Source organism: Lutra lutra, chromosome 8, assembly GCF_902655055.1.
Source record: "Lutra lutra chromosome 8, mLutLut1.2, whole genome shotgun sequence".
NCBI lineage: Eukaryota > Metazoa > Chordata > Mammalia > Carnivora > Mustelidae > Lutra > Lutra lutra.
Genome location: NC_062285.1, coordinates 95382783 through 95847389, shown reverse-complemented (window position 1 = coordinate 95847389; position 464607 = coordinate 95382783). Strand labels below are relative to the sequence as shown.

The window sequence follows — 464607 nt, the reverse complement described above, 5'->3', positions numbered from 1 at the left end:
ACCTGAATCTCTGTGATACTTCATGTCAATACTGTTTTTTTACTGCAGTGCTCCCTAGTTGCTTTTGCTTTGTGTTTTTCTCACTAATTCAATTATAATATGAGGAACGTTCCCTGTGTTTCTTCTCTCCTGCATAACAAGGACTGGTAGAGGGCTGGGCACACAGTAGTCACTCAGCTCCTGTGAGATACTGACTTGTGGGGAGAAATGGCTTTTGGTAAACTCACAGAAAGATCCTCTGTGGATTGATTAGGACTTCAGGATAGAACTTCTACAAGAATGCCAGAACTTTTCATGTATTTTGATGAACGAAACTCTTGCCAATTTGTGTGAGGTTTCGCCGATTCATGAAATAAATGACCTAGCAACACTGTGACACAGGTAGACATCTAGGAAAGTGGATTATCTCAAAAGATCAAGGTGGAGTTTTGGTTGTATCTGTGGGTGCAAAAAAATGAAAGAAGGAAGCACTTGTGGCTCTTGAGGTAAAGTGATGCTAGCTTCCAGTTCTTTCCCCCAATCCATTTCGTTTCGTAAGTCATTGTCGAGAATACTAAACCACCAGGGTGATACAGGGGAATCCCATTGGCAAACATGATGTGAGAACATGTCCTCAGAGGGGTCTTGGGAGAGGTATTCTGGACATCCCTGGGGAGTTAATTAATGGCTACCTGGTAGTAAATATGCTGTAGTTCCCTAAAGTCAACCCGGTGCCAAATAACACATCTATTCTGGGATTCTATGTAAAAATATCAGAACACTGTCTACTTTTTCTCTATTACAGTGAATGCCATTAACCACAAATATTTCCAAAGAGGTCACAGAAATTTTAAAGCAGGAAGAAAGTCAGAAGGTCAGGGGTAAGTAAGGCCTAGCCCAACATATGTGAAAGAGGCACAGAAAGTTACAAAAAGACATTTATCTAAAATTTTCCACTTTGATCCTGCCATTTTCCCCAGATTTCTGATTCATCATTCCTTGAACTAAGGTGTCAAAGAAGCTTGCAAAAATACCTATCTGCCTTTAGAATGTCTTAGTTATTCATCCCTAGGGGTGGGTTAGTTGGTCATTATAGTCTCAGTTACCTTGTGTCACCTTGAGTAGTAGCAATATAGGCTAGGTACAATTTTTATAAGGTTGGGGACAGAATGGAACTTCCAGAGTGTAGGATGCTTCCAATGAGGTTGTGCATCTATGGAGAAGACATTGGAGACCCTGGATAGTTTGGAGGCCAACACAAGTATGACCAGAGCTGGCAGAACAAGAGGAAGAGAGTAGAGGTAGTAAAGTTGTGTGTGTTTGCCGTTGTGGTTTTTCATCTAGAGTGCTCTCAGGGTGGCCCTGCCACTGATGTGGAGAGAACAGATCAGTGGGGAACTTGGGTAGCAATGACCATTGGGTCACTCTGGGGGCATATATGCCTGCTCGCAGTAGGAAGAACTGGACAACTCTTGTGAGACACAGAGACCTAATCCTTCCTGATCTGACTTTCCTTGAGTGAGTCTTTGAAGCCCAACATAGCTCAAAGGATGGGCCACAAATTGGCTGCCTTGGTCATGTGAGTGCAGGCTTATCCTTTCAGAAATGAGGAGGTATGCCATTTGCTGCTCCTCTCCCCTTGGGGCCAGGTGGCACTCTTCTTCTTCCAGGCCATCCTTTCTCAATCTCTGCTCCTAATGTAAGGGGGAGGAGGTTTCCTATAAAAAACCTTCATGTTTGGTATGAACAGTCATGTAATTTACTGGAAGTTGTGCAGAGTAGCAATATTCTCATATTCCTTTTTTTTTTTTTTTTCCATTTTACTCCAGACTATACCCAGGGAGGTACACAATTGAGCAGAGGAAGCCCTGGAAATTCTTGCCCAAATTAGGGAAAAGATGAACAGGGTCACAGTGGAAAAGGTTTAACTGATTTTGAGGAATAATGTCATTAAGAAAACTTCTATTAAGCTCTAGAATATATATATAGAAAATAAATAAATCTTAAATGCATAGCTCAATATATTTTCACCAGATAAACAGACTCATATAATCAGCCAGATAAAGAAATGCATTGTTCTGAGCACCCCAGAAATCCCCTTTAATTCTTATTTCAGCGTCTAACCAACCCTGGAGGTGGTTACTCTGTTCAACTTTGGTAGATATCGCAAAAACAATTTTCTAAAGTGTCTGTACCCACAATGAGATATCATGTCAGAATGACTAGTATAAAAAAGGAGCAATAGCAAGTATGATGAGGATATGGAGAAAAACGAATCCTTGTGTACTAATGGTGGGGATGCAAACTGGTGCAGCCACTGTGGTAAACAGTATGGCGTTTCCTCAGAAAGTTAAAAATAGAAATACCATATAATACCATATAATCTAGTAGTTGTACCACTAGGTATTTACCCCAAGAAAATGAAAATATTGGGGCACCTGATGGCTCAGTGGGTTAAAGCCTCTGCCTTCGGCTCAGGTCATTGTCCTGGGGTTCTGGGATCGAGCCCCACATCAGGCTCTCTGCTCAGCAGGGAGCCTGCTTCCCTTCCTCCCTCTCTCTGCCTGCCTCTCTGCCTACTTGTGATCTCTGTCAAATAAATAAACAAATAAAATCTTTAAAAAAAAGAAAATAAAAATATTAATTCAAAAAGATAGATACACTTCCATATTTATTGCAGCATTACTTACAATAGCCAAGATATGAAAGCAACCCAAGTGTCCATCCATAGACGAATGGATGAATAAGATGTGATACATATACACAATGGAATATTATTCAGCCATAAAAAAGAATGACATCTTGCCATCTACAGCAACATGGTTGGATCTAGATGGTAAAAGTCTAAGTTAAATAAGTCAGACAGAGAAAGACAAATACCATATAATTTCACTTATATCTGGAATCTAGAGAACAAAACAAACAAACAAAAACAGAAACAGACCCATAAATACAAAGAACAAACTGATGGTTGTCAGGGGAGAGGAGGTCGGGTGATGGACCACATGGGTGAAGGGGAGTGGGAAGTACAGGTTTCCAGTTATGAATCCAGTGAGTAAATCATGAGAAGAAATGGTACAGCGAAGGGAATGTAGTCAATGGTATTGTAATAGCATTGTATGGTGACAGTTGGTAGCTACAGTTGTGGTGAGCATAGCATAACATATAGACTTGTTGAACTGCTATGTTGTACATCTGCAGCTAATGTAGCATTGTGTGTCAACTATACTTCAATAAAAAAAAATAACGTGGTTGTAGCAATGTATACTTCTACAAGTGGTTTATGTGAGTTCCATTTGCTCTAGTGCTTAACAACAATTGGTATTGTCTATCTTTCTCATTTTAGTCATTCTGGTGGGTGTGTGGCTTTAGTGTTGCCTTTCCTTATGCCTACTGAGGTCTAACCCCTTTCATGTTCTCTTTTGAAAAGCATCTGTTCAAGCATTTGTTTGTTTGTTCCTCTAAGGTCATCTTTATTTATTTGCAAGAACTCTTCACATATTTTGGATTTGAATCTTTTGTTAGATATATTATGAATTTTTTTTCTGGAGTTGTTTTTAATAGCAATTCACACTTACGGTGGTCATACATTAAGTGGCAGTAGATATTCATGAAAAAAATTTATGAAAATAAGAGATATTTCAAAGAAAAAAAAAAAGGAAGGATTTAGGACAGTTTGACCATAATGGATGAAGGAGAAGAGATACTTATGCTAAAATCTAAAGTCAAGAGCAATATGCATTAATTCATTCAACAGATTTGGTTTCTGCAAGGTAAACAAGTTACAGAATCTCTGTTTCCTAACTCTTGGCTACTTTATAACAATCGCCATTCCTTTTTCTTCGTTGTTCCATATTTTGTCCATGAAGAGGCTCATTCTTGTTAATAACAAATGTTTTCTGAATATTACTGTTTCAGGCACTAGCCTCAGTACTTCAGATTTTTAAAGCTGTATATAGTAGGTACAATTATTATTCTCTTTTACAAAACATTTGGCTAACTTAGCTAATGTTATCTAGTTATTAAGTAGCAGAGCTAGATTCAGATCTAAGCAGGCTGCCTGGAGAGACCATACTCTTCATGGCTGCCTCCCTGCTACACCATGTTGACCTCATGGGACTTCAGTTCTTTATTTCAAATTAAACATCAGTCCTATTAAATGTATGGCCCAAAGTCATCATCAGCAATCAACTTGAAGAAACCAGACTTCAGAGGATGGAAAAAGAAAGAGGTAGATAAAGAGTAAAATCAGTGGTCATTGTATCAGAACAACTGACCTCAAATTCTGGCTTTTTTCATGATGACTCTGTGGTTTTTGGGTACGTCACAAACAAATCTTACTCTTCCCGGCTGTAAAGAGGGGGTACAACCATTTGTCTTTTCTACATTAGGGTGGCTAGGGGGTGGCTGCAAATATGAGAAGAGGTAAAAGTGGTGAGAGTTATTGTCTCAAAAAATATTAATTTGTCCCCTTAACTAAAAGAGCAATTATTAAATGCCTACTGGATGCTAGGCACTGTGCTAGGAGCTTAATAAATTGAAAGGTCAAAATATAACGATGGCAAAAATAATCAGGTCACTGTTGTTTATAGTTCATTCAATCAATTGACTAGAATTTAACAAGGGCTTATGATGGTCTAAGGATTATGCCAGATGGAGTCTGTGCTCTTATGGAGTTAATCTTACAGGGAATGAATGAATGAGTAAATGAATGAATAAAGCTTATTGCCCCCTTTTCTCTCATCCAGCACCCAACGGGCACCCTGTGAATATCTCTTTGGTTCTGTTTTATTTCCTGGCAAACCTCACACAGACATTTCCTCTTACACTCCTGCCTTTAAGCTGTATATTCTAATAGATGATCCCACTTGCCTATGACTTAATTATTTATTGTAACTCCTCCCTTTGTCAGCCTGTTAAGTATCCCAAGCACCATTTCCATCCAGCTCTTATATTTAATTCCCTCTCTATTCATCCAAGGGCTTATAGATCTTCTAATTTAAAAAAAAATCAGGTTCATTAACTAATATGAGCGCAGTTTAAATTTCAGTTCTCTAATCAGTATTTAGGGACATTCAAGCTTTTCTCTAAAAAGTGAGCCCACTTCAGATTAACCCTAAGGCTGCTACAACACAATTACTATGTTACCTATTACTGTATTTCTTTGAAGTGTTAAACATGAGTCCAAGAACAGCTATGTGGTAAAATATTCAAACAGTAAAAAAATAAGTATTTATTAAAAAGAATGAGATAGTATTAGCCTAGTTGATTTAGTTGTATGAGTTTGGAAGTGGTAACAAAATTCTACCTCTTTTAAAACATGCTTCAGTTTGAACTTGCCATTGATTCAGAAGGACATCTTTTCCAACCAACTTAAATTACTGATACTTCACCTGATGCATAGCTCGCACACAACCTTTGAATTAGGACAGTGACAAAGAGAAAAGGAAAAAAGGCATTTCCTTAGGATGATGTTTATGATATTTTAAAACCAGTTCACTTCAGGATTGGAACTGTGTTTGATTACATGTTTTTTTTTTTTAAAAAGTTCAACAGGGTAGTGGAAACATAGGAAATACTGAGTTTACTTGGCCCCCAATTTTCCCCCAGAGACTAAGAGGGTCTGGTAAATCTGCACCAAGAAACACAGTTTTGAAAAGGAATTTTTGAAAGTTATGTTTTAAAATAGTATTTAACCTATGGGAATGATTGTGAGAAACAGTAATAATTCTAAAATTGGTTAGAGAATTGGGATAAAAGCTACACTGCTATTGGTTGATTAATGATGACTCTGAATATCTGGTGTTATAAGCAAGTGTGAATTATGATTTTTTAAAAACTTATTTACTTGTCAAAATAACAATTGAAATGAGAGCCTGGGATAGTCCCATCGATTTAAAAAAATATATGACAGCAGAAGGCAGACTTCAGGGACCCAATGCCAAATTCTGTTTTGTATGTACTAGTGTAGGGAGACATTTGAATAAACGTTGCTTTCTTCTATCATTCAAATTGATCTCAGTTCTTGGTTTTACTAGAGAGGAAAATAAACTCATTTATAGTATGACATTCCTGTGGGTATAGTCTTCACCTTGAAAATGAGATCCAGTCCAGATTCACAAGATTTCATCCTCAGGAAGGAGAGAAAGTTGGCTATGGTTGACAAGTGTCTTTGTGGGCAGGGTGTTAGCAGGGGTGGTAAGCATGGAAGAAAGTCAGCCTGGGTGTTGTCAGGGTCAACTTTGAGCATAAGAAGAAAATAAAGTATCTTGGGCTTTGTTGGGAGCTACCTCTAACTCTCTGCTCTGCTGAACCTGAAAAAAGAAACATGTGTTCTTCATTTTCCCAGGAGATGACTATCCCAATAATCCCAACTTGGTACTCATTCACACACCAAGATGAAAGAGATTAATAACAGTTTAAAATCTTACTTTGCCTATAAAGTGACTAGGAACTAAAAATAATGCACAAGGGGCACCAGGGTGGCTCAGATGGTTAAGCGTCTGCCTTCAGCTCAGGTCATGATCCCGGGGTCCTGGGATCAAGTCCCGATCCAGTTCCTGCTCAGCAGGGAGCCTGCTTCTCCCTCTCCATCTGCCTCTCCCCTGCCACTCAATCTCTCTCGCTCTCTCAAATAAATGAATAAAATCTTTTAAAAAATAATACGTAAGACTCAATGAAGAAAATTTTGAAACACTTTTAAAGGATATAAAAGATCTTAAGTAGGGGCACCTGGGTGGCTCAGCGGGTTAAGCGGCTGCCTTCGGCTCAGGTCATGATCCCAGGTCCTGGGTTCAAGCCCCACATCGGGCTTTCTGCTCAGCAGGGAGCCTGCTTCCTCCTCTCTCTCTGCCTGCCTCTCTGCCTACTTGTGATTTCTCTCTGTCAAATAAATAAATAAAATCTTAAAAAAAAAATAAAAGATCTTAAGTAGCAGATAATAAATGCTCTTAGATGGAATGAGTTCTTATTATAAAGATATTAATCCTCCTCAAGTTAAGTGATAGCCCAAAGTCTCTTCTGCATTTTTTTTTTACAGGAACTTGAGAAATTTATTATAAAATTTCTGTAAAAAAAATATGAAAAGTCCATAAATAGCTAAGTCAGCCTTGTAAAAGAGCAAAGAGGGCAGACTTTCCTGTCCAGACATAAAGACATTCCTCATTAATAAAAACATTATGAAACTGGCTCAAGAACAAAAAGAAAAATAAATAAACCAATGGAACAAAACAGAGAGTTCAGAGATAGCTATTTGTATATGGAAATTCACATATGATAAAGGACTCACTGTTTGGTGAACTGTGTTAGGAAAACTGGCTCACTATGTGGAGGAAAATAAACTGATTCCCTAATTTCCATCATATACAAAAAGCCATTAAAGACTGATTGTAAAAGGTAAAACCATAAATAGAGGAAAAGATAGAAGAATACCTCTGTGACCTGGAGGTGGAAAGAGACTTTCTAAATAAAGCCCTGAGAAGTACAAACCATGTAACAAAATAATGTCTTAGATGTCATCCAAATTAAGTTTCTGTTAAAAAAAAAAGAACAAACAAAGTTAGTAGAATACAAATTGAGAGGAGAGTTTGTTATGCCTACAAGCAAAAAGAGAAGAATTACATAAAATATACAGAAAACTCTTATAAATCAACAACAATGAAAGACCAAATCCCGCTAGAACAATGGGCAATTGATAAAAACAATCAATTCATAGAAGGGGAAACTCAAGTGGTTCCAAGTGTATGAAAAAAAATCAAATTGCAACAGTAATAAGATAGTATTTTAAACCTCCAAAAGCTGGCAAAAATCTGAGCTAGATAGTGGGTGCAGATGTAAGGAAACAAACCTGTATTCAATGATTTGAGAGAGTAATCAATGCCATCTTTTTGGAGAGCAGTTTGGCAGTATCTAGTAAAAAATCAGTCAACTTTAAGGCCCAGTGTACCTACTGATTGGGTAATTATTCCAAAAATATTCTAAAAAATATGCCATGACATGGCTTGGATGAGGTTGCTGATGGTTGCAGGGTCTGTAGCCTGCTATGGGAGATGGATTAGGTGCCCATTGAAGGCAGAGCAGAAAGGTAAAATATGGAAACACACTAAGGAATGGCATGTTAGAGAAAGGATCTACTTATGGTAACATGCACAGATTGCAAGAGCACAGTCCTGAAAGAAAGATTAAGAAAGAGAACCATTCCTATAAAATCAAAATACAGGTTCAACGACACTTTATGTTTTACAAAGATTCAGAAATGTATATAAATACATTAGAGCAGTGGCCGATGGCAGGTGTAGAGGGGGTGGTGTGTGGTGAAGAGGGAAGGAGGGTAAGGAAAGTGAGGTCTCTCTCTCTCACACACACAGGGGATGAGGGAGAGAGAGAGAAGGAATTTGCAGAGAACAATAATCATGTGTCTTGTACTGAGGAGTATGATGAATGTAAAGCTTTTTACCTGAGTTGCCTGACGTTCGATTTCTCCTGGAGAGATGTGTACTTCAAACGAATGCTGGGCACCTGGGTTGTTCAGTCAGTTAAACATCTGCCTTTCGGCTCAGGTCATGGTCCCAGAGTCCTGGGATCCAGCCCCGTGCTGAGCCCCACATTGAGCCCCAGTTGGCCCCACAGTTGACTCCCAGCTCAGTGGGGAGTCTGCTTTTCTCCCTCTCCCCTCTGCTTGTGCTCTCTCTCTCTCACAGCTCTCTGCAACTCTCCTAATAACAAATGTTTTTGAGACTTCTTATATCACTCTTCAGAAATCCCAGTGCAGATTTTCACTTGAGCAGGTTTGGTAAAAGCTTATGGAAACCTAAGATCTTGGCTCCATTAACACTATCTGTCTGATGTTGGTCCATCAGGAGTTTATAAGGAATCAGACCGCTGCTGTTAAAGACTGGTTTGCAAAGTTCTGGCATTCTATTTTTGTTTCGCAGCTATTTATTCCCTATTCGGGAGTGATAATGAAGCTGGCAAGGAGGACCAAACCCTCACTTTAAAAGTGCCATGAAGGCAGTCCCAAATCACCTCCATGCATGTTCCCAAAGATACGTAGTACGTTATTTAAACTGACAGATCTATAGATCTATATATATCTATTCACTTGACATCTTTTTTGTTGATTTCTTTTTATATGTCTGGCACTGTTTTAAGTGTTGGAGATAGAAAGATAAAAAAGACTAAGACTCTTTCCTGGAAAACACATAATTTGATGATGTCAAAACTTATTTTCCATGGGAACAAAATTATGTGTGCTTGTCAGGTTCCCAGGCAAACCAACAAAAAGCCTATTTAATCCACAGGATAGCTTAACCCTAATGCTAATATAATTATTCAGAGTTTTAGACAAAAATGGCCATATCTGGGGCCCCTGGGTGGCTCAGTGGGTTAAGTCTCTGCCTTCGGCTCAGGTCATGATCTCAGGGTCCTGGGATCGAGCCCCGCTTCGGGCTCTCTGCTCAGCAGGGAGCTTGCTTCCTCCTCTCTCTCTCTCTGCCTGCTTGGGATCTCTCTCTCTCTCTGTGTGTCAAATGAATAAATAAAATCTTTTTTTTTTGAAGATTTTATTTATTTATTTGACAGACAGAGATCCCAAGTAGGCAGAGAGGCAGGCAGAGAGAGAGGAGGAAGCAGGCTCCCTGCCGGGCAGAGAGCCTGATGTGGGGCTTGATCCCAGGACCCTGGGATCATGACCTGAGCAGAAGGCAGAGGCTTTAACCCACTGAACCACTCAGGCGCCCCGAATAAATAAAATCTTTAAAAAAAAAAATGCCATATCTCATATAATAGAAAAGCGTTTCCTCATCTTGGGCTCGTTAACAACCTCAAGCAAGTGTTTGGAATGGACCTTGCTTTTATTTACTCTCCCGAATCTTCCCTTTTGCATTTGTCTCCTAAGCCCCCTTTCCAAATGTTCAGTGTCATCACATTGTTCTAATCCTTCACCGTGGCTCCCCACCTGGGTCTCTGCCATCTCACCAATGCACAAGATTCTATAATCATTCGCTTTCCTTTTTACAGTTCAACACTCCTGATCTTGACTAGTTTTGAGGAGAAAAATCTGATCAAATAAATTTGCACATTCCCTCTCCTAGCAATAGGTCAGTGCACATGCTCCTTATTGTGGACACCCCTGGGGGAGAGTGTCCAGTCTAGTTTTTAGCCATTGTTTAGAATTCAATGTATTTTTAATAATTCAAAGTCAATATATAACCACCTTATTGCCAGATTCTCTTCCATAGACATCCATGTACATAATAAAAATTGTTATAAGAATTTTGGGAATATTATTTTGAGACTTAATTTGTGTGTTGTTTAGAATGAGCACAGGTAAGATTTTAAGATGAGCCACTATAGCCACTGTATTCTTAAAATACTCATATGTTAAGAAAAATAGTGATTAGCCTTAGTATTTCCAAATCTAGATTGATGCTGGTTATAATTCAATAAAAAAATTTTTAAAGTCATCTCTACACCCAGTGTGGGGTGCAAATTCATCCCCCCAACATCAAGAGAGTCATATGCTCCACTGACTGAGCCAGCCAGGTGCTCCCAATAAAAAAATGTTAGGATCTATTTGTGTTAAGATCACATTAGAAAGTCACAGAATGAGAAGAAACCAGTGCTTAGATTAGTCAACACTGTTCTTTAAAAAATGTGAGTCTTCCTCAGGATTCAGTGTATTTAAAAAAAGAGATAAAATTATTTTAAAATAATTTTAAATAATTTTTAAAATATTTAATATTTAATAAATATTTTAAATATTTTTAAATAAATTTTTAAAAATAGAGTTACCTCCAAATATCACTACTATGTATTTTAAAGCAAGGTATACAGACATGGGTCCTTTATTTCTGATCACCTTTAATGAGATAAGAATCTATGAAGGTGGTGGGAAAATGAGTCCATGACCAAACTGTTTACTCAGCTACTGCAGAAGATCAAAAAATATTATACAGAATCTGGAATCTACGAAGACAAAGCAATTGTTGTTGTTGTTTTTTTGAAAAATAAGTGGGTTTTAGACAGTTTCTGGGATTTATCTGTAAAAACACCTTCGGGGCCCTAATAGTGACGTTTTAGGGAAACACTCGCATTTCAAAGTGGGAAAAATAGGAGGTGGCGTTTTGTGGGCTCCTGTAGTGGTTAGGTAGTTCTCAGAAGACAGTACTGGAAATTAGATATTTGCTGATGTCATATTTTTCACCAAAAAAATGTGTATTCTGGGGGCTATAAAAAGCAGCAGCTTCTACCTTCCCCTCACAAACAGAATCATCGGAACAGTAAGTGTTTCCGCAAACTTGGGACGATGGGTTCGTTTGAGGTGCTATATACTTCTTGATACCTAATGGTTTGCCTTTATGTTTTTGCTTCTTGTTCTCTTGATACCAGGTTTTCCTTTTCTAGTAACATTTGTTCCAGTCAGAGTTGTCTGCAATGGCTGCCCTGCAGAAATCTGTGAACTCTTCCCTTCTGGGAGCTCTGGCTGCCAGCTGCCTCCTCATTGCTCTGTGGGTGCAGGGAGGAGCAGCTGTGCCCATCGGCTCTCACTGCAGGCTTGCCAACTCCGACTTCGAGCAGCCCTATATCACCAACCGCACCTTCATGCTGGCTGGGGAGGTACTCATCTTAGTCTCTATCTTTCTTTCGCATCTTCTCTACTTGGAACCTGATAATAGTTACTCAAATTTTCTCCAAAGTGTTACTGAGATCTTTAAGAACCCATCATCTAGCCTTGCTGGTAGACCAGAAGATTATTTTTCTATGTCTCTTTAGAGACTCTTTGGAGATTGGTCTTCACCAGAAGACCTTCTGTTTTGGCCTTGATATGTACATTGAGTTTTACTCCAAAGAGGCCATTTATGGCCCACCTGACTGTTTTCCCTCTTATTCCTCTGTGCATTATTTTAAACTCATGCACACATCCGAATTTTTTTTTTTTAAGTCTTCATGGGGCTGCTCTGGGGAGAGTGGATAGAGAGCATCTCTACTCACAGACTTTTCTACTAGCTCCTCGATGTCCAGGCACTTAGTCTTTTCTTCTCTTCCAGGCTAGTTTGGCAGATAACAACACAGATGTTCGTCTCATTGGGGATACACTGTTCCACGGAGTCAATGTAAGCCATACTCATTAAACCAGGACAGTATGTCATCCTTGGTTATTTGGATACTTGTGATGATGGTTTGGGTCTTCTGGATGCCCTCTAATATGACCCCTGCTGTTTCACTTTTGCCTACAGAAAGGAGACCGCTGCTATCTGATGAAGGAGGTATTGAACTTTACCCTTGAAGAAGTGCTGCTCCCCCAATCCCATAGATTCCAGCCCTATATGCAGGAGGTGGTGCCCTTCCTGACCAAGCTCAGCAACAGGCTAAGCCAATGTGTGAGTTCTTTCCTCAGCCTAACTCCAGACTCTCCTGCTTGCTTGCCTTCCTCCCTTCTCCTCTTTAGAGCCCTTCTCCACCAACATTCCCTGCCCCTTTCCAGGCTTGCAGCAAGAGGTGCCTCGGCAACACCATCACAAGTGATTTTGAATCACAGATATTTGTTTTTGCTTTAATTCAGTCACATTTTGAATATATGGTGGTGAAGGGGTTCTGATAGACAAGAGCACAGAAGGCTCCTTGTCCCTGGGAAAAAGCACCTCAGGTTATGTGAGATGAGAAGGGTGTTAGGAACTGTAGAGAAAAGTGCCTAGATGTGGAAATGGATGCCCCGAGTATAGTTAGGAGAGACAAGAAAGAGAGACGGTAACAGGAAGATTTAATGTTCGGCACTGGGTAGGCAAAGATAGTTGCCTTTTGGATGGCATGAGAAGTGACAATGGCAGAGGAATGTGACCTTGATGGCTCTAAACATTTAAAATTATGACAAAAGACTGGAGTGGAGTGAGCAGAGTGAAGGGACCTAGTATTTATGGAGGAGGGCCTCCTGTTCACACAAGACATTCTATGTCCATTTCTTGTTCTGAGAATGATTTTTTTTTTTTTTTGTAGAGCTAGGGTTTTATTCTTCACAGAATTTGCATAAACCACTCCACTCTTTCTACAAACTTAAACCTCAATAGGATTTCCCAAAGATGAAGAGAGGTCCCATGTAAGGGAAATGACTGGATTTTGGCGTCCAAGGGAATTCAAGAGCTCTGAAAATCTAGGTCACTGGTGAAATCTAGGTCATTGTGGGTAAAATTGCTAAGAACTTTTAACTCCAGGTGCATTGTAACACACCTCAGTTAGGGACGCTGAAGTTCATAAGACTTCAGTACAACAGTGTTAAAATAAGTGCTCTGTTTTCATTTTGTAGCATATCGACAGTGATGACCAGCATATTCAGAGAAATGTGGAAAACCTGAAGGACACAGTGAAAAAGGTACTACTAATAACTACTAATGCTAACCTATTAATAAGAGAGACAAATGTTGTTTTTCTTTTCTTCCCTTTCTTTCTTTTTTTTCCCCCCTATGTATAATTTTCTACTTGATTCACCTACATCAGTTTGATTATTTAGGTACATATATTATGTATGTATATATATCTGTATATTTATAAATAAATCTCCAAATTTTGTGAATTATAGAATGACCAGGAAGTTAGGTCCTCTAATCTCATCACCCCATGTTCTGGGCATGGCCAGTAGCAGAGCCAGGGCTGGAATGCAGGTCTCGTGAATCTTGTCCAGCACTGATTCCAGCAGCAATTTGTGTTAGTTTTAGTATTATTAATTCTTCAGGAAATTTGAGATTCCTACTGATTTGTGTAATGTAAACAAGCACTTGTTCAAAAATAGAGAAGTACCTGGGGGCAAATTTATTTGAAGTAATATTAGAAGCCATTGACTTGATGGTCTAAAACTTGGAGAAATAAATCCAGAACAACCATAACAGAAGAGTTGGACTTACCTATAAGATGAATTTCTGGAATGACTGATACTTCTATTTAATGATTATAATATAATAACTAACAGCAATTGGTTTTAATTTAGAAGCAAGAGTGAGCCACCCCCAATTTCTTTTACGCAGTTTTAATAGAATGGATTTATTAGAATGAACGCAAGTCTGAACTGGAAATCCTCTTTCATTCCTTTCCTTCCCCCTTCCTTTCTAGTCTCCTCCTTCCCTCAACAAATCCCCAGTGAGCATCTATCTGGTGTGGTTTAGTGTGCATTTGTACAGAGAATGATACTGTCACATGGCCTATTTGGGGAAAGGAACACTAGTAGAAGGCTCAGACTAGCAATTGTGACTCATCCAAAAACCAGAGGAATGATTGCTAGCAGCGAAAGTGATGCTCTTGCAAGTGGGTACAGGTACACCTCAGCAGCATGAAGGTTCTCACGGATGGAATTTTTAGTAACAGGTGTCACCTCAATCTTTTCTTTTTTTCCACCTTGATACTTCTTTACAAAAAAAGTATTTCTTCCCAACCATGATTTAATGAATGTGACCATTTCTTTGATCATTGAAAGCTTTGTAGTCTTCCACTGTGAAGATCAATTCTCTTGTCATGGATCTCTTACCCAGGTGTGGAGGGCTGAATATTAGAATGCCATTGCCAAGAAGTGCTTTGCACTTCCAGGGTGAAGAATTCCTGATGTCAATTAATTTTGTTCGTCTTAGAAAAATGCAGTGTGAGAGAGAAACATATGAGGGGGATCCACATGGGGAAATAGGTTTTAAAGATATTAACCCATTTTGAGAGAACCGATTTTCACATTTGCAATAGGGTGTCATGTGGAAGAGTGGTTGTGCTTTTAAAAATAACAACAACAAACAAACAACAACAACAACAAAAAAAAACAAAGCAAAAACCAGTAGCTCCAGAATGCATAGGTGAGAGAGGAATGTTACTCCGGGGAAGCTCAACCTGAGGGAAAACTTGTCAGCACTAACTGAAATGGGAAGGTGGGCTTGGAGGTGTTAATTCCGGGCCACTGGAGGTAATAGCAGAGAGCAGGCTGTGGTAGAATGCATGATAGACAGGCAAGAGAACTGAGACATTCTTTATGCTCTTTGGCATCTTTGAGATATAAAATGTCCCGTTTGGCATTATGTGCAAGGGGGAAAGATGGAAGACAACAGGAAGAGAAAGGAGAACAAAGCACTGAGAACGATGATGGCTTACAGTTTTCCTTGAAAGAATCTAGAGCAAATTTAATAGATTAGAGAATTTCAAAGGAGGATGCTTTGGACTTGAATTTGCCTTCCCGTCTTATGTAGTTGGAAAGCCTCTTTAGCATAGGACTTGGAAGGAGGAGGAGAGAAGAGGTGTTTAGAATGTGTATTCGGCTTTCTACTAATTTGAGCAACTGGACTGGACTTATTTAGGATTTTCCCCACAAAAGTGAAAATCTGTATTTTTTTCCCTTAGGGAGGTGGGAACAGAAAAAAACCACGTGTACTGGTAAATGTGCAGTTTTGATTCAACGCTGTGTGAGCCGAGCTGTTATAATTAGTTGGTCATAGACTGTCGTGAAGGGGTGAGGCAGGGCACCGGCGGGGATGAGGGGGCAGCACTTGTTCCTGCAGATGCCTGCACAGCTTCAGTCCACTTGCTCTCGTGAGCAAGTGACTTGAAACAGCTTGATTCGTGTAGATCAGTTGAGAGTGGTGCCTGCTGGTGTCCTTTTCAGTTCAGTTAACCATAATTCTAAGGTCTATGGCAAATCATATTATTTTCTTGGTAAAAGGGTATTATTAGTAATCTTACAAAAGGCAAAAACTCGGTTTCTGTCTCCAACAACCTAACCATCTTTTTCTGACTTGATCCTCTTTAAAAAGCATGTTATAAATGCTCAAATACTCATTTGTTCTTATTTTTACAGCTTGGAGAGGATGGAGAGATCAAAGCAATTGGAGAACTGAATTTGCTGTTTATAGCCCTGAGAGATGCCTGCATTTGACCAGAACAAAGCTGGAAAATGGATGACTAACCCTTCTTGCCTGTTAGAAATAACAACAAGATCCCCTACAGGTTTTCTTTTACCAAAAGGAAAATGGGAAGCCAACATTTACAATCATGCGTGGATGCTAAATTAACCCCTGCTTAGCTTAAAAAAGAGAAAAATGTCACCTGCGTCTGGAAGACTAGAAGGTCAACCCTCCAAGCTTAATGAGAATTGCTGATAACATTTTATTGTAGTCGGTGTTTTATACACAGAAATTTATTTTTTTAAAACAATTGTCTATTCCCATCAAAAAGATTACTTCCCCTTCCTCTAGGAACAAAAAACCCTAAATAACTTCATATCCAGGATCAATATTTCGTATTTATGAATTTATTTATTATTGTCAGGACATATTTTATTTATGTCATTTTAATAATATAGACTTATTTATAGAAGCATTATATGGTATTGCTACTTAAGTATAAAGCTAATATTTATATTTATGACAGTAATTATGGAGGTATATTTATTTGACCTCAATAAACATTCCATTATCCTACATCTTGTGTCTTTGTGATTTGTGTCCCTTTACTATCATCATCATCCTCATCATCACCACCATCATCATCACCATCATCATGTAATCATTACCACTTGCTAAATGGGCCAAGGATCTCCACTTTGTTCTTGACTCTAAATCAATGAGGTGGCTGTTAATATGAGCTCTATTTTAAAGGTGAGAAAACAGAATCAGAGACATGTTACAAACATTGGGGTAACTACACATGGTGGACCTGTATACAGGGAGGTCTATCTGATTTCTGGGCTCTCTGCTGTATTATTGCCTGTGTAGATGTATTATGTTGACTTAGCATGTAGTTCTGAAAGAAATACAGTAAGACACCGAAAAGAATCCATTGGCCTTATTAACAGTTGTGGATAAAAGAACAGAGTGTTATTGTTAGCAGAGAAATACACATATAGTAGTTCTTACTGTGGAAGAATACTTTAGCTCTAGTCTGAATCTATTAGGGCAGGCATTTTCAGTTTTCCTGTAAGTCAGGAAATAAAGTAAAGGGGAAGCGGATAGAGTCTGGGGAGTCTTCAAAATTTGTTCAGTGATAGAAGGAGTAGAGATAGTTGGACTGGTTCTATCTAGAAGAATGGACAAGTGACATTAGCATTGGGGAGTGTGCATTTTTTTCCACAGAAAGTGAAAGTCAGGGTTCAGGAGAGGTCAGTGGGTCAATGGTCTACTGTCTATGGTGTTTTCTTCTCTGAAAAGTCAGGAACCCAGGTTTATTGTACAGGTCACTCACCAATTGTTTGTCAAGTTCCTGCAGATGTAGGTCAAGTCTGGTGGTTAAGGTGAGTGCATACGTAAATTGCAGTTTCACTCTTGGATGAAGGGAGTTAACATTTTTGAGTGTGGGTTCCAAATGCTGACAGGTCCCAAAGATAAGCTGCTTAGGTAATAGAATTATAATTATTTCTGGGAAGGGTTTAGGACTCTTTCCTCTCTTCTTCCGAATGCATCTCAGTGTAATAACTTAGCAAAAATTGGGGTTGTACTTATTTTTGACCAATTATGGAGCAATCTTCTAGAAATTGAGACTTAAATGGTAGAATGTCCTTAGAATTGGTTTCATGAATGCTTCCATCTGGGGCAAGGAGTCTGAAATGAAGAGATTTTAAAAATTCTGGATGTTAATGAACATAAAACAAAAGGTAGCAGAATCTTCTTCAGTTCCAAAGGTCAGTGCTGGCAAATTTTTTTTTAAAGATTTTATTTATTTATTTGACTGACAGGAATCACAAGTAGTCAGAGAGGCAGGCAGACAGAGAGGAAGAAGCAGGATCCCCGCTGAGCAGAAAGCCCGATGCGGGGATCAATCTCAGGACCCCGGCATCATGACTTGAGCCGAAGGCAGAGGCTTAACCCTCTGAGCCGCCCAGGTGCCCCAATGCTGGCAAATTTTGCAGCTATATGAGATAGTCCAAATTCCTCATAGGGAATCTTGACATAATCATCGGTACCTGCTGTAGCAATTCCTTTGCACCAGTGGCAGAGGGCACCATTTAGCTGGTACTATCAACACTGGTCTTGTTCTTGGCATTGGCAGAGGCCGTGGGTATTTCCTCCCCCAGTAGCAGACGACAACACCCAGCTGTTTAGGAAGACTAATCTGTGAGGTTGCATGAGACATAGGCCCCCAGGGACATCAACCAGCATGTAGGACCGATGAGAAGCCACTGCAGGGTTTTGAATGTGGGACAAACTTATTATGACTCATGTTCGAGAAAGAGCACTTTGGTGTTGGGTGGAGAGTAAGTCTAGGAGGGTTAAAACTAGAAGCAAGTTCAGCACAATCCTTTATGGGGAAGGTGGCGATCATACTGGAGTAGATGGGAATGGAGCCAGAGAAAACTGGCATGTGACCCTTTCTGTGACACTCAGTTTGGGTTGCCTGGGAAATAAGAGCTACATGTAGGTCAGATTCACTAAGAGGAATCATTTACACTATATTATTCACTAGCATGCTATTCTTCATATAAGTAAGGACATACAGGTAGTTTTGTTCTGAAAAGAGGTCAAGATTTTAAAGTTTGAGTGAAGATGCATATCAGATGAGAAACAGTGATACCAAAGGTTGAAAACTGTGGTCCTATTGTCTCTGAAGCAACCACGGCGATAGTGACTTTATCTTTAAAATATACTTTCGGGGCACCCAGGTGGCTCAGTTGGTTAAGCGTCGGACTCTTGATTTCAACTCAGGTCATGATCTTAGGTCATGATCTCTGTGCTGAGTGTGGAGACTGCTTAAGATTCTCTCTTTCTCTCCCTCCGCTCCTCCTCCCCCCTCTGCTTAAGCTCTCTTTCTCTAAAAAAAAAAAAAAAAAAAAACCAAAACCCATATATATATATATATATATATATATATATATTTAGTTTCAAGGAATGTTTAATGTTTATGGTTAAAAAAAAAACAGGTGGAGGTTTCTGGGTGGCTCAGTTGGTTAAGCATCTTCCTTCCGCTCAGATCATGATTCCAGAGTCTTGGGATGGAGTCCTGCATTGGGTTCCTTGCTCAGCCAGGAGTCTGCTTCTCCTTCTGCCCTTCCCCCTGCTCGTGCCTTCTCTCTCTGTATGTATCTTAAATAAATAAATAAAATATTTTAAAAAAAGAAAAAAGCCAGGTGGAGAAGACTGGGATGATGGATCCTGATCACCAAAAGAAAATCGTATTGCTGCTACACCATGAGGGCTGGGTAGATGGTAACTAGATCAAGGACATGGACTAAGATTCAATAGGCTCACCAATGGAGAAGGGCATCAGTTGAACAAGACAGGATTGGGGCACCTGTGTGGCTCAGTTGTTAAGAGTCTGCCTTTGGCTCAGGTCATGATCCTGGGGTCCTGGGATCAAGCCCCCATCGGACTCCCTGCTCAGTGGGGAGTCTTCTTCTCCTTCTCCCATTCCCCCCTGCTTTGTTCCCTGTCTTGCTGTATCACTCTGTGTCAAATAAATAAATAAATAAATAAATGAATGAAAAGACAGGATCATCAAGAACTCCATTTCTATAGGAATGAGGGTTTAAGTCACTATAGCCAGTAAAAACCCCATCCAATGGAGGAGAGGCAGAGGGTAAAGGGAAAATGGAATGAGCAGTGGAAGAAAGAATTCATGATTATTAACTTAGGTCATGTGAACAGCTATAAAAATAGAAACTATAGCACATAAGCCAATAACAAGCTTAGCGAATTAATAGGATCTTGGCTCACTCTCCTGCCTTGGCCCTTAATCTAATATGAACTGGTAAGACAACTGCCTCCACACTCTGTACTCTAACTTTCTCTTTTTTGAGTTTGGGCGGCTGCCATCCACTAACACGCCCCACCACCAGATGTCTCACAAGAATTATGGGAAATGTGATGTTGCTAATGGTAGGGAGTGAAATCCATTCAAAAAGCTAAATACAAAGCAATTAAATAGTTTTTGACACAGGCAGACAAGAGATGTCACCTCCAGAAGGATATACCCACTGTTGTAGGAGACCCATCCACAGCCTACCTGGCCCATTTTGTTGATAACCTCTGACGTGAAGTCTGCTAGAGAACCCTTGTTTCAAAGCCATGGTAGTATCAGTCTGCATTCTCTGTCAATGGTTTTGTCAAAATCTCCATGCTTTTGTTTTCATAGGGTGGTTCTAATGGACTGGGGCATGTCCCCAGAGTGCATGCGATCTGCTCTTCATTGTCTCCACAATCTTTGAACTGCAGATTCCTTGTTCTTCAAATGAGGAGAGTGATACCTACCTTCACGAAAGAATGATCACTCCATCATGGCTAGAAGGAGAATTTTCTGAATTGAATTTTTTTAATAAAGATTATTATTTATTTATTTGACAGAGAGAGATCACAAGTAGGCAGAGAGGCAGGCAGAGAGAGAGGAAGGGAAGCAGGCTCCCTGCTGAGCAGAGAGCCTGAAGCAGGGCTCAGTCCCAGGACCCCGGGATCATGACCTGAGCCAAAGGCAGAGGTTTAACCCACTGAGCCACCCAGGCGCCCCCTGAATTGAATTTTTTTTTTTAATTCATTTTTACTCTTAATCTCACAAAACAAACTGAGGGTTGATGGGGGGAGGGGGTTGGGAGAGGGGGGTTGGGGTTATAGACATTGGGGAGGGTATGTGCTATGGTGAGTGCTGTGAAGTGTGTAAACCTGGCGATTCACAGACCTGTACCCCTGGGGATAAAAATATATTATATGTTTATAAAAAATAAAATAAAATAATCATTTTTATTCTTCTTTATTCTTTTTTTATTATTAATTTTTTAAAATTAACATATAATGTATTATTTGCCCCAGGGGTACAGGTCTGTGAATCATCAGGCTTACACACTTCAGACTTTCTTCTTTTTTTAAGTAGGTTCCATGCACAGTGTGGAGCCCAACATGGGGCTTGAACTCACAACCTTGAGATCAAGACCTGAGCTGAGATCAAGAGTTGGCCACTCACCTGACTGAGCCACCCAGGTGCCCCTAAATTGAATTTTAGTGATGTTCAGAAAAGAGAAATAAGGTGCAGCACCCTCTAATTTCCTTCTCTCTCCCCAACTGTGGAGCCCAGAGAGGCACCTCTCTGCCCTACCTAAAAATTAGACACACCCCAGACAGCCAGCTCTTGGGGTTTATAAAAATAATCTGTGAGTTTATAAAAACTCTTGGGGTTTATAAAAACAATGTGTGAGTCAGATTTGGGATATAATTTGCCAACTGCTGGCTTAGCTCATTCACACTTCATCTTCCATCACTAGGTACAAACAAAATTCTGTGAGCAGGATTAAAAGGGAATGGTTTTGTGGGCAACTAAAAGATCTGCTCTGAGCAACAGAATGGTCAATACATTCAGCATTGAGTATAACCCGAAGTCAACAAAAATTATATTTAAAATTAAATTTCCCTGTGAACCATGAGTTGTTATAGCAAAACCATGAACTGTGATCATTACTATCATATTGTTTTATCTTGCTAGCCATTACAAAAATAGACTTTATTTTATTATAGTTTAGGTTCACAGCAAAATTGAGAGGAAGGTATAGAGATTTCCAATATAGGTCCTGTCCCCGCTGTTGGCATCCATAACTGGTTATCTACATTGTTGTTAGCTATTTCTTGATAACAAAGAATTTCTTTTATTACAATAAAAAGTAAATCTCTGTCTCCCATTTTATGGGCCATCTCAGAGTCTCTTGGCTTCTTTTGTTCCCAGCCTCTACTAGGGTGATCATTTCTGGTTCCTTTTGCAACTTTAGGCTCAGAAATAGTGCCCTGGGGCATACTGTGGAGTTTTTCTTCCCCTGAAGTGCTGAAGAGGACAGGTAATATTCAGAGGCACCAGAAGTTAATTCTCTGTTTGGAGAGAACATTTGCATATATATTGCATTTGAGAAGAATAAAAGAACCCATTGACTCAGGGCAGACCTCTGTAAGACATTAGCACCCAAATAAGTTTGTGGGAAGGATGAGACCTCTTACTAGCTGATTCTTGTCATCAGACAGCACCCAGGCTTGCAATACAAAAAGCAAAGGTGTGTTTAACTGTGGTAAGGTGAAGAGCTGGTGAGTAGGAAATAACGAGAAAAGAAACAGAACAAAAAGGAGTAGCCAGTGTTGGGTCCTTGGTCAAAGGAGCGAGACTGATACAAAGTGAAGGTCAAGCAAAGCTTTATTTCGCGCCAAGCATCGAGAATCAAACTGACCGGCCAGGGCCGTCTCTTGCAAAGTGGCGACCCCCCCCAGCCTCACAGACTAACTTTTATAGAGTAAAGGCCATTTGGTTGAGCCTGGCCACACACAGGTGGCCAATTGAATTACAATTCACCCTATAGTAGTTATTTGAACTAGCCTATCACTCTGGTCAGAATTGGCGCCTAAAAGGCAGGGCCCACATTCTTGGGTGGTTAGGGAGGTGCTTTCCTGATTGGATGTTTCCACCTGGCTTGGCTCATTCTTGTATTCTGGGCTCTGTTACCCCCCCTGACCTGACACGTCCTGGTATATGGGCTCTGTTATCAGGGGCTGGTCAGTCATATTTTTCTGGTTTCCCAGACTTGTTTCTAAGTAAGTTTCTCTGTGGGGGCAGGGTCAATCTAAGTTTACTGCATAAACAACAAAATGGCTCGCTCTGGCTAAGCTATCCCTTACAGCCAGCATCACTGAACACAGAGTGGCTGGTGAGCTTCCCGTCAGGCCCAGCGGTGGGTCAGCTGATATGATTGGTCTATTCACTTCCTGGTGGGTCTGAAATGCAGAGGAGAGACAGGAAACAGCAAGCAAAGCAGGGTGGGGGTGCCCACTGTGGGTTCTGTAGACCTTCTAGGCACCATTAGAAGATCAAGAGCTGCTTGTGGCTGCCCAGCAGAGCTCAGAAGTGGGTGGAGAATAAACATCTGAGATACTGTCTCTGGAGAAGTTTATTGTGTCAGCGCCCAAATGTCTTCTTCCTTCTTTCTCCGAACCCTGACTGCCTTTGGTCTTTCCTCCTTCATGGGGTGTTGGGTGGTACATACACATGTTGGGGTGTATCCAATAACCCAACACTATCGAACATATACTATGCACCAGGGCACTCTTTAGAACAGGTGTAATAGTGATGGATGAACAAGCAGACAAAAATTCCTGCTCTGGGAGATGGGGCGCCTGGGTGGCTCAGTGGGTTAAGCCTCTGCCTTCGGCTCAGGTCATGATCTCAGGGTCCTGGGATTGAGTCCCGCATCTGGCTTTGTGATCAGCGGGGAGACTGCTTCCCTCTTCCCCTCTCTGCTTACTTGTGATCTCTCTCTCTGTCAAATAAATAAATAAAATCTTAAAAAAAAAAAAATCCCTGCTCTGGGAGAGTATAGATTTTAGTGAAGGGAGATAGATGTGGTAAACAAAATGCATAAGTAGAATATATCATATGTTGGATAATGACAAGGGCTTTGAAAAAAAGAGAACAGAAAATGGGTTAGAGGAGCTGAGGGTGGGGTTACTTCTATTAGGGTAGTGTATTATTGGCTGGGGCTGCCATAACAAAGTCCCACAGCCTGGGTACTTCAACAACAGAAATTTATTTTCTCATCCTTCTGGAAGCTGGAAGCCAGACATCAAGGTGTCAGGAGGGTTGGTTTTGCCTCAGGCTTCCCTCCTTGGCTTGCAGATGGCCTCTACGTATGTCTGTGTCTTAATGCCCCTCTTCTTTTTTTTTTTTTTTTAAGATTTTTATTTATTTATTTGACAGAGAGAAATCACACATAGGCAGAGAGGCAGGCAGAGGAGAGGAGGAAGCAGGCTCCCTGCTGAGCAGAAAGCCCGATGCGGGGCTTGAACCCAGGACCTGGGATCATGACCTGAGCCGAAGGCAGGGGCTTAACCCACTGAGCCACCCAGGTGCCCCTAATGCCCCTCTTCTTATGAAGACACAGTCTTACTGGATTAGGGCCTACCCAGAGGACTTCATTTTAACTAGGTTACATCTTTGCAGACCCTATCTCCAAATAGCATCCAACCCATTCTAGGGTTAGGATTTCAACAAATGAGTTTTGGGGGGTGGGGACAACATTCAGCTCTTAATAGATATCCTGGGAAAGTCTTGCTGAGAAAGTGGTATTTGATTCAGATCTTGAAAGATTTGAAAGAGCTAGCCATGCAGATATCTGGGGGGAAAAGCATTTCTGGCAGAGGGAACAGCAAGTACAAAGGCCTTAGATAAAGGTGTGCTTGGTGAGTTGGAAGAGCAACAAGGAGGTTTTGTGGCTAGATCAGGAGAGCAAGGGGACAGCAGTAGGACAAAAGGACAAAAAGGTAAGGACAATGGGCAAAATCAGGTAGGCCTTTAGACCATTGAAGGGACTTCAGCTTTTACTCTGAATGTGAGGGGAAGTCCTTAAGGGAGCAATCATGTTGCTAGTGGTCTGCAAGTTCAGGTTTAAATGCATTGCTCAGTCTGAGTAAATTCTATCAGGTGTTTGTGCTATTTGCCGCAGGGCCCTAGGACTGAAGAGAGAGAGACCAATAATTAATCCATCTTGATGGAAAAGGTACATCTATTTCTAGGACTCTCACAATATGATTTCTAAATTCTGTCTCCATTCTTGCTATTATTACTGGAAACCTTATTTTTAATGCACTTCAAAAATGAGGTAGAAAAGCTGTTTTTAAGTCATATGTGCTTTGAAAAGACTTTGGAGGATGCCTGGATTTCTGCCTTGTGCTTCCTTCTTCTCCCTTTTCTTTAGCTTCTTCCCTGGGCTCAGGGAAGGGGACAGCAGCAGAGATCTGCTTTCTGTCATCCTTTGTGGTAGGATATGATAATCTGCTTCTAATTTTTAATTTTTTATTATTTATTTATTTATTTAAGATTTTATTTATTTGAGAGAGAGAGCTCAAGTGAGTCCACAAGTAGGCAGAATGGCAGGCAGAGGGATAGGGAGAAGCAGGCTCCCGCCGAGCCTGGAGCCTGATGCGGGGCTCTATCCCAGGACCCTGGGATCATGACCCGAGCTGAAGGTAGACGCTTAGGCGACTGAGCCACCCAGGTGCCCCAATTTTTGATTTTTTAAATCGTGGTTAGGTTACCATATTCTTTGCAGGATTTATGGATGATGCACGTTCCATTGCCAGAGAATGAATGGCCAATATGGATGGTACCAATGTGTCAAATCTGCAAATGCTAAGAGAGCCAAAAATCTACAGAGCTATGAAGAGGATTGATACTGAAAAACAGTTATTGGTATGTCTAATAATGTTTTAATAGTAGGTTTATTTTTATATTTCCCTTCAGAAGACCTTGGAGTCATATATAAATCATGTTTGCTTATAAACCCAGAGGCAAAATTGTCCAGTGGAAATACCATTGGGTTTGTTTCTCAAAAACAAGGGTCAAGGCTAGGTTTGCTCCTTTCTGGTTTTGTGCCTTCGAGAAAGTCATTTTACCTTTTTCCATCTCAGGTCTCCCACCTGCAAACTGGAAAAAACAAGACCTTTTTCACCTCTCAGAATATTGGGAAGAAAAGTAAAGGAATACTTTGTGATGTTTAGTATAAAGTTAGATATTTTCATAATGTAAATGCAAAGGCTGTCAAATACCACAAACAATTGTTTTGCTCTTCCTTACCTTTTTCTTCTTGTTCCTTTTTCCTCAGATCACCTTCCCACCTATTGTTGTCTGTAGTGTCCATCACAACCTCCGACATGCCTTGTGTCCTATTCTCCAGTGTGGTTGGAGGTTGCACAGGCAGTGAGAAACAGAGGGCTTTGGGGTCTCGTGAACATGGATGAAATCCCCTGCCTCTTTGATCTAAGGGTCACTTGGCTATATGATTAAACTTCCTTGGATTCTGTAAAATGGAGCAATACCAGATGCTCTAAAATTACCTACATTTTCAAATATAATGAGAAGTATTTAACTATCACCTCTATTTTAGGATATGAAAGTAGTCTCCTCCCAACCAGCTTGTGGAATATTAAGGGGCCACACATGACAGTCAAGGCCTCTCTTAATTCCATGAATTCTAGGTTCAGTAGAAAAACAAGTAGGCTGGGCATGATTTCACCTCTTTAAGAAAGCATTCAGATGTATCTAAATATGTTTTAAAAATTGGATGAGGTAGTATTCTTTTCCCCTTAAAAATGTTTTTCTGGGGGCACCTGGGTGGCTCAGTGGGTTAAGCCTCTGTCTTCAGGTCAGGTCATGATCTCAGGGTCCTGGGATCAAGCCCTGCATTGGGTTCTCTGCTCAGCAGGGAGCCTGCTTCCCCCCGCTTCTCTGCCTGCCTCTCTGCCTACTTGTGGTCTCTCTCTCTCTCTCTGTCAAATAAACAAGTAAAATCTTTTAAAAAAATGTTTTTCTGGAACTACTAAAATGTTCACATTTGCAATATAGTTAAAAAAAAATTCCTTCTGGATTGAGTAAGAAGGAAAGGAGCATGACATCAGACAAGACTTGGTGTAGCTATGACTCAGAGATAGCTTCTTTCCCTCCTGCTGCTTCAGCAGCTGGGCTCTCCTTGCTTCTCTCTCTTTCTCTCCTTCTTTCTTTACCTCATCCTCCTTTCCTTTCTTTTCCTTTCCTTCCTATTTTTCTTTTATTGAGGTGAAAGTCACGTAAAAATGAGTAATTCGTTTGCATTGAGTACATTCATAATGTTGTGCAACCACCACTTCTATCCAGTTCCAAACCTGGATTACTCCCAAAAGGAACCCAGCAATGACTCCCTATGCCCCCTCCTCTCAGCCCTGGCAACCATCAAACTGTTCTATGTCTTCATGTATTTACCCATTCTGGATATTTCCCAGAAGTGAAATCATACACTATGTGATCTTTTGTGTTCAGGGTCTTTTATGCAGTGTATAGTTTTCGAGTTTATCCATAGTGTAGCATGTCAGTACTTCATTCCTTTTTATGACTCACATTCTATTGTATGGGTATCTTACACCTGGATTATCCATTCATTCCTTTGCAGATATTTGGGTCCTGTTTTCTTTTTAAAGATCCTAGGCCATGGGCACCTGGGTGGCTCAGTTGGTTAAGTGACTGCCTTCAGCTCAGGTCATGATCCAGGGATCCTGGGATCCTGGGATCGAGTCCCACATCAGGCTTTCCCTGCTCTGTGGAGAAGTACTTCTCCCTCTCCCTCTGCCTGCCACTCCCCCTGCTTGTGCTCTCTCTCTGTCAAATAAATAAAAAATTAAATAAATAAATAAAATCTTTAAAAAAATAAAGAACCTAGGTCAGATGATGTACCTCCTTTGTGCAAATCTTCCATATGGCCAAGAGTGGAAGCTGAAGCCCCACTAATGGCTTCAAAGGCTCTGACCCATGTCCACGTTTCCTCTTTGATGTCCCACTCTTCCACCCTCCTCACTTGCTCTGCTTTGATCACACAGGCTTCCTAGCTGCACTGAGCACACTAACCATGCACCTTCCCTAATGTCTTTGCATTGACTGTAACTTGTGACTGAATAAGTATCCCCATGACTAATTCCTTTACTTCATTCTACTGTTGGTTAAATGTTACCTTTCCATTGAACCTTCTGTGATCATCCTGTTTACAGCCCATCCTCATCTGAGCCCCAACATCACCCTTATTTCATCCCATTCTCTCCAAAGGATCTATCATTTTCTAACTGTGTATAACTCATTTATAACTTACATAAGTTGTATGTGTTTACATATTTTCTGTCCTCTCCTTCCTCCACTACCACAAGAATGTTGTATGAAATAAGTGATTTTCTGTTTTGTTTATTGATGCATCCTAAGCCCCATTAAGCCTGGGAAATAACAAGCACTCAAACAATATTTGGTGACTGAATGGATTAATGACGCAAAGGAAAAACATGTAGAGTTCAAGCCACCTAGCACAGGGCAAGGAACACGGGCTGATTCTCAGAGGATTTTCATGCACTTTTCTTCTTCATGCTGTTCCATGAGTTCAGCTTCCATATCCCTTTTCTTTCCCATCCAGACCATTTACAACACTCTTCATTCTTTCTCTAGCCTGGTCTCATCCATCCTTCTGATGATGTAAACACAAGATAAACATGTTTCCTGGGTGGAATTGACAGAGAGGGACCAACCTTTTCTGAAAGGACAAAATCAAGATATCACCATATTAAGTATTTTGTTCAATCTATGACTGTTTCTTATCTATATCTTCTGGCTCTATCCTAGAAAAGTTCTATTGGGATTTCAGAGCTGTTTATGGAATGACTGATTTAAAATATATACACTTACTTCTTGGGGCGCCTGGGTGGCTCAGTGGGTTAAGCCGCTGCCTTCGGCTCAGGTCATGATCTCGGGGTCCTGGGATCGAGTCCCACATCGGGCTCTCTGCTCGGCGGGGAGCCTGCTTCCCTCTCTCTCTCTGCCTGCCCCTCTGCCTACTTGTGATCTCTGTCTGTCAAATAAATAAATAAAATCTTTAAAAAAAATAAAAAATAAAATAAAATATATACACTTACTTCTTATTTTTAACTATATGGATTTTAGGATTTATGATCCTAAGGAATTTCTCTAATCACTGAGGTCATTAAAGAAATTAAAGATACCATACATTCAAAGTTGTTCCATTATTTTATTTATCACTAAGAGAGGAAAAAGTGCTGATAATTAAACTATGATGTGATGCTTTCCCCTCCTCCTCCTCCTCCTTCTTCTTGAGATTTTAGTACTCCTTTATCAGTATGTGATAGAATAAATGACAAAATATCAATAAGGATATAGAAGATTTGAGTGACACTCTTCACCAACTTGACTGATATATTTAGGTGATCCCATAACCATAGAATACACATTCTTTACAAGTGCACATTGAACATTCACCAAGATATATCCTGTGTTACTAAGCCATATATAAAACTAAGAAATAATACCATTTACAAGAAAATCAAAATGTAAACTACTTAGGAATAAATAAATTTTAAAAATGTGCAAAACCTATATAATGAAAACTACAAAATATTTTTCTTTATCTTTTTAAATGTTTTTATATTTTTTAATTTTTAAATTAACATGTAATGTATTATTTGTTTCAGGGATACAGGTCTGATGATTCATCAGTCTTACACAATTCACAGAGCTCACCATAGCGCATACCCTCCTCAGTGTCCATCACCCAACCACCCCATCCCTCCCACCCCCTCCCCTCTAGCAACCCTCAGTTTGTTGCCTGAGATTAAGAGTCTCTTGTTGTTTGTCTCCATCTGTCTTTCATCCACCCCATTTTATATTTTCCTCTCTTCCCCCATGATCCTCTGCCTTGAAAACTACACAATATTATAGAGAGAAATTAAATATCTAATAAATGGAGTGGTAAATTGTTCATGGATTGGAAGCCTCTATTTTATCATTATGTCTACCTCTATAAGTTGATCTCTAAAGTTATGACCATCCAGTCAGGGTTCCAGTAGGATTATTTTAAAAGAATTTACAAGCTGGTTATAAAGTTAATGTGAAATTCAAAGGCTATAGAAGAGCCAAAATGATCCTGAAAAAGAACAATATTGGAGGACTTCACTACCTGTTTTCAAGAATTAATAAGAAGCTCCACAGTCATCAAGATAGTGTAATATTGGTGTAAATAGATCAATGGAACACAACAGAATTCAGAAATAGACTCACATATATAGAGTAATTGATTTTCAATAAAATTGCCAGGAAAATTCAATGGGGGAAAATAAGTCATGTCAACAAATGTGACTAGAACAATGAGGTATCTATATGAAAAAAATGTCATTGTATATTACATTCGTAGTACATATTTATGACAAATTACAATTTTGAGGCTATGTTATACATACCTTACGAAATAAATTATGCATGCAACTGATCTATAAGCTCTCTCAAATCTCAGGAGTCACATTTATTCAGTAAAGCTTATTAAAGAGTTGCAATTGCACCGAGGACACAAGGGCATCATTTAGAAAATAGTTGTTTTTTTTTTAATTTTATTTTTTATAAACATATATTTTTATCCCCAGGGGTACAGGTCTGCAAATCGCCAGGTTTACACACTTCACAGCACTCACCATAGCACATACTCTCCCCAATATCCATAACCCCACCCCCCTCTCCCAACCCCCCTCCCCCCATCAACCCTCAGTTTGTTTTGTGAGATTAAGAGTCACTTATGGTTTGTCTCCCTCCCAATCCCATCTTGTTACATTTATTCTTCTCCTACCCCCTTAACCCCCCATGTTGCATCTCCTCTCCCTCATATCAGGGAGATCATGTGATAGTTGTCTTTCTCCGATTGACTTATTTCGCTAAGCATGATACCCTCTAGTTCCATCCACGTCGTCGCAAATGGCAAGATTTCATTTCTTTTGATGGCTGCATAGTATTCCATTGTGTATATATACCACATCTTCTTTATCCATTCGTCTGTTGATGGACATCTAGGTTCTTTCCATAGTTTGGCTATTGTAGACATTGCTGCTATAAACATTCAGGTGCACGTGCCCCTTTGGACCACTACGTTTGTATCTTTAGGGTAAATACCCAGCAGTGCAATTGCTGGGTCATAGGGTAGTTCTATTTTCAACATTTTGAGGAACCTCCATGCTGTTTTCCAGAGTGGTTGCACCAGCTTGCATTCCCACCAACAGTGTAGGAGGGTTCCCCTTTCTCCGCATCCTCGCCAGCATCTGTCATTTCCTGACTTGTTAATTTTAGCCATTCTGACTGGTATGAGGTGATATCTCATTGTGGTTTTGATTTGTATTTCCCTGATGCCGAGTGATATGGGGCACTTTTTCATGTGTCTGTTGGCCATCTGGATGTCTTCTTTGCAGAAATGTCTGTTCATGTCTTCTGCCCATTTCTTGATTGGATTATTTGCTCTTTGGGTGTTGAGTTTGCTAAGTTCTTTATAGATTTTGGACACTAGCCCTTTATCTGATATGTCATTTGCAAATATCTTCTCCCATTCTGTCAGTTGTCTTTTGGTTTTGTTAACTGTTTCCTTTGCTGTGCAAAAGCTTTTGATCTTGATAAAATCCCAATAGTTCATTTTTGCCCTTGCTTCCCTTGCCTTTGGTGATGTTCCTAGGAAGATGTTGCTGCGGCTGAGGTCGAAGAGGTTGCTGCCTGTGTTCTCCTCAAGGATTTTGATGGATTCCTTTCTCACATTGAGGCCCTTCATCCATTTTGAGTCTATTTTCGTGTGTGGTGTAAGGAAATGATCCAATTTCATTTTTCTGCATGTGGCTGTCCAATTTTCCCAACACCATTTATTGAAGAGGCTGTCTTTTTTCCATTGGACATTCTTTCCTGCTTTGTCGAAGGTGAGTTGACCATAGAGTTGAGGGTCTATTTCTGGGCTCTCTATTCTGTTCCATTGATCTATGTGTCTGTTTTTGTGCCAGTACCATGCTGTCTTGATGATGACAGCTTTGTAATAGAGCTTGAAGTCCGGAATTGTGATGCCACCAACTTTGGCTTTCCTTTTCAATATTCCTTTGGCTATTCGAGGTCTTTTCTGGTTCCATATAAATTTTAGGATTATTTGTTCCATTTCTTTGAAAAAAATGGATGGTACTTTGATAGGAATTGCATTAAGTGTGTAGATTGCTTTAGGTAGCATAGACATTTTCACAATATTTATTCTTCCAATCCAGGAGCATGGAACATTTTTCCATTTCTTTGTGTCTTCCTCAATTTCTTTCATGAGTACTTTATAGTTTTCTGTGTATAGATTCTTAGTCTCTTTGGTTAGGTTTATTCCTAGGTATCTTATAGTTTTGGGTGCAATTGTAAATGGGATGGACTCCTTAATTTCTCTTTCTTCTGTCTTGTTGTTGGTGTAGAGAAATGCAACTGATTTCTGTGCATTGATTTTATATCCTGACACTTTACTGAATTCCTGTACAAGTTCTAGCAGTTTTGGAGTGGAGTCTTTTGGGTTTTCCACATATAGTATCATATCATCTGCAAAGAGTGATAGTTTGACTTCTTCTTTGCCGATTCGGATGCCTTTAATTTCCTTTTGTTGTCTGATTGCTGAGGCTAGGACTTCTAGTACTATGTTGAATAGCAGTGGTGATAACGGACATCCCTGCCGTGTTCCTGACCTTAGTGGAAAAGCTTTCAGTTTTTCTCCATTGAGAATGATATTTGCGGTGGGTTTTTCATAAATGGCTTTGATAATATTGAGGTATGTGCCGTCTATCCCTACACTTTGAAGAGTTTTGATCAGGAAGGGATGCTGTACTTTGTCAAATGCTTTTTCAGCATCTATGGAGAGTATCATATGGTTCTTGTTCTTTCTTTTATTAATGTGTTGTATCACATTGATTGATTTGCGGATGTTGAACCAGCCTTGCAGCCCTGGAATAAATCCCACTTGGTCGTGGTGAATAATCCTTTTAATGTACTGTTGAATCCTATTGGCTAGTATTTTGGCGAGAATTTTTGCATCTGTGTTCATCAAGGATATTGGTCTGTAGTTCTCTTTTTTGTTGGGATCCTTGTCTGGTTTTGGGATCAAGGTGATGCTGGCCTCATAGAATGAGTTTGGAAGTCTTCCTTCTATTTCTATTTTTTGGAACAGTTTCAGGAGAATAGGAATTAGTTCTTCTTTAAATGTTTGGTAGAATTCCCCCGGGAAGCTGTCTGGCCCTGGGCTTTTGTTTGTTTGGAGATTTTTGATGACTGTTTCAATCTCCTTACTGGTTATGGGTCTGTTCGGGCTTTCCATTTCTTCCTGGTTCAGTTGTGGTAGTTTATATGTCTCTAGGAATGCATCCATTTCTTCCAGATTGTCAAATTTGTTGGCGTAGAGTTGCTCATAGTATGTTCTTATAATTGTCTGTATTTCTTTGGTGTTCGTTGTGATCTCTCCTCTTTCATTCATGATTTTATTTATTTGGGTCCTTTCTCTTTTCTTTTTGAGAAGTCTGGCCAGGGGTTTATCAATCTTATTAATTCTTTCAAAGAACCAGCTCCTAGTTTCGTTGATTTGTTCTATTGTTTTTTTGGTTTCTATTTCATTGATTTCTGCTCTGATCTTCATGATTTCTCTTCTCCTGCTGGGTTTAGGGTTTCTTTCTTGTTCTTCCTCCAGCTCCTTTAGGTGTAGGGTTAGGTTGTGTACCTGAGACCTTTCTTGTTTCTTGAGAAAGGCTTGTACCGCTATATATTTTCCTCCCAGGACTGCCTTTGTTGTGTCCCACGATTTTGAACCGTTGTGTTTTCATTATCATTTGTTTCCATGAATTTTTTCAATTCTTCTTTAATTTCCTGGTTGACCCATTCATTCTTTAGAAGGATGCTGTTTAGTCTCCATGTATTTGGGTTCTTTCCAAATTTCCTCTTGTGATTGAGTTCTAGCTTCAGAGCATTGTGGTCTGAAAATATGCAGGGAATGATCTCAATCTTTTGATACCGGTTGAGACCTGATTTAGGACCGAGGATGTGATCTATTCTGGAGAATGTTCCATGTGCACTAGAGAAGAATGTGTATTCTGTTGCTTTGGGATGAAATGATCTGAATATATCTGTGATGTCCATCTGGTCCAGTGTGTCATTGAAGGCCTTTATTTCCTTCTTGATCTTTTGCTTGGATGATCTGTCCATTGCAGCGAAGGGAGTGTTAAAGTCCCCTACTATTATTGTATTATTGTCGATGTGTTTCTTTGATTTTGTTATTAATTGGTTTACATAGTTGGCTGCTCCCACGTTAGGGGCATCGATATTTAAAATTGTTACATCTTCTTGTTGGACAGATCCTTTGAGTATGATATAGTGTCCTTCCTCATCTCTTATTATAGTCTTTGGCTTAAAATCTAATTGATCTGATATAAGGATTGCCACTCCTGCTTTCTTCTGATGTCCATTAGCATGGTAAATTCTTTTCCACCCCCTCACTTTAAATCTGGAGGTGTCTTCGGGTTTAAAATGAGTTTCTTGTAGGCAACATATAGATGGGTTTTGTTTTTTTATCCATTCTGATACCCTGTGTCTTTTGATTGGGGCATTTAGCCCATTAACATTCAGGGTAAGTATTGAGAGATATGAATTTAGTGCCATTGTATTGCCTGTAAGGTGACTGTTATTGTATATTGTCTCTGTTTCTTTCTGATCTACTACTTTTAGGGTCTCTCTTTGCTTAGAGGACCCCTTTCAATATTTCCTGTAGAGCTGGTTTGGTATTTGCAAATTCTTTCAGTTTTTGTTTGTCCTGGAAGCTTTTAATCTCTCCTTCTATTTTCAATGATAGCCTAGCTGGATATAGTATTCTTGGCTGCATGTTTTTCTCATTTAGTACTCTGAATATATCATGCCAGCTCTTTCTGGCCTGCCAGGTCTCTGTGGATAAGTCTGCTGCCAATCTAATATTTTTACCATTGTACGTTACAGACTTCTTTTCCCGGGCTGCTTTCAGGATCTTTTCTTTGTCACTAAGACTTGTAAATTTTACTATTAGGTGACGGGGTGTGGACCTATTCTTATTGATTTTGAGGGGGGTTCTCTGAACCTCCTGGATTTTGATGCTTGTTCCCTTTGCCATATTGGGGAAATTCTCTCCAATAATTCTCTCCAACATACCTTCTGCTCCCCTCTCTGTTTCCTCTTCTTTTGGAATCCCAATTATTCTAATGTTGTTTCGTCTTATGGTGTCACTTATCTCTTGAATTCTCCCCTGGTGGTCCAGTAGCTGTTTGTCCCTCTTTTGCTCAGCTTCTTTATTCTCTGTCATTTGGTCTTCTACATCACTAATTCTTTCTTCTGCCTCATTTATCCTAGCAGTGAGAGCCTCCATTTTTGATTGCACCTCATTAATAGCTTTTTTGATTTCAACCTGGTCAGATTTTAGTTCTTTTATTTCTCCAGAAAGGGCTTTTATATCTCCCGAGAGGGTTGCTTTAATATCTTCCATGCCTTTTTCAAGCCCTGCTAGAACCTTGAGAATCATCATTCTGAACTCTATATCTGACATATTTCCAATGTCTGTATTGATTAGGTCCCTAGCCTTTGGTACTGCTTCTTGTTCTTTTTTTTTTTGTTGTGAATTTTTCTGCCTTGTCATTTTGTCCAGATAAGAGTATATGAAGGAGCAAGTAAAATACTAAAAGGGTGGCAACAACCCCAGGAAAATATGCTTTAGCCAAATCAGAAGAGATCCCAAATCGTGAGGGGGGAGAAAGGGGATAAAAATGGGTTTAGAAAGAAAAAAAAAAAAAAGGAACTATTAAAAAAAGAAAGCCGATAAAAAATATAAAAAGGAAAAAATATATATATATATATATATTAGATAAACTATTTAAAAAACGTTAAAAAAGAAAACGGTAAAAGTTAAAAAAATTTGGCAGAAGAAAAGAAAAAAAAATTGAAAAAGAAAAAAAAAATTAAATTAACTGCAAGGCTAAAGAATCATGGGGAGAAAGCCATGAGTTCCGTGCTTTGCTTTCTTCTCCTCTGGAATTCCGCTGCTCTCCTTGGTATTGAAACTGCACTCCTTGGTAGGTGAACTTGGTCCTGGCTGGGTTTCTTGTTGATCTTCTGGGGGCGGGGCCTGTTGCAGTGATTCTCAAGCGTCTTTGCCCCAGGCGGAGTTGCACCTGCCCTAACCCGGGGCGGGCTGAGTAATCTGCTCGGGTTTGCTGGGATTGCTTTCGGGAGCTTTTGTTCCCTGAGCACTTTCCGTAGAGTTCTGGAAGACGGGAATGAAGATGGCGGCCTCGCGGTCTCCGGCCCAGAGGAGCCGAGAGCCCGGGGTCCCACTCCTCAGTGCGCCCTCAGAGAACAGCGCCCAATGACTCCCGTCACCCTGGCCTCTGGCCGCTCTCTGAGCTGACCGAGCCTGCGACCGGTTCAAGGTAACCCCGAGCTTAGAGCTCACTCCTCGGCTCTGTCTCTGTAGCCAGCTTCCCCGTTCTAATACCGGTAAGCTCTGTGACACTCAGACACCCCTGATCCTTCTGTGACCCTGTGGGACCTCAGGCCGCGCTGACCCCGCCTGGGCTTCACCCCAGTTAAGCCTCTGGAGCGATGTCCCTCAGCGGAACAGACTTTTAAAAGTCCCGATTTTGTGCTCCGTTGCTCCGCTGCTTGCCGGGAGCCGGCCCCTCCCCCCTCGGTCTATTTTCCAGTCGCTTTGGATTCACTTCTCCGCCAGTCCTACCTTTCAGATAGTGGTTGATTTTCTGTTTCTAGAATTGCTGTTCTTCTTCTCTTCAATCCCCCGTTGGATTTGTAGGTGTTTGCAATCTTTAGATAAGCTATTTAGCTGATCTCCCGCTACCTGAAGTAGTCTAGGTAGTCTCAGCCTGCTACTTCTCCACTATCTTGACCTAGAAAATAGTTTGAAGCATTAAATATTATTTTATTTTCTGGGGGGATATAAGAATGACTTTCTATTTTTATTTATTGTTTTAAATTCAGATTCAATTAAGTAACATATAGTGTATTATTGGTTTCAGAGGTAGAGTTCAGTGATTCATCAGCCTTTGCTTTCTTACCACTGAGCACTTGGTTGTGGCCCTGCAAGAAAATATGTAATTTTAGTCATTCTTCCAAAGATAAATATTTGCTTCTCCAACAGCAGATTTGCATCCCACTGCTGTTCTGTGCCTTTCTGTGAACACAGTAACTTTTATTTCATTGCTGAATCATAGTGCAATCTTTCTAAAGATATTTGAACGGCCATGAAAATCACACGTAGTAATAGCCATACACACAATTCCAAGGAGGGACATGATGGGAAGGAGGGACTACTGCACCGGGGCTGACTTGGTGATGTCAACATGAGTCTCTGTGGATCATAAAACAGGTTGTAATTTCAGAGATATTAAAATGTGGGGGGGGGGGGAAATCCAAACCACAAATGTGTCTTAGAGTCAACAAAATGGTTTAGTAATTTGGGAATCCCAATTGGGTTTTTTTGGTTTTGTTTTGTTTTGATTTGTTTTGTTTTCCCCTCCTACAGAGGAACAGACACAAAGTTGCACCACTGAGATCTCCAAGTGAGTTGTGATTCTCCCTTTGCTCATTGGATATGCTTGACCATCAGAGAGAGCAGCTAGCGTTCTCTTGGGTGTGTGGGGGGTGGAAATGAATTTTAAGGGATTCAGGGGATGCCAGCATTGAGGAATTGGAGTAGCCAATTGTGCTTTTGGACAGATCAATTTTTTTCATGTTCTTCCATACATTATCTGGGAGTGGCAAGTTCTAAAATGCCCACCTAACGGTCCTAGTCTGCTTTCTGGATGTGTGGGGAAACTGACCTCCTCATGCCCATATAGTCTTTGAAATATTGCCAGATCATCGTGCACCCTTAACTTTTCTCACTTTCTTCAACTATTTCTCCAAAATTCTGAAAGCTGGTAATAAACTTCAACATTATTCAGTATTTATTGCACATTTATTGCACATGCGATGGTCCAAATGTTCATGTCTCCCTCCCTTCTTAGATTCATATGTTGAAACCTAAACCCCAAGGTGATGGCATTAGGTGGGGCCTCTGAGACACGGTTAGGTCATGAGGGCTGTGTCCTCATGAATGGGATTCGAATCTTTATAAAAGAGGCTCCAGAGGGATCCCTTGTCCCTTTTACCTCATGAGGACACAGGAAGAGGTTGACTACAACCCAGAAGAGAGCCTTCACCAAAGTGCGACCATGCTGACATGTGGATCTTAGGACTTTCCAGCCTTCAGAACGTTGCTAAATACATTTCTTTTGCTTAGAAGCTATCTAGTCTGTGATATTTTGTTATGGTGCCTGGACAGAGTCAGACATATTTATTGTTTGAAAAATAATGATGCTAAGTTACCCCTTCCAGAGTGCATCTGTGGCTGGCCTTGTGTGGAGGGTTTTACTGATATTACCCTATTTGTTGCTCATGACAGGCCTGTGAAGTAGGTACAATTATTGCACCATTTGAATGATGACAAAAACTGAAGCTCAGAGAGGATTAGGAACTTTCCCGTGGCTACACAACTCGTAGCGTAGCTGTGTCTGAGTTTCAAAACCGACTCTCCTTGTAATTAGTAGCCATTTTTATATAGTTCTGTATAAGGAACTTGTGAAAATGATGTCATAAAAATACAACCAGATGAGCAGAGACTTTGTTTCAAACTGGTGCCCCAAAGACATTATGTACTTATTCTAATGGTTCTTCTGTTATTTGGGACACTTTTGGAACACCCTTTTGGAATTGTCTTTAGGACCTGTGTTTTGAGTATCATCTTTTAATCAATCACGATTCATCCTTGGAGGTCAGATTTGACTGAAGGACCCTAATGAGGCAGATCTACCTACTCAGGCTTTGGATGACTATGATCAATGGGGCAATAGAGTTTTCAGTCATAAGAAAATGACCAGTTTCCTTGCGTCTCTTGTCAACTAAAGCAGAGGCCTCCTTGGGATGTGTATGATCCTCCTTGGGTCATGACAGTTTGAGAGACATGAGATATTTATGTAAATGCAACTAGCAGGAGTTAAAAAATAGAACAAACATCGCCTTCATTTATCAATATTAGCAATTTGTATCACACTTATGTTTTGTTGGTACACACCAGGGACCTCAAATTAGCTGCTCAAGGCAATGAACAGCTCCTGGAAGTGTTTTGTGTGGTCCTTTTAGTGCAACCACACAGTGTGTTAATGGGCTATATAATTAGGCAGATTTTAGGCTTGGTGGCAAAATAAGCAATTCAGTTCTGGTTGCCCTATATCCACCCACTCCCGGTGTGTATGTTAATCCCACACCCTCTGAAGGCATCTGGGCTTTTGACCCCTGGTGTTCACACTCTTTTGCCTAAAGGAATTTTGAACAGGCATTTACTCAGTTCAGAAAAACAAAAAAATGACACACCTTAGGGCATTTCATGCCCCAGTTCAAACTTAAAGTTTAAGCTTCTCCCAGCTAAAAATAATTCTTCCTTTTCCTGAATTTTTCTAAAATTTCAGTGAACTCTCCTTTGCACTCCCAATCAGCTCTTTGTGGAACAGTTCTCTTCAGGGGGTGTGTCTTTGTCAGCAGAGGTGGTCCTGTGGAGATGAGGCTAGGGCTCTTCCAAATCTACTTTTTTGAAAAAGCAGGAAATATCCCTAAGCGTTTGGACCTTTCCTTTATACTTTCTCCTTGCCCCTTTGCTAGCCTGGTTGTCTTGATTTTGACATGAGTCTTGGATTCTGACGCTTGTTATCGACTCTGCTGAGTTTTCAGGCATCTCTTGCTCATGCCAGATTCCTAGTATTGCCTTGCCCAGGTACTTCATTAACTCTATGCCTGCTAGGCTTGGTGGCCTGTCTCTGCTTTTCATTATATAATTCTGGGCTATGTCCACTTCCTCTTGGGGCTGCTACCTCAAATGAATCATACCTACCACCATAAGAAGAACTGGGACAAAACTGAGGACTGGGTTCTCGGGAGCTTCTGTCCCCTAATATTGAGCACTGTCTTTGTATAGGCAGAGCCTTGACAGAAATTTGTTGATGAAATAATTTTTTTTTAAAAATGCAGTTACAATAGCATTTCATGATGTGGAAAGGAAAGTATTTGGTGAACTAATATTGGATGTACTTCTTTAGAGGAGGCATCATGGAAGGTGCAGAGGAATCAGAGATGGAAATTTTGGGTCTCTTTCCTTAAGAAATGTACATGCTACTCAAAGTCTAGAGCTTGAGGGGAAGTCTGGGTGGTCATTTTGGAAAGAGATGATAGAGAATTTACTATCTATGCCAAGCAAATCTTGACTATGTTAAGGGAGTTATAATTTCTGAGCTGGAAAGATTCTTGAGAAAAATTGGGAGAGTCCTCTCTTGGGTTTTGATGCTGGCTGAAGAATGGTGGTCCCTGAGTGGGGAGGGGGATCCTGGAGAAGGACTTGGCAAGGGAGGTGTGTAAAGCCCATATGAGTTCACGAGCAGGTTTCCCAGGGCTGTCCATTCTACCTTTGGTTAATTTTGGGGGCGGGATATTGGTTAGAAAGGAGGTTTGTTTTTTTGTTGTTGTTGTTTTTTGTTGTTTTTTTTTTATGGGAATTTTATTTTATTTTTTTAAAATTTTTATTGTGTTATGTTAGTCACCATAAAACACATCCATAAAAATACATCATTAGTTTTTGATGCAGTGTTCCATATGGGAATTTTAAAAAAAATCACACAGCCTCCTGGAGATCAGTCTCTTTTCCTGGCTTAGCATGACTTTTAAAAAATAATGAATCTGTTGTGATATGCAACTGAAATTCTGACTTTTTTTTTAAGGGGGGGGCCCAACCTTACCAGTAAACCTGAACTTTTTCTTAATGTCACAGATGCTGTGGTCAAAGTAGTTTTGGTTATGAAGCGAACTCTAAAAAAATAGAACAACCAAAGTGATCTTCCTCTATATACACTGTAAGTTATCTACCACAGCATCTCATTGGTGAGGTGGACTTGAGAGCTCAGGTAAGTAGGTTATCCAATCATCGAACCAGCACAAGGAGCTCTCGGGCTGCTGCCAGTGACACGAGCCCAGAGTGGGGTGAAGGGAAATGCAGGTGAATTGCATTTGGAGGTCTGGGTTGCTCTTTGCTGTTCTGTCTCTTGCCTTTGCCAAGCACAAGCCATCTTCCTCTGCGAAAGGTTGTTACCCAAGGGGAACACTGTCCCAAGCTGTTGACACACTGTACATCAAGGCAGCATGGCTCAAAGCAACAATTCCAGTAAGTATTAGGCTCTGCTTAAGATGATGGCTGAAAGGACATTTGTCATTATGGATGAAACTTATTTCCCTTTGTTTTACTGTAGGAAGACCGCATAAAAAACCTACGATTATTAAAAAAGAAAACAAAAAAGCTATTTATGGTAAGCCAGAGGGTTTTTGTCTCTTTCATTTTTCTACTTGTTTGATGCTTTCTCTCCAGTATTTTAATTTTTCCAGATAGCCATCAAGTAATAATCAGGCGGGTGTTTCAGCGACATTTTACCAAAGCTATTCATGCTTTACCTTAGGCAATTTCCTATATGTCATTTATAGAAAAACTGCAGGTTCCAAGAACAGCTTCTGTCCTTCTTCATGGAAGATGTTTTTGGTCAACTCCAAGTACAAATCTGCAGGGAAACACATTTTGTGGAAGAACTTCACAGTCTTAGACAGCTGTTGAGCCGCTGTGTAAGTATATCTATCTGGCAAATATGGTGAGTTTGAACCTAGAAACCTACCTAATAAGTAGGAAGCTATCTCTGCCCCGAAGGGTAAGTAATAGGGGCTTTCTAACTGTTGGCTTGTGGTCCCAATGGACAGTTTATCATCAGTGAACCAGCACTGAATAAGCATGTAGCAGGTTTCTTTTTCTTTAAATCTTTCCTTCCTTCTTTCCTTCCTTCCTTCCTTCCTTTCTTTCTCATACTGATTAGGGCTTTTAGATTACTTTTTTCTTAATTATCTAACTTTTTTTTAAAAAAAGATTTTATTTATTTATTTGACAGACAGAGATCACAAGTAGGCAGAGAGGCAGGCAGAAAGAGAGAGAGAGGGAGAAGCAGGCTTCCTGCTGCCCAATGCGGGGCTCGATCCCAGGACCCTGGGATCATGACCTGAGCCGAAGGCAGAGGCTTTAACCCACTGAGCCACCCAGGCACCCCTATCTAACTTTTTTCTGGTGATTCCTTTTTTAAGGCATAGTCTCTGTCAAAACTTTAAAAAAGGGTGGTAGGTCTTCTTTGGGACTTAAATGACATCATGCTATGGTATGGTCACCATCGGTCACCACAAGCAATGAGGAATTCATTAGGAAGGTAAAAGTGACCATATTTCTCCATAAACATCCACAGTAATAAAGACCAGTACAGAAAAATGAAACCAAGCACATCAAAATAATTAAGCCAGGATGCGTGCAGTAGTAGTTGACTTGTCTCTGTGGGGAGTGGTGGATCTTTTCTGTGAACTTGTTCGGGGTCCAAGGATGCTTTCCCAGCCTCTTGTGACTGCACTTTGCAGGAGGTGTAAGGACGGAATGGTGATGATTGCTAGGTTGCCAGATGGAAACAAGCTCTCTACTCTAGGGTATTATGGTCATTGAGACTTAAATGCTGGGCAATTGGAGGCGGATTTTTATTTCTTAAGAGCTAGAATGTCTTTTCCTTGTGGTCCATAAAAGGGTTCCAGATCTCAAGTTGCAGGCCAAGGCACAGAGGCATTTTATGTGGGTGAGCTGGTCAGTTAAGTAAAGACTTTCAATGAATTTGCCTTCCCTTTTGCTTTGGTTAGTTTGTGTTTAAGGTATGTACTTGTTTGAGATGTGGGTTGCATGGTCTTCCATAAACTCTCTTATTCCATCCAGAGAAGTGCAATGAGAAAAATTACAAACTGGACCTTTGTAGAAGACAGCAAATGCTCTGGGTCAGCTCCCTCGCCTAAACCAGGGGAAAGAAACTTACTTATCTTTAGCTGTTTCTATACTTGACCTATGAGGTCATCTTATTAAGACAGTGAATGGTATAAAAAGTCTCTTAAAATTAAGCTGAATTATCATATAATTTTATATTTCATCCTCCCCACAACTGATTAAATCATAGTTACTCTTAGTAGAGGTTTTTTCACTGCTGAAAGATGGAAGAGGGGGAAGATCCCTTGAAGGACTTGATATAGGGGAAATAATGCCATGTAAGGCAGCCACTGTAAGCTAGAGTGAGTCTAAAGGAATAAGTGAGCGGCTCCCTGAATTTCAGTGTCTGGTGAGAGGCATCCTTTTCAGCCTGGCTTTGTTTGTTTGTTTGTTTTGCCTTTTAAATGCATTCTGTTTCTCTCCATGTTTTCGTTTGAACCCTGGTTCCTCTGCGTAGGTGCTGGTCATTGCATTAGCCATCCGATTTAATCTAACGTTCTTTCAAATGAAGTTGTTAATGATGGGGGGGGCACTGGAATAAATCCTTGCCTGGTACTGCAGTGGGTGTCTGGACATCTGGAACCCCGAAGCCATGTCTGTTTTCCCATCAATTCGGTTTCCTCGGCTCAAGTAGTGAGAGAACACGTAATGAGCTCTAACAAAAACCAAGCAATATTCTAGAGGAAAGATTTAGAAAACATACAACTATCTAGGGACTCTGGTTTGCCTTGATTTGTTTTTGGAGAAGTTTGTTTTTGTTTTTGTTTTCTCCTGAAAAGACCTGTCAATCAAGACGCTTCTGTCCAAAGAGATGTTTCTTTTAGGGATGTGGGCCACACAGCAGACGAGCAGCGGGGCGCCCCTCGCGCGGGTTTGGCTGCTTACCAAGGTGGCTGGCACCCCCTTGTGACCATATACGAGCATACAGCCAATCAACCTCCCAAGGGCTGCCTCATTCTGGGCTTTCCTTCTTACTTTCTCTCTCCTGAAGCCCACCGTTGCTAGCTCCAGTTAATTTGTCTCACAAACTGTGGAGTTTATGCCTTGGGGTAAAACAAACATTTCTGTGAAACTGAGAAGGGAAACCAGAGGATGAGCCAGAGCTTTGGAAAGCCTTCTCAGACCTTGCTTTAGGGAAATAGGTGCTTTCTTTGCGTTTAATCTTTTGGCCAGTCATAATTTTGTATTTTTGATAATAGAAGCTGGTATCTGTTTCATGTAAATTTACTGAGCATCTGCTCTCATGAATAACAAGGGAAGTGAAACCGACAAAATCGGACTTTCCTGAAAATGGTGTTGTAAGGACAAACGAAAACACAAACACCTGAAACCAAATGGCTGAAAGAAACGAGTCAGTTTTGCAAATTGACATTTTGCAGGTCGTCTTACAGCAGGGTGGCCTGCTTCTATATTGTCTAGGTCCTGGGCTGGATGAGGAAGGTCAGTATGATTTGGTCTGTGCTCTCGGGAGGGGCAGGAATAACAAGGGAGAAGCTTGAATAAAGGCTTGATGGTATGAAAGGACACACCATATTCAGGAAGCTGAGTGGGAATGTGAAGTGGCTTGGGGAGTGGGAAGAGGAGGCTGGTTGGTTAGATTTTAGCCAGGAAATGCTGGTAAGGGCCTGGTTAAGAAAGACATGATAACGCAGACCTCTTTGGTGAGGGTAGAGGGGTGGAGGGTGGGGGGTGAGGCTCGAGGGATTAAAAACAATGAGAAGAGCCTTGTCATAATGTGCCTGGGGTAAAGTGGTGATGCTCTAGTGTCATGGGGAAGGGCAAGGAGAGTGAGGAAGAGAGTAGAGTCTGGGTTGAGGCAAAGGTTCTTACTTGGGGGGCTGAATCAGGGGCGGTTGCTCATTAACAGTATAGAAGGAGGAAGCTTGGAGAAAGGTAAATAAGTAGCTTTAGACCTGCTAAAAGTTTCAGAGTCCCATGCATCAGCATAATCATAAGACTAGTATGTACATTTTCCATATATATTTTGTGTGTGTTTAATATTTATGATGTACTTGTTAACAGTGTTGAGATAGAGTTGATATACAACTGAACATATTTTAAGTGTATAATTTGGTAGTTTAGACATGCGTATACACCTCTGAAGCCATCACCACAATTAAGATAAGGAATATATCCATCAGTCCCCAAAGTTTCTTTGTGCCCCTTGGTGATTCCCTCCCTCTCTGCCTCATCCCTCTGTCCCCAGGGAACCACTGATCTGCCTTTTGTCACTATAGATTTGTTTGCATATCCTAGAATTTAACATAAATGGTATATGTGTTATATTCTTTTGTGTCGCTTTCTTTACACCAAGCATAGTTATTTTGAGATTCACTCCTGCTATTAGTGTATCAATCATTTATACTTTTTTATTGCCAAGTAGTATTCCATTACAATGATATACTATAATTTACATATCGATTCACCTACTGTTGGTTATTTTTCTCCATTTTTTGTCTCTCACAAATAAAGCCATTATGAATACTCACGTACAGGTCTTCGGACAGATATGTTCATTTCTCTTGGGTAGATACCTAGGAATGGAATAGTTGGACTATAAGTTAGGTATACATCTTATAAAAAAGATGGCTAAATTGCTTCTAAAGCAGTTGTACCATTTTACATGTTCATCAATAATGTGTGAGAGTTCAGTATCCTTGCTCTTAGTTGGTAGAGTCAATGTTTATAGATGCCAGCCAGTGTAGTTGGAGGGTGGTGTTATTGCATTGTATTTTCCATTTGCATCTCCCCATTACTGAGGTTGAGCATCTCTTTATTTGCCCGTTTACCGACAATGTATCTTCTTTGATTTTGACATTTTGCCCATGAAAAAAAATGAGGTTGGTTATTTTCTTACTGAGTTTTGAGTATGTGTGTTTTAAAATATATTCTGCATGCAAATCTTTGATCAGATATATAATTTAAAAATATTTTTTCCTGGTCTATGACATCTTCTCATTATTTTAAAAATGTCTTCTGAAGAAAGAAGATACTTTACATTTTTTTAAAGGTTTTATTTTTATTTATTTGAGAGAAAGCAAGAGAGAGAGTGGGGTAGAGGGGGAGGGAGAAGCAGGGAGCCTGATACGGAGCTCGATCCCAGACCCCAGGATCATGACCTGAGTCGAAGGCAGATGCTTAACCTACTGGGCCACCCAGGTGCCCCGACATTTTACATTTGGATGATGTCCAATTTATCAGTTTTTTCTTCAATGAATCATACCTTTCATGACATATTTAAGAAATTTTTACTTAACACAAGGTCAAAAGAATTTTTACTATGTCTTCATCTAGAATTTTTCTAGTTTTAGGCTTCACATTTATGTCAATGACTTTTTGTATCTAGTGGGATGATCATGTGATTTTTGTATTTTAGAGAACTGATACAGATTACACTGCTTGATCTTTAAAGTTAAGCCAACTTTGGATTTCTGAGATGAACTCTATCTGGTAATAATGTGTTATCCCTATCAGGTATTGTTAGGTTCAATTTGCTAAAATTTTGTTAATAATTTTTGCATCTACATTTATGAGGGACATTAGTCTGTTGTTTTCTTGACTTGTAATATCTTTGTCTCATTTTTGGAATTAGTATGATGCTGGTCTCATTAAGTAAGTTGGAAAGTATTCTCTCCTCTTCAATTTTCTGGAAGGATTTGCATAGAATTGGTCCTTTGAAGCCATTTTTGAAGCCAATGGTCCAGTGAAGACATTTTTGCCTAGAGTTTTCTTTATGGGAAGATTTTAAGCTAAATATTCTATTTTTTAATAGATGCAAGGCTATTCAAGTTATCGATTTCTCCTTGAGTGAGCTTTGATAGCTTGTGTTTTTCAATTATTTTATTCATTTTGTCAATTCTACCAAATCTTACCCACCAAATTATCTATGCTATTTTCTCACTATCTTTTTAATGTTTTGTAGAGTATAGGTTGCTGTCACTTATCTCATTCTGAATATTGGTATTTTTTTGTCTTCACCCTTTTGTTCTAAAATTTTATTGAAATTCATCAATTTTACTGATTTCTGAAAGAGCCAGTTTTAGTTTAATTAATTTTCTCTATTATCTTCTCTTTCGGTTTCCCTGATTTCCATTCTGAACTTTATTATTCCTTTCTTCTGTCACTTTTGAGTTTAATCTACTTTTTTCTTTCTGGTTTCTTATGGTGAAAGCCCAGGTCACTAACTCAATGTCTTTCAGTGTTTTCTTTTTTTTTTTTTTTGGGGGGGGATTTTTTTTTTTAAATTTTATTTTTTATAAACATATATTTTTATCCCCAGGGGTACAGGTCTGCGAATCGCCAGGTTTACACACTTCACAGCACTCACCATAGCACATACCCTCCCCAATATCCATAACCCCACCCCCGCTCTCCCAACCCCCCTCCCCCCATCAACCCTCAGTTTGTTTTGTGAGATTAAGAGTCACTTATGGTTTGTCTCCCTCCCAATCCCATCTTGTTACATTTATTCTTCTCCTACCCCCTTAACCCCCCATGTTGCATCTCCTCTCCCTCATATCAGGGAGATCATGTGATAGTTGTCTTTCTCCGATTGACTTATTTCGCTAAGCATGATACCCTCTAGTTCCATCCACGTCGTCGCAAATGGCAAGATTTCATTTCTTTTGATGGCTGCATAGTATTCCATTGTGTATATATACCACATCTTCTTTATCCATTCGTCTGTTGATGGACATCTAGGTTCTTTCCATAGTTTGGCTATTGTAGACATTGCTGCTATAAACATTCAGGTGCATGTGCCCCTTCGGACCACTACGTTTGTATCTTTAGGGTAAATACCCAGCAGTGCAATTGCTGGGTCATAGGGTAGTTCTATTTTCAACATTTTGAGGAACCTCCATGCTGTTTTCCAGAGTGGTTGCACCAGCTTGCATTCCCACCAACAGTGTAGGAGGGTTCCCCTTTCTCCGCATCCTCGCCAGCATCTGTCATTTCCTGACTTGTTAATTTTAGCCATTCTGACTGGTATGAGGTGATATCTCATTGTGGTTTTGATTTGTATTTCCCTGATGCCGAGTGATATGGGGCACTTTTTCATGTGTCTGTTGGCCATCTGGATGTCTTCTTTGCAGAAATGTCTGTTCATGTCTTCTGCCCATTTCTTGATTGGATTATTTGCTCTTTGGGTGTTGAGTTTGCTAAGTTCTTTATAGATTTTGGACACTAGCCCTTTATCTGATATGTCATTTGCAAATATCTTCTCCCATTCTGTCAGTTGTCTTTTGGTTTTGTTAACTGTTTCCTTTGCTGTGCAAAAGCTTTTGATCTTGATAAAATCCCAATAGTTCATTTTTGCCCTTGCTTCCCTTGCCTTTGGTGATGTTCCTAGGAAGATGTTGCTGCGGCTGAGGTCGAAGAGGTTGCTGCCTGTGTTCTCCTCAAGGATTTTGATGGATTCCTTTCTCACATTGAGGCCCTTCATCCATTTTGAGTCTATTTTCGTGTGTGGTGTAAGGAAATGATCCAATTTCATTTTTCTGCATGTGGCTGTCCAATTTTCCCAACACCATTTATTGAAGAGGCTGTCTTTTTTCCATTGGACATTCTTTCCTGCTTTGTCGAAGGTGAGTTGACCATAGAGTTGAGGGTCTATTTCTGGGCTCTCTATTCTGTTCCATTGATCTATGTGTCTGTTTTTGTGCCAGTACCATGCTGTCTTGATGATGACAGCTTTGTAATAGAGCTTGAAGTCCGGAATTGTGATGCCACCAACTTTGGCTTTCCTTTTCAATATTCCTTTGGCTATTCGAGGTCTTTTCTGGTTCCATATAAATTTTAGGATTATTTGTTCCATTTCTTTGAAAAAAATGGATGGTACTTTGATAGGAATTGCATTAAGTGTGTAGATTGCTTTAGGTAGCATAGACATTTTCACAATATTTATTCTTCCAATCCAGGAGCATGGAACATTTTTCCATTTCTTTGTGTCTTCCTCAATTTCTTTCATGAGTACTTTATAGTTTTCTGTGTATAGATTCTTAGTCTCTTTGGTTAGGTTTATTCCTAGGTATCTTATAGTTTTGGGTGCAATTGTAAATGGGATGGACTCCTTCATTTCTCTTTCTTCTGTCTTGTTGTTGGTGTAGAGAAATGCAACTGATTTCTGTGCATTGATTTTATATCCTGACACTTTACTGAATTCCTGTACAAGTTCTAGCAGTTTTGGAGTGGAGTCTTTTGGGTTTTCCACATATAGTATCATATCATCTGCAAAGAGTGATAGTTTGACTTCTTCTTTGCCGATTCGGATGCCTTTAATTTCCTTTTGTTGTCTGATTGCTGAGGCTAGGACTTCTAGTACTATGTTGAATAGCAGTGGTGATAACGGACATCCCTGCCGTGTTCCTGACCTTAGCGGAAAAGCTTTCAGTTTTTCTCCATTGAGAATGATATTTGCGGTGGGTTTTTCATAGATGGCTTTGATAATATTGAGGTATGTGCCGTCTATCCCTACACTTTGAAGAGTTTTGATCAGGAAGGGATGCTGTACTTTGTCAAATGCTTTTTCAGCATCTATGGAGAGTATCATATGGTTCTTGTTCTTTCTTTTATTAATGTGTTGTATCACATTGATTGATTTGCGGATGTTGAACCAGCCTTGCAGCCCTGGAATAAATCCCACTTGGTCGTGGTGAATAATCCTTTTAATGTACTGTTGAATCCTATTGGCTAGTATTTTGGCGAGAATTTTTGCATCTGTGTTCATCAAGGATATTGGTCTGTAGTTCTCTTTTTTGATGGGATCCTTGTCTGGTTTTGGGATCAAGGTGATGCTGGCCTCATAGAATGAGTTTGGAAGTCTTCCTTCTATTTCTATTTTTTGGAACAGTTTCAGGAGAATAGGAATTAGTTCTTCTTTAAATGTTTGGTAGAATTCCCCCGGGAAGCTGTCTGGCCCTGGGCTTTTGTTTGTTTGGAGATTTTTGATGACTGTTTCAATCTCCTTACTGGTTATGGGTCTGTTCGGGCTTTCCATTTCTTCCTGGTTCAGTTGTGGTAGTTTATATGTCTCTAGGAATGCATCCATTTCTTCCAGATTGTCAAATTTGTTGGCGTAGAGTTGCTCATAGTATGTTCTTATAATTGTCTGTATTTCTTTGGTGTTCGTTGTGATCTCTCCTCTTTCATTCATGATTTTATTTATTTGGGTCCTTTCTCTTTTCTTTTTGAGAAGTCTGGCCAGGGGTTTATCAATCTTATTAATTCTTTCAAAGAACCAGCTCCTAGTTTCGTTGATTTGTTCTATTGTTTTTTTGGTTTCTATTTCATTGATTTCTGCTCTGATCTTTATGATTTCTCTTCTCCTGCTGGGTTTAGGGTTTCTTTCTTGTTCTTCCTCCAGCTCCTTTAGGTGTAGGGTTAGGTTGTGTACCTGAGACCTTTCTTGTTTCTTGAGAAAGGCTTGTACCGCTATATATTTTCCTCCCAGGACTGCCTTTGTTGTGTCCCACGATTTTGAACCGTTGTGTTTTCATTATCATTTGTTTCCATGAATTTTTTCAATTCTTCTTTAATTTCCTGGTTGACCCATTCATTCTTTAGAAGGATGCTGTTTAGTCTCCATGTATTTGGGTTCTTTCCAAATTTCCTCTTGTGATTGAGTTCTAGCTTCAGAGCATTGTGGTCTGAAAATATGCAGGGAATGATCCCAATCTTTTGATACCGGTTGAGACCTGATTTAGGACCGAGGATGTGATCTATTCTGGAGAATGTTCCATGTGCACTAGAGAAGAATGTGTATTCTGTTGCTTTGGGATGAAATGTTCTGAATATATCTGTGATGTCCATCTGGTCCAGTGTGTCATTGAAGGCCTTTATTTCCTTCTTGATCTTTTGCTTGGATGATCTGTCCATTGCAGTGAGGGGAGTGTTAAAGTCCCCTACTATTATTGTATTATTGTCGATGTGTTTCTTTGATTTTGTTATTAATTGGTTTACATAGTTGGCTGCTCCCATGTTAGGGGCATCGATATTTAAAATTGTTACATCTTCTTGTTGGACAGATCCTTTGAGTATGATATAGTGTCCTTCCTCATCTCTTATTATAGTCTTTGGCTTAAAATCTAATTGATCTGATATAAGGATTGCCACTCCTGCTTTCTTCTGATGTCCATTAGCATGGTAAATTCTTTTCCACCCCCTCACTTTAAATCTGGAGGTGTCTTCGGGTTTAAAATGAGTTTCTTGTAGGCAACATATAGATGGGTTTTGTTTTTTTATCCATTCTGATACCCTGTGTCTTTTGATTGGGGCATTTAGCCCATTAACATTCAGGGTAAGTATTGAGAGATATGAATTTAGTGCCATTGTATTGCCTGTAAGGTGACTGTAAGGTGTATATTGTCTCTGTTCCTTTCTGATCTACTACTTTGAGGGTCTCTCTTTGCTTAGAGGACCCCTTTCAATATTTCCTGTAGAGCTGGTTTGGTATTTGCAAATTCTTTCAGTTTTTGTTTGTCCTGGAAGCTTTTAATCTCTCCTTCTATTTTCAATGATAGCCTAGCTGGATATAGTATTCTTGGCTGCATGTTTTTCTCATTTAGTACTCTGAATATATCATGCCAGCTCTTTCTGGCCTGCCAGGTCTCTGTGGATAAGTCTGCTGCCAATCTAATATTTTTACCATGGTACGTTACAGACTTCTTTTCCCGGGCTGCTTTCAGGATCTTTTCTTTGTCACTAAGACTTGTAAATTTTACTATTAGGTGACGGGGTGTGGACCTATTCATATTGATTTTGAGGGGGGTTCTCTGAACCTCCTGGATTTTGATGCTTGTTCCCTTTGCCATATTGGGGAAATTCTCTCCAATAATTCTCTCCAACATACCTTCTGCTCCCCTCTCTGTTTCCTCTTCTTTTGGAATCCCAATTATTCTAATGTTGTTTCGTCTTATGGTGTCACTTATCTCTTGAATTCTCCCCTGGTGGTCCAGTAGCTGTTTGTCCCTCTTTTGCTCAGCTTCTTTATTCTCTGTCATTTGGTCTTCTACATCGCTAATTCTTTCTTCTGCCTCATTTATCCTAGCAGTGAGAGCCTCCATTTTTGATTGCACCTCATTAATAACTTCTTTGATTTCAACTTGGTTACATTTTAGTTCTTTTATTTCTCCAGAAAGGGCTTTTATATCTCCCGAGAGGGTTGCTTTAATATCTTCCACGCCTTTTTCAAGCCTGGCTAAAACCTTGAGAATCATCATTCTGAACTCTAGATCTGACATATTACCAATGTCTGTATTGATTAGGTCCTTAGCCTTTGGTACTGCATCTTGTTCTTTTTTGTGTGAATTTTTCAGCCTTGTCATTTTGTCCAGATAAGAGTATATGAAGGAGTAAGTAAAATACTAAAAGGGTGGCAACAACCCCAGGAAAATATGCTTTAGCCAAATCAGAAGAGATCCCAAATCGTGATGGGGGAGAAAGGGGATAAAAAGAGGTTCAGAAAGAAAAAAAAAATTAAAAAAAGAAAACCAATAAAGAAAAAATATAAAAAGGAAAAAAATATATATATATTAGATAAACTAGTTAAAAAACGTTAAAAAAGAAAAGGGTAAAAGTTAAAAAAAATTAGCAGAAGAAGAAAAAAGAATTGAAAAAGAAAAAAAATTAAATTAACTGCAAGGCTAAAGAATCATGGGGAGAAAGCCATGAGTTCTGTGCTTTGCTTTCTCCTCCTCTGGAATTCTGCTGCTTTCCTTGGTATTGAAACTGCACTCCTTGGTAGGTGAACTTGATCCTGGCTGGGTTTCTTTTTGATCTTCTGGGGGAGGGGCCTGTTGTAGTGATTCTCAAGTGTCTTTGCCCTAGGCGGCATTGCACCGCCCTTACCAGGGCTGGTCTGAGTAATCCGCTCGGGTTTGCTTTCGGGAGCTTTTGTTCCCTGAGCGCTTTCCATAGAGTTCCTGAGGACGGGAATGAAGATGGCGGCCTCCTGGTCTCCGGCCCGGAGGAGCCGAGAGCTCGGGGCCCCACTCCTCAGTGTGCCCTCAGAGAACTGGGCCCAATTACTCCCGTCACCCTGGCCTCCGGCCGTGCTCCGAGCTGACCGAGCCTGCGACCAGTTCAAGGTAACCCCGAGCTTAGAGCTTACTCCTCGGCTCTGTCTCTGTAGCCAGCTTCCCCGTTCTAATACCGGTAAGCTCTGCGACACTCAGACACCCCCGATCCTTCTGTGACCCTGCAGGACCTGAGGCCATGCACACCCCTTGTGGGCTTCACCCTGGTTAAGCCTCTGGAGCGATGTCCCTCAGCGAAACAGACTTTTAAAAGTCCTGATTTTGTGCTCCGTTGCTCCGCCGCTTGCCGGGAGCCAACCCCTCCCCCCGCGGTCTATCTTCCCGTCGCTTTGGATTCACTGCTCCGCCTGTCCTACCTTTCAGAAAGTGGTTGATTTTCTGTTTCTAGAATTGCTGTTCTTCTTCTCTTCGATCTCCCGTTGGATTTGTAGGTGTTTGCAATCTTTAGATAAGCTATCTAGCTGATCTCCTGCTACCTGAAGTAGTCTCAGCCTGCTACTTCTCCGCCATCTTGACTCCTCCCCTCTTTCATTGTTTTCTTAAGGTGGAAACTGAGTTTATTGGTTTGAGGATTTTTTTTAATCTTTTCAGTGTAGGAATTCACTGTTATAAACCTTCTTTTTAGTACAACTTTAGCTACATCCCACAACTTTTGCTATGTCGTGTTTTATTTTCATTCACTTTGAAGTACTTTCCAGTTTTCTGTTTGTTTTCTTCTTTGATCCATCAGTTATTTGGAAGGGTGTCATTCAGTGTCTATATATTTGGGATTGTTCCAGATGACTTTTTGATTTTGATTTCCAACTTGATTTTACTTTGGTCAGAGAGCCTCCTTTATATGACTCAAGTCCTCTATTATATTTGTTGAGACAAATTATGTGGCCCAGAATCTGGTTAATTTTGGTAAATATTTTTTGTGTATTTGTAAAAGAGTAGATGTCTTGCTGTTGGGTGGGGTATTCTAGAAGTGTCCACTAGATCAATTGATGGTTACTGTTTTTCAACTTTTCTTTATCTTTGGTGACTTTCTTTCTACTTATTTTCTCAATTATTGACAGCTCTGACATTAATTGTGGAGTCTTCCATTTCTCCTTGAAGTTCTGTCAGTACTCATGGAGTTCATATATTTTGAGGTTCTGCTATTAGGTGCATAAATATTTATGATTGCAGTGTTATCTTGATGAATTGACCCCTTTATTTTACAAAAGTACCCTATTGTCTTTAAGAATATTCTTTGTTCTGAAACCTACTTTTTCTGAGACAAATAGAACCACTTCAGTTTTCTTTTGGTTAGTATTAGTATGATACATTTCTCGGTCGTTTTACACTTATTTGTGCTTTTTAGTTAAAGTGCATTTTTTTTCCTTTTTAAAAAAATTTATTTCTTTTCAGTGTAACAGAATTCATTGTTTATGCACCACACCCAGTGCTCTATGCAATACATGCCCTCCTTAATACCCACCACCTGGCTCCCCCAACCTCCCACCCCCACCCCTTCAAACCCTCAGATTGTTTTTTCAGAGTCCATAGTCTTTCATGGTTCATCTCCTCTTCCAATTTCCCTCAACTCCCTTCTCCTCTCCATCTCCCCATGTCCTCCATGTTATTTGTTATGCTCCACAAATAAGTGAAACCATACGATAATTGACTCTCTCTGCTTGACTCATTTCACTCAGCATAATCTCTTCCAGTCCTGTCCATGTTGCTACAAAAGTTGGGTATTCATCCTTTCTGATGGAGGCATAATACTCCATAGTGTACATGGACCACATCTTCCTTATCCATTCATCCATTGAAGGGCATCTTGGTTCTTTCCACAGTTTGGTGACCGTGGCCATTGCTGCTATAAACATTGGGGTACAGATGGCCCTTCTTTTCACTACATCTGTATCTTTGGGGTAAATACCCAGTAGTACAATGGCAGGGTCATAGGGAAGCTCTATTTTTAATTTCTTAAGGAATCTCCACACCGTTCTCCAAAGTGGCTGCACCAACTTGCATTCCCACCAACAGTGTAAGAGGGTTCCCCTTTCTCCACATCCTCTCCAACACACGTTGTTTCCTGTCTTGCTAATTTTGGCCATTCTAACTGGTGTAAGGTGGTATCTCAATGTGGTTTTAATTTGAATCTCCCTGATGGCTAGTGATGATGAACATTTTTTCATGTGTCTGATAGCCATTTGTATGTCTTCATTGGAGAAGTGTGTGTTCATGTCTTCTGCCCATTTTTTTGACATGATTATCTGTTTTGTGTGTGTTGAGTTTGAGAAGTTCTTTATAGATCCTGGATATCAACCTTTTGTCTGTACTGTCATTTGCAATTATCTTCTCCCATTCTGTGGGTTGCCTCTTTGTTTTGTTGACTGTTTCCTTTGCTGTGCAGAAGGTTTTGATCTTGATGAAGTCCCCAAAATTCATTTTCCCTTTTGTTTCCTTTGCCTTTGGAGACATATCTTGAAAGAAGTTGTTGTGGCTGATATCGAAGAGGCTACTGCCTATGTTCTCCTCTAGGATTCTGATGGATTCCTGTCTCACGTTGAGGTCTTTTATCCATTTTGAGTTTATCTTTTTGTACGGTGTAAGAGAATGGTCGAGTTTCATTCTTCTACATATAGCTGTCCAATTTTCTCAGCCCCATTTATTGAAGAGACTGTCTTTTTTCCACTGTATATTTTTTCCTGCTTTGTCGAAGATTATTTGACCATAGAGTTGAGGGTCCATATCTGGGCTGTCTACTCTGTTCCACTGGTCTATGTGTCTGTTTTTGTGCCAGTACCATGCTGTCTTGGTGATCACAGCTTTGTAGTAAAGCTTGAAATCAGGTAACATGATGTCCCCAGTTTTGTTTTTCTTTTTCAACATTTCCTTAGCAATTCAGGGTCTCTTCTGATTCTATACAAATTTTAGGATTATTTGTTCCAGCTCTTTGAAAAATACTGGTGGAATTTTTATTGGAATGGCATTAAAGGTATAGATTGCTCTAGGCAGTATAGACAAATCAATAAGAGAAGAGAGAAGAACCACATGGTCCTCTCAATTGATGCAGAAAAAGCATTTGACAAAATCCAGCATCTGTTCCTGATTAAAACACTTCAAAGTATAGGGATAGAGGGAACATTCCTGAACTTCATAAAATCTATCTATGAAAAACCCACAGCAAATATTATCCTCAATGGGAAGAAGCTAACAGCCTTCCCATTGAGATTAGGAACACGACAAGGATGCCCACTCTCACCACTCTTGTTCAACATAGTATTAGAAGTCCTACCAACAGCAATCAGACAACAAAGAGAAATAAAGACTATGGACTCTGAAAAACAATCTGAGGGTTTTGAAGGGGCAAGGGGTGGGAGGTTGGGGGAACCAGGTGGTGGGTACTAGAGAGGGCATGGATTGCATGGAGCACTGGGTGTGGTGCAAAAACAATGAATACTGTTATGCTGAAAAGAAATTAAAAAAAAAAAAAGGTATCCGAATTGTCATTGAAGAAGTCAAACTCTCTTCGCAGATGACATGATACTTTATATGGAAAACCCAAAAGACTTCACCCGCAAACTACTAGAACTCATACAGCAATTCAGTAATGTGGCAGGATACAAAGTCAATGTACAGAAATCAGTTGCTTTCTTATACACTAACAATGAAAATACAGAAAGGGAAATTAGAGAATCGATTCCATTTACTAAAGCACCAAGAACCGTAAGATACCTGGGAATAAACCTAACCAAAGAGGTAAAGGATCTGTACTCGAGGAACTACAGAACACTCATGAAAGAAATTGAAGAAGGCACAGAAAGATGGAAGACCATTCCATGCTCTTGGATCGGAAGAATAAACATTGTTAAAATGTGTAAAGTGCATTTTTTGGAAAGATTTTATTTATTTATCTGACAGAGGGAGAGAGATCACAAGAAGGCAGAGGCAGGCAGAGAGGGAGGGGGAAGCAGACTCCCCACTGAGCAAGGAGCTCGATCCAAAGACCCTGAGATCTGACCTGAACCAAAGGCAGAGGCTTAACCCACTGAGCCACCCAGCGCCCCTAAAGTGCATTTCTTATAGGCAGCACATATTTAGGCTCTGTGTGTTTATCCACTCTATCTCTTTATTGGTAAGTTTAGACCATTTACTTTTAAGTGATTGGGTTTTAATATGATTGGTGTTGAATCTACCACCCTGCCTGTCTTCTATTTACCCAGCTTGTTGTTGGTTCCATTTCCCTCTTTTTCTGGCTTCTTTTTGATTGATTTTAAAAATGATTCCATTTTATCCCTTCTGTTAACTTAATAGTTATAACTCTTCATGTTCTGCCATTTTTGAGACTCTTCATTCCATTGCATAGAACCAGGTTTCTATGTGGTATCTTCCTTTTCTTTGAAGGATTTCCTTTAACATATCTTGTAGTACAGTTCTATTGGGGATGAATTCTTTCAGATTTTTTCTTTCCTCCACTTCTTCCTTCTTCTTTTTATTTATTTATTAAAGATATTGGGACATTTGCCTTATAAAGTTTCTCATAGTCTGTATTTTGATGATTGAATTGTCATAGATTCATTCATATTTTTTTTCTTTATTTTCCATACATAGGTAATTATGCATAGGTTCTTGATCGAATTCAGGCTTGATGTTTTGGCTGAATCAATTCATTTGTAGTTTGGTGTATTTTTCATCAGAGAGGCATATTGTATATGGCATTTATATTTACCATGTTAGCAGTCATTAATTATTATAATTATATTTATAATTATAATATCATATATATTATATACTTATAAATATTATAATTATAAATATATAATATATATTTATATATTAAATATAAATATATAATTATAAATAAACATATAATCATAATAAATAAATATGTATAAATATATGATATATATTTATACATATAAATATATATAATTATTTTATATTATAAATATGATTATAAATAAATAATATAATTATAATTATAAAATTATAATTATTTATTTTATAAATATATATTTATATAGTTATTAATTATAGTCATATATAAAAATAAATATAAGTAAATAAATAAATGAAATATGTATAAAAATAAATATATATAAAATATATAAATATAATATATAAAATATATAATTACATAATTGTATATATAATATATAATATATAAATATTATTTATTTATATTATAATTTAAAATATATTTATGTTATAATATATATTTATATATATAAATATGTTTATAAATGATTTACAAATTATTTAAATATATTATGTTTAATAAATATATAATATATAAATATATAATATATAAACATATATATATAAATTAATAAAAATATAATATCTATAAATATATATAAATAAATAAAATTAAATAAATATAATATATAATATATTAATATAAGTATATTATATTATAATTTAATATATAATTTTTATTTTATAAATATATATTTATTAGTTATTATATATAATTATATATATTTATAAATGATATAATTATAATTATTTTATGATACTTTACAAATCCTATTATACCTTCTTTATTTATAAGTGGGGGTAATTCTGTGAATATCACTTACCTCTTAGTAGTTGGCTGTCTTGAGAGACTTATCATATAAAAAGAGCAGCACAAGTAGTTAATTATTTTTCTTTATTTACCAGTTTTCAATATAAGGAATTGCTTTTCTGACATTCTTTCAGGGTGATCAGGGAGTTGTTATTTTGTCCCAGTGTTATTATTAACTCATGGACTTATATTATTTTTCATTTTTGAGGAGTCTTTCTGATTTCTGCAAGCTTCCTGCCTTTATGGATTCTTTGTATGTCCACTAAGACTGGCATTTTATTGAGTCACTCCTAAGAGACAACACCATGATAATTATCATGGTAGACCACTTGGTCTGGAAAAAAAAAAAGACAAATTAAAAAACAAAAAAAAATGGTACAATTAAGTCTGAAGTCATATACTGAGGTCAATATAAGACTTTACATATGATTTTGTATTCTCCCAGAAGTTGTGAATATGCTGTCGGTGTTTTTGATAGATGTAACATAATAGAACTCTTTAGAGAAAGAATTTGAGGTTGTTCTTTTGAGAAAACACTAGGAACAGTTAGTTCTCTGCAGGACTGTACTGCGTATAGCTGTCTAGTCCTTGACCCCCATTTTTCATTTCCTCAGAATGATCAGTAGAGACAGATTTTCCATTTGTGCTTTAGCGGTCATACACAGTACACATTTGTATGATTATTCTAAACATGAGGAGATTGGGGTCACAATACTACGGATTGTATCTGTCCACCCAATTGCCTTTAACAAACCAAAATGCTCACCATGCCCAGGCCATGATTCATTCTGTTATTAAACTGTAGGCTTTGTGAAGCCTGAAGCCATAAGCTGCTGCTTGCATTGTATTCACTGATTCATTCGTTCAATGAACATTTATTGAGCATCTAGTATTTGCTGAACACTATTTCAATTAGCAACAATCGCGCCTCAGATAAACCTCATTGGCTACCACAAGGCCACTGTGCAAAGCTACTGGGAGCCCTATTCCAGATGCTGGAACAACAAAAACTGCCAGGTAACAACGTCTCTGTCCTTTTAGAACTCCTTGAAAATGCTTCCAGTCTCCACTTCTGCTGGGGGCTGTGTAGGAAGCAGATGCAGGAGGAGCTGGGGCAGGGCTGGAGGCTAGAGGCCTGAATGCAAGACCTGGACTCCAGCCATTTTAGCTGAGACCGGAATGGTGTCCAAATCATCTCTGCTCCCTTCAGTCTGGAGCACTGACCTTCCTCTGCCTACTCGTCCCTTCTATCTATCTGCTCCTGCCACTTTATCTTACTCACCCTTCAAGGTGCAACTAATTGGTTTTCTTCTGGAAGCCTTCTGGGATCCCACAGTCAGGCTGTCTCTGCTGTCTTAGAGCAAATGTATTTTTTTTTTTTAAATCACAGTATATATCACATAGTATTTGCATCATTGTCTGTCTCATGTTGAGAGCCATCACTTGTGCCCCAAGGCCATTTTTATCTTGCAGGCTACCTTTAAAGATTAAATCAATTGGGATACCTGGGAGGCTCACTTAGTTAAGTGTCTGATTTTTGGTTTCAGCTCAGGTCATGGTCTCAAGGTCATGAGATCGAGCCCCATGAAATTCAGTGGGGCTCATTGCTTAGCAGGGAGTCTGCTGGAGATTCTCTCTCCTTCTGTCTCCATCTGCCCCTTGCTCACGCTCTTTCTCTGTCTCCCTCTCTCAAATAAACTTGAAGAATTGCCTGGTGTTAGTTGTTTCACGACTATCTCACACTTTTTTTTGAGCTCTAGTTATTCTAGTCCTATGACAAATGGCCTGGAGTCTAGATCATATCTGCTTTGGTCAAGTGTGTCAAATCATACAGCCATTCCTACAGTAAAACAACTACACACTGAAATAGAAGGTAAAGGAAATCGTTCCTTCAGAAATTTCTCTTTCCAAGGAATGTCATCTGAATTGTGACTATAAAACCTGACTGTTCTCCTGGGTCTGTAGACATGTTAACAACAGTAAAGAAAAGGAAACCTGGGTAGAATCTCTAGTAGGAGGTCATTTACAGTAAATGGAACTCTTGGCACCAGAAAACATCCCATAAACCAACACAGCCTTAGTGGCAACGCCAGCAGCTGTAAGTGCTTTGTGCTATTACTGTTGGGATAGTTGTTGTTGTTTTGACAAACCTTGTTTTCTCCTTTCCTACTCTTCTTGTTCTTCCTTGACGGAGTGATGTCTTTCTTGTCCTTCCCACTCTGGTGTAGGATGAACTGCAGGTTGGAGTTCTCTGGGCAGAGCCGTAGTCAGCAGGAATGCCTTAATGATGGACTTCTGTAATGTCCAGACTTTGGTTAGTTTCTTTGGCTTCCCACTTTCGGTGTTTAATCTTTAATTCCCAGCTCCTGCATGCTTGACCCTGGGCCATGTGACTTGCTTCTGGGCTTGGTAGTTGATTCTTTGCCTCTGAGAACTTGGATACAGTGCCTTGGAGTTAGGCAAGTTTTGATTCTCTTGATGAAGTTCTCTTTCAGCCACTTGCAAGATTTGGACCAACTACTTTTATATTAGACGATTTCAGGTTAGAAGGAATGAGCATCTAATCAAACTCTCTATTTATAAATGGGAAGAGTTCTCTAAATTCTTTCCATAGCTACGATCTTGGCTGAACCTAGACTTGGTTATTTCTAGAATTTTCTTTTGTAGTTCCAGTCTGAAAAACAAATGATTTTGAAGGGGCAGTGGGTGGGAGGTCGGGGGAGGCTGGTGGTGGGTATTATGGAGGGCGCGTATTGCATGGAGCACTGGGTGTGGTGCATAAACAATGAATTCTGTTACACTGAAAAGAAATTAAATTTAAAAAAAAGTGTACACACACACACACACACATACACACACACACACACACACCAACCGTGGGATTTCTTCTGTTTATTATCACATCATCCATTTTTGAGTTGAAATCTCTGTCTCTGTCTCTGCCAATCGGCTTAACCCTTTAAAGCCATCTCCAGCATTTCTCTTCTGTAATGCAGAGCAGAGATCTTCGAGCTAATCTGTCTTTGGAACTGGATTTTCAATTTTTTCAACAAGAGACTGGCTTAGTTGGGATATATTTTCTAAGTTTCACTGGTTTTTGTTGTTGTTGTTGTTGTTGTTGTTTTGTCTTGGTATAATGGAGTGGTTTTAAGTACAGACTCTGGACCTTGAATATTTGGGTTCCTGTCTCAGTTCTTCCACTTACTGTGTGAACATAGGCAGAATATTAAGTTCTGTGCTTTAGTTTCCTAATCTGTAAAATGAGGATAGCAATAACACCTATTTTACAGGATTGTGGGGAGGTCAGAGGACATGAATATGGTTGGAGCCTTCAGATTAGTGCCTGACACCTGTTGACTGTTATTATTTTCCCCTAATAATCTTCTCAGTATTTTTTTCTTCACTTGAAGGGGAATTGGGATAAAGAAGAAAGCTCCTGGACCTGCTTAATTTTTATCTTCTAATAGTGATCGGTATTTCATTGATTTTCCTATCCACAACTTCTATTTAGTAACTTTTGTTCGTCATCATGTCTTTAGTGTCTAGCCTTATAGGTTGACACACAATAGGCCCTTCATCAACGTTTGCTTAATGAATGAATGGATTCTTTCTGACTGTACTCTCTGACATTGGTTACCACTGTCCTGGATCTGTCATGCACTGTTTCGACCTCCCTGGATCTGGTCTGGGTTGAAATGTCCTCTTGTTAATTCAGGTCTCTTATCACAGGGCAGTCTAATGCCATGATTGTGAATCCTGCAAACCAGACCTTTACCAGAATGTTCTGTGTCTGCAGCTCTTCTGTGCTTAATCAGGGAAGCCACCTGACAAGAAGGATCTCTTCCTTACTATGCAGGGTCTGACCCGAAAGCAGAGTCCCCATTTGGGCAGCTGTGACACCATTACCACCTTTATGCCCTGTAATAGCATCTGGGATATAGCTGTCAATCATTTTAGTTGTCTCTTCTTGATAAGGAAGAGACTACATGCTGCCCATTCTCCCCGCTCTCTTCCTGATTGTGTTCTGGGCTAGAGGGATGTATTGGTTGACACTGGCCATGTTTTGATTTTTTTCAACAAATGTTGTCATTTATCTGCTTCCATTTTGTGAGTTTTAATTGTTACCTTTGTTGATGTCCCTGGCCCTATTTTATCACTAGGAAAGGACCTCCTGTGACACCTTCAGCAAGTGACTTAACCACTGGGCCTTGGCTTCCTTTTCTGAAAATTGAGAAGAACTGGCTTATACAATCTCTTTGGTCTATTCCAGCACTAAGCTTCTATGGGTAAAAACTAAAGAGATAAATTAGACATTTTCACCTTTTTCTTCCATTGTCTTTATTTATTTATTTATTTATTTTTTAAAAGATTTTATTTATTTATTTGACAGAGAGAGATCACAAGCAGGCAGAGAGGCAGGCAGAGAGAGAGGAGGAAGCAAGCTCCCTGCTGAGCAGAGAGCCCGACACGGGGCTCGATCCCAGGACCCTAAGATCATGACCTGAGCCGAAGGCAGTGGCTTAACCCACTGAGCCACCCAGGCGCCCCTCTTCCATTGTCTTTAATGAAGCCTGTGGAAATGTGTGGGCACATAAAGGACAAAGTTAATGTCCTCCTACTTGATTTCTAAGTGATTTCTGTGCTCAGACAGGGAATGGAAATTCACCTCCACAAAGGAGATAGGCCATTTCTCCTGCCTGGCTACTAGCCATCTTCTTTAAAATGCCAACCTGCTCCTTCTCCTTTTTTTTTTTTTTTTTTTAAGATTTTATTTATTTATTTGACAGAGAGAGATCACAAGCAGGCAGAGAGGCAGGCAGAGAGAGAGGAGGAAGCAGGCTCCCTGCTGAGCAGAGAGCCCATGCGGGGCTTGATCCCAGGACTCTGAGATCATGACCTGAGCCGAAGGCAGCGGCTTAACCCACTGAGCCACCCAGGCGCCCCATTCCTTCTCCTTTTGAAGAAACTAATATTTCCTGGTCCTTTCTCCTGGCAATCAACACCTGAGTATTGTACTTTGCAATGCACATAGCAGACAGAGTGATTTTTCAAAAAAGGGAATTTTTTCTTATTGGTTCCCACATCTTCCATGTTTCCTACATCTCCCTCCTTGGATTGGCCTAGCCAAGTTGCTGTTCTTTTAGTTTCTGGGAAGCACTAAGCCTTTCCGCCTCAGCGCCTTTGCATACCTCCCCCTCTCCCTGAGTTATTCTCTCCTGTGCATCCTCCCCAACACCCTCTTTCTTTTTTTCACTTCCTCATAAAACTGGGTCCTTCTTATTTTTCAGATCTCAATTTAAATGTCATTTTTCAGAAATGCCTTCTCAGATCACTCCATTGAAAGTAGGTCATTCCTGTAAATTCTTTTCATAGAGCCCTAGGCAATACAAACACAGATTTCATTTTAGTTTGTTACTTACTGTTTTTAAATCGATTACCTGCTTATATACCTGCTTCTCCCATGAAACTGTAACTAACCTCGATGATGACAGAAACCAACTATTATTTACCTGCCAGTGCACACCTATGCCCAGGACATTATACCTGCTCACTACATGTTTATTGAATGGATGGAAAAGTATTATTAGAGCCTCTTCAGTAATCTAATCTGTGTTTTCTGTTGATTTATTAGATTTCCTGTGCTTCCTCAGCTAGAGAGATGAAAACAATTACCAGAATGAAAAGAACATTTTATGGGGTAAGTATTTCAAGTCATTGTTTTTGAGTACTCTGATTTTTAAAATGTGAAAAATTTCTGCTTTTATATCTTCACTTTATCTGCAGATTGGAAACAAAGGAATCTACAAAGCCATCAGTGAACTGGATATTCTTCTTTCCTGGATTAAACAATTCTTGGAAAGCGTTAAGTAACACAAGGAGTCAAATGCCTGGATTGGATTGCTAATTTGGAATATAAAGTGAACCCCTGGAAATACATTTGTAAGAGTCTATTTCTTTAAAAAAGTTTTTGTGCAAGTTAAATGATGCAGAATAGACTATAGGAATTTAACATAATAAAGTTCTGGAGATGAGTAAATTGTCACTAATATGTATGTTTTCTTTATTTTCAAAGAATGCTTTCACCTTGAACATGTTTTGTTATTCCCAAATACATTGTATAAACTTAATTTAAAGCCGTATCATCAGAATTAATTCATGTAATATTTGTGGAGGAAAAATGACAGCTTTCTGGGATACAATCTAATGTTATTGTGACATACATAGATGCTATGTATATGTTTATTACCTACTGAAGGGTTTGATGATTATCAATTATGCCTGGTATGAACTTAGCTCCTGACAGATTTTTATTTTAATTAAATACACTGTGTTTCTTTCTCCTGGATGTCCTTTCTATGAGAGCATGCTGGAATTTCATGGAGTACAATGGGTAACAACCAGATCAGATCATGTAGGACAGACATGTAAACAAACTGCCTGGAAACGTTCAACAGGGAGGGCTTTGACAGATGATGCAGGCCTCAAAGACCACAAGTTACCAAGCTGAGATGATGCTGGAGCTTGATAAGGCTCTTTCCAGGTGCTGTGCAGTTAGGAAAGTCGATAGGGGCCGACTAAAAGCCTCAGTGCAGTTCCGATTCCTCCACAGGAAACCTATCGGTGCTTAAAAGCCTTCTTTGCTCAGCTAGCTCTTCAGTTAAATGAACAACATGGCCTGACCTTTGTTTTTGTGTTACGTGGACTTGACCTCTCAGCGATGGTGTGCTTGGCAAGGGCTGTTGCAGACAGCAGTGTATGGGATGGCCAGTGTATGGGATGTATGGCCATGGGATGGCCAGTTGGCTTCCACAAAGCATTCCTCGTGCCCCTGGAGCATGCAGACAACATAATTGTCTTGTGTTGATTTGGTGTTTTGTGATAACATTAGGCATGGCTTCCTCCAGGCCTGTGTGGATTTTGGCACCTCTTCTTTTTTTTAAACTAAATTAAAATGTTTTTAATTAAAAAAAAATTTAGAAGATTTATTTATTTGAGAGAGAGCATTGAGAGAGAGAGAGATCACAAGTTGAGGGGAGGGTAGAGGGAGAAGCAGACTCCCTGCTGAGCAGGGAGCCGGATTCAGGATGTGATCCCAGGACTCTGGGATCATGACCTGAGCTGAAGGCAGACACATAACTGACTGAGCCACCCAGGCACCACTGGCTCCTCTTCTTTATTGCTTTCCCACCAACCAGTTCTTCTTTTCAATCATAAGGTGATTATTCTATTCACTAGGGACTCTGCTCTCTTGGATTATCTCATATTCCAAAATTACTTCTTTGTTCCCTGCTCCTTGTTCTCTCCACCTTCCCCATCAACACCCTGTGGTCCCATGTTTTATCTCTACTGGGGACTCCCTTATCAGACAATCTACAGGGAGGGAAAGGTGTGGAGAGCTGAGGGGAATGGTGAGGGGGAGACTGGAGGACCCTGTCTGCATCTCACGCTATTAACCTAGGGCTTCCCAGTTCAGCCTTAGGCCAACAGTAATGGGAGGCCTACTTTGTTTATTTATTTATATTGAAGTATACTTGACACACAATGTTATGTTAGTTTCAGGTGTTTTGAGAAGCTTATACATTGTGCTATGCTCATCACAAGTGTAGCTACCATCTGTGTCACCACACAATGCAATTACAATACATTTGACCATATTCCCTTTGCTGTGCCTTTCATTTCCAGGACCTATTCATTTCATAACCCACTCCCCTTCACCCATTTTCCCAATCCTCAACACCTCTCCTCTGGCAACCATCAGTTTGTTCTCTGTATTTAGTTATAGTTCTGTTTTGGGCAGCTTACTTACTTTTTTTTTTTCTAAAGATTTTTTATTTCTTTGAGAGAGAGAGAGCACACATGCACACATGTGTGAGGACAAGGAGGGACAGACAGTAGAGCCCAATGCGGGGCTTGATCTCACAACACTGAGATCATGACCTGAGCCAAAATCCAGAGTCAGATGCTTAATCAACTGAGTTACCCAAGCACCCTGAACACCTTAATTTCTCGGGGAACACTTGGAAGAGCTGGGACCCTGGGGACAGGAATATATACCCTGGCTTTGCCATGGACTTGAGAGGATGTGGTGTACCCATTGTCCCCCTTTTAGGGCACCTTGTCTTCTAGAGGCACCTTCACGGTTCAGTCCAACTGTGCGGCACTTTCATAGAGTCTGGGTTTCAAGTCTTGGTTACACACCATTCCTATACTGCCGCCATACTTAGGGACTTCAGACATGAGAGGGGTTGTGAAATATTCATTTGATGGTCAGCAAACTTTAGGTCCTTAGGAAAAAAAATTAAAATTCACTTGTTCCCCCAAATATTTCTGGTGAATGAATTCAATGTTTTAGTTAGTCTACTTACCAGAATCTTTGGTTTGGCCAAAATAGTCAAAAGCCTGCTAAACTCAGTCAGAAGCACTCTAGGAATGTGAAGGTCATTATCCAGTAAGAAACCAGTATCCATATGTTAGTGCCTATCCCCAGACTTTTTAAATACCAAGGGAAAAAAACGTGGTTTTAGTGTGTTTGACTAAGACTGGCATTCTGAAAAGGCAGCTAAGAACAGAGAAGCTGGTGTCCTTCTGCATAGTGAGAAAAAAGTGTTTGATGGGGTCACTGGGCTCTAGATGAAGACTTCTCTTGAGTTTACAGGTCTTACTCTGGACTCTGTCAGAACCAGAGATGGTTACATTTTGGGAAATGGCCATATACCCCCAAACTCCCACATGATGCTCTGTGAACCCTAAAACCATTTAACATTTATAGGTGGAGATTTCTTCCAATAGATCCTTCCTGGATCATGCCTGGGAGACTATATTTCCTTTGAAAATATGTATGCCAGCATATGATTAGAACTAAAGGAGTTGCATCTGCTCTTAGCACAGGGTAGAACAGAAGAAGCCTGGAATACCAGTGAGCAGCATGGAGTGGTGGGCAGAGCCCTCAGTGAGGTTAGGAGACCCAACTAGTCCCAACTTCTTGCAGACCTCTGCCCACAGCACCAGATGGTCACCCATACGAAGTATCAACCCCCTCCCTAGCCATCCCCTCTCCCCTCATCACTGATCTAAACCACTTCTCTCCCACTAACATGCTTCTATTGACTTGTTTATTGGCTATCTCCACCATATGAGAATATAGGTTCTGTGGGGCAGGATGTTGTCTGTTTTGTTTCCTGGAGGATTCCCAGTGCCCAGAACAGGGCCCAAATACAGGACTCTCACTAAACATGTGGTAAATGTATGGACCCAGGAGAGAATAGATTGAGGCCTTGGTCCCACTGCTGTTAGGATGTATGGCCAATGTCAGGTCACTTTGCCTCTTGGACCTCCATTTCTGGATCGGTCCTGATTGAAATTAACTACCACAGGTGATCTGTACTGGTGACTGCATAATGAGGAATTAAGATTGTCCTTTACTCCAGTTCCACTCCCTCCTCTGGGTCTCACACACCTTCTTGAGTCTCTTCCCACCTCCTGCCTCCAGTACCATTCCCAAACCTCAGCTGGCCTGGTTAATTTCTTCTGATCCTTTAAGATTTCATTCAAACATTATTCAGCAGTTAATGGTTTCATACATGCTTTACTTCTTCACAGAACCTATGTAATTATAAATCCTCTGTATATCTGTTTCTCTCACTAGATTCTCTTCCTCTGATTCACTGCAGCTCTAGTCAGACCCTAACACATAGTAAGTGCCCAACAAATATTTGTTGAATGATATTCAGTGAATAAAATATTGAATTGAATTAGATAGTCTCCAAGATTTCTACTGGCTCTGGTATATCTCCTGCTATAATCTTTACTGGTTGGTATGAATCTTGAGGAATGTAATGTAACAGTGCTTCTCGACCTGAGTCCTCTAAGAGTGCCTATATTATTATTTGCATAACAATGGATTTAAATCAACTTACTTTTTTACTTGCCCCCAATAAAAAAGTTAACTTCAAATAAATATATGACTTTTAACTTGAACAGATACATTTTTAAAAAATTATTTATTTATTTATTTATTTGAGAGAGTGAGTGTAAGCAGGGTGGGGGTGGGGAGAGACAGAGGGAGAAGCCCACACCCCAATGAGCGGGGAGCCCGTTTAGGGGTCCAATCACAGGTCCCTGGGGTCATGACCCAAGACAAAGCCAGACAGTTAACCGAATGAGCCACCCCTTAAACAGATACATTCTCACAGATACACTCTGTGTTCATTTGCATACCATGTAGAATCATCTTGCAAACCCCAGGCGGAATGTGTCTTACACATTGGGAAACGCTGCATTATAATGAATTTCCACTGCCTCATTCTGGTCCAACTTAGAAATTAGAACCTGATCATTTTAACCTACCCACAGATACCAGTGTAGAAAAAGTCAAGCCACGACGTTCAGGTTTCAAACTGGTTTCAGAGTTCCTGTCATTGTTTCCAGACATAGAGGCATGAAAGCACCCTCACCCAGTCAGTGATTCCGCGGGGCTTCTGACTGGGGCGCTCCGCAGAGGATGCCGGGATAGCAGTATGGCGCCGCTCCTTCCTTCTGCAGCGTCTGGCAGAGCGGCGTCAGCCCGTCAGCCCGGGAGCTCTGGTGGATGCCCCGGGGGATGCAGCTTCCCAGGGAGGAATGCCACTGTCCTTCCTCACAGGGAGGCTTCTGGAGCGCTCAGATGTGTTATACACGTGGTAGCAACAAAAAACGAAAGCTCAGTCGGGCTGAGCAGAACATCTCAAAAGCAGACGTGGAATGTGCTGTGAATTACTAACATCAGAAGAACTCGTAAGAATGGAGTCCTTCACCGGGGCTGTGAGTTATTTACAATGAAAACCAGTCAATTCTATGACTACTGATTGTAAACTAACTGCTTGCCACACGGTCATGGCTGAGGTAATAAGGACAAATGAAACTCAGTTTCTCTGGCAAGTTAGGACCTAGGAAAGGAGATAGGTAGGAGGATAATCACATGATGAAATACAAGCAAAACAGAGGAATATATGAAGTGCAGTGGGGTAGAGGGCAGGACACGCTGCACTGAGGTGAAGTCTGAGGTGATTTATCCTTTGAGACTCAACTCAGGTGTCACCTCTTCCAGCAAGCCTTTCTTGCTTGATTCCCTTCTCCAAGCCCCCATTCCCTTTCAGAATAGCACTTAGCACATCGGATCATAATTTTTTGTTTGCTTGCTTATTTCTTTTTCTGAAGGCACAGACTGAGTCTTATTCAGTGTGGTGTCCTCAGTGTTTAACATGCTGCTTGTCATGGAACAGTCATTCTGGAAATATTTTTGGAATGAAATACTGGAGAAAAAAAAAACAATGACAGCAAGGCTGAAGAGAGGGAATGGATTTGGCAGATATTTAGCAGGTAAAATGTATAGAACCTGGAGATCATTGGTTGAGGGGGGATCGGCACTGACGAAGTAGTCTAGGATGACTCTGGATTTTACATTTTTTACTGATTTGTAGTAAATGAGGACTCAGAAAAATGCATTGTAATGAACAGAAGTTCATTGCTTTTTGGCCGAACACAGAAATGCTTTGAAATTTGGACTTCATAGGAGTGTAGAATCTCATTATTTGAAAGGATCAATCAGACCACATTGTCCAGTCTTGCATCTTATACAAGAACCTTCTTTATACACTGTTCTCATCTAGCATGTGCTTGAGCACTTGCACTTAAGAGAGACAAATTACTTCTGCCCTATCTTGAAATAATCCTGCCTTTTAGAAATGTGTTTAGATTGGTCTGAAATCCTCTTGAAAATTTCCTTCTATTTTCCTAGTCCCCAGATGTGAGGTTTCAAGTACTTCTGTCCCATCTTTCATGGGACAGGTGGATTAATTAGGAAGGTTTATTTTAGAGATTTTATTTATTTATTTGAGAGAGAGAGCGCACATCCACAGAGGGAGAGTGGAAGAGCACAGAGGAGAGGGAGAAGCAGACTCTCTGCTGAGCAGAGAGCCTGATGTGGGACTTGATCCAAGGACTCTGAGATCATGACCTGAGCCGAAGGCAGACACTTACCCAACTGAGCTACCCAGGAGCCCTAGTTAGGAGGTATGTTGGGGAAGAGGAGGCTCTGCCCGTTCCTCTTAAAGGTTCAGCCTGGATGTTAACATGCACCATCTGTGTGCACAGATGAGGGCCACAATTTAGTTACATAGTCACACCCAGCTCTAAAGGAAGTGGAAAATGCAGCTACCTAAAAATCAAGGGTCCTGTCCTGTGAGAGAGGGGGAGGAAATGGACATTAGTGACACACCCACATACAAAACACTTGCAAACAGCAATCATTTCCTCTTGTTTTCACTTCAGCTTCATCATCTCTTCCCATGTAATCTCTTTTCTGGGCAACATGGCTTCACATTTCCCCACCTGTTTTCCAGCGGCATGGTTTTGGATGCTTTCAATACTTGAGACTAATTATCTTCCAAATGTGTTCCCAACTGTTCTAAATGAATCCCTGTTGGGTTCTTGGGCCATGTTTTCTCGCACTCATTCCCTCACTTTTCTTTTTTATACTTTATAACGTTTTTAAAAATTATAAAAATAATGTATGTTGTAGAATTGGAATAATATCTAACAAGGCATATAAAGAAAATCATCATCTCTCTCTGCCTCTCTACCTCCACCTTCCCAGTGAGCCAATGATGGTGGTTTGCTAGCTTTTGCCATATTTTTCTATTTTCATCAATAACAACAATGAAAAATATCTATACACTTATGTAAGTATCTTTCCTTTTTTTAGAATCAGAAATAGTATCCCATTATTTATTTGTACCCTTCAACTTTTTTCCACTCAACCACTCAGGGGGACAGATAAATAAATATAAAATTCGGAAAGATATTCATTTTAATAGTTATAAAATATTCCATAGAATGAGTACAGGATAATTTATTCAACCATTCCAGTTTGCTGTTTTGGGTTTTATCCATACATAGAAGGCTGTAATGAGAATTCTTGTATGTATATCCTGTTTTTATTTTTATAGGAATGCTTTCTAGAAGCAGGATTGCAGGGTCACAAGGTATGATAAATATGACCAAATTATTTCTTATAATTCTTATATTGTTAATTTCCCCCAAATTCTTGCTAGAACTGACTATTATCAGTATTTTTCCATTCTTGCCCGACTGATGGTTGAAACAGCATCACATTTTTATAGCTTTCCTTTCCATGACAACTTGTCAGATTGATCATCTTTTCATATGTATACTCCACTTGTACTTTTTCTGAGATACATACCCGAAAACGTCCTGTGGGCCATTTATTTAATAATAAGTCTGAAATCTTATCCAGGTCTAACTAAAACAGTACACTGTAATTGGTTTTAACATTTCAAATAGTTAATAGAGAGAAGCATGCCCTGGAAAATACATTGTGCTTTCTCTTTACCCATCCAAAGTCTACTCTGCTCAGCAAGACATTGCTGAGCAGTGGCTTCTCCCCATACCCCCAGGTAAGATGGGCGGGGGGGTTGCTACACCACAGCTGCCTGCTGCTCTGAGTGTTCCAGGGAGAGGGAGAAACCCTGCTCTAAACTCAGATGTTTGCATATGCTGTGGGAAGTAGAGATGGGGACTGAGCATCCTCTAGGGGGAAGGAGAACCCACTTGCCTATTCAGCTCCTATCCAAAGCTTCCTCCAACTCCTTCTGCTCCCCACCCTTCAAAACTAGACCACCCATATCCCAGGTGATTTAGGATGAATCATGTTTGTTCCACTTTCTCAAGAATGAACTCTGATCTATATAATTTAGCAACCTTTGAAGACCAGGGATGGTACATTGATGTCCTTTGAAACCCCACTTCTCCCCTTGCATCAAATGCCTTCATGCATCACTGGTTGGAAAAATTCTTCACAAATAAAGGTAGCTGGCAAAGAAAAAAGTGTCTAAGAGAAGTGGCCATCCTCTTTAAAATTGCATACCTCCTACCATGGCACTCCACATTCTTTTTCCTCCCTCTCCATAGCTTGTATCACCTTTTAACATACTATACAAATGACTACCATATTATTTTTATTTAGTGTTGCCTGTCTCCTTCTACTAGAATTTAAGTTTCAAGATGGAGGGAATTTCGTATGATTTTTTTACTATTGTGTCTCCTGTACCTAACCAGTGCCGTACCCAAGTAGGCACTCAATAAATTGCTGTTGAATGAATCAATGAGTGAGTGAATGGTGTATTCAAAGATAAGGGCAAAGAGCCAAAGGAGCCCTGTTGTTAAGAATTATGGAAATCCTAACCGTGGCTGATTCCTAACCTTACCCTCTATGACAAGATAGGAACTTCAGCAAGAGAGTGGGTGAAATGGCTTCCCAACCATGTGGTTGCATTTCTTTTAAACAGAACTCTTTCCAAAACAGTTAATCTGAAATGAGGCTCTGGTGATTTTTGATTTTCCATTTACCCGTATCACGTGTGATCGAGTCCTGCCCCATTCAGATCAAGCTTAGAGTAGCTTAGACTGAGAAGGCAGATTTGGGGCTTAGATATGGACAGCCATGACTGCCAACAGCCTTGGCAGAGTAAGATAATCTTTTGACTCTTTTCTACTGATGAGAAGGCATTCTCTTTGTAGAAATCAGGTCCCTGAAGAACCTTCTAGCCACGGTGATTTGGAAACTCTGGTGAGAATGTCAAGGACAAGCTATAGTGGATGGTGGAGTCCCAGCTTTTCATTCCTATATTAGGGCTCCCTAGTTACAGTGATTGATACAGAATTCTGGAATGAGCCCATGATCCAGGAAGGTCCAGTCAGACTAAATTCTTGGATTCTCTACCCGGACATGGGGGAGCAGTGCGGGAATGGAGGGAGAGTCTCTCTCTTCTCTATGAGCCTTAAGCTTGAAAAGATATGGGCTGAACTACTGTAGCCATGTTACCACCATGAGGACAGAGCCTGGCTGAGAATCAAGCTAACACTTTAATCACCTAGATTTTGGAAATCCACAACCCCTTGGGGTTTTTTCTACCTTACTTGGATACTGCTTCTCAAGCCCTTACGTTAGTTGCTATGTGAAAATCACAAATTAGAGGACCCCAGGGCTTGGCTTTGGGACTGTGCTAATCCCTGTGAGAGATTGCTATGAGATACACCAATTCCACCCCAAGGCTTGAAATACTGTGTGCAGTTGACTCCATTGATGACTCCAGACTGACCTTTCCCCTGAATTCCATACTCACACATCCAGGAGTATACTTGATATTTCCATATAAGGCATCGCATCAAAATGTCAAAAGCGAAAATTTTATTTCCTCTTTTAAAATCAGTTCATCCTTTAGTCTTCTGCAACTTAGAAATACCAGGTAAAATAACATCATGGTTAGGGACACAGACTCCTCAGTCAGTGAAACCTGCATTCAAATATTGGCATTCAAATATTGGCTGGAATTTAAAGACAGAGTGAGCTTCGTCTCTCTAACCCTCCCTTCTCTCATCTGTACAGTAGTGACGATGGATTTAGAATCTATTTTTAGTGTTGTTTGTGAGGATTAAATGAGGTAATGTATGTAATGTGGTTAGAGCCATGACTGGTACATAATAAAAACTATAAAGCATGAGTTCTTATTTCTATATGATAAATCATCACCTACTCAATTGTTAAAGCTTACCATCTAGGGTTATCCTTGACTTCTCTTTCTTTTCTCATACCCCAAACCAAATTCATCAGCATGTCTTAGTTCACCCTCCCTAACATACCCCATATCCCCCATTAGTATACCCTGGCCCTGTCACTGGCATCCATGCAGAAGCCCCCCATCTGACTGGTATGGTCTCCACTCACCTCCTGCCCCCAAATTCAGGCTTGTCACAGCTTTCAGAGAGAACTTAAAAAGCATAAGCCAAAACATATGACTTTCTGTGTGGTACCTTTCAGTGGCTTCCCTAACATTGGGAACAAATTGTATTATCTGGCCTGGAAGGTCCGGCATGAATTACCTGGCCTTTCTCACTGACCTCACCTCTGGATGACCTGTCTGTTTCTGAAGCATTCAAGGTCACTGTCTGGGACCCTTCTTATTCCCTCCTCCCCCTGGAGCACCCTCCTTCAGATATCTGCACAGCTGGCCTTTCATTCAGGTTTCAGCTCAAGGGTCCCTTCTGTCTAGATTCATTCCTTACTATCTTCACAAGAGCAGAGATCTTGTCCAGAGAGTTTAGGATTCTTCCTATCTACTCCTTGTTGGCTTCTATCTTATTTTTACCTCTATTCCTAGCCTAGTTAGATTCCTCCTCTGGATTCTTCTTGCTGCCACAATACTTATGCTGTGCCACTTAACACACCATACTGTGACTTTTGACTCCTTGTCCAGATCTCTTACCCAACCAAGAACTCAGTAAGAGCAGAGATTATCGACAACAACAACAACAACAAAAGCCCCCCAGAAAAAAACAAAATTAAAAAGTAGGGATTATGTCTTATTGGTCTTCATACTGCCAATATATAATGAGAGCCTAGAACATAATAGGGGCTTAAAACGTCATAGGAATGAATGAATGAGGCATTATTTATTACATGGGTCAAAGATTTCAACAAGTTCATCAGAATGAAAAGAGACATGATCTCTGAGGATAAAAGTAATAATCCTCATAATAAAAGATGTTTTGTGGAAAATGATTCTTGCTCTTAAACTGGTCCCTTTGGGCAGAAGAGTGTGCTGAAGAACATAGCAACATGCAATAGGTTTGCTTTGTCTGTATTTTTTGAGTAGATGGTGGATCTTCTAGATAGCTATCTATTTCCTTAAGTCACTTGTAGTTCCAAATGAAGTAGCAGAAGGATGTTTAGTTAGTTTCAGAACAGATTTTTTTTTTTTTTTTTTTGTAGGGGGTAGTCTGTGTCCAATCTGGGAAAGACTGTCACTTATTTCTAGCAGTTTCTGTTCTTAAAGCACGAAACAGGTCCGTTTCTTGATGGTACCTAATCTATTTTATAGCTTCTCTACTTTCCCCACAATGATGCTTTCTAAATTCTGACGCAGTGGGTGATCTTCAGAAATATATTGTGTGTGACCACCTGCTTAGATGTAAGGTCTTACATGAGGCTTTTACCTGATCAATTTGCAGTAAGGTGACCATACAGGTGTATATTACCATGGGATAGAGCGGCTTACAGAGCACTCTGAGTATAGTATTTTGTTCATCCTAAAAATATCCCATGACATAGTAGGAACATTTTCCAAATTGTTAGCCTGACATTCAGAGTCCATCACGAGGCCCTCTCCTCTCACCAGGCCTAATGCTAAGTTCAGCAAGCAGTAGGAACTCAATGAGCATTTGTTGAATAGGTGATTGAATGAGTTTACAAATCCATTACTCCCCATTCCTTGACATGCATGCTTCCCTTAGATTGGTCCATTTTTCAAAAAAGCCCCCCATATAAGGCAAGCTTTTTCTCCTTTTAAGATCTTGTATATGCTACTTTGTCTACCTGCCATGCCCTTTGACCCTTCCATTTTTAGCCAAATTCTACAAATTCTTCTGTGGCTACATTAGCCCACAGTGACTATTCTCTATCAGTTAATTTCCTGATGTTATCAACAATTGGCTATAAATATATTGAACTTCCATATGTACATGATTTTATTGATATTATTTCCAATTCTGCTGATTTATTCTAATATCACTTTCCAAGGGTTTACATAAATATGACTACATTGCTTTTTTTTATTCCAACAAACATTGATTTGTTTTATTTTTTATATGTCATTATCTGTTTTACAAGTTAAACAGGTGAAAATACCATTCTAGTTGGGGGGATACAAACAACAAACAAATAAAGAAGTAAATATAGAGGAAACTTATAAAATGGGAGAAAATATTTGGAAAAAACATATGTTAAAGGGTTAATATCCAAAATATATGAAGAATTCACACAACTCAGCATCAAAAAAACAAATAATCCTCTTGAAAATTTTAAAAATTTTTAAAAAGAAGCTGAATAGATATTTTTCTAAAGAAAATATACAAATGGCCAGTAAGTACATGAAAAGGTGCTCAGTATCAGCAATCATCAGGAAAATGCAAATCCAAACCACAATCAAATATCACCCCACACCTGTGAGGATGGCCTGGGGAGGATGTGGAGAAATTGGAAGATTTGTATCCTGTTGGTAGGAATGCAAAATGTGTAGCTGCTATAGAAAATAGTATGGAAGCTCCTCAGAAAATTATAAATCTGATAACCATATAATGCAGTATTCCCATTTCTGGTTATATGTCCAAAAGAACTTAAATCAGGATCTCAAAGAGATAGCACTCCTGTGTTCATTGCTGCATTGTTCACAGTAGCCAAGATATGGAAACAATCTAAATGTTCATTGACAGATGAATTGTTAAAAAAAATGTGGTATATCCATACACTGGAACATTATTCAGTCATGAAATAGAAGAAAATCCTGCCATATGCAACAACATGGATGAATTGGGAGGACATTATGCTGAATTAAATAATCCAGTCACAGAAGGAAAAATACTGCATGATTCCACTGTATGAGACAGCTGAAATAGTAGCAGGAAGTAGAATGGTGGTTTCCAGGGGCTGAAGGCAGGGTGAAAATGGGAAGTTGCTGTCCTGAGTGTGTAGTTTCGGTTATACAAGATGAATGAATTCTAGAGATCTGCTATATAACATTGTGCCTATGGTTTACAATACTGTATTGTACACTTCAACATTTGTTGAGAATAAATCTCATGTTAAATATTCTTACTATAAGAAAAAAAGTAAAAATAGAGTATGTCAGATGATAATAATCTTTAAGAACAGTCAAGGTCGGAAAGGGATCAAGGATGGAGGCAGAGGGAGGAATTTCATTCTTTTTAAAGAGTATGGTCAGGAAAAGGCTCATTAATGAGCTACCCTTTTTGCACAGACTTGAAGGATCCTCCCAATGACAAGTAGACAGCAAAGGTATTATTGATTTTGTGTTTTTGTGGATATAGAAACAGAAGCTTTAATATTTTCAATAAGATCATATTTTTTTAAAGATTTTATTTATTATTTGACAGACAGAGATCACAAGTAGGCAGGGAGGCAGGTGGTGGGGGGGGGGAAGCAGGCTCCCTGCTGAGCAGAGAGCCTGATGCGGGGCTCAATCCCAGGACCCTGGGATCATGACCTGATCCAAAGGCAGAGGCTTTAACCCACTGAGCCAGTCAGGTGCCCCCAAATCATATATTATTATGAAATAGACTCAAACCATAGCCTGCAAGATTTTACACTTCTCTGAGCTGCCTTTTGTACATTAGATTCTCTCAGGTAAGTATGTCAGCTATCTGATGAATTGTAATAAACAGCAGAAGCAGTTTCTTGAAAACTGTATTGCCTTGATTGACCAAACTATTTTTCTATGTATGTAATGAATGTGTTTTCTGAATCAAAAATTGAGAAACAAATTCTGGAAAGTTCTAAAATGCTTAGAGGGACAATGAGACCAAGTAACTGAAGTTGACACCAAATCAAGAATATGTGGCCACCATAATATTACAGATCCTTTACAGTGTTAATCACAAACAAAGGTGTTCCTTGCTACCAAGAAAAGAGCAAATGTGACAGATGCCAGTATTTCTCTCTGTTCCATGGAATATTAGCATTTCCTCAACATGTTAATGTATACTTTTTTTAACTTACAAAAGTGTTTTCTTATTTAGCAAGTTTGGGAAAATGATGTAAACTATGTTTTCTATCTGGGGAATTATATCTTACAATGAAATTTTAAAGGCTGGGAGGGGTTCTACATTAAAACAACTCCTTAACTTTGTTTCACCTCTTTCCAGAAGTTGTTTGAGCCAAGAATGTGTTAGCTCTATCAGTCAGTAACAGTTTGTGTCTTTGTTTCATAGAAAATAATTTGAGAAACACTGATCCACACAAATGATAATCTTGAGATGAAGCCGAACTAGAAAAGATTTAGTACTCCTGATCTAACTCTAGATGTCACTCAAACAAAAGAAGAAAAAGGTTAAAACTGGTTTGCTTTGTTTCTTAAATGAGAGGTAGAAGTCAATTTATTTTTCCAATTACATTAGGAAAATTGTGCACAGTTCACACTTCAAACTCTTTTTCTGGATCTCTTTCCTCAGCATATGATTATGTAGAAAACTCTCTTCATATGAAAAGAAACCTTGCCCCATGCTCACTGTCAGCCTCAAGCCACAGCCCTATCATTCTTTTTCCACTTATAGCTAATTTTCCTGCAAGAACAATCTATGACTGTCCTCTACTTCTTCAATAACCATTCACTATACAATTTTACAAACATCCACCCATCCATCCATCATCTATCCATCCATCTATCCATCCATCTATCCATCCATCCAACAGATAGTTATTTGTGCCAGACACAGTTCTAGGCACAAGCAACAAAATAAAATCTCTACCATCATGGGGCTTATATTCCTTTAATGGGAAATACACAACAAATAAACACAAGTATATAACAAGTTGAATGATGAGACCTATAGAGTAAAATTAAGCAAGGAAGGAGCATGGGGAGTGGGGAAAGATAAAGATAAACATTGGACTAAATCTTTGCCACAGTAAATGGTCCAATCAACACAGGACTAGTGGATTTAAACTGGCTATGGAGATTCATTCAGAGTGAGTCCAATCATTCTGAAGCTCATAAATTTTGATCAATAACCGTAAGGAGGAATAGTATCACTTCCTGGTGTGAATGATCAAAATTGTAACACCAGTGACTATTCTAGGCATCTCATTACCATGAAGAAAATTAGCCTAAGAATGAAGCCAATATAAGGAGGCCAAAGTTTAGAGAATCACAAAGAAATGGAGCTGGCTTCTAAATTAAATGATGTCCTAAACCTGCCCTATGTTTTAGTCAACTGTTATAATTAATCCCTTCCATTGTTTTAGGACTATTTGAATAGAATAGTTTGTTACTTGCAACCCAAATTTTCCTAATTCTACAGTTTAGATTTTAACCCTCACAGACATGAGATCTGTGGGCCCGGATACAATTTGGGGGATTCTAAATTATTCTTAGAGATTCCTTTGTTGTCCCTATTTCCATATTATTGTCCTCTCTTTTGACAGTGATGATCTTCCACCAATATCCAGGTGCTGAGACCAGTTTCTAAGGCCTGCTGGCTGCTTACAACTATTTTTTGCTTAGGTACTGGGGCCCAGGCAGTCATGGATCCTGAGTTACATATGTCCCAGGAGACAACTTTTGAAGGCTGAAGGGTCCCACAGCTAGCCCTTACCATCCATTCCACCTCATCTTGCAGCACTCCTTCCCTGAAATGTCCTTGGCTTTAGTCTCTTGGATTCTCAATTCCCTCTTGTCAGGAACATTTGCTAGGGTCAGACTTGAAACACAGAACTTGGGCATCAGTCCATCGGAATGGATGTGACTTGAAAATGGCTGGCACACCTCTATTAATGTGTGAAAGCATTAGCCCTGGGAGCCTGTGCACTCTGTTTCCTCTCTGTGGAATATGTTTCTTTCTCTTTCATATTTCTATTTTGAATTTTAATTAATTAATTAGTTAATTAGTAAAAATCCTTCCATGGTGCATCCTAGACGCCAGGCACTATTTTAAACACATTATAAATATCCACTTTCATAATCTACATAATAATACTGTTATTATACTCACTTTATAGATGAAGAAACTGACACACAGAGAGTATAAGTGAAGTACACAAGGTCACAGAGTGGCTGGCCAGGAGCTGTTAGTGGCATCTTGCCATTCTAGCTTCAGGTCAATGCTCTTCATCCCTGTGCTAAGCCTTTGCAACCTCTCACTTTGGTCAGAAAAGAGTAGATCAGAATATTAAGTTTCTAGACGAGACCTTTGTCCTTTAAAAAGCTGTGTCACTAGAAAGGCCAAAATAGAAACCTAATGAACGAAAAGGGAAATTCGTGTAACTTCACAGATAATTAAATAATTTTTATTTGTTCTCAGGACTCCTAATTCAAAATTCCTTATACTTAATCTTATATTTTATTAATATCTTAGATGGATAAAATGTGACTTATGGATTATACTGCTGTGTCCTCAAATACAAGACCTAAGAAATATAGATATTCCAAAAGAAGAACTTCTTTGCCTTTCTGGGAGTGGTAACAATACACAAAGGCATAACTGCAGGTAACTTGCCAAATTTATATAAAGTACCCGAGTATGTCAATAAGTATGTTCCAGGGGCGCCTAGGTGGCTCAGACCTTCGGCTCAGGTCATGATCTCAGGGTCCTGGGATAGAGCCCCGAATTGGGCTCTCTGCTCAGCAGGGAGCCTGCTTTGCCCTCTCTCTCTGCCTGCCTTTCTGCCTGTTTGTGATCTCTCTCTCTCTGTCAAATGAATAAATAAGTAAATCTTTAAAAAAATAAGTATGTTCCAGTGAAAATGAAGATAATTAACTGATCTGAAGTTGATAACCAATTTTATAAACACAAAGGTAACATCATAAAGAATTATCAGTGGGTTTTATTAAATCAAATTTTAAAAATTGTACTCAAAAAACTCCTTTAGCAAATTTAAAAGATAAAACCATATTGGGAAAAGATTATTTTAGAAATCATTCCAAAGATTTAATATCTTTAATATATAAAAATATCTTATCAATAAGTAGGTATAAACAGTGGTATAGATAAATGACATAAGCCCCAAAGGATTTATTTTCTCTAAAAATAGCAGGGAAGGATGTATATCAGTTTTTTATGTCACAAAATCCTGTGTAGCAAACATCCACCAAATTTCACCATCATAAATAAACACTCATTGGATCTTTTTTTTTAAAAGATTTTATTTATTTATTTGACAGAGATCACAAGTAGGCAGAGAGGTAGGCAGAGAGAGGGGGGGAAGCAGGCTCCCCACTGAGCAGAGAGCCCAATGTGGGGCTCGATACCAGGACACTGAGATCATGACCTGAGCCAAAGGCAGAGGCTTTAACCCACTGAGCCACCCAGGCGCCCCAACACTCATTTGGATCTTAAGTCTACAAGCCATCTGGGGTCCATTGACCAAGGTTTGATTTAGCTAGATGACATTGCTTAAGACAGGGACAGGACAGTATTTCTTCTCCTTTAGTGGGAAGAATGGTAAAGTTCCATGACAAAGGGTGCTGATGAAAGATAGGATGAAGAATTGGGGCCAATAACATTATCTACAATAAAAAGTAACAGTTTGGAAGCTGCATCTAAGAAGTAATCTGCGAAGTAAGAGTAAGTATCAATGACTTGCCTCCATTTGAAAGGGCTGCAGGAGAAGTGTGCTGAAAGTAAGTACTGAAGAATGTGGATGGCATGAATGGCTTGCATTCTGAGTAGTAGTCAAATTTGGCATGGATACAAAGTACCAACTCACCATATTGTTCTTAAGAGAGCTTTAATGCAACATTGCTTTGAAGTTATTGGAATACCAGTGACCAAAATAAATTCTTGGTCAGGTGAATCAGGGATAGGATAGGTTAATTTTCCAGACCCTTCCCTCATGTGAAAATAAGAGTTAACTCCCAAAGGAAAAAGGACACAAGTGTCTCTGGACAGAGTTTTATAGCCTGCATTAGTTATACTTGGATAATTGGGGAATTATCATTGACTGAGCCCTGGTTCATCACACCATGGTCTGCTGGCATGGCTGAAACCTTCCTCATTTATGCAAATAACAATGACAAGTTCACTGATGAAGAAGATGGAATAAGCTCACTGAGCTTAAGTTCCATGTGAGGATTGTCTTGTGATAATGTTATATAACAATGCCCAAATCTCCATGTCTTAAAACAGTGTCTTGTTCATAGGCCTTTGGGTCAGCTAGCTGGTCTAGTTTCAGATATACTCCACACATTTAATTCTGCAACCAACAGGCATGTCCTTCTCATGGTGGGTGATGGAAGTGCAAGAGGACAAGCCAAATCATACAAGCATATTTTAAGCTTCTGTTTGCATAATATCTGTTAATATCTGTTAAGGTTCTATTGGCAAAATCCAGTTAAATGGCCAATCCCAACACCACTAGTGCAGGAAAATAAATTCCACCTAATCTGGCAGTCATGACATAGCAAAGAGGCATAGATGACAAAGTGAAAAAGTCAAGTAGTAATCGAATCTAAGGGCTTTACTGAGCTGTTAGAGTTTATATCCACTCACTCTCATCTTATCTGATGAGACTAGCCCACGATGTATAATCCTTTGGTGACTTGGGTGATAGTTCTTACTTTGATTTATTGTTCCAGCTCCATCTGTGAATATTGCTATGGTTGTCCTGTCTGCCATGAATGTGCTAGGATTGTCCAGCCAGTTGTGAACTTGGAAAAGGCATTCTTAGAGCAGGAAGCCAGAGAATTATTGTCTTATCAAGACTGTGACTCTGTCATCACCCTCAAGTCAGGGATCCAGGTCTCAGGTAAGAAGATATATCAATTTCAGAACAGAGATCAATTTGGAGGGAATTAATCAATAAGAAGTTGTGGTTCACCTTCCTTTAAATTTTACACAGTATTATTTGTAAGGATAAAAATAACAGGAATTATTGCCATGATAATGTGTTGATACTTTCTCTTGTAGCTCCCTATCCTAATACAGCAATTGACTAGAGGAATGCAGGCTTCTGAGGATCTTAATCTCTTAGAGACCTGCAGTTTCACTCACCTCTAAGAGGAGTGGAGATTTGGGGAGGAAGAAGTAATATGAGGTCAGCTGTGCTCTGCCTTCTGTAGCATCTTTTGAAGTGGTAAAGTGATGGATTAGTATTTATCTATTTAGATACCATCTACCACTCAGATCTGGCCACAGGAGGACCCTGGTATTCTGGAAATTCTGGATTTCTCTAGACAATAGTCATCTCTGAGCCAACTAAGAGGAATATCTTTGAATGCTTTGAGGTCGTGCTACTGCATTATTTCCATCCAGGGAGTCTGGGTCATAACTCCGCTTTTGGCTGTCTAGATTTTTCGCTTGAAGAGATATTCAATTGATTAGCTAACACAAGGTCTCTGATATTGGTTCTTTTCCCTAGTTGTTTGTTCATTTTCAGTGCGCTATTTGTTTGAGTGTTTATTATGTGCTTATTATTCTAATACTGGGGAACCTCTGTGAAAGAGACAATACCCTACCTCAGGGGCTCACAATCTCCTGGGAAAGCAGAAAACAAGCAAGCAAGCAAACAAACAGCAACAACAAGAGAACAGATGATTTTAGAATGTGATAAGCGCTATGAAGGGAATTACCAGGGTAATATGATAAGCATAACTGGCTGGGCTAGGTGGGTATGCAGAGCATTATTCTAGAAAGGGTGCTCAGGGAAGATTTCCAGAATGAAATGACATTGATATTTAAACTGAGACTTGGGAGAGCAAAGCTGAGACAGCCACATGAGTTGCTGGGCAGAGAGACTCCAGACAGAGGAAACAGCAAGTGCAAGGACTTTGAAGAGGGAAAGACTGTGGAGTGTTCAAGAAGCAGAAAAGGGGTGAGGGCAGCTGCAGCATAATAAGCAGCAAGAATGGGACAAATGGGGTGGGAGGAGGATACAGGAATTAGATCATGTAGGACTGGGAGGATTCGCTGAAAAGTTTAAATTTTATTTGGAGAGTAAAAGACATCTCCAAATGGTTTTTTTTCTATAAATATTTTCATTTCTTTATTATAAAATCTTGAGAGTTACAAAAAAGTAGAGAGACTACTGTAAAAAATTCAAAAGCCGACAAATTTTAATATACTTAGCATTCAGCTTTAAAAAGTCTCAACATCTGGCCATTAGTTCACCTATATTTCCCACTTCCCCCCTCAGGTTATTTTAAAGGAAATTCCAGATATCATAGTTTAATCCACAAATATTTCACTCTGCCTAAGAAATAAGGATTCTGAGGGGCACCTGGATGGCGCAGTCGTTAAGTGTCTTCAGCTCAGCTCATGATCTTAGGGTCCTGGGATTGAGCCCTACATCAGGCTCCCTGCTCAGTGGGAAGTGTGCTTCATCCTCTCCCAGTCCCCCTGCTTGTGTTCCTCTCTTGCTGTCTCTTTCTCCATCAAATAAAGAAATAAAATCTTAAAAAAAAAAAAAAGACTCTGAGGGTGGCGGGGGGTGGGGAAGCATGACTGGAATATCACTATCCCATGAAAAATTGACATCAATTTAGTAATACCATCAAAATTGAAAATCTTATCAAAATTAAAAATTGAAAATCTCACCACTGTATTTTTTATAGTTGGTTTGTTTGAATCTGAATCCAAAACAAATGGAGAGACATATTTCCTAGATCTATAATGGTATCCACATGCTTCTCACTCTCTCCTAATATTTATTTGTTGAAGAAACCAACTCATTTGTCCTATAGAATTTCCCACCTTTGCATTTTGCCAAGGGTATCCCCACGGTGACGTTTAACTGCCTAACTTCCCCAGCATTTCCTGTAAACTGGTCATTAGATGTGGGGGCATAATCAGATTCAGTTTCAAGTTTTTGGCAAGAGTACCTGATGGTGGTGCTGTCAACTCCCTGTCACATCACTCAGAAAGCACAAATGCCTGATTGTTTCTTTTCTCGATGTTACGTTAAATCAGTGGTTTCAGGTGTTGTCATCCAGATAGAATCATTATGATCAGAGGAGTGGAACACCATGATTTATGCTATAGAAATCACTTTGGCTATTAGAAGGCAAAAGGATTGTGGACAAGGATGACAATATGAATACTTAACACCCTGTTTGGCATGGGTTTTGACCAGCCACAGTGGCCTGCAGACATCCTCTCTGCTCTCCTTGTAGGAGAGGAAGCTTGGGAAGCAGTCAGAAAACATGTGCAGTGGTGCATATGAGAGATGGTGGCAACATGGACCAGAGAAGAGGTAGTGGAGTTGGAGAGAAGGCTGGTTTCAGGGAGGTCTGGAAAGATCTAAGGTTGTCTGACATGCAGGTGCAACCATGTACTTATGGGACTCCTGATTTGAACCCCACACAACATATTGTTATTGGATTTTCTATCTCTGTCCCAGAGCAGAGCCTGGTTTTAGAAACAAAAATGTTCATCCTCATAGTCTTTTTGAGATAGATACCAACTGAATAGAAAAACAGAAGAATCAGTGCACCATTGATGGAGAGAAAAAAAAATCGATTGGATTTCTCTTCAAGGAAAAAGAAAAAACTTAAGAAAGCAACACATTACTATGATAGGTACTATTTTGAGGAGATTAGAAGGAGCAAATGTCATAAGTATACAGAAACTCACTTTATGTTTGTTAATTTGCATTAGTAAAGCAAAGTGAATATCATAAAGGTAAAATTCACTGATGACAAGTCTCAGCTCACTGCTTCCTGCTTAGCTCATCTCCTAATGAAAAAATGGTGTGTGTCACCCCAGTGACTTTAACCGCAAGTGAAGAATTAAGTTCTATTTCCTAGACAAAAGTCTTACAGCCAATGTTATTCACTTTTTTTTCTGTTCATGTGTAACATCTTGGGAATGGCCAATGACACTTTCCTACTGAGAAAGAAAATTTTCACGGTAGTGGTAACCACAGGTTCGGATGACTCCTCGCATTACTACATTGGTAACATCTTTTGTTCTACGCTCCACACAAGGGAAAAAAGTGCTGAGAGCAAAACCACAACCTCAGCTGTCGGTGGAAATGATAGTTAATGGCATCTTGCTGCTGCATCAGAGGGCCAGTTCTTGGTAGAGAAGTTTCTCTTGAATGAGGTTTCCAAATCAATGGATAAGAGTGAGCTGTGGCAAAAGCGAAGTGATCCATTTGCTTATCACACTTTAAATATAGATTGATTTTGGGGGGTATGATAAATCTGGTTATAAATAAGCATATGTGTATAAGTTATAGAAATAAACATATATGTAAATTATACATAACTCAAAAAAATCCTAGGTATAGAATCAATTGTGTTTTCCAAAAATAATTTCAAAAATTTCTTTCTTTCTTTCTTTCTTTCTTTTTTTTTGGTGGGGCATTCCATCTTTATATGTTTATACACGGCCCTAACTTTTTCTGGGAATCCAGCAAATTTGCCCTCAGCACAGAGAAAAACATTTTTGTTCCCAGCAGGTGGCTCTCGGGGTGGACACATGGCTAGAGCTGGACCTGGTGTGATCTAGCCAAGGACACATTCCTGAGTCATACCTGGAGTGTGAACAAGTTATGGTGGAAATAATTTGGATCCTCAGAGTTTCAATTTAGAAATCTAAAAGCCTGTATTGGAGAGTTAAGATCATTAGAGTAGCCAAACCAAGTCCTAAGAAATAATACATTTAGTTAAGAGCCTTCAAGAGGGACACCTGGGTGGCTCAGTTGGTTAAGTGTTTGTCTTTGGCTCAGCTCGTCTCCCAGGGTCCTGGGGCTCAAGTCCAGCATCAAGATCCCTGCTCAGTAGGGGGGTTTGCTTCTCTCTGTCTGCCCGCCACTCTGCTTACTTATGATCTCTCTCTCTCTCTCTCTGTCAAATAAATAAATAAAATCTTAAAAAAAGAAAATCTATATGTATGAAATAGTTTGTCAGTTTCATAGACATCACTGAATCAAAATATATTTAAGAATAATACATATTATCTGTAACTATTTTTATACTGGTAAAGTATAATTTCTAAAAATCTTAGGATTTTTTTTCTGAAACATTGCTAAAACAAGGCTTTTAGACATATAATCCACTTGGATTTTTAATTTATCAATAGTTTGTCAAAGAATATTCTCTGAGAATGTTGTAATGGTAAAAGTAAAGTTTATTATTTTAAATTTGTCATGTAACAGAACATTTTACTTCAGGGCCCATAATTAGTGACTATAGTGCCAAATGTACAAGAAAATCAATTACTACTATCCTGTAATGAGAACATATTAGTGGCACCCTTGAAGGAGCTACCAATAATAATGATGTCAACAGAAATTTTAAGTGGATTATGATAAACTTTTTTTTTTTTAAGTAGGAGCTACACCCAGCCTGGAACCCAACATGGGCCTTGAACTCACGAACCTGAGATCAAGACCCGAGCTGAGATCAAGAACTGGACACTTAAGTGACTGAGCCACCCAGGTCCCCTATGACAAACATTTTTAAATAAGTTTTGCCTATTTGCAATTAGCAAATTTCTCAAATAATAAATCAATACTCTATCATTTTCTTTTTGGATAATTATTTTTGAAGTGAGCTTCCCAAGATACGTTACATAGGTCCCTACTTATAGTTGGTTCGCTCTACTTCTCTGAACTCCGATTTCCTCCTCATTGACATTCGGACACTCCTAAGTTCCCTCAGAGCTCCAACATCTCTTACTGGCTCCAGACACACTGTCCTTTCTTCCTGCATGTCTGTCCTTAGATGGCCTCTCTTTCTTAGGAGGCCTCCTTCCTATGACTTCATCTGTAGGTATTAATGAGATATGACATCCTCTTCCCTAGGTGGTCCAGAAGGAGCCTAAGAGCTCTTGTCCCTCTGGGAAGTAAGACCGTGGCTTCCTCAGCTTCCACATAGCCCTTGGCAGGAGTGAAGAGGGGTTCCGTATCTCTGTGTTCCTGGTAGGATGCTCAACATTCCCAGCCTCTCTGCCACTAGGCTGTGAGACCACCAGGGATAATCCCATGGTGCTCTTTATCCCTGTTTCAGACTAATGCCACAAGAAGCCAGGAGTCCCAGATCACCTCTAATCCTCAGAACTTCATGTCTATCATGGCTCATACTTCCTTTTCTCTGACATCATCTTCAACTTTTGAAACCCTTTCGTTGTGTCCTCTAAAGTCACTGTCAGTTGCCAGCAAAATCCCTTGTATCTTCAACACCATACACTTCACCTTCTTGCTGTAACTGACCCAACTCTTCCTTGTTGACCTTGCTTCCTTGCAGCCCTCTCTAGATGTGACTGTTTTCTCTCTCCCTCTCAGACCCTGAGGCATGGAGGTGGAAAAAGTTTAAGTGTCCTTTTGTGTTTCATCACAAACATCCACACCATTCTTCCTCTTTTCTTCCCAAACTCATAGCCTCTTCATGCTTTAAGTTTCATATCATCAGACTGTATCACCCACTAATTCTCTGGTGGTCATTGTATACTGAACTTTCAGTCACTCCTCCTCATTCTAGAAAGATTTTCCTTACAGGTTCATTGTCATTCTCTCTAGCACCCCTCCTAACACAGACTTCAATGTCCATACAGATGGTACTTCAAACATGCTGGTCTTTCAATTTCATGAACTCCCTTCCACCTAAATGTTACCTTTTGTCCTACCATAGCCAACTGTTTCCCATGGGTGGACCCTATTAAAATAACAACAGCCCCCACTCCCACATTATCTAAATTTCATGAATTCTATTCTCTGACTTCCCACCTGTCCCCTCTAGTTCCCATTCCAGCAAATTGCCTTGCTTCAATGAGATCGAAAACCCACTAATATTAGCATCTTTTCATCGTCCTTCACCTCCTTTATTTCTTCTCTCATGTGTCTTGGTCTGTCATTTGCTCTTCATCATATTCTTCATCATATTCTTCCGGAAAAACCTCAAGTTTTAGGGGAAATATTTATCTTTTCATAAACTTCCATTAGAAACTAAAGCTATCAAGCTGGCAAGTGCCGTTAATAATGATCACTATCATCATCATCCACAACATCTTAGCTCACTCTGTGCCTGGCAGGGCTCTAAATGCTTTAAAAACATCATGTTTGTTCTTCATAATACCTCATATAATGAGGTTGGTGCTATTAACTTCCCAATTTTTTAAATTGAAGAAAGAATGTTCTGAGAAGCTAAATAACTTACCCAAAGTCACATAATGAATGAGTAGTGGAGTTAGGACCTAAACCACTGTTCGCTGGCTCTGATGTCTGGGCTCTTAATTGCTGTCCCATATTGCTTACAACTTAGGATTCACTCAGTAAAAAACATAAATCAAGCCAAAACCAAAAAAGAAAATAAAAAGTAGATGTGTTTGTGTTGGGAATGTTAATTGAGATCCATGTAGGGAGCCACTCCAAGTACTTTCATCAGCTCCTTGAAAGTGGCTTTTTACAGTCACCTTTATGTGTAGCCAGCATGAAATGAAGATCTGATAATGGTTTTTCTAATTCTCTATCTTTTCCCCCATTATAGGGATGGAACTTTTCTTCCCACATTTATTGGGGGAACTCCATCCACGTAACACTCCTTCTCTCTCTCTGCCCTCTCACGTACTCTGTGCTGGGGGGTGGAGTGTCTCATATGTCTGCCATGTTTGGGAGAATAAACAGAGCAAACATATCCCCAATTCTTTCCCTTCTCTCTTCTTTTCCTCCTGGGAGTAACTTCCTATGGGGAAAGTTGGTTCTGTTCTGCTTCCCTGGGGGCTTAAACGGGGTGTCCATCCTGTGTAGCAATGCTGGCTGGGTAAGTCTCTAACTCTGAGGTTCAGTTTTAGGTTTCCCACTTGCCTAGAGATTTAAGCCACGTTCACTAATATTGGCTCAATCCGTGAAAAGCTAATATTTTGCTTTTCCATTTGTTCCCTCTTTTGTCTTATTTTAAAAAAATATTTATTTATTTATTTTAGTACAAGAGTGAGAGAGACAGTGGGGAGGGCCATGTGAGAGGGAGAGAGAAACTCCAAGCAGACTCCCTGCAGAGCACAGAGCAGACATGGGACTCTATCTCATACTGCTGAGATCACCACTTGATCCAAAACCAAGAGTCAGATGCTAACTGACTGCTCCACCCAGGATCCCCACTTTTATTTTATTTTTTTTAAAAGATTCTATTTATTTATTTGACAGAAAAGAGACACAGCAAGATGGGGAACATAGGCAAAGGGAATGGGAGAGGGAGAAGCAGGCTTCCCGTTGAGCAGGGCTTGATCCCAGGACTCTGGGATCATGACCTGAGCCAAAGGCAGACTTTTAATGACTGAGCCACGCAGGTGCCCCTTGTTTTAATTTTTAACTGACACAGAACCAGGAAGAAAAGAGGCATGGTATTTATTGGGTGTTATTGAACTCAAAAATTCACTCACCTTATAGCAAAAATCTAGCATTTCCTTCTTACAGGTTCTTCAGACTTCCCTTTACAAAAGCCCTGGAGACTTAAAATCCAAAAAGGTAGTTGCACAGTGAAGTGGTTCTGAATGATGATTTCCTTTGCTGCCACTTGGTTTCCTTGATGAAGAATGACCCTACCCTGCATGAAGGGCAAGGTCACTGAAGCAGTCCAAGGCAAGTGATTTCAGTCTCCCTATGATAATTACCCAAGGTGCCCCTGCTTCAGCTCCCAAACTTGCTGCTCTTAAAGCTCAGTTCCTTCAGTCTCCATGCCATACTACCTCTCATGTTCCCCTTGGCCTAGGAGCAATTCCTCAGAACTGGTTCCCTCATGTGAGCCTTCAGGCCCTGAACAACCCTCCTTTGCCCTGAGATCCATTTCTGGGCTACGAAAACTTTCCTCCGTTAAGTTATCAAAATGCAAAGGATCTGCTATTCTCTTAATTTTTGTCTTTCTGTATGATGGTGATATTTGCCCTATCTTGATTCTCTGTGATTGTTTGATCATCTGCAAAGTGGTATAAAAATAGTAGAAGTATGAAAAGATTATATATAATTATATACATTATATATTTCATGGAAGTATGAGAGGATTAATGATTTAGTACATGCAACTTGTATATAGTAAGCATTTATTAAATAATGTGAAAATTACAATTTCTTTTTGGAGAAGGGGAGATGTTCTTATTACTTTATAATAGGTAATTGGCAGGGGACTGTAATTGACTATCATTGGCTGTCCTTTTGTGGGACTAAGTAGATACCAGCACCAAGAAGAGAGAATACAGAGGAGGAGAATTTGGGAGGATAGATTTTGTTTGAGCTGACTGACTGAAAGACATTTTCAGTAAACTTGTTTGAGTGTATGTTCCCTGCTCACAACTGCCCCTTTTCTTTGAGATCCACAATGCGTCTGGCAGCCATATTTGTTGGTTTTCTCAGGTGTAACAGTCAGGAAAATAGAAGCCACTTTAGATATTTCATGTACACAAGATTTTTTTTTTTTTAATTTATTTCTGTACACAAGATTTTAAGGAAGGGAATTAGAGTTTGATTCAATCAATGTTGGGAGCTATGGTCAGGCAAACTGCCACTGACAACGTCAGCCTAAAGCACTGTGCTGCGTGGTTTTTAAGACTGATCCTGAAGGAGCTATGAATTGTAAAAACCTTGAGAGGCTTCTATGGATCACTTCAGTTTGTGGAACTAAGGTGGGAAATTCTCTGGAAGCTTGCCCAGAAGCTTCTCTGAACCTCATATCTGTCCAGGTGCCTGCCTCTAGAGGATAATGGCCTCCCCTCTCTTCTACTTGAATATTGTGCATGTGCCTGAATTGACCCATTCTAACCAGGTAATATACAAAGAACAGGATTCTGGGAAATGTAGTTTCTGGCTTCATTGCATCATCTCACCGGTGAGTGAGACCATAGAATGCATATGGGTTTTGGAAGGCTGACAGCAGGTGATGTCCCTACTATTTTATAAAAGGTAATTGGTAAGGGACTGTAATGGACTGTAATTGACTGTCCTCTTGGGGGATTGAGTAGAGATGATGCCAGCACCATAGAAAGAGAACACAGAGGAGGAGGCTTGGATGGATCTGCTAATTACATTGGAAATCCTGATTTATGATTCAGAGACAGTTGAGTCTCTGCCTCTGGCTAGAACCACAGGACAAGTAAAAACTCCAGAGCTCTGAGGTGGCCACCATCTGTCCTGTGAGGGAAGAAGCAGACAAACATGCATTTTGTGGAAGAGAAAGAGTGAAGCAAATGTGCACAGAAGGGGAGAGGTGAAAACTCATTTAGTCTACTGTCAGAAAAAGTGAGAATGAGTTAAAAGGTCCTTTGAACTAGAATGAAATTTCTGCCTTGAATTCTCTGAGCAGAACCTGGTCCCTAGAATAAATTATCTTTTTTTTTAATGTTTAATTTTAATTTTATTTTGTTGCTTAAGGTAGCTCAAGATGGTTTTCTAATCCTTGTTAATAAATGATTCTTAAGCAAGATGGTATCCCATCAGTGATGTCCACATGGAATAGGATGTGTGGATCAGAGATTCAGGAGAGAGTTCTCTGCTGGAGTAGACTGAGGGGCTCTGAGCATAAAGAAGTAGTAAAACTGTAAGAATAGAGGAGCTTGAACAATGGCTTCTTTATTTGAAGGTGAAAGGCAATGTAGATATAAAAGAGTCATAAGTGGATCTTTAAAATATTTTAGTGTTAGCGCAAAAAAAAAGATAGTCTGTGTTCTATGAACAAATGAATAAAACTGTATTGTGAGATGAAGTTGGAAGGATGGATAATATAGACAAGAATATGAATAAATAGGTTTTACTTGATAAATGCTAAGAGTAAAGTATGTTTACCTGCAAGAATGCTTTTCAAGCCTTGATTTTTGGCACACACTTGATAATGAATGAAAAAGTCAAATTTCTAGCTTTTTTTTTCCAGTATAACTGATCATAAGTTTGAGCTTAGTATTTTTATTTATCTATTTTTTGTTCTGAGAATGCTGTACATTTTTATGGTACTAGGTTATAAAACTTAAAAATTAACAGTTAATTTTTAACATGTACACCTAAGATAATGGTAGTACCTTGAAAGCAATATTTATATATCTTTTATTTTAGGAAGAAGATACATTCCTATGTTCAAAAAACAGAAATTTCAAAGCTGGAATAACCTATTTCATCTACATACTAATGCTAAAATGTGATCCTGAGTTAACAGAACATAGTATCTAAGTTTAAAATAACCACATTTTTAAAGCTAATTTGTAAACAGAATATATGGAATGGACACCTATTATTTGTTTGTCCATCATCTTTTCTTCATCTGTAGAACCTGGTTTATGTTGTATACATGGTCTATTGAGGATCACCATATTTTTAAAAAAGATTTATTTATTTATCTGAGAGAGAGAGAGAGTATGTGTACATGCATACGTTTGGGGGTAGGGACAGAGGGAGAGGCAGGGTCTCAAGCAGACTCCCCGCTGAGCATGGAGCTCAATGCAGCCTGATCTCAGGATCCTGAGATAATGACCTGAGCTGAAATCAAGAGCCAGATGCTTAACCAGCTGAGCCATCCAGGTGTCCTGAGGATCACCATAATTTTTATTACTCCATAGTTAATTGTTTCTGGGGTAGGCACATGACTCAGTTTCGACTTAAGTCTCCTACTTGAATTTTTCTGGATGACTGCACTAACCTCCTAATTGGTCTCTCAGTTTTACTCTTACTTCACTGGAGCCAAATTTCCTGATCATGTTAAAACATAGTCATTTCAGGGGCACCTGGGTGGCTCAGTGGGTTAAAGCCTCTGCCTTCGGCTCAGGTCATGATTCCAGGGTCCTGGGATCGAGCCCCGCATCAGGCTCTGTGCTCATTGGGGAGCCTGCTTCCTGCTCTCTCTCTCTGCCTGCCTCTCCGCCTACTGTGATCTCTGTCAAATAAATAAATAAAATCTTTAAAAAAAAAACATAGTAATTTCATTTCACTCTCTTGCTCAAAGCCCAACAGAGACTATCTCATTATGTCAAGAATAAAGCCCCAAATTCTTTCTGTGGCTGCATGATCTGACCCCTGGCTATTTCGCTTCAGGTCCAGCCACACCACTTTTTATGATATAACTCAATTCTGGCTGAAGAGGTTGACCTCAACCCAGGAGGACATTATGTCAAGTGAAATAACCCAGACACAAAAAGGTCAATATTGAATTATCTCACCTATATGTGGAATAACACAATTTAAAAATGCCAAACTCATAATGACAGAGAGTGGAGTGGTGATTAAATGAAACAAGAGTGTGAGGGAAAAGGGAGAGAGATGGGAAAAAAAAAAAAAAAAAGGAAGTAGAAGGGTGGTTGCCAAGACTTGGTGGATAGCAGTTCATGGGGAGTTATTGTTTTACAGGTACAGAATTTTAGTTTTGAAAGATGAAGAGTTCTGGAGATGGATAGTGGTGATAGTTTCACAAGAATATGGATGTAATCCATGCTGCTTATATTTAAAAATGCTTAGGATGGTAGATTTTATGTCATGTGTATTTTACTATAATTAAAAAAAACAAGACAGCATTATCTCCTTCTCCTACTTTGGTTTTTCAGACAATAATCCCTACTTGACATTATATTGGTCAACTATGTGTTTAGGTATTGTCACTCTCCTCCACTGGAATGCAAGATCCATGGGACAGGAGTTTTGTCTCTTTCCTTATTACTGCTGCATCCCCCAGTGCCTAGAATGATTAGACATTGATAAGTATTTGATGAATTAGTTTCAATGTCTTGAACTGGAATTTAAAAAGAAATTCTATTTGGGGGGCAAATATCTGTGAAATATGAAGCTTTGGAGGAATATCTGACAACCAAAGTTCCTTCCAAGTGAAGGATGCTGCTCTGTGTAGGCAAGATTGAAATCATCTCATCAAGGGAAACAGAGATGAGAGCCAGAGAGGCAAGTCCTGTCAATAGTGGAGTCCCTGGTTTCAGCTGTCCCTGAGGTCCTACCCCTGTTGCTTTGCTTGTGATAAACACTCCTCTTGGATTAAAATAGTGTAGCTGGGATTTCCATCACTTGCTATGCAAACAGTCCTGACAAATGCAACTTGTCAGAATACTGTCACTATTACCCAAAAATAAAGGACATAATGAAAATGGGGGGAAAAAAACCCTCTTAGGGAATAAATTTAAGGAGTGTTCACAGAATTTACCATTGTAGATGCAGCCAGTGCCTTGCCCTTGTCTTCTCAGGAGGCTCCTTTGCTTTCCTTACCCACTGCACTGAACTCTAATAAGTTACTGATTCTGAGGGTTTCTTTGGAAGTCCAAGGAAGGCAATGTCCCTGTGTAAGAGGAAGAGTTGGAAAATAAATACCCATACTTCCTTGTCTATTGGGTAGGACATCTTTAAGATGTGTTCTCTGCCATCGCCCAGGGGTCTTTTGTGGTGGTGTGAGCCCTGTTGCCCACAGTGGCTCCTGTTTGTAAACCCCTCCCTCCACAGACTTCCTCCAGCTCCTGAATCACCCTGCTGTTCCCCGTCCCTGTCTCCAGGCTTCAGCACACAAATGATCCTTGCCTCAGCTCTGCCTGATATTGCTCAACCTAAAATAGTTTTCTATATAGGAAAATTTCCACTGGACATGAACAAATAAAAATGAAGAAATGTATACATACAATTATTGAAATTGGTTTCCAACTGAAAAAAAAAACCATGAAACTAAAATAAAAAAAGTGAACACACATTATTCTTACTATATGCCAAGCATTGTTCTAAGATCTTCATGTGAAACTTTTTGATTCTCACAAAAAATCCTGTGATGTAGATGCCATTATTTTCAGCTAAATTTAGAGAATTTAAGGAACTTTCCCACTTTTACCACAACCGATAAAAGATGGAGCTGGGATTCACATGTAGTCTTGCCTCTATGTCTGTGTGGTTAGCCATGATACTATATTGAAAAAGTAATTTTTTAAATTAACATATAATGTATTATTTGCTTCAGGGGTACAGGTCTGTGAATCATCAGTCTTACACAATTCACAGCACTCACCATAGCACATACCCTCCCCAATGTCCATCACTCAGCCACCCTTCAGTTTGTTTCCTGATATTGAGAGTCTCTTATGGCCTGTCTCCCTCCCTCGTCCCATCTTGTTTCATTTTTTCCTCCCTACCCCATGACCCCCTGCCCTGCCTCTCAAATTCCTCTTATCTAGAGAGATCATATGATAATTGTCTTCCGCCGATTGCCTTATTTCGCTCTAGTTCCATCCACACGGCAAGATTTTGTGGTTTTTTTGATGGCTGCATAGTATTCCATTGTATATATATACACCACATTTTCTTTAACCATTCATCTGTCGATAGACATCTAAGTTCTTTCCATAGTTTGGCTGTTGTGGACATTGCTGTTATAAACCTTCAGGTACACATACCCCTTCGGATCACTACATTTGTATCTATAGGGTAAATACCCAGTATTAGGGTCATAGGGGAGCTCTATTGTCAAATTTTTGAGGAAACTCCATACTGTTTTCCAGAGTGGCTGAAAATGTAACTTTTAAAAATAAATGTTCATGACACCATGCTATCATGCCAGTATTCTGTACAGTTAAATTGCATATCTATCTATCTATCTATCTATCTATATAATAGAAAACTAATGACATTTGTGATCACTATAATGTCAAGGAAGAGAGAGTCCTCATATAAATAGGAGCAGTTATGACATGAACACTTTCCTTAAGTGCCATGCGAATCAATCAGTTGTCCATGAGAGTGACTTGTCATTAGCATGTAACTGTGAGTGAGCATGGTCAGCTGCCTCTGTGATTGAGGTAATATGGCTCTTAGGAAAACCATGGGCAGACCTAGTGTAAAGCCAAAAATTCAGCACATATAATGACGTATCACCCTGTTAGTTAGATAGATGGGGCACTGAGCTGTAGCTAAAAACTCTAGATGTCTTCAGGCTTGTTGTCGTGGCTAAGTGGACTTGCTGGCTTCATCATCCAGGCTTGGTGGTCAAGACTCACTAGACTCTGGAGCATAGCACTGAGCAGGCCACTCTGAGATGGACAAGGAGGCTAAGATGTAGACTGTATGTTCTAGGACCTTAACGTCTGGTGAGGGAGGCAGGCCTATAAGAATAATTTGGATTTTTTTTTTTTATGAGAAAAATTTCAGGTGACATTATCCAGAACATTCCACCTTATCTGGATTTACATGCATTTGCACAGAGTGTCTTCCTTGGCTTGAGCTGTTGCAGCTGTGGTCGTGGGTGTGACTGCCTCAGAAGAGGGGAGATGCAAAACAAACTCTTGCAGCTCTGGGAACTCTGCAGGTGTTTTTCTTAACGTTCTTCAACTAAGAGGAAGTCAAACAGCCTCTTGACTCGGTGACAGAGAATGCTGCCCTGCCACACTGTCGCTAAAGGTCTTTGTCGTCTTGCAGAGGCTGATGCGTCTGTGAGTGGGCCAGACACTGTGCTGGAGAGAGAGAGGAAGTGGAGGGGGATAAGAGCAATTTCCTTCTTTCTCAGGGACCCGCAGGAAACAGAGGGGAAGTCAGGTCAAGCTGGCTTGACACCTCTGTCCTGGGAAATCCTATCAGGTGACTGAAAAGAAAACTCACCTCGCCAAGTTACTGCTCTTTGCCAAGAGATGGAAGGTGCCTTGGGGGAAACCCCCAACCACAGGCCTGTAGAACTGAGGGAGGCTGGTATTGCTGAAAAAAAAAAAAAAAAACCAGAAAAGTACTTCTTCAACTTCAGCCTGGAGTGACAAATATTTCCATCTTGAGTCTTTTCACTTTCCTAATGGAAGTATAGACTGAATGCTTTGTAATATGTCATTTAGATTTCCCCTCTTGTGACTGGTGTTTTTTTTTTTTTTTTTTTCATTTTAGGAAGAAAATAATCTGAGAGAATGTGGGGTGTGCGTGTGTGTAAAGCATTTCCTAACGAAAGCACAAATGCGACCAGCATACAAGTCATGATCAATGACTCCAATTAGCAAATGACGTCTCTAATATTCAAGAAGGGCAAATCATATATCACTCAGTTTGAGGAAGCTGAACCTTAATTAAAGACATTGACAAATGCTTAGAGCTGTCTGGAGTAATAAATCTGCTATAATTGGAAAAGAAGCAAGATTACCTGAAGAAGAAAAAAAGACAAGGTCTTAGTTTTCTTGATGTTTCTTTTCAAAATTAAAAGAATGAGCAAAATCTTTAAATGTCAGTCACCTCAAATCCTTCGTGGAGTGAGGGAAACAAGTTAAATCAAGCAAGCACACGAGCAAATGAACAAAATATAGGAAGAAAACGAGAAAAATATAGGAAGTAAAGATACAAAATTGAAAATTTTGGTGAGTAGCAAATAAATAGACTGGCCTTACAGACTTCTCTGATTGAAAATGTCTTGGAGCTCCTATGTGGCTCTGTTGGTTGGGCATCTGACTCTCAGTTTTGGCTTAAGTTGTAATCTCTGGGTCGTAAGATCAAACCCCAGTTTGGGCTCTGCCCTCAGCATGGAGTCTGCTTGAGATTCTCTCTCTCCTTCACCCTCTGTCCTTCCTTCTGCTTGCTCTTTCTCTCTCTCTCTCTAAATAAAATTAAAAAAAAATATTTAAAAAGAAAAAGAAAAAGTCTTAAGAAGGTAATCCTCAGAGGAAAATGCATGAACAAACATACTGCAATGTCAACAGTAAATATGAAGAGAATAGTTTTTAGGAGCAATGTAAGTCTGATTTCACAGTGACAGTATTTGCTTTAAAGCCTTTAAAAAGCATCTAAAATTTTATTTGAAAATATGAAATACACATATGTCTTTATTTAGGTAAAAGCTGGAGTCAAGGTATGGGGCTTTAGTAGCTTAAATTAATGTAAATGCCTCTAAAATGTATTAATAGCCAAAATCTAATAGCTTATTTCTTTGTCCAAAGTGAATATGTCAGAGAAGCAGTTATCTTTCCTCTTAGGAGCACCAGGCTCCTTTCATTCTGTGGTTCCACCATCTTCAAAACTTAGACTGAGGGTCACTGTGCACATTTGTATCGAGCTGGGATACAGAGAGGAGCAAGGAAGGTTGCACGTAGAGGGTGTCAAACATCAGTTACACTTACACTCCATGGGCTAGAACTCAACTCTGTCTACACATAACTGCAAGGAAAGCTGGAAATTTGAGTTCTGTGCCAGGAAGAAATAGGTTTGGTGAATGTCAAGTTAGTTTCTGTCCCCAAAGTCTTCCCAAGTGGAATGTACATAGCGGCTTCAGTACTGAGCAGTTACTGCAGTGAAGAACCTCTGTTCTCTTCATTCAAATGTTAAAAGCTTCAAGGGTTGCCCTAGATTGTTAAAATGAAAGATGTTTCAGAATTCCATTGAAGGTTTTGCCATTCCATGAGGTCCTCTGAAAGTCCCTAGAGAGGCCGTTTTTCTTGTGGAACCAAACATCATCCCCCTTTCTAATGGCACTCTTGTTTCCTTTTGGAGACTCTCATCACCCTCAATGGGTGTAGTCAGCCTGATAAATCTGGTTTCCTATATACTCATCATAGGGTAACTAACTGGAAGATCCTTCTCCCAGATTTTTTCCCCACCCCACCCCCCCAATCCATCACTGTAGGATTGACTGCCAAGGGGCAATCAACTGACCCAAGATGAACCAATTTGACCCACTTCCTCAGGGTTAGAATTTGATGCAAAGATAGGAACAAAAGCTTTGTCATCTGATTCCTTCCTTCCAGGTGCCCTCAAGAATCATGGAGTAGTTTTGGAGCTGAGACGTGGGCTCACCAGGTACAGCTTACCTGTTTTACACATGGTTCTTCAGCTTCGTGGTCCATCCATGAGCTCCTCCACATACTTTCAATACATGCTCTATTTTAACTAAAATTAGTCAGATTTGTTTTTTTAATAGGTATAAACAAAGAACCTTAAGTGATATAATATTGAACACGTCAAGCTTTCAGGACCACCTGAGGGAGCAGTGAGCAGCAGGCTTTCTGTGATGGAGTACTGGCTTGGTTGCAGCCGAGTGGTTAACAGCAAAGCAGAGACCTCGGCCACACTTGGCTTTGTCACTTACCAACTCAGAGACCTTGGATGAATTGTTTAACCTCTCAAAAAGCCTCATTTTTTTTTTCCTTTATAGAATGAAAATTAATTTGTCTTTCTTTTTTTTTTTTATTAACACATAATGTATTATTTGCTTCAGGGGTACAGGTCTGTGAATCATCTTACACAATTTACAGCACTCACCATAGCACATAGAATGTCCATAACCCAATGTCCATAACCCAAGAAATTTGTCTATCTTAGACAGTTGTCATCATTAAATGAGATGATGCTCATAAAGCACTACCATGGGTAGCCATTACTCACTATTAGGTGTCAGTCTTTTAACCGGCAGAAATATTTGGCTGCACAAACTCCTCTCTTTCTTTCATTTTCCTGAAGTGAAATATAAATTTACTGAGATTTTCTTGCATTTTGCCTTCTTTACACTGAGGTCAGAAGCCTTCAATTCATGTACTGTTTTCACTTACAATGGCCTCAGCTAATCTGAGAAATATTATAACATATACGGGAGGCTCACCCCAAGTAACCACAACTAAGCAACAATATATCACTTAGACAACATTGACAACATTTAAAAAGTAACTTATACGTTGGGGAACCTGGTGGCTCATTCCTTAAGCATTTGTTAAGCATCTGCCTTCAGCTTAGGTCATGATCCCAGGGTCCTGGAATCGAGTCCCAGGTCGTGCTCCTTGCTTGGCGGGAAGCCTGCTTCTCCCATTCCCACTCCCCCTGCTTGTGTTTCCTCTCCCACTGTTCCCTCTCTCTGTCAAATAAAAAAATAATAATAATAATTTCTACTTTTATCAAAGTAATTCATGTAGAGGCATTGCTGTCTTTTTTTTTAATTTTAATTTTTTATTTCTTTTCAGTGTAACAGTATTCATTATTTTTGCACCACACCCAGTGTTCCATGCAATACGTGTCCTCCCAAATACCCACCACCTGGTTCCCCCAACCTCCCACCTCCTGCCCCTTCAAAACCCTCAGGCAGAGGCATTGCCGTCTTAACACATCATGTTTTGAAAACTTCATGTTCTGCAAACTCTCTAAGAATGACAGGGTTTTGGGGAACAAGTAGGTTTGGGACAGTCTATTTAATACCACCCCAGCTTCACAATCAGAACATTAACAAAAACAACAAGAATTCTCATCAAAACACAAAGATTGTTAAATCTCTAGAGAAGTTTCCACCTATCATCACAGTGTATCAATCCTTTGTAGCCTTAAAATCTTGCTTCAGCTTCTTCTTTTGAGATGTAGGACCTGAGGACATTTGCCTTTGATAGAAAGCATCTTTTACTAAGTAAAAACCTATCTGGGGTGCAGCTATTTTAATTTGTCCATTATTTGTAAACAGGAGGAAACATCTTTTCAGTTTCTTCATCTGTAATTCCTGCTTCCCAGAGAGTAGAAAGTTAATAATTCTTGAACTCATGAAACCAATCACCACCTGCCCTAATGTAAAATGCTTTTGTGACTTTCTGACTTTTTTCTTAAGGTCTTCAAATATCACAAAAGCTTTCTTGTAATGGTGAGAGAAGTTGTACTTTATTGTCTTTTCCCTTAAGATAGGAAGAATCCAGGATGAACCAAAGTGAATTCCACATTTTATTAACATTGTTTTTTTACTTACCATTTGGGTAGGAGGTAATCATATATATTATACATTTATATATGATTATACTATAATATACATATTATAAATGATATTAATGTTATAGCAGAACAAACTGTATAAAAAGAAAAAAAAAATAGTATTACCCAGTAATGAATTAACCTTGTCCAAAGAGAAAGATGGCCTTTGTCCTCAGCTGCTGGGTGGTAACCTCTAAGCCTTGTTTGATGAGTATCATTGTTTACCTGGGGCCTTGGGCTATGTCAAATAGTCTATGCTAACAATGCAATTTATGTCGGGGACCTTGGGCCACAAGGTATCAGATTGGCCTCTGGAAGGGCTGTGATGGAAGGTCAGTCATGCAGATAGTCAACTCTGTCTATAAAATCCCCAATATAAGTGGTGACACTAAGGCCTGAATGCCTTTCCTGGTTGACAAAAGTCCATGCATACTGTCACATGTCATTACTAGGAAAAGTTGGCACTGATAACTCCACTGGGAGAGGATAAATGAAGCTCTGAACATGGAACTTTTCTGGACCCTGCCCTATGTGCCTCTTTCCTCTGAAGAAACCATAACCTTTTGCATAATAAACTGTGAATATAATGCTTTTTCTGTGCTCTGTGAGTCGTTTTAATAAACTGTTGAAACTGAGGGTCGTCTAGGGACCCCTGAACTTGCAGTTGGTGGCAGAAATGAGGCTGGTCTTGGGGACTCTAAAACTTAGCAAATACTTACAAAGTTTATAACAAAGCTTATTATACTATAAGCTCTCTGATCCATGCATTTCCATTTCTGAAACACACTTCTCTGAGAATCAGTTTCAGTCCATTTAACTTCAGTTCTTAGCTCAATTTTTATTATATCACTAAACATTTCTCATGTTGCATTTTTCCCATTTTTAGATAGCATCAATGTACTTCCTTCTATAGAAAATTATGATTGACTTGTTTTTATTAAAGATTTTATTTGTGATTGACTTGTTTTAATGTATATGCATATATTTAGCCTCCCTGCTCTCCTATCTTTCCTTTATAGCTATTTTACTTTTTTTTTTAGTAAAGTTGGCATTTTATTTATTTATTTATTTATTTGACAGGCAGAGATCACAATTAGGCAGAGAGGCAGGCAGAGAGAGAGAGAGGAGGAAGTAGGCTTCCCACTGAGCAGAGAGCCCGATGCAGGGCTCGATCCCAGGACCTTGGGATCATGACCTGAGCCAAAGGCAGGGGCTTTAACCCACTGAGCCACCCAGGTGCCCCTAAAGTTTGCATTATTATGACTAGGTAAATATTGTTCACAATATTTGTTGTATGTTTTTGCATTTATTTCTTGTACAATATTTGTTTTTCCTGGAGTTTACAGCTATTTGGTTGGTTTTCTCAGTTTTCCACATGCCCCTTACTAATTCACAATCTCCCAGCCCCAATCTCTGGCAGGGATGAAATTTCTCTGTAGTATAGACAAACACATATTATTTACTTTTTTAAAGAATTTTTATTTATTTATTTGAGAACAAGAACGAGAGATTGAGTGAGAGAGCACAAGCTGGGGGAATGGCAGAGGGAGAAACAGGCAGGGAGCCTGATACAGAACTGGATCCCATGACCCCAGGATCATGACCTGAGCCAAAGGCAGATTCTTAACTGACTGAGCAACCCAGGTGCCCCTTAATTGCTCTTTTCTTGGAGACATCCTCTGGTTCTCCTCGTTTGGTTCCAACCAGTGCTGGTTGCTCTGTAGGCCTGCTGCACAACTGTCTTCCTGGGACTGCCTTCATAACTTGCTGGAAAATCTTCAAGCTTCTTTCCTGTGTTGGATTCTCTGTTTCTTGGATCCCAGGTCTTCTTCCTTGATTGATTTTTCATTTTGGTTAAACACTTCCTAAAATTTCTCAAAATCCTTCATGAGAAAGGGTACATGGAAAATAAAGCTATCAGATCTTAAATGAGTAAAAGAATGTAGCTGTTGATTGATAGTTTGGCTGAGTATGAAATTCTATCATTTATCAGATTTAACCAGATATTTGAAGGTATTGCTCCAACAACCTCTAGCTTCCAGAATTTCTATTGGGAAGTTAGATGACATTCTATTTCTTCATCCTTTATATGTGATCTCTTTTTCCCCCAATTCCCCTTCTTGAACTTTGAGGATCTTCTCTGAATCCAAGATTCTCTGAAATTTAATAATGGAGTCTCTGTTTTTACTCACTTTGCTGGGAATTCATTAGGCTTTTCATTTTGGAAGTTAATGTTTTTTAGTTATGGAAAATTTTTTAAAATAATGGCTTTGATATTTTCTTCCTTTAATGTTTTCCCATCTCTTTCTGGAGCTCCTATTACTTAGGTGTTGAGCTTCCTGAATCAACTCTTTAGTTTTTATAACTTTCTTTGTATTTTTCCAGTTCTCAGTCATTTTGCTCTTCCTAGGAGAATTCTTCAACTTTATTTCATAACCCTTCTATTGCTTTTTAACCTTCTGTTATTATATTTTTAAGTTCTAAGAGGTTATCAGTCTATAAATGTCCTTGTTTCATGAATCTTCTTTTACTTTTTAATTTTTTTCTCTTCATTTTTTTAGAACTCTACTTTGTCTCTTTCTCCTCTGAATTTTTTTTTTTTTTTTTTTTTTGGAAATTTGTCTTCACCCTATAGTATATTCTGAAGTGCTTATGGTCATTTGTGTTTTTATGTTTAATAATAAGGTCCCAATTATTGGAATGGGTACCTTATTTGAAATAGATATAGCTTCCTGACTTACAAGCATCCTAGCAGGTGATGCTTGAAACTGTCATTTTTCATTAGGGGAAACCCTAACTGTCAGTTTGTCTTTTCCTTTGGGCTTACCAATTTTCTTGAAGACAAATCTTTTAGTCACTTGCCTGGCAGTTATAAACTTGACAGTAAGCATTTTGGAATTCTAACTGTCTTACTGTTCAGTATAATTGCTTTCAATTAAATCTTAATCTTATCAAGACAATTCTCAGCTCTGCGAGATATCCAGGACCTTTCTGGAAAGCTAATGTTCAGTTTTCAAACAAGGCGTGGCAGGGGTGGTGGCTTGACTGAGTGGGCTGGAAGAGATCTAACTATATCTTACATATATTTCAACCGGTTGTCCTGTTTTCAATCCTACCCTGAACTTCCTATTTCAAAGATTGTTGATAAACCATAGGCCAATTCTTGAATCTTCTGCACTTTTACAGTGTGAATGGATTTTCATCTTGTTTAATTCCTCTGCTCAGTTATTAGTTACAGTGGAGAAATCTAAAGTTGATGTCAGTTATCACATGTTCAACTTCTATCCATCTTTTATAACTTTATTGACCTTTCTCATCTGCTGGTGTCTTGTTCTTTCTGTCTCTGAGGATTTATAGATTTTTTATTCCATTATTATTATTATTATTTTTGTTGTTGTTATTATTGACATTCTGGAAGAAAGTAGAAGTAACCTATGTATTTGATCTTCTATGTTTCATCTCCATAAAACGTATGATCTCCACCACCACTGTAGCAAGGGAAGAGAGAGCTAGAAGTCTTCCCAGGGGCTTGGTCTTTGGCCCAGGAATAACACACATAGACTTAAAATAGACTGGCTAGGAAAAGTCACAAGATCCCACTTAACTTCAAGAGGCTGTGAAGTGTCCCATGTGTCAGGAAGAAGACTAGATCTGGCTATTGGAAGATGTAGGTAAGGTTGATCAACATTTATCCAGCTCTTACTATAGGTTAGGTATTGAACTATTATGCATATTAACCTAATTTATACTCATGAAATCCTTTGAGACAGCTACAATTTATATCACCTTTTTATATACGAGGAAACTGAAGCAAAGAGAAATTAAATAACTCGCTTCAACTTAAAAGAGAGTGAGGAGCAGTCATGATTGAACCCAACAGTCTCATTCTAGAGTTTTTGGGCTTAAACACTCCATTATTTTTCCTCATATTTCATTAATACACATTAGTTTACTGAGGTATAATTTTGTGCCAGACACTGTGATAAGTACATAAGAAAAATATGAAAGAATCTGCACAAAATCCTAACAGTATTTACTTAGGGGGAGTAAAATCATAGATGATATTTTTCTTTTTTGTGCTCTTCTGGATTATCTGGTTTTTTATTTAAAAGATCCCCTTAATTTTATAAGCATAAAAAACTTTCCATTTGAAAACATATAGATGAAAATTTATTTTCAGGTACTTCATGAATTGATTCAAGTAGTAAGGACACAGTAATAATGACTTACCAAATCCTGGTTTAAAATACTTATTATTTATTGAATGGTTATGGATTCAGAATTCCCTCTCCACATAGCCTGGGGAAAATGTAAATGTGCTGTATGGAACTTTTGTGTTGAGAGAAAGGTATGTCTCCTTTGGAAAAATGCACATGTTTTCAAAGCTTACTGTCATTTTTAGGGACCACCTGGAGGACAACTTACATTATGGGATCACTGGGAAAAGAAGTACATGGCCTTTAGGATTAACTACAAACTGTGAAGGGTTATTCCTTATCTGACCTTACAAATTTTATATATTTTTCAAGGCTCAGTTCAAATTAAAATTTCAGATTCATCTTAAATTCAGAACATGAGCCATGGATGAAATTCCTCAACATTTCCATCATTTAGACAATTACTTCTCTTTGAATTCCCAAGTTTGTTGGAGTTTGTACCTCATGTACCTTAGTTCTTAGGAATGTCTGGTATTCTTTATAAATCATAGTCATAGAAAAATAGAACATTAGGAATGGAAGAAAACATTGTTCATTGGATCCAACTCTTCTTTCAAAGTTGATATAGTTGACATGTAAGGCACAGGTGAAGTCTTTGCAAAAATTCTACATCATACCAATAGCATATCTAGGACCAGAACTTGAGATTCCCCTTTTAGGCCAAAGATCTTTATTACTTCATGGGCTGTAATGATTTTCTTTAATACTAATGTTCTCAGAGTGAGAGATAATGTTTTTTACTTCTTTGCAATTTGAAAGAATTCATTTAGCAAATTTAGGTAAGAAGTATAACAACAAGTAAATCTTAGACCCCAAAAGAAAATAGATAATGAAACATCAATGAATTGGCAGTACCTACAGAGACTTCAGTGTTGAAGAGGATTCACAGGTTAAATTTAAGCTTTGACACAGGAAGAATGCCATGATTGACTAGTAATACCTGCCATAGATACAAGAGTAGGGAGCAATGCATATGTCAGGCATGGTACAATAACCAGTTCTCTTCTACTGTATGAACCAGCCCCCCACCCCCAGAAAGATACATATGGAGAAAAGGAGGAGAATATAGATACACAGTCAGTATCTAGAGTGAAGGAATCAATCCTGGTTACCAATGTGGTGACATATGCTCCTGTTAGATTGTCTCACTGCTAACTTCTTTTAACCCCTAAAACTATAGGCATGTAGTAGGTGCTCAATAAGGACTTACTAATTGATTGAAATTAGGAGATAACAAATACTTTCACAACAGAGCTGTCCCATCTTTGATTTCCCTGTGCCAATCATAGTTCTTGGCACTTACTTGGTGCTTTAAAATTCCTTGTGGAATGAAAACACTGCCTTCCAAGCATGCCTTAATCTGTAGGTTATCAATGCATAGTCCCATCTGATTTACAGTTGAGAATATTGTGAGCCGATGACTGTATTACATTAGTGTCTTCTATATTCTTTGAACCACCTCTCAAAGTTGCCTAGATGGCATGAAAGAAAAAGGGGGATTCAGAAAACTCTAACATACGGGATTTTATGAGTCAAATTGCGGGGAAAATCTGACTCCGCATGGACTTCCATTCTGTATGTCATTCTTCCGTAGGCTCACTTTGCATGATGTCAGGAGTTCCGGGAGTCAAAATAGCGTGGGGGCATAGATCCAATATTGACTCATACTCGGTGGAAGAAATCTACACCAAAGTCTGGATGAGATAATTTGGTTGTGAGTGCTAGGGATATGACTGCTGATCACAGAGGAAAAAGGGTAACCAAGGTGTAAATTTTGTCTTACCATTAGCTACTCAGTTAAGAATGAGGAGAGTATGAGATACGATCAAAAATCTTGCTGACGCCTAATGCATGATCATAGCCAGTTTTCAGAAAGAAAGTCCAGCTGAAAAGAAAAAAGAAAGTTTTCAGCCCCTTTGTTTTAGTAATAAGGTCACACTTGGGCTCCTGGTGGGTTTGTAAAACTTTTAAAGGATATCTTGGTGGCAAATTATTCTGCAGTCTCAGTGTTGGCTGAACCAACAAGGTGTGAAACCTCTAGTTTGCATGTGTAACATAAGGTGTTTTACAGGCAGAAAAGAGAGAGAAATGTCTTCTTTGGTAAAGTTGACAAGACAGGAAAAGATCACAAAAGGAAATACTATTGTAGTGACAACATTCTGAACCAAAGAATCATATGTTGAAAGATGAAAATCTAATTAAATATGATTCAATTCTAGCCTAGGATACAGGACCGGTTACAAAATTTGCAGAAATCAGTATGAAATGAAAGTGGAGCTTTCGTTTGTTAAAAAAAAATTATTAGGAATTTTAAAGAGGTAACAAAAGAGCATTTAAAGTAAATGTAGGCTGTTCCAAGTACAGAATCTTGATAGATTGTGTCTCTTGTCCATGTAGTCTCATGTCTGTCAAGTTGGGTCTGATGGGATATATAACTGAGAATTTTAAAACTTTTATTTACAGTCTTACTATTTTTTAAGAAATTAAAGAATGACCATTACCTCACAAATTCTACAGAAAAAAAATCCCAGACACCAAACCTAATAGGATATAATTATTTGAATTCACATGTCTAACACAGTTGAAGACATATACAACAATATTAATGGATATTGACTGATTGGGAGACAGATAGATTAGGGGAAAGATCTTGGTTCTATACTTGGCTCTACATTATCCAGTTGAATGAATTTAAGCACATCACTATTTTTCTGAGTCTTGATTTACAAATCTAAAAAGTGAGGAAATGGGCCATAGATAATCTCCCTAATTCCATAATTCTGTGCTGTGCTTGGTCATGTTATATAGTTATTAGAGGATGGATTTTAGTCATGTAGTTACCAATTGCAAACATCTGACCATATTGTAAACATATGCTCAATATAGATCTGTAATTTTGAATAGGCATGCCCAATTTACAAACACCCAGATTATGTATAATTCCAAATTATGGCCCCCACTGCTCTTAACTCCTCACCCCCAACACCATATTTCAGTGGATAAACCAAGGGATGGGCAAGACCAATCTTTACATCTTTTCAGAAAGTTGGGAATATTCCTTCCAGTAACTAGAAGTTTGGCCGTTGGTTTCTTAGATGGTGGTGAGTGCCTGCAGAGTGTTCCAAGGTTCTGAGAAGGATTTCTTGCCACTGTGTCATGCTGTGAGCACATTATCTGGGCTGTACTTTTTTTCTGAGGAGAGCTACAATAAAGCTTTGTGGCCAGCATTATAATTTCTATACTTTTCACTTGTTTAACATGAGACTTTTGTCCCACAGGTAGGTTTTGATCTTGTTTATTCTTTGGGAAGATAGCCCCCTCAAAGAGTTTTCTGGCCTTTTGGACATAAAATAATACATGAGATTGTCCCAGTAAGCAGAATTTGGCTAAAGAGGCATAGCATCCTGTTTCCAACATTGACCATAAATCCTGTTTAATTCAAAACCAGTTTCCTACAGGTTAGGTTTGAGAGCATTATGATGAGAACTTAAGGGAAAAGAACTCAGAGTAGATCTTCAAATAAGCATTCAGATTCACATTTATTCAGAGCTGTCTCTGGGTACATCTCCATGTTAAAATGCTTTTATGGAATGAGAGATGGTTATAGAAGCAATACAACAATTTCTGGTTTTAAAAAACTTGGTCTAACAGGGGAGAGAATACCTGAGTAACTGAGAATGAGGGGCCAGGACTCTTAAAAAAGTATGAAGCAAGTGCTAGGACTGAATGGAAGATATAAGGTTAATTTTAAGAAGGAAATTTGGGGAGAACTTATGGAAATAATGTATTTTTAGGCAAGGCTTGGATGGATGGGTATCATTCCCGGTGGCCAATGAGGGGGAAGGGAACTCAAGACCAAACAAAGGAATAGTGTAAGCAAAGGTTCAGGATGTGTTGTTTTAAGGAACGACTGGTCATCTAACCTGCCCAAATAACAATAGATAACTTATTGGGTGCCTGTCTGCATGCCAGGTAAAATTCTTAGTACTTCATGTGTACCAAGTAATTTAACTTTCAACTGAAGTCTAGAAGGAGATACTAATATTAGTCTCATTTTAAAGGTAAGGAAACTAAGTCTTAGAAGAATTAAGACACTTCCTCAAAATCACATAGCCAGATAGTCATGGAGCCAGGATTCAAGTCTGCATCTATAACACAATACTCCAGATGTATACGGAGTACAGGTACAAGTGCAATATGGGTTGGAACCAAAGAGTGGAGGACCTTCTGTACCATCCTGAGCGTTTTACTTAAAAAATGAATTATTGAGGGAGGAAAGGAGGAGAAAGAATCCTGGCTTTTTTTTTTTTTTTTTTTTTTTTTTGGTATGTGGAAAGAAAAGATATAAAAAAAAGAAAAGAAAAAGATTCTCCATTATTAATGGTTAATTGGAACAATTGACCATCCAAGCTACACTGTTCAATAGGGTAGCCTCTAGCCACATGTGGCTATTGAGCATTTGGAATATGACTAGTCCAAACTGACATGTGCTATAGGTATAAAATCCATGCTGGATTTTTAGGATTTAATATGACAAAGAAAGGTAAAATATCTTACTAATAAGTTTTGTGTGTTGATACATATTAAAATGATTTGGGGATGTATTGGATTAAATACAACATATTTTTTAAATTATTTTTAGCTATTTCTTTTTACTTTTCTTCTTCTTCTTCCTCTCCTTCCCCTTCTTTTTCTCCTTCCCCTCATTCTCCTTCTTCTTCCTCTTCTTCTCCTCCTCCTCCTCCTCCTTCTTCCTTTTCTCCTTTTTTTCCTCCTTGTACTTCTTCTCCTCCTCCTCCTTCTCCTTTTTCTTCTTCTCCTCCTCCTCCTTCTCCTTTTTCTTCTTCTTCTTCTTCTTCTTCTCCTCCTCCTCCTTCTTCTTCCTCTACTTCTCCTTTTTCTTCTTGTTCTTGTTCTTATTCTTGTTCTTGTTCTTGTTCTTCTTGTTCTTGTTTTTCTTGTTCTTGTTCTTGTTCTTCTTCTATTATTTCTATTGGTCAGTATTGGTCCAGGGCAATACAAAGTTGTGGTAGATATTTTACTAACCAACTTTGATGAAGGACTTCCTTACCACTTTGGCCTTTTAACCACACTCTTTCCTTGCTTTCTGGTCATTTGCAAGAAAAATTTTAAAAGGCACCCCCCCCTTTGTAAAAGTTTGAGCTCCTCTAGAATTTCCTTTTTTACTTGCTCCTGACCACAAACAAATGATCAATGTGCTCTGTGGACAACAACTCAACAATTTACAAGGGCAAAGGATAGAGATGCAAAAAAGTTTCCAATCCATGAATGGTGTGAAGTAAAAGTGCTTTCAAAGGATCCCACAAGAATGGCACAGGTGGGCATAACGGGTCTGCCTCATCGTCAAAAGACCCAAGTAGTTGAAAGGAAACTCTAACTACAACACCAAAATGCCACAAAACCATAGTTATTAATACAAACTAGCATCTCCGCCTATCTGTCACCATCTCATCTAAAAAAAAAACTTGTGAAAATACGTAATCCTGAGGACTTCAACTAGGTATAAATACCAGCAGCAGAAGGAGATGCAGTACAGTTTTCTGATTGTCTGTAGGTCGGCTATTAGGAACAAAAGATCAGCTGAGTCTTTCAGACCTGATCAACTTAAACTGGGAGCTATTGATTTCAACTACTTCAGCCTAACTACGAAACAATGAATTATACAAACTATATCTTAGCTTTTCAGCTTTGCGTGATTTTCTGTTCTTCTGGCTATTATTGCCAGGCCATGTTTTTTAAAGAAATAGAAGACCTAAAGGAATATTTTGTAAGTATGATCTTTTAATAACACTTACTGGTGTTGAAATGACTGAATGTTGACTGGGAGTTGTCTCTATGATATGCTGACATCTCTAGGCCATAGTCATCTTGAGAAGACTTGGTGTTATTTTGACTGTTTACTATGCATATTTTTAACTAAATGATCTAGATACTGCTTTTACCCTCTGCTCAATGTGCTATAGAGACCTAGGGGCTTTCACTAAACTCCCAAAAGATGGGAATAATATGGATATAAAGCACAATGTTGATAATTTTGTGGTGAGAATTCAACTGTGATGTCAAGTAATATGCATATTGAAACGACTATTAGTTTCTGACTTCTTTAGAGTACTACGGGGGTGCAATAAAAGGTCAAGATTAGCATGAAACATGGTAATCTGAATTGATCAATTAAACAATGAGGTCCTTCAAGTTTTGGCTTAAAAAAATTATAGGTGTTTCTCTCCAAACAATGGTTTCAAAGTTATACTGCCCTGTCTATGTTATCTATGGATTATACTTGAACTCAGTCACTTGCTGAGATTTTGTAGGAGTTATAATCTGGCTTATATGAAAATTTTAGTTTGTTTGTTTTGTTTTACGAGCTTTTAAAAATGTTATTTGTGGTTAATTAAAATCATTTTTGCATTTTAAATATTTTATGACTTGTCCAAAATGTAGCTATTATAATTGTAGCTATTATATTCATTCTCAAGTTTTTTTACTCTTACATCATCTAAACAATTTCACACACACACACACACACACACACACACACACACACACACACACACGGAATTATCTTTTAAAGCTGGTAATACCGTATAGGAGGACATCAGTAGATGTTATGGAGACCAGTACCATAGGGGGGCAGTATTTTATAGTGCGATGATTTTGCCGATTTTTTTTTCTTTTTTAACTAGGCTTGAAAATACTTTCCTTTCCTTACTATAGTTATTTGGGACAATTGAAGTATCACTGGCCTTGTTGAGTTCATTTGTAATATTGAAATTTAAGGGCTATACTAGGAAATAAGAAGATAAAATGTCGTGATAGTATTTGGTTATATCCAACATACCAGCTTTACTAAATACGGTTGAAAAGAAAATCAGTGGATATTGTCAGCAATAAAACTTGAAGTACATTTTTAGGGATTGTAAACCATTTTTCTTTCTTCTTTTTTAGAATGCAAGTAATCCAGATGTAGCAGATGGTGGCCCTCTTTTCTTAGATATTTTGAAGAACTGGAGAGAGGTAAACTGAGTATTTCCATTTTGCTGCTTTCCCTGTTGCTTATTTTCTGAGGCATAAATTCATAGCAACCTTTCTTTGTGCTCTTTTCTTCCAAGGAGAGTGACAAAACAATCATTCAAAGCCAAATTGTCTCCTTCTACTTGAAACTGTTTGAAAACTTTAAAGATAACCAGATCATTCAAAGGAGCATGGATACCATCAAGGAAGACATGCTTGTCAGGTTCTTCAATAGCAGCAGCAGTAAGCGGGAGGACTTCCTTAAGCTGATTCGAATTCCCGTGAGTTGATCTTAATTCTTTCTTTGATTTCATTGCAGAGGCTCTTGCAAAACACAGAATTTCCAGAAAGTAGATTAGCTACTGGGTATAGTTGTTAAAACTGTGAAGTGAACCCATGGCCAGAACTTTTCCTTAGTAATTCCATTTGTGCTTGTGGGTGACTTTGCCAAGTCAATATGGAAATCATTTAATTTTGTGAGTTGGGGGGAAATGCTGGCGTTGCGTCTTTGTGCAGAGACAGGTGAATGGACAAATCCTGTGAGGAGGAGGTAGTGAAGGAGCCAAGGGGAGTGCTGAGAAGAACTTCTCTCATTGCTCCTCATTTGTGTGATGGAAGTCTCCTGCTTAGGCTGGGAGACTGCAGGTCTTAATGGAAAGGGCAGGGGTGGGTGGGTGGGTGGAGAGGATTTGTGTCCTCCTCCCACATTGGTCACCAAGTAAACTTGTGACCCCAGATGAATCACAGGCTTGGCTAGGGCTCCCTTTCCTCACCCTGAAAAGAGGCTTTTGGGTTCACTCTAATTTCTCTGTTCTCCTTTGCTCTAAAACTGTACCATGCCATGGGTAGAAAAAGAGAATGAGATAGCAAATAACTCTGGTCTCTGAAAAGGCACTAAGCACATTCTCTTGCCAGGCTCTGGTCAGCCTCTCATATGGTACAGCCCAAGTAGCAGAGAGAGTGTTTGTTTTTAGAGAAGAAAATAGAATTTATACCTTATGAAGAAATTGTTTTATCAACTTTTGGATACTTAGCTATCTTAGCTGGAGAGATCCTTAGCTTGTCAAGCCTTATCTCATGAAACTGCCTTGAGTCTTTAAAGTTATGGCTTCCAGAAGCTGAGAGATAACTTTGAAGCATAAAGATAAGTCACATTTTCTAAAATTTTATCTAGGAGACAAAGGCCACTAGATTCTTTTGGGTTTGGCTTTGATGTACAAAATTTGAATGAGAAAGGGCAGGGTCTTGTGATGACTTGTCCTCTAAGGATGTGTGGCAGCTGTCATTCTTCCTTGGCCTGTCTCTCACCCCTCTCAGATCAGATAAGGGCTTGTTCTTCAGGATTTCTCTAGTCTCGAGTATGTTAGATGGTACAGAAGTGGTTTGGAAAATTATTAAGACCATTACCATCTTCCACTGATAGTGTTTTCCAATGGTCAGCAGATCCCTTCTGACCCCAGGCTGGAGACTGAAAAAGCACTTGTTCCTAACTCAGGGCTGCCCTTTGCTTGCTGTTCAGTCCTAGATGATTCTCTTGGTTTCTTGGTGATACTCGGAACACTGGAAAGTAAAACTTATCACTGGAAAACACAGCTGGTAGAAACTTTTTCCTACTCTGCTGTAACGGGGCCTTGAAAAAAATCTGTGGGTCCCATCCTTCTGGAAGCTCCAAGCCTCCTGTTTCATAATGGGCAATTTGAGTGAGGTCTCAACCACTGTCTCCTTTGGCTGAGTTGCTAGTATTTAAGAATGTTATGCTTTTTAATAATTAGTCTTGAAGCCTAGAATCCCTCTAGTTATTCTCAGAAGTGTGGCAAGGTGGTCACAGTGTTTCCAGTATTAGAAAGAAACATAGTGGCAGAGCCAAGATGAAAGTAAATGGTCCCCATTTTAATAAAGGTGAACTCACCTAAATGGTCCTGCAGGTTAGAGTGAGGAAATAGTTGAATTTGCTTGGATAGAAAGGTGCAGTGAAATTCGCTGCAATCCCTAATTTTAAAAGTTTGTGCTAGTAATTGCTTATTGCCATATGAATATGCTTAGTGTTCATTTTTAATCCTATTGTAGAAATGATGAAACTGACCAAATTGGGGGGAAATGAAAAATTATAGTATTCATCTTAGACTTGGTGTTTACAAAGTGCTGAACCTATATTGGTGGTTCTCAAACTTTGGTGAGTAAGAGAATCACCTGGGGAGCTTAATAACCACACAACTGCATAGGTCTTCTCTGACTTCATGCATCTGGGTCTCTGAGTTCTTCATTAGGTCTCCAGTTATTCTGCAACACACTAAAAGTGAGAACCATTGACCTATAGTAACTCATTTGATACTTACAGCAAAGACTAATTAAAGTACAAGGTGGATAGAATTGGTAGGGAGCCTAGAGATGGTTGAAATAATCTCCTCATTGTTTAGATGAGAAAACAGAAGTTCAGAGAGGTCAAGTGACTGGTTTAAAAATTAGAGTTATTGCACACAGTATTCAAACCCACATTTTTTGTCACTCCACTTCACTCCACTAAGGCTCTTTTCACTATATAATTTTGAGAATTCCATGGCAGTAAATTTGAAGATGTATCATGTATCCCATCATATTACAGCATAACTGGCAATTTATTTATAATTTTCATCTTAATAAGTGAAGAAACCACCATTGTGTATTAAGATAATATATTGTCAGTGAAAATCATTTGTTTTGAAGGAATACTTCTATTTTCATGATATTAACAGCATAATATTCTGATGGCTTGTATGTCTGGAATTAATTTTGCTGCTTTCTTCCCCAATAGGTGAATGATCTGCAGGTCCAGCGCAAAGCGATAAATGAACTCATCAAAGTGATGAATGATCTCTCACCAAGATCTAACCTAAGGAAGCGGAAAAGGAGTCACAGTGTGTTTCCCGGCCGCAGAGCATCGAAATAATGGTCATCCTGTCTGCAATATTTGAATTTTTAAATCTAAATCTATTTATTAATATTTAATATTTTACATTATTTATATGAAGATATATTTTTAGACTCATAAATCAAAGTATTTATAATAGCAACTTTTATGTAATGAAAATGACTATTAATATATGTATTATTTATAATTCCTTTATCCTGTGACTATTTCACTCAATCCCCTCCCTTCTTTTTTTTGACCAACTAGGCAAGACTGTGATTTCAAGGCATAATCTCAGGAACCAACTAGGCAGCTGACTTAAGTAAGACCCTGTGGGTTATGCATTTATTTCACTTGATACCATGAGCACTTATAAATGAAATGATGCCATCCAGGCACTGCCTACTCGGGAACATGTCTGTATTATGAGCCACTGCTCTAATGGCACGTCAGATGACACTTGAATGTGTCAGGTGATACGACTTGTCTCCTGATTAAGAATATAGCATTTCTTCTCATGCCTGGTGCTTCAGAATACCACTGACAACTATGACTGTACCCAAATGGAAAGTAATTAATTTGTTTAGTTTATCAATATTTAATATATATGAATAAAGTATAATTTCACAATGATTTGTGCTGTGTCAGACTTTTTCTAAGTGAGGACTGGGGTAAATGAACTACACTCTAATGAATTAGTAGGAAGAAAGTCATTTTTTAGCTGTAGAAATCTTAGAATTGAATGAAGCCACAAATGTGCTACTTTTCTCCACTGGGAATTTCTTGGCTTCCTTTGCACCATCTGACAGCTGTTTGAGTTCTCTCTCCAAAATATAAATTTAATCATGTTACCATTTACTTCAGAGAGTCTGCCATAGAAAGTAGTCCAAATTGTTTAGCTTGGCATGCAAAGATTTATTTCTGTCACTTCCTCAAATCCCTATTGCATCATTTACATAGGTATCCCCCATCTCCTCTGTCTACCTTGGGCAAATACCACTGGGTATGGAATAGTGAGTGTGAGCTCTAAGGAGAGAGGCCTGGATTGGAGTCTTGGTCCCACCATTACAGGTGGTATAAGTTTTAATTAATTCCAAGCTGCAGTTTCCTCAGGTGATAAAGAAGAATAATTGTGACTTTCTCATAATATTGTGGTGAAAGTTCATTCTTTCATTCAAGAAATATTTACTGGAGCAACTACTATGTGCCTCGTGATGTTCTAGATATTTAAGATAACACCGGGAACAGGACAGAAATCCCTGCCCTTGGAGAATTTAAAATTTAGCCAGGGGAGACAGATAATAAACCAAATACATAAAATATTAGTAAATTGGATGTTATGTTAGAAGGTGTTAGGTGCTATGCAAAAAGAGTAAAGCAGGATGGGAGAAATTGGGAAAATTATATGTAAGGCTAAGTGAGTGGGCTATAGGTTTAAACGGAGTGATTAGAGTTGACTTCATTGAAGAGATGACATTTGAGGAAGCACTTGTAATAGGTAAGGGAGATAGCCACTTGGATTCCAGGCAAGGGGAACATCCTTGCAAGGCTCTAAAGTAGAGATTTGCCTTGCATGGTATAAGAAAAGTCAGTAGACCAGTGTATAGGAGCAGAATGAGTCAAGAATAACTCAAATTTTTTGACTGAGCAACTAAAAAAAAATGAAGCTGCCATCAACTGAGATGGGGAAACTGGAGTGAGCAGGTTTGGGGAGGAAAGTCAGTTCAATTTTGAATATGAAGTTTAAGATGTCCATTAGAATTCTAAGTGAAGGTGCTGAGGAGGCAACTGGCCGGATCAGTCTGAAGTTGGTAAAGAAGTCTGGACAATTGATATAAATTTGGGAGTTGAGGCATAGAGAGGTTATTTAAAGACCTAATACCAGGTGAACTCATGAAGGTCATGAGTTTACAGAGTGAAGAGGAGTGCAAGGATTGAGTCTCCAGGCATGTCATCATTAAGAGGCTAAGGACAGCCCATGAGGGAGACTGAAAAGAAATGGTCAGTGAAATAAGAGGACAATCAAAAAAGTGAGACATCCTGAAAACCAAGTGAAGAAAGTGTTTTAGGAATAAATTTGTCAAGTGCAGGTTGGTCTAGTCAGATGAGGACTGAGAACTGACCCCTTGATTCAGCAAAGCAGAGGCCACTGTTGATTTTGGACAAGAGCAATTCTGATGTAGGGTGAGGTTGAAAGCCTGATTGCAAGGGGTTTAAGAGAAACATTACAGACAACAACCATGAGTAACTCTTCTTAGAAGTTTTGCTGCAAAGGAGAGTAAAGGAAAGGGTAGCTGTCAAGGTAAGAGTGATCAAAAGAAGTTTTAAATTTTTTGGTTGTTGCTTTTGATTGGGGGAAGAAACCTCATGTTTATGCACTGGTGGAAATAATCTAACTAAGGAAAAAATAATAGACAGTGTAGGACAGAGAGGGGAGATGTGCAGAGTGGTTCCATGACTAAGTAAGAGAGCGCAACTGAGGACACAGGAGGAATTGGCTTTAGGCAGGTACATAGAAAGTTTATTTTTATTAATATGTGATAAAGTAGATTATGTGGATTCTGATTTTGGCAGGTGGCTAAATGTGATGGTGAGAAGTTTTGTAAATTTTAGCTAGTTGTTTAGAGTTTTCTCAGTGAAAGAGACTGAAGTTTAGAGAGGAAGTATTGGAGGCTTGGGAAGAGCAGAAGAATGAACAGATCAAGGGAGGGCAATGTGGATTGCCAGGCAGCTTTAAGGACCCACTTGAAGTCCACAGTTCATGAAGTTAAGGAACATCAGCTGGTATAACTGTTTTTCTCCATTTATATAGAGCTGTGGGTGAAGATCGAGAGTAGGCAGAGAGTTACATTTAGCAGACTTAATTTGGCCAAGGAAGTAGGACAAAAGAAGAAGACAAGGAGGTCATGGGAATAGTAAATTGGTGATAAGCTCTGAGCCGATTAAAGAGGGAAAGGAATGTATCCACATTGCTGAAGGAGGGTGAAGAAATGATTAGAAGTAAGGATATCTGCCCCACCTCCAGGCCTAAAAGATGAGAGAGAGAAAATCAGCCAACCTTTGAAGGAGATGAAAGGAAAGCAGTGTCCTTAGGGGAGAATCTTTGGAGCATGAGAAAGTTGAGATACGATGATTTTAGTTGGTGCTGGACTGTGAGTTTCAGAAGACCCAGTAAGTAGGGATAGGAGGGGGAGGTCATAAAAGGGGAGGTACACAAAGGTGCGTTGTGAGTCTTAGACTTCTTATGATCACTGACATAAACAAGGATAATGGATATAATGAGATCAGTTTTGCTGGCTTTGGTGGCAAGATTGTGAGTATCAAGGACAGAAAGGGCTAAGTGCCTGGGACTTCCTTCTCAGCTATTTCACTTAACCCTTTCACAACAGTAGGAAATAGTGTTGAGTAAAGTGAAATAGTTGGTTTAAAGGAGTCAGTTAAGTCCTTGAAAAAAATCAGGGGTCATTATATTGATTACTGGGTAGCTAAATAAGAGTGGGTGAGACTGGATTCCAAAATTTTCAATCTCGATCAGGCAAGATTGAAAAGAAACTGGGGGGCACCTGGGTGGCTCTGTGGGTTAAGCTTCTGCCTTCGGCTCAGGTCATGATCTCAGGGTCCTGGGATTGAGCCCCGCATCGGGCTCTCTGCTCAGCAGGGAGCCTGCTTCCTCCCCTCTCTGCCTGCTGCTCTGCCTACTTGTAATCTCTCTCTCTCTCTCTGTTAAATAAATAAATTAAATCTTAAAAAAAAAAAAGAAAGGAAATTGGGCTGCTCTTGGCACAGCTGCAACTGATATGAATTGCTGTTGGTGTCTGCACTCATTAGTACTTAAGACTGATTGATGCAGAATTTATGGTATCTACAGATGGAGGACTACTGTGAGATTATCTTGTTTGGACCACAGAAGCAGACCAGACCTCTGTGGAAAGGGAGAAATTCCAACTGTCCTTTGTCCTGAGAAATGACTAATCATGAAATGGGAAATGAAGCCCCAGGAGGTAAGCCTTGGTTCAGAGCTACATAAACCATCCCCCTCCCTGAGGTTGGTGTTAGTTCGGTACGATTTTGAGACATGGAGTGATAAAGACTGTATTAGGTGATATGATGGAGGCTGGGACTGAGACAGAGAGAAAACACTGTAAGAGAATTTGAGTGGGCCTATGCAGCAGTTATATTCTCTGTATTGTATGTTTCCTCCATTATGTTCATACCTAGTCTAAGATGTTACTAAGGGGCTTAAAGAAAAGATAGACTGTGCTTTAGACTAAGGAACCAAGCGTGGATTCTTGGTTCAGTGCCAGTAGGGGAATTCATCTCCTTGGGCTCATAAGCAGCAGGGGCAGCAGCCTAGACCTGGAATGGGAAAACCCTCTTATATAAAGTCCCACCCTTAGGGACTCCCTGAAATAGCTGGTATACCCTTGCTGGCAGGGTTCTTTTGACAATGAGGCAATTGGTAGGAAGCATTAAGAATCAATGAACTTTCCTCTTCTTTTTCTTCCTCTTTCTCCTCATTTTTCCTGTCCCTTCCCATCTTGAACAATGTAATCCTAAAGCAATTAGGTGCATCAGAATGAAGTAGCCATCTGCAGTTTTCTACTATGGGAAGTCAAATCTAAGCAAGATGAGAACAGTGTACATGCAGGAAAATAATCTGGTGTGGAAGACGTTAGAGGCTAGGAGAATATGGAGAATGTTCAAGAAGATACAAGAAGTATATTAGTTCTGTTGCTGTCACAATAAATTATTATAAACTTAGTTGCTTAAAATAACACACATTTGTTATCTTATCATTTTGGATTGCTTAGCTAATGGCCTCCTCTTCCTCCTTCAAAGCCAGCAGCTTATTATCTTCTAATATCTTTCTCTTTCTCATTCTGACACTCCCATCTCCCTCTCTTAAGGGCCCTTGTGATGACATTTGGACCAATTAGATCATTCAGGATACTATCTCTATCTCAAGATTTTTACTTGATTTTAAGTAAAAATCAAGATTTTTACTTTCTTTTTCTATGAAAAGTAACATTCAAGAATTCCAGGAATTAGGATATAGACAACTTTGTGTGGGTGTGTGCGAGTGGCAGGGTGGTAATTATTCAGCCTACCAAGGGAGGCAACATGAACTACAGCACAGTGAACATTATTAATAATGGGATAAATGAAAGGTGTTGCTACATGATAGGATGCAATGAAATGAACACAGCCTATCTTTAGTGGTATCTCTGTGAAAGATGCATAACCTATTCTAGTCATGAGAAAACTTTATACAAGCACAAATTGAGGAATATTCTACAAAATAACTGGTCTGCAGTCTTCAAAGTATCAAATTTATGTAAGTTAAGGCAATACCGAGGACTGAGAAACAGGTTTTTTTTTTAAGCCTCTAAAAGTTTTAATATATTTTTTTAATTTTTAAAATTTTTTAATAAACATATAATGTATTATTAGCCTCACACAAACAGGTCTGTGAATCGCCAGGTTTACACACTTCACAGCACTCACCATAGCACATACCCTCCCCAATGTCCATAACCCCACCACCCTCTCCCTACTACCCCGCCCCCCTCAGTTTGTTTTGTGACATTAAGAGTCTGAGAAACAGTTTTATACTGAAAGGGATTATAGAGATATGACAGCTAAATGCAATGTACTTCTAGACTGGATCATTTAGCTATAAAAAGCATTTTTAGAACAACTGGTGAGGGTTGAATGGGGTCTGAGGATGAAATGGTAGTAATACATCATTTTAAACCTCCTGATTTGTATAGTTGCAACATGGTTATGTAGGAAAAGTCTTTGTGTGGGAAATGCACACTAACACACTAAAGTATTTAGGAGTGATAGGGTTATCAGGTCAGGAACTTACTCTGAAATGATTTAAGGAACAGAAAGCTTTTCTAACTCTTCCATAAGTTGGTGGTTATTTAAAAATAAAATTATGAAAAAGCCACTGTGAGATTATTTCAGAGTTACAAGCTGGTGAGGTCTAAAATTCTTGACTTATTTTGTTCCAATCACATTACATCACTTAGAATTCCAACATATACATGTGACAAATTGAATTTTCCAAAGATGACCACATCAAGATATTTACTCCATCCCTATGCTCTCCTTACAAGGGGACTGACATTTTTCCCACTGAGAGGTGAAGTGAATGTCCCTCCCTAAATGTTAGGGCATGAGTTACTGACTTCCTCTACTAGTGGAGTGTATGTAAGTGATGTTCTGTGATTTCCAAGTCTAGGATGCAGCTTTTGCCGTGCTTTCCCTTACCTGCCTCTCCGGCCCCCATCCCCTACCACCTCTCAAGACATTTGCCCTTGGAACCTACCATCATGTTGAGAAATTCAGGCTACTTGAAGATGTTCTAGTCATCAGCCCCTGGAGGCCTCCAGACAACACCAATATCAATAACCAGATGTGTGTGAACAATGCTTTGGATGATTCTAGCTCTAAACATTTGAATATTCTAGCTGAGTCCTCAGACACCAAGCTGCTTGTGATTAAAAAAAAAAAAAATCATGGCAGATTTTTAATTTCAATTCTGACATATAAAGAGCTTGGAAGTTGTTACTCCAGTCCTTAGAATAAGAAAAAGCTGGGCAAATTGAAAACTGATGACTTTTCTTGATCCCATCAGAGAACTGAGTTTGCAGGACAAATTGCCATCACAAAATCTTGAGGGACAGGCAAATTCAGAGAGCCACAGCCAATATCTGCTTATAGAAAGCAGAAAACACTGGAACCAAATGTGTCCAGAAACAATGGCCTTCTCTCCAGGGGAAAGACCTTACTAGAATCTTATAAGAGAGCCATGGAGGATGCTTCTCCAACTCCAGCTCCCTCTGGTCTTCCTGCCTCACCTAAAGCTATATCAGAAGAAACACATGTGAGGATCACAACTATAAAACACGGTCCTGTGAAAACAATGAGATTTAATGGAAAGATCATAGAACACCTTCCCATGTCTCTATATCTCACTGCTCTGGCATAATATTAATGGATTACAATTAAAGAACTTGCATGAGACAGACTCATTCTGAAGAATGGTACTTAGGGAAAAACAGACGTAAAGAAAAGAGACAAAAACAAAGACACTAGAGGCGTTTGAAGCCTTTGGCATGTTAAGAGGTAAGAAAGAATCACAAGCCATAGAGATAAAGCAAGCATCAGAACAAGACTCGGATATGAGATATGACACAGATGTTGAAATTATCAGGCAGGAAATTTAAAACAACTACAATTAATATGTTAAGAACTCTAGTGGATGAAGTAGACAGTATGCAGGAACAGATTGGTAATGTCAGCAGAGAGATGAAAATTCTAAGAAAGAATCAAAAGGAAATGCTATAAATAAAAAGCACAGAAACAGAAATGAAGAAAGCCTTTGATGGGCTCATTAGTTGATTCAATGCAGCCAAAGAAGGAATCAGTGAGCTTGGAGATGAGTAAATAGAAATTTCCCAACCCAAAATGCAAAGAGAAAAAAAAGTGGAAAAAAAATCACTCTAGAAAGAAACACCCAAGAACTGGGGGACAATTTCAAAAGATATGACAAAATTACAGATCCTTAAGAATATGAAGCAAATTCTCATTAAACTATACATAGGAATATCATATTTAAACTGCAAAAAAAATAAAGCAAATAGAGAGAAAGAGCATATGCATGGGGGCAGTGGGGCCATGGGAGAGAGAGAGAGTCTTAATCTGGCTCCACATACTGGGTGTTATGGAGCCTGGCATGGGGCTTAATCTCATGACCCTGAGATCATGACGTGTGCCAAAATGAAGAGTTAGACATTTAACTGAGACACCTAGGCGCCCTGACAAGTAGAAAACCTTGAAAGAGGCAAAGGAAAAGAAAAACTCCTTACCTAGAAAAGTACAAAGATAAGAATTAAAAAAGACTTCTTGTCAGAAACTGTGTGTATTCATTTTCTGTTGCTGCTGTAACAAGTTATCCCAGATTAACTTGTATAAAACAACACAAAAATATCATTTTAGAGTTCTGGAGACTGGAAGTAAAAAAATAGGTCTCAGAGAGTTAACATCCAGGTATTAGCAAGATTGTGTTTTTTTCTGGAAGCTCTGGGAGAGAACCTATTTTTTTGCTTTTTTTGACATTCTAGAGACTGCCTACATTGCTTGGCTCATGGCACCTTTCCTTCACCTTCACAGCTAGAAACATAAGGCTGAGGCCATCTCTCTAGTTCTGTTTCTTCTGCATCCCTTTCCTACTACTTGTAAGAAATCTTGTGACTAAAATAGGCCACCCGATAATCCAGGGTAATTTCTCCATCTCAAGGTCGGGTGATTGCCTTAGTTCCATCTGCAACCTTAATTCTTTTTTTTTTTTTTTAAGATTTTATTTATTTATTTATTAGAGAGAGAGAGAGAGAAAGAGAGAGCACACAAGCAGGCAGCGTGGCAGGCAGAGGCGGAGAAGCAGGCTCCCTGCTGAGCAAGGAGCCCGATGCGGGACTCGATTCCAGAACCCTGGAATCATGACCTGAGCTGAAGGCAGCCGCTCAACCGACTGAGCCACCCAGGCGTCCCTGCAACCTTAATTCTTATCTTCCATTGAATATAAAAAAATTGTAGATGAAAACAAAAGGTATACAGATGAGAAAAAAAATGAAATAAAACTTCACAGATGACATAATTGTCTATGCAGAAAATTCCAATGAACAATTCAAATCTGAAGAGCACAGAAATAGACCCTCACAATTATAGTCAACTGATCTTTGACAACGGAGTAAAAGCACTTCAATGGAGAAAGTATAGTCTTTTCAACAGTGGTGTGAGAACAATTAAATGTCCATATGCAAAAACAAAAATTATCCTGGACAAAGACCATGGCATCGCTACCCATAAAAACGAAAAAATTAAAGAAATTTTGGATCCAATATCAAGGACTTCTTATTTTTTTTTTCTATCCCTTGCATTTGCTATTGCCTATTAATTGTAAGACTCTTACAATTAAGAGTCTGGGATACTAGGCTCTGGTATCTGATTTCTAGTATCTGGGATACTAGAAGACTTATATTTGTGCATTTTTTGGTGTTCCCTTGGAGAGAGATAGGTGCCTGACTGATGCTGATGAGATGTACCATCTGGACTAATGCCAACTTGGCAGCCAATTCCTAAAGGATAAGACTGTCATTTCTACCTCAGTATGTAATATGGTTCATTAAAACTAGCAAAAGGAAAAATGGATTATAAACTCTTGTTTGTGAGAAAAGAGAAATAAACAGTTAAGTTGGAAATAACATGGAATCATGACCTTTTTTTTAAAGGGTCATTCCCTGAGGTCACTCTGTTCTACCCTGAGTGTTCATGTAAAGCAATTCATTAGTCATCTCTAGTACCTAAGATTTTGGTCTTCTTCACTAAAAAACAAGAGCTCCTTGAAGAGATATTGATACCATATTTGGAATAGAAAAATTCAAGTTGAGCTCAGGATATTTTGTAGCCTGTTGTTTGTTACCTAACATTTTGTTGATATTCCTATCATTTTTGTAACAACTATGCAAACTGTCTTTATGCTGCCTTATTCATTATGTACTTAGTATATGCTAGGCTCTGCACTATACACTTTATTGTTGCCGTGAACTCGACGCCTCTAAAAAAAAACACCTCTTGACTAACCAAAGCTAAGTTTATAAAGCCTTCTGCATAATGGAAAGAAATCTTGAGAAAGTCTTACTAATGTTGCAGAAAGGGGAGGTCAATGATAGATATTAATAGAGCTTAGGAAGTATGGGCTCAAGTGCCTTGAGAAGACTCTTTCAACAAAAGGGGATTGAGCTCGGGGAATTTTGCCATATAATAATTTAGGTCTAGTGGAAATAGTGAGGCAAGTTTCCATTAAATGAAAAAATTTACCCAAGTAAATTTTAAATATCTAATCGGCTTTATTAATCAATTTATGAATTGGGCAGCATCCAATCTAGCAAGTAGAGGGGAGCTCCAAATACCTATAGAAAGGTATTTAAAGGCAGGACAAGGAAGTCATAAATAGAGAAAAATGATTATTTCATGTGAGATCCCTCTGTTTGGAGAGAAAAGGGTCTTAGTAGGAAGATTATGTTATCTTCCTTTGGGAGATGAAGAGGACCCATGTGGCAAATTACCTTACCAGTGCTGATCAAATAATTCCTGACTGACCAGTGAAGACTACATTTTTAGGGGGTTGAAACTGTATTAGGTTAAGTATTAAGTCTCAGTTTACTGACTTGAGGCCTTAACCTAAGTGACACCATTTTGAGTCTGTGGTTTTCTATAATAGTTCTTGAAGGAAGTCTTGATATATAAGCAGTTATTTGATTATTTGTTTACTAAGGTGAGCAATCTATTTTCCCAAGAAGAAGGTTGTTCGTCCTAAATTGATTTTTGATAATTTCCTGAAGCAAAGAGTGAAAGTATTTACTGGTTTATAGCTTTATTTTCTTGGGAAAGAATTCCCTGGAACAAATAGCTAAATCAACTGACCCAGGTAGTTTCATGCTCATTCCTGCTAGTTAAGCTATGTGTATGCAGGCGGTCTCAGTTCTCACTATGACATAAATGTCATGGATGTCCTATGTCCTCTGACTTCTGTATCAATGTGTGGGGTCTATTTTTGACATATTCTAACCCAGACCTAGAGCTTAGCTCCTCAAACTAACACATTTGGACAAATCCATTAATACTCATTAATTTAGGATGTATTCTAAAGGTTTCATAAGGCATTGGAATCAAGAACAACTATCACATATTCAGAAGATTCCTGTTTTCCAGTTTTTCCCTAACTGTACTATCAGAGGGAATAAGGATCTTCCTCTTCTCTCCACACAGAACCCAGTGGTTTGGTTTTTTTTTTTTTTTTTTCCTCATCAGCATTTCCTTGGAGAAACTTTCAGTTTCTCACTCTTTTATTATAGAGGGTTGTTTTTCCTCTTTCTTAATGTTTGATTGGCATGGAATCCATTCCCTGGGGCTCAGCTTCTAGTCTAAGGTTTATCAATAATTTCCAACAAAATCAGACTTCCCCATAAAAAAAGTTGTTATACTAACTACTAAAAATAATATGGTTTCCTTTTCAGTTTTGCTATCTTCTTTTATTTTTAATGATAATCTTATGTTCTAGACATTATCAATAATTACTCTGAATGGGTGGTTGATTGAAATAATTGAAGAGAATTGAGGTAATCTTGGCTTATCTGGAATGTAATTGGCATCTGAGAGCGAAAGGATGGAAAAATATCTTTTTTCTTTACACTTCTAAATTGTTGACTTCTTGTTCCTCCTGTAACAAAAGACAGATTAACTAGAGAAAAAGCATATTGTTCTGGTTCTAGATGGTGAGGTAGGAAGAATTTGAACTCACCCCATCCACAGAATACACCAAATTACACCTATTAACAGAACAATTCCTCCTGAAAAAAGAACTGAGGGCTGCCTGAACAGCCAGTGAACAACCAAAGAACAGCCAAAGAGCCAGAAACTCAGTAATGAAGGGAATGGCCAGCAGTGGGGAGGGATAGTTCTGAGGGACAGGGAGCAGATCTCTCAGTCCTGGGCACAGAAAAAAAAAAAAAAAAGCTATGGCTTAAAAGAGCAACTAACATAGAAGAGAGACAACCTTCAAACTCTGTCAAGTGCTGGAGAAGCTGTGGGAAAGGTCTACTGGTCAGAGGGACTAGAGAATGATAAGGCTTCTGTTCTCACCCCACCTTAAAACCCTAGACCAGAGCAGGGTCTGGGTAATGTAACAGGTGGATCCAGTTGTCTCAGTGAGTTTGTGACTTTGGCCAGCTGGGGGTCCTCAAGCCCACACCAGCTCCAGTCACGCTGAAGGTCACCAATACAAAACTGACAAACCCTTCGCCAGACTCATCAAGAAAAAAAGAGAAAGGACCCAAATAAATAAAATCAGAAATAAGAGAAGAGCAGTAGCAACTGATACCACAGAAGTACAAAGGATTATAAGAGAATACCATGAAAAACTATGTGCCAACAAACCAGACAACGTAGAAAAAAATGAATAAATTCCTAGAAACATATAATCTTCCAAAACGACCAGGAAGAAATAAAAAATCTGAACAAATTCATTACGAGTAATGAAGTTGAATTGGTAATTAAAAAAAAAAATCCCAAAATAAATGTCCAGGAAACGATGGATTCTCAGGTGAATTCTACCAGACATTTAAAGAAGAATTAAAACCATCAACAAAACAAAAAGACAACCCACTGAGTGGGAAAAGACATTTGTAAATGATGTATCTAGTAAAGGGTTAGTATCTAGAATGTACAAAGATATTATACAACTCAACATCCAAAAACCAAATAATCCAATTAAAAAATGGGCAGAAGACATGAACAGATATTTCTCCAAATAAGACACACAGATGGCTGACATATGAAAAGATGCTCAATATTGCTTTCCTCAGGGAAATGCAAATCTTAACTACAATGAGATATCATCTCATATTTGACAGAATGGCTAAAATGAAAAACACAAGAAACAGCAGGTGTTGGCAAGGATATGGCAAGGAATCCTTGTGCCCTGTCGGTGGGAATGTAAGTTGGTACAGCCATTATGGAAAAATATGGAAGTCCTCAAAAAATTGAAAATAGAAATATTGTATGATCCAACATTTTCATTATTGGGTATTTACTCAGGGAAAATGAAAACACCAATTCAAAAAGACATATGCACCTCTATGTTTACTTCAGTATTATTTACAATAGCCAAGACATGGAAGCAACCCAAGTTACCTTGAATACATGAATGGATAAGGAACACACACACACACACACGAATATTACGCAGCCACAAAAAGGATGAGATTTTGCCATCTGAGACAACCTAGATGGACCTAGAGGGTATTATGCTAAGTTGAAATAAGTCAAACTGAGAAAGACAAATACCATATGACTTTTCTCATAAATGAAATCTACCAAAAATGAATGAAGAAACAGAAAACAGAATCAGAACTACAAATACAGGGAATAAACTGAGAGTTGCCAGAAGTGGGGGTAGTAAGCAAAATGGGTGGAAGGGGAGAGGAAGATAGAGGCCTCTAGTTATAAAATGGGTAAGTCAGGCAAATAAAAAGAAGTGCACAAGGAATCTAGTCAATGATATTTTGGTAGTGATGTAGTGGGACGGACGGCAGCTACACTTGTGGTGGGACATAGCATAATGTACAAACTTGTCAAATCACTAAGTTGCACCCCTGAAACTAATGTAACATCCCAGGGTCCTGGGATGTTTCCCCAAATCGGGTTCTGCTCAGCAGGGAGCCTGCTTCCTCCTCTCTCTCTGCCTGCCTCTTTGCCTGCTTATAATCTCTGTCTGTCAAATAAATAAATAAAATCTTAAAAAAAAAAACTTAAAAAATTTAAAGAGCAGAAAGCATAGAAATTTCTCAAATTCTATATAAATTTCTCAAATTCCTGCCGCTTGAAATATTCAATACATTAAGGTGCTGTATTTTGGGGTGGTGTGTCCTGAAACCTGTCTTGTTCATAAGAGAAAATACGACAGCAAGAGTTCTTATCTTGCTCTCTTTACCTAGAATAAGAATCTGACAGCCTCATGACAAGGCTTCTCTAGGGCAGACAGTGATAAGTTTTCAAAGGTGAAAGTGACCCCAGCATCTGAGTGGCAGATATAAAGCCATGTCAGGGAGCCATAGGCATCATGGGGATGGCCAACCTGTGGGATGTGTACTAGGCCAGCGTAAATATACTAATGAACAACTAGTGAATATGTACTGTAGTTAAGAGCGCTTGTGCAGGATTCAGTAGACCTAGATTTTGTCAGGTGCAAAACTTAAGGAATGTTATTTACTGTATCCAAGACTTACTTTTTTGTCTGTAAAATGGGGATCATAAAGCCATGGTGAGGATTACATTTTTTTTAACATTTATTTGACAGATAGAGATCACAAGTAGGCAGAGAGGCAGGAAGAGAGAGAGAGAGGAGGAAGCAGTCTCCCCGCCTAGCATAGAGCCAGACGCGGGGCTCGATCCCAGGTCCCTGGAACCCGACACCAGCCGAAGGCAGAGGCTCTAACGCACCGATCCACCCAGATGCCTCGAGGATTACATTTTAAAAACTGCATGTAACATGCCTGGAAGAGAGACAATAGTAAATATTATTGCTACTTTAGTTGACTATCAGTCAATCATGTATCAGCTTTCCCAATGCGACAAGCTTTCTTTCATTTTTCTTGATCTGAAGAAATTTTTACTTCTAGAAGAGAAGAGAGAGAAAGCAAGTAGTCAAGGTACACAGTCAGAAGCCACTGGTTTTGTTTTGTGTTTTCACTAACATCATGTACTATGACTTAGGCTAGTATGTAAATTTCGTGAGGCCTCATGTCTCAGTGTCAGCAGGGAGAAGTGGGATGGGGTGGATAAGGCTTATAAAACTGACCTGGCTTTAGAAATTTGGGTGCAGAGTATTCTGGAAGTTAGTGAGAGGCAGTGACATGGCAGTTTGAGGAGCATGGGTGGGGAGCATCTAGATTGTAATTCAAACCTGGGGACAAGTGTGGTGAGTGTGATTTTTAGAGATCTATCTATAGAAGGCTGGACCCCTGACTGTTGACCTGGATCTTGTCTGAGCAGGGAGCTTGCACGAGGGTGAGGGGGTGAGGTGCTGACCTGAACATCAGGTCAAGTGCACTGCAACAATGCAGAAAGATGAAGGAGCCGGGAGTCTGGGCCTGAGAGATCAAAAGAGTGTCAGAGCTTTTCTGTTGCATCAGATCCCTGCTAAGCTCCTGTGGCTACAAAGATGACAAGACAATTATGTCCCACCCATATCAGTATTGGCACAGGCCCTGGGGTATGAATGGGCTGAGACTGAACCCACAGCAAGCTGGGAAAGGCCAAGATAGGGGCCTGACAGTGCTCTAGAGATGGGAAAGGAAACATGAATTTTTTAAAAAAGATTTTATTTGTTTTTTTAAAATTAGCATATAATGTATTATTTGTTTCAGGGGTACAGATCTGTGAATCATCAGTCTTACACAATTCATAGCACTCACCATAGCACATACCCTCCCCTATGTCCATCACCCAGCCACCCTATCTCTCCCTCCTCCAGCCCCCAGCAAACCTCAGTTTGTTTCTTGAGATTGAGTCTCTTATGGTTTGTCTCCCTCCCTGGTCCCATCTTGTTTCATTTTTCCCTCCCTTCCCTCCATGAACCCCCGCCCTTCCTCTCAAATTCCTCGTATGAGAGAGATCGTATGATAATTATCTTTCTCTGATTGACTTATTTAATTGTTTTTAAGAAAGAGAGCAGGGGGAAGGGATAGAAGGAGGGGGAGAAGTGGGCTCCCTTCTTGGCAGGATCCCAGGACCCCAGGATCATGACCTGAGCTAAAGGCAGATGCTTAACCGACTGTGCCACCCAGACACCCAAAGAAACATGAATTGTTAAGAGCTTTGTAAGAAGTCCAAATGAATCAATGGCCATATTAGGATGAAAACTCTATATGCCTGAGGTTATAACTCTTCTTGGAGCACTCACTTTCAGAAATGCCAAGTATTTTTTAACCTCTGACACCACTAGGCATCAGCTGTGTAACCTTGATGAACTCAAAAGATATTGGGAAGATCAAATGATGTAATGTTTGTGACTGTCGAGTACAAAGTTCTGTGTTAACTGTGAGGTAGTGGGATGCTAACACAATTCCTGGGAGGAGCACTATCATACTTTGGGGGCCAAGACTCATGAACTGTATGAGATGAGGAATTACAGCAGGTTTCTTTTTTTTTTTTTTTTTTAAGATTTTATTTATTTATTTGACAGATCACAAGTAGACAGAGAGGCAGGCAGAGAGAAAGGAAGGGAAGCAGGCTCCCCGCTGAGCAGAGAGCCCAATGTGGGGCTCGATCCCAGGACCCTGGGATCATGACCCGAGCCGAAGGCAGCAGCTTTAACCCACTGAGCCACCCAGGCACCCCTACAGCAGGTTTCTTGATGTTTTGAGTTTCTTTGGGGGCTTAAACAAAGTCTAATTCTTTAAAACTTGTCAGCTCTTACTTCTAAAACTTTTCTTTAAAAGGGTTTTGTGGTTCATGTTAAAAAATGTATTATAGGGGCACCTGGGTGGCTCAGTGGGTTAAAGCCTCTGCCTTTGGCTCAGGTCATGATCCCAGGGTCCTGGGATCGAGCCCAGCATTGGGCTCTCTGCTCAGCAGGAAGCCTGCTTCCCCCCTCTCTCTGCCTGCCTCTCTGCCTACTTGTGATCTGTCTGTCAAATTAAAAAAAAAAAGTATTATAAAATTGTTTTGAATCTTTAACTCATTTGTTTTCTTTGTATTTGTTTGAACTTGAACATTTCCTCCCATTGAAAAAGACCATTCTGTGCTTGTTGTCACAGAGAAGTGATGTAACCATGGAAAATGGAGAAAAACCAGTCTCCACTTGAGTTTCAAAAGCCTAGGATGTTAAAAAGTACAAAAAAAAAAGATTTATGTTATAAACAAACAACTCTAGAGAGAAAGCATCATGAGCTAGAAGAACAAGGCTTACCCCAACCCTGACAAAAGACCTCCTTGACTAGAAGGCATAGGGAACACTAGAAATAAAGGGGAAGTGAGAAGTGGTGAGCTCTGGGATAACAGAGAACCTGAGAAAATCACTGGACTAGAACAGAGTTTCTACCTGCCAGTCAGCCAGCTTCTGTTTGAGCAAAGTAACAATACATCACCTAGACTCAAACAAATAACATTTTTCTAAGGGAATTTTCCTTGATTTTTGCAAGGGAATCTGAGAAACCATTCTATTTGAGGCTAGAAAAATCTGTTGATGTCTCACCAAACCTGAGAATATGATTTTGTTTCCTCTTTAAACAAATACGGTTGACGTTTTTACTCCTTGTCATCGCAGCAGTTAAGGACTCATACAATGGACGCAAGCATGTAAGAGTAGGAATAACATACTTGCTCTTTGGCCCTGAGAAAAATAGTGATTAATGGAAGCAAATTTGTCTATGTTCATATAATTTACACACACTGCTATTGATGCTTCAGGACATTTATTAGTATAGATAGAAAAACAAAGGATAGTAAACAACAGCAAAATTATGGATAGAAATATGATCATTCTATGCTTGGAGAAACTTTCGTGGGCTGGAATATGTTTTCGGTAGAATCCAACAGCTATGTTTATAAGTCTGTCTCTCATCATCCATCATACTTGGTGACACCCACTAGCAGATACTTAGATTCAACTGTTATTATTTACACATTGTTAATGTTAAGAAGGTGAGCTTGTTGATTCCAGCAAGTGCTAGTTATTAGAATATTCAATGGGCCCTGGACTGCCTCCACATGCAACTTACTACTTCTAAGTCTTTAGAAATGGGCGAAACCACTGCTGCTCAGGTGTTCTGAGGCCTTGGCCTAGATTGCTAGAAATCTCTCTAAAAATTAAGGCATCCTTTGGTGAGCTAATATAGATCTGGGACATAATGGTCTATGATTTAGGCCTTCAGGTGCAGTGAAAATGAGCCAATATTTGTATTATGGAAACATTTTTTTAATGCTAGATAAATACAAAGGAGCAGGTAGGATTACATGATTGTGTGGGTGGTCCTATCTATCTCAGATTGGTGAGGTAAGAGTTGTCTTTTGCTTTGAAGAGCAGATGACATAAAATAAACAAAGAAGCCTCAGCAGAATAGACTTCACACATGGGAAAGTGAAGTAAGCTGACTCAAGGGAAAAGTAAACTCGTTACTCTCTAAAGGTGAGAGTGTCCAATCAACTCACACCTCATGAGAGGCGTAAGTAGAGGCCAATCGATTCAATGGGAGTCTTTCACTAATTGCTAATATAGCAATCGCCCAGTGCACTTTAGTTATAATGTTTAGTCATTAAGATTATGTGAGAAAGCAGATTCCATTTTTATTTCTCTTTCTCAAGCTTAGGTAGTTTTATATCACTTATACTTGGCCATAGGGATTAATTAAACACCTTGACATGGTGCTATTTCCACAAACCCATGAAAGGAGAAAATTATTCTATTGGAATCCATTGAAAGACTGCAATATTTCCTGCTTGAACCAAATAGAATTCAATATTTGTCCTAATATATATCCTGTTAGAAAAACAATTTACCTTCAGGTCTATTACTTATTTGAAGCTTATCTGCCAAGAACAGAAAGCCTACTAGGACATAGTCTATTGTTCACATATATCTGTAGTAATGAAAATAGAAATGTTTAAATTTGGTGGGGGAAAAAGAAATGAATCTTTTGTATCTTATGAGATTTTACTTTGTGATTTAAAGAGAAGTGGGAAGTGGTAACAATATTCCTAGAGCATCATAAGGATGTACTCAGTGTATCCCAATAGAATAATGGCTCAAAACTATCTTAACACAATTGTGAGCTTTACGTGAACTTTCAAGGGATTTTCTTAGAGTTTATGAATGTTTTCCTTCCATTTGAAAATAGCATGAGTAATTAATCCTTGAGCCTTTCTAGGAGACTTTTGGTGTCCAGAATGATTGCTCACTACCTTACATGGTGAGTTATCTTTGATGTTGTAGTGAAGGTCTCTAGAGAAGGTCTTTATGTGCCCCATGGGGATGTGAAAAAGTTGAAGAAATTGAAAGAGGAGTACTGTCTGAGTATGTTGAAACAGAATAATTAATTCTAGAGATAGAGTTAAAAACAATTAGGAAGGATGAAGCCTCCTTATAGACTCCAGAATAGTTTGTCAGATGGGGATCAAAGTAGTATCTATAGGATCATTGTGTGAATTAGGAGAGATAATATATATGTAAGTTGCGTGGGAAATAGGGCAATTCTTTATTGCACAGAGCTGTTTCATGCATTGCAAGATTTCTAGCATCTGTGGCTTCTTCACCTGTGAAATGTCAGTAGAACCTCTGGAATCATTGTGACAATCAAAGTTGTCCATGTACATTTCCAAAATTACTTAGGCAGGCATAGGTTGGTACCAGTATTTTAGCTCTAAAAGCATTGAACTAATTGAATTTTAAAGAGCCTTCTAGATCTGTACACATGTGAAACCATAACTTTGCAACTTTGCCTTTCTTATGTTTCTAATCAATGGTATGTGATTATGCTCTCAATGGGTTTGACGAGATCACTTCAAATCTTTTCCATTCAGTTTTTTCATTCACTGACAGTACTATGTACTGAGTAATACACATTGAAGGCACAAGACACTGAAACCATCAGGGCAATAGGAATCATAATTGCAAGTAACTGTTCTTAGGTGAGTTGAGGGACACCAGAAATCTTGGATAATTGAGTCTTAGCTATTTTTGTTTTTGTCATTAAGCTGAGGAACTATGACCCAAGTAGAAAATGCTGCATAATTGGAAAATGACATGCTGGAAACTCTGGTTCAGGAGTTAGGAAATCCCCACTGTCAGTTTCTTTAGGCTACCATACAGGGTTTGATATGGGCATGGCTGAAGGGGCCAGACCCCAGAGTCTTCTCAATCTGCAAGTGTGCCCACGTATATATGACAACAGGACCATATGACACTCATGAGTTTATGGAGTAACATCAATGAAGACAGCTTGTCATGATGTTCTTAAAAGCAATGACTATTTCCCTGAGTTTGTTTTCTACTTAATTCCTGACTCAAAACTACTGAGGATGAATTAGAAAAGCAGACAAGACGTAGAGAAGGCAGCAACGAAAAGGAATCACACCATCAACAACCAGAATCCCTAAAAATGTCCATACAACTTTTAAAGGGTGGTCTCAACACCTGGGACTTGATATTTTTCCAAGGACATCAAGTTATTAGATTTTTAACCTATGTGTTTATCCGAGAGAAATGACCTGTCTCATGTAATTCTGGTTTGACTTCTGTTTCAATGTCATATTTCAGCTTTGATAGCTGAGCCTGTGGCCACTGCTGTTTCAGCCTTGCTGTTTTCTGCCCATTTCCCAAGAGCTCACATTGCAAGGCACAGAGAAAGCCAGACAATTTGTTACTGACCCATCACTACCATTTCCGTGACAGGCCAGTGACCCAGAGTCCCTCTGGAAGTGAGAAGAGGAAACAAGAGGCATGAGGAGTAGCTTCGAGGGCAAGTCAAGGAAAGGGGGTCTTCATGGGTCTCTATTTCTGAAGTGAGAAGACACTGAGTTGGGAAACAAGGCTCTACACTTATCAGATTTTTTTCCTGCCAAATACCTTAAAGGTCACAAAGCTATTAGTATAAGAATGTTTTTAACCACACAAGTTTCAGTAAAATCAAAATCAAGCGCTATGAAGGAAACCAGGGTTTTCTTGTTTTTTTTTTTTTGTTTTTTTTTTGTTTTGTTTTGTTTTTTTGAAGACTGGGTTAGCAAATAAGGAGAATTGCAGCCTAGAGGGCTGAATGACTTGAGGTTCTGATGGTATGACAGCACCAGGGAAACCGCAGACTGGGTTTGCTACCCCAAAATGTGGAAACATACTTATTTTCATCTTTTTCCTATCTCAAAGACTAGACCAGGATATTGGTGTCAAAACCTGATTTTCATACGGCTCACCAAACCAGTAACACCCCAAAACAGCAAAACACAAAGGGACTTGCTCCTGGCAATGCATGGACTTCAGGTGTGGCTGGAGGAGGAGCCATTTCTGGATTCTGCTGACAAGGAGGGCTACATGTTTGCTTTCTGCTCCTCATTAGAGACAGTCAGTGGGAAAGAGGTAGTCTTTGAAGAGATGACAGGAAACGGCTTCTCAGAAGTGAAATGAGAGGCCATATCTAGATTTATTAGATGGGAGTGGGAGGGGAGACAGGAAGGCAGTCTGGTAGAAGATTCGAGACTAAATGAAGAGGGCCTATCGGTGCTTCACTGGATGGCAGGAGGCAGGGGCGGGACAACTCGCCTGGATGGGATAGATTGCTCCCAGGTCTGGAAAGACTGTAATCCAGGGGAGCAAGTGGGACTGTACAGGGTCTGTAAAATGGAGATGCTAAGAGTACATCCCACAGAAGAGTGAAGAAGATAATTCAAGTCACTAAAAATTTTTATCACAGTGCCTGACACAAAATAAACACTCATAATTCAAAATCATGATTGATAGGCACAAAATAGCTTCTTATTTAACACTTGCTGATTGGATGATTACTTGAGTAGTCACAGAGGTAGTAGTGGTATCAAAAATTTATTTTGTGCTTACTATGCATGCAGGTACTTACCACCATATGCCAGAAATGGGGCTACACCCTTCACATGGAGCTCTATGAGAGGAGTGTTGTTACTATCCCCTTTTTACAGATGATGACACTGAGGCCCAAGATCCCTCAGCTAGGAAGTAGCAAAGCCAGGGCTCAGGGACTCGGAGTCTGGATCCAGAAATCACGCTCTCCACTAGGACATACTGCAGGAGAGAAGGGGAAGCTAGTCAGGAGCTGGAGGATTCTGGCACCTGCTGAGGGCTGTGTCTGGGCAATAAATACTGGACATATACTTAACAGAGATGAAGTGGGTCTCCTTTGCATGGCAGAGAAGCCCTTCACCCTTAGCCCAGACAGCACTCATGAGGAGAGAGGGTATATAGGGCCACAGCAGGAGAAATTGGGCCAGTAGCCTTTTATTAATTAATTAATTAATTAATTATGATTTTATTTATTTGTCAGAAAGAAAGAGCACAAGCAGGAGGAGCAGCAGGCAGAGGGAGAAGCAGGAGCCTGATGTGGGACAGATTCCAGGACCCTGGGATTCTGACCTGAGGCAAAGGCAGATGATTAACCTGACCTGAGCAGAAGGCAGATGTTTCACTGAAGTGAGCCACCCAGGCATTCCAGCAGTAGCCATTTATTCTGCTGTGATGTGACCTGTGTATAACCTATTCTGCTGGCCCCTGCACTCCTGGGCCAGCAGCTCCCTGGCAAAGCCTCTGAAGTGACAAGAGGAAGCAGCATGGCTAGATGTCACAGTAGCCACAGTAGCAGGAGGGCGACTGGTACAATCCATGGGGGAGCAGTAATTGCAAGGTCTTTTTTTTTTAAATTTTTTATTTTATTTTATTTTTTTTTTAATTTGACAGACAGAGATCACAAGTAGGCAGAGAGGCAGGCAGAGAGAGAGAGAGGAGGAAGCAGGCTCCCTGCAGAGCAGAGAGCCTGATGCGGGGCTCGATCCCCGGACCCTGGGATCATGACCTGAGCCGAAGCCAGAGGCTTTAACCCACTGAGCCACCCAGGCGCGCCTAATTGCAAGGTCTTAAGCAGCGTTTCGTGGGCCTGGAACCAGAGGAAAGGTAAAGCTAAGCAGGGAAGAAAATGCCCTGGGGAATTTGCAATGTAGGAAACATGCATCCTGGGCCCACTCACCTCCTCTTTGTGAGTCTCCTTCCTGACAGCTTGGTCAATTCTGGACCTCAAAGCCCTTTGTTTATCTAGGATCCCTTAGTGTCATGGTTCACTTGGGCTGCTCCCCTTCTACAAGACCTCATGCCTAGAGCACAGTCTTCTTGTTTTTCCTATCACACTTTTTACTTGCTCTGTAATGCTCTCATCGGCTGACCCAGGGGGAAGAAATTTGAGAGGTATTTTTTCCCCCTAAGGAGCTGGATTAAATGCAGGCTTTTGAGTGTCTTATCCTAAGGATATTAATATTTTGAAAGAATATTCCTGAATGTCAATGGCATCCAAAAATAATCAAATTCTAAAAGTGGAGCTTCATGCCCCATAGCAGGGGGTGGGGGTATTTTTGCACATCCCTCACATTACAAGGCATCAGTGATGGAATCAGTCTGCTCATAGGCAAAGCTGCAAGCTCTCTATGGGAAGCATTTTAAATGAGATGCATGGTCTACAATGCATTGGATTTTATGCTATCTGTGCTATTCTGTATTTCATCTCTAAAACGGATTATTGGGTTTTGGGGGGACAGGAACAATTTCTCATACATTTCTTGTACTGCGTAAGGAAGATATTCAACAAACAGATGTCCCTCTGTGTATCGAGAGGGATTTAAGGAAAACTGTGTAGGAGGATTCATTTTAGGAAAAGACAATCTTAAGGCTGCTATTAGCCCAGGGCAGTTCCACCACAAAGATATAACCCTTGGTGAACTCCAACAAACTGAATTCAATCAAGTCCAAATACTGCCACCATCACATACAACTAGATTTAACCCTCTAAAAAATGAACTAGGTTTTCATCTATTGGACATTTTACTGAGTACCTCCATAACCAAGCACTGTTACATGCATGGGGTCCTTGTGAGAGATGATTCCTGCCCTGAAGGAACTCCTAATTTAATGGAAAGGCTGACAAGTAAATGTATAGTATAAGGTTCCTATAAAGTCACAGATAGTTCAAGTGTTACAGAGTAACATTGTTCTGGGAAAATTGAATTTTATTTTTGTTATGCCCCAATAATGGGTCCGTGATTAAAGGAGCGAGACTGATATAAAGTGAAGGTCAAGCAAAGCTTTATCTTGCGCCAAGCATCAAGAATCTAACCGAACATTCAGGGATGCACCTCTTGCGAGAGGGCGACCCTTCTCTGTTTCACAGACTAGCTTTTAAGGGCAAAGGACATGTGGTTGGGCCTGGCCACACACAGGTGGCCAATGAGATTGTAACACACACAGGAAACTCCACAGTGATGCTAGGTGACCAATTGAGTTACAACTTACCCTAGTAGACATTTGAACCAGCCTATTATACCTTGATTGGGATTGGCGCCCAAAGGTCGGGGCCCATACTCCTTGGTAACCATGGAGACAGTATGCATCGCCCCACTGATCTGATGTCTCCACCTGGCCTGACCCACCTTTGTATCTGGGCTTTGTTACTTGAAGCTGGTTTCCGGGACTTGTCTCCAAGTAAATCCCCTGGGGGAAGGGGAGCAGGGACAGTTTCTAAATAGGTCCTTACACTTTTATTTTTTTTTTTTTTAGAGCTGCATTTTAATAGCAGTCTCTAACTCACAGATCATTGAGATCCCACTGTCTCCATGAATCTTTTTCTCCTAAGGAATCTTTCCCCTCCCTATCACTAGATGAGGAGGTGGTGCTGATAAGACCCTGTATGACTTGGTTTCTGATAAAACCTAAGGAAGACCTGCCAAAGTGACAGAGATGCCATATAGTAGTGTGATAAAAATAGTTGTTCAAGTTCTCTTTTATGAAATAAAGGACCCCATGGTTCTTCCCTAGCCAATTCTTCCTTGTAAAATAGTAACTTATCACTAACCTCATCTTCTTAATACAATTTTGGGAAAAGAAGTTTTAGTTGTTAATCAGAGTATTATCTTTTTCAGCACATTCCTTGGGACCACTTTAAAGAACTTCACTCTGGGGGCACCTGGGTGTCACAGATGCTTAAGCGTCTGACTCTTGGTTTCACCTCAGATCATGATCTCAGGGTCAAGAGATTGAGCCCCACATTGGGCTCAGGGGAGAGTCTGATTGAGATTCTCTCTCCCCCTTCCTTTGTCCCTCCTCCAGCTCTTGCCCCCTCTCTCTCTCTCTCCCCCAAATAAATAAATAAATCTTAAAAAAAAAGAACTTCACTCTTAAATTCAATTTCTGGGGGTGCCTGGGTGGCTCAGTGGGTTAAAGCCTCTGCCTTTGGCTCAGGTCATGATCCCAGGGTCCTGGGATCAAGCCCCGCGTCGGGTTCTCTGTTTGGCGGGGAACCTGCTTCCCCCCCTCTCTCTGCCTGCCTCTCTGCCTACTTGTGATCTCTGTCTGTCAAATGAATAAAAAAATCTTAAAAAAAAAATTCAATTTCTGCCACCATAATCTTGCAACTAGATTTGACTTCTCTGGAAATGAACTAGGTTTTTACATATTCAACAAAAATTTCTAGAGCACCTCCATAACCAAGCAAGGTGACTGTTTTCTGTCTCACAGCCTTCTTAACTCTGAGTCTGGAGGAAGGGTTGGTAGGGATCCTCTTTGTTTCTCACTGCCTCATTTCTTTAACTTCCTCTCTTCAGATGTTCTTATCTGTCATGCTACCTCATTCACTTACTCCCATAGTCATAACTTAGACCTTGTCCTTGCAAACAGCTGTAATGTTTTCCTAATTTCAAGGTCAAACATTCTGTTTTCTGAACATTGTGTCTTCTGTGTTGATGACTAGATTTATTTCTCTAGGCTCATGTTTCTAATGAGTCATAGATTCAATAGTTGATAGCGTACTTAACTTCTCCACTTAGATGTCTAACAGACATTTCAGATTTGCAGTGTCCAAAACAGAATCCTCGAACCCCCACCCACTCCAAACACACCATCTGTTATTCTTTGTATTACCCTCATTTTAGCAAGTGACACCATTCTTTGTTCATCTCGATACAAATCTAGCCATCATTCTCAATGTCTCCTTTTTCCTAAATACTATTATCCCCTCCATTAGCAACTCTGGCTCTTTCTACTCACAAAATGTATTCTTAAATGTGTCTAGTTCTCTCTGTCGTTGTAACTACCCTCTAGTCCAAGCCACCATCATCTTTTCCCTGGCCTATGGCCCCAATTGCCCTCCCTCCACACCTACTTCCTTCCCACCCAATCCTCCTATAACAAGTCACTATATATATATATATATATATACGTATATATATGTATATATATATACTATATATATACATATATAGTCTGATATATATATATATATATCAGACTAAGGGACCTTTGTAGATCAGATCAGATCATGTCACTACCCCGGTCTAACACTTAGATTTCCACTGCAGTTAAAGTCCAATTTCTTTATCATGGCTTACCTGGGTCTGCAAGCCTCTGACCCTCTCTCTGCCTCTCAGCATCTGCTCTTGTCCTCTCTTTTGTTCATTGTGTCCCAGACACCAGCCTCCTTTCATTTGCTCCTCTACATCTCCCCTTCTTACAGCATGAAGTCTGTGTTTGATTTTGATATTTCTCTGTCTGGAAATCTTATCCTTCTCTTTGTTCCAAAGATAATTTCTTGTTATCCTTCAGGTTTTATTTTATACTTCAGCCTTTCTGATTTGCCCTCCTCGATCACACTCCCTAAAAACAAGCCCCCCAAAGTACTTCTTTAACTGCCATTTGTTTATTTCCTTTATGACATGTCTCATTCCTTTCATTGATTATTAAACCATGTTGCTATGTTATGGCTTTCTCTTCCACATGAAGTGTGGTCTTAGGATTTTTATGGACCCTGTTGTCTGCCTGTTGTATTTGCTTAATCTAATAAATTACTTAACAGGACTCTTGGGGCAATTTGCCTCAGATTTTGTCTTAAAGATATCAAAGTCTAAATCTCTGCTGAGCTTCTTAATTTCAGTATTGCTAGGATGCCATACAAATCTTTCAATTTATCTCTTATATTCTGAATGTCGTTGATGGAGTTATTAGCTTCAGCAATCTTCATTTTGAACTCTTGCCCATTAATATTTTATTGTTCTCTTCTTCCTGCAGTTCAGAAGATTAGGTTACTTGACAATGGGAGAGGTTCTATTTTACAAATGTGTGCTCTTTCTTTTCTGAAAATTTAGAATGTGAGATTGTACTTTTCTGTGTTATCTGGTAGCATTATCCTAATTCAGTTTCATTGGTACACTTGGAAGATAGTGGAAAAACATTTGGGCTTTTGGTTTTGACCAACCTCTACATTTATCATCTTGCCCTTCCAGAACAAAAGTGAATATATTCATGACAACACTGATAGTGTTGAAAAGACATGATGAAAGACATCAGAAAATGTGAGATTTTGATAAATATCTAATAGTAAGAAGTAAATAGAATCATAATGAGGTAAAGCAGAGCAAAGCAGACACAGCCCAGAAGACATGAAAGGCCACAGTGTAGGTAGTAGAAGTTCACCCACAGCACATACAAAGAACAGGAATGGGAAGTAGATCAGAAATCAAAAATATAATTGAAGGCTGTGAAGAGAATACAGTACATATCAGCATCCATCCATCCATCATGGATGCAGTGATAGGGTTTATCCCTTTGTTGAATCCGGGTTATATTAAAAAAAAATCTGTATGAGAGGATATGGTATGCTAGTCCGAGAGATGACATGTGGGGCTGGTGGAACATTCAGGCCGGCTCTCAACTTATGAACCTAAGTTAAAGGCAGTTGTGGAATTACTTCTACCCCCATACAACGTGCTTGGATTGGCAGATTCTAGGGAAAAAATGGATGAGTAGATAATGTGTTGGCATCTATAGAGGGACACATGCCAGCTATTTATCTTTGTGATAAACTTACACTTGAGGTAAGTTTACACTTTGTGATAAATTTACACTTGAGTAAGTTTGAAAATACACAAAGTAGGGGCGCCTGGGTGGCTCAGTGGGTTAAGCCACTGCCTTCGGCTCAGGTCATGATCTCAGAGTCCTGGGATCCAGCCCCGCATCGGGCTCTCTGCTCAGCAGGGAGCCTGCTTCCTCCTCTCTCTCTGCCTGCCTCTCTGCCTGCTTGTGATCTCTCTGTCAAATAAATAAATAAAATCTTGAAAATACACAAAGTAGTGCCAGTTATTTTAGGAAATCAGGAGTACAAATAAAGGCCTAAGTGATCGAACAGAAAAACTGACTCCAAGGACCAGAAAAGAACTTCATACATTTTAAATGAGTGCTCTCAGAACAATTTGAGAAAGTATTAGATTTATAAAATTTTCAAATTTTACAAAATTGTATTTATAAAATTTAATACATTTAAATGCTAAAATTAAAAATAAAATCAATGAAATGCCACAAGAAAACTTTGAGGAAATCTCTTAAGACATAAAACAAAATGATGAAGAAGATGGAAAAGATGAAATAAAGTTAAAAAAACTTGAAGGGCAATCTAGGAAGTCCAACATAAATTTAACAGAGAAAGGAAATTGAAGAGAGAAATTAGAGAGAAAGCAATCATCAGAGAGACAATATAAAAAAGTTGTCTATATCTGATCAATACTATGGCTTTGCATTAAAATGATTCACTGAGTTGCCAGCATTTTGGATTTTAGGAATTCTACATCTACACACACATGAATTTCCAGAAACCTGTGATAGAACACAGGTTGCATCATTTCCAGAGATTAAAAAACAACAACAACAAAAAAAACAGTCACTACAGAGGAATGAGAATCAGACTGGCACAACACTGCTCACCAACTAGCAGACATGAAATTCTGAAAAATAATTTTTAAGTATGGAATTATGTGCCTAGTGAAACAATTAATTCAATGTGGAGACAGAGTATGATATTCTGGAATATACTAGATTTCAGAAAATTTACTTTCTACACATCTTTTCTGAAGAACATTATTTGAGATGCACTTTGACAAAGCAAAACAGAAATCCAGGAAAAAAGGCAGAGATGGGATCCAGTAAACTGGGGATTTAATCAAGAGTGCCATGAAAAAAATAAAATTCCAGAATCACAGTTGTATAGGTAAATTAGTCCATATATGAACAGATAGTCATAGGCTAAGAGAGAACAACTTTGGGAAGAAAGTGAATTTTCTGTAACTATAAAATTAAGAAACTAGAGTAAAAAGAAAGATCATTAGAACTTTTGGGATTTTATCAAGATCAAAAGCTTTTGCACAGCAAAGGAAACAGTGAACAAAACCAAAAGACAACTGACAGAATGGGAGAAGATATTTGCAAACGACATATCAGATAAAGGGCTAGTGTCCAAAATCTATAAAGAACTTAGCAAACTCAACACCCAAAGAACAAATAATCCAATCAAGAAATGGGCAGAGGACATGAACAGACATTTCTGCAAAGAAGACATCCAGATGGCCAACAGACACATGAAAAAGTGCTCCACATCACTCGGCATCAGGGAAATACAAATCAAAACCACCATGAGATATCACCTCACACCAGTCAGAATGGCTAAAATGAACCAGTCAGGAAATGACAGATGCTGGCGAGGATGCGGAGAAAGGGGAACCCTCCTACACTGTTGGTGGGAATGCAAGCTGGTGCAACCACTCTGGAAAACAGCATGGAGGTTCCTCAAAATGTTGAAAATAGAACTACCCTATGACCCTGCAATTGCACTGCTGGGTATTTACCCTAAAGATACAAACATAGTGATCCGAAGGGGCACATGCACCCGAATGTTTATAGCAGCAATGTCTACAATAGCCAAACTATGGAAAGAACCTAGATGTCCATCAACAGACGAATGGATAAAGAAGATGTGGTATATATACACAATGGAATACTATGCAGCCATCAAAAGAAATGAAATCTTGCCATTTGCGACGACGTGGATGGAACTAGAGGGTATCATGCTTAGCGAAATAAGTCAATCGGAGAAAGACAACTATCATATGATCTCCTTGATATGAGGGAGAGGAGATGCAACATGGGGGGTCGAGGGGGTAGGAGAAGAGTAAATGAAACAAGATGGGATTGGGAGGGAGACAAACCATAAGTGACTCTTAATCTCACAAAACAAACTGAGGGTTGATGGGGGGAGGGTGTTGGGAGAGGGGGTGGTGTTATGGATATCGGGGAGGGTGTGTGCTATGGTGAGTGTTGTGAAGTGTGTAAACCTGGCGATTCGCAGACCTGTACCCCTGGGGATAAAAATATATGTTTATAAAGCTGTAAAAAAAAAAAAAAAAAGAAAGAAAGGATGAATCCCCAAGTTTTGTAGCAACATGGACGGGACTGGAAGAGATTATGCTGAGTGAAATAAGTCAAGCAGAGAGAGTCAATTATTATATGGTTTCACTTATTTGTGGAGCATAACAAATAGCATGGAGGACAAGGGGAGTTGGAGAGGAGAAGGGAGTTGAGGGAAATTGGAAGGGGAGGTGAACCATGAGAGACTATGGACTCTGAAAAATGATCTGAGAATTTTGAAGGGGTGGGGGGTGGGAGGTTGGGGGCACCAGGTGGTGGGTATTGTAGAGGGCACGAATTGCATGGAGCACTGGGTGTGGTGCAAAAATAATGAATACTGTTATGCTGAAAAAAAAAAAAAAAATTAAAAAAAAAAAAAAAAAAAAAAGAAATCCCAACACAAATCAAAACGTAATATGAAAAAAAATCATTGCCTAATATGAAGAAACTCAAATGGACTAATTATAGAGCTGTAAGAAATGAGAACAAATTTGTGCATGATTCAACAAGCACCTCAGTTTTAGTGACATAGGGTTACATCTCTTTTTCTTTGGGTTCAATCCCATTATTTGTTGACTAATAGTTGACTATAATAACTGTAATATTTTGAATATGAATTGGAATCAATCTATGGACAAACTTCTGAAAAACTCACTTCTTGTATAGAACAGATTTAAATATTCTAAGACTTGACATGTGAAAGTAGAGTTACAGAAAGTAGAGTTACAGTAGAGTTACAGATATAACAGTTTGGATAGTGAAACAAGGCAAGTAAATTATCTTATTTTACAAATGGGAGTTAAAAGTTGGGTCAAGAAATATCTATACTGTTACAAGTAGGACTATGACCATTAAAGAAGTAAAAATACGTATTGCTAAGAAAAACTGGAAGAAGCAAAGGTAGTTAAGTATCTTTATCTCTCATATAAAGGAGTTCAAACCCTGTATAAAGTTGGGAAATCAATGAGCTAACTCAAAATAATGAACATTTTATTTAAAATTATTTAAAAAATTAGAACAACGAAAAAACAGAAATAATTAAAACAGTTCTCTTTGGGGAGTGAAACTAGGTAGAAACTAGGAGTCCAAGGAGAGGAGAATTTAGCTTCACATTTTGTGTCTTTCGGTATTGTTGGATCTTTTACTTCCATATGAACATATTATTTAAAACATTCAAAATTAGACTAGAAAATACTTTCCAAGAAAAGGAGTGAGTTTAACGGTTAGAAGTTAGAAGTTGTATAACACTCCTTTAGGTCAACACAGCGTGTTTGTTCTAGTGCGACAGATGTTTTTCTAATGCTGGTGCTGTGTTGGGGAGCAAGGTTAGTGTACGTCACAGGAAGTTGTGCACATCTAATCTGGTTAAATCAGTGTTCTCCCCGCTGATGAGAGCGGCTGAGCGGGAAGCTTACGCACTGCCTGACCTGGGGAGCGTCGCGGAGCCCCCTCGCCCTGCGCCGCTTAGCCCGGCGCCATTTTGTGAGTGTCTGCGCGCCTGTCAGGGGTCTCATGTCCCTCACAGTATGGAAGCCGCGGCCTCGTTCCACTCCCGCCCACAGATTCTTCTCTGATTTCAAAGGTAAGGCCTTGTTTTTACCTCAGCATTTATTACAAATTTCACGTTGAAAAAAATGATACTGTTATTTCCATTAGGATTGTTACTATTTCTCCTGGCGCTTTGGTTTCGAGGTGGCATGGTTCTAAGTGGTCCCTACCTCTACCTTTCCTCCACAAATACAGGTGTTTTTGGAGTGTGATTGAAGTTTCTTTGATGTCACTTAAATTGAATTATAATAGGAAAATCTGTATTTCTTTGTAAATGCTTTTTTATTATTAAAACTTCCACACATGTACAGAAGTAGACGTAGTGGTATATTGAACACTTATGAACTCATCCTATTTCAACAATAATCAGCTCCTAGCCAGTCTTACTTCATCTCTGTAGTCTTTTATCTTCTCTCTCATAATATTTTGATGTAGATCCCAGAAACGTTATCATTTTATTTGTAAATATGTATCTCTAAAATGTAAGGAGTCTTTCTGTAACATAACCATAATTCCATTATGTTACCTGGAAAGATTAAAATAATTTCTTTGAACAGCCAGTCAATACTGTATTTGTACTGTGTGTGTGTATGTGTGCGTATATGTATATACACATATGTATATGTATATACATGTATATACATATACACACACATATATAAACAAACACATATGTATATATTTGACATAAATTAAAATAAAATTATTATTGCCCTAGTATTAGAAAACAAAGTATGCTTGAATTGAAACTAAGTTGTGACTCCCCTTTCACTTCCAAATTGAGTTATTATTTTTATTAAGTGCAACTCAGAAAGGTATCTTCTTACTCTTGAAGATACTGGGCAAGAAACATTCTATCAAGACAGCAGCTTATGCCAAGGGTAGGTGAGAGGCTGGTATAGTCAGTAATAACTGTGGCTCCAGGGTCCAAACTTCCCAGAGACCTTGGGAGAGTGGAGGTGAGCCTCCACATGGCAGTTTGCTTCTCAGCAGTTTCACCACTCCAGACTTCTGATACTTCCAATCTTCAAAAAGGATGACCACCTTCAAGAATATTTGCATTTCTCCGCTAGATAAAAAACATCCTTGCTGCTCTCACTTTTTTAAGAAACTTAGTTGTCAGTTTTTCATTTTTTTCTCACATCACCTCACTGGTTTCATCCTTTTCTCAATCCAAAAAAAAAAAAAAAAGACAAAACACCAGCCAGATGTGTGATGCCTCAATATTTCTCCCCAGTATTTCCTCGTTTTCCTTAGCACTTCACCACCCTGATGTTCTGTTTGTGGCATTGATTTTACTTTGACTCTAGTTTGAAATAAGTAAATACATATAGATATATATTTTCTCTCTCTCTCATATGCATGATATCTAATATCCATCATCTGTCTATCATCTCTTTATCTGTTGGCAGAGTTCTGGTTTTAAATTACAGACACATCATTTTCTAACCATGTAAGTTTGGGAAAGTTATCTAATCTCCTCATTTGTCAAATGTTATAGGGTTGCTAGGAAGATTACATGAGTTATGTGTAAAGTGTTTAGTATAGTGACTAGAATATAGTATATGCTCAAGGAAAGTTCCTAATATTATTAACTACTTGCCCAGTAAATAATAGTGTACTTTAATAGCTGCTTAAAACTTTTAAAGTTGTCAGCATTGATTTTTCCTTATGTTAAAATACCAATCACGCAGTAGTTTTGTGATTTATTTATTTTAGCTTCTATCAGTGGATGTGGCCTGTGTTAACTATTAGTGGGATGTTCTAATGATGCTTTCTTAATTTCCCTTATTCCTTTTATGTTTATTAATTGTTTATTAATTAAAATTTTTCTACAGAAGAGTTATCCCTTTCTCCCCATTTATTTACTAATATAGTTATATATTAATATCAGTATAGATTCATAGATACTTAGTTTATTGTTTGGGTTTTAAAAAATAGTATTATCATTTATTTTGTTACTGTTCTTACTTTGACTATTAAGAGCTATTTCAAGTTGTCTCCTGCTGTGCCCTTTCAGTATGTTTTATTGTTGTTTTTTTTTGTTTTGTTTTGCCATTTCCTTATTTTCTGGCAACACAAGATGCTCCAGTATCATTTACATTTTCTCTGCCCCAGCACTGAAGTCAGCCAGGGGAATACCATATGGAAGAATGATATTTAGAAACCAAGATCTGGGTGCTAGGTATTGTTAAGTATCACCGTTTCTGGTTTCTTTCAGTGAATGGAAGACAGAAATAAAAGTAGGTACACTTACTCATTCATGCACATACATATATATTTCTGTTTCTTTTTCTCTGCATACATAAAAATAATACTGTGAGTTATGTTCTAGTCTTGACACTTATTTCTTTTTTCTCCAACAGTGAGAAATCTTCCTTTCCATATTATCTGCAATATGTTTGTGTTTTTTTCCACCTAATATACAAATAAAGTAGTTTTAGAATTGCAAATCTATACTCTTGGAAGAAACAAATTTATCAGAGTACAGTGTTTAAATTCTTTTTGTTTTGAGTCTTAACATTATCTAGCACTGTTTTCCAAAGTTACATCAGCAGTGTTTACTCCATCCTTCTTCATTATGGTTATGTTATTCATTTGTAATACAGTCTGCATTGCATCTTTCCCATCCTCACTGATTGGTTTTAGTTTATGGAAGGCAAAATTTACTCAGTGTTGCACAGTTCAATGGATTTTTGCCACATAGAGTTATATATCCTTCATCACATTTTCAGTCTATTCCATTAGCCCCCCAATTCCCTGTGTTGTTCCTTTGTAGTCAGCCCCTCCTCTCACACTTCAGTGCCTAGTGGCTACTTATTTGTTTCCCACCCCTCTAATTCCAGAGCATTATACAAATGGAATTATCTGTAGCCTTTACATCCTGGCTTCTTTCTCTTAGCAAACTGCATTTAAGATTTATTCATATTGTTATGAGCAGTTCATTGTTTTTTATTGCTAGATGGCATTTCATTGAATGCATGTACCACACAGTTTATCCATTCACCAGTAAAGAACCTCTGGGTCATTTCCAATTTGGGGGGCCTATGTGTAAACCTGGTGTAAATATTTACATGCAGATTTTGTGGGAACATAAGTTTTTTTTGTTTGTTTGTTTGTTTTAATTTTATTTTTTATAAACATATAATATATTTTTATCCCCAGGGGTACAGGTCTGTGAATCGCCAGGTTTACACACTTCACAGCACTCACCATAGCACATACCCTCCCCAATGTCCATAATCCCACCCCCCCCTCCCAACCCCCCCCCCCCCCACCAACCCTCAGTTTGTTTTGTGAGATTAAGAGTCACTTATGGTTTGTCGGGAACATGTTTTAATTTTTTCTGAATACTTACTTAAAAGTGGATTGTTGGATGATATGATTGGTGTGTGTTTAAATTTTTTAAAAGATTTTATTTATTTATTTGAGGGAGAGAGTGAGCATGAACAAAGGGTAGGGGCAGAAGGAGAAGCTGACTTCCTGCTCAGCAGGGAGTTGACTGGGGGCTCAGTCCCAGGACCTGGAGATCATGACCTGAGCTGAAGGCAGACACTTAACTGAGCCACCCAGGTGCCCCAGGGTGTGCTTAAATTTATAAGAAACTGGCTGTACTTTGTATTCTTATGAGCAATGTATGAAAGTTCTGCAATATACCATTTTGTCTTTTCTGTGAATATGCATTGGTCTTCATGGAGAAAGAGCCTTCCAGAGGGTGCAGAATTCTTCAACTTCTGGAACTCCCAGGGGCTTCACACTGTCCCACTACCCCTCGTTCGACCTTCACAAGTTTGTCAGTTATTCTGCTTCACCTCTTCTCCCATTTGAGGAAAAGGAATATAAAAAGTTAATGCAAGAATGAAAAGGCACATGGAATAACAAACATCAAATTAAAAGTAGTGATTATCTCTGTTAGGAAGGAAGAAGTACAAGTGGAGATGGAAATGTAAAAATCTTCATTGCATTGATAATGTTCCGTTTCTTGAGTTGGGTGATGATATGATTATTATATTATCCTTAATACCCTTGTGCATGTTTAAAATCACATGAAATTAAATAATAAACAAATACAACAAAATAAAACTAAATTGTAAACCCTAAGTAGAAGCCAATTTAAAAAATAGTGTCATGGGATATTTTTTTCTCCCTTATGTATGTCTGTATTACTTTATTAACATATTATTTTTGTACTTTTTAAAAAAGATTTTATTTATTTATTTGAGAGAGAGAGCATGAGATGGGGAAGGATCAGAGGGAGAAGCAGATTCCCCGCTGAGCAGGGAGCCCAATGTGGGGCTCGATCCCAGGACTCCAGGATCATGACCTAAGCTGAAGGCAGTTGCTTAACCAACTGAGCCACCCAGCACCCTTATTTTTGTACTTTTTAAAAAAGTATGTGCCCTTATTTTTGTAACCCTTGGGCTTCCCAGGTTTCACACATTTCAGTGACTTTGTTGATATAAGAGGTGTCATAAAAGCCTCCCTTGTTTATAAAAAGATCAGGGGAAGTCAGTTATCACTATGCTAAAGGGTTGAAATTGGGACAGGGTTTGGGGCTAGACTGATGTGGAAATTTTCCAGAATATCACAAATCTTGGGTTTATTTGAATCGTCCCCTATGCAAAAGCAACATGTTTTGGAATCAGAGATACCACAAAGAAAAATCAGGTCTTCCTTTCTCACTGCATGAAGTTAAATTTTTCTTAACTTCCATTTCCTTAGCTTTTAAGTGGTAATAATAAAAATTCCCCTGTACAATTATTTTGAAGTTTATGGATATCTGACATGTAACCAACCCAGTTGTGCCCAGGATTTAGTTGCATTTACCAAGTGCTCAGGATCCAGACAGGACTGAAGATCTGGGGTTTCTTATCCTCCTGGTGATAGCTGAAGTGGGAGTAGATGAGATCACTAGGTGGTGTGTGTAGAGAACAGGGACAAGGACTGAACCTTCAGTTACAGGTAGCATTGAAGGACAGAAAGACAAGAGGGGCTAAAAAGAGGTGGCCAGGCTGTCAGGAGGAGCCAAAGGAAGCCAAAGGAAGAAAGTGAGGTGTGGTCAACAATGTCAAATACCGAAAAGGGGCAGGTTCTAAGACTGGAAACAAGTCCACTGATTTGTCAATTTGTGGTCACTGATGACTTTTGGCAGTCACAATTTGAAAGGTGTTGGGGCAGCGGTGGTGCAGAACTTAGATAGCAGTGGGCTGAACAGGCAAGTGAGAAAGAAGAGACAGACCTCGTTTGTCTGGTTCTTTAAGCTGTGGTAATCCAGTGAGGTGCAGTGGTAGTGCTGGGAAAGGACTGCGTTTTGGTCAGCATAGTAATTACTTTGGCTCATTTTAAGCATGACCAACTAGGATCTTTCTCTCTCTTTTTAAACCTAGGTAAGCCAGTGTTTTTCTGTCCTGAATGTGTATAATCATTTTTAAAGACACCTAAATGGAGAACTTTAACATCCAAAAAGCACCTTGTTAGTTTAAGTCAAATTTTTAAAACTCATTCTGAAACCTGATTTCGTCACTATTGGCTTTATAGTCCTGCCTCTACCCTGCTTTTGAGCTTCCCAGACTTCCCCTAAGGAACTGGAGATGAAGGTGCTCCTGTTATTATTAACTTTTGGGCATAGAAAACAAGAATGAGCTCAGTTTTATTCCAAGAAAACAAAAAGAAACAAATTTTAACAAGGGTTCCATTTATTTACTCAAGGAGAAAAATAGAAGAGTAGACAGAAACATTTTTATATCTAGCTCAGCCAGTGGTGTGAAGTTAGTGGTAGTGAATGTTGGTGGGACCGGGAACGCTGGTTACAGTGAGGCAGAATGTGGGCAGAAGATGCTTCCTCCCAGCTGCCTGGCAAGCTGTTCCTGCACCACTCTTGCCTTTTCACAGACACAGGTTCAGTGTCTGTGCCTGAAGAACCGTGAAGCCAGAGCTGGGTAGGTGTGGACCCATGTACCTGTGCCCCCTGGCTCTGTGGCATGCCGCTAGCGCATGTTAGCAGGGGTTTGTTTGGGGACCTGCAGCCTTTGGACAGCAGACGAATGGCTAACATGCTTGGGTGTATGCTGACTCATTTTAGAACAACTGATTTAGAGAGCTGCCGGCGTGTGGGTGTTAGTGTACTGTGGTTGATTTTCCAGCATGCTACCAAAAAAGCAGTTGATGGAAGTGGCAAGTGATGAAGTCAAAGCACAGTTAGGGACTGTTCAGAGTCTTACCTAGTAGGGCTTTCCTTTCGAAGTCTGTCTTTTAGGATGCCCCAGTAATTAGCCCCTAAATTTCAGCAACATTTTAGAAACACTGAAATATGAATAGTAAACATTTTGAGCACTTACCAGATGCCAGGCCTGTTTCTGAATGTTTCATGTGCATTAAACAATTTTCTCCTTACAACCACCTTCTGAGGCAGATGTAATTGTCAGGTCCATTTTGCAGTCAGAGCAGCTGAAGCTTGGGGATGAGAAGTAACTACCCTCAGGACAGGGAATCCATGGTGGAGCATGACATTGACTGATGTCATGACATGACACACTGAGGTCTGATTTAAGTCTATGTTCTTTTGTTTGTTTGTTTTTGATTTTTAAGATTTTATTTATTTATTCAACGGGGTGGGGGGGGACACAAGCAGGGGGAGTGGGAGAGGGAGAAGCAGGCTTCCCCCTGAGCAGGGGGCCCAACATGGGGCTTGATCCCAGGACCCTGAGATCATGACCTGAGCAGAGGGCAGATGCTTAACAACTCAGCCACCCAGGCGCACCCAAGTCTATGTTCTTAACTATGAAATGCTTATGAGAGTTTAGTTTCATTTAAACAGAAACCAGTGGGCTGTGCTTAGTATTCTGCAAGTGTGATTTCTATATCCCTTCCTGATTTTTTTGCACATACCTGTACATAAAATAGAAGATGAGTGTTTGTCCATTTACTCTGAAAATGTACACTAAATTGTGATTCAATTAGGCACATGAAGAAGGGACTATAATCTTTTTACATGTGATGAATAGATGAGTCCCTTTATTTTTTTTAGGTAGTTAATTCCTTCTTAAGGATGTTCTGTAGGACACCTCTTGCTATGGAGGGAGAAGCAGGTGGGCCGCCTTGGGCAGGGCTGGGCTTTGCCTCTGGGGAGGCCCAGGGATTCTTAAGAAAAGAATCTGTCAGAGAATCCTAGCTCTGTAGAGAGAGAATAGTTAACAAGGAGGGATAGCTGAGGGTGAGTGAATTACTCCAATGGCATAATTTAGTATTTCAGACATGACATTTAATCGTCTGTAAAGTCTTTGTTGATTCTCTCTCAGAGTTAGTATGATTCCAAAACAGAGGCATCTTTATAATTAAATAAATTTTTTAAACTGCTTAAATTATTAAAGTCTGAACGGCTACCCTCCTTTTGGACCAAATGCTAGAGATGAGCGCCCTCTGCCTAAACTATTCTCCCACTACACTGAGAGCTCTCTGTGGAGGAGTCTTGCTCCCCACCTACCTCCTCTAGGTCCCTGGTTCCTCCCTCTCCAATCACTGACACGTAGGGCTGAGCTGCTCTGGTCACCCTGTTGTCTCTTGGGGACCATCTTCACACTCTCTCCTTGACCCCTGCTTTCCCATGCCAGCCTGTATGAACCGTGGGGCAGGCCCTTCCATAATTCTCCGTAATACAACTGAGACCAAACACATAAGCAGTAAAATTTAAATAACCGTTCTTCTAACTGTGGCTTTTCTTAGAGCCCTCAAAATTGCTTAGCTTCCCATTGGCCACCACCTAGCAGAGACCAGTTCCTCCCCATCACCCCACCTATAGGAAGGTCCTAAGCAATGGAAACCCTGTAAAATTCCCCTAGACCCCAGAGACAGGAAACAGAGTTTCCCACATTCTGTGTAAAGCCACCATGTGATTATATTTTCTATACTGGAATTAATGTCCCTCCACAGTGAGTGTCCAACTGAGAGTATCCATTTCCTTAAAGGAAAAACCTACCCCTATTTGGTGTAGGTTTAACCTTCAGCTCCCCCAAATCATAAGAACACTTGAATCACCCATTAGTCCTTCCCAGCTTCTGGGCTTTTCTTAAATAAAGTTTCAATAGGTCTCTGCACACTGCCCTGGGTCACAGGGTCCCAGACTCTGCCAGTATCATTTTTATGATAATTCCTTCAGCAGGACAGAAAGGAGGTTCAAGCCCACACTTCCTCATGTAGGTACATTCCTCCCAGTATCCTAGCTCCTACAAAGAACTCAAGCATCAACACATCCCATTCTGTAAGGAGGCCCAAATAGGATATAAGTTTAATAGGACAGATAGCATGCTTTCCGAGAAGGAGATATTTCTGTCTCTGAAACATACTTTGCAGGAATAAAGATTTGTTTAAAGACACTCCCAGGTGACATTATATGGTATAGTGTCTCATTTTGAATGGTGACCAGCACACAGAGGTACTCGGTAAATATGGAGTGACTAAAGGTTTGTTAATATTAGGAATGTTTCACTGCATTTGGATCTTCCCCAAATGAGGTGGTGGATGTGTGCTTCCTATCTACATAACAGCAGAGTCTGTCTCAAATATTTTTTTTCTTTCGCTTTTCCCAGAACAAAGGGACTGACAGAAAAATGAATTCAAATTTTTAGTCTGGAATACAGCAGTTTGCTAATTTTAAAATGGTTATTTCCCCCATTTATTTCAGAATCAGCATTTACCAATATTTTTGTTATTTTAATGTAGCTGAAGTGGAAAGAATACCAGATGTGGAATTGTTTAACCTGGATTTGGATCCTGGTTCTGTACTTCATTAGTTTTGTGATGTGGATGAATTATAATCTCCCTGAAGTTCAGCCTCTTCATCTTAAAGTGAGAATAGTTACATCATGAAAACTAAATATAATATATTGTTTGGGAAGAATAAAGTGCCATACATATGTAAATTAGAGTATTGTTATTGTTGTAATTACTCGAGCTTTTACTCATTTCAGGGCTTCCAGCTTCATCATATTTTGAGACAAACTGCTCCAGGAAGGATGTATGGAAGGCTAAAAGTTTCTGTTTCCTCTTTTTAGCTTCCATGTCTTGTCATTCTTTTTTTTTTCCTGTGAAGATTTTGATTATTTATTTGTTAGAGAGAAAGAGAGAGAGAGAGAGCGTGCGTGCAAGCAAGCACAAGCTGGGGAGCAGCAGGCAGAGATGAAGCAGGCTTCCTGCTCGGCAAAGAGCCTGATGTACAACTCGATCCCAGGACCCTGCGATCGTGACCTGAGCTGAAGGCAGGTGCTTAACCAAATGAGCCACCCAGGCATCCTGAGTGTCTTACCCATCTTTATCTCAAAGACATTAGCAAAGCTAGTTGATAGTCCTTTTCCTCAGCTGAACAACTATTTATTGAGCAGTTACTATAGACTAGATGCTAATCTAGGTGTCAGGGGAAAATATGAAGATGATATATAAATTGTTCATGATCTTGTGGGGTTATAATTTATCTGGAAAGGCAGATTTTGACCATGTAATTCCATAATTAACTAAGTGTAATTGAGGCTGGTGTTTTGAAGGAAAAGAATTGAGACCAGTGTCCTCTGGTGGCTAGTCTGACCAGGCACCTGCTGCAGTGGCTCTCCCTCATTTTTGGCCATGCCAGTGTCTTCTGTAGCAATACTTGGGAGTCTTTGGTCACGTCAACTACTTGAATAAGAGGCTCTCAGGAATTCTGCCCAGGGCCATTTAGCCCCCAATGAGTCTGTCTCCATTTAAAATGGCTTCTGGGTTCTATGGAACTTGGACAACTAAATGTTTCCTATGCTGCTCAAGGTAAACTTGTTTCTGGCTGTTCCAGCAGCAGCTATGTGTCTGCAGAAAGTTTTAAGGAACTTGCTCAAAGCTCCGTTCAGTTGCACTGGGGATGTCTGCCAGTGCAATCCTCTATAGTGTCTTGGGATAGGGATCAGCTTCTTGACTTCTTCCTCTGCTCAGAGTGAGCCATTAGATTCTAGAGGTCAGGAGTGTAGAGCCTAGGTCTTACCCCTTAAACTGTAATATGATCCTGGGTTATGAAATGTTCTATTGCCTGACATGTAGAAATGTATTCATGCCAGTTAGTGATGATGTGGGTTTATTGGAAAGAGTACTGGAGTAGTTATCAGCAGATTAACCTTATCACCAATCAGCTGTGACCTGGAGCAAGACTTCAACTCTGGGGTTCTCAAACGTGACACCTGTAAAATGAATATATTCATCACTTAATTGATGTTTGTTAAATTATATGATGGAACACATATTTTTTATAATCTAAATTATTTGGACCTTGAATTTTTTTTTTATCATTAGAATATATATTATTTAGTGACTGGAAGAAAAAAAATGATGTATGTGCCTCATGGTCTATGTTACAGATTGAATATTTGTGTCCTCCTCCCCCTCCAATTCATATGTTGAAGCTCTTTCCCCCAGTGTGATAGTATTTGAAGATGAGGTCTTTGGGAGATAATTAGGGTTGGATGAGGTCCTGAGGGTAGAACCCTGGTCTGATGGTTTTAGTGCTCTTAAATAAGCAATACCAGAGAACTCTCTCTCTCTCTCTCTCTCTCTCTGCACGCACAAAGAAGAGGTCATGTGAGCACATGGCAAGATGGCTGCCACTTACAAACTAAGAGAAAAGGATTCAGAATGAAGCGGGCTTTGCTAGCACCTTGATTTTGGACTCCTTAGCCTTTAGAACTGGATAAATAAATTTCTGTTGTTTAAGCTTTCCAGGGCTGTGATAGCAGCCCAAGTGGACTAATAGAGTGTATAACAACATCTTCAAATATTAATTATAAAATAACTAACCAATCATAAAATAATTTTTTTCTCACCCAAACTTATACAACATCATGATAAAGTCATTAATATCTTTCAAATATTGGAATCCTGCTTTCTCTTTCAAGAATTCACAGTGACATCAACATCCAAGTTAGAAACACTGAATTCTGCTTAACAGAATCTAATTAATAAAATGCTAACATAACCATCAATGCATTTTTTAGGCTTCAACACTGGTATTTTTTTTCACTGTTCTGTTTTCCACTTTTTAAAATCATGGTGGGGTCATGAATGCCATTCACAAGCAAAATTTCATAGTTCCTTTTTTAAATTTAATTTTATTTTTCAATTTTTAAAAATTTTTATTCACAGCACTCACCATAGTATATACTTTCCCCAATGTCCATCACCCAGCCACCCTATCCATCCCTACTCCAGCAACCAAATTTCATAGTTCCTTTTAAAATGTCAGTGAAGAAAAAAATCTACCCGTTGATCTTCTGCATTCTTTTCTCTTTCTTTGGCCTAGTAAGTTTCATTTTAGCAAGGAGGAAGCAGTAAAAGAGAAGACGTCTAATAAAACTTTTGGAGCTGGAGAGAGTGATGAAAAAGACTGTGAATCCAATTGCATGGGCTTCTCAAGTTAGACCAGAGGTAAAATGATATGCTTTGAGTTTGTTGTTCCATAAAAAAAGGGCTTTCTAGTTTATATTGAGTATTTGTGGGGAATGTAATTAAAATAAGTCATGTAAACTATAAATTTTTTGCTAATGGGTGGCTAGGCTATTCAGAGAGAAAGATGAATGAAAACATAAATGCATAGATGTCAGTGATACATAATATATTGTTTACTTTCCTACCACGTGATTTGCATTTTCTTCGGTTATGAGTTTGGCTTTATACATACTACTTTTTCTTTTCTAAGTCTTGATTTGTGATGTAAATATCATCTTATATTAACAAAGGAAAATTTTTCTCAGTTTCATTTTGAGATTTTCATTGCCTGGAATTTTTGTATATCAAAAAATCTGATAAGAGTTAATTTTTGGATATGTAAGGTAGTTAAATGGCTAGTGGTGGGAGCCAGCTTATTTCAGGTAATCATAGATTCTGAAACTGTCTATTTGATATTTTTATAGACATGGCTATTTTCTTTTCAAGGATTGGATATTAAACTATGAACATAATTCTGATCTCATTTCAGGTGATCAAGTACAGAGGAAGAACTGTTCAGTGCTTGCTTTCTGAGTAAAAAAATCAAACAGCAGAAAACCTCCCACCCAATCTAAATTATCACAGTTCTTAGTGCTGTATTATAACAAGGCCTTATCACCCATAGTTATTTATTTTCATGTATATACAAATCTGAAGTTACAGATTTGGGGGCGGTTTTCAATGTGGAAACATCATAATCTCTTTTCCTTCTGAGAGCTCTGGGCAGATCAGCCCATTTATAATGTAGTATCAGTTACATTTAACAAAGGAAATATTTTCTCACTTTTATTGTGAAACTTTTATAAATGTTTTTGCTCATATCAGCATCTAACTTCCTTTCTTATGATGATCTAAATTCTTTCTCTCTTTTTATTCTTTTTTTTTAAAGTTTCTTCTAATTACATCTTTGTATGACCTATCTCATGAAATACAGAGAGTCGAGCTGATTTGTCAGAACAGAGAGGTTGCATTTCATTCAGAGCCACATTTATCAGAAGGTATATCAAATCAAGCTTTGATTATCTGGTTGTTAATGTAGCTTTTGAAAAGATTTTGAGTCCTTACGATTTCAATATTTTCCCCTTTTGCCCCATTCGGTTGACTTGATTTCTCCTCTACTCTTCTCCACCCTCTTTTTCATCAACTTTCTTCTCTCCTTTAATTGCCTCTTTGCACCAGAAGCAATCTTTTAAGAAATACCTACTACTTTCCCTGGGGTAGGGCCCTGAAGTGAAGGTTGGGTTAGGTTCTGAAGACAGACGACATCTACTTATGCTCATTTTGATCTGAGTGGGAGTTTTGAACTGTCATTGGAGTTGGTATTCAGACATGTAATAAATATTTATATGCCAGTATGTAATAAATACTATATGCCAGGTATAGACTGGGAACCAAACAGACAAATTCTCATATCCTCTTGGACCTGTGTTCTGATAAGGAAGCCAGATAATAAATAAGTGTGTAAATGTGTACTGTAATGGGAGTTAGCCAATGAGACCTAGGAGGAATAGTCAAAGTAGGACTGGTTATTGGAGAAATAGAATGTACCTGAGGAGATGACCTTTGAGGCTGAATGACTGGGAAGGAATCATTCAAATATGTGGGGGAGGAGTGTTCTGAATGAGAACAGCAAATGCAATGTCTCTGAGTAAGGGTGAGACAAGAGTGTTTGAGAACCAGCTCTGAGGCCGGTGTTAGAGGGGAGGGGGAACACTGTAGTTGAGAAAATAAGCAGACTTAGAAAAATAAAAACAAGAAACATTATGTTCTATAGCCTAAGAATTCATTTGGAACAAAATAGACAAGAATGCTTCTGGATATTCACTGTGGCCTGGGCATCAGTGAGAAAGGCTTCCTGCAGAGGATGGCCTTGAGCTGTTCTCTTTCATTCTTTTACTCATTTTATATTTGTTGAGTGACAAATAGGTGTCAGGCTCTGTGAAAAGTAGTAGAGATGTAATGAAGAGCAAAAGAGACCAAACTTTTTGTCCACGAACTTACAATCTAGTAAGGGAGAGAGAAGTAAAGCAAAGAATTACACAAGTAAATATATAATTACAGACTGTGAAGAGTGCTACACGAGTACAGTGTAGCACATGTACAGGAAGAGTCTAAGACCTAATATAGCCTGGAGGATGGCGGGTCATGGGGAAGGTGACAGGAGCTGGCCAGGCAGGGGTGTGCAAGAGCCACCTGGGTAGAAGCAGCAGACAGTAGGGAGGCCAAGTTGGAATGGTCAGACCTGTTTGGGAAACTGAAATGTGGTATTGTGGCTGAGCACAGCAAGGGCAAGTGGGATTGGACTTCCCCAATTAGGGCTACACCAGATCATGTGGAGTTCTGGATTTTAAATTTTATTCTAGAAACAGTGGGAAGCAATGAAAGTAAAAGAGTGTCATAATCAGATTGATGGTCTGAGGTGCCCATGTTCCAGGCTCTATAGGAAAAAGTATTGGAAGAGGTCAAAAGAAGAAGTGGGGAACTAATTGAGAGGTCATTGCAAGAGTCCAAGTTAGGATGATGCTGGCTTAGTCTAGAGTGGTGACAGTGGAGATCAAGAGGAAGAGGAGGTATGTTTTTGAAATATTTCATAAGGCAAATCTCAGATGACATGCAGAATTTTCTTTTATGTGGTGAAAAAATTAGAAATACAAAGAAAACAAGACCCCAAACTTATACATTCTAACAATGGAAGGTACTTAAGCCAGAAATCCAGGCATTGTCACTGGAGATGTTACATCTCAGCAATAATTGTTTTATTTTTGTGAAGTCTTTGGGAGTGTAATTTGCTGTTTTCATGCAAATTGCAAGATAGCAATGCACCTATTTGTCCAACAAATAGAACTCCTGCCATTTGCTAGGAACAGTCACAAGTGCTGGGAACAGAGTGGTGAGTCAATAAGTCATATTTCTTCTTTCAAAGAGTTTGTATTCTGGTAAAACTTACCTTTCTTTTAAGTATTCTTTTAAGAGGTATATTTTGGCCAAAAGGAACTAAGAGTGGTATATTTCTTAAATACCTCTGTTTGATACAGGTAGGTATTAAATAATTTTCGAATTCCTATGAGAAGGACTTCAAAATTCTGTTAAAAAGATTTAAAAATTTGGGGCATCTGGGTGGCTCAGTGGGTTAAGCCTCTGCCTTTGGCTCAGATCATAATCTCAGGGTCCTGGGATCAACGGCTTCCTGCTCAGCCCAGAGTCTGCTTCTCCCTCTCCCTTTGTCCCTCTCCCCAACCTACTTGTGCTTGCTTGCTCTCTCTCTCTCTGTCTCAAAGGGATAAATAAAATCTTAAAAAAAATTTTTTTAATTTAAAAAGTAAATAAATTAATATGCACATAACTTACTGGGAAAGTATTTTCCATGAAACTAATGAAAGAAACAATATTACCATAGAAAGATCTTGCATAAATCATTAAATAAAGTAGACTCTCCCAACAGAAAAGCTGACTAAAGAAAAAAGTTAAAATAAATAATACAAATAGCTTCCAAATAGAAAAAAAATTGACCTTAGTAGTAATAAAAGAAATGCCAGTTAAATCAACCAGGTGATATTTTCTCCTTTAACACTAGCAAAGATTTCTCCTTTCTGAATCATCATACTAAGTGGTAGGTGAGAGTGGCTGAGCCAGTGTGATTTGGGGTAACTTTTCTGGAAAGCACTTTGTCAATATGCAGGGTAGGCTTAAAATGTTAAATTCTTTTCTTAATTCTACTTTTAAGTATATAACCTAAAATAGTCAACAACATAGACAAAGCTTTTTCTATAAATAAATATAAGCGGGTAAAGTGTTCAAGATAGAGCACAGATATTGTGTGATATATTGGGTAAAGATATTCAAGATAGAGCACAGATAATTGAGCTTGGGAGGTCAGAAAATTGACTTTGTGATCTGAATTGTAGTTAGGTTTTTCAGAACTTCTGGAGTTTCATTTTGATCAACTGTGAATGGATTGAACAGCCTTAGGAAAGAGCTACACTCTCTAAGTTGGAATCTCCATTACCTGTTTGGATGAAGATGTTATCCTGATTTAGTCTCAAAATAGGACTGTAGAACTTAGGACTTCCTTATTCTACTGCCTTCAAAGAGCTGCACCGACTTTCTTTTAGTCAGTGATTGAGTCAGAGCCTAAACATACCTGCTAGAAGCTCTCTGCTGCCATCTCCAGTCTTCTCTCTCTCAGTCCTACCTTCCATCTCCACTCCAGATTTTAGAACCCCAACACACACACACACACACACACACACACACGCACGTGTGGGTGCGCGCGTGCCCACAAGGGGGAGTGGTGGTAAGAAATAAAACAGTGGATTTGGAATTTGTAATGTTTGTATAGTATGTATACTGGGCGCTGTGTATACTGTGTTTGTTATACATATATAATATTTACACATTTGGATGTATTAACTAAGCCAAGCCTAATAGTAACAAAATAATAGTATCATGGATAGAAGTTATTATGATCCTCATTTTACAGACGAGGAAACTGAGGCACAGTGACTTAACCAGCATCATACAGCTAGTGTGTGGCAGAGCTGAGGTTTTTAGGTAGCAATCTGGGTCCAGAATCCTGCTTTTTAAATTACTACATCATTCTGCCTCTTCAACCAAATGATTAAAGTTTATGTCCTGACTCTCCCACTTAACCAGCTAGCAATTAGGAAAGACACCAAACATCTCAGAGCCTGGTTATCTACTGTGAAACGAGTGTCTGTTAACACCAGCTGCTCTGATTGTTGCGATGATGGAATGAGATGAGCTATATGATGCTCCTGACATGTATTTAGGACATAATTATTCATAAATACTTTATAATTTTACGTAATTTTGTGCATTGGCTTTGCCTTAATATTTAACTACCATTTGAAAATGGGTTGCAAAGACAAATTGTACCCTCCTGAAACTTTTTTGGGCCCATTTCCTGTGTTGCATGTTTGATGGTTCTGTAGCTCACCAAAAAGTTCTGATCTCAGAGTTGTCTGGACCAGCTGTGTGATTTGGACACCTATGACTCTAGACCGGGTCTCTGCCAGCTGTGGAGTCCATAGCAGTGAGTTTGACAAAAAATGTTGGCAGTTCCCTTTTGCTATAGTGAAGTGGCAGCCAAGGTTGGGTACAAAAGATCTCATCAGTATGTTCTCTACTGTGGGTCTCTAGACGCAGAATTTAGAAATGTGCTTGCCTGACTGTCTGGTCTTATGAACTGGCTTCTAAGGAATGGTTGTGGTACAGAGTTTTATGTCAGTCGTAAGAATGCAGTTATAAGCACATTTTAATATACTTTCTCACTTACGTGATCACCATTTGCTCATTTTAATCCTGCAGAGTAAGGGTTCTAAGAAAAAGAGAATGGTTTCCTTATGTACCCCCAGAGTAGAAGTGGAAATGAAAAGGTTTTTCTTAAGTCTATCTGTACAATGTTTAACAAGTTTTTGTGTGTCTTCATGCAAAATATACATCTGCTTGAAAAAATATATACATCTGCTTGTTTTCTTCAGTTTCCTTTTTCTTTTTAAAGGTATGGATTAACTAAATTTAAACCCCTTCCTCAATTTCCTATTCTTGTGTTTTATAGCTGTGTAGATCTGAGTAAATTTGGAACCAGCTGCCCATCTGGCTCTACTATTGGCTGAGATTTTGAACCATCCACTTATCTCTGTGAGCCTTGTCCATATGCTGAAAATAATAATGCCTAGCTCATGGGATTGATAAAAGGATTAATGAGATATGTATAATTAATTTTGCAAAATGATTAATTTTTAGTAGGTAATTTATAGGGCTGGGGGCATAGTAGCCTATAAAGGAGGAAACATATGTAGGGATGAAAAATAGACTAGAACAAAGGAACGGCGGAGAAAGTATAGGAAATAACCAAATAGTAAATAGATAAAAGAGAAACAAATTGGGGAAAAGAGATACAAGTTCAGATTTCAAAATAAGATTTTGCCATTTGCCACATACTGTATAGTCAGAAGTAGAAACTAGATTACTGCCACACCTGTGACCAATATCATAGTCTTTCTTTTTACATACATTAAATATCTCAGATATTTCCTGCTTCCAGGAATCTTGCCTTGATGACATCATGGGAGGAAAACCCTTAAGAAAATTGGGTAGAAAAGTAGAGACCTTTGATACTTATCAGGAGAGGAGAAGGTAGTCATGTTAGTCAATTTTAGAAGGCCATTTCAGTGAAGTATTGAAAGAGGTTACAGTGTTCGTTTCATAAGGATCTCTGTTTGTTGGGAACTAATTTTCTTTCTTTAATTATTGTCATACAATGTCATGTTATTATGAGGGGTATATTTGTTCATCATAGTGAAATAGATAGGCAGTACTACTTTACAGAAGTACTGAAAAAAAAAAAAAAGAGAGAGAGAGACAATATCCGCTCTATCCAGCATGTACTCATTGGGTACCTGTTTAGATATTGTGGATACACAGGTGAATGAAATACAGCTCTTGACATAGGAAGCTATTTAAGTTAATTTAGTAATAGTTTTATCACCCATTCCCAAATTTGATGGGTTAAAACAATGGCAACCAATATAATTTTTTAATAATTCTATATGTGACCTGGTGGTTCTTCTGATCTTTGTTGATGTCTCTTATAAGGTTATAGTGAAATGGTGTCTGTGACTGGAGTCATATGGAGGCTTATTTGGGATGCTAGAATGAATGGGCTTTTCTCCATTTCCATATAATCTCAAGCCTTCTCCTCTTCACGTGGACCTGTTCAATGTCCCATCTATCAGGTAACTGATCTTAATAGATGGTGGCAAAAATCAGTATTCAAGAAGTTGCCGGTACTCTTTGAAGCTAAGTCCAGCATTGACACAAAATCTTTTCCACTGCATTTTATTTGTTAATCTGAATCAAAAGGAGAGGTATGTTGGGAAATTGACTCTCCCCAAAAAACAAAAACTTCCATTAATTTGTAATATTTCTTAATTTTCTTAGTGTAAATAATTCTACCTTGGTTGATTTTTAAGCCCAGGTAACATTGGTAAACACAGAACTGGGAAGAGATGAGCACAGTTGATTCTTTTTTTAAAAAATATTTATTTTATTTTATATTTAAATTCATTTAGCCAAGTATAGTACGTCATTAGCATGGGGTGTTATATTGAACTAATGAATCATTGAGCGCAGTTGATTTTTTTTTTAAGATTTTATTTATTTATTTAACAGAGAGAGATCACAAGTAGGCAGAGAGGCAGGCAGAGAGAGAGGGGGAAGCAGGCTCCCCGCTGAGCAGAGAGCCAGATGTGGGGCTCGATCCCAGGACCCTGAGATCATGACCTGAGCCAAAGGCAGAGGCTCAACCCACTGAGCCACCCAGGTGCCTCAGAGCACAGTTGATTCTTGAGAGCCCATGCAAGCTGACTGCAGCATATCACTGGTATATGCCAACCAAGGCTCATTGTGGGAGAGAACTAAAAGATAAGAACACCAGAATTTGAGGTTCATTGAGAGCCATGTTGGGATACTACTATAGAAGCAAACAGTGGTAAGGAGGAGTCATAAATATATCATTACATTATTAGCTTTCAGAAGGATATGGTAAAAGAGCATATTAAATGTACAATTAGGAACACCAGAGAAAATAAGTGTCTGTGCCAAGGTAAGTCAGTGAAGATCCATTCACAGGAGAGGTGATGATTAAGATGAGTCTTGAAGAATAAGTAGGAAGGAATTCACCAGACAAAAGAGAAGGCATCCAGTTAAAAGGGACAACATCTACAAGTCCAAGAACTGTTATAGTAAAAGTACTTAGTAAATGGCAAAGTTTTTTGTGTGTGTGATTGTAGTGAGTACATCTTGGTTATTGAAGTATTTTGTCCCATTGTTCATATTCATCAAACCTTAACATTTCGATGTGTAAATTATGTCTCCTCCCAAATTTTCATATGTAAAATTGGCTCAAAATTCTTTGTCAGACCATGTAGCTCAACTTTTGAAAAGAAATTTGGTCCTTATCAGTAGAAGTTCCTTAGAGGGCATGAACAGAAAGAAAGGCTAAAAAATCTTAGTGGTTAGACTATGAGGGTTCCTGAATGCAGTTTAATAAGTCTAGAATTTATCCTGTAGGAAATGGGAATCCCTCAATTTCCAAAAAAGTAGTAGCTCGAATGTATTCATTCTCTATGGCTGCTGTAAAAAATTTTGAGATTCTTTTTTTTAAAATATTTTATTTTATTATTTATTTATTTTAAAAGAGTTTATTTATTTATTTGACAGACAAACATCAAAAGTGGGCAGAGAAACAGGCAGAGAGAGAGCGGGGGGGGGGAAGCAGGCTTCCTGCTGAGCAGAGAGCCTGATGCAGGGCTTGATCCCAGGACCCCGAGATCATGACCTGAGCCGAAGGCAGAGACTTTAACCCACTGAGCCACCCAGGTGCCCCTAAAGATTTTATTTTTAAGTAATCTCTACACCCAGTGTGGGGCTTGAACTTATAACCCCAAGTTCAGGTTGCATGCTGTATCGACTGAGGCACCCTTAAAAATTTTTATATTCTTGGGGTTCCTGGGTGGCTCAGTCATTTAAGGTTGAACTCTTGATTTTGGCTCAGGTAGTGATCTCTTGGGTTGTGAGATCCACCCCCATGTCATGCTCTGCACTGAAAGTGGAGCCTGCTTGAGATTCTCTCTTTCCCTCTGCCCTCTCCCCCAACTTGGTATGTGTGTTCTCTCTCAAATAAATCTTAATTTTTTTTAATATTCGTAACAGCTTAAGACAGAACAAATTTTTTTATCTTAACAATTATGGAGGTCAGAAGTCCATAATCAGTCTCACTAGGCTAAAATCAAGGTGTTAGCAGGGCTACATTTCCTCTGGAGGTTCTAGGGAAGAATCTGTTTTCTTGCCCTTTTCATGTCCAGAGTCCACCTGTATTCCTTGGTTCATGATCACTTATTTACATCACTATAACCTCTTGCTTTTATCACAACTCTCGCTATACACTTGGATCCTTTCAATTCCTTCTTATCAGGACCCTTGTGATGACATTGTGTGCTTGCAGATAATACAGGATAATCTTCCCATCTCAACATCTTTAATTCAGTCACATCTGTAAAGTCTTTTTTTCCTTATAAAGTAACATTTACAGGGGGTTCTAGGTCACTCAGTCAGTTAAGCATCCAACTCTTGATTTTGTCTCAGGTCATGATCTTGGGGTTGTGAGGTGTAGCCCCACAGCTGGCACTGTTCTGAGCATGGAGCCTGCTTAAGATTTCTCTCCCAGGAGTGTCTGGATGGCTCAGTCTGTTAAGCGTCTGCCTTTGGCTAAGGTCACAATCTCGGGGGTCCTAAAATCGAGCCCTGTGTTGGGCTCCCTGCTCAGTGGGGTGTCTCGTTCTCCCTCTCTCCCTGCCCCTCCCCCTTGTTTTTACTCTCTCTCTCTCAAATAAATGAAGAAAATATTTAAAAAAAAAATAAAGATTCTCTCTCTCTCTCTCCCCCTACCCCTCCCCGCTCACATGAGCGCACGCTCTCTCAGCCCCCTAACATTTACAGGCATTAGGGATTAGAATGTGGACAACTTTGGGGATGCCATTATTCAACCTACTACGCACAATAATATTTATGTTTTAGAAGTATCACTCTTGATCACATGCAGAGTTGATTTAAGAAATATGACACAGAAGTTCAGGAAAATAAATTATGGACTATTGCAATAGTCCATATAAAGCCTTGACACAAGATGTGTCAATGGGGAAAGAAAGGGACATACAAATTTCAAAGATGTCTAGGAATTAGGACTAATAGATTTCATGACCAGTAAGGACTAGGGATTAAAGGAGAGAGAAAAAAAAATCAATGTTGACTCAAATTTTTGGCTTCAGTTAAGTGATTGTGATATAATTAAACTACAAAAATTGTATGAGAAATGGTCTAGGGGACAACTAATTCACTTTGGGCCATGTTGTTTGAATAGCTCTTGGAACATTGTGGGTGGTGAAGGTAGAGACATTGGAAATTCAGACCTGGAACTGCCATAAGAAAGAGGTCATCCATGGAAAACATGTTGATTAGGAAGAGAACTTCAAGACTATAACTCTAGATCAATAACAAATAAATAGGGAGATGGAATATACAGAATGGGGAATACAGTCAGTAATATCATATTAACTTTGTATGGTGATGGATGTAACTAGACTTATTTTCGTGATCAGTTCATAATGTATATAAATGTTAAATCACTGGTGGTAGAGCCAGGCTTTGACCCCCAGTTAGTCTCTGAATCCTTAACAGTGCTGTTAGCCACTCCACCACAGGGCCCCCCATCCAAAATTTTATTAATAATATTAGGCTGAAAGATGTCCTTCAACAGATGAATAGATAAAGAAGATATGGTCCATATATACAATGGAATATTATGCCTCCATCAGAAAGGATGAATACCCAATTTTTGTATGAACATGGATGGGACTAGAGGAGATTATGCTGAGTGAAGTAAATCAAGCAGAGAGAGTCAGTTATCATATGGTTTCACTTACTTGTGGAGCATAAGGAATAACACAGAGGACATTGCGAGTTGGAGAGAAGTGAGTTGGGGCAAATCGGAGGGGGAGACGAACCATGAGACATTGTAGACTCTGAGAGACAGACCATCGTGAATCTGTGAGGAACCACTGGAAGATTTTGAGCAAATTCCAGACAAGATCAAGTGAATGAATGAACCATCTCACAGCCAAGCTGTTCAAGGGCAGGTGAGGGGTGTGACTGGAAATAAGTCAACAAATTGGAGCTCCATCATATATCTTAGTCAGAATTAATGAGGGCTTGTATTAAGCCTATGACAGCACATATGGAGAGATATTTAACATGTATAAATGATTGTTGGCTGATAGGCATAGAATTAGGGTAGAGGAAAGGAATATAGTAACTCCTGGTTCATGACTGGGACACTTGCATATACTGAGATGAACACTGGACTGTGGTCCTATTGATTGAATATAGGACCTAACAGGAGTTAGAAGGAAAGTATGAGTTCCATAGTGAACATGATGAATAGTAAGTGCCTCTGAGATGCCCTGTTTTGGCTAATGGGCAGGTGAAAATCAAGGCTGGGCTCTAGAGCTGAGAATCGGGCACCTGGGTGGCTCAGTCAGTTAAGCGTCTGACTCTTGATTTCAGCTCAGGTCATGATCTCAGAGTGATGAGACTGAACTCTTTATTGGGCTCTGTGTTGGGCATGGAGTCTGCTTAAGATTTTCTCTCTCCCTTTCCCCTGCCCACCCCCCCAAAGATAAATAAATAAAAATGGGAGTCTTTTGTGTATGGGTAGTGGCCAATTCCTAGAATGGTATGAAGCTACCAAGGAAAAGTATACAGCTGCATTGTCCAATGCGGGAGCCACTAGTCACATGTAATTATTTAAATTTAATCTTTGAATTAGGTCAAATATAACAAAAAATTCAGTTTCTCTCGTGTACTGGCCACACTTCAAGTGTTCAAAGACTGCATGTGGCTTGTGGCTACTGTATTAGAAAAGCATAGATGATAGAACATTTTCATCTTCAGAGAAAGTCCCATTGGACAGCACTGGTATACAGAGTGAAAAGAGCAGAGGTGTGAAATGTATCAGGACCCCGATATTACTGATATCTCTGTGGTCACTGAAAGAGCTCAACAAAAACAGGCTGAGAAGGTGCCTCCATCCACTGAGTGCTTTCTATTGAGCTTGGCACTACCTGCTTTCATTGCTATCTCTCATCTCCAAACTGCCCTATAGTAGTGGTAATACTAATTATTATTATTAAAGCTTCTTAAGGTTAATTTTCCCAAGACCCTAAGAACTGGATTTGTAACCCAAGTGTCTATAATATTTCAAATCCAGTAATTTTTCATTTGTTCTGGATTGCCTAGCCTAGGAAAACTCAGAGACAATGGCGTGAGAAAAAAGAGAAGGGAATTGTATGAATGTGAATAACATGTGGTACCACAGGTTCAAGTAAAGGTCAGGTCAGAAAATTAGGAGTAAAGTCAGGTTATCATCACAAATTTTGTTGAGAACAATTTCAGTGTAGTATAGGGGCTGAAGCCCTTTCAGAGTGTGCTGAGTATAGCTGTACCCATGTAGAGCATAGGCCAGTTGAATTTGTCCCTTTAAGAAGTTATATTTGGAGATTCTTCTTGATACAGAAGATGGTTTACCGAAAGATATTTCAGGTTTTTCTAAATTACATATTACATTCCTTAGGACCATGTCTCTCATCTTTGGAATAATCAGAAGACACTGAATCTTATGATATACTCTTTAAGGCTTAGTTTCCAGCCTCTAACCTTGATCTGGTCACTAAACTCGCCAGAGTTTTTTTCCCCCAGTTTGTGAACAAATTTGAAAATATGTACCTTTTACCATAGAGTTGAGGGTCCATATCTGGACTCTCTACTCTGTTCCACTGGTCTATGTGTCTGTTTTTATGCCAGTACCATGCTGTCTTGGTGATCACAGCTTGGTAGTGAAGCTTGAAATCGGGCAACATGATGCCCCAGTTTTGTTTTTCTTTTTCAACATTTCCTTAGCAATTCAGGGTCTCTTCTGGTTCCATACAAATTTTAGGATTGTTTTTTCCAGATCTTTGAAAAATGCTGATGGAATTTTAATCGGGGTGGCATTGGAAATACAGATGGTTCTATGCAGTATAGACATTTTAACAATGCTTATTCTTCTGATCCATGAGCATGGAATGGTCTTCCATCTTTTTGTGTCTTCTTCAATTTCTTTCATGAGTGTTCCATAGTTCTTTGAGTACAGTTCCTTTACCTCTTTGGTTAGGTTTATTCCCAGGTATCTTAGTATCCCAGGTTTATCCCAGTTCTTGGTGCTGTAGTAGATGGAATTGATTCTCTAATTTCCCTTTCTATATTTTCATTGTTAGTGTATAAGAAAGCAACTGATTTCTGTACATTGATTTTGTATTCTGCCACATTACTGAATTGCTGTATGAGTTCTGGTAGTTTGGTAGTGGAGTCTTTTGGGTTTTCCATATAAAATATCATGCCATCTGCAAAGAGAGAGAGTTTGACTTCTTCTTTGCCAATTTGAATACCTTTTATTTATTTTTATTGTCTGATTGCTGTAGCTAGAACTTCTCGTACTATGTTGAATAACAGGAGCGAGAGTGGACATCCTTGTCATGTTCCTGATCTCAAAGGGAAGGCTGTCAGTTTTTCCCCATTGAGGATAATATTCGGGGTGGGTTTTTCATAGATAGATTTTATGAAGTTGAGGAATGTTCCCTCTATCCTTATACTTTGAAGGGTTTTAATTAGGAACGGATGCCGTTTCTTGTCAAATGCTTTTTTCTCCATCAATTGAAAGGACCATGTGATTCTTCTCTCTCCTCTTACTGATTGTTCTATCACGTCGGTTGATTTGCGGATGTTGAACCACTCTTGCATCCCATGGATAAATCCTACCTGGTCATGGTACATAATCTTCTTAATGTACTGTTGGATCCTTTAGCTAGGCTCCTGTGGAGAATCTTGGCATCCATATTCATCAGGGATATTGGTCTGAAATTCTCCTTTTTGGTGGGTTCTTTGCCTGATTTGGGGATCAGGGTAATCCTGGCTTCATAAAAAGAGTCTGGAAGTTTTCCTTCTGTTTCTATTTTTTGAAATAGCTTCAGGAGAATAGGTATTATTTCTTCTTTGAATGTTTGATAAAATTCTCCAGGGAATCCATCAGGTCCTGCGTTCTTGTTTTTTGGGAGGTTTTTGATCACTGCTTTAATCTTGTATCTTGCTTACCTAATAAGGATGTTTGGGCATCAAATGTAACAATATATTTGATAGTGAACTGTGAAGTGATATGTAATATAATATGCTATCCCCAACATATCAGGAAAAAGTAATGTTTAAACTCCACAGATTACCTACACAGTATTATGCATCTAGTGCACATTTTCATTTAAAGTTATTATATATATTTATATACATATTATTTATTATCTATTATTTATGTGTGTGTGTATGTGTGTGTGTATATATATATGTGTATATATATATACACATATATATATAGATAGATATATAAGAAGAATAGAAAATAGAATAGAAAAATGTATGAGCAAGTGTTGAATTTCCCCAGCCCAGCCTTCCATCTTGGCGCTTGATTTTTGAAACCAATAATCATGGGTTCTTGTGGCCAGTTCTGATTTAATCTTTGTGCCCTGGCTAACTCCATCAAAACTGAAAGAAAGAGAAGAGAGATTTCCCCTCTATAAGATGCTTAAGAAAAAAGAAAAATGATTCAATTTTCCTGGCCAAGAAAACTCAGAGTATATAAGATAGGTATTTCTTTTTCTTTTTTTTTTTTTTAAGATTTTATTTATTTATTTGACAGACAGAGATCGCAAGCAGGCAGAGAGGCAGGCAGAGAGAGAGGTGGAGGCAGGCTCCCTGTGGAGCAGAGAGCCCAATGCGGGGCTCGATCCCGGGACCCTGAGATCATGACCTGAGCCGAAGGCAGAGGCTTAACCCACTGAGCCACCCAGGCGCCCCAAGATAGGTATTTCTAATTGTTTTGTTAACTAGATGAATACTTATATATAGAACCTGATAAGTTTGAGGAAAAACTTAAAATTAGATCCTGAAGTACCAAATCCCATTGATCACTTTAACTGGAGAGCTCCTCAAATTTTATTTGCTTTTGAGCTATGCTGATGATTGGAGATCAGGGTGTTCCTAGGAACCACTGTGGTTGAGTTAAAGTGAATATATGCACTGGAGGGTGTATATTTGTCACTAGACCATGGAAAACCTAAAAGGTGTCCTCATGGTTCTCTGGACCTGGACTCAGCAGCTGAAAAAATTTCTGGCCCCCCAAAATAGTGCTAGGTTCCTTAATTCCCAGGGTTTGAACACTAAAATCCATCCTAGCTATGTCTGAAGTAACTACAAGGAGAATCTTTAACATTTTTGGTCAGAATAAATCAGAGGAGTGTAAATTATTTGTCAATAAAGTAGTTCTTAGTATCCTCTAGAACTTTTCTAATTAGCCTCAAGGCATATTGAACTCACAAGAAGTTACTGGAAATGTCAGTTATTAAATAGACATTTTACCGTAATTGAATGTTAGTGTCACACAGTTCAGACCACAGGCCCTGGCAGCCCAGAGAAAGGGTTGCTTGTAGCAAACTGTGCACTGACAGGAAACAAACTTCTCAGTGGGTCCCACCACAGTGCTTCGGCCTTAACTTGCAGGAGGGAAAAATTATCAACCACCACACCAGCTGTTGCCACTAAGTTGCTGTCATTGAAATAATCTAATGGTCAGGTAAACTAGGAAGAAAACCAACGTCCTGGTGGGATTTTAAAAAATGCATTATTATTATTTTTTTTTACTTGAGGTTTATTGTGTTACTGATAGATGGTCAAAGTAAGGTGCAGAGGAAAATCCCTAACCCCAGTGGTGAGGTTAGGCCATTGACTTGGACTCTGTTTACTGATATTTTAGCAGAAATGATATGAAACTCATCTGTTTTTCAAATGTGTGTGGTTTTTTTTTTTTTTAAAGATTTTATTTATTTATTTGACAGAGAGAAATCACAAGTAAGCAGAGAGGCAGGCAGAGAGAGAGGAGGAAGCAGGCTCCCTGCTGAGCAGTAAGCCCGATGTGGGGCTCGAACCCAGGACCTGGGATCATGACCTGAGCCGAAGGCAGTGGCTTAACCCACTGAGCCACCCAGGCGCCCCTGTGTGTGTTTTTTTAATTGAGATTAAATTGTTAATATAACATTATATAATTTCAGGTATATAACATAGTTTGATATCCGTGTGCACTATAGAGCAGTCACTACCAAAGTCTAGTTACCATCCACTGCCATGTAATTGAACCTCTTTCACTCATTTTGCCCACCCAACCCCCAAACCCCTTCCCCTCTGGTAACCATCAATCTGTTTTCTGTATCTTTGAGTTTGTTTCTGTATTGTATTATTTGTTTGTTTAGATTCCACATATAAGTGAAAACATACAGTATTTGTCTTTCTCCATGTGACTTATTTCACTTAACATAATAAACTAAAGTTCCATTCATGTTGTCACAAATGGCAAGATTTCATTCTTTTTAAAATCATTTTTTAAAAAGATTTTATTTATTTATTTTGACAGAGATCACAAGTAGACAGAGAGGCAGGCAGAGAGAGAGGGGGAAACAGGCTCCCTGCCGAGCAAAGAGTCCAATGCAGGGCTCAGTCCCGGGACCCTGAAACCATGACCTGAGCAGAGGCTTTAACCCACTGAGCCACCAAGGTGCCCCAAGATTTCATTCTTTTTAAAGAATAAATAGTATTCCATTGCATATAGGTACCATATCCTCTTCATACATTCATCTATTGGGGGACATTTAGGTTGTTTTCATATCTTGGCTATTGTAAACCATACTGCAATAAATGGAGGGCTGTGTATACCTTTTGGAATTAGTGTTTTTGTATTCTTTGGATAAATATCCAAAAGTAAAATCATTGGGTCATATGGTAGATCTGTTTAGGATTCTGAATACTGTTTTCCGTAGAGGTTGCACCGATTTACATTCCCACCAACAGTATGTGAGGGTTCTCTTCTCTCTACAATTTCTTCAACACTTGTTATTTCTTTTCTTTTTGATAATAGCCATTCTAACAGGTGTGAGGTGATATCTCATTATGGTTAGGTTTGCATTTCCTGATAATGAGTGAAGATGAACATCTTCTCGTTTGCCTTTTGGCCATTTGTATGTCTTCTTTGGGAAAATCTCTGGTCAGATCATCTGCCCATTTTTTAATTGGTTGTTTGTTTTTAAGATTTTATTTATTTGAGACAGGGAGAGAGAGAAAGAGAGAGAGCGAGCGAGCACACAAGCAGGAGGGAGGGGCAGAAAGAGAGGGAGAAGCAGACTCCCTCCTGAGCAAGAAGCCCAATGTGGGGTTTATCCCAGCACCTGGAGATCATGACCTGAGCCGAAGGCAAGCACTTAACCAACTGAGCCACCTAGGTGCCCCTGGGTTTTTGTTTTTTTTAATTTTTGAGTTGCATAAGTTCTTTTTATATTTTGGATATTAACTGCTTATCAGAAATATAATTTGCAAATATCTTCTCCCACCTGATAGGTTGCCTTTTTGCTTGGTGATGATTTCCTTTACTGTGCAGCAACTTTTTAGTTACTAGCCCTATTTATTTTTGCTTTTGTTTCCTTGCCTTTGGAGTCAGTTCCACAAACACATCACTAGGACCGATGTCTTAAATAGGAAATTTATAGTTTCAGGTCTTATATTCAGATCTTGAATTAATTTTTGTGTATGGTTTAAGATAGTGGTCATGTTTTATTCTTTTGCATGTGGCTGTCCCATTGTCCCAACACCATTCATATGTGATTTTAAGTTACCAACTAAAAACCAAGATTCCTTATCTGGTTGAGTTTAGTCTGCTGACTTCCAGACAAATAGGAGACACTGTCATCATCTATGCCCAAGATAGAATGCCATCATTGGATAATGCTGCTTCAATTCTTGATCAGCTACTATACATCCCTAGTGGTAGTGGTGAGATTGATTTATGAAGTGACACTTAATTAGCCTTTGTGACGTTGGGTTTCTTCCCTTCTCTTTAGGGCTCATCCTCTTCTCTCTGCCCTTAGCCCTATCTCTGGCTTCCCCAAGATCTTCTGCAGATCATTCCTCTACATTCCCTATGTGCTCAGTCTCCTCCATCTTAAATGATACAGAGAAAAATCAAATGAACAAATGATTCTTCTACACGTATTCACTCACCTCTGCAAATAGTATCTATTTTAAATGTCAAACTCAGTGACATCATTATCTAAGGAGAAGAATGTTCTACATTGCTACTAGATCCTGCATCTACTCTACTAGTGTATCCCCCTACCAGAGATGAGCGCTGCATGCTTTCATAATCTTTGAGTAATAAGTTTACTTGACTTCATGTTAAGTGAGTCCAGAGGGCACACTTGAGCTTCCTCCCTGATCCTAGTCTGCCTTGTCTCCCTGCCAGTTGGCTCAAGGTCCCTTCTAGACTGGTAATCTACCATAAAGCCCAGAGGGAGCAGAACTCCAGGGCCTAGATTAGCTCTTTCAAGTGTTCTTTCCCTAGAATTTGGGTTTTATATCTGGTGGGAATTCCTGTTACAAATGGGCAGATTTCCTGGGGCAGACTATCACATGTCACACATGTGTAATTTCATATGATGTGTCATGTCATATATTCTGTCATTAAAATAGAGAGTTAACTACTATGTGTCCAAAGTTCTTATTGAAAAGAAAATAGTTTGGGGGCTTCACTAATCTTTTTTTTTTTCTTAGTCAAATGGCAAGCAAGGGAGTAACAAGTTTTACTACTCATAGAAGCTGCAGTCTTTTATTTACCTTGCTGGGATTGTTAAATCTGTATGGCTGAGCTCTTGCCACTTTAAAGAAAAAATGGTACTCTGGTTTCCTTTTTGGGAGCCCTACTCTGAACCCAGTCCTTTTTAGAAGGAAGCTTGGCAACCTGCCTGGCCATTACCAGCCCTCAACATTGGATAAAGCACTCTTTTAAGTCAAGCCAACTCTAGAACAGAAATGTCATCACTTACCTTAGCTCTTAGCATTATGATTGCTAAGTGACTCCTGTGTTCTGGTGACCAGTGGGTTACTCTTGGCTTCCTTTGTGTGTTGAAGTCAGCTTGGACTGCATCTGCATTTGTCCTGCATGTGCCTTTGTAATTATGATTTTGGGATACTTGGTTGCCTGTATGTCAGGGGTTATTCATAAGCTAGCTTAGTCTCCAAAACATAGGCCTACTCTTTCTAATTTCTTCTCTTCACCACTAGCCCAGTATGAGGGATACACATCTAGAGTGTGACCATTTCCTCTTCCAGATTCTGTTCCAAATTTAAAAATGTGTGGAAAGAAAAAAAATGCAGGAAGACATTTTAATAAGCAAAAAAGAATTCAATATAGGCATGTTGATGGTTTGTTCACTTAGAGAAGACATGCTATTATCTGTTAATTTTTAATTAGTCAATAATAACATTAATACAATAGCAATTAATGCTAGTAAGTTACAAGTGCTACATAACTTACATGCACTGTCTCATTTATTGTTTACAACATCCTTTGCTGTGAATATCTATATATTTCTCGTTTTATAAAAGAGGAGCCCAGAGAACTAAGTCACTCTGTCTAAGCCATAAGTTAGTAAGTAATGGAGTCAGGACTTGATTCTAATTTTGTTTAGGTTATATTATGTAAATGAGCTCTTCACTTCTACACTATAATTCTACCATAAGTAAACAAATGAAGTAGAGTCCTAGCAAGTCATGATGATAGCTGGGTAAGCAGAGCCAGTTAAATCCAGCCTGTGAAGTTTGCATTTGATCTCATAGGCAATAGGTAGTTAACACAGATTTTTGTGTCTGGCGTTAATGTGATAAAATTTACTTTATAGTAGCTGGATATTGATAGCTAGGAAAGACAGATGAGTAAGAGGTATGAAGACCATCTGAAAGTCTATTACAAAGAGATACATAAAGCCTGTGCCTGTATGAGAAAATTAAAAATCTTCATATTGAAAAATATTAAAAAGACCTAAAAAATGGAGATATAAACTGTATTTTTAAACATTTATAGACAAGAAGACATACCATTTTATTTATTTATTTTTTTTTTTAAAGATTTTATTTATTTATTTGACAGAGAGATATCACAAGTAGATGGAGAGGCAGGCAGAGAGAGAGAGAGAGGGAAGCAGGCTTCCTGCTGAGCAGAGAGCCCGATGTGGGACTCGATCCCAGGACCCTGAGATCATGACCTGAGCCGAAGGCAGTGGCTCAACCCACTGAGCCACCCAGGCGCCCAAGACATACCATTTTAAAGAATACCAGTCTTTTCCAAATTAATCTGTGGAATCAATAAAATTTTAATTGATATCTCACAGATTTTTTCTAATGGATCTTGACAAATGGATTCTAAAAGGAATATGGCAAATTGGGGCCAAGAAAAACCATAACACCACTGAAGAATAACTAGGTGGGCTATAAGAGATTATATAATAATATATAATAATTTATATAATAATTTAAACAGTGTAGTATTTGTGCCTGGTAAAACAAAGCGACCAAAGGCAGTGAAGAGAAGCCAACCACAAAACAAAAGATATATGGAAACTTGGTATTATAGAGTTAGCATTTCAGATCATTGGGGAATGGTGCTCAAGAAACGGTGCTGGGACAATTGCTTACAAGAGAAATCGGACTTCTAGCTCACACTATACATAATTTTTTTTTTCTTGTATGAATTAAGAGTTTAAATATGGGGCGCCTGGGTGGCTCAGTGGGTTAAAGCCTCTGCCTTCAGCTCAGGTCATGATCCCGGAGTCCTGGGATCGAGGCCCGCGTCGGGCTCTCTGCTCAGCAGGGAGCCTGCTTCCTTTCCTCTCTCTCTGCCTGCCTCTCTGCCTACTTGTGATCTCTCTCTCTGTAAAAAAAATTAAAAAAAAAAAAAGAGTTTAAATATGAAAAGCAATGATTTAAAATGTTAGGAGAAAATACAGGAGAAACTTTCCTCACTGTGTGGTATGGGAGAATTTCTTAAATTTTAAATTTCTAAAATAAAAGCATGAAATATTAAAGAAGAAAATGATATTTGTAACTACATTAAAATTAAGACCTTCTATTTATCAGAGAGCCCATAAGAAGGTAAAAGGATAGACTATAACTGGGGAGAAGCTGATAGCTACCGTATTACCAACAATGCAATAGTGTCTCAAGTATATTAAGCACTAAAATTGGTAAGGAAATAACTACTTGCTTAGTAAATGAACACAATGAGAAAGTAGGCATTTGACAGAAGTGGTGAATAAACCTATACAAAAAGAAGATGCTAACCTTATCAGTAATCCGAAAAGGCAAGTTAGAAGTATAATGAGTGTTTCACATCTAATTTCACAAAAATTAAGAGTTCTAGTGGTGAAGTGTTTATTAACACTTTATTAGAGGAAGTAGCATAATCACTTTGAAAGCAATTCAGCATTGTTTTGTAAAGGTATGTATATTTTGTGATCCTGGAATTAGACTCATAGACATACATCTTAGAGAAATGCTCATAGGTTTTAATGTTCATACAAATTATCTGGTGATCTTGATAAAGTACATAATTGCATTCAGAAGTAAAAAAAAGATTAAGTTTTAAAAATCCAGAATTAGACACTTTAGAGAAACTACAAGATACTTCATTCATTCATTGAACAAATTATTTACTGAGTTGAACACTTACCATGTGCCAGATAATTTTACAGCCTTAAGGATACAACAATCAAAAGATAGAAGGAAAATCAAAACCCTCCCTTCATAGATCTTATATTTTGGGGTATGTAGTGGGGGAGGGGGCACCAGACACAAAATAAATAAATAATTGAATTATATAGTATGTCTGATGGTGATAAATGCTATGTAAAACTTTTAGCAAAGAAAGGAGGTAGGGAATGTTGGAGGGGTAGTCATTATAATTTTAATTTAGTTATCAGGTAAAGTGTCCCTTAGAGCCTGAAAATTAAGCAAAGGCCTGGAAGAGGTGAGAGACTGAGTCATGTTATTGTCTGAGAGACAACTGCATGTGCATGAACCCAAGGCATAAATATGCTTTGTGTGCTAGATGAATAGCAATAAAATTATTGTGGCTAGATCCAAATGATCAAGAGGAAGAGAAATAAGAGATAAAATCAGAGAGGTAGAGGGGGACAGATCATGTAAGAGTTGTATAGACCTTTGAAATGACTTTGGATTTTACTCAGAGACAAACGAAAAGCCAAATAAGTAAGTGATATTATCTGATTCAGAGATAACAGGATAACAACATCCTTCTTGTTACTATGTTGAGAATAAATGAATTGGAGGAAGGTCAAGTTTAAGCAGGGAGAACAACTAATAAACTATTGTGATAAGCCAAGAAAATATGATAGTTGTTTGGAACAGTGTGGGTGGCAAGAAGTAATTGAATTTTGTATAAATTTTGAACACAGAGCTGACGGACTATCTGGAGAATTGAATGTAGGAGTCTAAGGAAAATGATTATTTTTTGTCTTAAGATAATGGAAAAGTAGTGTTGCCATTTAGTGAGATGGGGAAGACTTCTGAAGAACATGTTTGGGGAAAGGGCTGAAAACCATTTGCTCAGATTTAGGCATCTTTATGTTTGAGATGTTTTCAGAGGAGGTTTAGCACAGTTGGATATGCCAATGTAGAGTTAGAGAGGTCTGAATTAGAGATATAATTTTGGGGTCATCATCATGTAAGTGCTATTTATAGACATAAAACTGGCTGAGAGATCCAGGAGAGGGGGTGACAGAAGAAGGGGCTGAACCCTGAACATTCCAGTATTTAAAGTAAATATCTAGGGGCGCCTGGATGGCTCAGTGGGTTAAAGCCTCTGCCTTCGACTCAGGCATGATCCCAGGGTCCTGGGATTGAGCCCTGCATCGGGCTCTCTGCTCAGCAGGGAGCCTGCTTCCCTTCCTCTCTCTGCCTGCCTATCTGCCTACTTGTGATCTCTCTGTCAAATAAATAAATAAAATCTTAAAAAAAATAAAGTAAATATCTTAAAGGCAAATAGAAAAGACAAGTCACCTACAAATGATCAACAATTAGACTTACAGTGGCTTTTCAAGAGCAACAATGGAAGCCAGGAGAAATGGAGTAATATCTCAAATAAATAAATATGATCTTTAAAAAAATAAAGATTTTACTTATTGGTAGAGAGAGAAAGAGAGAGTGAGAGAGAGAGCAAGCACAAGCAGGGGGAGAAGCAGGCTCCCCACTAAGCAAGGAGCCCGATGCAGGACTTGATCCTAGGGTCCTGGGATCATGACCTGAGCTGAAGGCAGATGCCAACCGACTGAGCCACTCAGGCATCCCAATAGACCACTCTTAAGTAAATGTGTAAAGGATACATTTCAGGACTTAAGGAAGTGTTTCTCGGGAAGAACATCTGAAATGAACGAACAATAGAATGGCTGGGGAAAAAAGAAAGACTCCAGTGTGGTTGGCAGATGTCTCAACGAAATAATGCTTTAGACACCAATCCATCTAGATGAAATTGGGAAATTTTTTTTGTTTTTTTAAAGATTTTATTTATTTATTTGTCAGAGAGAGAGAGCACACACACAAGCGGGGGGACAGTAGGCAGAGGGAGAAGCAGGCTCCCTACTGAGCAAGGAGCCTGATGCGGGACTAGATCCCAGGACTGTGGGATCATGACTTGAGCCGAAGGCAGATATTTAACCGACTGAGCCACACAGGCGTTCCAGAAATTGGAAATCGTTTAACAGGATTATCAGAATTGCTCATTTCTAAAGGCTAAGCTGCTGAGAATGTAGATTTCTAATTGATCTTAAAATTAATCCTTTCTTACTGTTTATTTTCAGCATGATTAGCAAAACGTTTATGCTGCTTCTAGGTGTTATTACTCATTAGCATTACTTAAATAAGAAAATATAATTTACAATTTTTTTTCTTAATAAATTGATGGGAAATTTAAAACTAAAATTTTTATATTAAAATGTTAACTAATAACTTAAGCTCTCTTCAAATCATTTGTCTGTAGGGAAAGCATTTAATATAATAAACTGTGTCTATTCCAAGGGGGAATTTGGAAAATTCCTATAAAGCAATAAATAAGAAAAGGCGAGTAATGACTTGTATATAAATAAATGGCTTGTACATAAATATCTACATGGATTAGATAATTACCATTTCAGGAATGCAGCATTTGGGTAACCACTTAAATAGACCATTCATGCCATGTTAAGATCTTGAAAAAAATTGCTGATAAATTAATAAATCATACTAACATTTTTGTAGAAAGAAAAATAATCACTAGTGAAATTCCTTACCTTAATTAGGTGAGAGAAGGAAAACCATTTACTCAATATTAAACAAAGGTTGTTAAACTTCAACATTGATCTACTTTTTCTAAGTAAAAACTTAGTAAACTAGAAACCAAAGAAAATTCTTAGAGTACACTAAAATCCTACCATTAGCATAAGCTTAAGAACATCATATTCAACTCATTTGTATTATAGTGAGAAACAAAGGCAAGATACTTGGCATCATAGTTACTGGTTAATTATATACTGGAGGACCTATGCAATGTAATACCAAGGTAAAAATAGGTAAGAGATATCATTGTTACCAAGAAGGATGCTAGACATTATTATTTAGATAATATGTTTGATAGTCTATATAGAAACTCCTAGGGAACCAATGAAACATTATTAGAACAAATTGGAGAGATTAAAAAGGAGTATGGATCAACATATAAAGGTCACCAGCTTTTAAAAATTCTAGCAATGACCATTTAAAAATGTATGAGAAAAAATATTTACAGTTACAGAAAAAATACAAACTATGTAGGAATCCAATAAAGAATATGGTAGATATTTATGGAAAAAATAAAAAAAAATTTACTGAAGAAGACCTGTTACATTCAAAAGCATACACAGGGCACCTGGGTGGCTCAGTGGGTTAAGTCCCTGCCTTCGGCTCAGGTCATGATCTCAGGGTCCTGGGCTCGAATCCTGCATCGGGCTCTCTGCTTGGCAGGGAGCCTGCTTCCTCCTCTCTCTCTGCTTTCCTCTCTGCCTACTTGTGATCTCTCTCTGCCAAATAAATAAATAAAATCTTAAAAAAAAAAAAAAGCATACACAATGTCTGAGCATGGCAAAAGACACCACTTCTACCCCAGTGATATTGTGAATCAAGAAAATCTCAATCAAAATCCTAAAAGAAATATTATAAGCTAATTCTAAAATTAGTATGGAAACACAAATGCCCAAGAATAGCCAAGGAAGTTTAAAAACAAGCAAAATGAACAAAAAAAGGAGATAGTACCCCCAGGAATCAAAATATATAGCAAACCTGTGGTAGTAAAAATAGTACAGTATTCAAGTAGGAAAAAACCCCAGAAGATCAATAGAACAGGATTCAGAGTCCAGTAATGAGCCTGTGTATATATAGGACAATTAAGTATCAATTTTAGAAAATACAGTAAAATTATATCAACACCTAATACCATTCATTAAAAAAAATCCAGATGAATTAAATAATGCTGAAAATTATAAAAGATATGTTTATGACTCTGTATAGTAATCCTCTTAAATATGTAAGTGCATTAAGGATAAAATAAAATTTTTTTACTACATTACCAAACTTCTGAATAATACAAAAGACCATACCAAAAAAAAAACTCATAAAAAACAATAAGTAGGAAAAAGTATTTTCAACATACCCTAAACAAATGAACAATATTCAGAATTTATAAAGAGCCAAGGATAACATAAGGAAAAGACAATCCAACTGAAAGAATATGAAAATAATTCACAGAGGAAGAATTACAGATGGACGATAAACATGTAAGATGACTCTACTTCTGGTAATCAAGGAAATGTAACCAAGAATGATGACATTCATTTACCACATTGGAACATTTTTTTAAGTTTTTGAAAAGTTATCTCTTTTTTTTTTCACAATGTAATATAATACAGTTCAAAAGCAATGGAATAAATCTATGCATATTGATACAACAGCTCTTAAAACTGTTGCTTAAGAAAACTAATGATAAGCACGTTATGTAAAACTTTCTGTCATATGCATAAATGGATATATAGACATAACACTATCTTATTTGTAGAAGCAGAGCCCAAGATCGTGATTTCTTCTTCAAGTAATTTATGGAGAAGGTGCTCCCAGGAGAAGTCGAGTGAGAGAAGCAGGGTAGGGCACAGGGAGAAGGTGACTGTGGTCCTGTGTGGAGACTAGCTTTCTGATTTTGCAGGGGTGCTCTGGAGCACAGATTACACTAAAGTGAATCCTCCCTTGAGGCCATTTATATCCCTGTGTCTGTCCATCGTTGACCAGATGTGGCCTTGCTCCATCCCAAAGGATAGAGGGAGTAGTCACAGCATCTGTTTGGCCAAGGGCAATTCTCCAGAGAAAAGGAAAGCTGAGTTACTATCCATTAGCTCCAGCAGCAGCAGAAAAAGGGGTCTTAGCAGGGCAGCAACTGCATCTACCACAAACATGCTCACACATACATGTACACATGTGTGCACACACACACACAAACAAGCAAGAGACTCAAGGAATTCACACGGAAGTGGCCAAATGGTGACTCCTAGTGACAGGCCTGAAGTTTGAGGGGTGTTGTCAAGGTGGGCTTTAGTTTTATATATATATTTTTAATAATCACAATATATTATGCAATTAGAAAACAAGTTTTTAAGAAAGAGGCATTTTACTTTCTCACATAGGAAAGGACTCCATTATCCCACCCTTTCAAGTCTTCCTTGACTTTTTTATACTTAATACAAATAGAATTTATTCGAGGGAACCACACTAAGATTCCAGTGAACTTTTTTAATATTGTATTTCATAAATCAAGACAATTACAGAATTAGTTTTTAAAGCAAAACAATTACAGAATTCAGTTTTCTATTTAATAATAATGTGATCATTCACAGACCAGTTTGTGAATTATGAGAAACATGCATATATTTAATGAAACAAATCCAGTGAATATACAATTTCATTCTTCCAGTACTAAATGACTTTGATCAGTTTCTTATGTCTCGATGAAGATGGCAAACAAATACTAACTAATCAGTGTCCTTTTCTGTTAAAAAGAGAAGGGAATCTGATATTCATATTATAGATGTTATGAAAACTCATTGCCTTGCCCTCTTACTTGTTCAACCTGCTCATCAGCATAAACAAGAAGGGACCTCAGTCTTTAAACAGGTCCCTCTTGCTTCTCTATTTAACCATTAGGTGAGATCTCATCCAGTCCCATGGTTTTAGATACTATGATTGGGCGAAGTCCCAGATATAAAACTTCACTTTGACCTTTCTCAGGAATTCTGTATTCAGCTGCTTGGTTGAATTTTCATCCTGGATATCTTTAGTTAGCATCTCAAGCTAAAAAAAACTCTAGATTTCCCCCTCTACCTTCACTTCCTACACGTGTTCCTCATCCATCAGTAAAGACACCATCATTTATTCATTTGCTTAAGCCACAAATCTAAGTAATCCTTGATTTCCTTCTTTCATCATTCCCCCATGCCTGATTCATCAGAAAATCAGCTTGATGATATCCTTAAAACTTTTCCTCAATCTAGGGGCGCCTGGGTGGCTCAGTGGGTTAAGCCGCTGCCTTCGGCTCAGGTCATGATCCCAGGTCCTGGGTTCGAGCCCCACATCAGGCTTTCTGCTCAGCAGGGAGCCTGCTTCCTCCTCTCTCTCTGCCTGCCTCTCTGCCTACGTGTGATTTCTCTCTGTCAAATAAATAAATAAAATCTTTAAAAAAAAAACTTTTCCTCAATCTATATTTCTCCATCTCTGTTAATGCTGCCTTCATCCAAGAAATATAATCTTTATTATAGACTATTACATGTATACCCATGTCCTATTCCATTATTGTAATAATCTAACTACTCTCTCTCTTTCATTTTTTGTTTTCCCTTGTACAAAATAGCCAGAGCAGTCTTTTAAAAATTTAAATCAGCTCTCTTCTCCAGCCATGCCAAAGGTAAAGAATGCTAAGGGAAAGAAGGTAGCCCTGGCCCCTGTTGTGAAGAAGAAGGAGGCCAAGAAAGTGGTCATTCTCTATTTGAGAAAAGGCCAAGAATTTTGGCATCAAACAGGACATCCAGCTCAAAAGGGAACTCACCCACTTTATCAAATGGCCCGCTATATCCGACTGCAGTGACAGAGGGCTTATTCTCTATAAATGTCTAAATGGGTGATGGGTATTAAGGAGGACACTTGACATGATGAGCACTGGGTGATGTTCACTAAGTGAGTGAATGAATCACTAAATTAAACACCTGAACCCATTTTTACCATATATGTTAACTAACTAGAATTTAAGTAAAAAATTGAAATAAAATACAAGTGCCTCCCATGATTAGCCAGTTCACCTAGGCCTTGGATCCCAAATAGCTACTCAGCTGCTTAAGCTGGTCCACAAATACAGATGAGGGACAAAGCAAGAGAAGGCACAGAGATGGTTGGCCCTGGGCTGAGAAGAAAACTGCTGGCAACAGAAAAGTCTGCCAGCCCTTTGGGCTGGGGTTAATACTGTCACCACCTTGGTGGAAACCAAGAAGGTTCAGCTGGTAGTGACTGCACATGCTGTGGATCCCATTGACCTGGTTGTCTACCTGCTTGCCCTGTGTCATAGGGTGGGGGTTCCCTACTGCATTATCAAGGGAAAGGCGAGGCTGGGGTGTGTGGCCCACAGGAAGACCTGCACTACTGTTGCTTTCCCACAGGTTAACTTGGAAAAAAAGCAGCTCTGGCTAAACAGGTGGAAGCTGTCACGACCAATTACAATGACAGATGAGATGGGATCTGCCGTCACTGGGGGGGGGCAATGTCCTGGGTCCAAAGTCCATGGCTTGTTTTGCCAAGTTGAAAGAGACAAAGACTAAAGAACTGGCTACCAAACTGGGCTAAGTGTATGCTGTTGTGTCTTTTCTGTACATAAAAATAATAAGTTCTCTTTAAAAAAAAAAAAAGTAAAACAGATCATGTAACTTTCCTGGGTGAAACCCTGTCCTGCATTTAGAATAAAATCCATATGCCAAACTGTGTGTTCCCCAGCCTGAGAGGTCTTCCCTGTTGTTCTCTCACCTCATCTCATATCACACTTCTCTCTCAGTATGCCTTGGCCATGCAGGGCCTCTGCTCGTTCCTTTGTACATGCCAATCCAGCTCATCAGGTCCCCATCTATCACCTTCTCAGAGAGGTCTCTGACCACCCAGTTCAATGTAGTCACACTCGGTTCCTCTTTCATATTACCCTCTTTTACTTCTATCATTTTTGTCACCTTTGATATTTTCCTTGTTTATTTACTCTCTCATCTCATTCAAATTTAAGCCCTACAAGAGTAGAGACTTTATACAGTCCATATGCTCAGCCTGTGTGTGGAATGGATTCTGACACACAGTAGGCTCCCAGTAACACATTAGTTGAATAAATGGATGAATAAATGCTTGCAAGCATGACCACTTCTGTAAAGGGATTGTGGAAGATGCACGATAGCTAAAACAATGGTTCCATCATGTATGGTGCTTCCAATCTGCTTGAGGGCCCAAACAGCAGAGGCCTGCATGAGTAAGCAGTATGCTGTGTGGTATTGACAATGAGTGAGATGGGTTCAGAGAAGACTGTGGGAAATGCAAGAGACCTAAGCTTGGGGCCTCTGTTCCAGTATTTGCTTACTGCTCCAGTATGCAAATAATTTAACTGAATGTATAGAATTTCCATTCCCATCAGTGTGGTTGCAGCAGGAGTTGAATGGTGCTGAAACTGTCCAGTGATAGTTTGATAGGTGAAGAGCCTGTCCGGACAACTTTTTCCAGTGCCTTCTCTTTCGAGTATGCTTTCAACAGAAATATTTTGAGTGGGTTTTAAGCCTTATCCAAACTGTGTAAATAATTGGGCAGACTTCTGCTCTTGCTAAACAAGATGCAGGTTTGGGATGACCTTGAAGATTTTTCATAGTAATTCTTAGGCAATAAGGTAGGAGGCACAGTAAAACCTGATGGCTCCAGCATATCAAGGAATGTTTGGCTATTCCTCTTTTTTTTTCCCCCTCTCTCTTAAAATTAGCTTTTTGGGGCCCTTAGTTAATTATACTACTTTGGCTTTTTGGAGGATAGCCTGATTCTTTTTAGAATCTCTTATTACTAATTTATTTAACAGGCTATTAGAACTAACGCCTTAGTGGTATGGTTAGCCAATTAATACTCTTGCCATTGGTCCATGTGGAGCTTGCACTCATGTCCCAAGGAATTCTTCCTGTTTTATACAGTAGCAATAACAGTGAACACGATTAAATGCATACTCCTAAAAGCTAAAAATAATTTTCTTAACTTTAATAGGCTCCTGTTGCAAAATAAGGAAATAAGGTTTAAAGAATCTGCCTGAAAGAAACAAATGAGCAAGGAAGACACTGGAAGGGAAACCTCAGTGTCTCTCTTTTATCTTCTCTTTTCTCCTGGAGTAATCATAACATAGTGAGGGCTTCAAGAATTTACTGCCTTTGCTTTTCAAATAAATGACTTGGGTGTGAAAAGCAGCACATCCGCCCTGTGGTTGAACTTTTTTTTTTTTTTTCTGTGAGTGGCTTAGCTCTGAAATTCTCTGTAGTGGTGGGCTGGTGGCACTCCCCTGGCCTCTCTTGGAGATTCCTCTCTTCATTCAGTTACTTTCAGTTTACTGACAGACCCCAGGATGGCCTGAAGATGATCTGTTGGTCTCATTTTCTGACTTCAGACTGTAGTGATCACGTCTTCGAAAGTAGAATTCTGTATTTAGGAAAGCATACTCATGCCCTATATTATCAGGAAAGCAAGATCCCAGTTTATTGCATTTATAACTTGTTAGTGAAACCTCCAATAATAGAACCCACCAAACCCAGATCTTTAATTAACCAGTGTACTGCCCCTCCCCCCACTCAACTTCAGGGGAAAAAAGCAGAATAGCAACTGTTTCAGGAATACATTTATTTATTTAAAGGGTTCTATTATGATATGTAGCCATACAATATAATAGTTAATTTAAAAAATATGACTCCAAACTTAATTCCTTTTATTTGTAATAAAGTGGTATCATTAACCATTTCCTCCCGTACTTCAGGGTTCTAAACAGGGGAACATAAACTCAAGGATCATACTTGGATGAAAGTCAAAGTACTACTTTATTAATATTAGCAAAAACCCTTTAATGCCTAAAGTGGAATAGCTTCTCATAAACAAGTGAGGGTCTCAAAAACTGATGTTTAATATACACTTTCTTTCCTACAAATTGGTGAAAATAAGCCTGTAGTGCGAACTCCCTGACTGACCTGTCTGGGTATAAGAAGTGAAAAGATGGTGACTTTTTCCCATTTCTACTCCTAATTAGGGAAGACCCTGACCAGGTGTGCAGAAACTTGAGGAGGACTCACTGCCCCTGGGCAGAAAGAGGACCTCCATGAAACGAACAGTGACCTTACCTTCTCCAGTAAAATATGCAGCAATAAATATTAGACTCCTGCTAAGTAGAGCACGGAAGGCAGGATTTCTAGGGGTGGCAGTGGGAGGTCTTACACACAAAACTTCACCAGGTGCAGAAGGAGAAGTCAGGTCACCATACGTGAAGGCACAAGTCACGCATTCCATCACTGTAAGGTGCAGAGGGTTCCATTTACAGAGAATGTGATGCCGTTGTGTCCTTGAAGGTTGTGCAGCAACAAAGCTATATAAGAAACTAGTTGTTTTACCTTGGCCAAGTCCCTTAATCTCAATTAGCCTGTTTCCTTGGTTGGAGATACTATTTTCCTACCCACTTGTCATCTTCCCATACTTCCTTAATGAAGGACCCCTACACTGATGGGGATAGATTTGTGTCCAGATTAAGAAAAAAAAAATTCAAAGTATGTTTTCTAGCTTTCCTTGCAGATAAGAGTGGCCAATGGGAAATCTCTAAATGAAAGTAGCTCAGCTAGGAGATATACCCTTTCTCCTTCCTCTTACCCAGAGGAAGATTATGATAACTGGGATTCCTCTGAGACAGAAGGTAGCCATGAGGTCACCTTCAGGATGGAAACCACTGACTGTAAATGATAAAGCAGAAAGAGAGAAGGAGTCTGGGTTCCTGATAGCAATGGAGCCATCAGTTCAGCCTTGCCTTTGCAACCTTCCTATTTATGTGAGATAAAAATACAGTCCTATTTTGATTAAGTTACTGTTGGTTGAGTTTTCTCTCACATGTGTCTGACATAATCATAATTGAGAAGTACTTTATCTACAGTAATATTTGTGTGGGTTCAGAGGAATAAGAAAGAAAATACCTGGAAACATTTTGTGAACAATAAAATGCCACATTAATGTAATAGCTTTCTGAGAAACTAGGCTCAAGCACTGTTGCTTTGGGATACCCATGACAAAGATTAACACAGAACTGTGCTGTGGGTTATTCTCTTCCTGCCCCCATTTGGCCCCAGAACATGGCGTAGCTTCCTGAGGGCTTGGGATGGTCATGCCCTGAAAACAGCTCTGCCGGACCTAGTAGTGTCTTCTGCACCTGCTGCAGAAGTCTGCCGTGAGACGGTTGGAAGGAGCTGAGAGAGCAAAGTGTAGCAGTAGGTAGGTGCTGAGAGCTGAGGATTCCTTCACCGAGGGTTCCCTGGTGTAAGAGTCAGAGCTAGGGTAGCTGACAGGAAGGGTCCTGAAGCTGTGCTGATGAAGACTAGAGCCATAAAGATCTAGAAGATCCTTAGACATTTGGATACAGTAACTCAGTCATCTGAGAAGTGATGTGCAAAAATAATCCCAAGTGAGAAAAGGAGAAAGGCTTACCTCTTCCTGGAGATGCCAGGAAGCCTCACTCATTCTTGGTCCTAGATAATGGCCAAGAAGTTCAACTCCCTTTCTAACAAAAGAAAGAGGGTATATTTGTGTGGTAGAATGTTGGTCCCCTAAATACTGCTCAGGACAGGAGAGCAGGTTGCCCTGGAGACATTTACAGGAATCTCTTCTGCAGTATCCTCAACAAGCTGACATCTCACTTGTCTACATACTAACAGAGTCTAAGAGATTAAGACAGTATTAGAATTAACTAGCCCTGTAAAGAGACCACTATGCTTTTGAATTTCTTCCCTTTTGGTAAGATGTTTCTCCCTATAGTAAGCCCCAAAGAGCTTCTCTGCAGCGTCTACTCTTGGGATTCAGATCTGTTTTTGAAGGCAACAAGGAGAGTCTAGTCCTACCCATCTGTGAGCTTACCCTTAAAATATCTGCAAACAGCTCTCATGTCTTCCTGCAAGTCTTCTTTTATGGAAATGTCAAGTAAAGAAAAATACAAAAAATGCAAAAACTGGATACTAAAATCAGCTTGGGGATAAAATACAGAGTTTTATCTTCCTGATGGTTGTGTGACTTAATTTATCTAACTTTTCTGAGCCTATTCTGCCTTCTAAAAATATGAAGCAATGATTCACAACTCTTGGAATTACAAGAATGATGATACTGAAAATAGTAGTTAACCCTTAGTGGTTGTAGATGGTAGGTGAGGCATATTGTTTCACTTACTCCTAACAAGAGCCGCATGAAGTGGGAACCATTATTAACTCTTTTTCAGATCAAGAAATTGAGGCAGGGATGTTTAGCACGTTACTGATTGCCACATAGCTGCACTTAACCACAAACCCGTATAGCCTTCTTGTAAGTCTGAGTCCCCATCCAAGGCCAGTCAGGACTGATCCTGCTAAGCTTCAGAGATCAGATAAAATGAGGTGTTCTAGGGAGATAAGGTCATAGAAAATAAATGAGCTAATGACTGTTGGTGCCTACTACAGAAAGGGCCATATTGATACATGCAACTTGATACTGCTTTCTTTCCCTCTAGCTTAAGAAGTCACAATTCCTCTGGGTCAGCTTAAAGGGTGAGTACAAATTAATTTTAGTTACATTGGAGTGGCGGGGGAAGGCATTTCTTCCCTGAAGTCCTCATAATTACTTCTACATAACTCCAGCTAACTTTATGGAGACCCAGTTATGTGCCAAGCTCTGTTCTACATGTTGTTCGCATATGTTAACTAGTTTGCTAGTCATCCCAACCCCAGGAGGTGGATAATATCATTATCCTTGCTTGCCACAGGTCTAAGAGGCACATCAATTTTTCTATTTTTGTGAGACCACCATTCACTCGGCCTCTAGAGATTCTTCACCTGCCCTTCAGCCTCTTCTTACTTTGCTGTGAAGGGGGATATAGTTGCTCCAATGAAAAGCTCTCTTCATTTTAAGGGTTTGCTGTAATCATAATAGGAAGAAATTGGAGGATAACAAATACAATATTCCAACAGATACATGGAAGAAAGGCATGGGTAATTTTCACTTAAAGAGAAATTTGGAAAATAAATATTAGGGAAGGCATTCAAATTTGCCAGTAATTAAAAATGATTAACTGAGACAGTGAAGAGTTATTTGGAAAATTTCAGGAGTTCATATTAAAATCCAAATTCAGGGATTTACCAGGGAAATGGATATATTCATACTTTGTTGGTGGCTCTGCAAATGACTACTGGTCCTTAGGAAATAATTTGATAGGGAGCCATGAAAATGTGCATGACTTTTAATCCTTTGGTATCTTTTCTAAAGATTTTTTCTAAATTAATTATTCAAAAAATGACTTTTATGAGCCAGTATCTTAATGCATACTGCTATATTTCTTACATTAGCAAAAACCTAAGAGCAATTTAAATGAACATAAAAGGGAAACTGTTAAGCAAATTATATCTTATAATGAAATGGACTATTTAATCTCCACTGAATTTATAATCAAATAAAAAATACAACTGTGCAGAAAATGTAATGCTCAAAATAATGTGAAGTGAAAATGAGCTAAACATTTTATTTATTCTTTAATTATAATTATATAAAACAAATACACATAAAAAACAAAACGTGTTCAGTGACATTGAATGAATTAAAAAATGTGATGTTATAAGGGTGGTATATATGCAGTTTTCCCACTTAATTTAGTATTTTTTTAATGGTGTTGAAAGTTGTCTAAACAAGTAGAAAAAGCAAGCAGAAATTTACCAGGGCATGCCTACATTTTGTGAGTTAAAGGTAAGTCAGAGGCACAAATGGATGGTGGTCTTCACATAGCCACAACTCATATGGCCGGTGACCTTCAGCAGTCTGTGGTATTTCTAAGTACACAAGTATCTCACTTTCTGCTCAGTTGGTGGCCCTTGCAAACTGTGCATTCAGTGTGGGCCTGGATCACTTTTATGATGCTTTTTTTTTTTTCCCCATTTCAGTTGAAATCTTGGAGGGATCCTTAAATAAAATATATAAATAAGTCGCCAGACTTATTAAACACATATTTAAGGATTAACAATAAAACAGTACTGTGTTTGTGATTGTATGAAGTTGGTCATGGGGAAAATTCTTTTTTCTTAAGGAGTTTTGAATAATGGTCCTTGAAAAAGTAATTAATAGGTTAATTTTTTAAATTGCTTTTTATATATATAAGTCAAAGTTTTGACAGCAGTTCTTCTTTAGTTTTATATTTAAGAAGTCATAATGCTTTATTTATATATTTATAAATTTTCTAAGCTTTTGCCATTGGACAAAACAGCGTACAGATAAGGAAGAAGATACAAGTCACTTTGGAATTGGGTCTGGGAATCTGTAGTAAGGAGAAAGTACTAGTGATACTGTGTTTTGCTCAAGATGGGTCATCAGTGCTAAATGTCACACAATGTCATCATCTTACAATCGTTTTTTCCTGTAGATTTTTTTGGGCACAACAACCCACTGGTTACCAGGAAAAAACTACAGAAACACTCTCTACCCCCTCTACTGCCCCCACCACCTGGCAGGGAGAGAGAGAAAGAATTTTGACCTTTTGACGAAAAATTTAGCCCTGGCTTTACCAGTGGTTCTTAGTAATCTTAAATCAGTTAATCCTTTCGGCCCTTGGATTTCCTTGTTATGAAATATGAATAAAATGTCACTGTATGCTTCCCACCACACGGAGATTTCAAATCACAGAGGAAAAGTGCTTTTTTTTGGAAATGAGCTTCTGGCAATTAGAGAACCGTTTGTGGGGGAAAAAAACTGAATCCATGTCTCACTCTGTCCATAAAGCAAATAAAACACAGTTGGGTTGACATTGAAATGTATGAAATGAAACTATAAGTTACCAGAAGATAGAATGTTTTTTTATAATTTTGTAGTGGCTATTGGGTTTTTACTACTCCATTTTAATTTAAACCTGGATGTACATATGACATCTTCTGGGTAAAAGATAGTTTTTTTTTTTTGTTTTTTTTTTTTTTTTTTACAATTACCTCGGAGTAATAACAAGTGAAAAACTTACCTGCCCCAGCCCTTACCCCTGGGGTAATGTAATGAAAACCAGGTAAACCAGGTCACACTTTAGGACACAGTGAGTTGGCTATATGGATTTTCCTTATTTGTTTATAGGGGGAGAGACAGCTATTCTTCTCTCCTCCTGAAATAGAGAACAAAACCCTTTGCTCCTTTAGAAGGTGTGGAAAGGGTCATTGGTTTTCACTCTAATTTTCTGGAATAGAAATATGTCTTCTTAAGGAGCACAGAAATGTTAGGTGTCTGCATCTTTTTTGACCTACGTATGTGTTTAAAGTCTGGACTTCCTTCTTTTTAAAATGTAATTTCCTAGGAGGAATGAGCTCCCATTTTCCTGACCCCTTGCAGCCTTGCCTGGATTCCTAGCCCAGGCTGTAACCATTTGACCCTCTTGGATTAGAGTAATTCACTAGACAAATGGCTGCAGATCTAATTCTCATGGTATGTGTGAAGCAAAATCCTTCTAGGGGAGGTGTAAATAAACATTTCCTATCTTCTATATTTCCATGTCTTAGGAGACTTAGAACTTTTTACAAAAGCACTGAGAAATTCAGGGAAATTTTATTTTCCTACAGTAGAGAATATTTCTCTGAACAGAACACGAAGGCCAGAACCTCCACCCACCCAAAAAATTTTGACAGATTTGACTAGGTAATAAAAAAAAGTTGAGTAACTAATGATGACCTGTAAACCACACCCCACATGTACAGCATATATGCTAGGCAAAGATTTAATATCGCTTGGCTCTTAAAAAGCAAACAAAAGACCTTTAAAAATTGTGCAGAGGGCACAGATTTTCTTCACAGAATCAAAGTTCATCTATATGCTTAGACTCATTAATAATCATGTAGGTGCAAGTAAAACTATATGTGATATCATTGCCCACTGACAAATTGCCAAAATGAAGACCACCACCACCACCACCACAGTGCCTAGAACTAGCGGGGTAGTGGTGAAAAGTCCTTTTCATACTAGATTGGAGCGTGATGCTTTTACAGAATACTTTGGCATTATGCCTTCTGGGAGGCAGAATGATAAACCCACAGAGGTCTACCTCCTAATGCCCAGCACCTGTGAATATGCTGTTACAGGGCAAAATGGAATTGTGGTTGCAGATGGAATTGAAGTTGCTAATCAGCTGACCTTAAAGGGATGATTCTGGAGGATCCAGGTGGGCCCAGTATCATCCCCGGGACCTTAAAAGTAGAAAAGGGAGAAGAGGTCAGTGATACAATGTAGGAAGAGTTTATATCGCTTGTTCTGAAGACAGAGAAATGAGGTCTCCAGAAACTGGAAAAGGTAAAAAAACAGATTCTTGCTCCGAGCCTCCATGAAGGGACATGATGTTGCTGACACAGTGATGGTATCCCAGTGAGACCTGTGCCAAACTTCCAAGTTATAGAGCAGTAAGATCATACATTTGTGTTGTTTTAAGCCACTAAATTCATGGTAATACGTTATAGTGGTGGTGGGAAACTCATACAGCTAGACTTTGAGAAGCCATTAAAAAGTGTGTGGGCTGAGAGAGCAGGCCATGAGCCACCTAATTAAAGTCACTTTTAAACATCCCTACTCAACTTTCCTGTTTCTTGCTTGCCCTGGCATATTCATCTGGAAAAACCAAAGTCCCACTAAAATCCTATTCTCCTTTGCTTCATGTCTTCGCCCCCATGGCTGTATATTGCTGGAGAAAAACCCACAACCGCACTGGCTGGACTCCTTTACACCCATGATCATGAAATCTCAAAAGGCATCTGAAGGCTGCCCTGTAGCCATGCTGCATTTGTGTAGTCCGTTATTCTCCCAGTCTCTCAGGTAGCCAGTTTATTTTTGTCTTCTCTCCAGTTACCTCTGACACCTCCTCCTTGGGCCCTACTCTCAACCATGAACTGGCTAGCTTTTCACTGGAAAAGCTGAAGCATTGGAAGTGAACTTCCATCTCCCACACTGCGTTTTCCCGCCATCTGCCTGTGTGCTCCTATACCCACCCTGTGTTCTGAATCCTTTTCCCTCTTGCTGACTCAGTAATTTGCTCCAGTCCTTGTTCCGCCTGCTCCTTCATCCACAACCTTTCCCTTAATGGTGAATTATTCTTGCTGTTATACAGATATATTTTCAGCATCTTAAAAAAGTCTTAACCCCACTTCTTTGTTCAGCTGTATCCCCAGTTGTTGTTCACCTTGAGAATGAAACCTAGCTAAGGAGTTGACTATACTCACTGTCCTGATTCTGTTCTAAACAGGTGTTTCTCTTCACTGCACCATTCCATAGAAGTGACTGATAGATAGGTGCTGAGTTCTCCAAATTCAGTGGTCCTCTCTCCATCCTCCTCCTATTTATTTGTCAGCAGCATTTAACATAATCCTTCACTCATTGCTTCTTGAATTTTCTTCACTGCCTTAACAGGCATTATTCCCTGTTTTCCTTCAATGACAACCTTTGGCTCCTTTGCTTGGTTCCCTTTATTTCCCCAGTCTCTGAATCTCTATGTATTTGAAGCCTTTCCTGAATTAAAACTTTGCATGGGAGTCTAAAGTGAATCTTAAATTAACATGCTCAAAACAGATCTATTCTAATGTGCTCCTCTTCTGGTCTTCACCATTTGCTCAGGGAAAGATTTCACTGTTATATGCCATGTCCAGTTCCTTAACAAATCCTGAAAGCTCTAATTTCAAAATATACACAGTAGCTGCCCAAACTCTTCCTCTCAAAAGCTTTTTAACTGTTCACTGCTGTTTTCCTAGTGCCTAGAATAGAGCCTGGCACACAGTAGATACTAAAGAGATTTATTGAATGAATAAATAAGTTGAATGAGCCTGAAGTTCAGAATATAAGGATGTTATTAGGTATATGCTAAAAAGGTGTGAGAATTTTCATAGTCGTGAAATTAATTTAAAATTTAAAATATTTATTGAGCCTTATGTATAGTAATTAAAAATTCTAAGCCTCTTATATGTCCATTAATAGGATTTGCTTCAGTGAATGATGATGAACATCTGTAATTTCATCTCCTCAGTAGCTCTATTCTCATAGGACCTGCCTTTGCTTATTCAAATGGCTGCTATGGGAGTTGCCATATTCTAGTAGCTAGTTGACACAGGGGTGAATATTAAGTAATGAACATCTTCCCTGAGATTTTGAACTTTGTACTCTGAAAATTATGTAGTCCGTACAATTAGAGCAATGTTTCTTGCTGTGTGGAGAAAATCCATGCTAGAGTAAAAGAGCATAAAGTAGACCCAAGAAACAGAAGTCTCAAGCTCTTGGGGTTTCTGGTTCTAATTTTTCCTGAGGTTCCATTGCATCCTTGCTCTTTCCTCAATTATTCACCCTTTCCTTAGTTTCCACAATCTGATTAGCTTCCTCTTTTGTTTGAGCCCACTTATATTTGGGTTCTGTAGCTTGAAGTCAAAGGCACAAACAGCATAGTACAGTGTAGGTACTGGAAAGGAAGATGCATAACAATATTCGTGGATGTAGTAAAGACTCCATGATAGAATAGAAAAGCAAGTTGTAAATAAAGATGATCCTGTTAGTAAGAGTATATATTTCTTTTTAGAAATGCATTTAGAAAAGAAGGGAAGGATATATGTATGCTAAAATGTAGTTATGGGTGGTGAGATTTCTGAGGACTCTTTTTTTTAAAATGTCTCCTGTTTTTTCTTAAATTTTCTACAGTGAACATTATAACAGTCATAAATCTTTTACTACAGAAAAAAAATAAGCAAAACTTCCTCTTACCCAATTTATTATCCTGGTATTTTCACTCAAAATACATTCTATGTAGGAGAGAAAATGGGGAAATTCAGCAAAAATTTTTCTGGGGCTTGACCCATTTACCCTTTTGAATGCTTTAGTAAGTTGATATCCATCACACACCTCCCCCAGCACCACTACCAATTTACTGTGAAAAACTCAATTAAAAGTGCAGTTAGAACCTAAATCCTCTGAAATGCTCTACTTTTTTACTCCTTTTTGGATTGGAAGTCTACTTAATCATAATCTACTTAATCATAATTAAAGAGAGTATTATTTTTTCATGTTTCAGGTTGGGTTTTAAGTACAGGAAAAAAATCAAGGGAACAATTATTCATTGAGCATCTACAATGTGAGAGGCCATGCTAGTTTTGTAGGGAATCTAAAGAAGTATAGTTCGGCCCTCAAGAAGCTTAAAGGCCGGGGTGCCTGGGTGGCTCAGTGGGTTAAGTCCTCTGTCTTCGGCTCAGGTCATGATCTCAGGGTCCTGGGATGGAGCCCCTCATCGGGCTCTCTGCTCAGCAGGGAGCCTGCCTTCCCCCCTCTCTCTCTGCCTGCCTCTCTGCCTACTTGTGATCTCTCTCTGTGTCAAATAAATAAATAAAATCTTAAAAAAGAAGAAGAAGAAGCTTAAAGACTGCATGGATTATAATAGGGAATTGCTTAAAAAGACAGCCTCTTCAATAAATGGTGTTGGGAAAATTGGACAGCCACATGCAGAAAAATGAAATTGGATCATTTCCTTACACCACACACGAAAATAGACTCAAAATGGATGAAGGATCTCAATGTGAGAAAGGAATCCATCAAAATCCTTGAGGAGAACACAGGCAGCAACCTCTTCGACCTCAGCCGCAGCAACATCTTCCTAGGAACTTCGCCAAAGGCAAGGGAAGCAAGGGCAAAAATGAACTATTGGGATTTTATCAAGATCAAAAGCTTTTGCACAGCAAAGGAAACAGTTAATAAAACCAAAAGACAACTGACAGAATGGGAGAAGATATTTGCAAATGACATATCAGATAAAGGGCTAGTGTCCAAAATCTATAAAGAACTTAGCAAACTCAACACCCAAAGAACAAATAATCCAATCAAGAAATGGGCAGAGGACATGAACAGACATTTCTGCAAAGACGACATCCAGATGGCCAACAGACACATGAAAAAGTGCTCCACATCACTTGGCATCAGGGAAATACAAATCAAAACCACAATGAGATATCACCTCACACCAGTCAGAATGGCTAAAATTACCAAGTCAGGAAATGACAGATGCTGGCGAGGATGCGGAGAAAGGGGAACCCTCCTACACTGTTGGTGGGAATGCAAGCTGGTGCAACCACTCTGGAAAACAGCATGGAGGTTCCTCAAAATGTTGAAAATAGAACTACCCTATGACCCAGCAATTGCACTGCTGGGCATCTACCCTAAAGATACAAACGTAGTGATCCGAAGGGGCACGTGCACCCAAATGTTTATAGCAGCAATGTCTACAATAGCCAAACTATGGAAAGAACCTAGATGTCCATCAACAGACAAATGGATAAAGAAGATGTGGTATATATACACAATGGAATACTATGCAGCCATCAAAAGAAATGAAATCTTGCCATTTGTGACGACGTGGATGGAACTAGAGGGTATCATGCTTAGCGAAATAAGTCAATTGGAGAAAGACAACTATCATATGATCTCCCTGATATGAGGGAGAGGAGATGCAACATGGGGGGTTAAGGGGGTAGGAGAAGAGTAAATGAAACAAGATGGGATTGGGAGGGAGACAAACCATAAGTGACTCTTAATCTCACAAAACAAACTGAGGGTTGATGGGGGGAGGGAGGTTGGGAGGGGGGGTGGGATTATGGACATTGGGGAGGATATGTGCTATGGTGAGTGCTGTGAAGTGTGTAAACCTGGCGATTCACAGACCTGTACCCCTGGGGATAAAAATATATTATATGTTTATAAAAAATAAAATTTAAAAAAAATAAAAAATAAAACACTGTATATAAAAAAAATACAACTACATGCCAGACAGTGAATCCCAAGTAACCTACAAATATCAGGTCTTCAGAAGCAGAGAAACAGCATTTCTGGGCAGGAATGGTCAGAAAGCTTTATAGAAGAAGTTAGTTTCAAGCAGGACATAGAAGAGAGGACATTCCAGGTTGGTGTGTGTGAGTTTATGAGTGTGTGGGTGTATAGGGAGCATTGGAGTGAGCACAGATGAGCATGTGTGAATAGAACAGAACATTTTGGAGGGGACAGAGAATAGACCACTTCAAATGGAGCCAAGGGATTTTGGGTCAGATTGTAGAAGGCCTTTTATAGAAATATAAATATATTTAATTTTAGCTGTTCAGAATTACAGACCATAGCTTTTAGTTCACATACCAACCCAATTAGCAGTGGCAATCTGGAATGCTTTGAGAGGGATCGTGAGGCAATTCTTGGGGGGATAAAAAAGCACCAGTATTGATGAATGGTGTCTATCCTGGGTGTGAGGAGTAAGAGTAGCATCAGGTGTGATATATTGGACCCTACTGAAGACAATAGGAAGCCGAGCCTTGGCTTTTTTCTCATTTTAACACACTGAGCCACCCAGGTGCCCCTATTATTCTCATTTTGCCTGGTTTCTTAATGTTGATCCATGCTCACAGAGTGAACTTTTAATTTCCATGCATGTTTGCCCATGCAGGTATAAATATGAAGCTAGAGTTTGTATTAAGTTTCTAAGATATATTCATATTCCGTATAGCTGCAGCATATTTTTACAGTTGCACAATAAGTTAGCAAACCAGCCGCTCTGACCAAAAATTCTTGTGAAAGGTCAGAAGGTAAATAATGAGCCTTCTGATTATAATTTAACTTTCTATGTAGTTTGGCTACAGATACAAGATATGCTAAACATGCTAGATGAGTATGTCCAGTTATGTGAGTTGTTTTTTTTCATTATAAACATGTACATTGGCATTCTGATGTCTTTCTCTGGCTCATGCATGTTTTAGTGAGCATGAGTAAATCTGTGACTAGTCAAGGCAGGTCTCCAATGCCTGGAAGTGAAAGGCTGGATCTAGGCAGCCTTCCCTTGGAGGACATAGATTCTTTGCAATTTCCAGAAGGCTGTCTGTTCCCTACTGATTTTAGTTAACTACTCTGGCTCTATTAGTTACCCTTTAAATATCTTTATTATGCAATATTTGACATATACAAAAGAATGCAGTAACATAACAAAAAATAAACAGCCATGACCCTCCTTCCCAACTAAAAAAAAAATGTATTACTTGAATCATGTGCTTTTCTTCTCCTGCCTCTAAGAGGCAGCCATTTTTCTTTAAGTCATGGTTATCATTCTGTTGATAATTTCATCACATACATATATAACAGTGTATTTTTGCTTGTTTTGAGCTTTATTAAAATGGTGTCATACTGTTTGTATGCCTTTCCCTTATGCTACCTTTTTAAGATACAGTCGTGTTGTCCATGTAGCTCCAGTGTATTTTCACCACTGTATGATACAAACTTTTGTGACTATCTCACTTTTTACCTTTCTGTTTTTTATTCTACTTTTTGTTTGTTTGTTTGTTTTACATTGCAAAAACTCTCCTATAGGAGGATTTTCTGCTGTGTCTTCTCTCTTGTGCCCTGTGTAAGAGTTTCTCTAAGGTATACATCTGGGAGTGGAAATTCTGGGTCATAAGGTATGTGGATATTCACCTTTTATGAGATAATGTAAAATTGTTCTTCAAAGTGGTTGTCACCATTTTATAGTCCTGTTACTGTTTATAAAACTTTGTCTTAAGGTTTTAGGGCAGGGACATGACCTAACAAAGTGGCATTTTAAGAAGAGACACCTGACATTTATGTGATGGATAGAGTTGAAGGATACTTAAGTTGGGAAATCCAATAAAAACCCATTGAATTAGTCCAAATTTGAATTAAGATCCTAATTTAAAGGGTAAGCAATGGGTTTGGTTGACCAATTATTTGGTCATTGTATTTGGTTATTAAAGTGAAAAAAAAATTAAAAAATAATTCCAGCATCATTAGCTTGAGACAGAATTTATTATTCAAACATTAAAAATATATTGAGAACCAACTACATGTCAAGTTGTATATTAAGCAACAGTAATACGAAGTTGAAATACAGAGACCTTTTCTTCAGTTAAGGGAGAAACATTAAGTTATGATCATTTATAGGATAGCATTATCACTATAATAATGGGGAATAGAACAAAGGGATCTTAGAAGTGCAGAGAAGGGTCACCTAATCCACTCTGGTGGGAGACTTCTGGGGGAGGGGATCTCTAAGCATTCCAGTTTTGAGAAGCTGGAATGATCCAGAAGACACAACAGAAAAGGCATTTTAGGCCAAGAATACAAATTAAAGGCAAGGATGGCCTTTTGCTGTATTTGAGAAACTGTTGGCATATAGGGGAACTTTTATTTATGGAAAGATTGTAGCGGTAGGCAGGAGCTGAATCCTGCTGTGCTGAGGAGTTTGGACTTTATGACAAGGCAGTGGGAGGCCTTCAGAATTCTAGCTCTGTATTTATACTCAGCTCCCCAGGTGTTTTGCCCATCTTCTGCTTTTGAGTGTGGCCCATCAGTTTACACTTGCAGTTTGTGCTAGTCACATTTTCTAGTTCCTACTACTAAAGGAATCCTACAAGAGCCTTCCTGGCTGAGACATTAAGGTCTTTATATCTTTATAGCCATTAATACTATATATATAGCTTACTACCCCCGATGTTATCCACCTCCTTGTCTGTTTCCAACTTACTTCCTTAACTAGACCATTGTATGCCTCTTGAGCCTGACTGCATTATGACCATACAATTCCTCATACAAACTGGGCCTCTCTTGAGAGTGAAGGTGGTATTTATAGTTATTTGTGGCAACAAGGATAAATCAGGATTGTCTTTAGGGAAAGTAGTGACCTATGACCACCTCAGATTCATCTATAATGCTTTATCTTGTCTTTTGTGTGTTTGTGTCCTATAAGCGATTTGCCCCCCAACTCTTTTTTAAAAAAGATTTTATTTATTTGGCAGAGAGAGACACAGCGAGAGAGGGAACACAACCAGGGGGAGTGAGAGAGGGAGAAGCAGGCTTCCTGCTCGGCAGGATCCCAGGACCCTGGGATCGTGCCCTGAGCTGAAGGCAGATGCCTAACAACTGAGCCATCCAGGCACCCCCCCCCAACTTTGTCTTAATGGCACATTTTGGATATTTCCTTAGTTGGGCAATTTTCGTTGTTTAAACTCTTCTGTTCGTTTGGGATTTGCATTGGATCTTCTTGATGTCTTTGAAGTGTCTGGGATCTACTCTCACTTGGTCCTGGCTATCAGACTGGGAGACCAAGGCAATGAGAGGGCCAGACCTGGAAGATGAGTGTGCTCTTGAGAAAGTAAATGCCTTCATTAAAGTGGGTGGTGTTTTTGTATAACTTCTAGGTCCAGGGCTCCCTACCTGTCACTTCAGATACCTTATCTCATAACTAGGTTTTGTTATTATATCCATTTGGCTGTTCAGAGAGGTTAAACAACTTTCCTGAAATCCTATTGCCAGGAAGGGTATGAGCCCCCAATTTTTCCCATGCTCATACCTTTCCATTCTAATACCCACGGTGATTTGTTTTAAAAAGGCAGCTAAGGTGTTTGAAAGGCCATCGAGTCCAACAGGCAACGATTGAATCCAGAGAACGTGATGCCAGGAGATGCCTAGGGCTCTGAGAAATGTCAGAGGTCCTTTCAGTGGGATGGATGGAAGGGCATGGATGAGCCTTGGAGGTCCAGGCAGAAAGGAATCATGATTAACTTAAGTTGCTCTCCCACAAGGCTGAGTTTACAACAGAAATTGATGAATGAGTTTACTACATTTTAATGCAATTTACCTTGAATGTGCATATAATGTACTATTTATAAGATATAGGTAACTAAAAAGGTGTGCAGGCAAAATTTCTCCAGGCTTCATTATTAGATTACATTATAAAAGATACTAATTGCGTAATATTCAAAACCCTCTGGTTAATTGTCCCCAATTTCTAAATCCCCTGCAAAGTTTTCTCCCCACCAGCTTTCTGGGAGCCCTCAAAGAATGTGTTTAGAGATAAATATCCTCACCTGGGACCTACAGCCTGTCTGGCATGCCTCTGCCAGGTGTCCTCTCAGGACATTCTCCCTGGTCTCCAGGGTTTCACGACTCCGTGAACCTCCCTGTTGGGCACCACCATTGAGTCCTGCGGATTGATTTCCAAGTGGGCGTAGGGATCTACTAGGGCCCCCCATGAGCTCCAAGTCCCACCTCATCCAAAGCAGTCTACTTTTATCCAGTTCATAAGAGTTCTATGACTCTTAGAACTCATAAGAGTTCTATGACAACATAAGTTCTATGTTGATTTTACTAAAAAAGAATTTGAACTTTGTTGTTTTTGTTGTTTAAATTTGAACTTCTAACAGATGTTTGAAGACTATTTCTCCAGAGCCTCCCTGGTGCCAGGACTCTGCTCCATTCCATGGAAAAGTGGCAAGGGGTCATTTTCCTGCTCAATGTAGAACTTTGTCACCTGGCAAATGAGGTAGTGCTATTCAGACTCTGAGTGTCACAACATTGCTTATTAAAATAATTTCTGCCATTCTGGCTTCCAGTTCCTTTCTCCAGAGGTGTCAGACCTGACCTGCGGGGCATACTGGGAACAAACACCCTGCTTTTCTCTGTCAGAGTCCTTAGTTGCTACTAATTGAAATTTAGTATGATCAGAAAAGGAATTGATTGAATTTAAGATTTCCCAGAAGGCCAGAAACCAGGTTGGGAGGCCCTGGCCAGGACCAATGCCCAGAATCACATTGAAGAACTGGTCTGGTGGAAAGAGCTCTATTGCTTCTGCCAGGCACATACATATTGCTGGTTCTGGGTCTTGGCTGGTATGTGACCTTGACCACCCCTCCTCTGGAAACTGATTTACCTGCTGCCATTCTTACCAGAATGGACCCCAGATGGCGCTTGTTTCTCTGCAACACATGCTTCTGATTCAAAATCTTGCTCAGGTGTGTGTGATTGTCAAGGCCTATGTTAGGGCCCAGTGTCCTAGCAGCAAAGGAGGTGGGCAATTCTCCAAATGCAGGAAGCATGTTCGATTGCACTGAGAAGTTCAGAAAAAGTGGGCCTCAGCTGAGCTTCCAGCCAACAGCCAGAATCCGCTTCCTGGCTGTGTAAGTCATTTGGAAATATGTTCCAGATGAATTCCTGGATCCTTCTCATCACCAGATTTGCTTGAGTCACTGCTACTGTCTATACTGATATCTTTGTTATCAAGAACAAATAGCAGGTTATATGTGACCCTGAGCTCAGCCTCCATGTTGCATGGTTCATAGAAGGGTTCTCATTGTTTGTTGTTGTTTTCTCATCAGATGCTGTGTGTTCCTTGCTAAGGAATGTGAATCTAGCACTCTGCGCTTTCACTTTTGTTCTTTTTCCTCTGCTGCCCTCTAGGGGCCCCATTTAGATCTTTGATGTGCCAGCCAAGAAACTTAACTGCCTGGTGGGAACTATACTAAACATTTCACGTACACCTACTCCTTTATTCCTGACAATTTTCTGAGATGGGTACTACTTTTAGTGTCCTAAGAAAACAAATGTCAGAATCAAATAGCTTGTTCAAAGTATCCTATAATGACACAAACTGGCATTTGAACCAAGGCAGTCTTGGTCTATAGTCTTATGTGCTGCTCTATTCCCCCTCTGGTGTGGCAGAGTAGATTCGTTAGGCATCTATGGGAAACTTGTTTATTTCCATAGCTTTGCTTTGTAATATGGATTTTTACCTCTTGTCTGGATTACAGTACTAGAGGCCTTACTGGTTTCCCTGTTGTTAGTATCTTCCCACCAAATAATCTATTCTTGACATAGTAAACTGAAGGATCTTTTAAAAAGTGATAAAATGCATTCATTTCTTTTTACCTCTTCTCTCTACTAGAAGAACCCGTCTTACCAAGAGGTAGATTAGTCAACTAAGCAAATGGGGATTCAAATCTGCTAGGACCCTAAAACCACAATCTAAAATGGAGTCTATTGATATGTGGTTATAACACTTAATAAACAATGTTTATTTCTGAGTAATTTTAGTATTTATCTTGTTCACCATCATACTTATCCTGTGAGGAAGGAAACACAGCTTCTCTCTTTTATGAACAAAATTCTACCAGTGCTCTGGCTTAGAGTCACACAATAAATGTGGTACAGGGTTGGCACTGTTACTTAGAATAGAATTGTGACTCCTAAAACCTAAATGGTTTTCAAAGTGTGAATGAGGGGCATACGTGGAGTCCTTTAAATATAATCTGAAACAGAAGGTTACTGTGTAAAACAGATAAAGCTGCTCAGGTTGAATAGGGGGCAGTAACTCTAGGGGGTATGTACTTGGCCATTTGCAGACACTTTGGAAGCACAGCAGAAAAACCTCTTGAGTACAGCTTCAGAAACTCCTGGAAAGCATGTGTGGTGAAGAGCCTTTTTCAGTGATGGAGCTAGGGATCAAGAAGTTGCCAACCCCAAACCCATAATCAATATTTATACTTATCTTCAACGTTTCAGTTCCTTTCTTTATCTCTCAATATTCTAGTTTTCTGTGTCACATGAAAAAAAGAGAAATGTTGAAATTCACACAGTTACTCTTACGACCTCACCTATAGAACTGTGGCACCTCCCAGCCGAGACCTCCAGCTTTGCTCCTTCTGTTTTCCACTTCATGTTGAGCCTGAAGAGACTTTACTGAGATTTAAGCTCCCTTGTCTGGTGGGTGGGAATGGGAGGAGGGGATGCCAATGAGGAGGTGGTTTACCAAGTTTATGTTGAGGCCGGTCTTTTCTGGAATCAGAGCTGTGTACCTGCTGTTCTGTCAGCTGATTCGTAAAAAGTGCAGAGAGTCAAGAAAGGCAGCAAGATACTCAATAAGGGTTCTTGGATGAAAATACCATTTCTCAAGCTCTTGTTTTTTCCAGTTCTTGTTGCTGAGCACAAAATCACCATATTTAGCTTCAGTGTGAATCTAGATCATGGGGGGAGATGATTTTAGATGGATTCCCTTATGATTCCCTTAAGTTTAAGTAAATTTTTGTCTGCCTATTTTTGTTGTTTTAAAAAGACTCCAGGGTGATTCTGATGCAAGCAGCACTGGCCCGTGGGTTTAGTAGGGAAATTTGAATTAAGTAGTATTAACATTATTTCCCATATTATTCTTTTAATATGGGTCATTTGGATTCCTCCCAAGTTTTGTTTTGTTCAGCTTTCCTTTTTTGGGAAAAACATAGATAAACTTGAGACCTGTGGGGAAAACCAAATTGTTATGATCACATTGGCCCTGAGGATTGAACTATTTCTAGATTCATCTATTCTGACAGAAATAGTAATTTATTCTTGTTCTTTTGTGTAATCTATCCCAAATACATTCACCTGCTGTGCCATATCTCCCTCTTCATTTTCCACTAGGAGCTTTAAAAACCTGTAGTTATAAATCTCCTATCTCCTAGACTGATGCATGGCTCATTCCTGGCTCTGCCTTCCAGCATTGGAAGAAAAAATTGATTATCTTTGTGATAATATAATAATGCCCACCTCTGACATCCCTGCTTCATGGTGACATTGGTAAGGAAATAACTTGGCTGGGGGGAAAATACACATGGCCTGTACTGAAAGTCTCAGAAAATTTGAAATGTTGAGGCAGCTGAAGACAAGGTCTTACAAATGTAGCATTGTGAAGAATTTTTGAAAGCCTTAGTGAAACAATTGTTTTTAGTGTTTCACTACATTTATGAATCTGTAGCACTTCAGTGGAAAATATGATGCTGTGAGAGGCAGCTATGAGGGTGGGCTGGGGTAGAATGTTGGGTTATCTCTAAAGACACTTATACTCTACTCATAAATGTACTTCCCAGATATTACACTTCACCTTTCCAGACCATAGGGCTTCTTAGACACCTAGTCTGATTTAGAGGCAGCCCCTCAAGGGATCACTGAGACTTATGAAGTTTAATCAGTAGGACCTAACTGGGTAGCTTTATAGACAGAAGCTCAGATTTAGTTATCAATGTTAATAGGTTGATCCTTTCATTAATGTCAGCTAACACAACATAGCCTAATGTTTGAAAATTCTACTTTGTGCTCAGTTAAGTTTTCTTCCACCCAGTCAAGTGTGACCTAGTTTCCCATTCTGTACATATTTGCTGTTCTTGTAAATCACATGAAGGCAAGAAGATTGGTCCAGAAAGTTCTAAACCGTTCAGAGTTCAGCATCAGATTTCCAGGCTTGTCCATTTATGATTCTGTTGTTGGTTCTGACCCACCCAGTTGCCAGAGGAGGTAGAAATGTTTTCAGCATTCAGGTCAACAAACTCACTACAGGGACAGGAGTTCTAAATGTATGAAAGATACAAATAGTGGATACACCAAGGGAGGAGAAATTACATTCCTATCTAGATCCTGGAGTTGTCAGACATGCATTAATTTGAAAAATATTTAGTGTGTTCTGCCTGCCAGAGTTGAGAAATGAGTAAGATTAATGTGTTAAAATGTTGACTTTAAAACATTGAAAAATCTACATCTTGTGTCCTTGTGTACACTTCCCTTTAAAGGGGTAAGTTTGTAGAAAGTTAGAATGAATGGTCCCAGAGTGGGACAGCCAGATACCTCCCTATTAAAGGCAGCCTTTGGCTGTTTCTTTTGGGGAACTATTAAAGCAGTTCATGTCTCTTCTCTCTGGAATCTTTCTCCCTCTTTGCTGACTCCGGCTCAATGGGCCAATCTTAACGTACCAGTTCATAAAATTGGAATAATAGCACCTACTTTGTAGAGTCATTGTGAGGAGTAGAAATTGTTAGATGTCATAAATAGAAATAGGATGAGGATCCCAAATGCCCTTTGTCTTAGGTTGGGTTCTCTAGAAGCTGAGCCAGAGACAGATCCAGGCCAAGTGACTCATTGAGAGAGTGCTATTCAGGAAAAACCTGTAACACCTCCAGGGAGGCAAAACTGGTATAGACAAGTTGCTCATCAAGGATATAGTCACGAGTAAATTCTATTGTTGGCCTGAACAGTGGGGAACTCTGACCATAAATGGTACAGCAGAATTACCATGATTTGGGGCCACCTGGGCTTTTGTGGCCAACTGGCCATACTGTATGTATGTATGTATGGCCAACTGGCCATACCGTCAGCCATTGGCTGGTGGGAGTGGTAGGGGTAGGTGGTGGTTGTGTTGGTGCTGGGGTAACCACCCAGGTGTATGTAAGGTGACTTCTATCAGCCAAGGGCCATTCTCAGGTACTTTTAACCTCTACTCCTGAAATGGAAACCCCTAAGGACTGTGTCCCTGAGGACCCCATTCTGTCCTTATTACTTACTCATCTGATATCCAGTGAGAAGTTATCTTTGAGCCCCCCTTTGAGTAGTGTGTGTGTGAAACAAAAGCAGTGTGTTTCAAGATTCTAGCACAGTGCTAGGCAGACAGGGGATCTATAGATGCCAGCTTTTCTTTTGTCTTCCCTTGTCCCTAGAACTGTCTCTCATTTTAGATAATTGCTGCTAAAGAATCCTCCTTCCAAGTCATGCCAGCGGTGAAAAAAATAGAAGAGACTGTAATCCAAGCAGTTGGCACATAGTACATAATAAGTGTTGGGTACTTTCCTTCCTTCATTCCTTCCCCTTCATCTTTGTCTCAGGATCTTTGTTTCAGGATCATTTATGTGTTTGAATTTCTTAAGGTATAGAAGAACTTGTTTTTGTCAGTTATATTGGACAATATCAATAATAATCACCATAAATACTAAGATCCAAGTGAATTTGGAGTCATAACCATTTGGGGGAACATATTTGCAGAAAATAGCCAAAGTTTATCTTTTTAAAAACCTTTATTTTATTTCTGATTCTTTTAAAACATGTATAGTAGACACTATCACCCAATTTGGTACTTAAGTATCTGTAAAAAGTTTTCTGTACTGTTTTAAGACACTCTTAAGGGGAAAGACTTTCTGTTGTAACCCTTGACCATCCCATGCCTTCTGCCCCAGCCTGCAGTTAACTGTCAGAAGCAAAGAAAGTGCTTAATTAACACTTGTTATCTTGATCAAGTAGATTAGTATGCAAATTAAGACCTCCATAAATCAACTGAAAATAATCCCTTAAAAAAGAAACCACGTGAGGAATTTCTTCTAAAATTTTGTGCCAGAAATTAGCAATAACTAGTAATATTTTAAATGCTTCCGTGTTTTTGCCTAGTAATTATGCTTCTATGAATGTGTCCTTAAAAAATTGGAACAAATTCCTATGTCCATTAAAAGAATTAAATCTGGGCGCCTGGGTGGCTCAGTGGGTTGAGCCGCTGCCTTCGGCTCGGGTCATGATCCCAGGGTCCTGGGATCGAGTCCCGCATCGGGCTCGCTGCTCAGCGGGAAGCCTGCTTCCCTTCCTCTCTCTCTGCCTGCCTCTCTGCCTACTTGTGATCTCTCTCTGTTAAATGGATGAATAAAATCTTAAAAAAAAAAAAAAGAATTAAATCATTACATTCAGAGGCCATTAAGCAAGAAGGAGATAGATGTATGTTCTATATAATACATAGAAAATTTTTGTGTTAGTATTTAGTTGTGAGGTAGAGATTAAAAAATTAAACTTTTCTTTTAGCTGAGTCAGCAGTCCTAACACTATTTGTTAAATAGACTGAATTTTTCCTACTAAATTGAAAATGTTAATTTTGCTGTATATCAAGTTACCATAGATAACTGGATCTTTTTCTGGATGCTACTGATTGTCTCTTCCTTCAGTGGTATCACAGTAATCTGATCACAGTACCTTTGTAGATAGTCTTAATAGCTATATAGCAAGTGTTCCACCCTGCCTGGCTCAGTTTTCTTCTTTATGAAAATTTACAGGCAATCTTCTACATTTATTTTTATATTTACTTACAGCTTTTATCTGGTTTAAAAAAAACTAAAAATATTTTAGTATGATTGAAATTGCATTAAAATGAATTTGGGCAGAATTGCTAACTTTATAAAAATTTCTTTCTGTTCACTGTCCCTCCATTTAATCTTACAGGTTTCCTATACTCCAACCCTGTTTGGGGGGGGATAGGCTATTTATTTTCTGACTGGTTAATGCCACTATAAAGAAAAAGTATTTATTTGCATTTATTTTATATATGAAGTCACTTAATAAACTTGTATTCTGATTTTTAAGTGTTGTAATTCTTCAGCTCTGTTGGAAAATTTCTGTGGTTTCTTTAACTCTTAGATACAGAAAGGATATAGTAAATGAAAAACCTTCCTACAACCAAGTTCAAATTAGTTTCACTCTTATTCTTTATTAATCACCATTCCTAAAGCACCTTTCCACCCTCTGAGGGAAGAAAGGAAAGCAACATATAAGCACTGTGTGACCAAGTCCTCTGGCTCTCACTCCATCTAGGACAGCATGACCACCAAACTCCTGAACTGGAAATTCCCATGGTCAGTGGAGAAAAAATCTAGCAGCTGATGCATGAGGACCCACAGCCTGGCAAGTTCTCTTTGTATCCTATCATGTGAATAGAAGCCAAGGAAGGTAGGTTTATTTAAATTTTATGGGACTGATTTAAATTGTTAGATAAGGTACCTGGAGGCCAGCCTCAACCATCCCCATTCTCCTTTCTCCTGGGTTAAAATCAGGATTACAGTGGCCTGGTCCTGATGGTTATACATTCTGCAAAATAGCTTCACAAAACTGTAGTTTCTAAATAGGTTTGCAAAAAGAGAAATGTAAATTTATTCAGTGTAGCTGGTTCAACAATTTTGTGAATTAATTTTGAAAGGAGGACCTTGATTTTATTTCTTACATGCTTTATACAAGGGGGAAGGACAAGGGGAGACTCATTAATGGTTTCTAGCCAAGAAATGAACTAGCATGTGGAATTTTCTGTGACCCTTCATGACCCTTCTCTCTCAGTAACCTCTATGTTGAAATTTTGGCCCTTTGTCCCATCAGCACATGTAGTTCCCCTCTATCATTTCTGTTCATCCATCACATGGATTTCAGTGAACAGTCAAGAATTACCCTCCATACACACACTTCCACCATTGCCCACCAGCAAAGAGTGTAGAGATGGAGTGATTTTGTAAGTATTTAAAACTGTATTGAAATAAACTCAAATGCCTGCATCAACTTTTTTTAAAGAGAAATAGATGATAAAATTTTCTGAAGCACTTAACACACGTGGGCCCCTTTGAGGCAAAGTTCCTAGTGATTCAGTCACACTGTTCACAGCTTAGAATTCTGTAGCATACATCTCTGCTGGATATACATGTTTCAGTTATTTGTTTGTTCTCTAAAAAATAAAATTCTGGCTTTGACTCATAATGGCTATATAGCAACACCTGTTTTGTTATTAAGCATTTTGAGCAGATAGACAACTGGTATTTCTCTACCATGCTATCTCAGCAGAGGCTGATAGATGAAATCGCCCTTCTTTACTGAGAGATCCTGTTGCCCTCTGGCCCACTATGTGGGATTATGTTTTAGTACCAATTTGGAGAAGTTATATTTCTTAATTAATACACGCCTGTCACTTTTATTTTTTTATTAAAAACTAATACGTCATTATTAAAGACATTTCAAAAATCAAGAATATAAAAGTAATGACAGTGCCCTTAGCAAACACTAAGATTCTCCACTGTACCATCTCTGCATCTGTGTCAAATAGTATTAGTTATAAAAATATCAGCCCAAGAGTGAATATTCTTGTTTTATTTTATGTTTCTATTACTAATGATGAATATAAGTTGTATATGCTTATTGATTAGTTATAACTAATAAGTACAATTGTTTTTATTTTCCCTTTCATATTTATTTAATTTTGCATTTATTTGTATCTCCCACCTACCCAACTTTTTTTCTGTGGAGTTTTTGGTCAAGTAATATAAGCTTATAATACAGTAAGGTACTGTTTTTAGTATTTTCAGCAAGCATTTCCACAATTTGATCCTAGTCTCATGATTTTTCAGTTTCTGTATTGAAGTTTTATATTTTCATATAGTGTGATCTTTCATTTTTTCCCTTATGTCTTTCATCATTTCTAAGCTTAGTAAATCCCTTTGCCTCTAGACATTTGGTATTCATTTTACTTTTTTCAACTAATTTCTGTTGTTTGATTTTTTGTGTTTACTTACTTAATTTATCTAAAATTTATTTTGGTGTGTGAAATGAAATGAGATTCTAAATAGCTTTTATTTTTCCAAAGTGCTAATTGATGACTCAGATAGCACTATTGACTAAAGCTTCACTTGCTCATTGATTAATGGGGTCTCCTTTATTGAATACCATGGTGCTATATTTAATAGGTTCTAGTTCTGATGCATAATTCTGTTTATTTTTAACCCAGTAATACATATTTATTTCAGAGGCTACAGAACATATTTTAATAGGTTATATCTGATAGGATTAGTCCAGTCTTAATTTTCGTACTAGCTTTATTATCTCATTTCTGTTACTTTCCAGATTAATTTTAGCATAGTTTAGTTATATATATGTGTGTTTATTATTGAAATTTTGACAGGAATTATTTAGAATATATAAATTTATTTTAGAAGAACTGTTGTCTTTACTATAGTCAAAGAAGAAAAGCTTCTTAATCTTTCAGACTCAACAAATAGCCATAATATATGCTAGGACTTATCAGAGTATAAGGAACGGTTTAGAAACGGAAAATGCAAGCAGGTTGATTACTGTAGTAAATAACTAGACACTTTATGGTGTTTTGTTATTGTTCCTTCTGTCATTCAGGCTTTGTTCCTTCTGTCATTCTTCTTCTCCTTTTCAGAAAATTTTTCCAATCCATTAAGATCCAGTCCATACATAACTCTTTGTTGGTCTTCAAAGACCCTGGCAGTCACTTCCTTCTCTTTAACCTTAAGTACTTGTTTATATTTCTCTGATCAGCTTGTCTCTTTGAGTTGTAGCTACTTGCATATGCTTCTATCCTTCACTAAACCGAAGTCCTTGAGTGCAGGCATCTTTGCTTTTCATCGTTATAAACTGAGTGCTAACTATTGAGTATAGACTTCAGTAGTGTTTATTGAATGAGTAGATAAATGAGTAAAAGAAAAATTTTATTGCACAAACATTTCTATCAGGAAAATACTAAAATAAGGATTTCTCGGAAAATTTTGATATGTTTCAAACATTCTGAAGCCATTTAATAGAACCTGGTGAAACTCAAATATTAGATCTGGTTGTGTGCATGTGTATATGTCTGGTAGACACAATTTCCTCCTAAGATTTCAATATGACGTATGTGGGTTAGTTGGCTCATCACTTTTGTTATCCAAATAATTCTTAGCTTTAGAAAGCATCACTATAAAGCACACAGCAGCCAATAGGTAAACTTTATGAGCTGGACCGAAATGTCATTGCCAGGCTGGACTTTCCCAGGTGGAAGACCCATGTGCTAAATAGAAACTGCAGTGTCTACCTGTGAAAAACATTTACATGTCAGCAGAATTGACGTTATATGCGGATGGGGTTGATAATTCTCTACAGGGTATTTACTGCCTCCAAAAAATTTGTCCCTATCCACCTGCAAAGGAGCCAAATACTTTCATCATTGCATTATTCTTTTAAGAGTGTTAAAACAAATTAAATCATAATGATGTAGAGCACTAAATTAGGCATGTATTGGATTATATATGTTTTTTAAACCACTTAGTACTAATGGCCACCCCACCCTCAAACATATTCCAGATCCTTTTTAAAAGAAAATTCTATTGTGTATTCCATATTCACAACCTTACCCATGAACACAATCCTGATTCAAACTCTTCCTCAACACAAGCTTGTTATCCACTGCTGCTTCACGTCTTGGACTAGATCTTTGGTTCCATTTACCTGGTTGTAGCCTTGGCTCTATTTTCTCAGTCTTTCTGGTTCTCTACTTCCTAAAGATTTAAATTGTCTCTGGCCATTGTAGATAAATATCATATCCACTGTCTTTAGGCCTGGGAAATTTTGTGCCCTGTAGGAGATAGAGCTTCTTCTGGATTATTCCGGCACAAGTAGGAATTAAACCCTACAAGGGGTCTCTGACCATTAATCAGGGGAAATATGACTACAGGTGGGTGGTTTAAAGGAGACCAGCTCTTTGGAATAATGTTAAATATTGTATATTTATGGCATCACAATCAAGTCAGGACCAACCACATCACATTAAGGAATGCTGTGTTATTCTAGGGTTCTATTATTCAGCATGACATTTTGTTTCTAACAATGAATGGTTAGCTCCATTGTACTTCAGTACATATCCGAGGAATGTGGGGAACCCACCAAAATGTATTTTATCAAAAGACTGTTATTTATAAGAAGTCTATGTAGAGCAGCTTGTCAGAAATGGTGCACTAAGAAAATGACTGTTAATACAGTACTAATTATTAATATTGACTTGTTTATTATTTATAAAATGCTTTACATATTATTATTTGGTCTCCCTGATTCTAACCTTGGTCTATTAAAATATGTTCTCAACAAAATATACACAAAAGTGTATATGTATACAAAATATACACAAAAGATGGTATATCACTCTTCCGCTCTAGACCCTGCAGTGACTTCCCAAGTACCTCTCCCTGGGATTGAAAATCCAGATCCGTAGGATGAGGTTGACAGTTCTCTGTGATACTTACTCTCTCCCCCAAATCCTCCCAGTCTTCCTATAAAAGGGTCTCAAATGCTTACCATTAGTATTGCCTGTTTAGTTCAGGGTCATTGGAACCAATTAAGTCAGATGATTTGAACGTGTGCACAGGCCTCATGATCTCCTTTCTTTTACTGCTCAGATTTCTTCCTACTTCCCAGAGCATTCAGTCTAGCCAAACCGGCCTCCTTGAACTTCTTCTAGCACTGTACTTCTGGGATGAACCCCACTTGGTCCTGATCTATGATGTTTTGTCTGTATTGTCACATTCAACTTGTTAAAGTTTTGTTAAGGATTTTTACATCTCTGGTTCTGGGGTATATTTGTCTTTAGTTTTATTACTGTCTTTGCCTGGTTTCAGTATTCGACTAATGCTAGTCTCAGAAAATGAGTTGGTAAGTATTTCTTCCTCTTCAGTTTTCTAGAAGAGTTTGTTTAGATATTCTGTCTCGTTTGCTTAAGTGTTTGGTAGAATTAACCAGTCACTTTTCCTTGTGGAAAAGATTTTCATTCAATTTCTTTGACATGCAGTAGTTAAAAATAGATTGGGGAGGGTATATGTTGTAATGAGCACTGGGTATTACATAAAACTGATGAATCACAGACCTGTACCCCTGAAAAAAATTTTTTCTACTTTTGCTTTTTTATTTTAGAGTAAAAAGAAAAAAAGAAAGAAATCTTTAAAAAGGCAGAAAAAAGTAGATTTAATTTCTTAATAGATACAGGGCTATTAAAAATGTAGTTCTTCCTTCCTGAATGAGCTGTTGTAGCTCATGTTATTCAGTACATTTGTGCATTTTATTAAAGTTGTTGAGTTACTAGCATAAAGTTCTTCAGGATATTTATTTTATTTTATTTTTTTAGAGAGAGAGAATACATGCAGATCTGCAATAAGGACAGAGAGATAAGCAGGAGTTGATGATGGTGGGTCATACACTATAGTTGGGCTTTGTTCTAAGTATAATGAGAAGCCATTTGGGGTGTTGAAATCAGGGAGGTAATGATATCCAACTTACTTTTAAGGCTATCTCTGGTGAATCTATGGAAAGTAGGCTGTGGCAGAGCAAGAAAGGAAGCAATAAAACCAGTCAGGAGTCTGTTGCAGTAGAGCAGGCATAAGAAGAAGGTTGAACCTGAAGTCTCTAGAGGAAGTGGTAGGATGTGGAATTGGTAGAGTTGACATACTTGCTACTGAGCTGGATGTACAGTGTGAGGAATTTGGTAGCCTACATGATTCCTAAGGTTTTGGCCAAAGCAACTGATCAATAGTGCTACCATATCCTGAAACAGAGGACAACTGTGGAAGGACTAGTCATGGGCTGAATTGTGTCTTTCCTCAACCCCACTTCCTGTTTTGAAAGCCAAATCCCAGTATGACTGTCTTTGGAGACAGGGACTTTAAGGAAGAATTTAAGGTTAAATGAAATCACAAAAGTGGGGCTGTAGTCCAATAGTACTTGTGTCCTTATAAGAGAAGGAAGACAAGAGGGATATGTGTACATAGAGAAAAGGTGTGTGATGGCACAGCAGGAAGGTGGTCACTTGCAAGTCAAGGAGAAGAATCTCAGGAGAAACCAACCATGCTGGCACCTTAAACTGCTAGTTTCCAGAACTGTAAGAAAGCAAATTTCTGTTGTTTAAGCTTCCCAGGCTGTGTATTTCATTGTGGCAGCAATTCTATCCTAGAAACCTAGCATACAATACAGAAATGAAGAAGATAGTTGGGGGAAATATCAAATTCTCTATTAGACATGTGGAGTTTGAAATGTCTATTAGACTTCCAAGCAGAGACCCTGAGTAGGCAGGTGAATATCAGGGACGAGATGGAAACTGGAGATGTAATGAAAAGATTTAGCATAAGCATGGTATTTATTATAGGGAGAACACATATTACCCGGTTTCTATATTCCTCCATCAGTGTTATAGTCCTGACTTCTCATTGTTTTTGGAGTCCCTCTTCCCTAGAAGGAGGACTGGCATAACTTGATTGGTGAGTTTCGGAGAAAAAACCAAGCTTCATTAATTTTCTTGTATCTTTTTGGGATGTCTGCCTTCAGAGAGTATAAATTTTCTAATCTTCCAGGCTATTTTTCAAGATGCAACTTGCACTGGGAGAAGCCTGTGGTTATACAAATGTTCCTATGAGTGAATGAGATAGTCAGCAAAATATTAGCAAGTCTAGTTACCTGGTGATTCAAGGGGAAAAATAGTTCTACAGAGTTCCAGGCAGAAGGACAAGGACCACCACATGCAATAGTTGTAACAGAATTGAGCTTTGCCTGGAATTATATTCTGCAGTATAAGTATTTCAATAATCAGTAATAGAAGTGACATTTTGACCTTTCTTTGATGCTATACTTACACTAAAATTGATTGTGAACTTTAGAGTTCTCTAGATAAGGTCACTATCTAATGGATACCAATAGAGAAAATCATAGGGTCAAACATAGAAACTTGGGGCTTTCCAACAATTAGATGGTGAGATAGGAATCATTAAAGGACATTGAAAGTTAAGGCTAGAAGAAACCGGGAGAGTGTAATGCTGGAAACCAAGTGAAGAAAATATTTTAAGAAGGAAAGAACAGTCATCTGTTTCAAAAGCTGCTGGTTTGTTGACCTAAGTGAGGTTTTATGAAATTGGTGGTATGACCATCTCCTCTCTTTCTGGTTAATTTCGTGAAAAGAAGAAAAAAGGCATAACTCCAGCTGGTTTCACTGGAGGCTGGATATCAGCATAGACTCCTACATTCAATCACTTAGTTAAACATCTCCCTTAAGGAGGGTGACCAGCCATCCTGGCTTGTAGATCAGGGAATGAGCAGTTTCCTGCTATGCAGGATTTTCATTGCTGACATAGGAAAATCTGAGGTAAACTGGAATGAGTTGGTTAGCCTGTCTTCAAGTAACACTCCCTGCAAACACGCAGTTATACCCATAATCATACCACTGTGGCTACTTATCTTGCACCTCTCAAGGTAAGCTATTTCACTGAGAATGTATGTTCTTCTTAGTGGTGATGTAGAGGATTGGGGGGAAAGAAAAAGGAAAATTGCTGACCTGTCCAGTCACAGATAAGAACACTAGCAACAAGCCTACTTCCAATTTTGTAAGATAAAGACCCTGGTCTCTTGATGTAAGGTGATGGTAGGGAGGTAGATGAGAGTGCACGATTCCATAGGATATGGTTTCTCCTTAAACATGGGGGAGGTTTTTTAGGCATATAAGTAAATGGTAATCCATTATCAAAGTAGGGAATTTGAAGAATAGGAGATTTGTGAGAGAAGAATGATGATTTTTGTTTTGGACATGTAAGGCTTGGAGAGCCTAGGGGCCACTAGAAAGTGTGGTGCAATATAGTGTAGTTCTTAGGGGCATGGACTTGATTGAGCCTTCCTGCCTGGATTCAAATCCTACCTCTTCACTCATGATTAGCTCTGGGACTTTGAATAGACTTAATCTACTGCACCTCAGCTTTCTCATATATAAAATGAGTGGAATAATGGTGGCTCTGCCTCATAAGGTGATGGTGAGGAACAGTTTCTGACACATAGTAAGCGATAGCTACTCCTCATAGACTGAAGGAGCTGGATCTATGGGAAAAGAGCTAATTAAACAAAACAAAACAAAAGAAAACTGAGCTGGCAATACACCAGTAAGGACACTGAGAAATGAGATGCCCAAAAGAGATGAACAGGGCAGGTGGGAGATTGAAGAGAGAGTGAGAGAGAAAGAGGGAGTGTGTGTGTGTGTGTGTGTGTGTGTGTGTGTAGGAGGGATAATAGTGGAAGGGCAGTTAGATGATATATAAAACTTTAAGGTTGATTGTTTAAAAGAGTATATTGTATCATGGTAATACATGATTTATTTGTTTCTTGTCTCAATTTTCATTTGGAGTTTTTATCAATTAGCTGTTTCTTCAAAACAAACCTTGTCAAAACTTATTTTTTCTGCTCATAAATTGCTATGTTTTAGCAGTTTGGACAGGGCTCAGCTGGATGATTAGTTTGTTGGTCTGCCTGGGGTCACTGTTCTTACTGCAGTCATCTGGCAGGACAACCATTCCTGGAGGGCCTCCCTCACGTGTCTTGAATTTGGGTCTAGTTTTTGCCTGAGGATGGTCTCTTACCCTCATGGAGGCTGGCCCAGGATTCCTTATGTGGTGGTCTCAGGGCAGCAAGAGCCTGAGAGCAAAAGCTTAAAGGCATTTTAAAGCCAAGGGTCTGAAGTCATTTGATACCCCTTCTGTTTAAGTGAAGTCACAGGGCCAGCTTATAGTCTGGGGAGAGGAATTAGTCTTAATGGGAGTGGTGACAAAGTTACATTGCAAAGAGGCACACACATAAGAATTGGAAGAATTGTAGCCATCTTTGTAAACTTTGTAAACAGATGAGACAACAATCTGATGTGATGCTTTTCATGTCATTACTGAAGGCCTACCAAACAGGACTTCAGTTGCGTAACAATCTCCCTACCCCGAGTTATGCCCAGAAGAGCCTTGTGCATGATACACAAGGGTAAGTGGTGGGTATGATAAGGATAAGAATAAGTAAAGGTACGGTTTGTTCTAGAGTTTGCGCTCTGTTGTGATATTCTGAAACTTTCCTTTCATGAGAACATGGGTAGCTCGCCAAATGGACAAGTGATATAGGGATAGAACCAAAGAAGAGAATATTCTGAGACCTGAGAGCTGGAGAGAAGCCAATATATCTTCAATATTGGAGAAGTCAAAGTGGAAACACATTGAGTAGGCCCTATAGAAACACAGAGGCTCAAAGGACCAGGACAGAATGGAGATACCTATAGCACTCACAGCTCAGCCCTACTTTCCAGTGGGGTTTGCTTTATGGGCTAACAGCACCCAAAGACAGATGAGTACTTACTGCAGTGGTTGACAGGGAGACTTGGTACCAAAGAACAGTGCCAGGCTAATGCTGCTCTGTTCTCTGCTCTGAAATCTTCTGGGGTCATTGAAATCCTTCCTCCTCCCTCTTCTCACTGGCCAGTTGTGGCTATTAGCTAACCAGAAAGTGAGCGAAGAGGTCACTGTTTCAATAAGGAATGGTATGTTTTCTATTTGGGATGCTTCTTCTACTTACCACCACTACATCTCCTATATTCACATTTATCCTCAGATCCCGGTAAGTGGCAGCACATTAGGATAAAGGCATTGCAGGGGAGGCAGAGGTCCAGGAAACCATGTTGCCCTTGGCGTTGATATCAGAGATGATGCTCTACTAGGATGGATCACATAATCTTGCAGAGATTATAGGAAGATTGTTTCCTACGTTTTTAAAAAGCCAAACCTTCCCTGAACTAATCTTATCTGTAGCTCCTATCTAGGGCCTCTGGTTTCCATTTTTTCCTGTTTTCTTTTTGGAATTTGAATTCAAGGAAAAAATTATTGAAAGGTACATTGGAGCTTTGCACAGTGGCAGTGGCAGTATCGTAGCCAATGAGGTTTATCCGAGGTGCTATTATTGCTAATTGAAAGGTTCATTGGAGCACAGTTTGGTATCAGACTGCCTGAGATCATACACGTACTGGCTATATGAGTGAGGTAAAGATAAAAACCTTTCCATGCCTCAGTTTTTTTCAGGTGTAAGCTGGAGGGCAGTGACAGTAGCTACCTCATGTACTTGTTGTAATGATTAAGTGAGTTAAAATACAGCTGCGGCAACAATGCTGAGCACATGGTTAGCATTCAAAAGGTATTAGCTATTATTGTGACTATTGTTTGGTTTTTAATTTTTACATGCCACGTAAGCCATGATAATAAAATTACAGAAAGATACCTAAATATTTGTACTTAAATTGAGGAAATACAGTATGCAAACATAAAATATTTAAAGAAGAGTTAAAAGTGTTTGAGAAAAACACTTAGACTAATTACCCATACAAGTATTGAGGATGATGAATACGGGGAAAGATATTTAATAGGGGACCTACAGATTAAAAGGAGGGGCCTTGAAGAAATGGTGTTTAGTTTGGGATTCTGTGGGAGGATCACTGGCCAGTGTAGAAAACCACATTCAGTAACGCAGCGCCCATTCCTCCTGGTCAAATGTGGCTGCTGGTGGGGAAGAGGCCTATTCTTTTCTACTGCTCTCACTTGACTCTTCTGAAACATTCTTTCACTCCACTTTTTTGGGTGTGTGGGTCAAAAGTTCAGGAACTTGTCGCTCTGACATAGAACTAGTTTGCTCGTGTCGAGTTGCAGTTTTCATCATGATTTCAGAAGTCGAGTTTTCCACAGCACTCTATCAGCTTCTCTTCAAGGGCGTACGAAAGCTGATTTCAAAGAAAACAATGTTGGCTCTTCTTGGTGAAAAGTAAGGCACTTCTTGAGCTTGGAACATTTTGTTTACTTCTCTGCTTACTTCATATACTTTGTCCAGATTCCGTTATCTGGTGGAAATAAGTACGTAATTCTACAATTGCGTTTCTTCGCACATCTGAAATTTTATGTGGCAGTTTGCTAACAGCTACAATTTTTTAGTTTGGTCTTCCTTAGTGGTAGTAATGCTGTAGTTCTATTTTTAGTCCGGTGACAAATTACATTTGGCCCTTCTCTCTTAAGATTTTAGTATGTTGGTGTATTTTGGTGTATATTTTATTATATTGGTGAGAAAGAAAATCAAATGTTTCCTTATACTGTCTCCCTCATAATCAGTCTCCCTCATACCTGTGCTCTTCACTTTAATCCACACAGAACACCACACAAACTGTCTTGCTAAAGCACCCGTCTGAGGATGTCCTTTCCTTTAAAAACAAAACACAAAACAAAACCCTGATAGCTTCTGTGGCATAGAGAGTCAAACCTGCATTCCATCCTGTGACATTCAAGGCCTATCTGGGCTTCTTCCCAGGCCCGTTTCCCAGGCCTCCTTTACTCTTTCTCTTGTTAAGAGCCCACTCCCCCTTCACTATCCCTGTGTGAAGGGAGTTCTCTGTGCTTTGATCATGCAAATTCCTTGCATGACATTGGCCTTTCCTCTTCTCTTCCTTGAAATGTTCTAATCATGTTTCAAGGACTTTTCTAACTAGCCCATCCAGCTCTAAATAATTGGTCTCCCTCTGGGTTCTCCAAGCTTTGGACCCTTACTTCTTCTGGTCATTACCTGTTGGTGAACTTCTGTCCATAAAAGCCACAGTTTATTGAGAAGTGTTGAAATAGTTGGCTTCAGAGTCAGTTCAGACTGTCTCAATCAGTTTGAGTTTTGGGAAACTTGAAATTTAAGGCCTCTAATTTGTCCGTTCCAGCCATTACATTTGTTGTCCATAGGCCCTCTAGATTCTGACTTTTATTAGAATTTTATTAGAATTTACCTAGAATTCTAAAAACACCTTATGAGCAAGTTGGAAATTAAAGGCACTTTATCTAGTATGGGTACCCATTTGGGTGTCTGGGATTCTATTTACATTTCTTTTTACATTTTCTTCAGGCCTCACTGAGGTCAACCTCATTAGAACTGCTTTTACAGACCAGGAAGCTTAGATTCTGAGAGTTGGATGATGTGCTCCTGAGTCACAGGGGGACAGGGGAATGCAGTGGATGTAGGCATAGATATTTGGAGCCAGATTACATGGGTTTAGAGCTACACTGCCTGGCTCTACTATTACTTAGCTTCTACCGGTTACTAAACCTTTCTGTGCCTCGGTTTCCTTCACTAGGAAATATAATAGTAGGGTCTTCCTCGTGGGCTTTATTTTTCTTAAGATTAAGCCACTGTAGGGGTGCCTGGGTGGCTCACTGGGTTAAAGCCTCTGCCTTTGGCTCAGGTCATGATCCCAGGGTTCTGGTATCAAGCCCTGCATCGGGGTCTCTGCTCAGCAGGGAGCCTGCTTCCTCCTCTCTCTCTCTCTGCCTGCCTCTCTGTCTACTTGTGATCTCTGTCAAATAAATAAATAAAATCTTAAAAAAAAAGATTAAGTCACTATATATAAAGTATATAAACAGTGTGTGATGTGGTAAACACATAAAAGTGTTAGTATTACTATTATTAGTAGTATTATTATTGTTGTTAACAACTCTAATGAGCACACACTAAAAAGTGAAGGAATCAGGATTTGTGTAAGGTTTGTTTGGCTCCAGAACTGTCTGCTTGTATATGTCAGACTGCCTCTTGCTTTGCCTCTATGCCTTGAGATGAAATGGTAGAGTGAAAAGTTCTTTCATCTTTTCCCTTAGGAATTCAAACCTTTTATTAAATTATTGTAGTTTAAAATGCAGGACTGGTCCCTCCTGTATACTTTCTGGAGATTGAAAACTTTAGCAACCTTAGCATTGAAAGAGACCAAATTCTGAAAGTATTTTGGTTTAAAATGCACAACCAGTGTGTTACACATATTTTCTGGGATTTGAAGACTCCAGAAGCAGTAGCATAAAAGAAACCAAGTTGTGCTTCCATGCAAGAGCATGGTAAAAACCACAGGTCCTACTACAAAGGTGGTTCCAGGGTGGCTTGCTACAGTATTAATATTGGTATCTACCTACTGATGTTTGGACTGTCCACACAGGAGCACATGGTAAGAAGGGACTCAAAGCAGCCTGAGCATGCTTGTTCCGGCACATACAGTAGCAGTTCTCTCTCTACCTTCTTTTCCTCATTTAGGGGTGAAGGAAAGTTTTGTAAAGTTGTAGGAGTGTGTCTTCCTCCGCACCTCCCTTCCCCCTTCTTCTGTTCCACAGAAAGGCATGGGCCCCACATTGCTCAGGAAGAACAAAGCAGAGGTGAGAGGTAGATAAGAAAGGTGTTATGTTTGGCATGACTGGTTTAGGCTTAAGTTTGGGCCTAAATAGACATTTAGGGTGAATTTTTTATATCCCTTGGGTGTAACCTGCTGTGTCTGTATCCGTATGATACCATAAAATTAAACAAGAGACTTTGTGAGGTGCATTCCCTAAGAGTATTCTGCTTTTAATTTAGCCAAATTCATTTATTTTTTTATTTTTTGTTTTTTTAAATTTATTTTAATTTTATTTCATTTTTTCAGTGTTCCAAGATTCATTGTTTATACACCACACCCATTGCTCCATGCAATACGTGCCCTCCTTAATACCCACCACCACGCTTACCTGACCTCCCGTTCCCCTTCCCTTCATAACCCTCAGTTTGTTTCTCAGAGTCCACAGTCTCTCATGGTTTGTCTCCCCATCCGATTTCCCCCAATTCACCTTTGCTTTCCTGCTCCTAATGTCCTCTGTGTTATTCCTTATGCTCCACAAGTAAGTGAAACCATATGATAATTGACTCTCTCTCTGCTTGACTTATTTCACTCAGCATAATCTCCTCCAGACCCATCCATGTTGATACAAAAGTTGGGTATTCATCCTTTCTGAGGGTGGCATAATATTCCATTGTATATATGGACCATATCTTCTTTATCCATTGGTCTGTTGAAGGGCATCTTGGCTCTTTCCATAGTTTGGCAACTGTGGCCATTGCTGCTATGAACATTGGGGTACAGATGGCCCTTCTTTTTACTAACTCTGTATCTTTGGGGTAAAAAACCAGTAGTGCAGTTGCAGGGTCATAGGGTAGCTCTATTTTTAATTTCTTAAGGAATCTCCACACTGTTTTCCTAAGTGGCTGCACCAACTTGCATTCCCACCAACAGTGTAAGAGGGTTCCCCTTTATCCACATCCTCTCCAACACTTGTTGTTTCCTGTCTTGTTAATTTTGGCCATTCTGACTGGTGTCAGGTGGTATCTTACCCCACCTTACACCTTACACCACCTTACATCACCTAGTTTTGATTTGAGTCTCCCTGATGGCTAGTGATGATGAACATTTTTTCATGTGTCTGTTAGCCATTTGTATGTCTTCTTCTTCTTCTTTTTATATGTCTTCTTTGGAGAAATGTCTGTTCATGTCTTCTGCCCATTTTTTGACATGATTATCTGTTTTTTTGAGTGTTGAGTTTGAGGAGTTCTTTATAGATCTTGGATATCAGCCCTTTGTCTGTAGTGTCATTTGTGAATATCTTCTCCCATTCTGTGGATTGCCTCTTTGTTTTATTGACTGTGCAGAAGGTTTTGATCTTGATGAAGTCCCAAAAGTTCATTTTCGCTTTTGTTTCCTTTGCCTTTAGAGACATCTCTTGAAAGAAGTTGCTGTGGCTGGTGTTGAAGAGGTTACTACCTATGTTCTCCTCTAGGATTTTGATAGATTCCTGCCTCACGTTGAGGTCTCTTATCCATTTCGAGTTTATCTTTGTGTATGGTATAAGAGAATGGTCGAGTTTCATTCTTCTATACATAGCTGTCCAATTTTCCCAGCACCATTTATTGAAGAGACTGTCTTTTTTCTGCTGGATGTTTTTTCCTGCTTTGTTGAAGATTATTTGACCATAGAGTTGCAGGTCTATATATGGGCTCTCTACTCTGTTCTGCTGGTCTATGTGTCTGTTTTTGTGCCAGTACCATGCTGTCTTGGTAATCACAGCTTTGTAGTAAAGCTTGAAATCAGGCAATGTGATGCCCCCAGTTTTGTTTTTCTTTTTCAACATTTCCTTAGCAATTTGGGGTCTTTTCTGGTTCCATAAAATTTTTAGGATTGTTTGTTTCAGCACTGTGAAAAATGCCAGTGGAATTTTGAATGGGATGGCATTGAAAGTATAGATTGCTCTAGGTAGCTAAATTCATCTAAATCCAACAAACTCATTCTGGGCTTTGAGCCATGATAACAGACTAATTTCTGTGGGTATAAATTTGTATAAGATAAGGCCAGCTACTTCTAGGAGTTCTAAGCCTTATTCAGAAAACAACGAAGTATAACTCTAATATGATGTGTTAAATTCTACGATCATGCAAGCAGGAAAAATGGCTTAGATGGTTGGCTGGGGTCAGTGGTGGTAGGAGGAGTAGTCAAGGAAAGCTATCCATGAAGAATACGGGAAGTCATTGCATGGAAACAGAGATGAATCTGTCAAGCACAGGGCAGGGCAAGACCTTGGAGATGTGAAAGCACCTGGCTTATTCAACTGATCTAAAAGTGGTAGCTTGAAAGTGCTCCAAATGTTTTATAAAATAACCACCTTTATGGTACCAACAAGGCAGGTTCTATTATTATTTTCATTTTATAGATGAAGAAACCAACTTGTCCAGTAATATAGCCAGGAAGTGACAAGACTTGAACAAGGCAAACAACTTCCAAAGAAAGATAAGGTTGTTAGTCATTAAACTTGACTGCTATTCTCTATACCACCTCTCTAAGTTGCCTCTTCTCAACAAAGGCTAGCCATCAGAATCATGAAGGTGATTTCTACAAATGTACAGATCCTGGCACTTCCCCAGGGGGATATTTTATGTCTCGTCTTGGTAAATGGCTTTTCTATTCTGCTAGTTGCTCAACCTTGAGCTTCAAAATAGTTCATGACACCTCTTTTTTATTTTCCACTTTCAGTTCATCTCCAGATTTTCTCAATTTTCCACTGAATATTTCTTAAATTCTCCCATTTGTGTGTCTACCTCCATTTTCAGAACTCAAATCCAAGCTATCCAAACCAACTGTTCTTTCATTTTCTCTTCTGTGCCCTTTCTAATCCATCCACATCATAGCCACAGTGATTATTTCATCCTCTGGCTCAGTCTTCCAATAGCCACAAGTTGCCCTAGGGATTAAGCCCAAACCTTCATGACGGTTTACATGGCTGAGCCCATGCCTGCTCTCCCAGTTTATTTTCTGTCATCCTTCTTCTTGTATAGCCACATGGATGTTCTCTTACTTCCTCCAATGTGACAAGCTCTTTTCTACCTTGGGGTCTTCCCACATGCTGCTGTTCCTTCTGTGAAAACTTTGTTTTTAGAGAGAGAGAGCATGCAGGAAGGGACAGAGGGAGAAGGAGAAAGAGAATCTTAAGCTGGCTCCATGTCCAGTGTGGTCCAAACATGGGGCTCCATCTCAGGACTTTGAGATCATGACCTGAGCCAAAATCAAAAGTCAGATGCGTAACTGACTGAGCCACCCAGGCACCCTGAGAACTATTACTATTATTTTCATACCTGGTTCCTTCTCAAGTTTCAGACCTTCCCTGACCCTCTTTGACAGAATGTCCTTTCTGTCATTTTCTTTTAGGACAATGACAGCTGTTCTTTTATAGCACCATATGGTTACTTACTGAAATCACTGTTCCTAGCATAGGCTTGAAAAGTCTGTGAGGGTAGATATTGTATCTGCTGTATTCATCATTATATAACTTCTACCTGGTCCAATGTCTGGCCCAGAACAGATGCACAATAGAGTTTTAATGAATAAGTGAGGGACAAAATGGATTCAAAGCTGCATGAGATTGGAAAAAGTTTACTGCATTAGCAAGGAGGCCACTGGTAATGTTCACTTGACTTGTTTCAGTTAAGTGATGGAGAAGAAATCAAAGCTAGTGAATCCTAGAGTTGAATGAGGAAGCAGAAAGGAAATCAAGTTAATGTTATGTGGAGGAAGTAATAATTACCATGTTCCAAACCTTGAACTTGGCTCTAAGCATTTGTTATTTAATCATTGCAGTAACCTTTTTTAAAAAAGATTTTATTTATTTATTTATTGGGGTGAGGGGAGAGAAAGAGAGTGAGCACGAGGTGGGGCGGGTAGAGAGAGAGGGAGAAGAAGACACTCTGCTGAACAGGGAGCTTGACATGGGGTTCAGTCCCAGGTCCCCAGGATCACAACCTGAGCTGAAGGCAGTCACTTAACCAACTCAGCCACCCAGGTGCCCCTCACTGCGGTAAACCTGTGAGCTTCTATAATCTCCATATTTTGGATAAAGTAAAAAATTTAGAAAGGTTGGGTAATATGCCCAAGGTCACATATCTGGAACAGAGCAAAACCAGGACCAGGCCCAATTTCACAGTCCATGCTCCTGAGCAATAAACCAATGGCTCTTGAGTATACAGAAGAATCATGGCAGTGGGTGGCTTGTTAAAACCACTATCATCAAGAAATTCAAATTTTGGGGCACCTGGGTGGCTCAGTTGGTTAAGCAACTGCCTTCAGCTCAGGTCATGATCCTGGAGTCCCAGGATCGAGTCCCACATTAGGCTCCCAGCTCCAAGGGGTGTCTGCTTCTCCCTCTGACCTTCTCCCCTCATGCTCTCTCTCACTGTCTCTCTATCAAATAAATAAATAAAATCTTAAAAAAAAAAAGGAAATTCAAATTCTGCTATCTAGATTCTGCTATCAAATTCTATCAAGAGAATACAATTAAGTAGGTCTTAGTGAGACTCTAGGAACAAGCATTTTGAGTGATTCTAAGGAAGGTTGACCTGGGGATCCTGCTCCATGGAGCATCACTCCATGCTGTGCTTCACAAGAGAGTAGATTTTAGGTTACTTGCAGCTTCTGATCTTAGTTCTAGGATCTCTCAGTTTTCATTTTATCTATATATTGATAAAACGTTTTCTGGGGTGCAGTCCATTGAGCGACCAACTCTTGGTTTCAGCTCAGGTCCTGATCTCAGGGTTGTGAGATTGAGCCCTGCATCTCTGTGGTTAGCAATGAATCTGCTTGAGATTTTCTTTCCTTCCCCTGCCCCTCCCACTTGTGCTCTCTTTCAATCTCTCTCTCAGAAATAAATAAATCTTCTTAAAAAATGTTTTCTCAAAGCTATGGTGATTGAATGAGTTAGTTTGTAGAGTGCTAACATATAAATGTTGGCTCTCTCTCTCTCTTAGACTTCTTTCAGGTACTTTCACTAGGTTAGAAATGGAAGAAATAAGCAGGAATTTGAAGTTGTGCTAATTTCTGGGCAAGTTTTATTTTTCGCCCTATTACCTCCATTTTATAGATAGAGAAATAGAGTCACAGAGAATTAAGTAACTGGGTTCAAGGTCATAGCAGGCAAATGGCAGCCTTCCTAACCTCTGTGCCATGATGGTGAAGAAATTAGATTTGGAAAGAAGTCTGGTAGTAAATGCTTATTGAATTGAATTTCAAATTTAGCTGTTCTTTCTATGGTTTTTCTCTTAAAACAGAATATAATCTTCCCTTTCTCCTGTATTTGTTGACTTTTATCTTTCACTCTTTTTAAATATATGTCCTTGTTTTTGTAATAAACATCAAATTCTTTTTAGGAGACCACATAGTATTGAAACCAAATAAATACAGTTATTGTGTCAGGTAATAGGTGGACCATAAGCACAGTTAAGGAGAATTGTGGGGTGGAAGCTTAGAAATTGTTAATAGAAGCTGCAATAACTCTACAGCCTTCAAAGTAGCATGTGTGAGAGGAAGGTGAAGCCTTTGCCCAAAAGGGTGGGATGACTTGCTCCTGGCTCCTTGCCTCACACTAGGTGAGATCAGTAAGGACCCTGGGATCTTGTCTTGGGCCTTTCCCTCGCAAACCTTGTACCGATTCTACACTTTGACTTTTCTTTAGTTTTTCTCTGGCTGTGCCTTTTTCATGCAGAAGCATGTGACTCCACGTCCCTCTTTCTGTGGCTTTGTTTTGGAGCATGAATGCATAAGCCAAACTGAGCTGAAGCTTCTGCCTGCATGTCAGCTAAAAGCTTTTGGTCTGTCTGGCTTGCCTTAGATAAGACCTCAATAAAAATCCAGAATTTTTTTCATTTGATGTTCTGATCCCTTAGTTCTTATATTGGTGCTTTTGCTTTTTAAGATCCACTTTGTTCTGACATGTTTAATATTTGGACTCAGTGCCTGGGTTTTTAGCTGTCCTTTATCTCAAAATATGTTGTATGGTGCATTAGAAATATGTACATTCCTCTTGCTCTTTTGCCATGAATAACAGTTAATCTGACTACCTGAAAATATACTCCATTTTATTTTCCAAATTTACAGTAATTTAGTATGTGAGTCAGGATTCTCCAGAGAAACAGAACCAATAGGATGTATAGATACAGAAATTTGATATAGATTCATTTTAAGAAATTGGGTCATGTTACCATGGAGGCTTTGGAGTTGAAAATCTGAGGGGAAAGGTTGGCAAACTGGAGACTCAGGGAAAGGTTGCAGTTTGGATGCAAAGCCAGCTTTCTGGCAAGCCAGAAAGAGCCAGCACTGCAGGTGAAGTCTAAAGGGTGGTCTACCAGCAGAATTCCTTCTTGCCCAGGGGAGGTCAGCCTTTTGTTCTATCCAGGTCTTCAACTGATTGGATGAGGCCCACCTTCACTGTGGAGGGCAATCTGACTCAAAGTACTAATTTAAATGAAAATCTCTTCCACACATCCTCACAAAAACATCCAGAGTAATGTTTGACTAAGTATTTGGGCACTGTGGCCAGCCAAGTCAATACATAAAATCAATCATCATGAGCTTACTGTTTTTCAAACTGGATTCAATAGAACATTATTGCAGATGTTAATAGATAGGCATGACAAATAAAGGAGTTTAATGGTTAAATATATTTGTGACAGGTCACCTACTGTACCTCCCTCTTGGGAGTGTCCTATTGTACATTCATCTGTTAAAGACTTTGAGAATTCCTGTAGTCAGGAAGATTGCTTACTTTGTGCACTCCTGCCCAAGGAAGGCAGGATAGCCCTCACTCTGTGGTGCTTCACCTGGCAGCTGCCACCTCTACCTACACATTGGGGGGAAGTTGTTTCCCTAAATTTCCAAAATTTGAATCCTGTTTCTCAGACCTAAATTTCACAAAAATGTTTAAGTGCTAAAAATATGTGCTACCAACTAATCCAATAAAATAGAACAGCCATGTTGTGTTCGGCTACCCATGGGCTTTCCAATAAATCCCAGGCAAATGCTTTTAACTTGTCTGTGCTGTGGTGAGGCTGAGCTGTCATGAGCAGTGCTCAGTTTTTCCAGTAATATTGTTTTGTCCTTTAATAGCACCTTCCCATTTTGTTTGCACTTCTCTATCCAATGCCATTTCACCCCCCTCTTTTGCCACTGCATGTTTCTTCCCTATACTTCAGGGAGCTCTAACCCAAATGAGTTCTTCCACAGAAAGAGAAACGTTTTCATTGTTTTTATTAATGTCTGCTATTTTCCTTCTGTACTTGGTGTACTGTGTGCTAGTATTTGTCTTTCCCTAACTAAAATACCCACAGGCTAGAATTATATTATCACATGAAGTCATAATAAAAGATATTGTTAGTGATGTATAAATCTATACTTGTTGAGTTTGATGGGGTTTGTAGAAGTTAAACCATCTGGGGGAATCTAGACTTTCTACCTCCTCAAACCATGGGCCCAGGTTAGGTTCATAGCTTTGACATGACTTACCTTGAAATGCTTTCTGTAGGAAGCTAGTTGCACATGTTCATCTCATTCCTTCCATTCCCTTTATTTTAGGGAGAAATAGAAGTGACATTCCCTTGGTTTAGCTTAGCCTCTTCCACGCCCCAATAATCTTTCCTATTGAGATGGACACATCTACATATACACCTTTCTTCTACTTGTTCAGTGGCTGTCATATACTGAACTCAAGGTGACTCCTATGAATCAGAGGACCTTGATGTCATTCTCATGAAGGACCTTTCATCCCATCTCTGTCCATTGACTTGGATGTTTCATTATGCATGAAGATAAGTCACCCAGCCCTGTGGTTCCTAATGGCTCTCCTCTCTATACCATAGCAACCCACTCCTATGATCAACCCTGCTTTTGCAAACCACCTGGAATTTTTCTATCTCAGAAATTTAAAATCTTTCTCACTTACTATGGATTGTTTTTCTTGTACTTACTTTTCTTTTAAGAGTGTAGATACTCCTAAGTGGTTTGAAACCTCAAGCTGTTCTCAGAGGATCATTATCGGTCTTTCATTCTCTCTAGTTCCAACCTCCTCCAGGATAGGTGAAGAAAGAATCATTGAAGGCTTACAGAGAAGACACTGGAATGAAAGTCCTCTGTGTGGTGGAAACCATCGTTGATAGCAACTAGGAAGACCAGGCTCATGCCTTCTATTGCCTTCTCTTTCTCTGCCCCACTTCTGTTCCCAGGCTAGGAAGAGGATGGTGTAGGTGCATGCTGTTTAAAGGCCTGAGGGTTGTAAATAATAGATAAATAGAAGGGGTGAAGAGATCCTTTGGGGAGCTGGTTTGGGCCAGATCTAGGGCTAGTGTTGGCTGGTGCCAAGGCTAAGATAGAGCAGGGTGCCCCAACACTACAGCCTAAGAATGCGGCACTGAAAGGAGGAAGCAGGAGGCCTGTGGCTTGTTAGTTTTTTGGATCAGGGCTTTCAGGGAGAGCTAGAGGTAAAGTATGTTTCCTTCTGGGTCATTCTATATAGTTCAACAGGGCTGAACAAAAGGCAAGGATTCTAGACAGATACTTGGCTCTAGAATCAAGAGTGTGCTACTTGGGAGATTCTAGAGACAACCTGGCATGGTGGGTACAGTGTAGACTGTGGAACCAGACAGTCTTGTGTGACCTTGGGAAAGGTCTTTACCTCTCCTGGCCTCAGTTTTCTCCTTTGCAGAATGGGAATACAAATAGTAATGAGTTGGGAAGTGTTAAGATATGTCAAGTGCCGTGGCCATTGTTGCTTTGCATTCTTTTTATTCTCTCATGGTGGTGATGCATCCAAAGAAGGCAGGTGATAAACACTTGCTAAATGAGCAATGTTATTTGATTGAGAAGACTGACACAGACATAGAAAAGTGTGTGAGTGTGTGTGTGTTTAAAATATGCATTGAACTTCAGCATCTAACATTTCCCAAAAATACCAATTTCTCTCACACCTTTAGTGGTCATGCAAACTGTTTAGGGTCTCAGGTAGTGGTGATTTCCAGGGGACAGGAACAGAGTTGAAGTTCAAAGCCTCGTATGTCAGGTACTCCCAAGATAGTCACTGTTGCAAGGGTTGGAAAAGAGAAGTCTGGGAAGTCTGGATAAGTTTCAAGCTATTCCCTGAGAGATAGGTAGAGTGGCAGTGGATTAAACCCTTGGAGATTAGGGAATGGGAGCCGTGGAGGTGTGGGGCAACACTTATCAAAATCCACAACTCCAGGAGTATCAGCAGAAGGGCTTCATACAAGGCAAAGCATTTGTAAATCCATCTGTCCATCCTGGCAGAAGGCTGATACTCGCTGTCCTTGTTACTTCAAAAATATTACATCTTTAATTAATGTGACTTAAGACACTTGGCATGAAGAGTAAAACCAATTAGAAATAAAAAGCAAAACAACCTAAAAACCACAATCTAGTGACTGGGGCTCAGGAGGCAGAAAAGAAATGTCAGAGTAGGATGTGCTACATTTCCACACTACACTGCTGACAGCAGGAGGCTGGCTTTTTTTTTTTTTTTTTCCTTCTGATAAGTGAACACCCCCACATAAAGGAACATCAGACCTTTCCAAACTCAAAAACAGATTGCTAGTTCTAACATTCCAGAGTAGGTGAAGGAGGCCTTTGACCCAAACAGGAAATAGGAAAACAACAGCTCATTCTTGCATTGGAATCTGGTGTATAATTCTTGTCTATTATTCATAATACCTCCTGCCTTATAGACTGAGCAGGGGTGTGGCCAGCAGGGCAGAGATGAGTCTTGGCTCCCACAAAGTTGGGCCACCTTTGATCCTTGTACTTCAGCCCATGGTACTGGTAGTAGAAGGAACCACAACCAGTGGGTGTCGGCTTGCTGTGGTCTGACCATCCTTTTGACACCAGCACTCCTAAGTTCAGTCTGTTTTCCTTGCCACTTGAGTCTGTCTGCTCCTTAAGTGGGAAGTAAATACCAGAGACTGTTATTGAGGAAAATCAAGGCCCTAATGCTACTATCAGTCCACTGTAGACAGTAAATATAAGGGCTAACATCTGGGACTTGTTGACTAACTAGAATGCCATTTCAAGTCTATCCCATGATGTCTCGTCAATTCCATACCTTGGAATTAAGGAATATTCCTTAATATGGAATATTTCATATTGAAATATGGGGTTTGTGGGGAGGCTGCTCCCTCTGCATTTTTAAGATTTTGGGGAGGAGTTACAGCGATATTATATGTGGCAATGAGAAATGACAACCTTAGATTCTGAAAGAGACCACAAGAGAAAGACTACCTCTATAGTCGTGGTTAGACATTTTAAATTCTTAGTAACCAGTTGTCAAATAATTGAACCACAGCCCACATTTTGATTAAACTAGGTCAAATTTAAGTTTGTGTTGCTTGACTCTTGGTAAAGTGGGCTGGTGTGGCAAAGAACCACCACAGAAGTGCTGCCTAAGTGAGCACACAGTGAGACTATGGTATTTATTGTAAATGTGCCTCTAGTCATAACAGTTTCTGTTGTTACTGTACTTACAGAAGGAAGCAAATGAATTGGGTTGTTATCACCTGGAAACTCTAAGGCTCCGGGGGCAATTCCCAAACTGACTGACCTGCTTAACTTTCCTTTGCCTCAGTTTATTCATCTAAAAATGTGGGCATGATACTAAGAACCTACCTCCTAGGGACGGTATAAGGCTTAAACGAGATAATACATTTAACGCTTGACAGAGAACCAGGCACATAGTAAAAACCTAAATAAACAGTAGCTATTATCTGAGTCTAGGAAACTGTTACCATCCCCACTTTGCAGAGGTAGGAAAGGAAGCTGAAATGCTCCAGCAATTTCCCAAGGACACTAGGGTAATAAATGAAATGCTGCCATGAGACTCAGCACATGGATGGTACCCAGTGTCCTTCCTACCTCTTCCTTAATATATGGTTCAGCCAAGGAAAGCACTCAGAAGCAGGGAAACCTACAGTAGTGAGAATAGCAAATGGTGAAATGAAGCACATAGGGTAGAGGGTATGGATTCCAATAGGTTTGTCAGGTCAGCAAGAGTTCATCAAACTCTAACAAGGACTAAGAAGTAAACTTGGGTAGAACCAAGGCAATCAGATGAAAAGGGGGTGTATTCCAAGAAGCATATTGAAGAGGACAGCATAAAAAATGAGTGAGTGTGCCAGGAGGGTACAGGATTTGAAATCAGGGAAGTGGAATATGGTGGAGAAGTCAAGAAGTTGAGGCATGCAGGGCCATATTTTGCTCTTAGTTATTTTGATTAAGGATATATTCTTCAAATTGGAATCTGAAGACCAGAAGACCATGAATATGTTCTTGGGACTTAGTGAAAATTATTTTTCTATAAGAGAAGTCTGTATATAACTCAACTTTGAGAAATGCTAAACAAGGGCTATTCTCTGCTTTTGATAACTGTATTGATTACACAGCATCCTCACAGTAATCCAGACTTCAGAATTACTCTGGAAATTAATCTTTTCAATTATATAGAATTCAGCTTATCTACTTCCTTCAGATGATAAGCAGTGCATAGCTCAGATCCAGTTCCAACCTGAGTGTTCGTGGAGTTCTTTGGGTATGGTGGTACACATTTATATGTGGCAAAAGTTAAATCTAAAAATATCTCAACCTAAATTGAAATATGTGATAATCAGATTATTATGAATCTCAGCTCTAGAGCTCACTATCAACATTTTCAATTCCTTAATATTTTAAGGTTGCTTTCATTTTATTTTTAAATTAGAGTGATTTTTTTCTCTGTGAGCTTCAAATATTCTAATGTTGAAACAACTTAATTCTTAGCTCAAACCACATCATGTATTTCTTCCATAGTGTATTTATACACATGGAATAGAGTGATGATAAAACCCTATGGATCGGGCAAGCCCTGGATGGACAAAGACTGGATCTCTCAATGACTACCTTAAAGATGCTTGCTAATGTTAACACTTGCCTGAAAACTTTTACAAGAGCAAGAAATGAGCTTCTATTGTGTGAATATTCTACCTTTTAAAACCTTCTCAATCTAATAATTCAGTTGGAATAATATATTCTGATTCTGTACATATGATTTCTTATCTCAAATAATAGGACATCTTATTTCTTTGTCTTCCCAAACGAACAATACAGTTAGAATGAAATATTTATAACTATTGATAATAATAAATGCCAGTCATTATTCTAATGAGTTTAAACATATGATCTCATTTCAATCTCATAAGAATCTTAAACTGTAGGATTTTCAAATCCTCATTTAAGAAATAAAGAACTGATAAGATTAAGGCACAGAGAAGGGAAATATTTTGCCTAAGATCAGACAACTGTCAAGTGGCTAAGTTTGGAAACTGGATTTCTTTTTTTTTTTTTTTTTTAAGAGAATGAGTACACATGCAAGGGTGGGGCGTGGGACAGAGGCAGAGGGAGAGAGAGAATAGACATCCCGTTGAGCACGGAACCTGACAAGGGACTCAATCTCAGGACCCTGAGATCATGACCTGAGCTGTAATCAAGAATCTGATGCTCAACTGACTGAGCCACCCAGGTGCCCCTGGAAACAAGATTATTTTGACTCAAAAGTTATATTTTCTTCTGTAAATTGTCAAGCATGTACCAGCTGCACATCCAAATTGCATATGTGCTTATGGCAGAGACTGCTTTCTGTTCTCTGAAATCTACTTCCTACTGGCAACAAGACCACACTGTGTATTTTCCTTTTTCCTTTGCAGTTAGGTATGGCCATGTGACTGAGTTGTCCTTAATAGAATGAAAGAGAAGGGAAAATTCATCTACTTTCAGTCTGGTCCATTACAACTTCCCACATGTGCCTCATGCTAAGTGTCCTTGTCTTAGGTGGAAGCAAGTATCAATGAAACCATAGGGTATGGAAGAGCCTACAAGATGGAGAGTCTTGGTTACTGAATGATTGCATGGAGAGGAATTTCCCTACCGATCTCACTTTAAACAATTTTGTGAGCAAGAAATTAATTTCTGTTTTGTTAATCAGCTGACTTTTTTGATATTTTCTTAAAATTCAATCTATTTGACCCAGGTATTCAAGATGTATCTTCTCATGATTAGGATTTCAGATCACCTGTTTCCTCCCTTCCTTCCTTCCTTCTACCCATCCATCCATCCATCCATCCATCCATCCATCCATCTTTCTACCTACCTACCTTTGTACCTACCACAGCTAAATAGATTTCCCCAAAGTATTTTCCTTCAATTTTATTATATATGTATGGAATACTTGTGTTGTACAATTCCTTGAAAATAACATATAACAATTATAACATGAGAGTTTAGCAGCTGTTCATGTGTTTTAATGATTTACTTTGGAACTGTGACTGAACTTCAAATCTTAGGGGAGCACAAAGAGTTCCAGATATGTTAAGACCTCCCCAGCTATTTTTCTAGTTCAAAATTGAGACCATGTTTTCTTGCATTATTTTTTATCATTTATTTATTTTTTTCTGACTGAAATTGACTGCAGAAACTCAATATGGTGATAAATTTTATCTTTTATCAGATGCCTTGAATGTTTAGAATAGGATGATACTCTTATTTGTTAAGGAGGGTATATGAAGAAAGTCTTTGATATATCTAGATCCATTGATAATTAGTAGAAAAGCATCATATGAAGATAGCTAATGTTTTATAGTGTGCTTACTGCATGGCAGGTGCTCCTTTAGGGACTTTGCACAAATTAAGTCCTTTAATCCTCAAAATGATCCTCTGAGGTTAAGCCTTGTCTTTATTCTTCTTTCATAATGAGGACATTGAGGCATGGAAGCATGATGAAAGATGCCCAAACTGCATAGCAAATAGGTGGTAGTGTTGGGAAATGAACCCATGTAGCCTTTAACCATAACCACACTGCCTCTTTTAATAGGTAAGTATTGGTTCTGTTGTGATTTTCCTTACATTCTATAGGTATATTAGTTTTCTATTGCTTCATAACAAACTACCAGAAACTTTGGAACTTAAAACATTATATACTTATTATATCACAGTTTCCGTGGGTCAGGTGTCCAGACTTGGCTTAGTTGGGTCTTTGCTTAGGGTATCACAATACCTGTAGTCAAGGTATTGGCCTGGTCAGGGTTCTCATCTGAGTTTCAAATTTATCTTCCCAGCTCACATAATTGTTGGCAGAATTCATTTCCTTGTAGTTGTAGAGCTACATTTCCTTGTAGTTGTAGATGCAGTTTGCATCTACAGGAAGAGAATCTCTTTGTGACCTCCTTGAAGTTCAAAAATCCTTTTAAAGGGTTTCCAACTGATCAAGTCATGTTCATTCAGGATAATCTCCTTTTTGATGAATTTGTCAGCTAATTTGGGATCTAATTACATCTGCAAAATTCTTTCACTCTTGCCATATAATGTAATCTAATCAAAGATATACTGAATCATGCATGTAACACCAGGGGTATAGATCATGGGGACCACTTAGAGTTCTGCCTACCACAATGGCATAATGTCTGATTCTTTCTTCTGTGGGTGAAGGAGAGACATAAGTAATACCATCATACAATGAGATGATACCTCCATTAGAACTGACTCATCAGCTGCAGCTTATAAAAATATCAGGGGTTTGTTCAAAGTTATATGCATAAAATTTTCCTTCTTTAACCCCTTTTTAGAGATTTTTTCACACTTAAAGAAGGGTTTTAGTATACATGAATAACTTTTTGGAATTTATTATAAATTTACCTTGGCTAGTTTTCCAGAACCTTTCTTAAAACCACCTAGTTACTTTTGTACTACGATTACCCATTGGATAAAAATGAAACTGCTTAGTGTGGCACACTAAGATCTCTCATACGCTCACCAAACATACCATGGTGTCTTCATCTCTTCTCACTGCCTTCTTCCATCTTTCTACTTCAAGTCCCTTTTGTGCCTTTGGATCTCTACACATGATGTGCTTATATATATATGCTCAGTTTTATCTGGAGTACATTTTATATCTCCTTCCCACCCCATCCCCTACCACCAATCTGCTGGTAGATTATCTGGTTCTTCAAGACTTGTCCTAGGTGTTATTTTTGTGTGTGTGAAACTTTCCATAATTTCCAAGCTGAAAGATAAGAGTAAAAGCTTCAGAAAAAGGATTTGAGTTCTAGCTTCAGCTGGAGGGTAGAAATGAGGGATAATACTGATCTGAACCCCTTCTGAAGGGTTCTATCTCATTCCGGATTTAAGTATGTTGTAGAAAGAAATACTTCAGAAGAAAATAAAATGAATTTAGGATATCAAAGCTAAACTAAAAATGTACATGTATACTCCTAATATGTTCTATCACTAAAGAGGTTGAGATATAAAATGTCAAATGTGCTCTGTAATGTCTGGGACTTCATTCTTTTCTACTCTCCACTAAATGGAACCTGAGCTCTTTAAAGTCTATGTGGACTTTTTACTTTTATCTGAATGCAGATTCAGGCTTTAAAAATACCTGGAGTTATGCTGACAAAGGGGTCACCTTTGAGGGATTTCCACTATCCAACTGAAAACGATTTCAGCATAAAAAAAATTATTCATAAACAAGTTGAGTTCTTGAGTCCCTGAATTCATAATGATAATCAAAATGAGAAAAGGTGAAGTTCACAGAAGACATTGTGATATGATGTGAAAGAAGATTGAATGTAATAGATAATAGATATGCTTAGTTTTTATTAATTTTAAGAAAATGGTGGTGTTGACATATATGAGTGTTCTCTTTCTTTTATTGAATATATGGTCCTTTATTAAACATAGATATCTACTTTTCCTGTACATAGGCAAGGTAAAGAGAATTATGAGTAATCCTAGGAGTTCTGAAAGAGTAAGAAATATACCAAGAATAAGAAAGATTGTGACCAGCAGTGTAGGAATACATGGGTAGAAATTGAGGGTTGAAAGAAGATAGATTCACCATATTACCCATAGTAAATACAATCTCTCATTTTTTAGGAAACAAAACCTCTTGGATGATTCAACTAATTATCAAGAGATGTTAACAAGAGGTCATATGTTGATCATAATGCTAACAAATCATTCCAGAATTATTTATAATAATGAAAGGACAACAGTGTGTCTTGCTGGCCAAGTAAACCTTTAAGAACATCATTTCAGAAAAACATGACAGATTTCTAGAAACCAAAACTGTGAAAGATGTAAAAAAGAAAAAAAGGAAAAAAAAAAGAAACATGTGGTCTTGAAAAGACCCACTGACATGCTAAGTGCTCTGTGACGCTAGAAAGAGGAGGGGGGCAGGCAGGGAAGGCAAACATGGCTGCTGGATTAAGTCTGAATCACTGGAAATTTCAAAAAAGGCCTGTGTCTTGATTAAGGTTTAATTGATCATACCTGCAAACTGGAGCATTTACTGGTCTGAGATAATATTTCTTTCCCTGTTGGTTAAAGGTTACTTTAATACTGGAAGGTATAAATTAATTGAGAAATATGAATAAGTGAGTCAGTAATCTTTAATATGCTAAGTGAGGGTAAAACAATAACCACTTTAATCATTGTAATAATTTGTGTTCCACTTATTAATCTACTTGTCTGCTCCTAATGAACAATATTATATATAATATGTAATATTGTAATATATTTTATATATTTTATATATATACACATATATATCTCTCTCTCTCTCTTAAGTATATTGCTTATCTGCCTCTCTCTTTCCTTACCCTTTTCCCTTCTTGTCAAATATGAGGGCAAGGGTCATAGTCTGCTTTTTAAACTGCTGTATTGATGGGTGATTGATATACAAAAATTAAAGGTATTTAATGTGTACAACTTGATGTATTTGGAGGTAAGTATACACCTGTGAAACTTGCCACAATCAGTACCATAAACTCGTACATCATCTCCAAAAGTTTTTTTCTGCCTCCTTTGTTTTATTGTGGGTTTTTGAGTCAGTTTTGACCTCTGATACATTCAAGAACCCAGCACAATACTTGTCACATAGTAGATGTGCACAAAATATTTATTGAATGAATAATTATCTCTTAAAGGTTCTTATAAGTTGTGTTTTTAAGGTTTTTGAATCATCTAAGAAAAGTCAACTCACTAGACTTGTAACTGTATTGAAATTTTAATCAGCGTCTTGCTGTTTGAGCCTAACACAGATTAAAGGGCATTTCTGAAGAAAAGGGAGGGTATGAGTGGAGAATGGTTCTCTGTGTTTGTATGTGTGTGTGTGTGTGTGTGTGTGTGTGTGTGTGTGTGTGCGTGCACACGCGTGCATGTGTGTGGCATGCTGTCTTATGGCTAATCTGGCAGGTAGAATTGTGTGTTAGCATAGACATCCTGAGAGGGCAAACCCTCCATGAAATAGAGATCTATAAAATTCCACTATCTATAAAATTCCACTTCGTAGAGTTTTTATCCAGATGGATTTCAAGAGCGAGACAGAGCTCTTTCTCCGTGGAGGTTGGGTCCAGGTATTATTTTCTCCATTTTTTGGCCGAGGAAATGGAAGCTTATATACAAGTTAGGTATGACAGAATATTTTTGGAATCTCTCCAGATGCATCTTCCTTGATGAGTGAACTAGCTTCTCTCTCTGCAACCTGTCCACTGTTATGACTTTAGAAAAAGAGACATAATACCACCTCAGAAAGGATATAAAAAGAGATGGCATGCAAAGAGGATAAAAAAAGAAGTTCCTTATAGGCAATGGGATATTTTCCCTTCTATGCTGTGGAATGCTGAGGAAGAAAGGAAGGAGAATCAGGGCCACAATTTTTTCAGTATATGTATCCTGCTTCGAAAGTTCAAAGCAGAGTCCAGTTTTTCCCCTATCACTGCCTGAAACTCTGGAGGAAAGACCCTTTCAGACATGTGAAGTGATGGAATAATTGTGGCCTTGGCAAGTGGTTAGATGGATGAGACTGAGCTTTGACTGCTAGGGGTTCTGGAAGGTCTCTTAGTCTTCAATGAGAGGATGTGTTGGTGCTTAGAAGACCGAAGAATTTGCAGATGCCTGAAGATGCACAAATTGCAGCAGTGTGAGAAGACACATCAGAGGCAAATGGTCAGAAGTAGAGTTAGTGCCAGCATAATATTGCTGACACTAAAGGCCAGTGTGGACCCAGTGACACATTGACTGGGAGGAGACCAAACCATTCACTGTGGATCAAGAGGACTCTGTCATGCCTAGATCTTGCTGCCATCTGATCATACCAGCTCCATGCTCCCCATCTTTGGAAAGACCAAAGGAAGAGAAAGGAAGTTGGAAAGATTCAACATTTATCTAAAAGAAAATGGATCATAGAAGAGTCAATTTAAAAGAGAAGAGACAACAATACCTAATATTGGCAAGTTTAAAAGAGTGTTTTTAATTCCCTGGTACCCAGTGAGGTGAATGTTTGCAAGGAAGAGTAAATCTGTGATAGAAAATAAAGAAGCTGTGTATTCTTCATATATCTAGGTAGTATTTGGAGTTTCCATCCCTGCTACCCGAGGAACATATTGAAGCCTACTCAGGTGTGAAGTTGTAACCTCAATCTCAATCTGAATGCTTAGGGTGAGGTTATTTCCAGAATACCCTAACATTCTATTCTTGGATGTCAGCAAAATCTGGCTGCCCTAAAAACAGTTGCTACATATAAACTAACTTAGCCTTGGATACTCCCCAAAACAGTATAATTCTGTAAGTATTGAAGCAAAGGAGGCATTCACATTTGAGAAAGGAAGAAATCCATTTGACCTGAGTTCAGGAAGGGAAGAATGTGATGTGGGGTTACCAAGGGGCATATGGGCATACAAATGAGTGATTGGGGATGGGAAAGTGAACTCTGTTAAGCACATGGTATGGTATCTTTCTCTCTGTCATTTCCAATATGGACTCACAGAGGTTAGTCAGATGCTCAAAGCAAAAGAATAGGATCGATTTCCACTGGCTTCACACTGAGCAGGCCCTAGATGGCCCAAAATGTGATGAAGGCAGGTTTGCTTTTGAAACCCACTCAACTTCATTAAAGAAGAATTTGGTTCTTGAAGGTATCACAGCAGTAAGAACAGTCAGAATTGGCAGATTTAATAGATGATTTTCATCTGTCAGTTAGACAGAGGTAGGGCTCAGCAGCACCCACATCTAAAGAGGAACACTAAATCTTATAATAAAAGACTGATTAAAAAGCTGAAGGTGATAAAGTAGGAATGAATAATGAGATATATTAGCAAAAAATAGACTTTAGTAAATTTTAGGTAATGCAGAACATTTATGTAATTATTTCTGGGACTATTCTGAAAAAGTAAAAAAGAAACATTACAAACATGTTACATAATATAAAACATTCCAAATAATGCACAGCCATTCTTCCTGACCCTTAGCCTTTATACAAATATACAGTTATTGGCTAAATTGTCAAGAAAATTAGCTCTCTAGTTTGCTTTTACCTGTTTAGAGAGATTTGGAAACATCATGGTAGAAAAATGTGGTGCACTGGTATTTCCAGCTGTACAAATGCAGTATTAGTCATGACCATCCTCAAACTAACATGGACTGTTTTGCTACAGAAATATCCTACTGATTCCCACTAACATGCACAATTTCCCTCAAAATTTCTCACCTGTGGAATGAACACAGGATTTTTATGCAATGTGGAGGAAATGACGTCAGTATAATGACTGAGTGATGTGCCATTTCATGCAGAGACCAGTTGGATTCAAGTCAAGCCCAAGATCACCTTTCCTTTTAGACTGTTTCAGCACAACTATCGGCAGAATTGAAATAAGTTTTAAACCATTAAAATCAATAATTCATCACCTTTTCCATGTATTTGCCAATCAAAGAATAAAAAGTGGAGGGTTGGGACTTAAGTGGGAAAGGCAATAGAAATAAGAGAGGGGGAGATGGGGGAATGATTATAAGAGGAACAGCAAAATTTAATTTTTTTTTATTCTAAGTAATTTCTAACTTCAAGATCAAAATGCCATATATTTGTAAGGAGATCTCATCAACCCAGCATCAATGGAATGAGCATTCATTTTGTTTCAGTTCTCTAGCACGGGGCTGGCCTGGTGCTCTCTGAATTCTCTCTGTGACCCACGATATGCACCTGCTCGTCATGAGGGGGTGGACCTGATTTACAGAGATGTTCACTGATCCATACACTAATTGAACTCAAAGACCTTGGACTCATTGATTTTGGACTAGCTCATCCCTCATTTTCTAGATTCAATTGCATTAGCCAGCCAATATTTTTCTTAAGCATCACCAGGAGAGGAAACATCACAAGTCATTACTGCCAACCTTCTTCAATGTTGAATGGAGTGTTTAACCTAAATCAATAATGTAATTAATTAATGAATGTAGGTGAGTACTTTTGAGAACAAGGTTGAGGATTACATTCTTATAAAAAAGTGAGTTTTTCCCTCCTAACCTCTTCCTATCTTCATCTGCACATACCTTATTTGTTTTCCAAATGAGTTTATTTCTGGAAGTGGCTAGCTACAGATTTCAAACCATAAAATCAGAGAATCTCAGAAGCAAGTAGCCTTTGTTTGCCCTATTTCTTAATGTCACATGCCCTCTGGTGGTAAAATCAGAGGACTTGCTGTGGTTTCATTTGAGTTCTCCAAAGCAAAATGTTTCATTAAAATGAAATTTAAAAAGCATTCATCCTAATTAGCTGCTTGTTGGAAATAAATATATTTTGAGAAACTAAAGCACGCTTCAGCATAACCTCAGACTAAGAAGGTTAAGTAAGCAGAGTAGTGAAGGGTATTATAGTTGGCAAAATTGCCCTTACCTTTCTGGAGCAGGGGATTCCAGGCCTTTATCCTATTCTCCATTTCTCTACCTTTTTTTCTGAAATAGAGAAGAAAACTTCAAAATTGTACCTGAGTACTTGTTGCATGTGGGTCAGCTCTTCTTTACTGCTACATTACAGCTGATAGCTTAGGCAGAGAAGGAACTCTGACAACTGTTGCCTAAAACAACATATACATAAAATTAGACTGTAAGACAATGACCATTGGGGTACAATCACTAGGAGTTTATTCATAGAAATATTATATCATTACTTTGATCATATCCTCTGAAAATATGAACAGTAGTTTGAAAATTAATGAGTCAGGGAACCTACTAATCTTGGGGAGAATTTATATTAAAAACAATCTTTCCAGACACACCAGGGTGGCTCAGTCGGTTAAGGGTCTGCCTTCAGCTCAGGACATGATCCCAGGGTCCTGGGATGGAACCCTGCATCAGGCTCCCTGCTCAGCGGTGAGTCTGCCTCTCCTTCCCCCAGCTTATGCACTCTTTCTTTCTCTCAAATAAATAAAATCTTTAAAAAGAAATATATAAGTATATATATATTTATACCTTTCCATGTATGTTTTTTAGTTTTCACAAAGCAAAATGTTTTGAATATTTTTATTTTGAGAAGAAAATATCTTTTTTTTTTTTCTGAGAGGGTGTCAGGTTGTATCTTTAAAAACAAAATTTTATATAACCATAGATGGCAAGATTTTTTTCTTTTTAGTATTTTTTAATTTTTATTTTGAAGTAGTTTTAGATTAATAAGAATTTGCAACAGTGGTACAAAATATAGTATAAAATTTCCATATACCTTTTATTCAGCTTTGCTAAGTATTAATATTTTACTTAAATACAGTATAATTTTCAAAATCAGAAAATTAACATTGATATTATACTATTAACTAATCTACAGACATTATTCAACTTTTGCCAATTATCCCATGAATGCCCATTTTATGGGCCAGGATCTAGATAATGATTAAATCAATAATGATTATATTCATATTATACATATAAATACCACAGAAGTGACATTATAATTTTCTCGGTTTATTGTGTTTAGAGTCTATGATGTTGATGTAGCTTATTCCTAGTGATGTTAATTTTGATCACTTGGTTAAGGTAGTGTCTAATGGATTTCTCTACTATAAAGTAACTTTTTTTCCCTTTGTACTTAATTAGTATCTTATAAAGAAATACTTTAAAACTATGTAAATACCCTATACCTTTTCCTATATTAACCTACTAATTGCCAAATGAATTTTTTATTTCCATAATTTCTTGACATTTATTAATTAAAATTCTGTAAAGAACTTTTCCTTTTTTTCTCATATATGTATTTCTCAATATATCCTGTATATTCTAATCCATTTCCATCATTTATTTTGTTTTTCATATTGGCCCACATTTAACGAATGGGAGCCTCAAGTTGATGTCTGTGTCCTTTCGACATTGCCCATTGTTTTTTTGAGCACTTCTTTTTCAACCACAGGATGTTCCAGACCTATTTTGTACTTTCCCTGCTCTAAACCTGGGGTCATTTTTCTAAAAATAACCCTAAAAATTAAAATGGTTATGGTTATACTTTTTCTTATTTATAACTCCTTTCCCTGAAGGTAAGAAATCTGTTGCTCATTACTCAAAGTTTACTTACTTGTTTGCATAGTCCTAAAAAATACAACTTTTCAGAATTACTAACTCATGCCCCTTTAGAGGAGTGGAGGAAGTTACTAACTCATATACAATGGTTGTGTACAGTTCCTTTTGTCTTATTCTTAAGAGCACATAGTCAAAATACTGTTTTCAAACTTCTTTAGGTTTACTCTTTTCTTTCCCACCCCCTTCACAGTAGTGTAATTTGTAATAGAGTTAGGCTCATTTGTTATTATTTGTATGAATTTTGGGTTCTCCTCTCATTATGCTTGATTTGAGTCCCTTATTTGTATTTTTGGTGTATGAAATATTATCATGGTTTCTAAGAATCAGAACTGTACAAAGAGTTGTCCTCAGGGAACTGTTTCTTCCCCTGTCCCCATCATCCCTTGTACCTCATGCCCCTCCCCCTTATTTCTGTAAGTAAGTAATCTTTAGTTTCAGGTTATCTTTTTTGGGGGGGGGGTGGAAATGAGTAGATACATGTATATTTTATTTCTCTCTCTTTTATAAAAGGTGGCACATAAATAGTACTCCTTTGTACTTATTTCTACTTAATGTATCCTGGAAAACTGTCCATATTAGTTCATAGAAATTCTCTTGTAGTTTTTCCTTCTTACAGCTATGTAGATGTATGTAACTTATTTAACCACTCTCCCATATTTAGACATTTACATTGTTTCCAATATTTTGCAACAATGAACAATGCTATGATTAATAACTCATGCAAATGTATTTTTGTATTGGAGGGGTATCTTCTGGATAAATTCTTAAAAGTGGACTTGCTGTGGATAAAAAAAGCAAGACCCTGTCTGTATGCTGCCTACAAGAGAAACCTTTCAGATCTAAAGACGCATGTAGATTGAAAGTGAGGGGATGAAAAAGCATTTATTATGCAAATGGAAGTGAAAAGAAAACCAGGGTAGCAATACATATGTTAGACAAAATAGACTCTAAAGTAAACAAAACAGAGGATCACAGAGGAAGAGAGGAAAAAATAAAACAAGATGAAACCAGAGAGGGAAATAAACCAGAAGAGACTCTTAACCATAGGAAAGAAACTGAGGGTTGCTCAAGGGTCAAGGGGAGTAGACGGATGGGGTAGTGGGTGATGGACATTAAGGAGGGCATGTGACATATTGAGCACTGGGTATTATATAAAACTGATGGGACACAGACTTGTACCTCTGAAACCAATAGTACATTATATGTCAATTAAAAAATAGACTTCAAAGACTTTAACAAGAGACAAAGAAGGACACTATATAATCATAAAGGGAAAAATCCAACGAAATGGTATAGCAATTGTAAATATGTAGGTGCCCATCATGGGAGCACCCAAATACATAAAGCAGTTAATAATGAGCATAAAGTATTTGATACTGGGAACCTGGGTGGCTCAGTAGTTAAGCGTCTATCTTTGGCTCAGGTCATGATCCCAGGATACTGGGATTGAGCCCCACATTTGTGGGAAGCCTGGTTCTCCCTCTCTTACTCCCCTGCTTGTGTTCCCTCTCTCACTGTGTCTCTCTCTGTCAAATAAATAAAGTCTAAAAACAACAAAAAAAAGTATTTGATACTAATTCAATAACAGTAGGGTACTTTAAAACCCCCTTACATCAATAGAGAAATCATCCTAACAGAAAATCAACAAAGAAACAGTGGCTTTCAATGGCACATTGGGCCAGATGGCTCTAACAGATACATTCAGAACATCGCATCCTAAAACAGTAGAATACACATTCTCTTCAAGTGCACATGGAACATTCTCCAGAATGGATCACATAATAGGCCACAACACAATTCCTAACAAGTTCGAAAAGATTGAAGTCATATCATGCATCTTTTTTAATCACAATAGTATGAAACTAGAAACCAACCACAAGAAAAAATCTGGAAAGAACACAAATACATGGAGGTTAAATAACATGCTACTAAACAATAAAAGGTCAAACAAGAAATCAAAGAGGAAATAAAAAAAAATACATGAAGACAAAAATGAAAACACAATGACCTAAAATCTTAGGGATGCAGCAAAAGCTGTTCTAAGAGGGAAGTTTATAACAATAGAGGCCTACTTCAAGAAGAAGAAGAAAAAAAATCTCAAATAATCTACCCTTACACCTAAAGGAGCTAGGAAAAGAACAAACAAAAACCAAAGTGAACAGAAGGAAGGAAATAATAACGGAACATAAATAAATAGTACAGAAACTAAAAATAAATAAATAAAAATAGATCAATGAAACCAGGTTCTTTGAGAAGATCAACAAAATTGATAAACTTTTAGCCAGACTCGAGAGAAGGAGAGAGAGAGAGAACAGACTCAAAATCAGAAATGAAAGAGGAGAAATAGTAACTGACACCACAGAAATTCAAAGAGATTATAAGAGAATACTATGAAAAATTATATGCCAACAAATTGGATAACCTAGAAGAATTGGATATGTTCCTAGAAACATGTAACCTCCCAAACCTGAATCAGGAAGAAATAGAAAATTTGAACAGACTAATTACCAGCAATGAAATTAAAATTAGTAATTAAAAAAAACCTTCCAACAAATTAAAAATCCAGTAACAGATGGCTTCACAGGTAAATTCTACCAAACATGTAAAGAATAGTTAATGCTTATTCTCAAACTATTCCAAAAAAAATAGAAGAGGAAAGAAAGCTTCCAAATTCATTTCATAAGGACAGCATTAACCTGATAGGAACACCAGATAAACACACTACCAGAAAAGAGAACTATGGGCCAATAACTCTGATTTACATAGATGTGGATATCCTCAACAAAATAGTAGCAAACTGAGTCCAACAGTACATTTTAAAAAAAGTCATTCACCATGATCAAGCGGGATTTATTCCTACGATGCAAGAGTAGTTCAGTAGTTGCAGATCAACGAACATGATACATCCCATCAACAGGAGAAAGGATGAAAACCTTATGATCATCTCAATAGAGGCCGTAAAAGCATTTGACAAAGTGCAGCATCTACCCATGATAAAAATCCTCAACACAATAGTTTTAGAGGGAATGTACTTCAGTATAACAAGGCCATATATGAAAAATCCACAGTGAACATCGTAATGCTGAAAAACTAAGCTTTCTCCCTAAGGTCTAGAACAAGACAAGAGTATCCATTCACCACCTTTCTTCAGTATAGTATCAGAAGTCCTAGACACAGCATTCAGACACAAAAAGAAATAAAAGGCATCTAAATTGGTAAGGAAAAAGTAAAACTTTGACTATTTGCAGATGACATGATACTATATATAGAAAACTCTGAAAACTCTACCAAAAAACTTCTAGAACTAATGAATGAATTCAGTGAAGTCAGAATGTAAAATCAATATACGGAAATCTGTATTTCTGTACACAAATAATGAAGCTGCAGAAAAAGAAAACAAGTCCATTTACAATTGCACCAAAAATAATAAAATACCTAGGAATAAACTTCACCAAGGAGGTAAAATATTTGTACTTTGGAAACTATAAAACATTGATGAAAGAAATTGTAAAAGACACAAAGAAGTGGAAAGACATTTTTTGCTCATGGATTATAAGAAGAAATATTATTAAAGTATCCATAATATCCAAAGCAATCTACAGATTTAATGCAATCCTTATCAAAATGCCAACAGTATTTTTCACAGAACTAGAACAAATAGTCCTAAAAATTATATGCAACCACAAAGGACTGCAAATAGCCAAAGCAATTTTGAAAAAGAAAAACTAAACTGGAGGTATCACAATCCCAGATTTCAAGATATGCTACAAAGCTGTAGTAATCAAAACAGTAAGGTACTGGCACAAAAAAAAGGACACATAGATCAATGGAACAGAATGGAGAGCCCAGAAGTAAATCCATCATTATATGGTCAATTTATCTTCAACAAAGGAGGCAAGAAAATGCAATGGGAAGAAGACAATCTCTCTCTTCAACAAATGGTGTTGGGAAAATTGGACAGCCACATGAAGAGAATGAAACTGAACCACTTTCTTATACCATATGAAAAAAAATGGAAAAAAAAATCCCTCAAGATGGACTAAGGACCTATATGTGAGACCTGAAACCATAAAAATCCTAGAGGAAAGAAAGGACTGGCAGTAATTTCTCTGACTTTAGCCACAGGAGCATTTTTCTAGATATGTCTCCTGAGGCAAGGGAAACAAAAGCAAACATAAACTATTGGGACTACCTCAAAAAGCCTCTGCACAGCAAAGGAAACAATCAACAAAACTAAAAGAGCCTACTAAATGGGAGAAGTTATTTGTAAATGACACATCCAATAAAGGATTACTATTCAAAATATATAAAGAACTTATAAAAGTCAACATTGAAAAAACAAACCAATGAAAAAATGAGCAGAAGACATGAACAGACATTTCTTCAAAGAAGACAATGCAGATGACAGACACATGAAGAGATGCTCAGCATCACTCATCAGGGAGATACAAATCAGAACCGCAATAAGGCATAACCTCATACCTGTCAGAATGGCTAAAATAAAAAAAAAAAAACATAAGAAACAATAAGTGTTGGCAAAAATGTGGAGAAAAAGGAACCCTTGTGCACTGTTGGTGGGAATGCAAACTGGTGCAGCCACTATGGAAAAGAGTATGGAGTTTCCTCAGAAAATTAAGAAAAGAACTAACGTATGATCTGGTAATTCCACTACTATTTACCCAAAGAATACAAAAACACTAATCAAAAAGGTATACGCAGCCCTATATTTATTATAGCACTATAATATTCTATGTTTATTATAGCCAAATTATGAAGCAGCCCAAGTGTCTACCAATAAATGATGGATAAGGAAGGTGTGGAATACATACATACAGTGGAATATTACTCAGCCATAAAAATGAATGAAATCCTCCATTTGCAACAATGTGTATGGATCTAGAGAGTATAATGCTGAAATAAGAGAAAGACAAATAGCATATGATTTCATTCATATGTGGAATTTAAGAAACAAAGAAAAAAATAGACAAACCAAAAATAGACTCTTAACTATAGAGAAGAAACTGATGGCCAACAAAGGAAAGGAGGGTCGGGGGATGGGAGAAACAGATGATAAAGATTAAGGGTACACTTACCATGATGAGCACTGAGTGAGTAATGTGTAGAACTGCTGAATCACTATATTGTACACTTGCAACAAATATAACATTGTATGTTAACTATACTGGAATTAAGTTAAAAAGTGGGCTTGCTGAGTCAAAAGGTAAATGTAGATGTAGCTTCTTAGGTATTGTCAATTTCCCTCCCAAAAACGTACTAGTTTGCATTTCTGCCAGTAATGTATGAGAGTGCTTGTTTCTCTACAGAATGTGTTGTCATATTTTTAACTTGTTGCCAATCTGATAATTATATACCAGTATAGTTTTAGTTTGTATTTCTCTAATTATGAGTGAGATTAAATACCTTTTCCTATATTCAGAGGTCATTTTTTTAAGGATTTTTTTTTTAACTTATTTGACAGAGATCACAAGTAGGCAGAGAGGCAGAGAGAGAGGTGGGAGTTGGGGAGCAGGCTCCCTGCTGAGCAGAGAGCCCGATGCGGGGCTCTATCCCAGGACCCTGGGATCATGACCTGAGCCGAAGGCAAACGCTTTAACCCACTGAGCCACCCAGGCACCCCTCAGAGGTCATTTTTATAAGTTGGTTATAGATGGCCTTCTTTTGCCTTTTCTCCATTTTAGTGAGTTTTTAAAAATTCTTTTCCCCTCAGTTATTAAGTTCTTTGTATATTAGAATAATAGTATTCTATCTATAGTTAGAGTTAAGTTGTGAACACTTTATCAAAATTTGTTGTCTTTGACTTTATTTATGATTTTTTTCATCATGCCATGTCTATCCATATGATTTTTTTTAAAAGATTTTATTTATTTATTTGACAGAGAGAAATCACAAGTAAGCAGAGAGGCAGGCAGAGAGAGAGGAGGAAGCAGGCTCCCTGCTGAGCAGAAAGCCCAACGTGGGGCTCGAACCCAGGACCTGGGATCATGACCTGAGCCGAAGGCAGTGGCTTAACCCACTGAGCCACCCAGGCGCCCCTATCCATATGATTTTTAATATCAACTTGTCTACCTCCATAAGAAAGCTTATTTGTGTCTTTCTTGGGATTGTGTTAAATTTTACATTAACTTAGAAAGAATGGACAGTTTATGATACTGAGTCATGCTATCCAAAAACTGGGAATGTTGGGGTTCCTGGATGGCTGAGTTGGTTAAAGCCTCTGACTTCTGGTTTTGGCTCAGGTCAGGACTCAGGGTCATGAGATTGGGCCCCCTGTTGGGCTCTGAGCTGACCATGGAGCCTGCTTAAGATTCTTTCCCTTTCCCTCTGCTTCTCCCCCAGCTTGTATAATTTTTCCTCTTAAAAAACAAAAATGGAGTGTCTTTCCATTTGTCCAGCTCTCTTCCTGTAGCTTTCAGGGGTGTTTTCCTCACGTCAGACATGATTTTAGTCATATCTCATAATAAAGAAACTGAGACCAGAGATATTGACAAATTTGCCCAAGTTCACTTAGAGAGCAGTGGGCAAAATTGGCCCTTTAATCAAGATCCTGTGCAATTAACCAGTGCATAATACTCTCTCCTCAAGATATGGACTCCCTAAGTGTCACTTTCTATTTGAAAAAGAGAAAAAGCAAGTTCATACCTCATCCTCCTTTTCTTCATCTACTGTAGCAGCCATATTATTGATTATAGGGAACTGAGTGGGAGTATGGGGAGGACTGATGATGGTTGAATAATAGCACTGGGCTGGATCAGCAAGCCACACAGGTTTAAGGGAAAGGGAGTTTCATTGCAATTAATGGACTCCATATAGATAGAAAATGATACAAGATTTTTGGCTACAAAATTTATAGAACTCAGTTCTGTTCCACTTTCCAATTTGCTTTCAGTGTGCAACCAATGTGATCTTACAAAAATGAAAATAGTTAAATATCATTCCCCTTCCTTTAATCTTTCAGTGGATTCACTTTGGTCTCAGAGTAAAGGTAGAACTTCATATGGCCTGTTCCTCAGTCTCTAAGCTCAGCTCCATGCCATGCTTTACCACACTGCTGCTCTAGCCCTAGTAAAGTACCTGCAGTACTTCATCCTTCTGCATCCCATCCAGACAACCTCTTCTCCAGAAGGCCTTTCTTGATCCTGTCTTTTATACCCCTTGTGTGCTTTCTGTAGGGACTTGCTCTAACCTTTATCACCTTGCATTTTATCACTTAATAGGTTATCCACAAACTCTTGAGGGTATGAACTCTTTTAATTTTAGATTCTAGATCCCAGTGCCATGTCTTATGTAGTAGCCTCTTAATATGTTTGTTGACTGAATGACTGACTGAATAAATATTATTTTCTTACCTTTTTTGATGTCATGGCACACTCTTCTCTCTTCTTCAGATAGTTTCTTCTTCTTGCATGGGAAATGATTTTCCTGTATCCTCAGGATTGTCATCATCGTGAGCTGTGGACTTTTTCAAACTTTCAAGAGAAATCTCAAATCTGTGATCTAAGATTTTTTTTTAAAGTTAATAATCAACTGACATACGCTTTCCACTTTCTTTTCTCTCTGGGAATGATTTGTAGCTGTCATTGGGATGAATAATCCTTGGCCTTTTATAAAATGCAAACCTGAAAATGTTCTTTGAAATCTGATCGTGCCATTTCTAAAAGGCATCACTTTTTGTCAAAAGTCTGGTCCAACTCTGGCAGTTGATATTTTACAAGTATCAGATGTATGCTCTGAACTATTTTTCTTTACCTATGGCAGTGATAAGCACTAGTTTTTATTGAGTTCCACCCATGTATTAGACACTCTTCTAAACATATGACATATAGATTACTTCAGCAGATTTAATTTTTCACCGTATTCTCATAGACAAAGAAGCTGAGGCATGCAGAGCTTAAGTAACTTGCCCAATAGTAATAATAGGAACTGAGATTAGATTTTCAGGGGAGCCAAATCGAGAGTTTATATTCTAAAATTGCATTAGACCACTTTCTTTATCTATACTTCACCTTACTATGCCTCCTGTAATATGTAATGTTGTTTGTGTGCTACATGTATGTTTATTATTTTCTCCCCAATAGGATCCTAAGATCTTTATTTAAAGAGAGTGTTTTAGCTCTTTAGCTTCTATAATATGTTATATAGTGCTAGACACATTGTATGACCATTTCATAAGCACATGCTCAGTTGCTTTGAAAAGTTTACTGAAATTCACCCCAAATAGGAAAATGTATATAGGGATTTTAACAAACAAGGATAAAATAGCATATTTTCGAAAATCTAAATTTTTTGATCTAAGAGTTGAATTTAAGATTATTATTATAATAGATGTAATAGGAACTGAAGAAGAGGGGAAGACCCTCATGACATCATCCATCGACTGTTTCTCTTCCCTGTCAGGCTTCTACATGAATGTAATGATGCCTTGATGAATATTGATGAAACTGAGTGCCCTGTGACCTATTTGCTTTGTACCAACACTGATTAATAAAGCATTAATTTAACTCATTCTCTTTTATAGCTTCCTCTCCTAATTCCTCTCGCGATTATTTTCTGAAGAAGTAGGAAGTTTGTTATTACTCTATGAAATTCTAATGAATTCTTGTTTACCACAAGGATATCCTCAACTAAGTTTGTGTACTCCAACTCTCCTGTAATGATGCCTGTTTACCTCAACTGGAATGCCACCCAGTGCTTGGGAGGTTAAAATATTCCCCCATGCCATAGTGGATGGGGTTTTGGGAGGGCATAGTGGTATCAACCATCAAGAAAATAATAACTTTTCACTACCAAGACCCTCTTTCCTTCATGCAAATAGATCCCAGCAGGCTACCAAACTTGGCCTGTACATGTCTGAATTTATTGAATGCATATTTGCAGAGTAGATCTAGTGAGTTACAATTCCATTATTCTTTTAAACCAGTGTCAAATTCAAGAAAGCAAAAGGGAAAATAAGTGTATATAGTACTACCTCAAAGCTTCTACTGTATAAGACTAAGTCTTCCAAGAACTTTTGCCACGTTACTTTTTTTTATTAATAACTTCTTGTTCTAATCATTTTGGATTACAAAAACAATACATGTTTTTGGTAGAACTATTGAAAATCAGAAATGTGTTTTTAAGTGTTTACTAATTCATAATCTCTTCACTCAGAGATACCCACTGTTAATATTTTGGTATGTGAAAAATTGTGTGTGTGTGTGTCTGTGTGTGTGTGTGTGTGTGTATCCAATAACTCAACCTTATATCATGGACATTTTTTAGATCACTTAAGATTCTTCAGTGACTTTTAAAAAAAGGTTTATAATGTCTATTGATAACTGTATAATGTTCTATTTAATGATCTGACATTGCTGGATATGTTGATGCTTTCACTGAATTGAACACCAGCTTGTATGCTGTCTGAATAAGAGAGGAAAGTTAATCATGAGCTGCATAAAATATTCTAAAGGAAGTAAGCAACCTTCATCTTCCTAACAAAATACTGGAATTAAAACATAAAGAAAAGGAAGGTTTTTTTTGTAAAAGGCCCCAGAACTCAGATGCTTATCTGAGGTGTTTTTTCTTTTTTTTTTTAAATGATTCAAGTCCAGTGGAAATCTGTTCATGTCTGAAATCCCTCAGCAGGGGTAGGAAGGTGACAGGAACACATCTTTTTCAGACTTACAGCAACTTCATTTTCTTAAGCCAACCTGCAAATATCACAAATACAACCTTACACTCAGTGCTTTGGCTGCTGCCAGTGGTTATCAACTGGTGGGAGGACTTAAGAGAATGAAAATTGGAGACAAAATCAAGAGACATTTTCATAACCTTAGAACAGGCACAACCATATCACCTCTATTATGCAAACAATTTACCTTTTCTGTTACTGTATGAAGTAAATACCTGCTTTGAGATATATTTACCCAGAAGAAACTGGTGACTAATTTGTCAGCTAAAAGATCACAAACTAAAAGGAATTAGATTGGGGGATGTAGCAAGAGAAATAAAAGAAAAACTTCACTTCAGTATTCTGTACAATGAAGCATACAAGGCTTTTATAGCATGGAAGAGCAAATTAAAATATATACTATTTTATGCCTCTTAAGTTGAAAAAGGATTAAAATAATGAGTATGGGCAATGATGTGGAGCAATGGAAACTCTCACACAGTGCTGGAAAATTACTGAGCAGTTATGTTCAATTTTTAAAGCTAAAAGTATATATGCCCTTCAGTAGAGTTAAGGAAAGCCAGAGAAAAGCTTGAGTCTTCTTTAGTCTTATCTTTTAAGATAATGAGGTAGAAATGAAGATGAAACTTCAAGGTTAGATGTCTTGCATCCTTGCTAAGGCTCAGGAGAAAGATTCTGGAGCACTGGTGTGCAAGGACAGAGCAGTGGGAGCATCTTTCTCAGGCACAGGTAGTGAGGGGTGCATTGTCTGTAGAGAAACAATGAGAGACTGTGGACTCTGAGAAACTGAGCGTTTGGGGGGGTGGGGATTTGGGGGGGTTGGGTGAGCCTGGTGGTTGGTATTATGGAGGGCAAATAATGCATGGAGCACTGGGTGTGGTGCATAAGTAATGAATTTTGGAACACTGAAAAAAAGATAAAATTAAATAAAAAAATATATAACCAACTAAAAGTCTGCTTTCTTATTATCACCCTGTGTCAACATTCCTAAACAATATTCCTCCCTGAATAAAAGTCTGAGTTCTTTACAATTATCATGGTTATTGCATATTTTTAAACTACTTCATCCTTTCAATATCATTGTTTTCTACATGGAAGTTAATTCAGAAAACTTTCAGTGATGCAGTCAATCCCTAATACTCATAGATTCAGCTACATAATACCTCAGGGGATAATGGGATAGAAGGGAGGTTTTCTAGAACAGAGTATGTTCCACCAAATTGGTAGATAAAGGGAAGGAGTCAGTGGAAAGGGATGGATTAAAGAGAAGGGGTAGGATATAATTAATGCATCAGAGTCTATAGGGTTTTGTAGTTGTGGCTCCCTTTGGTGACTCAGGGTCTGCCCCTGACTTTGCTTGACTAATGAGACATTAACACATATAATACAGGCAGAGACTTGTAAAGCGATTGTACATAGAGGCTTGCTCTCTTTTGGCCCTTGGTGGTCGGGGTGGGGGATCCTGCAAGCACTAATATGTGAACAGGCCCTGGATGTTTTTGATGATGAGTGACACATGGCCTAGCCACTTTTGTCACCCCAGCTGACATCAGACCAATTTCCAGACATGTGATTAGGGCTATTCTAGAGCATCCAGTCCCAGGTAGGTCTCCATCTGGTCATGTGAGGGAATACAGATACAACTAGCCAAACTGGCCCATGTGAGCAATGCTATATGATTGTTGTTTTAAGCCACCAGGTCTTGAGCTGATTTGTTAAGCAGCAAATACAAAGTCCATGAGTAGGTGAGTAAGGACGGGATAGAAGGCAGAGGCAAAAGAGACAGATTAGTCTTGGATATGACATCATATATGCATATCAATGTTCATATCCCGCCCCCCACCCAAACATACACACCCTTCCCCACTTCCCGTCAGGGTGAGGGAAAAGAATGTAAGCTCTGAGCTGAAACTGCCTAAATTTAAATCCTGGCTTTGTTCTTTGCTGGCTGAGTGATCTTGAGCACCCATCTTATTCATCTGTAAGATGGAGATGATAGTATTTACCTCCCAGTGTTGTTGAAAAGATTAAGTGATATTATGTGGATAAGAGCCTGGATCATAGCAAATGTTTTAAATGTTAACTAAGTAGGTATCTGGGTGAAGATGTGGCATAAACTAGAGATGAAATGATAGGGAGAGTTGAGAAAGTATCAGGGAACATCAAAAGTTTCAAGAATACCAGATGTAAGCTACCTTTAGAAAGTAAAAGGTAGAATAGTAAGAATGTTAGGATAAAGAAAATGGTGGTGAAAATTTTTTAAGAAGGTGATTATGGAGGAATTTTTTAAAAATGGTAGAATCACAATGACAGTCTAATTAAAGTTAAAAAATATATATATACATATGGAGGCCACACTCAGCACAGCTACAATTTTCTTTTCTTTTTTTTTAAATTAAATTAAAATTTTTTTTTTCAGTGTTCCAAAATTCATTGTTGTGCACCACACCCAGTGCTCAATGCATTGCATGGAGCAGTTACGATTTTCTACAACGGTGTTCGGTCGCTCAGGAGTAGAATTGGGAGAGCAAGTAATGGGATTGTTAAATAGCAGATGGACAAAGAAATGGGGTTGTGGGAGCTAATGCTAGTTGATCATACAGCTTGAGTTGGCCTGGAATCGAGAGCGATCATAAAGGAACTGATTGAGGGAACAGAATGGGGTCAGAGAGCAAAGAGCATGAGTCACATAGACCTAATTGAAAGTGGAAGCTGTTGCTTTCTTAGTTGGTGGATAGTATCATTTTTGCCTCTAGAGACTTGTTCCCTTGCCTAAAGCCAGTGGTCCTGTTAGCCTATGATTTTGCATAGTTTTTGTTCCAGAAGACATATTTTCTCAATCTCCTTAAGGAACACTACACTATTTAAAAGATAGCTCTGGTTTTTTTTTTTTTTTTTTTTTAAGATTTTATTTATTTATTTATTTATTTGCTAAGCTCCCTGCTGTGCTGAGGACCTTGGGATCATGACCTGAGCCGAAGGCAGAGGCTTAACCCATTGAGCCACCCAGATGCCCCGAGAGCTCTGGTTTTAAAATCTAGCCAATCTTGAAGAATGTTGCTATGACTGATGTAAGAGTTTTTACTGCCTGAGCTCTCTTTTAGGGTCTTTATGGTTTCAGGTATCACTTTTAGGTCTTTAACCAATTTTGAGTTGGTGTATGGTGTAAGGAAGCGGTCCAGTTTCATCCTTTTGCATGTAGCTGACCCATTTTGGATGGAGCTAGAAAGTATAATGCTAAGCACAGTAAGTCAGTCTGAAAAAGACAAATACCATATGATTTCATTCACATGTAGAATTTAAGAAACAAAACAATTAAGCAAAGGAAAAAAGAGAGAAACCAAGAAACTTAACTACAGAGAATAAACTAATGGTGACCAGAGGCAAGATGGGTGGGAGGGATGGGTGAACTAGGTGATGGGAATCAAGGAGCACACATGTGATGAACACTGGAAGATGTATAGAACTGTTGAATCACTGTGTTGTACACCTGAAACTAATATAACACTGTATTAGATATATTGGAATTAAAATTTATGGAAATCCACCAATCTTGGTGGCTCTCCTCTGAGGATGCTGTGCCTATTAGATCATCTGCCTGAGCTACTAAACCTTTTCTACAAATGACCTTTATTAACCTTGCATTTTAAGGCAGCAAGAAACAGGATTTTATCTATAGTACTCAGATGTGCATCTGGCCATATTTGAACATCCTCTGAATCTAGCCATATTCGAATGTCTGCTTATCTGCTGAGTGAGCCTGGAAACTCCTTCCTCTCCTCTGTGACTTTGTAGGTTTTGCCCCTTTTCCAGACGCAGCTCATGAGCTCAGTCTACGGAGTCCTTCTCAGTTGTTCCAGCCCTATGTAATGTCTCTCTTCAAAACCAATACAGCAACTCATCTGACACTTAGCATGTGCCATATTTTATTCTAGGCTTTCTCAAAGCCGAAGAATCAATACATTTTAAAGCCAGAAAAGGTTTCAGAGCATACCTAATCCAATTTTCTCATTTTGCTGATGAGAAACCTGGAGACGTTTAGTAAGTGACAGACGGGAGTGATGGAACCTTGCCCGCCTTTGTCATTATTTGGTATTTTTGCACCGTGTTATATGTATGTCCAGAGAGGAAGTCAGGTTCCTCAGCACAAGGACTTCTTTGAATCAATAGCATTTAGTTGTTGGGCTCCTCAATAGATATTCTCCCACAGTGACACGATGCTTTACCAAACTACATGAAATAGCTGAAAGAGGAATAAATTCTTGTGTAGGACAGATTATACAGTTTAAAAAAATCATAGTTTTTCAAACTCTTAGATGTATAAACTTTTCAAAATATGTATTTGAAAGATTTTGTTATAGAAAATGTTCATGTGTTTCCATCTTTGTTATTACAAGCAAAAGGAAGTTAATCAACCTTAGCTTTGTTCCTTTAATTTACTGCTATATATCATCTTCTTTAGGATGTATGTGGACCAGTTCTAACTGGTGTAGGTTACAGATACTTATTTGAACCCCTAGAAGAGGAAAATTCTCCCATCCAGCCTTTTTGCCTGTTAACTGGAAGAAGCTTGTCTTTGTTGTTATTGATTTTAATTCCATTGTGGGAAAAAAAGCATCAAAGAGTTTAAGAAACAAAAACATTTATGTAGTTTAATTTAATTTGATAACACAGATTGGACAGAAAAAACAAAAGAAAATATTAAAATGTACACGGGAAGAATTTTGGAACACTGAAAAAAATAAAATTAAAGTTAAAAAACTGTTAAAAATGTACATTGGGAGCTAAACAAATATTACTAGAAATTACTAATTTCTCCAGTTTTGAACTTTAATTACAAAAAAACAGTCTGTTACCCAAGATTATTCATTACCTATAATATGTGACTTGTCATTCATTGCCTTGAACAACTTCTCTGAACCCATTTGAAAACTGAGTACAGAGCTTGCCATTTTCATTTCAAGTCCACCTGTGACCTTTTTTTTTTTTTTTTAAGATTTTCAAATTTATTTGACAGACAGAGAGCACTAGTATGCAGAGAGTCAGGCAGAGAGAGAGAGGAGGAAGCAGGGTCCTTGTCGAAGCAGAGAGCCCGATGCAGGACTCGATTCCAGGACCCCAGGATCACGACCTGAGCCGAAGGCAGCGGCTTAACCCACTGAGCCATCCAGGCACCCCACCTGTGACCATTTTTAAGAAGACATTACCCAGCGTAGTTTAATCAAAGCTTATTGGGAACACTATCACAATTTAATCAATGCTCCATATGCTCATTTCAAGTTGGTGGCTCTGAAATCTCAGGACAAGCTTGTAAAAATAGAAAAGTTCTTCCAGTAATTCTTCCCCTGAGCTTAGTTGGGGCATTCCAGCCATACAGTTCTCCTTACTAATCTCTACTTCACCTTCCTTCTTCCTCCTCTCCTTACCTCACAACAGAGAAATGACAACCACCACCCAGTTGCAGTCAATTCACCTAATTCTACCCACAGGAGACCAAAACATAAAGAAAACACACATATTTGTTTAAATATGTAACTTGCAGACAGCATTTTTCACAGAAAAATATTCTCACCCTCTTGGTGCTAGTCCTCTGTGTATTTTTCTTCCAGACTTACTCTTCCCCAAATGACTACAGTTTTTGCTGGCATTTCTCTGAAAGAATATTCAAGACCTCATTAAGAGTCAGAAAAGCTACCTGAATTTGCAGACAGCTTCCTGTTGGGCTCACGTTTTGCAGAATGCAAGCTTGGTGTGCAGAAGGTGGGCATGGTGTTTGAAAAAACAGGAAGCACCTGTGAAGTGTGACTTTATTCCTGGAAGCAGAAGGCTCTCTCCGAGATGGTTGTAGATGCTTTGTGCTGTTTCACCTATGAGCACTTTTGCAAAGCCTTTCCATACTTTAAAGACCAAAAATGGGCTTCCAGATGGCAAGATTATTTGGAAAGTCTGGTACATCCATGGGCATGGTGGAAATCCACAGGCTTTTCTTTTTCTTTTTTTTTCTTTTTTCTTTCTTTTTTTTTTTTTTTCCTGTGTAGGTTTCTTTTTTTGCTGGGGATATTGATATGCCTGGAAATTAAAGTAGGCTTTTAAAAATTATTGTTATTGTGGTAAAAACATAGGCATCTGCCCTCTTAACAAATTTTTAAGTGGAATGTATAGTATTCTTAACTATAGACAGAATAGTGAAGAGCAGTTCTCTAGAACTGTTTCATTTTGCATGACCGAAACTTTATTTAATAGCAACTCCCAGTTTCCCCTTCCCAGTCTCTGGCAACCACCATTCTACTTTCTGCTTCTATGAGTTTGACTATTTTACATAACCCATATACATAGAATCATGCAATATTTGTCCTTCTGTGACTGGCTTATTTTACTTAGCATAATGTCTTTAATATTCATCCCCATAGTAGCATATGATGGGATTTCTTTCTTTTTTATGGCTAATATTCCATCATGCATATATACTACATTTTCCATATGCATTTATGTGTCAGGGAACAAATAAATGTTCATTGGGTTGTTTCCACCTCTTGTCTATTGTGAATAATGCTGCAATAAATATGGGAGTGCAGATACTCCTTCAAGATACTGATTTCAGTTCTTTTGGATATGTACTCAGAAGTGGGTGGGCTGGATCATATGGTATTTCTATTTTTAATTTTGTGAGGAATCTCCATGTTGTTTTCCATAGCAGCCGCACCATTTTGCATTCCCACCAACAGTTGCATAAGAGTGCCAATTTCTCCATATCTTCACCAACACTTGTTATTTTCTGTTGTTGTTGTTGTTGTTGTTGATAATTCCTATCGTCAATTTAGGCTGCTATAACAAAAATACCACAAACTGTGTGGCTTAAACAATAAACATTTATTTCTCACAGTTCTGAAGGCTTAGAAGTCCAAGATCAAGGCATTGGCAGATTTGTTCTCAGGTAAGAGCCCCCTTCCTGATTCACAGAAGGTTGACTGGTCATTGTGTCCTCACTCGACATAGAGAGAGAGAGAGATCTCTCGTCTCTTTATCCCTTTACAAGGGCACCAGCTCTATAATAGGGGATCCACTTCCATGACCTCATCCAAACCTAATTACTTCCCAAAGGCTCTGCCCTCAGATTGCATCATAATAAAGATTAGGCTTCAACATACGAATGGGAGGGGGCACACAAACGTTTAGCTCATAGCAGTGGCCATCTTAATAGCTGAGGTGATATTTCATTGTGGTTTTGATTGCATCTCCCTGATATTAGTGATGTTGAGCATCTTTTCATATAAACTTTCGGTCATTTATGTGTGTTGTGTTTTTTGTTTTTTATGTTTGTTTTTGTTTTTGTTTTAAGATTTTATTTATTTATTTGACAGACAGAGATCACAAGTAAGCAGAGAGGCAGGCAGAGAGAGAGGAGGAAGCAGGCACCCTGTTGATTAGAGAGCCTGATTCGGGCAGGGCTCGATCCCTGCACTCTGGGAGCATGACCTGAGCCAAAGGCAGAGGTCCCAACCCACTAAGCCACCCAGGCGCCCCTGTTTTTTGTTTGTTTTGTTTTAAAGAAATTTTTGTTCAAGTCCTTTGCCCAGTTTTAACCAGGTTATTAGGGGGTTTTTTGTTTTGTTTTGTGTTGTTTTGCTATTCAGTTGTGGAAGTTCCTTATATATATTGGAGATTAAACCCTTATCAGATATATGGCTGGCAAATATTTTCTCCCATTCAGTAGATTGCCTTTTGACTCTATTGATTGTTGATTTTGCTGTGCAAAAGATTTTTGGTTTGATGTAATTCCACTCATCTATTTTTGGTTTTGTTGTTTTTCATGTCACCCAAGAAATCATTGCCAAGACCAACATCATGGAGCTTTCCCCCTATGTTTTCGTTTAGGAGTTCTCTAGTTTCAGATCTAATGTTTAAGTCTTTTATCATTGAGTTGATTTTTGAGTATGGTGTAAGACAGTGGTCAAGTTTCATTCTTTTGCATGTGACTGTCCAATCTTCTCAATGCCATTTGTTGAGGAGACTATCATTCTCTATTGTGTATTCTTGACACCTTTGTTGAAGATCAGTTGACCATATGCATGGGTTTATTTGGGGGCTCTGTCTTCTGTTCAGTTGTTCTACATGTCTGTCTTTATGCCAGGACCATACTATTTTGATTATCATAGCTTTATAATATGTTTTGAAACTAGAAAGCATGATGTCATCTTCATTCCTTTTCAAGATGTTTTGACTATTTTGGTTCCTTTTTGGTTCCATACCAATTTCAGGAGTCTTTTTTCTATGTCTCTAAAAAATGCCACTGGGATTTTAATAGAGATTGCATTCAATCTGTAGATTGCATTGAATAGCATAGCCATTTTACCAATAAGTCTTCCAATTCATGAACATGAGACATTTTGCCATTAATTTGTGTCTCTTAAATTTTTTTCAGCAGTATTTTATAGTTTTCAGTATACGTCTTTCATTTCCTTGGTTAAATTTGTACTTAAGTATCTATTTATTGATGATATTATAAATGAGATTGCTTTCTTAATTTCCTTTTTGGATTGTTCATTATCAGTGTATAAAAATGCAACAGATTTTTGTATGTTAATTTTTTATCCTCCAACTTTGCTGAATTTATTAGTTCTAATAGATATTTTTAGTGTAATCTTTACAGTTTTCTACATATATGATTATGTCATATCCAGAGGTAATTTTACTTCTTTCTTTCTAATTTAAATGTGTCTCATTTCTTTTTCTAGCCTAATTGTTTTGGCTAGGTCTTTCAGTACTATGTTGAATAAAAATGGCAGAAGTGGACAACATTTCAGGCTTTCACTTGCGGGTATGATAACAGCTATGGGCTGTTTATATATGGTACTTTTATGGCAAAGTAATTTCATGCTATTTGCAGATTTTTAGTGTTTTTATCATAAAAATGTGTTGAATTTGTCAAATGATTTTTGTGTGTACAGAGATACCTTGCATTTTTTTTATTTGTTATGTTAGTCGCCATACAGTATGTCATTAGTTTTTGATGTAGTGTTCCATGCTTCACTGTTTGCATATAACACCCATAACACCCAGTGCTCCTCCATGCAATCCATGCCCTCCTTAATATCTGTCACTGGGCTTACCTATCTCTCCACCCCCACTCCCTTCTAAAACTCTCCATTTGTTTCCTGGAGTCCATAGTCTCTCATGGTTCTTCTCTCACTCCAATTTCTCCCCTTTCATTAGGAGAAGAGACACCTTGTGTTTTTAAAACTTTGTTCTGTTAATGTGGTGTTTTACATTGATTAGTTTTTGTATGTTGAACTATAATTGCATCCCAGGGATAAAACCTGCTTGGTCATGGTATTATGATTCTTTTTAAGTGTTGTTGAATTTGATTTGCTAGTATTTTATTCAGGATTTTTGCACCTATATTCATCAGGAACATTAGTCTGTAGTTTCCTTATAGTGTCTTCTGGCTTTGATATTAGAGTAATGCTGATCTTATGAAGTTAGGTTGGAAACATTCCACCCTCTTCAGTTTTTTTGGAAAACTTTGAGAAGGACTGATGTTATTTCTGTAAATGTTTGGTAGACCTCACTAGTGAACCCATCTGATCCCAGTGTTTTTCTTTGTTGAATGGTTTTCGATTACCGATTCAGTCTCTTTACTAGTTGTAGATCTGTTCAGATATTTTATTTACTTATGATTCAGTCTTGGTAGGTTATACATCTAGATATTTATCCATTTTTTTCTCAATTATCAAATTCTTTGGTACATAATTATTCATAATAGTCTCTTAGAATACTTTTTATTTTGATGGCATCGGTTGTAATGTCTCCTCTTTTATGTCTGATTTATTTGTCTTCTCTCTTTTATTCGTAGTTAGTATAGCTAAAGGTTTCTCAATTTTGTTGGTCTTCTCAAAAAGCCAACTCTTAGTTTTATTGTTCTTTTCTGTTTCATTTATTTTTGCTTTAATCTTGATTATTCTTTCTGCTAACTTTGGGCTTATTTTATTCTTCTTTTTCTAGTACCTTGAGGTGTAGTTAGGTTGTTTATTTGAAATATTCTTTGTTAATGTGAGTAACACTATAACATTTCCTCTTAGTCCTCCTTTTGCTGCACCGCATAAGTTTTAGGGTATTGTGCTTTTTTTCCCATTTGTCTCAATATATTTTCTAATTCCTTTTTGATTTATTATTTCCTTTTTTATTCCTTTGACCCATTGATTGTTCAAGAATATGTTGTTTAATTTTCACATATTTATGACTTTTCCAGTGTTCTTTCTGTTATTGATTCCATTTCATTCCACTGTGGTTAGAAAAGATTCTTAGTATAATTTCAGTCTTTTAAAATTTTTTTAGACTTCTTTGGTGACTTGAGATGAGGTCTATCCTGGAATAGGTTTTGTGTGTACTTGGAATGTGTATTTTGCTGCTGTTGAGTGAAATGTACTGTTGCTAAGTCCATTTGGTCTATAGTGTTGTTCATGTACTCTGCTTCCTTATTGACCTTCTTTGTGGATTTCTATCCATTATTGAAATTAGGGTATTGAAATCTTCTGTTATGATGTTGCTGTCTGTTTCTCCTTTCAGTTCTGTCAAAATTAGCTGTATAGATTTAGGTGCTCTTATGTTGGGTACATATATATTAATAATGATTACATCTTCCTGGTCATTTAACCCTTTTATTATTATACATTTGTCTCATGACAGTTTCTGACTTAAGGTCTATTTTGTCTGACCACCCCTTCTCTCTTTTGATTAGTGTTTATATGGGATATTTTTTCCCATTCTTTACTTTCATCCTATGTGTCTCCTTAAATCTAAAGTAAGTCTCTTGTGGATAGCATACAGTTTTGCTTTTTTAAAAAACATCACTGGGGGCTCCTGGGTGGCTCAGTGGGTTAAGCCTCTGCCTTCGGCTCAGGTTGTGATCCCAGGGTCCTGGGATCAAGCCCCGCATCGGGCTGTCTGCTTGGCCAGGAGCCTGCTTCCCTTCCTCTCTCTCTGCCTGTCTCTCTGCCTACTTGTGATCTCTGTCTGTCAAATAAATAAATAAAATTTAAAAAAAAATCACTGAACTACTCTTTTGATTGGGGAGTTTAGTCCATTTATAATTTGAGTAATTGTTGATAGGAAGAACTTATTGCTGACATTTAAAACATTATTTTCTGCCTCTCTTATCGTTTCTGGTTAAGGAATATGATAAGCTCCCTTCTATACCTTGCCTTCAGATCACCAGTCTAGTTCTGGGACCTACCTTAGGAGAGACAATTTTGTGATTGAGGAAAGAAAAAAACCAATATGATAGAAAAAAGATTTATAAATCCTATTATAAGGAAAGTTTGAAACCCTTAGAGTATTTTGCCTGGAGAAAAAAAGTATTTGTGGAGTATTATAATGTCTTTAAATATGTGAAATTTGGGATACAATTTTAATTTTCCTATGTACAGAATTTCCCTGACTTATATGGGATTACATCCCAATAAACCCACTGTAAACTGAATGTATCATAATTCAAAAATACATTTAATACACCTGAGCTACCAAATGTCACAGCTTAGCCTAGCTTACCTCAAACACACCCAGCATACTTACATTAGTCTCCAGTTAGGCAAAATAATCTAACATAAAGCTTATTTTATAATGAAGTGTTGAATACCTCATGTAATTTATTGAATACTGTGCTGAAAATGAAAAACAGAATGGTTGGGTACAGAATGGTTTTAAGTATCTTGGCTGTTTACCCTCATGATCACATGGCTCACTGGGAGCTGCCTTGCCACCACTGCCCAGCATCATGAGAGAATGATGTATCAGATATCTCTAGCCTGGGAAAATTAAAAGTATGCTCTCTATTGAATGTGTATTGTTTTGCACCATCATCAAGTTGAAAAATTGTAAGTAGAACCATTGTAAGTCGAGGACCATCTGTAGTTGCAAGTGTGAGTATTTAAACAAATGGGCTGAATAAATAGGGGAATAGATTTTTGATTTAATATATGGGAGAAACTTCATTATCTCTCTGAAAATGGCAGGAACTACTTCTTGAGAAAATATGCTTCTTATCACTGGATGCTTCAAATATTGAGAGCCACATATAAGAGATTTTGTTCCCTCTCTCGCTGTGTCTCTCTCTGTCAAATAAATAAAATCTTTTAAAAAACAGATTATACTGTTTAAAAAAGAGAGATATTTTGTAAGAAGGAAACATATATTAGAAAAAAAGGTTGAATTAAGTGGTGTCTAGGATTGCTTTTATCTCAGAGATTGTTTCTAAGACTCATCACCTCAGATTTCTGTTTTCTAAATTATCCCTTTCCACATTTCAATTTGTTTAAATCAAACACACTTGTGATACAGAGCAATATCATGCACTTGCTCCAATTGCAAGTTTTGCAAACCCCCAACAGACTCAATTTGGATTTGGGCTGACCCTATGCTTCTCTTCTGCAATCAAATTCATACGCAGACTGTGGTGAGCTAACAACAGAGGAGCTTCAGCTCCTCTTGGGGATTAGAGGACATGCCACCAAACAGGTGGCTTCAATTAACAGAGCTGCTATTGCCAGGGGAAAACAGAAGGAAATAATCAAACCACCAAGGAAAGGACTACAGGTAGATGGGGGTCAGTCTTGGAGTCCTCTGGAACACAGCCAGAGAACATGGTCCCACCAGGCCAGCACAGCAAAGATTAATTGAAAAGAAGAACAGTAAAGCACTGTGTATTATATAGGTGTATCTTTGACAAAACTGACTTCCTTTTAAACGTTAAAGCACAGTTAAAAAACGCACACACACACACACACACAACAGGAACACAGAGGGGAAAAAGCTACTATATTTAATGAGATGGCAGCAGAGATGTGGTGGAGGTAGTGACTTCCAAATTGTGAGTGAACCATAAAACCCTGAGCACAGTCTATCTGACCACATTCAGTCTGTTGCCAGTGTGCTTTGGAGCCTTCCTGTCCCCATGCCCACTGGAGCCCACATCTGATTCATCTGCTCAAGTTAGCCTCCGACACCATCTCCCTCTTTTCTTAAGTACAACAACAGCAGGAATGTTCTCTTAGCACAGGCCAGGAACAGGCTGTTTTGAATGTATCATGAGTTGATTTTTTAAAAATGGGAAAGAATGGTCAAGGAGGAGAACACATCAGAACATCTTTGGTTGGCCTGCTGCTTTAATCCTCTTCAGAACCTCTGATCATAGTAGCATTTCCAAAAATCATTTTTTTCCCTTAGGGCAGATCCTATACAACCAAAGCACACAAGGGCATTGTCTTAGACTGTTTGGGCTGCTCTAACAAAATTACACTGACCAATGAACAATAGAAATTTATTTCTTACTGCGCTTGAGGCCGGAAGTCCAAGATCAAGGTGCCAGCACAGTCAGCTTTTGGTGACAGTCGTCTTCCTGGTTCATAGCTGGTACCCTTTCACTATGTGGAAAAGGGCTATGGCTGTCACACATGGTGAAAAAGGGTGATCTCTCTGGAGCCTCTTTCATAAGGCACCAAATTCATTCAGTATTTCTCAAATGAGAGATAATACCATCTCTCCTAATACCATCATTTTTGGGGGCTAGGATTTCATCATATGAATGGGAGACACAAACATCTAGCCCATAGTAGGGGTAGTGACATGGGGGCTATATCAGGCAATTCTGTCTCTCTCCCTTGAAAAAATAATTAAATCATGAACAAGCCATGACCCCCCAAGCCTGTTATGCTAAGTAAGTACCTTCACCATTATTAGTGATTAATATTACAAAAAGTCTGTGCATGTGTAAGTAAAATGCTTAGTTATCTTCCAAGTCGGATGGCTCCTCACTTAGTCTTTGTTGTAAGTAAAGCTTGTGCTACTGCAGAGGAACATGGAGAAGCCCAGACCCCATTTGGTTAGCATGGCCATGAAGCCATGACAGACATGCCCATGTTCTCAGGGGGTCTCAGATGCAGTATTCCATTCCTGTCTAATGTTCTTTTAATGGAACTCAGGTCATCAGGATCATCCCTTTGTAAAACTGGATTAACAAGCACAACAGTTTCAGATTGGGATACAAGAATTTGCAATCACTTGTATCAAGATACTTAGGAAAAGTAGAAAACAAATGTTGAGAATAGAAAATATTGGGAAGCAAAATGTTTTTCAGAATCAGAAATTTTTTCAGGAGATTCAGGAAGATGAGAAGACATAAACTAGGTCTGAGTTGCCTATAGACTGGTAACTTCTGTGAGGACAGAAGGAGCATGAAATTTAACCTGCAATATATTGCCCAAATTAGAGACAACCCCTTCTGTGAAGTAAAACTGACTTTGTCATATTCTAATCACAATGAAGGGAGTTTCATGACACTATGAGACAGCAACCAAAGGACTTTTTTTCCCCCCCTTGGCTTATTTCCTTGACCATTTATTTATTATAAAAGCAATGTTAAGCTAAATCCAGATGTTATACCTCCTGCTTCCACCTCAGTTCAAAGGTGACATCTAACTACTCCCCCCACCCTCCAAAACCAATTTTTCCTAATAGAATCACAGGAGGCAAACAAATACAGTCTCCAAGTGGCTTTGCACTAGACATTCTATCTGAATTTGTTATTTTCTTCTCCCACGGTATGGTCCATATTCTCAGAAGAGGCACTTAGATCTTGGGTAATTTCCTTAAGGATAACAGACCCTACTAATTTTATGAGCTTCTCAGAAGAATGGAGAAAAACATTACATGCAGAATATGAGGAGACCTTTAAGATCATAACATAATGCTGTTTTATTTTCCGATTATAGAAACCTATTTCATGCCCATAGTGAATATTTTGAAAATGTAGAAAAAATAGAAGTAAAAAACAAAACAAAACAAAAAGAACCCGTAGCTTCCTCATTTAAGAGGAGTCAGCCAGAGAGTTGAATCCTGCCCTGGGCCTGTTTGTGTATCCCTTTGAGTTAAGAATGGTTTTTACATATTTAAAGAGTTGTAAATCACCACCACTACCACCATAACACACGTGTGCACAGAGGCCTTATGTGGCCCACAATTCTTAAAATATTTGCTATCTAGCTCTTTACAGAAAAACTTCTGCTGACCCTTGATCCAAAAGTAGTCACTATTACTTTGATACCTTTTTTCCTAATCTCTATTGACTGCCTGTATACATTTTTTTTTTTTTAAGATTTTATTTATTTGTCAGAGAGAGAGGGAGAGAGAGCGAGCACAGGCAGACAGAATGGCAGGCAGAGGCAGAGGGAGAAGCAGGCTCCCCCCTGAGCAAGGAGCCCGATGCGGGACTCGATCCCAGGACGCTGGGATCATGACCTGAGCCGAAGGCAGCTGCTTAACCAACTGAGCCACCCAGGCGTCCCCCTGTATACATTTTTTAAGTAAAAAAAAAAAAAAAAGATCTGTGTTATTATTCCGTATAGTTTTGTATAGTTTTGTGTTTTGCTTTTTACCCCCACTTTAATAACACATCATGAGCATTTTCCCATATCACTAATTTTTTTAAAAACCAATCCCATTTTAAGAATACAAGCCAAATATAAATAACTCCCTTTATGGACCAGGAGTCTTAACAGTTAGTCCTAGTTCCCTTAGAGTTCAAAAATGTCAAACAATGAATATCTGTTTATCTTTTAAAAATTATTTTTGGGTTAAAGTATTTATCATCTGAACCATTGTTAAGTGTGCAGTTCAGTGGCACTAAGTACATTTCCACTATTGCCATCTCCAGAACTCTTAATCTTGCAAAACTCAAACACCATGTCAACTGAACAACAACTCTTCATTCTCTTCTCTCCTCTGCAAACATTTTTAATAACTATATAATACTCATTTTGGGTTTATACTTTCTGGCTCTTTTCATGGTGTCTGTCAATGTTGGAAATAAAAGTTATTCTTTTGAGCCTTGCTTTTTGATGTGATGAAAAGAAAATAATGCAAATATAGAGCTGTCAACAGTGCTTATGACAGCAAACTTTAAAAATGTGGTTTATGCTAAATGATCATTTATGATTCAAATTTAGGGTAATTTGGGAGTTAATAGAAAATTTTAGAGATGTGGTTAAAATTCTGGCCCTATTTAGGCCAGACTGGAGGTATAGGAATATTGACTGGAGGTTTAGGAATAGTAAACCACACTGAGTCTCAATGTTCTTAGCTGAAAACCGAGGGCAATAAAACTGATAGGGTTGTTGTTATGTTTAAATGAGATTAAGTATTGAAAAATCATTTAAAATGACATCATGTGATGTAAATATTAGTTAAGTTGTAAAGACATTCGATATCAAACAAGGTAATTACTTATCTGTGAAGGAAATATTTTAAATAGATATTTTTTGAGTAACAAGGTCGTTACATTGAAATAACAAGGAACAAAGGACAATTTCAGAAATGATTTTTTAGCAGCTCAGTTTTTCCTTGGAAATTTACTATTGTCCTGGGAATATCATATGGTTCAAAAGCTGAACACTTCTGTGTGACATTTAATTAAAATGCAGCCTGAACATGCTATGTGAAGAATTTTAAATAGTCTTGCTCAATATAAAATATGCCCAATATCAACGTATTATGTCCCTATTTACTAATAGTTTCCCCTTTGGGATGAATTTGACAGTCAATCTGTGAAAGAGATAGATTAGAATTTTGTAATTTTGAAATGCTTCTTAATATACTATCTCTGTAGTATGATAAATTTGTCACTTGTGCCCATCCCACTTGCAGTGGATTAGGAGATAAATATCTCTTTAAAATATTGCTAAGCTCTATAAACGTGAGTTCTCAAATTTTCATGGACATAAATAAAATAACCAAAAAAAGTTTTTCACAGGTACTATTCTTTTAAAGCTTCCTCTGGATAGACAAAGTAAAGTGAATATATATAAAGAATACTTTGTTAAATAGTAAACATTTGCATTTCCCCAACCATAGCCTGAAATCTTAGAAACATTTGCTTCAGCAGGACAGCTAGCTCTTCAGTGAGCACACTACTGAGCTTTATGATCATAATCAGGACATTTGTTTCTACAGTATCACTCATCTGGATTCTTCTTTTTTTGGATAAATTATTATTCCCATGAATTCCCACTGCTAATAAAGTGCACCAGATAACTGTACAACTCAACTACTCTCTATGGCTTCTTGTTTCTACACAGCAGTGTGGAAATTAGAATTCAGGAATCAGATGGTGACAAGGGCCATTCAGAGTTGCTAGGATTCCCAGTAAAAGAGATGAAACTAAGTTTGTGGGTCATTGAGTTTATATCATTTCATTTAACAAAAAAGTAAAAAAAAAAAAAAAAAAGAATATAAGCATATGTAAATATTTATGAGTCTCCAAAAAGTAAGGGATCCCTGGAACTTCAGCCTCCGGGTAAATCCATCCCTATACAGGTAAATTGAAAGGGGAGTTTTCTCTCCTGGGGAGCCTTACTTTTCTTTCCACTTGTCTTCTTCCTGTCTCTTGCATTAGTGTAAAGAATCTAGGTGAACAGGGCACCTAGTGGCTTAGTCTGTTAAGCATTGGCTCTTGATTTTGGCTCAGCTCATGGTCTCAGGTTTATTAGATGGAGCCCCTCCATCTAACAGGGCTCTGCTCTGTTCTTTCTCTCCTCTCCCTCTGCCTCTCCTCACACTGGCATGTGCATGCTCTTTATTAAAAGAAGAAGAAGGAGAAGGAGAAGAAGAGGAGGAAGAAGAGGAAGGAGAAGGAGAAGAAGGAGAAGAAGGAGGAGAAGGAGGAGAAGGAGGAGAAGGAGGAGAAGGAGAAGGAGGGGAAGGAGGGGAAGGAGGGGAAGGAGGAGAAGAAGGAGAAGAAGGAGAAGAAGAATCCAGATGAGTGATACTGTAGAAACAAACGAATGTCATGGTTATGATCATAAAGCTCAGTAGTATGCTCATTGAAGAGCTAGCTGTTCTGCTGAAGCAAATGTTTCTAAGATTTCAGTCTATGGTTGGGGAACAGAAGGCCAACTAAATATTCACACCAAATTCACAAATAGAACTTGGATCTAAGAGACTTTCCTTGGTTTCTTTCAATGCAAATAGGAGAATCTGTCAGCCTACAGATTTACCACAATTCTTGATTGAATTTCTTGTACCACGTGCAAATGTGACAGTACTGGAAGAAAATTAAGGTGACTGTTGGTAGTTTGCTGCATACATGCTTATGGTCTCTGTGAGGAGCATATCAAGCTGACCTTTTTAGGAAAATCATGTCTGGCTTATTGGGTGCATTAACTTCCACTCTCATTCTGAAGCAAAGGGGTTTCAGAGAGCTATTGGTGTGACAAATTGTACAGATAAGATGGCATTTCTTTTCTGTCTGGGTGACAATGTGCTGAGTGGCCATCTGATTGTGTGATGATGGCTGGGAGGCTCTAAATAGAAAGCTATTCTCCTCTGAAGTACACATAACAGATTTAGACATAAAATCACCAGAGTTACAGAAGAAAAAGAGAGGAATTATATAAGGAAATAAGAAAACTTATTAATAACTTTTAAAATGAATAAATAAATATATATACAAATTTTGCTGAAAGCTGTATTTTTAAAAAATTCATTTATTTACTATTAAATTTTGGTGGTAGATATCCAAAATACAATGTAAACCCATTCAGTATAAAAGTAAGATTGCATTTGGGGAAGAAATTTATTTTTATTTTGGTTCAGTTTCATAATTTTTTCCAAGTAAATTCTGGCCTTCATAAATACCATTGTCTAAAAGTGTCATGTCATCATTCCATCAACTTTACCTGCTCAAACAGGACTTGGGGCTGTGCTTGTAAAAGGAGGTGTCAGGCAAAAAAATAATAATAACAATAAATTAAGTAGTTTGCCTTCCCATATTCTCTGTCTCCCCCCATTAGCCTCATTATTTATTTCTCTTTCCTGGTGTTCATACTCCTCTAGTCCCCTCCCTGTCATCCATCTCCCCACCCCACCATGTTCTGCTGTAGTGTCAGCTGATAAGGTATTCTCTCACTAAAGGGTAAGCCTAATTCTCCAAAGTGATACTTAGTGAAATTTGCTAAGCCTTTGCAATATGAAAAATTGAAATATAGTGGAATAACAGGCAGTAGGATTTGAACTTGAGGAAAAGATTCCTTTAGTTTCCTCTCAGTGGAACTATGGGATTAGCTTCCTGCTTCCTCCCTAGTAAGTCTAACTCTAGAGAGTCTTTTAGCAGGGAAAAACCTCAGACAAAACATAAAATAGACTCCACATTGATAGAGGCATCCAGGCTCCAAGTCAGCTGAAGAATGAGGCTTTCAGAATTGGAAGGGTCCTTAGGGTCAAAATCTGAATTTTCTTCACCATAAAATTGAGTCTTAAGGAAGGTAAGTGACTTGTATGTGATCACTCAACTCATGTATAGGTAAATTTGGTACTAGAATTCAAGTCTTATAAAATTTCTAGTCCAATACTCTTTTTATCAGCCATATATTTCATGCCACCTCTGAAAAAATATGTAAATCCAATGAAATATAAAAAAAGTAGAGCATATCATAATGTTTTTATTTTTAGTATGTAATAAAAATTATGAGACAGAAGAATCAAGTTTTATGAATGTATTAGGAAGAGGTAGAGAGACAGAGACAGAAGAGAAATGAATAAGCTTTAAAACCAAATAGGTAGACCTTCCTGAAACCAGGGTAGGAGGAGTTTGTAGGGAACATGAGAGTGGATACAGATGGAGGATGAAATTATCTCTTCACTCTGTCACTCAAATCTCAATCCTCTTTCCTACCTTCATCAAGATAAGTCAAGCTCATAACCAAAGGTCATGTTCAATACATGCCTTTTCCATTTTATCATCAGCATAAGTGAAGGAAGACAATAATCAATGACTTTCAGTTGGGGCAAATTTTTATGAGCTTTTATCAGAGAAGGAAAAGTTTGACTAGACCTAGCCTAGCAAGGAGTGTTAGCAAGGAGACAATTTATCTATCAGGTGCTTCTGAAATGTTTCTTATAGATACCAGTGCAGTGAATGTAATCATTAACTCAGTACCTATTTGCCTAGAACAGCAGCTCAGTACTTACAGCAGATGCCATTGGTGCCCCATCCATATCTCCTAGACCTTCAGTGCATGCTGGCTGGACTTCCAAACACCAGTTCCTGCATGTCTATTCCTGAGGGCTTTTTATGACTGCTAAAGCTTCATTTGCCTCCGTATGGTAGATAGATATACTAGGGAATTAGCGCTCCCTGGGAGCAACCATCAGCTAATGAACAATAGGAGCTGATGTATAAATACCCTAGCTTCATTACCCTTGAGGCATGTGTTTTCTTTTGGTTTGTTAAATTTCCCACAGTGGTAGCTGGCTTGATAATGCACCCTTTATTGGTGCCTTCCGTTCTTGTTCTGTGTCTTACTTCCCTAACCTTACTGATGTTTCTTTCTGCTCTGAAATGAGCTACTTGCACCTTAATCCTAGTCTCAGAGTCTACTTTTGGGAAAACCCAAATGGAAACATCAGAATGCTCACTATATTAGCAGTAGGGTCTCAAAACAAGCTTCAGGAGAATCCATCTACATCAGACATACAGTTGCAAGAAGCCTAGTCTCAGTAAGTTTTTAAAAAACCAGGGTTTACTTTGTTGAGGGTTTGTTTTTTTTTTTAAATCATGAATGGATGTTGTACTTTGTCAAATGCTTTCTCTTCATCTATTTAAAGGATCATATGGTTCTTATCCTTTCTTTTATTAATGTGATATATCATGTTGATTGATTTGTGAATATGGAAGCACACTTGCAGCCCTAGAATAAATCCCACTTGACGGTGGTGAGTGATTCTTTTAATGTACTGTTGGATTCAGTTTGCTAGTATTTTTTAAAAAAATATTTTATTTATTTATTTGACAGAGATCACAAGTAGGCAGAGAGTCAGGCAGAGAGAGAGGAGGAAGCAGGCTCCCCGCAGAGCAGAGACCCCAATGTGGGGCTCGATCCCAGGACCTTGGGATCATGGCCTGAGCCGAAGGCAGAGGCTTTATAACCCACTGAGCCACCCAGGCGCCCCTAGTTTGCTAGTATTTTATTGACAAATTTTGCATCCATGTTCATCAGGGATACTGGCCTATAATCCTCTTTTTCAGTGGAGTCTATGGTTTTGGTATCAGGGTAATGCTTTTCTATACACTAATAAGGAAGCAGCAGAAAGAGCAGTCAAGGAGTGAATCCCATTTATAATTGCACCAAAACCCATAAGATACCTAGGAATAACCCTAACCAGAGAGGTAAGAGGTCTGTACTCTGAAAACTATAACACACTGATGAAGAAATTGAAGATGACACAAAGAAATGGAGAAATGGAGAAACACTCCATGCTCACGGATTGGAAGAACAAATATTACTAAAATGTCTATATTGCCCAAAGCAATCTACACATTTAATGCAATCTCTGTCAAAAGGCCTCCATCATTTTTCACAGAGCTAGAATAAGCCATCCTGAAATTTGCATGGAATCACAAAAGACCCTGCATAGCCAAAGCAATTTTGAAAAAGAAAAAGAAAGCTGGAAGCATCACAATTCCAGACTTCAAGTTATATTACAAAGCTAAAGTGATCAAGACAGTATGGTACTGGCACAGAAATAGACATATAGATCAGTAGAGCAGAATAGAAAATCCAAAAATGAACCCACATTTATATAGTCAACTAATCTTCAACAAAGCAGGAAGGAATACACAGTGGAAAAGAGTCTCTTCAACAAATGGTGTTGAGAAAACTGGACAGCAACATGCCAAGGAATGAAACTGGACCACTTTCTTACACCATACACAAAAATAAATTCAAAATGGATTAAAAACTGAAATGTTAGAAATAGGAAATCATAAAAATCCTAGAGGAGAACACAGGCAGTAACTTCTTTCACATCAGATGTAGCAGCTTCTAACTACGTAAGTCTCCTGAGGCAGTGGAAACAAAAGCAAAAATAAGCTATTGGGACTTCACCAAAATAAAAAGCTTCTGCACAGTGAAGGAAACAAAATTAAAAGGCATCCTATAAAATGGGATATTTGCAAATGACATATCTGATAAAGGGTTAGTATCAAAAATATGTAAAGAACTTCTAAAACTCAACACCCCAAAACACAATAATCCAATTAAAAAGTGAGCAGAAGACATGAATAGGTATTTTTCCAAAGAAGACATACAGATGGCCAATGGGTACATGAAAAAATGTTTAACATCACTCATCATCAGGGAAATACAAATCAAAACTACAGTGAGTTACTGTCTCACACCAGTCAGAATGGCTAAAATTAGTAACACAGGAACAACAGATGTTGGTGAGGATGTGGAGAAAGGCAAACCCTCTTACACTATTGGTGGGAATGCAGACTGGTGCAGCCACTCTGGAAAACAGAATGGAGGTTCTTCAAAAAGTTTAAAAAAAGAATATTAAAACCATAAGATAGAAGGAGCTAGAGTATTAGGCTAAGTGAAATAAGTCAGTCAGAGAAAGACAAATGCCATATGATTTCACTCCTATGTGGAATTTAAGAAACAAAATAAATGGGGGGAAAAAGAGAGGCAAACGAGGAAACAGAGTCTAAACTGTACAGCACAAACTGATGGCTCCCAGAGGGGTGATGGTGGTGGTGAGAATAGGTGATGAGGATTAGGGAGGGCACTTGTGATGAGCACCAGGTGTTGTATATTAGTGTTGAATCACTGAATTCTACACCTGAAACTAATATTATGCTGTATGTTAATTAAATGATATTTAAATAAAAACTTGGAAGAAAAATAGGGGTTTATTTTTCTATTAAAAGAATTCCAGTAGCGGGCAGTTCGTATGGTAGTTTCAGCTGTTCAATGATGCCATCAAGGAACCATATCCTTTCTTTTTGCTTTATCATCTTTAACATCTTTAGGCTTTTCATTCCTGTCAAAACAGCTGTTGTACTGCAAGAACCAGAGCTATATTCTAGACAGGCGGAGGAGAGGAAGTCAAAACTTCCCTTTTCACAGAGCTTTATCGTTTTAGTCAGGTAAAGAAGTCCTCTCTAGGCTTATTCACATTTCATTAGCTGAACTACATCACCTGCCCATCATCAACTAATCACATCCCAAAGGAATAAGATTAGAATGCTTGGTTTAGATCAGTCATGGTTCATTCCTGGGAAGGTCTCTATCTGCACAACCAGGAGTTTGTTGCCTGGGAAGATGAGGTATGAGTGGCTTAGGCAGGCAATGGGCAACATTTCCTATATCATCCCCCAGCACAATGGTAAATATTTCAGCTTCCTATTTCCATATGACCCATTCCAACTCAATGGCACATCAGCAGACACATTCAAGCTCATATGGATATAGAAGTCAAGGAGAGTAGCCTTAATGTGCCTTTCTTAGAGTCTGTTTTGTATTCTCCTTTATTGAGTCCTAGATAGCTTTAGAAACTATATTTCTAAATCAGTCTAGGCCAATTCTTCTAGAGCCTGAAAACTGTAAGCCATACTAATTAACAGTTGCTTAAAAAAAGGGACTCTGCTCAGATGAGAGCACTATTTTTTTTCAGATATGAGAAGAGGACAGAATGCTAAACAATGAAGCTACTTAGAAGAAACTTGTTAAATGAAATTGAGGGCTGAAAACATAGGAACAAAATTTGGGTTTCTGTTTCGTTACCATGAAAGTGTCCTTGCAAAGATGTCTATAAGAAAACGCCTTGGGTAGTGGAGTCTCCTCAACAAAATGTTAAGAAAACTAGATATCCACGTGTAAAAGAATGAAATTGGACCCTTATCTTACATGGTACAATGAAACCAATTCAAAATGGTTTAAAGACTTCAACATTAGACAGGAAATTAAAACTCCTAGAAGAAAAAGGAAAGGTTTATGACATTGATCTTGGGAATGTTTTCATGAATATAACACCAAGAACACAGGCCACAAAAACAGAAATAGACAAGTGGGACATCAAACTAAAAAGCTTCTTGACAGCAAAGGAGATAATTAACAGAGTGAAAGGGCAGCCTACAGAATTGAAAATATTTCCAAACCATATAGCTGATAAGGAGTTAATTTCCAAAATATACAAGGAACCCCTACAACTCAATAGCAAACAAACACAAACAAAACAACCCTCTCCCCACCCCATGGAATTAAAATTTTGGCTAAGATCTTGAATAGATGCTTCCTCAAGGAGGACATAAAAATAGGCAACAGGTATATGAAAAGATACCAACATCAGTAATCATCAGGGAAATTCAAGTCAGAACCACATTAACCACTTAATATACATATTAAGATAGCTGTTTTTTAAAAAATATTTTATTTATTTGGAGCATGAGCAGGGGGAGGGGCAGAGAGCGAGAGAGAGAGAGAGAAAAATCCTTTTTAGGAGGCAAATGTTTCAAACTTTACCTCTTTTCGTTTCACTGCCCAAGGAGCAATGAACAAATCAATGACTCTGTTAGACATCCAATCTTAAAATAAACTTTACAAGATTCTTTCTTTCTATGAAAACAAAATATCCTTGTCCTAAGTAGTATATACCCCATCAAGAGCCAGAGCCTGGGGACTTATGCCAATCAAATGGTGAATTAGAAGGGTCATTCCTGTTTTCTAGAGAATCATAGAGAGCAATTTAAGGAATTAAATGTAAATGGAAACTGAAGAGCCAGTTAACCTAAACTAGAATCTATTCTGCTCCATGAAACTTTATGAAACAGACACACAGTTAATTCTGATAATCCCATATCTTACAGCTTTGAAAGCCTTTTTATTCTTCTTGGGGAATCAAAAGTAATCTAGAAAAATTCTATGCTCTATTATTATAGGCCAGGCACTGTCAAGGGTGCCTCAGATGAATTAACTCTTAATCTTCCAAACAATCCAAAAAAGCGAGTGCTTCTATTATCATCCCTATTTTCAGATAGGGAAATGGATGCATAGAAACGTTGAGGCACGTGCCCAAGAATGCACAGCAATTCTACATAGCAGAAGCAGGATTCAATTCCAGGCCTTCTAATTCTGAAGCTGACATTTTTAACCACTTTCACTACATGGAAATATTGGTCAGTGTCCTAACTGTATTAACTGACCTGGAGTGTGATAACCACACAAATACATGAAGAATTAGAAGGGAGATCCTTTTAAAAATTAACTTGACATAGGTACTAGTTTTGTAAGAAACCTGTGTCAGTTACTGAGTCTAACAGCAATTATGTTACTACAGAAGTAATATATCTGCATATTTTATTAAATAGTGAATCTCTACCAGAATGGTTTAAAAGGCCATCAAAGTATGACTCTCGTAGAATTCGTATGATCTTGTTGCTTCAACCTCACCAATTCCCTGAGACAGTGAAAATAACTTTGATAAGCTGAGCCCTGCAGATGGTCATCTGAAGGACAGTGTGTCTGATCAGCTGGTCTTACAGGACTTTGATGTTAACTGCTGTTGGGTCATCAGAGAAATGTTAACATATTAACAACAACAACAACAACTACGAACAGTGCTTTAAAAAATTCTGGAGTGAGTTATTTTGGTATACAATATGGTACATCATAAATGATTTTGCTAGAAGAAAACTATAGTTAAAATAGGGCAGCTTCATTCTTCCCTGTTAGGATGATAAAATCAAGATCTATCAACTGAGTAATGTCCAATAGCCTGGGATCTCAGAAAAGGAGGAGGAGGACCAGGAGAATGACAAAGAAGACTAAGGAAAGATTCTAGATGGATTAATTGACATTTTCATGCATAGGTTCTTTTAAAATATTGTTTATTCAGATGAACATGGGGAAAAAAGAGAGGTAAACCATAAAACAGATTCTTAATTATAGAGAACAAACTGAGGGTTGCTGGAGGGGAGGTGGGCGGGGAGATGGGTTGAATGGGTGATGGGTATTAAGGAGGACACTTGTGATGAGCACTGGGTGTTGTATGTAAGTGATGAATCCCCGAATTCTACTCCTGAAACTAATATTACACCATGTCTTAACTACTTATAATTTAAGTAAAAACCTAAAAAAAAAATAAAATTACATAAAAATAATAAATATTCTTTTTTTTTCTTTTAAGATTTTATTTATTTATTTGACAGAGACACAGTGAGAGAGGGAACACAAGCGGAGGGAGTAGGAGAGGGAGAAGCAGGCCTCCCACCAAGCAGGGAGCCTGATGTGGGACTTGATCCTAGGACCCTGGGATCATGACCTGAGCCGAAGGCAGATGTTTAATGACTGAGCCACCCAGGTGCCTCAATAAATATTCTTTCTTAATGTGAACACCTTTTGGATAGTTTGATGCACATTTTCTTTATCTTTGGGCCCTACTCAATAAAGGTAAAAATATATAAGTATTTCCTTAAAAACAGAAGATAGGGTCTTTTATCTCAATCCATGGGTGGACTTCATCCATGAATAATCCTGCTCCAATGAGTGAAAGAAGGACATGTTATAAATCAAATATTCCAAAACTGAAATCATTATTTGTGAAGATGTCCTATAGCTGATAATCAGTCAGCTACTGATTCAACAAATATTTATTAATTATCTGTCATAGCTCAGGTACTCTCTTAGACACTGGCGAGTTGGTGGTAGATGAAATAAAGTCCCTGCTGTCACAGAGCTTACAGTCTAGTTGTGCAGGGTTTGCCAGTCCACATATAAACAAGTAAACGTGTGTGTCCGGTGGTGACAAGTGCTAGGAAGGAAAAACCAGCAGAGTGGAAGTGGAGTAGTTGAGAAAGGCATTTCTGATAAGATGACAAGGAGCAAATGACGTCATTTGGTTTCCATGCTGTACATTTTGTAAATAGTTTTAGAGAATCTACCAAGCAATATCACTACTTAACACCAGTGCTTTATTGGGATTTTATGTAGTCAGAGTGGTTGTCTATCTCTACTTCCCTTAAAAATTTTCTAGGCTAAAATTATGAACGTGATATAAAACCCTATGGCTTTGATATCTCATTCATCTCTGGCTTACAGTGGACTTAATAAATGTTTTGTAGGGCCTGACATGTAGATATTAACTACATTCACCTCCAAATAAAGTTAAGAAACCAGCTGCCTTAGAGGTTGTCCTCGTAAGCACTTCTGTATTTTCAAGAGGATCTCATCTCTGCCCCAGCTCAATTTTCTATTAAGTCTTACGTAGTTGGCAAGCAAGAATAGCTTGTGGATACTTGCCAAGGAATAAAACTTAGAACACTAAGACAAAAAAAATAAAGAGAAGAACTAATAGTGTTGAGTAATTATGGGCATGGTGATGTGATAAGCATTTAATGTCTGTTCCTTTCACTTTATTATTAGAGCCTCCTATGAGATCGATCCTTTTTAACAGCCTCTGCAGGTAAAGAAATGGAGAGGCAGTGCCAATTTCTGAAGGTCAAACAGCTAGCCAGTAGCTGCTTGGGGCCCAGACCCAGGTCTGCGAGCTCAGCCCTGTCCACTTCTGGTGCAGTTTTCCTCTTCCCTTCCTATTTACTTCTAATTATGTTATCCTGATAGAACTCTCCTAAACTTTTCTTTGACTAAGGTAGGGAATAAATAAATAAAATGTCCATTCTACAGGTTTTTCTTATTTGTCCTCTGGGAGACTTCTTGGTCTATGATTGGAATATTACTCTAATAATCTGTTGCCTTGTCTAGTTTCCCTTTCCAGATACTGCTGATCCCTGCTTCCCACCCTTCTGCCTGCCCCCCTCATCTGCTCTCTTATTTATGTCATCCCCAGCCTATTTTCTGGAGTAACTATCGAAGAACCCTGGTAGCAGTTCAAAGTTGTCCAGCTTTTGGTGAACATATTGACAATCTTTGACTTCCTGTACAAGAATTTTTTTTTTTTTCTAAAGATTCCATCCATTCATTTGACAGAGAGAGATCACACGTAGACAGAGAGGCAGGCAGAGAGAGAGAGAGGGAAGCAGGCTCCCCGCTGAGCAGAGAGCCCGACGCGGGACTCGATCCCAGGACCCTGAGATCATGACCTGAGCCGAAGGCAGCGGCTTAACCCACTGAGCCACCCAGGCGACCCCTGTACAAGAATTTTAAGCCCTGCCTTAATCTACCAGGGTCTGGAAAATTTTACCATTTTTACATATTAAAAGATGTCTACACCAAAGGTGTAATGTTATCAAGGAACTGAATGGAGCAAGATAGCCCCTGAAAGCATAAAGTTAGGCAATTTTATAGGGGCTTTATTGGGATTTTATTTTTTTTATTTACTCCTTTCTTTTGTTTGACCTGGTCCCTTAAAATTATCTCCACTTAAATTGAATATGCCTAGATATGTATATGTATATAAGGTTTTCATAATAAAATATTCCAATTGATTAGACATTTTAAAGATGTAAAAAAGCAATGGAATTTCATGAGATATTTGAATAATAGATGAATAGAAATATCTTAGAAGGAAAATATAATGTGAATTTGGTTATTACTACTGATTCTTATAAAAGTTGTTTTGAATATAAGGGCAGATTCTAGAAACATGATGACCAACCTAAATGCCTCTCCCTTCCCCTCTATTTCCAGTCCTGTCTAACTATAGGATCTGAGTTAGTGGTCTTGGGCTCTAGTGAGATGCCTCTCAGGAAGCTGTGGGGCTTTTTCTCCCTGACAGTCAAGCTAGAGTCTCAAAGCCCCTACTGGGGAGCTCTAAGTCAAGAAGAGAACCAGGGTTACCTGAGGAATGAATGTATCCCACTGGTACTGGCTCCATATGAGTAGATTTGTTACTAAGAATCCCTAAGAAGTAGGAAGAACACTGAGCAGTTGGGCTGGGTCTGTGTAAGGAGAGTGGGGAGGCCTCCTTCTAGCTTTTTCCTCTGGCCCCAGGGCCCCCAGAGTTAGAAAATGGCTTTTCCACCTTCTTGATAAACTACCACCACTTATGGTACTAGAGACATCAGAACTGAGTCTCAGTAAGCCAGCAACAGAAAAGGTAAGAATGCAGCTATGTGGTACCATCGTTCAGAGAAAAATCAAACCGAAGAAGTTGGTGCCCAGAGAAATGGCACTCCTGAGTACCTCTGAGGAGATGGCTGTGAGACCACTCCAGATGTTTTCTGGAGTTGAAAAAAAAAAAAAAAAAACCAGCCGTGTTTTTCAAACAAACAAAAAAACCCAATAGGTGAATTGAAGAAAATATGGATTCTGTTGATACCTGCATGAATGACAAGAAATGCCAAGTAAAAGAAATGACTTAACAAAACGAAAATACAGAGATGGAAAGATGACGGGAAGACATTGAATGGGTTCAGAGATTTAGTGTATGAATATAGGTTGTCCCCAAAGAGACAGATGTAAAAGATGGGTGAGAAACACTAGTTTTATAGATAATAGATAAAAACTTTCCTAAAACCAAAGCAAACCTGAATTTGTAATTTAAAAGAAGATGCTTAATTCCAAGCAGCTTGGTACAAAACAAAGCAAAACAAAACAAATAGTATACCTGGGCATATTGCAATAAAATTTTTGATCTGTAAGCATGAAAAGAAAAATGCTCATACTTCCAGATAGAAAAGAACAAGACACTCCTCCAAAGGAGAAAGACTTGAACAGTTTTTAGTGAACATCATCAAGGTTAACAACCTAGAAGTCCAGTTCTGATTTCTGTTTCCTCCATTTACTGCCTGAGTGACCTTGAGTGAGTTACTTACCTGTATTTCTGTTTGCTCACATGTAGAATAATGATAGTGATCGGACTTAATCCATGAGATTTTTATGAGGTTTAAATTAACCAATGATTAATTGGTGCGCAGTTCTTAGAGTGGTGCCAGGCTCAAAGTAACAATGCCTGTGATTGCTATTATTGCTTGATTATGTCAAAGCTCCAAGTCAGCGACAGAAAAGCAGCAGCAGCAGCCAAAAGGACAAATTTCAGAGATCCTATACCCAATTAGTTGTTCTCTGTTTTAGTGACCAGATGTCTGTCACTAGTAAGATCTGAGAAAATATGTCACCACATACCCCATCTGAGGAATTTTGAAACATGCATGTTTCTTACCTTAAAGGAATATGAAGAAGAGAGGAAATAGAGACCTCCTTCATCTTACACCTAGATGAGAGGGACCTCACCTGGGCCTTAAGCTTTATTGCATCCCTCAGATCGCAAATAGACCAGAAATAAATTTATTGAAGGACATTTGGATAGCGCTAAATCTAGACAGCCCCGGATGTCAAGAGCTGGTGCTCATAGCTGTCATGGTACAGACCATCACTGTCAGTATTTATTCTTGAGGGGAGCATTGTCCAGGGAAATGCTTCTCCAGAGCTTTTGGAGGATGCATGGAGGATATAAGCAACACAAATACTTTTGTCAGGAAAGAAGATTTTAATTTCTCAGATCCTTCCTCCCAGATAATGTGAATGAACTAGTTCTTCCATACTGAAGAGTCATTTTCCACTAGCACTGAGGGTCTGCTTTTTTTCTTGTTTCTCTTCCTGTTCCAAATCCTGGCACAAGAAATACTAAAAAAAATTAGCATGCTATTTGCAACATTCGCACATTGCAACTGAGGAATGTTTTTCAGTATTAACAATGCAAATTACTTCTTATTTGCACATATGTAGATTAGACATAATATGAAGGAAGCATATATATATGTATTGAAATCATTGATACTAGATGGATACTGAAAAGTAAAATTTGTAATAGTTTTATTTTTGTTTAAAAAATAAGATTTGTTAAATGTTTAAAATTACATCAAAATTTAGCCTTTTAAACAAATTCGATTGGAAAATTTCATTTATTAATTATAAATTCTCTTTTCTTTTTAGTAGATAAATATATTTGAAGAATATTTTTAAATGTTTTAGATTATATTTCATTTATTTTAGTTTTTAATGAAATTATATTTGATTTTTGTATTTGTGACTAAATTACATTTTATTTTGGGTTGCTTAGATTCTTGGATTATTATAAGAACATCATAATTTTGGGATGCCTGAGTGGCTCAGTCATTTAAGCATCTGCCTTCGGCTCAGGTCATGACCCCAGGGTCCTGGGAACTAGCTTCACATCACGTTTCCTGCTTGCAGGGAGCCTGCTTCTCCCTCTACCTTTCCTTCCCAGCTGTGGTCTCTCTTGTTATCTTTCTCTCTCTCTCTCTCTCAGATAAACAAAACCTTTAAAACAAACAAACAAAACCCCATAGATTTACTACACTTTTTGATTTTGTCATTTTTCAGGTATATATTCCCAACATGGAAACAAACAGCACATTTTATTTAAAAGTTTGTTAACTTGATTTTCAACTTTCGTATCTTTATACATAAGATGTGTGGACATCCATTTATCCTCTTGTCCAGATGTCCCACAAACATTTAGAGTAGGCCTAGTAGTGAACAATGAAACTCAGTTAAATCCATATAGATGGTAGATTATCTGGGAATGTTATATTAGTACCAAGAACTCTTAAATTTTGAAGGGAAATCTTCAAGGAAAATTCCAATAAGAGCATAGAACTATAACATTTAAACCCAGGAGTTGGTCTTTGGGAAAGAAGGAAAAAGTGAAGTTATTCTAAAAAAAAAGGTTTCATCGTATAGGAGTGTTGAGGGAGAAGCAGGGAATAAATTTGGTATCTTATTTTCAAACATGTAGGGAAATTTGAATCTGATTATGAAAGATAGGGATGGAAATATTTATATAATTAAAGATAGAGTTTACACACACACACACACACACACACACACAGAGGGAGAGGGATTTAAAAAGCACACCTGTGAAAAACATGCCCTGTTCATCAAATTTTATGCCACAAACAATCTAATAGTTAAATATATACAGAAAAAGAATTGCAAATGCAAGGAACACAAAACAAAAACACAATTGTAACAGCAGTTTTCAATATATCTTATTTGAAGCAAGCTCTAACATTTTCAAATAAGTAACAATATAGAATATATTGATTTATCAAGAAACTCAAATATGTGACATTTGTTACTATGTTCATGAAACTTCAATAAAAATTGTACATTCATTTGACCATAAAGAAAATCTTAATGTAGGTTTTAACATGTATGTTATTGGCCACAGTTTTGATCATATTCAGTTAGGTGGGAAACAAATATTTAAAAGGTTACCAAAAAATCTCTAGTACTTGGAAATAAGCATATTCCTGGATAACCTTCATATCAAAGAAGAAGTCAAAAATAAAGTCTGTCTATATAGCAATTAGTAAAAAAAATGAGATTCTATAATAACCTAAGAATGTAGAAGGCAGTTAAAGTGGCTCCAGGTTTGTAGTAATTTTGGCTCCTAGGAGAAACAGACACACTCTCATCACTTTTGGCCTGCTGGGTTCCTACATAACAACAAATAAGGGGTAGCAATAAAAGATCAACAAGCTTACAAGGAAGCAAGGCCCCATAACAGGTATCTAAGGGAAACTGCAAAGAGCAGATTTAGACCTTTGAGAGCTTCAGATTTTGAAGCTTATGGAATACTTGAAAAAATAAAGATAAAAATCACAAAAATAACAAAAAACTTCTTTGTAACAAAATAGAATGCTATAAGTGAATAAATATTCATTAAAATAAAAAACGCAGGGGAAGAGTTAACCTGCAAATTAAATACAATCGAAAAATTAATGAACTGGAAAAAAAATCAATAAATTATCCAGAATACAACCCATTGAGACAAAGTTATTATATTAAAAAGAAGGTAAAAGCTATGGAATATAATGGTAAATTCTGACATGTCTAATCAGTCTCAGAGGAAAAGAATAAAATAAAGAAGAGGAATATTTAAAGGGAACATGGATGTTCAGAGATTTACTCAGGATAAATAAGAAATGTACATCCAGACATATCATAATGAAATAGATTATTATCAAAACTAAAGAACAGAGAGAAAAGAGCAATCCCCACAAGGAAGCAAGAATCAGACCAGAAGCAACCTTTAGCACCAATAGGAGCCAGAAGCCAGTTGAATAATGTCTTAAAAATGTTGAGAGAAAATAACTGTCAACCTAGTATAGTATATTCATCAAAAGTCTCTTTTAAGAATGAAGGTGAGGGGCACTTGGCTGGCGTAGTCGGTAGAGAATGCTGCTCTTGATCTTGGGGTTGTGAGTTTGAGTTCCATGTTGGCTGTAGAGGTTACTTTAAAATTAAAAAAAAAAAAAAAGAATAAAGGTGAAATAACTATATTGTCAGATAACAAAAACTGAGTTTTATCATCAGCAGACCTTTATGAAAGCCCCTTATAAAATGTGTACTCTAGAAAGAAAATGATCTCAGAGGGAATGTCTGGGATGGAAGGAAAAAGGATGAACAAAGAACATATTGACTATATATGTAAATCTGAAACAAATGTTGCGTGTTAATTTGACAGGTTAAAATGCAAACCTCAAGTATTGGGCGGGAACAGTAAATAAACTGGAAAGTGGAGGGAGAAGATTCAAATGTTTCAAGAGTCTTGCATTACTTAGGAAGCAGAATAAAGTAGTGTTTAATTTTAGACCTGAAGTTAAATATGCATTTGATGACCCAGTGGAAACGTAAAGTGAAACAAATGAAAATAGACTGTATAATTTCCTGATCATGCACAGAACATGGCAAAAAAAAAAAAAAAAAAAGACAAGTTGGGGAGGGTGGCATGGAGTAGGAAATCCAATCCTACAAGAAGTCCTGCATAGAAATCAAGTGCAAAAGGATGGAAACAAGTCCAATCCAATATTAATTATTGTAAGGAATATCATAAAACATCGTAGCCAGTTTAAAGAAAAGCTGTATTTGATTTAAAAATCCAGCTATAAATTATTTTGTAAGGGACACAACATGTTCTTGCTGGGTCAGTTGAGTTTCCTGAGAAACACATACAAGGAAGGGATTAGATGTACAGAGATTTATTGGTGAGGAAATGCCTATGAAAGATTTCGAAAGAGGGAGTAGGTACATGGGAGAGAGCCTTCAGACAGCCAGATAGTGAGAGGCAGGTTTGACACACGTCAAGGGAAAGAGGGGAGAGAGAAGAGTTGGATAGGAAGAGCCTTAGACAACAGCACGCTTGTGAGAAGCTTCAGTCAGACCAATGCAGTGCATGGCCAAAATGGACCATTGGAATGATTCCATTGAGCTTCAGTGGCCAATCTCTACACCCTCTGCTACCCTTACTGGCTGAGAGCGTCCCTGGTGATGCTTGGTAGAGTTGAAAGTCTGGCTAGCAAAGCTTGTCCGTAGCTACTTCCCTGCTGCAGGGAGGCTCTCTTTAAGGGAGAGTGAGCACTGCACTGTTGTGGTTGCCTCACACAAAAATGTGAGACTAGATACACAGAGCTGAGACTAACAGCAAAAATAAGGTGAGGTATCTATCTTGAGAAAAAAAAAAAGACAAAAGACAATCTTTATGAAAGTTAATCAGTCTCATTACTTTCTTGCTTACCCACCTTGTCAGCAGAAAGAGCCTAGAAATCAAGATAATACAATGGCAACGAGCACTCCAGATTTTTGTTTTCCCCAGAAGAGAAAGTTGAGCTCCTTGGAACAATGTCTGATCCTAAGGAAAAGTACAAGATGAGGCACAGAAAGTAGAACATCCAAAAAAAAAAAAAAAAAAAAAAAATGGAGACATGTCAAAAGGATCTAGGAGCCAGCTTGAAGGGGAGGGGAGTTCCTGGAGTACATCCTTAAATGCTCTCTGGGAGAAACTCTCAGTTCTCTGTGGAGCCTGGTGCTTTTTTCTGAACAATTCTTTATATTAAATAATACTCTCCATGGTCTATCTGTAGTGGGCATCAGGAATTATTCAAGGAGTCTGTAGAGGTTTTGCTATGTATGTTTCACCCACAGAAGTTTGGGATTCCAAGTCCATTAGATACTCAGCCGACTATGTGGTTTCCTGGGCAGTAAAGCTCCCACAGGAATAGAGCAGACTTCTGATCCCTTCGTTTCTAGTCAGTCTGCATATCAAGAATCACATCCATTGTTTAAAGGTAGGGTCACATGGCAGTTTAATCTCTTTCCTCTCCCCAAGTGCCTGCCTTTCAACTTGATGGTGGCAGCATTCGAAAGAATAGACGTTGGGTGGCTTTCCCTAGCCTTTGCTTATTTTTGCTAGGGGCGCGAATGGCTGTACCTAACTGAGGAAACAGAGGAATAGCCTCTGTTTCTCAAAGGTTTTATTTTTCAGTTTTTCCCTTCTTATATTCTAGGGGAGTTTGCTTTTTCATCTTTGTGATTTCCAACTGTGATTTCACATCAGCCAATTTTCATGTAAGGTTGTTTCTGGATTGTTTTGTGGTACCTTGCTCAAAGCAGCAAGAAAAGCCACCACACATGAATACTCTTTACAGCCACTCCTCCTAATGACACAGGCTCACTAGGCATACAGTCTGTCTGCGTTATGACAGGTGGCAATTTCACCAAATATTTATCCTCTGTATAGTATTGGGTTCCATGTTTTCCAGCCTGTGTTTATCTATTTCTTCACTGCCTACACTTGATCCCTAAGCCAGTGTAGCTTGTTTTTGTTGTAGTAAGCACACTCTTAAGGTGCAACATTCTGTATTAATTGGAATAGCGCTACCTGCTGTAACATAGAGACCTTAGCCTGTTAGTTGTGCCTGCCTAACGTAATGGTCCAGGGAGTGCCCTGGTTGTTAGGCAGTTTTCCTTTACATAGTAATTCAGGGCCTCGATTCCTTCCATCTGTGTCTTCAGAGCCATGGTGTCCTCATCTCCAACCAACATGATGGAAATGAGATCATGAAACCTAGAAGAGCCACACCTCACTCCGTGCACATTCCATTGGTGAGAAGTGGTCACATAATCTCTGGGTGAATGACAGCTTCACACTCTGAAAGAAGCAGCATAGGTTGTATGTGGAGAGGCTGGCCCTCTCTACCACTGTTTATAGTAAGTACTGCCAACCCTTTGGTTAAACTTAGACATTCAGCTGCACAAACCCTGACTTGCTTGTCACCTTCGTTCCCAACCTTGGTCAAATTATCCTTGTTTTTTGTATAGTGAAGTCAAATCTCTACTGTAAAAATTGACATTTTTAAGTGTAAGGCTGTGCTTCTGTTAAACCTCATTGTGGCAGCAGCATCTCTATAAGGCAGAAGTAGTTTAAGGAACCTATTTTGTTGTATAAAACTCTATGATAGTAGAAATAAGGGAACTGGTGTTTAACTGTGCTTTTAAGGATTCTCTTTCTACTTTGTTGTGCTGTTCTGTTGTGCCTCTCGAGAATAATTTGTTCTCTGGGCTCTCAAGGCTTAAAACACCCCCCCATCTCTCAGAGAGGTGGCGTAATAATGAGTAGGCACATTATGGGTTGAATTGGGTTCACCAAAAAGATATGTGGAAGTCCTAACAACTATCATCTCAGAATGTGACCTTATCTAGAAGTAAGGTCATTTCAGATCTAATTAGTCAAGATGAGATCATTAGAGCAGGCCTTACCCCAAACGACTGATGTCTTTACCAAAAGAGAAAAGGTAAAGACAGACACACAAGAAAATGACCAAGTGATGATGGAGTGAGGCAGCTGCAAGCTAAGGATTCACCAGAAGCTAGGAAGAGAAGGATTCCACCCAAAGTCTCAGCGGAAACATGGCCCAGCGAATGCCTTACTTTGGGACTTCCAGCATCCAGAACTGTGAGAGAATAGATTTCTATCTTTGTGAGCCCCAGCTGTGGTGTTTTGTTATGGCCGCCCTGGGACCTGATGAGGGTACAGGGTTGGAGATTAAGCACATCAGGGGTTGAATATCATTTTTCTCACTTGCCATCTCTGTGCTTCTGGACAAGATGCTTTACCTCTCAGAGACTATTCCCTCAGCTATAACATGGGGGAGAATAATATCTACCTCTCAGAATTGTTAGGAGAGTTTTTAAAATCATTTATGTTAGTCCTGATGCACTGAATTCTGAGTTGAGGGGAAATTATTGTGGCATGTTGTTTGATGGCATCTTGAGTGGCAGAAGTATTTGTATATTCTTCCAGGTATCACTGCTGCAGCTTTAAAGCTAACAAAGAATGTTTTCTGCACAGTATGTATTTGTACATCCAGATATCTCTGTGTTTTATCATTCAGACAACAATAGCCCCATGCACAGACAAAACAATCTATGTACTTTTGGCTCCAGAGCAGGTAAAATCTTCCATGTGAAAGCATAAAGAAGGATACAGAGATGCAGTTGATATGTTAATGGGAGAAATAGTTCTTGAGTACTTACTTAGCATAGTCCTTGGCACTATGTCAAGTCCAAGTAATGCAGCAGGGGAAAAGGTAACATCATCTTCCAGATAGTTTACAGGAAATGTCAGTTGATGGGTCTTTTGAGGACAGTACAATGAGAAGTCAGGGAACTCATACCAGGGACATCTATACTAGTCTGGGGAACCAGGAAAGGCTTATTGGAGAAGATGTTCCCTCAGCTGGACCCCCAGATGTGAGTACTAGTTATTCAGATGAATGGGGTGTTTTGAGGGCACAGGTACTCTGAGCAGAGGGAGCAGATGAGGCTCCTAAGTCCTGTAATGGGCTAGCTCCTAGTGATTTCTCAGCAGCACCTAAGAATAGTTCTGTGGTCATATTTATATGTTCTTGTATATTTGGGGATATAATTCCCTTAGACTTGGAAACTTTCATTCTTCCAAGGCAACTGAGTGTTCCCTTACAATCTTGTGATCTATTCTGGTCTTTAATTTGCTCCTAAAAATACTTTTACTACAGTTTTTCAGTTGAAAAAGCATCCTTCTGAATAAAATGAGCAGTACAGTCCTTTTGCCTTTACTCTGTTCTTAACAGAATTCTCTCTTGCCTAAGCAGTGGACTTATTCCTCCTTTGTTTCTTTTATTTTCCAAATATAACTTTTAAAAATCATCACTTTTTTTTTCTTTAGCAGTTTTCTTAAACCTCAATTCATCATATGCCTTAATTTTCTGAAAGCTACTTTTTAAAAATGATTTTATTTATTTATGTACTTATTTATTTATTTAAGAGAGCATGTGAATGTGGGTAGGGAGGTGGGGGGAGGGGCAGCAGAGGCAGAGAATCTCAAGTGGACTCTGCACTAAGTGAGGAGCCCCACAGGAGGCTTTATCTCCACACCCATGAGATCATGACCTGAGTGGAAACCAAGAGTCAGACTAATCAACTGAGCCACACAGGCACCGCTGAAAGCTACTTTTATAGGTTGGTTTTTCTCATTTGCTTTTGTGTTTGTTCATCCTTTCCCTCTGTTGTGTATTTATATGAGTAAGGCTGTCCTTTTCAAACATGAGTCCCATCAGCGAGGTCCCTCCTGGATGACCATACTGATCTCTTTAAACGCCCCTCCCAACTGTCTTTGTTTTATTCTTCCTTGAGACTTGAGTTTAAGGATGTCATTTGTTTTAGAGCTTAACATGTCCCTTGAGTGATGCCCCCTTTAAGATCTCTTGCCATGAGATCATATGGTTTTAAAACTTGCCTTCCTAAACTCTAAGGGGCGGGTCTAATAACTCCCAGAGTTCTCTTCACTGATTATTGAACCAAGATGTCCTTAAAACACAGACACTGGGAGAAATTGCTTGGCATGTGTAACAGGACATTGAGTACAAATCGTCCTATCGTCTTGGGGTTTCATAGCCATCCTGAAGCCTGCAAACGCCTGTTCCCCCACCTTCCAAAGAGCCACGCACCAATGCTGAACATGCAAAGAACATGGTCCAAAATGAGTTATGTCATACAAGCTCTCCCCCCAGCTGTGTAAGGCTGTATAAGATGATGAAAAGCACCAGTGAATTGTTGAAGCGGCTGGTAGAAAGGTTCCCTGGTGAGAGGAGTCCTCGTGCTGACAGTAGAATTTCCCCTAACTTCCCCTGACACAGTGCGGGAACAGGTGAGCTTTCCCTCCCTAAGCCAGTTGAGATGCCTGCAAAAACACCAGACCAAACTGAAATAGAACAAAATACCTTTTAACTCTTGGCATGTGATCTGTAGCAAGCTGCTCTTTAGACTTGAGGATGGGGTAGTGTTGAGAATGGTCCACATGTCCAGAGGCAGGTGAACCTGCCATGGATCACATGGAATGGGATGGATGTTCTATCTTGAAAAGACCTTTTCTCAAGACACTGCTGATTTGTGCAAGGTGACCTCAAGAAAGAGGGACCATGGGGCGCCTGGGTTGCTCAGTGAGTTAAACCTCTGCCTTTAGCTCAGGTCATGATCTCAGGGTCCTGGGATCGAGCCCCGCATCTGGCTCTCTGCTCGGCGGGGAGCCTGCTTCCTCCCCCGCCCCCCGCCTGTCTCTCTGCCTATTTGTGATCTCCGTCAAATAAATAAATAAAATCTTAAAAAAAAAAAGAGGGACCACCAGCAACCAGGGGCTTAGAGAAGTGATAAGATCTAGCAAAGGAGTTGTAGCCCACATCAAAGAAACTGTAGGTGAGAGATCACCAGCAGTGTGAACCCTAAAGAGCCCACAAAATTACCTCATGGAGAAAAAGTCAGCATTTGGCATTGCTGCATCCAGAGAGCACCAATGACAGATATCATTTGAACCAATGAAATAAAGAAATTTTCACCCCATACCTCCTCTCCTTCAAGTCTCTCAAGAAACTAAGTGCAGATGAGTGAATGGGAAATACGAAGTGGGAGAACAAGATGAATAAATGGAGAGGAAGCAGCTGATGGTCCATGATGGACTATGCTCCCTGTCGTAAGCACAGCGTGCAGGGAAGTGACTGTCCACGGTGGGTTAACTTTTCTAAAGCCAATGCCCTTTGCATGCGGATGGGGGCATGGACTGAGTTCTGCCTGATGGAAGATGGATGAAAGTGATGTATGGTTCTTGCTACCCTGGCCCACATTAACCCTCTGTAAAATCATCCATGTTCTGTCTTGCCCCTTTCTATAGCCGGATATTGATAACCAGGATATAGCAGACACTATAAATGCCTTACTCTTAGGGCATTTATAGGCCCTTAGCCTTTATTTTTTTATTTTTTTTTAAAGATTTTATTCATTTATTTGACAGACAGAGATCACAAGTAGTCAGAGAGGCAGGCAGAGAGAGGAGGAAGCAGGCTCCCCACTGAGCAGAGAGCCCGATGTGGGGCTCGATCCCAGGACCCTGGGATCACGACCCGAGCGGAAGGCAGAGGCTTTAACCCACTGAGCCACCCAGGCACCCCGGCCCTTAGCCTTTAATATCTAAGTGTACACCGACCTATATTCCAGTGATCTGTACCTAAGTCTCTTTGCCTGAAGGCTTTTTCTAACTACTAGAACCTTCTTTGCCCATATATATGGAAGCCTGGGAATGCAAGGGAATTAGGCCTCCTACCCCCCAGCAATCCTAAACCAATGACTGTTTGGAGTTAGTAGATAAATACCCCAGCTTCCTTCTTGGGTGAGGTAATATTGAGGCAAATATTCTCCACTGTTTCCCAGCAGGATTAAGCTGTGGTTGCCCTCAGTTATAACTTATGCAACCCTTGTTTTGTTTCCTTTCCCTGTCTCACTTCCCTACCCTGTGGTATTGGCTGTGGTTGCCTCCCAAATAAAAACTACTTTTATTTAAATCCTTATTTCAGGATCTGCTTCTGCGGAAACCCAAACAAAGACCAGGGCAACTTTGGAATCCCCATTACTGAAGATAACTGAACCTAAGACGCCTTGGCTCTTTGAATAATGCCCCTGCTGACGTCACATTGCCACTCCCTGACATTGCTGATTCTACTTCTTATGAGCAAAACCTAAATGCTCATTCTGTTAAGCCACTGATGTTTCAGGATCTATCTGTTACAGAATCTCAACCAACACACTTTATATGCCCCACTTCCTCTTGGGTAGGTTTCCAAACATAAAGCAGATCCAGACCTGGGAAAGGAAGAAGTTTTAAATTGGATGAGAGTGTGAAGTTTTCATATTACTCTGGCTAGATTTTTTTTATTGTGTTAAAAATTAAACTTAAGATTTATTATCTGAAAGTGGCCAAGATTTTATCCAGGATTGGGGAAGAACAAGCTGAGAGGAAAGGTTTTAAAGTTAAGTTGCTCTCTGCTTGCATCCCGCTAAGTTCAGCTCTTTCAATAAACTGGTTATAAGTTACGTATATTTATTTGAGTCAGTGGAAGTAGCTATACTGAGAGCTCAGTGTGAGCTAACAACATAATATAAAACTATTTTTGCTTGGCAAGTGAAACATTGCTATATGTTAATTGTATTGCTTTCCACTTGACAATTCATTGAAGGATATATATAAATATATATAAATAAATAAACTTTATTCCATCTGTGATATCAGCCTACCATCTTATTTTACTTTTACAGAGAGAAAAAAGTATTAATTATGAACTTTGAGTTTGGAAGTTTTTATGAAAAATTCTAAACGTCCTATTTCCTCCTCCCTAACACCCTAAACCTGGTACCTAGATGCTATGTCTTTCTAGGTCCTTTTGACTGGAAGCTTTGAAACAAGTGCTTAACTGTCAACTTCCCTTTATCTTCTGGGTATAGGCTCCTGTTTAGCACATAGTCCATGCTTTTTTGTTCCTTCCCCAACCCTTCATTTCATTATTAAGGCAGAGACCACAAGGTCATGCATAGGTAAAGGGCATCAAGACAGTAAATGGCATTAAGAGAACAAACTAGTATAGCTTCTGAGTGCTCATGGAAAAAAACAAAAAAACAAAGCAAAAACAACTATGGTTCACGAATGCAAAATAACAGAATGGCAAAGTTTAAAATGGAAACCAACGGTTTCAGTCTTAGTTTTACCCTAAATATTTTTGTATCACAAAAAGCCACCTTCAAATTAACTGAGATGTCATTTCATCTACAAGGTGGGATGAAAAGTCTAAATTTCTTTGGATTAATAAAAATACATTGCTTTTATTGGGTGTTTCCTACATGCCAGGTATTGTCCAAAGCGCTATGTATGTTCTAATGCATTTTATCCTCCCTGCATACTGATAGGCAAGGACTCTCCTGATACCTGCTTTACAGCTAAGGAACTGAGGGATTGAGAGGACAAGAAAATTGTTCCAAGTCACACTGCTCTGACAAGATTTAAATTCAGGCAGACTGGGGGTGCCAGGGTGGCTCAGTCCGTTAAGCATCGATCTGCCTTCAACTCAGGTCAAGAACCCAGGGTCCTTGCTCAGCGGGGAGCCTGCTTCTCCCTCTTCCTCGGCCTGCCTCTCCCCCTGCTTGTTCTCTCTGTCAATTAAATAAATGAAATCTTTTAAATAAATGGATAATAAGTTAATTAATTAGCAGGCAGGCTGCTGGGCCAACGGGATTAACTCCGGCATTAAGCATTCCTGCTTACTGAGCCCCCACGTGCTGCCCAGCTCCAGGCCAGGCACCTCAGTTCACAGCGCAAGGTACCAAGGCCCAGAGGTTAAGAAACTTGCTAAGTCTGTATTTGTAATCTGATCCGCAAACACTCTCCCTTAACCTTAGGGTTATATAATTTATTGCCTAAAGTCCAGGGCCCCTTTAAGAGTGAAGAGGGACATTATTAACAGTGACGCTGGCACGGTAGGCAGAAGCCAGGATTCTCCCAGGCCCAGGGCAGTGCATGACCACCCTCCATGCCGCCTGCCTGACCAGCTGGTGTTACTCTACCTCAGGCCCTTGACGAGTTCTTCAGAAGGGCAAGGGGCGGGAAAGTACTTACTTCACCAGTGTTTTGTGAACTGGTATCGCCCTTCTCCAATCCTCTCCCTACATGTTCATATCCTCTCTGGAAACCCCGTTCCGCCAACTTCCTCTTCTCTAACTTCAGGTCTTTGGAGAAGAAAGACCACAATAAGGTTTTATAAATGTATTCTCTTCAAGTATGAAATGACGGGTTTTTTGAGACTTGGGGAAAATAACACCCTTTCAACTAACAGAATAGAGCGGAGCAAAATGGGAGGAGAGCACAGTGAGGACTAATAATTTAAAGAGAAATTTATAGGTCTGCTGATCTCGTGACTAAGAAGTAATTTGTTGTCTGAGGCTTTAGGGCCGAGGAAATAGTGCTCAAAACCAGCTGAGCTGAGCATGGGCCTCTCCTCTGGCATGAGCAGCAGTGCAGATGCCCAAGACTTGTCCCAGACTTGCTGAGTCCGTTATATAGGGTGAACTGTCCAGTGCCTGTCCCTTTTTAGAGCCTCACTGGGAATTGAATTCATAGCCAGGGAGAACAAATGAAGTCCCCTGATCTCAACAGCCCTTTCTTATATGGAGTAGGTATAGTAACATCCATCTTGCACCATAGGAGTTACTGAACAATTCATCCTGGGTTTTCTTCACCATGTTTTTTTTTTTTTTAAATTATTTATTTATTTTTCTTCAACGTATTTTAGATGTAATTTTTTTTTGGTTGTTTTTCTGATCTAAAATGGTCAGACCTTGTCTTTCTGATCTGCTTAAGAAGTTGTGCACTCTCATGATTCTGTTCTCTTATTCTCCAACACCTTTTCATTCTTTACATCTTCTAATGCATATGTACATATACATGTGTATATATATATGTGTGAAGTGATGGTTCTTTGGAGCTTTGGAGAAAATAACATCATTTCAACTCACAGAACAGAGCTGAACAAAATAGGAGGTTGTATGTGTATATGCATATACATATATAGATAATCCAAGTGAATACATATATATAACACATATATATAATTTATACACACACACACACACACAGACCTTTTGAAATTGGAAAGACCTGTTGAAGTTGTCTTTGATTTTTATTTAAGTATCTGGTAAAACAATTTTGAATAGATCTGTTAATATTTTTTTAACTGTAGAACTTTTTTTCCCCCCACTGATGCTTTTTCCCAACAAGTCATTATGAGATTTTTAAAGCATCCAGCATAGTTGGAAGAATTTTAAAGGAAACATACAGGTATCCACCATCTAGACTCTACTGTAGACAGTGTACTGGCAACATTTTATATCTATTCATTTTTCATTCCTCCCATGATCTCCTAATCCATATTATTTTTGATGCATTTCATAATATATTTATACATTGACTTTAATTAATGCTATTGGTATTGCTAATGTTAATGGTGACAAAATATTTCAACTGCATAGTGTCATTCAGTTAAGCAAGTGTTCCTTCAAAATTACTCTATGGGAAAATTCCCTTCTAAGGAAAATACAACAATATAATCTTTTGCTGGTAAGGAAATATAAAGATTAGCATAAATATCTATGTAACATAATGTATATATTTATTTTAGCATTTAATTACTTTTATAACAACTTGAAAATGTTAACCATTTGACCAAAAATATATTTTTTAGGATTTTATTTATCACTTGACAGAGAGAGACATAGCGAGAGGGAACATAAGCAGGAGGAGTGGGAGAGAGAGAAGCAGGCTTCCCCCTGAGCAGAGAGCCCAATGTGGGACTCGATCCCAGGACCCCAGGATCATGACCAGAGCTGAAGGCAGACACCCAATAACTGAGCCACTCAGGTGCCCCTGACCAAAAATACTAATAAATGATTATTACTTACTTGGCCAGTATTGTTTAGGATAAAGCATCAGTTAGAACTAAGACTGTTAAGTATTAGCATGCATCTGATTTTTGTTCTTGTGCCCTTAAATGTTGACGATATAAGTAACAGATGATTTTCATTAAATAAGGACTTCTGGTATTGGTTTTATTTAAGGACATCGGACAATGGTTCTCTTCTCACCCAAATATCTCCCATATCTGCCTGAAATCCACTGTCATGTTTCATGGCTTTGGGGAGATCCTGTAAAAATGCTAAGATTCTTCAGTGCCAAGAAATTCCCTGCTTTCCTCAGTCCTTCTGGGCAATCTAACAAGGATAGGAAGACCAACAGATGCCATATGCCAACAACAGGGAAAAGGTAGAAATAGTCTTGCTGCCTGGTATTTTGGTGTCTTGGAAATACTCAGCTTCACCCAGGTGCCCACGAAATAAGCCTTTTGCCAGCTTCTGTGTACTTGGTGTCCATATGGACTGGATTCTCACACTAATTTTCTGCCTCTTTCTCCAGTTTCTTAAATCCCAAGCTGGCTTGATAATGTGAGGGAAGGCAGTACTGATTCCTGTCTATCCCTTACTTGTTCCTCCGTATCAGCTGGCCAAACCCTTGGTTCATAGTCTCAGTACACTTTGGAGATGCCACTTAATATAGATATATCTCACTTAAATCATGACCCAAGTACTACTATGAACTTGAAGACAATTTATGTTCGGACTGCCTTCCATCCTGTACCCACAGCCACTGGATTAGGGTCCCTGAATATACATGCTGATGCTAGTTTGAATGGGGCCTATGCTTGGATAGTAGAGATTAAGCTTCTGATTACTACCTCTTTGGAAGCCAATCCCCATATCGTAACCTAAATGATCTTGGTTCCTCCCTTCTGTTTTGATCCACAGGGATGTTCTAGACCAACTTAACCTTTCTGGCACACCCAGGGTATGAGAAAATGGACGCTGTAGTCAAGCAATGTTGTGTTCAAATTTTGGCTCTGTCACATATGACTGTGAGATTTTGCTAGTGCCTTAATCTCCTTAAATTTCAGTTTCTTCAGGAGGAAAATAAGGTCACCATAACGCCTTCCTCATTGCGTATTTATGACTTTTTACTAAGATAAATGTTTGAAAAGTACCTAATATATTGTGGTATAGAGTAAGTTTAAGAAATGGAAGCTTTAAAAAAAAAGAAATTTTTTAAATTAAAAATGCCACATTAAATATGTATCTCTAAAACAATGATTAAAAGAGAGAATCACAAAAAAAAAAAAAAAGAAATGTAAGCTTAAAACAAAAGTTGAAAGTACCAATGGTTGGTAAGTACCAACCAATGGTTGAAAGTACCTACACTGAATGGTTCTACAGGTGGAGGTCATGATTTAATAGAAAAGACAGACACAATGATTAAAATATAAGTGCAATAAATGAATAGCTGGATATTATTCTAGACACTTAAAGCCATTTCCAAAATAAAGTGAGTTCAAAATACATAAATAAGTAACTTATAAATGTATTTTTATTCATTACTATTTTTTGACATGTTGCTATGCAAACGTTATTCAAACACCTGACAAAGCTCTGTAAGGATAGTATATGGGAGAATTATGGACTCTCAAAGTGGGATAAGTTTCTTATTCCTTCCAATTCTCTTCCCCTGCAGTTCACTAACCATTTGCTCAATCTTTTAGTCATTTATTTGTTCATCTAAAAATATTTTGTACTAGACACTGTGCCAGGATAGACAGAAGAGCTGAGGTCAGCCATGAGGAGATTCACAGGTTATGTTAAGGAGCTGGACTCTTCCTGAAGGTGACAAAGAGCCACAGGTTATATTAAGGAGCTGGAATTTTCCTGAAGGAGACAGAGCTTCTTTAATAAGAAGCTTGATCGGGACGCCTGGGTGGCTCAGTGGGTTAAGGCCTCTGCCTTCGGCTCGGGTCATGATCCCGGGGTCCTGGGATCAAGCCCCACATTAGAGTCTCTGCTCAGCAGGGAGCCTGCTTCCCTCTCTCTCTCTCTGCCTACTTGTGGTCTCTGTCTCAAATAAATAAATAAAATCTTAAAAAAAAAAGAAGCTTGTTCATTGAAAGACATTTGTATCTGCATAGTAAGAGCACGACTCAGGCGACAATGTGGAGGATGGATCTGTAGGATCAAGGGCAGCAACAGGGAGACCACCAGGCCTCATGTATGACAGCACACACTGTGCTGCTGGTGAAGCCTGTGTGCCTTTCTGTGGTATGGGATGCCCTTCTCGTAGCCCTTTCTCATCCTCTCATCCTCCAAGGAGCCTCCCAAGACTCTTTCATAAGCCAAGTGGTCCTGCTCTGTGCACTCCAGAACTCTATGCTTACCCCAAACTTAGCATTTACTAGAACATACAAAAATGATTTATTTTCCTCTTTGACTTTCCTATCAGAGCGTAAACACTTTGGGGGTAGGATCTGTATCTTATTCATCATTGTATCCCCACAGCCCATCTTAGTGCATACTAGATGCTCAGTCACTATTCAACTAATGGCTAGCAAGGCTAGACTGGTAGGTGAAGCCTACACTGAATGGTTCTACAGGTGGAGGTCATGATTTAATAGAAAAGATAGACACAATGATCAGTATTATAAGTACAATAAATGAATAGCTGGATAGGAGATATTAGGAAAGGATTCCCAAAGGAAGTGATAGCTCTTTGTGTCTTGAAGGTGAATGGGAGTGTGTTAAGTGGTCACATGGTATAAGACTTCAGACAGAAGAAAAAGGGTAGACAAGGAACAGATGAGTGAAGAGTGGCCAGTGTCCTGACTGGAACTGGAGAGCAAGCAAGCCCATGAGGCATTCAAGTATGCTATGTACAACACCATCTCAGGATTCCATCTTCAAGGGGCAAGTAGTTTTTTAGGTTTCAGATAAACTTCCTATGAGCCCAGAGCCTTAAAGGGACTCAGCTTGTAGATGGCTAAGTCCCATTGTTGGAAAGGGAGCTGGACCATAAAAAGCAGGGGAAGACCACTGTTCAATTAGTTGCTCTAAAATCATGTCAGGGGTTGAGGGCTCCCTGGTTTGCATTCTTAAAAATCTGTTAGAGTTTTTAAAATTGAGTCCAGTCCTGTAGCATTATTTGTTCTCTGTGTTTTCTCAAAGATTTATGGCCCTGGTTTCTCACGTGGTTTCCCTGAGAACCCTTGGATGAGATTCGTCTAGGATTTGCATCTTCAACTCCTTTAGAGCTGTCCCATGCACTCACACTTTTTCTTAGAAGTTTTGTTACATTTTTTTTTATTATGAGGGACAACTGAGTGGCTTAATTGGTTAAGTGTCTGCCTTTAGCTTAGGTCATGGTCCCAGGGTCCTGGGATCCAGTCCTGTGTGGCTCCCTGCTCAGCAGGGAATCTGCTTCTCCCTTTCCCTTTGCCTCTCCCCCTGCTCATGCTCTCTCTCTCTCCCTCTCTCTCTCTCTCTCTCTCACTGTCAAATACATAAAATCTTTAAAACATTTTTTATTATTATACTCGTTTTGCTTTTTTATTACTTGGGTGGATTGACTTTCTGATAATACATGCTAGGGTAGTAGATCACTGCTTTGTATTTTAAAGCAACTTGCTCTAAATATGACTAATGTTCACATCTCAGTGGATCATTTAGTGGAAAAACAAGATGACACGATAAGGTGAATAAAGAAGGGATGAGAGGAATAGAAATTGAGAAGTGGAAAATTATTTAAAACATTATAATTTATGAAAATAAAAACTGTTTAAAAATATCTAAATTTGGATGTGTATTGGATTTCAAAATCATCATAAATATGTTTATCTTATACTTTCAAATCTGAGTAGGAAAGACAAAAACAAAGGATTAATTGACTCTTTCTCCTTCAGACTGCCACAGATTCTCATTACATCTTCTGCATCAAGGGGTTTACTTACCTTTCTTTTTATTCCTTGATATGAATGCAGCCATATACATACATACATACATTCATATCCTCCTGGATGTTCTCGGCTTCTCTGCAATTCCCACACACCTCTTCAACCAACCATCTCTTTCTTTTTCTCCCTCCCTCTAGTATTTTCTTTCTCTGTCTCCTTTTGTCTCTCTAAGCATTTGCTTTTCAGGTCAGATGGCTTATGTAGATTTGCTTTAGTATCATGTATTAGGGTTCTCCAGAGAAACAAAACCAGCTTCAGTGTACATATATATGAGAAGATTTATTACTGAGAATTGGCTCACGCAATTATGGAAGCTGAGAAGTCCCACAGCCTGCTGTCTGCAAGCTGAAGGCCCAGAAAATCCAGTGGTGTATTTCCAGTTTGAGAACCAGGGGAGCCAAAGGTATAAATCCTAGTCCAAGGGCAAGAGAGCAAAGTCCCAGCTCAGGCAGACAGGCCGGAAACCGAAGGGCTAATTTCTCCTTCCTCTGCCTTTTTGTTCTATTCAGTTCCTCAAGGAATGGTGACCATTCATTGGGGAGAGGGCAATCTACCTTACTGAGTGTCTACTGATTCAAATGCTAATCTCCTCTGAAACAGCCTCACAGACACACTCAGAAATCAGGTTTAATATGGGCATCTATTTGCTAAATCAAGTTGACACATAAAATTAACCATCACATTTCACTAGAGTGAGATGAGTTGAAGAGAGAAGTTAGAATATGAGAGCTTTCTTAGACCAAAGTATGAAGATTAAAGAGGAGCAAACTTGTTACAATAGCCTTTGGTTCCAGTCTCTGCCACTAGATGTCACTAAGTAATCTAATTAAATACCAATTTATGACTCCAGCAAATTAGAAGACACCGAACTAAATGAGGCAGAAATGAAAATTAAGGTCATGTGGCCTAAATAAAATCCTGTAGATTATCGATGATGGCTATTTCAAAACAGCAGGATGAGTCCCTGGAATATGAATTGGAAAGTTCATGAATTAACAAAAACACGTGAGAGGCCTTAGTCTTTATTGGGGAAAATGAATAAATCCTTTATAGTTTATGTGCTCTTCCTTTTTTCTCTCCTATTAAATTGGACATCCTGCTGCCTGCATTTTCATGAGCTTAATTAGATTTATGTGGTCTAAATGTTTTGGCTGGGCTGTTAGCATCTGATAAGGCAACTGTACTTCCCATGATTCTTTATTCATTCAGATATTTATTGTTAAACTTTGTTGAAGACTGTGTTTGAGGGTGCTGACCTGAACTACCTAAAAAGCAAACTTGATCAACATAGCACCTGTCCTTAGGAATGTCCTGTCTATTCTTCAAGATTCAGGTCAAATGTTTTCTAGCTTGTCAAACCTGGTCCCAGACAGCACTTCGGTTTCCTTTGTCTGCACGGCACACACGGCACAGCTGCGTATTCTTCTGTGAGGCATTTTTCACCTTATCTGGTGATTATTTATGAGTCTGCTTTCTCCCTAGACTGTGAGCTCCCTAAAGACGGAGATCAGCTCCACAAAATCTCAGTACCGGGGCCCTGCCCCTTGGCCTCCAGCTCCAAGGTAGAGAGAGTGTGTCTCACTAGTGTGGTGTGGGACAAGTCAGTAGGCATACAGAGTCCTCTAAGCACTTCTCTAAAATCTTCTCTGATGTCATTTCAGCAAGAGATAAAATGGTTTGTATGTGTGCTGTGTTTTATAATATTATGTGCTTAGAAAGAATAATTAAGGGCTCACTAAATTAATGTGAAAAGAGGTTTATGGGTGGTTTGGGATTTTTACTTTGGATGGTGTCTTTAAATATTTGTAAGAGGAGTTGCTTATTATTTATTTATCCATTGCCAGTCCATTTATTTACAAACACTTACACAACACTGAAGAGGGGCTTGTATTTATAAGAGATGCTAAATCAGTATTTAGCTTAAGGAGAAGTTTTTAAGCAAATCACTTCATTTTTCCTTTTTAAGAGAAGTCTTGAGATTAAGAAACATTTCCTTAAAGAGGTTATGGACTAGCAAATTCAAACAAATATTTTAGAATGTCACAAGTAGCTTTATGTCTAAATTTTCTATAATATCTTAATTTTGTAAAATAAGTATAAATTACTTTAAGAAACAGAGTGAAATGCGGTACACATTTATTTAATTCTTCTTCTGTGCCTGGTACTATGCAGAAGGAGGAGGTTGTAGCATGACTGATGTCTCTACCTTCAGAAGCTTTCATTTGGTGGGGCCATGAATACAATGAATCTAAATATAATTTTCTAAGAGCCATGAACCAAGAGATTTGACTAATCCCTAAGGGAGGGTGAGATCATCAGGGAGATTTCAAAGAGAGGCATGACATTTGAACTCGAATGTTACCATCTGTAAAGTCAGGAAGCTTTATCGTTTGTACTTCATGGCTTAGTTAAATTGAGGCACTAGGGATTTGGGCAATATTTACAGAGAGTGTTTAAAAGCCTGGGTTTGTAAAATTTTATTAACTGATCAGGTGTATCTTGTAATCTACTTTAATGATAAATTATGAAAGTAAATCAGAATGACCGTTTTCTGTCATTATATTGACATCACCCAAACCTGTTGGGTTTCAAACTTTGGCGTCCTTCAAAATCATCAGCAAGACTTAAAATACAGGTTCCTCGTAAACTTACTAACTCCAAATCTCCTGGTGTGGTGGCCGATATATTTTAGTAAGGCTTCCTTGTGCTGGTACCACTACATAAGCAATTTGGTAAGTTAAAGTAAAACTTGGCTTTGTGGGGCAGGCTACGGTCCCTAATTTTATCTTCTGATCTGCTAATGAATATTCTTCTTCAGGAGAGATAAGGAAACTTAGCATTTAATTTGGTACTCTACTCTTTATTCTAGGGCTGCATCTTGATCATTTTTTCAAAAATTATAATACCACCAAGACTGGTTTTGGAGATGAGAAAAATGAATGTTTAGAGAAGTTAAGAAACTTGATTAGGCCCACACATCTATTTAAATGGTGAAAGCAATAATAAATTTGGGGACCCCTGTGCTTTGCCTCCTCGAGTATATCCAGGTTATCTCAGCGCCAAAGGGATCAATTTTTTTTAATTTAAATTTTATTTATTTATTTTTAACATATAATATATTTTTATCCCCAGGGGTACAGGTCTGTGAATCGCCAGATTTACACATTTCACAGAACTCACCATAGCACATACCCTTCCCAGTGTCCATAACCCCACCTCCCTCTCCCAACCCCCCTCCCCCCATCAACCCTCAGTTTGTTTGTGAGATTAAGAGTCACTTATGGTTTGTCTCCCTCCCAATCCCATCTTGTTTCATTTACTCTTCTCCTACCCCCTTAACCCCCCATGTTGCATCTTCTCTCCCTCATATCAGGGAGATCATATGATAGTTGTCTTTCTCCAATTGACTTATTTCGCTAAGCATGATACCCTCTAGTTCCATAAAGGGATCAATTTTTAAGAACCGTTTCCTACAAGATAACTGTTTAAGTCATTTCCATTAAAAAGAAAAGATAATGGTGATTTTCTCAACTCCTGTGCTCTGACCTGGCTGCTGATGACTCAATTTCTAGAGCAGAAAGAGAACCCCAGCTTCTGGAACTGATAATCTCTTTCACCTCCATCCAGACCTTAGGCCTTTCTTGAACATTCCTGAATCATAAATGAAATATGGACAAACCTAAATCAGTTGTGGAGAAATCTAAACTTAGCCCTCAACCATGTCCTGTAGCTGGTGTTAGGGAGTTCACTTTGGCATGCATTTTAGAGGTGGGACATCTCTTAAAAATAATCAATTTGCTGATATAACACATTGATTACATTTGTACAAATCACTCCTTTGGCAAATGAACAATTGGGATTTAACCAAATGCAAAGTAGAAAATGGACACACTTGATCCTTTACTCTGGCTAGTTAACTTGTACCTGAGGGCAATCTTGGATATAACCAGGATGAAGCTTGGGAGCACTAATTCTTGCTGACCTCTAGAGAGTTAACCCCAGAGCCTGAGATAAGTCAGTTGAGTTCAACCCTAGATGATCCCAGAGACTCAAGGCATAGAATTCTGATCCTCAAGCTATAGGGGCATTGATGGTATCAGAGATGGGTAGCACTATAAGATCTGTTTTATTTTGTTTATTTTTATTTATATTAGCAATTGTGGTTTCTGGGGGCCCTGAAGTACACTAAAGGAGGGCTTTCATTGTTATTCCTTTAATAATGAGAACCTTTACTTCAAAAGCTGATACCTTTTTTTTTTTTTTAAGATTTTATTTATTTATTAGAGAGAGAGCATGAGCAGGGGGGAAGGAGAGAGGGAAAAACAGACTCCTCCCCGCTGACCAGGGAACCCAATGTGGGACCAGAACCCAGGACCCCGGGATCATGATCTGAGCCAAAGGCATATGCCCAACAGACTGAGCCATCTAGGTGCCCCCAAGAGCTGATACTCTTTAAAATACCCATGTTTGGGTTGGGGAGGGAGTCTGCCTCTCCCTCCCTCTCTGGCCTTCCCCACCTCATGTGCACTCTCTCTCTCTTTTAAATGAATAAATAAAATAAATAATAACACCCATGTTCATGGTTATGGAAAACCAACAGGAGTAACTAATAGAACTTTAAGATTTGACAACGGAGGGACGCCTGGGTGGCTCAGTTGGTTGGACGACTGCCTTCAGCTCAGGTCATGATCCCGGAGTCCCGGGATCGAGTCCCACGTCGGGCTCCCAGCTCCACGGGGAGTCTGCTTCTCTCTCTGACCTTCTCCTTGCTCATGCTCTCTCTCACTGTCTCTCTCTCAAATAAATAAATAAAATATCTTAAAAAAAAAAAAAGATTTGACAACGGAGTTTTCTGAAATTTAAATTCTTGTTAGACAGGTTTAAGTATTGGTGTCATTTTGAAAAAGGAGATAAATATCATCCATTATGGATCATAAATTTTGTTTGCCTTGGCTTTTGCCCACTTTAAAATGGGCCAATTTTTGCAAATTCAGAAGCATATGTATATACCACCTCACTTCCAGGAACAGTTGAATGTGTCTGTACAGACAGAGCTGCAGGGCCATGTCCCCTTTCTTCTGGGACAGTGATTACAAGGGGGTCCTACTGCCTCCTCCAGGGGATACAAGGAGAGCTTCTCTGCTGTGTTTCTTCCCAGAAACATTTGCTATTCCTGTTTATAATATGATTCATCATTTTCCTGAAAAGGATAACCAATAGTTCGAGCTTTAACAGTGGTTTCCAGCTTTATATTTCTGAAAGCTGCTGTTGCCGTGGCCGGAGAAGCTGAGTGAGCTGACTCTAAACGGCCTCCCCCAGGGTGCCACGCTGACGAGATAAACCAGCTGATTGTGTAACAGCAGAAATCCCCCTACACGAGCAGTTCAAGAGCTGGCAGAGGTGGTAGGAATTTTTCTGGGCAGCATTCCGGATGGCCTGTCCTGTCTGGTCTGTCTCCATCCCATTGTTTTCTAAAGCTTAACCTTTACACCAGTGTCTCCTACTGTGACGGGCTGCTCAGCCCATAAGTAATTCTGAGAGTTCATTTAGTGATAGGACCCAGAGGAAATGCTGAGGCCCGTCTATACTTTAGGAAATGTCCTTGTATAGGAGCATACTTGAGTTATTAATTTTTATAGTGGGAGCTCAGTAGAGCTAAACTGCATTCACACACACACACATGCACACATGCACATAGTGCTTGACTGGAAGATACAGCTGCAAAGGGGAGCATTTCATGTTCTTTCCTTTGTGTTTGCCCCCTGAAAAATGGGTCCATTTTTGCACGTGTATGTGTGTGTGTGTGTGTGTGTGTGTAATAGGGTGATAGTCCTATTTTATTCAGAGAAATCCCTCTCTTTTCTACTTATCTTTTGATCATGGGGGAAGGAAAGTTTGCCAGTTCTTTTGCTCTCTCATGGATACACTGGGGAGTGTGTCTTCTTTTTCCATCTTTTTTTTTTTAAGATTTTATTTATTTATTTGTCAGAGAGAGAGCTCAAGCAGGAGGGGTAGCAGGCAGAGGGAGAAGCAGGCTCCTTGCTGAACAAGGAGCCAAATGCAGGATTCAATCCCAGGCCCTTGGGATCATGACCTGAGTTGAAGGCAGACAGTTAACCAACTGAGCCACCTAGGTGCCCCTTTTTCCATCTTCTACTCTTATCTGCCTATGGGATGAGATGTAGTTAGTCTGATTGGTCCCTGGGACTAATCAGTTATTCTCCACTTGTTTCCTAATAATACGCTTTGACCTGTATGATTTTATTTGGGCCAACCTATGGTGAAGTGCTAGACCATACATCCCAGCTTCCCTTGTGGCTAGAAGTGGCCGGTGGGAGATAAGCAGAAGTTGTGTGGAGCCCCCGGGGAGATTGGTTCAGCTGAGGAGTATCCGTTGTTTCGGCCCCTTTTTATTTCCTCCTTCCTGGAACACTGATGACATGTTTAGAGTTATAGCAGCTATCTTACAACCTCAAGGTGACGTTGAAAATAGAATCTGTAAGCTAAGAATGTGGAGTTGAAAATAGAAGGATCCTCAGTCCCTGATGATTATGGAACGTATTACCAGTACTGCTTACCTATCTTCACACTTACTTGGGAGGAAGAAAAGTAAACTTGTATCTTTTTTCACCATACATCCAAATTTTCTTTGGATTTTTGTTCAATGCAGAACCTAATCTGTTGTAAAAAATATGTAAGTCACCGAGTCAGAAACAGCTCTACCCTACCTCTTTTTCTGCATCTTTTCCTTCCCACTTCACACCCTTCAACCCCCAATTTTTGCTCTATTTTTAGCAACAGATAAACCCTGTCCTTGATCTGCTTAACACAGGAGAACTACAAGCACAGAGGATGTCCATCATCACTGAATCAAGGTATTCAGCATTTGTAAAACCTAGAGCCCCATGTGCTTTTAGGTATCTAACGTGGTAGCAGGATCTTATCTCTTGATAATCCCTTCCATTTCCTTAAGGAAGAGCAATTAAAGAGAGATCAAGAAGAGTGGATATTTCCTTTGTGTTGTTTCTAAGGGGGTAATGTTGGTGGAAGTTCTGCAGGATAAAAGGGAAATGAATGAAGAAGATAAAATATCCCCAAAGACAAATCTTCAACTTCATCTTATATGTTTAGATTTCTGCATCAGTCTTGGCCTGTCTGTCGTTTCTACTTCTCTAGGTTTTCAAAGGGAGGAAAGGACTAGAATGAAGAGATGGGTCACTGGATCCAGTGCCTTTCAGCCCAACGTGCCATCCAGCTTTAGTTCTCTTTCAGCTGGTGGCTCTGAGGATGAGTGAGGGGATGCCGGAAGCAGGCATGTGTTCTTCTACTCAGTGCTCTGTCCCATGGTGTCTGGGTAGCAGTGAGGGGGGAGGGGTGCACAAAGAGGCTATGTGGGGAGAATACACCATGGTCCTATCTCCTTGCTTTGGGTCTTGCACTGCGTGAATCCTAGACCCATTTGTATAATCATGAATAAGGAGTAGGAGGATTCCTTTGTTAGAAATGTGTTTATTTATAGTGAATTAAGGAAAGGCAGTTATGGTCTGTGATGGCTCTTTGGAACTCAAGATCAAGCCTAGACTGCCCTCCTTTTTATAGAAGGTTAAGCTAACAATGTTTACTATCTAGAATATGATAAGGTACCCTTTCCTTATTTGAGTATCTTATTCTCATTGCCTGCTGTTTTAAAAGAAATCAGAAAGAAGAGGATTGAGATTCTTTTGATTGCACCAAAATGATTCAAACAGCACCTCATAAGCATCATTTTCCTTCCCAGCCAGTTGAAAAATGTTGTTATTTTCTAGAAGAGTCCTCAGAGTTAATAATTTTGTCAAGTTTATCTATTTTGAAAACAGAATTGAATATTCAGATCACCATAATGACTAGAGTAATAACTTAGAGCTTGAATCTCAGAGCAGTCTGTGTGTGTGCACATGTGGATATATGTGTGTATGCACGTGTGCATGGCACTCATGTGTGCGTGCATGTGTATGCATGTGTGGAGGAGTGGCTGTCTCAGGCTTTGCCCTCATCAGTGATCCACTTAAAGCCAAGGTGAGTCTCATGGGCCACTCCCTGGCTGTGAGAAATGAATACCTGCCCATATGTTTGAGATTCAGTTCCCACATTGTGACTCTATTTAAAGCTACCCAGTATTCAGTGTTGCCTGTATTTGTTGCCTTGTATTTGCATGTTACCTTTTGCTGGAAAACACAGGCTTTTCAAAAAAATATTCTGGTCTTATCACAAGTGTGGGTGGCAGGTGTTGTTTCTTTCTTCCTCCAGGCAAGGAAAATGCAGAAGTAGCAAGGAGTTACTTGACTCATGCAGGCTCACTAAAGCCTTTGTAAAACGTCACCCCCATTTGCTTTCAGCATAATGTAGTATAACATGGTAAATCAGCAACTGATTTTTCTTTCAGATATAACTTTATTGAAGTCTAACTGCATAACATAAATTCACCTTTTAAGTATACAATTTAGTTTTTAACATAGTTACAAAGTTGTACAGCCATAACCATTATCTAATTCCAGACCATTGTTGTCAACTTCAAAAAGAAACCCCATCCTCATTAGCAGCCAGTTGCCTTTCCCCCACTTCTCCTCCAGCCCCCCAGCAACTACTGATCTACTTTATGTCTCTGTGGATATGCCTATTATGAACATTTCATGTAAATTGAATCATACAGTGTGGCCTTTTGTGTCTGGTTTCTTTTACTTAGCATACTATTTTTGATGTGAATACTTCATTTCTTTTTATGGCTGAATAATATACCATTGGATGGGTATACAATACTCTGTTTATCCATTCATTCATTGATGGACATCTGGGTTGTTTCTACTTTGTGGCTATTATGAATAATGCCTCTGTGAACATTCATGTACAAGTTTTGGGGTACATGTCATTTTTGATTCTCTTGAGCATATACCTGGGAGCAGAATTATTGGGTCATATGGTAACTCTGTGCTTAACTTTTTGAGGAATTCTCAAACTGTTTTGCAGAGAGACTGTACCATTTTACACTCCCACAGCACAGTATAAGGGCTCTGGTTTCTCTGCTTCTTTGTCCACACTTAGTTTTGTCTCTCATTGTAATTGTAATAATCCTAGTAAGTGTGGTAGCTGTTGATTTTTAAACAACAAGGGGCACCTGGGTGGCTCAGTGGGTTAAGCCTCTGCCTTCAGCTCAGGTCATGATCTCAGGATCCTGAGATCGAGCCCCACATCGGGCTCTCTGCTCAGCAGGGAGCCTGCTTCCTCCTCTCTCTCTGCCTGCCTCTCTGCCTACTTGTGATCTCTCTTTCTCTGTCAAACAAATAAATAAATAAATAAAAAACCACAATAACAAAAAGATATGCAACCAGAGACATTGGGTCACTTGTTGATTTTTAAACAATAACAAAAAGATATGCAACCAGAGACACTGGGTCACTTTCTAAGCCTGGATAGTGGGTTATGTGGCCTGTTGAATGGACACCTCTTTCCTCGCTAGACTTCTGTCTTTCATCTAGCGTTTGCATTTAACAGAAGAGAGAAGAAGCTGCTGGAGGCCTCACCTCTTCTCTCCCTTCCCAGTGTACATGGAGGCTTCTCCAACTTTAACTTTCAACTCTCTACAGAAACTCTTCTACTCTTAACACCCAACTTAATGTATTTGCTATCAACATCTTCTTCAGCTGTTCTGAAATAGTCTTTACTTCCCCCATTTGGTGCATTACTCATATTAATAGTGATGCTAAGTACCACATATACCAATAGTACTTTTTACATGGTATTATTTAATCCTTATAACAACCCCATGATCCATGTTGTTATTGTGCTAAAAGTTTTGGACATCAGAAAATTGAAGGTGAAGAGTTTTGCCTTGGACACATGGCTAATCCTGATAAAGTCGGACTGACTAAGGAAGGATGTAATGTCAGCCTCATCTACCTTGGGATTTATTTCTTCTTGGCTCTTTTCTCTGGCTCTGAAAGTCTGGAAGTCTTTCTCACATTGGAAAATCCTGAAAAGTGATTTCTTCTTCCCTTCTCCCTCAAATGCCACCATAACCCTGGAGGGAATTATAGAGCTAAGTAGGCTTGGGATGACTTAGTTTTATTTAATTATAATTTTAATTATTCCATTAAGCCACTTATGTCTCTGGAGTCATTTCTCCTTCTCAGGTATTTTCTGATAATTAGAAAATAAATTTATAACTGTTTTCTTCATGATTTTAAGCAAGGTCCTATCATTTGGGCCAGATTAAGCTTGGGGTAATTTCTTGGCTTGGCAGATGAGAATAATCAAGGCTAACTCTGTACACACAGCCCAACTATCATTACTTTTTTTTGCCTATGAAACAAGCCAGCATTGCCACTTCATACCAGGTAAAGGATGGTTCTTGCGGAAACAAAATAATCCACCCCCGCCAAACACACATTCTGTGCTTTGCCTGGTTTGTAAAAGACATTATCAGTATATATCTAGCAACAATGCTAGAGTAGACTCTGACTTTTTGATGGCAGACTGTCATTGAATGGGAAAAGAGAATGCAAATCTCAACATTCCATCAGAAATAGAAGAAGCAAAGGAGCCTCTATTTTTGAGGCTCTATTTAAATTGAACTAGTATTTCTCTTCGGATATTGAGCTTTTGAGTCATGTGTATATGTGTGTGTGTGTATAAATAGTTTAAAACACCCAAATGGAAAACCCAGGGATGAACCGAATATCTGAAAGCTGTAGATATTACCTTTTCACATGGGCCCTGAGCATGCATTTTCCATTGCTTGCCAGGCCCCTTTTCCTTCTTATCTTTTGAGCCTTCCTACCTGCAAAACCACATGTTAGTCCTCTTCTCAGTGATGGGATAGGAGGATAAATGTTTTTTGTACTTCTTCCCTGGCTGGGGAATGTATAAGATTTATATGTGGGTGTTCGCATGTGTGTGTTCGAACATCTTTAGGAAAAGACTAAAGAGTAACTGTAGGGAATGATGGCAAATTAATTTCAGTTAACGTACTGTAATAAAGCCCACCCCTGAGAACTCTTCGCCTATATGTTGAAATCAAGAACTCTTGATTCATTACACAGGCAAACACGAGTGCAAAGTGAGTTCATTGAATTTTGTTCAAAAGTCATTTAACTCAGGGTTTTACTCAGGTTTATTCTATTTCTTAAAAAAAAAATGCTCCCCTTTAATTCCAGTTCTTGGTAACATTCGGAGGAAATGTATTTCTGAATTGCAAGAATCTTTTCCTGGAGATTTTTTTCCAGAAGCCCTTATTCTCTGACGCGAATTGTCTGTGACTGAAATTTGGATGATTCTTGTCACTGGCACCATTTTAAAATAAAATGGGCCTGAACAGTTTTCTATTTTAAAAAATTAAATTAGCATACATATCAATGATTCAGGCAGTTTGGGGTATATTCAGTTTCGAATACAACCTTGTTGTATTTGTTGTTAAAATACACCAGAAATACCCCACCAGCCAGGCTCTGCGTTCTTCCTCGTGCCTCCACTTGGATGTGGCTTCACACTTGCTGCTTCTAGCGCTTCCAGTCTGTACCTTGCAGCACTTCAGTAATCTCTGAGGCAGCAAAGTCCACCAACACCAGGTCAGAGAACCCACGCTCTATCCTTTGCTTCTGCCGTGACTCCTGGTACGTTATTTGATGACTCTGAGGTAATTTCTTCATCTATAAAAGTGGGGAAATATTTGATGTTTATTACTGTCTTGAGGCCTTTAATCTAATTTTCCATACAAAGCTCTACTATTATAATTCCTTTAGAATTTATGGTGATTTGAAAAAGTAAATATACCAGTAATTTCCCTCTGGCCATTTCCCTCATGCCCCATCTCCACATTCACCATTGATATCAATATTTGTCAGTGTTTAAACAAGTTATAATGATCTTTCCCTCACCAAGGGTTTTTACTATTTTGGTGGTTCATTATTGACATTTTTTTGCTTCATTTTTTTGGAAGTGGGTGAGTAATGAACAAAATGAGTATCGATACATCCTCATGAAACAAAGTGGCCACTTTGTTTTGGGAAAAGTATGCTGGCACACTCAACAGGGTTTCTCATAGGATCTCTAGGGAAGATGCATGGACAAGATTGCTGCAGGAGATCACTGAGAGGCTAATGCCGATGGCAGGAACCTATTTTCTTTGGATCTGTGGGACTCAGAATAATCAGGAAGGTCTCTGGGACTACTGCCTAGAGTTGAGATGGCCACTCTTGGAGCCAGTAGATGCCCCGGGAGGAAGCCAGAAAGTGTCCTTCTGGCATAGGACACAGTAACCAGCAAGACTAGGGGAAGGCAATGTGTGTGGCTCAGCCCAAGCTGACCTTGGAAGGCCTATAATGAGGATTGAAAGCTCCTTGCCCTAACAAAAGCCAAGCTGCCTCTTAACTCTAGTATAGAAGTATTTTAGCCATCTAAAGTAACAACGTTCCTCATAGGTCACTAAGACACTGTAAAGCATTTTATTCCTAGCAAGTGGTATGAATCTAGTAAATGTTTGATAAATTTATTCACTCTTTTACTCATTTAAAACTATTTATGAAACTCCTATAATAGGCCCAAGAGTGTTTTAGCTTTGTAAGGGTGTAGTAATGAACTAGATAGGTCAGTGCCTGCAATTCTAGTGTTTATATCCCAGGAGGAAGAACCAGATAATAAAACGGTAAAGAGACAAGCAGGAGAATATCAGATATTGATAAATGCTGGGAAGACTTATCTAGAGTGATATTTTCAATAGAGTGGTCAGGTTTTTGAGGTCTGAATCACGAAAATAAGCCATCTATCCTGAGATCTATGTAAGAGGAACCTTAACTGAATTCAATAACATTTGTTTGCTGATTTGTTTTATCTCTTAAGTCAACCACATTCTAACATACCATATCCATAAAGCTTTATTCAAAACATGCTCTGAAAAAAAAATGCTCTGTATTTCAAACAATGTGTTGGTGCTAGGGATATAAAAGTAAAAGTATGGCGCCTGCCCTCAAGGACTTGACAATCTGGTGTGGCAAGTCAGTGGTATAAACAACTAGGATAAAAAGTGAGAATTGCCATGATGGAGTCATGGTCAGTATTTCATGTGGTCTTGTTGAAGAAGTGCGTTTGCTGTAATTGAAATAACAAGGCTAGCTGCGAGTTGGGAGAAAATTCTCCATGGGTCTTTCATTTTCTACATGCTTTGTCAACAGAGAAACTGACCACCTTTGCTTTATTATTATTATTTTTTCATCATGATAATTACACTCATTAATCCCTATCACCTATTTCCCCCATCTCCTCACCCATTTGGTTACCCCATCTGGTAACCATCAGTTTGTTCTCTATAGTTAAGAGTCTGTTTCTTGGTTTGTCTCTCTCTCTCTTTTTTTGTTGGCTCCTTTGTTTCTTAAATTCCACATATGAGTGAAATCGTATGGTATTTGTCTTTCTCTGAGTGACTTATTTTGCTTAACATTATTCTCTCTAGCTGTATTAAAAAATGTTATTGCAAATGGCAAAATTTCATTCTTTTTTACAGCTAAATAACATTCCATTACATGTACATATATATGTTCAATTACATAGATATTATATATATACACATATGTATGTATGTGTGTATGTGTGTGTGTGTGTGTGTATCTTCTTAGCCATTCATCTATCGATGGATACTTAGGCTGCTTCCATAGTTTGGCTATTGTAAATACTGCTGTAGTAAACATAGAGGTGCCTATATCCCTTTGAATTAGTGTTTTTGTATTTGGGTAAATACCCAGTAGTGCCTGGATCTAGGATAGTACTATTTTTAATTTTTTGAGGTAACTCCTTACTGTTTTCCACAGTGGCTGTACCAGTTTGCATCCCCACCAACAGTGCACAAGGGTTCCTTTCTTTCCACATCCTCGCCAAAATTTTTTTTTTTTAAGATTTTATTCATTCATTTGACAGAGAGAGAGAGAGACAGTGACAGAGGGGACACAAGCATGGGGAATGGGAGAGGGAGAAGCAGGCCTCCCACAGAGCAGGGAGCCCGATGCGGGGCTCGATCCCAGGACCCCGGGATCATGACCTGAGCCTAAGGTAGATGCTTAATGACTGAGCCACCCAGGTGCCCCGCCAAAATTTGTTTTTTGTGGTTTTGATTTTAGCCATTCTGACAGGTGTAGGGTAATAGTTACTGTAGTTTGGATTTGCATTTCCCTGATGATGAGTAATGTTGAGGCTTTGATTGAACTACCTTGAAGTATCTTTCAAGGGTGTTTGCATAGCTAGCAAAGGCCTTGGAGGCTAGAGATGGTTTTTCCCTCTAGGATAGAGAGATTTGTTTCCTTACTAGATTATGAAAGAACACGTTTCCTTCCAACGCAGAGGTTGGTCAAGTTTCCTTGCTGCCTCTTTAGAAGATTGGTGTTTCCTCAGCAGGAGTCTCCTTGATTGTGTTGCAGGCCCACTACTGTGTGTGCAGCGTCTACCTGGACTGTTCCTTGTCACTCTCTAGGATTTGGAGGCCAAGAAGAACCAAAGGAACATGAAGCTTATGTTGCCTGCTGTGCCATGAGTCATAAAGCCCTTTGTCTTTGACTTTAGAGTCTTGTCTCTTCTGTAAGAATCCATGCCACTATGGCAAAGCTACCTTGGTAAAATTAGTAGTTCCTGACGTGGTGGTGATATATGCAAATTATTTATGGTTTCTAGCCTTTTCATCTCTCTTACAACACAATTTATGCCTTCTGTGTGTGTTTCCTCTTTACCTAAACTAAAACTTTACTGAGTTTTAGTTTTCTCATTTGTAAGGTTGGGATGAATATCCTTACCTCAAAAAATCATTGTAAGGCTGAAATTGGATGTCAAATAAGTGGCAGAGACTCTTGAATATTCTTTTTTTCTCTTATACCATAGAAACTTTGTAGTGTAGCAGTATTCACCAGATTAAGGAAAACTTACATATTCCAGCCTCCCTTGCACGTAGGTGTGATTGAACAATCAAGTTCTGGACAATGGGATATGAGCAGAAGTTACAAGTGCGACTTTCAGATGATGTTCTTGAAAGGCGGAATTCCCTCCCTGCCCCTCTCTCCTTCCCATTGCCTGGAATGTAGACATAAAGATGAGACATCTTGAGCCACATGGATGGGAAAACGCACTGCATGCAGCAGAGGAATAAGATAGAAGGTGCTTGGGTGTCTGTCATTTTGGGGAAACCATTCAAATCCCGGAGTATTAATGTACAGACTTATGTGGAAGAAAAATGATTTTCTGTTTTGTTTGAGCCATTGCCATTTGGTATCTCCATCAGAGCAATGAACCTGTGCCTTAATAAGTGGAGAAGTGAGAACAGGGATGTGTTAGAAAGATCCTGCTGGTGATGGCGAGAGTAGAGAATATGGGCAAGGAAATTGGAAGGAAGGAGACCACCCAGGTACCTAGTTATGTGTCTCTTTCTCAGAGATTTTGACTGTTGGCAAGTCTTGCTTGGCCTATGGATTTTTACAAGAATTTTGAATTCTATAGACAAATAAATTAGAAACACACTGAGTCAAAGTTAAACATGATTCTTTATGATAGGTATGACAGGTGTTTTCAGCATTAAAGAATTTTATGCCCCTTTAAAAGGGCTGAAAATACAGTGTTCCTCAAACTTATTTGAAAATGAGCCCTTTCATCATAAAACTAATATCCATGGCTATGAATGTTCTAGGGAACACAGGGAAACATGATCCAGCGCCTGTTAGATCTAATGGCATCTATCCTATGCTGTAGAAATTTAAAATCTGAGATGACATCTAAGTATCAGTAGTCCACAAGGCATTTCACAAAGAAGGATGTTTGTTAGATACAGGAACCAAATAAACACGTGTGCATGCACACATAGCCCTTTCCATAATTGGAGATGCAGCAAATACCATTAAGTATCAAACTTCTTCTGCCCAGGGGTAAGCTTTCAGTCTTGTTCCAAGGTATGAATGAATAGTACAGGAATGGAAAAGGATACAAGGCACTGGTTTGACTGCATTTGGGAGATGTTCTTGAGGAAAGTTCTTGCCCAAACCTAAATGACATGAATACTAATTCTCGTGGCAAGAGATTAGACTGCACGGTGGATGACCTCTTTGCTCAGGGAATTCATGACACTCCAAGAGGTAAAATGAATGGAGGCAGAGCAGAGCAGAGCATGTAAAGTCAGAATCCTGTGACTTTGGCCTGGGGAGTGTTTGATCTGGCAGAAGGCATTTTCCATGAGTAACCCAGTCCTGTATAGCACTTACGGGATCAAATGGCAGTATAAATTGCATCAGCAGTTAACATCCTAATTCTCTTCCATGACCAATGTGAGGAAAAGTAACTCTGTTTCAGCCCTTCATAGAAAAATACTTTGTGCAGAGTCCTTGGGGGAAAAATTTTTCTAATCACAATCCCATGCCAAATATCTCTACAATTTTTTCAACAGTACAGCTAATCCTCTGTGCCGGCAAAAAATTTTGGCCCACACTGGCAAAGGAGTTCTTAGGTAAAGAGGAAACACACACAGAAGTGTCATGCTATGCTTGACGCTGTGACTGTGGTGACAGGGTTTTTTCCAGCTGTCGGTTTCAGAAGAATTTCATTTTGTTTGATGCTGCACAGCTCCGGGGTGAGAAGTGGCAGCCAAGGGTTTTATCCTTTGTAACATCTTCATTGGTAACAGCAGTAATAAATTACCTCGAGGAAAGAGGACTGAGTAAAAGGTAAACATTGTAAAGGAGGGTCTTTATGTGAATATCTTCTATTATTTCCTCCAGTTGGACTTGAATTCCTGAGTGGTAGGAGTTCTGGATGCTGGAAAGGTAGGGAGATGCTTCCATGTCTTCGCATGTTGATCACATGAGACATCCAATCTTCACGCACAGTTTCTTCATTTTCTTCTCTGGGCTGGGTCATTACCTGCCTAACAGCTCCCCCAAACAAGTACAAATTGTGTCTCCAGGTCTATACAATGAGAAGGTGACTTCTTTTCAAGGGCCATGGAGAAATTCTTCACGTCAAAGAGAGTCTCTTTCAGAAATAACAAGATTTCTCAACACTCAACAGGACACTAGTTCTGTGGTATGATAATATACATAGTGAAAAACTTAAAGGTTCCTTGATCAAATTTTAGTTTGGAGAACAGCAGTTTATGTAAAATTAATCAGGTTTCTTTTTTTGTTTCTGGAGCCTTATTAAGATGATGTATATTGTGAAATTTCAAAGGAAAAAGAAAATAGAGAGTTTCCTGAGTTTATTTCATCCAAGAAGTTTTTGCTATGGACCTAGATAGTTTCACGAAATATAGATTTTTGGAAAAAGCTAATGGAATCAGTTAATCCTCAGTTTTCATGTCTAAGGAGCAAATACAAAAATGAAAAGTGTTCACAAGAGGCCCAGTAAACTGGCACTCTGATCAGAGTCCACATTCTTGGTGAGGAGATTAAGCCTAATTATGTTTTAGCAGAAAGATAATTTAATTCTTGGGCCTATGAAGAACGTAGCAGTAAAGGTTGCTCACTGACCTGTGGCAGAGATGGGCTGTGGGATTTGTGCAATTCCTGCCTCACTGTGGGAATTCCCCTTTCTCTCCTCTTTTTTTTTTTTTTTTTAAGATTTTATTTATTTGACAGAGAGAGACCACAAGCGGGCAGAGAGGCAAGCAGAGAGAGAGAGGAGGAAGCAGGCTCCCTGCAGAGGGGAAAGCCCGATATGGGACTCGATCCCAGGACCCTGAGACCATGACCTGAGCCGAAGGCAGAGGCTTAACCACTGAGCCACCCAGGTGCCCCCCCTTTCTCTCCTCTTTAAGAAAGGCAATGCAAACGGGAAAGAGTGGTGTGATTTCAGATAGAGAACTTATAATCATCTGTAAAACATGAAATAGTTATTCAAAAAGGTTGTACTTTGCTGTAGAACGACACCTTACAATTGAACATCATACTCCAAAATGGCCCTGTCAGTGGTCCAGAGGATCCTGGAGTGGATTTGTAGCCGATGGGTATATGACGCAGGTGAGCACATGTGCCAGAGCTCTAGACTGGAGAGCTGGGAGGAGAGTCCATAGAAAGAAGAGAATGCGTACTTCTTCAAAGTCTTCAGAGCTAGTGAGAATCTCGGAGACTGCAGTTCTTTCAAAGCTCCCTTTGTCTCATTTTATGGGTTCTTGGTTTTCAAATTACCACCAACTATGGACACTGGAATTTGGTCTTGTGGATTTTTGCCTTGTGCAGTAGAGAAGTCTTTACCTGATATCTCAGATTTATTGCATTTGGAAAAATGTGACAAGCAGTTAAATGTCCTTTTGGGTGCAAGATCAACCAGGACTAATGTTTTGAAAATATAAAACGAATGTGATAGACAGCTTAGCATAGTGATTATGAATATGTATTCTAGGGGTGCCTGGGTGGCTCAGTGGGTTAAGCCTCTGTCTTCAGCTCAGGTCATGATCTCAGGGTCCTGGGATCGAGCCCACATCAGGCTCTCTGCTCTGTGCTTTTTATTTTCTCTCTCTCTTTTTTTTTTTTTAAAGATTTTATTTATTTATTTGAGAGAGAGACAGTGAGAGAGAGCATGAGCGAGAAGGTCAGAGGGAGAAGCAGACTCCCCATGGAGCTGGGAGCCCGATGCGGGACTTGATCCCGGGACTCCGGGATCATGAACTGAGCCGAAGGCAGTCGTCCAACCAACTGAGCCACCCAGGCGTCCCTATTTTCTCTCTTATACATCATGATACTCAAGTCATTTTTGTCTTGCCCCGTATATGTCTCTCAGGCTCCTTTCATCTTCTTCATAAAAACAAAATTGCTTTCTTTCCACAATTGCAAGCTTAATAGGGAAGACACATCTCAGTGTGTCCTCAGAGCTAGGTCTATGTGACCGTGTGGGGGAAGAGTTCTCCCCCACCCCAACTTGCAGCCAACAGGAGGTCATGAGTGAGAAGTGACACTTTTCTTGTTAAATAGTCAGTGTGTAGGGTGTTGCTGTTTTGGCAGAGAATGTTATTATTTACCTAATAAATACAAACCAAGATTGATTAGATTCCCTAGCTCACACTAACCAAAACCCAGGAGGGACTGTGATAGCTTGCAGAATGCCGGTTTATTCATTCATATTGACAAGTGTATCTGTTAGACAGATGAGGAAGGCTCCCATTGGTGTGATGCAGGCCTTTTGTCCTTGTCAGACTCCCTGGGAGCCAAACTTAATCCACAGTCACATTACCAGCTCGTCACCAGCAATCTCTGCTGAAGGACTGGAAACACATGGCATTCATACAGAATACATTCTTCATCTGTCTGGGGGTCAGGGAGGAACGAGAACATCATTTGGCAAGGATGAATGCAGATCAAGAGCAATGAGATGCAACAAGGTTTAATGGCAAAGAGCTAGGGTATTCAGAACCAACCATCTCTTAAGATGGCTTTCCTCATGTGTCTGCAAAGATTTCAAGCCTGTTAACTAAGATCCCCTACTACACACTTCTTAGATCAGCCCCACCACTTCTTGTTTCTCCTTTTCATGCTTTCATAGATGCTTCTTTTCCATCTCCATCCCCACTGGAAGGACACATTCTCTCACCAGCCGTGTCTGCTTGTGTAATCAGGGTATCATTCTGTGTCCTCTCACTGTGTGTCATTTAAAGTTCCCTTGATTGCAGTTGGGGAGGGGAGTTGGAGAAACCTTTATAAGGCTTCCAAGGATGACCTGAAACTGGCACCATCTTAGTACTGGGATATAGAGAGAAGAATAAGGTAGGCACTGCCTTCTAGGGACTAGCAGCCCAATAAGGGACACAGACAGGTAAGCACATAATACTGAGGCTACACCATGGTGTAAGTACAACCATAAGAGCAGATACAAGAAACAGCTATAGCATGCAGGAAAGCATGATTAACTCTTCTTTGTCCGTGGGCATAAGAGGAAATGAGGGAAGGTTTCCTGTAGGAGATGATTATTGAGCTGGAATAGTGATAGAGGTGTTCCAGAGAGAGGAAATACCATAACTAAGGAAAAAGACATAACATGGTATGAGGTGTCCAGGAAACTATAATGAGTTAGTTACTTTGTGGGGTGAGGGTGTGGGGGGCATATGAGAGGAAGGAGTGAAGCAGTCCTGAGGAGGAGGTGGGCATTCATTTTTGCCATGAGAGGCCTTTAAGTAAGGCCTGCTGTGACAAAGTACCACGAACTAGATGGCTCACCAGAAGTTTATTATCTCACACCTCTGGAGGCTAGAAGTCTAGGAACAAGGTGTCAATAGAGTTGGTTACTTCTGAGAGTCATGAGCAACTGTCTGTTCCAGGCCTCTCTCCTTGCATCTGCGGCAATTTCCTTGGCTTATGGAAGCATCACCTTCATCTCTCCCTTCATCTTCACGTCATGTTCACATTCTCCCTGTTTGTGTCTGTGTCCACTTTTCTTCTGTGACACCAAATTCAGTCCTTTTGAATTAGGGCCTACATTATATCCTCACTTTAACTTGGTTATCTCTGTAAAGGCCCGATCTCCAAATAAGGCCACATTCTGAGGTACTGAGGGTTAGACATTCTACGGAGGAATTTTGGAGGAAGACACAGTTCAACCTATAACAACCTGTGTTTAAAAGACAATTAAAGAAAAAGAACTATAGAAGGATCAACCAGGAAAGTAGGAAGAGAATACAGTGTCTGAGGAGAGCAGGAGGTGGGAGCATCTGCTGATGGCTCCTTAAGGGCAAGTGAGTGGAGGCACCAAATCCCAGCTCTGTCTTTTGCACGCTATTCATGTGCTTCTCATGTTTCTCATTGCAAGATACGGGTAATATTTCTTCCCCACAGGGTAGTTCAAAGGATTAAATATGATTATGTACATAAACTCCGAGCACATAATGGGCATATGTACATGCGTACATAAATAGTAGTGTAAAAAGTCACACCATCGTGACATCTTTAATATGCACAGGCTACAGAATGCCAAAGGGGTCCTAGACTTATCCATTTGCTCCCCAGATACACTACATCATTTAAAGGCTGACACCTTGGGGGGCTGCTCTTGTCTCCCTCTATATGTAGAGCTCATTAAATTCCATATTTGCTTCATGTGACTGAAAACCTGTGGGAATATACAAGTACAAAGAGTGTGAATTATGGCTGTGAAACAGGATTTTAAAATATTCCCCTCTTATACTTTCTGTGGAAATTAAACATCTGATTTGACACCTCATGAATCTTTCTCTCCAGGTTGTTTGGTTTGGATTTCACATGGTGACTGACCAGCCCAGGGGAGCCAACAAAAAACTGCCTTGCTCTGTGCATCTAGCGGACGGCATCTCCAAGAGGTTCCCGTTCCTTGATCGTTCCTACCACTGAAGAGATACCACGATCCTTCATTTAGCAGAGTGTCACCTTTTTTTCCCCCCTGATACAGTTGAGTTTAGATGTAAACGAGTTTAGATACTGCAAAAACTCTCTTGAGATACTGTATTTTCTATATTCATGGCACATTCGGATGATGCTTCAAAAGAACATCTGTATCATGACTGAGTGTGTTAAATCAACCTAGGCCTGTGTCTAGCTCTCAAAGTCTCCCACTCCGCCTCCCTTGCACTACTGATATTTTGCTGGTATGGTTAAGAAGCCATGAAAAGGAGACTGATTCTCTCTGGTGAAATTCACGTGGGCCTTATTTCTGAAAGATGCAAATATTCTGATTATGTCCATTGTCTAAATATTTGTGAGATATGGCACTCCATGTAATTTTTTTTTTCTTTTGAAACAACTTCACCATATTTTCTGTCAGTCCTTATCCTTTATGTTGGGAGAGTAGAACCACCCTTTTGTTTGCTCATCCTTAACTACTCCAGGCATATCGACAAGCAGCTTGTTTGGAACAAAAGAAAAATTCCCAGATGGTGCCAGAAAAATTCCTCAGCTACCCCCATCACTGCTGCTATTTGTAATAGGCTGGAGAAGACCAAGATGCCTGGAGAAAATCTTACATGTTAGTTTCTTTAGCTCTGGGCTTCTGAGTCATGGAACATCAGGCCAAAGAAATGCATCAGTCAGCATTGATCTGTTTCTTCTGTCTCTCACTCTGTTCCTCTCCCTCCACTCCTTCTCAGTGAGACTCTCATGCTCCCCTGTGGATTCTTGTAATGACCTTGGAAGGATCTCTCCTCCGTGTCAACATCATTGTTAACTTAAACTCTTAAGGCCCACCACTTTCCTTGGGATTCTTGACCCTCACTGGTCTCCACTGCCCTCAGAATAAAGTCCACACAGCCTTACATCTCTCTCAGGGTCTTCACATCTGTCCTCAAACTATAATTTCACACTATTGTTCCTTGACAGTCTTCATATAATATTTGCTTTAGCTAGACAGAATTGCTTTCGTATAGACATATGTACCGTGGTGGGTGCTTGATTCATTCTCTCCCCTCTGAGTGGAACACAGGACCTATCGCTCTCAGGGCTTGGCCTACTTCCTCCATAAAGGTTTTCCTGAGGGCTTTACTCAGAAGGGGTGCCCTCTGTTAATTCTTGTAGCCCCATCTCCGAGGGCTTATATTGCTTTCTACGTGATACCATGTTTATTTGTGTATCTTCTCAGCTCCTCTCTAGATTATGAACTTCCTGAAAATAAGAGATGTGTCTGACTGATGCCCCCAAAGTATCTGACACAGCTTCTGACACGCACAGCAAGCAGCTTATGAATTTCTGGGAGCCGGGCAATGGGACAGATGTGGGGTCAAGGAAGACTTACAAGAGGTTCTTCCAGCATCTAGCAAATTTTTACATATTGTGGCTGCTGAGTTTTCTCAGCCAAAATTAATATGGAAACAGGAGTTTAGAGGGCAAATTACTTTCATATGAATTCAGACTTGCAGCTAATAAATGAAGTGAAAACCTCAAAAATCTTCATTGCGTATTGTCTAGCCGGGTACAACTTCAACCACACTTTTATAAGCAACACTTCTATGCAGATCTGCCAGATAATTTACCCCCCCTCCCTGCCCCGTGACAGCCGTCTTTTGCTTTCTCTCATATATTCTTAGTACAGTCCCCATGGTAATAAAACTTTACTCAGAAAGCAAGAAGAGCGTGTGAAGGAGGGAGGGAGGTGAGCAGTATTTTTCCGTTGGACTTGTCCTACCGTTGCTTCAAGTTCATTACTTGCATTTTACCTTTGTTTTGGTAAACAAATTGTTATCAACTGTTTTGTTTTCTGGAAGCTCCGCTGAAACGCATTTTACAGTAGCTCATAGCTCTCGGTGTTCTCATTTCCAAAAATTGACTCTTATTTGGGACTTCATGATTCTTTCCATGGAAGTCAGAGAGGCCTCATTTAGTTGGTATTCCCTTCTAGCTAGGTTTCCAAGGAGAGAGTTGGCTAACAAGAGAAGCAAATCAAAGCAAGCACCCTGGGTTCTGTGTTATGCACACGTGTCTCTGTATATGGGTACACCTGTGTATGCGTGTGCATATACATATGTGTACACACACATGCGTGTGTGTGTGTGTGTATAAAAGAAAGAGAGAGAAAAACTGAGAGAAAAGGAAAACAAAGGGCTTTGGGGCATCCTTTAAATTGGACCATATCCACCACTGTGCTGCCTAACTTTAGAATCCATGATGGGAAGGCACTAGGTGGAGGTTATTTTAACCTGGTGGTGAGCTCTGAGGCATGAACACAGTGAAGGAGGGAGAAAACGGTTGGAGATGTTTGTGATGGGTTGACAGTCTGAGGCACCACCCACTCCTATGCCAGGTGCCCCCAGTTACACGTCTGCTGCCGCAGTAGCCTTAGAGCTGGGGTAACAGCAGAAAGGGCATTTGTGAAGCTGCTAAATGCTCGTTCCTTTGCCAGTTGGTAGCATGTGTGTCCTGCGTGTTACATGAAAGAATTAACATTGTCCACAGTTTAGTGGAGTTGCAAAGGATTTTATCACGTGTGCTCACCTAAATGTTGAATATACCACTGCCTGATATGAAGAAGCCACCAGCTCTTTAGTCAAGTTTCTTGTGAAGTTTATGAAACACTAAATCCATTTCATTTCAAATGACTTGAAGCAATTTTTTTTGTTTGCTTGTTTTGTATGAAGTTTCATAACTGAAGTCTTGAGAAACATCTCTAAGATTAATTGGTGGCAGTGATAAAGGTGTGAGTGTGGCATTCTAAGTTATTTACAAAAGAGGGTTTTGTACATTTTTAAAACCATGATAGCTAAAACTAAGCTAATGGTGTTAGCTTAATATTAGAAGCCTGGAGTTAAAGATGCATTTGAGAAGGACAGAGCTTATCATTCACATATCTTCAGTCTCAAGCACCTAGATGCCAACAAAGTGGTACAAAGTGGTACAAAGTGATTCTTTCCTTTAGGTGTCATTTTCTCCAAAAAAGATTTGTAATGAAGGTAATAACTTGTTTTTTTTAATAAGCCCTTAAAAGATATGTTTTTTAAAAAAATCATATTTTTACAATTGCTCTAGCATTTCAGAATTATTGCATATCAGATATCTCATTTTATTCTTGCAAAATTTTCTAGGACAGATTTTCTCATTCCCATTTGACATCAAGGAAAAGATGCCAGATAATAAGATAGGGCTAGATTATAGATGTTTTGATTCCCCATTTTTGTGTTATTTTTGCTAGCTCATAAAAGAAAGGAAAAAGAAATGGTAATAGCTGAAAAATCCTGGCAGAGGTCCACATTTTCCAAATGTAGATATGATGTTACTAGTTCTAATGGATAGTTTAGGGGTTCAAGTTCAAATTCTTTCTCTTTTTTTAGATCATTTTCTGGTGATAGTTTTGGTAGTCTAACATACTGATAAATTCTTAAAATTTAAAATTCCTTTAATAAAACAGCAAAAGAAATTGTTTTAACAAATAAACTTTTTTTTTTTAATTTTATTTTTTATAAACATATATTTTTATCCCCAGGGGTACAGGTCTGCGAATCGCCAGGTTTACACACTTCACAGCACTCACCATAGCACATACCCTCCCCAATGTCCATAACCCCACCCCCCCTCTCCCAACCCCCCTCCCCCTATCAACCCTCAGTTTGTTTTGTGAGATTAAGAGTCACTTATGGTTTGTCTCCCTCCCAATCCCATCTTGTTTCATTTACTCTTCTCCTACCCCCTTAACTCCCCATGTTGCATCTCCTCTCCCTCAATCAGGGAGATCATATGATAGTTGTCTTTCTCTGATTGACTTATTTCGCTAAGCATGATACCCTCTAGTTCCATCCACGTCGTCACAAATGGCAAGATTCCATTTCTTTTGATGGCTGCATAGTATTCCATTGTGTATATATACCACATCTTCTTTATCCATTCGTCTGTTGATGGACATCTAGGTTCTTTCCATAGTTTGGCTATTGTAGACATTGCTGCTATAAACATTCGGGTGCACGTGCCCCTTCGGATCACTACGTTTGTATCTTTAGGGTAAATACCCAGCAGTGCAATTGCAGGGTCATAGGGTAGTTCTATTTTCAACATTTTGAGGAACCTCCATGCTGTTTTCCAGAGTGGTTGCACCAGCTTGCATTCCCACCAACAGTGTAGGAGGGTTCCCCTTTCTCCGCATCCTCGCCAGCATCTGTCATTTCCTGACTTGTTAATTTTAGCCATTCTGACTGGTGTGAGGTGATATCTCATGGTGGTTTTGATTTGTATTTCCCTGATGCCGAGTGATGTGGAGCACTTTTTCATGTGTCTGTTGGCCATCTGGATGACTTCTTTGCAGAAATGTCTGTTCATGTCCTCTGCCCATTTCTTGATTGGATTATTTGTTCTTTGGGTGTTGAGTTTGCAAAGTTCTTTATAGATTTTGGACACTAGCCCTTTATCTGATATGTCATTTGCAAATATCTTCTCCCATTCTGTCAGTTGTCTTTTGGTTTTGTTAACTGTTTCCTTTGCTGTGCAAAAGCTTTTGATCTTGATAAAATCCCAATAGTTCATTTTTGCCCTTGCTTCCCTTGCCTTTGGTGATGTTCCTAGGAAGATGTTGCCGCGGCTGAGGTCGAAGAGGTTGCTGCCTGTGTTCTCCTCAAGGATTTTGATGGATTCCTTTCTCACATTGAGATCCTTCATCCATTTTGAGTCTATTTTCATGTGTGGTATAAGGAAATGATCCAATTTCATTTTTCTGCATGTGGCTGTCCAATTTTCCCAACACCATTTATTGAAGAGGCTGTCTTTTTTCCATTGGACATCCTTTCCTGCTTTGTCGAAGATGAGTTGACCATACAGTTGAGGGTCCATTTCTGGGCTCTCTATTCTGTTCCATTGATCTATGTGTCTGTTTTTGTGCCAGTACCATGCTGTCTTGATGATGACAGCTTTGTAATAGAGCTTGAAGTCCGGAATTGTGATGCCACCAACTTTGGCTTTCTTTTTCAATATTCCTTTGGGTATTCAAGGTCTTTTCTGGTTCCATATGAATTTTAGGATTATTTGTTCCATTTCTTTGAAAAAAAATGGATGGTACTTTGATAGGAATTGCATTAAGTGTGTAGATTGCTTTAGGTAGCATAGACATTTTCACAATATTTATTCTTCCAATCCAGGAGCATGGAACATTTTTCCATTTCTTTGTGTCTTCCTCAATTTCGTTCATGAGTACTTTATAGTTTTCTGTGTATAGATTCTTAGCCTCTTTGGTTAGGTTTATTCCTAGGTATCTTATAGTTTTGGGTGCAATTGTAAATGGGATGGTCTCCTTAATTTCTCTTTCTTCTGTCTTGTTGGTGTAGAGAAATGCAACTGATTTCTGTGCATTGATTTTATATCCTGACACTTTACTGAATTCCTGTACAAGTTCTAGCAGTTTTGGAGTGGAGTCTTTTGGGTTTTCCACATATAGTATCATATCATCTGCGAAGAGTGATAGTTTGACTTCTTCTTTGCCGATTTGGATGCCTTTAATTTCCTTTTGTTGTCTGATTGCTGAGGCTAGGACTTCTAGTATTATGTTGAATAGCAGTGGTGATAACGGACATCCCTGTCGTGTTCCTGACCTTAGCAGAAAAGCTTTCAGTTTTTCTCCATTGAGAATGATATTTGCGGTGGGTTTTTCATAGATGGCTTTGATAATATTGAGGTATGTGCCGTCTATCCCTACACTTTGAAGAGTTTTGATCAGGAAGGGATGCTGTACTTTGTCAAATGCTTTTTCAGCATCTATGGAGAGTATCATATGGTTCTTGTTCTTTCTTTTATTAATGTGTTGCATCACATTGATTGATTTGCGGATTTGAACCAACCTGGCAGCCCTGGAATAAATCCCACTTGGTCGTGGTGAATAATCCTTTTAATGTACTGTTGAATCCTATTGGCTAGTATTTTGGCGAGAATTTTTGCATCTGTGTTCATCAAGGATATTGGTCTGTAGTTCTCTTTTTTGATGGGATCCTTGTCTGGTTTTGGGATCAAGGTGATGCTGGCCTCATAAAATGAGTTTGGAAGTTTTCCTTCTATTTCTATTTTTTGGAACAGTTTCAGGAGAATAGGAATTAGTTCTTCTTTAAATGTTTGGTAGAATTCCCCCGGGAAGCCATCTGGCCCTGGGCTTTTGTTTGTTTGGAGATTTTTGATGACTGTTTCAATCTCTTTACTGGTTATGGGTCTGTTCAGGCTTTCCATTTCTTCCTGGTTCAGTTGTGGTAGTTTATATGTCTCTAGGAATGCATCCATTTCTTCCAGATTGTCAAATTTGTTGGCATAGAGTTGCTCATAGTATGTTCTTATAATTGTCTGTATTTCTTTGGTGTTCGTTGTGATCTCTCCTCTTTCATTCATGATTTTATTTATTTGGGTCCTTTCTCTTTTCTTTTTGATAAGTCTGGCCAGGGGTTTATCAATCTTATTAATTCTTTCAAAGAACCAGCTCCTAGTTTCATTGATTTGTTCTATTGTTTTTTTTTTTTGGTTTCTATTTCATTGATTTCTGCTCTGATCTTTATGATTTCTCTTCTCCTGCTGGGTTTAGGGTTTCTTTCTTGTTCTTTCTCCAGCTCCTTTAGGTGTAGGGTTAGGTTGTGTACCTGAGACCTTTCTTGTTTCTTGAGAAAGGCTTGGACCGCTATATATTTTCCTCTCAGGACTGCCTTTGTTGTGTCCCATAGATTCTGAACCGTTGTGTTTTCATTATCATTTGTTTCCATAAATTTTTTCAATTCTTCTTTAATTTCCTGGTTGACCCATTCATTCTTTAGAAGGATGCTGTTTAGTCTCCATGTATTTGGGTTCTTTCCAAATTTCCTCTTGTTATTGAGTTCTAGCTTTAGAGCATTGTGGTCTGAAAATATGCAGGGAATGATCCCAATCTTTTGATACCGGTTGAGACTTGATTTAGGACCAAGAATGTGATCTATTCTGGAGAATGTTCCATGTGCACTAGAGAAGAATGTGTATTCTGTTGCTTTGGGATGAAAAGTTCTGAATATATCTGTGATGTCCATCTGGTCCAGTGTGTCATTTAAGGCCTTGATTTCCTTGTTGATCTTTTGCTTGGATGATCTGTCCATTTCGGTGAGGGGAGTGTTAAAATCCCCTACTATTATTGTATTCTTGTCGATGTGTTTCTTTGATTTTGTTATTAATTGGTTTATATAGTTGGCTGCTCCCACGTTAGGGGCATAGATATTTAAAATTGTTAGATCTTCTTGTTGGACAGTTCCTTTGAGTATGATATAGTGTCCTTCCTCATCTCTTATTATAGTCTTTGGCTTAAAATCTAATTGATCTGATATAAGGATTGCCACTCCTGCTTTCTTCTGATGTCCATTAGCATGGTAAATTCTTTTCCACCCCCTCACTTTAAACCTGGAGGTGTCTTCGGGTTTAAGATGAGTTTCTTGTAGGCAACATATAGATGGGTTTTGTTTTTTTATCCATTCTGATACCCTGTGTCTTTTGATTGGGGCATTTAGCCCATTAACATTCAGGGTAAGTATTGAGAAATATGAATTTAGTGCCATTGTATTGCCTGTAAGGTGACTGTATGGTATATATTGTCTCTGTTTCTTTCTGATCTACGACTTTTAGGGTCTCTCTTTGCTTAGAGGACCCCTTTCAATATTTCCCGTAGAGCTGGTTTGGTATTTGCAAATTCTTTTAGTTTTTGTTTGTCCTGGAAGCTTTTAATCTCTCCGTCTATTTTCAATGATAGCCTAGCTGGATATAGTATTCTTGGCTGCATGTTTTTCTCATTTAGTACTCTGAATATATCATGCCAGCTCTTTCTGGCCTGCCAGGTCTCTGTGCATAAGTCTGCTGCCAATCTAATATTGTTACCATTGTACGTTACAGACTTCTTTTCCCGGGCTGCTTTCAGTGTATTTTCTTTGTCACTAAGACTTGTAAATTTTACTATTAGGTGACGGGGTGTGGACCTATTCTTATTGATTTTGAGGGTGGTTCTCTGAACCTCCTGGATTTTTTTTTTTTAAGATTTTATTTATTTATTTGTCAGAGAGAGCGAGGGAGAGAGAGCGAGCACAGGCAGACAGAATGGCAGGCAGAGGCAGAGGGAGAAGCAGGCTCCCCGACGAGCAAGGAGCCCGATGCGGGACTCGATCCCAGGACGCTGGGATCATGACCTGAGCCGAAGGTAGCTGCTTAACCAACTGAGCCACCCAGGCGTCCCTGAACCTCCTGGATTTTGATGCTTGTTCCCTTTGCCATATTGGGGAAATTCTCTCCAATAATTCTCTCCAACGTACCTTCTGCTCCCTTCTCTGTTTCCTCTTCTTCTGGAATCCCAATTATTCTAATGTTTTTTCGTCTTATGGTGTCACTTATCTCTCGAATTCTCCCCTCGTGGTCCAGTAGCTGTTTGTCCCTCTTTTGCTCAGCTTCTTTATTCTCTGTCATTTGGTCTTCTATATCGCTAATTCTTTCTTCTGCCTCATTTATCCTAGGAGTGAGAGCCTCCATTTTTGATTGCACCTCATTAATAGCTTTTTTTATTTCAACTTGGTTAGATTTTAGTTCTTTTATTTCTCCAGAAAGGGCTTTTATATCTCCCGAGAGGGTTGCTTTAATATCTTCCATGCCTTTTTCAAGCCCGGCTAGAACCTTGAGAATCGTCATTCTGAACTCTATATCAGACATGTTACCAATGTCTGTATTGATTAGGTCCCTAGCCTTTGGTACTGCTTCTTGTTCTTTTTTTGTTGTTGTGAATTTTTCCGCCTTGTCATTTTGTCCAGATAAGAGTATATGAAGGAGCAAGTAAAATACTAAAAGGGTGGCAACAACCCCAGGAAAATATGCTTTAGCCAAATCAGAAGAGATCCCAAATCGTGAGGGGGGAGAAAGGGGATAAAAAGGGGTTCAGAAAGAAAAAAAAAAAAGAAAGAAACTATTAAAATAAGAAAGCCGATAAAGAAAAAATATAAAAAGGAAAAAAAATATATATATATATATTAGATAAACTATTTAAAAAAAACGTTAAAAAAGAAAACGGTAAAAGTTAAAAAGATTTAGCAGAAGAAGAGAAAAAAAAATTGAAAAAGAAGAAAAAATTAAATTAACTGCAAGGCTAAAGAATCATGGGGAGAAAGCCATGAGTTCCGTGCTTTGCTTTCTTCTCCTCTGCAATTCCGCCGCTCTCCTTGGTATTGAAACTGCACTCCTTGGTAGGTGAACTTGGTCCTGGCTGGGTTTCTCGTTGATCTTCTGGGGGAGGGGCCTGTTGTAGTGATTCTTAAGCGTCTTTGCCCCAGGCGGAGTTGTACCGCCCTTACCCGGGGCCGGGCTGAGTAATCCGCTCGGGTTTGCTGGGTTTGCTTTCGGGAGCTTTTGTTCCCTGAGCGCTTTCCATAGAGTTCCGGAGGGCGGGAATGAAGATGGCGGCCTCCCGGTCTCCGGCCGGAGGAGCCGAGAGCCCGGGGCCCCACTCCTCAGTGCGCCCTCAGAGAACAGTGCCCAATGACTCCCGTCACCCTGGCCTCCGGCCGCGCTCCGAGCTGACCGAGCCTGCAACTGGTTCAAGGTAACCCCGAGTTTAGAGCTCACTCCTCGGCTCTGTCTCTGCAGCCGGCTTCCCCGTTCTAATACTGGTAAGCTCTGCGACACTCAGACACCCCTGATCCTTCTGTGACCCTGTGGGACCTGAGGCCGCGCTGACCCCGCCTGGGCTTCACCCCAGTTAAGCCTCTGGAGCGATGTCCCTCAGCGGAACAGACTTTGAAAAGTCCTGATTTTGTGCTCTGTTGCTCCGCCGCTCGCCGGGAGCCGTCTCCTCCCCCCGCGGTCTATCTTCCCTATGCTTTGGATTCACTTCTCCGCCAGTCCTACCTTTCAGATAGTGGTTGATTTTCTGTTTCTAGAATTGCTGTTCTTCTTCTCTTCAATCTCCCGTTGGATTTGTAGGTGTGTGCAATCTTTAGATAAGCTATTTAGCTGATCTCCTGCTACCTGAAGTAGTCTCAGCCTGCTACTTCTCCGCCATCTTGACCCCTCCCAACAAATATACTTTTATATAAATAAATCCCAGCTATACTTTAGAACTTACTGGATAATACTAATTGATAATAATAAGCTATTATCAATCATAGTTTAGTTTATCCCTCAGATTTTCTCCAGATTTTTATTAGAATTTCCCCTCTTAGTCAAGTTTTTAAAGATACATTTATTTATTAGAGAGAGAGAGATTGAGAGCATGCAAGTGATGGGAGGGACAGAGGGAAAATGAGAGAGGATCTCAAGCAGACTCTGTGCTGAGCAAGGAGCTGGACATAGAGCCAGATTTCAGGGCCCTGAGATTATGACCTGAGTTGAAATTAAGTGTTGGACACCTAAGTGACTGAGCCACCTAGGTTCACCCTTTTAGTCTATTATATTAATTCAAATGGAGCATTCTCCTGTCTAGGGTAGCCTGAGTCTCATACTTGAGGTTACTTTAGCTTTAAGATACTTCTTAAGATATATCAATGTGTTAGATTGGCAAAACTCTGAAGTGGTGAGTTTACGAGTCTGTTTGTTTTCTTTTTTGTTGTTAACTTGGATTTCCTCATTATTATTATTATTATTTTTTTTACAATGGGAACATATTGTACTTTTATAACAGGAAGATATTTTAAATACCATTTTAGATAAATGAAATTATAAATGGGAAAAAGTAAGGGAGGAAAAAAGATGGGAAAGAGAGACCAAAAAAAGGAGGAAAGGTAGGAAGGAAAAAAGGAAAGAGGGAAGGAAAGAAAGAAGGAAGGGAAGAAGGAAGAGAGAGAAAGAATGAAGAAAAGAAAACAAAACAAAACAAGAAAAAGACTCTAGCCCAGGCTTTAAGAAGTACATTATTGGGTGGCTATGATTATTTCCTTAAGGTCACAGGGCCAGACCACATCCTTGTCTGAAAGTCATGTTCCATAAAGGAACACATGCTCCCACTGTCAGCCATCTTGGGAAGAAGCTAATTCTGGATCTGAACATGGGGTTAAGGTGAGCCTAACCTGTAAGATGTGGAATGCTTAGGGAGTTCTGATGGCTGATGTTTGAAATAGTCCCTACCACAGAAGGAAGGAGAATGGCTGTGAATTAGTCTCTATAGAGTCACCACATCTAGTAGCAGCTGAAGGCTGGAATATGCAGAAGCCCCCACTGGGCTAGATTGAGGATATATTTGCTACAGACTGGTGTCCCTGAAGAGCAGAGATGTCACAAGCATGGTGGGCTTTGAGACACAGTGAAGTGGCAAGGTGGGAGCCAGCATGGAGACACTGAACGGGGCGGAAGCTGGCCTGTTCCTGAGACATGCCAGGAAAATCTTCCAGGAGTCCCCTGAATGCAGATAGTTCTTGGGCCTTAAGCTGGTGGGGGTGAGGGTGAGGGCTCACATTCTGAACAGTTAGATATAAAAAGTGTAACATTTTGTCGTGCTTCAGACATGTGCCACTTGGGACATTGGGTTTGGGGGGAGTAGATGTGGATGAAAGGAAATATTTCAAGATGTGGAATGGAAATACATGTAAGTTGTTGAATGATGAGCAATTCTTTTTTCTTTTCTTTTTTTTCTGTGATTTCCAAGTCATGTATAATTTCTTCCACAATTAAAATAGCAGCATGTTATAAAAGTTATCTGTTACATTTTTTCTTGGACCCCTAGGCACTGTTCGATCTCGGTGACATTGCGGCCTCTCCTAAGTCTTACAGTACATGGAATCATTCCTAGTATTCCATTCTGTGAATCATTCCTTTGCCTGCTCTCAGGTTCCTGCTTCTAATCTGATACCCAGCAAGCTTCAGAGCCTTCGGAACCCCCCTTTTTCCCTTCTAAACAGAACAAGGAAGATTGAAGTATCATATTTATTTACTCAGAAGAGGCAAAGATGATTGTTATTTTGTATGACAGTCAGGAAGTAACTGTTGACTGTGCCTTCAAAAGATCTAGAAACAACTTACCCAACATATTTTCAGGATTCAGTAAATATTTGTTGAATAAACAGTGTAATCAATCAATATATTAATTAATTCTCTAATTCTCTCTACATGGAAGATATTTACTTAGATTTGAATATTGATTTCTTAGTAATAACTATTCATTCTTAATGATTTTCAGTACTGTTGGTAGAGGTTCACCAAAAAAGCTTCCTGAAAGACATGTGCTACATTACAGATTTAGGCTTTCCAATATGGTAGCCAGTGGTACATTAAAATGTGGGTAGAATGCATTAAGATGTTGTAAAAGTAAAGTACACACTAGGTTTTGAGTGACCTTATTAAGAACGCTTTTGATTTTAGTTACATATTGAATATATTATTAAAATTAGTTTCACTGGCTTCTTTTTATTTTTTTTAAATATGGCTGCTAGAAAATTTTAAATTACGTAACATGGTTCATAACCTTCTGTTGGATAGCATTATTTATCACACAAACAACTTTAAAGGGAGGAGGATTTACCACACAGTTTTAATGTGATTTTATTGTACTGAACACCTTTCTCATTCTTCTGATACAGGTTCTACTGTAAACCCTTGTTTCTTTCTTTTTTTTTCCCTCCTGGTAATGTAATGATAACTTGACAGAAAAAAGTAATAAGGCCAGGCATCAATGCCATATATATTGACTATAGAATGTGAAATACGTTAGAAGTTTAGGCACTAAAAGTAAAAGAATTTTGTTTAGGAAGCCTGAGCCTACAGGACCAGAGAACACCAAGTATGTGAATGGTCCTGGGCCTCTGAACATATCTCCAGAAGGGATTGTTATTAAGGAAGATTATTGTAAGATGGTGTCGTGGAGTATTGTCTTTTTCAGGTGTGAATTCACCAATTGGAATATGAATATCCTACAGATCTCAATTCAAGTAAGATGGACTGTCTGTAGTTGAGATACTTTTCAGAAATCCCAATCTTAACCTACTGTCAAAACCTTGATTAAAAAATGAATGATATTTGCAAACCACCAAAGAAAATACTACCTGTCCATCTGATAATATTCTGATCAACAACTATAATACATTTGGATCACATAAACCACTGCCCTGTCCAAATGTCCTCACTTAACCACAGTTACAGACCATGATTTTGGTTTTTTTAAATCAAGACTTGACATAAGAAATGGACATCTGAAACACACATGAAATGTTTTTGCAAACAGATATTGTCCATCTCAGAGTCTCTGCAGTTAGGATCCATATGAATAATTTCCTCCTTGATTTTAAAACCTATAAAAAAGTTGTTCTCACCTCAAAAACTCATCTTTCCTTCTACTAGATAAAGAGGTCCCGTGACACTGCTTTTTTTACCTTGGGTAATCATGAGCTCAGAATCAATTAGTACTTAATTGTGGTAATAGGTTAATTCTGGTTCTTGATAAATTATCTTTCTCTAGCTTCTTCTCACTCTTTTTTTTTAATTTGAAATACGCTGGGTACATAATTATAGTGGTGGCTTTTACAGGGTGGAAGTTTGTGTTCTGCTACCCTGGCATGGGAAGTAATCGCTCACCCTCTACCCCTAACCCAACCACATGTGATCCCAGGGAAAGCTTTCACTCTGTCCTCAGTTGGGGTTTTGCCATGTTTTGATTTTTTCTGATGGAATATGTAGGGGGACATCAGAAGCCAGACTGAATAAAGATATAACATATTAAGAGGAGTCTGAAGAAAAAAAACTCTCTCTAGACTAGTGAAACAAAAAAGGATTATCAAGCGAGAAAAGTGACAGTTATAAAACCTTGAGTTAAAGGCTCAGTTATATAGTGGAGTTGCGTCCTACTATTTTATATGAATCCTTTCTAATCTACAATGTCCTATGTGATTGATTTTTAACCTACCTCTCCAGCATTATCCTGTTTCTCCTTTGCTTATTTGCTGCTACAGACGTACTGACCTTTATGTTCAACTCTGCCAACTTCATCCCTGCCTCAGGGCCTTTGCACTAGCCTTGCCTTCTACCGGAAACACTCTCACCACATCTTCATAAGTCTACCTTTTATTATTCAGGTTTCAGCTCAAACAACACTTAATGAGAGAGACCTTTTGAAGAAGACCGTTGGAAGAAGCCCTTGTACCTTTAATCCCTCTCTATCACATCACCTCATTTATTCATTGTCCTCCTCACTACCTAAAATCACACTTGGTCATGTCCCCCCTTTATAATGAAAGCTACCTGAGATTAGAGATGTTCTTTGTCTTGTTCACATCTCTATTTCAGCACTAGGAGTGCTAGGTATATAGAAGATATGTTTGTTTACTCATTTATTAGTGTCTTGGGTCAGGTCCCCCATGAAGCAGACATTCAGATGGATCACTTATTGACAGGAGCCTTTGGGATTAATACCTGTGAGCAGGGATGGATGTAGGTTTAGAGAGGGGGCAGAGCTGGCCTGTGATCTAGTCATAGCAAAGCTTCAGTCAATCCCAGAGGAAACTGGAGTCAGGATAGCCCTTTATGGTCATCCCACCTTCATGTAAGAGTGCTGGTTCTCTATACCTCTGGAAAGAGGACAAAACCTTGGGCCACTCAGCTCTCCTCAATTAGGGCAATTTCTGGAATAAGACCCATCTGTGAGCTCTACCCCCAGCACTTTGTCCTGAAGGCAGGTGGGAAATCTAGGCCACACCCCTGTCACCCACTATAACTCATACCTGCTGCGAGTGAAGAATGGTTCTAGATGCTGGTGACACAGCAGTGAACTGAGGAAACATAGATCCTTGGTCTCGCACAGCTTAATGTTAGTAGATGGATGACTTGGTCAATCTGTCACCTGTGTCTGCATTGTGTCCTCACACTGACAACACACTTTTAGAATTGTAAACCATTGAAAGACCTTGGTTCTTCAGGGGGCATAATAAAGAAGGAGAACCCCTGAGTCCTTTGATTGAAACAAACATAAACCAATATCCCTAGAATAGCAAGAGCGGCATTAAGAGATGCTCTCCCAACATCCGTTCCTCCAGCTTCTCTTTTATTGTCTCCTTGTTGCAGAGGGAGGTCCTAGAGGCCCCAGGGCTTCATACTATCTCCATACACAAAAACCTACCTTTTTTAAAATCCAAATTTTATTCTCTTTTCATCTGTCCTTTACCCAAACTTTTGATTTATATATCTATTCTGTCTACCTACATACAATATACATATATTCAGACATTCTGGGCTTTTTTATGTTCTTTCCATTCTTTTCTTTCTCTCTTTCTTTCTTGCTTCCTTTCTTAACAAATAATGTATTATTTGTTTCAGGGGTACAGGTCTGTGATTCATCAGTCTTACACAATTACACAATAGCACATACCCTTCGCAATGTCCATCACCCAGCTACCCTATCCCTCCCACCCCATGGGGAGGGTATGTGCTGTGATGAGTGCTGTGAATTATGTAAGACTGATGATTCACAAACCTGTGCCCCTGAAACAAATAATATATTATGTGTTAATAAATGCTTAAGTTCTCCCTTTTTCTGAGAAACTCGTTTTAAAACTTATGTGCCACAAAACACTAGTTCTAAGAGATGCCATGGGGAAAAAGAAGGAGGAATCTTAGGTCCAACATGTCTACTTCTTGGAGAATCACAGCCTACATCAGGCTCTGGAAAGTCCTGCAGAAAAGAAATGTATTTTATTTTGGACTACTGTTTCTCAAACTTATTTTACCACAGTGCTTACCCGCATAAATTTTTGTTGGTTTTGGTGGTGGTAGTGTTCATTTTGTAGCACATCTGTTAATATCCCTACAACAGTGAAAGCATCATTGAGACATGCTCTCCCCACATCTTTCCCTCCAGCTCTTCTTCCACTGTCTTCCCATCATATCACACAGTCTCCCTTCCTAGCCTCTGTCACTCCCAATTGATATGCCATCATGCTACAGGCAGGAATCCTATTCTTAAGATATAGTTTCCCCATAACCCATGGGAATAGGGAATAGAATAGTGCTTATCAGGGGCTGAAGGGTAGGAGAATGGGGAGATACTGGTCAAAAGGTTCAAACTTTTAAGTGTAAGATGAATACATTCTGGGGATCTAATCTACAGCATGCTATCATGACCAGTACTGTATTATATACTTGAAAATTGTCAAGAGAGAAATCTTTAACATTATTGCTATAAAATGGCAATTACATGAGGAGATGGAAGTATTAACTAACTCTATGGTGAGCAACATTTCCCAGTATATAAATGTATCATCATCGTGTTGCACACCTTAAGCTTACATATGTCATATATCAATAATATCTCAGTAAAGCTGAGGAAAAAGATACAGTTTATTCAGTTGCTTTCCTTGTTCATGAGACTCTGTGTTGCCTGACCCATCACACATAAATACCATAGCCTGATATTCTAAACTTTGGATTAATATCTGTAGCCTTCACTATTATAATTCATATCTGTCATTCCAATCTGTGTGTTGTTTGTCCCAGCACATGGTTGACTCATTTCTTTCTTTGCATATATTATGTCTCCCACCTCTCTCTGACAGATTATGCCTTACTTCCCTTAAGGTTCATTTAAAAATTCACCTCCTGCAGAATCTTTTTTCTGTCCTAGCACAATTCTATTTTATCTCTTTAATGCATCAACACTTATGTAATCCTGGGCAAGAGGGTTTGGGAATACTGGGAGACAAAACTGGATGGGAAGAGTGTCTGGCACATAGCATGTGCTATTTTTAAGCCCCTTCTTTGTAAATGACTAATACTAAATATTATGCATTATAGCAACAACAACAAAATGATACCTGCATTCTTTGCCATTAATAAGCCCAATTCATGGTGTCCTAAGGTTAGAAAGGGAAAAAGAGATTATCTGGTCCCATCATTTCATTTTCAGGGTGAGCTAACAGAAACGTGATGACATTAACTTAATTGTCTAAGGTCACATTTGTGGCTGAGCTGGAACAAAAGTACAGGCTGTTTGATTCTTAACCCAGTGCACTTTTCACTTCCCCAGGCTAGCTGTCTCAGTCACTAGTTGTCCATGTGAACAAATTGCCACCCACGCCATTACATGAGAATTGCCAGATGATAAGAACTTGAGGTTTTCATAAAAGGGTGAACACTTTGGGCCGTGGCATTCAGAAGGAGCTAGGTACAGTGAAGACTCAAAGCAAAGGACTGGTAAGATCTAGAAAGGTGGAAGTTGTGAGGTGAGGTAGGACTATCATTTAATTGGGCAGAAATCAAAAGAAGCAAGTGTTGGGAAAGAAAAGAGTATAAGATGTGTTCGGCAGGAGTTGCACAGACAACCTGGTGGAAGATAAGAAATAAGACTAAAGGCAGCCTGTCCTGTCTGTGTGCCTTGGGCACCTCCTAACCTGTCAGGAAATGATGCTTTCATTTCTCTCATCAGAATTTATAACAGGAAGCCTGAAAAGAGTTCTATAATGGTGCCACAAAACATTTTCTAAAGGCAGAGGCGGAGTCGTCGGTTTACTCCACGCTGCTGTTCACAAAGGGGCCTGCTGTGTTTGTTTTATTTTCCAAGAACCAGAGGCGGGCTTCCCCATACCACTCCTAATGTGGCCGCCACACATTCTTTTCTCTTACTGCGAATACTCACCTGAGATCCTTGCAGCTATTTTAGTGACTTCAGGTAAAGGGGCCTTCCTGGGTAATGCCAAGGCTTCTCGTAGTCTTAAAATTAGCTGCAGGTTTCAACTTTTAGGATGCAGTGCCCGCTGGTAATTAAATTCTGATAATAGCCAAGAATGGAAGTGTTCCAGGAAAGCAAACTCTGCAGAGTTGAACCATGTATGGGCATTGCAAGTGTGACCTGTTCATTTGGCAGGCACCTTGGGGCTCCATGACTGCCCCCGAGCATGAATGCATGGGCACTGAGGGATGCTATCAAGGATACCAGATGTTGTCAACACGCAATGGTCTCCCGTCAGCAGGGAAATTCTGAGGCGATCCAAAATCATTTATCCACACGCACCTCAAAGCCAATGTGAGAAATTCATTTCCAAAGTAGGAAATGTCTATTCTGTGTCGTTGTTTCCAGACAAAACCCCTTCTTGTATAATACCAGATGACAAATGGTGCAGCTGCTCTTCTATTGGACACATAGAACAGCCAAAGAGGAGCAATTGCTACATTTACCATACATAATCCCTACCCAATGGGCTTAGAGAACTGCTTGCTTTTTTATGTGTCATCAACCAGATGACATCGGAAAGTCATTTTAAAAATAATTCCTGCGGGGCGCCTGGGTGGCTCAGTGGGTTAAGCCGCTGCCTTCGGCTCAGGTCATGATCCCAGGTCCTGGGTTCGAGCCCCATATCGGGCTTTCTGCTCAGCGGGGAGCCTGCTTCCTCCTCTCTCTCTGCCTGCCTCTCTGCTTACTTGTGATTTCTCTCTGTCAAATAAATAAATAAAATCTTTAAAAAAAAATAATAATTCCTGATTGGTAATGAGTAAGTTCATTCATCTCAAGAGGCCAAGTGTTCATTTCAATTAAAATAAAAAAAGAGCAAAACTATCACTGCCTTGTGTGTGGCGTTAGGAGAAGGTGTGGCACTTGTAAGTGCTGAGAGAGTTGGAATTCTAGAAAAATAAGGCATTTTGAGTAATACAGGAAGTAATACTTAATACTTAGTAATACAAGAACGGGAGATTCACACTCTTTTCCATTTTCTGGATGACTCTGATCATTCAGATAAGATCCACAGATGAGAAAACTAAGGACCAAACACCTTGTCCCTGCTACCCCTGCGGGGCCCTTGATATTGCCCAGGGTTTCAGCCAATGTTCTCATGGCTTTCTCACTGTGAACGATCACTTCTTGATTGCTGTTATTGCTGATTCTTCTAGGTCAGGGACACCATCATAATAAACTCCCATCCTCTCGTTCATGTAACAGGTTCATATTAAATCAGCCCTGTCGTGTGGGGATTCCAAAAATTGATTTCTTATCTTGTGCCTCTGTGCTTGGGTGGCTCTGTTGGTTTGCAGGTCACTAATGACTTCTTTTGGGTCTGAGATTTAGTTTTTCCCCTCCTACTCGTTTTAGAGATAGGGGAATTTCCCCCAAACTCAGATTGCCTGAAGGAAGCTCACAACTTTGGGTTGGGTCTCTCTAGGATCTCTGTCTGTGGTCTAATACTTTGATCTCCTTTGACTCTCTTCCAGCCTTGTGGGGCCTCCTGGGTGAGGCTCTATCTGACTGATTCCCTCTATCTATTGATTCCCTCCATCCACCCTGATGCCCTCAGTTTTAATGACCAAGATTGTAGGACACAAATACTTCTTTTGTTATAATTGTTATTCCTAAATATTCTTTTAGCTTTAGATATTACCTTACTACTTTCAGTGTTTATTTGTTCAGCCAAAAACATGGATGATTTCTATTTTGTGCCAGGAACTAAAGCTGGTATGAAAAAATAATAAGACACAGTTCTTTCCTTGAACAAGCTCAGTCTGAGGTGATATTTGGGATGATCGTATCTTATATCTGCATAACACTTTAATGTTCACAAAGAACTTGCACATATGATTTCTTGACCATTACGCTTTAAGCTACAGATTAATTTAATTTTCATATGCAAGACCACAACTATTCCAAAAGAGTCATGAAACTAGCTTTCTCATGATGTAATTCAAATTCATACTGGAGAGAAACCTTATAAAAGTAATGAATGTGGGAAAGCCTTCAGCCAGAATCACCACCTTTTCCAGCATGCAAGAATTTGTACAGGGGAGAAATGCTATAAATGTTTCATTGCTTGAGCAAAGTGGTTTCTTGACCTATATTAGCTGGTGGATTTTCTATTTAAAGAGACCTCCTTTCAGGGCCAATTGGGGTTTTAGTACCAGGTTCATCTCTTTTAAATTGAGAGAATGCAATTTATGCTTTTGAAATATGATTTATGTAAGTAGCTTAGCACAATCAAAATTATTAAGCTTGCAGAAAGTCTGATGGGATCACATATTATTTTTTGCACATTTTGGTGAAAACCAACAGATTGAATATCACTATAATCAGATAAGGCATAGCTATACCACTGGAAAGTGCAAAAACACCTAAAAATGTTTTGTTGTCTCTTTGGTCAACTGAAAGATATACTTTTGAGAATTTCAAGAAATGGGAGTCCGTGACATCCAGTGCCAAATCCAAGAAGGTGTGATGGCAGCATCACTTTATGGAGCTACATTTTTAAAATTCAAATACTCCAGGGTCTTACTTACTTTTAGATAATTTGCTATAATTATAGGGTAAGTTGCCTGCCAGGTGCAGGTTAGTGCCATATATTTATATATGAATAGGCTTGAGCTCAACAGGTGGATGGACAAGAGGAAAATAGGGAAACCCAGATCAAAACATCTACTACATTTTGGTAACCTGGGTATGCTTAGACCCCTGAGATGACTTTGAAGTTGGTTCTTCAAAAGCTAGAGAGATATAATTGGCTTCTGAATAAATGCCTTTATAAGAGCAACTTGGTTTGTCAGTCATCATCATAAACCCCATTGTGTATGTTAAAGTTCAAAATGTTGTGGTCATCTAATGAATTATTTCAGAATTCCTCTACTCCTTCGCAATTCAGTCTTTAAAGTGAGAGGTAGAGTAAGTGCCTAAGAAATAGCCTTTACCTTAAACAAGTACCTTAAAAGAAGGGGCCTTTGCAAAAATATAATCTTCGGGTAAAAGAATCAAGAATTTGGATATTGGAAGCTGCCACTGTATCACAGAAGTTTCAGTGTAAAACTGTTCTCCCTCCATCCCCGCCCCCAAAGTAAAGCTGTTCCAAAGGAATGTCTGGGGATGTGAGTAGGGTGCTGTGCCTAATCACATACGGCAATTCTGTGTCAGAATATATGTTTAATTGCACACAACGTGTTCCTGGGCAGTATTCTCTGTTCCCTTCTGTCTTATTATTACAATCTGAAGAGAAAGGAATGAGTTAAAGAAACTAACCTTAATGATTATTTCCTATATCCCAGCCTTTGACATTGACATTCTTGTGAAAATATGTTGTCCTCATTGTTATGGAGATTGGGTTCTGGAGGTATGAGATTCTCATTCTACAGCTTGGTTATTTGGGCAGTGCTGCAGTAAAAATAACAGTTTTGGGTTTTTTACCCACCAGCAATAACCATTAGAAAATGCAACTTTTTAAAAAAGAACTCCCAACTCACAAGAGCCATACAGCTATTAAGTACTCAAGAATCAACTAAATATACCAGAACTTTATAGAGGAAACTATAAAGGTATGCTGAAAGAAATGAGAGAATGTTTGGATAAATGGAAAAACAGTTACAAATGTAAAGACTCGATATTGTAAAGACTCGATATTGTAAAGATGAAAGTTCTCAAAGTATCTTCAAATACAATGCATTCCCAATCAAAATTCCCACAACATTTGTCATAGAAAAGTGTTTGTGCAAAAACAGCTAAGATGATTTTCAAAATAGGATATTATGAAGTATTACAATGAAAATAATGTAATTGTGGCTTAAAATTAGCTAAATAGAACCATGGAACAGACTAGAGGGTCCAGATGGGTGCATATAGTTACATATGATTCTGTTAGAAAAACAGTAGAATTTCAACTCCTTGTGGAGGGGATGAACAGCTCAGTAATGGTGTTGAGATAACTGATAATCCATTCACAAAAATAAATTCCTGATGGATTGAAGAACTATGTCTTTATATGTGTATGTATCTGTGCACATGTGAGCTACACACATTTACCCTGAGAAGTATTTACATGTGTGCACAGGGAGGCTTATACAGGGAGATTCATGACATGATCATTTTAAATAATGAAAAGAGCAGGAACAATATCCATTATTTTTAGAATTGCAAAACAAACTATGATACACCCAAATACAGGCCATGCATATATAAAAGAAGGAAGTGTACTCATATGTAATCACACTGAAAGATCGCAGAATCAGAGGAAATTACTGCCTGTGCTCTCTTTTAGGATTTTCAGTTTCAGTTCCTTCATTTAGGTCTGTAATCTATTTTGAATTTATTTTTGTGTATAGTGTTAAAACATGGTCCAATTTCATTTTTTGCATGTAGCTGTCCAGTTTTCCCAGAGCCATTTATTGAAGGGACCTGTTTTTTCCCCATTGTATATTCTTATCTCCTTTGTGATAGATTAATTGACCATATAATCAGGGCTTTATTTGGGGGCTCTCTATTCTCTTCTACTGATCTATGTTGTCTGTTTTTGTGCCAGTACCATAGTGGTTTTTTTTTTAAAGATTTTATTAATTTTTTTTAATTATATTTTTTTTATAAACATATTTTTATCCCCAGGGGTACAGTTCTGTGAATCGCCAGGTTTACACACTTCACGGCACTCACCATAGCACATACCCTCCCCAATATCCATAACCCCACCCCCCCTCTCCCAACCCCCCTCCCCCCATCAACCCTCAGTTTGTTTTGTGAGATTAAGAGTCACTTATGGTTTGTCTCCCTCCCAATCCCATCTTGTTACATTTATTCTTCTCCTACCCCCTTAACCCCCCATGTTGCATCTCCTCTCCCTCATATCAGGGAGATCATATGATAGTTGTCTTTCTCCAATTGACTTATTTCTCTAAGCATGATACCCTCTAGTTCCATCCACATCGTCGCAAATGGCAAGATTTCATTTCTTTTGATGGTTGCATAGTATTCCATTGTGTATATATACCACATCTTCTTTATCCATTCGTCTGTTGATGGACATCTAGGTTCTTTCCATAGTTTGGCTATTGTAGACATTGCTGCTATAAACATTCGGGTGCACGTGCCCCTTCGGATCACTACGTTTGTATCTTTAGGGTAAATACCCAGCAGTGCAATTGCTGGGTCATAGGGTAGTTCTATTTTCAACATTTTGAGGAACCTCCATGCTGTTTTCCAGAGTGGTTGCACCAGCTTGCATTCCCACCAACAGTGTAGGAGGGTTCCCCTTTCTCCACATCCTCGCCAGCATCTGTCATTTCCTGACTTGGTAATTTTAGCCATTCTGACTGGTGTGAGGTCATATCTCATTGTCGTTTTGATTTGTATTTCCCTGATGCCGAGTGATATGGAGCACTTTTTCATGTGTCTGTTGGCCATCTGGATGACTTCTTTGCAGAAATGTCTGTTCATGTCCTCTGCCCATTTCTTGATTGGATTATTTGCTCTTTGGGTGTTGAGTTTGCTAAGTTCTTTATAGATTTTGGACACTAGCCCTTTATCTGATATGTCATTTGCAAATATCTTCTCCCATTCTGTCAGTTGTCTTTTGGTTTTGTTCACTGTTTCCTTTGCTGTGCAAAAGCTTTTGATCTTGATAAATTCCCAATAGTTCATTTTTGCCCTTGCTTCCCTTGCCTTTGGTGATGTTCCTAGGAAGATGTTGCCGCGGCTGAGGTCGAAGAGGTTGCTGCCGGTGTTCTCCTGAAGGATTTTGATGGATTCCTTTCTCACATTGAGATCCTTCATCCATTTTGAGTCTATTTTCATGTGTGGTATAAGGAAATGATCCAATTTCATTTTTCTGCATGTGGCTGTCCAATTTTCCCAACACCATTTATTGAAGAGGCTGTCTTTTTTCCATTGGACATCCTTTCCTGCTTTGTCGAAGATGAGTTGACCATACAGTTGAGGGTCTATTTCTGGGCTCTCTATTCTGTTCCATTGATCTATGTGTCTGTTTTTGTGCCAGTACCATGCTGTCTTGATGATGACAGCTTTGTAATAGAGCTTGAAGTCCGGAATTGTGATGCCACCAACTTTGGCTTTCTTTTTCAATATTCCTTTGGCTATTCAAGGTCTTTTCTGGTTCCATATGAATTTTAGTATTATTTGTTCCATTTCTTTGAAAAAAATGGATGGTACTTTGATAGGAATTGCATTAAGTGTGTAGATTGCTTTAGGTAGCATAGACATTTTTACAATATTTATTCTTCCAATCCAGGAGCATGGAACATTTTTCCATTTCTTTGTGTCTTCCTCAATTTCGTTCATGAGTACTTTATAGTTTTCTGTGTATAGATTCTTAGCCTCTTTGGTTAGGTTTATTCCTAGGTATCTTATAGTTTTGGGTGCAATTGTAAATGGGATGGACTCCTTAATTTCTCTTTCTTCTGTCTTGTTGTTGGTGTAGAGAAATGCAACTGATTTCTGTGCATTGATTTTATATCCTGACACTTTACTGAATTCCTGTACAAGTTCTAGCAGTTTTGGAGTGGAGTCTTTTGGGTTTTCCACATATAGTATCATATCATCTGCGAAGAGTGATAGTTTGACTTCTTCTTTGCCGATTTGGATGCCTTTAATTTCCTTTTGTTGTCTGATTGCTGAGGCTAGGACTTCTAGTATTATGTTGAATAGCAGTGGTGATAACGGACATCCCTGTCGTGTTCCTGACCTTAGCAGAAAAGCTTTCAGTTTTTCTCCATTGAGAATGATATTTGCGGTGGGTTTTTCATAGATGGCTTTGATAATATTGAGGTATGTGCCGTCTATCCCTACACTTTGAAGAGTTTTGATCAGGAAGGGATGCTGTACTTTGTCAAATGCTTTTTCAGCATCTATGGAGAGTATCATATGGTTCTTGTTCTTTCTTTTATTAATGTGTTGCATCACATTGATTGATTTGCGGATTTGAACCAACCTGGCAGCCCTGGAATAAATCCCACTTGGTTGTGGTGAATAATCCTTTTAATGTACTGTTGAATCCTATTGGCTAGTATTTTGGCGAGAATTTTTGCATCTGTGTTCATCAAGGATATTGGTCTGTAGTTCTCTTTTTTGATGGGATCCTTGTCTGGTTTTGGGATCAAGGTGATGCTGGCCTCATAAAATGAGTTTGGAAGTTTTCCTTCTATTTCTATTTTTTGGAACAGTTTCAGGAGAATAGGAATTAGTTCTTCTTTAAATGTTTGGTAGAATTCCCCCGGGAAGCCATCTGGCCCTGGGCTTTTGTTTGTTTGGAGATTTTTGATGACTGTTTCAATCTCTTTACTGGTTATGGGTCTGTTCAGGCTTTCCATTTCTTCCTGGTTCAGTTGTGGTAGTTTATATGTCTCTAGGAATGCATCCATTTCTTCCAGATTGTCAAATTTGTTGGCGTAGAGTTGCTCATAGTATGTTCTTATAATTGTCTGTATTTCTTTGGTGTTCGTTGTGATCTCTCCTCTTTCATTCATGATTTTATTTATTTGGGTCCTTTCTCTTTTCTTTTTGATAAGTCTGGCCAGGGGTTTATCAATCTTATTAATTCTTTCAAAGAACCAGCTCCTAGTTTCGTTGATTTGTTCTATTGTTTTTTTTTTTTTTTTGTTTCTATTTCATTGATTTCTGCTCTGATCTTTATGATTTCTCTTCTCCTGCTGGGTTTAGGGTTTCTTTCCTGTTCTTTCTCCAGCTCCTTTAGGTGTAGGGTTAGGTTGTGTACCTGAGACCTTTCTTGTTTCTTGAGAAAGGCTTGGACCGCTATATATTTTCCTCTCAGGACTGCCTTTGTTGTGTCCCACAGATTCTGAACCGTTGTGTTTTCATTATCATTTGTTTCCATAAATTTTTTCAATTCTTCTTTAATTTCCTGGTTGACCCATTCATTCTTTAGAAGGATGCTGTTTAGTCTCCATGTATTTGGGTTCTTTCCAAATTTCCTCTTGTTATTGAGTTCTAGCTTTAGAGCATTGTGGTCTGAAAATATGCAGGGAATGATCCCAATCTTTTGATACCGGTTGAGACTTGATTTAGGACCAAGAATGTGATCTATTCTGGAGAATGTTCCATGTGCACTAGAGAAGAATGTGTATTCTGTTGCTTTGGGATGAAAAGTTCTGAATATATCTGTGATGTCCATCTGGTCCAGTGTGTCATTTAAGGCCTTGATTTCCTTGTTGATCTTTTGCTTGGATGATCTGTCCATTTCGGTGAGGGGAGTGTTAAAATCCCCTACTATTATTGTATTCTTGTCGATGTGTTTCTTTGATTTTGTTATTAATTGGTTTATATAGTTGGCTGCTCCCACGTTAGGGGCATAGATATTTAAAATTGTTAGATCTTCTTGTTGGACAGTTCCTTTGAGTATGATATAGTGTCCTTCCTCATCTCTTATTATAGTCTTTGGCTTAAAATCTAATTGATCTGATATAAGGATTGCCACTCCTGCTTTCTTCTGATGTCCATTAGCATGGTAAATTCTTTTCCACCCCCTCGCTTTAAACCTGGAGGTGTCTTCGGGGTTAAGATGAGTTTCTTGTAGGCAACATATAGATGGGTTTTGTTTTTTTATCCATTCTGATACCCTGTGTCTTTTGATTGGGGCATTTAGCCCATTAACATTCAGGGTAAGTATTGAGAGATATGAATTTAGTGCCATTGTATTGCCTGTAAGGTGACTGTAAGGTGTATATTGTCTCTGTTTCTTTCTGATCTACGACTTTTAGGGTCTCTCTTTGCTTAGAGGACCCCTTTCAATATTTCCTGTAGAGCTGGTTTGCTGTTTGCAAATTCTTTTAGTTTTTGTTTGTCCTGGAAGCTTTTAATCTCTCCGTCTATTTTCAATGATAGCCTAGCTGGATATAGTATTCTTGGCTGCATGTTTTTCTCATTTAGTACTCTGAATATATCATGCCAGCTCTTTCTGGCCTGCCAGTCTCTGTGGGTAAGTCTGCTGCCAATCTAATATTGTTACCATTGTACGTTACAGACGTCTTTTCCCGGGCTGCTTTCAGGATCTTTTCTTTGTCACTAAGACTTGTAAATTTTACTATTAGGTGACGGGGTGTGGACCTATTGATTTTGAGGGGGGTTCTCTGAACCTCCTGGATTTTGATGCTTGTTCCCTTTGCCATATTGGGGAAATTCTCTCCAATAATTCTCTCCAATATACCTTCTGCTCCCCTCTCCGTTTCCTCTTCTTCTGGAATCCCAATTATTCTAATGTTGTTTCGTCTTATGGTGTCACTTATCTCTCGAATTCTCCCCTCTTGGTCCAGTAGCTGTTTGTCCCTCTTTTGCTCAGCTTCTTTATTCTCTGTCATTTGGTCTTCTATATCGCTAATTCTTTCTTCTGCCTCATTTATCCTAGGAGTGAGAGCCTCCATTTTTGATTGCACCTCATTAATAGATTTTTTTGTTTCAACTTGGTTAGATTTTAGTTCTTTTATTTCTCCAGAAAGGGCTTTTATATCTCCTGAGAGGGTTGCTTTAATATCTTCCATGCCTTTTTCAAGCCCGTCTAGAACCTTGAGAATCATCATTCTGAACTCTATATCTGACATATTACCAATGTCTGTATTGATTAGGTCCCTAGCCTTTGGTACTGCCTCTTGTTCTTTTTTTTGTTGTGAATTTTTCCGCCTTGTCATTTTGTCCAGATAAGAGTTTATGAAGGAGCAAGTAAAATACTAAAAGGGTGGCAACAACCCCAGGAAAATATGCTTTAGCCCAATCAGAAGAGATCCCAAATCGTGAGGGGGGAGAAAGGGGATAAAAAGGGGTTCAGAAGAAAAAAAAAAAAAAGAAAAAAAAAAGAAACTATTAAAAAAAAGAAAGCCAATAAAAAATATAAAAAGGAAAAATATATATATATATATTAGATAAACTATTTAAAAAAAGAAAACGGTAAAAGTTAAAAAAATTTAGGAGAAGAAGAGAAATAAAAATTGAAAAAGAGAAAAAAAAATTAAATTAACTGCAAGGCTATAGAATCATGGGAGAAAGCCATGAGTTCCATGCTTTGCTTTCTTCTCCTCTGGAATTCCGCCGCTCTCCTTGGTATTGAAACTGCACTCCTTGGTAGGTGAACTTGGTCCTGGCTGGGTTTCTCATTGATCTTCTGGGGGAGGGGCCTGTTGTAGTGATTCTCAAGCGTCTTTGCCCCAGGCGGAGTTGCACCGCTCTTACCAGGGGCCGGGCTGAGTAATCCGCTCGGGTTTGCTGGGTTTGCTTTTGGGAGCTTTTGTTCCCTGAGCGCTTTCCGTAGAGTTCCGGAGGACGGGAGTAAAGATGGTGGCCTCGCGGTCTCCGGCCCGGAGGAGCCGAGAGCCCGGGGCCCCACTCCTCAGTGTGCCCTCAGAGAACAGTGCCCAATGACTCCCGTCACCCTGGCCTCCGGCCGCGCTCCGAGCTCACTGAGCCTGCGACCGGTTCAAGGTAACCCCGAGTTTAGAGCTCACTCCTCGGCTCTGTCTCTGTAGCCGGCTTCCCCGTTCTAATACCGGTAAGCTCTGCGACACTCAGACACCCCCGATCCTTCTGTGACCCTGTGGGACCTGAGGCTGCGCTGACCCCGCCTGGGCTTCACCCCAGTTAAGCCTCTGGAGCGATGTCCCTCAGCGGAACAGACTTTGAAAAGTCCTGATTTTGTGCTCTGTTGCTCCGCCGCTCGCCGGGAGCCGTCCCCTCCCACCGCGGTCTATCTTCCCTTCACTTTGGATTCACTTCTCCGCCAGTCCTACCTTTCAGATAGTGGTTGATTTTCTGTTTCTGGAATTGCTGTTCTTCTTCTCTTCAATCTCCTATTTGTTTATACGTGTTTGCAATCTTTAGATAAGCCATTTAGCTGATCTCCCGCTATCTGAAGTAGTCTCAGCCTGCTACTTCTCCGCCATCTTGACTCCTCCTCCCAGTACCATATTGTTTTGATTACTGTGGCTTTGTAGTATATATTGAAATTTGGAATTGTGATACCTCCAGCTTTGTTTTCCTTTCTCAAGTTTGCTTTGGCTTTTGGGGTCTTCTGTGGTTATTGAGAGTGTAAGTTGTTGCAGCAACCACTGTGGAAAATCGACTACAATTTTTTTTGCCTTTGGACTGATCAAGGTTTTCAAGGATGACTGGCAGAAAATTCCTTTGTGCATCAGGTATTACATAAGGAGGCTATATGGTTTGTTCTTAAGTTTCCTAGCAGAGTAATGAGAGGAACAGAACTTATCAATCTCAGAAGAACCTTTGGAAATTAAAAGGTCAAGACATTGAGGGCTAATGAATGAAATGAATTTTGGAAGCTAAAAATACACTAATTTTCCATTACTTTAGGGCTAAATATTTTGGAAATATAAACATGATGGGCAAGAAGAAAAGAAGAAAGTCTAAGCATTTAATCATATTCCTGAAAGACCATAGATTGCTTTGGCATAATCACTCACAATCTATTTTCCTGTGGTATTAGGACATGTATTATTCTAATGTTTAGAGAGAATGCCAGTTTCCACCTAAAGATGTAATTACACAAGTACACACAGTTTACTGTTTAGATGGGCCACAGAAGTATACAGAGGAGTTCTACAAATCTTCTTTTGTTCTCCAAAGTGTCAACTAATGCTTCACCCAATACATATGGTCAGAACATATTTTTTGATTGACTGGAACAATATCTTTAGGTTAACATAAAGCGTTAAGATTCAGGAATTATCTCCCCAACTACACAATGACTAAAGAGAAGCTTAAACCCACCTTACTCTTCTAGGGGATGCATCAGAGAAATTCTGATTCTGTAACATTCTCTTACTTGAATAATGTGGACATCTATATATAGTGATAAACCTAGTTAAGAACTTCTGATGTCCTGTTGAATATTTATATGTTGTATAGATCTCACTGTTAAACTCATCCTTTCAGTGGAGGCATTTGTCAGCTCTCCTGGTTAAGGTTTGGGGAAGCTGATCACTGAAAGGAAAGGAATAAGAAAAATTGTAGCTCTGGCATTCCAGAAAAATAAGCTCCTAGCAGTTGAAAACCACTGAAGTCATACTCTGAAATACAGATCTGTCTTGAAGACTTAACTGCTGGATTGAGAAATGAACAAATACTGAAATACACTAAATCCTTCTCAAAAGACACCCAGTTTTAACAGCCATCTTTGGGCCTTGTAGCAAGAAAGCTTTAAAAAATTCAAGAAGTACTTCTTTGTGTTAAATGAAAAATAATCCTGTAGCCTGCATGCTGTGAATGTCTAGTTTGTTTTCTTGCAATAAAACAGCAAGGGGGTATTTGTTTTCAAACAGATCTCTCTCCATTCTTGCCTTCAGGATATCTGATGCTCAGTTTATTTCACCATCAATTTATCAGTCATCAGAACTCTAACACACTGCTCTCAAATTCTCACATTAAAGGGATAAGACAAAGGGATAAGACAAATTTTTGCCACATATATTCTCTGCCTTGTTCACTGTCTAGCTGGTTTTTTGGCAAATAGTCTTGGAGGCTTTGCTGTCCTTTTTTTTACTGAGTCCTGTGCAACAACACACTTGAGGCACAGCCCTCAGCTCCGCTGATCCCAGCTTCTAGGAACACTTTTTGCCTGCCCTTTAAATCCTCCCACTACAAAGTCTTTAAGTTTCTAAGAGAGTACATACAATGGATGGCTCTTGCAATTTCCACTTGAACTTTTAATAAGCATCTAAAATAAAAATGCCAAACGCAGAGTTCTTGCTTCATGCTCTCCCGATCCCCATCAAGCCCACTTCTCCTCCCGCCCCTGTCCCCCACCCCCAGGCAAAGGTGACTCAGGCCAATATCCTTGGAGTCATCCTTGATCTTCTCTTTCTTTCAAGCCCCATATTCAGTTATTAGGAAATCTTGTCATCAAAATATACCTGTGATCTCATCCCTCCTTACCAACTCCACTGCATGTCAGACAGAGCCTCTACTGTCTCTCAGCTGCGCGGCTACACTGACCTCCTGGCTGGTGTCTCTGTTCTTACTCTCTACCTCTTGGAGTCTATTCTCTAAACAACTGCTTGAAAGCCTCTTTTATTTATTTTATTTTATTTTATTTTTTTAGAGATTTTATTTATTTGTCAGAGAGAGAGAGTACACACAAGCAGGCAGAGAGGCAGGCAGAGAGAGAGGAGGAAGCAGGCTCCCTGCCAAGCAAGGAGCCCAATGCGGGACTCGATCCCAGGACCCCAGGATCATGACCTGAGCCAATGGCAGCGGCTTAACCAACTGAGCCACCCAGGCATCCCTGAAAGCCTCTTTTAAAATGTAAATCTGATTGTGTCATTTCCCTGCTCAGATCCCTCCAGCAGCTTCTGATTGCACCTAGAAACAAACTCACAGGCCTTCCTCTGGAAACCAGTGTTTAGTATGACCTGGCTCCTGGCTTTTCTACATCTGGATTCCTTCCTCTATTGTTTCTCCTGTCCACTCAGCTTCAGGGACACTGCCTTCCCAGAGGGAGGGCCAGCTTTTGTCTGCCCCAGGACATTCATGTGGCTCAACTTCCTCACTCCATTCAAATATGACCTCCTTGGAGCACCTGAGTGGCGCAGTTGGTCAAGCTTCTGGCTCCTGGTTTTGGCTCTGGTCATGATCTTGCGGGATGGGGGGTGGGGCATAGGTTGCTGTGAGATTCAGCCCCATGTAACCCCTGCACCCAGCATGGAGTCTGCTTGAGATTCTTTCCCTCTCCCTCAGCCCATCACCCCCTAAAGAAAAATAAATCTTTAAAAAAAAGAAAGACCCCTCATTTTCAAAATGGGGGAAAAAGAATTTGATTAAATGAATGAATGAATGAAAGCAATATTTAATCAACTGTTTACAAAAATAAAATGAAAAGTATTGATTCATAGAAAGCCATGTTTCTGGTTATAATGTATAATTTGATCCAGTGAAAGGCTATTTTTTTTTCAGCAATATGTTTGGAAGTTTGAGACATATAATCTAGTATTTAATAAAAATTACTCACATATTTGAGCAGTTTCTGGGTGTTCAGAGACTGACCTAGTTTGCACATAAGTACTTTATGTACTCCTCTGAGGCAAGTACTGTTACATTCTCGGGATGAGGGTAGTGTGGTTTAGAGAGTTTGTTTCCAGTTCAAGGTCACCGTGATAACATGGTAGTGCTTGGAGTTGTACAGTAATGCTTATTAGGGACTGAGATTAAAAAGACAGAAAAAAGTCAATGAGATGGATGCCAAATTGACACTCTGAGCACTTTTGTAAGTGCTAGGGGACTCTAGGATGTTTGTTTAACTCCTATTGTCTCCCACCCATGAGCAGGGGGGGCCATGGTGCCAAGCCAAGTCCAACATCACCCTTTTCCAGTGGAACTGTCTTCATGGCAATGTGCTATGCATTTTATTATTGCAGTAGAGTTGCAGCGACTCTATCAAATAGTTCTTTCTTGGTCTCTACTAGAGTATATGCTTTTATTTCAGATTTGCTTTAAATATAGAGAGGTTTATGGGTTCATTCCAAACAATCCAGTGTTGTCCACTCCCTCCTGCCCTGAACATAACTGTTGAACATATTCTTCTGCATCAACTCTCTCGGCCTATGTGGCTGCTACTCAGATCCCTCCAGACTTTTTTCTCTGAGGCAGTCATGTAAGTGGAGAAAACGTACCCTAATTGCAATCAATGACTTTCCAGTTCCCTGCAGCTCGGAAGGGGCATATCAGTCTTTGCTCCTGTCACCAGGAGTAGTTCTCAACCCGGAAGTGTCTTCCCCAAAGCCGGGTCTACCTCTGCCTTCTCACTACTGCCCTTATAGCATTCGTCTTGACTTTCCCAAATCCATCATCTCTATCTTCTTCCTTCTGTTCCACCTTCTTCAACACTTACTTTTTGGCTTTTCCACTTTATTTTCAACCTCTCCCATCTGGTATTATAACCTTCTTCTCAAATTTAGTCACATGTTCCCAGACATCATTGTGTTTTGCTCTAAAACAAGATCCTCTTTCAACAGTGAACTATCCCTTTTATACCTTACATTTGGATAGATAATTATGGTTCTCAAAGGCGGTTCAGGTATCCAATGTAAGTAAACCTTTGGAGCAATACTGTGAAGTAGCTATTACCATCTTAATTGAAGAGAAAAGGAAATGGATTCACAGAGTCTTGTCCCTTGCTCCGTACTACCCACAGATGTGGAAATGAGAGTAGAATAAGGCCTGCTTTTTCCTTTCCCCACAGCACACCACTTTTGAGTTTTCTACTGTAGAATGTGGTAGGATTTGTGCTGTTCATTCTGGTGGCTAGCAGCCACATGTGACTATTTAAATTTAAAATAATTAAAATGAAAGAAATTTAAAATTCAGTTTCTTAGTCACATCAGCTGCAATTTAAGTGATCAGTAAACACATATGAGAATTGGCTACTGTACTGAACAGTGCAGATGTTGAACATTTCCATCATGGTGGAATGTTCTACTGGATGGTGTTGGCTAAGTCCCAGCCATGTTATTGATGCAGAAAGAAAAGTAGAATTTCCACTATCCTGGCTCTCTAGCTGCCCTTGCACTGGGGGAAGGGTGTACGCTTGCTCCCTGGAAATCTAAAACCATCCCATTATAGTTGAAGAACTAGTTTGTTATTCCCCAAACAGGACAGGTCATCAGAATTACAGATTCCTGACCCATTAATTCTTGAATGAATCTATAGTGCTCAGAGATGGATTATTAACTCCTGATGTGCTAGTTGCAAACCTTGTTATTGATAAATCAAAGAATCAGAAAAGGTGAACTGACCTCAGGGCACAGTGGACATTATCTATTGCAATTCTCTCCTTGCAAAAATTGAAGTCCAGAGTGATCAAGTCACTCTTTTGAAGTCACCCAGTTGGTGGCAGACTCGAGAATAATACAAATTTCCGAATTTCCTATGCAGGTTTTCTTCTCTCAGCCACACTGTTTTATTGAGCATTTGTCATTTACCAAAGCCTGTCCCAGATGATAATCAGGAAAAGAAGTCAGAGAGCAGTTTCCTCCTGTCTCTACCCATGCCTTTCCTGCTGCATTCATTAAAAATGGAGGTGCTGTTTTCCTAAGGCTGTGCCAAAAAGGAGCAGCCTTGTGAGGCTCCCAAGACAGCTGGCCAACAGGATTACATAGCCTCGCCTTGGATAATGAGACTATGTCTCATACCCTACCTCACGCAACTTATTCCAGAATGTGTATCTGCTAAGAACACCTGCCATATCACCCTTCCTCCCTCAGCCACTGTGTGCAGCCCTGATCTCCTTCCCACAGGAGTTCTAAATAAGTCAGCATTGGGCAGCTAGAGAAACCTCTACATCTTCTTGCCTATGAAGTCATAAAGCAACAGCTGGGTGTGAAAATATAACCCCTGTCACTTTTCCAAATAACATGAGACCTGGCCTGAAGGGGCCTGGGTAAGGTCTTGGGCATGTTGTAATTCACAGGTGCCGCCTGAAATAACATTTTTCCTCCCGGAGGTTTCGGGTGGTGGCAGAGGGTTATGATCTTTTTCAAGCACTGCTTTTCTTCCTCAGGACCCTTCTGTCATAGTACTCCTTCTCGTCCTAAATGTTTATATGTGACTGGGTATGAAGTTCCATGACTTTGGAGGCATAACAACCTGAAGCTGCTTTTTCATTACTCCTAGAACGAAAGCTGCGATCTCTTAGGCAGAAGGCAGAGCAAGAGCAGAGCTCCTGGCTTGACATTCTTTTGTGCTTGAAAACATCAGCTTGCTAAAATTGGTGCTGCTTCTTTTTTTAGTGGGATAATACAGAGGTCTGAATTTCCCATGCAGGGAAAGGGCATTAACCAAAGGCAGTGCCTATTTAAATTTTTTTCCCTAGCGTCCACTCTCTTTTGCCACTTCTGACTTGACTTCTCGCTCATAAAGAATAATTATGGGGTAAAATGGATTATGAGTTTCCTTAACACAAAGCAGAATTGAATAGTTAGCAGCAAAAGTCCAACAGCTGCTTGTGTTCATTTTTATCCTAGGAATCTGATGAACAGAAACAGGAATGAATATGTTTTAAGTAAACAGCCCATGTTCAGACGGGACCTTGGTGCTGGGAATGAAATAGAGCCTTGGTCCAACTGAGCTTTATAATCAGCAAAGCCGCCGCCATCTGTCAGGGCTGGTCTCCTCTCCCTCGGTCTCTGGCTCCCGGGGCCCAGCTGACAGACAGGCATCATTAGCTGGCTTGTGCACTAGGTCACCCCACTGAGACGGGTCACCTTGTGCCTTCGGGGTGGTTTATACCCCCCTGTTCTCAATTCTGATTCTGAGAAAGGAAAATTGAATTTTAGTCTTAAGATTAAATGATGACAGTATGCAATCTGTCAGCTCCTTGCTGGTCGCCAAGCAGGTTTGCTAAATTAAAAAAGAAGGGGAAAATATGATCCAGCCTCTTCTTCCTTCAGTCCTCTGAGATCAGAAGCAGGGGAACCCTGCCTGTGTCTAGCCCATTTAAATGCAAACACCTCAAAGATGCTTCCAGCCTTTATGGGGCTGTGTGGATTAATGAGCAGACCTGGAGATGTCATTTACTCTAGCTAAAATGCAGTGAAAATGAGAGAAACTGGTATGAATGGAGAATCAAAGAAAGAGACTCAGTGTGCTGTGAGTGGTCGCAAGGTCCATGCAGGGAACCACTTAGAGGCACAGAGCCCAAGTCGAAGCCACAAGCAACACTCTGCCCCCCAACCCCTTAATTTTTTTCATTCGGTCATCTATTTCAATGACTCTGTCAGTTGCACAGACTTTCATGGTTTCTTTTCCCCCCTACAGATTGTTTCCCCTTAATCTACCCAATACTGTGAGCCCTGCACATTTTCCACTTTCTCTAGAGGCAGCTGTCAATCACTATTCTCCTCCCCTGAAGGATGCCCCTGACCCTGGCTTCTTGACCCTCATGTTGAACGCACCTTTTTTCCCTCTTTCTTATCTTGGTTTCTGAGGGTTTTCTCATGAGTGACAGTGACCTAGTTCTGGACCTCACTTTAGACAAGTTCTGGCAAGAATTTTTTATTAGTCAAATCTCAATGTAATCAATATTCTCTTCTGAGATAACTCAATTAATTCTCTTAATAAAGGAACAATATTTTGGACAGGGACATAATTATGGATTCAGCTGCATTTTAATTTGGATGAAGAAGGAGGATTGTTAGAGCCCAAAGATACATGATAGAGAATCTTCTAGATTTCACTCCTGTAAAGAATTTGTGCCAGTGTTGCCCTTTCATCAGAAAAGTGCTCCATTGTGTACATGAGGGATCATCTTATAAAGTGCATAGATTTTAGTTTAAGGATCTTGAAACTTTTTAAGTCATCGATATATTTTAGAAATATCAAAATACAATGAGAATATAGACTTGTCTGCTGATTTCTTAAATAGTTGCTCATCAGTACAGGAGAAAACCCTATTACAAGGTAGACTGAGGCCTCTACATGCGTGGTCTTTGAATCTTCACATCCTGTGTGGCTTCTGGTCAGCTTCCTCTCGGGTCCCTCCAGTGGTTATTTCAGACCTTCAGCAATGCTCTCAACATTTCCACCCTGCCCTTTCCCCTCTCCATCAAACCATTTAACCTCACCTTTGACTTTGCTGAGAAATTAGGGGTTCATAGACTTTATTCCCTTAAAAGCCCTATTTTTGCATCCTTGTGCCTGTCTTTGTCCCCTCTTCCTTTTCAGCCCTCAGTGGAAGACAGGACGTTTTTTGACTCTGGTCACATCCCAGCCTGCTTCCTTCAGGCCTGGGGCCTCCATTTGTTGCCATCTCTCCCATTAGTCCTACTTCCTGCTCGTTTCTACCCTTGCCCAACTCACACTTCCACCCCTTGCCTGTACCCACTGTAGTGCCTTCTTCTCTTCATTGAAGAAAATGAAAGCTTACACTTGATGTTTAAACTTCCTCAACCCCCAAGTGCTTTTGAAAGTCTTCACTGTGTTTTTTACTTTCCTGAGATCCTCTGGCTAAAGGTCATCATTGACCTTGCAGTTTTCAAATGGAAAAAATTGGGGGGACAGGTGAAGTGTTGTCACTTGCCTTGACCTTGTGCAGCTTTGGAAAATGCAGCCCACTGAGATCAGTGTGGGTACAGCTCACTCTTCAAGTCCCCATGCGAAATGCAAAGAGGCAGTTCTAGGTTCAATTACCACCTTGGAGTACTTTCATTATATCCCTTTAGCGAAGTTACGTATCGCTATTTTAGCTGCAAATTATTGCAGGTAATAGTAATTAGCTGGATTGAGGATTGATTCACAATGAGTGAGTAGCAGCAGGGCTAATTCCTTCTATGCATTAATTCTTTTTTTTTTTTTAAAGATTTTATTTTTATTTGACAGAGATCACAAGTAGGCAGAGAGGCAGGCAGAGAGAGAGGAGGAAGCAGGCACCCTGCTGAGCAGAGAGCCCGACGCAGGGCTCGATCCCAGGACCCTGGGATCATGACCTGAGCCAAAGGCAGAGCTTTAACTCACTGAGCCACCCAGGTGCCCCATGCATTAATTCTTATAGCAACTCTGAACAATAGTGTTGAGGAGGAAGAGGAGGATGATGGTGTAAAAAATGAAGACATGGAAGCAGTGAAGCAATTCACTGCTTTAGTCACATAGCTAGTAAGAAGTAGAAATAGCATTCTTAGGCATCATCTTGAACTTTCTCTCTCTAACCCCCTGTTCTCTTAGAGTATACATGAGATAAAACACAAGCTCCTATGCCAGTTAGATGTGTCCTCATGAACGTCCCAAAATGCAAACCTATACCATGTCCCAAAAGATATGTATACATCCCTCCCTTTTCTGTGATTCCCGATCTTGGTGAGTAGACCAAACCCACTTTCCAGAAACCTTAGAGTCTGTCTACATTTCTTTCTCTCCCTGATCCCCCCTCTTTCTCCCAGTATCCAGGTCCCCTCCAGCCTACCTCCTCATGTTTCCCATACCAGACACCTCGTTATCTCTTCTCAACATTGGTCTGGTTTCCTGACCACCACGGGTGCCTTGGGTCTGGCTCTGCTCTCATTGATCTTTTATGCTGATTCCAGCGGAGTTTTTGAAACACAAATAGGATCACATTCTTATCAGTTCTCTCCAAACAAGACACAGAAAGTTTAAGTCACCTGCCCACATTCTAAAAGGTAAGAGTCAGGGCTTGACTCCGAAGTCCAGGGAGTCTGGTTGAAAAACCTTCACTCTTAATTCCTAACCACTTGTCAGCCATGCCTCCCTGAGAATGGAAGGGAAGTTTCACCAGAGTTCTCCTGACTGCTTGCTTTCTCTGCCAAGGACTTTGTCAGATCTTCTCCAGTGATGCTTTCCTTGTACCTGATTCTGGCTCATCATCAGTTAGGATCGGATAACCACAAAGTAACACATCAAATCCATGGATTTCTATTGAGCTCTTTCTCGTCCAAGTCTATACACACTCAGGGAAACTCACACCAGAATCAGTGCAACAGATTTTTCCCAAACCCAACAGACTAAATGCCATTTTTGAAAAGAAAAATATGTGAAAATATAAACTCTCTAATGAGATTAATATCTGACTCTTAATTTTTTTTTGTATTAAAGGCATCACAGATCATTTATGGATCATTTTTTAAAAGTAAAATAAGAAAAAGGTATGTGTCAATTCACTAAATAGTTTTAAGGTTGGACTGAAGCTGCAATTCAAAGAGGCTCTGTGAAATATTTGCATTTGTGGTCACCTTTTATATGGGTTTATGAGTTCTCATTTGTTCTTTCAATAATACTGTGTGAAGTAGGAATTTTCCTCCCTATTTTATGAATGTGTACACCGAGGCTCAAAATATTCAACCAACTTGCCTCAAGTCACCCTGTGAGATGGTGGTGGAAGCAAGATTCAAATCCAACCTTCTGATATTGAGATCCAAGTTGTTCCCGCTGCCCAGGTTCTCAGGAATCTTAAAATATTTTTTTAAATGTTTATTTGAATTTAATTTAGTTAACGTATGCTATATTATTAGTTTTAGTGGAGGAATTAAGCAATTCATCAGTTGCATACAACACCAAGTGCTCATTACATCACATACCCTCCTTAATGCCCATTAGCCAGTTACACCATCCCTCCATCCCTCTACCCTCCAGCAACCCCCAGTTTGTTCCCTGTAGTTAAGTGTCTTATGATTTGCTTTCCTCTCTGTTTTTATCTTTTTTCCTTCCCTTCCTCTATGTTTGTTTTGTTTCTTAAGTTCTACATGAGTGAAATCATATGGTATTTGTCTTTCTCTGACTTATTTCACTTTGCATTATAATAGCATTATACCCTCTAGTTCCATCCACGTTGTTGTAAATGGCAAGATTTCATTCTTTTTGATGGCTGAATAATACTCCATTATATATATACCACGTCTTCTTTATTCATTCATTTGTCTAAGGACGTCTGGGCTCTTTCCATTATTTTGCCTATTATGAAAGTATTTTTTAAAAGATTTTTATCTATTTATTTGAAAGAGAGTATGTGAGAGAGAGAAAGAAAGAGAGAGATCACAGGGAGGGGTAGAGGGAGAAACAGATATCCAGCTAAGCAGGGACCCTGATGCTGGGCTAGATCCTAGGAATCTGGGATCATGACCTAAGCCAAAGGAAGAGGCTTAACAGACTGAAGACACCAGGTGCCCTGTATCTTTTAAGTAAAAGTGTTACGTATGGAATGTATGAAATGTATGAAAAGTAGTATGTATGAAAGTATTTTTTAAGTGAAGATATTACTTTGGAATGATTTTCAACTTACATAAAACTTATAAAGATAGCACAGAGAGTTCCTGTGTACCCTTTACCCATTTTCCCCATTACTGATGTCTTTATAGTGGTGATAATACAATTATCAAAACTAAGAAGTTATCATTTCTACATTACTATTAATGAAACTCCAGTCCTTATTTAAATTGCATCTGCTTTTTATTAATGACTTTTTCTGTTCCAGGATCCAGTCCAGGACACAACATTACATTCAGTCATCATGCTCCCTTTTTCTCCTCTAATCAGTGACACTTTCTCCATCGTTCCTTGATAGCTTTAAAGAGTACTGACGGGTCAGGCACTTTGTAGATGTTGAAAATAATCTTTCTGATACTCAAAAAATGTCACATTTCTGTTTACAGCACTTTATTCTATACCTCGTTGATTTTTGTAGGCCTATTTCAAAAGGCAGATTTCCAAAACTTTTGCCTAGAAATGATTGCATATTTCTTCTTGACATTATTAGGGACCAGAGCTTGTTAGAACACTGTTTTTTACCTTGCAAATCATTGCAGTGCGTACCCTCGGATGAATTTAATGCCTCTTCTCATATTATCAGATAACTGGATCCTTCAGGTCTAAAATGGTAACTAAGCTGAAATCATTGCAGAAAAGGTGATGAATATACATGCAAAATTAAGATAAGAGGTCACTTCACAGAGAGAAAAGTAGCTAAACTAAATGGATATAAAATTTTAAGAAACAAAAGTTTACTATAGCAGAAAATGAGCTAATTGAATGTTAGGTGTAATAGACCACACCGACTTGTCTTAGAGTTGCTCATTCTTTATCATCAGTTACTTTGGGTTTGAGGAATATTTAAGACTAAATTCTGGTATTTCACTTCATGTAGTAACAGCTTAGAGAATAAAATGAGAAAGATGACAGCTTATACCTACTACCTGGCACACAGTAGGTGCTCAGTAAATGTGACTTTCTTTCCAGAGAAGACTTACCTACTGCTTATTACATGACAGGCCCTGTTCTAATGCTTTACACCATGAGCTCATTAAATCCTTACTGCCACCCATTCAGAGAGGTCGAGTTGCCCAACATTTCACACATGGTAGGTGTTATGTTGGGATTTGAACCCAAGCATTCTGGCTACCATATCTATTCCTTTAACTGTGGTTTTCCACTGATCATTTTTTATCCATGCAGACCAATCTGAGTAATCAGTGTTGCCCATGAATGAATTTTCAAAATGATTGAACTGAAAATGATTTATCCTTTTCTGTAAGAACACTTTCTAAAACACATCACTTGTCTTCCTTGCACAGATCTCATATTTCCTTAGTATCAGAGCATTATTAATGTAAACACCAAATCTTGTATTTTGCTCAACTGTTTTCTTTTCCTCATACTGATAAAGTGTTGATGAGTTATTTTCCCTGCCATTCAGGTTTATCAGTTTCCCTTATCATTGTTGGCTCTCGGTCACTTCTGGCAGCATCCAGTTGTAGGACTCTAACAGGATCCGTTTCCTCTCTTCGCAGTCACCTGCTTCCAATTTGCTATTAGAATTATATCGAATGTAAAAGTAAAGATACTGAGGGGTGCCCTCAGGCCCTCTCCAGGGAGCTCAGAGCCGGGAAGGGGGTGGGATTTGTGACATGTGTTTCTGTTGCTCACATACCACTTAGATGGCTCTTTGTTTGTTTCCTTGGCTCTACTCCTCACCATTGAGCTCATTTCTGAATAACTGAACAGATACATCACACATCTTGAACATCCTATCTTAATAAAATGGATAATAAATTACCACTGGTTACTCCATATTCTCAACCAAATTACTAAATACCATGCCAGTTGTGGCTAAATAAATAAATAAGCAAGGAAGGAAGGAAGCAGTTTATCTTCTAAATAACAATACAAATTTGATCAATTTTATCATTTAAAACCCCATTGTCTTCATTATCAGAATTGAGGCACAGTAGTTTTTCTTTAGCTTCATAGAGAAATTCTCCCCCAGGGCAGTTGTTCAGACATTCATGGCATTTGTGGGTTCAGGGTGGAGTCTGGATTGTTTCTTAGCAAGTATCTCGTACCCCATGGGATGCTTGGAGGTGGTGATCTCTAATAGATGCGATTTTCCGTCTTTACACTTACATCCTTATCAGTGAGACTGACCATGAGGTTTCTTTCTTTTTGTCTCCCCTGACCCTGAATTCTCCCAAGCATTTTCAGATGGATGAAGTTTTTCCTCCTGGCTCTTTCTGGTGAAAATAAAGGAGTCCTCCATCTGGGCAGAGTTCGGGCCAAATTGAGGAAGGGGCTCTTTTCAGCTGTTATTTTGGGCCCAGCTGTGTTTGGGAAAGGGTGGCTAAATTCAAACCCAGGTGTTCGTTTTCAATTCCAAATCTTCCATGGTCGTTGGTCCTGGTTACCTCTGTTACATCCCACGCCATCCACCTAGAGGAGGAAGCTCAACCAGGTATCACTAGGGAACCTCCACAGAAGCAAATGATTTCCATCGCTTGAATTTTTCCCACATGAGCACTCAGCAAGTGGGCAGTCGACAAGTAACCAGGGGGCTCCTAGTTCAGAGTGGGAGACTGTGCAGTGGCAGAGTCACTTGGTTCTCTGGTTGTAAATACCACACTCACAACTCATCATGTATTGATCTCCTGCATGGTGACTATTTTATTCTTCCATAAATGGGACTGAATAGCTCCCCAGGGTCTTAGTTCATCCATAATGAATATTAAATACTCCTATTATGTGGTCAGTGAACTTGCAGTTTGAGAGTTCATCAAAGTTCATCAATTAACAAATATTATATGGAATTAGGAAAGGATTGTCCATTTCAGGTCTTTAAAGTATATTCTTTCTATTCTTTTTTTTTTTTTTAAGATTTTATTTATTTGACAGAAAGAGGGATCATAAGTAGGCAGAGAGAGAGCGCGGGGAGCAGGCTTTCCGCTGAGCAGAGAGCCGGATGCGGGGCTCGATCCCAGGACCCTGGGATCACGACCCGAGCCGAAGGCAGAGGCTTTAACCCACTGAGCCACCCAGGTGCCCCTACTTTCTATTCTTTAACAACACCTAAAGTCCTCCCAAATTTGATAAAGACATGTTTAGATTTATTTTCTAACCATGTTTAACTAGTTTATTTCTAACCCTACCACCATTACTTTGTGAACTACATGAAGAGGTGATCAGTTCTGACAGTGAATTACAGTCAAGGCAGTTTCTTAATGGATGAATTATGAATATTCAAAATGAATTGGGTTACCAGGAGATTTTCCAGCATGACTTTTAAAAGCAATAACAAATGTAACTAGGGATTTCCAGAAATGGCACCATGGTCCAACTTATTACCCATCAACTGTCCCTGGTTTTATGTGTGATAGAACACAGCCATGAAATCCGGACTCTATTTTTGAGGTAGCTATCCAAACACCAGTAATCTCTAAGAATAGCAGTGACCATGTATTAATAACCAATTAAAGCATTAGTCTGTGCTCACTGCCTGCTTATAGCTTCTTCCTCAGTCAGCCCAGAGAACAGGGCTATATTTAAATAACAACAGAAGGGAAAGGTCTTGCTACTACACATACACACACACACACACACACACACACACACTCTCTCTCTCTCTCTATATATATATGTATATGTATGTGTATATATATATAATTTTATATATAATTATAATGTAATTTTATATAATTTTTTCCCCAGCAACTGATTCTGAGTAACAAAATGAGATTTTCTTGCAAGGCCCCAAAATAGATAGCTAGCTTTCAATTTTTCCCTTTCATGGTGATAGCTGAAAAAGGAATATGGCTGGTCTATTACTCATGGTGACTTTCTAAGAGCACTTGGCTGAAAAAAAAATCTGTTCTCTAGTTAATAAATGAATAAATACTTATTTAAATGAATAAACACTTAAAACATTCCCCTACATATGTTCTCTTTTACTTTCTCCTCCCATTTTTGTATATTTTTCTTCTCTTAACCTCTTACTAACGCCCACTCACTTCTCCTTACCTCTCTTTTGGTACCAAAGGAGACTTACCTCATTATCAAATATTTTACTCTGCTTAGTTCTGTATCAGTTGGGTTCTCACTGAAAGGCTTTATCCAGGGTGACAAGCGCAGTGCCTGGTTTGACTGTCCCTCTTTTGATGGAAGGGGAGAAACTGTTTTAGTGAGCCCTAGAAAGGGTAAGAATTTCTCCCTTCATTTGCAACTCTCATGGGCTACACTGGATCATGGTCTCTTCCAAAAGAAAGACCAAGGTGGGGGTGGGGGAGAAGGAAGAAACAGAGAAATGGGGGGAGGGAGAGAGGAAGGAGTTAACCGCCCAAAGCCAAACAGCAAGCCTATAGGTGAGAAGTAACTAGAAGTCAGGTCTGTGGGCACCCAGACCACAGAACAGCCACTCTGTCGCAGCTGCTCCTCTCCTGTGCCTGCCGGGTTGGAAGGAAGCCCGGCAAATTGCCTTGAGCCTCCATGCTTGGGACCAATCAAATTCCCGTCCATGATTAAATTGAATAATTGAAAATCCTCTGTTTCATTCTTACACTAGGTTTGATTGCAGACTCTCTGGCCCTCACTGTTGCATGTTAATAAGCTTTCAATGGCTCTGCATTACCTAGAAATTAGACATCCAAATGTTTTTGTTACAAATGTGAATGTCTCCACAACCTGACAGCCGCCTTTTCCATTTTATCCCTTTCCACCTTCTCACTAAACTTCTGTTTTACTTTCTTTGTGAAATACCAGGTGCTTGCCCACTGCCTGAGTTTGTCCCAGTTCTGCCTAATCTAAAAGCTGCCACTTACCTGCGTGTTGAACCCAGCTCAAATTTCACGGAAAATTTGGACTGAAGTACTGACTCTCAACCATATACTCTAATAGTAATTATTTTCAGGATAGTTCATTTGCCAATTCAGGTGCATGACTTAGAGACATGTCTCCTTCAGGGCCTCAATACACTACTTAAAACTTAGCATGCTTTTTAACTTTTTTATTTCATCCGTTAGGAATTCCCTCCTCTACCCCTTCATATCACCTGTGCAGCACAAAATGTGTTGCCTGGCAGAGAGAGGGCTCAGAGGGGCTCGGCTCGGGCTGTTGAACAGCAATGCATTGGAGCTCAAGCCACTCAGGTATGTTTCTATAATAATGTCAGTGCTATTAGCAAAGATAACCCCCTGCTGACCGAGTGACCTGGATGAAAGTCACAGTTCTGTCATTGATACGGTGCCAACTTTCATTTACCCTGAGAGGGTGAGAATGGAGCAAAAGATGAAACAGGATTTAACACTGAAGAATGAAAATGAAATTTGACTTGGAAATGAGTCATCGTTTTTGCGCATTTTGATTATTTACAGCACATTTTCACATCAGTCGCCGTTGTTTGGGTGTGCAACTCAGAGGGTTGGGGGAAAGATCAAACTTTGGATTAAAAGAATTCCTTTAAACTTTGGTGATTCTGCTGAACTGCCTCTCTGAAAACACATCTTACCTTCAGGAGCAGACAGGGGCAGCCAGGCACCGCGGGGACACTGTAACTATAAACAAACTGGGCTTGCCGCCTCCTTGTTTGTTCACCTGCCTGTGTGAGTCAGCGGTGGAAAAAGCGACTCCAGTGCTCGAGGATGGCCACCTTATTTGCCTGTGACTCTGTGACCCCAAAGTTCTTTCCATGTTGGATAAATTATTGAGGTAAGGAGAACAACAGCAAACTCGTCCAGAAAAAAAGGGGGGAAAATATGCCCTTCCCAAAGATTATTTGTACATATCACGTTCCTTCCAGCCTTCTCTTCCAGAAAATGAGAGAATACAAGCTCTCATGGACAAGAATGCTAATTATAATCATTACCTAAAGTCACGAATCTTTCATGACAAGGGCCAAAGCCGTCAGATATTAACACTAAAGCTCTGTGTTTCATTTTAGTACAAATTACTTCCCTGTTCCTTTTGACAAATGCCTCAATTTTCATCTCAAAGTTGCTCTTAGAAGGAACGTGTAATTATCTGGTCTTGTTTATAGCAACAAAGGTCAGGTTCTTTAGCAGATATTAATAACCACTATGCTAAGAGCATTCTTCCAGCTCACCCCACATGCTGAGCTTTGCCCTCATTTCAACCTTGTGAAATTTTTTCATGGTGCCCACCAACTTTTTATGCCTGCATATCCATGCTGATAACCACACTGAGCCAAATTTCCTCTTATTAAACCCAATCATTATGCATTAAAAAGACATCACCTTGTTCCATTAGGGTTAATGGAGTCTGTCCGAGTAATATGGAAACACTTATCTGATTTCTTTGAACCTCCCAAGGCTTGAGAGCCTGAAGAGCATGACAAAGAAGTTACAGTAATTCATGAAGAAGCTCATAGTGATGGTTATTATTTCTGAGGCCAGGTTCAAGCTAGCAAGGTGGAAAACTTCCTTGATTCCAAAAAGAACACACAATACAGTACCAAAAATATTTTGTCCCAACTATTTGGCTATTTTAGATCTAAAGTGTGACCAGGTATTCAATTTTATATCTACCTCTGTATTTATAAAGCTATAATAATAACTAACATCATGTCATATTCTAGACACTGTTCAAAATATTAATTATTGAATATAACAATCCTAGGAGGTAGCTACTACTATTGTCCCCATTCTATAGATGGAAAAACTGGAGTGCAGAGTTAAGTAACTTCCCCAGGCTATGCAGCTAGTATATGGTGGGAACAGAATTGGAACCCGGTAGTCTGTTGTAGATGCTAAGGGTTTAGTCACTGTGTGCTTCTGCAAATCTAATCCACTCCATGATTGTCAGGGGCCAAGCCAGAGACTCTAGCAAGGAGAACATTTTGGCCAAATTTTATTTCATCTTGGATCCAGTGTTTGTGTGTAGGAGCAGAGTGTGATTGGTCCAACATTAGGGCAAGGATCTGCACTGCAGCAAGCCTGAGAGCTCTGTTCTGTTCTCACCTTTAAGAAGAAAATTAATTCTCCAAGGAAAGGGAAACAAAAACCATTATCTATCACTTCACAATAACTATGTGAGGTAGAATTTATTACAGAATTATCTTTTACAGATGAATAATTCAGAAAAGCTAATAAGTTACCTAAGGGCCATGTAGTTAGGAAGACACAAAAGAGGGGGTGAAGCTCACTTCACTTTATCACTCTTTGTCCCTAAAGTAGCAGTGCCTAAAATGTTTTAATAAGTATTGCATGAAAAAAAAAAATGACCAAAGCAAAAAAAGAAAGAAAGGAGAGGAAGGGAGGGAAGTTTCTGTGTTCAAAGAAGTATGGGAAACTTTGATTAATCAAAATTATATAGGCTTCTTACCTGCAGGACTTCTCAGAACCTTTAATACGTTAGTGTGCATTGAAAGGATATAGAATGAAGAACTTTTTCACTCTAAAATTCTGTGTGTGTGTGTGTGTGTGTGTGTGTGTGTGTGAAGACATCTTATGGGAACAAAGTTCTATGAAGTACATTTTGAGAAATGGTACCCTAGTGATTTGAAGACCTTCTAGGCAAAATATGTAATCCAGGAAATGCTTCTGTTTCATTATCATCTTTAGGGCAAAGGCCAGGGCATACAGAATTGGAAGACTCAATCTACTTGAGCTTGGATTTTTTATTATCAGGACTGGGTCAGAATCATAAATAGCATTTAGTACAAGGGTCGCCTGAGGTGAAAGACTACTTTAAGGCAAACAAATACATTAAACTCTGTATTTCATTTGTACTTAACATTGTGCACCTCACATTTCTTCTTTACTGTTGTTAACTATTTGTGTGTATATGCGTGTGTGACTCTATGTTACAGATGCCCAATGGGGTTTTAAATTACTTCATGACATGAATTAGGTCCTATTGTTTTTCTTTGCCATTTTGTTTACCATATTGCTTCTCTGCCCAGAATAAGCATGCGTTATGTTCAATTGCTTAATTTGAGCCAGACATTTCTTAAAATTTTAAAACAAATGATCCAGTAGAATTATAAAGCAGGATCAATTGATAACCTATTGGGGTTTTCTGATGATCAAATAAGATAATGCATGCAAATGCTTATTATTATATTCTGATAAAAATAGGAATGCGAATTCACATTACTTCAGAGTTATAAGAATTTCTACCACCAACTATAAATCAGAAGTTGGGTTTAAAAATTGCCCCATTCCTTAATAGCTCTTTGGTCTTCAAATCCTGTTGGCAGTCTCAACAACAGCAGGCCATGGGTCTGATATTTGAAAGTGGCTTCTCAGTACAGTTTGAAAACCTGAGTCAATCTATTTCCATATTTAGCCCCTTGCTAGCCTTTTTGGTCTGCCTCTGGCCTTCCACTCTTTGGTTCTTCTTATATGTTCATTTGGTCTTTCCACCTGTATTTCAATCTCCTGGAAGCCCAAAGACCATGAACTATTCTCTTTGTATATCTCTGTTCCTGTGTAGGTTGCTTTGTAAAAATTTCAGCCCCACACTTAGTGGCTTAAGACAGTCGTTACATTGTATTTCATGCTCTCTATGAGTCAAGATTTTAGGGAGGGCTGGATGGGGCAACTCTGGCTTAGGGTGTGACATGCAGCTGTAGTCAGATGGCAGCCAGAGCCGAGACAGTGAAAGTAGGGACTGGAACAGCTGGGGACAGGCTGGGCAGCTATCAAAATTCATGTCCTCTCAAGACTTCTCATTGTGGTCCTTCCACGTGAGCTAGCTTCCAACCTCAGGCCAGAAAGTGCTTCCATGGTAGTTGAAAGTTTTATGAGAGAATTCCAGTGAGAAAGGTAGAAGGTGTCTCACCTATTATGACCTAGTTTTGGGAGCTTAATTGTGTTACTTCCACCATTCTTCATTGGTCACAAAAGCCCACGAAATTTTGTGGAGGAGGGAATAGAGACCACATTCCCAACAGGAATGTTAAAGTCATTTTAAGAAGGGCATGTGGGATGGAAGTTAATTTGGTGGTCAAGTTGGAAAACACATCTCCCACACTATCAGAATTTTTGACATGGTGCTTTACAAAAGGTTTGTGCTTGGTAAATGTTTGCAAAATGAATAAAATAAAAGCAGTCTGCCTAAAAATGTGGCTTAAGTGAAAGACCAACCCAAGACATTTAGTTAAAAAGGCTCTCCTACATACCCTGTTCTATGAAACAGGTACTTATGCAATTCCAGAAGCTTTAGGACATCACTAACTCTGATCTGCCACATTAACAATGGTCTCTGTAGGCTGGCTTTCTGTAGGCTGTAGGATTATTTATATTATTTGTGGAGAAGTCTGTGTCCTTTTCTGCTCGATCTGTTTACAGTAGAAGTTGAGAAGAAATTGATCTCTACCCTTCATCCTGCCCCATGTCCCCAGACATTTTTCAGAGTCCTGTAGACCCTGCTAATAGAATTCGAATGTGTTAAGTATAACCCTCATCAACTCTGGACAGGAAGAGAGTCAAATAGTTCTGCAGGGATGCAGAGGTGACTTATTACTCCAGTGCAGTCCCCCTTCAGGATAGAGATAGGCAAGAGTGGTATTTGTCCAACTAATTGGAAGATAGCACTCAAAAAGATATCATTAAACAGACAAAACACCTCTACTCAGAAGAGATTCACAGGATTTTCTGCAATAGAAGGAGTCTTGGAAATTCTCAGTGAACAATCTCAGTTAAGGAAGAGGAAATGAAGTTATGTGATGTGACTGAATTTGCAAAGCGGTCAGTGCTGCTCTAATGTTGTCTCTTAAGCTCTCCTGATACGTGAGCAAAGCAACTTAAGGCTAAAAAAAATCTTTAAAAAAAAATCAAAGAAGAAAATTTGAATCATGAAAACTGTGATTCTAATGGTATTCTAAGCCAGTATTTCAAAATGATTTACAAAAGTGAGCATTATGCAAGAAAGGGGCACTACACACTTACGTTGAGCTAAAAAACGTAGCAGGTGTCTTTCTGAGCACTGAGCAATGCCTTTAATAAAATATTCATTTACTGTGAATATTTTAAGGATCATCAAGGAGGTATCTGCCAACTATATACCCTTTGTTCAAAAAAATTTCTCAGGTCTGGTATATTACAGAAGAAGCTTTGAGAAATACTGAAATATCTTCCCCAGAAGACTATGATAAATAAAGATTTCAGTTTCTGGGGATGCCGTAGCCAATATACAGTCCAAGAGCTGTGCAAGGGTCTCCCAAGGTTCAAAAGGATTATCAAGCAGCCACTTTGGTTGACATCCCTTTCAAATGATATTTTCCCCATTCTTTCCTTATCAATATAATGAATGGGATAGTCAACTAAATCTGTAAAGCACACTGTATATCCTGAATTAGAAGAGTTTTTTGGTAAAACACATGTGTTCTGCTTTCCCTTTCTACTTTCAGCTGGCTTTGGTGATGTTGTCTTCTTTTAAAAAAAAAAATACATGTGTTCTGGAGCTTAGTGTTTTATAATGTTAATAAACCATTTGGAGAAATTCTGACCATGGAGTTAAGTTCCTCCTGTGTTTGCTGAGTTGTAGAACGTATTACATCTTCTCAAGTAAAATCAGACTCTTTGCATCAGAGGATTGAACAAAAGTGACTACAAAAATCAGCTGCATGAAGAAATTTACCATTTTGCTATAACACAAATTTGAACCTCATGTGGTATGAGGCTATAGATATAAGCTGATGACTTAACTAGAGGGTGAGCCCCATAACATTAGACACCTGCAACTCAACACATACCTTTTACTGTTATTAACTTTACATATATTTGATTATGTATTTTATAGGGTAGATAAATCAACTATGATGGCATTTAATTGTGAGCAGCAGAAAATCTTTATAATCATGGATTAAGTAAAACAATTACTTTTCCTTCATAACATGAAGTCTAGAGGCAGCAGCCCAGTGCCAATGCTGTAATGTAAGGATTTTACCAGGGAATCTGATTTCTTCTCTTGACTGTCTCCACTACCCTTTGCAAGTAGATTTTTCCTATGTTCACAAAATGGTTGCTGCATCTGCTGTCATTGTAACTGCATTCCAGATGAGCAAAAAGGGAAAAGGGAGAGGATGAAGAACAAAGCAAATGCCATTTAAGTGTATTCCTTTTTTAATTATGTTTTTCTTAAAAGCCCTACCATAGATTTCATCTTTCATCTCATTGGTCAGCACTTCATTGTATAGCCACCAGTATCTGGAGAATAACCTAAAAAAATAAATAAAAATCAAGGTTTTGTTTTGTTTTTCCAGCTGGAAACATGGCTGCCACCAAAAAATATTGGTACTCAGTAGAGAGTCCAATTTTGGTGTGACAGAATGTTGTGATTATTCAGACTAGTCTTCAATAGTCACAGTAACTCTCAGGTGCTCATTGTACTGGTGAGATGCCTGAGCTTTGCTGAATACCTCTGCCAACATCCCTTCACTCTGTCCTGATGAGATATTCTCGTTGGCACGTACATTTTTGGTTGCATCACTGGTCAGGCCCCTTCTAGCAATGTGTGTTCCCATATGGTTGAAAGCCAGAACTCACAGAGAAGCAGTTTGCATTTTGTCTTCCTGGTAATTCTAAAAGTAGATGAGTCCTTCTGTGTGCTTCTTTGAGCCCAAGTAATTAGCCCTTCATCATTTACAAGGTGCCTAGCTCGTTGGTGCTGCACTAAGAACTATATTGATGCATAAAAAGAAATTAAAAAATGGCTCTTCTCCCCCCCTCTTCTTCTGCATTCACCTCACCACTCCCGGTGCCTCTTATGCCCTCCCCACCCTTCTGCAGTTGTTTCTCAGATGACAACCTCCAGGAGAATGTCAGAGGTCTGACATGGGGAAATCTAAGGGAGGAGTAGTGGGAAAAATGTGTGCTCTCTTCTTCAGTCATCGCTGAAAACCTCTAAGAATATTCTGAACTTGTATCCTGAAGTTGTAGCAAGATGGCCACCACTGTTTAATGAGACTGATGCTTTCTCTTTAATGTGCTTGAAAAAGGGAGAAAGGGTGAGAAAACATCCATTCCTAAGGGTCTTTCCTACTTTTACTGCTTTGCTTCCCTTTCCATTCCTATTACAAGGGAGATAACTGCATGGGAAATTGTGGAAGTAAGGAATATGAATTCTAGATACAGCTCACCACTACCTTACTGTGGGTGTAAGATTGGGAAAGTTCCGTGTGAACTCTTTAGGTCTCTGTATTGGTTACCTATTGCTGATTAACAAAATTAACCCTAAACTTAGAGGCTTAACACAAAAAATACTGTCTCACAGTCTTGGTGGCTCAAAAATGAGGGTGAAGCCTAATTGGGTATATCTGGTTCAAGATCTGTGGTGAGGTTACATCTGGGTATTGGCCAGAGCTGTGCTGTCACTGAAGGCTTGACTGGGAAGTGATCTGCTTCTAAACTCACTCATGTGGTTGATGACAGGATTCAGTTCCTTGGGCTGGTGGACTGAGGGTTCAGTGCCCCCTCCCCCTTCCCTGGCTTTGCTCCCTCAGGTCCTTGCCTGGTGACCCTCTCCATAGGGCAGTTCACAACATGGCGGCTTGTGTCTCCTCAGAGCAAAGGCTCTGGGGAGATAGCAAGTAAGAGAGAGTGAGCAAGAGAGAAGTCACAGTCTTTCTGTAACCTCATATAAGTGGCATCCCATCGTTTCTATTGTGTTCTATTGTTAGAAGCCAGTCACTAGGTCTAGCTTATACTCAACAACAGGGAATTTCACAAGAATATGAATAGCAGGGGCAGGGATCATGGAGGACCATCTTAGAAGTTGCTTCTCTCTGTCTCAATCCCCTTTGTGTAGCGTCCTACAAGCTCTGGAAGCCTATAATTTCATGATTCTAAGAATACGCTTTGAGTCAGCCCCTGGAATGAGTGTTGTGAAATCAGGGGCTGTTTCTTTTACCACCACTGGGCCTGGTGCATAATGGGCATTCACTTGACAAATATTTATTGGTCATCTACTATGTGCCATGCCCTGTAGCAGGTGCTAGGAATAGAGCAGTGACTATGATCAATGAAGTTTTCAATATCATGAACTTACATTCCAGTGGAAGAAGACAGACAATAAACAAGCAAACCGATAAATGAGTAAGATACCATCACACAGATAGAGATGAGTAATGCATCAAACTGGAAAAAAGTATTTGCATTCTATACTACAAACATCATTTTAATGACCTTACTCTGTAAGGAGCTGTCAGTAAGAAAAAGCTGAACCTTTCAGAAAAACTGTTTTCAATAAAAAGTGGAGAGAAAAAAAAAATAGGTTCCATATTGCTAGTTATCTAAGATACAGAGATTAAAATAAAACACAATTTATTAATGACTCTCTTTAAATTGCTGTTGTTGTTACTGTTTTTAATGATAATAACCAGTGTTGTCAACAATTTGGGAAACCAGGCCCTCTCACAGACTCTTGGAGGAAATGAATATTGGTCTTACTTTCCTGGAGGGCTTTGTGGCATGGTGTATCCAAATCCTAAAAGAATGTGTAGCTTTTTTGAGTCAGTACAATGACAATTAGAAGTTCAGAGTGTGGTCTGTGGCATCAGCCTGTGGGGGCGATGTGGGCGGCAGCATGGCTTTGTAGGGGGGTGACTTCTGAGTTGGGCAGGAAGTGAGATCACCATCCAGGGTCTGGGTGGGAAGTATTGCAGGTAAATGTGAAGAAGTGGTCTCTTCCAGGACAAGGAAACAGTGGATCTGTGAGGGAATGAGGGGAAGTCCAGCAATCAGAAAGGAGTCTGCATGATTCCCAGACTTCTCTCTTAGGCAGCTGGTAGATGACAACCATCATGAAGACAGCAACACAGGAAAAATTCCGTAGGATAATCAGGGGTTTTCACACCCTTGTGATTGTGGCTCACTTAGGTGAGTGTAACTGAGACCCACCTCCCCAACCTATTAGGCCCTGGTTTTCTCTTTTATTATTTTTTTGAAGTCTTTTAAAAAAAATGAATAAATGCCAAAATAGGGCCATGAAAATTTCAGTACTTTTTATATGTTAACGTTTCACAAATTAGCACTTTCAGCACAAATGTGCCCGTGTGGGCACACACTTTACCATGCCTGTGATATCCTCATTTGGACAGAATATCCAAAGTCTAAACCTGAGGTCATTCACGACTGGGAGACCCCCACCGATGGTTCTCCTGCCTGCCCCCTGGCAGTGCCCACCCGCCACCTCCAGGCCAGGCTCTGCCCTCAAAGACAAGGGTTCTTTCATTTCTATTTCACAGAGGTGTTCCTCTGATAGAGTTAAGTCCAAAGCAGCAATTTTCCTCTCTGCCCTCTCACTCCCCACCATCAAATGTTCTGAGAGACTCCATTGTCAACCGGCAGTTGAGGAAATGTAGCTGATGACATCTGTTAAAAGAATAAACTTAGAGGAACTGCCTGATGGCTAGCATCACTTATCTTTACTATCTTGTCCCTTTGACAGTTTTGTCATCTTTTAGAACAACAGTTAACATTCCTTGAAGCTGTCTAGTAGATGTTCTTGACAATAGTACTTCTGTCCATTGGTTGGTTTGTTTTTAATTGGTAAAGTTAGCTAAGAACTGAAGTTATCTTTATGGGAAGTTTTAGAATTACTATTTTAATAGTATTAGAAGTATTTCGGTTTTCTAATTATTCTTGTGTTAGTTTTGTTAAGTTTTACTTTTAAAGAAATATGTCCATTTGATCCAAATTTTCAACTTTTTGGCATTATGTTATTTATGATATCCTTATTACCTTTCCCACAACTGAAGGTTCTATAGCAATATTCGATGTGTCATTCTTGATATCAATTACTAGTACTTTTACCCTTTTCCTTGGATTAATCTTACCAAAGAACTAACTTCTTGCCTTCTTGTTGTTTCTGTTCTGTATCTATTTTCTATTTATTTAATTTACTCTTGTCTTACTTGCTTTGGATTTATTTAACTATTCTTTTTCTGACTACTTGAAAAGGATGGTTAGCCCCTTTCTTGTTGGGCTTTGTTTTTTATTCCTGATAAATGCATTTTAGGGGGCGCCTGGGTGGCTCAGTGGGTTAAGCCTCTGCCTTTGGCTCAGGTCATGATCCCAGGGTCCTGGGATCGAGCCCCGCATCGGGCTCTCTGCTCAGCGGGAAGCCTGCTTCCTCCTCTCTCTCTGCCTGCCTCTCTTCCTACTTGTGATCTCTGTCAAATAAATAAACAAAATCTTAAAAAAAAAATGCATTTTAGGCCATTTGCTTTTGTGTGTTACTGCTTTAACTGCATTGCACAAGGTTTGGTGGGTAATATTTTGTTATCACTTGGTTCAGGATATTTTTTGATTTTATTATAATTTCTCTTTGACTCACCAGCTATTTATAAATATATTTTTAAGTCTCTAAATACATGAGAATTTTATGTTTATCTCTTGGTTACTGATTTTTCAGCATAACTGTATTGAGGTCACAGCACTAACTGTAATTTCAGTCTTCCAATGCCAAGTATATAGTCAATTTTGTGTGATGCTCTGTGTGTTCTTGAAAAGAAAATGTTCTACACAGTTTTGAGGCCAGTGTTCTAAATATGTCCAATAAGTTAAGCTTTTGCCAACTGTGTTTCAGAATTATCAGTATTTCAAAGATTTTGTCTGCTTGTTCTAGATGTTATAGAGAGACTGTGTTTAAAAAAAATTCTCACTGTGGGTGCCTGGGTGGTGCAGTCATTTCAGTGTCTGCCTTCAGCTCAGGTCATGATCCCGGGGTCCTGGAATTGAGCCCCGCATCAGGCTCCCTGCTCATGGGGGAGCCTGCTTCTCCCTCTCCTTCTGCCTGTAGCTCCCCCAGCTTGTGCGTGCGCGCTCTCTCTCTCTCTCTAATAAAAAAAAATAAAATCTTTAAAAAAATTCTCATTGTGGTTGTGAATTGGTCTATTTTTTCTATAGTTGTGTTCATTTTAAACATGTTGTAAATGTGTACAAATAGAAATCCTCACCTCTTTCTGGTGAATGGAACTTTAAGTCACTTTAAAGTGACTACCTTTTATTTAGTAATCTGTTCCTTTTTAATATGGCTATACCAGCTTTCTTTTAGTTAATGCTTGCATATAGATCTTCTTCCTCCTGTTACTTTCAGCTCTTTAGTATCTTCTTGTTTTAGGTATGTTTGTATGTTTCTTATATACTGCCTATATTTGAGCATGGTGTTATTTATAATTCATTCTGGGAATCCTTTTCTTTTGACTGGAACATTTAGTTTATTTATGTTTAATGCAATTATTGGATTTTAAATTACGCAGTTGTTAATTTTATCAATTTTATCATTTTTCTTCTGCCCCCCCCCCAAATAACTTTAAAATGTGCTTTAGTTTAGATTGGTTTGTGACACATTCTCTGAGTTTCTGCTTGTCTGAAAATTCCTTTATTTTACCTTCTTTCTGTAGGATATTTTCAAGGAACAGGCATTCTGAGTTGGTAACTCTGTTCTGCATGATACTAAAGTTATTTTACTTTCTTCCAGCTTCCATGGTTGCTGTTTAGAGACCAGCTATTAGTCCAGTTGTTGCTACTCTGAAGACAATCTGTTTTTCTCTCACTGGCTGTTGTTTAGCTTTGGTTTTCTGCAATTTCACCATCTAGGTTTGGGAGTCTTTTTACTTATCCTACTTGGCATTCATGCGACTTCTTATTGTGGATTGATGTCTTTCTTCAGTTTTGGACAATTCTAAGTCATTATCCCTAAGTTGCCTCTAGCATGTTTCTGTCTTTTCTCTTCCACTTAAGAATAGGTTAAAAACACCTTCTCACGCGTCCTTTGTCTCTCGCTTTCTATTCCACATTTTCCTTTTTTTTTTTTTTTTTTGGCACTTCGTGGATAATTTCTTCTTACCTATCTTCTCTTCGGCTATTTAATTTGCTACTAAACCTGTCCACTAAGTTTAAAATTTCTACTGTCGTACTTTTTAATTCTAGAATTTCTTTTCCTATTTTACCAAAATTTATGGTTTCTGTTTTCCCTAGTTATATGCTCTTCCTTTATCTCCTTGAATATACCAAGCGTTGTTTTAGGACCTATGTCTGATAATTCCAATATCTGGGGTTCCTGATTATGTTTCTCTTTTCTGGTTTTCTTGACCGGCTCTTGCTTATGGTATCTTTTCTACTACTATTTCTTCCTGTGTATTTGAAAAATTATTTGTGGAAACAGTTTTGGGCATCAAGTGGACTAATAAGATAGTGTATATCAATTATATTTAGATAAAAATGTAAATAAATAAAATAAATTGATTATCAAGATTCAGGAAGCCTCCCTCCAAACAATTCAGCAATATAATCCACTAAGTTGCCAATTGTTGATTAATGTAGACCAACTGCTGTATCACTGGCAACATAAAGACTGTGTCTGTTACTCATTAACAATCTTTTAAGATGCCATGTTCTTGGCTTGCTTAATGCCAGTCAGAAATAGCATTTTAATCCATGCTATTCTTTCACTCTCAGCCAGGAGGATGTAACGGGGAAAGAAAATAGAGGCAAGGATAAAATACATGTACATAAAGACACAGATGTGATACAATAATGTATATCCCAGTTGTTTTCCCCACTAATCCCATTTCAAGACAGCCATTTAAACACTTCCTGAGCATAAGAATCAAGAAAGAACCATCTACCATCTAGGTTGCAGCTATGAATAAATCATGCCAAATCCTAAGGACTCTAAAAGTAAAGTTACCTTTGTCAGGCTGGGAACTTCCACAGCAATAAAGAATGTGAAAATAAAGGCAGCTTTTAAAGCTATATCAAAAAGGATGAGGGTGCAGAAGCAAAAGTAGCGGGAAGAAGGGAGATCTCTGAGGAACAGGACATGCTGAGTTGGCCAGTAGCTGAAGTTGTAACATGGGTGTCCCAACACAGAAGGCATTGACAGTGGCTTTTTAGCTCTGCGGCTCTGCAAGACAAAGAACCACATGTCAGGTAACTCAGTTGGATCCAGGGAAAATGTGAAGAGGGAAATAAAGTGAAAGGAAGCAGATGGAAAGGCCAAGGAGACGGACAGCTCTGTAAAAGGAGAAACAAGCCAAACAAGAAACAAGCTTAGGTTCTCACCTAAGTACTTGAAGCATTATTAGGATACCACATGCTTTTATTGTGTGGCCATTTTAATACACTTTATTATTAATCTTTAACATGATAATACAAAGAGAAAGAAGTGTACATTGCCACAAGAACTTTGGTTTAGATGTTTCTTATTTTGAGAGTGTAGCATCTCACTAATTGACGCCTTAAGGATATTTGTGCCTCTCATTTTTCTAAAAAAGTGATATTCACGTCTTTGCCTGGGCTTTTGTATCACTTTAGATTTTGTTTGGGAGTGTAAAGGAACTGCCAAGTGGAATCATCACCACATAACCTTGGAAGGAAAGGATATCTTTGAGAACAGAATTCACCATGTAACTATCTTTGCCCAAAGAAGTCCTCTTAAGTGTGTGTTGTGCAAGAACTTTTCTGGGCTCTGCTTCAAACTAAATTGGCTTAGATTTTCATGGGGTGCACTCACAAGTATTTAAGACTAGACAGTAAATCAGAACCTTGGATCACTGGAGGAGCTATCCAACACAATGAAAACAGCCCCACCTACCGCACCCCAGAGTGCGCGTTTTTCCAAACACATGGGGCTCACTGTTAAAAGAGGTCATGTACTAAAACTGGAAGTCAATAATATGAAAACTGACCGGTTCCCTTTGGCATTAACTTTTCCATGTCACAACCTATATAACATTATAAAACCCAACCGTTCCATAACCAGATGTAATGTTTCTTCCTGTTTGAATTAGTCTACCTTTGTTCTTTGCTTTCATAGCACAGAAAACCTTTAGGTTCACTAAGACTTGTACCTTGTATATCCCAAACATTCTCAGACTCTGCCAGAAAGTGGATACAAATGAGGTCCTTTTAGTATTTATGAAATAAGTGTCCTGCTCTTGCCCACAGCTGCTGGTATATGCTAATCCACTTCCTCTCTGCCATTTTCCCTCCCACCCATCACCACACATTCTCTGAGTTCCCAAGTTTCTTCTATACTCCCCTGAACAAGTTGGCACCTCTGATCCCTATGTGGCATGGTTTCCCTTCTTTTTTCTCCCCCACCCCTTTCCTCTTGTTCTCTTCCCATAAAGCCATTTAAGAACTTTTCTTTTTTTCTTTTTTTCTTTTTTTTTAACCAATGTTAATGGTGCCTATAGTGACCAGCAACATCAAGGCCACAGGCACGAGTTCCTGCAGCTTCTGAAGCCAGCAATCCAAATATTCCAGTGTTGGTTTGCTTATGAGGTATTTCCCGAGTGCCCACTGTTTTCCAGACCCTATGCAGGCACTGTGGCACCCTCCACTTTCTGGGACTTTCACTGCCACTTGAGCCCCTAAACTACGTGGGCCAAGCGTTTTGGAAAGGTCTTTACGAAACCAATTTCTTTAAGTTTAACTTATCACTCGTTGAGTAGAGATTCAAAACCAGTCCAGTAGCCAAGGCAGAGGAGAAAAGCATTCTACTCAACTGGTCTTATCCCTTTCTTCACTTTCAGGAGCTCTTCTAAGTAGACTGATAAGGAAAAACAAATGTTTTTCTTACTCTTTCCCTGGAAATTGCAAGTCAGAGCACATTCATTCATGCTAACTATCAGAGAAGTTATAAACCCACGAGTTTCATGAATAGCTGAGTTCTCAAGCCTCTTGCTTTATTGATGACATTCTGCTATAGTATTCTGTTAATATACTTAAATATATTTCTTAGGTTCCCTACTGAATCATCAGTACCTTAGGAACTTGTCAACTTTGTACTCTTTCTGGACATGTTACCTAAAATAGTGTCTTACATATCATTATTTAATTGTATTGATAATGACCTTTCCTGTGTAATCCTAGCAAATCCCAATGGATATGACAGTCACATTCACAAAGTCACATTCAAAGAAAACACAAGTCAGTCTGCATAACTCATGAAAAATTTATATTTTCACTATTGGTAAAATACTAGAGTTTTGTATCATGCATTCGTTGCCCAGAAATTTCCCAGAAGTCCTATCTTGGTGATAGGACCTTATTCCCACCCCCCTTCATTGATGATTCTCATTTAAAAATGTAACTGTGATGAGATAACAATTACAAAGACTGAACAAGCAAACAAAAAAACAAAAACTCTCTTGCTCTCTTTACGTATTTCTTTACCCATCTAGCCCTTGGGTACCACACTCCTGACTCATGATACTTCATTCTCTGCAACCATTTCTCCAATCTTTCACTATGGATATATAGTTGAAGTATAATTCAGATTTCTCACTTTGTGGTCACTTTTTTAAATGAGAATCATCACCCCAGGGGGGAAGAAAGGATAGTTCAAGAACTTGATTAGAAATAAGTCTATGCTGATGATACAGTAATAATTTTTCCATGTTAAACATATAGCTTCCTTCTTTGTATCTGTTTATTACTTTTAAAACTTAAAAGCAGGGGCACCTGGGTGGCTCAGTGGGTTTAAGCCTCTGCCTTCGGTTCAGGTCATGATCCCAGCGTCCTGGGATCAAGCCCCGCTCTGCTCATCCGGGAGCCTGCTTCCCCTCTCTCCCCGCCTGACTCTCTGCCTACTTGTGATCTCTGTCTGTCAAATAAATAAATAAAATCTTTTGAAAAATAAATAAACTTAAAAGCAAAGTTTATGCTGAAAACTCTATTTTTAGATGTTAGCAATTTAAAGACGAAAAGTTCTGACTCAAAGTATGAGTGGACAGAAATATTTTGCTGCAGTATTCTGACAAGTTATTCTTATGATATTTTTGCCTTATTAAGCTCTTTGAATTCAAGCAGCATAGAATTATCAGAGTGAAACTAAGAACAAATTTCAAACACCACATTCAGCTGGTGTTTACAAAAACAAAATGAAATGAGGAGCATTTCATCTGGATACCTTTTTGCACACTCCTTCACATCATCCATCCACTTGCTGTGGTCATCTGTTACTGTAAAATTTATTGGCTTAAGCAACTATTTTATTATCTCTCATGATTTTGTGGGTTGACTGGGCTCACCTTGGCAGTTCTTTTGCTCCAGGTGATTTAAGTTGTGGCTACAGTCATCTGGGGCTTCGACTGATCTGCAGTGTCCAGGCTTGCTCACGGTCAGTCTGATGCCTCAGCCAGCCTGGCTCAAAGGCTGAAGTTTTCCATCTGTCTTTTCTGTCTGATTGGGATGCTTAGGTAGTTGGGCCTCTCTCTCTCTATTCAGTCTTAGGGTCTCTCCTACTCCCCATACATCTTCTGCAGACTCAGAGCTGCCAAAAGCAGGAAAGTAGTAGCTGCCAGGCCTTTTTCAGACTTAGGCATAGGACTTCAACATTCTATTGATTAAAGCAATAAACACGGCCAGCTTAGACTTAACATGCAGGGGAGTGAAAATTAGAAGACATATTCATCAGGAACCATCTTGGGAGCCTAGCTACTTCCAACACACACAATAATTTGCTGGGAAATCTAATGTCTCTTAATAGCTAACATTTTCTTCTGTCTCTATCACCAGTTTAACCTGAACTTTTTTCAGTTGAAAATGTTCCCAAAGTATTCAGCAGGATCACTTTGGATTTATTGCATACTTTTTTTCTGAAATAATTAAAAATATGTATAAAAATATGTATAATATGTATAATTTTTATAGAAACACTAATATTAACTATTTTAGATGATATAGAGGTCTGAAATTAAAGCTTACTAACAATCACTAAAAGGTGGCAGCCCTAATGAAATAGGACTCTACACTTTTTCTGTATGTGTCAAGGCAAGTGGGTTTTTCCCACCAGTTTTATTGGGAAATTATTGACATACATCACTGTATAAGTTTAAGGTGTATAACATGATGGTTTGATTTACATATGTTATAAAATAATTACCTCAATTGATTCAGCTAACATCCATCTTATATAGATACAATTATAAAAAAAAGAACGAAAAAAGAGGAAAGGAAAAGTATCTTATTATGAGAACTCAGAGGATTGACTGTTAACAGCTTTCCTGTGTAATCACACGGCAAGGTTATAGTCACCATGCTGTACGTGACATCCCCAGTACTCGTTTATCTTACAACTGGAAGTTTGTACCTTTTGACCACCTTCCTCCAGTTCCATGCTTCCCACTCCCCCAACCTATATACTCTTAAACCTACAGACATAAAGCAGAGCTTCCCAAAGAGTGTTCCATAGCATTTTGGTGCTATGGGTTATCAGTGTTATTGTGTGGGCAAGAAGTTTGGAGGAAATGCTTTGTTTCAACAAAGTTAAGGAGATTTTTTTTAAGCCAAAATTTGTTAGAGCATTAATATGCAAAGTGGAATTGAAAGTGTTTTATTTTCTTAACTTATTTGAACATGAAATTTTTTGTCTTAAAACCACCCCAGGGACTAAATTTCCACCAAACACTCTCTGGGAAAATGATTTTCTAAAGACTCGTGTGTTGTGAAGATCATATCACTACCCAGTGCCTTTATCCTCCGTGATTTAGAAAAATATTTATGGGTGTAGAATAGATCCCTAAAGCATGGTTGTTATATAATTATGATCCTAGCCAATGACATCTATTGAGCATTTACTATGTGCTTGATATTGTGTTAAATACTGTATATCTATTTGTTAATGCTCTGAGTGGTTTGCACATACTGTCCCATTTATTCCTACTAATAACTACACAAAATAGATATTATTATGATCTCCATTTTACAGAAGAGGAAATTGAGTCAGGGAGGTACAACTCTGACTTGAACCTGTTTGTGTGACTCCCTAGTCTGGGTGCTTAACTCCTGTTCTATCCTGCCTTCTCTTCTACATATCAAGTCAAGTTTTCAGTTTCGAATGTTAATGGTTCATTTTAGTCTGAGATTCCACAACTCTAGAGAAAAATAATACTTATCAAGCACCTACAACATACCAGTCTTTGTGCTTTTATATGTATTTATTAGGCGATTTATCCTTATAATAACCATAGGAGAAAAGTATTGAGCATGCTGTGAGAAAAGAGGGAAAAAACCTCTTTTGCTTTGATGGTAAATGTTTTCCCAACATAGGATAAATATCTCATAAACCACTTGAGATGATTTCTCAGGAACCCACTCAATTCTGAAGTACAAACTATATCCTTCATCTTATCTAAAGAGTTGCTTCCCTGAAACACCCAGATCATTCAGACCGATTTTAGCTTGAATCAACCCTTCCTCCAACCTACTGAATATTTACTTGAGTCCTAGGGAATATTATATAGAAAAACATGTTCGGAATCCACACTTGTTAAATTCTATATCCAAGTGATAATGTATCTCTTTCTTCAATAAATATAAATATAAATTATATATAGATGTGGAAATTAATAGTACAGCTTGAGTCTCTACTTTTTCACACAATGTAATTTCGATACAGCAAAATGGCAAAAATACCCATAGAAACACACTTTTGAAGTCATTTCAAGATGACAGCCTGAGCACAAATTTACAACCCAGGCCTACGAGAGTTCACTGAAACAGAAATACACACAGAAAAGGATAAAGCGTAACAGCAAAGTACTTTAGATGAGGATGTGGGAAGGGTGGTCATTAGTGAATAAGAAATCTAAACAAATGTCTGCCTGACACAAAGCAGATGGAAGCCTCTAAAGATATGAAACAGCACAGAGATCTCTACAGAAGCAGCAGCAGTGAGGTGAGGCAGGGGCTTTTCCACCAGCAGCAGAGTTGGAATAGGTTCAAGCTCAGAGATGGTAGGGATGAGGAAAATAGGGAGCTGATAACATGTTCTTTGGGTCTTTCTGTGGAAACTAAGGTCTATAGAGGAAAAACTTTCTTACATACCCGTCAATCACCACCTGTACTCCCAGAGAGGACAATCATCCCAGAAACAGAACCTAGAGATTTAAAAAAAAAAAAAAGGACTGTGAAGTAAGGTTACCTCAGTTGAAAGTCTGCTTCTGTCACTGACTGACTCGGTGACTTGAGGCCGGTTACTTAAGTTCTCTGTGCTTCCATTTCCTTGTATATGAGTGGGGGACAGTTATAGTACCTAACTTAAAGGAACATTGTAAGTAGTAAAGGAATTTCTATGTGTGATGTTCTTAAGACAGTGCTGGCATGTGATCAGTTAGCTATCATCTTTATCATCATCATCATCATCATTACCTCAGAACAAATCTCTTGAATAAACCAGGAGAACATCTGTGGCTTATGGTGTGGGAATTGGAATCTTAAAGTAAAGCCCTCCTTAGTCTGGAATTTGGGGGACTAGCACTGGCTGCTGTCTCCTTAACCATTTATCCCAAAACAGTGCTGTCAGTGAATCCCTCCACCCCACCTACACAAGGTTTTTAGTCAGACTTCCCACTAAAGGACAGGGAAAGTGTAACAGAAAACAGACCTACTAATATAATAAAGAATAAAGCAAACCTACCCCAATGACCCAGTCTTTTGTTTTTAAATATAAGTAGAAAACCAAGAATCACTAAGCAGAATATACCAGCACCTTTATTTTTATTTATTTATTCAGCCATTCATTTTTTTAAAATTCATTTGTTTGTTCATTTATTTATTTATAGGAGTCAGAATTTATCTTAATTTTTTCCAGTTCTATTGACATATAATTGACATATAACATCATGTAAGTTTAAGGTGTATAACATAATGACTTGGTATACATATCTATTATGAAATTACTATCACAATAAGGTTAGTTAACACATTCATCAGCTCACATAGGTACAAATAGCAGAAATTTATCCCAGAGGAATTAGAGATAATTCAGGGAGCATAAGAGAAGTTAAAAACAACAACATATTCCCATTAGAGTTCTCAGAGAGACTTGAGACAATTTTTGCACCTACCAAATATATATATATATATATATACACACACACACATACATATATACATACACACACACACACATATATATGTGTGTGTGTGTGTGTGTATTTGCCTTAAAAAAGAAACAGAGAAACAATAAAAAAGAGCTCTTTGGTATTAAAAACATAATTTCTAAAAAAAAAAAACAAAAACAAAAACAAAATTTCAAAAGAAAGTGCTAAATTAAAATCAAGATTCTCCAGGATTTAAAGCATGACAACAAAATGGAAAACTAAACGAGAAACAAACAAAAACCTTAGCTAATTCATGGTTGTTCCACATAAAACTAATGGATTCTAGAAAAAGAAAAAGAAGTCAAAATGGATGGTACATGTGTTATCAAGGATTATATTGGATAATACCTCCTATGGCTGAGGAAGGACTTAATGATTCAGATTGAAATGATGTGTGAATGCCAAACAGGGAGAATGAAGTCCACACTGCTGGTGTCATTGGGGAATTTCAGGAGACTAAGGCCTAAGAGAAGATCCTAAAATAAAAACCCATTGAGAATAATTATGTTAACAACAAAGTAGTAATGAGTACAACATTGGAATCAGCAACACTGGATGCTAAAAGACAATGCCACCAGGTACCATCCATTCACTTTCTTTGTAATAGGTAGGGATGCTGACTATATGGCTTTTGCTCCCAAGCCACACCAGCCCAGACACAAAGGTAAGATTATAATGGTAATGATAAAGTTACAGTTTTCTCCTAGTTTGGCTCTCTCAAGTAAGGACTCTAGCTAGCCTTCAGATCCGTCTTAAATATTTTAACATTTCCTCAGTGTGACCTGCCCATCAGTCATGTTGACTCCAAGAGGCAGCCATGCATTCTGCCTGCCCTGCCCATGCCCCTTTGGTGAGGTGTCCCATTCCTGCCAACATCAGTGGCTGCGGAGGGCCTGCCATTTATTGTTGTCTAAGCAAGGCAGGCTGTCATGGCACTTAGCGGCACAGGCTATATCCGCCATCTTCCTGCACTTGAATCCCAGCCCCATCACATACTAAAAACATAACTTGACCTCTCCAGGCCTCCAATTTAACATCTGTAGATTGGGAATAATAATAGTATTTATCCCACGGTGCTTTCGATGATGTGGTGAGATAATCCCGTTTTAGAACTTAGCACAGTGCCTAGCACACAATTAGCATTTGATAAAGTTTCAGTACATAGCAAAAACAAAACAGAATCTCACACATCATGCCTCTGATGCCTGCCAGTGTACATATCTCAAATGCTGGCTGCATGGCACCCTCTCCTATCTGAACAGAAGCTGCTGTTGGTTGCCTTGGGTAACATTTCACTCGGGAGCAGTCAGCATAATTCCCTTGATTTATGACTTCACTCATTTCCTTCACTTCTACTTTAAGCACCCATTCTGAGTGGCAGCAGAAATTCAGTGAATCCAGAGCCCCACTCTTAGCACCCAGGTGGCATGTATATTTCCAGATTACACCGTCTCTGTGTAGGAGGAGGCAGCACCTATTTATTGGTTCCTCCCCTGTGATGTACTTTGATATTTGGTTCCTCCCCTGTGATGCTGGGTCCTCCTCAACATCAAGGAAGTTAGCTGGTTTGTGTCCCCTGACTGATCCTAAAGGCCTTTCAGACCAAGCTCTCTAACAGCTACTTGCATGCCATGCTAGAGCCTCAGAGAATCTTCTGGGACTGTCCCGACCCTTCACCATCACTGGTGTCACAGTGAGTTCAGGGGAAATTGTTCTATGTGTAACCTGGCCACCCAGGCAGGTCTCTGGACTCAAGCCCTGAGAATGGGCCCAGAGGCACTATACTTGGCTTCAGATTCCCTGAACTTGCCTGGATTGTTCTGTCCACTTTCTCCTCCTTTGAGGACTCTGACTGGGAGTTCAGAGAAGATAAAGGATGCAGTCCTCTTCGAGTAATGACCAGCATCTGCTTCCACCACTTGCTTCCAGTTATTCTCCTTATCCCGTGCTGGAAAGAATGTCATCTTGCTGTGAGGAAGGAGGAGACAGAACAAGCCAAGGTCATACATTATGCACTCTTTGCCCAGAGGCCCTCAATAGGCCCTTCAATATGACCTCCCTGATGACAATGCAGAGAGGGGCAAGGAAAGACAAAGATACAAAAAGATATTTAGGAAAGCCAAATTGTTATCTGCCACAATCTTGATAGCTCATAGACTAGTTCCAGGGAACATATATTGGAACCTGCCAGATGCCAGTCGTTCTCTAAGCACTTTATGTATATTAACTCATTTAATCCTCATAACAATCTACAAGGCAGGTAAGATTTTATTCCCACTTTCCAGATGAAAAAATGGAGGATTGGGCAAGTTAAATAACTTTCCCAAGGTCAGTGAGGATGCCCGTAAAAAGTGGAATTCCAACCCCAGATATGGCGTGGCCTCCACCCACTTCCTTCTGCTTCTCCCAGACTGTGCCCCAAACAGCCCGTCCTTTTCTCAGTCTCTTACTGCAGCACAGGGCATGCGTCCCTGCCTCTGAGCCAGAGGACAGTGTGAGCAGCTGGTGTAGCAGCGTCCCTCCCCTAGCAGGCTCACTGACCTTGAAGCCAGGGTGCCTCCTGCACCTCTCTCTTGCTTCAGATGGAGTTACTGCCTGAGTCCCTCTTAAATGGCAAGTCGCTGTTCCCCTGTGGGCCACCCCAGTCCTCTAGAGTTCTTCATCAGGCTGGGTCGTGATGTCTGTTTAGAAAAGCAAAACAGGGCCTAATGGAAAATACAGGCTCAGCTTAAACCATCACTCCAGCATTACAGCTGTGAGGCTTTGATGAAGTTCTGCATTATCTCTGAGTCTTAATGATTTCATGTCTAAAATGGAGACAATACATACATGGTAGGGTCATTAAATACGTGAAGTGTTTAGCACAAGGCCTAGCACCTAGGAAGCATAAATTAGTTGTTTATGTGGTTCCTTCTGTAATCTGGGTTTCTGATGAGCATGTAGGTGCATTCTTTTTTTTTTTTTTGAAGTTTTTATTTAAATTCAGTTAGTTTACATGTATTCTTTTTTTTTTTTTGAAGTTTTTATTTAAATTCAGTTAGTTTACATGTAGTGTAATATTAGTTTCAGGTGTACAATATTGTGATCCAACACTTCCATACAACAACCAGTGCTCATCTCAAGTGCACTCTTTAGTCCCCATCACCTATTAACCTATCTCCTACCCTCCCCTGAGGGGGGTTCTCTATAATTAAAAGTCTGTTTCTTCATTTGCCTCTCTCTTTTTTCACCTTGTTTTGTTTCTTAAATTTTATATATGAGTGAAATCATATGGTATTTTGTCTTTCTCTGACTGATTTCACTTTGTGTTATACTCCCTCAATCTGTCCATGTTGTCGCAAATGGAAGATTGTGTTCTTCTTTATGACTCAGTAATATTCCATATATATGGAATATTATATGTAGAGATGCAATGTGGGATATATATTCCATATATATATACACATACATACATACATATTATACACACACACACACAAACGCACATACACCACATCTTCTTTATCCACTCTAACCTGTGGGGCCATAAACCTACTTCAGTTGCTCTGCGTGAAACACTCTGCTTGAGGTCCTTTATCCTAGGGTTGAAACCATCACCTGATTATATGCCTCCCAATCAATGTTCTGAAAGATTCACTCTTAGCAAAGGTTTTTCCCTCAGCAAATGACTGCTCTATATCTCTTAGATTATAACCAGGGTTAAGTCAATTAATTTTTTTCATGAAGGAACTAAGCACATCATCTTAAATCAGTGTGCTTAATACTAATGTTAATTGCTACTATTTATAAATTACTCACTAGATGCCAAGGACTGCACTAAAGTTAATTTAATCTTTACAGTGTTGTGAGAAAGGGATTCTTGTACCCATTTTATAGAACAAATCACTGAGGTTTGCAGAGGTAAAGTAACTTGTCCAAGGTCATAGAGCTAGCACATGGCAGAGCTGGACTCTGAATATTGTCTCCATCTGAATCCAAAGCCCATGCTCTCCACCACTATTTTAAAATAATAATAGTAATAACAATAGAACATAATGAGAAACTGAGCCTCAATGCTCTTTTTGCTTTCCAACAAATTGTATATTAATCTAAGTCTCATGTTCCATTAAGTCCTGTAATATAGAGGCAATGGCAATAAAATAGAATTTGTCTTTGTTAGTAAGAGCAAGGAAAAGAAAGCCCCAGGAGAATTTTCTATTATCTGAGTATGTGCAGTCTTCTGGAGGACACTGAAGGCCAATTATTAAAATCTGATGTGTTGGTTTTATTTTTTATTTATTTATTTATTTTTAAGATTTTATTTATTGATTTGACAGAGAGAGATCACAAGCAGACAGAGAGGCAGGCAGAGAGAGAGAGAGGGAAGCAGGCTTCCTGCCGAGCAGAGAGCCCGATGCAGGACCCTGAGATCATGACCTGGGCCGAAGGCAGCGGCTTAACCCACTGAGCCACCCAGGCGCCCAGATGTGTTGGTTTTATTTAAATCTTCCATGAGTATATTCATGGGGCCTTTCCAGTGTAGTCATAAGGGACTGTTCCTGGGTACATCTAAGTTAAAACGTTAAATTTTCTAATTTTTTTTCTAATTTTCTAATTTGAATATTAGGGGCCAATTTATTTCTCCATTTTTATTTGCTGTCATTCACTAGGCCAATTCCCTTGGGACTTCAGTTAGCAAACTTCCTGGAGGTGGGGCGTCCTTTGGAAGTTCAAAAAATAACAAACAAACCAGAGTCAACAGATAAGTGACACATCACTGTTCAGAAACCTTTATGGCTTTGACAGAGAATGGAACCCAACACCCACATCCTTTTGCAGACCTGATTAGCCAGAAATTTTCTCCCAGCAGGTGGAGCATGAAAATTGCTGCCCCTAGACTCAGTCTAACCGAGTTTAGCATTTTCACTTGGTTTTCCACTGTTGTTATTATTATTGCCATTTTAACTTATGCGTTATAGCCACAGCATATGCCTCTGGGTACAAGAGGAAGGAAAAATTCAATTTTAGTGTTTGTCTTATTTGTGCTTTACTTGAAGCAATTTGGTTTGCCACATGGAGTGAATAAAGCTGTCATGTTATTTTTTTTTCTCAAAAAGAACACAATAACTATAATGGACTATGCATTCATTACTGAGTAGATTAATTTTTTCTTCCATTGAATGGCATAAAAAAAGGGATAATTTCGAGTTGCATTGTGTCTGGTGAATTACGATGCACATTTCAAACCTAGGCACATACCAGGTCCCAGCTCTTCTGCCAGTGTTTTCCCAACACACAATCTTTTTTGAAGAATATTACTCAGAATGCAATAAAAACATGTTTTCTGGCTTATATGTAGTAATTTTCTGCAGGAAAATGTAAATTAAAGTATAACCTTCGACTCCCCAAATATACGGTCTCTGTTGAATATTTGGCTTTCTTTCTTTTGGGCGGGGGGCACTTCTCTCTTCCTTTTTTCTCTTCCTACATTGTCTCCTTTACATGCTCAGCTAACAGCTAAACATTGCCAAATCCTTCCTTGTATGTTAGAGATGTTAGCTTTGCTCATACAAGTATTCAGACGTGCCTGGCCCTGCCCAGAGGCTCACTGTGGTGGTCTCTTGGAGCTCTGTTTGCATGATGGATTGAAGATTTCCCTAGGAAATAGCTCATTACCAGGGAGGAGAGAGTTGAGGGACATAAGTTTGTTTCCAGACAATGAGAAAGGGTCAGAGGAGAGGGTCATATGGGCAAAACGTGGTGATCATTTAGATCACTCATTCCCCATGGAGTCCCCTTGGGAGTCAGGACTATGAATACAAACTTTAAGAGCTGTTTTACCAAAAATATCTTTAGGCATTGGGAGCACAAAGAAGCATTTTTGGTAACCTAGGTAACATGATAATAATAATTAGCATTTATTGAGCTCTTCCTAATTACTAAACATGGAACGTACATTGTCTTTTTTTTTTTAAGATTTTATTTATTTATTTGACAGAGAGAGAGAGAGATCACAAGTAGGCAGAGAGGCAGGCAGAGAGAGGGAGAAGCAGGCTCACTGCTGAGCAGAGAGCCCGATGCGGGGCTCGATCCCAGGACCCTGAGATCATGACCTGAGCTGAAGGCAGAGGCTTAACCCACTGAGCCACCCAGGTGCCCTGGAACGTACAATGTCTTAATCACACATTCTCGTAATCATCAGGTGGCCCTCGGATACAGCCTTTATTCTCTCCATTTCGGAGATGAAGCTGAGGCTTAGAGGGAATACATAACTTGGCCTGTGGCCATGCAGCTAAAAAGTGGCAGATCCAGGATTCTAACTCAGATCTCTCTAATCTTAAAATCTACTATCTGGACTACATTGTCAATACTATCTTCTGCTGAGTCCAACTGGAGTACACTGGAGTGTGGGCTAGAAGCTGTGGGCGGAAAGGTCATTCAGTCTAGCCTGTATGTGCGGAGGAAAGTGGGAGACTACTGGGCAATGAGACACCCTCAGTGTGGGTATCTGATGCCTTCCTACTCCTGTCAGAAGCTTCTTGTCGGCTTCTTGACAGCCTTGTAGCTCCTGACTAAGAGGAGGAAAGCAGCTCCTGGCAGACGCTAACCTTGATGACCGCTTTTGGGAACACATGTGAAATAACTCCTGGGTTTCCCTGAGTAATCAGGGGGAGATAAAAAGGCAATTGGAGTTCTGGAAGAGTGAACTGGTGACAGAATAAAATGGATTCTGTTTTGTTACTCTTTGATGACCCTATTTTTAACCTTAGGTTAAAAGGTTAGGAATTTTAGGTCCTTGGTTAGGATTAGGGAAATGGGTTATGCAAAGAACCACCCTCCCCCCACCCCCAAATCAGTACTTGACTAGTAATGAAATAAGGAACACAGTCTCTTGTTTTGATCTTTGGATACCCTTTCATTCCAGTTCGTGACTTCTGGGCAAGTGAAAACAACTCCGGAGTACTGTTTTCCTTCTGAGCTTGCTTAGGAAGAGGGCAGCCTCTGTCTCTTCCCCTCCCCCCCAAACCTCAGTTATTATTCAAAAAGTATTGCTGAGCACAGGCCCTTTACAAATGAAAGTGCTTGATCACCAGTCATCTTTGGAGCACCTATTCTTTATAAGAGGCACAGCATAAGACCCAGAGATGACTAAACTGGGAATCCCTGCTCTTAGTCAATTTCCCTCTGCTGCAGAGAGACAGGTATGTAACTAATCACACACATGAAAAAAAAAAAAAACTGAATGGAGACAAAGTAGCAAAAGTATTGGAGGCTTTAGGCATTGAGTATCATTCTGGTGAGGGTGGGGGCTTTGCCCATCTTCTTGGTCCATCCTGTTGAGCTAAATGTATGTTTTGGGTAGGTGCTATTTCACATTATTCTTCCTGGCTTTCCCACTCTGTTCCATCACTTATTCATCCTTCTTGGGCTCTCTCTCTCTACACTCTCTTCCTCTCTCCCCTTCCAAATCCCTTCTCAGACACCCACTGAAATTACTGAGCTCCTACTCAGAACCACCTTCACATCAAGCTACTAACGATATGTTCTTGCCAACCATTACTCTTTAGTCCATCTGTCTTCTTGTCTGCTCAAAAGAGTCCAAAAGTATTTCTAGATCTTTAACAATCTTTAAGCCACATGGGGGAAATGCATTTTAACTAGTTAATAAGACCACAGACTAAGGGCAAAGTGCTAAGATCGACTTTTATGTACCCAATTACCATCTTAGATGTCAACTGTGCACCAGGGGGTTCTTAATGAGTTATGTAAGGGAGAGAGTCTTTGAAATGGTTTGGCCTTTCCTCCTTCCTTTATAGCCCAGCATCTATCCTACTCTGCTGGAAGGAGCAGCTGAAAAATGCAGAAGAGAGCAACAGCAGTAAGAAAAAACTGTATGATAGTGGGGACTTGGCTGTGTTGCTCACTGCTCCATTTCTACCACCTAACATGCAGTGGTACTAGATAAATATTTGCTGAAAGGGGAGGGAGGGGAGAGATTGAGATAAACATTGGACTTGGCTTCTACTAGATAAACTCTAAGATCCCTTCTTATTGAGATTTTTATGACCCAACAATGAGAACTTAAATTATTAAAAAAAAAAACAAAACAGCGTAAACTCATGACGTGTATTGTTTCCTATCCCATCTTCTCTGTATTTACAAGTCATTACAGTGGTATGGCCAATATGAGATCAAGGAAGGGAGAATAGGATCAAGGCAATGGAAAGAATTTCAAAAGGCTATTTATTTTATTCCCAGTTGGCCACTAAATCATCCCATAAAAGGACATAGGGTGACATAATGGAAAGTGTGCAGGCTTTGGAGTCAAACGGAGCTGGGTTTGAGTTCCTCTTCTGCTGCTCACAGACTGCATGACCTTGGATGATGTAATATATTTGAGCCTAGTTCCTCTTTTATAAAATACATACCATAAGAAAATATTTGAGGGTTTTGCACCTTGCACAGACTGACACATAGAAGGACTTCTCCTCAGAAAGCTATATGCAGGGCGCCTGGGTAGCTCAATTGTTAAGCGTCTGCCTTTGCTCAGGTCATGGTTCCTGGGTCCTGGGATCAAATCCCTCATCGGGCTCTCTGCTCAGTGGGGAGTCTGCTTTTCCCTCTCCCATTCCCCCTGCTTGTGTTCCCTCTCTGGTTGTCTCTCTCTCTCTGTCAAATAAATAAATCTTAAAAAAAAAAAAAAAAGGAAAGAAAGAAAGCTATATGCACATAATTATTTTTAAAAAGATATATCTTGGGGCTCCTGGGTGGCTCAGTTGGTTAAATGTCTGCCTTTAGCTCAGGACATGATCCTGGAGTCCAGGGATCAAGCCCCAAGCCAGGCTCTGTGCTCAATGGGGAACCTGCTTCTCCCTCTCCCTCTGCCCCTCCCCACTGACGCTCTCTCAATGAAATAGAAAAATAAAATCTTTTAAAGAACAATACGTCTCAATTTCCTTTAGTATATCAGCATCTTACAAATTTCCCAGCATCGTAAGTCTGAAGATTTTGTAATTGTGCTGACATGAAAGGCCTTTTACTTAAAAAAAAAAAAAAAGTTGAGATTACTGTTAGTTGGAATATCAGTTGAAAAACATCACTACTGCCAAATCCCCATTTGTACAGTAACCCTTCAAAAACTTAAAGTTCATTGTCGAGTCTTTTGTGAGCCTGTTATAAAATCCAACCCTTACATTGCCTCATTTGTCAGAGGTTTTTAAAGAAAAGAATTCTTTTAAAACACTTAGTATATGACTAGGTCTTAACCTGCTTTAAGATAGAACCTTGTTTTCACTCCAGCAAGGCAAAACCTAAAACATTAATAACAATTCTAACTATGAAAGATATAGATCAAAGCTAGAGGAAAAGAAAACATATATTACCTCCTTCTACTAAATGAAGGTTAATCTTTCTTCAAAGAACTTTAAGTTTAAAATAGTTGTTATACAGCCAGTCAACTTGCAAGGTGACTGGAGACAGAGGATACTTGACCTCTAATAGGAAGTATTTAAAATTGGAAAGAAGGTTCTGGAGCAAACTTTTCTAGGACAGGGACTGAGTCTTAATCCTTTTTGATTCTCAGGCATCAGGCATGCCTGGCACCAAGAAATGGTTAGAAATCTTAAGCTGAATTGAAGTAACTTCTCAGCTCAGTAAAAATTGTAACAGGAGTACTTTAAATAGAAAAACAGAAAAGATAGGTGGCCTGGGTGGCTCAGTGAATTAAGCCTCTGCCTTCAGCTCAGGTCATGATCTCAGGGTCCTGGGATTGAGCCCCGCATCAGGCTCTCTGCTCAGGGGTGAGCCTGCTTCCTCTTCTCTGCCTACTTGTGATCTCTGTCTGTCAAATGAATAAATAAAAAATCCTTAAAAAAAAAAAGAAAAGGGCGCCTGGGTGGCTCAGTGGGTTAAGCCGCTGCCTTCGGCTCAGGTCATGATCTCAGGGTCCTGGGATCGAATCCCGCATCAGGCTCTCTGCTCAGCAGGGAGCCTGCTTCCCTCTCTCTCTCTCTCTCTGCCTGCCTCTCCATCTACTTGTGATCTCTCTCTGTCAAATAAATAAATAAAATCTTAAAAAAAAAAAGAAAAAAACATAAAAATTAAAACCTAATAATATTAATATTATACTAATTATTTTCAAAGTGGTCCTACTATTTCCTTAAGATGCATTATTACCTTTTTAAAGCAAGAATAGCACTTTATTTCTTTTTCTGCTTTTGAAACAGTATTTCAAAGGTCATTTGTTCAGGGTCATAAACTACTATCTTTTCCCTGGATCCAATTAAAAGTACTCAGTAAGGGGAGTGCCTGTGTGGCTCAGTTGATTGAGTATCTGTCACTCTTGATTTCCCTCAGGTCTTATCTCAAGGTGGTGAGATTGAGCCCCACCTGGGACTCCACACACAGCAGGGAGTCGGCTGGATATTCTCTTCCTTCCTCTCTCTCTCCCTCCCCCTCTGTCCCTACCACTGCTCATGCACATGCATGCTCTCTCTCTCTAAAGTAAATAAATCAGTCAAATCTTAAAAAATAAAAATACTCAGGGCACATATTGCATTGAGCACTGGGTGTGCTGCATAAACAATGAATTTTGGAGCACTGAAAAAAAATTAAAAAAAAACACTCAGGAGATTTACACAAAAATTGATTTGTCTATGTGGGATAGATTCATTCCCACCCACTTCTGCCTTCAGTAGACCGGGCCATTCCCCCGCATTTACTGCAGAGGCTGCCATTGCCTTTCATGGCAGACATTCATTTCTATACATGTAGCAACACAGAGGTGTCCTAAATGTGTGAAGGAAAGTTAATTCAGGCATAACAATAACTGGAATACATCAAAGTCTTCTGTCTTACAACTCGATTAAGAAGGCTAATAACTACCACATGGGATTTCGGTACAGAGCACGTAAAATAATGAATACATCAGTCAATCTGTGCCTCAGACCATGAGATAGGCACAAAATTAATGTTCTTAGTGGTTATAGGAACAATTGTAGTAAACAGAACAGGCCCATCTATCAGGCAGGCTTGAGTTCAAATCCCAGTTCAGCCATTTTACAGCTATGTAATTTGGGTCAAGTTGTTCAATCTCTCTGAGCCTCAGCTTTTCCATTTACAAAACCTGGACACTTATGGCACCTATCTCAAAGCACTTTTGAGAGGACTGAACTTGATAATCCACATAAAGAATTCGGCACAATGTATGTTTTTTGGTATGTGTTCTATAAATTATTATTTTTGCCATCATTATTATTAATAACAATTCATTAATTAATTCTGTATTTTTCTCTATGCAAAAATGGTAAATAAATTAAATATCTAGAAAATGAATCTCAAGTCTTGAACCCAAAGAAATAATTAAATATATACAGATGGAGATAGGGGTTTGTATATTGGGGATCAGTTGGAGCTTTCTTAGGATATAGATCCTTCTTTTTCCTAAGACCTTGGTACATCTTAGAAAGGTGGTGGAAATAAATGTAAGAACTTAAAAAATACCCACTTTTGGTTAGGATATGCTCTCCTTTTCATTTTGGCAATTACTTATAAGAATTCTAATTAGAGGGCGCCTGGGTGGCTCAGTGGGTTGGGCCGCTGCCTTCGGCTCAGGTCATGATCTCAGGGTCCTGGGATCGAGCCCCGCATCAGGCTCTCTGCTCGGCGGGGAGCCTGCTTCCTCCTCTCTCTCTGCCTGCCTCTCTCTGCCTGCTTGTGATCTCTGTCTGTCAAATAAATAAATAAAATCTTTAAAAAAAAAAAAAAGAATTCTAATTAGAAAAAATAATTCTAATTAGTTTATTTTTAGGAATTCTATTATTTATTTTCACTTTTTATTTTTAAGAATTTTAACTAGAGGGACGCCTGGGTGGCTCAGTTGGTTAAGCAGCTGCCTTCGGCTCAGGTCATGATCCCAGCGTCCTGGGATCGAGTCCCACATCGGGCTCCTTGCTTGGCAGCGAGCCTGCTTCTCCCTCTGCCTCTGCCTGCCACTCTGTCTGCCTGTGCTCACTCTCGCTTCTCTCTCTATGACAAATAAATAAATAAAATCTTTAAAAAAAAAAAAAAAGAATTTTAACTAGATACAGAAAGTGGGGAAAGTTCTTTAAAATGGTAATTAAAATAGACAAAAAACAAAAAAAATAGGAAGGATTTTAGAGAATATGTATTTATGGCTTCATTTTGAAGATGAGGGCACTGAGATGAAGACTTGCCTGGGGTTGTCCACAGGAGTAGGCGTGGGGCTCAGGCTAGGTTTCATTATTCCTTTACAAACCACTCTTGTTACAGCTAGACAGAAATTAAGTCAAGGTGCTGATTAGCCAAGCCTGAGTCTCTCTGAGCCAGAGAAATAATGACATTTTAAGGTCCCAGGTTCTACTTTATCCTAAGATTATGAAAGGCTACTGTTCAATGACAATCGTCCCATTCTCGGAGATTTTCCTTTTGTGATAGAGAGATGGCCACAACAGCCTCAGACCATGCATTCCCTCTTAAAACACAGACCAAAAAAACACATCAGCTTTTTCCCAAAAGTTGTGAGAAATATTTCAATGGTATCTCTAAACCAATCACTATGGACAGAAGAATATGAGGCTTTGTGTGGCCAAACACCATTTGGCTCAGACACCAATCCTAGGGTGAGGTTGAAGGCAATTCCACCGGAACCATAAATAGTGAGGGTGGCAAGTGATGGATCCCCAAGTAACCACTGAGGTTGGACTGGATTCTAATCTACTAAATGTCTGATACTTGGGGGGAAATCTCCGAGTCATAGGATGATAGGATAATAAGATTGAGACCCTTTAGTTAGGAAAGATGGAACCAAATGGAACTTGTTAAAACTATTAACATTTTACACAAATGAACACCAGATCCTTAATTATTATAATAAGAATACCACTTTTGAAATTTTGAAAGTTTTTTTTTTTTTTAAAGATTTTATGTATTCGACAGAGAGAGATCACAAATAGGCAGAGAGGCAGGCAGAGAGAGAGAAGAGGAAGCTGACTTCCCGCCAAGGAGAAAGCCCGATGCGGGGCTCAACCCCAGGACCCTGGGATCATGACCTGAGCCGAAAGCAGAGGCTTTAACCCTCTGAGCCACCCAGGCGCCCCTTGAAAGTTATTTTAGTAGCGAGAGGTAATATCTTTTGTGTATTAGTAGTAGTAGGCAATATCTTCATGGGATTCATGGGATTATCACCAAAGGGCTGCATATCTGAAAAATAACTTAAAGAATTTTGTGGAAGGGGGAAGCCTAAATTAGTAATGCAGAAAGGGATAAGACACCCCAAATTTCTGTACCTCCTTTTGAAAACTGAGCTAAATGATCCTCTAGAGTAATCTGTTCTCCTGAGACCTGGATAGCCCCCCCCCCAAGTTTAACAATCCTAGTTCAACTCAATAAGCTAAACAGAAATGGTTTTACATGCAATCGTAAGTCCCTGAAAAAGTCTAAGGAGGAAACAAAGCAGAAAACAGAAAGCACAAAGGCAGGCTCTAAAGAAAAAGAATATGCTTTCCCCTGCTTCATTTTTCAGTCCATCAGAGAGAAGGAGACACAGCTGTAATCCGCATAAGTGAATCAAGAGAGTAAGAAAAAAAAGCGCTTTAAAACTCAAAGAAATTTTGCTTGAGACCAAAAACAAACCAAATAGATTTTATATGTTCAAACTAAACATATATCTTGAAATTTTTTGTTTTCTATTTCTAATTTTGTCCTTAAATTATAACTAACATATAAAATAAATACTGAATTATATGATTACATAGCATATAGAATATTATATATGGTCATGCATAGCCTAATAGTTAATCACTAGGTACTCGATGAACAAGGGCATTTTTGCTTTCTTTTTCTCCTGCCTCCTGAAACAAAGGTCTGATAAGTTCCTGATTCATACCCTGGAGCTTATTTTATCAAAAAAGGTAGAAATTCTTAAGAATGTAAATGTGTCCTTCGAGCAGCCTTTCATCCCCTTTTCTTTTTTTCCTGGGGTATCATTGTGCTTTCCTGGTGATTTAGCCAGTGAGAAATGATGAAAAGAATTATCTGTTTCAGTGATTTGTGGCTTATTATAGGCACTGGGGACAAAGTTGAAATGAAAGGTCACAAGGAGATTTGATTGTTCTTCTTGTTCTGTCACAGATAGGAATAAAGGCATACCTTGGGAAAGAAGCTGTGTAGAAACAGATCTCCTTGCTGTACATTATGCAAGACCATAGATCCTGTACTTTACAGAAAATAAATGTCTTTAGAAATATCAAGTATGGTTCCAAATTATGGCAAAATAATTTGAAATAAAATCTTTAAAGAAAATGTGAACATTACTTTTCTAGAAGTTTGGGATCTATGAACCCAAGAGATAGATAGATAGATAGATATTTTTTTAATGGGTTTGGGGTCAGAGTGGGCAGTTGCTTAATTTATTTCTTAGCTATGCCCATTTCCATGATTGGAAGTGTGACCATATGTGTAAAATCATATACCTATTTGCTAACTCAGTGAACAGCTGGTTATGGGACTCATTCTGTGTGTCAGAAATATAACGCTGAACAGGACAAAGACTTTGCCTGGTAAGAAGTCTCCTGGTAGGAAGACAGAAAGTAAATAAAAATATTTAAATTGTGGTTTTAATAAGTGACACAAAGGGAAAGCATGATGGAAGTGTCCAGTGAGGATACCAAAAGTTAGGTAGGTGGAGATGGTCAGGGACAGGACGAGAGGCAAGAAGAGACAAAGGACATCTCTGTCCTGCATGTCTGAAATTTCTGAGATGGAAAAGAGCATGAAGTGTTCAGTGAGCTAAAAGGAGATCCACGGGAAGAAGGCGGGTGTGAATGAGGGTTGAAACTGGAGAGGGAAGTAGAGGCAGAGCACATAGAATCTTGAAGGCTTAAGAATCTGAGGCTTTGAAAACAGTGGAAATTCATGGGAGAGGTTTTTGTTTGTCTGTTTTTGTTTTTTTTTAAAAGCTTGTCATTGTCTTATTTTTGTTTTATTTTGAAAGATCCCCTTTTCTAGACCTTAGGGAATCAACCAGAGAGGTATAAGCACAGAGATTGGGAGACTACTTATGTTTGTTTTGTGGTCCAGAAAGCAGGTGATATTAACTTTGTCCACCAGGGATGGCAAAGCTGGTAGAAATAGAAGGATTTGTAAAGTATTTAGGGGCCGGAATCAATAACAGAATGGGTAAAGTGAGTGAACATGAGTCCCGTGTTTCTAGACTAGGTGGAGGCAGGGAGGACAGTCCCTGGCATTGGGACCTCCCATGGCAGAGGATGTTTGAGGAGAGATTAACTTCAGTTCTGAAAATGTTTGTGTCATACGCAAGCAGAGACAAGGAGTTGACAGTTAGTTGCTTGGGCCTGGAATAGAGCGGAAAAGTCAAAACTAGGTCTCTTTGCAAGTTTTTATACTTAACACTTTCAGAGGCTTCCTAGTTCCCAGTCCCTATCTAAGCATTTCATAAATACTAAACTCTTTTAATCTTCCCTTACAACCATCTGAGGCAAGTACAACTGTTAACCCTCTTTTACCAGGATTGTTTACTTTGCCGGGCTAGGGGATACAGAGTCTGGATTCCAACTCAGGCCGTCAGGCCCCGGAATCCACATTTCTAACCATGCGGCTGCAGGGCTAAGCCCAAGAATAGGATGGGGGCCGGGGGGTGAGGCCATAGAGCACTAAAAGGAGAGAAGGGAGCTCCAAGGAGCTCACACCATTAAAGGTCAGGAGAGGAGATTGAGTTGGCAAAGGAGACAGATGACTTGCACAAATCCATTAAACCCATTTGTCCCAGTATGGTCTCCAAACAAGGCCTCACACACTGAAGTCAGCAGAGCCCAGATGACATTCATCTCCATTAGCCTGGACACCCTCACCACCAGATACAAAGTCTCAGGGATTTACCCTCCTTGAAAACCCAGGACAGAGCTACCATGCCACTTTCCCAGCTCTCCACCATTGGTGTTCCTCCAAGGCTGACTCTTTTGCCAATAACTTGACTTGTATTATTTTTAGTGAAATATCATGTAGCAAGCTGCTCCTAAAATATTTCCAGTCTGGAGTGCTGGCAAGAAAAAAAAAAAATCAGAAAAGAAGAAAGCTGGGAGTGGAGGGCAAGAGTGGGAAAAGAAATGGAATAATAAAAGGTGGAGGGCAGACCACATCCAAAAACTGTGGCAGAAAGAACATAATCTTTTAAGTGAGAAGGCTGGAAATTCATTAACATGTTCTGATAGATCTTAATCTCAGGGAACTACCACCCACTCCTGCCTGTATCTTTCCTAATTAAGCAATTACCCAGTTCCTCTGTAGTGAGGTTGTTAGTTGGTTTCCACTGGCTGTCTAATTTCCCATGCCTTGGTGCCAGCAAGCCTTGGAGAGTCCTATCTAAGAGCCAGGCTGTGGATTTGAACCAGCACAGGGTGAGTTCAGGCTCTGGGTTAAATATAGGGTTTAGGAAGTTACTAATCTGTGGTCTCAGTTTCCTCATCTGAGAAATGGGGATGATGATAAAACCTACTTCACTGGGTTCTTAAGAAACATTTGAAATAGTACTTGGCCCATAGAATAGTACACACTCAAGAAGCATTCATTAATCTTATCTTTATTATGATTAGAAAGGTTGGTGCTCTTTAAATGCTTTTAGCAACATAATATACAGTGATATTTACAAGAGCACCAACATACCAGATTAATAGTATGTCATGGTCACGGCCATTAAAGGAGGATTTTGAAACTTGAGTATTACTAATTGAATTACTCTTAACCACCGTTTGTATCTGGCAGCATTCAGAGAAGCAGAAATACTTTGTGTGGGGGGCTGGGGGAGAGTGCACGAGTGAGTGCAGTTTGTCCTAGAGATTAGACTTTACACAACTGTGGGATCTGTGGGATCTGTTCAGCTGTCTCTAAGTCCGTTGTCTTCCTGTCTGACACTGGAGCTTAAAGCCACAGAGCAGGCCTTCAGGAAAAGACAGATAGAGAATCAAGGAGAGCAAGGACAGACTGGAACCCACAAATAGGAACTGGAGCCCATGAGGATGGACTGAGACCTATACCAGTTCTTGTTATCTCTGACCTTAATTATTTGGCTGTCCTGCAGAAATGGGGACCATTAGTCAAGGAACTAAACACACAAATGGTCCAAGAGTCAGAGAAGCTAAAGAAGGCTCTGGAAGAAGGAAGACAGTTGTAGGCCCATCTGCTACCTCATACCAATGAGGTGAGCTAGCAGATAGACAACAATGTAAACTACAGAATGATGGTTGCATCGCTTTGCCCTCTAAGTGTCTCACTCAAATCTCTTTTGCAGTCCATCCCACAGGGAAGTGCACAGGAAAGGGAATTCTGGGAAATATATTTCAGCCCTGACAATTGTTGACACATTAGGAAACCACCCAGTTGTTATTGTCATAGATATTTACTGAACAGATATGAGCTCAGCACCTAGCAAACTGCTTTACTTTCTTTATTTCATCTGTTTTCACTCCCAACCTCCTAAGTCTAGCTATCACAGTTGAGGAAACTGAGGAAAATAATCTTCTTGAGTAGCTTGGCCACAGTCAGATGAGATTTATTTATAAGTGATGAAACACACAGCTAAGTTTTGGAGTTGGCGTCTGCATTAACCAGATTTTCTATGTCATTAGAATTCCTCTCCAAAACAGCTTAGCTAACGACTGCGACAGATAATCATCACATAGTTCCTATCCCTGCTCTTGTTAAAAATAATAAGGCAAGACAGGCCCAAGGCACTGATGTACCTCATGATAACGCTCTTGGAATCCTAATGAAAGCAAACAATTTTCAGGTACTGTTTACATATAAATATTATTCTCTTAGAAAAATTAAATAGATGTCAACACTAAGTGGAATTTATCCTTAGGCTCAATTTATTTCTTTTCGAAAGCTAGAAATTTATTTTAATTACATTCTAAATGTAAGCCATAGCTAGTATACCATTATCTTGTATGTGGGCATGCAACGTGCATCAGTTCACACTGAATTTAGTAAGAATTGAAATGGAAATCTTCATTGTCGTTTAAGAGTAATCAGTATCTGTGAAGTTGGGATTCCTGCAGGCAAGCATGGGATGCCACCTGCACAGGCAAAATCCCAATATACTTGTTAAAAGCTGGTTATAAAGAAAATAGAGGGCAACTGCTAAGTGAGGTACAGATCCTCCTGTAGGTAGCTATAAACTCTAGACACAGTTAAAAAAGTAGCTAGCTGAAGTCACTAGAGACTGCAGCGAGGCAAACAGATTCTTTTTTATTTTTTTAAGATTTATTTATTTATTTATTTTAGAGAGCAAGAGCTAGGGGGAAGGACAGAGGGAGAGGGAGAAAGAGAATCTCCAGCAGATTCCCCACTGAGCAAGGAAGCTGATGTGGGGGCTTGATGTGGGTTTCCATCTCATGACCTTGAAATCGTGACCTGAGCCAAAACCAGAGTCAGATGTTAACCAACTGAGCCATTCAGGTGCCCCAAAGCATCCAGATTCTTACAGGAGCTCCATGATCATAGGAATGAAGTAAATAGAGTTTCCAAGATTGTCCTCAGCCTGGGACCAGGTATAGTCAGCAGGGACTGACTGTCAGGACTGTGGGGGCGCTGGTGGAAAACTGTAGTCTTCTTGTCCTGGCGACTCAAAAAATCAAATATAAGGAAACTTGTCACCAAAGAGATGGGGGAAGCCATGTAAGGAAAATGGTGAGACAAGGCTCACCAAATTCTGTCTGCTGTTACTCTCAGTCACTCTTAAACCATTCATGTGCAGAACAGTCTTAAAACAGCTCTGCCAAGACAAAAGGTATGAACCGATTTAGACCTGCTACTCTGAGTTTTTAGTTCCAGTACAAAGCAAGAAACTCTCACGTTAAAACAAAAGGAACAATATTTAGGGGCTCCTGGGTGGCTGAGTCAATTAAGCGTCTGCCTTTGGCTCAGGTTATGATCCCAGGGTTCTGGGATCAAGCCCCACCCACATCGGGCTTCCTGCTCAGTGGGGAGTCTGCTTCTCCCTTTCCCTCCCTCTCTCTCTCTCTGCCCTTCCCCACCACTTGTTCTCTCTCTCTCTCTCTCAAATAAATTTATAAAATATTTTTTTAAAGCAACCATTTATTGGTACTTATTGTAGTGGCACATAGTTCTAGTAGGTTAGCTCAAGGTGGAGAATGACTAACAATTTCCATATAACAAACTACGTAGAGCAAACCAAGGCAAGGAAGATGGAAGAAACACTCTAGGTTGACCTTGAAGCCAAGCTTTAGAAATGTGATCTAAATGTGGAATTTAAATAAATCCTACACTTCATGGGCTCCCTCGTGTTCTTTCTCCTGTGTAAGGTCTTACTTTTCTGATTACTGCATACAGACTAATAATCACTTCTGAAATCCATGTGTTTCTTTTTTTTTTTTTTTTAAGATTTATATATTTGAGAAAGAGAGAGAGAGCTGGGGAGAGGCAGAGGGAGAGGGCGAGGGTGAGAATCTCAAGCAGACTCCTCACTGAGCACAGAGCCCGATGTGGGGCTTTATCTCATGATCAGAGATCATGACCTGAGCCTGACACCTAACCAACTGAGTCACCCAGGCTCCCCAAATCCTTGCTATTTCTGACCATTCATGCAGCATGACTCTGATAACGTCTTATAATAAAATTACTTTTGGTAAGTATCACCTCAAGTTGTGTTGGGGTTAACTAGAAATTGTGATGTGATTACAATGATCAATTGTGATGTCTGTCATAGACAGGAGACCACGTCATGTATACTCCATATCCCCCTTTTTGAGCCCTTGTGATTTATAGATACTGTCTTATTGAACCCTGACAATAACCCTCTGAAGTAGACGTTATTTTTTCCATTTCGTGGATGAGAAAGCTGAGTTTCTGAGAGGTTGTATAAGTTACTCAAAGACCCTTCTGCCTCATTGTAAATGAAGGAATCAGGCTTCAACACCTGAACTTTTCCCACCATACCACTATGATTCTCTTTATAACACTACCTCCTACCTACTTAGTTCCGGGCAAGTACTTAGCACAAAATAGTTTCTAGGGAAACAATTTTATGGACTTAATAAATAGATAACATGTGAATTTGGCACATAGCAGCCTAAAATAAGGAGGTTATTTTTTAGACAGCTGTGAAGCTGAGGGCAAGTCTGAATCACAATAACAGAAATTCTTAAAAATTATTTCTATTAAGATATAATGTATTATTTGTCCCAGGGGTACAGGTCTGTGAATCATCAGGCTTACACATTTCACAGAACTTACCATAACACATACCGTCCCCAAAGTCCATAACCCAACCACCCTATCCCTATCCCTCCACCCCCAGCAACCCTCAGTTTGAATAACAGAATTTTTTAACTAGAAGCCATATTTGAAAATCAAGTGTTATCATGTCTAAGGTGCACAAAGGATTGTGGCCTGATAAACATGTCTTCAGGTGATTAACAGAAGTATCATTTTCAGTAAACACAAGACAACAATGTTAAAATCCAAATGATAATTAATCTGTAATTTTTTATGGCAGAAATTGTCATGAAATGAAATATTAACCATATTATTTTGTGCTTAAAATTCTTAATTGAGTTCTCATGCATATCAAAGACCATGGTGGAGCCCTAAATTTTCTTCATGATCTGACCAATATCTTTATCTTTAGCCCCACCTCTACATTTGCTCATCTGACTAACTTCACTCAGTCATACCAAGTTACTTAAAGCATTCATATAACATGTACTTTAACATCTTCTCTCTCTTCTTTTTTCTTTTACAAAAAAGATTTTATTTACTTGACAGAAAGTGAGAGAGCACAAGCAGGGGAGAGTAGGCAGAGGGAGAGGGAGAAGCAGGCTCCTTGCTGAGCAGGAAGCCCAAAACGGGCTTAACCCCAGGACTCTGGGATCATGACTGAGCCAAAGGCAGATGCTTAACCTACTGAGCCAGCCAGGCACCTCTCCTCACTCCTCTTTTTTTTTTTTTTTTCTTTTTTACAGTATTCTTTCTCCCTGAACTGCCCATTACTCTCCTCTATTCTTTAACATTAAAGTGTTACCTCTTTTTGCAGCTCTTCTCTGATCTCCGGAACCTAAATGTCCCTTGTTCTTGCTCAGAGTAGAAGCCTGGATTCATCAGAGCATGTTCTTCATTTTAATTGTTGATTGAACTTTCATTCTCTCCGACCCAACCAAAAGCCTTTGAAGACACAGATCACATCTTATTTTATAACCGTATCACCCAGGAGAGTGTCTGGCACACAGCAGGAGCCCAATAGTTATTTTTTGAATGAATGAATGTCAGTTCTATTCCTAGATGATATGTGGGTATAAAGGAGATAGGAAGGAAAAGGTCAACTGTTTGTCATGGGGGTGGGGAAGGAGGCAGGGTTTTTTTGAGATATAGTAGTTTATCTCCAAGTTTCTATAAGTCTTGTAGGGACTGCAGTTAGTATTCACCAGATTTCGCAGTCTTCCTTGCAATTTGATTGGTCACGGGATGAGTCACAGTAAGTGAAATCTGTAAAGAAGTTATGTAAGCCATTTTTCAGCATAGCTGACAAAAATCTCCCAGGTGTAATCCTTCCTTCTCATTGTCTTCCTTCTATGTCCTGTTGGATGGTGCTGGGGTGACTTTGAAACTTACTGCTGTGGAGTCACAAGATGGAAATGGCCTGGGTCACTGAGTCACCACTTGGGTGAGAGCTAATGCAGAGCCATTCAATTAGAAACAGCCACACTGGAAGTAAAATCACTGAGATTTGACGGTCATCTATTACAGGAGCTTCTGTCATTTATCATGACCAACAAAGTCAAATATGAATTCTTTTTGCACTGTGTTGCTCTTAGACAAGATTCCACAAACATCTGAAAATGGAGGTTTTAAGGCCTTAAGGGAGACTCATTTAATTAAGTAGCACTTATTAAATCTTCTCACTGCAATGTGTTCACAAAAGAGAAACTGGAAGTTGCAGAGGAAAACATTTCAGAATCGAGCAGATGGGATACATACCCAGAGGGGACCTGAGATGTGGGTGTGTGTAGTCTCAGAGATATGCCTATAGACTTAGTTTTGAGCTAACCCCTGTACCTTTCCTTTAGGGCCTGTATATCTATTAGAGTCTGCAGAAATGCAGCCTGCTTGGCTCTCTTAGTGACCAGCTAGGGAAAAAACGATGTTAAGATTGTAACTAAATGAATCTTGAGGTTTTGGTGGGCTAGGATAAAGTATGTATGGCAAGGGACGGGGACCCAGAGGGGGGCTTTTCTTCCCATCCACATGCCCCTTTTCTGATTCTTCCTACTCACAACTCTGTTTCTCTCCCGACAGGTGATGTTGTTTCTGCCACTAAAGTCATGCTCTGCCTGTTGAAGTAGTCGCCAAAGTGTACCTCTAGAGATATGGTTGCTGGTAAACAAGAAAGTGGAGCAAATGAGTGGTGAGTGCACTTACGTGAGCAAAACAACTGAAGACTGAAGACTGTTCAGGGTATCATGACTCAAGGGCTGGCTTTCCTGTCACACCTGTAGAAAGCATTCAATTCAACTCTATTTTCCTTGTGTAGGATCTTAAAACAGAATGTGACAAAACAGAGTAATGCAAGGCTGAATGGATAATGTAGGAACTGAGGAATTACTGGGTCTCATTAGATTCATGGCTTGATACCAACAGAGGCCCAAATGAGGGCATCACTCAGTTCTCAAGATTTGGTCTCAAAAGTTAATGCAGAGGACATCTCTTGGAGTGACCTCCCAGTTCTCTGTGATCAGATCTACAGGGGGCTTCCAAGAACTGGGGCTGTGTTCTAGGATCCTGCCCTCATTGGCACAGGACTAGACAATTGACCAAACTGGGGCCATGGGAGACTCAGTCCCAGGAATTTGGGGTATAGAGAAAACTGGGGTACATGGGGCTCAGGCATACCAAAGAACTCCTTGGAGAAAAAGCTCATGAACTTGAATGTCAAGATCCTGAAGATGCCTTCATACCTTATTCTCCTATATTTTTGTTTTTAACTATTTCTTAATATTTTTATAATTTTCCAATTTTATTCCACTGAACTCCCTCTTTTTCCTTTTACTTGCCTCAGTTGATTTCTGTTACCTATAACTAGGCAGTGACTATGGTGAGGCACAGACCAGATTTTTCATGTCTTTTATGGTACTGCAAACTTTATCCAGATCCTTTCTTAACCCATTTAGGTATCTGACCTCTGGTGGCATCTCTGTGGTATTGGGTTTTGTCTGCATGAAGCTGGCTTTATTTTTAAATCGTGAAAACTTTTATTTTTCCAGGATGTTGAATATAAATCTTTAAAACTCCCAAAGTAAAGTTTTAAAAAAACAAAACCCCAAAAAACAAAACATGACTCACAAAAAGGACATTTTAATAGAAGTTATGGGAAAAGATTTGTCAAGCATCATTTGCTAAATCTCACACATAAAGAAAAGGTGATCAGAAACTATTAAAAAGAAAAGGAATCTTGTCCTACATTAGGCACATAGATGGGAAGGTCAAAGAGTTAGATTACCTCAAGCAACATATTATTTTCTCTCTGGATCTTAGATTTTTACTTTCAAATGTTGAATAGTTATTAAAATGGAAAAGATCTTAGACAATGAGGAGGAAAACACTGCAACGAATCACAAAATGAAGCAAAAACAAGATACCTACAGACTGCATTCTTTGAAAATACTTTGCACCTACCCACAGCTCTCCATCTGGCAATGTCAGCATATTTCAAAATGCCCCCAAGGCACACCTATAAGGACTGCATCAAATTGCAAAACAAAATGGCATTAAACCAGATCACTTGTTCATTGTTAATCTAGGAATCCAAATGAGAGCTGATATTGGAAGCCCAGATTTCTACAAATTCTTGGAGACCTCCGTGGGATAAAACAGGCCACACCACCTCTGAAAGGACAGCTACTTGGTATGTTTTCAGTTTTATGAGAAAAGTTTGCATTCCTTCACTTGGCTTTCTGAGTGATTCAGAAATAGATGGCAGAAGTTTTAAAGATTATTTTTAAAGTCTCCAGAAACCATCCTACTTTCCTTCCTTCCTTCCTTCCTTCCTTCCTTCCTTCCTTCCTTCCTTCCTTCCTTCCTCCCTTCCCTTCCTTCTTTCTTTCCTGTCTTCTTACCTTCCTTCCTTCCTGCCAAATACCAATCCATTGACCATAGTTAATGGGGGAAAGTTAAAAAAAAAAAGTCATACATAAAATATGGACGCATTGTCAAATAAGATGACGTGGTCTAGATTTTCAGTCAAAACAGACAGTAAGCTGAGAATCTATCTGGCCTCAAGAGTTCCCTTAGGAGTTCACAGATATGTCTTCAAACAACAAATAAACTGATCATTTCTGGGCTGAGTGGCAAAGTCTAGATACACACATCATTACATGAAATGGAGCCCCAAAAGTCTTCTGGGTAACCTCAAAAGCTTTTCATTTGGTTTGGAAACAGAAGGGAAGAGATAATTAGTCATCATCTTCTTAATCTCCAAATGATGAGATTGGCTTAACTGGCCTGACTTCACTTCTGTCTTAATCTTTTTGAAAGCAGAGGAAAGACTGGCACTGTGTTGTGGAACATTCCTTCTTGAGTACTCTAAGCAGAGATCAAAGCCTGTCTTCCCTTTGGAGACCCAGCAACGTGGTTTCCTCACAGAGGATTTGGAGCAAGGTGAGTTGCATCTGTCTCATCTACATGTAGCCATTATAGCCAGCCCTGACTCTGCTAGGACCCCCAACTTCCTTCATAGTGATAGATAAGGTCTAAAACACAAGGGCTCCATTCCCCACCTGCTTAGTCATGAGAAGTCCAAACTTTCCAGTGAATCCTGGTAATCTCCAGGGGCTGCTTCTGTGTTCTAAGAATTCAGCTTTGTTTATATTTGCCATTCATTGACTTTGGGCCACCAAATTCTTTTCTCCTTAGAGGGCCTCATCTCTTCTGGCTGGTGGGTTCTGGGTCTCTCCTCCCAATATTCTATTACCAACTGCCTGACAAAAATAAAGATCTTCCCAGGGATAATCAATAATTTGTAATACATTTAAAGACAGTCTAAATACAGATGGAGAAGAGATACATCTACACACAATAACAAATGAGCCAATATTTAGAGTGCTTCTTATGAGCCAAGCTCTATGTGATTTAACTTACTTCTTACTACCACTTTATGAGTCATGTGTTTTATTAACACAAATATATAGATGAACAAACTGAGGTATAGAGAAGATGAAAAGTTTTCTTGTTGAAGTCACATTTAGTAAGAGGCAGAGACCGGATTTGAGTCCAGGACATCTGGTTGAAAAAGCTGGGCTCTTCACCATGATACTGCATATCTCCTCTACCTCCTAATGAAGGAAACATCATCTGCAAAGATGCATATTTATCCATTGTTAAAATAACATGCTGCATTATCTTTTCAAAACTTTTGGCTGATTGGAGCTCAAATGTCTCCTTTCCAGGGTATTTACTTTCCACTTGCACAACTACCAGAAAACCGCAGGGATGATCTGCCCCAAAGATAAAGTCTCCAGCTCTTTGTGAAATGTAAATTATTCTGCTCAGAATCCTTGCTCTTGTCTAGTTATATTGTTTTTTTAGCTTCTGTCCTCTCCAACTAAAGAAAGTCAAAGACTTCTTCCTGCACAAAAGACAGCGCTTGTGTCATGAGGTCCTACTTCATTCCAGTGGACTTGGTTTCAGGTTTTAAAATCCCTTCTTGACCATCCTTCTTTGATGAAGAATGCTCAAGATCTGCAGCCACTGAGAAGATACTTACTTTTTCTGACTTGCTGGTCCGTGTTCTGGTTTGTCCCCACCTCTTTGAACTCTTAGTGGTTTTACTTTCTGTCCCAGGAGTCCATTCTTGGTCTGCCCCTTTTCCCACTCTGACCATTCTATTCCTCTTAGATGGAAACAGGATGCCAGTGTTTGGTCCTGAGTTAACCCTATTCTCTGAATTACTGTTGTGTATAGCAAACTGCCTTTAGGATATCTCTACTTAGATACCCCCCTGGTCACCTCGAATATAGCACATCAGCCACTTCAAGTCATTGTACTAGCTTGTTCTCTGCCCAGAGTGAACTTCAATTAGACAGCTCAGGCTCTTTCTCTCTTAACAGCCTTCTCTGACCATCCTCTTTAAAATAGTAGCATCCCACCCCCCACACTCTGTGTCTGTCCCTCTCCACTAGAATGTAAGTTCTATCAGAGCAGTGCCTTTTGTATGCTCTGTTCAGTATTGGAACAGTGCTTGGCATATTGTGGTCACTTGATATGTGTTAGAAAAAAGAAGGGAAGGAAGGAAAGAGCAAATAATGAACAAACCATCTCTTTGTTCCCATCAAAGGTCTTCCCTGCCCTAGCCACTCTGTTTCCAGTGTAACAATCTAAAATTCACATGTTGTCATATGAGTCATCATTTTAAAGAAATCCTTCAAATCCCTCCTATACCCACAGATACTTAGCATGGTACTAGTTTTACATTCTACCATTCGCCATCCTCATCAGCCTCATTTCTGACCACTCTCCATAAGCATCCCGTGTTCTACCTAGCATTTTCCAAATAGATGTGCCATGAATGAATGGTCCTGTGGACAGTGGAATCTGGACAGCTCATCACACTGTGGAAAGGTAAACTGAGGCGTATTAAATTTTTTAGAAGTTTATCTGAGCAAAAATCAATTTGAATCAGGCAGTACCAAATCAGAAATAGGAGTGTACTACCAACGGAAGCCAGGGGGGCAAGGCTTTTATAGAGAAGATATTGAAGGAAAGCAAGGAAATTATTTGATTGGCTCAGGCTTACGTTATTTGGGAAATCCTAAGTGGTTGTTTGCAGTTGGTTGTGCTTCCTCCCTTAGAGGCATTTATGGGACCTGCCTGAGGTTTAGGTTTTGGGTGGCTGGGATAGGTAGGCTGCTAAGGTATCAGAGCCACCTCAGGCTACCAGGCTCTTTGTTCAAGTCCTCTTAATAGCACTGTGTCTCTATGGTAAAGAGTCACAAACCACACTGACATATTAAGAAAATCATGTCATTAATAAACCAGATCAAGTGTGCATTTAAAAAAGAAAGCTGCTGGGAAAATTGAACAGCTAGCTGTAGAAGGATGAAACTCGACCATTCTCTAACACCATACACAAAGATAAACTCTAAATGGGTAAAAGACCTCAACATGAGGCAGGAATCCAACAGAATCCTAGAGGAGAACACAGGCAGTAACCTCTTTAACACCGGCCACAGCAACTTCTTTCAAGATATGTCTCCAAAGGCAAAGGAAGCAAAAGCAAAAAAAGAACTTTTGGGACTTCATCAAGATCAAAAGCTTCTGCACAGAAAAGAAATAGTCAACAAAATGAAGAGGCAAGCCACAGAATGGGAGAAGATATTCACAAATGGCAGTACAAAAAAAGAACTCCTCAAACTCAACACACACAAAACAGATAATCATGTCAAAAAATGGGCAGGAGACATGAGCAGACACTTCTCCAAAGAAGACATACAAATGGCTAACAGACACATGAAAAAATGTTCATCATCATTAGCCATCAGGGAGATTCAAATCAAAACCACATTGAGATACCACCTTACACCAGTCAGAATGGCCAAAATTAACAAGACAGTAAAAACCATGTGTTGGAGAGGATGTGGAGAAATGGGAACCCTCTTAAAACTGTTGGTGGGAATGCAAGTTGGTTCAGCCACTTTGGAAAACAGTGTGGAGATTCCATAAGAAATTAAAAATAGAGCTTCTCTATGACCCTGCAATTGCACGATTGGGTATTTACCACAAAGATACAGACATAGTGAAAAGAAGGGCCATCTGTACCCCAATGTTCATAGCAGCAATGGCCACAGTCATCAAACTGTGGAAAAAACCAAGATGCCCTTCAGCGGACAAATGGATAAAGAAGATGTGGTCCATATATACTATGGAGTATTATGCCTACCTCAGAAAGGATGGATACCCAACTTTTGTATCAACATGGATGGGACTGGAAGAGATTATGCTGAGTGAAATAAGTCAAGCAGAGAGAGTCAATTATCCTATGGTTTTGTTTACTTATGGAGCATAGGGAATAACACAGAGGACATGGGGAGATGGAGAGAAGAAGTGAGTTGGGGAAAATTGGAGGGGGAGACAAACCATGAGAGACTGTGAACTCTGAGAAACAAACAGGGTTTTGGAGGGGAAGGGGTTGGGGGGATGAGTGAGCCTGGTGGTGGGTATTATGGAGGGCACATATTGCATGGAACACTGGGTATGGTGCATAAACAATGAATTCTGGAACACTGAAAAGAAATAAAAAAAAAAAAGCTGCTTAAGAAACTAAGGTTTAAAAAAAAAAAAAAAAGAAAGAAACTAAGGTTTGATCAGACCAGGCTTCTCAAACTTTTTTGTGCAAGGAACAACTATGAACACAGGTCTCATGGAACACAGTTTGGAAACACTGTTCTATATGACCCCTTATAGTTTCCTGTGCAGCCTAGGCTCCCTCATACTCCCATGCTTTGCTTTTATAGTTCCTGTGTCTAGAAGGCCCATCTCCCTTTGGATGCTTAAAGAATTTCTTTTTTTTTTTTTTAAAGGATAATACTTTTATTTATAAAGATATTGGAGGTGGAGGATGCTTAAAGAATTTCTATAAGCCCATCCTATAAAGCTCAGTTCAGGGTCACTTCCTCTGAAGAGTCCCATCAGGGAGAATTCATCACCCTCTCCCTTTGCTCTACAGCTAGATCTGTGACCCCTCCCTCTGTCACAGCACTCACCTTATTATTCCTGCTTATTTTCTGAATCCTCCACTAGACTGATCATCAGGGATCTGGGGGAATCCTTCAACTCCATACCCTCTGTCACTATTCTGGTGCAAAGGACACTGTAAGTGTGATGAAGGGTCTCTTTGGGGGACATTACATGGAAATTTTTGTTCACGGTATCAAACATGAAGAAGGAGCAAGATGATGACGAATGTGCAAAGAAATATTGACTCTGATTCAGTTACATGAAAAATGCTTTACCTCCTTCTGTGGGAACGTATACGGGAAAGAAAAGACATCTCCCATCCCATCGGATGGTGGTCTGGTCCAGACCAACTCCCCCGGGACTTAAAGGCATTCAACACTCCGAAAGTGACTTAATGGGTCTCAGATTCCTAGAATCAATAGTTTTCATTGTTGCCACTGCCTCCGTCTGCAGATGGGAAATAAACAGCCCATCTCCATCCCACTTAAAACACAGATGCCTCCCCAGCCAAAAGTTTGCCCTGGAAACTTGTCACAGTCCTGCCAGCTGCTTGTGTTTTTACTTTCCAGATTCTATCCACAGACGGGGTGGCTTTTCATTCTAGAAAAAAAAAAAAATAGTCTGAAGACACAAGCAAAAAATAAACATGCGATCCTTTCTAATTTAATAATGAAAGATTTGACATTTCCTTCCAAGTTCATATAAAGTGAGAAGACAGAGTTTGGGTCATTCAGCTTCATAGCATCCAGCATCTGTTAACAGGCCATGGAACATAGCAAGTACTCAGAAATGTGTGATAAATTAACATCTGTAAAATGTGTCAGATTAAAGATTTCAGCAGATACATGTAAAGGAAAGATATGAATCAGTAACCTTGCAAGGTTGTCTAAATGAGAACTAGTCCTGGCTCCCGGTCAACAAAGACTGAGTTAGGTCAGTGCTTCCAGCTTTGCTAGTCTGCTGTTTGACTAGCAGGACCAAGTAGGGGGCGGAAGCCACATGGAGGAGGGGTGGAGATCACTGAATAAAGTGTCTTGCCATTCAACTGATTGATAAACTAGCTTACCGAGCTACCAGCCTGAAAGCTCTGTGTTTTCACGCACAGTGATTAGTCGTGCCTCCCGCTTCTTTTAGCCATGCCTATTCTAGGGTTCTCTGTAAGGTACACTTAAAAAGAGTAATGATTTCTAGGTCTTCCGAAGCGACTTAGTAACTGTGTTGTCTAAAGAACTCTGTGGGAGTCAGTGATCTCTCACCAGTTGGTTTCTTTTGAAAATTTTTAAATCAATTTCAAATGACTGGAGCTAACTCTGCTCCTATCTTCCTGGTGTTGCCCGGGAAACAATTCTGTCCTATAATTGCTCCCAGATCAGGTTTCTGCTCTTCTCTCCCCTGCTCTGTGTTCAGGAAGTCTCATTCCTGTGACTGCATCACCTGGGCTGTCTGCCCTCTGATTGGCAGTTTTGTTTAGCCTGCGAGAGGCCCCAGCGGGACATCAAAAGGCAGGAGAGGGAAGCAGTCACACATTTCTTCCTGACCGTCCCAGCGGCGGGCCGTGTTTCTGGCAGTGGTCCCAGGCTGCTATGACCACCAGTCTTTCCACAGCTCTAGCTCCCCTTTCATTCCTCCTTTTGGCCTAGGGTTGGTAGTGGAATCCCATAGTCCATTGTCTGTGGCTGGTCCACCATTCCTGATTGATCCCCTTAAACCTTCCCCCTACCCAGGTAATAGTTGCTTCAGTAAATTATTTTCAGTTAGACACTGAGTGTGCCTTCTGACTGATACACCATGTTGAAGAGTTCCATTTTTATCCCAAGTATATCAGGAAACCATTGAAATGTTTTAAGCATTGGGGGAAGAATGTGGGGAAAAAAAAGTCATAATTAAATTTGAATTTCAAAAATCTCATTCTGGCTATGGTTTGTGATGTAGATTGGAAAAAGATGAGAGTGCATATGGGTAGGTCAGTTAGAAGATTGTTGTACAGGTCCAGAGGTGAAACGACAGGGGTTTGGACTAGGGTGTTGGTAAAGGTGAAGACGGAGGATTCAAGAGACATCTGAATGTAAAACCAACAAAAACTAGTAAGTGATGGATTTGATAAGGAGAGAGGGAGGGAGGGAAGGAAGTGAGACATTGAGATGTCAAAAGTAACTCCCTGCTTAGCTTTTGATCATGCTGTGTGATAAAAAATGTAAATGGAAGGCCAGCTTTCTAGGATAACATTCATGAGTTTGATTTAGGACCTGTTCGTTTTGAGTTGTCTTTATGATATCTCAGTAGACAAATGCACAGGTCTAATCATTCAGAGTAGGGGTCTTAGACTTGAGATTTGTATTTGAGAGTTGTCTCTACATAGCTGTTGATTAACCCTGTTAATTCTGATCCCTGGGAATTAGAAATGCCTCCATGTTCCAGCTAGATGTTATAGATACCTGTTAAGAGACCCTACAAATGAAGACAAATGAACAAATATGTGAAGTGTTTCTTTTTATTGGTCAGATCAGATGCATGCATTTAAATATAAATATTAAAAATTTAAAATAATAAGAAAGCTACTTTTTATTAAGTACATATTATATCATGTTTTATTTCCCAAGTCTGATGCAAAACGTTTGGATGCCTTATGAGAGGATACATGCTAAGTGAACAAAGTGATATACTTATGTTCTCAGAAAACTTTTTTTTTTTTTACCCTGAAGTGCTGGTGGTTTATATGGCACACATTTAAGCTGAGTTGTCATGGTAACTAACTGCAGAGGATTGCGGTCCTATTTGCTCTATTATTTGTGCTATGTCCTAGCAAGATGGCAGAGGTTCCTGTCGGTTTCCCCCATATTCCGTTCAAAGCAACTGCATCTTCTTGATCCAGAATCCTTTCTTCTGCATTTGCCAGAGAAACTTTGCTAGATTCTGCAGCCTCTAAGAATATTTACTGAAAATGATTGTACCATAGGATTCACATCATCATCCATCTTATAATTAAAATGGCTATATCCGACCATGTAGAACAAAAATATCCATTTTTGTCAATATAAACAAACAGGGCTACCTTTGCACAACAAAAGACATTGTTTTAGTTATAAAGGCATGTGCATTACATACAGATACCTACACGTACTGAAACAACACATCAAGCAATGCTTGGTTTTGCCATTTGCAATCTGCTCTACAATTTTCTATTCTATCCTACTCAGGTTTTTAAACTGATGATTAAGGTCCACCGGCTTGACCTCATAATTCACTTTTGGCTTAAACCTCCAGGTTGTAAAGTGTCCTCTAAATCCTGTTTCCTCCATCAATTTTATGGTTCTCTGCCTCACCATTAATGCATCCTTGGACTCTCACAATGAGAGGAGAAAAAGAATGACTGGAGACAAGCAGCTATGGGAGGATGCCGGGGTGTGTGCAAGAGCTTATATACGTGGGTCTTTGTCACAGTCCCAGGGCACCTGTCATTCTGTCTGCTCTGCGGAAGTTGATTTTGTTTTATCAGACAGGCACATTTAAGAGGAATTCTTGCCTGGGCTTACATACAAGAGAATTTGTGTTTCTGCTGAGTAAGGGATATACATTTAACTGTAAGGACAAAGTATATTGTGGGGAAGACCACATTCCTGCGTTCTTGTTGGCAGCCAGAAACTTTGAGGCTAAACACAAGGGTGCATTCTCTTCCTTCTAGATCCAAGTTCCATTCTTATCCTTATTTTTCCCTCCTCCCTGTCTACATGCTATTTCATAGCTTATATATCTTTGAAAAACCATCCCAGAATTCTTTTTTCTCTGAAACACTGCCATATATAAAGAAGCAGGGGGTGTAAAGAGACATGGGAAGTGAAGCAGTGAGGTGGTTGGGAACATGAGCTCTGGAGTCAGGTGGCCTGAGCTTAACTTAATTCCTGCCTCTCTCACTCACTGGTGGGGACCTGAAAGACCACCTTTCTTGACCTCTTTCTGGGTTGGTTTCCCCATCAAGTAAATAAAGGAGAGAAGGACCTCTCTCTCAAATGCTTTTTGTGAAGAGCATGAGGTAAAGCATGTGAAATATTTCACAGTGTGTCGTGTACAGTAAGTGCTCAGCTCTTCGGTAAGGTTAGCTATTGTAAAAACGAGTGTTTGAATTCGTTCATAACTATTTCTAGACAAATACACACAAACACGTGCACGCATCCCAGTGGCCTGCAGACACACGACTTGAAGAAACACTGACAGCCCTCTGTTGATCCGAAGCTGGTGGAATGTGTAAGGAAATGGTGTTTTCATGACATCCTAGTGCCCTCCCAAAGTTTACCTGAAATTTTTGCTAGCTAGTTATAGTAGTCTACTCAGCCTGCCTTTTGAGAGTCTCACAGACTGGACAGCTTAAACAACAGAAATGTATTTTCTCATCGTTGTGGAGGTTACAGGTCCAAGATCAGGGTGCCAGCAAATTCCCCCTCTGGGGAGACCTTTCCCTGCCTAGTAGACGGTTGCCTTCTTACTGTGTCCCCACATGGCCTCTTCTGTGTGCACAGAGAAAGATCTCTGGAGTCTCTTTCTTATAAGGACAGTAGTTCTAGGGAACCTTATGACTTCCTTGAACCTGAATTACTCCCTTCAAGGCCCTGTCTCCAAATACAGTTACTTTAGTGTTAGAACGTCAACACAGGAATCTGAGGGGAAAGGGGGCACAATTCAGTCCCTAACAGTAGCGTTGGTAGAAGGGCGCACAGGAACTGTCAGGGCAGAGAGAAAAAAAATTAAAAACCCAACCACCAAAGAATGAGATTTTTCCAGTATGGAAGGGGGAGGAGCAAGGGGAGGGGATTTGCCTGGCGGAGGCCTTCCTCCACCGGGACCCACTGTTCAGGGGAAGCAGGGCTGCTATTGACACTGTTGCAGTGTCAGGCTGTGTTGGAGAAGCCCTGGCTGTGCTGGTTTGAGTCCCAGCTTCAGAGAATGGGAACGAGGGGGTGTCGCATGAGAAGAGGCATTTTTTTTCATGCCTCATGGGACTGTTCCTAGTCAGGCTGGAAATACCAAGGCAACTGCCTAATGGCTCTTCTTGCTTCGGGATCGACAAAGTGTCCCGTACATTCTCTAACAGCCCCTTGTCATTTTCTCTTGATCACTCAGCAGCTGCAAAGGCATTTTTTTTTTTTTTTTTCGGATTTCATTGGCAGATCTCTCTAGGTAATGTCCCTTAGATGAAATTACAATGGGAAGGAGGTGGTGAGGCTGAGCTAACAAACCATCCCGCCCCACTGCCGACACAACTAGGGAATGGTGTGTGAGTGTGTGTGTACAAGTAACAGGTCTTGAAAATTGGTCACATTTTATGGTAAGATCCTCATATTAGTCACCGTACCAAAATGAATCAGTATGAGAGCCGAGGTGAAAACTCTGACCTCAAGAGAGTCTTCTATTCAAATGGCGGCCAAAGCTAAGATAAACTGAAATTGACTGGGGACAATGGCTGGATCTTTGTTTCTGTAGACATCACACAACAATTGAGCTCATTGTTTCTACCTTTACCAACAATTACAAATATGGAGAAGACCAAACCTGGAGGAGACAGAGGAGAAGTGACATGATGGGGGAGAGGGACATGGAAGAGCAGCTGGAGGAGGAAGAGGGGAAGGAGAAGGAGAAGGATGGAGTGAAGGGAGAGTAAGAAAAGAAGGAGGAAGCTGGGGATGGGGGTGTGGAGGGTGTGGGGGAGGAGGAGGGGGTGGTAAAGGGGCTAGGGACAAGAATCAGGTGGGGTCTGAGCTCTGGGCTCAATTGTCACCCTGGAAATTACAGTCCTTGAACTTAAGTGTGAATGTTTGACAGTTTGGGGGACTGGGTTTCTTCCTCTGCATACTTAGGGGCTAGTCTCTATCAGTGATTTCAAAAGCTATTTGTTACTGTTTTTGTAGTCCTTCTCTTGTTCCTTTTTTTCTCTTTTTTTCCCAATGCAGTTCTTTTGACTCAACGAAAGGTTAGAGATCCCCACATGGAATTCAGACAAAGGCAGAACCCATGGGGATACAGAGATCACTGCTACTGTACTGTATCAGCTGCTACAGCAGCTACTGCTTTAGGGCACCCCGGAGAACACGGGCAGAAATCTGGATGCTAGGGCCTAAGCTATCTCCCACTTGACTCTCCCACCCCTGTTATGCTCCCTCAGCAACTCCATTAACAAGCAGTCTGGCAATGATGCCTCTCCCAGAGCCCGCGCCCAAAGCCCGCTTTCTGGTGCCTAAATGAAGTTCTTCTGGTGTTTCAGGGATGGAGAGCCCTCCAAGAGGAAATCAGCCCATGCTATACTGACTTTCACTCTGAGAAATGGAAAAATCACAGCGCCATTTCGAATGTTTCCAAAAACTTTCAGAAATTAATATCTCCGTCCCAGAGGAACAGTGCCCCCAGCCTGGGAGCTACTCTGTGTCATCAGACATAGTGACAAGACAGCCATCTCAGCTCAGGTTCAGACTGCTCCACAGCGACTCTCTGCCCTAGCACAGCCTGACTCACCATCGTGTAAAAGACTCACACTGAAAAATCTGGCCTGAAATGATTGCTGGAACAATCCCGGGAACCATTCCACCGCCGCCGCCGTGCATATGCACAGCCTCTGCGAAGCCTAATCTGAATTCAGTGTTGCAAAAGCCAGCCTGAGAGCTCTGTAACCAAACCTCAGTCCAGGAGCCAAACCATTTAACCCCCTGGCATCAAACAGTTCAGAAAATGAACTAAAATTAGAATGCCCAAGTAAGCACTGAAGTGCTTTCCTTACTATTTGTGTCCAAAAAGCTGTTCTGGACATCACACCATTAAGCAAAGCAACGTAACTGGCCAGCAGCAATGGTCAACGTGAATTCAGGTTTGGAAATGAGCTAGGCTCTTAGCTTCTCCATAGATTTGCCCTGCAGCTGTCACTCACTGGCAAGGGACAGAGCTGGGCTGTGTCACTCAACACACATTTGAGGAATGACTTCAGGACTCCCCACATTTGGCTGCTCTTGGTCACAGACCATCAGAAATGGTCTACTTTGGCCACTTTTTTTTTTTTTCTTAAACCACATCAGATTAAAACATTTTTTTTCCAACAATTTGTTCCCAGCACAAGGAATTTCCAAGTAAAAGGCAATTATTTGAAATCTACCATCAGGCCACAGAAAACAGAGTAAACATTTAATATATTTAAACAATCATGCCTGTATTTCTTTTTTGTTTGCCTAAAGCTACTTGCGGACTCCAAGTATTTATCCTCTTCAGTGCCAACATGGGGCAGCTGCAGATAGGCAAAAAGAGCACTTAGAAGCGAATTCCAAGGTTTCAGAAAAGCTCACAGCACATTCTCCAAGGTAAGACTGCAGAGGCTAACCAGCACATCAAGAGTCTTTATTTTAGGCCGGAATTATCTCATCATCATGGAGTAAATATTCTTTTTAAAATCTTATGCTGATCCAGAGTTATGATCGGCAGTCATCTAAATCTGTGATTAGTAAAATATATATATATTTTACTAACCTATAAATATATATGCATATATGTATGTGTGTGTGTGTGTGTATATATATATAATATATATATATATACATATGTATATATATTATATATATAAAACATTCTTTTTTCATACAAAATGTAGTTTGGTAGTTTGTATCTTTCCAAACACGGGACCCAAGAGATGACAATAACAAAAGGAGTTCTTGAGGGTGACAATATTGGAAATTACTTAGAAGTTATTCTAAGGAAGTAATTGAGAAAAGTGTGGCCACAAAACAATTTATCCCAGCCCTGACTATAAGGAGAGAAATTTAAAGCCACATGAAAGACCAGTAACAGAAGATTTGTTAGTAAATGATGACACACATGTATAGTGCAAATACCAAGCACTTATTAAAGGGTGCTGCAGATGCGAATTTATCGGAATGGAAAAAATGTTCATAATATCTTACTAAGTGAGAAATAACAGGTTACAAAGCAGTTTAATGATGAACGTAAACCAAAAGAGAGGTTGTCTCTAGATGGTAGGGTTGTGTGTGTTTTATAATTTTTATTTGATTTTCTATAACTTCTAACTTTTCTTTGTGTTTTTGTAATAAGGAAAAAAATGAAGTGAAAGATAAAAAAAAATAGTTATCATGACCAGGAGAGATGGGAAGATCATGATGCTAACCAATAGGTAGATATATGATCATCAAAAATGTAAATAAGATAGAATAAAATATTGTTGAAATAAATAGGTAGTGAAGTTGAGATAATCCAAAGTGTGGAATCTGGTTAATCCAGGTCTTTGCTCCTCTTGTCTGAAATTTTCTCCCCATAGCCCACACCTACTCCCACATTCAGGAAGCTTTCTCTGACTTCTCTAGCCCTGCTTTTGAAAATTCCTTTGGACTAATTTTCAGAATCACATTAAACATTTTGTGCTTTTTTAAGGTGGCCACATTTAATTTTGTGCTAATGTTAGCTTTTTTCCCTCTTATTCTCCAACTGTTTTGAAGACCTTTTAAATATCCTTATAGTTTTGTTTTTTCTGTGGGCCTTATCACCTGACATGGGTCTCACCACTATATGGACCATAACCAGGCCAGTACCCTGCACGTCATCAGCATTCGATAAACACCTGTCAAGGCTGTCTATGTGACCTTTTCCTTTTTACCAGACTATAAATATCTTGTGGTATGGGTCATGCCCTGCTTATCTCTGCACCTCCTTTGGTGTCTTAGGCTAACTTAAGCAAATAACAGCTCAATAAATATTGGTGAACCAAATGAATGACCAAATTATAAGGCCTGACTTTGGCTTCTTTTATGTTTACTAGCCAGTTCTAAACCATTGCTGTCTCTCTTTAGCTCAGAATTTCTCAAGAGAGGGGCAGTTTTGCTCCCCAGAGACATCTGGCCATGTCTGGAGACTTCTTTAAATGTTCTGACTAGGGGCAGGGCAGATGTTACTGGCATCTAGCAGCTAGAGACGAGGCACAATGTGGACCATCCTACAATGCAGAGGACAGACTGCCCCAACAAAGGGTTACCCAGCCCCAAATGTCAATAGTGCAGGGAGGCTGAGAAGCCCTGCTTTTGCTGTGGATGTCCCTCTAAAAGTCATCATTACACCACATTCATTTTTCCTTTCCTCTATCCCTCCCAAACACACACATAGTGTTGAGTGAGTCTCCACAATTAAAATGAGAAGTCTGCAAGCCTGGTTTTGTCATCTATTTACTGAAGGATAAGACCTGCCTCATCTACCTTTCAGCATTATTGTGAGGGTAATATAAAAGAATAAATCTTTAAATGCTTTTAGAAGCAGATGGAATATATTAAGAAGCGCTGCCAAGATACATACTGAGGGGGAAATGGGATATTTAGTAGAACATGAAACTCATTCCCTCACCAACAGACACATTGACTTTCTATTCCAAGTCATCCAATAAGTATTAATTAAGCACTATTTATATAGAATAAAAAAATGCTACTAGTTTTTTTGACAGAAATCATGCAATTTTATAACACGAAGGTAAAATTGAAATCATTTCTGAGCTCTAGGCAACTAGAAATATTTTTGTTAAGCTGGAAAATGCTTTTTAAATTTCTCTATATGGCATGAAGCAGGGTGGCAGAGGGTGGCTGAGTTAAACCCAGAACTTCTTACAATGTCCATATAATCAGACAGCAGTCACTTTTGTTGAAAGTTTTGCTGGTCATATTTATGTGAACTTTGTCTCTTTTGGTTTGGCTCCCAATAATCCAAAGCCCTTGAATTCTTAATCTATGGATCATAATGTGTTAAGAGATCCATTCCAAGGAACTGACCAAAGTAAACATCAGAATGTACTGAATGAAGGGAATTCTCAGAACTTAAGAATTTAAATCTCAAACAGAACATAACAACGTTGAAAGGCATGAGAAATTGTTTTTAAAGTAAAGTACACACGTTGACTCTTTGGTCAGGCTCCAAAGTGTTGATTTGCTGTCAAGATGGCCTAAAACATGCATGATTGTGTCTCAAGGAAGCTACTGCCCACTTGATCCTATAACTACAGAACCATGATTTTCTGCACATGCTTAAGAGCCATGTTGGGTTTTCCAATTTTTTTTTCTAAATTTATGGCCACTGGGTTTTACAAATTGGGCCCCTGTGAGAACATGAGCCAGCTGGGAAACTCTGGAGGAAGAATAGATGTTTTAAAATGTCTACAGGAAAATAAAGTGCCAAACACACTTAAGATAATTTTGAGTCAAAAGCATAGTTGCGTGAATTGATAACTTTGTCATCTGCTCAATGAATATTTATAGAATGACTTTTAGGTAAATAAAGCAAAAGTAAGGTGTTGTGTTAGAGACAAAGAAGTAAAGAGCTTGGAACCTATCTGGGAACATACATGCATGAAAATATGTCATCTGAGATATGTCATCAGACAAGGAATGGGATGTGTCAAGTCCGCAACAAAGGGAATAATTTCTATAGGTGAGAGGAAAGAAGTCATGAGATATAGAGTGACAAGAAAGGCTTCATGGGGGGATAAGGGACTTGGCCTTGAGTGACAGGTAGACTGGTCATGTGAAAAGAAAAGAAAGGAAAAACATTTTTGAGAAGAGCACTAATGAGAGAAAAGATACAGAGGTGGAAATTCATTAGTGCATTCAAAATAAGCATCATTAATGTTATTTTTATATCCAAGATGCTATGCTGACTTCCGTGGATACAAAACTGAATTAACCACACACTGTACCTTCATAGAGTACCCAGTCTAGTTTGAGGACAACAAATAGCAGAACTGTAATGCAGTGATCTCTGAAGTGAGGTGCAAACCCTCCAGGAAATGTGCAAGATGATCTGTTGGGATACAGAGGAAAACAACAGATTTTCTAATTATGTTTATTCTTAACTTAATCATCTTAATTTACATATATTCTAGATATATAAAAATGTACTACTATAGTAGTGTGTTTACATAATTTATAAATAACTATGCATATATTAAGGATGAGTGCTTAAAAATATTTGCTAATAATAATGCAAGATGAGAAACTAGTGGAGTCCTGCTGTGGTGGTATACTTGTCACACTGGAAGTACAAACAAATCCTGTGGGAATCTAAACCCTTGAGGTTGGACAATGTCCACATGGGACAGGAGGAAGGGGTGCTGGATGAAGGTAAAGAAAGTGGTACCAGTTTGGATACAGGGGACAGAATTGGGACAACATGTGGGAGTCATGAGTAGCCTGATCTCAGAAGAGCAAATAGATGATATAGATGGACTGTGGGGGCTAAAATAGGCTGTGCAAGGGCAAATTCTCATCTGCAGAAGAGTAATGTGTCATTCAAAGTCTACAGATTCTAGCTAGAGAAGAGTTAGTCTATAAGAAGGCCAAGGTTGTCTGCTTTTTGCAAGTTTGCTGATTCGAAACCAGATACAGAAGTCTGTTTAGAGTAAGTTAAACATTCATGGTTCCTATCCTTTGGAAACTTACATCCACAAACTGATATGCTCTATTCAAGAGAGAAGACTTCCTTTAAGAAACTACATAGGACCACCAGGTGGTGGGTATTGTAGAGGGCACGGATTGCATGGAGCACTGGGTGTGGTGCAAAAATAATGAATACTGTTATGCTGAAAAAATAAAAAATTAAAAGTGAAAAAAAAAAAAAAAAGAAACTACATAGGACTGAACTACTCTAGCCTGTTCCTACCCAATTAGCCATGCTTTGAACAGAAGACACCTCCAAGGGGAAATCATCCCTGATGTCTATTAATGTCCCTGTGATTTTCCAGATCAAAGACTATAGACACATCAATCCCCATTCCTTCTACTTGAGTTAGGTATATTCTTTAGTGAAATTTGACATTCCCCCATTATCTGTGGGTTAGCCTTAATGTGTATGTGGATGAAAATCACGTTACAAAATACTGCATGGAAGCACAGAGGAACCACTGCTAAACACCTTTATTCTGTTAGCATGGAATATGAGAAGAAGTTCTAGCAATGAGCGCTGGAGACAGAGACAAAGTCTATAGTTTGAGATGCAATTACATGGCAGAGCACCACATTGTTAGAGTAATTATGCTGTGCTAATACTATAATAATACTATTGCGTGTTAAGACACAGAAAGAAACCACTGTTACTTGTGGCTGCTGGTTTGCATGGCTGCTAATATATTAAATGCATTATATTCATTAACTTCTAATTTCAACTAGAACTCACAAGCCTCATAAGCACAATTAGAATACAGATTATCATCAAGGTTGTTTTACCTGCTACCCTACTATGAAATTCTTTTGGCTGTTAGTAAGGAAAAGAAATTCCTGACTTAGAGCTTTCAGCTGGTAAGTACCTGTGGCCTCAGGAAGCAAAAAGTTAACAGAGAGGCAACTCCAAATTCTTCTAGAATGAATCCTTGAATTTTCATGGCCTACCATGAAAAGAAACCATTCCCTAAGAAAAATGAAATGTTAATAAATCCTTGGTCATCATCATAATGTAGGTGAAACTTTTCCACAGGGAAGTACAAGAATTCTACTAAGATTCTTCTCTATCAGACATCACAATGGAGAACACTCAGAAAGTCACTAAACGTTCCTGTAAGGATAGAAGTGGCTCCAACAGACTGACTCCATCTCTCAATGTCAAAAGGACTGAGCCAGTAAGACCACACTGGGGAAGAAGGAAAAGAGCACAAACTGGAGTTCAAAGGTGCATTAGGGACGTTTCAAATTGTTTGTATAAAATGGAGCCCAACAATTAGAACAAAATAAAATTACACCATGGAGGATTATTTAACCCAAAATTTAAAAAAAAAAAAAAAAAGATCTATCAGCTTTCAAGTTTAACGCACTAGCATTCTCTGGACAGGAAAGGTATATAAGTTTAAAAAAAAATTTTTTTTTAAGATTTTAGTTATTTATTTGACAGAGAGAGATCACCAGTAGGCAGAGAGGCAGGCAGAGAGAGAGGAGGAAGCAGGCTCCCTGCTGAGCAGAGAGCCCGATGCAGGGCTTGATCCCAGGACCCCGAGACCATGACCGGAGCCAAAGGCAGAGGCTTTAACCCACTGAGCCACCCAGGTGCCCCAAGTTTTAAAAAAATTTTTAAAAATTAACCTAAATGCTTTTACTATATTGTTCTCAGTGATAAGAGAAAGAGGCATCTTTGCTTTCTCTCAATTCAGATATTACTTTTGCTTCATTTATCACCTGTCTGAAATTTCTTGAATGCCTTTCTCTAATTGATAACATAGGAATCCATTAATGTGTCTCAAAGACAGCTGGACCACCCTAATAATCTACTAGGGGAACTTTAAAGTTATAGTTAATCAAATGTAATTTCATCTGGAAAAGTTCTAAGTTCTTATTAGAGCACATAATAAAAAACAGACTAGAATCTGGCACTTTCCTTAGTGGGGCTTTGATACTCAAATTTCCTTTTTTATTCTAGCCCCCAAATAGTATCTTAGACTACAGGATGCTGATCTAGGTTTGGGGCTATGATTATCTAAGCTAGCTGTGTCATTATCAGTTATTTGAGAAGGTTACATTATCCAATTAAATATGTAACATTGTCATAATTTATACTGTAGATGTAATTTACATTACATCCATGGATTGACAGATGATAGTTGAGCATAGAGATAGATGAATAAATGCCATGAGAAGCATGATAGTTTGTGCACTTCATAAAAAATGAACTCCTGTAAAGTCACTGTGTACATACAAATGATAGCAATTGTTAATGTGTATTCAGCCACAAACACTCAGCCTTCATTTTCTTATTCAGATAAAATTCAATCCTCACATTAAATGAGTGAGTTAACCACATAAAGTGGTCTAAATTTTCCAGAAATACATCCCTTATATACTATGGTATGGATAATTTTAGTCCATATTTTTTTTTATTTTTCTGTCTTTAGTAAATGAAAATGTAATGCCCTTCAGCCATGGCATGAAAAAAAGTCCAGTGCTGGCTATTAATAGTAAATGTGTACTGTCCATGGAATTTATGAGCTGGAAATACCTTTAGAGATAATCTAGTCTAAAGTCCCATCCAAGGGAGAAATTCCCAGTAGAACATCCTGGACAGGAGAGTGGTGTCAGCAAGATGGTGGACATGAGGTTTTTTCCTGACTTCTCCCCCACCCCTGCCCCAAGAAGAACTGCTAACAGCTATTGAAAACAAGGCACCACCAACAGAGAAAATCCTAGAAAAAGGGGTGAGGCCGAAGCACCTCCACACCACAGAGAAAAAGACAAGCTATATTAGAAGGGTAGGAGAAACAGCTATATGTTGATTAAATTGCCCAAGCCAGCACAGCACCATATGGAGAGGTCTCCCCTGTTCCTCCAGTGAAAAAGGAGAACCTAGGAGGACAACCAGCCTCCTTCAGTATTGTGGATCATTTTGTAGGAAGCCCTACTCTGATAATATACCATGGGGATTGCAGGGGAATCTGCAGGGCTCAATCACTGGGAATCTGTGACAGAGAAAAATGGGCAATTAAAAAATGGGTGAAGGACCTGAATAGACATGTCTCTAAAGAAGGTTACAAAGGCCAACACATACATAAAAAGATGCTCAATATCATGAGTCATTAGGAAAAGGCAAATTAAAACCACAAAGATTCAACCTCTCATGTATATTAAAATGGACATGATTTTAAAAAATAGATAATAAATGTTGGTAGGGATATGGAGAAAAGGGAACCGTGATGCACTGTTAGTGGGAATGTAAATTGGTGCAGCCGCTATGGAAAACAATATGGAGATTCCTCAAAAAATTAAAAATAGAATTACCATATGATCCAGCAATTCCACTTCTGAGAATATATCCTGAGGAAACAAAAATACTAACGTAAAGAGATATCCGCACCCCCATATTCATAGCAGCATTATATACAATAGGCAATACATGGAACCAACCTAAGCATCCATCAAACTATGAAGTATATATCTACATAGTGGAATATAATTCAGCCATAAAAAAAATAAGGAAATCCTACCATTTACGACAACAGGGATGGACCTTGAAGATACACTAAATGAAATAAATCAGATAAAGAAAGACAAATTCAAATACACTATGATATAAATAAATTATGATCTCACATATGGAATCTAAAGGATCTTTTTCCTTTTCTCCTTTTTTTTCTTTCTTTTCATTGTGTCTATATGAAAAAATGGATGTTAGTCAGACCTACTGTGGCAATCATTTCAAAATACGTGTAAATCAGACCATCATGCTGTATACCTGAATATACGTGTGCAATGATGTATGTCAATGATTTCTAAATAAAACTGGAAAAAAATAAAAATAAAGGTGAGTAAGAAAAACAAATAACCCCAAACATCCTGAACAGCTGTTTCTCCTCTCTGTCTAAACCTGCTAGTAACCTGGAAAGACCCGAGCAGAATAGCTCTTCCACTCAAGGCACCTCTGTTTCTTCTAAATTCTTTCTTTTGGGGGGCGATGTGCATTCTCATAACTTCTTGGTTGCCTACCAGGCTAGTAAATTGGTGACATTGCTCTTTAAGGGGCCCAGGCTTGATTCTAGTGACTGCCACTTTCATGTGTGGTCCGTCCATTACATGAGGACCAGAGCAAGATGGAAGAGCCAAAGATCATCCTGAGTATCAAAGCTGTTGTCCACATATATCTGAAAACTTTCGTTGGTGTGTTGCTTCTAACACTGTGACCTTTAACAGGGATAAATACAAAGCTGGAACACAATTCAATAAACCAATGACATTAAAAACAGTAGAAGAGACTTGACTCAGCAGAGAAGTATTAAAAAAACCTCTTTTTTCCATTCAGATTTCAGATGGGAAGGCTGCACCTAATTAAAAATAATTAATGAGAAACCGCATGTGAATCTGTAGTGTGACATGGCCAAAAATGTCTGAACAATCTTAGTCTGGTATTAATAGAAACATAATTTTCTGGAAGGAGGGAAATTAGATTATTACCTGCTGGGTTTTTTTTTTTTTTTTCCTAAATCATAGTCAAAATGCATCCTTGAACTCTGCCCTATGGGCCTTTTGGTAAACTGAATGTTTCTGGAAGAGAGCGATCAGGATGGTAAAGAATCAGATACACAAAGAGAACTCTGGTGGTTTAACCTGAAGAAGGAAGACTAAGGGTCATGCTGTGGAAGAAGAATTGGCCTCAAGAGCAGAGAATCAGGGGCACAGACAAAAACTACAGGCAGTCAGATTTCAGTTCCCTGCAAAGAAAGAACTTTCAATGCAGAAGTTACTCAGAGTCTGGAATGCTTTTTCATCAAACACGAGGAGTCTTCCAGTATCGATGGTGCTCAAACACTGTCAGACGTAGTTATGATGGAAGTGTGGTTGAAGAAAGCAAGCTTTGGAAACAGAGAATCAAATGTTTATTGAATGCCTACTACCTGCCAGTCCCTGGGCATCCAACCTCCACGAAATAAGACACATACGCTGTATTCAGAGTTGATCATCATATTGGAGGAGGGTTGGACTAAAAACTCTTTAAAAAGTTTTCCTTTAGGGTGCCTGGGTGGCTCAGTGGTTGAACCTCTGCCTTCGGCTCAGGTCATGATCCCAGGGTCCTGGGATAGAGTCCCGCATCAGGCTCTCTGCTTGGTGGGGAACTGCTTCCTCCTTTCTCTCTCTCTCTCTCTGCCTACTTGTGATCTCTCTCTGTCAAATAAATAAATAAAATCTTAAAAAATTTTTTTTTCCTTTAGTCCTGACAGTCTATGATATTATTAGTCGAATAAGCTCTATTATACATAGTATTGCCCACAAATGAGAAAATGTGTCAAATGTGACTTTATATATACTTCAGGGAAAAAAAGCTTTTTATAGCATTTGATCTTTGATTCAACATTTATTGAATGCCAGTTATGTGCTGGGTACTGAGGTGCCCTATAAGGAATAACCAATCTGAAAGATGTTACGATCTGTAATTTTAACCACTCTGTAAAGCCTGTTTCCTCCAGTACTTTGCCAAGTTCAGAGCCACAACACCAATATCTAGGATGATCATATAATCTATTTTCCAAATTAGGACGTTTTTGAAAGTGAAAAGGGTGCTATTAATAATTTCATTGAGACAACAGGTGTGAAAAGGACTCTCCAGACTAACTAGGACATCTGGTCACCCTATTAATAAGCCTCTAGGGCAGAGGGAAGCCCAGGCCTTCTGAGAAGAATAAATCATCTTTGAAGCTGAAGAGGCAGACTGGGTATCAACTGGTTTGTCAACCCAGCTCCTCCCCACTTTGTCCATTTCAGAAATGTGATTCTTAGTCACTCTCGATTCATCCACAAGTGGGCACCAGACCCAATCAGAGTCTGTCCCTAAGATATTTTTAGAACTGACCCTCTTGAATGGTGACAACTACAAGATATAAAACTTAAGTGCTATTGGTGAGGGAGTGGTCTACGTAGAGAGAATGAAGTCAATGCAGAGGAGCAGTTGAAAAAGAATGCCAGCATGCCTGACTCCTTAGTTTCAGTTTTCCTGATGCTCTGTCTCTACTGCATACCAGTGCTGCCTGGGATTTGGTTGTTCAGACTTTTCTTTATGAGAGTAATACCAATGTTCTTCTAATATTTTTCCCTTTCTGCTTTAGCTAGTTTGAGTTGGGTTTATAGTACTTTCAATCCAAATAGCAATAACTAGTCCAAGTTACAAAGAAATAATTTAAGTGGAAAAGATGGCTCCCTTGAAGTTTGTCATCTGACTGTCATCTGTAGGTTTGGCTTTGTTGTAGTTTCCAGGACAGAAGCTGTTTAAGCAACTCTGAAGCTTAACATCTGTTCTTTGTTCTTCACCCAATCCCAACCTTGAGAATATATTTGACAAATGTGCTCTTACCTGGCTTGAGACCCTCCTCATCTTTGCCATTAACTGATGTCATTGGGTGTATTTCCTGGTCCCTGTTCCTGAGTGTCTGTTCTGGTAACTTATACCTAGCACAGTCTTTCCCAAGTTAGGGTGACTGCCATGACTTTAACCACTTCCTTCCCTAGGGATTAATCTCTTCAGCTATGAATGTGGTCCTGTTAGCTGCAAAGGATGCTTATTAGTCCTTATTGTACTTGCTCTCTCTGATGCATTAACACTGCTGACTGTGTACTCTTTCTTGACTTTACCTGTTCTTTTGATTTCTATGACATGGATTTCTTCCCATTCCTGCCTCACTGTTCTAAGCACTTCTTAATGTTTTCTGAAACCATCTCTATTTTGTCCTTTACGGAAATGTTAGACATCTTGGAGGAGCCATCTATTCCCTCTTCTTCCCTATTCTTCCTAGACAGTTTAGTTGAATCTCTTGGTATCGACTGCCATCAACTGAGCTGACTCTTAATTCTACTTTGCCTAGGCTATGTCTTTCTTGAGCTCCTGATTCATAAGTCCAACTGTCTGTTGGACATTTTCTACTGAGGGGCCCATTAAGTGCATCAGCTAAGAGCAGCCCAAATTAAATTCACTTTTTTCCCCAGAAAACTAATCTATTTCTGATATTCTCATTTTCTTCTAATAGCATTATTATTCACCCTGGTACCTGAAACAGAAACCTGGGAGACTGTTCTACATCCTTCCACTACCCGGCACCACGTTTTAATTCACTATGCTCTATTTATTCTACCTCCCACTAATTCTTTTTATCAGTTCTCAGTGCCAATGCCTGATGGTTTTACTCCTTTCTTTATTTAATTATTGCAATGATAACTTAAATGCATTTTCTTCATCTATTCCCACCTCCTTCAAATAACCTTTCATGCTGCCATCCTAATATTTATGAAATATTCTCAAATTCAGAATTCTCCAATGACTATTATCTACAAAACAAAGTACAAACTCTTCAGTAAGGCATACAAAGTCACTCTTGATCTCTTCTAGCCACACTCCCTAGACCCTCATTCCAACACTTCTATCAGTCATGTATGGAAGACCAGCCCCCTAAACAGTTTGTCTTTTTCTTAATGGGTTACTCTGTATTATCCTTCTGTGGAGGTCATAAAACACTATTCAGCTGTACTTGGTTCTTCTGGAATGTAGACTCTCAGTTTGTTCCTTCTTGAAAACAACATAGTGAGAAGCTCATGTCCCATGGAGAGACCACATAAAGATGTGCAGGACCAGCTGAGTCCAGCACTGGTATCAAACATGTTAAAAAAAAACCTTCTATATAATTCTAACCCCAGCTGTCTGAGTCACCCCAGCATCCCAGCTGAGGCCCCAGACATCATGAGGCAGAGATCAACCATCCCTGCTATGCCTTATCTGAATTTCTGACCCATAGAATCAATGAGCATAGTAAGAGGATTGTCATTTTATATCACCAAGTTTTGGGTAGTTTGTTACACAGCAACAGATACCTGAAAGACCCAATTATGATATCATTTAGTTATCTGGGCTATCCAATATTAGAATAGTTTTCTTTACCTTCCACAGTTTCTCCCAGGTTATAGCTGTATAGTTCGTAACTGTTGCTTTCATGATGAGTATATTTGATTCTTTTTTTGTTTGCCCAGTGCCTAGCACACAGAAGATTTGCGATGAATATTGCTGATGAGGTCCCTGAACCTTCTTCCTATCTAGTTACTCATTACTGCATTGTAGGCACCCAATGAGACCTTTTCCCACTCTATATTTTATTCTCAGTTGCTGGTAGTTGACGATTGGGTCACCTTTGCCTCTCAAAATAAGTCCTTCGGCAACTACTGCCCCAGAAGTTCACTCAGACCCTTGCCCAGTCTAATTTCAATTCAGTTTCTCCCTAGTGAGCTCTAGGTAATTATGGAAGGCTTGGCAGGGGTCCTGAGAAATGCCACAGCTCCATACCTAATGGCATAAGGAAAAGTGTGCGAGAAAAGCATTCATCTTCTGAATACCAACTGTGTGTCAGGATCTGTGCTAGAAGGGCTCCATGTATCTGACCTAATCCTCTCAGCAACCCCCGAAATAGACATTTCAATTTCCATCTTATAGATGAAGAAGCTGAGTTTCAATAAAGTTCAGTAATCTACATGGGGCCACTTAGCTCGCAGAATGGAAGATCAACCCCAGCTTGCTTGCTCCAAAGCTGCTATACTTCCTACATGTCATCCATACATTTTGGAATACTCCTATCAGAAGGACTTGGCCTCTGAGAGGGTTGATGGATAAAGTTTCACAAGTCAAATTTTCTTTCATTGATTTTAACCACAAAGGGGACTGATCCTCTGATAAAATGCCAAGTGTCTAGAAACAACATCAATCAATAATATTTCAGGATGCATATGTTTATTCAAGGACAGGTCTGACTGGGAAGGGGATTAGGGAAGGGAGTGGAAGGAAGGAAGGAAGAGCTCACAGAAGGCCCTGAGGAGAGAGGATGGACTTGTCTTAAGGTGAAGTCAGAGGGAAACTGCAAGAGAGAAGGCCTGGAATCTAAGACAAAAGGCCTTTCCCTGGAGACTTGGGTGGGGTCGTGTCCTGGGGAAGATCAGAGGATCTAGGACATCCTTTTGTATAATATAGACAGGAAACTGCAGACTTCTTTTACCTCTGAGCAGAGGAGCTTTAAAACTGTGCTAAACCAAAGACTACAAAGAAATGTCCTCAAATGAAACTTGGTTGGTAGGATTTTATTTTTCGGTCTCATTAATGTTCATTTTTCATCATTCTTTTTACTTACATGTAAATTGATTTTTAAAAAAATTTTATTTTCGTGGTTGTCAAAAGTCTCACTGCACAGCAAAGTTGGGATCAGGATCAACTTCTATTTCTTTTCCATTAAAATCAATATAATTTTAGTGAAGGACAGTTGATTAGTATTTTAGAAAAAAAGGAGAAGAAAAAAAAGACTCCCTTTTCCTAGGCATCATTGATTCATGCCTGAGCCAAAGAATTACCAAAGGCCCTTCTCTGTTTTTCCTGTTGAGTAAGTCCTGGGATTCTGGGTTAAGCTGCTACTTTGATGCCATTAAAAAATCAAATGTAAGTGCATTTTGACAACCTACAGTGTGACTAGCATGCTCTACCTGCATACAAATCATCAACCTATATATGCAGTGCATGAGGAACTCGGAAACAAGATCACATGTTTGAAGTCTGGATTCAGAGGTTGCTTGAGAAGAACTGTTTATATAAAATTAGTGGGTTTCCTTCTAAGAGCGGACTCATTCCTCTGCATTAAAGTTATAGTTATTCCAGGGCTCATGCTGGGGCTTTTTCATAGTTGAGTGAAGATGTGTTTTTCCATTTTAAGAAACACACACACACACACACACACACACACACACACACACAAACACACACACACTCTAGATTTCCATAGAAAACGTAAGGGGAAGCCAGAAACCTGTGATATTATGGAAGCAGAGGGGAGAATATTTCCATAACAATGAGGAGTACAATGAGAGTAGACTGATAGCATTTACTGAGCCTTGTCTCTTGTTCTAGGTATTGTTCTAAGTACTGGATATGTATTAACCTTTAGCTATAATAATGGGGGTAGACACCAATGACTCCCCACTCCAAGTCAGAAAAACTGAGACCCAAAGATGTTCATTTTCCCAAAGTCTTACAGATAATGAAGTGGGAAGCTGGGAGAAAAAAGCAGTTGCTGAGTTAAACTGAACCTTTAAATCCAGCTCTGCCTTTTCAGTCTGCGCCTGGGCAGCAAAACAAGGTTTTAGACCTTCTCTGTCCTTATCTTCCTCAGCCTGTTAACAGTTGAGAAAACTAGGCACTGAAGCTACTGTGGGGAATGAAATATGAACAATGCCTGCCTTTGGGAGCTTCCCTTCCAAGGGGAGAGGCAGATCCTAAGACAAAATATATATATAGTATGGAAGAGAGTGGGCAGTGCTGAGATGAAAGGTAAAAACTGGGCACGGAGAAAGGACATTTTGCGGGAACGGGGGGAATTTAGACAGAATGGTCAGGGACAACCTAAACAGAAAGGTGACATCTCAGTAGGGCCCTCCAGTGAGGGATGAGCCCTCCAGATATCTGGGGGAAAGCTCTACAGGCAGAGGGGAGGATGATTGAAAAGGCCCTGAAGTAAAAATATGCCTGGCCCATGAGAGAATAGCAAGAAGGCTGGAGTGGTCCAAGTGGGGGAAGCAGAAATGGAATGGGGTCCCAACAGGCAGGTCTCATGGATGGAGCAGAAACTGGGTCTTTTATTGCGGAGTGAGATGGAGAGATCTTGAGTAGAGGATATTTCTATGATCTGTCTTGGGTTTTAAATGGATCCCTCTGGTTGCTGTGTTCACAACAGCCTATACAGCAGCAAGCTGCTGCAGTCATCTGGGCAATAAATGATGATGCTTGGCCAGATGATTAACAGTGGAGGTGGTTCGGCTCTGGAGGTATCTGGAAGACAGAACCAACAGGTTTTGCTGATGAAGTGGATTTGGGATACAAGCGATAAAGGAAGTCGTGGGGGACTTCACGATTTTTTGGTCTGAGAAACTTCGAGTACAAGGTTGTCATTTATTGAGATAAGGAAAATTGCAGAAGAAACAGGTTTTGCGGGGAGAAAATGAATACTTCAGTGTGGGGCTTGTTCAGTTTGAAGTGCTTATTAACTCTCCCCATAGAGAAACTGAACAGGCATTTGAACACAAACATGAATCTGGAGTTCAGGAAAGAGGACAGGGGGAAGATGGGAAATCAGAGCACAGATACGAGATTTAAAACCATGAGACTAGATGAGACCAGCGAGAGGGAGAGCCTCGAGAGGGAGAGCCTAGAAAGGAGAGAGACAAGGCTTACACGTTGGTCCCTAAGCCTCTTCAACATTCAGGCAATGAAGAAGAACCCAAAAAGGAATCTGACAGGGGCTACCAGAGAGGTAAATGGAAAAGTAGACACATGGGAGGTCCCAGTATGGAGGTGAAGTCAGTGTTCACTGGAGAAGTGTGAGCAAATATTGGTAGGTCAAACAAGGACTTTGACCTTTGGAGTTAGCCAGGTAGAGGCCATTGGTTGATCTCATTAGGAAGAGTTTTCTTGGAGTAGATCAAGAGATACCTTGGTGAGGTAAGAGCCAGCCTGGAGAGGACTCAAGTGAGTGGGAAGAGAGGAACAGGAGATAGCAAGCATAGCCCACTCTTCGGAAGAAATGGGCTGTACAGAGGGGAAAAGAAATAATGTAGAAGCTAGAGGAGAGGGGGTGCCGAGAGAAGTTTTTGTTGCTGCTGTTGCTTTTCACAGAAGTGACACATACGTGTAGGCTGCTGAGACAAATCTAGTAGAGAGGGAAGCATTGACGATGTGAGAGGAGAGGGCAGAATTGTTGGAACAGCGAGTGGGCAGGTGGGAGAAGAGGGATCTGGTGTACAAAAGGAGGGCTCGACCTTCGAGAGGAGGGGGTCGACATTCGGGAGGAGGGGATCAACATTCAGGACCTGAGTTAACATGGCAGAAGATTGGACGCAGGTGCACATGATGGGTGTACTCAGCTGTTTGCTGTGGAAGGTCTCTTCGGGCTGTTTCAGTTTTCTGTAAAACTGGGAAGCAGGAGGAAGCCATTTGCCAGCGTACAAATGGGAAGGTATTGGAGGTCTGAGGAGAGCAGAGGGAGTATAAAATACTCAGATTAGGAGTATTAGGAGTGTAGGATTAGGAAATTAGGAGTGTAGATAAACTAGCAAAACGTAGGGCAGCCTTAAGGACCCATTAGTAGTCAGTGATCACAAATCGGAAGTGAAGCCAGACAGCAGGAATGCGTGTTCTTCTCCAAACCCTTTCAGCTCTACTAGTGCAGGTGCAGAACAGACCTAAGAGCAGTTTCAGTGGAGTCATACGTCGGGATGACTTGAACAGATGAGGAGTACAGAGCCCAGACTTAAACAACTTGTTCCAGAAGTCTTACTGTGAAACATGGGTCAGAAGTGATGCAATGTGTGGAGGGATGGTAGCGGGGAAACGTAGGATCTTTCTTTAAAGGTGGGCAAGCCTAGCATGTAATTCCACACTAATGGACTGACCAAGGAGAGAAGAAAAACTTGGTGCAGAAGAGAGAGGGGATCATGGGAGGGGTAAAGTCCTGGACGGGTGCGGGAACCAGTGCCCTGATAGGCACTGGTGGGACAGATTTGGAGGAAAGATTGGAGGGAGAGCAGGTTTTCCCCTCTGAGGGTCTCCATTTTCCAAATGATAAGATGAGGCCACTAGTTGGGAAGAGGGCACACATAGGAAGTTGGAGGAAGCCAGAAGGAAGTATCTGGAAGAATAGGTGAGTATACTTTCTCTGGAAGCACAGTAGGATTACCAGCCATTGTCGAGTGCCCATTTGAGGTTTTATTTATTTATTTATTTATTTATTTATTAAGATTTTAGTTATTTATTTGACAGAGAGAGATCACAAGTAGGCAGAGAGGCAGGCAGAGAGAGAGGAGGAAGCAGGCTCCCTGCTGAGCAGAGAGCCCGATGTGGGGCTCGATCCCAGGACCCTGGGATCATGACCTGAGCCAAAGGCAGCAGCTTAACCCACTGAGCCACCCAAGCGCCCCCCATTTGAGGTTTTAATCCAGAGTTTAAAGTTAAAGCAACCAACTTAAAATCAAAGTGAAAGGAATCAGTCTGGTTCTGGGATTTTCTTCAGCAGTTACTCAGAGGGTAGAGAGTGGGGTTCACCTGGGAAACCTACAAACTGACAGAGCTTCATCCATGAAAAATATCCTATCTCTAGAACCAAGGGACAGTGCCAGAAAGGGAAAGGAGAGGGTGACACTAGATGTGTTATTCTGACTACTGATCCCTTTAAATGAGTTTCTATTTTAAGAGCCTAGATGTCAATAGTGTTTAATTTAATCAGCTTCATGAAGGTTAAAAGGAAATTGGAAATCTTTGTGAGTACTGAAACAAGTTTTCATTAGAAACTCAAACTAATGGGCTAAAGGTGTTCTATATCAAAGGTAGATGGCTTATCTGTTTATTCCAAAAGACAGTTATGACCTTGCAGGACAAATTATTGGCTGTTGTTTTTCTGGGCCTTATCAGGATTGCTTATTGGTTGCTTATCTCAGGGTCTCTCCTTTACCTCCAAACTATCATTTCTAGCCCTGGCCTACAGAATCATCCCTGAGATTAGTCCTGACCCTAGTACAGGGAGATTTTAGGGGCTCCATTTCAGAACTCAATGGACCCTAACCTCCTTACTCTAGCATGTTAGGCCTTTTATAATACGGCTTTCCACCTACTTTCCTAGATTCATTTCCCACTACTCCACCCACGTGTACCAGGCTACCTGTAGATCCCTGATGACTCCTAGTTCCAAGTAATTTCCCCTCTCCACCTCAAATATACTGCATTGCTTGGTCCCCTTGCAAAGCTGTTCTTACTCCTTCGAGGCTCCTCAGTAGCACCTCCTCAGGCTTTCTCTGGTTCCCTTAACTTTCCCATCAGCGCTTAATTTTGGTCTCTTTAAGCACTTACCACATTGTGCTTGATTTATATATTTGTCTACCGCAATACAGTATTCCTTGAGGGACCGTGTCACATTGATCTCCGCAGGCCCAGCTCCTAGCCCAGTGCCTTGTATATGATGAGCTTTTGTTTAATACACAGCATCAGACCCAACTTGCAGAGAGAAAAGTAACAGTTCCAGAAACAGAGCTTCCACTTTTTTCCCTCAGATCAAGCCCTAAATTTGTTTCAAGATCTATAGCATTTGGGGAGTCAGTATGATGAAGTTATGAAGTTGGGGGCTCTGGGCAGAGAGCTGGATTCGAATGTCAGCTCTACCACTTACTAACCAAGGACCTCTTTGGGCCTCAGTTTCCTCATCTATTTAGTGATGACAACAAGAGACTCAATGTCATAGGGTTGCTATAAAAATAGACGAGATCAAGGCGCCTGGGTGGCTCGGTGGGTTAAACCCTCTGCCTTCGGCTCAGGTCATGATCTTGGGGTCCTGGGATCAAGCCCCACGTCGGGCTCTCTGCTCAGCAGGGAGCCTGCTTCCTCCTCTCCCTCTGCCTGCCTCTCTGTCTACCTGTGATCTCTGTCAAATAAATAAATAAAATCTTAAAAAAAAAAAAATAGACGAGACCGTGCATGCAATGTGCTTTGCTCCATGTTTCCAGTGCTAGGCACATGATGGGCAATAAGCAATAGTTACCATAATGATTATTATGAACCTTAATTATCTGGAAGCTAGATTCTTGCTGATTTGTCTGTGCCTGTGCGCTCGTCTTGAAATCTAAGTATTTTAATTTCTCATTGAATGCGTGTCTGTCTTGCATCCCCCTCTGCCTCTCCTGCCACTCCTTCCAAACTACTACCTGACTCCAAGGTGTCTGGTCTTCTAGGGGCAGGTGCCTGGCACTGGGTAGCCAATCTCTAAACACTGTCTTCCTGAGGTCTCCCATGACCGCATTCCACCTGTTCGTTCTGCAGACCAGCCATCCCGGGCGGCGTCCTCCCCTCTAGCTTCTCCCTGGCTTTGGTCTCTAGCTTTCAGTACGCAAGCCTCAGCCTTTTGCCCCCTCCCTTGACCCTGCCTCTGTCCCCAGTATCTGCTCCACCTCAGCTTTTCCAGCAGCCTCTGGGTCTGCATTGAAGTGCCCTGGTTAACCTTTTCTTTTTTCCGTAGCTGGTCATAATGTACATTTTATATCCTCTGTGCACACTTGTGTTGAATAGTAATGATCAGTCTTATGACTGCACACGAAAGAGGTGCTGACCTAGTTAAATTCTTTCGCTGTAAGGATCCCCAGATACCCTCCTGCAGCATCCAAAAGGTCTCTGATTTGCCAGATTGCTGGCAGTTTTAACCAGATCACACATACTCGATGATACTACAGTTCATTAGTTTCCACCAAGGCCATAGAAGTAGCTTGATCATTTCATCCTACCTGGAGCTCAGAAGCATCCTGACCGTGGGGGATGGTGGTTAAAGACCTTATGGCTTTGATTTTTATTCAAATGAATTTCCCAAGGAGAAACTTCAGGCCTAGACAATATTTTGATTAAAACTCTCTGGCTAACTACCCAATAATCTGAAGAAATTAGTGGATTTGCAGCAGATGTCAGTATGTGGAAATAAGGAGAATCCCACTTCTAAATGCTTCCCAAAGCTCACAGTTAGAAACGACCTTGGCCAACCTGCTTAATCTGGAGTCTCGATCAATTGAAATGGCAAATCTCTCAGAGAGAGAAAGAGGTTGAGAAGAGAGAGAGAAAAAGAGCAAAAAATGCACCTGGAACTGATTATTCCTGGATAAATAAATCACCCTTAAAACAGAGCTACCATCTGTTGTTTAAACAAGGCACCGACTTCCTTGTCACCAAATGAGTTAAGTTCATCTACAAGACTGGTTTTCATTAATATTTACTCTCCTAGAATGTTACTGTATTGCGTAAATTTGTAGGGACTTACAAGAAATCAATTCCTATGTGATGATTATGTTCTATGTATACAGTTGTATTTTATAAAAGAAGCCATATGTTAAGACCCAAGGGCTTCTCAAAGAGAGGTACGTCCTTTTATTTGTTTCCTAAGTCGAGAAGTCATAAGGCAATAAAATGATTCCACTCGTCTTATTAGTGGTTAGTTAATGTGACACCGGAGAGGAAGAGAGGGCTGGAGGGAGAACAGTCCCTGTTCACAACATTTTGAGTGATGGCTCCTTGGATCAGGATTTCTTCCCTCCATGTGCAAAAAGCAGCAGAGATGAAAGAGACTGAATCATTCTTCCCAGACTTGGGAAAGATGCTCTGGACGAGGTGGAGGTGGGAAGAGGCCAGCTCTCCTCTAGGCTTCAGTGTCCTGCCTCTGCCGGGACTGGAGTGGAGATTTGCTGCACATCTGTATTCCAGCAACCCACTCCCATGTGAAGCCGCTATTCCCAAGTGCCTGTTGCTAAATATAGCGCCTGCATTTCAGACTGACAGGAGAGCTCCTGCTGTGTACACCAGGAGCTGAATCTTCACTTCACACACTCCTAATATGGTAAGCCCTGCAGCCTATCAGCCTGGGAGCCCTGGAGAGAGACCAACTCTGGGCTCTGCAAGCTCCCCTACTGGTTAACCCTTTTGTGGAAGGTAGAACGGAAGATGGACTGACCATGGGTCTCTGCAGATTCTCCGAGTATACTAAGTAAGAGTCACAAGCTAAGTCCATGTGATCTGGAAACCAGTATCCAGTCCCGCTTCCAAAGAGCACTGTCTGTGGACAATTAGCCTTCAGATTCAAGGGAACAAGGTGAAATTAACTGCCTGAACTCCATGGGTCACAGAAATGAAATGGGGGGGGGGGTGCAGGGTGGGGTAGAAAACTAAAGGAACAAGAAAACCTGTTTTCAGGGGGGTAGAAAAGGCAGTAGCAAATCGGGCAGCAGGGGAACTGACCAGTATGCCCCCCAGGTCCCCTCAGACTTTGTGTCTACTTTGACACAGCAGCTGCTTGCCCAAGGCAGAGAGGCCAGCAGGTGTCCGGGCTGGCTTTTTATCCCGGACCCAAAAGTGAGCAGAGAATGCAGGGAAAGTGTCCCTGGTGACTCCCCTGCCCACCCCCATGTTCTTCTCAGCCTGCTGCCGACCCCACCACCCCAAGAACCCGGCCGGTCAGTGTTTCAGTGTTTACCAAGAACCAAGGGACTATGATTCTTGCAGGAATAACAAGGAAGAGGCAGCCAGTGGTTAGACAATTAATGCTCCTAATAACTTGCTAAAGTGTTAGAGTGTTGGTGTGTTTTTCCCTTGGCGGGGGGAAAAAGGGAAAACCACTCTAGCAGCTTCCCACTGAGAGGACTGTTAGGGCTGGTGAGTCCCTTTTCAAGAGGGGATGATGTATAATAAAACAAAGAAGTTTCAAGAAGTCTTCATCATGCTAATGATTGCCCTGCTTCTCAGTGTTCTGCTGACCTCCATAATTTGGTAGGATTAGGAGTCTCTAAGAGGCTAGGGAGGGTAAGGACTCTTTTAAACAGTATAAAGTTTTCTCCCCTGAAGGGTCAAGTGCGGGCCCTCTCCAGTACGGCTGGACCAGCAGTGATGACATCGCAGGTGGCCAACAGCACCTGCTTATTGACCTTTTGATGCCTCCATTCCAAAAACTGTTTTGCATATTTTACTTTCTCAAGACCAGAGTCCACCAAGAAGCACATTATAGGAGGTCCCTAAATTAGAAATGAGACCACGGTTGGACTTACTTGTGACACAAGGCATGGACCAATATTCCACCAGGTATCATCATCTCCTAGAAGAATCTGTCTGTGTACCAGGTAGGAATTTCCTGGCTCTCCAGCGCAATCCACTCTGTGTTCCGCCTGTCACTGCCTCCCCGAGGGGGCCAAGGACGCACCCTCTGTGCCCAAGGGTAGCTTTCCAAACAGGATCTTTAGAAGAGAGCTCTGCCAAGTCTCAGGTCCCTTCTGCTGAGGACTGAGCTCCAGTCCAGGGGTAAGTCCCCCTCTGGACATAGGCAAAACCTCTCCTGACACAGGTGAGACCCACCTCACTGGCTTTTTGCCCTGGTGATGAATAAAGAGAGATGGCCACCTGTAGCTTTCGCTTACCTTCCACGCGGCTCTTTGGCCCCTGGCTGTCCTTTGCCACCTCCCACTTTATCCTCTCCCCCTAGAACCCCAGTCTGGCCCTTTCAGGTCACATTCCCACATAAACCTCTCTGTGCTCCAAGAAGGGATAAGGGAGCAAGATCTTCTGCTGTCCCCCCCCACCCTGGTTTTCTTGTCAAGCTTTGTTTTTGCACAAACTCTTAAGTGGGGTACTCAGTTCCCCTCAGAACCTTTGCTTTTGATCCAAAGTAAACCCCATTAGCAACTGGTTCCTGATGCGAGAACCAGTTTAGGATGTTTGAGAGGCAAAAGCAAACAAACCATCACTTATTTCTTTCCTTGACAGTTGTAGATACAATAATCCGAATTTTCCTTGTATCAGTGTGGACCCTCTAGCTACTAGGAAAAGTGTCAGGAATTATGGAGAAGGAAGAAAAGCGTGAAAATTAATATATAAGATCTTACCTCATACCAGTTGAAGTATCTATAGCCTTTATTACAAAAGAAAAAAAATGATATCCATTTGGCAGAAAAAGAACACTGAGAGAAAGCGAAAAAAGCATTACTTCATTTTCAATAAAGCTTAGATTAAAAAGTCTTTGTCAGAACTTGTATCACTGCCCACATTTACAACCCAAATTGGGAAAAAAAAAAAAAAAAAGAGGGAGAGAAAGAGAGGAAGATGGACACTTGCTAGAATTCTCGTGGTTAACTTCACCAATTCATAAACTTGAAGTTTCACTGAACTCTCGTCCCTGCCCCCCCCCCCCCGCCCCCAGCATGGGTCGATCCTGCTTTGATGTTTTGCATCTCAGTAGTCTTAGGCCCTGAGAAAATGTGGACTATGAACCTAACATGCTCACATTCACAAGGATTTATATTGGACATTAATATTAGCCAATAGGCTTCACTTACTTTGCTCAGTGATTATATCTTGAGTTGTGCTACCTGTCATTCTCTGTTCCTGCTCATGGAGATACTGCAGTGAGCAAGGCACGGTTCCTCCTGCCTTTGGATCTTTTAGTGGAGGAAACAGACCAAAAGAAGGAAGAAAAAAAAACTGATAGTCGTCATTATTCTGAAGGAAATAAACAGAGTGATAGGGTGAGTATGAGAGTGTCTGAAGAGGGGAGAGAGCCTTCTCTGGCAAGGAGAAGTGTTGAGTTAAGACAGACCTGGAGTACAAAGGTGCTGATAGGAGAACCAGTTTAGGATGTCTGAGGGACAGAAACAAAGCCAGCGTGTGGCGTGAGCCCAGTAAAACAGGGAGAAAGAGAAGAGAAAGGAGATTGGCCAATAGGGAGGGCTCAGAAAAAGCTGTGCAGAGGTTGAGAATTTTACCCGCATTTCAGTGAAAAAGCATGGGAGGGGTGTTAGCAGGGGAAAGAATGTTACCAGATTTCCAGGTTCAACGGCAACCATTTCTAAACAGTGCGTTCACTATTAATGAAGCTTTTATCACCAAAGAGATGACAGTGCAGATACCCAGATGCCTGTTGGGTGTCTGCACATCAACTTAGCAACTCAAGAAGCTCTACAATTTCAGTCTCTTGAAGTTTGAAAATTCTGCATCCCTGGGAACGGAGTCATTTTTGAAGTTGATGCATGTCCCAGAACACGCCAGGCAGGAACGCTCTTTTCTTTTCCCTCTGGGTCAGGAATCAGCAGGATCTTCCTCTCTGATTATATTCAAGAGTGTAAATAGCTCCTGCCACCAACCTAGATAGAGGGACTACCCACCAAGTTATAGAGAAGAACTGTTCCCCTGACCTTGGTATCAGATCTGTGTTCTAGGTTTGCACAAGGAAAGCTAGACCAGGGCAGACGAGAACATTTCCTGCTTCAGACAACAGGCCTGGGAACAGACTGTTGCTAAAACAGCACATAAGGAATAGAATGATCTCAACAGCTGTGCTTTATATGGACTTTCTTCCTTCTGCATTTGGCTACTCTGTTAATGGCTTTTTTATAGTTCCAGACACCACAGCTCATCAGCACTTAAGTAAAAATACCTACACTGGATTCCTACCTGGCCCTGTCCGAGACCTGACTTCTGATGACATGGTAGGTGAAGGGACAGAAGGCCAGTGATCTTTCATAGGGAAGGGACTGAAGATACATTTTTGTGAGTGGAGATGCTCTCTTCAAGTTAGTCTGCCTAAACTTCCCAGAGCTACAAATAGAGTTGACATGATTTCCATGCTATAGTAAGGCCTTGAGGGTCTCAATAAAACATAATATTGATGAGTTGGGGCTTTTGTTTTTTGGGGTTTGTTTTTTTTTTTCCCACATTGCCTTCCTTATTCTCAGGCTACAAAAAGGAATAGCTGGAAGTGCTTGGGAAGCACCAATAAACAGAAGCATAAATCCCAGGTCTAATTAGTAATGCTATTCAGCTCTAAGATGAGCTGACATGCTCTTTGTAGGGCTTTGGGTTGGTAAAGCCTGTGGATCAATGTCAGTTTAAAGGTGGTTTTTCTCTGTTCACACATGGAACACAACAAAGGAAAGGGTTCTTTCCAGGGAGCAGTGGGGAGATCTGCTTCTTCAAAGTGGGTCAAGTTGTAGGCAATGACCATTTTTTTCACAATAAACATTAGCTGAACCATTATATTTTTTAAACACAGATTTAGTGGGTAGGTTTGTGTGAATGTATGCCTTTGGCCAAGTTCTCAAGGGTTGTCTTTTTTCATGGGGGGAAAAAAATCCTCTCAGCCAAGGCCAAGGAAACTATTTCTTCTAAGAAAGGAACTGGTATGGCCTGTAATGTAAGCCATGAAATCATTGCAGCCAGAGCCAACAAATGCAGCCAACGGGAAGGCTTCAGCAAGAATTGGACTGTGACAGGAGGCCCCTGACAGCCCTGCTCTCAGCTTTATGGCTCCTGTGACAGAAAAATGGCCTTAAGATGACATTCAAGTCCTAAATTTCTTTATGAAAGAAAGTATTAGGAAGGAATAATAAAATTATAGACAGGCCCTTAAAATTGAATCAGAGGGGAAATTCTTATGAGTTTATTTAGAAAGAACGTATTTAAATTCTTTTGAAATGCTCTTTTATCTTACAGTACAAAAGAGGGACTCGGGGAGGGAAGAGATGATGGCCAAGATGCTTGACCAGATCAAGTCTTCACAGACCAACCGCTGGAAATGGATTAAAGTAAAAGATGGCATTGAATTAGGTCACCTTAACACTTTGATCTGGGAGCGCATTTACCAAGTGTGACATTGCTGAATATTTGGCTGTGACAACTGAAGGAAGAAGGGAAGAATTGATTGCCATAGTAGCCGCTGCCAACGGGCATATAGGCCAACCATCTAAGAAGCAGGTAAGTGGTAGGAAGGGCCATTGTGCTCCCGATTTCGCACCTGCTTCCCCAGGCTCCTGTCTCTGCCTTTCTCTATCCTGCTCTGCACCCCAGGGACAAAGTGTCCCTGGTCCCCGACAGCTGGCTTCTGTTGGGTTGGACACCAGAGAGTGAAAGGAGGCTGCGGGCTTGGTGGCCTCTGTGCTCATCCCCTCTCCACTCCTTATCGCTGACAGGCAGCATCCTGTCAGGCCACTGCCTCCAGGACTGTCTTCTCAGTGGGCTCTGGGAGCAAATTCCCCTTCCCCTGGTCCTTCAGCCCTGGAAGTGATACTGGCTTTGGCTCTGGCCAATCTCTGGATGCTTGCCATCCATGGTTTGCTCCCTCCCCCACTCCCACCTCTCCAAGGAGCCCATTCATTGTATTCTCTTCACTTAAACCACTTGAGTGGAACTGTATTTCTTTCCAGGGCTCAGAGCCATACAGTCCTGAATACATTTTCTCAAGATGACAGCTCTGTGCTAAGTCAAAGGGTCAGGGGACACCATCGGTCCCTAATTCAGGTTCAATGCCTTAGTGTGGAGAATGATGTGAAATCACTACAGAACCTAGACCATAGTTCACTGTTTTTGTCAGGCATTTTCAGCTTGAGGCCCATGCGTTTTAATATATCCATTCTAGGTCTGGGCCAAAACCCCCCATAAAGCCGCTGTAAGATTTACATTATGGGGGAGCTCAGCCAGAAGGTATGGGAAGGCAGAGGTATTAAGAGAGCTTATGATTCTGAAAGAATTTATATAGGAACAGAAACACTTTGCATTTAATTTTCTTTGTTATGTAGATAGTCAAGAGAAAGATGAAAGATAGAGAGGTAGGAGAGGACTGAAAAGCAAGGGGGGCAGGGAGGGGAAGGGAGGGAGGAGGAAAGCAGTGGAAAGAAGGGAGGGGAGAAGAAAAGAGAGCTATTAATTCTTTCTTAAATTTCATCTAGGGCTAAATAAAGTTTATTTTTAAGAAAACTGAACAATTTTACTTATAGAATTAAGCCAGGATTTTTGCTTTGAAAAAAGGACCAGTCTACAAGATACTTAATTTACAGCCTGGAGCTCGGAGGCCCTTTCCAAACACCCTCAGATATCCCCGTTCTCCCATACCCCATAGCCCATGACCTGGCCCTCAGCAGTACCTGACATTCCATTATAGGACTTACGTATTTGTCTGCTGTCACCCTTACCCTCTGGCCCATGAGCCCCACAAGGTCAGGCGCACTGGACGTCCCCCTTCAGTGTCAGGTAGAGAGTGTGCATCAAGGCCAGCGTGAATGTGGGAACCCAGCATATCTGGAAACCAGGGTGGCCATTCCTCCTGGAAGGAAGACAGATTAGTGGCAGGGACGGAATGACTGATTACATTTTGTCTCAGCAAGTCTGAATTGAGGACACTTCCTTATTCAAAGGCGATCCTCTCCCAAAATTACTTTTTATGCAAACCGGATTCGGGGCTTGATTCACATGTTGTTAGTGGCGGAGAATGAAGTGTCTCTCTTCCCTTCCCTGGTGCTGTATCTTCCTAGGAAAGTAAGAAAGAAAAGCCTCCAGATGGAGAGCCTCACATTGTCGGCAGATTTAGAAAAACTCCCCTGGAATTTGTGTCGGTGATGCAGTTTGGTGCAGGCTGACAAGTGAGTAATCTTCCATCTTATTGCTTTAATTTCAGACTTCAGAGATGCCCAGCTCTGTTGTTCAAAGGGTTTTATTAAAAATTTGTGAGGAGGGAAAAGAGGTCTCCATGGGCCTGTCTGATTTCATTATGTCTGACAGAGACACAGATGGAGCAGAGCCACAGAAGGCTGAAGATGGCCGTCCATGGTGCTGAGCTGAGGCAAAGGCCTCTGGAGCCTCCCGGTACTGACCACAGATGTTCTTTCTAATCTTTGGGATCTCTCACGTCATCGTGAATCTCAATATCAACCTAGTGTATACCTCTCTTGTCATTAAACCACCGGCATTCTAGTCAGAAGACAAACACGCACGGATCCCCAACCTTTAACTTGCCCCTTCAAGCAACTTCTGCTCTTGCTCCTCTGGGTAGCAAAACTCCATTCTCTGATAATTTTCTCGATAAGTCCAGATCAAGCAACAGACTGTCTGCAGCTCCTCAACAGCTTTGATGTGTCGCAGGAATCCAATATTCTATAAAGAGGAGGAACTGTAGTTCAGATCATCATCCAGACCCCGTTAGAATCCTATAAGCCTGGGTGCAGACCTCACAACATCCTTAAAAGGCAGAGACTGGTCTGATGGCTCTGACTCAAACGGAAAAGAAAAGACTGGCTTGTGTGTTCCATAAGAAGGAGTGCTGGGTCACATGAGGGCGGTCAGCACACCAAACACGATGCCTTTTCCATATTGTATTTTTGTAGTTGCCGAGATTGGTCTCCAGCCCAGAGACTGGTCCTGCTGAGAGTCACCCAGTGGGGTTTGGGGAAGCTTTGGGATGAATAAAGAGGTGGGATGGAGCATACCACGAGACAGAATGGGACCCAGGAAGTAAAGAGCCCTGAGCGGGTTTCTGCATTCCAACCCCAGCTCACCGAGCAGGCTCATCACAGCCTTACTCAAACTGAGGTAAATGTTGGGATCAACTGAGAGCCTTTTAAAAATACAGATACCTGGGCACAACCCCCAGAATCATTGGAACCTCGCCATCACCTAAAAGGGCCAGTAGAATGTGTAAGTGTATAAAAAGTTGGGGAAAACCTTAAATGTGCAGAAAATGCAAAGCTAAGGCACAAGATGAGTCTCTTCGGTTCTGCTGGCCACACTGTCCCTCTCAGAGGGGGTTCTGTGTCAAAGAGGTAGAGCTAGGGGGGGCACAGGAGAGATAGGTGCCCCTCACTGGTCAGACCTGAAGGCTCTCATTTGCTCAAGGGCAGAGTGGCCCTTGATTCCACAGCTGCTTTGGGAGCTTGGGAAACTCCTGGTCAGCAATGGGGCTGGAGAGACCACCTCCCTTACCTAAGGCCCCAAGGCATCTACCTTTGATTCTTTGGTAAGTCCATACCCACAAGCAAAAATAAAGAGATTCCTCACTCCCCCTCCCAAATCCCTTCCATCTTGTCTATGAACTTTGTCCCTACTTAAGCTATTGCTCCTCACGGGAAGAAAGAGGGTAGCTCTTCTTTCTTATATATAGGGGCCTATATTAGACTTGGCAATGGTCATGATTTTCACTCACAGCATCACTGCCTAATCCGGTGGAGTTGGGCAGTGCACTACCTGTACAGCTGTAGATGACGACCCTGTGGAAACCATGACTGGACAAGCATGCCACAGAAACAAAAATGCAAATGACTGAATACACACCAAACAGACAGTTACACACACACACACACACGCATACACACACGGTCAGTAATCCACCAGCATGGCAAAGAAAGAAAAATAGCAACAACGAAACCAAGAGAATGACCCATTTTAACCTAGACAGTGATCAAACGTTTCCATGTAAACTGTGATTTTAGTAGCTGCTTCTTTGGCCCTAGAAATTATGCTTTCCTTTGAAGAGCTGATGTAGCACTCCAAATGATACATTCAGTACTGGAATTCAGTGTTCTGTTTCTCTGCAGGATGGTAATAGAGACTGGATACGTGTCCTAGTGTCTAATTCTCCAGTTACGTAATTAGTAACTGTACATCATGGAAAGAAGTCCTGCTACAAGATAGGATCTGGCAGGAGGCAAAGCTGAAGTTGTGCAGGGTAACATTTTTTTAGTACTTAAGGCTTCTTTAGCCCCAAGTCATTATTAATGGTTTTTCTTGTTCTGTCACATCACCATTATTATTATTACTAGGTGATCATTTTGTTAAGAGAATGCTCCTTCAGAAATTTGAGAATGAGAGAGTGGGAGGGAGAAGGATGTGACTGACACAGGTGTCACCTCCAAACTACAGCTCTCTGCCGGTCCTGAGAATCTTCCAGAGGCATGTGTCCTACCTCTAATTTTCATGAGACCCTCCTGCATGTCACAATTCACTCTTTGGTGAATCACCCTACACAGGGCAGGGCAGACAAGGGAGGGAAGAAAGCAAATTCGGTTAGCTGGAAGGCGCTAAATCTATATATGGGATACATCGACCCATTTCCTTTTCTTTTCCTTTTGGATCTTCAGTTGTATAGTTATTATTTCTTATCCACAGGCTCAATAGATCTTTTTCCAGAACATATGATCTTACGGTTCACCTAATGGGCCAGCCATTAGATCTCTAATCATCCTCAAAGCTTGGCTTCAGCTTGCTGACCACTTGAGGGGGGCCTCTCTAAAATGTTATCTTCCTTAAACAAAGAGAAGTTTGTCCTTTGGAGAAACACATCTCTGCAGAGCTAATGGTTGAGGCTGATCTGTTTGTTTTCTGAGGGGGCATTTTATCTGCCCTCTGGAAAGTACTAGAGCTCTCCTCAGAGTGGTGGCATTGTCCCCCCTTTCATTCTCCCCTCACTTCAAACACACGTACCCTGCTTTCAAGCCCATTCCCTGCCAGGGATGTCTTTTTTCTTTAGCATGCACAGAAGATGAGAATAGTATCATCGACTGACATGTCTCTTAGAGTTTGAGAAGCAGTGTTGGCAACCGCAGCCACAACAAACAGTCCACATCCAGGGCACGCACTTCTGCCTCGAACACAGGAATTCAGGCCAATTCAAATATTTCCGAAACACCTCTCAGAGCCAAATGCTCAGCTCTGTGCACTGAAGGGGCAAACACTCCAGTCCTCCTCTTGAGGAGCTATTTTTAAACAGCCCTCCCCATTAATGTTTTGGTTAGGTTTACAGAAGAAGATCAACACTTCACGGATTTCTAGTTACTTTTAGGTCTAGTCTAGGAGATTTGGGGCTCTGCAGAGTCCAAGGTTAGCACTCGATACTGTAGTTATGTCATTGGCTGTGGTCGGTACTAATGGTAATGAATATTTAATAGAACCAAACAATGCACAAGTAACTTTTATGATCATAGTGTCTGATGTAACATGATGAATGGAAAAATGTAAATTATGTGATTTTCAAGAGATTAAAATCATCTGTCAGTGCTGAAGGAAAGGTTTTTAGAACTCTCCTTGGGTGTCATAGAGCAAGCTATACTTTGCAGAAGAAATGTCCAAACATCTATACTATGACAACATTCCTTCTGGATTTTCCAAGACCGCTCTAATTTCTATTAATTTGCTTTCTTGTTGCCATAAATATCCTCATACTTCTCCTACTGGGTACCATGTATTTTTGGTTTATAATCACCATAATTAAAGCTCACTGCAGACTTTGGTGCACATCCTCTCTTAGACATAAAAAGAGGTCGTGGGTCACTCTCAAATTTTGAGGCTACATATATGTTATATATTTTTTTTTAAAGCCAAACCAGGGTTTTAAAAGTTGTAGTTTGATTTAAATACAGGCGTTTAACAATTTAATACCTTTAACTCCCCACCCAGTACAATATAATTGTACTAGTCATAAGAAATTATAATTCTGGGGGCACCTGGGTGGTTCAGTGGGTTAAGCCTCTGCCTTCGACTCAGGTCATGATCTCAGGGTTCTGGGATTGAGCCCCGTATCGGGCTCTCTGCTCAGCAAGGAGCCTGCTTCCCCCTCTCTCTCTGCCTGCCTCTCTGCCTACTTATGATCTCTATCAAATAAATAAATTCTTTTAAAAAATTAAAAAGTAAAAAAAATATATAATTCTGTGCACACACACACCTAGGTATGGTGTGGGTACCACTCTTGTCTTCGAATCCCCTTATCTCTGGCTAGGAGTTCATTTGGAGTTGATGGTAAACAAATAAATGGATGTTCATGTAGTTGATACTACAGGAGAGGGAAAAATAATTGTTCCTCTATCCTTCCAAGTGTTGACTGGGACCCATATAACAAAAGACAGATTCATAAGAGAAAAAATGAACAGGAGTTTATTAGCAAGTATATCTCATAGGTCCATGGGAGAAACCTAAGAAATTAAGTCTCTTGAGGAGGTGGCTTAGAATTTAGGTATAATACAGTCTCCAGCTAAACCAAAGAAAGGCCGGTGTTGGGGAGGTGAAATGTGGCGAGGTGACCAGATACGTGAACACGGTACATGTGGGTGAGGGTCATTGTGCAGTTGTAAGCTGGTGACTTTGCCACTGATAAGCCTTTGGTGACTTAGAGTCCTCCTTCTCTTCCAAGTACAGAAGGGGAGACACCCTTACAAATGGACAGTTCCTTTACAAATATGTTTTCCCTTAAGAAAGGGCAAGTTTTATTCTGTTTGTTTGTTGTTGTTGTTGTTTTCTCCTAAGATCTTTTCTTGTGTCTGCTCTTTCTTAAAATAAACAGCTCAAAATAATCCATGTGCCAAGAGGCATATTTATAGGTCTCTTCCAGAGTCCTACGGTACTAAAGGACTTGGGGCCTTCTAGGCACAGACCGTAGCATGAATGCTAATACTACAGCCCTGAAAATCAGCCCAGGGCCCAAGTTACCAGGTCCTGAGCCAGAGCAAAGAAAGCAAGTCCGCAGAGTTGCTGGTGGGAGCCCTGTGTGGGCTCTGCCCTCCCCCAGCCTGGCTTTGGTGCTCACAGTGTGGGAAGAGAACCCTGCGGCCTGGAAACAATTTCACAGGCCGATACATTTTTGAAACTAACTGCAGGGTTTTTGGAGCCTCCAACTTTGGGCTCTCTTTCCACCAGTAGCCTTCAGGGGAGCGATATGGAAAGCTCAAACAAGATCAGCTTTCCAAAGTGGTCTAGCTTCCCACTTGCTGCCCCGTGGTAGACAGGGGAACTGCTTTCCAACCCCACAGGAGGCACACCTGTTTAAGGGCAAAATGAAATCTTCCCATGGAACACTTATCCACCAAGCCCAGCTCTGAAGGAGACACCTGCAGTGAGTTTTAGGGAAGTTGTAAAAAAAACGGAAATGGGGAGTTTTTACATATATGCATATCTGTATTTGAAGTTTCTGTCCTACAGGCCCTGTTCCTGAGGCTTCAGCACTAAAGTTGTGATCAAAGGCTCCCTACTAAATTAAGGAAAGGAAATGTGCCTGGCAACAGCTGTAAGGAAGACAGAGGAGTCCATGTACGGCCCTCCTCTTGCCTCACCTCCTCCTTGGGAGCAGGGCTTGGTGCTGGTTTTCCTGAAACGTCCTTCCTAGAGTTTGACCCCCACACTGTATCCTCACCAACAGCTGTGAAGTGCTGGTGAGGTGAAGCATTGGATCCTTGACCCTACATTTATTTTAGGGACTAAAGAGGGGAGGGCACAGGAAGCAAGGATACTCAGACTTTAAATATTATCTCTGGTCACTTGCACCAGGCAGCACTGAAAAGCCCATTAACAGTAAGGAGCAAATGCAATTGGCAGGTGTTTAACAATTAACACAATTAAACAATTGTGTTTAAATTAAACATAACAGCTTTTGTGGAGCACTCATGGGCCAGCCACATTGTTAAATTCTTCCTACGCATGACAATATTTTATCTGTTCACTACCGACTAGTTTATATTACTTGTCCCTTTTTCCAAAAGAAGCAGCTGAGGCCTAGAAAGGACAGGGGATTCGTTCAAGGTCACATGGTGAGTGTTGGTGATTGCAGGATTCAAGAGCACCCTAACTCCACAAACACAAAGATGTCAGAGACGGAACTCCGTGCTTCTGAAATTTTCAGAGCATTTGCCACTCATTCCAGTCATTTGGGATTTAACATAATCTAAAATGTTGCACCAATTTTCATGTCGGCTTTTATAATCCCACCAGGACTGCAAATTCCTTGAGGTCAATTTTTGGGGATTGAGGTCAATTTTGAGGATTTTCTACTTTTTTGTCTTCTTCAAAGTGCCTACCATAGCAATTTGCACAAAACAGGCAATTAAGGGGCGCCTGGGTGGCTCAGTGGGTTAATAAGCCTCTGCCTTCGGCTCAAGTCATGATCTCAGGGTCCTGGGATCGAGTCCCGCATCGGGCTCTCTGCTTGGCAGGGAGCCTGCTTCCTCCTCTCTTTCTCTCTCTCTGTCTGCCTCTCTGCCTACTTGTGATCTCTCTCTGTCAAATAAATAAATAAAATATTTAAAAAAAAACAGGCAATTAAAAAATATGCACATTAATAAATCAAAAAGCAGAGAGTTAATTTACTAATTATCAAGTGAGTTGAAGGAAACAAAAGTTGAAGAAATAAGAAGAAGCCTACTAAAATAAAAGATGGATGAAGATTTGTCTTCCCCATTTCCCAGGATGTGGGTCATTTTTAAAAGGCAAATTCTAAGTCTGTCTGGAGTTCCAAAGGAGGGAAATATCAGAGTCAGGTTAATTAACTATCTGAAATCGCTACATTAGGAATGAAGAAGGCAGTGGAAGCTTCTGACAGCATCCCGAATGTGCCGGTGGGCAGCCATTCCAACAAAGCTCCAATGTAAATCAGGCTTGACTTCGATAAGCCCCAGATTCTCACAACTTCAGAGATGCCTCCTCTAATCCTCTCTCTCTCCTGAGGGCTTATAGAGTCTGCAGTGGCCGGGAGGGCAGGAGTCACAAAAGCCCAGCCCTGGTGCCCACAGGAGCAGAAGAGAAGCGCTGCACACTCAGGAATCAGCAAGATAAGCAGTGGAATCCTTTAAGCCAAGACCCTGGGGGTAGACACGCCAGGGACCAAGGTACCCGAATATTTCTAGATTCCGATCTGCAAGGAGAGAGAAGCACTCTGACATCAGAGCCTAGCAGAAAGTCAAAAAGGGGCCTGCATTGTCTGCACTGTCCCCTTACCAGCAGTGTGCCCATCACACGTGCGCATGCATGTGCACAAACACGCTCATGGTGTGCACAAACACACGCAGCTACCCTCACTATACTCCACTCCCTTTGTTCACTTTCTCCAAGGGCACAGCTGTGATGCTTCTGGACAATGCTGGACACCAGGCCACCATCTCCCTTCCTGAGGGCAGCTGCGCAGGAGGCGGTTAAAAGTAAGGAAAGTAACAGCAGTATGTTAAAGTGAGTAAAATATCCACTCCCTCTGGTCCTCCAATAATGCAGCTTATCTGTCACCTGGGTTTTGTTCTGTCTCCTTCATATTCACAAGTAGGAGGTATCCTCCTTAAAGACATCTTTCTGGGGATGGGAGGGACTTTCTTTTCAATGTTGGTCTGGTGCCAGTTTTGGCTGTCATCTGTGGCCAAAGGCAGAACCCAGCCTTGCAGGCCGGTTCCCTCCCAGACATGTGTCTCAGCCAGCAGAGGCTCAGCCAGCAGCACACATCTGTGCTCCTGGCCCAGAGTGGGGAAGGGAGGGGAGAGGAAGGGAGGGCCACCCTCCCAAATGCTCCCTTTCTGAATCTCCCTGATCCTCTCTGGTGATGCCAAAGCCTGCCACCGAGCTCCAGTTTCTCCCACTGTAACAGGATATGCTGCCATGAGGGGCCTGGTGCTGTGTCTGCTGTTTTAAAAATGAAAATATTTGCTTCTTACTGCAGTTACCATCTGTTTGTAACCTTTACTTCTACCCATATGCCAGCCTGAAACCGCTACTGGAGCCCTTGGATCTCGTGGATTTTCCCGACAGACTAACCTCCAACTTCCTCTTGGAATTTTTTAAATAACCAAGAGTTAGTCTCATGAGCTGTCCCTCCAAGCATAGTCCACTTTTTTAAAGAACTGAACATCATGTGGCACTTCCAGGCCCCCATGGTGAGGACCATCAAAGAGAAAGTAAGGATCAGAATTTAAAATATGAAAACAGTGCAAACCCACAGAGTTAGTTCATTATACCTTCCAGAATGCAACTGAGTAGACTGAAAAAGAGATTGTTCATGTTATCGAAGAAGACAAATGAAAAAATAAAACAGGATTTTAAAAATATTTTTGGATAATGACAGCATGCCAAAAGAGGAAGAACCTGACTTAAAAGGGGGTAAAGCCCATGGGAATTTTAAAACATCTGAAGATGTGTAACATTTAACAATGCTATAGCTCTAAGAAGAAATGAGATGCTAAGAAACATAGTAATTCTATTGGTCGGGATATTAATAAAGCAGTTTAGCTTAAAAGCAGGTGTCAGGGCGCCTGGGTAGCTCTGCTGTTAAGCATCTGCCTTTAGCTCAGGTCATGATCCCAGAGTCCTGGGTTCGAGCCCTGCATTGGGCTCCCTGCTCAGCAGGGAGTCTGCTTCTTCCTCTCCCTCTGCCCTTTCCAGGTTGTTCTCTCTCTTTCTCTCAAATAAACAAATGAAATCTTTTTTTTTAAAGCAGGTATCAAACAAATACTTGTGCTGGGTAGTAGGCATCTTAGCAACTGGAACCATAGGAGACATTTTTTTATCCGGCACTGGCATAAGATAGACGCCCATGCTGGTCCAGCCAGTTGTCCGTACTTGTTATTCATCATTTCTTGGTCACCAAGAGAATTAACGAAATATGAGTGGGCTCTGAAAAACAAAGCAAGCTGGGATCTCAATATTTCATGTCACCAGGGAGGAGATCTAAATCTAGATCCAATGAGACAGTCATGGGAGAGACAAGGAAGAGACTAATCCAGCCAACCCCTCATGAGCAGCTGAACAGTCAGATATACAGTGCAGAGAGGATATGAAGCATTTGGATGTGATCATGCGTCCCAGTGCGGAGTGGTCTGTGGTAGGGACTCGGGAATCAGATAACAATCAAATCTTGGAGGAAGTGGTAACACATTTCTATGCATATAGACTTACAATAACATCCAGAAGTTGTAGGCATTCCTGTTAATAACAATAACACACCTGCCAGTCTCTCTGCTAAGAGTTTCACATGCTTTATTTCACTGAATCCTTAAAACCAGCCAATAAGACAAGTACTATTTTTATCTCATATTTTGAGAGGGAGAAACTGAAGTTCAGGAATGGTAACCCCACTGGTAATTGCTAGAGCAGGGATGTGAGCCACACAGCTCAATGTTCCATCCTGTGGAGTCTGGTTCTCTAATATTCACCTGACCCTTTCCTCCCTGGACGCCTCCACTAGAATAGGAATGGTCCTTATTGCTTAATTGAGCATGGTAATTCATTGACCTTAATGGTTCAGGAACTCAGACTTGGACCAGTCAGCCTCTAACATTTCCCATGAGCAATTATTGATCCATAAATAGTGTGCAACTGAAATCGGTCTAAGCAAATGAATGAGAAGGACTTGGATTCCGAAGAGTCCTGCCCCCTTCCCCCACTCCCAAAGCGAATAGAAAAGCATATGGCACCAACGAAGCCACCAAACTAAGAAGCAGAGAATTCACCTTACAATGAGGTCTTGCTAGTAGCTGGCTATATGGGCAAATAAAAGGAACCTGGTTGTTGATGACATAATTAAATGGTAGGGGTCAACAAATCTTGAGGCTGCCCTACTTCTGGATTTCATTTTATGAGCCAATAAATATCCTTACTGTTTAAATAACTTTGAGTTGGGTAACCATTCTCTACAACAGAAAACATCTTAATACCTGCCCCATGAGTCTTTCTCAGAGAAGAAAGGGAAGAGTCTGCTCATGGATGATCTCACTCATGTGAAGGAGTCCATAATGTGCCCTTTTCATGTATGAGAAGGGTGAAGTCCAACATGGTTAAGTGACCATGTTGGACCTCTTAGCTAGTAAGTGACAAGGTTGGAATACATACCTAGGAGGGTCTGACACCAAAATGTGCTTTCCAATAAGCACAATGAAAATCTTGGCCAATATGCCATCACATTCCAGTCCCATGCAGAAGTTAGGCAAGGATGTGCTGAGGATAAAGCCTAACAGGAAATTTGGTTTTTACTGCAGAATGCCAGTCTCAGCAAAGGAACTTGTGTGCCGATGTTCATAATTCATAAACAAATAGCCCTTGTATGGCTGGGCCAGTGTGGCAGGAGAAGGGAGGGGCTGTAATGAATGTGAAGAGGCTAATCCCTAGCCCATCGAATTCTGCGTGGAAGACCAAGCATCACTTATAAGACTACCAGATGGTGTGTGAGGTTACTGATATCCCTTCCTGCCCCAGTCAGGAGTGGCTCCTCAAGTGGAAATACTTAGAAGAGACAGAAGCTGTTAAGAAAGGAAGGAAGGAAGGAAGGAAGGAAGGAAGGAAGGAAGGAAGGAAGGAAGGATAAAAAGGAAGAGAAGGGAATCCATAGATATCAGGAACATGGTCATTATATAAGTGACAAAGTGACTCCCTGCCAGATTGTTGATTTATCTGGATGTATCTGTTCTATCTTGTCAATGCTGCACTATATGCAAATTTCTAATATCTGTTTGTAGTGTATTTTCATTAATAACATATTATTTTCCAAAAATTATTAATTGTTCTGTCCTAAGTTCTTGCTCAAACATTTGCATCTGAAAACTCTCCATTGGTACGTGGCTACCTTTCCCAGCTCTGCCTGTTCCAGAGCTGTCATATATGTCTGCTGATTGTGAATATTACACTGTTTGAGGGAGTGCCATTATAGGGTTCCTCTCAAATGGTACAGTGCACAACCTGAACAACCATACCCCAGTGTCTTGTCTGGTAAGGCAAAATGTTCTGGTTTTGGTTTCAAACAAGATATGGGCTGGAATTTTAGGTTTGCTACTTTCTAGCTAGTTGGCCATGGCCAAGTCAACCAACTCCACCACTGTTTCACCACCTATAAAATGAAATGAATAGTTATCGACTTCATGGTATTAATGGAGGGATATGTATTAAACAGGATAAAACATGTCAATGTTTATTTTTGTTGTTATAAACAGAGGAAACAGAAAAAGTAAGAAAAGAAATAAAACAGATTAGAAAGGGAAAGAAGAAATATTTGAGAAAAACCTTGTCAAGATTTCCAGGTGGCAAACATTCCAGTCATTTCTGCTTCACACAAGCTGCCTAAGTAACCTATCTTTAAGTATATGAAATAATGAAATGCAAGAGTTTCAATATGTATGGAGCATCTCTGCGGCAAATATGAAGGACTAGGCTCTGAAATAGCATAAGAATAAACCTAAAACTAGAGAGGAGGCAGGATTTCAAGTGTGCCTTTAGAATATGCATCCCATTCTGTCATTTTGTTTGCAAAAAAAAAAAAAAAATGTCAAATTGTCTTCAGTGAA

At 39.4% G+C, this 464607-nt stretch overlaps 3 protein-coding genes, 3 long non-coding RNA genes, 1 other non-coding gene and 1 pseudogene across 7 annotated transcripts; 6 read left to right on the top strand and 2 right to left on the bottom strand.

The window, feature by feature from the left end:
• Positions 1-11412: 11412 nt before the first annotated feature.
• Positions 11413-15874, top strand: IL22 (interleukin 22). Its single transcript, XM_047743381.1, has 5 exons — positions 11413-11595; positions 12027-12092; positions 12216-12359; positions 13280-13345; positions 15797-15874. Exons 1-5 carry the CDS (start codon positions 11413-11415, stop codon positions 15872-15874), a joined length of 537 nt encoding a protein of 178 aa, XP_047599337.1.
• Positions 15875-40381: 24507 nt separating this feature from the next.
• IL26 (interleukin 26) lies at positions 40382-63764 on the top strand. Its single transcript, XM_047739909.1, has 5 exons — positions 40382-40552; positions 40638-40694; positions 40867-41001; positions 63426-63491; positions 63578-63764. The coding sequence occupies exons 1-5, from the start codon at positions 40382-40384 to the stop codon at positions 63662-63664; spliced, it is 516 nt and encodes a 171-aa protein (XP_047595865.1). The 3' UTR covers positions 63665-63764.
• LOC125108044 (U4 spliceosomal RNA) lies at positions 58627-58766 on the bottom strand. The gene has a single exon (XR_007129740.1). It is a non-coding gene; the product is annotated as a U4 spliceosomal RNA (small nuclear RNA).
• LOC125106188 (uncharacterized) lies at positions 58700-62842 on the bottom strand. Its single transcript, XR_007129261.1, has 3 exons — positions 62831-62842; positions 60995-60997; positions 58700-58767 (listed from the first exon to the last, which is right to left on the bottom strand). It is a non-coding gene; the product is annotated as an uncharacterized LOC125106188 (long non-coding RNA).
• A 47039-nt stretch (positions 63765-110803) lies between the features above and the next one.
• IFNG (interferon gamma) lies at positions 110804-115673 on the top strand. The gene is made up of 4 exons (XM_047741665.1): positions 110804-110993; positions 112172-112240; positions 112336-112518; positions 115029-115673. Exons 1-4 carry the CDS (start codon positions 110880-110882, stop codon positions 115161-115163), a joined length of 501 nt encoding a protein of 166 aa, XP_047597621.1. The 5' UTR covers positions 110804-110879; the 3' UTR covers positions 115164-115673.
• Positions 115674-146203: 30530 nt separating this feature from the next.
• Positions 146204-342723, top strand: LOC125107685 (uncharacterized). The gene is made up of 4 exons (XR_007129635.1): positions 146204-146281; positions 210892-211026; positions 325485-325582; positions 342655-342723. It is a non-coding gene; the product is annotated as an uncharacterized LOC125107685 (long non-coding RNA).
• Positions 185306-186243, top strand: LOC125107683 (60S ribosomal protein L7a-like; annotated as a pseudogene).
• A 27962-nt stretch (positions 342724-370685) lies between the features above and the next one.
• Positions 370686-431564, top strand: LOC125107684 (uncharacterized). The gene is made up of 6 exons (XR_007129634.1): positions 370686-370800; positions 412283-412391; positions 413785-413888; positions 414521-414640; positions 424968-426048; positions 431201-431564. It is a non-coding gene; the product is annotated as an uncharacterized LOC125107684 (long non-coding RNA).
• The last annotated feature ends 33043 nt before the right edge of the window (positions 431565-464607 follow it).

Coding starts and splice junctions, on each gene's coding strand:
- IL22 (XM_047743381.1), top strand. CDS start 11,413: ATGGCTGCCCTGCAGAAATCTGTGAACTCTTCCCTTCTGGGAGCTCTG. Junction 12,093..12,215: donor CACTGTTCCACGGAGTCAAT/GTAAGCCATACT, acceptor TTTTGCCTACAG/AAAGGAGACCGCTGCTATCT. Junction 12,360..13,279: donor GCAACAGGCTAAGCCAATGT/GTGAGTTCTTTC, acceptor TTCATTTTGTAG/CATATCGACAGTGATGACCA.
- IL26 (XM_047739909.1), top strand. CDS start 40,382: ATGCAGGTGAATTGCATTTGGAGGTCTGGGTTGCTCTTTGCTGTTCTG. Junction 40,695..40,866: donor AAACAAAAAAGCTATTTATG/GTAAGCCAGAGG, acceptor TGTCATTTATAG/AAAAACTGCAGGTTCCAAGA. Junction 63,492..63,577: donor TGAAAAGAACATTTTATGGG/GTAAGTATTTCA, acceptor CTTTATCTGCAG/ATTGGAAACAAAGGAATCTA.
- IFNG (XM_047741665.1), top strand. CDS start 110,880: ATGAATTATACAAACTATATCTTAGCTTTTCAGCTTTGCGTGATTTTC. Junction 110,994..112,171: donor AAGACCTAAAGGAATATTTT/GTAAGTATGATC, acceptor CTTCTTTTTTAG/AATGCAAGTAATCCAGATGT. Junction 112,241..112,335: donor TTTTGAAGAACTGGAGAGAG/GTAAACTGAGTA, acceptor TTTTCTTCCAAG/GAGAGTGACAAAACAATCAT.